This window comes from Ambystoma mexicanum, chromosome 10 (genome assembly GCF_040938575.1).
Source record: "Ambystoma mexicanum isolate Mex_15411 chromosome 10, UKY_AmexF1_1, whole genome shotgun sequence".
In the NCBI taxonomy this organism is placed as follows: domain Eukaryota; kingdom Metazoa; phylum Chordata; class Amphibia; order Caudata; family Ambystomatidae; genus Ambystoma; species Ambystoma mexicanum.
Genome location: NC_090932.1, coordinates 1,213,286,754 through 1,213,863,469, shown reverse-complemented (window position 1 = coordinate 1,213,863,469; position 576,716 = coordinate 1,213,286,754).

Genomic DNA, 576,716 nt, shown 5'->3' with positions numbered 1-576,716 from the left:
TGTGGAGTGCACACTGCCCTGGCACATTCCATCTGACAATCAATGATGACTCAACCTGACACTGATCCTGAATGTGTGGAGAATGAACCGGGAATTCCATGTCAGCCTGAGATTGTTCACCTGGAAGTGTCACAATGTGTGCATCCCTACCCACACAGACACCACCAATGCAGTTTTGTGAAGTTACACATTGAAGCAGCTAAAATGAATACCCACTTGCAAAATGCAACAAGAGGACAGTGCCATGTCAGCCAACCCAACCCCAGCACTGCCACACGACACACCGTGCCATGTCATGCTAATTGCAGGTAAACAAAGTAATCCCCACAACATGACATCACTCTCACTATGTACAGTGGCACTATTAGAAACCTGCAACACCTGAAATGCTCACAGCAATGCCGGACAAACAACATACTTGAGCACGTAGTACCATTAACATGACATCAAAAATGTAACATATTAGTAGTCTCACCACCTGGAAATGCCTGCACTCCCACCACTACCAACTGTGCAGTGTTGGCGCCATGTAGAGTTGTAGGTGCACTGCTGCCAACATGGTCCCCATCGCCAGACTAGAGGTCCTTGTGTGGACTTGAGGAAGGGACCTGCAAATTGGGAGGTAGACACAGAAGAAGAGTTACACATCAATGCAACATGCAGTGTACAACACAACAGCAATATGCACTAGGAATGTATACACAGTATTGACTACAGACTGGCCACACAGTTCATGGGAGTCCAACGTCACTGTGTAATTCACTGTCACTTGGGCACACCCTTTGCAAGCCCATGGAAACGGGAAGCAGGAGGGGTGTGTGTGACTCAAACCCAAGCATCTGAACCAAATACATTACAAGCCTGCATGTGCCCAGCCACAATGCAGCGTATGCCCACAGGAACCACGGAAGCCAACAGATCGGAGCCAACAGATCGGAGCCAACAGATCGGAGCCAACAGATCGGAGCCAACAGATCGGAGCCAACAGATCGGAGCCAACAGATCGGAGCCAACAGATCGGTGCCAACTGATCGGAGCCAACTGATCGGAGCCAACAGATCGGAGCCAACAGATCGGAGCCAACAGATCGGAGCCAACAGATCGGAGCCAACAGATCGGAGCCAACAGATCGGAGCCAACAGATCGGAGCCAACAGATCCTCCCAAAAAAATTGGGAATAAAATAAATCAAAATGAAAATGAAAATAAGAAAAAATCAAAAATGGCCATTGATGGGCCCGGGGGGGTTGGGGAGGCCACCCAGGAGGTCCGAGGACAGGATGCACACCAGAACCCACCTGCGTGGATCCTGGGAAAATAAAACACCTCCATGGGCTCATGGCCCACACGGCTACCCTATTGTGGGAGTGTCACTGCTGTCGCTATTATCACCCTGTGCAGCTGCATCCGGAGGTGGTTGCACTATGGGAGGCAGCCCACGCAAGGCCCTAGTCTGCTCCTCCATGGCTGCAAGCATGCGGGTGTGGTAGGTCTGGTTCTGGAGGATGAGTGTGCGGAGGTCCCCATGCAACAACTCACGGGATGCCCGGACCTCCGCCCTCGTTGCTTGCATCTCAGCTGAGAGCGTACGGGCAAGACGCTCCAGCTGCTGTTCTGTCCTTTGGTGTGTGGAAGCCTCAAGCTCAACAAGAGTCGTCCTGAGGTGTAGGAGCTCCTGCCTCAGGGCTTCCCTGTGGCCCTGGGACTCAATGGAGATGGCCTCCTGCAGAGTCGCCAGTGCCGCCCGCCTGTCCCTGTTGGACCCCAACATGTCCTCCCTGTGTGACTGGCAGATGGAGTCAGTTGCCTGCTCTAGTCGCTCCATCAGCCTTTCTGGGGGGACAATGGAAGTGGCCACCCTATCCATGGCCTGAGCCATCATCTCGGATGATGCAGCCTGTTGGGTAGCCATACCGTAAATGGATTGCTCCCATGCGGTATTGCCAGGTGGCGTACGGCCACCACGTCGGCGGGCACCACACCTGTCTGGGGCAAGGCGAACTGCGCCTTGCTGTGCCGGCACTGCCTGAGGCTGCAGGACTGCATTCCCCCTCTGATCTGCTGGCCCAGGAACAGGATCAGATGTCGCGGAGTGTGACCCTGCATCCGTAACCACCAAAGGCGTAGCTGCCAACACTGACATCCCCATGGAGGGTACTGACCCTGGTGCAGGTGGGTGAGACAGAACAGAATCCCTCCCTGGAACACTCACCAGCGACGGCACGTAGGTCTCATCCGAATCAACACCTGAGTACAGCTCGGGGGAGGTGCAGCCAGAGACACCCCTTGAGAGCACGACCTGCAGCACTTGTGGGTTCTCCCCCACCACCACACCACGTCCCTCACTGGTGGTTGGTCGGCCCTGGGACACCTCCTGGGTCTGCACCATCTCCACAACCCCAGCAGTATCAGGTGCGTCTTCCCCTGCAAAGACATGAAAACAAAGTAATGGAAACAGGCATTAGCACCATGGCACACATTGAGGGCTGAGAAGCAAGAGAACCAGTACTTGATTGACATGTCCCACATGACTAAAACCCTCCCATGCATGCACCCTCACTGCTTATGAAGTGCAGGCAAACGGCACACACTGATGACACCAAGATGGAAGATGAACAAATTTTCTGCATGCTGCCTGGCAGTGGCATCACACATTGGCCTGTGATTGGCAGGTGAAACACACATGCCATCACACAGATGGCATGTACCATTGCTATTGAGTGAAGATGGAGAGGAGGGCAGCACCTATTCATTCAGTCCAGTTCCGGCATGTAATAGCTTTTCTGATTCTAACAGGTCAGATTTTTCACCTGGAGCTGCCAGTCTGTAATGGTCAAATTGCACAGGGACATGTGTGTACAAATGATATCCAGGTAACAAAGTCACTCCCCTTTACCATACCCATGTCAGACATGTGACTAGTGGACAGCGACATGCCTAGTGAAAGTGGTGGAATGCAAACAAACTGACTGAATGAACAGTGAAAAATAAGCAAATCTGTTGTGTCAAGGTGACACTTCAAGGGCAACTGGCGTGCAGTTGTGCTAGATGTCTACTGTTGGCAGAAGGGATACTGCTATGGCCAAATGCAGCTGCGCAGGAAGTATTGCATGATGCACATGGCTGACCCATACGACTGAGGCGCACACACTCTCTCCTGGCACCCAAACAGAAGCCCTCACACACACACCATGCACATGTATGACACACACATGCATGTGCACTCACCGGACAATGCCTCGTAATCAGCCAGATCTCCCACGCCTTGGATCTGTTCCTCCGTGACGTAGGTCCCAGCGACTGACTCATGTGGAGTGAGTTCCATGTCTACTACTGGAGACCCACCTCCAGTCACTAGAGTTGCGGCATGACTTGAGGCCAGCTTACTCTTTGCCCTGCGCTTTAGGTCATTCCAGCGCTTATAGCAATCATTGGCTGTGCGCCTCACGATTCCAAGGGCACTTACGATGTCCGCAACGGTCTGCCAGTGTGCCTGGCGTTGTGCAGGTGTGGTCTTGGATCCTGCAACAATGACCATCTCGTTGTCATGTCCGGACACATACTCGACAAGTGCATTCAGTTCGTCATCCGTGAAGCTGGGCTTCCTGGACGGGCCGGACTGTGTAGCCGTGTCTGGGGCATCAGCCTGTGCCGGACGAGCACTCTTCCTCTTCCGCTTGGAAGGTGGTGGTGATCCTGAGTGTCCTGCGCCGCTCTGGACACTAGGGGCAGGAGCCCTGGTGGACTCTGTATCAGGAGTGTGGGATTGCACACTCAGCATGGGAGTTGGTGCAGGCATTGGCTCGAGTGTGATGGTGTCAGGGGGAATGTCAGCAGCATGGACTAGGACCGACACTGTCCTGGCTGGGTGTGTGAGGGCTGGGGTGGATGGAGCCGCAGCTGCCCCTGCAGCCACTCCGCCCTGCCTCCTTGGTGCAGTAGATGACCTTGCTGCCCCAGATCCACGTGGCATGATGGCATCAACGTGCACCAGCGCACGTGTCGTAGCCCTGCTGACCTGGAAGTCAGCCATGGAGTCAGCCAGGTCTGGTGCCACAATGGGCTGGTCCAACAAGGGCTGAGCATGGATGGTGTCAGCCACTTCAGCCTCAACGGGAGGGGGGGAGGGGGGGGGGAGGGGGGGGGATGATGGGTGCCCTTGACTGGTCCTCCACACATGGGGGGACAGGCTCACCCTGCAAGTTACGACCACGTCCCCTACCGGATCCACCACGGCCACCACTTGTGGCTCTTCCACCTTTGCCACCCTTACGGAATCCTCGCCTCCCAGCCATGGCACTGATATTAATGTGCGTATGGGAGTGGCTGTAGACAATTGTCCTGGGCAATTGGGGGTCAAAGGGGTTGGGTACCAGATGGTAATTGTACCCTAGTGCTCTAGCACGGCTGATTGTAACCCCTGGGGAAAGATGACGGGTCACGCAACGCACAGGAGGCCCAAAAAAGGGAGATGACGTGCACGCAACCCCTCCTAGACCACGTGTGCAGAAAGAAAAACCTGCACTACGCTGTGGCACCCAGTAACACAAGAATGAACGTATGCGTGTCACACGCAGCCTAGAATGACCTCTGAAGGGGTAGGCAACACACGGGGCAAGCACAGAAGTTGGATACGTGCGTGACTCACCGTCTGCCAGGTAAAAGAGCGTGAAGAATGAGCGCGTTTGGCTGGCTAAACCCCCGCCAAAAGAAGATGTGTACGCTGTCTGAGAAGACAGGACAACAGTAGAAGGGGACACTGTTTGAGGGAACAGGCCCAGGTAAACCAGTAAAAGAGAAAAAAGAGAAAAAGCTGTCAGAGGTAACAGGGAATACGAACTGGAAACGCCGTGAAGTAAATCGCGTGTGAAACGACAAGAAGTACAGATTTCACCCACTCGCTCTCCACGAAAAGCACGTACAAGGAAATGGTGTTCTACATGTACCTTATATACAGGCCCACACGTACAGCGTCACTTACGCGGCGTGTACGTTCACCAATCACACGCTTTGTCACTCCTGCGTGTAGATCCATTTTCACCAATCACACGCTTTGTCACTTCTACGTGTACATCCATTTTCACCAATCACACGCTTTGACACTGGGACGTGTCACGCAACAATTTCCTGCACGTGCAGGTGACTATAGGCGCGCATATGCTGTTGACGGGTTTACGCGCTAAGGGCCTTTGCTGACGTGTGGGATTTCACTACCTATCAGGCTGTCCACGCGTTCACACACGAGAGACTACGCTCCTGGCCAGGAGGCGAAATTACTGCCCCCCAGAGCCCTGAGCACGCTCCCATCTGCCATCTGCTGCTGCCTGACTGCCTGCTGGCCACGTGCCCCACAGTGCTGGTGGGTGGGGGTGTTGGGAGACATGGGTGGGGGCCTGGTGGAGGGTGCCCCTGCACTGGTGGGGGTGGTGGGAGACATGGGTGGGGGCTTGGTGGAGAGTGCCCCTGGTGGCGGGGGGTGGTGGGAGACATGGGTGGGGGCTTGGTGGAGGCTGCCCCTGGTGGCGGGAGGGTGGGGGTGGTGGGAGACATGAGTGGGGGCCTGGTGGAGGCTGCCCCTGCACTGCTGGGGGGGTGGGGGTGCAGGGGGACATGAGCAGGTGTGCAGGGTAGTCCCCTGTTTTGTAGACTGCCTGCAGGGGCCGTGGAGGGTGTACAGGGAACACCTGTGAGGACCCACCCAGCCTAATCGCGTGTGATGATTCCCACGCACCCCTGTAATACACGTACCCTGGCTAATCGCGTGTATAACTTCACGCGTACCCCTGTAATACACGTACCCTGGCCAATCGCGTGTTAAACTTCCCGCGTACCCCTGTAATACACGTACCCTGGCCAATCGCGTGTTAAACTTCCCGCGTACCCCTGTAATACATGTACCCTGGCTAATCGCGTGTTGAACTTCCCGCGTACCCCTGTAATACACTTACCCTGGCTAATCGCGTGTTAAACTTCCCGCGTACCCCTGTAATACACGTACCCTGGCTAATCGCGTGTATAACTTCCCGCGTACCCCTGTAATACACGTACCCTGGCTAATCGCGTGTTGAACTTCCCGCGTACCCCTGTAATACACTTACCCTGGCTAATCGCGTGTTAAACTTCCCGCGTACCCCTGTAATACACGTACCCTGTCCAATCGCGTGTTGGACTTCCCGCGTACCCCTGTAATACACGTACCCTGGCCAATCGCGTGTTAAACTTCCCCCGTACCCCTGTAATACACGTACCCTGGCTAATCGCGTGTATAACTTCCCGCGTACCCCTGTAATACACGTACCCTGGCCAATCGCGTGTTAAACTTCCCGCGTACCCCTGTAATACACGTACCCTGGCCAATCGCGTGTTAAACTTCCCGCGTACCCCTGTAATACACGTACCCTGGCTAATTGCGTGTTGAACTTCCCGCGTACACCTGTAATACACTTACCCTGGCTAATCGCGTGTTGAACTTCCCGCGTACCCCTGTAATACACGTACCCTGGCTAATCGCGTGTATAACTTCCCGCGTACCCCTGTAATACACGTACCCTGGCCAATCGCGTTTTAAACTTCCCGCGTACCCCTGTAATACACGTACCCTGGCTAATCGCCTGTTAAACTTCCCGCGTACCCCTGTAATACACGTACCCTGGCCAATCGCGTGTTAAACTTCCCGCGTACCCCTGTAATACACGTACCCTGGCTAATTGCGTGTTGAACTTCCCGCGTACCCCTGTAATACACTTACCCTGGCTAATCGCGTGTTAAACTTCCCGCATACCCCTGTAATACACGTACCCTGGCTAATCGCCTGTTAAACTTCCCGCGTACCCCTGTAATACACGTACCCTGGCCAATCGCGTGTTAAACTTCCCGCGTACCCATGTAATACACGTACCCTGGCTAATCGCGTGTATGACTTCACGCGTACCCCTGTAATACACTTACCCTGGCTAATCGCGTGTTGAACTTCCCGCGTACCCCTGTAATACACGTACCCTGGCCAATCGCGTGTTAAACTTCCCGCGTACCCCTGTAATACACGTACCCTGGCTAATCGCGTGTATGACTTCACGTGTACCCCTGATATGCACGTTACCCGCTTTGCGTTCCTTGTTTGGCTGCCCTGTAAACTGGTCCAGAGTTAGCGCAGCCCTTTGCGATGATTTAGCGATTTTGCTGGCTTTTCCTTGCGAGAGGCCGTTCTTGGGGGCGTTACTGGCGCTGCTGCAGGGTCGCTGCGATACTCTGCGCCACGGCTGGTTTGGGAGCATGTAATCCATGAATACGCTGTGCGCGGAAATCGGTTTTATCGCACGTGCCTGGCGCAGTCAATCGCACGCGGACACTCTGCGCCAGCCGATTGCGACACTTTTCTGCGAAATTCTATGAATTACCCTGCAAGTTGTTGTAGGGGTTTTGGTAGTGGATATAATTCCAAATTATTTGTGATAGCACGTGAAGGAGTTTGGTTGTTGTCAAGTTTTGTAGTGCAGCAACTGCAAATTATTAAGGGGTCAGTTATTTCATATTTGTTTTCTGCTATAAGGTAGAGATAATTCAAACAATTTACAATCTTCATTGTCTTCTATTTTGTATGATAGGTCTACAGTTTTTGTGTTACTTTTATAAAAAGTTCTGCGGCAACATACACACACATGGTTTGGTACTTCAGCTGATGTACTTTTAAATTTTAGTATTTCTTTTTTGTATGGGTGTAGTAAAAGGTTGCCATGTGTAGAATTGTTGCTAATTTGGTTTACAGCTATTTCATTCTGTAAGTGGCTTTCACTTCCAAAATATTTTTTCTGGATATAGTCGATTTCTTCAAGTAGGTCTTTTGCTGTACCATGTAGAAGAATGTTATTTAAATTGGCTAGTGCTAAAGCAGGACTTTTAGCATAGTACAGTTTATAAACTAGATTTCTTATAGTTGAATGATGTGTTGATATCCTTTGGATATCATGGAAGGTGGTTTTGCAAGTAGGTCCTGTAATGCAGGCCAATGAATGTCCTTGTAGTCCTGTGTACTTGCGCACTGGACAGGTATTCATATTTTGCAGTAGTTTAATTTTGATTTTGTCTTTGTCTTTCACATATTGACTGAGGAATTGGCGTAAAGACTTGAAATTTTATTTGGAAATGTTACACATTGACGTGCATTGCCATTTGTACACTAGACGTTCTGATTCAGTTTAATGGAGGGGTAATTCTAAGTTTTCAGGGCATATTTTTGTAAGGAGTACTTCTTGTTCCATTATGGTATTATTAACTTTTTCATAACCTCGACCACTGCTATGTATGGCAATTGTATTTGTTTGCTTTTGTTTGTATGCTTCTTCATCAAAGTATTGTTCTGTGCTTATAGTGTGACTCCATCACCTCCGCAGATACTTAAGAAGTTCTTTCTGTTGACATTTCGTTTATTGAGAAGTATTTTTTGTAATTTAGTCATGAGTTTTGTTAGTGGTTTCATTTTGTTTAACACTAAAATAAATAACTTTCTTTTGAGAAGAATTGCACTGTCTATCAACGCTTCTAAGATTAATTTCCTACGATAGGTTTTAAGGGTTGAACCTGGTTTCTGTTTTTATAAGATTTTGAAGGACTCTGTGACAGAACATTTTGGATAAAATACTTTTCTTGGTATGCTTACTTTGCACCATATCAAGATTTATAGAAGCAGTTTTATCTGTAGTGATAGCTGATTTTTTGTTAATTGTTTTCTGGTTTGTTTTACATTTTGATAGAGGAGGCAAAGTGTTTGTACTTGAAACTTCTTTTGTTTCACTAAATGACTCTATTAGCTGTTTTGTTTCAACTTTTTTTTCCAAATTCTGCTAGAGATGGATGCTTATGTTGGATGATTTTATTTACATTTGCTCTACTTCTGCGTTGCTTTCTACGGACTTGATTTTAGGTAGGCATTCTTTAGGGTCTGTTGAAAAAAATAAACAAGGTATGGGTTGGGGTGTTCTGCAATGTATGTGTGCTGTGTGCATGAGTGTTTCAGTGAGATGATAAAGATGTATGTAATGGTGTGTGATTGTACATTGGGCAACTAGAACTAGTAGGGATGGGTATTCTTGAATTAATGTGCTACTAAACTGGGGTTCAGATGACAGAAAAAAGTAAGCTAGTGGTGTGGAGAAGTACACATAGTAAAACTAATGCTATACAATTAAAACAGTTGTTTGTTCTATAATATCAAAATTCTAGCAGCTGAGTTGGGTCATTTGTGTGTCGAAAAATAGGAATTTGTGGGCCATTCTGGCTGCAAATTGCTGTTTAAGAAATGGGGATTTTTGGAGAGAATGGTGCACAATCTCTATTTTTAGGCACAGAAATAGCATGAACTAACTTTACAGTTTGTTTGAGTAATAATACAAATATTATGGTGGTATTCAACTTACTTTTTTTCTAAAATGAGCAGGTTACTTCTTAGTTGTTCTTTGTACTTCAAAATCGGCTGCTTCTTTTCAGGAGAATGGTCTTCACTGCAATAGTAAAAGAAACAAATTAGTAATTTTGTTTGTATATAGCACTGTTTTTAATTTAGACATTGATTCTTTTAATTAACATCCTCAGCGCCTTCCTCAAAACCATTAAAACTTCACATAAGATACGTAGCACCAGTTGAATACATATCATACCGTTGTCCTTTCCTGCCTTTTCACCTTGCAGGAGGAGGACTGGCCTGCCTTTGGCCTCTCTGGTGATTTTGTTTTTGAAAATTGTGCAGCTCGCACTCGGAGCGCGTTGCCCTCCCTCCCCCCGCCCCCTCAGCCACTCCCGTATTTCCCTCTTTCCTCCTGCCTCCCAGCCTGCCCCCTCCCCGGCCTGATTGGCTGCCTGGCGGCTGTTGGGTGCACCATACGGTCGCTGCTCTCCCCGCTCGCCTCATTGTCGGCAAAGTGGAGATAGCAGCGGACCATTGTCCTTTCCTGCCTTTTCACGTTGCAGGAGGAGGACTCGCCTGCCTTTGGCCTCTCAGGTGATTTTGATTTTGAAAATTGTGCAGCTCACGCTTGGAGCGTGTTGCCCTCCCACCCCCCACCCCCTCAGCCACTTCCGTGTTTCCCTCTTCCCTCCCGCCTCCCAGCCTGCCCCTCCCCACCCTGATTGGTTGCCTGGCGCTCTTAGCTGACTGTCCCTGGGCAGCCCTCTGCCTGGCAGCCCCTTTCGGCGAAGGGCCCCTAGGGAAAGGGCGGCTCCCTGACTAGCGGCTCCTGGTGGTGTCTGCAGGTGTCCGCAGGGGACGCCTGTTGCCAGTTGCCACCCTTGCTCCAGGTCAGGGTCCCCCTGCCCACTGTGTCCACCTGGTTGACCCGCTACCCGCTAACCTTTCTGTGATCCCACCCATTGCAATTATGCACCAGCACCGCGTTTTTACAATTGCTTTGTGAAACTTAGGCCTTTCTCCCTCTATTCAGGACTCTGAAACTTAGGTGGGATTTCACCTGTTTTTAAAAAGCACTGTCACTGTATTTAAAATTGCTTTGTGAAACTTAGGCCTTTCTCCCTCTATTCAGGACTCTCAATCTTAGGTGGGATTTCACCTGTTTATAAAAAGCACTGTCACTGTATTTAAAATTGCTTTGAGAAACCTAGGCCTTTCTCCCTCTATTCAGGACTCTCAAACTTAGGTGGGATTTCACCTGTTTTTAAAAAGCACTGTCATTGTATTTAAAATTGCTTTGTGAAACCTAGGCCTTTCTCCTCTTTTCAGGATTCCTCCCTCTCCGTCTATTCCAGGTTTCTTCTAACCTGCGCATGATGTTAGCTCCGTAAATCTGAGTGCTGGCATCCTGGCACACTGCTCAAAGCTCTGTCTCTCACTTCTGCATTGCCAACTCTATCGTCCCCTCCAGTACCTCCACCTCTCTCCTTCCCACCTACTCTATGGTGCTCTCTGTCTCTCCTATCTTCTCTAACTGCTTCTCTATTGACTATCCTGCCCTCCTCACAAAATCTGGTAGGAAGAAGTTTAAAAAGGACATCCTGGTCTCCAACCCAGGCCTCCCTATCGCCGACACCTACACCAGTGCCTCCTCTAAGGAAACTCTCAAGACATCCTCTTTTTCGTTACTTTGCCAGAACAATGGAACCTTCATAAGGTCTCTGTGCTCTCCCCTTTCTCCTCTTCGCCCATTAATGACGGCACCCGTTGGGACGCCCTTCTGGCCCCCTTCCATTCCTCTAAGGTCATCATTAAGGTTACTTGAATGGGACTGTCTTGGTCCAAGGCCCTGAGGCCAACCTTCACCTCTTTGATCGAAGCTTTCCGCGCCTCATCAATTTCCTTTCTTCTCCTGCTGTCCCCTCCTCCCTTTCTTTGGCTACCTCGCCTCCCTCTTCTGCCTCCAGCTTGGCTACCTTGCCTTCACCTTCTCTCTTTGTCCCCTCTCGGGCTCCTTCTACACCTCCGAAGGACGTACCTCTGAGCTGTACCCCACCTCGGAAGTCCTTCAAGGATGGCAACTATCTCCATATTGCCACTCTAAACTCTCGCTCTGCTGTCAAACACTCCTCTGATATCTGCCGCCTCCTGGAAGAACTTGACCTTGATGTCCTCGGTCTCACCTAGACATGGTTTACGGCCAGCTCTGTCACTAGCTTTGACATGCTCCTACCTAACGGCTACAAGATCCTCTCTGCGCCTAGGCCCAACCTCTCTGGTGGGGGTGTAGCCCTGATCTTCCCCGAGTGGATTCCTGCCTCTGTCACTCCCACGCAGGCCTATTCCTCCTTTGAATGCTTTGTCTGCAGGCTCTCTCTCTCCCCTAGCCATTCCCTTGTTGTGGCTACTATCTATCGGCCACCTGGTTAGTTCTCCTCCTTCCTCTCTGAGTGGGCAGACCTCTCCTCCTCACTCCTGGCCTCAACCACTCAACTCCTCCTTCTTGGAGACTTCAACATCCACCTTGATGCCTCCTGCCCTCCCACTAGACTCTTTTGCGACATTTGCGACTCTCTCTCACTCACTATTCTCCCCTCTGGCCAACTCATTCTGCAGGACACACTCTGGATGTCCTGATCTCCTCAAACCTTCCCCTCTCTGTCCCTCTCTCCACTCCTCTCTCCTGGAGTGATCACTTTCTCCTCTCCTCCCACCTCACCCTCCCTACCCCCCAGGCCAAGCCACCTCCAGCACTGCCACCCACCTTCTCGGTCATCCGACCCATGAAGCGCGTGTCAGTTGAGGCTTTCGCCGCAGCCTCCTCACCTCCTCCTCCCCATATGGCTGATTCTCACCCTGACATAGCCCTCTCCATGCTGCTCCACTCTGCTATATCTGATACTCTTGATATCCTTGCCCCTGTCATGAGAATCCGCCTGAAGTCCAAAGCCAAGTGCAACTCATGGTACGACTCGGACCTCGTCACCCTAAAACGCAAGTGCAGGGTGGCCGAGAGAAAATGGCGTGCTTCATGTACATCCTATGACAAACTGGCCTGCCGTCTGCTCCAAAGACAATATCCGCTCTCTGTCCTAACCAAGAAGAAAGCCCATATCCAAGCCCGCATCTCTGCGGCATCAAACAACTCGGCCAAACTCTTTAAAATCTGCAAGGAACTGGCCAATCCTGCCGCAGTCTCTACCTCCCCTAACCCCTCCCAGGCCCTCTGTACAGCACTGGCTTCTCACTTCATCTCTAAAACTCAGGACATCCAGTCCTCTCTCTCCTCCTATCCCCCACCTCCCCCTACTCCCTGCTCCTCCTCTGGCCTCTCTGCAGCCACCTCACCTCCCTCCTTCTCTGCCTTTCCCCTGTTCTCTGCAGACGAGGTTTCTAGACAAGTCCGATCTATGAAAGTCTCATTGAAACAGGTTCACCCATGTCCCTCCAAAACTATCAAGGACCACATTGACTCCCTGGCTCCTGCCCTGGCTGATTTCTGCAACCACTCCTTCTCCACTGGAGTCTTCCCATCCCCCTTAAAGCACTCCCTTGTGCACCCTCTTCTTAAAAAACCCTCTGCTGACCCCTCCTGCCGGCTAACTATCGCCCAATCTCCATCACACCCTTCCTGGGCAAGCTCCTGGAGAAACTGGCCATCTCCCAGCTCAATCTCCACACTGAATCTGTTGGTTGTCTTCATGACCATCAGTCTGGCTTCAGAGCTGCCAGAAGCATGGAAACTGCTCTCCTGAAAATCCGTGAAGACCTGCTCTCCAACCTTGATTCGAACACGGCGTGTGTTCTCATATTACTTGATCTCTCCTCTGCCTTTGACACTGTCAACCATGCCATCCTGCTCAACCATCTCCATGATAACCTGGGTATCACTAGTCAGGCTCTGGTGTGGCTGACTTCTTTCCTCTCTGACCGACCCTCCCAGGTCCAGCTTGGGTCTTTCCTCTCCGATATCTTTGTCTCTACCTGCAATATATCCCCCAGGGATCTAACCTCTTTCCCTGGCTGTTCAACCAATACCTGGCACTCCTTGCCCACCGCATTGCTGCTCTCTGCTCCAACTTTCAGTGCTATGCAGACGATACTCAGCTCATTTTCAGGCTACCCTCAGCCTCTGCCTCTCCATCCCACATCTCTGACTGTCTGTCTGCCATTCAGGAGTGGTGTGCCGCCAATGACCTCTGCCTTAATGCCAGTAAGACTGAGATTCAACTCCTCGGCACACCCACTCCCTCGTTCCCTGCAGCTCTCTGGCCGGCCTCTCTTGGCCCTCTTCCCGCTCCCACCTGCATGGCAAAAAACCTTAGGGTCATCTTCGACTCAACACTCTCCTTCTCTGCCCACATTTCTGATGTCTCTAAGAAGTCACACTACCAGCTGCACCTCCTCAGAGGTATTCTTCCTTTCCTCTCCTTCCCCCAGAAGCTCACTGTCTCCAGAGCCCTGGTTCTCTCTAAGCTGGACTATTGTAACAGCCTCTATCTAAATCTGCCTGCCTCTACTCTCCGCCCTTTGCAACTTATCCAGAACAGGACTGCGAGACTTGTCCTTGGCCTCAAGCCCAGGGATCGTATCTCTCCAGGACTGAAATCCCTGCACTGGCTCCCTGTGGCTGTGAGGATTAAGTTCAAAACTCTCTGCATTGTCCACAAGGCCTTCTGGGGCCTGGGGCCGAAATACCTTCAACTCTCTCTTCCTAAATATCTTCCTTCTCGACCTCTCTGCCCTTCCGGCTCCAACTCCCTCAGGGTCAGTCGCTTCTCCAAGCAACGAGTTGGTGGTAGATCTCTCTCTTCGGCAGGGGCCTCCCTCTGGAACAGTCTTCCTGCCTCCCTGAAACTTGAGGAGAACCATCTCCGGTTCCGGAAGCACCTCAAAACCTTCCTCTTTGCTTCTGCCTTCAATCCCCCTCTCCCCTGTTGATTTTCCTGACAGATACTGCACTGGATACCTGGCCTCCCTTCTGATCTTGGGCCCAGGCCCGCCAGTTGCCCACCTGCACTGCCTCCCTGATAACCCCTGCACCTGGGGACTGTTTTCTGTATCCTTACAGTCCCCCTACCAGCACTTATGTTCTGCACTTACTGTACACTTGCCACCTGCTGGCCGTTTTTATTTAACTTTTTTATTGTACTATCCCTTGTATTGCACTTCCCCTTCTCCCTTCCCCCCGCTCTTTTCCCTTTCCCCTTCCCATGCACTTGCGCGATCTGAATTACACCTGGCCTAGTAGGATCGTTGTCTGTCTTCCCTTTGTTCCCCCTCCCTTGCCTCGTCGCACCTTGAAACACTTGTGTATAGGCGCGTTATAAATGCCATATCATATCATATCTTATCATACATTCTTAATGACTAAAATGTATTGCAATGACTAACTGTAGCAAAAAAAAATATCTTTACTATGCCTTGTGAAATTCATAATGTACAACTGAATACCACTATTCCTGTAACTAATCTCTTGCAAGCAATAGTGCTTCAATGTCATGGACGGCTTGCGCTATATAAATATAAGTAAGTACATAAATAAATAAATAAATAAATGTTTATGTTATTGTACAAGTAATGTTTGAGATTTGAACATATTGTGTGCATGATTTGAATATGTGCGTGTAAAAAGAAATTAAATAGTATAAAGATTTGTAAGTGACAGTTGATTTTAGGAGATGGAAAAAAAAGACAGTAAATTCATTTTACAGATTATACAAGGTAAAAGTCAGTTAATCTGTTTATATGAAACTAGAAGAATTGTACATGCACTTTACAGAAAATATGCATACCTGTAGTTTGTGTTCATGCATATGGATTTGCATGGAGCTGCAAGTAGAAATCTTGGAGACTTGTATAGTATTTCTTGTAGAAGGTGCTTTCCAATGAAATGACACTTGTACTCAGAGAGATTAACAGTACATTTGCAGTGCTGATCTATGATGATGCAGTTATATGTAGAGGTGTTCTGTGTGATTGGTGGATGGTCATGTGACTTCTTTGCTACATCCAATGAGGGAATGGCACAGAGAGTGAAGTGGAAATGGTAGAAGGGCTGTCCATGTTACGATATGTTCGCAGACATGGTGGTAGTTCGCGGACATCAGGTGTTACATCCAGGGATTTTTGGGTTGGGAAGCCATGTAAATGAGAATGAGCATACAAAGGGATTGGTCAGGAAAGTTTAGTGGGTGTGTTGTGCCAGTAGAGAGTTTCTCAGATACTCTTTTTGCTGAGAGAAGAACAGATAGCTATGGCTGTGTGTTTCAGAAAAGAAATTGTTTGGATTTTGGGAGACTCGTGGATACATTGGTTGAGGGTGCATGCAGAAAGCTGTGGAGTAGCTCTAGATCTTGGATTTCCACATGTGGAAGTACACTGGCATGGAGTACGTGGAATGAAGTGGTTGGACTTGCTACCTCTTTGTGCTACTTTAGAGACAGAGCAACATCCAGATATAATTATAATTCATTGTGGAGGGAACAGTTTAGGACATGTGTCTGGAATTTCTTTGCAATTTTCAATGAAAGAAACACTTGGGAAGGTCATATACATGTTTCCAAATTCTCAAGTAATTTTTTCATGGATTGCGCAGAGACAAATGTGGCTTTGTTCTTCTTTATTTGGTCCACAAATGGAGAAAGCAAGGCACAATGTCAATAAGGCTGTTTGTGCTTTTCTAAGAGATTTTGGCATGTCCTCTTTTCACAATGACAATATTATTTTTCGCAGTACATACATTTTTTCGCAGAGATGGAATCCATCTTACTTATGCTGGCAATCAGATTTTTCTAAGAAATGTACAAAATGCATTGCAACCTTTTTTAGAATTACAGCATCCATTTTGTAGTAGGTGTTGATTATTTTTAATTTTTCAAACACAACCACCACCAAAAGGCTCTTTTCAGAGCCACCACTTCCTCCCAGATAAAATTGCAATGGTTGTGATAGGGCAGATCTTCTCGTGCTCTGAAGTCACTCCCCCTGCAAGTACTGCGTTGCAGTACATACACACAACTGTGACCCTAGAAAGGTAAGGGTCATCAGCATTGTGTCTGTCCTGTGAGGCAGATTGAGGAATACGCTGTCCCACAGGAGTGTTCCTTGTGGTGACAGGATCAGAAACGGAGGATGAAGTAGAGGAAGTCAACCTGCTACGCTCCTCGCAAGGTACAACCATTTGTGATGTCATCTTTGATGTCGAGGGTGTTAGTCTTAGCAGTGCACGGTGGTGGCACGAGTTATGGTTGCTTATGGTTGCTTAGCTTACCATAGCTGTCGAATTTCAGGGGTTTTCCGGTTTTACTTGGAACCATAACGTCCCTTTAACAAAGTTTTTTCACTGAATTTCATAGGTTTTTACTAGCGCAACGTAACCATAATGTCCCTTTAACAATGTTTTTTAACTGAATTTCATAGGTTTCAGTAGCGCAACTTAACCATAACGTCCCTTTAACAACGTTTTTTCACTGAATATATGTATAGTGACCATGTAGTTATGGTTAAGTTGCTGTTTCCATAGGAAGAGCACTTTTTGGGCGGCTTATAACTTCGCTCCCCCTGGACGAATCCTCACCGAACTTTGCAAAGAAAGTATATGGCCCACTCTGAACTTTCGCAAAGTTTGGTGAGGATTCGTCCAGGGGGAGCGAAGTTATAAGCCACCCAAAAAGTGCATAGATATAATGGGAAAAAACTTTGCTCACGCCTACAGCCCAAACCGCTGGACGATTTACACCAAATTTGCGACGGGAGTGGCGGCTTTGTCCCGAAAGCGTGCTTTTTTTTTATTTGGTGTAAATCTGTCCAGTAGTTTTTTTTAAAATGGCAAAAATGTAAGTGAAAAAAATGAGTGATATCTGTGTCCGCTTTTCGGACACACTCCCCTGTTCGCTCCGCAGACAGGACGGGGATTGGGCAAGTGGCTTGCGTGATGTCCGCTGACATCTGACGTGCTTTCCTATTGGCTGCGGTGAAGCGTGCAGTGCGTCGTATTGTGAGAGACACCCGCCATCTTTGTTTATCGTTTGCATCAGAGCGCTGCATAGTAAGCTCTGTGTCTTCCTCCCGCTCCCCCCACCCCCGCTCATGACCTGTGTCTACCTCCCGCTCCCCCCAACCCCCGCTCAAGCCCCTTGTCTCTCTCCCGTTCCCCCCGTGTCTCTCTCCCGTTCCCCCCACCCCCCGCTCATGACCTGTGTCTCTCTCCCATTCCACCCACCCCCCGCTCATGCCCCGTTTCTCTCTCCCGTTCCCCCACCCCCCGCTCATGGTCGTGTCTCCCTCCCGTCCCCCCCCCACTCATGGCCCGTGACTCCCTCCCGTTCCCCCCCACCCGCCGCTCATGCTCCGTGTCTCCCTCCCGTTCCCCCCACTCCCCGCTCATGCCCCGTGTCTCCCCTGTTCCCCTCAACTCCCCTGCTCATGCCCCGTGTCTCCCTCCTGTTCCCCGCACCCCCTGCTCATGCCCCGTGTCTCCCCTGTTCCCCTCACCCACCGCTCATGCCCGTGTCTCCCCTGTTCCCCCCACCCTCCACTCATGCCCCGTGTCTCCCTCCTTTTCCCCGCCACCCCCAGCTCATGCCCCATATCTCCCCTGTTCCCCCCAAACCCTGCTCATACCCCGTGTGTGCCCTGCCCCCCCACCCCACCTCATTGATGTCATCAATGACATTTGTGATGTCATCTTTCATGTCCTGGGTGTTAGGCTTAGCAGTACACGATGGTGGCGCGAGTTATGGTTGCTTAGCTTACCATATCTTGTGAATTTCAAGGGTTTTTCGGTTTTTCTTGGAACCATAACGTCCCTTTAACAACGTTTTTTCACTGAATATAAATATATATATATATATATATATTACATGGCCACGGTAGTGATTGACTGCTGCTATGTTGTTGCAAAATGAGAATGTATTTGCGTTCGGAGTGAAGGTCAGTTCACTTTATTTCATTTTTTCAGTTGGCGCTCAGTGTGGTAGCACATGCAGCAGACCTCATAAGGGTCAATTGTTTTTCGACCTTGACACACAGGGAACGGAGACAGAAAGAATGTAGGGAGTCACAGTTTGTGAAACATTCGCTTTGATAAGTTATGCTTCAAAAAGGTTTGTGAAGAACATGCGATATCAGTTCCCGAGAACGTCTTCTTGCAAAGAAGTACTGTGTGACTGCAGAGGCCGAAATGGAGCCAGTGCATATCATGTAAGCACATTTTTCAGGCCTTCTCACCAATCTGCCATTATTTACTTAGTCTGCAGAAAAAAAAATATAAATATTCCTAGTAATGCATTTGAAACGTTGTGTGCCATTGAAATTACAGATTGCACATTACCGCTGTCTGTACGATGTCACTACACTATCTACTATTACCTACAAAATGTATGTGGCATTGATAATGTTTTACCTACTATGCCGATAGTGCACTGTCACCATTTGTAGTGAGTTACTACTTTTCTCTATATAACATTATTTCTTTATAGAAATGTTATGTGTTACACCTTACATTTGCACAAAGGCTTCGTATTGATAGATTTTCATTTTTTCTCCTCAGTTACTTCCTTCCACATTGCGAATGTCATGGTTTCCAGCGTCCGAATGATGGATTTTTCAATCGTCAAGTACAGCTCTTCGTCACCGGTTTTATGTGCGTCATCATTCAATGGGATGACTGCATCGGGCCTTTATGCCCGTACGCAGTTGTAGCGGTACAAAGCAACATACCGTCCTTTCTGGTGTCATAGTTCGCAGCCATTCACGTCGCCTTGTACATCACTGTAAGTGCAATACGCCTACTGTGTGAACGACACTTAATTTCAGTGCCCTCAAAGAACAACATTACCATTGCCACTAACATAAGTAATAAAGCATACTTTCTGATGGACTACTTCACAGCAATTGCTGTCGTCTTGTCATTGATTGTGAGCGGTAACCGACTACTGTGTCGCAAGTGCATACTGTGTGTGTGCTAAAAACTGTGCCGCCAACGCATGGTTATTGTGTGGGAAAAAATCAATGTGCCCATCAGACTTCACCTTTTCATTGTGCTACAGAGACACTCACTTCAAATTGCTTTGCCACTGAGGAGAGAGCGATGATTTAGCGCTGTGCATTGTGAAATAAAAGTACCTTACTAGTTTTTACATGTTAGTGTGTTTTTTTAACCATTTCATGTTTCCCTTCGCAATGTGCCATTCTAATTTGCAGGTTGTAGTATGTTCTTTACTAGGTGTCATATGACGGTACATACGTCTTTATGGAATCATTTCTTTACGCTTCCAAGGTACATTATCCAGAACACTATTGAATACCACTTCCTTTGCCAACTTAAGTCTCAATGCCATCTATTATGTTTTTGTGCCATTAGGGTACTTTCTGTTACCCAGATGCCCCAATTACCAAGAGCGGTTCTGCATGAAAACGCTATGTTGTCATATTTACTATCTTCCGAAAAGTGAAAAAATGCGCTCAGGTGCAATAAAAGTGTTTGCTGTACAAAAACGTTTCAAAAAGATTGATTCCCTTTACCTTCTCACTACCCATTTCTTCACCCATTTCACCAGGACGATGGCAATGGTGTTGCTTGCAATATTTCTACCGTTACTGTACTTTGCCTCACAGAGTTTGTTGTGATTTTGTCTGCACATTAGAAGAGTAATTCTTTGACTGCTATACGCCCTTTTTTGCCAAACATATTCCCTGTATGTTATACACATTTATGGAAAGGTCATTGCACACGAACAAACACCTTTGACTTTTACATGTGGTAGTTTTTTCAAACTTCACAAGTGTCATTCTGGTCATAAGAAACCAAAGGTACGCCATTCGTCTCTGAAGGGTACGCTGTAGGTATGCTCAGCTACCACAATGTTAGAGCGGTACATACTGCCATGTACTGGTTGGGACAAAACATTGCATTGCAGTCGCCATGTGCACCAGGCACTGGCTTTCTCTTAACGGTGTTGCTAAAAACCACACATTTTGAAACAAATACAAATCTTCGCCCACTACGGGCACATGTTTTACTTTTTTATTTTCTGGCAGCTATAATAGAAAGCGTAAATAGACTTTCCATGCAACGGCCATCCTTCCCTTTCCATGGTGGCCATCTTGGAAAAGGATTTGTTTTCTTCAAACGGGAACACCGGAGGCGTTCCGGTTGAAGATAAAAAATCCTTTGTTTTTGTGGCAATGGGTTAGTGTCGTAAAATCTGTATAGCTACTGGCATTCAGCCCCCTTTCTTTTAGGGTGCAATGGAGTTTACTGATTCACAGAACTCGGTATGCACTCTTGCTTCTATTGTGGTGCAAACTTGCCCTGTTCAGTTGTGAACGGGAATTGTTTCAGTTACAGGTTCGTACACCAATATACACTGCCCTTCCGCACTATCAACGACTCACCCGTACTAATGTGAAGTGTGTATGGGTTTTGTGCCATGTGGCCATGCTGTGCTACAGCATATGCTACTGTGCAATGTGTAGAAAGATGGGCTCTGCAGTCAAATGTGTTACTTTTGGAATCCTTCTAAATACTCAATAAAAACTTTGGTCCACTTATGTTATGCTTCACTTACAGTACTGCGAACATATGCACATAATTCAAAAAACTTTTCTCAAAGGGACATTATGGTTACGTTGCCCTACTAAAATCTTCCAAAATTCACTACAAAAAAAAACTTTGTTGAAGGGACGTTATGGTTAAGTTGCCCTATTAAAAACCTATGCCATTCTGTACATAACCTTTGTAAAAAGGACCTCATGATTACAAGTAAAATCTAAAAAACCCTGAAATTCGGAAGTTATGGTAGGCTTCTCACTCATTTTTCCTATCAGCACTCTCTACTGCTACCACTACCACCCCGACCACAAAGGTTGCCACCACTCATGTCATTGATGCCGACGCCATCACTTCCTTAACCCCTTTTTTTATGTGAGCTAAGCAACCATAACTCGCACCACCACCGTGCACTGCTCAGACTAACACCCAGGATATCAAAGATGACATGACAAATGCCATTGATGACATCACTGATGACATCACATGTCTCACTTACTTCTATCGTGTCATTGAAAAATGTAGGCCAGGTGGTTTTCTTGCATAACAAACACAATATCAAAATTGAAAAGGTGCTGTACATAAAAACGTTAAGCTTCTCATATGTTCTTAAAGTGCCTTAGGGTTTGCTCTCAGATCATGGTACACATGCATGGGCCATTAGGAGGCATCCAACACAGACTTAATTTACATACAGGGAGATAACCTTGAATGCCAGTAACACTTTCTGAAGATGCTGTTTCTTTCTTCCTTCATTCACTTTCCCTGTCTGTCCCTCTAATTTGTAGGCATTGTGGGTCTTCATATGTACTATTTCTACTAGCACAAATGTATATGCAGTCTTGCATTGTTACCTAGTTTTTGCATGTTTACCATTACATAAACACCCCTCACATCTACCTACCAATATAATACTCACAACCCCTTGAACATAGGCATTTTTAATTGCCATTATTTTCACATGTGATATTTATTGTTATTTGCATTTTTAAAACGCTCACACAGCCCGGGGGCATCAAGGCGCTGTTACAGGAATATGTCTCTTAGTTGCGTATTTATAACGCGCTTAATACCCAGAGGTTTCTAAGCACGGACCCGGGGATCAAACCTGTGTTGCTTCGTGTCGTCTTGTTTCCAAGGCGAGCAAGTTGCCGCTGAGCTAGCCTCCCGGGACATGATGTCATCAGTGATGTTATCAATGACATTTGTCATGTCATCTTTGATATTCTGGGTGTTAGTCTTAGCAGTGCACGGTGGTGGTTCGAGTTATGGTTGCTTAGCTCACATAAAAGAAAGGTTCCTTATAGACTCTCTCTACATTTCTCAGTAAAGTACATAGACTCAATATGTTTTTTCAACATTTCCATTAGCATTTTGTGTTATGCTAACGGGAATAATGTGGTGTTACTCCCCCGTTCGAGGGACTGGAACGGGGATAACGGGCCGACAGCCCAAGTTATCGGCCCAAGCGAAGTGTGTTTGTGTGCGCCCTGATGCCTGCAGGCTTTGGAGTGTTATAAATACATAAATACATAAACAACAAGGGCTCCGGACCGTTATCCTCCATTGCAGCCCCTGCAATGGGGGATAAAGGCCATTAGCACCCCTGGTTCCCAAAACGGGATCCCAGGGTGCTAAAAAATAGATTTTTCTTCCTACAGCGGGTCGCTGCATCCCACTGTAGGAAGGAAAATCCTTTTCCAAGATGGCCACTATGGAAAGGGAAGGCGGGGCTCCGTACAGAGCCCCTCTTCCCTTTCTATGACAGCCTGCAGAAGCGAAGAAAGAACCCTATGAACATATTACCACAATAAAATGTGTTTTTCCCTTTCAAACCTATCCCACTATCGAATAACTTTACCACATAGCCGGTCCCAGGTGGACATGACCACTTTAACCCCATTTTTCATCCATCACAGTCATGGCCAGTAGCCAGATTGTCCGGCCCATGACCTTCTACCATGACCCAGACAATCTGGCCACTGCTATACCTCAGTCACCCAGTCACCAAAGGCATATCACTATTTTTCGTACCTATATTATGACAAATAAAACACAACACATTTGCAAAACCATGCTTTAAGGTCCTTGTCAATGCTCCCTACATGAGTTCGCTTGAAATCCGCCCATGTTTTATTTTTTCAAAAGTGTCAAAATGTATGTACATACAATAATAATATAATTTAGCCCCCAATTGACAGAATCAATTCAGTCTTTACACAGACGTTGAAGGTTGGCTGTATAATCTTTCCGAAAACTTTTGTCCACATTCGTCAAATGGCAATAAAGTTATTAGCCATCTAAAAATGTTGACACACCCCTCTAATTTAGCCCACTCTTGTGCAGACTCATCAAATGGCACCACATTTATAAGCCTTTACAAATAATTGGGGGCCCCTCTTCTAAATGTGTTCCCTCCTGACTAAACAGCTCCACGCTTTCCAAAACCATTCAAAATCAAGCCTAGAATAAAATTCCAAGATTTCATGCAGTTTCATTGAGTGGGGCCAAAGTTATAAGCCATCCAAGAACTTCTTTTCACCAACCCTGCAATGCAGAAATATGCATAGATGTCCCCGAACATCTGAAGTGACCCTGACCACCTGGAGCATTTGGGGACTTTGCTTTAATAAAACACTCGTTTTTTGGCTTCCTACGGCCATATCCCATCCCATCCTCATCACCCCTCACCTTCCAAGAGATTGTTTGATATGTTTGAGAAGTGCAATGTTGTTTTTTTTTATATGTGTTTACTGCAATGTTCGCCAACATTGGCGGTTGTCCGCGAATCCAACATGGTGGGCGTTTACAAAAATCTGATGCACTTCACGCTTTTCACCATTCAATCAGGGGCTGTGTCCAATGTCCGCGGCCATCACGTCGCCCTCTAGGCCAATTGAATGCCCGTCCGCGGACCGAACAGGGAAATGGGTCTGCTGACCAGACCCAGATGTCACTCATTTGTTTACCTACTTTTTGGTCGTTTTAAATAAACTACTGGATGAATTTACACCAAATTTACAAAAGCACGCTTTTGGGACAAAGCTGCTGCTGCTGCAAATGTAGTGAAAATCCATCCAACGGTTTGAGCAGTGGGCATGGGCAATTTTTTTTTTACATTGCGTCTATGAATGATGGGAACCCCCTATAACTTTGCCCCCCTTGACTGAACCTCACCAAACTTGCAAAAGAAATTTATAGCGGGACATATATTTTTGTTGCAAAGTTTGTAAGAATTCGTCCAGCGGGAGCGAAGTTATAAGCCACCCAAAAAGTGCTCTTCCTATGAGTTGAGCAACTTAACCATAAATACACGGCCGCTACCGCAGGCCGTTTAATTCATTTTCTTATTGTTTTTATTTGTATTTTTATTTATTTATTTATTTATTGCATTATTACAATTTTGTCTTCTTCTCTCCACTTGATGGCTCCAATATGCTACTTACTAGCTTTGCTCATCTACATTTGACTAACACTGTTTGTACTGGTTATTTTTTTATTGTAATAGCCTTTGCCTTTTATTGGTACAAAAATAAAGAAATGTTAAGCTTAATAAGAAGGGAAATGTTGGTATACAACTATATTTTTGGAAATTAAGTTTTCATGCTTTGGTATGTGTATTAACGATGCACACTAGAGGACATTTAAAGCATAATGGATTATACATAATGGACAGGAAGTTAAAGTTTGCATTTTATGTTGAAAAGATTCATGAAAAGATTCATGGTATTAATTAATTTACTTTTTTTTTGCAGTAGAAGTTAAAGTGTGCATTTTATGTTGAAAAGATTCATGAAAAGATTCATGGTATTAATTAATTTACTTTTTGGATAACAGACACGCTAGATGTGCATCGTTATGTCATGCTGTCCACAATCAGGTCATGATGTTTGTGAAGATCAGCAAACCAGTAAATAAGTGAATTGAATGGATCAGAATGGCCGTGGTAGTTCTTTATTTTCAAATTATCTGCGACTAAAATAAGGAAGGTGACGCAGTGGGAATTACAAAAAGAGAAGATAGAGAAAGCTTAACATGCTTATGATTAGGAAACGGTGAGATGGAAACGTGACGAGGTTTTAACATTCCTTTGTTTTAAAATAGTTGTCTGTGACAGTTTAAAGTGATTAATTTTCGATTTGATTTGTATGATATAGGCCCTCATTACAGGGTTGCTGGTGAAACCTGCTGGTACACAAAGGGATTTCCCGGCAACCCTGTAGCACTGTTGCTGCCGCCCTACATCCCAGTGCTACCGGGTTATTACAGGTGGCGGCGGTATGATTATTTCCCATTCCCATGAAGTCCAATAGGACTCCATGGGAATGGGAAACCTGAAGCAACGGCAGCTAACGGTGCTTCAGTGAAACGTCTGTTGGTAGGGGCCTGAACTCACGGCAGGTCAGGCCTGCCGGGAGTACCGTGCCCCTAACGGCAGACTCATTGTTTGGTGGTACGGAAAGGGTGCTGGTACGTTTCTACCGGCACTTTAGTTCCTGACTGTCAACCTTATAATGAGAATTGTCTTATTATATGTATGTCACTCGAACTTCTACAGCGCACGCTCACCCAAATTAATCTTGGCGCTAAGGGAGAGAGAGGACCACCAATTATCTGCCACCGTTTGTTAAAATAAAAGTGTCTTTAGGGCCCTTCTAAAGGCCAAATGATTTGACATGGCCTTAACTGGTAGGGGATGATCGTTCCATATTTGGGCAGCGACCACCGAAAAAGCCCGCCCTCCACTGCACTCACAGCGATAGGGGAGCACTACCAGCAGGCCCGCTGATGCTGAGCGTAATGAGTGGGGTGGGCAGTAGCGAACAAATTTGGACCAAAGGTATCCTGCTCCTAATCCATGAAGCGCCAGATGCACAATACAGAGTGTCTTGATCTCAATTCTCTGTCTCAAGGGATCCAGTGCAGAGCGGTCAGGACTGGGGAGATATGAGCTCCGTACGGTGACCCAGTGGCTACCCGGGCAGACAGATTTTGTAGGCGCTGAAGCCGTTGGATCAGACATTTAGGCTGTGCAAGATATAACAAATTGAAATAATCCAACCGGCTAAGAGCCAAGCCAGCAACAACCGGTGGATGGAGAGAAGCCGTCAAGAACGGAAGACCCTTCTTTAATGTCTTAAGATGGAAGTGACCCACTTTGCACACTGCAGGAACTTGGTCATTCATAGACAGAGAAGCCGAGAGGGTCACACCGAGATTCTTCACCTTAGTCACTGATGCAGGAAGAGGACCCAAGAAGGTGGGCTAGAAAGAGGACACCAAAAGTGAAGGATCGGGGGGAGAGGTGCCTACCACCATCACTTCTGTCTTGTCCCCATTCAACTTCAGCCAATTTCAGCCCATCCCCTCACCTACGGCAACCAGGCACTGAAAAAGGCAGAACACCTCAGCCGGAACAAGATCAAGGCGGTTCAAAAACTGGGTGTTGTCGCCATAAGAATAGCACCTGACACTGAGGGAGCAGATGAGACAAATTAGGGGCCAGATGTATATGTAGAAGAGAATGGGAGACAAGGAAGAGCCCTGTGAAATGCCACAGGTATGGTGGCAGGAGCACGAAAAGAAAGTAGGAAGAGAAAGCACCTGTTATGCAGAATTATATGCAGTACCCTTTGGGAAAACCACACACAATTAAGACAACAAGTGACAGTACAATTTCACCTTTGGTACAAGCATGTACTACACATTTAGAGTGGTAGCAGTAGCGGAGCAGCCAGATGTATCTCAAGAGTAAGTTACACAAAGGACAGCAATTACTGTGATTCAGGCAAACACTGACTCAAGGTTTTCAAGTAAAAGAATATACATTTATTTCACTCTTCAGTTGTATAATATTACACTATTATAAGCAGTCTAAAAATCACTCTCCTAATACACCACACGACTTCCCTTAAATTCCAGACAAGGTAAGCTCACAAAATGAAGTGGGAGCAAATTTGCACTCCAGCAATTTAAAAGGGAGGGAAAGACAGAAGGTAACAGAAATGAATCCACACCAACAGGTAAGTACTCAGGGCAAGCGAACAAGATAGACTACAATGATAAAATCAGATATAAAAGGTTTAGGGCCAAAGTCAATGGTTCAAAAATCTTTTTCTCAAGATAATACAGTTCAGTGTAGTTTGCGGTAAAGTTTGTGGCACGGTTTCCGGACGAGGTTGGTTGGTAGAAAAGTTAATTCAAAGAGAAGAGAAGGGCAAGCCCTCGGATTGGAGAAAGATTTCAAACACTTTCACCACGGCTGAACGAAACGAACAAACCTGATTTGCACAGTACCTTAAAACGGAGAGGGAGCTGTAGCTGAGGCAGATGTTCCTGGTAGTTCCTGCAGGCTCACGGTTCCTGAAGCGACTGTCGGACTGATCAGAAGTAGGAAGACTGGAGGGTCCTGCACTACCCAGGGAAGAAACCAGCAGCAGAGCAAAGTAACGAATAAAAGATGCGCTCCTTAAAACCCAAGCAGGGTCTGACCTGTAGAACAGCTGTTAAAGTTGGGACCCGCAAAGGGACCTTGGTGCTAATTACGGTACCGCAATTTTCAGTAGCGTAATTAGCTCCTTCCCCATTCACATTGAGCCCTATGGGGCAAAAATGGGAATGGGGAAGGGCCATGGAGAAAGGGGGAATTACCGCCCCGCCAACCTTGGAATGGGGTGGTAATTCCCCTTTCCTCCATGGTGGTACCGGTATGGTACTGACGGCAACCATGGTGCTGATAGCACCATGGTTTACCGCATTCCGTGTAATGAGGCCCAAAGAGTAGAAATACACACAGCAAACCATATGTAAGAGTGGGAAAAAAGGTTCACACTCTTACCAGGTGAAAAATAAAAAATCCTAGAAATCCAGCAAAGCTGCTGAGGGACTCCGTAGGTACGGGAAATCAACCATTTATGAGAATTCTCCCTAACAGCACCTGAGTGCGGTCAACCAGGAATGACGAAAACCAGCTAGAACCTGACCCGCAATCCCAATCTGAGACAAACGGGTCGGCTGGGTGGGGTGGTCAACGGTGTCAAAGGCCACTGATAGATCTAAGAGAATCAGGGCCGCACCCCACCAGCATCAACCAGTCTGGCCATGTCATCCTGAACTGACACCAGCACACTTACTGTGCCCCGACCAGGCCTAAAGCCTGTTTGGGCAGGGACAAGCAGTGTAGAAGATTTCAAGAAAGAAGAAAGAAGAGGAGATACTAAAGACTCCAAAAGCTTCATAGAAAAAAGGATATATGATATGATAGGTTGTTTATTAACACACTTAATACCCTAATTCCATGATTCATGGGTTATTTGCGCCGAAAAAAAACGGGATTTGTGTGCCATTCTGCCCGCAAATCTCCATTTGTTAAACAGGGATTTGCGGGCAAAATGGTGCACAAATCCCTTTTTTTTGGCGTAAATAATCCATGAATCAGGGCCAGAGGTTTCTTAGCACGGACCAGGGGATCAAACCTGTGTTGCTGCATGTCGTCTTGTTTCCAAGGTGAGCACGTTGTCCCTCAGCTATCCTCCTGAGACATGTTTAATTGCAACAAAAAGTTGAATCGACAAGTAAAGTTTCTTTTAACAGCAAATATTCTGAATTTTGAAGCCGCTGCTTCATTTTTGTTATTCGTGTAAGTATATATGTAGTGTGTTTTGTATTTTCTGGAGTCTTCAATCAATTACAGTGCTTTTTAGGTCATGATGTGGCTTTGACGTTTTTGTTTTTCTCTTGCTGTGTATTTTTGTTTTGCTGCTTTCAATTGTGTGGTAGAAGTTATGGTTAATTCATGAGAAGGTTATTTGTTCTTTGCAAATGGGACAGATATTTAGTGCATCTTAAAGTGTATAATTATTTAACCTTTGCATTGCCTTTTTTAGTGTTGTTTGGGAAAGTAAATTGGAAATTGTGAAAGGTATTGCTCATATGTAATAAATGACATATAGTTACGTGAGGTACTGCAATAAATGTTATATAATTTAGTTTGATTAAATATGTATCTATTGTCTATTTGTAAATAGTGCTAAATGCTTGGAAAAATAATCTCATGTATTTCTAGCTTTATAAATAAAATTGATTTTGAATATGAAGCTTTGCAGTTATTTTTGAAAAATATGTTTGTTACAATGCACATGTTTTGGGTATGAAGCCTCTGGATTGATATGCAGAACATTATTTATATAAGTATTATAATATAATGTTATGTAATTAGTCTGTAATATGATGTTTACTAATGGAAAAAAAAAAGTTGTACCATAATACAGCAGTGTGTATGTGAATTATTGGAACAGTGCCTTTATCTTCCCATGCAGTAAATTAAAAGGATGTTATTGAGTTCAGTTGATACTGGGCCAGGCCGCAGGTCAGGTGGCGTGGCTATTGTGGGTGGGTTGGTGGTACCTGGGGTATGGATGAACCTTATTTCCTATGCAATTCGGGATTATGTACATCAACATCTCCCAGCATGTGCTGTTCAACGTAACACACATCAATGTGTTTTGAAAAAAATATTTTATTTGAAAAAATATTGGATTTATGTTATATATGTTAAAAGACAAGCGTTCAATAGCTAACATAATGTACAGAAAGAGCATGAAACTTCTTCAGTAATAAAAATCCTCTGACAGTTACAGATGAAGCTTTGTTAAAAGGGCATTTTTGGTAAGCTGCCTTGCCCATGTCTCAGGCATTGTCGCCACTGGTATGGCCACAATCCATGAAGAGTAGCCCACGTTCCATTATGGGGTTATAGTGAACATTAGGCCAGCCCAGAGGCCATACCCTTTAGCTAGTGTGAGTGGTTTGGTGCTGATTGGGGCTTTTTCAAACGACATGCCCCAGTTAATTCAGCCATAACTTGGATACACAGCATATGCTACTCAAAGTGACACACATTAATATGAACCACAAAAAATACTTTTGTTAAATGAAAATGATAGTTTCTTCATATATGTTTAAAGAGGAACGTTCAATAACATAATACAATGATGAAATATCATGAAACATCTTCAGTTATCAACACCGTTGAAGGTTACTGATTTTATTTTTACAAAGTGACATAATGGTTACATTTGCCAAATAAAATCCTGTGAAAAACCTTGTTAAAGTTATTATGGTGGCAGCACAAAAACTAAAAACCAAGGAAATTCACCATTTTTGGCAAGCTACTCAAACATAACTCACACACCCACCATGCACTGCATGTACCTGAACACATCATATTACAGATGACATCACAAATGACATAATCAAAGGCACCGTATATCCTAGGAAGTTCTTTAATTTAGTGACAGTAAGTAGAGGGCCGCATTGAAAACATGACAAAAACACCCTGACATTTCTATGTATGTAGGCCGTAATATTGCAGAATGTACTTAAGCTAGTTTTATTAAGGTTTACCTGAGCTCATGGTGCCCCTACATAGAGCAATAAGCAGACTACCCTAGCCAGATTACACATGTTGTATACTTTATATGTCTGTTGACAGACTGTAACTTTAGTTTTATTTTTAGGTCGTAACAATTGGTTCCCCCTTACCAGATGTTAACTGTCTCTTCAGCGGATGTGTATGCATCAATTCATTCATTCCTTTCTTTATATGTTTTGGTTTTAATTCCAAAAGAAAACATTTACAATAGTTAAAAACATAACAATCAATTTGCATATACAATTATAAAAAAAACAAGGAAATAAGTACAACTGTACATATGGCTAGCTTAGAGAAGAATCACAGAAATAATACAAGTCAGATAATACCAACACCCAATATACAATTTGAATGCGATTCTTCTAGAAACATAAAGGTAAATTGTTATTAGTCTATGTTGAATATCCAGGTATTGCTATAACGAAAGTACCACTTAACCCTTCATCCTGAACCACAATTACCAGGGGAAAGTGATAAAACGTCCCAACTAGGCCTGGATGGATTGGACCAAAACTTATTTCACCCGGCCTGTGCCCAAAACATGAGGTCAAATAAAGCGCATGCGGTTGTTACATTAGAGAAGAGCTGTAACGGATTGTGATTAAACCACAAATTTCCGAAAGAAATCTAATAGTTGCAAATTTTAGGCCTACAGATTTCCCCTACAACATGTCCCACCAAATTCTTTCTGGGAAAATACATTCGGTATTTGAGACACGTTTCCCCAAAAAGCTCAGTCATTGTTAGCTAATTGATTCACAATCCAAAAGAAGATGCCTAAGGGTTTCTTTCACAATCGGACTTTTGCAAAATCGACAAGGTACACATGTCCCGCCTCCCACTTCCCTAGATTCTATGAGTTCCCCTGTTAACAACACATTGAAGCGAAACCTCATAAAGGCAATTTGCCAATAATGGTCAGGAAACCTGAGTGGGCAAGATTCTGGGTTACACATGGACTTCCAATTAGAAACCAAATGATAATATATTGGGTATTTGAGCACACTGTCCATTGTTTTGCTCCAATCAAAGTTTTGTAGCAATCGTTTTACTCTAACTGGGTTATCCATGAATTCTACATATGAGACCCCAACATTTCTCTGGCCGTCAGACAGTCAGATTGTAAAAGCAATAACCATGAAGATTCCGAAAAGCCTGTTTTTAGTTTAGCCCCCAGGTCAGCATATATGCTGTTCTCCTTAGCCAATAAAAGATTTATGTACAGAGACATTCTTTTCTATTTTACCACACTCTCCAGCGGTTGTAGACCCAATTCATAGCACAGTACTTGTAGTGGAACACATTTCGGTCGGCAGAACAACAACGTTCTCCATCATCTGCAAATAAGATTGCGAGTGACACAGTAGTAATTCTAGACCATAACTTAGCTTCAGAATGACTTTTAGCTTATAAAAGCAAAGCAGAGGGGTAAAAGAATATTTGCAATATTTCTGGGCAACCTTTCTCATCTGTAATATCAGATGGCCTATTTGTTCCACAATAAAATTCCAGTACAAATATTTTGACCGGTTGTTGAATGCTGTGAAACCAAGGTATCACAATGATCTCATTCTTGCCATGATATGCTTTTTCAAGAACCATCAAAATGAGGAGCGCATTTTGCAGTTATTGAGGCACATAAGAACAGATTTCTTCTTGTTTATCACTAAACCATTTCTTATGACATAAGCTGAAAAAGCATTTATTTTGCGCTGAAGGCCAATGGGCGTACTGTCGATTAAGAAAAAAATCATTGGTGTACACACACAAATGTATCTTTCGCCCCTTTATTTTGGGAGAGATTAATGACGCAACATCTATGCGCTGACCTGCATCCGATGCATACAGATTGAAGAGTGTTGGAGCGTATTTACATCCTTGGCGTAAACTATTCCTAGTTTTTATCGGGCATGATCAATTTCCTTCCACATTAAGTCTCACTTGCAGAACAGAAACTTCATGCAGGTGGATCAATATAGTTAAAATGCCATGCGGAATCCCCATAGACAGGAGTTTATACCAAAGCAGTACACGATCATCCAAATTGAATGCAAGGGACAAATAGATTGCAGCAATATATATTGGTGCATCCTCCTTCGTACGCAGGGTGAACAGTGGCCCACCTATCTCTGTCCCCATTGCCTTGCAGAAGCCAAACTGCCTCTTCGAAAGAATAGAGTTAGACTCGGACCATTCCACCAAGTGCTTGAGAACTAGCCCAGCAAAGATCTTAGATTCAGCATCCATCAATGCAAAAGGACGATAGTTTGCAGGGTTCCTATCTCTTTTCTTATACACAGGAATATGATATGAGACATGCCAGAATTCAGGTATGATCCGATTTGCCTTAATATCTGAAAACAAGATCGAAAGAGATTTAGCCCATACCTCAGGGTTTGCCTTCAAAATGACATTTGCTAAGCCATTGGGACCGCATGCCCTAGACAAACTTGATTTTTTTATTTGGGTTTCAATATCTGAGATTGAAAAATTACAGTCTCGTGAGTGAGTCCTAATTCCAACAAGTTGTTCAGACATAGGATATTTTTCTACGTATAAACTGTCAAAGTGCCCAACCCAGGTATCCTCCAAAATACAAGTTGATTGGGCAGACACTTGGGAGGACTCACATTGATAGATCAAATGCCAGAATTGCTGTGTTGAGCCTTCTTTAAGGGCACTCAGCATATTCTCATTGTCTGCTTGTAGCATCTGTGCCTGGTGGAACTTACGCCAATTTTTCAATCTCTGCTTGATTCTGCAAAGTCTTATGATCTTTACTTCCCACTACAAGGAGGTGTTCAAAACCCTGTGAATTTCTCTCCCGTATATGTTTTTCTGCTGTCTCACAACAGGGCCGTACATGTGGGAGTGGATTACCTGACAGACCCGACCAACTCTTACTGTAATAGAATTCATAATCAGCAAGTTCAGATAAGCTGGAAAGGTGCCAGTCGAAAAGATCCGATGCCTAGATGCTAAAGAATGTTTATGATATTCTGATATATAGACCACATTTAACTTACCAACATTACCATCATGCCATTTCATTTGGTTCCTATAGGAATTAATTTCCAACCTACAATAAAACCTGCCTCCAGAATTTTATGACCACTTAAATTAGAGTCTGTGATGTTAAATTTATGACATGCTACAAATAATCTTTGGGATAAAAATATGTGATCAATCGTGGAAAATCTAGTCATCCATCAGACCAAGTGTATTGATCGAGAACCTGATTCAGAATTGCATTTGCATGTTGAAGACCCCAGTTTACAAATAAATCGTGCCATACATATCCCTGAAGTAATTTCCTTGGGATTCCTATTGGAGCACCTTCAATTCGCTGATTACTATAAGTGTTTACCTTGGTAACTATTCCCAAATGTTTGGTCAAAGCTGAGCCGTGAGATATCTCTGCATTTAAATCACCAGCGATTACGATATGAAGTCCACTATACTTCATCATCATTGCGGATAAACAATCATTTACAGCCCCATTACTACCCTGGCGTTAAGGGTTTAACGGCGCCGTAAAAGATGTCGGTGCCGTTAAACCCTTAACGCCTGATTACGAGGTCCCTTTGCGGGACCCGACCTTAACGGCTGGTTTTTCCAGCCGTTAAAGTAGGGTGGTGCAAAGGGACCTTGGTGCTAAGTACGGTGCCGCAATTTGCGGCACCGTACTTAGCGCCTTCCCCATTCCCATTGAGTCCTATGGGGCAAAGATTGGAATGGGGAAGGGCCCATGGTGAATGGGGAATTACCGCCCCGCTAACCTTGGAATGGGCCGGTAATTCCGCCATTCACCATGGCGGACCCCGGCATGGACCATGGTGCTAATGGCACCATGGTTTAGCGCCGGGGTCGTAATGAGGCCCTTAATCTTTTGATTGTACTGGACAAATCGTGTAGTGGATTCCAATATATATTTACAACAAGGATATGAGAGACCAGAATAGACATCTTCAACTCTAAAATTAGCGCCATAACCCCCACTGGGATGTCTAGGAATTCCAGAATCTTAATTCCCTCCCCATTTTTTATCGCTATGAAGAGTCCACCATGTGGCGACCCTGTGTTAACGCTTTTGGCAAGTTGGTGCTTACACTCAAAACCGTCTATGTGATATCTAGTGGTCATCCAGGATTCCTGGATACACACCACCTTACAATGTTTTAACTTCTCACACAGTTCACCAGACAAAGAAAGGTGAGAGAGGCCTCTAGAGTTCCAAGACACCAATACGAAATCATTAGTGTTATTATTTGGGTTAAAGATCTTGTTTAAAAAATTTTAACTGGGATATGGACTCTCTAAAGTACTGCCAACCATCTCCAGCCTTGTTCGTCATCAGCCCTTGGAGCGGACCTGTCGCTCTTCAAATGGGTTTTGCCACCTTGATTCACTCTGAATACAGCCTGGTCATTCACCAGACACTGGAACCTATCTGAGCCTGGACTTAATATCAGAATATCATAACCCATACGATTAAATTGCTCCATCTCCAACAGCATAGCATCATAGACCTGCCTAGAGTGGAAAACTAGTCTAACATGGTCATATCGAGTTGGGTGGATGAAATCAACTGACTTTAGATCCGCAGACGAGATCAGTCAAAGAGATGGAATCTCGTTGAAAAGTGAGAAAGCACGTACGCGATCACAGTGTGGGGGGACCCCCATAGTCAAACAGATGGTAAAGAAGAATACTTGGATTGCCTGGGAAACAGGATTTATGCCACTGCAAAAACCTAAGATCACTCTGAAGAATAGTATTAGGAAGCTTGCCCCCCAGTCCTAACTCCGAATGCGCAGGGATTTCTTTCACATTAGTATCATTCTCGTCATTCTTTTAATCAAATTTAGCAATCCCAAGTTTGCACCTCGATTAAGCCTGTAGCTATAGGTACTTCTTTCTTTAAATAAGTCACTCTCTCAGCCCTCTCTGCACCTCCATTAACTGTAAGATCTATGGCAGCAGGAGGGGCAGATAAGGATGGGTATGGGAATTAACGTTAGTAAGTAACATATCGCAAATGGAGGATTTAATCAGCGACACGAATGCGTTACTAGATTCAAGGTTTATTTTAGTATGTGGCTTTACCAAGTTTTCACTCACCGCCATTCCCCGCATTTCCTTGGGCAGAACCGGCGAGGTTACTATGGGAGATCCCTTCAGACTCAGAGTCCCTTTTGGAGGATTGGCTGCCTCCATTTGTTCTTTAAAGACTTCTGCAAACTTGTTTGGCCCAATTTGCATATTATATGTTGAAGTCTTTGCCCTAACAACAGTGTCAGGTTTAACAGGCACAGGTAAATCCCTAGGTTTCTTGGCAAACAGCCTGTACATTTCCTTCTCTGTTACTTGAGTGTCCACAGTTACTAATAGAGTCTGCATCTTACATTTCTCCTCCACTTGCCCTATGAGCGGACTACTGTTGGTATAAGTCATTTTTGTTTTGTTGTTCTTTATCCCTTTTTTGTTTAGCCCTTTGTGACTCATTTCTTCTGATAATGTATTTTCAGCCACCACCCCCTCAACCTCATCCACTCTCGATTCATGTTCGGGGTCAATATCCAGTTCCTCCCCAAAATCAGACCCCTCCCTTAATTCATCAGAAACAAAGATTCTCCAGTCTTTCTGTGAACTCTGCTTCCCACATCTCAGTATTGCCGGGGGCTGGTTTTGGGAATTAATAATGTTCTTATGTCTTTTTTTGTTCTTTTTCAAAACAGCCTGAGCTGGTATATCAGATGTCTCAGGCACTGGTTCAATTACCGTCAAGGGCCAGTTTTTTAAAGAAAGGCTGGGTACTGGCCTGGGACAAAGCATATCTACATTAGAAAACGCCTGTTCACTCCCCAGCTCACTAGATAAATCACCCGCAGTACAACATTTATACACAGCAATCGAGAGTTTACCTAGAAAGGCAATAATGTCATGCAGGCAGGAGGTGTGTAATCTTAATTCCAACAGTATGAGCAACAACAGAACCCAGGGCATTACTTTATGCGGTAATGGGCCACCGGCTCAGGGCTTGTTGCCTGGATAAGATATGTTTATCCACATTACCGTACTGGAAAGTGTTGGGTTTGCTTAAAGAAATATGTTTCAGAATGATCCCTGAAAAACACTCAAACAATTGTTAATACATATTTGATTTAAGGATTATGGTGATGCTTTTAATTATTAGGGAAATTATATAATCTGAGAATGTATGCAATGTCCTCCTTTCTATGAGGTGTGATGTTTTAGGGGAAATAAAATGAGGAAACTAAAGGCTAAGGATTTAGAAGTTGTACTTCTTTTATCAGATATGTAAAGGGTTCGATTTGGTCTTTGGAAAAAATGTTTTTAGAGCAGCACAGAACCGTGAGTTCAAATAATTGTAATGATATTAGGAAATGATAGGAAATGATATTGTATGTTATTGTATGTTATTATATGCTATAGTATTATTGTATGTAAGTATTGTATGATACAGAAGGTTTTTCTTTTAACCATTGTATAATAATAAAAACAACAAAAAAAACAATCGTAATGTTACTTCAGGTTTGCAACATTAGAAAAGCACAATCTGGTCGTAGGGGACTGGGAAACTGGGGAGAAAATTCATCAGTGAACTGTAAATGGAGTAAGCTATGCAGTTAATTTCCAAAAGATCATGAGAAATGCACTTCTGTACCTTTCACTATAGGTGGGGAGGATGTCTTCAGTTCCACCATAGTCTGACCCTTTCACTTTAGATTTCCAACATGGTGCAGGAACTAAGCAAGGGTATTGTGAGCCTATCCCCAAGTATCAGTTCCCTGATCTCTGTGGTTAAGTTGAATTCCTGCAAGCTTACCCAGTTGCTCCTTTCTGGGTGTATGAGGTGTGCGAGAGAACATCAGACAGCTGCTTCCTGGTCTGTATATTTTCTTATTGTTTAAGCCATGTTTCAACTGCAAAGGACCTACATGAGTATCAGGGGCGGTGTGACTCAAAAAAGTGCTTGCTTGATGGCTCACATGAAACATAGATACCAGCTTTGCACACGCAAGACCAAAGTATCATACACACCCCCCACCACCACTCCACCACCCACACCCAAACATTTTCTCGGACTGGGAACACATTTGAGTATGAGCTGTGATTGTAAAATAAAAATGCATTTCTAACCCTGACTACACCTGCAAGTGGTACATCAGGGGTTGATGCTGTGGCTGTCAATGTGTCTTTTCAGAGAAAGAGAAGGGGCATTCTCTCCGTTTTAATGCATATTAAGGTGCACCCCATTTGTTTACTGGCATGCATTTTTGAAGAGCATGAAAGCAAACCCTTCAACTGACTGCTTTTCTCAATTGTGTATTCTGGCAATGGCATCTGAGTCTTCACAACTATATGGCACACAGTATAATGAATATTGTGAATTTGATTAAAAATTGTTGCTGCAAGTGAAGAGGTTCCACTGACACATTCCTTCTCTAGTATATTATGTGAAAAAGGTCCTTTGTGTTTGAGGTAAGTTTACACTCATTGCCTAATTTGGGGGAGTGGTTGCCAGGGCTCAGCCCCAACACTTATTTCTGAACCTCAACAATTATTGTTGCAGACTCAGTTTGATTATGATGTGGTGTTTTGGCAACTTTATTACTTTAACAGTCAGTCATAGTCACGCAACAAGCAAAAACATTATGCACTGGTCACAGTCTGTACATCCTGGGACTGCTCATTGTTACCTATGAACCTGATCACCCAGGTGGGAAGGCTACTGATTGGTATCCATTATCAGGGATACCCATGAGTTTGAAGGTGGCAATTAATGTTGGCTGATTGCCAAGCCACACAGTGCTACAGTTAGCCTGCATGTCATTGGGGCACCTCAGTGATTGAAATAAACAGCAGTACTGCCACAGCAGTGAGTGTTGATAACAGGACAGTCACCAGCCAGGAGCACCAACATAGGGTCAAGGCAGGGGAAAAAGGCCACAGTAGAAGAGAGTTGGCTGCCATGAGTGCCAACTTGTACAAGAAGATCATGGAGCAGTGTTTGATAGGCATGTTGGTCGTTACAGTAATGTTTTGTTCATGATTTTTTCCATCAATTTATACAGGAGGAAAGCATGATCACTCGTTTTTTTCTGTGGCGATAAGGTCAACATGTTCCACTTGCCACCTGCAAAATCGGAGCGAAATGTTAACAATGATGATGTGTTTAAGGAAAACACGTACATTATTTTCGTATTTCAAGGCACATTTGTATGCCGTTATTTATGCTACGTTGATTGGTATCTGTAAATTGCATCTATCACTTGGGTAGTGCATCCATCATGCCCAACGACCTGGAGGGAGTTGTATCTTTAATCCCAAAAATGCTGATACTGAAGGGAGTAGCAATGGTTGATGACAACAGTGGGCTGAGCGCTGCCTGCCCCGATGTGCAACATGGGTGCTAGGTAACTTAAGGGCCCTGGCACGTCCTTCTGTGCAAATTGAGCACTGTTTGCACTGCAACAGCATGTGCTGTACAAGTTAAGTGTGAGTGAAGCCGGTACTACTGCTATCTCTGGCACTTGTTATATCTATGCTATGAAGGTTTGCATGCTTGTTGACGACCCTTCAGCCTTTGAGTGAAAGGGAAACCTGCACCTTTGCCTCATACTATACCAACGTTTTGAACGTCAATCTTCCATTTGGTTGTGCTTGCCTTGCTGATGCCTGCTCTGTGGTGTTGGAGAGAAGTTTGTACAGTAAATGCCTGACATTTGATACTTTTGAGCATGGGGGGCAGTTGTCGCAATGCAGCCGGTGCAGTGCATGTACTCTGGGAGGCACAATGGATTCCTGTATTTGCGAGAAGCTTTTTTTTATACTGATACTTGTTAAGATGGATTTCTGAACTCTGACCTGGAGGGGCAGAGGTTCAGAAGGCCAGCCTAGTTTCTTGGAACAGGGTAACCTCTGGACAAGCCAGACCAATCAGGGTAGCAATGGCGGCGGTCAAGACTAAGTATCAAGAGGGGTGAGGGTGACTGAAAGACCTCAATGAGCACACAAAGCAAGGACACTTACAAATTACTCCAGACAGGTGTTATATAAAAAATATAGACACATTTATTATAAGGGCTTTGTAACATCGACCATAGCAAAGAATCACAATAAAACTAAAGTAAACCAACACATCACAATCAATACGATATATATACAAGACCGAGGGGTCTAAGGAGTTAGAAGCACGAAATATGTAGACCACCTAAATGGGGAGGAAAACAGGCAGTGCAAGTAATTGTTAGACCCAGTTCGACATCGGAAATACATCTAACTAGGAGGCAGTCCAAGCCCTACGAAGAGAGGAGCCTTATGCTCAATAGTGCATGCACGCGCTTGTGCCAGTGGACAAAATAGGGTCTCTTCAAGGGTCTCTGACAGCTCCGGAAGCTGGGTGAAGCGATGAAGAACAAGTCCCCACTACTCAAGCAAGACCTTCGCTTGCGGGCAGAGGCAGGGTGAGAGTGCGGGATGGTTCCGCTATTTCACAACAGCGGTAGAAAACAAATGGGCTCCTGCGCTAGGGGCCACCGGTTGGGGTATGGACTACTCACCAGTCCCCGACGCAGGCAGACCCAGACTTTGCCAGTTGAGTTCACGTTGTTGGCAGGTTCAGATGCGATACTCAGGACATCTCGAATCCGTGTAGATTCCGCAGTAGTAGGATTCAGGGTCGAGGGGGGTAACAGATGCAGCGAACATGCACAGGTCGTTACCACAGCATGGCAACACGGCAACCGCGTTTACTCTGGTCCGGGTGCACTCGTCTCACTTCAGACCTGGGAATGCCAAGTGTACGAAATTCGGTGTGAGGGTGCCGTGGATACAGAGTTAGCAGTAGGCCAAGTTTCGAGGGCTTCCCCGAAACAGCAGCGGTTACAGAGCAAACGTCCCCTGTAAGCTGGTCAGCCCACTGCTTGGCCCAGGGACACTCCCGAAGAGGCTTACTTGTGGGGTTTGATGAAGGTGCTGAGAATAGTTGGTCCCACTATTCCAATGGGACAAAGCGCCTTTGCAGTCCTTCTAGGACGATCAGATGCAGAGGGGTCTCGCAGGACGACAGGGGGCTCAGGGTACCAAACCTTCCAGTGGGTCACCAGCGGTTCCTCGACTCGGCTTCTTGTTGCAGGATACTTGGCTCCTTATCCCTTGTTCGGTGTGAACTCAGGAGATCGACATGGTAGTGGTGTTTTCAGCCTCCTCTTATCCAAAGTTCCCTTTGCGCCAAAATGGAGAGGACCCAATGGGAGATCTGCTCACAAACACTCACTCAATACGTGGACCAATCACGGACCACGGTGGTCGAAGGCATTCAGGACACTCCAGACTCTCCGGCACCCAGGATGTGTATTGGGAACAGACATCCCAGCCCACATCCTGGAGGCACACACACAAGACATGCAGAAGCCCGCGAAAGCTTTGGGTTTCGGCAGAAAGTGCATGACCAAATAAGGACTGACCCGGGTCGGCTCGACCTGGGGAAGGTGAAGGGGCAAGATGGCCAAAGGACAGGACAAAGAACCGCCTGGCATGGCCATTTTGGAGCCAGGCCACCTATTTGTGCCAAACACGGTAAGTGCGGATAACATGGCAAAAACGGGTTCAAAACATAAGATAAACGATAGCTGCCACCAGTCCTGTCCATGACACACCTGCACACTTCATAATAAGTCCAGCAAGAGTTTCTAGGGCCTTTGGAATGACTAGAGACCCAAGAGTGTGGTAAAGTAAGTTACATTGCACTCTTGTTACATGTTGCGCAAAAGCTGCAACATGAGGAAAGGACTAAGGGAAACAAAGTCTCCCAGTACTGACTGTCTTAAGGGCATGTCAGTTTCCCCATAAGAATTGAGCGAAAGCCCAGAGGAGTGTGGCCGAGGGCTGCGCTTCTCTGGCAAAGTTTAGATCAGGGTGTAAAAGAGCAGCAAAAAGTTTGGGGGTTGACACATGGAGGGAAAATTTCATTGTAATATGAAATCTTTCCTAACACTCGCCCTCCCCAGACTAAGGACAAGGGAAACCTATCCACCCCTGGATGAGTTTCTTGTTCAGGTCGGTTAAACATTCTGGACAACCCATCAGCATTGCTTTGTTGGACACCTGGCCTATGCTGAATAGTGAAGTCAAAGCCTTGTAGACTTATGGACCACCTAAGCAACTTTGGATTCTCTCCCTTCATGTTCATTAGCCACTTTGAGGGCTTATGGCCAGTTTGCACAGTGAAGTGGGTTCCATAGAGGTAGGGCCTCAGCTTCCATAGGGCCCAAACAACAGAGAAACATTCTTTCTCTACTGTGGACCATCTGAGCTCTCTGTCCTTAAGCTGGCGGCTAATGAAGCCAATAGGGTGTTCCTTACCCTTCTCATCTACTTGTGATAGTACAGCTCCTATCCCAGTGTCAGAGGCATCTGTCTGCACAATAAAAGGTTGTTGGTAATCAGGGGAGCTGAGAACAGGGGCCTGGCACAAGGAGTATTTTAAGCCATTGAATGCCTTCTCACACTCTTCAGTCCAAGTTACCTTCTTGGGTTTCTTTGGAGTGGTGAGAGCAGTCAGAGGGGCAGCTATGGTGCCATAGTCTGCCATGACATTTCTGTAATACCCAGGGAGTCCTAAGAAGGCTCTCACTTGGGTCTGTGTAGTGTGGGTAGGCCAGTCTTGTTCTGTTTGTACTTTACTGGGTCGAGGCTGTATCCCCCCTCCACCTACTCCATGTCCAAGTTAAACCACTGAGCCTTGTCCAGTCTGGCATTTACTGGCCTTTATGGTCAAGGGGGCCTTCTGAAGAGCCTGTAACACAATCCCAAGGTGTTTCACATGGTCTTCCCAGGTGGCACTGAAAACTGCTATATCATCCAGATATGCAAGATAGAATTCATCCAACTCATTCAACACATGATTCACAAGCCTCTGGAAAGTGGCAGGTGCATTCTTCAACCCAAAAGGCATTACCCTGAACTGCTAATGACCCTCTGGAGTTGAGAACGCTGTCTTCTCCTTTGCATGTGCTGCAAGGGCTATTTGCCAATAGCCTGCAGTGAGGTCAAACGTGCTGAGATACTTGGAGGAACCCAAGGTGTCCACCAGCTCATCTGTTCGGGGCAAGGGGTTTGCATCTGTCTTGGTGACAGCATTCAGAGCCCTGTAATCCACACAGAACCTCAATTCAGAAGTACTTACTTTTGGAACAAAAACCACAGGGCTGGACCAAGGACTACTAGAGGGTTCAATCACCCCAAGATCCAACATGTTGTTGACCTCTGTCTTAATGTAAGACCATACTTTGTCTGATATTCCTGTGTTTATGTTATGTTTGCACCAAGGTTTCAAACCAGGGGACTGTGAAAACAGGGGGGAAATTTGCCTAAGCAAACTTTTCACCTCAGCCTGCTGATCAGAAGTCAGGTGAGGGGCCACTCAGACACCCTAAAAGGAGCTATCTGAAGGACTGCTTTGAAAAAGTTCAGGAGAGGTTCAGACTCCTCTTCCTGAACATCTGAAGCCAATAGAAGTGCTGCAATTTCAACTCTTGGGATGAAAGCCTTCAGCCTATTTACATGGAACACTTTTGGAGCCTGTCCAGGCCTTCCAAGGTCCACTAAATAGTTGACCTCACCCAGGGGCTCCACCACTATGTAAGGGCCTGACCACTTGTCTTGTAAAGCTCTAGGCCGTATGGGATTCATGATCAGGACTTGCTAATCAGGTATGAAGTTGATGAGGGAAGCTTTCTGGTCATACCAATGTTTCACCAGAGTTTGCCCTGCCTTCAAATTGTTACTAGCCAGACCCATCAGGAGTACCATCCTTTTTCTGAGCCCTAACACATAGTCTACTGCGTTGGTAGTAATAGGGGGAGTGGGCATCTCCCATCCCTCCTTGACTATGGCTAAGGGTCCCCGTACAGTGTGACCCAACAGAAGTTCAAAGGGGCTGAAGCCAACAACCTCTTGTGGGACCTCCCTATAGGCAAACAGTAAGCATGGTAAAAGAAGACCCCATTTTCTTCTTTGAGGTTCTTCCAGAGCCCCAATCATACTTTTCAAGTTCCTGTTAAACCGTTCCAGCAGACCATGGTCTGGTGTGGTATGCGGAAGAAAACTTATAGGTGACCCCACATTCCTTCCACATAGCCTGCATATACTTAGATATAAAGTTGCTGCCTCTGTCAGACACAACTTCTTTAGGGAAGCCAACCCAAGTAAATATGCCAAGTAAATCTTTTGCAAATGACTTGGCAGTCACAGTCTTCAATGGGATGGCCTCAGGATACCTGGTGGCATGGTCGACCAGCACCAGGATAAACCTTTTGCCCGAGGATGTTTGGGGGTTAAGGGGACCAACAATGTCGATCCCTACCCTCTCAAATGGTAACCCCACAACTGGGAGCATTACCAATGGAGCTTGGATTGTTGAGCCACTCTTACCAGATAAATAGCAGGAGGCACAACTCCTGCGTGACTTTCTACTTGCACCCCCATCTTGGGCTAGTAGAAGTGCATGGATATCCTTTGCTTGGTCCTCTTAATACCAAGGTGACCAGCAAGGGGCACTTCATGCGCCAGCTGCAGGAGGAAAGGTTGTACAGCAAGGGGAACCACCAACCTCCTATGGTCTCCTTCTGTAGACGCTGTAGGCTCACTATACAGGAGTCCCCCTTCCCAATAAATATGATGCTTCCCAGGAGGTTCACAGTGAACCTGGGAGCAGGACTGTCTCCTTAGGCCGACCAGAGATGGGCACTCACATTGGCCTTTACTGAATTCTTCCCGGTCGGGACCACCTTCTACTAACAAACTGTTTAGTTCAGGATCGTCATTGGGGTCAAATACTTCAGGCATCACCACCTCCTCGTCAGGTCTGGGTGATTGACCAACTACCTCCCCTCAGTGGTAGGCGAGTCCGGGGGAATAGGCAGGGCATTGGTCTTGGCCAGTGCTGCCCTTGTGTGAGACCTTGTGCAGGGTCTGTCAGCAGTATCTCCCACAAGCCCTAAAGCTCTGAGATCAATGCCCAACAAGACCTTTCCTGGGCCACTCCTCTGAATGCTCACTGGAATCCTGACTGCTGTACCATTGATAGTAAGATTTACAGGTATTACTGGGAAAATGAGAGGTGGGCCATCAGCCAACTTAGTGGGCATCAGAGTAGCTCTGGCAACTTCCTCTGGGTCTACCAAGGTAGAATCCACTACAGTCCGACTGCACCCACTATCCCTAAGAGCTGGAGTATCTACTCCATTGATCAGCACACTGTCCTTAAAGTAGTGATTGGTGTTATCTGGAATCCTAGCATAAGCCTCTGAGACTTTAGGCTCCCAGGAACTCAGGGAAACTAAAACTACCTCAGCTTCTATCCCACTGGTGAAGGAGTCTGAGGAGAAGGACGCTCCGGTAATCTCTTCTTCCTCGTAGGAGGAGAATGCCAGAATAGCAGAGTGGACCCCCAAGGTTTTAACCTTACATCTGGGATCCCCCTTCACGTGGTCAGTTGCTCCCCAAGCAAAACAAGATCCATTGGGTCTGTTCACATAGGGAGGCTTATTATAACCAGAGTTCTGTTTCGGAGGCTGACCTCCACTACCCTGTGAGTTCTCTTGTGTCTTACCCTTATTTTTATTTTTGTGGCCCTTTTGGGAGGAAGATTTATCAGTTTCTCCACCCTCTTTATCTTTGGACTTTTTCCCTTTCTCCTGCTTACCAGGATGAGTCTTGTCCTTATGGGACACTCTATGTGACACCCACAAATCTGCTGCAATGGCAAGCTTCTTAGGATCTATCTCCTTTGAATCTGCCAAATGCTGCTTAAGCTCGCGAGAAGAAGATGCAAAAATATGTTCCAGCATGACGAGAGTTATCATACCTTCAAAGGTAGAAACCTTATAACCTTCGACCCAGCCAGTCATGTTTTTTAAGGATTCAGTTACATTAGATACCCAAGTACCACCTTCTGTTTTCTTATACTCTCTGAATCTTTTTAAGTATTGGGCAGGAGTCTTTCCAAACTTTAAGATGAGAGTTTGCTTCAACATTGCAAAATCTGCTCTCTCAGCTTTCGACATTTCCATAATGGCTCTGCAGCCAGAATGGGGCAGTCTGCTAAGTAACCAGGCAATTTTATCAGCATTGTCAACTTGTTGAACTTCACATGCATACTCAAATGTATTCAGCCAGTCCATAATGTCATTCTTTTCCTCATACACACTGTGCAGATCTTTTGGAAACCTTGGATGAGAGGAGGCCCCAGACCCATGTCCAGGACCCTTGGACCCATTGGCAACTTGACGCTTGGCCAGTTCCAACTGGTGATCCCTGTCCTTTTGTTTTTCTGCCTGTTCTATCTTTAGCTTGGCCATAATGAACTCAAGCTCTTCCTGGAGTTTGGCCATATTGAACTCAAGCTCCTTTTGCCTAAACAGCAGGTCTTGCTTCTTGAATTCAAGGATGGCTTCCCCATCAGCACTGGCAGAGGAAACACTAGCCATTTCAGCCTCCCTGTCTTCATGGTTACTGTGGACCAGTGCAGCGGTAGAACTGTCAGTTCTACCAGTGAGAGCAGCCCCACCCCCTTCTGCACTGTCCTCTGAAGCTATAGCACTAAGCTGTGTTTCTTGCCAGGCCATGATTCTTTGGATCATTTCCATTTTTGTGCCTTTAGACGAGACACCTCTCTCAGCACACATCTTTTTCAATGTTTCGGGTTTAGAAGCACTTAAAGTTAACATGGTACTTGTTTCCATACTGTTAGATAGGACTATGGCCTTTAAAAAGTTATACTACGACAATTCACTATATGTCCTGGTAGGAATAACTTGAAATGCCTTCACTAGTATGCAACACTGGATACCCTCAGTCCTATCCCACCTCTACCACCAATTTGTTAAGATGGATTTCTGAACTCTGACCTGGAGGGGCAGAGGTTCAGAAGGCCAGCCTAGTTTCTTGGAACAGGGTAACCTCTGGACAAGCCAGACCAATCAGGGTAGCGATGGCGGCGGTCAAGACTAAGTATCAAGAGGGGTGAGGGTGACTGAAAGACCTCAATGAGCACACAAAACAAGGACACTTACAAATTACTCCAGACAGGTGTTATATAAAAAATATAGACACATTTATTATAAGGGCTTTGTAACATCGACCATAGCAAAGAATCACAATAAAACTAAAGTAAACCAACACATCACAATCAATACGATATATATACAAGATCGAGGGGTCTAAGGAGTTAGAAGCACGAAATATGTAGACCACATAGATGGGGAGGAAAACAGGCAGTGCAAGTAATTGTTAGACCCAGTTCGACATCAGAAATACACCTAACTAGGAGGCAGTCCAAGCCCTACGAAGAGAGGAGCCTTATGCTCAATAGTACATGCACGCGCTTGTGCCAATGGACAAAATAGGGTCTCTTCAAGGGTCTCTGACAGTTCCGGAAGGTGGATGAAGCAATGAAGAACAAGTCCCAACTACTCAAGCAAGACCTTTGCTTGCGGGCAGAGGCAGGGTGAGAGTGTGGGATGGTTCCACTATTTTGCAACATCAGTAGAAAAGAAATGGGCTCCTGCGCTAGGGGCCACCAGTTAGGGTATGGACTACTGGCTGGTCCCTGACGCAGGCAAACCCAGCACTCGCCAGTTCACTTCACATTGCTGGCAGGTTCGGATGTGATACTCAGGATGTCTCGACTCCGTGTAGATTCCGCAGTAGCAGGATTCAGGGTCGAGGGGGTCACAGATGCAGCGAACGTGCACAGGTCGTTACCTCAGCAGGGCAACACGGCAACCGCATTTAATCTGGTCCGGGCGCACTCGTCTCACTTCAGACCTGGAAATGCCAATTGTACGAAATTCGGTGTGAGGGTGCCGTGGACACAGAGTTAGCAGTAGGCCAAGTTTCGAGGGCTTCCCCGAAACGGCGGCGGGTTACAGAGCAAACGTCCCGTGTAATCTGGTCAGCCCACTGGTTAGCCCAGGGACACTTCCGAAGAAACTTACTTGCAGGGTTTGATGAAGTTGCCGAGAAAAGTTGGTCCCACTATTCCAATGGGTCGAAGCGCCTTCGCAGACCTTCTAGGACGATCAGATGCAGAGGGGTCTCACAGGACGTCAGCGGGCTCAGGGTGCCAAACCTTCCAGCGGGTCACCAGCGGTTCCTCGACTCAGCTTCCTGTTGCAGGACACTTGGCTCCTTATCCCTTGTTCGGTGTGAACTCAGGAGATCGACATGGTAGTGGTGTTTTCAGCCTCCTCTTATCCAAAGTTCCCTTCGCGCCAAAACGGGGAGGACCCAATGGGAGATCTGCTCACAAACACTCACTCCATACATGAACCAATCACGGACCACGGTGGTCCCAGACATTCAGGCCACTCCAGACTCTCTGGCACCCAGGATGTGTATTGGGAACAGACATCCCAGCCCACATCCTGGAGGCACACACACAAGGCATGCAGAAGCCCACGAAACTTTGGGTTTCGCGGGAAAGTGCATGACCAAATAAGGACTGACCCGGGTCAGCTCAACCTGGGGAAGGTGAAGGGGCAAGATGGCCAAAGGACAGGACAAAGAACCGCGTGGCATGGCCATTTTGGAGCCAGGCCACCTATTCATGCCAAACGCGGTAAGCGTGAATAACTTGGCAAAAAAGGGTTCAAAACATAAGATAAACGATATCTGCCACCAGTCCTGTCCGTGACACCCCTGCACACTTTATAATAAGTCCAGCGAGAGTTTCTAGGGCCTTTGGAATGACTAGAGACCCAAGAGTGCGGTAAATTAAGTTACATTGCACTCTTGTTACATGTTGCACAAATGCTGCAACATGAGGAAAGGGCTAAGGGAAACAAAGTCTCCCAGTACTGAATGTCTTAAGGGCATGTCAGTTTCCCCATAAGAATTGAGCGAAAGCCCAGAGGAGTGCGGCAGAGGGCTGCGCTTCTCTGGCAAAGTTTAGATCATGGTGTAAAACAGCAGCACAAAGTTTGGGGTTTGACACATGGAGGGAAAATTACATTCCAATATGAAATCTTTCCTAACACTACTGCATTATTTAAACCTGGTGTTTTACAGGTACGTTTAACGTTCGCTCTGCCTCTGCTTTTCTTCCGTGTGTGTGTGTGTGTGAGAGAGAGAGAGAGAAAGAGAGAGAGAGACATAGAGAGAGAGTCTGCTTGTTACCTGTTTTGTGTGATGGAAGCTTGCACTGCTGGCGCTTGGACTGCACTACTTCCTAATGTGCTGGCCAAGTTTGCATTTATGCTGCATGCTCTAGTTCTGTTTTGTAAGCTTGAAGTTTGCAGCACAGTTTTCATTGTTGGGTTGGTTCTAGGAGTCGGTATAGTGGACTAAGTGGGCATTTGCTGTAAGTGGCTCAGCATGGGTTTTGAATGCCTTATGGCTGCATGATGACAATTTATGCCATTTGACACATTCTCAACCCCATATCCATGTACTTTCCAGCAAAGCACCCATCTCTATATGATGCACAACACATACTCAGAAAACAAGGTATTCCAAATGGCTTTGCCAATTCTTGTGTTCATTTTCTTAGTGGACATTTACCTTTCGTTAAGTGCACATACCATACTCTTAAACTCTGTGCCAAGACTATTGTTCCAAACCTGCAAACGCTGTTAAACATTTTGCTTTTCTTAGTAAACATACACGACTTACATTGTATAGCTAATATCAAATAATCACATTCTTTACGACTTTCTGACTGGTAAAATGTGTTCTTTCTCTACTCCATGTTTACTTTAAATATTGCAATCAAGTAAATATTAAGTGGCATTTCTGGAAATGTAACCACCCAACATCTGACTGGGCAGCTAGTGTTGTCAAGAAACTCATACACTGTGCCTCAGTTCTATAAATGACTTCTGCCGTGAGCAGATTGTTTAAGAACCCACCAGGAATCATTCACTGCTAAATTAAATTCTGAGCAGCAGAACATTTGGGATATTGTGCAAGATGTTTTGGATAAATATAACTTCTTTCAAAGTTTGTCACGTAAAAGTGTGACATTGGCTCTCATTAAAAAGTTTCCCGGCAAACTGACCTACCGTTACCAGCGCTTGATATGCTGCATTAATTTACCTGCATATTACAAGGACCGGCGACGGTAGGTAAATTCCCATTCCATGGAGTCCATAGAACTCCATGGGGGAATTGCTGGTATTACCGGCACCGGTAATGCAGGATGTTTTTTGTCAGTGGGGCGCCCGAGTTACCTCCAGTTTGTGGCTGGAGGTAAATCAGGCCACCCCACTAGCAAGCTTGGAGTGTGTCAGTACAGAAACGTGCCAGTAAATAGAATTACCGGCAAGTTAATTCCACACCGGCATACTCCCAATGAGGCAAGACAGATGATGTCCAAAGTCTGTCGGACATTCCCGTACCCTGCACGCCTTATTGCTGAATATATCAGCCAAAGCTCTATAAATATTTCATAGACATAGCAGATTAGGTTACATTTAGTACATGGAACTCTCAAGTATTAATTCAGAACAAAATATAGCAATAATCCAAGGAAGATGTGTGCAGGGGACGGGAGTGTCTGACAGACTTCGGACACCATCTGTCTTGCATTGATTATCCAACTATGTGTCAGGGTTGACCTACCTCCCCTGCACCAAAGTTTTCCCTAACGTTGTTGTTTATCCTCATGCTCACTTCTGTACATAAACTAGGTGCGCTTGTGTACGATTAGTACTTATACTCCCAATGAGGCCCATTGCGTTGCATTTGCATAGCGCCTTCTCCCATTAGTGGTGAACCGAAGGTAGGTAGGAGTGGCCAAGTCTGTGCAAGCCACCCATGTCGAGCAGGCTTGTGGATGGATACTGTGAAGTTGTAGGGAGGGTATGGGAGTTCAGGAGACTGATTATGTATCTTGCAAGACCAAATATGTTTTGTGGGATTTAGCTGCATTCTAATGGTAGAGGTGTTGTGCGATGTGTGTTCAAGTAGCATATGATTGCAGATGCGTGCGGGTCTGTGGTCCCATAAATGGAGTTTAATACATACCCGTGGGTCCTGGCTGGGTTCTTTTTTTGATAACAGGGCGCAGGTCCTGACCTGCTGTCTGCAGGAGTCCTTCCTCTCCATTGCTCAGTACATTCTATGAGGGACTCATTAATGCCTCGTCCTATCTGACAAGCGTTTAAATAACCAGTGGGCAGAGTGGACTGGTCAGGACGCTTGGGGTAAGAGCAAGGTCTTGAGGGCCTTCTGGAAGGCAAGGGGATAATTTAATTAATGGATGCTAATGGGAATGCTTTCCATATTGTGGGAGCTTGGACGGAAAAGCATGATCCCCTATTCTGGTCGAATTGAAGGGAGGAATGACAAGTAGGAGTGTGGTGCCTAATCTCAGCTTTCTGTTGTGTTAAGCGGGTGAGCTTGTGTTGTAGGTATTCGGGGCCTGTCTCATGCAGAGCATGGTAAGGTGATGCACATGACTTTAAAGGTGTACCATTGGCCATCATGGGGCAATTGGAGGAGACAGAGGGCAGGTGGGGCAAAGGGCTAGGAGGGGCCTGGGTACAGTGTTTTTGAAATACTGGGGCACACACTTATAGAGAGTTAGTGTGGTCTAGTCAAGCAAGGACGATAGATGTGATTGCTGTGTCTCTGTGAGGGTAGGAGAGGATGGGGAAGATATGTTGGAGATTGTGAAGCTTTAGTACGATTTAGACACAGAGTTGATGTGGTAAGTTAGTGCCAGATCAGCGTCCATGGTGCATCCCAGTTTCTTTACTGAGTTGGAAGTAGTGGGAGGAGGGTTACGGGGTGGCTTGGGGGAAGAGGGAAGGCTTCCCATAGATCAGGTTTTTACAGGGTTGAGGAGGAGGAAGTTGGCTGTCGTCCAGCTATCGATTTCTGAGAGGCATGAGGTGAGGTGGGGGGGTGTTGAAAAATGGTGTATGCTTCTTGAAGATGATCTGGGTGACATCTGCATAGTTGTAGAAGGTTAGGCCATGTTATGTTATGTTGAGTCAGACTACTCACTGCTACCAAACAGTGGCAGTCTGCAGGCACTCACCTGGCTCTGCAAGAAAGGATAGTGGGGTACGTTAGTGAGGATAGGATGATACGATAGTTCAGAACCAGGAAAAACTTGTGTCTGTGTGAATTGTCTTGCATGTTGTGTGGCCTGACTTGTTGTAACCGTGTGGGTAAGACTGAGCATCTTGGATGTGTACTAGTGTTTATGTAGAGTGTGTAGGTCATAGGCGGTTAGGGTGGAGGTACAGTCATGCACACGGGTTTGTTATATCCATAAGTGGTGGGGGGTCCAGTATCAGGGTTGTTGGTTAGGTGTTAGATGGAGTTGTCGGTGTGCATTTGTGTGTAGTGTGGTTCGATGTATGGCTTATTTGCACTGGCATGTTTCATCCAAGGTTATGTCCAGAGTCTCTGAAAGTGTTTTGAGTGTGAGAGTTAATTGATGCTAGGTGTGTTTATGTGCCGTGTGGCTAGCCCATCGATGTTTATAGTGGTGTGGGTTATGTTGGAGGAGCAGCATTGCGGAGGATTGGTTAGTGTTTTGGTTAATCTTGATAGTACCTGACAGTACCTCAGAAGTATGTCTTCAGCGGAGATCCGGTTGGCGCTCAGTGGTACCCTCCCACACTCCTGGTTGCGGTCTGTTGGGCCACCCTCCCACCTCTCCAAGCATAGAGGCTAACTGCTCCTACAGGTTCCTCTGAGTGCAATGAATTGGTTGCACCTCGTATCTTTCTAGTAATTTGGCAGAGATTATTTGGAATAATGGTGCTTTGACTTGTTGTGAGATTGGCTGCTAAAAAGACGCCTGGCTGGTTTCCGTAAATCTTGAGGAAGTGATGCACAACTGAGCTATCCTAATTATCTGTAGTGACACATGATTAGTCTAATGCTTCAATTTAATGTGTTACAGGCCTGGTCTTTCCTGAATGCACACATGTTGCACGTGAGGTGTCTTTCCCTGAATCTGTCTGATGTGAGGGAGGCAACCTTTTGCCGATCTCTCTAGCTGTGGTGCATGGCTGGAGAGTGGTGTCAGATAGAGGTTAAAGAGCAGAGGGGATAGGGAGGTGCCCTGTGGTACTCCATTGGTGACAGGGCAAGGGGTTAAGGAGAAAGGGTGTGTGTGGGAAATGTGCAATTGTTTGGTGAGGAAGGAGGAAATCCATAATAATGCAGTTTCTCTGATGCCGAGTGAGTGGAGTCTATCCATGAGGGTGCAGTGGTTGATGGTTTCAAAGGCTGCAGATAGGTCAAGAAGGATAAGTGCGGCACAGCCTTCCGAGTCTGCATTTCTTTTGAGGTCATCCCAGATGGAGACTAGTGATAATTCAGTTTCAGAAAAGCAATCCCTTTTGCATCACATTTAGCTTACACATCTCTCAAACAGACTTTATGATCTCAAACAATATGACTTCCACATTAAATTTGGCAGGAGGGGATTATAGAAAGGTAACATACAAGATATAGGGACAGACCCAAAGATCCTAGCATGCTTGTACACAAGTACCCTGACCAAATCAGTAAACATGGTAGCCCCCCCTCCCTTCTCCCTTGAAAAGCCAAACCAACTAGACAGATCAATTACTGGTTTCTCCCAGACCTCCGTTTCATGCGATCTAAAATAAGATAGACTGAAACCATCCAGTAGAAAGACCCTAATGACCTCCCCAAAACCGCCTTTACCATTACAGCCAAAGAATATAAGCAGGCTATCAAGGCAGCCAAAGCGGAGGCCTACAACACAAGAATAGCCAAGGCCAATTCCAACTCGCAAGACTTATTTAAAATTTGTAGAGAATTCGAAACTCCCTCCTCACCTCCTGACACCATTACTAAGGATGAGACCTGGTGTAACAGCATTCAGAATGCCATGTGTTTGAAAATAAGCTCCCTGAGACCTGGTGTAACAGCATTCAGAATGCCATGTGTTTGAAAATAAGCTCCCTACAGCAGAGAACAGAAAACAAACAAGTTGCAAATGCCCCATCAGCCTGCCTTCCAACACCAAAACAGAAACCGCTCTAGCTTTCCATTTCAAGGAAGTTTCAGAATTAGAAACTGCCAACATTCTTAGAAATCTTAAACCCTGTAGACCTAAAGGGGACATATGCCCAGCCAACATTATCAAAGACTGCTCTGAAGCCTTAATCCTGTTCATCACAAGATTCATCAACTCCTATTTCTCATCTAGCCTGGTCCTAGGAAGCCTAAAAGAGTCCAGGGTACTCCCTTTACTAAAGAAACCCTCTCTAGACCCACTGTCTCCTAAACACTAACAGCCCATCACTACAGTACCCTTCTTACTAAAGAATTTAGACAGAGCTGCCTACAACCAAATACAGTCATACCTTGAAACTAATCACATACTAGGGATGCATCAGTCAGGCCTCCGGCCGACTTACGGTACGGAGTCAGTGTTATTAGACCTAAAAATCCAACTCGATGCTTTTAAAGATGAGAGCAAACCAGCACTCCTCCTCATTCTCAATCTATCAGTGGCCTTCGATCTGCTAGGTCACAAAACATTGTGCCACCAACCACATCACAACCTAAGCCAACTTCTCCTTCGAAGAAGCATCCTGGATAGCATCCTTTCTAGAAGGCAGATCTATGAGAGTCTTCTCAGGCACTGCAAGTTGCCCTCATACCCCCATTCCTTGTGGGGTCCCTCAAGGCTCATGTGTCTCCCCCGTCACTCTATAACATCTTCATTGATCCCTTGTTCGACCTCCTGGATACACTCGGCATCTCCTACACTAAATATGTTGATCACAACAAAATTCTCCTCCCCCTGTCAGTCTTCCACGTTGAAGACACCCTCACCATCAACAAAATCTACTCGACAATTCAGACCTGGATGGCCACCAATTATTTATGTTTGAATGATGATAAGACAGAGAACTTGCTTGTGGCCTCCCCACCCAGCTCCCAATTTTCCTCCTTCACCATGGATGGAATTCTGATACCTGTCTCCCCCGCCGTAAAAACACTGGGTGTCCACTTGGATGCCACCCTCTCGCTTACCAAACAAGTAAACACTATCACCTCATTGTCAATTTACACAGCTTAACTCATCAACGCGACTAGTATTGCTCACATTAACATCCCTGCAACTAAAGCTGTTTCCTTGAATTGGAGAAGGCGCTCAATGTACTGCATTTTTAGGCCACTGGGTCATTTCAGCAGATAACTGCAATAGTGGGGGGCGTCTCACAGCCCACACAGTCACATTGCCTATACCAGGTGTTGGCAATCTTCACTGCGAGCCCCTCATTCTGCAGGCATATATACATGCCCAGAAGACCTGCAGAAAGGCAGGCCATGGTTCAGGACTACTACAGGGTGGCACACTTCCCCAAAGTGCTTGGTGCCATAGATTGCACCCAAGTGGCCCTACAGCAGTCCACATAGGGCCACTGAAAACAACTACTCCAACCGCAAGCACTGGCATTCCATGAACATGCAGGTTGAATGGGATGCCAAGGGAATCATCACCTATGTCTATGCAAACTATCCAGGGTCCACCCATGACAGTTCCATATACAGAATGTCCGCCCTGGGCCGGGCCCTGGAAGCTGGGAAGCATGGCGACACATGGCTCATAGGTGAGTACAAATACCTGTGCACATGCATGCATGTCACACAAAGACAAATACACAAACCCGACTAATGACAACCATCATCACCTCCCAGGGGACAGTGAATACACTCTGAGCACCCACATGATGACGCCAATACGAAACCCACTACACCACCGCAGGTAAGATACAACACATCCCATATTGCAACCAGGGCAATAGTGGAGGGCATATTCAGAGTGCTCAAGTCATGCTTACGCTCCCTTGACCGCTCTGGCGGCCAGCTACTATATGCACCCCCAGTAGTGTGCAGGATAATTGTGGCAGCATGTGTCCTGCACAATGTTGCAACACGGCAGGGCGTACCGGTGGACAGGGTGGTGCCCCCACACCCCCAACCACATGCAAATGCGCTGCACATGGGAGGGGAAAGGGTACATGGCGAGGCAGCCCGGACCCAGCTTGTGGCCACAATTTGCACCTAAGCTCCCATCCTTGCTGAGTGCACACAGGCCTGGCACACACCAGGTGACAATCGATGGTGACAAAGAGACAGTCAACTGTCACAACCTTACCACCCTTACAATGTATTCATGGAAGTGCTACATTGTGTGCATCCCTAGCTACTTAAACATAACCAATCCTGTGTGACCAAAAGGAACACATGCAAGGTGCATATCCCACCACCCCCCTGCAAAACAGGTCATGTAAATCACTGGTATGTCACCCAAACCCTCCCAAAACCCATGACTCCTGTCCTCCATGCCATGCCATGGCATACAACAGCAGAACTGCCAACAAAATGCACAACACAGGACACTATTGTCATTAAGTGCAAAGTGAGAAATGTAAACAGGCATGAGACATTCACACCTGACATGGAACCTGATAAACTCACTTTGCAAAAATCTCCCACACATACAAAGGGGGTAATTATGAGTAAGGCAGTATGCCATAGGCGGTGCTGGTACGTCACTGGCACTGTCCATACCGTACCACCATATTACGAGTAACCCTGGCGGGTGGATGGCTGTGTGGTGGTCACCACAGCTGCACCTGCAGCTACCACTACCGGTGGGCCCGTGTCAGCACATGTTACTTACTGTCGAGTCGCAAGGGTGCCAGGGTCTGATGCAACAGCAGCATCACCTGGAGCCACAGGGGGTGGTGGCATGGCTGCACCAGCACGTGGCTGGACATCCTGCCCTTGTGATGCTCCCCTGCCTCTTCCCGCTCTACAGCCACCCTGGCCACCCTGGACTCCATGTACTCCCTGGTCACCCCAGCCACGTGCCCGACCACTCCCAACACTGGCAGAATGCCCAGCTGAGCCCCCCTTAACCTTTGGTGGCCTCCCAACCATGGCACAGATGTACTAATGCCAATGGGAGCTGCACTGAAGAATTTCCCTGGTCAATTGGGATGAAGGGGGCAGGGTACGTGAGGCTAGATGCACCCCTGTGCCCCTGCAAGGCTGTCTATGGACCCTGGGGATAAATGACGGTCACACAACACTCAGGCACCCCAAAAATACAAGAAAAACGTACACACAACCCCTTTAGCCCACGTGCGTGTAAAAAAAAAACTCACACAGTACGCTGTCGCACCCAGGAACACAAAAAAGCATATGCAATTAACACGCAGGCTACTATGATCTCAGTAAATAGGGTACGTGACAAACAGGGGCACCCGCAGTGGGAAAAATAGCATGCAATAGCGTGCGCGACTCACCGTCTGCCTTGCATGTAAAAGAAATATGCTTAGGCACTGTAACCACGTGTGAACCCCAAAGTAGGAAAAACACACGCGTCGGTCTCTACTGAAAGCACGTACAGTGCGCTGCAGACCCGCGCAGACCATTAACACGTGCAGAATGAAACACCCACGCACGTTACATCACTTACACGCTAAGTCCGTTTCCTCGAATTACACGCAGACGTGCTGTTTATTCACGTGCCAATTCACTCTTCATCATGCTGGCCACGCTCCTGCCCAGAAGGCCATTTTACTGCCCCCCAGAACCCTGGAGAGCCTTCTACAAGCCATCTGCTGCTGCCTGCCTGCCTGCTGCCATCAGTGCCCTGCCATTTGGTACCTGCACATCAGCCATCTGCAGGGGTCCAGTTGCTGTGACCACCCCTGCTGGAACAGAAGACTCCTGACTGATATTCCATTGCTTCACAGCCCAGCCCCAGGACACAGATGCCCACCTACACCTGCCTCGGGAGTTGCCATGTCCAACGCATCCGGTGATGTGTGTGCATGTGATCACCATGTCCCATGATGCATGTGAGTTTCAGCCCACCATTGGATGTTTCTACGGTGCCTTGGATATGGATGCAAATGTTTGTTGCATGTGCCATGCCTGTTCCTGCATGTGTGTTGCCTGCACTGAACCATGTGTTGTGGAGGGACATGATGGAAGTGACGTTTGACAGTGCCACTCATGTGCTATTGCTTTGTGTCTAGGGGACTATTGTACAGTACCCTGATGCGTGTGTTCAATGTCTCCCTTTATACAGCGGCGAGTGAAGAAGAGGGCGGAGATGGCACTGTGGAGGAAAGCGGCACCAGCCAGGTAATTCCATCATCCGGGAGCGAGGGGCCTGGTGCCGTGTCTGCCACTATGGCTGCAGCGGAAGGGGTGGGTGAGCCCCCACAGGGGCTGGCGACGGCAGAAGACGGTGCAGAGCCATCCAGGTTGGTGGTGTGTACAGAGGAGGAGGAGGACACTACAGAGCTGCACATGTGGCCTGGTGGGGGTGGTACCACTGGTGCAAGTGGTGCAGTCCAGGGGCATGGGCAGGAGGCAGCACAGATCACCACAGAGGGGCCTGTGCATGTCACTGTCCCTGACACTGTGACTGCATAACCATGCACCAGCAAGGATGCCCCGTCCCAGGCCCGTCCGCAGGTGGGGGGAGGTACACGTCATCTGGCAATCCTATACCTGCGGATGTGGGGACCTGGACAGGATTGAATCCATCCTGATTGGTGTTGCATTGCGCACATGTGTCATTCGTGATGACATGCGTGCTTCCTGGGGGGACCACCCACCTCATCACAAAGAGATGTGTGCCAATGTAGCCCAGTTGGGAGGGCTCATGGTTGGTGGTTTCCTCCAAGTGTCGCTCTGTCTTGCGGCCCTCTCCTCCTCTGTGCACACTATACGCCAGTCGTTCTCCGTGCCGTCTTCCAACCCAGATGACACTAGGGCCCCCTGTGGACCTGCCCCAACCAAGGCAGCCAGGCTGGTGGAGATCCCATCCCTGCCACAGTCGGGAGTCGGAGCTCCAGCACAGGTGGTCACCCCAGCAACTGTACCCTTGGCAACGGACGATGTGCAGGCACATACAAGCAGGGCACCAGCACGATGGCCCGGGGTGTTGCCATCTACCCAGAGGCAGTCGTGGTGGCGGGGCAGGCAGCAGAAAGGTGGCGGCAGGCTCGGCGTAGGAGGCATGTGGCCTCGGGGCCCTCTACATCATCGGGGCAGGCATCGGCCAGCGGGCAGGAGGACCCAGGATTGGGAGTGTCTTCTTTGTGGCAGCGGTTGGGCCAGCGAATAGGTGTAGAGCAGCATTGTGCGGAGAGGGCATGGCTCACAATGCTGAGGCGGGCTGAGTGCCTCGAGGCAACTCGCAGGGAGTTGGAGGAGGCCATGTCTACATCCCTCCGAGACCTCGAGGATAGGGAAGAGGTCCGCCTCTGGAACATTGACATGGAGCTCAATGATGGCCTGATCCAGTACATCAAAAAGTGAGCTGTAGGACTAGGCCGCCGCTGCCTTTGTATAAAGTTATTTAGGTTTCATTTGGTTTTTATTATTATTTGGATTTCATCGACTTTGCTCCACTTTTTGTATATAGTTGTATTTTAAATTTCCATTTGTTTTGGGATAATGGACCCTTCAGACTTTCGTTTTAAATATTACAGACCTGTAGATACTTTATTTTTTTTTTATATTCACATGGAGTAATGCTTTTTTATGCTTTTCATCTTGGGATTTATATCTATGGACTTTGGGGATGGACCACTCTCATTTTTTCCATGTTTTGGATTTTTATTTTTCCTTGAATTTCATTTTTTTCATATTGCAATCATTATTTCTTTATTTGCATGTGTGATTTTCATTTTGTCATTTGTTTTTATTTTTAATGCATTTCATTATTCTTCATTCTTGGTGTGGTCTACTATGATTTCTTTTGTGCATGTCTCCATGAGCATTGGCTCAGTCATGTGTTGCCACTGTGTGGCTCTGTGGGACATTTGTTGATGGGCATGCTGGTTCTTTTCAGACTATCATGGAATGGGTAATTTAGTAGGTAGTGGGTGCAGTTGATCATTGGGTGTTTGTACTGGGGGGTCGGGGTGTGGGATTTGGGTTGGCATCAGGGTCATGGGTCTGTATAGTTATGACGTGGTGTTTGGGGGGACATGAGTTGGGGTCTGCTGGCAGGTGCCCGTCAATGGGGTTGGGTGGGGGTTACGTGAGTCGGGGCCTGTTGACAGGAGCCTGTCAATGGGGGTGGGTGGGGGGGACATGAGTCGGGGCCTGCTGGCAGGTGCCTGTCAATTGGGAGGGCATGAGTCAGTGCCTGCTGGCAGGTGCCTGTCAATTGGGTGGGGGGGACATGAGTTGGGGCCTGCTGGCAGGTGCCTGTCAATGGTGGGTGGCTGGGAGGACATGAGTCGGGCCTGCTGGCAGGTGCCTGTCAATGGGGGTTTATGGGTAGACATGAGTCGGGCCCTGCTCGCAGGTGTCTGTCAATGGTGGGTGGGTGGTGAAGACATGAGTCTGGACCTGCTGGCAGGTGCCCGTCAATGAGGGGCGCGGGGGGGCATGAGTCGGGGCTCCCAAGTGCATGGTGCCATGTGGCTTGCCTGCGGGGCATGGGGAGGGTGGATGGGCTGCCTGTGGGGCATGGGGAGGGTGGATGGACTGCCTGCGGGGCATGGTCAGGGTGGATGGGATGCCTGCATGGCATGGTCAGAGTGGATGGGCTGCCTGTGGGGCATGGGGAGGGGTGTAGGGTGGACCTCTGTGGTGTGGTCTGGCTGCAAGGGGGTGCATATGGCTTCTCACCACACTGCTGCGTGAATCTGGTGGTGCGGGAGTGAGAATTACTCCCGATTGGGCTGGCGCGAGAGCGGTACCTCTAATCCGAGGGCTGTACTGGGAGTTTTATATGCCATTTTGCTGCCGCGAGCGGGGTACGTGTATTCCAGGGGTGCGCATGGAGTTTTACATGTGATTGCACTGGCACGAGTGGGGTATGCGTATTACAGGGGTCCGCGGGGAGTTTTACACATGATTTTGCTGACGCCAGCAGGGTACGCATATTCCAGTGGTGCACGGGGAGTTTTACATGCGATTTCACTGGCGCGAGCGGGTATATGTATTCCAGGGGTGCGCGGGGAGTTTTACATGTGATTTTGCTGGCGCGAGCGGGGTACGCATAATCTGAGGGGTGCGCAGAGAGTTTTACACGTGATTTCGCTGGCACAAGCAGGTTACACATAATCCGAGGGGTGCGCAGGGAGTTTTAGACACGATTGGGCTGGCGCAAGCAGGGTACGCATAATCTGAGGGGTGCGCGGGGACTTTTACACGTGATTTCGCTGGCACAAGAGGGGTACACATAATCCGAGGGGTGCGCAGGGAGTTTTACACATGATTGAGCTGGTGTGAGCAGGGTATGCGTAATCAGAGGGGTGCGCAGGGTTTTTTACGAGTGATTTTGCTGGCGCATCAGGGCTGAGTCGTATTTTTAGTGAGGTTTCGTGGTTGGGGGGCTGTATGCTGGTCCACTGGCCTTTGCGCCATGTAGGGGATTTGTGCAATATTTTTTGCGCACAGGGCGGGGTTGGGGGCGTAACTGGCGCTGCTGCAGGGTCACTGCGCCACTCTGCGCCACAGCTGGTTATGGATGTAAGTATCCATGAATACGCTGTGTGTGAAAATGGGTTTTGGCGCACGTGGCTAGCACACGCTGGCGCACGCTCCCTCTCTACGCTGCCCGCGTGCACTGCTTCTGCGCTAAATTCTATGAATTACCCCCCGTATTTCAGTGAGATTCATGATATAGAATCACTAAGTATACTTCCTGCACTCAAAATAAAAGAATAATCACAGAGCAGTAGAAATGTTGTTTTATTTACAATGCTTCTATACCCTCTTATGGTGTTTATTAAAGTGTGTTCTGGGCAGACCTGAAAATGTGTGTTACTGTGTGGTTATCTATAAGAGAAAATACATTGTCTTCATTTGTTATTTGTTGTTTTGTGAAACAAAGTTTTTAATTTCATGAAACATTTGATTGATTGGTTTTATTTTTAAATATACACTCATAAAGAATATAGGAATTGTAATATTTGTGTAAACTCATATTATGTTAAAAAAAATAGAATGTTTTTTCCGGTGCAAATTGTCAAATAAATTAAATTGCCACTGAATTATTGTTTTATATTTCTAGTGGCAGCAATTGCTTTGGTATTGTAAAATAGGTCTTCTGTATCTATGTATGCTGGAATTTCACACCAGGATGCAGTTGTCATATTTCAAACACATTACGTTGCAGTTGTGCAGATTAGGTATAGGTAGATGGGAAGAGGTTGGGTGGAGGTGGCTGGAACAGAATAAGCAATAGAAGTGGAAGAGAGTGACACAGATGTGTTATTCTACAGCAGATACCTGAGCTCAGATTATGGGCCATGGGTTTGAACATTTTGATGGAAATTAGCCATCCTTTAGGGTTCCTCCACATTGTTATGGAACTGGATGAGGTACTGAATCAAATTAGAGGTTGAAAATATTTGGAATGCTTTATTGGAAGCTTCCATCTGTAACTGCTTATAATAGAAACACACTGAATGTCTCCAATGTCCGTGTTACTCGTTTGCTACTTGACACACAAAATACGGGCAGCTGTCAGTGACAGTTTTCTGGGCACACCGGCTCGTCCATGGAGTTAAGCAAATATTTAGCATACCCATCCACATCTTTATAACTTTGTTTTAATGCATTTTCTTGTCTGTGCTGAGCAGGTTTCCTGTGGGGTCTGAGCAAATGACTGGCAAATTCCCCAAGAAATTGACAATGTTCAATGCAAGCTGTTTTAGAAGGAATGGTATTAGTTGTGCAAACTCTTATTATGTAAAAAAGAAATTGAATGCTTTTTCTGGTGCAGATTGCCCCAATAAAAACAGGTGCACTGTGTGCTTCAGCAATGCAATTTCTATAACAATTAATATTTGAAGTATGGGGTTGTTGTGTCTACCCTTTTCATGATTTTTATTCTGTTTTTAATTTAGTAAAATAATGGGATTCAAAAAATTGTCACTGAAAAAAATGTATATATATATTTATAGTGGAAGCAATTGCTTTGGTGTTCTAAAATCTTCTGTAACCATCTAGGGTGCAATATCACACTATGGTTTGGTGGAGGTGGCTGGAACCTAAGAAACAACTGAAGTGGAAGAGAGTGACAAGGACATGCTTTTCTACAGCAGACATATGTGTGCAGATTATAGGCTATGGCTTTGTACATTGTGATGGAAAATAGCCTTCCTATAGGCTTTCTCCACATTCTTGTAATGGAATCAGATGAGGTGCTTAATCAAATTAGAGGTTGCACAAGTTTGAGATATTTTATTGGAAGCTTCCAATCTGCAACAGTTTAATATGGGAAACACACTGAATGTCTTTAATGTTCTTGTTACTGTACTGCTAATTGATACAGAAATACCAGCAGCTATCAATGACAGTTTTCTGGGCTCACTGGTTCTTCCATGGAGTTAAGGCAAATATTTAGCATACCCATGCACATATTCATAGCTGTGTTTCATTGCAGTCATGCAGATTGGGTATAGGTAGGATAGCAATAGGTTGGGTGGGGGCGGCTAGAACAGAGGAAGCAATAGAAGTGGAAGAGAGTGACACAGGCATGCTTTCTACAGCAGATACCCGTAGGTCATCGGTTTGTACATTTTGATGTAAATTAGCCTTTGTATAGGGTACATCTATATTGCCATAATGGAGCTGGATGAGGAACCTAATCAAATTATAGGTTGCAAAATGTTGGGATGGTTTATTGGAAGCTTCCATCTGCAATAGCTTACAATAGGAAATACACTGAACTTTTTTAATGTCCTTCTTACTACAATACTACTTGACACAGAAATACTGCCAGCTGTCAGTGATAGTTTTCTGGGCACACTGATTCTTTCATGGAGTTAATTAGGGTGAATATTTAGTATACCCATAACTTACTTTCATTGTTTTTTCCTCTCTGTGCACAGCAGGCTTCCTGTATGGTTTGAGCAAGTGATTCGCAAATTCACCAAGAAAGTAACAGTATCCAATGCAACTTAGACATACCCCTGGCGTTTATTTTATTTATATGTTGAAATATGTTAGCAGACTATGTAGCAAAATAGCAAACAAAACAGAACATTTAATACATGTTTATTTTTCACCAAATTGGTGTTTCTTAAATAGGGGACTGACAATTTTCTGAAAGAATGAATGCAAACAAACATTTGTTTGTTAGTGTTTTCTTTGATGAACAATTAGCCAAATAATTTGCCCTTGGCTGCTGCTGCCTTTAATGTTGCTAGCTCTCTCAAAATTGGATCAATTTATACTATGATGGCTATTTTCCTTTCCGTTGTGACTGTGCTGTTGGCATTATGCAGTAGCCATATGGATTTTGGGACTCATTTTGTCAGAACAGTAGGGTCTATGCTCCCCCCTTTTCTCTTTTACTTTATCAGCCAGGTGGAGTATCTTCGAAATTGGTCTCAACACATCCAGCAATTTCTTTTGGTATGATTTCGAAGATGCAGCAAGCTGCGTCTTGATGTGTTTAGTATACTTGCCCATGCAGGTGAGTAATCCTTTGTCTATTTTTTAGGTATTTCAGCAATTCCTTTAGGCAGATGTCGTCTGGCCACTCATTCCATAGTTTGTCTCTAGCTTTTTTGGTCAGTGGTGTTCTCAACCTCCTCATCAGGTATGCCGCTACTATTGTTGGTGGCTTCCATTCTGATGACCAGGGATGAATGAGAGTGTCCGGGTCAAAGTTGTCTCCATTCTCCTTCTGATTTTACTCAATCTTTCTTTTCTTGAGAACTCTTGTGTCTTTATCTTCACTGGAAGATGACAGCGGTTCCACCTCCTCATCACTGGACTGCTCCTGCCAGCTGCTGTTTTCCTCAATTGAGCTGTGTGAGGATATTTTCTACCATGTGCTTTCTTTTATTCTCGATGTCAGTGCTTTTCATTTGCCACTTTTCTTCTTCTGTGGTATACTCAGAGGAGTGTTGCTATCATGAGCCCTCTGGGCTTAGTTTCTTCCCCTTTTTCTCTTCCATAGTTGCCTGTACTTATGGTCTTGTCCATGCCTTGGCAGAACTTTAACTAATTCTGCATGAGGTATAGATGTTGTGAATTATGTCACAAACTAGCACCTAATGCCTTCTGGATGGTCTGCCCCATAATGGGCTGCAGCCTTGTTTGGACTTCATGTGGTCTTAACTATTCACTGCAGCTGTGAGCAGTGGTTGTGCAGAATGAACCTCCACACATTGGGGTGCTGCCAGTAACAGAAAGAGTCTTGAAGCACCAGTAGCACGCCATTTGAAGAGTCATCAGAAATGGCAGAGAGGTTCAGAGAAGAGGTTTCATTTTTTTAGGCATTGTCTTTTAGAGTTGTCAATTTTGTTCTTTTACATTTTCCTCACCAGTTGGACATTTTAACATGTCTAACTATGAGAACAGCAGCAGCAGCAATGACATTGTTTGCTGGGTCCCCAATCCATCATCACCCAGGAAGAAAGCCACATGAATAAAACCCCCTAGAGACAGTTGAAGTTATTTCATGTCAAAGAACAGTGCTTTAAAAGGGAGGCGGAATATGTTCAATGCACATTGTGCATGAATAATCGAAGACGTGGACCATCACATGTGGTGCTGCAAAGCCTTGGAATATCTGTGATGGTCAAGCATCTCGTGAGAGTGCATTGAGATGATGTGGATGACGTATATTGTGAATCCCACGCACACCACATAACTAAAATGCAGGGGTCATGCATTATGTGCATGGAAATTGGCACCACATCCAGCACCTGATTTTACCAGTGCAACTCCATCAACACTGAATTTACCCTCGACTTTTGTAGCAGTGTCAACTCCACATTTTCCAATTTTCCCAGCTCCCAAGTTACGGAAGTGGGTGATCTATGCCACCAATGGGTAGCTGTGGGAGGTGCTGAAACTAAGGAATGAGACAAGGTAATAGCTGAATACCAGATTCATTGTCATCCTTAGTAATTTATTTTTTTAAGTGGCAGTTTTTTCCAACCTTCATTAGAAAAACAAAAGGATCATGTGTATGTAGATGAAACACTGATGGTATTAGACATAATGTTATTTATAACTTTGCCTTAATAGCAATGTAGGCTATGACTGCAGAACTCACACTGTATGCATGCTGACTCTGTACTGATATAAACATCTGTGGATCTTTTGGATAAGCAGATAGTGTCAGTAAATATGTACAGCTTTATTTGAAGTGGAAACTCTGTGAGTGCATTTGTTGTGCTATTTAGAGCTTTCTCTATGATAAACTTGTGTTTAACCTCTTACAGATTTCTATTTGCAGATTTAAGAAGATCTATATTTTTAACTCTTTCTTTTTTTCTATGCATTTTACTTTTCAATAAAAATGAAGAACATTTAAAGAAATCAATGTACAAAAAGGTTTTGGGGAATTACTGTCTTTTCAGTCTAAGTGTGTAATATATTGCACATTGGAATTGCAGAACATTATTATTTAACAATAAGCCCTGAGCCGGTCGGGCATTAGCCTGTGAGGTAATGCCCCGGGGCCCATAGTTAGCAGACCAACTGAAGTGAAGGCCTTAACAAAGATCATTGGGCATTACCTGGCACATTAATGTCCCCCTGGCTCTGGGCTTATTGCTGTTAGGTCTCTGGCCCATTAGAGCGGGGTACTAATAGTGTCTTTTTTTCTGTTGCAACACACAACAGCATTTCGCAAATGAAAAAGATGTCTGCCATGGAATGGTATCCGAAGTCCGTTTAAAACAGGAGGAGGTCATATCCAATTTTTGTGGTAAGGTTTTGCGCAGGGGACCTACAAACAAGCCATCACAAATTTTGGGAACCTCAACTTTAATTCAACATCTTGTCTGCGTACATTGTGTGAGATACCTGAGGGTATTCTCCCGAATAGACCTCAAGTATCACTTATTCAGGTGGCCAGGGAAGGGTTGGCACTCTCAGATCCCAACCCTGGGGATGGACGAGCGAGGAGGATCACCTGGGTAGGGGAGCCTGGTCTTATGCTCGGGGAATCCCACAGGCAAGACACAGTATTTTACTAGGAAAGAAGAAACATGGAAACCTGTTGACAAGAGTGAGCCCAGCTTAGGAATGTCCTGTTAAGCTGTGCGTCTCTGGGGCGCTGCGTACCTGGGGTTTCAGTTGCTGGTCTCACTGGTGACGCCAGACTGGTAGTCTCCAAACCGAATGTAGATATCGCAACGCTAGGAAGCGACCCCGACCCAACCCTAATGGAACAGGGATGGATTGGAATCACCTCCCAATGCCACTGGCTCACCTCCCTGTGGATTACAGTGGCGTCGGGACAGTGCAAGCACTGACAGGGAGGTGACTAGGTTGAGCTGGTGCGGTCCGGTAGAAAGCCACAACTGGAGGACGAGAGGTCTTCAGCACGATCCACCAAGGCAGTTGATAATCCGGAGGGCTGGCACCCAGAGCCACAGAGACAAAAGGTTCAAGGCAAACAAGGAGGTCAGGAAGAGAGAATGGACCCAGGAACAGGGAGACCCAAAGAGAGGGAGAAGGCCAAGATGGGAATCCCTCCCAACCTCCTAAGAGCCACGGAGCCAAGGGAGCTAATCCCAAAGGAATTGGACCCAGGGAAGGGAGAGGAACTGGCGGGTAGCAGGAGTAAGGCAGCCCGTAGCCGGGAAAAGGAAACAGGAACCAAGGAGCAGGGAACTGAATGCGGGCACCAAGCAACGGTAAGTGGGGACAAACCGCGTTAAGACGCGAACAGTAGAGGGCTGGACGCTATTTACAGCGTCCAGCACGAAAGCGAGGCGTGGACCGCTAGCGGGACAGCGCATGCGCGATGACCGAGCGGGCACCGGAACGAGGCTTGGAACACAAGCTTGCCTGCCCGTTCCTGGTTACCCGCGGGGCTTGCGTACGCAAGCGAGCGCCGACCCGCTGCCCACAGCCACGCTTCCCAAGCTGGTAACAGGGGTAGAACCGCCACGTCCGGGAACGGATGCGGCGAGAAGGCCAGGTAAGTGTCCTAACACCATACCCCCCTCCGGAAAGGCCGGAAGAACCTGGCTTCCAAGGAAAACGGGCATAGAACTCCCTAACCAAACGAGGGGCATGAACGCTCCCAACAGGCTCCCAAGTGCGATCACTGGCAGGATAGCCCTTCCAGTCAATCAAATACTGCAATTTACCCCTGAAGAGACGGGAATCGCAAATCTCCTGCACCTCAAATTCAGGGAGACCACCCACATCAATAGCAGCGGGCCGGGGGCAGGCACGATGGAAGGGATCAGGAAGACAAGCTTTCAAAAGAGACACATGAAAAACAGGATGGACCCTCCAGGATTCAGGCAACTTGAGTTCAAAAGCCACCGAAGAAATCCTCCTGACAATCGGAAAGGGACCCAAATACTTGGGGGCTAGTTTCAAGGGTATGTTACGTGCGGGCAAATGTCTGGAGGATAACCACACTAGTTCACCCACCCGGAACGGTGGCTCAGGGCTCCGGCATTTATCGGCCTGTCTCTTCATGGCCTCACGTGCCTTGGCCAGGGTACCAGCCGCTCGACGCTGTAGATCCTGGATCTCGGTAACAAGGTGATCCGCCGAAGGAACATTACTTGGTAGCACCGGAGTGAAAGGTAGCAGTCTGAGTTGAAGGCCAAAAGTACAAAGAAAAGGACTTAGTCCAGTTGCAGAATGAACCGCATTGTTGTACGCAACTTCGGCCATGTCGAGATGCGACATCCAATTGGTCTGGGAGGCATTGGCAAAACAACGGAGGTACTGCTCCAACGTTTGGTTCGTCCTTTCTGTCAGTCCGTTGGTCTGGGGATGGTATCCAGAACTGAGAGCCCTCCGGATGCCCAGATGCTGGCACAATCGACCCCAAAAGGAAGAGACGAACTGGGAACCACGGTCGGAGATAATCTTAACAGGCAATCCGTGCAGGCGATATACACAGTGTAAAAAGGCACGCGCCACTAGGGCAGCCGTGGGAAGTCCAGGGAAGGGTATGAAGTGGGCCATCTTGGTGAAACAGTCAATGACGACCATAATGCAGGTATGTCCTTCGGAGGGCGGAAGGTCGACAATGAAATCAGTGGCAATTGTATGCCAAGGAAAAGGTGGTGTTTCCATAGGATGTAAAAGACCCACAGCCTTCAGGCGCGGAACCTTGACCTGGGCACAGATGGGACAGCATTCCACATATCGTCTGACTTGCAGGGTCCATTTAGGCCACCAAAAATGCCGGGAAACAAGCTCCTGTGTAGACCGTATACCACGGTGACCCCCAATCTTGGAATCATGAAAGCTCTGTAGGATTGTCTTGCGTAGCTCATCCGTGGGTAGGTACAACTTGTTCTGGAAAAAGAGCAATCCGTCCTTCTCCCTAAGCTGGCGACGTCTTACCAATGTATCCCGAGAAGAGTCCGACGAAGTGGCTTGTACCACCCTCTGCAGGAACGACGGCACGGCCAGTAGAAAATGCTTAGGAGCGATTACAGGCAGGTCCCGTCCCTCATGTTGCACATCAGCAGCCAAAGAACGGGAAAGAGCATCCGCCTTCACGTTACAGTTACTGGGTACATATGTGATACGGAAATCATACTGTGAGAAGAAAAAGGCCCATCGTGCTTGGCGGGAAGTCCGACACTGTAAGGAACGTAGAAATTGCAGGTTTCGATGATCAGTGCGTACCTCAACTGGGAAACGTCCTCCAAGAAGGTGATGGCGCCATTCCTCAAAGGCGGTTTTGATGGCCAGTAGTTCCTTTTCGATAATGGGGTAGTTCCGTTCACTAGCCGTGAGTTTTCTGGAATAGTAGGCCACAGGAAACTCCATTCCAACGCCCGGATCCATCTGAAGCAGAACGGCTCCCACAGCAAAATCCGAAGAGTAAGCTTCCACGATGAACGGCTGGTCTTCTTGGGGATGGTGTAAGATGGGCGCGGAGCTAAAGGCCTTCCGTAGTTGCTCAAAAGAGGCGGCAGCATCGTGCCCCCAAACAAAGGTTTTCCTACTGCTGGTCAAACAGGTTAAAGGTGCAGACAGCAGTGAGAAAGACGGAATGAATCTCCGATAGAAATTAATGAAACCAAGAAATCGTTGAAGAGAATTCCTGTCGCTGGGAACCTTCCATCCTAGGATAGCACGAACCTTGGCTGGATCCATGTGTATACCCGACGCACTGATCACATACCCAAGAAATTCGATATGGTCCTGATGAAAATGACATTTCTCAAGCTTAGCGTAAAGGTTATTCACATGTAGCCGCCGGAGTACCTCCTTTACTTGGACAATGTGCTCTTCGAGGTTTCTTGAAAACACTAGTATGTCATCCAGGTATACCCAGACTGAGGTCCCGATTAAGTCGGAGAATATGTGATCCATTAAACGCTGGAAGACAGCAGGGGCATTACATAGCCCGAAAGGCATAACTCTGTATTCGTAGTGCCCGTTTGGGGTCTTGAAGGCCGTCTTCCACTCGTCCCCGGCCTTTATTCGTACCAAATGGTAGGCTCCACGGAGGTCAAACTTGGAAAACATCCTTGACTCACGTAAAGATTCCAGGATGGATCGAATCAAGGGAAGCGGGTATCTGTCCTTTCGTGTAATGTCGTTTAATTGGCGATAATCAACACACGGGCGCAGGGTGCCCTCCTTTTTCTTTACAAAGAACAGCGGAAATCCTGCCGGGGAATTAGAAGGGGCAATATACCCTTTCTGAAGACATTCATCGAGATACTCCTGCAAGACCTCCTTTTCTTGAGCGGTCAAGGAGTACACCTTGCCGTGTGGAATCACAGCGTCTGGCAACAGGTCGATGGCACAATCGAAAGGTCTATGAGGTGGTAAGGGTATGTCCTTAGGATCAGAGAAAACCTCATGAAAGCCAGCATATACAGAAGGAACAGAAGAAACAGAGAGTAAGCGTGGCACACCAACCCCTTCAGTCTGGGTGGCGACTGATGATTGCGTTGGAGAAGAACCGACATGGCAACAGTCCTGCACACAACGCTCAGAGCTGAAAACCAAGGTCCGAGTCTGCCAGTTGATGTTGGGGTTATGATGTAACAACCACGGCAGCCCTAAGATGATCGGATAAGAGGGAGTCTTGATGATATCCAAAGCGATCTGTTCATGATGTTCTTCAATCCATAATCCTAGTGACTCGGAATGTTGATGGACCGGACCCGGAGACAACGGGGTACCGTCAATAACTTCCACCACTGAAGCGCAGTTCTTTTGGATCAAAGTGATACCATTCCTGATGGCAAAATCTGCGTCCATATAATTTCCAGAGGCTCCGCAATCCAATAATCCAAGCACCCCTATGGGTTCTCTTCCTGACCAAGAGACCCGGAGCGTTAAGACCATAAGCACGACTGATCGCATGGGTTGCCGAACCAGTACCGTATCGGGAAGGACTGTAGAAGGAGAGGGGCCCATCATCGCCTTACCCCTGGACGACAGGCCATTCAGTTTTCCGACCTTCGGAGCGGCCTGGATGGGCAAGCACTGAGATAATGACCAGAGGCCCCACAGTACAGGCACAACCGTAGGTCACGCCTACGTTTCTTCTCGGCATCAGATAGGGGGCCTCTAACCGCTCCTAGTTGCATTGGTTCGGGGTTCGGTTCAGACGAGGTAGATGCTTTGGTTGGTACTGGGACGAACCTTGAAACCGTCCTTTCTGAACGGCGCCTCTCACCCCTTCTCTCCGATAACCTGTGATCAATCCGCATCACTAGTTCTTGTAATGCTTGCAGGGTTTCGGGTTCTGGTATATGGAGGAGTTCATCCTTATATTCATCTCTCAACCCCCTACGAAAAAGGGTCTTTTGAGTAATCTCAGGCCATAGTGAATCGGTGGCCAGCTGGCGAAAACGGCTGATGTAGGCGATTATATCACTGGATCCTTGCTTCAGGTCCATGAGCTGATTTTGCGCAGCAGCGGCAAGGTTGGGAGACCGGAATACTTCCAGAAAAGCCTTCTCAAAGGCCACAAAGTCCTCCAGGACTGGACTCTCGGCAGCCACCAAAGGAGTGGCCCAGGCCAAAGCGTTTCCGGTGAGATTTCCCAAAACGTACCCAATCTTAGCCTTATCTTGGTTGAAATGTGTAGGACGGCAAAAAAAATGTATCCTACAATGATTGCAGAATTCAGCTACCCGTCTGGGGTCTCCGTCGAACTTTATCGGGGTGGTCTGAGCCATCACAGACTCTGCGGAGGTACCGGGGTGAGTCCCTTGAGCTACCAGCTGACGTAAGGCCACATTTTCCTGATGCAGTATGGTCATCTCGGCGCGTAGGGCCCTGATCTCATTCCTCAATTCTTCGGAGTCTTCCATTACAGAACCAGAGCTGGTTGTTAGGCGTCTTAATCTGTTAAGCTGTGCGTCTCTGGGGCGCTGCGTACCTGGGGTTTCAGTTGCTGGTCTCACTGGTGACGCCAGACTGGTAGTCTCCAAACCGAATGTAGATATCGCAACGCTAGGAAGCGACCCCGACCCAACCCTAATGGAACAGGGATGGATTGGAATCACCTCCCAACGCCACTGGCTCACCTCCCTGTGGATTACAGTGGCGTCGGGACAGTGCAAGCACTGACAGGGAGGTGACTAGGTTGAGCTGGTGCGGTCCGGTAGAAAGCCACAACTGGAGGACGAGAGGTCTTCAGCACGATCCACCAAGGCAGTTGATAATCCGGAGGGCTGGCACCCAGAGCCACAGAGACAAAAGGTTCAAGGCAAACAAGGAGGTCAGGAAGAGAGAATGGACCCAGGAACAGGGAGACCCAAAGAGAGGGAGAAGGCCAAGATGGGAATCCCTCCCAACCTCCTAAGAGCCACGGAGCCAAGGGAGCTAATCCCAAAGGAATTGGACCCAGGGAAGGGAGAGGAACTGGCGGGTAGCAGGAGTAAGGCAGCCCGTAGCCGGGAAAAGGAAACAGGAACCAAGGAGCAGGGAACTGAATGCGGGCACCAAGCAACGGTAAGTGGGGACAAACCGCGTTAAGACGCGAACAGTAGAGGGCTGGACGCTATTTACAGCGTCCAGCACGAAAGCGAGGCGTGGACCGCTAGCGGGACAGCGCATGCGCGATGACCGAGCGGGCACCGGAACGAGGCTTGGAACACAAGCTTGCCTGCCCGTTCCTGGTTACCCGCGGGGCTTGCGTACACAAGCGAGCGCCGACCCGCTGCCCACAGCCACGCTTCCCAAGCTGGTAACAGGGGTAGAACCGCCACGTCCGGGAACGGATGCGGCGAGAAGGCCAGGTAAGTGTCCTAACATGTCCACAGTAAAATGTTGTTTAAAAAGACATTGTGAAAATCACAGATGAAAATATTTTAAGTAAAAGGACGTAGTGAAACTGACAGATGGAGGCTATAATTCAAGAAAGATCAGAGCCCGGTTGAGGGGGATCCAGAGGTGAAGAGTCAATACCCACCGTAAAAGATTACAGAAAATAACTTTTGTTTTGTTATTGTTGACACATCAGGCTGTGGGAGGCAAGAGCCCTTGTATGAAAGAGACTTGGCCACCGAAGGTCCTGATATTGCTGAAAATAGGTGTAACCTTCTGCTATAGAAGTCCAGTTGTGTACGGTGTTCAGAAGTCCAGCATTGCCCCGTGATAAAAAACGTGAGGAAGGGAGACGCCAGCTATACCATCCTGACTTATCATTTTGTGAACACTTATTTCTTTTCTGGTGTACATTATCCCACACTATTGTGTAACTTAGCGGTAAGGATTGGCTATATTTTTTTTATTTTTTTAGTGTAGGCCATTATTTGACAAGACACCACTAGAATTGCCTCATTATTATCTGATGGTCCTAGCTTGCTCCCATCTTAGATTTAGGTTTAGATTAGGTGTTTTCCTCACCTGTTTACAGTTTAATAGACACCCTTGAACTGTGATCACTTGTGTCTGTCCTTACTGTTGCCACCATGAGTTCCTTACAATTGGGATGAAGTGCATGAATCGTATAGGAAGGCTCATGTGAAACATAAGGTGAAAGCGCAACAGTATTTATCATCTGTGCGATAGTGACCCAATACGAATATTAGATATTTTCCAATAACTAACACCCATCCTCAGTCCATCCTACCTGCACCCGATTTTTCAAACTTTGTGGTGATCTGCAAAACCTGTCACAACGTGATCGAGGAGGAAGGTGGCAGCCTAGATGCTTTGGGCAAGGCTCTTTCAGAACATACAGCCAATTGCCAACGCTAGGTATGATTTAAAGTGTGAATTTTATTTTACCCATTTGTTTAGATGAAAAAAAACACAAACAAACGTACTAAATATAAATACCTTTTGTTATATGTATGAATCCTAGAGTTTTTCCCCTCCGAGTTCCAACTTCATTTTTCCTTATCCCCAAAACGGTCTTTTCAGGAGCAACTTTTCAGTTATAAAAAAAGACAATAAAAGCACTTACTGTATATATGGATCAAAGACTTTTAATTGATCCTTTCAATACAGTGGGTGTTATAAAGAAAACTGCATACCCTTATGTATTTCATCATAGCCGTGATTATCCCCCACGAAAGCCGTGGGTATACCCCCCAGTTATTGCTGCATTTAGCCATGCATGCACACTTGGTAGCCGTGGCTATAAAACCGTTTAAAAAAAGCATATGTACATATATATGTGGGCAGTAATCTTGTAGAGATTTATTTAAGGAAACATCGAGTATAGTCTTTGTACAGTTACTGTAACAATTTAATGACTTTCTATTCATCAACACTTCATATACATGTTAGCAAATATGCAAAAAGTTGTTTAACAACATGTTTAGTTGGGGGGAATGTGGTTGCACAATTTCTTCACATGATACATGATTTTAACTAGTCCAACTGTCTGTATTCTTAATGTCATTTATGTATGGAATAACAAAACGCTCGAAATTCAAGGAAAACAACTTTAGTTGCATGGGCATTAAGGTGAGCAATACATTGGAAAAGAAACATGAAATTCAAGGAAAAAACTTTAGTTGGAGGGAGATTAACGCAACAAAACCCCTGAAATTCAGCTAAAGCCACTTTAACTTCGCGCCACCTGTTGCGCAGCCTATGACCACAATGATGACACCACAGATCACATCACTGATGACATCACTAATTTCATGTTGTATGAGAACACTGTTGACATTACAAATCGCTTCACTGATGCCATCACTGGTGACAACACTAATTACATTGTATATAACTGATTACATCAATAATGGAATTAGACATAAAATAATTTATAAGTTAGTTCATGAAAACTTTGATTACCTTAATAATAATTTACGCTGTGGACTTGGCCATGACAAAGGCGTGGGTCAATGGCCTTCAACAAAGGCTGTAGCTAGTGGTCGGTTAGTGTTACAAAAAATACTAATGTGCATGGTTAAAAGCCATGCTTATTGGCCCATCACTGTTTTAAAATATACAGTGAACAATGTGGAAAGCTGTATACCGTAAAACCTTTCTCTTTGCTTCTGCTTTTTCTCCTCCTCTCCTCTGCTGACCTACTGGCTGTAACCGGAACTGCACCGGCTACCTGGACACCCTCGGATTCTCGTGCCCAGGTCCTTCCCCTACCAGAGTCACACATCTGCACTGCCCACCTGGAAACTGTGCACTTTGCAACTGTTTCTGTATCCTTACAGTCCCCTACCAGCCCTTAATTCCTGTTGCCCACACTTACCCATGCACTTGCCACATGCTGGCTGATTACTTATTTATTGTTCATCTTTCCCAAGTACTGCACTGTCCCTGCCCCCTTCCCATGCACTTGCACGATATGAATGACACCTGGCCTAGTAGAATCGGTGTCCATCCTCCCTGTTGTTCCCCTCCCTTGCCTTGTCGCACCTTGAAACACTTGTGTATAGGCGTGTTATAAATGCCATATCATATATCATAAAGCTGTAGTCAGTTGCCATTGCTAAAGGCCATATCTGGTGCCCATTAATATGTTAGAATATACAGTCGGCACAGGCAAAGGCCATGTCCCCTGACTAGTATGGTGTTGAAGACCATGGCTAGTGGCTGATTAGTGTACATAATAAACAGTGGGAACAGCCAAAGGCCATAGGTAGTGGCTGGTTAGTGTTGTATAATATACAGTGGGCATGGCCGAAGGCCCTCGCTTATTGCATTTTATTATTTTAAAATATACAGCAGACATGGTCAAAAGATGCACAAACTGCTCAAGGTCAAAGGCTATGGCTAGTGGTCTATTAATCTTTCTGAATATATCGTGGGGACAGCCAAAGATTGCGGCCAATGTGCTAAAGTCTATGGCTAGTGCCTCTTCAGTGTATATAATATACAGTACAGACAGTTGAAAGCTGCTTTCACTGGAAAAGGCCAAAATCTATTGTTGGTGGCCTGTTAGTGTTTTAAAATACTCAGTGCACGTGGGTGAAGGTTGCGAACACTGTCCATAACTGAAGACCATGACAAGTACCCATTCATGTGCCAAAATATATTTTGCCATCCTCACTGACCATGGTTGAAGCCCATGCTTAATGCCAGTTACTGATGTAATGTAATTAGTGATGTCATCAGTGATGTGATCTGTAATGTCATCATTGTGGTTATAGATTGTGCAACAGGGGGTGCAAGTTAAGGTGGCTTTAGTTCAATTATAGGGGTTTTGTTGCATTACGTACTCACCTTAACGTCCATGCAACTAAAGTGTTTTATTACAACCCTCTGCTCATGGCCTTCGACCATGGCCAGTGGCCACGGCCTTAAGCCGAATCCACTGTATGTGTCCCCCCAATATGTTTCTTTTACACCCAACATGTTTCTTTTGGACCCACTAGGTAGTGGTAGCCACAGCATTCAGTTTTAAGGAAAGAGCCCCCCTTCTTAGTCAAATATTTTAAAAACTGCTTGATAGATTTAACCCAAACAAGTCAAGAAATTGTAGTCAATGTTTTTTGTCCAAGTTGTTTCTTATTTGGTCAAAATCTGCACCGCAGTTTTCACGCTACAGCTGTTAAAAAGCTTCACTTTTCCTCTATGGGAAAATGCATGTGCTGAAAACTGTGAAACCTGTTTATTTTTGTTTTCTTAATAACATTTTCATTATATAATGTATATTCACAAAATTTGCAGATTTGCTCTCCTCCCTGTGACAACAATTTTAATGAAATTGTACTAAACATTGCCAATATAATCAATGCTTGGCATTCGGATCACCGAGGGATAATATATTAATTATGGGTTATTTAAATGCCCCCAATTTGGAGAAATTCAATTTTATTCAGAATGAATAGTCTGACCCCATGAGACATTTGTCATCAGTATTAATTGCAAAAGATTATGGGATGAAATGGGCTCAACCTTTTTATATCTGGGACATTTCATACCTCAATTGTAGGGGAAGAATTCCCAATTCACACAGGTAGCTGTGGACTAACTGTATTAGTGCATCTACCATGGACTATGTATATATGGACCAGGAGTTATGGAGTAAATGTGAACCCGTGGCAATTTCATTTAATACTCTAAGTGACTATGCAGTATTGACATGGTCACTTATAACATCTAAAATACATGGGATAGCCCACTGTAATGAACCGATACATGTCAACATTACAGGGAACACTATTAAATGGAGTAATTCACATTTGGAGAAACTGAATTTGTTTGTAAAGGACAATAACACATGACTCTATTCCTGGCTTCAGGATAATCATTTGAATCTGAGTAAGATGATGATGACATTGAAAACTTATCTCAAATTAAATGTAGTACAGGGTAAAGGCATAAATGTACATGATGGATGCTTTGATAGAGAGATTAAGGTGACCAAGAAGTATGATCAACGATTATGCAGAGCCATTGATAAAGAACTCTCACTCACTAGAGAAGTAAAGCAGCAGTACAAAACCTTGGCAACAATATATACAAATTGCTTGGAGATGCATAAATCATCAACCAATAATGCTAATTGGATATATATTTTCAAATGATTGAGCAAATGGGACGAAAGAAGATTTTGCACCATGATTAGAACAAATAGTCACTCCCAATCCAACATGGAAACCAATTCAATTAGTATGGAGGATTGGACCCATGCAGTGAGCAAGCTGTATTGTTCAAATTGCGTCATTGCAAATAAAATGCATCCTTATTCATCATCAAGCAGTTTCGTAGAAGGATTTGATACTGACAATATTATTATAGTCCCAACTTCAATTAATAGCTTGCAAGCTTATGGTCACAACATGATCCCCAACAAAATATTTAAGGATAATCCTCACTTTTGACCATCTCTATTAGAAATATGATTTAAGAAAATACTAAGAGATGATTCTATTCCATCTCGTTGGCAGAAAGCCATCATGGTCCCGGTCTTCAAAGGTGGGGACCATACTAAAACAGCCAATTATAGACTGTTGGCTATGGTTGATGCCAGCCAAAAAGTATTTGCTGCTTTGCTTCTTAAGGTGATAAATAAATGGATTAGGGAAAGAGTGATTCTGCCATTCTTCCAAACAGGATTTCGCATTGGTATGAACACTTTGACCAACATTAGTCTATTGAAATACTTTATTGCTGCCTCAAAACAGAGCGAGCATGACCGGCTATATGTGTGCTTCATCAACTTTAGTAAAGCCTTTGACACAGTATCTAGGCCGTATGTATATGGGAAAAACTCAGGACATGGGGGATTGATGCTACTATTGCATTTTATTATTGCTCTGTATTCCGATACGACTGTAAGGATCAAGGTCAATACAGAAGGTTCTCTTACACCAAATATTGTTCCTTACACTGGTATTAAGCAGGGATGTGTATTCGCACATACATTGTATAACTTATATGTGTCAGATATGGACCAATAAATGCAACTTGTTCATAATTTTCCTCTTAATATTGGGACTACTGCGGTACCATGGATCAGTTACGCTGATGACAACATCATCATGGATCGCACCCCAATAGGGGTAGAAAGATGACTTAATGCATTAGCTGAGTATGCCCCAAAAAATCACCTCCAGATAAATGGCCCAAAAAGCTAAATATTAATATTTGGACATGAAAGAAAAACTGCTATAGCCGCTTGGAATATCAATGGAATCAAATTGGAGGTGGTAGATACTTATATTATTTGGGTGTACCCATTAAGAATGCTCCTTGTAAGAATGTTTATTGCACTAACATACGAGTAAAGGTCTTGAACAAATTGCTACTTCTCAGCAGCATCATGCACACACTCTGAAATACTTGTGTATGGGTGCACTATAAATAAAAAATATCAAATCACATCAGGAGAGGCAGTAACAATATTGAGGGATTTATACAAGTCTACACTAGCTGTATTTTCCTAGTATTATTTATGGTCTGTCAACTATTTCTCAAAGTAAGTTAGAGGGGATTAATAACCTTGAGGCAAAAATCATGCACACTATATTGAGAGTTTCACAGACCGTCCCAGTGGCTGCGCCTCCGAATGGAGCTTGGTATATCATCAATTAGATACGATTGACATAAAAATGTGCTTTGTATTTCACGATCACGTTGACCTTGACAGATGAAAAATCAATTTATGGACTCTTGGCGGGACAATACAATAAGAACAACAATATTTTTTTTCTGGTGAACTTGAAAGAACTTGAAAGAAACTGTCAAGGAGTATCTTGAGCATCTCAATTTGTGAGATATTACTTAATCCTAATACAATGAATATAGTTAAGAGAAAAGCCAAAGATTATGATTGTAGTGTGAACATTGATGTTAGCTATCCAATCGGACAATGTACAAGGAATATAGCATGCATGCTTTTCTATTGGGGTATCCTTGTTCGTATCTCACTAAAATCTGCTCTAAAGAAATTATAAGATGTATTATCTATCTTCGATACAATATTTTTCCGACCTTTGAGCATACAGGGCATTGGGCAGGGATCCCAGAAGAAGAAAGGCTTTGACGATTATGTAGGACCAAAATTGAAACCTTGTAACATATTCTCACTCAATGCAAACAACTAGAAAGGGAGTACACACAAGGCAATGACAAATTTGTATCTAACAGTATACACATTGAAGTGAATCTGTTCCGGGCTGCAATTATTTAGTCGGAATAAATTGTTGTATCAGAGGCTGCCTTCCACATTTGGAAGAAGGCCACTTCTCCCATAATTCCCCAGTAAATGAATCAGTTTGATTGATATTATTTCTCTCACTCTCCACACTCTTTCTTCTTTTTTACTTTGATGTGTACATTGATTAGACATTTTTCCTCAATGGGAAATATTTACCTGAATTTTATGTGATGATCTTATGTGATAATTTATTTGATGATATTCATTTTCTTTTTCTGTTTTGTGATATAATATGATCTTGCTTATTCACATGTCTTTCTGTTCTGTTTTAATCTTGTATATCTAGAATACAATATTATGTTTTTAATGAAATGTATTTGTATTTTTAACTTGTGTAAAGGTTTGTATAAACCATAAACACAAATAAATAAATCAAACAATTTGCAAATGTACCTGCAGACATTGGTACCATTAACGGAAGTATCAGCCCACAGCCACAAATTGTTTCCCCATCGGCACTGTGTTTTCCTATGCAGGTGATAAGGGTGCTGAATTTACATGCAACTCTGTGCCACACCCTAGTTCCTGAAATCTGTTTTCTTCATTGATGACCATGACATCTTCAATAAGTAAATGGACATTGGAAGTTCACATTGGAAGGTACAGTGTGGCATAGTGCCAAACGGTTGGAAAATGTTCTTTTTTAAAAATTAAACACCTTAGTACACACAGGAAACTATGTGGGTGCTAAGAGATGAAGAGGGAGCCGGAGAGGGACAAAGGCACAGGGAAGGGGGTGTTGCAGCCCACATTCCGAGCATCCTGATTGGCTAGTTCCCCCTTTCCAGGGAACTAATGAAAAATTATAAAAAAACATACCTTATCTTATGGTGCACCATGGCCCAATCCTCCTGGACTCCTTTTTGTATACATTTAAACATATCAAGGTTAACACAACACCATCAACTAATATGCAAAAATACAATATACATCCAGGATCACAGTTCTTAAACCAAAACTCGTACCTCTATTATTTTTCGAAAATAAGCTTTTATAAAATAGATCTTAATCTATTTTTTTTCCATTTGATAAATCACCTTTTTCCATTGTATACTCTTCGTTAATCACATATTATGAATCGAGAAATCAGGCGAAATATTCTTGATTTATATCTGTGCCCACTGCAACCGTTCCAATATTGACAACAGTAATCTACCTCCTTTATACCCCTCACATCCTCCCATCAAATAAATCAAACATTAAACAAGCCAATAAACAACTTTTAAAACTTCTGTATGAAGCCTGACTCTGACTCACATCCAGAAGATTAAATCGAGAAGCGTTCCTTCAGATCACGTGAAAATCTCATCCAATCAAAAGAAATCACAATGTAACCATTACTCAACCATGAATGCCTCTCAGTGACCCACTTTATATTCACTAAATGAATTTCAATAAAACAGTTCTCAATCTCAATACACAAATCCAGAACTTTAAAGAACCTTGATACAACCCCCTATACATGTCAGGTTAATTTAGAAAGCATTTTTAAAATATATATTTTCATCAAATAAAGTTTATCTTAAATTAACATAAAATACTCATCTTACCCTCACCCGCAACCACCGTGTTTGCCACATCTCAATGTATAATAGTTTTCAAGTATTGAATCTTGTTTTGCAGTTCATACTGGCTCTTGAACTCGGTAAAATGCTTGAAAATAAACTAACAAATCTACGCTATCCCTAGGCCCCACTGTCGAATCAGAACTTGTTTCTCGGTCGCCCAATGGCAAACTTTGAAAACACAAAAAACTTGTCAGCAGCAATGCATCATGGGAGATATGACTAAACTTTTGGCTGCAGGGCCACCACTCTCTGTGCAAAATAGCAAAACAAAACTACTGGATGGATTTGCATCAAATCAAGAAGGGATTTCCTTCAAGCACTCTGTACCCAACCTAGTTATTAACCTTAGAAGCATTGCTTTTCCTATGTAATTTCAGTGAAAAAACATTGTTAAATGAACATTATGGTTAAGTTGCTCTAATAAAAATCTGAGAAATTAGAGAAAAAAAACTTGGTTAAAGGGAAGTTATAGTTAAATTTTATGAAAAAAAATAGTTGTTTCAAGTAATGTTATGCTTTGCAAAAATTTAAATGCAAAGCTATTTGTGAGCTATGGTAAACTGTGCAACAATAACTTGCATCCCCACCATGCACTGCTCTGACTGACACCCAGGACATAAAAGATGTCATCACAAATATACTCATAGAATCTCTATAAATCAATTATGTGAGAAATCAAGAGAAAAAGAAATCAAATAGCGCAGTTATGGACAGAAACAAAGATTGATTGTATATGAAAAATGGATTATCAATACAACACATGGACATGTGATCATTGCCCCAACAATCCCCTTAAAACAGTACAGAAGATATTAGTGATCAACAATTGGATGAAGTTTGTATGTCAATATTTTCATTTTTGATAACATTTTAATAATTCGGAAAATATATATTACAAATATATACATATACATATATATTCAGTGAAAAAACTTTGTTTAAGGGATCTTATGGTTAAGTTGCACTAATAAAAAACTATGAAATTCAGTGAAACAACATTGTTAGGGGTTACATTATGGTTACAAGTAAAACCGAAACAATCCCAGAAACTCGCCAGTTATGGTAAGTCAAGCACCTATAACTCACACCACCACTTATTTGTGTTCACTGACATATCTAGACTAGTTGTTTTGTTCACTGACATTGGTAATTTAATAATTGAAAATCTGCTGTATATCTAGACATTGACCTCCTAATATGTGCTTAAAGTGCTTTCATTAGAGTTTGATCTCAGCTAATGGTGCACATACTTTGGCCAATAACCAGGCCTCAAACACACAGTTAATGTGTGTACATGATGATCAACTCTAATGTTATTGTTATTTTGTGGTGATGTTGTTTGTTTTCTCCTCACTGGAGTTTCCCTGTATGTGCCTGAGAAGTGTATGCATTGAGGCTCTCCATATGTACTGTTTGTACTAACACAAATATGTAGTGAGCCTTATATGTACTGAGCCTTGTGTTGCAAACTATTAATTTCAAGTTTGATGTTGGTCAACATTCTGATAGTTTTGCATTTATTATATTACTGGCAATGTTACCAGATTAAAAATACTGTACTTCTATGGTGCATTGTGCACCGATTGCATATATGTATGCATTATTAGGCTACTGTATGAACAAAAACACTTTGTTTAGATGAGTACGTTTTTAAATACATGAAGTGGTTCATGCAAGGTGTCCCAATCACCCTTGACATTGTGCTACCAACATTGTAAACACAAATACTTTAGGGACTGTTCACCAACATTTCTTTCATATGTGATGTCATCAGTGACGTCATGAAAGACATTTGTGATGTCATATTTGATGTCATGGGTGTTAGTCTTAGCAGTGGACAGTGGTGATGCAAGTTATGGCTGCTTAGTTTACCATAGATGGAGAATTTCTGGGGTTTTTCGGTTTTACTTGTAACAATAACGTCCCTTTAACAACGTTGTTTCACCGAATTTCATAGGTTTGTGTTAGTTCAACTTAACCATAACGTCCCTTTTACAAAGTTTTTTCATTGAACTTCATAGGTTTTTATTAGTGCAACCTACTTTTTTACAACTTCCTAATGTCATACTGACCCCCAATATATCAGTATTTTCATCCAATCTAGAAAGTTTCAAATAAAAACTGTGCCATTCCCCACCTCTTAGTAACATCTTAAACTCTTCTATCAACTGTCGACAACTTTTAACACAATTTTTTGTTCATCGACATTTGCAAACGTCTGACGTCACTGCAGACCTCCCAAACAGTGTCACATGACCGTACGTGCATGTGCAGCATGGTAACGTGTTCGCAAGCAGGTTCCTACTTCGCAATCAGCTCATAAATGCATTTTCAGCCAATCTAGGAAGTTTCAAGCAGAAAATCTACCCTTACACAGTTCCTACACCTATTCTTACTGTTTTTCCATCTACAATTCAGGATACAGCACATGCTTGAAAGAATATTAGCACCTCTGCGAGTTAACTTAAAAAATGGCATCAGCCAGAGCCATCCCTCCCCCCCAGGAGCCACCATGACCAACACCACCACCTCCATCTGTAGGACCAGGACAACGGAAAACGTGCAATCATGCAGAACACAATCAAGAGGATCAGGAAGATGGGATAGTCACAATTCCTACCTCCATCACCTAGAAAGAATCATGGGTGTGGCAGTTATTTATCACTGTTGGGGTGTACCAAAGGCTAAGGCTACCAAGGCAAAATGCACTGAGTGCAATGTTGTTCTCCGTTGAAGACAACATGGGCAGCACTCCTACAGGGCCACCTACATGTGCCGCCACACCACATCCAATTACTGGGATGCACTGATTCCTGAAGAAGTAGCAAGCTGTCTTCCTCTAATCCATCATCCTAAGCCAATGCTGCCACCACAGAGGCTACAACTGTGGGGCACAAGATCCCACCAACACACCACTGTGCAGGGAGGAACAGTTTCAAAGTGATTTCAAGGCTGTAATAAAAGAGCATGAGAAACACTGCCCTCAACCTTAGATTTGACTCACACCCAACATCTTCCCCTGTCCACCTACCCCTCCATATCGGTGATTGGTGCTGCATCCCTCATTTCCCTCCACACCTTACTTCCTAGTCTCTCCTGCAAAAACAAAAACAAAATGAATACAAAATCAAAAAAACACCCCAAAAAAGGTTCCTTTAGGAACCACCTTTCACAGTTAAAAAATAGAACTAAAAATAATAAATCTTTTCGAGGCCGGTTTTTGCCATATTTAAAGATGATTCACACCCTCAGTGGCTATTTGTGTGATTGTGAGTGCATCCAGTGTGTTTTGTCAGAATTCTAGTTGTTGTGAGGCATAATATCACAAGGATTTAAACATCAAAATTGTATGCAAACTGTCCCTTGTACTTTTGGGGGAAACTTTGATTAGCATCTGTGCGGATCATTTATAATTGCTGCACATTATTTTGGTGTGAATGCAGTGAAATTGATTTTATTGTTGCTATAAACTACATTTACCAGCTTTCCCGACCTTCTTCAACACATCTGCAGCGTGTTAACGCCAGCGCGTTTGGAGAGGCCGATGTTCATCTGTTTGCGACGTGTGCAGTGTCTTGGCTTTCTATTATCGGCAACTGCATGAACATGACTATCTCCACTGCTCCAGGTCGGACTACTAAAGCATCAGAAATCCTTCAAAAATATCTAAGATTGGGATTGACGCCAGTGGACCAGGTAACTATACAAGAGACCCACACTGCTGTTCGTACTCCCCTGTTGTTTCCGTGTGTACACCTTTTGAGCCGAGGGGTGCGCGGGGATGTTTACACGTGATTTCGCTGGCACAAGAGGGGTACACATAATCCGAGGGGTGGGCAGGGAGTTTTACACATGATTGAGCTGGTGCGAGCAGGGTATGCGTAATCAGAGGGGTGCGCAGGGTTTTTTACGTGTGATTTTGCTGGCGCATCAGGGCTGAGTCCTATTTTTTGTGCGGTTTCGTGGTTGGGGGGCTGTATGCTGGTCCACTGGCCTTTGCGCCATGTAGGGGATTTGTGCAATATTTTTGGCGCACAGGGCGGGGTTGGGGGCGTAACTGGCGCTGCTGCAGGGTCACTGCGCCACTCTGCGCCACAGCTAGTTATGGATGTAAGTATCCATGAATACGCTGTGTGTGAAAATGGGTTTTGGCGCACGTGGCTAGCACACGCTGGCGCACGCTCCCTCTCTACGCTGCCCGCGTGCACTGCTTCTGCGCTAAATTCTATGAATTACCCCCCGTATTTCAGTGAGATTCATGATATAGAATCACTAAGTATACTTCCTGCACTCAAAATAAAAGAATAATCACAGAGCAGTAGAAATGTTGTTTTATTTACAATGCTTCTATACCCTCTTATGGTGTTTATTAAAGTGTGTTTTGGGCAGACCTGAAAATTTGTGTTACTGTGTGGTTATCTATAAGAGAAAATACATTGTCTTCATTTGTTATTTGTTGTTTTGTGAAACATAGTTTTTAATTTCATGAATAATTTGATTGATTGGTTTTATTTTTAAATATACACTCATAAAGAATATAGGAATTGTATTATTTGTGTAAACTCATATTATGTTAAAAAAAATAGAATGTTTTTTCTGGTGCAAATTGTCAAATAAATTAAATTGCCACTGAATTATTGTTTTATATTTCTAGTGGCAGCAACTGCTTTGGTATTGTAAAATAGGTCTTCTGTATCTATGTATGCTGGAATTTCACACCAGGATGCAGTTGTCATATTTCAAACACATTACGTTGCAGTTGTGCAGATTAGGTATAGGTAGATGGGAAGAGGTTGGGTGGAGGTGGCTGGAACAGAATAAGCAATAGAAGTGGAAGAGAGTGACACAGATGTGTTATTCTACAGCAGATACCTGAGCTCAGATTATGGGCCATGGGTTTGAACATTTTGATGGAAATTAGCCATCCTTTAGGGTTCCTCCACATTGTTATGGAACTGGATGAGGTACTGAATCAAATTAGAGGTTGAAAATATTTGGAATGCTTTATTGGAAGCTTCCATCTGTAACTGCTTATAATAGAAACACACTGAATGTCTCCAATGTCCGTGTTACTCGTTTGCTACTTGACACACAAAATACGGGCAGCTGTCAGTGACAGTTTTCTGGGCACACCGGCTCGTCCATGGAGTTAAGCAAATATTTAGCATACCCATCCACATCTTTGTTTTAATGCATTTTCTTGTCTGTGCTGAGCAGGTTTCCTGTGGGGTCTGAGCAAGTGACTGGCAAATTCCCCAAGAAATTGACAATGTTCAATGCAAGCTGTTTTAGAAGGAATGGTATTAGTTGTGCAAACTCTTATCATGTAAAAAAGAAATTGAATGCTTTTTCTGGTGCAGATTGCCCCAATAAAAACAGGTGCACTGTGTGCTTCAGCAATGCAATTTCTATAACAATTAATATTTGAAGTATGGGTTTGTTGTGTCTACCCTTTTCATGATTTTTATTCTGTTTTTAATTTAGTAAAATAATGGGATTCAAAAAATTGTCACTGAAAAAAATGTATATATATATTTATAGTGGAAGCAATTGCTTTGGTGTTCTAAAATCTTCTATAACCATCTAGGGTGCAATATCACACTATGGTTTGGTGGAGGTGGCTGGAACCTAAGAAACAACTGAAGTGGAAGAGAGTGACAAGGACATGCTTTTCTACAGCAGAGATATGTGTGCAGATTATAGGCTATGGCTTTGTACATTGTGATGGAAAATAGCCTTCCTATAGGCTTTCTCCACATTCTTGTAATGGAATCAGATGAGGTGCTTAATCAAATTAGAGGTTGCACAAGTTTGAGATATTTTATTGGAAGCTTCCAATCTGCAACAGTTTAATATGGGAAACACACTGAATGTCTTTAATGTTCTTGTTACTGTACTGCTACTTGATACAGAAATACCAGCAGCTATCAATGACAGTTTTCTGGGCTCACTGGTTCTTCCATGGAGTTAAGGCAAATATTTAGCATACGCATGCACATATTCATAGCTGGGTTTCATTGCAGTCCTGCAGACTGGGTATAAGTAGGATAGCAATAGGTTGGGTGGGGGCGGCTACAACAGAGGAAGCAATAGAAGTGGAAGAGAGTGCCACAGGCATGCTTTCTACAGCAGATACCCGTAGGTCATCGGTTTGTACATTTTGATGTAAATTAGCCTTTGTATAGGGTACATCTATATTGCCATAATGGAGCTGGATGAGGAACCTAATCAAATTATAGGTTGCAAAATGTTGGGATGGTTTATTGGAAGCTTCCATCTGCAATAGCTTACAATAGGAAATACACTGAACTTTTTTAATGTCCTTCTTACTACGATACTACTTGACACAGAAATACTGCCAGCTGTCAGTGATAGTTTTCTGGGCACACTGATTCTTTCATGGAGTTAATTAGGGTGAATATTTAGTATACCCATAACTTACTTTCATTGTTTTTTCCTCTCTGTGCACAGCAGGCTTCCTGTATGGTTTGAGCAAGTGATTCGCAAATTCACCAAGAAAGTAACAGTATCCAATGCAACTTAGACATACCCCTGGCGTTTATTTTATTTATATGTTGAAATATGTTACCAGACTATGTAGCAAAATAGCAAACAAAACAGAACATTTAATACATGTTTATTTTTCACCAAATTGGTGTTTCTTAAATAGGGGACTGACAATTTTCTGAAAGAATGAATGCAAACAAACATTTGTTTGTTAGTGTTTTCTTTGATGAACAATTAGCCAAATAATTTGCCCTTGGCTGCTGCTGCCTTTAATGTTGCTAGCTCTCTCAAAATTGGATCAATTTATACTATGATGGCTCTTTTCCTTTCCGTTGTGATTGTGCTGTTGGCATTATGCAGTAGCCATATGGATTTTGGGACTCATTTTGTCAGAACGGTAGGGTCTATGCTCCCCCCTTTTCTCTTTTACTTTATCAGCCAGGTGGAGTATCTTCGAAATTGGTCTCAACACATCCAGAATTTTTTTTTGGTATGATTGCGAAGATGCAGCAAGCTGCGTCTTGATGTGTTTAGTATACTTGCCCATGCAGGTGAGTAATCCTTTGTCTTTTTTTTAGGTATTTCAGCAATTCCTTTAGGCAGATGTGGTCTGGCCACTCATTCCATAGTTTGTCTCTAGCTTTTTTGGTCAGTGGTGTTCTCAACCTCCTCATCAGGTATGCCGCTATTATTGTTTGTGGCTTCCATTCTGATGACCAGGGATGAATGAGAGTGTCCGGGTCAAAGTCGTCTCCATTCTCCTTCTGATTTTACTCAATCTTTTTTTTCTTGAGAACTCTTGTGTCTTTATCTTCACTGGAAGATGACAGCGGTTCCACCTCCTCATCACTGGACTGCTCCTGCCAGCTGCTGTTTTCCTCAATTGAGCTGTGTGAGGATATTTTCTACCATGTGCTTTCTTTTATCCTCGATGTCAGTGCTTTTCTTTTGCCACTTTTCTTCTTCTGTGGTATACTCAGAGGAGTGTTGCTATCATGTGCCCTCTGGGCTTAGTTTCTTCCCCTTTTTCTCGTCCATGGTTGCCTGTACTTATGGTCTTGTCCATGCCTTGGGAGAACTTAAACTAATTCTGCATGAGGTATAGATGTTGTGAATTATGTCACAAACTAGCACCTAATGCCTTCTGGATGGTGTGCCCCATAATGGGCTGCAGCCTTGTTTGGACTTCATGTGGTCTTAACTATTCACTGCAGCTGTGAGCAGTGGTTGTGCAGAATGAACCTCCACACATTGGGGTGCTGCCAGTAACAGAAAGAGTCTTGAAGCACCAATAGCACACCATTTGAAGAGTCATCAGAAATGGCAGAGAGGTTCAGAGAAGAGGTTTCATTTTTTTAGGCATTGGCCCTCATTACGACCCTGGCGGAGATCGTGGTGCAATATGCACCATGGAGCACGGCGGAAAGCTGCCGATACCGCCATGGGGGTTGGCGGATTTACCGCCCCATTCCGACCTTGGCAGGGCGGTAAATCCCCATTCCCCATTTTACCCTTCCCCATTCCCATTTTTGCCCCATAGGGCATAATGGGAGTGGGGAAGGCGTTAATTACGCCACCGTAAAATACGGTGGCGTAATTAACAACAAGGTCCCGTAGCGCCATGGATTTCTCCGCCCGGAAAAACCAGGCGGAAAACGCTCCATGGCGCTACGGGAACTCGTAGTAGGGCGGAAGGGTCCGCCGCGAATACCGCTGGCGTAAACCCACTCCGCCAGGGTCGTAATGAGCCCCATTGTCTTTTAGAGTTGTCAATTTTGTTCTTTTACATTTTCCTCACCAGTTGGACATTTTAACATGTCTAACTATGAGAACAGCAGCGGCAGCAATGACATTGTTTTCTGGGTCCCCAATCCATCATCACCCAGGAAGAAAGCCACATGAATAAAACCCCCTAGAGACAGTTGAAGTTATTTCATGTCAAAGAACAGTGCTTTAAAAGGGAGGCGGAATATGTTCAATGCACATTGTGCATGAATAATCGAAAACGTGGACCATCAAATGTGGTGCTGCAAAGCCTTGGAATATCTGTGATGGTCAAGCATCTCGTGAGAGTGCATTGAGATGATGTGGATGACGTATATTGTGAATCCCACGCACAACACATAACTAAAATGCAGGGGTCATGCATTATGTGCATGGAAATTGGCACCACATCCAGCACCTGATTTTACCAGTGCAACGCCATCAACACTGAATTTACCCTCGACTTTTGTAGCAGTGTCAACTCCACATTTTCCAATTTTCCCAGCTCCCAAGTTACGGAAGTGGGTGATCTATGCCACCAATGGGTAGCTGTGGGAGGTGCTGAAACTAAGGAATGAGACAAGGTAATAGCTGAATACCAGATTCATTGTCATCCTTAGTTATTTATTTTTTTAAGTGGCAGTTTTTTCCAACCTTCATTAGAAAAACAAAAGGATTATGTGTATGTAGATGAAACACTGATGGTATTAGACATAATGTTATTTATAACTTTGCCTTAATAGCAATGTAGGCTATGACTGCAGAACTCACACTGTATGCATGCTGACTCTGTACTGACATAAACATCTGTGGATCTTTTGGATAAGCAGATAGTGTCAGTAAATATGTACAGCTTTATTTGAAGTGGAAACTCTGTGAGTGCATTTGTTGTGCTATTTAGAGCTTTCTCTATGATAAACTTTAAGAAGATCTATATTTTTAACTCTTTCTTTTTTTCTATGCATTTTACTTTTCAATAAAAATGAAGAACATTTAAAGAAATCAATGTACAAAAAGGTTTTGGGGAATTACTGTCTTTTCAGTCTAAGTGAGTAATATATTGCACATTGGAATTGCAGAACATTATTATTTAACAATAAGCCCTGAGCCGGTCGGGCATTAGCATGTGGGGTAATGCCCCGGGGCCCATAGTTAGCAGACCAACTGAAGTGAAGGCCTTAACAAAGATCCTTGGGCATTACCTGGCACATTAATGTCCCCCTGGCTCTGGGCTTATTGCTGTTAGGTCTCTGGCCCATTAGAGCGGGGTACTAATAGTGTCTTTTTTCTGTTGCAACACACAACAGCATTTCGCAAATGAAAAAGATGTCTGCCATGGAATGGTATCCAAAGTCCGTTTAAAACAGGAGGAGGTCATATGCAATTTTTGTGGTAAGGTTTTGCGCAGGGGACCTACGAACAAGCCATCACAAATTTTGGGAACCTCAACTTTAATTCAACATTTTGTCCGCGTACATTGTGTGAGATACCTGAGGGTATTCTCCCGAATAGACCTCAAGTATCACTTATTCAGGTGGCCAGGGAAGGGCTGGCACTCTCAGATCCCAACCCTGGGGATGGACGAGCGAGGAGGATCACCTGGGTAGGGGAGCCTGGTCTTATGCTCGGGGAATCTCACAGGCAAGACGCAGTATTTTACTAGGAAAGAAGAAACATGGAAACCTGTTGACAAGAGTGAGCCCAACTTAGGAATGTCCACAGTAAAATGTTGTTTAAAAAGACATTGTGAAAATCACAGATGAAAATATTTTGAGTAAAAGGACGTAGTGAAACTGACAGATGGAGGCTATAATTCAAGAAAGAGCAGAGCCCGGTTGAGGGGGATCCAGAGGTGAAGAGTCAATACCCAACGTAAAAGATTACAGAAAATAACTTTTGTTTTGTTATTGTTGACACATCAGGCTGTGGGAGGCAAGAGACCTTGTATGAAAGAGACTTGGCCACCGAAGGTCCTGATATTGCTGAAAATAGGTGTAACCTTCTGCTATAGAAGCCCAGTTGTGTACAGTGTTCAGAAGTCCAGCATTGCCCCGTGATAAAAAACGTGAGGAAGGGAGACGCCAGCTATACCATCCTGACTTATCATTTTGTGAACACTTATTTCTTTTCTGGTGTACATTATCCCACACTATTGTGTAACTTAGCGGTAAGGATTGGCTATATTCTTTTTATTTTTTTAGTGTAGGCCATTATTTGACAAGATACCACTAGAATTGCCTCATTATTATCTGATGGTCCTAGCTTGCTCCCATCTTAGATTTAGGTTTAGATTAGGTGTTTTCCTCACCTGTTTACAGTTTAATAAACACCCTTGAACTGTGATCACTTGTGTCTGTCCTTACTGTTGCCACCATGAGTTCCTTACAATTGGGATCAAGTGCATGAATCGTATAGGAAGGCTCATGTGAAACATAAGGTGAAAGCGCAACAGTATTTATCATCTGTGCGATAGTGACCCAATACGAATATCAGATATTTTCCAATAACTAACACCCATCCTCAGTCCATCCTACCTGCACCCGATTTTTCAAACTTTGTGGTGATCTGCAAAACCTGTCACAACGTGATCGAGGAGGGAGGTGGCAGCCTAGATGCTTTGGGCAAGGCTCTTTCAGAACATACAGCCAATTGCCAACGCTAGGTATGATTTAAAGTGTGAATTTTATTTTACCCATTTGTTTAGATGAAAAAAAACACAAACAAACGTACTAAATATAAATACCTTTTGTTATATGTATGAATCCTAGTGTTTTTCCCCTCCGAGTTTCAACTTCATTTTTCCTTATCCCCAAAACGGTCTTTTAAGTAGCAACTTTTCAGTTATAAAAAAGACAATAAAAGCACTTACTGTATATATGGATCAAAGACTTTTAATTGATCCTTTCAATACAGTGGGTGTTATAAAGAAAACTGCATATCCTTATGTATTTCATCATAGCCGTGATTATCCCCCACGAAATCCGTGGGTAAACCCCCCAGTTATTGCTGCATTTAGCCGTGCATGCACCCTTGGTAGCCGTGGCTATAAAACCGTTTAAAAAAAGCATATGTACATATATATGTGGGCAGTAATCTTGTAGAGATTTATTTAAGGAAACATTGAGTATAGTCTTTGTACAGTTACTGTAACAATTTAATGACTTTCTATTCATCAACACTTCATATACATGTTAGCAAATATGCAAAAAGTTGTTTAACAACATGTTTAGTTGGGGGGAATGTGGTTGCACAATTTCTTCACATGATGCATGATTTTAATTAGTCCAACTGTCTGTATTCTTAATGTCATTTATGTATGGAATAACAAAACGCTCGAAATTCAAGGAAAACAACTTTATTTGCATGGGCGTTAAGGTGAGCAATACATTGGAAAAGAAACATGAAATTCAAGGAAAAAACTTTAGTTGGAGGGAGATTAACGCAACAAAACCCCTGAAATTCAGCTAAAGCCACTTTAACTTCGCGCCACCTGTTGCGCATCCTATGACCACAATGATGACACCACAGATCACATCACTGATGACATCACTAATTTCATGTTGTATGAGAACACTGTTGACATTACAAATCGCTTCACTGATGCCATCACTGGTGACAACACTAATTACATTGTATATAACTGATTACATCAATAATAGAATTAGACATAAAATAATTTATAAGTTAGCTCATGAAAACTTTGATTACCTTAATAATAATTTACGCTGTGGACTTGGCCATGACAAAGGCGTGGGTCAATGGCCTTCACCAAAGGCTGTAGCTAGTGGTCGGTTAGTGTTACAAAAAATACTAATGTGCATGGTTAAAAGCCATGCTTATTGGCCCATCACTGTTTTAAAATATACAGTGAACAATGTGGAAAGCTGTATACCGTAAAACCTTTCTCTTTGCTTCTGCTTTTTCTCCTCCTCTCCTCTGCTGACCTACTGGCTGTAACCGGAACTGCACCGGCTACCTGGACACCCTCGGATTCTCGTGCCCAGGTCCTTCCCCCACCAGAGTCACACATCTGCACTGCCCACCTGGAAACCGTGCACTTTGCAACTGTTTCTGTATCCTTACAGTCCCCTACCAGCCCTTAATTCCTGTTGCCCACACTTACCCATGCACTTGCCACATGCTGGCTGATTACTTATTTATTGTTCATCTTTCCCAAGTACTGCACTGTCCCTGCCCCCTTCCCATGCACTTGCACGATCTGAATGACACCTGGCCTAGTAGAATCGGTGTCCATCCTCCCTGTTGTTCCCCTCCCTTGCCTTGTCGCACCTTGAAACACTTGTGTATAGGCGTGTTATAAATGCCATATCATATATCATAAAGCTGTAGTCAGTTGCCATTGCTAAAGGCCATATCTGGTGCCCATTAATATGTTAGAATATACAGTCGGCACAGGCAAAGGCCATGTCCCCTGACTAGTATGGTGTTGAAGACTATGGCTAGTGGCTGATTAGTGTACATAATAAACAGTGGGAACAGCCAAAGGCCATAGGTAGTGGCTGGTTAGTGTTGTATAATACACAGTGGGCATGGCCGAAGGCCCTCGCTTATTGCATTTTATTATTTTAAAATATACAGCAGACATGGTCAAAAGATGTACAAACTGCTCAAGGTCAAAGGCTATGGCTAGTGGTCTATTAATCTTTCTGAATATATCGTGGGGACAGCCAAAGATTGCGGCCAATGTGATAAAGTCTATGGCTAGTGCCTCTTCAGTGTATATAATATACAGTACAGACAGTTGAAAGCTGCTTTCACTGGAAAAGGCCAAAATCTATTGTTGGTGACCTGTTAGTGTTTTAAAATATTCAGTGCACGTGGGTGAAGGTTGCGAACACTGTCCATAACTGAAGACCATGACAAGTACCCATTCATGTGCCAAAATATATTTTGCCATCCTCACTGACCATGGTTGAAGCCCATGCTTAATGCCAGTTACTGATGTAATGTAATTAGTGATGTCATCAGTGATGTGATCTGTAATGTCATCATTGTGGTTATAGATTGTGCAACAGGGGGTGCAAGTTAAGGTGGCTTTAGTTCAATTATAGGGGTTTTGTTGCGTTACGTACTCACCTTAACGTCCATGCAACTAAAGTGTTTTATTACAACCTTCTGCTCATGGCCTTCGACCATGGCCAGTGGCCACGGCCTTAAGCCAAATCCACTGTATGTGTCCCCCCAATATGTTTCTTTTACACCCAACATGTTTCTTTTGGACCCACTAGGTAGTTGTAGCCACAGCATTCAGTTTTAAGGAAAGAGCCCCCCTTCTTAGTCAAATATTTTAAAAACTGCTTGATAGATTTAACCCAAACAAGTCAAGAAATTGTAGTCAATGTTTTTTGTCCAAGTTGTTTCTTATTTGGTCAAAATCTGCACAGCAGTTTTCACGCTACAGCTGTTAAAAAGCTTCACTTTTCCTCTATGGGAAAATGAATGTGCTGAAAACTGTGAAACCTGTTTATTTTTGTTTTCTTAATAACATTTTCATTATATAATGTGTATTCACAAAATTTGCAGATTTGCTCTCCTCCCTGTGACAACAATTTTAATGAAATTGTACTAAACATTGCCAATATAATCAATGCTTGGCATTCGGATCACCAAGGGATAATATATTAATTATGGGTTATTTAAATGCCCCCAATTTGGAGAAATTCAATTTTATTCAGAATGAATAGTCTGACCCCATGAGACATTTGTCATCAGTATTAATTGCAAAAGATTATGGGATGAAATGGGCTCAACCTTTTTATATCTGGGACATTTCATACCTCAATTGTAAGGGAAGAATTCCCAATTCAAACAGGTAGCTGTGGACTAACTGTATTAGTGCATCTACCATGGACTATGTATATATGGACCAGGAGTTATGGAGTAAATGTGAACCCGTGACAATATCATTTAATACTCTAAGTGACCATGCAGTATTGACATGGTCACTTATAACATCTCAAATACATGGGATAGCCCACTGTAAGGAACCGATACATGTCAACATTACAGGGTACACTATTAAATGGAGTAATTCACATTTGGAGAAACTGAATTTGTTTGTAAAGGACAATAACACATGGCTCTATTCCTGGCTTCAGGATAATCATTTGAATCTGAGTAAGATGATGATGACATTGAAAACTTATCTCAAATTAAATGTAGTACAGGGTAAAGGCATAAATGTACATGATGGATGCTTTGATAGAGAGATTAAGGTGACCAAGAAGTATGATCAACGATTATGCAGAGCCATTGATAAAGAACTCTCACTCACTAGAGAAGTAAAGCAGCAGTACAAAACCTTGTCAACAATATATACAAATTGCTTGAAGATGCATAAATCATCAACCAATAATGCTAATTGGATATATATTTTCAAATGATTGAGCAAATGGGACGAAAGAAGATTTTGCACCATGATTAGAACGAATAGTCACTCCCAATCCAACATGGAAACCAATTCAATTAGTATGGAGGATTGGACCCATGCAGTGAGCAAGCTGTATTATTCAAATTGCGTCATTGCAAATAAAATGTATCCTTATTCATCATCAAGCAGTTTCGTAGAAGGATTTGATACTGACAATATTATTATAGTCCCAACTTCAATTAATAGCTTGCAAGCTTATGGTCACAACGTGATCCCCAATAAAATATTTAAGGATAATCCTCACTTTTGTCCATCTATATTAGAAATATGATTTAAGAAAATACTAAGAGATGATTCTATTCCATCTCGTTGGCAGAAATCCATCATGGTCCCGGTCTTCAAAGGTGGAGACCATACTAAAACCGCCAATTATAGACTGTTGGCTATGGTTGATGCCAGCCAAAAAGTAGTTGCTGCTTTGCTTCTTAAGGTGATAAATAAATGGATTAGGGAAAGAGTGATTCTGCCATCCTTCCAAACAGGATTTCGCATTGGTATGAACACTTTGACCAACATTAGTCTATTGAAATACTTTATTGATGCCATAAAACAGAGCGAGCATGACCGGCTATATGTGTGCTTCATCAACTTTAGTAAAGCCTTTGACACAGTATCTAGGCCGTATGTATATGGGAAAAACTCAGGACATGGGGGATTGATGCTACTATTGCATTTTATTATTGCTCTGTATTCCGATACGACTGTAAGGATCAAGGTCAATACAGAAGGTGCTCTTACACCAAATATTGTCCCCTACACTGGTATTAAGCAGGGATTTGTATTCGCCCATACATTGTATAACTTATATGTGTCCGATATGGACCAATAAATGCAACTTGTTCATAATTTTCCTCTTAATATTGGGACTATTACGGTACCATGGATCAGTTACGCTGATGACACCATCATCATGGATCACACCCGAATAGGGCTAGAAAGATGACTTAATGCATTAGCTGAGTATGCCCCAAAAAATCACCTCCAGATAAATGGCCCAAAAAGCTAAATATTAATATTTGGACATGAAAGAAAAACTGCTATAGCCGCTTGGAATATCAATGGAATCAAATTGGAGGTGGTAGATACTTATATTATTTGGGTGTACCCATTAAGAATGCTCCTTGTAAGAATGTTTATTGCACTAAATACGAGTAAAGGTCTTGAACAAATTGCTACTTCTCAGCAGCATCATGCACACACTCTGAAATACTTGTGTATGGGTGCACTATAAATAAAAAATATCATATCATATCAGGAGAGGCAGTAACAATATTGAGGGATTTATACAAGTCTACACTAGCTGTATTTTCCTAGTATTATTTACGGTCTGTCAACTATTTCTCAAAGTAAGTTAGAGGGGATTAATAACCTTGAGGCAAAAATCATGCGCACTATATTGACAGTTTCAACGACCGTCCCAGTGGCTATGCCTCCGAATGGAGCTTGGTATATCATCAATTAGATACGATTGACATAAAAATGTGCTTTGTATTTCACGATCACGTTGACCTCGACAGATGAAAAATCAATTTATGGACTCTTGGCGGGACAATACAATAAGAACAACAATATTTTTTTTCTGGTGAACTTGAAAGAACTTGAAAGAAACTGTCAAGGAGTATCTTGAGCATCTCAATTTGTGAGATATTACTTAATCCTAATACAATGAATATAGTTAAGAGAAAAACCAAAGATTATGATTGTTGTGTGAACATTGATGTTAGCTATCCAATCGGACAATGTACAAGGAATATAGCATGCATGCTTTTCTATTGGGGTATCCTTCTTTGTATCTCACTAACATCTGCTCTAAAGAAATTATAAGATGTATTATCTATCTTCGATACAATATTTTTCTGACCTTTGAGCATACAGGGCATTGGGCAGGGATCCCAGAAGAAGAAAGGCTTTGACGATTATGTATGACCAAAATTGAAACCTTGTAACATATTCTCACTCAATGCAAACAACTAGAAAGGGAGTACACACAAGGCAATGACAAATTTGTATCTAACAGTATACACATTGAAGTGAATCTGTTGCGGGCTGCAATTATTTAGTCAGAATAAATTGTTGTATCAGAGGCTGCCTTCCACACATTGGAAGAAGGCCACTTCTCCCATAATTCCCCAGTAAATGAATCAGTTTGATGGATATTATTTCTCTCACTCTCCACACTCTTTCTTCTTTTTTACTTTGATGTGTACATTGATTGGACATTTTTCCTCAATGGGAAATATTTACCTGAATTTTATGTGATGATCTTATGTGATAATTTATTTGATGATATTCATTTTCTTTTTCTGTTTTGTGATATAATATGATCTTGCTTATTCACATGTCTTTCTATTCTGTTTTAATCTTGTATATATAGAATACAATATTGTTTTTAATGAAATGTATTTGTATTTTTAACTTGTGTAAAGGTTTGTATAAACCATAAATAAATAAATAAAACAATTTGCAAATGTACCTGCAGACATTGGTACCATTAACGGAAGTATCAGCCCACAGCCACAAATTGTTTCCCCATCGGCACTGTGTTTTCCTATGCAGGTGATAAGGGTGCTGAATTTACATGCAACTCTGTGCCACAACCTAGTTCCTGAAATCTGTTTTCTTCATTGATGACCATGACATCTTCAATAAGTAAATGGACATTGGAAGTTACACATTGGAAGGTACAGTGTGGCATAGTGCCAAACGGTTGGAAAATGTTCTTTTTTAAAAATTAAACACCTTAGTACACACAGGAAACTATGTGGGTGCTAAGAGATGAAGAGGGAGCAGGAGAGGGATAAAGGCACAGGGAAGGGGGTGTTGCAGCCCACATTCCGAGCATCCTGATTGGCTAGTTCCCCCTTTCCAGGGAACTAATGAAAAATTATAAAAAACATACCTTATCTTATGATGCAGCATGGCCCAATCCTCCTGGATTCCTTTTTGTATACATTTAAACATATCAAGGTTAACACAACACCATCAACTAATATGCAAAAATACAATATACATCCAGGATCACAGTTCTCAAACCAAAACTCGTACCTCTATTATTTTTCGAAAATAAGCTTTTATAAAATAGATCTTAATCTATTTTTTTCCATTTGATAAATCACCTTTTTCCATTGTATACTCTTCGTTAATCACATATTATGAATCGAGAAATCAGGCGAAATAGTCTTGATTTATACCTGTGCCCACTGCAACCGTTCCAATATTGACAACAGTAATCTACCTCCTTTATACCCCTCACATTCTCCCATCAAATAAATCAAACATTAAACAAGCCAAAAATCAACTTTTAAAACTTCTGTATGAAGCCTGACTCTGACTCACATCCAGAAGATTAAATCGAGAAGCGTTCCTTCAGATCACGTGAAAATCTCATCCAATCAAAAGAAATCACAATGTAACCATTACTCAACCATGAATGCCTCTCAGTGACCCACTTTATATTCACTAAATGAATTTCAATAAAACAGTTCTCAATCTCAATACACAAATCCAGAACTTTAAAGAACCTTGATACAACCACCTATACATGTCAGGTTAATTTAGAAAGCATTTTTAAAATATATATTTTCATCAAATAAAGTTTATCTTAAATTAACATAAAATACTCATCTTACCCTCACCCGCAACCACAGAGTTTGCCACATCTCAATGTATAATATTTTTCAAGTATTGAATCTTGTTTTGCAGTTCATACTGGCTCTTGATCTCGGTAAAATGCTTGAAAATAAACTAACAAATCTACGCTCTCCCTAGGCCCCACTGTCGAATCAGAACTTGTTTCTCGGTCGCCCAATGGCAAACTTTGAAAACACAAAAACCTTGTCAGCAGCAATGCATCACGGGAGATATGACTAAACTTTTGGCTACAGGGCCACCACTCTCTGTGCAAAATAGCAAAACAAAACTACTGGATGGATTTGCATCAAATCAAGAAGGGATTTCCTTCAAGCACTCTGTACCCAACCTAGTTATTAACCTTAGAAGCATTGCTTTTCCTATGTAATTTAAGTGAAAAAACATTGTTAAATGAACATTATGGTTAAACTGCTCTAATAAAAATCTGAGAAATTAGAGAAAACAAAAACTTGGTTAAAGGGAAGTTATAGTTAAATTTAATGAAAAAAAATAGTTGTTTCAAGTAATGTTATGCTTTGCAAAAATTTAAATGCAAAGCTATTTGTGAGCTAGGGTAAACTGTGCAACAATAACTTGCATCCCCACCATGCACTGCTCTGACTGACACCCAGGACATAAAAGATGTCATCACAAATATACTCATAGAATCTCTATAAATCAATTATGTGAGAAAGCAAGAGAAAAAGAAATCAAATAGCGCAGTTATGGACAGAAACAAAGATTGATTGTATATGAAAAATGGATTATCAATACAACACATGGACATGTGATCATTGCCCCAACAATCCCCTTAAAACAGTACAGAAGATATTAGTGATCAACAATTGGATGAAGTTTGTATGTCAATATTTTCATTTTTGATAACATTATAATAATTCGGAAAATATATATTACAAATATATACATATACATATATATTCAGTGAAAAAACTTTGTTTAAGGGATCTTATGGTTAAGTTGCACTAATAAAAAACTATGAAATTCAGTGAAACAACATTGTTAGGGGTTACATTATGGTTACAAGTAAAACCGAAACAATCCCAGAAACTCACCAGTTATGGTAAGCCAAGCACCCATAACTCACACCACCACTTATTTTTGTTCACTGACATATATAGACTAGTTGTTTTGTTCATTGACATTGGTAATTTAATAATTGAAAATCTGCTGTATATCTAGACATTGACCTCCTAATATGTGCTTAAAGTGCTTTCATTAGAGTTTGAGCTCAGCTAATGGTGCACATACTTTGGCCAATAACCAGGCCTCAAACACACAGTTAATGTGTGTACATGATGATCAACTCTAATGTTATTGTTATTTTGTGGTGATGTTGTTTGTTTTCTCCTTACTGGAGTTTCCCTGTATGTGCCTGAGAAGTGTATGCATTGAGGCTCTCCATATGTACTGTTTGTACTAACACAAATATGTAGTGAGCCTTATATGTACTGAGCCTTGTGTTGCAAACTATTAATTTCAAGTTTGATGTTGGTCGACATTCTGATCGTTTTGCATTTATTATATTACTGGCAATGTTACCAGATTAAAAATACTGTACTTCTATGGTGCATTGTGCACCGATTGCATATATGTATGCATTATTAGGCTACTGTATGAACAAAAACACTTTGTTTAGATGAGTACGTTTTTAAATACATGAAGTGGTTCATGCAAGGTGTCCCAATCACCCTTGACATTGTGCTACCAACATTGTAAATACAAATACTTTAGGGACTGTTCACCAACATTTCTTTCATATGTGATGTCATCAGTGTCGTCATGAAAGACATTTGTGATGTCATATTTGATGTCATGGGTGTTAGACTTAGCAGTGGACAGTGGTGATGCAAGTTATGGCTGCTTAGTTTACCATAGATGGAGATTTTCTGGGGTTTTCGGTTTTACTTGTAACAATAACGTCCCTTTAACAACGTTGTTTCACCGAATTTCAGAGGTTTGTGTTAGTTCAACTTAACCATAACGTCCCTTTTACAAAGTTTTTTCATTGAACTTCATAGGTTTTTATTAGTGCAACCTACTTTTCTACAACTTCCTAATGTCATACTGACCCCCAATATATCAGTATTTTCATCCAATCTAGAAAGTTTCAAATAAAAACTGTGCCATTCCCCACCTCTTAGTAACATCTTAAACTCTTCTATCAACTGTCGACAACTTTTAACACACTTTTTTGTTCATCGACATTTGCAAACGTCTGACGTCACTGCAGACCTCCCAAACAGTGTCACATGACCGTACGTGCATGTGCAGCATGGTAACGTGTTCGCAAGCAGGTTCCTCCTTCGCAATCAGCTCATAAATGCATTTTCAGCCAATCTAGGATGTTTCAAGCAGAAAATCTACCCTTACACAGTTCCTACACCTATTCTTACTGGTTTTCCATCTACAATCCAGGATACAGCACATGCTTGAAAGAATATTAGCACCTCTGCGAGTTAACTTAAAAAATGGCATCAGCCAGAGCCATCCCTCCCCCCCAGAGCCACCATGACCAACACCACCACCTCCATCTGTAGGACCAGGACAACGGAAAACGTGCAATCATGCAGAACACAATCAAGAGGACCAGGAAATGGGATAGTCACAATTCCTACCTCCATCACCCAGAAAGAATCATGGGTGTGGCAGTTCTTTATCACTGTCGGGGTGTACCAAAGGCTAAGGCTACCAAGGCAAAATGCACTGAGTGCAATGTTGTTCTCCATTGAAGACAACATGGGCAGCACTCCTACAGGGCCACCTAAATGTGCCGCTACATCACATCCAATTACTGGGATGGACTGATTCCTGAAGAAGTAGCAAGCTGTCTTCCTGTAATCCATCATCCTAAGCCAATGCTGCCACCACAGAGGCTACAACTGTGGGGCACAAGATCCCACCAACACACCACTGTGCAGGGAGGAACAGTTTCAAAGTGATTTCAAGGCTGTAATAAAAGAGCATGAGAAACACTGCCCTCTACCTTAGATTTGACTCACACCCAACATCTTCCCCTGTCCACCTACCCCTCCATATCGGTGGTTGGTGCTGCATCCCTCATTTCCCTCCACACCTTACCTCCTAGTCTCTCCTGCAAAAACAAAAACAAAATGAATACAAAATCAAAAAAAACACCCCAAAAAAGGTTCCTTTAGGAACCACCTTTCACAGTTAAAAAATAGAACTAAAAATAATAAATCTTTTAGAGGCCGGTTTTTGCCATATTTAAAGATGATTCACACCCTCAGTGGCTATTTGTGTGATTGTGAGTGCATCCAGTGTGTTTTGTCAGAATTCTAGTTGTTGTGAGGCATAATATCACAAGGATTTAAAAATCAAAATTGTATGCAAACTGTCCCTTGTACTTGTGGGGGAAACTTTGATTAGCATCTGTGCGGATCATTTATACTTGCTGCACATTATTTTGGTGTAAATGCAGTGAAATTGATTTTATTGTTGCTATAAACTACATTTACCAGCTTTCCCGACCTTCTTCAACACATCTGCAGCGTGTTAACGCCAGCGCGTTTGGAGAGGCCGATGTTCATCTGTTTGCGACGTGTGCAGTGTCTTGGCTTTCTATTATCGGCAACTGCATGAACATGACTATCTCCACTGCTCCAGGTCGGACTACTAAAGCATCAGAAATCCTTCAAAAATATCTAAGATTGGGATTGACGCCAGTGGACCAGGTAACTATACAAGAGACCCACACTGCTGTTCGTACTCCCCTGTTGTTTCCGTGTGTACACCTTTTGAGCCAGTCATTCCGCCCACTTTTAACTATGGTAAAGGAGATGGTAATGCAGAGGATGTGTCTCGGGGTGTGTGCATTGCTCTGAATAAATTATTAAAGGAAACTGTGAGGTGTGGCATTGTCTAATTGTGCTAGCATATCAGATTGATTTAATGTATGTATTGTTTATTTGTATAGCGCTTATGCACAGGTGAGTGCTTCAAAGCGCTTCTAAGCGGGAAGGTAACACGGGAATACAGTAATTATTCTTAGGCCTTGAAGATTCTAAATGATCTAAACAGAAAAACTAGCATACTAGGCCTGACGACATTTCTCCAAGTGCAAGTGCTTTAAGTGGTATAGTTGAGACCAAGCTCAGGGGCGGAGGTTGAACATGGTGGGGGAGGGGACACAACAGACACACTAACTGGTCCTAGTACATTTAGGTCATGCATACATACAGACGGAGGTGCAAAGATGGGGAGAGTGCTGGGGTACAAAGATTCTGGTCCAGCAGGGCCCTGGGTTAAGTGCTGAGAGTTTGCCCCGCTCAAGGAGCGCAATCTGAAGTGCAGTAATGTTGAACAAATTGCAGCAGTCCAGAGGCAAGTGCAAAGCACTTGTGGGGAGCCTGGGACCTGTAGGCTCTGGAGGGGAACCAGGCCAGGCAACCAGTCAGCAAAAACAGAACAGACTGAGGAAGGAAAAGAAGGGTTGAGAGAAAAGAAAGGAGATTAATAGGGGAGAGGGAGAGTGAAGGATGAAGAGAACAGGAAGGTCTTGAGGAGTTTCCTGAAATTAAGGTGCTCTGGCTCAAGATTAAGAGAGGCAGGGAGGCTATTCCAGAGGGAAGCACCTGCAGAGGATAAATATCTACCCCTAAATCTCTGTTTGTGAAAGTGGATGACCAGTAGATTGTTGGAGGAGGACTCTAGAGGGAGAATATTTAGGAAGAGAGCATTGTAGATAGTGTGGGCCTCAGCCCCAGAGAGCCTTGTGGATTATGCAGAGGGTTTTGAACTTGTTCCTTGCAGCCATGGGGAACCAGTGGTGGGAGTTCAGCACCAGATAGATGCTGTCCCAGGGCTTGGGGCCAAGGATAAGTTTTTCAGTTCTGTTCTGGATGAGTTTTGTAGAGGACAGAGAGTAGAAGTAGGAAGATTGAGAAAGAGGCTATTGCAATAGTCCAGCTCGGAGAGAACCAGGGCTCCCGAGGTGATGAGGCTCTGGGGGAAAGTGAGAAAAGGTAGAATAACTCTTAGGAGGTGCCATTGGTAGTTGGACTTTTTGGAGATGTCTGAGATGTGAGATAAGAAGGAGAGACTGGAGTCGAAGATGACCCCATGTTTTTTTGCCTCCTTGGTAGGTGAGGGAGCAGGGCCAAGGAAGGCAGGCCAGTGAGAAAGAGGGAAAGAGGGAGCAGGGATCCCACTGAGGATGAGTTCTGTCTTACTGACATTCAGGCATAGAATGTTAGCAGCAGCATACCAAGCCTGAATTGCAAATAGATTATCAGGGTGGAGTGAGTAGGAGGCTGAGGGTGCCTGAAAGAGAGCTGCATGTCATCTGCATAACAGTAAAAGTTAGAGGTAAAGGAAGAACCTTAGGTAAAGGTTGAAAAACCGGGGGGGAAAGGTTAGATCCCTGGGAGACACCACAAGTAGAGAGAGTCGTAGAGGAGAGAAAGGGCCGAGTTATACCTGGAAGAGAAAGGAGGCCAATCTATTGGATCGAGAGGATGTTCGTTATACTGAACCTCCGATGATCTATGCTCACACCATAGCCCCAAATCTTACAATACAGGAGTTTTCACCAATGTGCACCCCAGTAGAGAATAAATACTTTGCAGCAGGACAGGATAGGAAAATAAAATCTATGCTACTCAACACAAGGTCCCTTATAAAACATTTCACTGAGGAAGTTGACCACATTAGCATGCACAAAATTGATCTGTGCATGATGCCGCAGGACTCACATTGACACTCACGGTGCCCTTAGGTTTTAATATACTGAGAGCTCACTGGTGGAATGGGAAAGGAAGTGAAGTGGCCTTGATTTATGACACGTCTTTGCAAATCAGGAAGGTTGATATGATATGATATGGCATTTATTACGCGCCTATACACAAGTGTTTCAAGGCGCAACGAGGCAATGGAAGGGGAACAGAGGGAAGACAGACAACGATCCTACTAGGCCAGGTGTCATTCAGATCGCACAAGTGCATGGGACGGGGAGGGAGGAGACGTGCAGGGGGAAAGGGGGAAAGGACACTGCAGTACATGGGATAAGAAAATAAATAAACAATAAGTAAAAGTACGGCCAGCAGGTGGCAAATGCAAGGGTAAGTGCAGACATCAGGTGTCAAGTGCTGGTATTGGGACTGTAGGGATACAGAAAACAGTCCCCAAGTGCAGGGGTTGCCAGGAAGGAGGGGACCTGGGCCTGAGAACATCACTATTGCCTACTGTGAAGTACTATGGAAAAGTTATAAATGAACCCTGATGCGGCAGGGAAAATTGCTCTGATATACAGAACTCCACATAATATGCCTGATTTTCTGCCTTATTTTAAGTGGTTTGTTATCTCCCAGTCTCAAACCAAAATCTAGGATTCTTATTTTGGGGGAATTTAACCTTAGTTTTGATGATGAGTCAGACTCTAAGGCCATACTACTTAAAACCACATTAAATGACCTGGGTTTCTTTCAGCATGTCAAACCACCTACCCATTGTAAAGGTACGACACATGACTGGGTACTTACTCAGAATCTCATCCTAGATGATTTAGGGAGTAACCCCTGCTACCGGTCTTATCACCATCTTCTAGATGGGAGTCTGTCATTACCCATTCATCACAAAAGCAGACCAGAAAAGGTCTGGCTATCAAATAGAAATCTGTGCAAGTTGACATTGGCTGCTATGACCCCTTTAATCTCACCTGCCATGAACATCCTACTGAGCCTTAACACAACTGATGAGCTAGCTGAGGCGTATCATAATATTCTCGAGATGGCCATTAGTTCAGTAGCCCCAGTGACAAAGCGTGTTGTCCAAAACTCTGCCTAATAAAAAATGGTATTCTAGTGATATCCACATTCTAAAAACAAATAAGGTAAGAGCCCAGAAACAATGGAAAAAAAAACTCACACCACTGAAGATAAAATCACCTACTCTGCTGCAGCGAAATCACATAAAAAAAGCCAAATCTGATGCTAAAAAGTGTTTTTATGACCAAAGAATTGCTGATACAACATCCAATTCTAGAGGTATGGAGAATCATTATAGAACTGCCTACCCCTTTCGCAGGTTGCCAAAGATTCCAGATGTTGTATATCCATTCAAAACGCCATGACAAACTAGCTAGACAACATTCAAAAAGATATTTCTGCTAAAATTGAGAAGGGAGGGGGAGTTATTGTGGACTTTTCATCAACAAGTACCAATGCGTGATTGTCCTAAATTTGACTTCCAGCCCATTAGTGCACAATACTTAGCTGAGGTCCTGAGGAAACCAAAACCTACAAACTGTAAGGGGGACGTGTGCCCTGCCCTCACAGTTAAGTTATGTGGTCCACATCCCGTTCCTCTGATTACCAAATTCATAAACACCTCTTTTAAGGAGCATTTCTTTCCCTTTGAATATCAAATAAGCTTGGATCTCCCCATTGATTAAAAAAACTACCTTGGATGCGAGTGTGCCAGTTAATTATCACGGCAATCACAAACTTGTTAAAAAGTATTAGAACAGGTGGAATAACTACAAACCAAAGAGCTCTTGTTTCGACACAATATCTTGAGACAGAAACAATCTGGGTTTTGATGTGCTCACAGTACAGAGTCAAGCCTTCTCGACCTGAAAACAAACGTATTCAACATCTTTAGCAAGGAGAATACAGCAAAGCTGGTGCTGCTGGATCTGTCAGCAGCGTTTGATCTAGTGGATATTCCATGCTTTCGAAAAGACTATGTAGCACAGCACATTTTCCACCTCAGCAGCAAGCTGGGTAAATTCATTCCTATCTGACAGTAAGGCTTACGTCTACTTTCAGCAGTCCATGGCAGAGTAGTTTGAAGTCACATGTGGCGTACCACAGGGCTCCAGTGTGTCACCAACACTGTTTAACATCTTCACGCTCTCACTATTCTATCAATTGGATGCAGCTGGCATAATTTATGCAAATTATGCAAATGATACACATTGACTTATGCCACTTTCCAGGGACTATTCCACTGACTTCATCACTGTGAACCTTACCTACAGTCTGATCCAAACCTGGATGCAAACCTACAAGCTCACACTCAAATGACTCAAAATCTAGGCTCATGGTTATAAGTATCGCACCTAACTTTGGAAGCTAAACTCAAAATACTGTCAGTTTGATATTGCGGGCTGCACTATTGAGAGTCAATCCAATGGAGTCACCCTGGATCAAGATCTGTCCATGAAGGCACAGGTGAACAGCTTGGTCACATGTACATCATACCATCTAAAACTGTTGACACAGCTCCGGCCCTTTCTGAATACCTCCAACCATGCCATCATTGCACAAGCTATCATCGGGCCAAGCTGGATTATTGTGCCAGTCTTTTGCTGGGTATTGCTAAGGGGGAGCTCGCCCAAATCCATTTTATCCAGAACAACCTTTTATGTATTGTTGAAGGGTTGCTCAGAACAGACCACGTTTTCTCTGCCAGAAGAGCCTTGTACTGGCCCCAGTGAATAGTCGAATACTGAGTGATACCACGCATCATTGTCTCTATGGACTGGGCCCTGAATATCTGGCTAATTGCATTTCTTGGCTACCAGCCCGCAGAACACAGCAATCAAACAATACCTCCCTCCTGGTAATTCCAATGACCAATATGTCTTGTGTGGCACATGGATACTTTTCCCATGCAGCTCCTAAACTATGGAACGTGCTGACACCTGATCGGCGTGTACATCACTATTCATCTTCAGGTGGGGGCTGAGAACTTTTCTGTTTTGTTGATACGATCTGCTTCTTTTTTTGTGGATTTTTCTTCAACAAGCCTAGCCTTTCCCGATTTCCATTTTTGACTAATCTTTCCCAGAATTTCCAGTGTGGGGCATCATTTGACAATCCCTTGCTGTAGATAATCTCATCCAAATCCATCCAGCAAGTCAAAAGTTATTAGCCTCTCTTGGTAAGCCTTTCTGCTGCAAAACACCTAGGGCCTCATTACGACCCTGGCGGAGGACCATGGTGCAATTCGCACCATGGTCCATGGCGCTAAGCTGCCAACTCCGCCAGGGTGGTTGGCGGACTTACCGCCCCATGCCGACCTTGGCGGGGCGGTAAGTCCCCAATCCCCATTTTACCCTTCCCCATTCCCATTCTTGCCCCATAGGGTATAATGGGAGTGGGGAAGGCGTTAATTACGCCACCGTAGATTACGGTGGCGTAATTAACGACGAGTCCCGTAGCGCCATGGATTTCTCCGCCTGCAAAAAGCAGGCGTAAAAATCCTCCATGGCGCTACGGGAACTCGTAGTCTGGCGGAGAGGTACGCCATGCACTACGCCGGCGTAATACCCTCTCGGCCAGGGTCCTAATGAGGGCCCTAGACCGTTATAAAGGATTTAAGAGCAGGGGGCACACCATTCTCTCTTGCATATTTTAAAAACTGCTGGGTGGATTTACTCCAAGCCAGTCAAGGACATTACGTCAATGCTTTGTTTCTTATTTGGTTTAAATCAGCAAAGAGGTTTTCATTCTACCTCTGTGCAAAAACTGCACTTTTTCTCTATAAGAACATTACTGAGCTGAAAACGGAAACGGTGATGTGTTGTCTGCTTAATACCTTTTACATTTTATAACATGTTGGTCCCAAAATGTGCAGTTTGTGGGGCCATTGATAACATTTTAAAGAATTACATCCAAATCCATCGAGCAAGTCAAAAGTTAATAGCAATAGAAATTTGGAGAACCATGGCTGCTTTTTCATTTCTGAAAATCCTATCAGCATCAAACACCATGGGAGATATAGCTATAATTTTGGGAGAAGGGGAAACCACTTCTTTGTCAAATATTTTAACAACTACTGGATGGAAAAACCCCAGACAACCATAGAAATTGAGGCAACCCTTCATGCCCAAGTTGTTTTGTACCTGGTCCAATTCCATCAAGCAAGTCAAAGGTTAATAGTAATAGAATTTTGGCAGAAAATGGCTGCTTTTTCATTTCTGAGAGTCCGGTCAGCCTCACTGCTGCAAAGCACCATGGATGATATAGCTATAATTTTGGGAGAAAGGGGCACCCCCTTCTCTGTCAAATATTTTAACAACTATTGGACAGAATAACCCCAGGCCCCAACGGAAATCGAGTCAACACTTCATGGCCAAATTGTTCTGTTCCTGGTCCAATTCAGTCCAGCATTTTTGGCTGTGCATTTGAGGAAACATTTGACGTTTTCTCTATGGAAAAATAAACATGGACTAGGACGAAACAGCGTTTCTTAACAACGTTTTTTATTTTTTGCTAAACATCCAGTCTGGGCAGCCCTTGACTACAATTTTATTTGTAAAGTTTCAGCCAAATCCAGTCATCATTTATTAGCAATTCATTCTTTCAATCACACGAAGCAATGAGTGAAAGTGGCAATGGGAGAGGTTTGGGGGGAAGCAAGTGAGTGGAATGAGGGAACCTTGAAAAAAGAAGGGGGGGCAGATGTTGAGTGACTGTGAGAATGTAGAATTTTTAATTCTGAGCAATTGTTCCCATTATCACACAAATTAGCGAATCGCTACCTTACCGCAGGAAATTCTGTTATTGGAAATAATTACTGTGACATTATATCAGGAATAAAGAGTTAGGAAAAAAAATGTAACATCTGCATTGCTTACAACTATTGGGCAGGAGGCAATAGGTGTTTGGTAACACATGGTTTGACATTACCAGTGGCCATGGCTAGTGGTCCCAAAAGAAAGATATTGGGCCAAAATGCACAGAGCCCATGGCCGAAGGCCATAGCTAGTGAGACCTCAAGAATCTATGCAACATGTTTGGCCGTGGTAGAACATGTGCAGTGGCCACAGCCAAAGGCACTGGCTAGTGAGCCCGGATGAAACTAAGTTACAGCAAAACCCTTGAAATTCAGTGAAAACCATTTGTTAAGAGAGAGTCAAGATGATCAGATTTAATGCAACTAACTACCTGAAATTCAGCACACACATTTCAATCTAGTCCACCTCAGAGAACCAAAATGCATCACATGAACCAAACAGTAGGGAGGATGTGTTGGGAGTGTGCCAGGGAGGAAAAAAGCAATTGGGGGGATGAAAAGAAGAAGGAGCACTTGGTGAGTGCCTGTGAGAACAGGGAATAGTTTGGAATTTTTTAGCATTATTGCAGGAATAACGGGGAAATCCTGTTGGTATGAGGAGTACAGTGCTGCTGTATGTGCAGTTTGCTGCCATTCATTATAAAGTAAGGACTGCAGCTGCTTCAGGTAATTTACAAGTAGTTTCCTTTATTCCTGTTACTCTTAAGTCCTTAAGTTGCTTAATACAAACTCACTGGCTCCCATCACCAAGGCTTACATCCTCCAACTGCCTAGGGTTGGAAACACACTCATAGATCAACATTCTCAACTCACAATATTCACTCTGACATCATGCATTCCAGACATCCATCAAAGCACTTGACAACACTATTTTCAGGGGAATATTGGGGGAATCTCATGGGAAAGCCAAACGCAACAATGAAGTATAACTTTTCTTCACATTCATTGGCTGGTGTGAGTTTCAATATATATATTTCCACACATTGCACAACTTCATTGGCCTATTATAAACATGTGGTAACAGTGAGGTCTATGCTACTTTGCTCATGTCCAATGAAGTCATATTCCTAATCAAGCTTCATGGTTGGATGGTGAGTGGTAAAACATGTAACAGTCATAGTTGGTTTTCTATTGGCTGTTCCAGGAGTAGATATGGAGTGAGTTAGCACAGGACTCCCGCCCAATCATAATATGAGATATGACAGTGTGACACAAAATTATAACATTTAAGTCCCTTCCTAAATGATCTAAGTGGTTGGTACCAGAATACGATTCCCACCATTATGAACTATGTACTTTCAGGTTATTTTGCAACTCTCTTGGTGGAAAGGCTACTTACATGTCCTTCCTGGTTCTCATGATTGCATTTGCCCAGACCTTGACGTAACACGCTGCAGCCTAACAGATTACAAACTCTGCTCTTTTACAATGGCGCAGAATGTGTATGTGTTTGCACAGTGTTCATTACTGTAACATTTTCTTATTCACTATTATATTCAGGTGGTTTGATTTCGGTGTGAGCTGCTATACCAATTCATTAGATCCTTTGTGATTTTAGTATAGAAGCAAAAGTGCATATGCAAGACAAGTTGTCTGTATCACTGCTGCATTAATGTGGAGGGGCTTTCTATGACTCTCTATACTGTTAACTTATCCCTCATTTGGGCAGAGTGATGGATAATCGTGTCTTTGCTTAGTGGTTTGTTTGACACAGAGAGCTCTGTGAATGTGATGTATCCTACAGGGAGCAGTGTTGTGCTCAAATTGTTATAGCTCCAGATCATGCATCTCCATGTCTTAACGTTCAGCGTCTGCCAATTAAGTTACATTTGGTTATTCTGCCTAGGGACACGAGTTGTTATATTTTCTTTAGGACGTGGTTATGGGAACTCTGCAATCCTTACATGGTCCAACAAATCAGGGAACAGTGTCCTTAAACTCTGGGACCTAGTATTGTTTTCTGTTGTGCTTACATTATTTCACTACTGCAGATTAAACCCTGGGAAAGCCAATCATTGTGTGGCATTTGGCCTATGGCTGTGTGAATGTTGCAACTGAGAATGTGTGCCTTTCAGCGAAGGTCTGACTGTTGCTTCCTACTATGGGTGATGGGGGGGACTTTCATGCTTGGAATGGCTAGCTAAATCTCGAAGCCTGCATGTAGTGTATTCAGTTGATGTAAAATAATGGCTATTATGTATTCATCAATATAAACACTCCTTCTACATTTCTCTAATCAATATTAAATGCAGCTGGGTTTGGGTAAAGGCACATGACTATGTTGGTCTACAAGGGGTATGTTATGACCTGGCTGAAGCATTCCTATTAGTGCTCTGTTGGTCTAAGTATGATGTCTTTTGCTAAATGGCGCTGATTGCTTTGTCGCAGCACGCTTTTCTCACAGTAAGTTGAGTAGCTTATATTTTCATGCAGGTTTGTGATGTGGGATAAATGAGCCCATAATTTCACGCTCCTCTACAACTGAACATGCTCTTATGGCAAATGTGCTTACCGCACATGCTTCTACCACACCCACTTTTACAACACATACTTCCACTTACTGTACACTCTTACAACACACAATCTAATGACACACACTTCTATGACGCATTCTCCTTTGACACAGGCTGGTATAACATGTGGTCCTACAATACACTCCTATAATCCATGTTCTAATGACAAGCATGCCTACTAGACATGCACCTAACAGTGGATGTACAACATGACACATATTTCAATCACATAAACATGCTTACAACATGCGCTCCTATATTATGTGCTCCTACGACACATGTGTGTTTGACATGCACTGCTATAACATACACTCCTATAACACACACTCCTATAATATATGTTCCGATGATGATCACACCTACTACACACACACATACTACACATAACATGTGGATGTACGACATCTGCTCTTATGACTCATGTTCTAACCACACACACTTCTACGATTCACACTTACCACACACCCTTATGACACACAGTCCTACAACACACACTAATTCAAAACATGCTCCAATGACACGTGCAGCTACTATACCTTCTCCTACTACACACACATACTCATGCAACACATGCTCCCACAACATATGCTCATACGATGTGCGATTCTACACCACATGGTCCTATGATACACATTCTTACAACACATACTCCTGTGACACTGGCACCCAAAACATGCACTGGAATCAAGAATGCAGAGTGCATGAGTTTTACAATTGTTACATTACTAAATGGACATCTCATGAAAAGTATTATCAAAGGCAGGTCCTACGAACTGCAAGCATTTTAATTTTACTGTTCATACAATGCACAATTAAAATCTCCTAAAAACTCACAAAAAAGGCAAGTCACAACTGAGTTTGATTTCAATTTTAAAGTGATGGACTACATTTACACTTTTCTTATGAAATGTACACAAAGCTTGTGAATTTTACAGTTTGTATATTAAACAATAAAGTCTAAAACCTCACATCAAATGCACGTGACAACTGGATTTGATGACAGTTTTAAAGTGATGGAATAAACATACACTTTTCGTATGAAAATGTACACATTTCATATGAAAATGTAAACTTTAGGAAAATGCATGAGCAGAATGGAGGCACATTTTATATTAAAACCCTCCATGTGCATTTGTGATATTACCAGTGTGTACATAAACACTAAGAACATGCTCCTACAACACAAGCACCTAATACACATGTCCTTACTACACAAAACAAGTGCTCTAAGATGCACATAGGACACATGCACCTATGACACATGCACCTACATCACATTCTTATATGACAAATGCAGCTACTACACATGCTCCTACTACACACACACTCCTACGACTCATTCTCCTACAATATGCACTCCTCTGACAAGTGCTCCTAGAAAACATGATTCTACGGCACACATTGTTACAACACATACTCCTAAAATGGCATAGTTGGTACGTTACAAAATGAACATCTGATAAAAACTCACATCAAAGGCAGGTCATAGGAACTGTACACAGAGCGCATGAGTTTTACTGTTCATACATTACTCAATTAAAATCTCCTAAAAACTCACATGAAAGGCAAGTCACAGTTGACATTGATGTCAGTTTTACAGTGATGGAATAAATGGACACTTTTCAAAGAAACTGTACACAGAGGATATGGGTTTTAAAGTTCATACATTACACAATTAACATCTAATGACTAACATAAAAGGCAAATGACAGCTGGCTTTGAAATCAGTTTTAAAGTAGTAGAATAAATGTATAATTTTCATACAAAAATTGACATTTTTCATGCAAAATGTACACTTTCAGAAGCATACAATGCATGAACAGAATGGAGGTACATTTTATATTAAAATCCTACGTGTACATTTATGATATTAAAATTGTGTATATGAACACTAATAATGTGCTCCTTTGACATGCGCTTATAATACACATACGCTTACTACACATAACTTGTAGACAGATGTTAAATGTTAAATGTTAAATGTTAAAGGTATTTGTACCGTGCACCGTCACCAATGGAATTGGTCCCCAGGTGCTCTGGCGGATCTGTATATGATAAGGTGGGATGTGTTAGTAAGGTAAAGAGGGAGTAGGATACTGAGAGGAGTGGTGTTCTGTTGGCAGCTTCAACTCGGTATACACCAGATGCTGAGCTTTGGTGTGGGTATTGGATCGGTGTCAGGCCGCGTGTGCTGTTGGTCCGGCTTATGTGTTGTTGCAGTGTTGTGAAGTGCGTGCGGCTTGTTGTGCGAGAGATGCTTGTGTGAGTTTTTGAGTGAGATAAGTATGCAGAGTTTGAGCTTATATTAGTTAGTGGGTTATCTAACTTTTAGCATGCCAACATTCACAGTTCCGCCCAAGTGTGGCACAAATTGACCCTCACAACTCCATCCGGATGCGGCGCAGGCCAATGTCTAGAACTCTATCTGGGTGTGGGTAAGCCAACATTCACAGTCCCATCCAGATTTGGCGCAGGCTAGCGTCTAGAAATGTGTCCAGGTGTGGGCATGCTATCATTCACAACCCCATCTGGATGCTACGCAGGCTGGTGTTCACAATTCAAAGTGTGGCACACGCCATCATTCAAGTTTCATCTAGGCGCAGGCTTGCTATCCTTCAATCAATCCCATCTAGATGCGACGCAGGCCAATATCTACAATTATAAGTGTGGCCTTTGCTAGTCTTCAGGTTTCGCATAGGTGCGGGCATGCTAACATTCAAAGTCCTATCTAGATGCGATGCAGGCTAATATTCTCAATTCTATCAAAGTGTAGACATGCTAATATTCTCAATTCTTGGCATGTGCTCTCAGATGCACCTAGGACACATGCACCTATGACATGTGCACTTATGACACACTCCCCTACCACAAACACTCTTACAACACACACTTCCTGCACATTCGTACAACACACACTCTAATGAAAAACACTCTTTCGACACATGCTTTTACAGCACACACTGGTATGACATGCACTCCAACAACACACATTCCTATCATATATACGCTGATGACAAGCACACCTACTAAACATGTGCCTACTACACATAACATGTGGATGTAACAACACATGTTCCAACCACTAACACTCTTGACACACACTCCTGATCACGCACTACTTCAAAACATGCTCCTATAACATGTGCAGCTACTGCACCTGTTTCTACTGCAGATACACACACTTCTATGACACATGTTCCTACAACATACACTCCTATGACTTGTGCGCCTACAACACATGGACCTACAACATACATTCTAACAACACATACTCCTACCACACAAAATCACCTAAAACATGCGCTGCAATCACGTATGCAGAGCGTACGAGTTTTACGCCTGGTACATTACAAAATTAACATCTCCTAAAAACTCACATCAAATTCTGTCATACTTACTGTACACAGAGCGCATTAGTTTCACTGTTTCGTAGATTACACAGTTAACACCTCCTAAAATGTCACATGAAATGCAAGTGACAGTCACTTTGATTTCATTTTAAAGGGTTGGAATAAATGTATACTTTTTACATGAAAATGTACACTTTGCATACAAAAATTAAAATTTTAGGAGGCATACATACAATGCATGAACAGGATGGAGGTACACTTTTTATTAAATCCCTACATTTACATTTGTGATATTAACATTGTGTATCTGAACAATAATAACAAACAATCTTCTTATGCAATATCTTACAATACATCCACCTATGACATGCTCTTATATAACATGCACTCCTAAGACACATGCTCCCAACACACATACTCCTATGACATGTGTTCCTACAACACACAAACCTACAACACACTCTTATAGAACATACTCCTATGACGCCCACAACTGCGACATGCACTGCTAGTACACATGCTCTTATGACACACACTGTTATCACCCATGAATGTGACACCTGCTCCTATAACACATGCGACTACAATAAGTGATATCACACCTGAACCTACAACAAGTGCACGTACAACGCATGAACCTGCAACATGTGGATGTACGACATGTGGACATATGACATGTAGATGTACGACAAATGATCCTATGACACACACTCTTTTAACACACACTACTATGACACATTCTCTTCTTAGTGATCATCTGCGCCTGAATACGGTGTATTCTGTCTGGTGTACATAATAAATCATTCAATATCAAAATCAAAATCAAATATAACACATGCTATGTTGACTAAAGTTATTTTTATGAACCTGGGACTACCGATTTACCTGTATTGATTCCCTGCAGTCTCCCTCCCTTTTACTGACAAGAAGCATGAAGGGTTGTACAGAAGGTCTATTTATTAACAATGCAAATAATGAAAATGTTTTTAATATATACACACTATACATCTATGACACCCCAATACAAATTGTTACTACAATAATGGATGATCATATAATGGCTAATTGAATTGTCACTGCTGCTTTTAACTTGGATGTTGACTTTGGTAAACTCACACTTCACCATCTATACATTTGGTTTGAAAACAATCAGACATCCATGCCTATTTAAATGTCTATACTGTGTATTCATTGAAAATAAATACCAACTCTCTCCCCATCAAGCATGTGAGCATCTAAAACAGCATTCCAGAAAACTACATTTAAAAGGCAAGACACTTGACATTACTACATGTAAATAGCTTGCAAAAGGAAAATGTATATTTAACATGTATGCTTGCTAGATTCTCTTCAGTAGTGTCTCTATTGTGTTAATGTGTAATGGTTTACATATGTAATTTTCAATAAGCAACAATGGGAAACCTAAAAATTACAAAATCGCTAGCAGTTAACAACACTGCCTCCTATGTCTTGGGTGGTTCAGCGCCAGTACAAGAACTCTGCTGGTGGTGTAAACAGAGAATTACTTCAATTACATTATTTTTCTAGGTATGTACACATTGAAATATCCTTTACATTCTCAAAATAATTCTTCTGTGTTTGAGCATTACACAGAGAAAGATCAGGGTATCTCCCAATATACAAACCATTCAGATTGCTTTTATTTGATCAAATCTATACATGTCTGAAATATGTACTCATTTCCCAGGATGAACAGTCAACTTATATACCCCCTCAATATTTTCACAAGTAAAAATGGTTGGGATTGAATTTATTCTATACATAGCGACCCTCAGAACTATTTCTCCATTATATTATACTTATATGGGCATTTATTTTTGACTTTCAGGCAAGCAGACACTGTTTTAAAGATGTGTTCCATTCTCGCCCTCTGGTAATAGGCGGACATCCGTTAGCAAGATGGGTGTCAGCTTCCCTCAAAGCCTTGTTTCTCTTAAAATGCACTGCTACTTATACAAAATGGGTCCAGGGGAAAACAATCTATAGTATTATCCTTTATGATGTTAATTCTCCAGTATCTCTTTCTCCCCTCTGTCAGTCAGTCAATTCCAGTGATTAGGGGAGACAGTGTGAGACTCCTAAATCTAGGATTTTGGACATTTATCGATTAGAATCCTGTCCCTTTAAAGATGTGCATTATTTATCTAATCTAATTGGTCAGAATATGTGAGTGGATAATCTTCCAGACGTGACATTTTATGAACCCATTCGTACTCATTGCACTTGTTAATAAAGAGGACAGTCTAATGAGGGTAACTTCTAAACCCAGTTCCAGAGCCTTTCAAGTGATACCATCTTGAATATTTCTACTTTAAGCAATTGTGGATTTTGAAAATAGTATTTATTTATTTTTACATTTATAAAGTGTGCTAAGCACAGGGGCATCAGGGCACTGTTACAGGATAAGTTACATGTCAGCCATACTGAGTGAAACATGTGATATCATAGTAGTACATTCCAAGTAAAAAGGCTGCCAGGGAGGCCATTGTCCACGTGTTGAGGTTGGTGTTAGAGAGCAGCCTGTTAAATGAACAGAAGAGTTTTTAGCAATTTGTGAAAGGTCCAATATGAGTGCTCAGTTCTCAAGGTTCCGATGTTTGGCAGTGATGGCAGGGAAGCTGGAGCCTCCCACTTTGGCTTGTTTGATTTTAGGTTCGATGATGCTATGATTGTAGGCAGCTCTCGTCAGCCTAGAGGAGACAGCTTTTGAGAATTTCTGTGCAAGGTAGGGTGGGGCATCGTTGGACAAGCATATGTGAGTGATGAAAAGTGTTTTAAAGAAAATCCTCTCCGGACAGGGAGCTAGTGGGCTTTTTTTCTTGCATATGTGAGATATGTTCGAGTTTAGGTATTTTCAAGGCTGCTCTTAATGCATCATTGTGTATGTCCTGCATATGTTTGATGTTGTTGGCCAAGGTGCCTGCAAATAGGGCATTGCAGTAATCAAGTTGTGTCCCTATTGTGACGCTGGCTATAGTGATCAAGCTACTAATCAGTTTGTTTAATTACCAACACTGAGGTGAAACAAATGATGCTAGTCTAATTTTAGCATGACATGTGGTGTGTGCTTGACAGATTTGTTCATCTTAGACTCTGATCTGTTTATACAAATATTGTCTTTTCAGCTCAGAATAATGGCCAGGTCTGCATACACACTAGGATATATAAACCGCTCATGAGCACTGTTTCCGCACAGAAATATCTAAGGTAATCTAATTTGCATAATTACACAAATATCAAAACATATTTTATTACATTGAGCTAATACAGTGTTTCCCCCAGAACACATTATTAACAAAGTAAGCTTCTATGTTATTTTCTTCAAAAGTTATAAACAAAAATGTGTATGCATATGTAAAATGTACATAGTACTTTTTTTTCTTTACATATTATGGGATGAATCACAGTAAGACATGGCCTTCCAATCTCTGCCTAATAACTGACTGCCAAATGGTATCCTTTAGTTAAGCTACAGTTGGCCAGTAAAACACAATATGTGCTGCACCAAGGGTTCATTTAGTTGTGCGAGTTAACGACGGCGCATGGATATTAGGTGGCTATGCCCATACCACAGTGTAAGTCAAGTTAGTACCAGAATAAGCTGTGCACAATTCAGCAATTCAATTATAATAGCTGACTTATTTTCATATATCACTATCTTTTGTTCATGAAATCCTAGACATAATAAGTCTGCTTCTTATGCAGTAAAATAGTATTATCTTCATTCAAATGAGATTCTCTTCATTCAATAGTGTTTCACCTGAATATTGAACCAAAAACTCAAACATAAACGTATTTTGCCTCAAGTCAAACACAATATTTGTTCTAAGCCTATCCAATTAATTGGCCGACAGTCTAAATATTGAGCCAGAAGCAATAACATATGTCTCTGCAATAATCATGTTTCTCAAGAAAACAAATATGTGTTTGCCTAAGCTGTTTTGACCTCTTAGATCTTTATCAAGGCTATGATCTTGCAGGGCATTCCGATTTGGCTGTTCATTTTGAGCACATAGTGAATTCTATCACATTCTAGGTGATGCATAGTATGCTTATTCTTATTTTCTGGTTGTGTCTCATGTTGTCCATTTTTATGACACCTGTATCCACCTCTTGTACAAAATTATATTTGACAATTTAATTTAAACAGCACAGTAACTTTGATTACATTGTTGAGTGTGTGGCATATTTTTACCCATTCCAATGAACCCCAACACACTCCTTTGACAATGGGGGAAAGAAACTGGCAAAATTGGATGCACTAACCCCTGAGCATGCCAAATCTGCAAAACTGTGCATGGTTCATAAATCACAAAAGGCTGCACACCCCTGCCACACATAGTCAAAGTTGGTGTCAAAACAGGACTCTCTGCAGGAGAATGCCAGTGGGAACTGTTTGTTACCTGTCACATGAAGCAAGTGGGCTAAAATCTGAAAATGCCTTTAAAGTACAGTTTTCCCAATCAATTGCAACCTTCAAAGTGATGTTTTGGTGCTAAGTTCAGTCATTTCCCAAGTGAACTATTGAAATGAAAAGTGTGCTGAAACCACAGATCATCCAGTGCAGTCAGAAGAAACCGGGCCTCAATGACTGACAGAAAATAAGAAATGTATTTCATGCAACACAAATCCCAGCACTCAAAGACAGGATAATGCTGAGTTAAATATGTGTATGCTGCAAAGAGAAAATTAAATATAAAAACCCAGTTTAAAAGTGTGTTTTCCCTGAAGAAATTGCAATATTTCCCTATTTAACAGCATGTTTGTGAAGGGCTTAATTCTTTTAAATGTCCAAATCCCTTATAAACTGTGTTTAGTTTTATATGTTTTCAATGACGGACCTTAAAGTGAATTTTAAAGTTACCCAGTTTGGAGTAACTGGTTAATTCTGACTTGATAGTGGCCAGCATGAGAAAGATGACACTTCAGACCGACACCGCCCCTGCTACAGGAAGACTCAATGGGTGCTGGAGATTCTCGCATATTGACAACAAAGAGAGAATCAGACATTTGTCTCTGGCCAGCCAAGGACAATGGCAGGCTGCCCATTGATCTCTACAGGGGAGCTTCCCTCTCAAGGAAGATGACAACCCTCCCTGATCAAAGGGAATGTGATAGCTGTTGCCTGTTCAAGGAGGTTACAAAGAGAAAAAAAAAACTGCCCAGAACTTTTGGTGTTTAAAGGCTTAATTGTGATTAAGTTGGAAACTGTTAACTGTGCAACCAGAAGGAGGATACATTCAAAAACTGGTAGATGTTAACCTAATTTTAGGTCATTGCTTTGAAGACATTAATGAACACTGTACTACCTAAGGACCAAAGTTACAGTGTAGCAAAAATATTCATGCTACAAGCCTAATATTGTATATCCGTGCTCTAGTGATAATCGCCCAGATATGTACTAAAGTAGAAATTATTAGTCCAAATTGTTATGATTAAAATTGAGAAAATTTCATAGAATGACAAAGACAGCTCTTACATAGATGGTGATTGAATGTAAAGATAACCCTTCAAATATGTCATGCATGTGTCCGATTTTATTAGGAGACATCATTTTAGAAATGTACATTTGTGCAAAAGTTAAATTGTGGTTAATATCAATGTGGGAGTTCCTAAATCCCATCATAAAGATAACAGCTTTGTTCTGACTGCCAACTAGAACAAAGCAAGTGCCTGTGGCTACTCACAGCCGTGGGGGTGTGTTTTGAAATTCTGCCCACACCATAAACTTTGTGATGTCACTTGGTAGGATAAATATAGAAACTTCACCACACATAGGGACACACTGGTTCCTGAACACATCCAGATTTCCACGCAGCGCTTTTTTTCCTGACTTCTTCATCCTATCCAGAACTTTTCATCTTGCAGCTGATTCCAGACTTCTTTGCAGAATCCAGACCTTAGCATTGCTGAACTTTTTTTTAGCTAGACCCAAATTCAACCATCCCAAACTTAAGAGTATTTCATTTTGATCCAGTCTGGCTTGCTACCATTAAGGCTTGCCTACTGAAACTTGCATCCTGCTAATCTGCCGTGTCCAGTGACCAGAAGGGCCAATCCATTCCAAATCCATTTGAGGTGCCGTCCAAATTGACCAGAACCACCCAGCTGACTGACCCCTCCAGAAGGGCCCTGCTGCCGGTATACCCGATCCGATGACCATAACCCTGACAGTCCAATCTTAACTACAGTGGACTGTAAGTATCAACAGGAATAACAGTGACCCATAGTATATTTGCCTTTTCTTATCCCAATCTCAAGCCATCCCATCTTTAACTTCAGAACCTCTAATATTGTCAGAACCATTCTTGTGCTGATTTTTCTCTCATCTGTGTTATTAAACCATAACCCATTAGTGATTTGGATTAAATAAAGTAATTCCCATACAGAATAGAAACTAGATTATCACACGTGAAGAATTACGAGCGGCTGTGTGTAACTGGAGATTCATGGGTGGCATTCTCTTTTTCATAGTCATTAATATAGTGTAATAAAACCAATCTGTCATTTTTTAAACCGAATTTCTGTTTTTATTTTTGCGCCTATTTTTCAAAACCCCCTCTCACAAAAACTTCTATAATGTCTTCAATTTTATAGATAGAAACGTAATTTCAACTCTCACTGACACCTAAGACCCTTACCTAGCTACATCCACAACCATATATGACACGTTTTTATCAAAAATCGCATAGTGACATTTTGCCACAAATTTACAGTTTTCAAAAGTTTCCCACGTATCATTTTCTCATTCAAAGTATTTCTACACTCCCATTCAGATCCAAAGTTTTTACTGTTGTTTATCTAGTAGCTTATGTTTGTTAGGACCTGTTTAGTGTGGCTCCCATAAGAATGTCTATCAATGTAAGCATTTTTGGATCTTTTGCATTGTGTCACAATGCCATTTTTACCTGTCATTTTAAAAGTGTCAATTTCCAAAAACGGTTTTCTCTCTTGTTTGGGGAGGGAAGATTGCATTCAAACTCTATTTGTCTTTCATTCCTGAATACCTGCAGATTACTGACATCTGTATAGGATTGCTCATTTGTACCTTAAAGAACTTTGCAGGGGGAAATATTAACCTAAATGCTATCTTTTCACAAGCCAAAACTGTTCTTTTTCCTGTGTTTTATATTCTACATTATTATAAGTGAATTCAATTGCTTTACTTATTTTTGAATTGTATTGTCACTGCTTGGTGATTGCTGCCCCATATGTGTATGTGTGTATATATATATATATATATATATATATATATATATATATATATATATATATATATATATATAAATATATATATATATATATTTTCAGTGAAAAAACTTTGTTAAAGCAACGTTATGGTTCAAAGTAAAACCGAAAAAACCCTGAAATTCGGCAGTTATGGTAACATAAGCAACCATAACTCGCGCCACCGTGCACTGCTAACACTAACACCCAGGACATCAAAGATGACATCACAAATGTCATTGATGACATCACTGATGACATCACATGTGCATTTACTTTTCATAAAAACTCTGTACAAGGGATTCTTATAATGCTGACCAAAAACTGTCAAGGATGATTGGGATAAATGTCATGAACTAATTAGTGCATTAAGCAATGCATTGATATAAATAGCATTCTATTATGAAGTTCTATCCAGTATACTAAGCTACTCATGCAGAAACATAGGCAGTGTGTGCAGCATACATGATCAAGGTGCCATATTCATAATCTTGCCATGTTGACTACTGAAATGATAACTGCTTTCTTATTAGAGTTTTGCATACTGTGAAACATGTAATAAGTAGATAATAAAACCCACTTAATACATAATTATTGCAGACAAAACACAAAGAGACAACAACACATACAAATATGAGTATATACAGGGACAGTGAAGTAAATAAAAAAAGCAGAAGTAGTAGCAGAAAGAGTTCATAACCTAACTGATTGTCTTTATGCAGAGAAACTATTGCTCTGTTTCAAAGCTGCTACTTGCCATATGTATGTGTATCACATGATATGACTGCACCCAAAGGAAAGGAGAGTGAGTATAATGTATACAAATATGAGCATATAGAGGGAAGGTAGAGTAATACAAATAAAACTACGAGAAAGTGCTGATAACCCTAATGATTATCTTCATGCACAGAAAGGATTGCTCTCTTTCAAGCCCGTGTCTTCCGCTATGTATATGTTTCATATGATTTGACTTGACCCTAAGTCTACAAATATAGTATCTTTTCAATTTTTACTTCCTGACTGTTACTGAAGAAAACTATGTGGCTTCAATATGTCAGTAAAGGATAAAAAGGGAGAGCCAGCCATGTGATGTCATCAGTGATGTCATCAATGACATTTGTGATGTCATCTTTGATGTCCTGGGTGTTAGTGTTAGCAGTGCACGGTGGCTCGAGTTATGGTTGCTTATGTTACCATAACTGCCAAATGTCTGGGGTTTTTCGGTTTTACTTTGAACCATAAGGTCCCTTTAACAAGGTTTTTTCACTGAATTTCATAGGTTTTTAGTAGCGCAACTTAACCATAACGTCCCTTTAACAAAGTGTTTTTTTACTGAATTTCATAGGTTTTTAGTAGCGCAACTTAACCATAATATCCTTGACTTTATATACATGTAACATAGAACATACTAACCCCCTTGTAGTGATTTTCATGTCCACGGACTACCGCCATGTCCGCTGACATATCGAAAATCTGAGTGTGGTGAATGTAAACTTAAATAGTGTGCCCCATTTCCCCTTTGAGTGGGCTCTGAAAAGAGCCGTTTTTTTGGGGTTTTTTTACAGATGCTTGGCAGACACCTTTTTTTTTTGTATTTTTCTTTCTTACTTTACTCCTAAAATCTTCACATAAACTTCTCCAAAGCAACCCTTACATTCCAAAATAGAAAGGCATTTCCCGTAAAAGATAAAGAAATGCCATCTTCTTTAAAATTAACAGCATTACTGGCATCAATATTCTCATTATTACAGAAGAACATACCAGCTCTAAGCATGAAGACACACATGCCTCGGTTGATGACACACCTAGCAATGTTTTGCTGAGGACAAAAAACTGAACTATTGTCCCATATTGCCCTAGGTAGTAATCCAGAAAAAATTACTTTCGCATTTGGAAGGATCTTCATTACGGCTTGAACCAAGCGTTCCAAATCAACCAACAAAGTAGGGGCACTGACGTTGCCCAAATGGAAAGCACCATAGTGCAAAACTACCACATGCGGACTGTTCATCATGGCCATATCCTCACAAACTTGTACAATTCCATGTACATTGCAATCAGGCACAGTGCTCCACACCACCTCCACTCCTTTCACATCAAAGTTCTTTGCAGCATGCCTGCATTGAGCGTACTGTTGTAAACCATACACAAACATATCTCCAAGCACCAACACCCTGACTTTCTCTACTTCTGCCATCTTCACCACACACAGTCTCTTTCAACACAAATCCACAACCTCGACATCTGATTGGCTGATCCGTACAGTCTTCTTTCCATGTTGGATTTCCTGGAAAAACCCGGATTTAGCACGCCCTGTCCATGAACAGCCGCGGTGTCCGAGGACGGCATCCACTTTACTCTCTGTGCCATTCCCTCATTGCATACAGCTAAGCAATCACACAATACGAATAACATCCTCAGAACACCCCCATTTTGTGAATTTTCGAACATTTCAGGACAATTATCATTTCATTATTCAACATATTAACATTACAAATATTATACTTTCATCTTGTACTCTGCACACAATGCTATGTTTCTCCATTAGTAGCTGAGTATACTAGATAGAATCCCATAATACAATGCTATTTATATCAATGCATCGTTCAAAGCACTAATAACGGTATGATATTTATTGCAATATCCTTGACACTTTTTTCGCAACATTATAATAAAAATCCCTAGTACACAAATTCCATGAAAAGTACATACACATGTGATGTCATCAGTGATTTCATCAATGACATTTGCGATGTCATCTTTGATGTCCTGGGTGTTAGTCTTAGCAGTGCACGGTGGTGGCGTGAGTTATTTTTCATAGCTTACCATAACTTGCGATTTTCAGGTGTTATTCGGCTGTACTTAGAACCATAACGTCCCTTAAACAAACTTTTTTTAATATCACGCAAAAAATATAAAAACATGGCGTGCAAAAACCAACTTCTAACAGATGGCTTTACACAGAATGTTGCAAAGTAAGAATTTATTCTCGTTCACAGTGAAGGTCAGCTGCTTCCATTTTTTTCTCGGGCCCCGGAGAGGCTCACGAAGCTCACAAAGCGGACTACATGGGTATATTGTGTTTTGACCTTGACAGACAGAGATTGTGATGAAAGACTTCTCTTGAAGGAGTGTTGCTAAAACGTAAGGATGAAATTTCTGAAACGAAACCACTTTTATATATTATATCACTATGCGAAAGATCGTTCGCACACGCTGAGTCATATTTTGGGACTGCACTACTCGTAGACAATGGAAATTGCAATTGTACTGTAAGTAACCCTTTAGATTATTTTATACCAAATATAATTACAATAGCGTAGCATTAAAGACCGCTCAAGCTTAACTTGTTCGTTGAAAGTGGCATAATGTTTTCTACCGCGCACTATCACCGCCGAATTGATCCCCTGTCGTTAAGAGGGCTCTGAAAAAGGCAGATGACACAGGGTGGGTTAATAGAAATAATTTAACCGGTCTATAGGCGGTCAAGCGCTCTACTCGCTGTGCCACTTCACTGTAGCCTGTCAAGTGGCACAGCGAGTACAACGCTCGCTTTGACATCCGTGCACAGCTTGCTAACGCAAGTTCCAATCCCGGCAAGGCCAAACTCAGCCTTTCATCCTTCCGTGGTCGATAAATGAGCACCACACACTGTGGTTAATAATAAGCACCGCTTAGATACCTCACGGTTCTTAGCGCTATATGAATAGGAAAATATTATTATTTTATTATTAACATACTCCGTTGCACTATCTTCGATAGCAAATAGTTTCACGCCCTAATAAATAAAATGATGTTTTTTAATGAAGATCGGCTGGTGAGACTAATTTATGTTTTTTATAACAGGTATGTGGCCCCATTTTGCCTATGTCACGATTTACGGACTCCAGCGGATGGGGTCTTCAACTGCCAGATGCAGGTCCAAATATGCAACTTCATGACCCTCACCATTTTATGGGACAATCGCCAAGGACCAATATGCCCCTACGCAGTACTAGCGCTACAAACAACATACCAACCAATAGGGTGGTCGAATGGCTCGTTTTTTGGACAACCTTCCGATTATCAGAGCGACCATTTACTGCTTTTATCATAAACCAACAGCCTATCTACCGCAAAGGAACAACGCGTGGCTCAAAATAAACTTTTGCTGATCGACAGCAGAGACAATAGCAAATTGCTGAATATTCACTAAACATTTCATGTGAAATAAATGTACTTTACCAAATGTACAATCCTGCTGTTTACTTTTAAACCACAGTTTCATATTCCGAATTGTGGCGCACTGAGTTGTAAGCTGATCTAACACCCTCTGTACCGCAAAGGAACATCGCGTGCCTCAACATGAACTTTTGCGGATCGACAACAAAGACAAATGCAAATTGCTGAATATTCTCTAAACATTTGATGTCAAATAAATGTACTTTACAAAATTTACAATCTTGCTGTTTGCTTTTAAATCACTGTTTCATATTCCGAATTGTGGCGCGCTGTGTTGTGACATAATATGTCTTGTCTTCCGGGTTCTGTGTAAAGTCACTTAGGACTGCAGAGGACTGGGCACGTTTGATGATGCACCCTGTAATGTCACGGAGAGAGGCGGGGAATATGAATGCTTTGATAATATCAGGCTTATTGGCGGGAGATATGATTTAGTGTCGCAAAAGCAAGTCAGCCAGGTCAATAGCGCCAGTCATAGGATTATCACATAATGTCGGCGCACACCAGCCGGATTTATCGTTTCTTTAGTGGACAAAAAGTCGGTTGACGCCCATAGGAAATTGTACTATTATCGGACAAAAGGAGTGATCTTAAAACACTTTCACCCTGACAACGAACAATACAAACAACGTTCTCAGAACACCCCCATTTTGTGTAATTGCAACCATTTCGGGACACCGCGAGTGTTCTTAGAACACATTCAACTAGACAGATTACAATATGGACAGAGTCCTGAGGACACCCCCAGTTTGTGTATTTACGAACAATTAAGTACACTGCGAGTGTTCATAGCTCATTTTTACCTTCCTTGCGAACAAAAATTACACATACTCCATCCTCTAAACACCCCACCATTTAGTTTATTTACAAAATGTCAGAACAGCCGTGTTCTCCGCGGACAAATCGAACGCAACAAAAACGTCTAGCACATAAAAAAACAAAACATTGAACCTATCTCATACTCCCCCACCCTCCCCAAACACTCTTACACACCAACACAAGGCACTAAATACAATTTCTTATCCACGTTTCACCGCGCTGTACGCGGTCGACTGCGAATACAAGATGGCGGGCGCCACAGAAAATCTGACGCGCTCCACACCCCTCGCCGTCCAATCAGCGAACACGTTGCATGTCTGCGGACATGACACAAGGCCATGGGCCAATCGGGGTGCTGTCCACGGAGCGAACAGGGAAGTCCGTCCGCGAAGCGAACACAGATATCACTAATTTTTCTGCCTTACGTTTTGATCATTTTTTAAAAAACTACTGGACGGATTTACACCAAATTTGAAAAAGCACGCTTTTGGGACCAAGCCCCCGCTCCTGCCGGTGTAAATCCGTCCAGCGGTTTGGCCTGTGGCCGTGTGCAAAGTTTTTTCCCATTATGTCTATAGGAAAAAAACACAAGTTTTGGGACCCCCCTATAACTTTTCCCCCTCTGGACGAATCCTCACCAAACTTTGCAAAAAAGTGTGGGCCATATACTTTTTTTGCAAAGTTTGCTGAGGATTCGTCCAGAGGGAGCGAAGTTATAAGCCACCCAAAAAATGCTCTTCCTATGGAAACACCAACTTAACCATAACTACATGGACGCTACCGCGTCCATGTAATATATAATTTATTTGTGATTTGAATTTGAATTTCAATAAATAAACACATGTTTACCTTTACAAACTAGCCTGATTCCTGGTCCAGTCTGATCTGGGGGGTATTTTGAGACGGGTGTGATATAAGTGGTATATCATTCAGAATATTGAATTTATAGACACAAAAAAGAAGTATATCATGTGCACACTACATGCTAGGCGAGGCCCTGGTGAGTGCCTGATTGAAATCCTTAACACATTTTGTGGGCTTGTGCTATGATTCTGAGTTTGAGATACCACCCGTGACAGTCTAACACAGCATACTAGCCTGCAGGGTACATACACCTTGCTGGGTTGGTGTACTGTGCTACACTGTACAAGCACCTATCAAAATAAATACTCCAAAAATCGGCCCTGTTTGTAAAAGTAAATTAACCCTGAAATAAGTCCGAAGGAAATTGGTATTTCCAAAATGGCGATCCCAGTAGAGATCAATATGGCTAGGGAACACATCCTGCACAACCTGTTTGTCAGGGGTGAGTGGCCAGAACAGAATGGCCAGATCTGGCTACAAGAAATCAAAGAACATGTCACTGCCATAGACCTAGATACATGGCAGGACAATGGCCCATTACACCAAGCGCTTAGTGAACTGTACATGACCCCAAAAGTAAAAGAGGAGTAGACAAAAATTGCCAGGATAGTGGCCTTCCTATACCTCCACATAGGAGTAATACAAGAAAAGCATGCATAAAACATAGTTCTGGCAGAGAAGCAAGTGGAAACACTACAGAAAATCCAAACTGATCTAGACTCTGCAGGGCAAAGGCTACAGAAGAGTCAAGAGTTAGAGATAGAAGCTAGGCAGTATATTACCAAATTAAAAGAAAATCTGGCTCTCCTACAGCAAAAGAATGCAGAGCAAGATAACCAAGTTCAGGCACTGCAAGAGGAGTGTCAGGAAAGGGTTTACTCTTTACAAGAGTCAACAGAAACTGGCACAACAATTACATTTTAATAGAGCCTGCACAGAGCAGGTAGTCACTTTACAAAACCACATAGAAATATTGAAAGAGGAAAACAATAAATGAATTCTTAAAGATTTAGAATCTCAAACAGAATTTGATGAGGAGCGCCAGTAATCCTATGAATTCAAAAAACAGAGGGACAACCTGGCTGAACAGAGGGGCACTCTAAGTCAGGAGAGGGACGCCTTAGGCCAGGAAGTCAGCCAATTAAAAACTAAGTTAGAGGAAAGAAAGCTGGCCCTCCAGGAGCTTAGTGAAGTTAAAACCGAATGTGAGAAGCTACTAGAGCACACCAGGTGGGTGGAGGATGATCTGGAAAAGAACACTCAGACCAATAATGATAAAACTTGGGAGGTGAGTGGCCCAGTATTTCCAATCCAGGCAGGAAGCACAGAGATACAATGAGGCTCTCTGTGAAAAGAATGATAGGCTCCACAAACAGATAGCCATGCAAGAGCAAATCATTGAGACCAGTAAGGCCTTAATAGAGGAGCAAAGGAGTCAGATTTTGGTATGTCACCAGGGAATAGGGGCTGAAAGAAAAGAGGTAGGAAGTGACAGAGAAACCCCCTGAGCATAACATCAGGACCTCTGCAATCAGGGGCTCTAACCCCTTCAGTACCATGGACTCTGCCGACCTTCATATCCACTGGTTCATATGAACCAAGGGCCATGGGGATGGTAGACTTCAGCAGAATTGGCAACCGGACTGACAGATCAGCGCCTCCCGGAAATGGATGGGCGAGCGCCTCTGTACAGATTGCCAAATGTTAGGGCTAGCCTCTCTGATCAAGAAGACTCCCGTGAGGGGAGAATCAGGGAATTGGATCCTCAAAAATACTGCCTACCAAAGGATCAGTCTGTCAAATTTGGTGGGGAACTCCAGGAAAGCAGGCCCACAAAGAGTATCCTAAAGACCTCTTGCCAGCTAGGGCAATGGGGGGGTACGCAGCCAATCCTGGAAGCAAGGGAGAGTCAGAAGACTCTTCTGCGCATCACAGGCATCAAGAAACTAGGCCCCCACATTCTGCAAGCCATTCTCAAGCTCACGTAATCAGGGAGAGCCTAGAGGATCAGATAGCCATCTCCTGTAGCAGTGCCTCTTACTCAGAGGATGCGTGGACTCGGGAGACTAAGACCAAAAAGGCCAACAGAATGAAGAGGGCTCTACTAGAAGATCCCCTGAAACAGATTAAGGCCATTAGGAGCGTCATAACTCCCTATCACAAAAATGCCAAGTATTCAGTCTGGGAGCACCTTGAGTTATACAAACAAATGATGGATACTTTACATCTAAAAGATAGCCAGAGTTGCATCCAATATGTCAAGTGGACATTTTCCCCAGAGTACTCCAGCTTCTTTGCGGGGCTGGAGGATCAGTACCACTCAAGATGGTCCACCTACAGAGCGGCAATCTTAAAAAACAATTCTGTACATAGGAACCCCCAAGAGGACCGCAAGGCGGCCTACAGTCTGCAGTGTGGGGAAGACCAGGCCCCACAAGAATTTGTGCAAGAATTAAAACGTGCCTTTGCACAGACCACCAGGAGGGTGCGCACAGACAGTAGGAAGTTCATTAATACCTTCTTTCATGCACTCCCTAAATACATCATAACCCAGCTGGTGAGGGAGTTTCACGAGAAGAGATCACTAGACTGGGTAATTGAACAGGCAACCCATATTTATGAAGTGCAGAAACCGGTAAAGAATAAACATACAAATAAAAACCCCAAACCAGCCAACACTGCTGCTGCTGCTAAGGTGACGGAGGTGAAGGTAACCCCCATTTTAGATCTGGAGATGGGGGGCCTTCTAACCAAAGAACCAGAAGGCCCTCGGGCCAATCCCAAACAGGTAGTCAGGGAGCTAACCCCACAAATGGGACCCCTAGCTCCCCTGATTATATTAGCCCCGTTACAATGTTAATGTTAATGTTAAAGGACATTTGTTACGCGCACTATCACCACCGGAGTGGTCCCCTGGCGCTCTGGCGGCTCTGAAAGAGGAGGGGAGGTTGAGTTAGTGGGAGGAAGCAGGAAAAGCGCAAGAGAGCAGTGATGTGCTGTTGGCGGCCTCAGCCCGGTGGGTCCGTTGGCTGGGCCTGGGGTGTTTGCGGCCGTTAGTCGTTGTGTACTGTTGTGCAAGACTATGTGTGTTTTTTGTTTTGTTGTTAGTGCAGTTTGTGCGGTTTGTTGTGCTGTAGGTTTTGGTTGTGTTTGGTTTGGAGTTTGAGAGGTGTATCCAGAAAGGGAAATTGTTAGTAGGGTTGTTTAGTTTGCGTCTCTATCCTGAATTGAGGCGCTCGGTTTGCGTAGTCTCCCTTGATGCGGCTCTGTCCTGATCTGGGTCCGATTGGCATATAAGGTTCCTTACTCCTCAGGCCCCCACCTCTAACATGGTCTCTCATAGCTCCCCTTATCCTCCCTTCATACTCCTGTGGCCAGTGCACCTGCCAATGTCAGCATCTCAGGTAGTGTGGTGATTGCCAATATCTCGACAATTCCACACCACAGTGGTACCTGTGCAACAAGGGCAACAAACCCATCCTGGGGTAATTGTGGACTCCCCTAGTCCAATGGGGGGATCCAATCAGGTAGGCACTGCCCCGGGAAAGTCCCCTCCTAATTTTCCCCAGGAGGGCAGTAATCCCCCAAATGCCGAGTTGAGCTTCTTTCCCCGGTACCCGCAAAACTTCAACCCACAAAACAACCCTCCTTTCTTAGCCCACTTTTCTGAGCCCAGACAGCCCAATCCGGGAGAGGGGAGGCCAATGGTGGAGGGTTACCAGAACTATCCCAACCAAGGGTATTATGGGAAAAGGGACAGTTACTCTTCCCGTGATCCACCTAGAATGACCAGAGACCCTCATACCAGCCAGAGTGGTTGTCCCAACTGGAGCAACAGGTCCAGAACTTGTCACAGGATATGGGTCGCATGTTGAGGGATCAGAAGAACCCTCAGATGAACATGGTGACTCAGAACTCCACAAACCAAGTGTCTGGTACTCCAGACCAATGACGGGGACAGAACCCCGAAAATCCACTGGTTCCAAAGGAGGCGGCATGGGGGGAAGGTGCATTCAAATTCTTAGAGGAAGCTTCCTTCCCCACTTGTGAAAAGCCCCTGGAAAACCAGGAACCGGGATCAGAATCTCCTGCCCCCGAAAGTCTGCAACCTAAGGAACAGAGGGCGGGTAGGAGAAATAAAGGACCTAAAAAGACCCATTTTGTGGAGGAGGTTAGTGTCTTCCAATTTGAAGGAGAGGGTTCCGCAGAGGACTCTGGGAAACAGAGTTAGGACTGCCTATCATTGAACCCCAGAATGATCAGACAGAAAGCCACCTGGCCCAAACATAGTCTGGTGACTCCCTCCAAAAAGGGGGGGGCAGCCCAGAATCAGAACCAGGGGAGCCCAAAACTCCCCCAATATCCAGCTGCCATATTTTTCTTACAGATTCCCAAGCTCCCACACAGAATTCTGCCCAAACTACCCCTGTGTCCGAATCCAGAGTCAAGAAATTAACCCACCAACTGGCCCAAAATGCACATTGTCTTTGTCCCGTGGAGGAGAAGGAGGGGAGATTGTATACCCCGGTCCAAATACAAGAGTAATGTACATTTTTGGCACTGGTCGACACTGGATTCCCAAGTCACCCTTCTGTCAAAGAGGGCCTTTAATCAGCTGAATTCAGGAAGCGGGGAGAGATACCAGATCCCTCTCACCCCTCTTCCTGGGCAACTTCAGAACTTTGATGGGAATGAAATTCCTGTCGAGGGGACTGCAGATTTAGAAACTTAAATTGGGCGACACAAGGTGAAGCACCCGGTCATAGTTGTGACTCCAGAGGGCACACCATGTTTATTGGGGAATGACATACTGCGTAGATTGTCTCCCCTCATAGACTGCGTGAACAAGGTCCTCTGCAACCAGACTAACCGACCGATAAAATTAAAACATAGTGTCAACCATGTTAGTTTAAATAGCACATGCCACATGGTTGAACAAAATCCTGACCAAATTAAGTTCTACTTTCAAAACAACAAAATCCCTGACGTGACAGTAATTGCAGTAGGACAACAAACCGGTGATGGGAAGTCCTCTCTATTTTTGAAAATCAACCTTCCTTCCAGTCTCAAGTGGCATCCCACCCTGAAAGGAAATACACTGAAATTCTATACCGATTCACAATCAGAAAATAACACTTCCATAGTCCAAAATTATGAGAAACCAGCTCAAAGATTGGCTGACAATCGGAAGATTGGAGAACAGTTGTTCATCCCTATTCAGTTAAATGAGGGGAAGGACTCTGCTCTCGCCCGAGTGTGAATGAACAACAGTAAGAGCTTCATCAGCAAAGCCATGTTCTGAAAACTCCCAAAAGATCCAGCCATTCCCACGTTTAAATTGATAGACAAATGGGAAATAGACCTGGAAACTCCCAATTCCAAACATCTCCTGCCTAGCAGGTGTATGCTCAAAATGTCCATAGGCAACAAAAGTATAGTGCATAACTGTTGGATCGTGCGAGATGTCCCCACTGCATTTTATTTAGGCAGTGACATTATCAATCGCTTTGCCATTTGTTTGGATCTGATAAACTTCAAAGCCTGGTCCCGATTAGCGGGTAATCCCACGGACTTTGATGATCAAGAGAAAGCATTTTGGTCAGCTCAACTGCTGCCATATGCAGTTAAAGTTCAGATTGGAGAGGAAGTCACCATCCCAGAACGGACCCGACTATTCTGACTTAAGGTAAAAATGAAAAGAGGACAGAAAATGCAAAATCCTAATGCATATATTCACCTCAAAGCCCATCTCCAACAGCAAGGGTTGGGGCTAAATCCAACACCACTAGTCAATACAGAACACAACACCATTCCAATAGTGGTAGATAACAGCGACCTTAGGAGTATCACTCTTGGCGCAAGCACCATTATTGGAATGGCGGTTTATGACCAACATTTTTCCATAGATTTAGGTAATGAACTGATTGTACCAATACCAATGATGGTTTTGACAATGATAGAGACAATGACACAACACCAGACAGGATCTTCACCCTGCATGGGGGGAATTTCCTGGTGTACTCTTCTTGCCGTTATGGTAAGGAAGAGCTGACCTGTGACTTCAGGAGGGATGAGGTGATCTTTCAAGTCCACCAGGACTGCCTTCCCCACCTAAAGCCATCAGTCCAAGTCAGTACTTTAATCAGGGACTTCTCCACCCAGCTGGAGGTGGCCGATGAAATAGCCAAACCAGAAGTCTTTCCAGGCTTCAGGCAGATGGTTGAAGAGAGAGTCAACCTACCTGATGCCTGTGAGACTCTGGAGCAAATGCAAACATTGAAACAAGTTTTCTTAGAATGTCAAGATCTCTTTGCGGTGCACTCATATGACTGTGGTTGCACCGAAATCCATACAACAATTTCCATGAACCCTGGCATGACTCCAGTGTTTGTGAAGCAATACCACTTGCCTCTTGCATCCATGCAGTCCCTCACAGAAATAATTAAAAACCTTGAGCCACGTGGGATAATTCGTCCAGTCCACAGCACCTTCAATAATCCGGTGCTGGGTATTTTGAAACCAAACGACCAGTGGAGACTCTGTGCTGACTTGAGGGAGCTAAACAAGCAGGTCCACACTTCCCGATGGCCTCTTCCCTACATTGACCAAGGGCTGGCCCAGATGCAGGGGTCAAAGGTATACACTGCCAATGACCTGACCAATGGGTACTGGACCGTACCTGTCAGTAGGGAGGACCAAAAAAAGCTGGCCTTTACCTTCGGGGGCATCAGTACACATGGACCGGACTTACATCAACTCTGGCAACAAATGTAATATCTTCTTGCATAAGGCCATGCCAGACTTGGGTGAAAGGGGTAACCTGGTCTATGTAGATGATGTTCTGATCAAAAGCTCAACTGTGGAGGAGCACATAGCGGAGATCTGTTGTGTTCTGACACAGTTGAGGTTGGCCAGATCAAAACTATCTTTCCAAAAGGCACAGTGGTGCAGGACCCGTGTCAATTTCTTGGGGCATCCATCTGTTGAAGGGGGGGGTCAAGTTGGAGTGGGGTCCAGAACAAGCAGAGGCAGTAAGACAACTCAAAAGAAGCCTCTCATAAGCGCCTTGCCTAGCTTACCCTGTCAAAAACAAGGAGTTATTCTTGGAGACAGGGTTCTTAAATACATGCTTGACTGCAGTATTATACCAAAAGCATGATAAGGTCAATAAAGTCATTTCCTATGTGAGTAAGACTTTATCCTCAGTGGAGGAAAAATTCAACGATTGTGAGAAGGCACTCCTGGCAACGGTGTGGGCATTGAAGAATTACTGCCCGTTCCAGGGGGAACACATCATAATGGAGACTCCACACCAGCCTCTGCAATATCTTCAAAGTGACAGAATCTGGGCTGGAAATGTGAGTAATTCCCAAATTACTTCCTGGATTCGGTCAATGAAGTCTTTCCTGTGGAGGTCAGATATGGCCAAACAAGAAGAGTCCCCTCGCGCAAGGTCTGGCTGAATTGCATGATTGTGCCAGAGAAAACTTTCTCGAGGACGAAGGTCTCAAAATCAAGGACAACATGGAGGCGTACCTTCATTCTGTGTGAATGATGCTCCAGAACACTCCGCTGGGTACAAAATCAATCCCCGTAGTAGTCAAGTGGCAGAGCTGATGGCTCCACAAACTGGTCATAATCACTGATTCAGATAATGTCCGGAACGGGTTCGTGGAGTACCTGGTTAATTGGAAAACCAGAGGCATGCTACGTGCTCCAACAAACCACTAAAACATGGACAACTAATACAGAATATTGATGATATGGTAATTTCTAGTAGGATGACCATCTACTGGAAAAAGATCAAGGGTCATTCTAAAGTAGAGGGATCAGACAAAACTGAAAATTACTTAGCTGATCAGCTGGCCAAAACCAGAGCCAACCAAGGGGATCTACTTGAGATCGAGTCCCATAACCCATTAGTGATTGGGATTAAATAAAGTAATTCCCATACAGAATGGAAACAAGAGTATCACACATGAAGAGTTACGAGCGGCCGTGAGTAACTGGAGATTCATGGGTGGCATTCTCTTTTTCATAGTCATTAATATAGTGTAATAAAACCAATCTTTCATTTTTAAAACCTCATTTCTGTTTTCATTTTTGCGCCTATTTTTCAAAAATGCCTCTCACAAAAACTTCTATAACTTAATAGATAGAAACGTAATTTCAACTCTCACTGATATCTAAGACCCTTAGCTACATCCATAACCAAAAATCGCATCGCCGAACAGTGTATTTCACCCGTTTTTATAAAAAATTGCATAGTGAAATTTTGATGCAAATTTACAGTTTTCAAAATTTCCCACGTGTCTTTTTCTCATTCAAAGTATTTCTACACTCCCATTCTGACCCAAAGTGTGTACTGTTGTTTATCATGTAGCTTATGTTTGTTAGGACCTGTTTAGTGTGGCTCCCATAAGAATTTCTATCAATTTAAGCATGTTTGTACCTTTTGCATTGTGTCACAAAGCCATTTTCACATGTCATTTTAAAAGTGTAAATTTCCAAAAACGGTTTTCTCTCTTGTTTGGGGAGTGAAGATTGCATTCAAACTCTAGACATTGGGGGTCATTACAAGTGAGGGGGTAGGGTGTTAACAGCGCCGGTATTGGTGCTGGAGCCGTCAACCCCTTACCGCCTCATTATGAGTCTTCTCGCAGAAACCCGCTAAGGACACTTGTTTTTACCAGGCGCCCTTAGCGGGTCCCGCGAGCAGACCAGGGTGCTAACAACGGGCTCGGTATTAACGGGCCCGTTGTTAGCACCCTCCCCATTCCCATTGACCGCTATGGCGGCCCGAATGGAAATGGGGATGGGTTCCTTGAATGAGGAATTACCGGGTCCTCCAAGGTCGGAATGGCCCGGTAATTCCTCATTCAAGGAACCTGCACCTGGTACACGGTAAGGGGGTAGCCATGCTGCTAATAGTGGCATGGTTACCTCCTACCTTGGGCCTCATTACGACCCAGGCGGTAAGTTACCGCCTGGGCTGTGACTTTACCACCATGGCGTAAACTACGTTTACGCCATGGTGGTTGGCGGACTTACCGCCCCATTCCGACCTTGGCGGGGCGGTAAGTCCCCAATCCCCATTTACCCTTCCCCATTCCCATTTTTGCCCCATAGGGCATAATGGGAGTGGGGAAGGCGTTAATTACGCCACCGTAAATTACGGTGGCGTAATTAACTCCATGGTCCCTTAGCGCCATGGATTTTAACACCTGCTAAAAGCAGGTGTTAAATCCGCCATGGCACTAAGGGACCTCGTACTCAGGCGGTAAGGGTCGGCACTGTTTACGGCGCCGTAAACCCCTTACCGCCTGAGTTGTAATGAGGGCCCTTGTAATGACCCCCATTGTTTTTCATTCCTGAATACCTGCTGATTACTGACATCTCATTTGTACCTTAAAGAACTTTGCAGGGGGAAATATTAACCTAAACACTATCTTTTCACAAGCCAAAACTTTTTCCTGTGTTTTATATTCTACATTATTATAAGTGAATTCAATTGCTTTACTTATTTTTGAATTGTATTGTCATCGTTTGGTGATTTCTGCCCCATATATATATACATATATACATCATATATACATATATACATATATTACATGGCCACGGTAGTGGCCATGTAGTTATGGTTAAGTTGCTGTTTCCATAGGAAGAGCACTTTTTGGGTGGCTTATAACTTCGCTCTCCCTGGACGGATCCTCACCAAACTTTGCAAAAAATGTAGTTGGGTCACTCTGAATTTTTTTGCAAAGTTTGGTGAGGATTCGTCTAGGGGGGGGGCAAAGTTATAGGGGGGGTCCCAAAACTTTTTTTTTCCCATAGACTGAATGGGAAAAACTTTGCGCACGGCTACAGCCCGAACCGCTGGACGGATTTACACCAAATTTGCGGCAGGAGCGGCGGCCTGGTCCCAAAAGCGTGCTTTTGTAAATTTGGTGTAAATCTGTCCAGTAGTTTTTTTAAAAAATGACCAAAATGTAAGGAAAAAAATTAGTGATATCTGCGTTCGCTTCGCGGATGGACTTCCCTGTTCGCTCCGCGGACAGCACCCCGATTGGCCCATGGCCTTGCGTCATGTCTGCGGACATGCGACATGTTCGCTGATTGGACGCGAGGGACGTGGAGCGCGTCAGATTTTCTGTGGCACCCGCCATCTGGTATTCGCAGTCGACCGCGTACAGCGCAGTGAAACGTGGATAAAGAATTGTATTTAGTGCCGTGTGTTGGTGTGTAAGAGTGTTTGGGGAGGGTGGGGGAGTATGAGATAGGTTCAATGTTTTGTTTTTTTATGTGCTAGACGTTTTTGTTGCGTTCGATTTGTCCGCGGAGAACACGGCTGTTCTGACATTTTGTAAATAAACTAAATGGTGGGGTGTTTAGAGGACGGAGAATGTGTCATTTTTGTTCGCAAGGAAGGTAAAAATGATCTATGAGCACTCGCGGTGTACTTAATTGTTTGTAAATACACAAACTGGGGGTGTCCTCAGGACGCTGTCCATATTGTAATCTGTCTAGTTGAATGTGTTCTAAGAACACTCGCAGTGTCCCGAAATGGTTGCAATTACACAAAATGGGGGTGTTCTGAGAAAGTTGTTTGTATTGTTCGTTGTCAGGGTGAAAGTGTTTTAAGAGCACTCCTTTTGTCCGCTAATAGTACAATTTCCTAGGGGCGTCAACCGACTTTTTGTCCACTAAAGAAACGATAAATCCGGCTGGTGTGCGCCGACATTATGTGATAATCCTATGACTGGCGCTATTGACCTGGCTGACTTGCTTTTGCGACACTAAATCATATCTCCCGCCCCTAAACCTGATATTATCAAAGCATTCATATTCCCCGCCTCTCTCCATGACGTTACAGGGTGCGTAATCAAACGCGCCCAGTCGTCTCCAGTACTACGTGACTTTACACAGAACCCGGAAGACAACACACATTATGTCACAACACAGCGCGCCACAATTCGGAATATGAAACTGTGATTTAAAAGCAAACAGCAAGATTGTAAATGTTGTAAAGTACATTTATTTGACATCAAATGTTTAGAGAATATTCAGCAATTTGCATTTGTCTTTGTTGTCGATCCGCAAAAGTTCATGTTGAGACATGCAATGTTCCTTTGCGGTACAGAGAGTGTTAGATCAGCTTACAACTCAGTGCGCCACAATTCGGAATATGAAACTGTGGTTTAAAAGTAAACAGCAGGATTGTACATTTGGTAAAGTACATTTATTTCACATGAAATGTTTAGTGAATATTCAGCGATTTGCTATTGTCTCTGTTGTCGATCAGCAAAAATTTATTTGGAGCCACGCGTTGTTCCTTTGCGGTAGATAGGCTGTTGGTTTATGATAAAAGCAGTAAATGGTCGCTCTGATAATCGGAAGGTTGCTCCAACAACGAGCCATTAGACCACCCTATTGGTTGGTATGTTGTTTGTAGCCGCTAGTACTGCGTAAGGGCATATTGGTCCTTGGCGATTGTCCCATAAAATGGTGAGGGTCATGAAGTTGCATATTTGGACCTGCACCTGGCAGTTGAAGACCCCATCCGCTGGAGTCTTGTAAATCGTGACATAGGCAAAATGGAGCCACATACCTGTTTTAAAAAAACATAAATTAGTCTCACCAGCCGATCTTCATTAAAAATCATCATTTTATTTATTAGGGCGTGAAAATATTTGCTATTGAAGATAGTGCAACAGAGTATGTTTATAATAAAATAATAATATTTTCCCATTCATATAGCACTAAGAACCGTGAGGTATCTAAGCGGTGCTTATTACTAACCACGGTGTGTGGTGCTCATTTATCGACCATGGAAGGATGAAAGGCTGAGTTTGGCCTTGCCGGGATTGGAACTTGCGTTAGCAAGCTGTGCACGGATGTCAAAGCGAGCGCGCTGTGCCACTTGACAGGCTGCAGTGAAGTGGCACAGCGAGTAGAGCGCTTGACCGCCTATAGACTGGTTAAATTATTTCTATTAACCCACCCTGTGTCGTCGGCCTTTTTCAGAGCCCTCTAAACGACAGGGGATCAATTCGGCGGTGATAGTGCGCGGTAGAAAACATTATGCCACTTTCAAGGAACAAGTTCAACTTGAGCGGTCTTTAATGCTACGCTATTGTAATTATATTTGGTATAAAGTAATCTAAAGGGTTAATTGCAGTACAATTGCAATTTCCATTGTCTACGAGTGGTGCAGTCCCAAAATACTACTCTGCGTGTGCCAACGATCTTTCGCATAGTGATATAATATATAAAAGTGGTTTCGTTTCAGAAATTTCATCTTTATCTTCTATTACGTTTTAGCAACACTCCTTCAAGAGAAGTCTTTCATCACAATCTCTGTCTGTCAAGGTCAAAACACAATACAACCTTATAGTCCGCTTTGTGAGCCTTTCCGGGGCCCGAGAAAAAAATGGAAGCAGCTGACCTTCACTGTGAACGAGCATAAATTCTTACTTTGCAACATTCTGTGTAAAGCCATCTGTAGAAGTTGTGGAAGCAGCTGACCTTCCCTGTGAACGAGCATAAATTCTTACTTTGCAACATTCTGTGTAAAGCCATCTGTAGAAGTTGGTTTTTGCACGCCATGTTTGTATATTGTTTGCGTGATATTAAAAAAAGTTTGTTTAAAGGACGTTATGGTTCTAAGTACAGCCGAAAGACCCCTGAAAATCGCAAGTTATGGTAAGCTTTGAAAAATAACTGGCGTCACCACCGTGCACTGCTAAGACTAACACCCAGGACATCAAAGATGACATCACAAATTTCATTGATGAAATCACTGATGACATCACGTGTGTATGTACTTTTCATGGAATTTGTGTACTAGGGATTTTTATTATAATGTTGCGATAAAAGTGTCAAGGATATTGCAATAAATATCATACCGTTATTAGTGCTTTGAAGGAGGCATTGATATAAATAGCATTGTATTATGGGATTCTATCTAGTATACTGAGCTACTAATGGAGAAACATAGCATTGTGTGCAGAGTACAAGATAAAAGTATAATATGTGTAATGTTAATATGTTGAATAATGAAATAATAATTGTCCTGAAATGTTCGAAAAATCACAAAATGGGGTTGTTCTGAGGATGTTATTCGTATTGTGTGATTGCTTAGCTGTATGCAATGAGGGAATGGCACAGGGAGTAAAGTGGGCGCCGTCCGCGGACACCGCGGCTGTTAGTGGACAGGGCGTGCTACATCCAGGTTTTTCCAGGAAATCCAACATGGAAAGAAGACTGTACGGATCAGCCAATCAGATGTCGAGGTTGTGGATTTGTGTTGAAAGAGACTGTGTGTGGTGAAGATGGCAGAAGTCGAGAAAGTTTGGATGTTGGTGCTCGGAGATATGTTTGTGCATGGTTTACAGCAGTACGCTGAATGCAGGCATGTTGCAAAGAACTTTGATGTGAACGGAGTGGAGGTGGTGTGGAGCACTGTGCCTGATTGCAATGTACAGGGAATTGTACAAGTTTGTGAGGATATGGCCACGATGAACAGTCCGCATGTGGTAGTTTTGCACTATGGTGCTTTCCATTTGGGCAACGTCAGTGCCCCTACTTTGTTGGCTGATTGGGAACGCTTGGTTCAAGCAGTAATGAAGATCCTTTCAAATGTAAAAGTAATTTTTTCTGGATTACTACCTAGGGCAATATGGGACAATAGTTCAGTTTTTTGTCCTCAGCAAAATATTGCTAGGTGTCTCATCAACCGAGGCATGTGTGCCTTCATGCTTAGAGCTGGTATGTTCTTCTGTAACAATGAGAATATTGATGCCAGTAATGCTGTTAATTTTAAAGAAGATGGCATTTCTTTATCTTTTACGGGAAATGCCTTTCTATTTTGGAATGTAAGGGTTGCTTTGGAGAAGGTTATGTGAAGATTTTAGGAGTAAAGTAAGAAAAAAAAAACAAGAAAAAAAATACAAAATAACAGGTGTCTGTCAAGCATCAGTAAAAAAAAAAAAAAAACGGCTCTTTTCAGAGCTAACTTCAAAGGGGAAATGGGGCACACTATTTAAATTTACATTCACCACGCTCAGATTTTCGATGTGTCCGCGGACATGGCAGTAGTCCGCGGACATGAAAATCACTATGAGGGGGTTAGTATGTTCTATGTTACATGTATATGAAGTCAGGGATATTATGGTTAAGTTGTGCACTAAAAACCTATGAAATTCAGTGAAAAAACTTTGTTAAAGGGATGTTATGGTTAAGTTGCGCTACTAAAAACCTATGAAATTCAGTGAAAAAACTTTGTTAAAGGGACGTTATGGCTGAAAGTAAAACCGAAAACCCCTGAAATTCGGCAGTTATGGTAACATAAGCAACCATAACTCGCGCCAGCGTGCACTGCTAACACTAACACCCAGGACATCAAAGATGACATCACAAATGTCATTGATGACATCACTGATGACATCACATGGCTGGCTCTCCCTTTTTATCCTTTACTGACATATCGAAGCCACATAGTTTTCTTCAGTAACAGTCAGGAAGTAAAAATTGAAAAGGTACTATATTTGTAGACTTAGGGTCCAGTCACATCATATGAAACATATACATAGCAGAAGATACAGGCTTGAAAGAGAGCAATCCTTTCTGTGCATGAAGATAATCATTATGGTTATCAGCACTTTCTCATAGTTTTATTTTTATTACTCTACCTTCCCTCTATATGCTCATATTTGTATACATTATACTCACTCTCCATAGAGTGAATGGGAAAAAATGTTTGCTCATGCCTACAGCCCAAACTGCTGGACGGATTTCCACCAAATTTGGACCAGGAGCAGCGGCTTGGTCCCGAAAGCGTGCTTTTGCAAATTTGGTGAAAATCCGTCCAGTAGTTTTTTTTTAAATGAACAAAAAGTAGGTCAAAAAAAATTAGTGATATCTGTGTTCGGTTTGCGGACACACTTCCCTGTTCGCTCCGCGGAAAATGTCCTGATTGGCCAATCGTCTTGCGTGATGTTCGCGGACATGCAAAGTGTTCGCTGATTGGACGGCGTGGAGCGTGAAGCGCGTCTGATTTTTCGGTAGCGCCCGCCATCTTGGATTCGCGGACGTCCCCGGACAGCGCAGTGAAACTTTGTTCAAAATGTGTATTTTGTAGAGTGTGTTGGTGTGTAGGAGTGTTTGGGGAGGGTGGGAGTGTATGAGATAGGATGAAAGTTGTGTTTTTTATATGTTAGACGTTCTTTTTGTGTTTGATTTGTTTGCAGCCATCACGGGTGTTCTGAAATGTTCTAAATAAACTGACTAGGGGGTGTTCTAAGGAGTCAATATGTGTCCGTTTTGTTCGCAAGCAAAGTGAAACTGTTCTAAGAACACTTGCGGTGACCGGGGAGTGTTCGTAGGGGGTGTCCTGAGGAGGCTGTCCGTATTGTTCTCTGTCAAGTTGAATGTGTTCTAAGAACACGCACGGTGTCCTGAAATGTTCGCAAATAAACAAAATGGGGGTGTTCTGAAGACATTTTTGAGAACACTCCCGGTGTCCTGAAATGTTTGCAGGGGGTGTACTGAGGACGCTGTCCGTATTGTTCTCTGTCAAGTTGATTGTGTTCTAAGTACACTCGCGGTGTCCTGAAATGTTCGCAAATAAACAAAATGGGGGTGTTCTGAAGACGCTTCTAAGAACACTTGCGGTGTCCGGGGAGTGTTCGTAGGGGGTGTCCTGAGGACGCTGTCTGTATTGTTCTCTGTCAAGTTGAATGTGTCCTAAGAACACTCGCGGTGTCCTGAAATGTTCGCAAATAAACAAAATGGGGGTGTTCTGAAGACGCTTCTAAGAACACTTGCGGCGTCCGGGGAGTGTTCGTAGGAGGTGTCCTGAGGACGCTGTCCGTATTGTTCTTTGTCAAGTTGAATGTGTCCTAAGAACACTCACGGGGCCTCATTATGACCCAGGCGGTAAGTTACCGCCTGGGTCGTACCTTTGCCACCATGGCGTAAACTACGTTTACGCCATGGTGGTTGGCGGACTTACCGCCCCATTCCGAGGTTGGCGGGGCGGTAAGTCCCCATTAACCCATTTACCCTTCCCCATTCCCATTTTTGCCCCATAGGGCATAATGGGAGTGGGGAAGGCGTTAATTACGCCACCGTAAATTACGGTGGCGTAATTAACAACAAGGTCCCTTAGCGCCATGGATTTTAACACCTGCTAAAAGCAGGTGTTAAATCCTCCATGGCACTAAGGGACCTCGGAATCAGGCGGTAAGGGTCGGCGCTGTTTATGCCGCCGTAAACCCCTTACCGCCTGGGTCCTAATGAGGCCCACGGTGTCCTGAAATGTTCACAAATAAACAAGGTGGTGGTGTTCTGAAGACGCTTCTAAGAACACTCCCGATGTCCGGGAGTGTTCGTAGGGGGTGTCCTGAGGACGCTGTCCGTATTGTTCTTTGTCAAGTTGAATGTGTCCTAAGAAAACTCGCGGTGTCCTGAAATGTTCGCAAATAAACAAGATGGTGGTGTTCTGAAGACGCTTCTAAGAAAACTCCTGGTGTCCTGGAATGTTCGTAGGGGGTGTCCTTAGGACGCTGTCCGTATTGTTCGTTGTTAAGTTGAAAGTGTTCTAAGAACTATCGCGTTGTTCTGAAATGTTCGTAGGGGGTGTCCTGAAAACGGTGTCCGCATTGTTCGCTGGCAAGTTCAAAGTGTTCTAAGAACACTCACATTGTTCGCGGACATTAAAAGTTTCCCATAGATCATAGTTGAAATGTTTGACTCTATGGATGTGATATGCTGCGGTGGTTGTTGCCAGGGCATAGAGTCACCCAAGACTCTATGCCCTGGCAACAACCACCGCAGCATATCACATTCATATTTGCTTATAACTTTGGGTGAAAAACAAATGTATAAGGAACAAAGGTATTAAATACTATGGATGTGATATGCTGCTATGGTTGTCCTTATTATTGTATACTTACTGTTTGGTCTAGTAATGGGAGTCCATGTTTTTCTTCTTCATTTCTGTGATAAAAGAAAATAGCATGTTAGTATTAGTATTTTGTAATGACTTATTACATTGTATAAGCAATATACTTTTATTTTTTTTCGACCCTCATATTTAGTAGAGTACAAATCAGAGTACTGTGCAATTTGCTCAGTTTCTGTATTTGTTGCTAAAATCATTGGGTCTCTGGGAGAAAAAAAAATCCATGTTGGAGGAATAAAAAACCCTTTTTCTGTTATGCTACAGTTTATTTGTTTGTTTGTTTTCAGTGTTCACTTGTTGTTTCTGGCTAATGCTTTATACTTTGCTTTGTTGTATTTTTTTTGGAGCAGTAACAGATTCTTCATTTGTTTTGATATTATAAAATTTTGGAGCGGTTAGATACCAATTGGCGTATTCTAGCTGTCTATTTTTTTAATATATTTTAGTGGTTTTGATTTATCTATTTGGATATTGTTAAATTTTGGGATAGTTAGATACCAATTGGCGTATTCTAACGGTGTATTTTTTGGTCTAATTTAGTGGTATTCATTTATCTGATTAGTTGTTGTAGAGTTTATATTTTTTTAACACAAATTTACTTAAAGGATTAAATACAGTTTATTTATCACATTTTGGTTTTAAGAACATCAAATAAGCGTTTGTAAGATTTGGTGGTAATCTCTGCTTTAGAGTAATGGTACTATCCTTACATTCAAACCATACACATTTCTTTTTTATATATGCAGTGTAGTTCCCTGAATTGGTTGTGACTCCTGCGTGGTAGATTATACCTATTGTTGTGAAGGTTTTCTTACCAAGTGATATTTGACCATGTGTGAATCCAGTCAGCTTGCAGTTGTTTTTGGTACCATCTGCATTGTAACGTAGAAGCATTAGTATTACGTATTTACTATGTGTTTGTATTACTAACGTGGAGCGTTTATCTGAATTGCAGGTAGAGCATAATCTACCATGGTTTGCATTTTGTACAAGTTGCTGAAATGGAATGGATTCACAATTTGGTATTGATATAAATATGAAGCGTTCATTGGGGATTTCTTCTTGTGTGACATTGTTGCAGAGAGTGCATGTATGTTTCCACATGTATGAAATCTGAAAGATTTCATTTATAGGTATGTTTTTGTTTTCCAGTACTTGTAGTAAGTACATTAGAAATTCTTGTGGATCTTCCTGTGAGTTTATAGTGAATTTCACCATTCCAGCACAGTAGTCCAATTGTCGTCTTATTCCAAAAACACTATGGGGCCGATTCATGGAACAAACATGCGCCGAAAAAAGCAGGCGCAAGCAGGCGCAAGCGGAAAAAAACAGGCGCATGCGCACGCGTGCGATCCATGGAAGTCCCTGCGCGTGTACACCTCGGGATGTGCGCCAAACCCGTGCATGGCGCACAAGTCACTGCAACATCCCGAAAGGCGTGCGAGACGCGCACAGTGAAAGCGCACAACCACGGCGCATACACCAGAAAGTGGGCGGGACACGGGGCGTAACGCGCGGAATGGGGAACAACGCACGAAAATAAGGGCGTAACTGGGGATGCACTGCAGGGAAGCAGACGGAACGCCCACACGCACTCGAACCACACGTATTCATGGAATCGAATAGGGCAAAGCCACGCACAGCCAAAGACACGCACAAGCAGAAACACGTCCGCCACACGAAGGCAGGCGGTAGAGTCCCAGCGCATCACAAAAGTGGCAACATACAGCAATTGGGCCTGTGCGAGCGGGGTACATGTATTTCGGGGGTGCGCGGGAAGTTACACACGTGATTGAGCGGGGTACGTGTATTTATGGGGCGTGCGGGAAGTTACACACGCGATTCAGCGGGGTACGTGTATTTCGGGGGCGCGCGGGAAGACACACACGCGATTGAGCGGGGTACGTGTATTTCGGGGGCACGCAGGAAGTTACACACGCGATTGAGCGGGGTACGTGTATTTCGGGGGCGCGCGGGAAGTTACACTCGCGATTGAGTGGGGTACGTGTATTTCGGGTGCACGCGGGAAGTCACACATGCGATTGCGCGGGGTACGTGTATTTCGGGGGCGCGCGGGAAGTTCCACACGTGATATCCGCAGGGTACGTGTATTCCAGGGGTGCGCGAGAAGTTCCACACGCGATTTCAGCAGGGTACGTGTATTTCAGGGTACGGGGGACGTTCCACACGCGATTTCAGCATGGTATGTGCATTTCAGGGGTGCGCAGGAATTACCACACGCGATTGGGCCCATGCGAGCAGGGTACGCGTATCTCAGGGGTGCGCGGGAAGTGCCACACGCGATTTCAGCAGGCTACGTGTATTACAGGGGTGCGCGGGGAGCACCACACGTGAATTGCACAGGGGCCTACCCTGCACATGTCCTGCAGGCAACCCATCCACCATGGCCATGCCCCCCAGCCAACCCACATGTCAACTTGCACTACTGCCCACCAACGCATGTCCCCCTGCACCCCCAGCCACCAGGGGCACCCTCCACCAGGCCCCCACCCATGTCTCCCACCACCCCCACCCCCCAGCAGTACAGGGGCACCCTCCACCAGGCCGCCACCCATGTCCAACTCATGTTCCCCACCCACCTACCCCCCAGCACTGTGGGGCACCTGCCAGCAAGTCCCCACCCATGTCCAACTCATGTTCCCCACCACCCCCACCCCCCAGCACTGTGGGGCACCTGCCACCAGGCCCCCACCCATGTCCAACCCATGTTCTCCACCACCCCCACCCCCCAGCACTGTGGCGCACCTGCCACCAGGCCCCCACCCTTTAGTCCCAACCCCCCCACCCCCCAGCACTGTGGGGCACCTGCCACCAGGCCCCCACCCATGTCTCCGACCACCCCCACCCCCCAGCAGTGCAGGGGCTCCCACCACCAGGCCCCCACCCATGTCTCCCACCACCCCAGTCACCAGGGGCAGCCTCCACCAGGCCCCCACCCATGTCTCCCACCACCCCCACCCCCCAGCAGTGCAGGGGCAGCCACCACCAGGCCCCCACCCATGTCTCCCACCACCCCCACCCCCCAGCCACCAGGGGCAGCCTCCACCAGGCCCCCACCCATGACTCCCACCACCCCCACCCCCCAGCAGTGCAGGGGCACCCACCACCAGGCCCCCACCCATGTCTCCCAGCACCCCCACCCCAGAGCCACCAGGGGCAGCCTCCACCAGGCCCCCACCCATGTCTCCCATCACCCCCACCCCCCAGCAGTGCAGGGGCACCCACCACCAGGCCCCCACCCATGTCTCCCAGCACCCCCACCCCCCAGCCACCAGGGGCAGCCTCCACCAGGCCCCCACCCATGTCTCCCACCACCCCCACCCCCAGCAGTGCAGGGGCAGCCTCCACCAGGCCCCCACCCAGGTCTCCCACCACCCCCCAAGCAACCAAGGGCAGCCTCCACCAGGTCCCCACCCATGTCCAACTCATGTTCCCCACCACCCCCACCCCCCAGCACTGTGGGGCACCTGCCAGCAGGCCCCCACCCATGTCCGACTCATGTTCCCCACCCCCCCCCACCCCCCAGCACTGTGGGGCACCTGTCACCAGGCCCCCACCCATGTCCAACACATGTTCCCCACCACCCCCACCCCTCAGCAGTGCAGGGGCAGCCACCACCAGGCCCCCACCCATGTCTCCCATCACCCCCAGCCACCAGGGGCAGCCTCCACCAGGCCCCCACCCATGTCTCCCACCACCCCCACCCCCCAGCAGTGCAGGGGCACCCACCACCAGGCCCCCACCCATGTCTCCCACCCCCCCCACCCCCCAGCCACCAGGGGCAGCCTCCACCAGGCCCCCACCCATGTCTCCCACCACCCCCACCCCCCAGCAGTGCAGGGGCACCCACCACCAGGCCCCCAACCATGTCTCCCAGCACCCCCACCCCCCAGCAGTGCAGGGGCACCCACCACCAGGCCCCCACCCATGTCTCCCACCATCCCCACCCCCCAGCCACCAGGGGCAGCCTCCACCAGGCCCCCACCCATGTCTCCCACCACCCCCACCCCCCAGCAGTGCAGGGGCACCCACCACCAGGCCCCCACCCATGTCTCCCACCACCCCACCCCCCAGCCACCAGGGACAGCCTCCACCAGGCCCCCACCCATGTCTCCCACCACCGCCACCCCCCAGCACTGTGGGGCACCTGCCACCAGGCCCCCACCCATGTCTCCCACCACCCCCACCCCCCAGCAGTGCAGGGGCACCCACCACCAGGCCCCCACCCATGTCTCCCACCACCCCACCCCCCCAGTCACCAGGGGCAGCCTCCACCAGGCCCCCACCCATGTCTCCCAGCACCCCCAGCCCCCAGGGGCAGCCTCCACCAGGCCCCCACCCATGTCCAACTCATGTTCCCCACCACCCCCACCCCCCAGCACTGTGGGGCACCTGCCACCAGGCCCCCACCCATGTCTCCCACCACCCCCACCCCCCCAGTCACCAGGGGTAGCCTCCACCAGGCCCCCACCCATGTCTCCCACCACCCCCACCCCCCAGCAGTGCAGGGGCACCCACCACAAGGCCCCACCCATGTCTCCCACCACCCCCACCCCCCCAGTCACCAGGGGCACCCACCACCAGGCCCCCACCCATGTCTCCCAGCACCCCCACCCCCCAGCACTGTGGGGCACCTGCCAGCAGGCCCCCACCCATGTTCAACTCATGTTCCCCACCACCCCCACCCCGCAGCACTGTGGGCACCTGCCACCAGGCCCCCACCCATGTCTCCCACCACCCCCACCCCCCAGCAGTACAGGGGCACCCTCCACCAGGCCCCCACCCATGTCCAACTCATGTTCCCCACCCCCCACCCCCAGCACTGTGGGGCAGCTGCCAGCAGGCCCCCACCCATGTCCAACTCATGTCTCCCAGCACCCCCACCCCCCAGCCATCAGGGGCAGCCTCCACCAGGCCCCCACCCATGTCTCCCACCACCCCCACCGCCCAGCAGTGCAGGGGCACCCACCACCAGGCCCCCACCCATGTCTCCCACCATCCCCACCCCCCAGCCACCAGGGGCAGCCTCCACCAGGCCCCAACCCATGTCTCCCACCACCCCCAACCCCCAGCAGTGCAGGGGCACCCACCACCAGGCCCCCACCCATGTCTCCCACCACCCCCACCCCCCAGCAGTGCAGGGGCACCCACCACCAGGCCCCCACCCATGTCTCCCACCACCCCACCCCCCAGCCACCAGGGACAACCTCCACCAGGCCCCCACCCATGTCTCCCACCACCGCCACCCCCCAGCACTGTGGGGCACCTGCCACCAGGCCCCCACCCATGTCTCCCACCACCCCCACCCCCCAGCAGTGCAGGGGCACCCACCACCAGGCCCCCACCCATGTCTCCCACCACCCCACCCCCCCAGTCACCAGGGGCAGCCTCCACCAGGCCCCCACCCATGTCTCCCAGCACCCCCAGCCCCCAGGGGCAGCCTCCACCAGGCCCCCACCCATGTCCAACTCATGTTCCCCACCACCCCCACCCCCCAGCACTGTGGGGCACCTGCCACCAGGCCCCCACCCATGTCTCCCACCACCCCCACCCCCCCAGTCACCAGGGGTAGCCTCCACCAGGCCCCCACCCATGTCTCCCACCACCCCCACCCCCCAGCAGTGCAGGGGCACCCACCACAAGGCCCCACCCATGTCTCCCACCACCCCCACCCCCCAGTCACCAGGGGCACCCACCACCAGGCCCCCACCCATGTCTCCCAGCACCCCCACCCCCCAGCACTGTGGGGCACCTGCCAGCAGGCCCCCACCCATGTTCAACTCATGTTCCCCACCACCCCCACCCCGCAGCACTGTGGGCACCTGCCACCAGGCCCCCACCCATGTCTCCCACCACCCCCACCCCCCAGCAGTACAGGGGCACCCTCCACCAGGCCCCCACCCATGTCCAACTCATGTTCCCCACCCCCCACCCCCAGCACTGTGGGGCAGCTGCCAGCAGGCCCCCACCCATGTCCAACTCATGTCTCCCAGCACCCCCACCCCCCAGCCATCAGGGGCAGCCTCCACCAGGCCCCCACCCATGTCTCCCACCACCCCCACCCCCCAGCAGTGCAGGGGCACCCACCACCAGGCCCCCACCCATGTCTCCCACCACCCCCACCCCCCAGCCACCAGGGGCAGCCTCCACCAGGCCCCAACCCATGTCTCCCACCACCCCCAACCCCCAGCAGTGCAGGGGCACCCACCACCAGGCCCCCACCCATGTCTCCCACCACCCCCACCCCCCAGCAGTGCAGGGGCATCCACCACCAGGCCCCCACCCATGTCTCCCACCACCCCCACCCCCCCAGTCACCAGGGGCAGCCTCCACCAGGCCCCCACCCATGTCTCCCAGCACCCCCACCCCCCAGGGGCAGCCTCCACCAGGCCCCCACCCATGTCCAACTCATGTTCCCCACCACCCCCACCCCCCAGCACTGTGGGGCACCTGCCACCAGGCCCCCACCCATGTCTCCCACCACCCCCACCCCCCAGCAGTGCAGGGGCAGCCACCACCAGGCCCCACCCATGTCTCCCACCACCCCCACCCCCCAGCAGTGCGGGGCACCCACCACCAGGCCCCCACCCATGTCTCCCACCACCCCCACCCCCCCAGTCACCAGGGGCACCCACCACCAGGCCCCCACCCATGTCTCCCAGCACCCCCACCCCCCAGCCACCAGGGGCAGCCTCCACCAGGCCCCCAACCAATGGCTCCCAGCACCCCCACCCCCCAGCACTGTGGGGCACCTGCCAGCAGGCCCCCACCCATGTCCAACTCATGTTCCCCACCACCCCCACCCCCCAGCACTGTGGGGCACCTGCCACCAGGCCCCCACCCATGTCTCCCACCACCCCCACCCCCCAGCAGTGCAGGGGCAGCCACCACCAGGCCCCACCCATGTCTCCCAGCACCCCCACCCCCCAGGGGCAGCCTCCACCAGGCCCCCACCCATGTCTAACTCATGTTCCCCACCACGCCCACCCCCCAGCACTGTGGGGCACCTGCCACCAGGCCCCCACCCATGTCTCCCACCACCCCCACCCCCCCAGTCACCAGGGGCAGCCTCCACCAGGCCCCCACCCATGTCTCCCACCACCCCCACCCCCCAGCAGTGCAGGGGCACCCACCACCAGGCCCCCAGCCATGTCTCCCACCACCCCCACCCCCCACCCACCAGGGGCAGCCTCCACCAGGCCCCCACCCATGTCCAACTCATGTTCCCCAGCCAGCATGTCATCACAATCTAGATCCCTGGTCCCTATGGTCAGCCTCCAAATGCAAAACACCCACCCGAGTATTGCATCCACCCACTCATAATTTGCAATTACATCACCAACACCAATTGCAAGTTCCGAAACAAACACATTTCCCTCACATACACCCAATGGGTGTCAGTGAATCTCAAAACACATATCATGAAATGCATGAAACCAATGAGATACCACACATTGAATTTCACCAAAAAAAATATGTATTAAAGGAAACATAAATAGAAAAAAAAATGAACAGAAACGTGAATGTACAAAAATGAAAAGAAGCATGTCCGTTAAAAAAAGCACAACCAAAAATAAAATTCCAAAGTAATGTTGTCCAAAGTCAATGTCCACAAAATAAAATCCAAGGGGAAATAAAAAAGAAAGCCATTGCTCCATGGTCAAAAAGTGAAAAACAAATACAATCCAAATGTGAACTATGTACATGGGAACAAGCCAGGGTCCATTATCCCAACAAAATAAAGGAAACCTATCTAACTACACTAACTAATAAAATAAACTATATACAAAAATGTGGCCAATGTCCGAAAGGTCCAAATAAAATAAAAACAAAAATGAAACCTAACACTACCTACATAACTATGTACAAGGGCAGCGGGCTAGTTTCACGGCTCACTTGTGGATGTCCCGGGCCAGGGCATCATCGAACTCCCCCTCAATGTCCCGGAGGCGGTCCTCCTCCATGGACGCGAGGGTCTGCAGGGCCGTCGACGTTTCCACCTCCAAACCCCTGCGGATTGCATCGAGGGACTCGGCCCGCCTCAGGGCCCTCCGCATGGAGTTCTCCGCCCTGACCATTGTGAGCCGTGCCTCTTCCGCCCGCTGCCGCTCCGCAACTATGGCGTGGCCCAACCGCTGCCACACGGAAGACACTCTCTGTCCTGGGTCCTTCTGCCCTCCGGCCGATGCCTGCCCCTCCGATGTTGAAGGTCCCGAGCCTTCATGGCTCCCACCACGTTGCTGCTGCTCCTGTGCCTCTGCCCGTGCACTGCCTCCTGCTGCCTGCACATCCTCCGCCGGCTGGGGTGCAGTTGTTGATGTGGCCACCCCTGCTGGACGTCCGACTCCCGACTGTGGCAGGGATGCCTCCTCCACCAGCCTGGCCGCACCGTCAGAGGCAGCTCCACAGGGCACCCAGGTGACTGATGGGTGGGAAGATGGCACAGAGGACGACTGGCGCGTAGGGGGTCCAGTTGAGGAGGGGGTCGGAGCAAGCCCCATCAGACGGAGGAATCCGGCCTGGGTGACCTGTCCCAGCAGGCTGACGTGGTCAACGAGCCATTCGAGATGACGTGCAGTCTCTTCATGAAAAGACTGCAGGTCACCTCGCATGGCCCGTTGACGCAATGCCACACCAGCCAGGGCAGGCTCAACCCGGACCTGGATAGCCACGTCCGCAGGCAGAGGAAGGCCAGTTGATGTGAGTTCATCCCCTGCCTGAAAACGGGTCTGGACGTAGGCATCCCTGCTGGTGCAAGATGATGCAGGGACAGGATCAGGGACAGGATTGCACAAAGGCACCTCCGCGGCGGCCTGTGCTGCCTCCTGTCCCTGGTCCTGCACTGCACCACTAGCACCAGTGGGATTCCCACCTCCAACCCCGTCTCCGGTGCTTGCACGGCCTCCTCCTCCACCAAACCCCCCACCAACCTGGATGACTCCGTGCCATCTTCCCCTGTTGGGCCCTGTGGGGTCCCAGCTGCCCCTTCTGCTGCCGAAGAGTCCAACTCCAACCTCCGCCTCTTGGACCTCCCCCCGGCAGCTGCGGCCTGGGACGCGGCACCGGACTCCTAACTCCCCAACGAGATGACAACATGGGAGGGGAGCCGGGCCTTGCGTCTCCGGCTGGCGGTGGGATCCCCGCCGCTGTGCTCCACAGCACCTTCTCCGCCCTCTTCATCAGTTGACGCTGCAGACAGGGAGAAACAAAACACAGGCATCAGGGCACTGTACAATGGACACATACACACATGACAGTTGTACATGAGTGGCATTGGCAAACCTCAGACATGTCATCACAATCCCCAACACACATGTCATTACAACTCGCACACATGAGCCATACCACAGCCATATCGCAAGTGCCACCACCATCCATACACATACAACAGTATGAGCAGCCAAAGGTGAGCCAGACATCACATGCAACACAGGAAGTGCACCACACATGTACACACACCACCACACTTGCATGCATGTGTACACCTCTGCCAAGTGTCGCAGTGTTCAGACGGGCATCCATGTCACATCTGCCAATCAGGCTTCCACATACCGCTGTCACATGCATCCATGTTGCATCACTGTTGCACCCCTGTCAAATACACACACATGCACATGTACACAGTGCTGATACATGCAGGCAAAAACAACATACATGCGTGACATCACGGACATGTCTACTTACATACACATTCATCCAAACATGTGTGCCCACACAACTGCATTTGGCATGCAAGCCTACACACACAAGCACCATCCATGACTCACACATTACAGCCCTCGCATGTGTCAGCCCCACGGCCCTGTACACCCCCACCCATACTCGACCCCATACAAACAGATGTGCAACCTGCACACTACTGAATAATCACCACACGCACTGCTCACAATCAGGATGCATGTACACTCACCGCTCGACTCCAGACGGGTCTGCTTCTCAAGGACCTGGACGTGGAGCGCTGGGGATATGTGTTCCAGGACCCTCATCTGTTCTTCCGACAAGTGGCCCCGGCGCTTCTTGGCATCCGCTGCCTTCAAGAGGCGCCGGGCCTTGTTCAGGGTCCTGGACCTGAAGTCCTCCCAGCGCTTCTTGACATGTTGTAAGTCGCGGACTGCCACCCCCTCCGGGTTGATGGCAGTCACGATGTCAGCCCAGATCCGAGTCCGTCCTTCCTTGTCGGCGCGGGAACATCCGAAGAGGGCATCATACTGCCCCAGGACTTGCTCCACCAGGACACCAACTTCGGTGGCACTGAAGCTGGTGCCCCTCTGCCTCTCTGGCCGGGGGTTGTCAGTGGTCCCAGATGGTGTTTGCCCCGACATGACAACCCCAGAGGCAGGAGTGGGTGGGCAACTGGGTCCTGGGGCTGGGCTGTGGAGCGATGGAATCCCAGTCGGGAGTCTTCGGTTCCAGCAGGGGTGGTCACAGCAACAGAACCCTTAGCTGATGTGCAGGCAGCAAATGGCAGGGCAGGTGGGCAGCAGACAGTCAGGCAGCAGCAGATGGCAGGTGGGAGCATGCTCGGGGCTCTGGGGGGCAGTAGTTCGGCCTTCTGGGCAGGAGCGTCGTCTTCCGTGTGCTTACGCGTGGCCAGCTTGATACAGAGTGATTTGGCACGTGAAAAATCTGCACGTCAGCGTGTAATTCGAGGAAAGGCCCTTAGCGCGTAAGCGCGTCTGCACGCATACTAATTTTCATTGGACCAAAGGCCCCTAGCGCGTGAGCGCATCTGTGACGTGACGCGTACAGACGTGCATGGGCATTTCAGCGCACATGAAAAACTGCACGTCCGCGTGTAATACGAGGAAAGGGCCCATGCACGTAAGCGCGTGTGAAAAACTGCACATCCGCGTGTAATACGAGGAAAGGGCCCATGCGCGTAGGCGCGTGTGAAAAACTGCACGTCCGCGTGTAATACGAGGAAAGGGCCCATGCGCGTAAGCGCGTGTGAAAAACTGCACATCCGCGTGTAATACGAGGAAAGGGCCCATGCGCGTAAGCGCGTGTGAAAAACAGCACGTCCGCGTGTAATACGAGGAAAGGGCCCATGCGCGTAAGTGACGTGACGCGCGCGTGTGTTTCCCTCTGCACGGGTTAAAGGTGAGCGGGCCCAGCAGTTCGCTGTACGTGCCTTTCGCGGAGAGGAGACCGACGTGTGTTGCTGCTTCCTGTTGTTTCGCGCGCCATCACAACTTCACAGCTATCAAGGACGTATCTCTTCTTTTGGCGGGGGTATTGGCTACGCGTGTTTTTCTGCATCGCGCTAGTCAGACAGTGAGTCGCACACGCTCTTTTTCCCACTGCGGGTGCCCCTGTGTATCGCACCCATTTTCAATGTCATAGTAGCCTGCGTGTCCCACGCGTACGCGTTATTCGTGTTACTGGGTGCCACTGCGTACTGCGGGAGGTTGAATCCACGCACGTAGGCTGCAGGGTTGCGTGCACGGTTTTACTGCAGTTTTGGGGTGCCTGAGCGTTGCGTGACCCGTCACCACATAACCGGGGTCACATACAGCCTTGCAGGTGCAGGGGGGCTGTTAACATCTTGCTTCCCACCCCCTTCACCCCAATTGCCCAGGTCAATTGTGGTGTACACCTCCCATTGGCACCACTCCATCTGTGCCAGCACTACTACATCTGTGCCATGGTTGGGAGGCCACCAAAGGTGAGCGGCGCCTCAGCTGGGCGTACTCCTCATGGCGGGCGTGGTCGGGGACGTGGCCGTGGTGACCAGGGAGTAGGGGGACTCCAGGGTGTCCAGGGCAGCCACAGAGTGGGAAGAGGCAGGGTTGCGCCACTTGAGCACAATGTTGTGCCATGTGTCGGTGCAGCCATGCCACCACCCCCTGTGGTTCCGGGGGATGCAGCTCCTGCATCTGGCACTGGCACCCATATGACCCGGCAGTCCGTTCCATCGACTGCCACGGGCCCAAGGGTAGTGGTAGCTGCAGGTGCAGCTGTGGACACCGCCACCCAGGCTCAGGGTCTGCCAGCGCAGGCTGCGTTGGCACTTGAAGAGCCCTTGGTAGATCTCCAACAGGCCAGGGGGGAAACCATAGGGGCAGGCCGGGCTGCTCAGACCAAGACACGTGTCCCTGGGGCAGTCATGTCATCTGCTGCCCCGAACAGCCAGGTGTTGGCAAGTGCAGGGGCAGATGCACCCAACAGCACCCCGGTTGTGAGTCTGCCAACCAGGACCGTTGCGGTCAAAGACCCTGCCACAGCTGATGTTGCTGCGCAGGGTCCATTAGTGGGCACCCAGCTGCCACTGACACAAGTCAGGCCTTTGGTCATCCCTCCACCTGCCACTCCCTTGGCTCAATCCACCGAACCCACTGGCCATACTGGTCAGGGCGACATTAGCCAGCCGGGGTCTGCGCCACAGTCCAAGAGGAGGAAGGTTGCACCTGCAGCACAGGCTGGGACCCCACACACAGCCACGACCTCCTGCACGTCGAGGAAGAAACCTTTCTGTAAGCAGGAACTGGACTTCCTCGTGGACTACGTGCGGGGCCACAGCCGTGACATGCTAGTGGGTGCCAATAGGCAGACTACGGCTGTCCAACGTGACACCCACTGGAAGCATGTTGCGGAACATGTCAGTTCATTCGGCCATGAGGTGCGCACGGCGCAGGAGTGCAAAAAGCGTTGGAATGACATCAAGCGCAGCACTAAGGCCAAGCGTGCCTCAAATTACAACTTGACTCTGGTGACTGGCGGTGGGCCTGCACCAGAGGAGGAAGAACTCACTCCGCATGAGGCTCTCGTTGCGGAGTTCATACCACCTGAATTGGTCGAAGGAGTGGGAGAGAAGCTGGACTTTGATGCCCAGTCCAGTGAGTGTTGATGCGTGTTTGTTGAGGACCTGTGTGTTGCACTTGTGGGATGTGTTGTGCATGATTGCTGCTACATGTGACGTGTACATGGTTCTGAGGTGTAAGTAATGCAATGCTACCGTCATGCATGTCTCCTCTGCCTGCATGCGGGACTCCATGTAGGCATGCTCCCTTGCCCCTCCTCCGCCACTCTGCACCCCAGTTCCACCTTTGCACTGGTCTGCTTCAATCTTGCCAATGTGTAATTTCTTGTTCATGTGTCCTGTGTAGATGCTACCTTCCAGCGTAGAATCTGCCAGACATATGCCGTGTGGTATAGCCTTAGTACTCGATGCAGGGTATCTCACTTGTACTGTGCATGGGTCAGATGTCCCGCAGGGACATGAGTGCCCATTCATGCTCCATGTGCATTGCACGCATGCCCCTATGTGTCCTTGACTGGATGATCACTGTAATATAAGTCCTTGGTTACATACATTGCCTGCCAGCTCATCAGCCTTCCCATGTCAACTGTGCATCAGTCCTGCGTTGCACACATGTTACGCTCTGACAATCTGTGTGGCTCACAGGCCTCAGCCTGTTCAATGGCCAATGACTCTGTCCAACTCTTGTTGTGTCTACTTCACACGTGGGCGGCCTCCGGAGTTTCCATCATGTGTCCTGCCCACTGTCCCAGCATCATTTGCAGTGTTGTAATTTGAATCACATAAAGCCGTTGATGCCAGTCAACACTGCCTGTCAATACACAGGTGTATGGTCAGCCTTTTGATACCATGCTAGGCATCCCTGCTTTGGTACTGGGGTGGAGGGGTGCTTGGCTTCTAGACATGGTACACATTGAATGCACAATGCACGTGATTTCTGAATTTGACATTGCACTGCCTTCACATTTCCTGGCACACACCATGTAGTGCTTGTACATGTAGGTAGTGAGTGGCGTACACATTTTTTGCACTGCATAGACCCACTTCCATGGAAACTGCCACCTTTCAACAGGTCTGATCACAGAAGCTATTCAAAGTAGAACCAGCAAGTATGCCAGGTCATATGTTGTGTGTCACATGTCTGCCGGATGCCTTTGCTGTCGGTGTGTGTGTGTGTCGTGTGCTTCTGAAATGTGTATTGACCTTTATCTCTCTATTTTTCAGGTGATGACGCAATGGAGGCGGAGGATGGTGTTGTCATGCCAGACACAGGGTTGGTAACGCCACATCAACCCAGCACTAGTGGGGGTCGTGGGATGGTAGGCCACGAAAACCCCCAAGTGCTGCAGTCCATCTTGTCTCTGGCTGCCTATGAGTCCAGCCTTGATGACGACTCTGACGTCCATGTTGAGTTGGCTGAGCATCAAGTCCATGTGTCAGGGGTGAGTGATTCTGATGTGGACACTCCTCTGTCTGCGACACCTGCACTGAGGGATCAGACAGTCTTGGTTCCTCCGCCCGTGGTGGATCGGGACGCAGGGTCACCCTCCACACCAGTCACTGATGTGCCTGGGACATCACGTCGACGGGGGCATGTAGTCGTGCAGCCGCAGGCGGTGCCAACACAGCGAGGACCCCCGGTCCTTGGGTCCCGCAGGGGTCAAGCCCGGCAACGCGGTCGCCGCGCGCAACCGCTGTATACTGAGTGGGAGCAAGACATGACTGCCAATTCCGAACGGCAGGGGGCAGCAATGGAGAACATCGCTGAGAGCATGGAGCGTGTGGCCCGATCTGTGCTCCCCACTGCCAGGCAGGTGCTTCTCCAGCAGCAGGCGGCACGGTCCACGGCCCGCTCGCTCAGGCTGGGTATGGCGGCCTCAGACAGGGCACGCCAGGCTGAAATGTCGTCTCTGCATCAAGCAATTGCTGCTCACGCAGAGGCGCACATGGATGCCCTGAGGGAGGAGTATGCTTCCCTCAGATCCACTCTGGGTGTCCTTATGATGTCCCAGAGGCAGCGGGCAGAGGAGAGTTTTGCACAGCTCGAGCGTACCATCTCGGCTGAGCTACAGGCTTGCCGGGAGGTGCAGCGGTTGTCCAGCCAGGCCTTGCAGGAGGAACTCCGTGATACACGTGCTACCTTGCAAGAGGAAGCACGTGTATCACGTGAGGTTCTGCATGCAGACCTACATCGCATCGCCACACAGAACCAGGCTCACCCGTCCGGCAGACTTGCTACCGACGAGGGGCAAGCTGCGGCTAGGCGTGGCCAGGCTACTGTGCCACGTCCTCCTTTCCAGGATGAGCCAGACTCGGACGACCATCTATCTCCCACATAGGTCGTGCTGTGCAGGCGTTGAGCCCATGGAGGATTTTTTTTTGGCTCAGCATCATCGCATGTGGATGTTGAGCAGCACCCTGTACCTCCCCCCTCCTGGGTGCCTCCCCTCCCCCCGGGTTGTATGTGGCCATTTTTGATTTTTCTTTTAGTTTAGTTAGTTAAGTTTCTGTTTGATAGTTAGTTTAAATAGGTAATGTATGTTTTCCATAGTTAGTGTAATTAGTTAATAGTTGATTTAGTTTAAAATTGCTAATCTATTGTGCTTTCATGTGACGGTGCGGTGCTTTGTGGCTTTTGAAGGCATCCACTGTCTGTTCCAGCTGGGCCCTTCATGCTTGTCTTGTGTATGTGTTTGCTGCTTGGGGTCCTTTACTCGCATATGCCTCTCCTGCCTCCCTTATCCATGGGCTCGCAAGGATGGTTCGGTGTTACAGCATTTTACACAAGGGCATTGGACTGTCATATCTGTGGCATGTCTGGTGCTGTGTGACTTGTGTTGACACCCCTAGTAGGGATGATTTAGGTGTCATTGTCCACTGTTCAGCTTTTGCTAGATGGGGTGTGTCATGATTAATGTGGACATTGATTGCTATGCATTGTGTAGTATGTTTCATATCTTTCCTGTACATGTGCTTGTTGCAATTCATGCTGTAGATAGTGTTCCACACTTTGGAGGTGAAAGACGGACTGATGGTGTGATTTGTGATGTGACTCTCTGACATGGTCAAGTAATGAGATGCCTTATGAGACACACACAGATGACTTTGAAGCATTAATCATGTGTTTCATGCCCTTTCTGCAGGGGGATGAGCCTCCAGAGCACCTTTGCCAGCAGACATGGCCCATTGGACGACGGAATTCTGGAACCGTTTGTTGGTGCCCACATGCACATGTGTGCACAAGCAGAGGCACAGTGATTGCAGACCCACATCATAGAACTGCTGACATGTTCCAAGGAACTCCAGGCAAGGTGAGCATCACAGGGGGGCCACGACACAGCAAAGCTTGCACCAGGCGAGTTGCACATGCAGGCTTAGTCACAGCACTGAGGGTGAGCTTAGACGAATATTGGTGTTGAAGCACACAATGCAGCTCAGATGTGTTTGTGGACTGATGGCTGTTGATAGTAGGGTTGTCTGGGACACATGCAGGGGCAGTGGCACATACCCTCCGGTACACCAAGGTCCATTGAGGCACTTGTATCAACCATGTAGCCTTCCGAGACATGGAAAGGGGCAGCTCACAGGGACATACAGCAAGGGACATACTCGGGTGCAGTGCATGTCTTTTCCACGTACTTCATGATAAATGCACTGCCAACTTTGTTCCGATCATGGTGGTACGCAACTTGCTCTGTAGTCATGGCTTACTACATGGGTCTGTCTGCTTACCCAGGGAACATTGCATGTTGTGTGAATTGTGACACATTGGTGTTCCATTTGCCACGCACCCACCAGCGGCTGCCTTACTGCATTGACTGTGTATGACCCGTCACAGGGGTGATGTTATATATGGGTACGAAGCATCAACCACAGATTGTCTGTTTGTAGAGTAGTTTGTTGCTATGGGGCATGTTTGGTGTTGTGTTTTTGTGTAATTGGCACGTACAGGTTGTTGACTGTGGCTCTCTTTGCAGCATTGCAGTGCTCTTGTAACCGGACCTGAGAGTGCGCAGGCAGGAGGCCAGCACTCAAAACCAGAGCTAAGTGTCTTGTTGTTTTTCTTACGAACTGCTCTGCATAGGCTTGCTGGGGAGAGTACTGATGCATGGATGTCTGTGTGGTTCAATTTGGTATGTTTTTTTTCTCCCTAATCACCCGTGATCCTATGCAATTATGAAACCTGTACCCTCTACCCGGTGTTCCTGCTTCCCGTGCCTATCCAAGCAACATTCCCTGACCCTCTTTCCCCACTGGGGTTGCGGATGCCTGTGTAAGCCCCGAACTTGCAGGCGCCAAAACCCTAGAGGGGGTGGTTGGTTCGTACCACTCCTGAGCCTGGACTACAGAAGGCCATGACAATGATGTCCAAGTTTGTTTGGATTGTGTATGTGTTCATGCAGGTTGTACATTTTCGTGCATTCCCTAGTTTAATGTGTCATTCCTCCTCCCCTCTCCTGCCACTCATTCCAGTCATCCAGTGTGTCAACATCTGTCCCGACTGCATATCCCTGAACCTCATTCCCCACCAGGGTCTCAGGGGCCTGTGTGAGTTTGACCTTGCAGGCACCCGGGACATGGTGGGGGTGGTTGTTTCGTGACACTCCCGCGCCTGTACAGGGGACCTGTGACAGTACACATACATTCATGGTGCATCATCCTATGTCATGTACCACACATGTCTCACATCCTGTCGTGACATTGTTTTGCTGTGCTACCTTGGTTGTTGCATCATTGTGGTAGTACTTGGCCTTTGTGAGGTACTGCTACATCAAGTCATCTACTGGAGGGTGTTCGGGTTCGTTTTTATGCCTTGGATTTTGTGATTTTGGAAATGAGTGTGGATTCCGAGGGTTCAGGCATCTTTTTACACACAAGGTGGGAGATGGTGATGAAGGTTAAAGGTGATCCTGTGGCCAGGTGGAATTGAGGTTTGGAGGCTCCATGACCCAGGTTCAGTTGTTCAGTGGGTCATGGTCATTTGTGAGGGAGAGGGGGTTGTTGTTGATAGTTGCCTTGCCCTGCAGTGTGATGGGAACTCTGACATAGTAATGGTGGTATCCTATGTACATGTTGTGTTCTGCTGATCAATGCCTGTTCATGTGTTGTGTTTTCCTTTCAGGTGCGAGGGGATAGTTGTGGTTTGACATGCTGGGGTATACACATGGTGGATGTTCACATGTGATGTGTATGGAACACTGATGGTCACTTGAGTGCACATGCATATGTGGAGTGCATGTCCTTGCAGAACCACACACTTGCACTCTGATGCACTACATGTACTCCCACCCTTGTATATCCATGTGTACACTGTTTGCCTTCTGGTGCCCACTGTGTCCCGGCAGCACATGTTCTGTGACCGATCATGGATCCAGTGTATGCCTAATTTGATGTTTGACGTGGTCTGTCACTTAGATGTGATGCTCAGGGTGTGCATCACACACAATGGCTGTTCACTGTGCTGTGCGCTGAGCAGTGTGATGCAGGAGTAGGACACTGCACAATTGAGCTGCAGTGTTGTTTTTGCAATGCATAATGTGCATGTAGACAGGCATTCATTGTGATGTTACGTCTACGACTGTTGTAATGCATTTGGAAATGACTTGTTTTGGGTGGGAGATTTTGTTGATCTGTCATTTCATCTGATTCCGGGTCAGGCAGCAGTGTCCGATGCCACTGTACATTTAGGACATGGCAATGTGTACCTTATCGTTACTGCATTGGTGTATGGGTATTGCTTGCCATGTCATGTTGATGTTTGGGAGGGTTTGAGTGACATGACAGTGATGGCCATGGCCTGTTTTGCAGGTGTGTGTGATGCACACCTTGCATATCCGGGTCATCCGCTTCTCAGAGCAACTAGCTGGGGGTAGATTTCTCTCCGCAGCAGGGCTCTCCCCCTGGAACAGACTTCCGGCCTGACTTGAACTTGAGGGGAAACATCTCCAGTTCTGGAAGCACCTCAAGACCTTCCTCTTTGCTTCTGCTTACTGTCTGCCTCTCCCTTGCAGAATTCTCCACTGGAACTGCACAGGAGCTGCAACTGGGCCACTCTCACCGACCTCGGTCCCTGGCCCAGCCACTCTCCACTTGCACTGCCTCCCTGGCAACCCCTGCACTGCAGTACTGTCTCTCTATCCCTACAGCCCTCCCTTCCCAGCACTTGTCTGCACTTACCTTTGTAGTTGCCACCAGGCGACCTATGTATTATTTTTTTGGGCTACTTCCCCTGTACTGGACTCCCCCCTACCCTACCCCTTGCACTTTTCCCATTCCCCCTACCCCTGCACTTGCACGATCTCAATGACACCTGGCCTAGTAGTACCGTTCTCTGTGTTCCCTTGTTCCGCCATCCCTGCCTCATTGCGCCTTGGAATACTTGTGTATGGCCCATATCATGTCATATGTCATATGTGTGCCTTTTGGTCACACAGGATAGCTTGTGTTTAAGTAGCTAGGGATGCAGATGATGTGGCACTTCCATGGCACTATCTCAGGGTGGTAGGGTTGTGACAGTTGACTGTCTCTTTGTCATCATCGATTGTCACCTGGTATGTGCCAGGCCTGTGTGCACTCCGCAGGGGTGGGAGTTTAGGTGAAAAATGTGGCCACAAGCTGGGTCCGGGCTTCCTCGCCACGTGCCCTGTCCCCTCCCAGCGCCTGTGCCTGTGGTTGGGGATGTGGGGGCACCACCATGTCCACCGGGACGCCCTGCCGTGTTGCAACATTGTGCAGGACACATGTTGCCACAATGATCCTGCACACTACTGGTGGTGCATAGAGTAGTTGCCCACCAGAGCGGTCAAGGGAGCGGAAACGTGACTTGAGCACTCTGAATGTGTGCTCCACTATGCCCCTGGTTGCAATATGGGCGCCGTTGTATCTTACCTGGGGTGGTGTGGTGGGGTTCCGGATTGGCGTCATCATGTGGTTGCTCAGAGGGTAGGCACTGTCCCTGGGGAGGTGATAATAGTTGAGAGTATTAGGGTTTGGATATTTGTCTGTGTGTGACTTGCATGCATGTGCAAGGGCATTTGTACTGACCTAGGAGCCATGTGTCGCCATGCTGCCCAGCTTCCAGGGCCCGGCTCAGGGCGGACATTCTGTATATGAAACTGTCATGGGTGGAGCCAGGGTAGTTTGCATAGACAGAGGTGATGATTCCCTTTGCATCGCATACCACCTGTACATTGATGGAATGCCAGTGCTTGCGGTTTCGGTAGTTGTGCTCAATGGCCCTAGGTGGACGTAGGGCCACATGGGTGCAATCTATGGCACCGAGCACTTTGGGGAAGTGTGCCACCCTGAAAAAATCCAGGACAACGGCCTGTCTTTCTGCGGGTGTTCTGGGCATGTATATGTGCCTGCGGACTGAGGGGCACGCTGTCATGATTGCCAGTACCTGGTGTAGGCAGCGTGACTGCGTGGCCTGTGAGACCCCCCCACTATGGCAGTGGTCCGCTGAAATGACCCAGTGGCCAAAAAATGCAGGACATTGAGCAGCTTCTCCAAGGGGCTCAATGCTTGGGAGCAAAGGGTGGGGGATGTGAGGTCATCTTCCCATTCCCTGACCAGGCCTAGGATGATATGGGGTGGAAACCTATACCTGCCATAGACCTGGTCGTCAGGCATCCCAAAAAGGCTTGTCCGTGGTGCGAAAATGCGTGCCCTGGCTATTCTCCTCCTCCTGCGGTGTCCCACGATCAGTGCAGCGACAAATGGGGCATTCATCGTAGCTGTATATACGCGTTTGTTGTTTGCGCGCACTTTTATGCTGTGCGCGGGGACGGCTCCGCCTGCCTTCGTGTGGGCGGACGCGTTGACGCCTGTGCACGTCTTTTGCCGTGCGCGGGTTTCCCGTATTCGGATACGGTCTGAGTGTCATCGCGTGTGATCGGAGGGGAGTGAGCGTACACGCAACTGGCCTGGGTACGTGTGTTTCGGGGTGCGCGGGAAGTTCCACACGCGATTAGCCTGGGTACGTGTGTTCCGGGGTGCCGGGAACTTTCACACGCGATTGGTGAAAATCCACGTGTGCTCTGTCATCACGTGCAATGAGGGAAACACCTGCGCACGTCACGTCACAGACGCGCTCACGCGATAGGGGCCTTTGGTCCAATGAAAATGCGTATGCGTGCAGACGCGCTTACGCGCTAAGGGCCTTTCCTCGAATTACACGCTGACGTGCAGATTTTTCACGTGCCAAATCACTCCGTATCAAGCTGGCCACGCGTAAGCACACGGAAGACCACGCTCCTGCCCAGAAGGCCGAACTACTGCCCCACAGAGCCCCGAGCACGCTCCCACCTGCCATCTGCTGCTGCCTGACTGCCTGCTGTCCATGTGCCCTGCCATTTGCTGCCTGCACATCAGCCAGGGGTGCTGTTGCTGTGGCCACCCCTGCTGGAACCGAAGACTCCCGACTGGGATTCCATCGCTCCACAGCCCAGCCTCAGGACCCAGTTGCCCACCCACTCCTGCCTCTGGGGTTGTCATGTCGGGGCAAACACCATCTGGGACCACTGACAACCCCCGGCCAGAGAGGCAGAGGGGCACCAGCTTCAGTGCCACCGAAGTTGGTGTCCTGGTGGAGCAAGTCCTGGGGCAGTATGATGCCCTCTTCGGAAGTTCCCGCGCCGACAAGGAAGGACGGACTCGGATCTGGACTGACATCATGACTGCCATCAACGCGGAGGGGGTGGCAGTCCGCGACTTATAACATGTCAAGAAGCGCTGGGAGGACTTCAGGTCCAGGACCCTGAACAAGGCCCGGCGCCTCTTGAAGGCAGCGGATGCCAAGGGGCGCCGGGGCCACTTGTCGGAAGAACAGATGAGGGTCCTGGAACGCATATCCCCAGCGCTCCACGTCCAGGTCCTTGAGAAGCAGACCCGTCTGGAGTCGAGCGGTGAGTGTACATGCATCCTGATTGTGAGCAGTGCGTGTGGTGATTATTCATTAGTGTGCAGGTTGCACATCTGTTTGTATGGGGTCGAGTATGGGTGGGGGTGTACAGGGCCGTGGGGCTGACACATGCGAGGGCTGTAATGTGTGTCATGGATGGTGCTTGTGTGTGTAGGCTTGCATGCCAAATGCAGTTGTGTGGGCACACATGTTTGGATGAATGTGTATGTAAGTAGACATGTCCGTGATGTCACGCATGTATGTTGTTTTTGGCTGCATGTATCAGCACTGTGTACATGTGCATGTGTGTGTATTTGACAAGGGTGCAACAGTGATGCCACATGGATGCATGTGACAGCGGTATGTGGAAGCCTGATTGGCAGATGTGACATGGATGCCCGTCTGAACACTGCGACACTTGGCAGAGGTGTACACATGCATGCAAGTGTGGTGGTGCGTGTACATGTGTGGTGCACTTCCTGTGTTACATGTGATGTCTGGCTCACCTTTGGCTGCTCATGCTGTTGTATGTGTATGGATGGTGGTGGCAGTTGCGATATGGCTGTGGTATGGCTCATGTGTGCGAGTTGTAATGACATGTGTGTTGGGGATTGTGATGACATGTCTGAGGTTTGCCAATGCCACTCATGTACAACTGTCATGTGTGTGTGTGTCCATTGTACAGTGCCCTGATGCCTGTGTTTTGTTTCTCCCTGTCTGCAGCGTCAACTGATGAAGAGGGCGGAGAAGGTGCTGTGGAGCACATCAGCGGGGATCCCACCGCCAGCCGGAGACGCAAGGCCCGGCTCCCCTCCCATGTTGTCATCTCGTCGGGGAGTGAGGAGTCCGGTGCCGCATCCCAGGCGCAGCTGCCGGGGGGAGGTCCAAGAGGCGGAGGTTGGAGTTGGACTCCTCGGCAGCAGAAGGGGCAGCTGGGACCCCACAGGGCCCAACAGGGGAAGATGGCACGGAGTCATCCAGGTTGGTGGGGGGTTTGGTGGAGGAGGAGGCCGTGCAAACACCGGAGACGGGGTCTGGAGGTGGGGATCCCACTGGTGCTAGTGGTGCAGTGCAGGACCAGGGACAGGTGGGGTTGGTTGAGGAGGCAGCACAGGCCGCCGCGGAGGTGCCTGTGTGCTATTCTGTCCCTGATCCTGTCCCTGCATCATCTTGCACCAGCAGGGATGCCTACGTCCAGACCCGTTTTCAGGCAGGGGATGAGCTCACGTCAACTGGCCTTCCTCTGCCTGCGGACGTGGCTATCCAGGTCCGGGTTGAGCCTGTCCTGGCTGGTGTGGCGTTGCGTCAACGGGCCATGCGAGGTGACCTGCAGTCTTTTCATGAAGAGACTGCACGTCATCTCGAATGGCTCGTTGACCACGTCAGCCTGCTGGGACAGGTCACCCAGGCCGGATTCCTCCGTCTGATGGGGCTTGCTCCGACCCCCTCCTCAACTGGAACCCCTACGCGCCAGTCGTCCTCTGTGCCACCTTCCCACCCATCAGTCACCTGGGTGCCCTGTGGAGCTGCCTCTGACGGTGCGGCCAGGCTGGTGGAGGAGGCATCCCTGCCACAGTCGGGAGTCGGACGTCCAGCAGGGGTGGCCACATCAACAACTGCACCCCAGCCGGCGGAGGATGTGCAGGCAGCAGGAGGCAGTGCACGGGCAGAGGCACTGGAGCAGCAGCAACGTGGTGGGAGCTATGAAGGCTCAGGGCCTTCAACATCGGAGGGGCAGGCATCGGCCGGAGGGCAGGAGGACCCAGGACAGAGAGTGTCTTCCGTGTGGCAGCGGTTGGGCCACGCCATAGATGCGGAGCGGCAGCGGGCGGAAGAGGCACGGCTCACAATGGTCAGGGCGGAGAACTCCATGCGGAGGGCCCTGAGGCGGGCCGAGTGCCTCGAGGCAATCCGCAGGGGTTTGGAGGTGGAGACGTTGACGGCCCTGCGGACCCTCGCGGCCATGGAGGAAAACCGCCTCCGGGACATTGAGGGGGAGTTCGATGATGCCCTGGCCCGGGACATCCACAAGTGATCCGTGAAACTAGCCCACTGCCCTTGTACATAGTTATGTAGGTAGTGTTAGGTTTCATTTTTGTTTTTATTTTATTTGGACCTTTCGGACATTGGCCACATTTTTGTATATAGTTTATTTTATTAGTTAGTGTAGTTAGATAGGTTTCCTTTATTTTGTTGGGATAATGGACCCTGGCTTGTTCCCATGTACATAGTTCACATTTGGATTGTATTTATTTTTCACTTTTTGACCATGGAGCAATGGCTTTCTTTTTTATTTCCCATTGGATTTTGTTTTGTGGACATTGACTTTGGACAACATTACTTTGGAATTTTATTTTTGGTTGTGCTTTTTTTAACGGACATGCTTCTTTTCATTTTTGTACATTCACGTTTCTGTTCATTTTTTTTTCTATTTATGTTTCCTTTAATACATATTTATTCTGGTGAAATTCAATGTGTGGTATCTCATTGGTTTCATGCATTTCATGATATGTGTTTTGAGATTCACTGACACCCATTGGGTGTATGTGAGGGAAATGTGTTTGTTTCGGAACTTGCAATTGGTGTTCTGTGATGTAATTGCAAATTATGAGTGGGTGGATGCAATACTCGGGTGGGGGTTTTGCATTTGGAGGCTGACCATAGGGACCAGGGATCTAGATTGTGATGACATGTTGGCTGGGGAACATGAGTTGGACATGGGTGGGGGCCTGGTGGAGGCTGCCCCTGGTGGCTGGGGGGTGGGGGTGGTGGGAGACATGGGTGGGGGCCTGGTGGTGGGTGCCCCTGCACTGCTGGGGGGTGGGGGTGGTAGGAGACATGGGTGAGGGCCTGGTGGAGGCTGCCCCTGGTGGCTGGGGGGTGGGGGTGGTGGGAGACTTGGGTGGGGGCCTGGTGGAGGCTGACCCTGGTGGCTGGGGGGTGGGGGTGCTGGGAGACATGGGTGGGGGCCTGGTGGTGGCTGCCCCTGCACTGCTGGGGGGTGGGGTGGTGGGGAACATGCGTTGGGCATGGGTGGGGGCCTGGTGGCAGGTGCCCCACAGTGCTGGGGGGTGGGGGTGGTGTGGAACATGGGTGCGGGCCTGCTGGCAGGTGCCCCACAGTGCTGGGGGGTGGGGGTGATGGGGAACATGAGTTGGATATGGGTGGGGGACTGGTGGAGGCTGCCCCTGGTGGCTGGGCGGTGGGGGTGGTGGGAGACATGGGTGGGGGCCTGGTGGCAGGTGCCCCACAGTGCTGGGGGGTGGGGGTGGTGGGGAACATGAGTTGGACATGGGTGGGGGCCTGCTGGCAGGTGCCCCACAGTGCTGGGGGGTGGGGGTGCTGGGAGACATGAGTGGGGGCCTGGTGGAGGCTGCCCCTGGTGGCTGGGGGGTGGGGGTGCTGGGAGACATGGGTGTGGGCCTGGTGGTGGGTGCCCCTGGTGACTGGGGGGGTGGGGGTGGCGGGAGACATGGGTGGGGGCCTGGTGGTGGGTGCCCCTGCAATGCTGGGGGGTGGGGGTGGTGGGAGACATGGGTGGGGGCCTGGTGGAGGCTGCCCCTGGTGACTGGGGGGTGGGGGTGGTGGGAGACATGGGTGGGGCCTGGTGGCAGGTGCCACACAGTGCTGGGGTGTGGGGGTGGTGGGGAACATGAGTTGGACATGGGTGGGGGCCTGGTGGAGGCTGCCCCTGGGGGGTGGGGGTGCTGGGAGACATGGGTGGGGGCCTGGTGGAGGCTGCCCCTGGTGACTGGGGGGTGGGGGTGGTGGGAGACATGGGTGGGGGCCTGGTGGTGGGTGCCCGTGCACTGCTGGGGGGTGGGGGTGGTGGGAGACATGAGTGGGGGCCTGGTGGCAGGTGCCCCACAGTGCTGGGGGGTGGGGGTGTTGGGAGACATGGGTGGGGGCCTGGCGGAGGCTGCCCCTGGTGGCTGGTGGGTGGGGGTGGTGGGAGACATGGGTGGGGGCCTGGTGGTGGGTGCCCATGCACTGCTGGGGGGTGGGGGTGGTGGGAGACATGGGTGGGGGCCTGGTGGAGGCTGCCCCTGGTGGCTGGGTGGTGGGGTGGTGGGAGACATGGGTGGGGGCCTGGTGGTGGGTGCCCCTGCACTGCTGGGGGGTGGGGGTGGTGGGAGACATGGGTGGGGGCCTGGTGGAGGCTGCCCCTGGTGGCTGGGGGGTGGGGGTGGTGGGAGACATGGGTGGGGGCCTGGTGGTGGGTGCCCCTGCACTGCTGGGGGGTGGGGGTGGTGGGAGACATGGGTGGGGGCCTGGTGGAGGCTGCCCCTGGTGGCTGGGGGGTGGGGGTGCTGGGAGACATGGGTGGGGGCCTGGTGGTGGCTGCCCCTGTACTGCTGGGGGGTGGGGGTGGTGGGGAACATGCGTTGGACATGGGTGGGGGCCTGGTGGTGGGTGCCCCTGGTGACTGGGGGGGTGGGGGTGGTGGGAGACATGGGTGGGGGCCTGGTGGAGGCTGCCCCTGCACTGCTGGGGGGTGGGGGTGGTGGGAGACATGGGTGGGGACCTGGTGGAGGCTGCCCCTGGTGGCTGGGGGGTGGGGGTGGTGGGAGACATGGGTGGGGGCCTGGTGGTGGCTGCCCCTGCACTGCTGGGGGGTGGGGGTGCTGGGAGACATGGGTGGGGGCCTGGTGGTGGCTGCCCCTGCACTGCTGGGGGGTGGGGGTGGTGGGGAACATGCGTTGGACATGGGTGGGGGCCTGGTGGTGGGTGCCCCTGGTGACTGGGGGGTGGGGGTGGTGGGAGACATGGGTGGGGGCCTGGTGGAGGCTGCCCCTGCACTGCTGGGGGGTGGGGGTGGTGGGAGACATGGGTGGGGGCCTGGTGGAGGCTGCCCCTGGTGGCTGGGGGGTGGGGGTGGTGGGAGACATGGGTGGGGGCCTGGTGGTGGGTGCCCCTGGTGGCTGGGGGGTGGGGGTGGTGGGAGACATGGGTGAGGGCCTGGTGGTGGGTGCCCCTGGTGACTGGGGGGGTGGGGGTGGTGGGAGACATGGGTGGGGGCCTGGTGGAGGCTGCCCCTGCACTGCTGGGGGGTGGGGGTGGTGGGAGACATGGGTGGGGACCTGGTGGAGGCTGACCCTGGTGGCTGGGGGGTGGGGGTGGTGGGAGACATGGGTGGGGGCCTGGTGGTGGCAGCCCCTGCACTGCTGGGGGGTGGGGGTGCTGGGAGACATGGGTGGGGGCCTGGTGGTGGCTGCCCCTGCACTGCTGGGGGGTGGGGGTGGTGGGGAACATGCGTTGGACATGGGTGGGGGCCTGGTGGTGGGTGACCCTGGTGACTGGGGGGTGGGGGTGGTGGGAGACATGGGTGGGGGCCTGGTGGAGGCTGCCCCTGCACTGCTGAGGGGTGGGGGTGGTGGGAGACATGGGTGGGGGCCTGGTGGAGGCTGCACCTGGTGGCTGGGGGGTGGGGGTGGTGGGAGACATGGGTGGGGGCCTGGTGGTGGGTGCCCCTGGTGGCTGGGGGGTGGGGGTGGTGGGAGACATGGGTGGGGGCCTGGTGGTGGGTGCCCCTGCACTGCTGGGGGGTGGGGGTGGTGGGAGACATGGGTGGGGGCCTGGTGGAGGCTGCCCCTGCACTGCTGGGGGTTGGGGTGCTGGGAGACCTGGGTGGGGGCCTGGTGGAGGCTGCCCCTGGTGGCTGGGGGGTGGGGGTGCTGGGAGACATGGGTGGGGGCCTGGTGGAGGCTGCCCCTGGTGACTGGGGGTCTGGGGGTGGTGGGAGACATGGGTGGGAGCCTGGTGGCAGGTGCCCCACAGTGCTGGGGGTTGGGGGTGGTGGGGAACATGTGTTGGACATGGGTGGGGGCCTGGTGGAGGCTGCCCCTGGGTGGGGGTGCTGGGAGACATGGGTGGGGCCCTGGTGGAGGCTGCCCCTGGTGACTGGGGGGATGGGGGTGGTGGGAGACATGGGTGGGGGCCTGGTGGTGGGTGCCCCTGCACTGCTGGGGGGTGGGGGTGGTGGGAGACATGGGTGGGGGCCTGGTGGCAGGTGCCCCACAGTGCTGGGGGTTGGGGGTGTTGGGAGACATGGGTGGGGGCCTGGTGGAGGCTGCCCCTGGTGGCTGGGGGGGTGGGGGTGGTGGGAGACATGGGTGGGGGCCTGGTGGTGGGTGCCCCTGCACTGCTGGGGGGTGGGGGTGGTGGGAGACATGGGTGGGGGCCTGGTGGAGGCTGCCCCTGGTGGCTGGGGGGTGGGGGTGGTGTGAGACATGGGTGGGGGCCTGGTGGTGGGTGCCCCTGCACTGCTGAGGGGTGGGGGTGGTGGGAGACATGGGTGGGGGCCTGGTGGAGGCTGCCCCTGGTGGCTGGGGGGTGGGGGTGGTGGGAGACATGGGTGGGGGCCTGGTGGTGGGTGCCCCCGCACTGCTTGGGGGTGGGGTGGAGGGAGACATGGGTTGGGGCCTGGTGGTGGGTGCACCTGCACTGCTGGGGGGTGGGGGTGGTGGGAGACATGGGTGGGGGCCTGGTGGAGGCTGCCCCTGGTGACTGGGGGGGTGGGGGTGGTGGGAGACATGGGTGGGGGCCTGGTGGCAGGTGCCCCACCGTGCTGGGGGGTGGGGGTGTTGGGGAACATGAGTTGGACATGGGTGGGGGCCTGGTGGAGGTTGCCCCTGGGGTGTGGGGGTGCTGGGAGACATGGGTGGGGGTCTGGTAGTGGCTGCCCCTGGTGACTGGGGGGGTGGCGGTGGTGGGAGACATGGGTAGGGGCCTGGTGGTGGGTGCCCCTGCACTGCTGGGGGGTGTGGGTGGTGGGAGACATGGGTGGGGACCTGGTGGCAGGTGCCCCACAGTGCTGGGGGGTGGGGGTGGTGGGAGACATGGGTGGGGGCCTGGTGGAGGCTGCCCCTGGTGGCTGGGGGGTGGGGATGGTGGGAGACATGGGTGGGGGCCTGGTGGTGGGTGCCCCTGCAGTGCTGGGGGGTTGGGGTGGTGGGAGACATGGGTGGGGGCCTGGTGGAGGCTGCCCCTGGTGGCTGGGGGGTGGGGGTGGTGGGAGACATGGGTGGGGGCCTGGTGGTGGGTGCCCCTGCACTGCTGGGGGTCGGGGGTGGTGGGAGACATGGGTGGGGGCCTGGTCGTGGGTGCCCCTGCACTGCTGGCGGGTGGGGGTGGTGGGAGACATGGGTGGGGGCCTGGTGGAGGCTGCCCCTGGTGACTGGGGGGTGGGGGTGGTGGGAAACATGGGTGGGGGCCTGGTGGTAGTTGCCCCACAGTGCTGGGGGGTGGGGGTGGTGGGGAACATGAGTTGGACATGGGTGGGGGCCTGGTGGAGGCTGCCCCTAGGGGGTGGGGGTGCTGGGAGACATGGGTGGGGGCCTGGTGGAGGCTGCCCCTGGTGACTGGGGTGGTGGGGGTGGTGGGAGACATGGGTGGGGGCCTGGTGGTGGCTGCCCCTGCACTGCTGGGGGGTGGGGGTGGTGGGAGACATGGGTGGGGGCCTGGTGGCAGGTGCCCCACAGTGCTGGGGGGTGGGGGTGGTGGGAGACATGGGTAGGGGCCTGGTGGAGGCTGCCCCTGGTGGCTGGGGGGTGAGGGTGGTGGGAGACATGGGTGGGGGCCTGGTGGTGGGTGCCCCTGCACTGCTGGTGGGTGGGGGTGGTGGGAGACATGGGTGGGGGCCTGGTGGAGGCTGCCTCTGGTGGCTGGGGGTTGGGGGTGGTGGGAGACATGGGTGGGGGCCTGGTGGTGGGTTCCCCTGCACTGCTGGGGGGTGGGGGTGGTGGGAGACATGGGTGGGGGCCTGGTGGCAGGTGCCCCACAGTGCTGGGGGGTGGGGGGGGGTGGGGAACATGAGTTGGACATGGGTGTGGGCCTGCTGGCAGGTGCCCCACAGTGCTGGGGGATGGGGGGTGGGGAACATGAGTTGGACATGGGTGGGGGCCTGGTGGAGGGTGCTCCTGTACTGCTGGGGGTGGGGGTGGTGGGAGACATGGGTGGGGGCCTGGTGGTGGCTGCCCCTGCACTGCTGGGGGGTGGGGGTGGTGGGAGACATGGGTGGGGGCCTGGTGGAGGGTGCCCCTGGTGGCTGGGGGTGCAGGGGGACATGCGTTGGTGGGCAGTAGTGCAAGTTGACATGTGGGTTGGCTGGGGGGCATGGCCATGGTGGATGGGGTGCCTGCAGGACATTTGCAGGGTAGGCCCCTGTGCAATTCACGTGTGGTGCTCCCCGCGCACCCATGTGATACAGGTAGCCTGATGGAATCGCGTGTGGAACTTCCCGCGCACCCCTGAAATACGCGTACCCTGCTCGCACGGGCCCAATTGCGTGTGGAAATTCCCGCGCACCCCTGAAATACACGTACCCTGATGGAATCGTGTGTGGAACTTCCCGCGCACCCCTGGAATACACGTACCCTGCTGAAATCGCGTGTGAAACTTGCCCCGCACCCCGAAATACACGTACCCTGCTGAAATCACTTGTGGCACTTCCCGCGCACCCCTGAGATACGCGTACCCTGCTCGCATGGGCCCAATCGCGTGTGGAAATTCCCGCGCACCCCTGAAATGCACATACCATGCTGAAATTGCGTGTGGAACTTCCCCCGCACCCCGGGAATACACGTACCCTGCTGAAATCGCATGTGGCACTTCCCGCGCACCCCTGAGATATGCGTACCCTGCTCGCACGAGCCCAATCTCGTGTGGAAATTCCCGCGCACCCCTGGAAAACACGTACCCGCTGATTTCACGTGTGAAACTTCCCCCGCACCCACAAATACACGTACCCTGATGGAATCGCGTGTGGAACTTCCCGCGCACCCCTGAAATACATGTACCATGATAGAATCGCGTATGGAAATTCCCGCGCACCCCTGAAATACGCGTACCCTGCTCGCACGGGGCCAATCGCGTGAGGTACTTCCCGCGCACACCAGTGATACACGTAGCCCGCTTGCCGTGCTGGTACAGCGTTAGCGCAGCCCTTTGCGCTGGATTGGGTATATTGATGGCTTTTCCCTGCGCGAGAGGCGTTCTTGGGGGCGTGACTGGCGCTGCTGCAGGGTCGCTGCGCCACTGTGCGCCACGGCTGGTTTTGGTGGCTGGAATCCATGAATACGCTGTGCACGGAAAAGGATTTTAGCGCACGCGGCTGGCACAGGGATTCACACGCGCACACTGTGCGCCAGCCGCGTGCGCCACTTGTGCGCTGAATTCTATGAATTACCCCCTAAATGTGTTGTCAGGATTGTTTGCTGCATTTCTGTGAAGTACTAACATTTGCAAACACAATGGGTCTGTACTGTGTAAGTAAATGTTGTCAACAATTGGTGGTTATTGAAATAGAATATTCATTGCTACATTTGCATAGCAGCTTACACCAACTATATTTGAGAATTTAAATGGTCCAGGTAGTTCTGTATCTAACTGCTTTTTTGGAGTTTGTCTTCCTTCTTTAAAGAAGTACCTGGTTTACTTTCTCTAATTGATTCTTTTTTGTTTGTGGTACTTGATGAAGTATTAGTTTCTTTTACTCTCTTTGGAGGATTTGCAGTGGCGTCCTGTTGCATTTCTGTTTGATTTAGTTTTCTTTTACAACGTTTTAGTTTTTGTGGAACAGAATATGTGTTTAGATGGGGAGTGTATAGTGAGCGAAGTCTATTATATTCTAAAATGCAAGGAATATCAGCGTTTACTTTACTTGCATCAAAGTTGATTAGAAATAGACCGTCAAGTGTACGTAAGCGTGATAGTGCTACGTAGCTCATGCCTTCTTTAAAGACTGTGTTACCAATATCTATCATTGCTTTGTCTAGGGTAAGACCTTGTGATTTATGAATGGTGACTGCGTATGCAAGAGTTAGAGAAAATTGTTCTCTGCGTACATACATATCTTTGAAGAGAAGGAATCTAGCTGTTGAGCGTCCTATCCGTTTTACTTCTGAAAGTTTGTCAAAGAGTATATTGACAAACTGAATTTTGTTGTCACGTGGGTATGTTTGAAAGCCAACAACTGTACCCAGTGCTCCATTAACTAGTCCTTGGTCCACGTCAAGGTTACGTTTAAGCATTACTCTGCAATTTAAGGATAATTTTAACATCTTTTCTAAGCCTGCTGTGTTTGAGATTGATTTTTCTAAATTATTTAGTCTTGTTGTGGCTTGGTCACACATGGGTAGTGTCATACCATGTACATCTAGTTTGTCTGTGGCGCTAATTTCCATTATTGGTTGCATTTCTTTACTTAACATTATTTCATTGAATTTGAGACAGCTTGCAAGAGTTGGCATTAAGGCCATACAATTGACATTTTTGTGGGCTAATTGTTCCATAACATCTGTAGCACATGCATTATCGCCATAAAGTGCATTAATGTGCCGGGTTTTCAATGTTACTTCTGCTTCTTTAGAAAGTATACCAACTCTCAAACTTTTTAAAATGTTGGCATAAGTTAGATCTGCAGATTGGCGCAAGTTTTCTGTTAATTCTCTGTATTGGAAATGTTGCCAAAGGTTGACATTTCCAATGCTGCCAACAGTTTTACGGCAGAGTTTGTGCCCTAATGTTTTAAAAATAGGTACACCTTTTACGGTTGTTAATTGAAGCAGATCTCCAAAAACAATAATGTGTTTTCCTGCAAAGAACTCTTCATAGTCTGTTTTGAGTACTTCTTGTAATCTGAGGTGAATCAAAGCTAACATCAGGTTGGAGACCATGCTCACTTCATCTATTAGTAGCATTTTCATGTTTCAATACTCTGCGTAATTCCATTGCAGCTTCTGCAGAAAGTTTGTAATAGTCTAATTTGTTCTGGTGTTCTACTGGTAATAGTAGTAATCAGTGTAATGTAACACCACCTATGTTGTAGGCAGCTAAACCTGTGGGGGCAGTGACAACAGCTGACAGTTTGTTGTTTGTCAATTGTTGAAGGAACTTACTAATGATTTTGATTAGGAATGTTTTGCCAGAACCAGCTTCACCACTGACGTACAGTAGTATAGGTTTATAATTATGGCAGGAACATTCTTTATTTTCATGTTTTACACCATGTGCAATTTGTTTTGTTACTTCTTGAAAAATGCTACTTTGCTCATTGTTTAGTTTTGATTGTAGTATAGTTAAGTCTTCCTTATCTTCATACTGACACATGGTGTTTTCTACTTCTATCATAGCTAATTCTGCCTCATTTGTTATTAGTGGTTCTCCCAGTGGTTCTTGGCTTCCTATTACAGAAGGTTGACTACTGTCAGGAGTATCCTTATCTAGTTGGGCTTGGAGTTCTTCTTCATGTTGCTGTTCATTGTGCAACATTGTTTTGTACTGTGTAAAGTTCACATCAGTTATAGTGCTTTCATTTGCTTTGAAAGCATCCTCATATGAGTCGTAGTTATCTAGTAATTGTTCTTCTTTTCTCCATGGTTTGAAGAGTTGTAGCAGGGACATGTAATATACTTCTTTATGTTGAGGAGTCTTCAATGACAATTTGATATGATTAATTAAATTTGGTTTAGTGAGTTTAACTAAGCAGCCTTCACAGTCTGTCACTCTATATTTACCTTTTATTTCATCAGGTTTCATATTATTTTGTATGTGTAGTTTTGGGCTATTTGGTATAGACACATGTTTCCCAAAGTATTACTTCTGTTTGGGTAGTATGTGTCCAATAAATTGTTTTTTGAAATGTCTTTGCTGTTGGGATCATGTTTGGCTATTGTTTCTATATCTTCATATGATTTTAGAACTCTTTTTCTAGATTTAGCTGGACCAAGACTTAGCCATACTATATTTTCAGATTTACCATACAATGAAGTACCAGTTAAACGATCAGCTGCTTCATAAGATCCACATTCTCTATGGGTGAGCATTTGTATGCCCAAACTGTATAATTTCTGAGATACTGTTTTATCTGATGACAGGTCATTCCAGAGGTCTTGGAGCTCTGTCTTTTCTGCTTTAGTTAAGTATGCTGTGACATATCGTGCAACTGCAGTAGAATTGTCTGCAATGTACTGCACATCTATGTTTGCATTCCATAAGTGGGCAATGATTGCATTATAATCATTGATATATTTTTCTTCTTCTTTTCTTTTTATGTAATATGTATTTTTAGGTGACTTACCTTTAACACTATGTCTAACTGAAGACATGAGGTTGTTTACTTTACCTGTATTTGTAACTGGTCTAGGGAAACCAAATCAGCATTTGGTGTAGTATTTGCCTTTGTTTTTGTATTTGCGATGACAATATTTTCCACATTTGTGTCTTTGAAATTGTAAAATTTGTGCACGAAGATCACTATTTGTGGCTTCTGATGGAATTTCACAAGTGACATATTTTTCAATAAACTGTAAAACAGTGGCATCACTGTCTTTACCAAATTTAGGAGCATCTTTAATCCATAAAAGCATGTGGATATGTGGTGCTCCTCTGGCTTGGTATTCTTTTCTCCAAAAGAAGTGTTGCACTTCTCCAAGGGGAGGAACAGTTTTATTACAAATAAAATGCAGCATAGCAATGAAGCGATGGTGAAAATATCTTGAAACATTAACAGGATCCAAAGAACAAAGTTCTCCAGGTGTTAGAATATCTATGTTTGTTTTGTTTTTATTTGATATGCGTAGGAAATCATGTAAATCTTCCCATGCATATTCAGCACAACTTAATGTAACAAACCAAGTGGGTGGGCCAAGGTTTCTGATCATACAACGCACATCTCCATGACGTCGAAAGCAGTACTCTTTAGTACCACGCATATTTGCTAATAGATTTGTAATATTTGATTGTAAAACCTCATCCTTTTGTTGCACTTTCTCTAATAATTGTGTAGCTGTCATATTTTGAAAGTGTGATCCTGATTTTAATATGTGTGAAACTCCGTAACATAAAGTTGCTAGTTCACTTTCAAAGAGTAGGTGGAATATGTATTCCACATTTTGTCTAAATCTGGGATCGTAAGAATACATCCGTAATGAGCGGTATTCTGAAGCTGATATTTGAATAGGTCTATCATCATACCTACCTCCTTTGCCAGTAGGAAAGAGTAGAGGAAAAGCATGTGCTTCTATACTTTTTTCCCATATACTGATTGGCGATCCTTTTGTTTGACGCATTTGGTAAGTTTCCAGTACATCTTGTACGGTGTCATTACAGTGCAAAGGATGAATTGTATAATGGTCTAAAGTATTTGATATTGTAGCAGGATCTAGTAGCTCAAATTGACCAGCTTCTTGTGTTTCTTGAATTATTTCAGTTGTATCTTTCAAGTTTTCTTCAATATTAATTTCTTTGTAATATTCATTATTCTCTTTAAGATATTGGAAGGCTTGTCTAACTTTATATAAATCTACCAGCTGTTGCCATATTTTTTTGTCTTTTGTAGGTACTCCATTTACTAATATAATTAAAGATTGCTGCATTGGACGTTGCACTCCTAGAGTATGCACATTTTCTTTTAGATTTAATGGTAAATAAACTACTTTTCCACGAATGCCTTTTACCAATTCAGAGGGAGGTAATTTTGCTGTTTTTGTTTGAAGACGTATTATTGCTTGAAATGGGTGTACTGTTTGAATGATGATGCTCTCATATAAATTAAGTTGTTGTAGAGGTTTTGGTACTGGGTATAATTCCAAATTATTTGTGATAGAACGTGAAGGAGTTTGGTTGTTGTCAAGTTTTGTAGTGCAATAACTGCAAAGTATTAAGGGCTCAGTTATTTCATATTTGTTTTCTGCTAGAAGGTAGAGAGCTAATTCAAACCATTTAGAATCTTCATTGTCTTCTATTTTGTATGATAGGTCCACAGTTTTTGTGTTACTTTTATAAAAAATTCTACGGCAACATACACATACATGGTTTGGTACTTCAGCTGATGTACTTTTAAATTTTAGTATTTCTTTTTTGTATGTGTTTAGCAAAAGGTTGCCATGTGTAGAATTGTTGCTTAATTGGTTTAAAGCTATTTCATTCTGTAAATGGCTTTCACTTCCAAAATATTTTTTCTGGATATAGAGAATTTCTTCAAGTAGGTCTTTTGCTGTACCATGTAGAAGGATGTTATTTAACTTTGCTAGTGCTAAAGCAGGACTTTTAGCATAGTACAGTTTATAGACTAGATTTCTTATAGTTGAATGATGTGTTGATATCCTTTTGATATCATGGAAAGTGGTTTTACAAGTAGGTCCTGTAATGCAGGCCAATGAATGTCCTTGTAGTCCTGTGTACTTGCGCACTGGACAGGTATCTATATTTTGCAGTAATTTAATTTTGATTTTGTCTTTGCTTTTTACATATTTATTGAGGAATTGGTGTAAAGATTTGAAACATTGTTTGGGAATGTTACACATTGACGTGCATGGCCATTTGTACACTAGACGTTCTGATTCAGTTGAATGGAGGGATAACTCTAAGTTTTCAGGGCATATTTTTGTAAGGAGTACTTCTTGTTCCATTATGGTATTATTCACTTTTTCATAACCTCGGCCACTGCTATTTATGGCAATTGTATTCGTTTGCTTTTGTTTGTACGCTTCTTCATTAAAATATGGTTCTGTGCTCGTAGTGTGATTCCATTCACCTCCGCAGATACTTAAGAGGTTCTTTCTGTTGACATTTCGCTTATTGAGAAGTCTTTTTAGTAATTTAGTTATTAGTTTTGTTAGTGGTTTCATTTTAACAGTAAAATAAATAAATTTCTTTTGAGAAGAATTGCACTGTCCATCAATGCTTCTAAGATTAATTTCCTACGATAGGTTTTAAGCTTTGAACCTGATTTCTCTCCTGTTTTCATAAGATTTTGAAGGACTTTGTGACGGTATATTTTGGCTAAAATACTTTTCTTGGTATGCTTACTTTGCACTATATTGAAATTTTAAGAAGTAGTTTTATCCGTACTGATAGCTGATTTTCTGTTAATTGTTTTTTGGTTTGTTTTACATTTTGATAGAGGAAGCGAAGTTGTTGTACTTGAAACTTCTTGTGTTTCACTAAATGATTGTATTAGCTGTTTTGTTTCAACTTTTTTTACAAATTCTGCTAGAGATGGATACTTATGTTGGACACCTTTATTTTCATTTGCTCTAATTTTGCGTTGCTCTCTACGGAGTTGTCTTTTGGTAGGCATTCTTTAGAGTCTGTTGAAAAAAATAAAGAAGATATGGGTTGGGGTGTTCGGGAATGTATGTGTGCTGTGTGCATGAGTGTTTGAGTAAGATGATAAAGATGTATGTAATGGTGTGTGATTGTGCATTGGGAACTAAAACTAGTAGGGATAGGTATTCTTGAATTAATGTGTTACTAAACTGGGGTTCAGATGACAAAAAAAAAGTAAGCTAGTGGTGTAGAAAAGTACAAATAGTAAATCTAATGTATACAATTAAAACAGTTGTTCGTTCTATAATATGAAAATTGTAGTGGTTCAGTTGGCTAATTTGTGTGTCCAAAAATAGAAATTTGTGGGCCATTCTGGCTGTAAATCGCTGTTTAGGACACGGACATTTTTGGACAAAATGGTACAAAATCTCTATTTTAAGAAACCAAAATAGCTCGTATTAATGTTATAGTATATTTGATTAATAATATAAATATTATGGTGATATTTTACTTACTTTTTTTTTTAAATTAACAGGTAACTTCTTAGTTTTTCTTTCTTCTTCGAATTCGGCTGCTCCTTTTCAGGAAACTGTTCTTCACTGTAATTGTAAAAGCTTCAAATTAGTAACTTTGTTTGTATATAGCACTGTTTTTAATTTAGATATTGATTTTTTTAATTGAAATCCTCAGTGCCTTCTGTAAAACCATTAAACTAATTTATTTACATAAGATACATTGCATCAGTTCAGTACATATGATATGTTCTTAATGAACAAATTGTATTGTATGACTAACTGTAACAAAAAAAACATATCTTTACTATGTCTTGTGAAATTTATAATATATTAGTGAATACCACTATTTCTGTAAGTAAACTGTTCTAGGTAATAGCGCCTCAATGTCATGTCTAATTTAAAGTAATTAAGTAAATAAATAAATAAAAACAAAAATATGAAATTGTATAAGTATTTTTATAAAGGTTTAAACATAGATTGTGTTTGCATGCAATTTTGTTTGAATATATGTAGTCTATATATTTCATTTAAAAAATGTTAGTTTAACATGATTTGAGTGTGTGTGTATAAAGAAAGTAAAAAGTATAAAGGTTTATAAGTGATAGTTGATTTTAGGAAATTGAAAAAAGTACAGTAAATTCATTTTACAGATTTTACAAGGTAAAAGTCTGTTTGAAAATGTGTTCATCTACCATAGCTCTCAAGTCACACGCTTTTGGCGGGTGTCACACGCCTTGTAAAGGGCAGACTCACCCGCCAAGCCTCCTGCACGCCCATTCATTCCAATGGGCGTCTCACCCGCCAAAAACAAAATCGGGTGATTTCACCCCCCTGTAAAACAAAAATGGTTGCGAGCTATGTCATCTACTATACAGAAAATATGCATACCTGAAGTTTGTGTCCATGCATATGGATATGCATGGAGCTGCAAGTAGAAATCTTGAAGACTTGTACAGTATTTCTGGTAGATGCTGCTTGCCAATGATATGACACTTGTACTCAGAGAGATTCAGAGTACATTTGCAGTGCTGATCTATGATGATGCAGTTAGATGTAGAGGTCTTGAATGTGATGGGTGCATGGTCATGTGATTTTTGAGGTACATCGAATGAGGGAATGGCAGAGAGAGTGTAGTGGAAATGGTAGAAGGGCTGTTCATGTTACGATATGTCCGCGGACATGGCGGTAGTTCGCGGACATCGGGAGTTACATCCGGAGATTTTTGGGTTCAGAAGTCATGCAAATGAGAATAAGTACTGAAAGGGATTGGTCAGGAAAGTTTGGTGGGTGTGTTGTGCCAGGAGAGATTTTCTCAGATACTCTTTTTGCTGAGAGAACAAAAGATAGCTATGGCTGTGTGTTTCAGAAAACAGATTGTTTGGATTTTAGGAGATTCGTGGATACATTGGTTGAAGGTGCACGCAGAAAGCTGTGGAGTAGCTGTAGATCTTGGATTCCCACATGTGGAAGTACACTGGCATGGAGTACATGGAATGAAGTGGTTGGACTTGCTATATCTCTGTGCTACATTGGAGACAGAGCAACATCCAGACATAATTGTAATTCATTGTGGAGGGAACAGTTTAGGACATGTGACTGGAATTTTTTTGCAATTTGCTATGAAAGAAGGACTGAGGAAGGTTATGGACATGTTTCCTAATTCTCAAGTGATATTTTCACGGATTGAGCAGAGACAAATGTGGCTTCGTTCTTCTTCATTTGGTCCACAAATGGAAAAAGCAAGGCGCAATGTTAATAAGGCTATTTGTGGCTTTCTAAGAGATTTTGGCATGTCTTCTTTTCACAATGAAAATATTATGTTTTGTAGTACATACATTTTTCGCAGAGATGGAGTCCATCTTACTTATGCTGGCAATCAGATTTTTCTGAGAAATGTACAAAATGCATTGCGACCTTTTTTGGAATTACAACAACGATTTTGAAGTAGATGTTAAGCATTTACAATTTTTGACTTACAAACACCACCCAAAGGCTCTTTTCAGAGCCACCACTTCTTTCCAGAGAAAATTACAATGTTTGTGATGGAGTAGCAACCCAATTTTTTTAATGTTCGCGAACTGTCCGCGGACTTCTAAAAAATACAAAGAGCCCTGCTTCATTTATTTTCACTTCTATTTTTTAACTGGGAAAGGCGGCTCTGAAATGAGCCTTATTTTTTTTTTATTTTTGTAATTTTGTATTTTTTTTGGTTTTTCAGACACGACACACTAGGAGAGGAGGGTAAAGGAGGGTAAAGGGGGGGACACCAACCACAGGGATAAGAAAGGGCGAGCTGAGAGAGGAAGATGTAGAGTGGGTTTTATTTGGGTAGTGAGCAGGTCTTCTCGTGCTCTGAGACGATAGTCTCAAAAGCACTCTGAAGTCGCTCCCCCCTGCAGAGTACTGTGTCACAGTACATACATACAAGTGTGACCCTCGAAAGGTAAGGGTCATCAGCATTCTGTATGGCCTGTGAGGCAGGTTGAGAAAGACGCTGTCCCACAGAGGTGGTCCTTGTGGTGACAGGATCAGAAACAGAGGATGAAGTAGAGGAAATCAACCTGCTACGTTCTTCGCAAGGTACAACCCTGCAAATAGCCCCAGAGTGAAATGACCTCAGGTGTCGCTTCATAGTAGTGGTCCCAAAGCTGTAGTTACTGTGCTTCCCGCGACTGAGTATCATTTTGCACTCATTGCAGGTAACATGGTTCGCACAAGCCTTAGGACCATTCCCATGAATGGTAAGTAACCGCCACACCCAAGACTCATGCCTAGTGCGGGTAGTAGGGATTTCCTCTACCTCATTCTCATCATCCTCTTCTTCTTCCTCCGCATCCTCAGTCCTGTTCCCCTCTTCAGGCCCTTGGGGAGGTGGTGGTGGTGGAGGGGGTGGTGGTGGTGCTGAAGCAGGTGCAGCACCAAGTGGCAGTTCAGCAGCCAAGGATGCCATCTCGATGATGGTGTAGTCTGCAGGTGGCAGCGAAAATCACTGTGTTCTGAAGAATAGCCAGAAACACAATGGGAATAAGCTCTTGGGCGTGGTCTTTTATAGGGGTGCTTGTGCGCGGTCCGTGGACATGCGCACTGTGCGCGGACAGATCGAACACAAAAAAAGGATCGGAAAGTTTCAAAAGGTATATAGAAACTCAAGATTGCTATGTGGGACTTGTGGCATGGTGAGATTTTATTGAAAGATATTATGGATTAACTGAAAATGTACTTTTAAATTGTTCGGGGACACGAACAGTGTCCGCATTTCAGGAGACACGATGAGCGTGGGCGCGGTCATATGATCTGTTTGCGAACTAGTCTGCGAAGGAAGCGCCTGTCCGCAGGACACCAAGTGCACGGAGATTGGTTAGCGCATGCGCATTGATGTCCTACTGACACTGTTCGGGTTCTGAAGTAATTAAAAGTGCTTCACACGTGAAACAAATATTTCAGGACATCGCGTGTGTTCTTAGAACAGTTTAAACTTGGTAGCGAACAGTAAGACAGATATAGTGTTCTTCAGGACACGTGTAATTTAGTTTATGTATGAACATTTCAGGACACCAATTGTGTTCTTAGAACAGTTTCAATTGGGTAGCGAACACTACGCACAGGTATAGTGTTCTTCAGGACATCTCCATTTTCGTTTACGTACGAACATTTCAGGACACCAATAGGGTTCTTAGAACAGTTTCAATTGGGTAGAGAACACTACACACAGGTATAGTGTTCTTCAGGACAAATCATTTTCGTTTATTTACGAACATTTCAGCACACCAATTGTGTTCTTAGGACAGTTTTAAGTTGATAGCGAACATTACGGACAGATATAGTGTTCTTTAGAACACTTTAATTTTTGTTTCTTTACGAACATTTCAGGACACCACGTGTGTTCTTAGAACAGTTTCAACTTGCTAGCGAACAGTACGAACAGGTGTGTTGTTGTTCAGGACACCTCCATTTTCATTTATGTACGAACATTTCAGAACACTCGCACTGTCCGCGGACACTTTTATTGTTTTTTTAAAAAAAAAGGAAACTATTCACAATACAATATAAAAATTAAACTTTATTTAACGTATATTAATAATTTATGACAGAGAAGGTGAGGCAGAAACAGAAACAAAAACAGGAGAATTTGGGGTTTCAACATGATTGGTATTAGGTGAAGAAGGGATGGAAATATCATCAAAACTTTTTGGATTATGGAGAGGGTTTGGGGATGATTGACTGGGATATGGTGAGGAGGGACAAGTACATGTGGGGCAATGGTATGACGTTTTTGTTTTAAAATGATCTTCAACAAAAGTTTTCAAATTATTAAAATTGGTCAACAGTAAATCAATTTTTTCTTTTATGTTGTCAAGCGTGTTTTCCATAACAGCTTCTTCAGAGGTAGTTTCTATTTTGTTATTCTCTGTACAAAAAAAATATATATATGTTAAATGTATACAAAATAATATTATTTAAATGGTTTATATTATAAAGTGTTTACCGTTAGTTTCACTATCGTGTGACATTTCTTCATGTGGGAAATCGTCCTCTAGCCATTCCAGAGTACTAGACATTTCTGTGAGAAAAAAAAAAAAAAGATAATATATTTTTTAATCTAATACAGAAAGTTTATAAATATATGAGTAAAATGAAGTACACTTACTATTTCTGGTAAGATAAGTCCTATGTATTCAGTGGGTCGGGTCTTGTTCTCAGTTATGTTGTGTCTGTGAGGTAATTATGTTGGAAGCCAATTTATGTTCTTGTGGTATATTCCATTTCAGAACATATCGTATTTACATGAATGGTTAGTGTGTTACATATATGGGTTACATTTCTTATGTATTACTATATATAATGTGTTTGTGTGCTGGTTTTTGAATGTGTTAAATGTTCCTATATTATGATATAACAATCAAACATACCCCACCACCCCCCCCACAGTTTTTAGGTAGTGGTACTGTTCTCCGAGCATGTCCGCGAACATTAAATAAGTTTGCGGACATCACGTTCATAAGAAGAGATCTAGTCAGTTCCATATGACATGTATATAAAGTCAAAGTCATTATTGTTAAGTTGTGCTACTAAAAAACTATGAAATTCAGTGAAAAAACGTTGTTAAGGGGACGTTATGGTTAAGTTGCGCTACTAAAAACCTATGAAATTCAGTGAAAAAAAACTTTGTTAAAGGGACGTTATGGTTAAGTTGCGCTACTAAAAACCTATGAAATTCAGTGAAAAAACTTTGTTAAAGGGACGTTATGGTTCCAAGTAAAACGGAAAAACACTTGAAATTCACCAGTTATGGTAAGCTAAGCAACCATAACTCACGCCACTACCGTGCACTGCTAAGACTAACACCCAGGACATCAGAGATGACATCACAAATGTCATTGATGACATCACTGATGACATCACATGTGCATGTACTTCTCATGGAATATGTGTAGAAGGGATTCTTATTATGTTGCGAAAAAAGTGTCAAGAATCATTGCAAGAAATATACCCTAATAAGGGCATTGAACGATGCATTGATATAAATAGCATCCTATTATGGGGTTCTATCTAGTATACTAAGCTACTCATACAGAAACATAACATTGTGTGCAGCGTACAAGATGAAGGTTTGATATTTGTAATGTTAATATGTTGAATAATGAAATGATAATTGTTTTCTTAATAGATTTTTGTGTACTGTGAAATATGTAATAAGTAGCTAATAAAACCCATGTATTACATAATTGCATTACTATAGACAAAACACAAAGACTCAAGAACACATACCAATATGGGTATATACAGGGAAAGTGAAATTAGCAAAAAAGCACAAGTAGTAGCAGAAACAATTCATAACTTAACTGATTAGTTTCATGCAAATAAATGATTGCTCTGTTTCAAAGCTGCTATTTACCCTATGTATATGTATCACTTGATGTGATTGGACCCTAAGGAAAGTAGTGTGAGTACAATGTATACAAATATGACCATATACAGGGAAAGTACAGCCAAAAAAAAAAACAACAGAACTATCAGAAAGTGCTCATAAGTCTAGTGATTATCTTTATGCACAAAAAGGATTGCTGTCTTTCAAGCTTGTGTTTTCCCATATGTATATGTTTCATATGATGTGACTGTACTCTAAGGGCATTACTGTAAGAACCTACTAGAAGGATATGTCTACAAATAAAATAAAATTCTTAGTTTCTGACTGTTACTGAAGAAAACCATGTGGCCTAGATATGTCAGCAAAAGAAAAAATAGTGAGCCAGGCATGTGATGTCATCAGTGATGTCATCAATGACATTTGTGATGTCATCTTTGATGTCCTGGGTGTTAGTCTTAGCAGTGCACGGTGGTGGCGCGAGTTATGGTTGCTTAGCTTACTAAGAACCATAACGTCCCTTTAACAAAGTTTTTTCACTGAATTTCATAGGTTTTTAGTAGCGCAACTTAACCATAACGTCCCTTTAACAAAGTTTTTTCACTGAATTTCATAGGTTTTTAGTAGCGCAACTTATCCATAACGTCCCTTTAACAATGTTTTTTCACTGAATATATATATATATATATATATATATACATATATATATATATATGTATATATATATATATATATATTAAAATGTATGTGTGATTTGAATTTAAATAAATAAATACATCTTTACCTTTACAAACTAGCCTGATTCCTGGTCCAGTGTGACCTGGGGTTATTTTGAGGTGGGTGTGATATGAGTGGTATATCATTCAGAATATTGAACTTATTTACACACAAAAAAAATAAATAATTTGCGCACTACATGCTAGGCGAGACCCGGGTGTGTGCCTGATTGAAATCCTTAACAAGTGGGGTATTCCCAAACTGAATCATTAGTTGATCATATCAAGCACATTGTTAAAATGTTAGCCATATTCACAGTGTCAATTGTACTGCAAAAACTATTAATACAAAAAAGGAGGAGCTAAGGGATGAGATGGGGAAAAACAGGAGGGGAAGAGAAACAACCCATGCATCTATTTAGTAATTTAGTAATGCTACTATAAATATTATTTCTTCATATCGATCGTTGTATGATATTTAGACGATATGTTTCCCATTATTTGTACCTATGTGTTGACTAGAATGCTTATTTTGTTGTAGAATCTCAATTTGCCTGTATTAATCAAGCTCTGAAACCTTCCTATGGCTCTTCCATCTGAAAATATGGAGTCACTCTTAGTAATTAAGTATTTCTTGACTAAGAGTGTGTTGACAGGGCGGCCCATAATTAAGGAAAGATATGGACTCACCCATTGCCTATGGGATAGCTACACATGCTTGTAATTAATCCTAGGGAAATCCCACACATTCTCTCAGTACGAGTAAGTTGGCATATTTGGTCAAACTAACAATCTGAAACAATACCCAAATATACTCTTTCATTATTGCTCCCTTACTCTTTATTGTGAGATCAGCTCACCTCAAGAATATACACGTAGTGTTAAGGATCTCTTATATCCCAGCCGTTCAGGACTGGGGTTCCATCAGGATTTGTGAGGGTGTCATTTTGTTCTTTACATTTATGCATACTCTGATGTAATGTGCATTTTGTGTGACATCATCAGGATGCTGTATTATGTTTACGATTGGCATTGATTGTGAATGCGTACTCACGCAAAGCCTCACTACTCCTTGTTTAAAATCACCCATAATAGTTCATCTTTTTATCATTTTGATTAATATAATGGACTGTTACTTATTTTTTAAATGATTATTGGTATGTATTCACTTGGGAAGTTTATTTATGGGGGTTGTTTTGTATTTAAACCTATTTACTCCTACCAATATAGAGAGATATTGAAAGTCACATAACTCACCATGTGTCTAGTTATATTTTGATACCAGATGCAAGAAGTCCAATGTAGTTTTCCTTTCCATAATACAAGTGGACATAATCCACTAATAGGTCTTGGTGATAACGCGTTAAGCCGGTGCATCCTTCTATGTGTATATACTGTTACATTAGTCTTTTGCAGTAATTACTGTTAAATACTTGCAATTATAAATTTAGTTTGAATAATAATTGTTACTACAAAGCCTTGATGTCATTAATGTGAACCATTATACAATTCGTTGTTAGTTTTTTTGTGGTACAAGAATGTTTTGTATAGGTTTAAATTAGTCACAGAAATGATGTTGTCTTGGTATGCCAAGTATACCATTATGCAGAAAACAACCACTCTAGCTTGTTCACTGTATGTATGCAATCACAGTATTCTGGCTAGTCAATATAGTTTATATCCACACCTTTACAACATTTCCTGTAAGATATATTGTGCACTTTAAAGATAGTAATTACAGAAATATGTTAATTTCATGTTCCGTATTTAAACCCTCATGAACTGTCCTTAATTTACATATAAGTCTCAACTCCATTTCATTTCTCTGTTACCACCCCCCTGCCACATGTGATTTTTTGCAGTCCCACAAATCTCAGATTCCTTTTATTATTCTCTTGATGATATCTCTGGAAATGGTACGCCAGTGGTAATTTAGGATCTTGACTTCCTATCATTTTCAGATGTTCACATATCCTCATCAAATTCTAACTACATTTGACTGACTGTGTATCAGTTCCAAAGGTGTGCAGGGGACGGGAGTGTCTTTAGATTTAGACACTTTTTTCTGTTTCATGTTGGTCACAAGCCCTGTGTCAGGGCCTGTATTCCTCCCCAGCACCCATAATATTTAAGTTGTTAACTTATTAATTAGAAAGTGATTCTTAAAATTGGAGTGCACCTATTGATCTCCCTATTTTCTGTGTTATTCTCTCCTTTGTGTGTGACACTATATTATAGGTAGCACCCACATTATTTTATAGCATGTCATTCTCAAAAATTAATGAAATCACAGATAAACACGCCACTACTTTGGCATTTACCAATGAGGAAGCTAAACGAATTTTAGCTTTGATAGGCCAGACTGAGAAACTTATCGATACACAGGATAATCCAGACCGTATTATCTCTAAACTTGAGAGAATTATTAGATGTGAAATTTCTCAAAAGCTGCATGCCTCCAGTTTAGTTGAGTATTAAAAGACCCAACGAATTCCAAGAAGCCTCAGAGTTTATTTAAGACCAACTCTGTGTAGGGAAAACAAAGATTTCATTGCTAAGTGGGATCAGATACATAATAAGTGCTTGTTGGATCTTATTCTTTTGACAATCCAGGAATTAGCCAAATCATTAGATGTTATAGATAAAGAAAGTGTTGATCTAACGGCACAATTGAGTAAACTTAAATCTACACAAGATCTTCAAGCAATTTTAGATGACATTAATCGGAAACTCTCATTTTATAAACAAGATATTGAACAACGTAAGTTACGCAAATTCAGACGTGACACTTTTGATTACCATAACGACATTGTATACTCGTGGCAAGAGTTTTATGCTCAAAGAAATAGGAGTAGATTTCCAAAGCCTCGACCAACCTCCTCTGACTCAGAAAACACTAGTGAGGGTAGTATAGGTGACCCCATACCAGGTAAACAAGTTTCAACACATCAATTACCTGTACCTCCTCAAAATTTGGAAATTGGTGGGTCAGCACTAAATACTTCAGGTATCTCTACAGCCCTTCCTTTTTTAGAAAAAAGACCCGACGTGGGCACAAGATCAAAAGAGAAAAACAAATAATGGAATCAATTGTTTTGAACATTTCTAGCAAAGTTCTAAGTGAGAGTCAATTGGATATCCGGAATAAGAGGCTTTCGTTTCTGAGGAGTCAGAATGGGAAGATATAGATGATCAACTTGAGATGAAACCAAAAAGTACATTTGATCCGCCGAATGACAGTCCTATACTAAACATGTTCAAATTGAAGGTTGAGGATGGTTTGAAGAAGATTAATTTTCATTCCAGAGCCCCGGTTAATTTGAAAGATTGTCAATTGAAAGAGTTGGAATCTCTGGCTAGCGATTTAGAACTTACAATAAAACCAACAGATAAGGGTGGGGCTGTGGTACTAATGGATTCCACCTTCTATCATGCTCAATGTACATCTATGTTGGCGGACACTTCTACATATTTAAGGTTAAATGGAGACCCAACACATCAAATCAGGGGGATTATTGAAAGTTGTGTCAATGAGGCTTTTGACAATGATTGGATTAACAAATATTCACAAAATAAAGACCAGCCCCCATTGAGACCCATTGTCGCTGGCACAGAAAGCATCTTAGATCCTTTATCTAAATATGTAGACAGGATTTTACAACCTTTGGTTCAATCAATTCCAACGTATTTGAGCGATACTACAGATTTTCTGCTGAATGTGAAAGAATTTAATGCATACTGTTCTCAATGGATGTGTGTAGCCTGTACACCTCGATCCCCCACCAGTAGGGCATTGAGGCTGTAGAATGGTTACTATTACAAACTAATAACGTGAAATGTGATGCGCAGTTAATTATCCAATTCATTACTGTCATTCTACACAACAGTTTCTTTAGATATCAACGAGAGTATTATTCACAAATATCCGGCACAGCGATGGGGTTGGCAATGGCCCCATGTCAGGGATGGCACTCTATTAAGAATGGCACAGGACACCCAGAAAGGGTTTGGGTGGTTGTGCCAAAATAAAGTGGACAGATAAGTACACACACAGCAGAAAGGAAAGAGAACGAAGAGTAGGCAAGAGTAGCAAGGAAAAAGGTACAGAATGAATTCCCTCTTGGGGTGTATGCAGATATAGGAAAAGAGTATTCCACGAACCTTAGGAAATACTCTAGCCTTCTGCACAGTTTGCTGTAACAGAGGCCCACGCTGTTTGCTCATGGCTTGGAACAGCAGCTATGGGTGTCTGTAATGTAGAAACGAGACAAGGGAAGGGGCAGAGGTTGACTGATGGGAACCAACAGACAAGCTCTGTACAAAAGGGTCTACAAACAGTACAAGAGAAGATACTTACAGACAAATCCAGGAAAAGGAGGTTGATAGCAAACTAGCAGAAGGAAATGAAGGGAAAGTCGTGTGACAGGATTGGATAGCAGAGGACAGTAAGGAACAAGGTTGAGAGCTCAGAGGAGCAGGAAAGCAATGAGCAAGCCCACAGGAGCAGGGCTGTAAGGTAGAGAGCCCAGAGGGAAAGGGCTTAGGGCAGCAGAGTAAAGCAAGCTGCACGGCAAGGAACCCAGAAGGGCCGGGCGGCAAGGAGTGAGCCCTGAGGGGCAGGGCCGCTGACCGTAGAAGGTTGCAGAGGACTGTAGAGGGCTGCTAGGCCGAGAACCCAGCGGAAAAAGGTAGGTAGTAGGCAGCGGAGCGTGATAAGCTGCAAAGCAGGGAGCCCAGAGGACAAGGGCTGTAGGCAGCCGGAGTGAGGCAGGCTGCAGAGCAGGAAGCCCAGAGGACAAGGGCTGTAGGCAGCCGGAGTGAGGCAGGCTGCAGAGCAGGGAGCCCAGAGGACAAGGGCTGTAGGGAGCTGGAGTGAGGCAGGCTGCAGAGCAGGGAGCCCAGAGGACAAGGGCTGAGGCTGGAAAGCAGCAGAACGTGATCAGCTGCAATGTAGAGAGCCCGGCAGGGCAAGGGCGGAGGCTGGAAGGCAGCAGAGCGTGATCGGCTGCAATGTGGAGAGCCCGGCAGGGCAAGGGCGGAGGCTGGAAGGCAGCAGAGCATGATCAGCTGCAAGGCAGGAGCCTGGAAGAGCAGGGCTGAGGCAAGGAGCCCAAAAGGCTAGGGCTGTAGGCAGCAGGGTGTAGCAGACTGCAAGGCAGGATGACGCCCAGAGGAGCAGGGCTGAGGCAGGGAGCCCAAAAGGCTAGGGCTGTAGGCAGCAGGGTGTAGCAGACTGCAAGGCAGGAGCCCACCAGGGCACTGGAACAAAGAGCAGGTGAAATCAGGAAACAGCATACAAAGTTTGTAGCTCAAAGCAAAAAGGTGCCGGAAGGACTCTCAATGCAAGAGACTGAGCTCTCGCAGGCAGCAGCCTTTATACTGCCCAGCCCAGCACAGAGGCAGGCTAATTGGTTGCACCTGGCTCAGCACACCTGCAGACAATTGGCCACCTCCCTCTCTGTTCCTGAGCTGGTGGAAGCAGAGCAAATCCCTAGGGCTTCTGGGGATTGTAGTTCTGATGAAGAAAAATAGGAATAGCCAGGAATAGATGGTTATAGCCAAGTGCATTATGGTAAGTGTAGTTTTCTGGGAAAAATAAAAAAGCACCAAAGTCTTGCAAATGGGAAATAAAGTCCAAATAGTGAATAGCGGTTGATCCAAGAGTTTTCTGTAGATAAATGAATAACAATTTGTCCATATTGATCACCAATGTATGCGCCCATGGCGCAGGCATGACACCCCAGCCTATGCCAATATATATATGTATTGGTTTGAGAAGCGGTTTGTGTTGGACAATATGGAATGGTCATCAAAGATTATAATGTGGAAACGGTACATTGGTGATATTTTTGGTGTGTGGTGTGGCTCCAAAAAAGAATTGGAAGAATTCCTTAGTTAACTTAACTCTGTTCACACACGGATTCAGTTTACCTTGGAAATGGGAGAACCTACACTCCACTTGCTAGATGTGCAGTTAGAGATTGTTGATAATCAAATTAGAACATCCTTATACCACAAGGCCACAGATGTGAACAGTTTATTACATTATGCGAGTTTCCATCCTAAGTCAATATTGGCTAGTTTACCTTATAGCCAAATGTTATGTTTGAAGAGGATTATTACAGGTAGTGATGCTCTACAAGATGAGTGCAATATTTTGTCTAAGAGGTTCACCTCAAGAGGGTATCCAATGAAAACAATTGAAGAAGCACATGCGAGGTCTCTTGCCATTGCGAGAGAACAACTACTGACTCCTAAATCTAAAAAAGAGAATGCACCCATTCTTCATATTTCAAAATTCTCCAGACAATCGTTTCACATTAAACAAATTATTCAAAAACATTGGTCCATCCTACATTATGACCCCACGTTACTTGAATTGTTTCCTGATCGACCAATGATGGTGTATAGAAGAGGCACTAACATTTGAGATGAGGTAGTGAAGGCAGAACGAGCACCTAAGGAAACACAACTAACTTTGGCTACTAAGAAAAAAGGTACATTTCCATGTCTGACTTGTAGTCACTGCAACAATGTGCCCAAGGGGGATTACATCACACACCCCCACACAGGGAAAAACATCAAATAGAGAAACTTTGCAACGTGCCGATCAACTGGGGTCATTTACAGCATTAAGTGCCTGTGTGGTCTGATGTATATCGGACAGACTGCTAGGTCTGCCCAAGAGAGATGGACTGAGCATAAATCAAACATTTGTTGCAATAACATTAAATCTCCAGTCGTGAGGCATTTTGCAGCGGCACGCCATGCCATAGCTCAGATCAGGTTCACTATTTTGGAGGTTGTCAGACGTCCAATTAGGGGAGGGGACTTTATGAGGACCCTTGCTCAAAGGGAGATGTTTTGGATAGATACCCTTTAGACCATTTCACCGAAAGGTCTGAATGAAGAATTTTCTCTTAATTGCTTTGTTTGAATCCGATTTTATTTGGGTACTTGGTAAAACATTTTACTTGGACTATATCTGTTTGGACTAGTCATTTTCACCGCATTCGTTTGACTCCTTGATTTAGTGACTTCTGTTGTATTTATTGTATTCAGTGTATTAGGTTCTTTATCTTATTCTTCTCTGTCATAGATTACCTGCTTGACATTTTGACTAGCCATGGGCAGAAGTATTCCACCACTTTGTTGAACTCATGTGGTTCACTATATTTTAGTTTAGTAATTTGTTACTTTTGTATTTTTATTTTTTTATTTTGTGTCAGTTATTCTGCCTAAGGGCGGTACTCTGTTTTAGTTAGATTGTCCATTTCAATTAATTCTGTTGGCTTATTACATCACACCAATCATGAGTGTCTGATGGCTCTTGTTTAACATATAGGTCTAGTTATATTTCAGTTCTCCCTCTCTACCTTATCATTAGTACACCTGTTGGCTTACTATTTTGTACCAATCATGAGTGTCCGATGCCACTGGTTTATCATATAGATTTAGTTCTATTTCAGTATAGGTCAGTATTATTAGTACGTCTCTGTGTACATGGACTAGTTTTATTTAGAATATTTTTCCCTCTTTTTTACTTCTTTTTTACTTTCTGAATAAGTGTCTCATAGTATCCCTCTAGGTGATTTGAATTAGACTCGGCTACCATTCCTTCTCGGTTTCTGGCCTGGTCATTGGTTATTTTATTTTTACTTTCGTTTCTGTATATGGCGCCCGCATTGAATTTTCTGTGTGTGCATTTTCTGCTTTGCCCGTATATTCCATGGTTGCGTGTTCCACTTTTAACATTCCCAACTCATTCTAATTTGGGGTTCGCACCCTCCTTTCTACACATTAGATTTCCGACGTGCAATACCATGTGTATTCACTTCATGACTACTTCAGTAATATAAACGGTGCCAGGATCATGGCGATGACATTTGCTTTCACTTTAACACGTTACTTTTTCAACGTTTCAGATCACGTGCCTTTAGCACATGATCATTATCCGGGTATAAACAGAGCGTCTGCTGCTGCAGTACGCCTAGCCAGTTCGAGTTGTCACGTCCGTGAGAAGTTTTTGCGTATACTCCGGTGAGTTGAATAAAAGGAAGTGTTCTTTCCGTGTATTTTTACTTTTGTAATTAATTTTGGTTTACTTTTCTTATATTTCTTTATGTTGTTAGTTTTTGTTAGACTAGTGATAAATACCGTTTGAACTCTATTTTAAGAGTCTGTATTTCATGTATACATTTTTATCTGTTCTTTTCTTTTCTTTCTCCTTTTACCTTTGTTTGGCCATCCGTTTTGGCCACATGCACTGGCTCCTCCCCAATTGGAGCTGTTTATCAGTTAGATTGCTTCTATACATGGTTTGACTTTTATTTTAAGTCTCTATGCTACATGAATAGATTCACTTTGGTCACATGCAGTGGCGTGTTCCGATTTGGTGTTGTGTAAACTTAAAGTGTCCTTATATACTGTTTCGACTTTTACTTAATTCTCTCTACCAGATGAACAGATTGATTTTATGATTTTTTCTTTTCCCGTTTCTGGTTAGATACAGTGCCTTACCTGTCCAGACCTATTTGGCCTTTGACATTCTTTGGGCACTACAGAAGTGAAAGTGGACATCCTCGGGAATTTTTTTACTATCTATTGGCTGGTCCTTGTTGGACCCTGGAATTGTTCCTTAATAGTCTTATTGACTGAGGCCCCAATCATTGGTAAGCATGGTACTCAATCCATTTGAAGTGTCCTTTAATTCCGTTATCCTTAGGTTATTTACATAACATTATTTATTTATTCATATCTACTCTCACTTTACAGGATATTCACTATCCATTTGGAATTAGCCAACATGTATCCTAGCTGGAATTGGATCCTTATTGCTATTCAATCTTCAGTATCTTTGTTGCTGTGAATTTATCAATTTTTTGTTCCTTATCAGCTTGTAACAGGTAACATTTTCTTTCGATTTATTTAAAAATCCTAGTGCCCGTTTGAGGCCTCATTATTTTCTTTCTTGGAGTCACACCTATGAGATGGTGGATGGTTATGTCAATAAATACTTTCTCTGACTATAACTGAACTATTGTGACTACATATATGTGGACTGTCTCATTTTCTAAAAATTATATTTTATATATCTTCTTTCTCTGGATTTCTCTAATTGTGTGTACATTGCAAATACAATATTGACACTGATGCTTTTTTAATGTATGTAATTACAGATTATTCTGCTCCTGGAGAAGGGGTTGTTCCCCGAAACGCGTAGAGCTCCTCAGAACATCACAAGAATAATATTTTTGGTTATTGTTTGCTTAATTTTATAACAAATGTTCTATTTCTGTTGTTTTCAAGATCATTCTCCTTTATGATGGCCTTATTTGAACATTTGTATGTTTACGTATTCTAATGCCAACCAGAAGTGTTCTGGTCAACATATTGTGAAACCTATTTGTTTTGCCTAAATATTTACTTATCTTTTTGAAGTAAACATTCTAACTACATTTGACTGACTGTGTATCAGTTTCAAAGGTGTGCAGGGGACGGGAGTGTCTTTAGATTTAGACACTTTTTTTCTGCCACATATCCTCAACCTCAGCTTTCTGATGGTACTTCCAATATACAGCTTTCCACAGACAAAGATAATTGTATATACAGCAAATTAAGTTTTACAATTGATAAGGTCTGTGATATAGGTTTGTGTAAACTTGTTAATAGCTAACATTTTTCTACTATCCAGTGCATGTTGGCGCATAGTACAGCATGTGTGCAACATTTGGAGAAAGCATTTATGTCCCTTCTCTTCAGCCACATTCCTGTATCAAGATTTTCATCTTTATTTGTCATGAAAGAAGGGCATATGTGTGTTCTTAGGGTCAGTGTTTTCCATACATCAGGGTGGTTTTGTTCCTAGAAATTGTTTTATATCTTAATCCATCAATTGTGGATGTATCTTTTTTTGACAGATGTTACTGTCCATGCTGTATCTTATGATAACTTTAATTTCCTGTTATTGTACACCATGTGTTGCTTTTTTAGGCACTAGGAGTACCATCCTATCCTTTGCAGCCATGTTCAATTTGGCCTAGTTTTATACCCTCTTTCTTGAAATATTTATGTTGGGATATCACATTCTTCATTGACAGTAATGGTTTGAGTTCATTCTCTCTGTGCCCTTGTAAACTCCCATGTTGGGATACTCTCTATGGCGCTTCTCTGGTGCCAGCTAATTGCAAGAACTATTTTATAGTTTAGTTGAACTATATTGCCTTGTGGAAAGGCCTACTCTGTAGTCTAGTCAAAGCAACATATATGTGGAGTTCTAACATTTGTATTTCAGTTCTTTCAGCAGTACTAGATAGTTGCATTACAAATGTATTTATTTTGATTAAGCATTATAACATACATTTGCAGTCTTTCAACTGTACCCTGCCATATCATGAATATATCATCTGTATTCATGTGCCATGTTATTACATTAGAAATAAACTAGTTGTTCTTTAGGGATTGTGTAATTTCATAGCAAAAAAAGAGGCAATGTCTGGAAGATTTCAAATCAATCTTAACCTCTGTCATTGCTCTGGGCAACCCTCCAGACAATCATTCTTCACCTGCCAAGCCATTACAAAGGTGAAATACTGTATGCAAATCAGACCTGGTCCCACCCCAAAAGGGGCAGTCTAGCCCAAACTGCTTGGTCACATCTCTTCTGCACGAGACCACAAATATCCCCAGACATGTGTCAGCCTCATGCCTGTCGGGCCTAGAGAGTCAAGCAACTCCTCCCTGATGAGACCCAACAAGGCAGAAACATGGAAACGGGGCTAGTGCCCTAACATGGCCAAGTCACAGAATATTTGCTTTTTCTTTGGGCATATTGTAGTTTGCCCTTCTTCATGCTTTGCCAGGTCAGAAGGTTCCTTATAAGGTCATGCACTTTCTCAGGAAAGCGGTGGCTTTTTCGGGCTAGTCATGTCTTTGTGTGTGTGTGGCTAAGGAAGGCAGTGGGACTGTCTGGTCCAATTCCACATCCATGGTGCCAGAAACTCTAGGTGCCGGGCATGAGTGAAACCAGTAGTTGTCCATGAGAATAGAACTCATTCAACCATTTTGGCAGATCAGAATTGGAGCCAATAATCTCTTATAGAAGAATAGCCGACTGAAAATCCCTGTTGGACTACCTGATCTCCCAAGACCCTGAGCAGTCCTTTAGCCATAGGACTAGTGGGACCACCTAGGTTCGAAGACTTCTCGAGGATCCAGCTATCCTGAGCCTTAGGAAGTGTCCCTGGAATAATTTGTGGACTTACCAGCTTTCTCATGGGCTACCTCACTAGAACCATTGCCATTCCATGGTTGAACTTGGATCTTTGGAAGTTGCCAGCTTATGGTTCAAGTCGCCTTGCGTCTGAATTTCAGCATCCCAGTATCGAGGGATCCTGTCCAAGAGAGGCTTCAGTAACTGCAATTCGATGGATGCTTGGCCTATGTGTGCAGACCATTGGTGGAACTCACCTTCTCCCATCCTGTGATGTGTCCTGAAGAGGCTTGGATTGGTGAATCTTGTATATCTTCATATTACATCTTCCATTTGGACCTGACTGGAAGAATCCTTGCACCCTCAGCTCCTGGGCACCTCTCACCGGAACCAACAGTAAGATATCAGACCTCCAGTGACCCCAGCAAACCCATGAAGTCATCTGGGAAAACCAGAGTCAGGGGCATAACTAAATCAGTACATCTGGTCTTGCTGTGACCTCCATGGGATAACATTGGGAACAAGTCCCTTTGTCTCCTAACCTTCCATTCCACTGCTTTTTGGTCATCAAACCTGTCTAGTAACTCCTGAATTATAAAAGACAAATTACTTAAATTAGTAATATTGGTGAAGAATATTTCATCCCCTCACCAACAAAAGTAAATGATAACTCATCGGAAAATACTCCTTCTGATGAGAAGCATTGTGGCTCCTGTGACTTTTGGGCCCATGGCCACATTTTTCTTAGGGATTGGACTGCTTAAGCTAGGGAAATCTCTAGTGTACTGGTGCTACCATATACCTCAATATTTTACTTATATTTTACTCCTGTGTTGATTAAGTCTTTGCAATGCATTTTATAAATGTAAATATGTCTATATATGTTTATTATTGAGTATTGTGTGATAGTATCACCTGCTGGAATAATTTTTCAGTGTGTGCAGAAGGCCTACAATTAATATTTGTATTTTTATATGTTCCTGTCTAAATTGAATTATTGTGCATTATATTGTGTGTACACATTGAGGGCCCCATACCCCACTGACAGTCTCCTGAGAATAGGTGTTATTGCTCTCCATGTTTACCTTAATTGGGTTGCTAACCTGGGATAGTTCCCTGTTGACTATGACTCTGGTGGCATACTAAAATATGTCCACCAGGGCAGATCCTAGAAATCAATCTTAACACCTAGCAGTCCCTCTGTCAACCCTTCCAAACACTCTGTGTGGCACCCCAGCATCTCCCCAGGCACTTTCTCTGTCACAATGCATATGTGGTACAGTGCATCACTAGTGAGTCAAGAGAGCGATAGTTGAAGGAGTTTGCAAGAACTGCTGCGGGAGCAGACCCACGGTCGTGTTCAAACCTGCTTGCAGGGTCCAACAATTATTCAGTAGAAGTTGGACATTTTTCTATGTGGAGCATGCTAAGGTGTGTTCCAGCAAACAATTGAAAGGGTTGTTAAGGGGAAATTCTCTTGAAGAAGGCAGATATATCCTTTCTAGTCTGATCAAGTTAACCCACTGGGCGATCTGCTCCCCAACCAAAAACACATGGGGTGTTGATAGTTCACACAAGGCAGAGCCAATCTACAGTCACTCTTGCATCATACTGGGAGGAGGGGCCAGGAGGACAGCTCAGGAGCAACACGCTCGCCTTAGATGCAAGACGATGCAGAGCAACACAGGTTCAGTACCCGGGTCCGCGCTTAGAAACCTCTGGGTATTAAGCACGTTACAAATAACCAATTACAATTACAATACATGCACTTCATTCTGATCATCCAATCTCACAGTCCTGTCCCAGCCCAATTGAGTTTTTTACATAGGAACACAAAGATGGTTAGTGTGAGTGTTAGGCGAAGGATGTAGGGCATTTGGAGTGGTGGATGTTGGAGTGCATATTGATATTGATATTGATTTTTTTTTTGTATTACGCTCATACACAGATGTTTCAGAGCACGACAAGGCATGGGAGGAGAACACGGGAGAACAAAAACAACAATCTTACTAGGCCCAGTGACATTGAGAATGTGAAAATGCAGGGGAGAGGGAAGGGGGAAAGTGCAGGAGGGAGTGGGAAAAGTGGAAAGTGCTAAGCAAGGGAAAGTAATAACAACAAAGTGTTAGTGCAGCCAGCAAGTGGCAAGTGCTCGGTTTAAGGTGCTGACATAGGGTGTCTGATAAGTGCAGAAAAAGGAGGAGAATGTAGGGTTACAGATACAGACCCATGTGCAAGGGTTGCCAGGAGGCAATGCAGGTGCGTGGCAGTGTGAGAAAGTACCTGGGCTCAAGATCTGAGGGTATAATCAGGTGCACGATGCCGGAGCAGAACAGATCAACAGGGGAGAGGAGACGCGAAGGCAGAAGCAAAGAGGAAGGTCTTGAGGTGCTTCCGGAACCGGAGATGGTTCTTCTCAAGTTTGAGAGTGGCAAGGAGGCTGTTTCAGAGGAAGGCCTCAGCCGAAGACAGAGATCTAACCTCAGCTCCTTTCTTTGAGAAATGACTGACCTTCGGGGAGTTGGAGATGGAGGAGCGAAGAGGTGTTTACGGAGGAAGTTGAAGGTAATTTGGACCTAGGCTCCAGAAGGCCTTGTGGACAATGCAAAGGGTCTCCTAGAGTACTGTTGCAGTGTGTAGTTTTTTTTATTTTTATTATTATTACTTGTGTATAATCAAAAAGATTTTTACAAGAATCTCTTCAAAATCTCTTCAGAAAGAAGAAAGAACAGGTCAGGTAGAGCTGTCGACAAAGTATGGAATATAAAGTTTAAAATGAGAAAGTTCAATTTCTAATTTCTTGCGGCTATGGATGTATTGGCTGCAGCAACGCAACTGTCTCGTCAGCCGTTCTTTCCGATGTTGTCCGAGCTGTAATCATCTGCATGGCTGCTTCCAGAAGCTTAACTGCCGCTATGGTGTATCTTGTAGTTTCCCCTGCAATCAGGCGATACCACCAGATTTCATCATCTCGGATTTGTGAGTCTGCGAAGAGCTGGGTCAGAAATGAGACCCGCAAGTGGCTTGCTTTTTTGCAGTACATTAGCAAATGTTGAATTGTTTCTTGTCCTCTTTACATAGTCTACACTTATCTAATGTTGAGAGAGCACGCGTTGCTCGAATTTCTTGAGTTGGCAGTAAATTTAAGCGTATCCTCATAAACATTTTCTGAAGTGGTTTATTTGGGAATTTAGAACAGTATGCTAACGGAACTTTCAGCTTATTTGTAGGTGGAGGTAGGTGAATCAACAGACGGTTCGCAGATGTTTTCTCACATGTAAGTATCCAATCGTCAAGTCCCAATTTGGTTTTTATTCTTTCTGGGTTGTTGATCAAATCTTCATGGGAGCATGCCAAGTCATTCAGTCTACAGTCCAAGTTATATTTCCATGTGTTTAAGACTTTACATCGGCCACTTTGTAGTTCTTTGTTGATGATTTTATAGATCTGCAGATTCTCAGGCATCAGAATCTTCCGTAGGAGCTGCATTTGTTTTTGTTCAACTGTGGCTGCTAGCGATAGTAAGCCCAATTCTCGTCTAATAGCTGGAGTTCATGTTGATTTCGGAAGTCCCAAAACGGATTTCCACACATGACCTTCAATCTTTGGCCATATCGATGATGGAATATTAAGTGATGCAGCCATGCCATAAGTCAGTGTTGGAACCAATGTCGGTTTATAGAAATTTATTGCTGCTATTAGTGAAAATTTCGCAAATCTTTTATCGACGATCTTCAGTTGGCTGGACACGTTTTTTGTCTTACTCCATAATGCCTGTATCATTGGTTTTTCACTATTTGAAGAGTCAATCATTATGCCAAGATATTTGAATTGCGGTACGACTTCAATTTTTCTGCTGTTAAGTGACCAATGACTTTTGTTCTTGTTGACGTTTTGCGTTTTTTCCAGGATCAGAACTTTAGTTTTTTCTGTATTGATTTCCAAGTTATTGGCTTTGGTAAATTTAGCTAAGTTTGAGATTTGACGTTGTAGCCCAATTTGGGTCTCATCCAGAAGGATTAGATCGTCCGCATATAAAATGCGAGATGTTTGCTGGTCAACAATCTTGGGTGGAAAAGATCTCACAGACTCTTCGGAGTATTGAAAGTCCCGAATGTAGGCGATGAAAAGGGCAGGTGCCAAGGGGCACCCCTGCTTCACTCCTCCCTCCGATTTGATTTCCTCAGAGAGGTGACCCTGCTGATTCAGCCGTACACGTATTGAGGTATTGGTGTGCAGAGCTATTATTGCCTCTAAAATTTCGGCTGGACAATTCCAGTCGGAGAGTTTGGTCCAGAGTTTTTGTCGGTCGACTTTGTCGAACGCCTGTGACATATCAATGAAGGCTAGGAATACTCGTGGCGCACCCGTCTTGATATTACTTTTTATGATATTAAGAAGCAAGATGTTAATGCTAGTACTTGCGTCTTTCAAAAAAACAGTTTGGTATTAGTCTTGACATGGTGATGTTTTGGCCCACCTTTGGAATTTTTGGAGCAGTAGTGACGCGTAGATTATGCCAATTATGTCCATCAAAGCTATTAGTCTGTAGTTTGCGGGATTGTCACGCTTTCCTTTTTTGAAAATTGGCACCACTACTGCTTCAGTCCATGATTTCGGGATCTGTTTTGCTGTTTTACATTGCTGGTAGACTCTACTTGTAAAAATTGCCCACTCCTCCGGGTTCTGTTTGAGATCTATATTTGTAAGGCCGTCTGGTCCTGGAGCTCTTGATCTTTTTAGTTTTGAGATTAGGTTTTTTTGATGTCATCGATATCTGTGAAATCCACCACTACCAGTGTGTAGTGTGATGGAGTAGTGAACAAGAGGAGATAAGTAGAGAACCTGGAAGAGGGGCAAGAGATGGAGAAAGAGAGTAGAGATATAAAGAGAAGGACAGTAAGATGAAGAATGTGTTATAGTAGCGAGGATATGGGAAGAGAGAAGAGAATGGAAGGAAGGGGCAATAAGGGAAGGGGACAGAATATGGCAGAAAAATTAGAAGGTCAGAATGAGAAACTGTGATGGAGAAGTCATGGAGGAAGGAAGGAAACAGAAAGACAATAGAGGTGGGAAGGTTAAGGGGAGAAAGACAGATTAGCACACATGAGAAGAAAATATAGTGCAATATGTAACACAGAGAATGCTAGAAAGCAGGGCTGCTTGTCTCCACTATGTCTAGGGGTTCTGATACATCCAAGCCTCCTCAGCCCAATGCTTAATCCCATTGGAAGGCCTATGGGTATCAGACATGGCTAAATACTGACTGAAGCAACAGGCAAGAAAATCCCAAAGAAAGGCAACAAATAAATGTGGGACACAAATATCCAAGCAATTGGGATTGACTATTTTTCCACTAAGTAGATGAGCCTGAATTTGGGAGAGAGGAAAGAACTGGTGACCATGGTCCCTAGCATAGCCCTAAACCAATTTTGGGGGCTTTTAGGGAGATTTCTCACACACATGCTTAATTCCCTCTACCTTAGAGCCCTCCAGCTCTTTTGATATATTTTGGGGCTTTGAACTTTTCATTTTCATTGGGCCTAATTACGCATTTGGAGGTAGCCATGTCATTTTTAGCAGCATGGCTACCCCCAAACTTGGGTCCGGGTCCCGCAAAAGGGGACTTACCGGGCCATTCCGACCTTGGAGGGCCCGGTAATTCCCTTTCGCAGGACCCGATCCCGGACCCGGTACATCCCCATTCCCATTGAGCCCTTATGGGAATGGGGAGGATGCTAACAATGGGCCCGTTAATGACGGGGCCGTTGTTAGCATCCTGTACTGCAGAACTTGTAATGTGGCGGGCCCAGAATGAACGGTGCCTGTCCCTTACCGGAACTGTTCATTCGGTGGCTGCCACAGTTGGAATGAGGCCAAATGTGTTTTACTTTTGTGTTTTTTGGTTATGGAGTTTTAAAACAACTCCAGTGGCAGCATCTTTTTCTGTGTGTCACATAGCACCTTCAGTGCAGTGGAACAGGGGTGTCTTTTTGGCACTGGTTTAGATCAACTACCGTGATTTTTCCTGACCGATAACAACAGTAGCTAAAATTTGGAGGAGCCATGTTTTTCAAAATGGCGCCCAAGACCTATCAGTAAAAACAGACTCTGGTCATCTTTTTTTACCATTTCTTTTAGGAAAGGTCCTTCTTGTGTTTGTCTCTGTGGGTCAGACCAGGTTTGGTCCCTTTGTTTGTTGGCCTTCAGTGCTGAAGCCCTCCTTTGGCACCAGGGTGTATCGGGTGGACAGGATGTGAGGGAGGTGCCCAAAACTCCCTGCGCTTAGTCTCCTAGGAGACCTGAATGCACTCTGGTGTGATTGGCTGGCTGGCTGTCTGGCAAGGACAGCCACCCTGCTGTGGGAGTGAGAGTGACAGCCAGGCTGGAATGAATGGGGGAAAACTGTTTAAAAGGAGGTCTCTGGGAAATGGAAAGGATAGTCGACCACTGGAAAGAAAGAACCGAAGAGGAGAGGAAGGAAGAAGACTGCTGCAACTCCTGGAGGGCCGGTGAAGCCCTGCTGCAGGTTCGAATTGCCTGAAACTCTGACGACAGAGAAACCCTTCAAGATTAACTTATTCCCTTGAGTTTGGTGGGAACAACCAACTCGCAAGCCACATGGACATCGTCCTATTCTGGTCGAATTTTCATCAGAGTGCTGTTGAAAACCGGATAGCCAGAGGGAAGGAAACCAGCTTGTGGACTTTAAGGCACTCACACCTTAAACCGACGTCTTGCTACAGCTTTTGGCCTCTTCCCTGGGCAGTGCAGGAACCTCCCGACAACCTCCTTCTTGTCCCCACGACTGAAGCTCAGGAACAGCGAAATCTGCTCGAACTGCCAGGAACAACTACCTCAGCGGCAGCTTTCTTCATTGACAAGGTACTGTGCAAACGCGGTCCAGAAATCTTTTCGGCCATCATGAAAGTGCGTGAAACTTTCCTCAACTACAAAGGCTTGTCCTTCCCTAAACATTCATCAAACTTTTCAACTTGCCAAATCCTTTAAAAATCTGTGGCAAATACTTAACCGTTATATACCAGAACTGTGCTATCCTATACAATATATATACTTTGACTTTGGCTCAGGCCTATTGAGAAGAATTGCTGGTTGTATCTAACTATAACCTTTGCCCTGCCTATGCATGTATTTGGGCTGTCTATTCTTATAAACTTGTCTTTTCCCTCCTTTATTAAGTATCTGAAGTGCCATTTTGCTCCCACTTCATTTTGGAGCTAAACTTGTTCAGTTACTTACCGGTTGGGTTTTTGTTGTGTATTAGTGTATGATATTGAACTGCTTATGCTAGAGTAATGTTTTCTAACTGACTGAGTAAATAAATGTATATTCTTTTACCAAGAAACCTTGATTAAGTGTATATTTGGATCACTGTATGTGTTGGTACTTTGTGTAACTTGTTCTACTGCTCACTTAAACTCTTGAAATGAATGTGGCTGCTCAGCCATCACTACCACTTTACTGTGTAGTATAGGCTTGTACCAAAGGTGAAATTGTGCTTACACTTGTAGTCTTAATTGCATGTAGTGTTCCCAAAGGGTACTGCTTGCGATTCTGCCTAACAGGGGCTCAATCACTTAAAATAAAAAAAAGGAAAAATGGTATTGTATTTAGTTTGTAGTCTTCTGCCCTCTCCTGCACACAGAAGCTAAAATAGGGCACACTAATGCTAAGAACATCTCTCAACGCATTGGAATTATTGAGCAAAACTACAACCTTATAGACAGCAGGAGTGGTCATAAACTTGGAATAGATGTTCACCCTTAACTGGCTACGATCCAACGACCATTACGACTAACCCACTTGCACTAGCCCCTGTACCTGGCTCCTTACTGTATTTTATCCTGACTTTTGTAATTATGTATGTATTAACCTTCACTTGACCACCTGATTATACAATGTATGTGTGTACCTTACATTACCTGTCTCTACTATGTAACTAAGCTATAAGTATCCTTTGTATTCTGTTGCGCCCAGTTACCTAAGTGTTCGGTGCGTCCTACAAATTAATAAACAAACAAACAAACCCTAAGTGAGGTAATTCATGTTACAGGGTAACATGATGCTCGCTTGAATGTTTAGCCCTTTATTACATATTGCATTTGTCTGATATTCCCAACCCCCTGTTTACTTCTGTGGGCATTTGGAAAGACAGGCAATACTACAGTGCTGGTGTGCATTAATGTTAAAAGATCATGTATAGTTTCAAAAAACCCACCGTTACTTCTCCTTAAGACCGGCTGTGACACAGTCCTAAGAGCAAACTTGGAACGACAGAATAAAGTAATATCCACTGTAAGAAATCAGGACATAGTTCATGGAGGTCACATTATTGTACAAAGAAGAAACACAGTCTTCGTGCCCATACATTGTGACCTAGAACGTAGGTCAAATGTCTGCTTGCAATGAAATGCCTTTTTTTCTCAAGTAATTCACTTGTAGGACTTTCTACACAATGGGAGCAAAATCACTTATATACCAGCAGAAAAGTTGACCTCTGAAACGATGACTCTTTAAGTCTCAATTTGGTATATTGTCTCAGTCATTTTAATTGCTCACTGGAGATATCTGTGTTTAACGTGCACTGTGGGGTTGACTCAGGCTTCCCTCATACAAGTTTGATGAAAAGTGCACCGAACATGTTTGTAAATAGAAACAGCTTTCATTTTTGTGCTTCGATAGTTCAGTGTGAAAGCCCAAAAAAATAAAAAAATAAAAAAACAATGTTCATACTTTTTTATTAAAGCTTTAGGGCCTGATTTCCCAAATATGTTTTCAATTGGACAATCAGTATATAGCTAGGAATCCCGGGGGACACTGAAAAAACACAGCGTTTAGTGTGTCTTCCGTTCTATCTAATCCGGGGTAGGATAATATCACAAGAAGCAGGCTGAGTTTATATCTGCTCACACGCCAGTTTCAACATAAACTAGATTTCCGTTTTGTACTTTCTCTTCATCGCGTAACAAACTATGCTTTGCGACACGAAGCGCGTGCTTTATCTAACTACACTGCAATGTCATTTCTCTAACAGGGAGGGCCCAGCGCGAATAGATGCAAGATAGCACTGGCACGTCACGAAGCAGGATGCATGGAAATTCGAATTAATGCCAGCATCTATAGAATGTAGGTACCCCCTTTTCTTACTTTCATGCTGCGGCAGCTTGTGATCTCTTGTGACATGTAGCAAGCTGTTAGGGAGAATTCACATTCTATGGCTAATTTCCCTCACCTAGTGAGTCCCCCACCAGCTTTGCTAGATTTTTGGAGTTTATTTTTCCACCTGGTAAGAGTGTGAGCTTTTCCCCCACTCGTACCTGTGTTTTGCCATGTGTATTTTGACTGTTTTTCTGATTGTGGACTCTGGAGTACACCACTTCGGTAGCCCCACTCTTTTGTGTGTTACACAGCACCTTCAGTGCAGTAACACAGGATTGTCTCTTAGGCTTCCCACCGACTCCATTTTCTGGGGCTGACTGCTGTCCCCCAGAAAAGGGTAAAGTTGCCATTAACTTTACATAGTCATTTTAACCACAGATACAGTACACCTCACCTTATATGGAGTATAGGAAAGGGTTAAGTCTTAGCCCTTTTTATCTGTGCCTCATGGAGCATTGTATTGCTCCCTTAACATTGAGACTTGGTTGGTGGCAGTGGTACCTACCCTACTTTTCCTACTGTGGTTATATTAGGTAACGAAGTAACGTTTTAGGCTGTTTTAGTAGCCTCGAACTTTAAACCCGCTTGCCCAAATACATTTTATTTCGGCTCTGGTTGGGTTTAATCCCCATTACTTTTTGTTAACATCCTTCTTGGGTCTTTCTTTGCACAGCAAACCAGGTTTGCCTCCTTTGTTCTCTGGCCTTTTGGTGGGCTTCTGACCAGAAGCCCTCCTTTGGTGTCTGGGTGTCTAGGTGGGCTGAATGTGAGGGAAGGGTGTAGTCACCCCCTGCACAGGGTCTCCTTGGAGACCCAAGTCGCACTGTTGTGTTGATTGGCTGAGGTTGTTGTCCGGGCTGGACAACCCCCCTGCTGAGTGATTGACAGCCAGGCTGTGTGAATGGGGGATTTTGGCATAAAAGGCAGGACCTTTGGGCTAGAAGGCAGAGTCGCCACTGGAACTGCAAGGAACTGAAGAGAAGTGGAGAAGAAGACGGCTGCTGCAATCCCAGATCCCGGTGAAGCCCTGCTGCAGTCCTGAGCTATCTACCCTTCAACGACAAGAGAAGATCCAATCTGGAGTCTACTTCCCTTGAGCCTGGTGGAATCAAACAGCTCACCCTTTCTTCGGTCAGAGCATCCTCTCCTGGGTCGAAATCACTGCTGTGCTGTAGTGGTCCGGATAGCCATCAGAAGAGCCCTCCACTGATTTAAAGGAGCGCAACTTTTAGTCATCATTGTCTTTTTCGCTGCTGCTGGCCTCATCCCTGGGTAGTGCAGATCGCTCCAGACGTCCTCCTTCTTGTCCCATGACTGAAGCCACAGGAACTGTGAGTCTGCAGGAACTACCAGGAACAACTACCGTGGCACCAGCTTTTCTCCAACGGAATAAGGTACTGTGCACATTTGGTCGTTCTCTCCGACTGACCATCCGGAATCGGGGTGAACCCTCTTCCTCCCCGAAGATTTATACTTTCTTCCTTCCCTCTTATAACCTTTCCTTCCATTTGACAATATCTAAGTACTTTTTACATCTCGAATCTCAAACTGTTCAACGTGTGATCCTCAGCAACTGAGCATCTGCTCCATTGACAGTGGCACATGCCTATTGACTTGAATCTGTATCTTTGAACAAGTCCTCCGATTCCCTTGCCTAAACAAAAGTATTGCCTGTGATTTATCCCCTTTTCCCTTGTTTGAAATTCTAAAGTACAAAGTGTGTTTTAACTTTGTGAGCATTTCTATCCATGGATACGCGTTAATATCGCAACACCGGCCTGTCAAATCCTAATGTACTTACCTTGAATTTGCTGGAACAAGTGGAAGGAGTTGTGTGTAGTGTATTTTACGTGTGGTTTTTAAATTTATAGAAGTGAAGTGTTTTATCAACAGATGGTTTTAAATAAATCTACTTATATTTTTTATCTGAAACCTTGAGTCAGTGTTTGCTTGAGCCACAGTAATTGTGGTCCTTTGTGTGATCTCTACTTCTGCATACTCTTGAGATAAGTCTGGCTGCTCCACTACTGTTACCACTTTAACAGTGTAGTACAGGCTTGTACCAAAGGTGAACTTGTATTACCACTTGTAGTCTTAATTGTGTGTAATGGTCCCTAAGGGCACTGCACAAGATTCTGCCTAACACAAGCCTTTCATTCTTCTTCCAACCATGTCATTTCTGTGACAAGATAGAACCTGCCAGAGTAAATATTAAACAGTGCCTGAGCACTGCGTGGCCCAGCTCTCCAGACCTCTGTCCCCGGATCCGGCACACTATCCACGTCAGGTAAATTATATTAATTGGTTGGTCCTAACCTGTTTATTCATACGGATCGACTGATTTATGATTAAGAGTGGTCACTCATTATGAACACACACTTTTTGACCTTTAGGAAACTGATACTTCCACTACAACTTCACTAGTGGTAATCTACTGAGTAATTACCATCATCTTTCCTGCTTTACCTAAGGGGGTGATTCATCTCATTCTGAAGGGACCTACCACTATTATATATCTTGACCCCGCCAAGCCTACAGATGGGTCTATAGTCTGACTCTATAGACTTTATGTCCACTGCCTATTTTATTTTATTTGCCATATCTGAGAGATTTTAAGAGCACCATGAGCGACTGAAAAGCCATTTTTTTCTTTTCTTGCAGAAATGCAACCACAGATTATTAGACATCCTTCTACAATCTACTTTACGAGGTGTACGCCCCCACAAGAACCATTCCATGTACATTTTAACCTTGGAGTATGGTTCAATTGTTAAATTTTTTGAACCCCTGAGACAAATTATGCATTGTCAGCTGACACAGTCTCCTTTATCTTTTAAATCTGACAGGTCTTCCTTATTTTTTTCTGTAGTCCAGCTGTTCACTGTATAGGAATTTGAAGTGAATCTTTTTCTCCTGAAGAACGTTCTGTATTCAAGACACCTACGAACTGAAACATGTCGAGATCATTTGTCTCTGTAACTTAACCAAGTCACTGAACTCGCAATATTTGTTAAACCCTTTGACAATTGTATGCATTGATACATTGCTGTGCATCACCTTTATTCACTACTTGAACTGTGCCAATTGTAGGCTCCATTTTCTTGTATTTCTATGTTATGCTTTCTAGCAATTTAAGCTGCAATTATATACCTGATTTATGTGTTTATCGATTTAATCATGTTTTATTTTTGTTCAAATTTATTGAATGTATGTGTTTTTGATATTTAGGGCTACTTGTGTTGTGTTTTAGCATCTCCCAAGACCTGTCACAACCGGTTCAATTGGAAAATCCCATTGAAAAGCACTTTGTAAATCACGCACTTAGGGCCTGATTTATGAACCTTTTTGGACGGTTTAAAGTGATTTTGCGCTGCTGAAAAGTGACTTTGCACTGATGACACAAACCCTGATTCATGGAAATGTGCAAAGTGCATTTTCGCAGTGCAAAGTCTGTGCAAAGTCATTTTGTACTTCAAAAATGACCTTGCACTGACTTTGTACAGACATTGCAGTGCAAAAATACACGTTTCACAGTTACATGAATCAGGTTTTGTGTTGGCAGTACAAAGTCACTTTTCAGCAGTGCAAAGTTACTTCGAACCGCGAAGAAAATTCCATGAATCGGACCATTAGGGTCTCATTTCCCAATCCCAGTGGGCAAAAAGAGGTGAAAAAGAAGGTGCAAAAATATTACTCTTACTTTAATAGTATTTGATGTATTCTTGGGGATTTCGCAGGATTTGACAAATGGAGAGAGAGCAATGAAAGTGAATTCCCTGCCCCACCCTCATCCCCCTGCCTAATCTCAAAGGGCCTGGTTCATTTGCAGTGAAAATCAGTACTTTGCTGGCCATTTTGCCCACAAAACCCTGTTTGTCGATTAATGGAATCGACTTTATGGGACTTTTCCGGGACTTGCAGGAAGTTCACACAGGCTAGGCACGTCTTTGTGAGTGGTTGAGCGCCTTGCTCGAGACTCCTTCCAGTGTGTGGGACAGGCCTACACAGAGACCGAAATCAGAGGCGCAACATGAAGAATGAGGAGGAACAAGGGAAAATGTGGGTGTGCTGAGGGATGGGGATGCCTGATGACCAGGTATATTCTAGGTACCGGTTCCCCCCCTTTAATCCTAGACCTTGACAGGGAGTTGGAACATGACCTAGCATCACCTACAATCTGCTTGCTGGCCCTTAGCCCTCCTTGAAAAAGTGCTGACTGCCTTCCATTTCCCTTCCAGCAAACCACGGCCATAGTTGGTGGGATATCTCAGGCCACACAATCCCACTGTCTCCACCAGGTATTGGCCTGCATAACAGCACATGCATGTGTGTGCAGGCACATATATATGCCCACAAGACTGGTGGAAAGGCAGACAGAGTACCAGGAAATGTACATAGTAGCACACTTACCACGTGTACTAGGTGCAATTGACTGTACATGTGTTGCGCTACAATCCCCCGACTGACGAAGCACATATACCGCAGTCGCAAGCACTGGCATTCCATTAATGTGCAAATAGTCTGTGATGCTAATGGACTGATCATGGAAGTGTAAGCCAATTTCCCTGGCAGCACACATGATAGCTACATGTACCGCCAGTCACCACTCCACTGGGCCCTGGCATTTGGAAAATATGACAACACCTGGCTGATCAGTGAGTATGAACTGTCATGCATATGCATGCATGTGGCACACTGAACAACAGACCATGACAATAAATGCCAATAATAGCCATGTATAAATTAAAGGGACTGTGTCTACGCACTATCACTGTTCATGATGACTCCATACCGCAATCCTGCCACACCAACTGAGTTAACATACAATTCAGCACATGTAGCCAATAGAGCCAAAGTGGAGTGCACATTTGGGGTGCTCAAGTCACGTTTCTGCTCCCTTGACCACTCTAGGGGTGGGGTTTTGCTATTTGCCCTAGCAGTAGTAAAATCATAGTGGCAACATGTTTACTGCACTATGTTGCCACACGGTATGGCGTACCAGTGGAAATCCAGGTGGGACACCACCCTCGGCCACAGGCTGGCCAAAGGGCACGTGGAGAGGCTGCACGCACCCAGCCGGTGCAAACATACTTCACCTAAAAAACCTGCTCCTGTGGAACACACACAGTGAGGCCACATCTCAGATGCCATTCAATGATGAATTGGGGCCTATTCTCCATGCCCATAAGAACACCCTAAGAATGTGTGTCTGGGAGAGGCAAATTGTGTGCCTCCATTACACATGAAATAACATGCACACACAGTGCTCCCAATAATATTTGTAAATAGGAGTATTTCATTCACTGTTCATTAAAGTTGGGAGCAGAATGATTTTTTGAGGAGTAAAAATGTAAGTCCAATTCATAATGAGAGTAATTCATAAGTGAAAAAAATATGTTTCAACATAAAAACTGTATTTGTATTGGTCATATATATTCCTTTGCACCAAGTCATACGTGCACATCAAAAGAAACATGTCTACTACTTCCAATCATGCAGTTAAAATAGTATTGCCCACCTGTGGTATTACATGCACCAGTGGGCCAAACATATCCATGTTGCTGTGAGGGTGAAAGCAGGGGTGCAAGATTCCACATGACATTTGCATATTTTTTTTTGGCAGTATTTTAACTCCATATGTTCATTTCATTGTAAGTATTTGCCAATTTTCATGGGTAAAACTGGCCGAAACGTCCCTAATCCATAGGACTGTGCACAAATCACCAACACAGTCTTAGCAACTGTAACCAACAGTGTCCATGTAGTCCACACAAAAGCATAGAACACAAGCAAAGCAGTCCCTGACCACCGTCACATGGACACCAACCACTATTCTGCACATAGCCCCCAAACTACACACACAAGAACACAAGTTCAAGGCATAGTACAACATGAAAATTGTCAATTTACATATGTAAGGAGGGCCCTGGAACCACTATGCGTGTTCCACAACAATATACAGGTCAAGTGGCCAACCCATTCCCTGACAGGTATGCTCAGAATACACATTCACATCAAAATACTCATGCAGACTTTCAGAAATGCAAGTGCACTGCAAAAGATGCACATCTCACCCATCTCACCTCACACCTTTTCCCTTGTGAGACTGCGCCAGCTGTACCCTGGAATGCATGGATGTCCCCCCCTGCAGGTCTCCAAACCACCCAACTCTGAGGATGAGTTCTGTACATGCATAAAACAGCACTCTTCGATCTCAGGAACCATCTACCCTCAGCAGAATGCCGTTGTAGAGCAAAAAAACACTAGGTTAGGGCAGGCAACACATCCATGCACCCAATTACTTAGCATTATGTCCCCCCTGAGTGCCATACAACAATTGCAAATAACTCACCAGTCACTCATCCCCATGTGCACCCATGCAGCCAGATCCACCCATCTCATGCCAATGCAATGAAAACACCCAACACAATGACACGTTACCCAACCACATCTACACTGCCCCCTCAGAGTGCAGTGCACGGAAGGACCCGATACCACTTACCTTTTGTCACGGTGATGGGACATTGTGAACACTCTGATCTGGCCACAGTGAGTATGACACTGAGCAGACTTTCAAAAGAGTTCACTGAAAGGTTGGAAAGCCAGCATCTCCTTGGAATACTCCCATGCCACGATATGGCATCCCCTGATTAACATAGCAGAAGGACAGTGCACCAAACACTGGCATGGGAGCCGAAAATGTATTTAATAATTTAAAGGCCCAGATGATGGGATGCAGACATATCAGCAATTGTATTGAAGACAGGATCTAGCAGAAGGCAGCTGTTTACATAGGCATTAATCAGACAGGAAAGAAGGGCACAGGGGCAACTGCCATGGAAGAGACAAGCAGACAAGCAGACATGAGAAAGGAATGAGAAACAGATGCAAAGGACTCTGTCACACAAAAGGGTCTAGGCAACAGGCAAGAGGAAGGGAAGGCATACATCACAGGGGCTGGATTGACCAGGAACCAATGTGCTTGGACATGAAAGGAGAGTTGAGACGAACTGAGCAGCTGTCGCCAGGCTGCACAATATCTGCTGTTGTACTGTGCATGGTACATGTTCACCTTGGCAAACAACAACACCTGGCCAATGCAGTGTGCCTGGTATCTGTGGTGAACATTGGATCCCCCAAATGGCCATCAATGCTGTGCTGCCTGTGGATTTGTCTCTGGACAGCACCCCCAGAAGGGACAGAAGGACCAAGAGTGGATTGCCTGCGTGGGTAGACATTACCAGAAAAGCTATTTGAATGGGATGCTACGCGGCAGGCAAGACACATGCAAAAACTGCAAGGAGATACTCCCCATCACTACCATCACCATGTGTCCCAGCACACATACAGTCAGATCTTACACCCTCATGACACCTCACCAATAAACACCCTGCAAAGACAGCCTCCCTCACAACAATCACCCCGCATCCAGTGCCAACCTGATTGTCTTGATAAAACAGCATTCATAGACACTCCAGCCTACCATCACCATGTGTCACATGCACCCACAAAAGTGGAACTGCTCACCTCAGTACAAGCACCTCAGTACAAGCAAAAGAATAATAGGCCCACACAGTGCCAGACTCCCTGCCACCAAGGACACCATAAGTGCCACCCTGAGTGCCCTTGACTTACCTGAACAAGGCACCCACCTAGCTCGCATTCCACTGCATCCCCCCTAAATAACATTTCGAACTCACAAAGACATGCATTGCATCAATGTAAAGATACTGGACAGCCATGAAAACTCCTGAATGGAATAAGGAAATAGGCGTGGACTACCCAGTGTCAACATCTGGAAGTACAAACTCTCAAGCCTGAGCAACCATCAACATCACAACAGAAAAACTGACCAACAGTGAGATCACTGGCAGCATAGCAAACAGATTACAAGCACAGCATAACATGCACCATAGAAACAGGTGACACTGAGCCCTGGGGTTGCAGGCCCAAGTGGGGACATTGATTGCATACACATTCTGCACACTGTGAGAAACCCGAGGGTGTTCTCATGGATAGACCCCAAGGATCTTTTTTCAGGCGCCAGGGCATGGCCACCGCCTTTGGAACCAAACCCTGTGGGTGGACCAGTGCGGGAGGATAACCTGGATAGGTGGTCCTCTGGGACTGCGGCAGGAAAGCCCTCAGGAGTGATGCTGTATTCCCTCTTTTCTGACACACCCCTACCTGACACCCCCTCAGTCTACATAGGATATGTTAAACCCAATTTTCCCATAATTACCAGAAAACAGTATGACTTCCCAACCCCCTGCCCCCTTTTCTATACAAGCACTGAGACGAAAAAGAGAGGGGTTGAGAGAATGAAGGTGACTGAGAATGAAGGTGACTGAGAAGAAACACACGCAGACACAGAAGAGAGACTCTTCGCTTTTAACAACAGACTGTCCCCTTAACAAAGACGGGCAAGGTTAGTCCTCCCTTGACAATCAATTTCTCCAGAGGCCTATTAAGCCTCCCCCTCACTATAAAAGGCAGAGCAAGCTGGGCATGCTGGATGGTGCACGGAAGCCAAAGGGAGAAAACCCGACCTGGAGAGACCCTGGAAGGCCTAGAGGAAGAAGGAGTGCCTGATTGCTGTGCCTGTGAGTACAGGGGAGGCCGTGGGATGGAAAGGGAACTGCCCCTCCAGTAAGCCAACACAGGGGGAGCTTGAATACCCTACGGTGCCCACACAAGAGCTAATCCCCTGGGCAAAACAGGCAAGCCCAGGACCTGACCTCAACGAGAATCCCCATAATCTCCTGCAGCTCCCAAAACCACCGAAGTGCCAAAATGAAGAGCTAGCTAAGTGGGAGAAAAATCCAAATGAAGAATTCACAGACTAGAAAATCCAAACACGTTTATTTTTTTAACTTTGAGATCGGTCAGAGCTTGACTAAGGGAGACCCATCTGTGAACTTTGAATTGGGTCTGACCCCCACTGGGGCAGACCCATCTGTGACCTTAGGAGGGGGTCTGAGCCTGACAGAGGGAGACCCATCTGTTTCTTTTGGAGGGGGTCTGAGCATGACTGAGAGAGACCCACCTCAGACATTAAGAGGGGGTCCAGGTCCAACTGAGGGGGACCCCTGGAGAAAACCAAGAAAGAAATGCACACAGCTGGTGAGTTGGCAAGAGACCTGAGATACCAGTGTGTGTTAAAGATTGGAGTGGCAGACCTGTGAAATCAGTGGTACTGAGTAACAGAGTGGTCCGGGGAAAGGAAGTAGCCCACTCAAAAGACTCAGTGAAAGGTGCATTGTTTGTAACAAGAAAACAAATGAACTGGTATTCAAAGTTGTCCTGCGAAGTTCTGTAAAGCAGGCCACGCACATTCGAAAGTCTTCGACATCTAAAAGAGGTCTGAGCCGATTGAGGGAGACCTGAAGTGTAATAAGGTTGGGGAAGGTAGCCCTCTTGCAAGTCTTGTTGAACATTGTTTGATGAGGTCTGAGCCCGACAGAAGAGGAACTAGGTGAATTTCATTTTGAGGTCTGAGCCTGACAGAGGTAGACCAATGTGAACTTTTGTGCTATAAATAGTCCGAGCACGACAGAGGGAGATCTACCAGAACTTTGTGTTCTGAGATAGTCTGAAGCCTGACTGAGGGAGACCAGTGTGAATCTTTTGTGGAACTATATATTGAAGCTGGAAAGAAAGACTTTAGGGTCGAAGGCAAAGCAGGCCTCGATCCACGTTTTGAACTGCCTTTCATTTTGAAGAAACTGAGCCAGAGATTTTCATCCTGTTTACCGAGGCCACCTTTCCCCATGTTGTTCAACATGGGGAGGAGAGCTGATTCAGACTCATTGATTCTTTATAGTTGTACACATTATTCCTTTTGCATACACATTTTGTTACATTAGAGTAAGGGCTGGCATTAGGTTTTGTTAGTATAGGCCATCTTGTTTTGACAGACTCCACTAGGACTGTGTTATTTATTATTTATTGGTCGAGCGTGCTCCCATCCTAGACATAGGGCAAGATAGGCATTCTTCCAAACACTTTTTTGGAGAACAGTAAAGGTTTTCCAAACATATATCCTGTGTCTGTCTTGCTTTTGATACCATGCTTCCCTTACAACACTCTCTGTCAGTTCTCATGTGTACCTTTGGGTCAACAATGGATGCAGGGTATAAAAAGGAAACCACGTGAGAAGGTGATGTCCCAGGAGTGGAAGTACAAGTGTGCTAGCTGATGAAAAGGATGAAAGAGGGCAAGAGGGAGAAGGACACAGTGATGAATGCATAGCAGTGGAGTGGAGAGAGAGATATGGATAGGGGAAAAGCGGTGCAAGGCGGAGACTGGCTGGTGGGGAGATGAGGATAGATATGTCTGACATCAAAGTGTGTGAGGGCAGAGAGAAGGTGGTCAAGAGAGGAAGACAGAGACAGGAACACTTGTAAAAAATAAGCCTGGTCAGAGAGCCTATAAGGCCAATAAATGATAAAGGACAAAAGTGGGTGATGGAGAAGGGCAGACTGGCAAAGAAAGCCCACCTGTGAAACTTTAATCAGCAGTTTCCAATCAAAGAAACATGTACAACCCACCATGGCATGCAAATCAGAAAGAGACCAATGTCCACAACATCCCCGCAAACAATTGTCCACAACCACATACCCATACCCTGCATTAAACACCAACCATCCCTGTTGAACACCACTGTAAATGGACTTCTGGACAAAATGCAACTGTTCACTCACCCTCCAGCAGACCACACTCCCAGTGTGAGACAGTGCAGTAAGTGTGCATGGATTCCAAGGTACCCTGGCAACAACTATAGGAGGGACAACCGATGAGGTTGCTGGGGTAAATGGATAATGTACCACATGCATGGGCCCACAATGTACACACACACCATGCAGTCACTCACAGTGCTTGATTAGATATACAAGTAATGTGAAAACAATAATGCAATACTCCAGGTGGAGAGAACATACAGAAATGAGCAAAGAACAAAAAGTGACCTGATTGGGGAACACAGGAGCAGTCCATCAGGGGTGCACATGCACATATCTGTACAACCCAACATTCAGTAAGTATGGCGAACCTGTCCTGTGGAGGGAAAGTAAATAAATGCCTATAACTGTGTCACCAAGGGAAACCCCATGAGGCAGAGCAGCCGAGGATGTAAAGATCTGACAATGGACTTGTGTGCTACATGTGAAATACTAGCAGGGAAGGTCATGTGAGCCAATAAAGGGGTGGAGTGGGCAGTGGAACAGGTCAAAGAGTACTGTGGACAGGGAGTACACCTGCAGGGCCCTGTAATAAATACGGGACAGGGTCAGTACAAGGGTGTCAGTAAGGAGACATCAACTTGGTAAGTGAGGTAAGTGCTTGAGAACCAAAATACACAGAGTACAGATACACAGAGAATCCATGTTGTCAATTAGAATGCACATCTAGAATGCATGCTGCCATTGGCTCAAGTGTGATAAGTGCTGCACAACCCCTTCCATTGTATTTGCCAATTGTATAACTCTATCCTCCAAAACAATGCACACCCATCAAAATGGAAGTGCACATACACGCATGTGGACACACACATCTGCAGTGACATTTACTGTGACTCACTGATTACATCCCCAACTACTAAATATGTGGAATGCATGAAAAGACTGTGTTGACCAATAATAAAGACATAACACAAGACAAATCGCACATCTTCACCTGATGAGAGAGCTGACCTGGTGTGATTCCCTCATCATCTCCACCAGAAAATGTAACTCCAAATGTGTGAAAGGAGGGTCAGTGCCTGGCAGAGGGCATGGGGACCAGGGACTTGAAAGGGTGCAGGGTGGCCCTCACATGGAGTGCAGACACCGGATGAATCAGGACCACTGCAACAACATGGGACATTGTACTTCACCAGCCATAGTCACTATGTATGCATACACCAGATATGTGTCATTATTTCATCAACTATTACCTGCACAAGTCATGCTATTTTCATCAAGGCAACCATGGCATTTGAAAACACTGTGCATCCCTGCATGTCCACTACTACAACATCACATCTCTCGAGGAGGGCAGAAATAAACAAAAATGAGCTCATCTTGGAATGGGCAAAAAAACAACACATACCTTCATCCTGTACAGAGGTAATAAAAAATAAGAAACAAGGGTCCGTCCGAGGGGTAAAAACAAAAAATCAGATCACACCTGCCCTATAAAATAAAAAAAGAAAATGTCCATCCTGGACTGGGGGAAAATGAAGTCCACCCTGTATGGGGCAGGGGGGGATGTGCATGTCAATATCCACACGAGTGGAAACAACAAAGGTAAATTAAAACAAATTCCTTCCATGGACTCATGGACATCAAGGCAATGGTGTTCAGGAGGTGAGGGTGTGCTGCCCCCGCCATCCTGTGGTTGACTGCTGGTGGTTGTGGTGGTGGATCTAATCCACACAGTGCCAAGAGCTGGTCTTCATTGGCCATGGCCAGCCATGATACGGATGCATGCACCAGCACACCAATGGCAGTGAGGTCTTGATGAGCTTCCTCACAAATGACTACAGAGTTTGTATGTGCACTCACGCATGATGCATCAAGTTGCTGGGACAGTGTCGGCCTCAAGGCAGCCATCTGCTCAGGGAGATGTATTCTTGTGGCAGAGAGTTCATCATGACCTCCATCTCATCCCTCAAGGCCTCTGTATGTGCCCAAGCATCTGCATGCAGGAACTCCTGCAGACACCTCAGATCAGCCCGTCGGCCCATGATGTGGGAGTGGCTGTGCTTCCCGGCCCGCAGGTGGGTTATGTTCCCGGCCATTTTATGCAATGCCCTCTGAAATTCTGTCAAACTCATTGCCATGTCAGATGGTGGCATGCAACATTTGCTGCTCCCATGCTGTCTCACCAACCTGCCCATGTCCACCACATGTGCGCGTCCCACACTGGGCTGATGCAAAGGACCATGACCATTGCTGCAGTGCACCTGTTATTGGCTGCAGGTCTGCAACCCTCCATTGTACATCAGCCCAAAAACCTGATACTAACTCATGGGATGGTGGCCTTGCAGCCGTAACCACCCCATACATAGGGCCCACCACTGTCTGGCCTCAGCTGCACAGCCAAAGACTCAATGCCCCCATCTGATCTGCCCATTGGGGAACCCACCTTCTCCTTCTATGAGGTAAACACATATCGTTCTACGTTCAAATCAGCTGAGTCAGAAGAGTCTGAAGAAGCCTCAGCATGACTGATTATCTTCTGTAGCACCAGTGGGTTTTCATGGTGAATGACACCACGCCCTCCGCTGGTGGTCCAACATACCACTGCCTCTTCTTCCTCCTCCTCCTCCCCTGCATACGGTGCATCCTCACCTGCACATGGACAGAGAAAGACATTTTGAAGCATGTGCCTCCTGACAAAAATGCCCATGTGCATCAAAGTTCAGACAGACATAAAATGGCAGGACACGCAAGCAACTGACATCGTGACTTCCCACACTATGAGCTGTAAGACACCGATGTATGTCTTTTACTGACATGCTTCACCACACCCTCCCATCACACGTCCTGTCCATGCCATCAGTGGACTTATTGACATACAAAAGTGGTATACACATTGACTGATGATCCATGCAACTGTCACGTCAGCACTCAACCCAGGGAACAATACTACACATAGGACATTGTAATGCTGAAGGCCATCACATTGCATCAGACAGCTATCCAAGTCCACAGATACTACCACATGATAGCATTTCAATCATGGGAACCTGATGTTTACCTGATTCCAAATTTGGATACATATGTGAAATTCAAAGAGAAGAATTGTATATGTCTGGGCAAGCCAGTTGTTCCTGATGCAACAGATGCTGTTTGTGGGTGGAAATCGGATCCTTGGGTATCTGGGGGATGTGGAGTGGTCATTAGCAATACCTGGTTTGAGGAACTGGCCCACACTAAGTTAATTAAGGATAAAAGGTTGATGAGTACATCCATGAAACATAGTGTGTTTTACATGTCTGTCCCTAAGGATACGTTTGCATCAGTGGGTGGGTTGACTCTGTTTCATGTTGATGGTTATCTATGGGAGCGGAAGGTAGAGAATATCAATTTATTTCCCAAAACATACATTTCCCATTGATCCAGATGTGGAGTTTTTGTTGAATCATAATAAGGTGCATACAATTAGGATGAATCTGAAGAGAAATAACATTACTTTGAACAGTCTAGGTTTGATGGAGGGGAATACATTCAATGGGGGACATGGGTTGAGAGAGGTTTGGTGATCTTGGCAGTTCTGATGATACTGATGGTGGGGTTGCTAATTGTTCTCACTATTAAGATGAAGATGTTGAACCTGGTTTTGCTGACAATGGGGAAGGAAATAATTCCATTGGGAGCAGCACATACATTTTAAAGGGTGTGTTTGTTTTCTCCTGCAGTGACGACCCGGGGGAGCTCAGAAGTAGAAAAAGGACGGATATGTAGGAACACAGAGGAAGCAATAAATAGTGGTAGGGGGTTTATGTAGAAATTACAAATATCATGAATGGGCAGTGCACATCGTAATGAAATGCACACATTCTGGCACTGGCACATATTTCAAAATGGTCTACTTCAGGGTAAACAGATCATCTGTCCGGTTTGCACTATGTACATATATGCTAACATGAACTAATCAATTAACAACCCCATCCCCATAACTGGTAACCTCTCATTAGCAAATCATTGCAAAATGGACTCAGATTAGATTAACTGAATGTGGTTGCTTTTCTACAACAGAAATAAAATGTGCAAATACATTTTACTGGCTGTGTAATTTCTATTAGCATAGCACACATTGCGAGGCTGAAATATGCACTGTTGGAAAAAGCGCCATTGTATGCGCAGGAAGCAGTTATTTCAGAAATGTTTGCGAGGCTATTGTCTTGAAGGGAAAATTACTGTGGCAGCTCGGATGATGTGGGCATGTTCACAGAGGGGCAGGTCCTGTTGAATGACAGAAGTAGACAGACGTAGCTGTTAAAAGGAAGGGAGACGGGGGTGTGGGTTCAGAATGGCAGAGCAGAGCTTCAGAAACTTCCTGGATAGTGGCAGGAGGAGAAGGGCATTCGACTGGGAAGCAGTTATCCTGGCATATAAATTGTCTCATTCCTGTGGGCTGACGTAGTGTGTGGAGGTTGCGACACTGCTTTTGGCTGCGAAACCAACACAGAGCGGTGTTCCAGAGATAGCAGAGCAAGGATCTTGACAGAATTCAATGTGAATATACCATTCAATAAGTGAGGTCATGCCTGAATTTTGCATTTTCATTGTTAGCCAAGGGAACCTCATTTAATGTGTAATGTTTCAATGTCAAAAGTGATTGCAGTTCGGACATTACAGGTTTTTATTAAGTGTAACTTCTGCCAAGTCCCGCAATTCAAAGTTGAGGTTGAGCTGACTACAGTTCATTCTTTTATTGAGTTGTGCCTTTTGAAATTGTTTATTTTTTCTTCTTCTTTCTCGACATTCACACTGACAAATGTTTCCATATATAACTGTTACAGTGGATCATTGGTAAGTTATCTGTCAAGATAAAGACACATTACAAAAATCACTACGTTTTCTGATACATTTCTATCGCATTTGGGTCATCTTTTTTCAAGTGCATAATGGTAAATGCTTTCATGAGAATGATCTATTGTGGGCTCTGTAACTAGAAAGTTAGCAAGTGTGCATTATTTCATGTTTGCATGTTTACAGCTGAACAGATCTGTCATCAAGTCTGTAGCCCAGCATCATATCTAAGTTGCTGGGGATAGGCAGTGACACTGCCAAAATACAAGTGTAATAAGTACAGGAACTTTTAGTTTATGAGGCCCCAGGAAGTAATACAGACATTAGTGTATGTTCTGAGGGGAGCGTTATCATTATTGATAGGGAAGACACTAGTGGATTACTACAGTGACACCTAACACCATTTTACCACAATAATAGAATACCACACTCTAGATTTAGACGCAATTTGTTAAACTGGTTCCGAGCTAATGACAACTAATACTTGCTTGCCCTGCTGTACCTATCTGTGTACCTGACCTCTCGACGACTCTATTATCTAAATGTATCACTTTGTTGACTCTACTCCTGTATTTATCTTGTATTAGTTCACCCTCTGTATTCCCATATCATATCTTTGTACCTATTTACATGTTGTAACTAAGTTTTAAGTATTCTTGTAACTGCTGTACCCAGCTACCTGAGGGTTTGGTGCAGATTACCAAATAAACAAACAAACCACAAAAATAGATGTATCCCCTCTAGACAATATCTATAACAGTAATACACATGGTGCATTGTCATGCTGAAGGCCATCACATGGCCTCAGTCAGCTACCCAAGTCCACAGATACTACCACCATCAACACATAATAAATTACAAGATTTCAAATGAGAAGTGGACAACCATGTCCAGTCAATACACACATGTATACTGTTCAACCATTTTGCACCATCACTACATATGCTGCATGTCTGAGATGGTAAACTGTCATACCAATTGAAAATGACTCCCTTGGCTGCATTGGGGCATTGCATAAATGCACTCCCTCACCATTGACATCCACTCTACCCACCCAAAATCTCAACCACTGTCGCATGTATGTATTATATTTATTTATCTATTTCCAACATGGACATCTGTCACCTTAATGCACTCATGCACTCTGATACAGGACAGCATGGCCCATTGCATTGTTGTGTGGAGTGTAGTCCATGTACAGTGAACAAAGTGATATGTGTGCAGCTAAGATGTTTGTGCTGTCAAAATCACATACCCCTCAGCGTGTGGGCTCTCTGTGTTTGACAGCAAAGTGACCACACATATGGCTGTTACCATATGCTGTATCACATCAATGTCAACACCAGGTCTCCAGGCACCCTCTGTGTAGCTCCACCTCAGCGTGAGACCCCAGCTGTATGCCTAGCAGAAGTCAGGAATATGCATTGTAAATTGACATTGTGTGTGATGACAGTGCCATTCATATGACATTGTCATATGAAGCATCAGTCGATGACTGGCCATGAGTGAGTGACCAAGTGTCATTTTGTATAACACTGTCAGGGAACGGCCACTGTCATCTCATCCAATGCAAACTGCTATCATGGGTGTATGTTGAGCACCATTTTTGTCCTTACCATGTGTGGCCGCACAACTTGGTATCCCCTTGCACCAGCCCTATTCCAATAGTGACTTAACTAATGAAGTGGGAAAGTTGACATATGTTTCTTCCCCAAGTCGGCCATATTGTAAACAATATCTATGGCATGCATCAATCACAGAGTTCTCCTCAAATGCAATACTCCACTGTAACACATACGTTTGCTACACTGCCACTACATGGGAGTCACTGGTTGCAGGCCAGCACTTAGCAGAGAAGCAGATGCCAGCACTGTCAGTAGAAGCATGTCCCTTCTCTTTTTGTCACGCCCCATCCATGATGCTGAGGAGGCTGTCTCTGTGCAGATGCAGAGCCCATATGACTTATTCTGAGCCATCTTTGTCAGACGTGCTTATGAAGGTCCTAAAAGGCCCCATAGTATCATGTAGGTACATAAATCATTCCCTACAGTAATGCCTTCAGGATAGGTGTTATTGTTTGAGAATAAGTCCCTGTCTGTGAACATCATGCCAAGCAATGTCCGTGAGTGGGTACAGCACAAAAAAGTGACAAGGAATGTGCCTGTCATGTATCAACTGATGTACATACACAGGCCTTTCATGTTAGACAGGTGCTTCTGATTTGAAGTGGATAAACATGTTTGAACTACTACCAAGCACATACATGAAATGGTATGCAGACAGGCACACTCATTGGCATTAACTAAGCCTGTTACTGTTCACATGGAATGGCTACGGACATATTAATTTCAAATTGAAAGAATGGGAACCTCTGCCTGATGACCCACAATGAGCTATTGTTCACCAAGTATAGTATAGTGTAAGCCCTTATATCATACATGTGTAATTGCATCAGCATCACACCTGCTACTCAGGGCAGTGGACTGTGGGCACTGATGCACCGACAGTCTGGTCCCACCACAATACAGACAACACTGATATGCATCATGACAAGGCATCCCATGGGAGCAGGTGACAATTTAAACATGCAAGGTAGCATCAAGGTAGCATCAAATGATGAAATTGGTCAACATCCATCACATATACCTGTTGATCAATGCAATGTGACAGGCCGCAAGAATGTAGCATCCAACAATACATGTAGGTGTGTTATTAATTGCCCATGGCACAGATGGGTACCCTGTGGGTGATGTGTATCTGTCAGGGGAGCATGTCATGGGGTCCGGCAGTTTGCACATGTCCTTGACATTGATACCCTTCCTGCCTGTACTGTCACTGCTGTGTAACGCAGCAGACAGTAAAGTGTACTGTCACATTTCCTCCACACAGGATACTCAGAGAATGAAGGCCATGTGACATGAGTCTAAGCCTGAGCAAACACGCATTCCCCAAGGAACAACATGATACAACTGCAGCCAGATGTACCACTTCACATATTTGGTGGGTCATACAAGACTGGCGAAGCATACGATGCACAAGGAATGCCACTCACTAGATGTGTCCTCATAGTTCTCCAGGCCTCCCACACCTTGCACCTGATCAAGGATGATGAATTGACCCATGGCCTCTTCATGCAGTGTCAGCTGCTCATCCTCTGGTGGCCCCCTTCCAGTGGCCAGTGCCAAGGCCAGGTTGACACTGAGTTTGTGCTTGGTCCTACAAGTGAGATCATTCCACTGGTTCTGAACCTGTTCAGCAGTGTGCATCTCTACACCTACGGTATTGATCTGGTCTGTGACCCACTGCCAATGCACCATCCATTGTGAGGGTGTACGGGTGCTCCCCCCATACTGGCACATCTCACTATAATGAGTGATTAGGTAGTCAGTGAAGATTTGGAGGTCCTCATCCGTCAACCGCCTGTTCCTCGGTGGACCCATCTCCTGTGCTGTGTCTTTGGTTGAAGCCTCTTCCTGATCCGCAGGGTGTACCTTCTTGGCCGGAGGGGACCTAGGTGGTGGCATTTTATCTGACTGGCTGTGACCACATTGACATGCAGGTGCCGGGTCACCTATGGGCTGAGGTGCCCCACTTCTTCCATGGGCTGGGGCAGATGTGTCCTAACCATGTCCCCGAGCCTGTCTACTCCCTTTCCCTCTTGGGGCCTTTCCAATCATGTTTCTGATATAAAGGATACATGGGAGGTACACCAATATATAGTTCTGGGCAATATGAGGAAGGGAACAGTCTATGTGATTAGCAACATATATTTGTGGTCCAGGAAAGCTACATTGTACCCCAATAGCACAAATATAGGGTATGCGATACACTGAGGCACCCCTAAACTCAAAGATTACATACATGATACCAAGAAAGCTTCCTAAAGGTGAACAAAGCGGTAAGCAACACACAGAGGCACCGCATAACTTAGAAATTGCATACGTGACACAGCAAAGGCCTCACAATGGACAATACATACATGTATGCACAGAGGCAACCCCCAAATAGAGAACTGTGCAAGACCCCAAAATACATGTATACCATGTTCATCCGTCTTCGTACTTTCGAGCACACGACCAGTGATGCATGTTGTGTGCCTAATATTACACCGTCATTTTTGTGAGCTGCATAGGTGCATTGTGTAGGTGCGCAGTGTCTTGTTCATGGGATGTACTTACACATTAAGGGCCTTTATTCTGTTATCGAATGCTATGGATGGGAGACACACACTGTTGTTCCTCGTGTAAGTGGGCTGCTGATTTTGCCTCCTCGGGCCTCACTCATTCCTGATCTGCTGATGCCTGATTTAGTGTGAGTCCCTGCTTGCAATCAGCACTGTCTCTGAGTGCCAGCTGTCCTACCATTGCCTGTACTCCTGTGTTGGGCCTGTGACCACTTCTTCTATATTTGGGACTTCCACCTCTCTCTGCCAACACCACGACAGCTCCACAGCATCTACCCAGGTCCAAGGAAAGCCATACCCGCCTCGGGGTTGGGGCATGTCTGGTCCATCTTCATCCTCTGAGGAGGGCAGCACCCCCAAGTAAAGGCAGAAGGCTGCCAACTTCACCTCCAACAAAGATGGCCTCCTGGTGGTTCAGTCTGAGAGAGCCTATGATTCCCTTTTCAAACCTTTTTTTTAAAACATTTTTATTGTATATGGTTTACAAAAAGAAACCTTTACAAATACATTAAGTAACAAACATTTAATATATATTAAAAAGATAGTTAAAGACCCATTTATCTCTTTTTAAGAATGAGAAACACATAACAAATCATTTAAATAAAAAATAATTCAGTGCAAGTTAAAATGCTAAATAATTTTGCCGGTTAAATAGCAGTTTCCCTTTACATAACATCAATCTTAAAGAGATAGTAGTAAAATTACAACAATTTCATAATTCAGATTATCAAACAGTTTAATCAAAAGGCAGGCGCATACAAATCTAAAAATTTGACAAATCCAGCCACAGCAAGACCATCTTTAATATTAGAGATGGCAAGACACCAAGACCATGTGAGATTTTCTGCCCCTAAAATACCCAGGGAATTGAATCTTCCTAGATAGAGATCCCTAGGACCTTTCAAAGCTGTACAGTCTAGAAAGAGATGTCAAGTAGGTTCAATTACCCCAGGAGTATGACAAAACCGACATAGAAGATCTGAATCACTAATCTCCTTCCTTCTAGAAGAACTTCCCTGGTAGGGAGGAGATTCCATCTAAGCTTGAGAAGAAGTGAGCGATAATGACGGTTAGGAAATTGAGTCAATATAAAGGACAAGCAACCTCTCTTCTTCTGGTCAAATTGTAAGTCATTAAGAGAAGGATAAACATGCAATTTTTCAAGAGTGTGACTCCAATCAGCACTAAAAAGGGATTCCTTGACTTTATTGGGATTTGTTAACAGGGTATCCCTATCTGTGGAAAGGTCTGATAACATCCTGTCACAGAGATCACATAAACTAGAAAGATATGGATTACAGTCTAAAGATCCCTTTGAAAAGAGGGTTTTACCCACATCAACTTAGAGGTTGTCCTGTTTCAGAGAGAGCAAGGCAGAAAAAAGGGTTAAGACTCTCCAGAGAATTCTAACTCGCAGAGAGACCAAGCCCAATTCGGATCTTATAGCCACTATTGGGACACAATTAGGTAATTTCAAAATGTTCCTCCAATAAATACCCTCAAGGCTAACCCAAAAGGTCAAAAGGGCTAGATAGTGCAGTTCCATTCCATAGATTAATGTTGGGGTCACCTTACCCTTAAAGAAATCGACAATAGGCTTAAATGAGAACATACCATACTTGTTATCAAGCTTAATCGATTGGGAAATAAGCGGGAGCATTTTATGTCTGAGGGAACACCTTAATTCAATGGCTGATGGCTGAGCCAGAATAAGGAATCCCAAATAGACAATTTTATGTGCTCTGATTATTTTTTACCCGCCAATTTTCCAGATTTTTTTGTTCCCCTCTCTCCCCCTTGAGAAGACCATTGTACGAGTTTTACACGGGTTGATTTTTAACCTGTTAAGGGTGGCATATTCTTCAAATTTGCTAATAAGCCTCTGAAGGCCGACTTTAGTATGATCAAAAAGAAGAAAATCGTCGGCATATGCCAACCAAGAGAGCCTAAGATCCCCCAATTTAGCATTAACCATGCCTGAATTTCCAAGGAATTCCTCAACATCTGCAAGATAGAGGATAAAAAGGCATGGGGCTAAAGAACAGCCCTGTCTAACCCCTATACGAGTCCTAATCCTTCTGGAAAGAGTTCCTTCAAGATCAATCCTAATATGGACACCTGAATTCTCATACCTTGCCATTATTAAGGATAGAAGACCTGGGGGAATCCCCCACTTTGACAACTTTCCCCAAATTCTTGACCTGATTACCAAGTCAAAAGCATTTGACAGATCAATTGAGGCAACACACAGGGAAGCACCATATTTACCCCAGGTTGAGTTTTGGAGGGCAGATAGAATAAAACCATTGAGATTGGTAGAATGGCCAGCCCTAAACCCTGTTTGTTGCTTCGGGAGAATATGGTTTTCCTTAATCCAGACAGCCAGATGAGAGAGAAGCATAGAGGCGAAGAGTTTACAGTCCGCATCAATAAGAGAGATTGGTCTATAATTTTTGACCAAAGTTCGTTGGCCTCTCTTAAAGATGGGGACAATATGTGCCATGTGCCAACTGGTTGGAACATTGCCAGAGACAACAATATCTTGGAATAACAAACATAAAAGTTATGCCCAAGTTTCCGGTTCCGCTTTAAAAGTATTATTTGTTAAACCATTGGGCCCAGGGGCCCTTGCATTCTTAACTCTGGCAATGAGACCAAGTATTATCTCACAGTCAATGAGGGGGACCCAAGGAACAGTTAGATCATTCTGCCCCGTTGTACAGGGTTCTTGCCCCTCTCTCCCTGTGCCATTGAGTTCAGTGTAGTGCTCGACCCATTGATCCTTAGGAATGGCATTTAACTGGTCAGCCACCATCACATCATCTTGGCTAGAGAAAATGGCCCAAAAAGCCCTAAGATCTCTCTTAACAAGTACTCTAAGCATAGACTCTGCATCATTTTGTAGCAGGGTAGATTCCTTTGATTTACAATAATTTTTATATTTTTGGCGGATTGTTTTAATTTTGGCTTTTTTATTATCCCAGTCAATGTCGAGTACTTGTACCTCTCTAATAAGTTTCCGAGTATATGCCTTTTCATTGGCCAACTCCTGATCAAACCTATGAAAATGGGATTTTTTAGGGAAACCCTTCCTAAGAGAGCCTGAGATACCACCATGGAGAGCACCAAGAAAACTGTCAAAGTTCAAAGTGTTAAACACTGCCAATTTCCACGAGAGAGAAGTATGGTTAAATGAGGAGATCAATTTACAATGAAGGAGATTAATATTGGCAGGTGACCAATGTATCCCTGTCCCTTGTCCCACTGATCTAAGATGACAAGAGCCCCCAATGGGCAATAACTTCATCGGAAAGGGAGAGGGGAAAGTAACTACCAAAGATCCATGGTCACTCCATGGGTTAAACGAAACCTCAACCTCAGGCGAGATAGAAGACAAGGAGTGGTCTACAAAGACATAGTCTATAGTAGACACTGAAAGACCTCTATGCCAAGTGGGACGTGATGGAAGAGTAGCATCATAGAAACCGTTAAGGCAAGTTAGCCCAACCGAGTCCAGGGCTAAATTCCAAAGTTTACCCCAATCAAATTTCTGTCCTCGCCGATTATCGTCCTTCCAAATCAAGGCCAGATCATCATATTTGGCCTCGGATGAAATTGAACAGTCAGAGGTAAGATCTCCAGTCAAGATCAACTTCCCCTAGGATATAAAGATCTCCATGCAAGTACTATATCCGTTAGACTTTCCAAAAACAACTCAAGTAGCCCTTATGCCAATATACATTAATGAGAAGAATATTAACTAGGCCATCAAGGGAAGTGACCTCCAAAGCAAAAATACCAAAAGGCGTGTCCACAATAACTTTACTTCTAAAGCCAAACGAGGCTTTAGTTCCGATAAGAAGGCCCCCCCCCCAGAGGCCCTCCCTCCTAAACTGGATTTAGCACTTTGGGAATGGATAACAAATCCATCAACAACGGGTGGGGGAGCAGCCAGGTTTCCTGTAAGACAAAACAATGTGAAGCACTAATCATACATACTGTATCAGTATTAGTAAAACGATGAATACTTCCCCTAGAATTCCAGGAGAGAAAATTAAATGTATTCAGGGCCGGAGCATGTATTGATGTAACAGGGCACTTAGAGGAAAGATCATTTCCACAGGCCTGAGGTAACCTGAGGCCAGCTTCCAGCATTTCCATTGAATCTGGGCGTAAATTGCCTCCGCTGATATTGTGGAACTCTTTCCGGATGGTACACTATTGTAAGGTTCCCCTATACTCTTCACACCCTCCATATTTACCGGGCGGATGATTAGTTTGTAATACATTTACTTCAAAACCAAGCTGCATTAAACCATCCCTTTGGGCCATTATTAGTTCTAAGAACAGTCTAGATTTCAGAACAATATTGCTCAAATCTACGCGTCCTAGGGGAAAGAAAATCCTCTCCATATCATAACAAGAAATAGGTGAAAGAGAGGGAAGTTGATGGTATATTTTTAATATATTTCCACGATTGAGACAGATAGGCATATCCTGACCCCAAAGGCTAGTAAGATGCAAAATATCAAGGGAATCTTTAACCACCACTGGATGAGGTAAAGAGTCAGTTATACATTTAGTAAACTGACTTAGCGAATCAGCTTCCAGATCAGTGCCCCTAGCACCCCTTAATATAGACCTATTTTGAGAGGCATATGGTCCCAACAGAAATCTTTCAGGCAAATGAGAAAAATTCTCATCTTGAGAAAATTTGGGGCTGGTGGAAGAGCTTTGATGACCACTACTTAAACCTCCATTTGGCACCTTAGACTTAATTAAATTAAGCGAGTTAGGAACATAGAGGCCCTCCACTGGTCTAAATCCCATAACACTCGCCCCCATTGTAGAGTCTCTATTGGTCAGATGGCCGTCAGAGTGACAAGAAGGAAGGCTATCTATAGGAGCGGAAAAGGTATTTGGAGCCCGATCCTGGGGCAAACACGTAGCTGGATTAGGAACCCCCCCCCCCCAGTAGATGTGTTTGTAGTAAATAACTCCAAAAATTGTTGTTTTACCATGTTGAGGTTGACCAAATTTGCTGATAACGGAGTGATAATATGCTCAGGATGGGTAGGATCTGATGTAGATGAAGCATTGCATTGAGTGGTTAAGGGAATTGCATCAGAAACAGATTATATCTGCTTACAAACAATTGGGGATCCAAAATAACTTGAGCGGTATTGTTTATAGGCTCCGGTTGAATTAATACTATTTTTGAAAGACATGTAACAGAAGTTTCCTCGACCCGCCCAGTAGAGGCAACCTCCACCCCCAGAATATTATCCCCTAGTATAGGACTAAGTACCAAAGGATCAGGCTGACTAGGTATAGCCAGAATAGACGGTAATGAAATTAGTCCAGCAGAAGCAGTAGCTACAGTAGAAGTAGCGATCACAGGTACTGCTAATTCCACCAGATTCGTAATCCCCTTAGAAGGGGAGGGAATTGTTGCACACACCGGGGCACTTGCCAAAAAAAGGTTTTTAAAGAATTGATTAGTATAAGAATTTATTTGTTTCATATTCTTCTGATTTTTTGTTTTCTTTATTTGTTGGTTATGCTTTTTTTTAACTATATGGGAAAAGCCCTTTGACTGAGCCGAAGCCTTAGTGAGGTCGATAATATCAGCCTGTTTTCCCACAGTAAAGTCAGATTTAGAATCTAATAATGGGGCAGTATTATTTCCCTTAAGTGACTCAACCATTAGTTGAATGGTAGGTCCTGAGGATAGGCTTAAAGATTTAGGAATCGACCCTTCTAGGACTTTCTCTACTAGTAGTTTGGTAGTTACTTTTGTAGAAGTAATAATGGGATCTTCATCAGGGATATGACCCACTTGAATAGCCTCAGCCTTCATAGGGGAAATCAGGGGGAGTTGATTAGAAATTCCCCTGTCTATACCATGAGAGGAAGTCCCTGAGGCCCTATTGATGGGATCCCCTGGGAGAGTAGCTGTTTGAACACTTAAGGCTATCTTGACCAAAGGTACTTCAGTGGTCGGATGAGTAGAGAAAACAGAGTCTGAAGACTGTTTTGTTGTTAAGAGATGTTCTTCCTTAATAATTTTAACCAATTCTTCAAATCTATCCAGACCTTCCAGCCTGTTATAGATTTCAGAGAGTAAGAGAGAGTGTGATCTGAACTCTGACTATATGTTGTCATAAAGACTCGCAAAAGAACTAAGAACCATATTCAATGCAGATAAAGTGGGTTGAGTTAATTTTATTCGATCATCTGCCTCTTTAAGGGATGTCGTGCATAACAGACTGGCTAGCATGATCCTTTTGTGAGTCTAAAACTAAACCCCTTTCCTGAAGGCAATTTTGCTTCTCAGTATACTCATCAATAAAATCAGTGAGTTCCGAAGGAGAGCCCACATAAGAAGCATCACAGGTTTGCTGAGTGACATTTTTTATGTTAATGGAATTAGGATCCAAATAACTCTCAGCTATTTCCTTATCTGCACACTCTTTGATACTAATATCATCAATATCATTATCTACGGGGTCTTCAGTGTCCAACTTCTTTACTACATCCGCCAAATGCGTATGATCCAAAGTGGCCACTGATAGGACTGAAAGCGGAAGTTTGATAAGGGTACTAGTGGCTGTCCTTTTTCCAAAAAAATTAGAAATTCTTTTCCCTTGGATAGGTTTGCTCTGAGAACCTGTGTGAGATTTTATTTTAGGGGAATTCATCAAAGGTCTAGTAAGTGGAGTTTTAAACAATATGGGTTTCACTATGGGAATGTTGGGAATGCCAACAGGAGTAGCAGAGAGAGTAACATGAATAGAGGAAGTATGGTTAACCTCCTTACCAGAGGTAAGTGCCTCAGTTGATAAATGAATACCAGAAGTACCAACATTCCTATCAGCCTCTGGTGGAGGCAATTGTTGCACAGTAGACTCTTTAGAAAGAGCAGAAGATTCATTAGCATTCATAACAGAATCATCCGACATTAAGGCAGGTAAAGGCAGCCTAGGTTGGAGCGGAAAGGGGGTTGGGTGGACAGAGTTCACTGTGCTAACATTCAGGTGATCAGTGTGCATCTTTGCCCTAAGTAGGCTGCCCCCTTCCTCCAAATTAGAAGCTATAGTGGCCGCCAGACGATCCTCCTGTGCATCTATTGAGATATCTTGATTTCCAGTAAATATGCAGCTATTATTGGCTGGAGTGCGTGGAATAATACCCATCAGGTTAAGTAAATCTGTCCTTTCTTGCGACTGAATTTGGGCATGAGCCATACATTTTTGGAAACAGAATGTTCCACAGTGTCTACTATTGTATGTTGTGACTTGCACAAAGAAGTAGAAATGGGTTTTCCTGATGGAATACCATCCATCGAGGAAGGAGAAAGAGCCAACACTACGGGGAGAGTAGAATCCAGAGAGGCCTCCAAAGCTACCTGGCTCCTAAGTCCCTTACGTGTCATTCAAACCAATGTAGGTCACAAAGGGACAAAGGCAGAACACCGTAGGGATGAACAGTAAAAGAAAAAAAGTAGAGGGACTCCTAAAGATAATATCTATGGCTAATAAAATAGTAAGCAGTGTATAAAATGCACTGAATACAAGGATTAGCAAAAATACATGAAATAGCACGAAAAATATGGTTTAAAACACTATAATAGAATACAATAAATATGGATCTCCTTCAGAAATAGGAATAAAAATCGGAACTGGATATAGCAGCAGGTATATCAATTGTTTGATTTGTTTAAAGGGTCAGTCAATAAAAGAGAACCATTAAGCAGCGAAGATCTTGAGGAGGTCCCAGTAATGGGGCAAGGAACGCCTGACTCTCCCCCCTTACCCTAATTACAATTTAGTATTAAGCAGATGAAGGAGCTTAAGACCTTAGACTGGGGTACTCAGGAGGCCGTTGCACAATGACAAGTCACAACCAAACAGCAAAACAGCAGCTCCAGCCCTTACTGCCTCCAGGGCTTAACGCCGCTCGGGCGGTTGAGCCGGCACTAAATGCGGGCTAAGAGTCACGTGATTCATCACGTGACCGCGACGAAGTCCGCCTCCTCCAGGAAGCCAAAGGATACCCAGCAAGAGCTCCGCTCAGCTCGCAGTGCTGGTAACACGAGGAGTGCTGCAGACAGGCAGGGTAAGTATGTAGGCACAGATGCGCTCCTTCAGGAAAAATGAACCCCTTTTCAAACCAACAACGCGGCTGGGCAACGACGTGAGGCAATAGATCTGGGATGACATCACTGTTGCCATAAATGCGGAGGGGGTGGAGACCGCACAGAGACCACGGTCTGGAAAATCTGGGATGATCACAAGGCCCGCAGCCATTCCAAGATGGTGGCAATACTTGCCAAGGAGCCCACCATGGAGGTGCTCCATTTAGGCTGCCACTGGTTCACCCAGGTAGAGCTGTGATTCCATGAGAGGTTCCATCAGGACTTTCATGCCCAGATCTGTGCCTGGCGACATCGTCTGGAAGCTGGTGGTGAGTACCCATGTGGAGCAATGCACTACAGTGTATGTGTGGCATGCATGTTTGCTGATGGCACATTCTGTTTGCAGCTTGTGTGTGCTGTGAGATGCAGCAGCTTGCTGCCTCATGTCAATACAGGGTGTATGGGGCGTTGGACATTGTATACTGGCATATGCATGTGTATTGGCAAAATTGTACACAGACTTGTTGGATTCGGTCATATGCTATTTGAGATCATGGAGCAAGAAAACAGACAGTACAGATGCAGGAATACTATGTCAGGGGCATGTAAAGGGTGTGCACCTGCAAGTGCATCCATGCAGACACATCTGCTGAGAGTGTCACATGTACATGGATGTCTGTGAACTGCAAGTTGTTGCATTGACATCTCCGGGACAGGGATGTAATGTATCATCCCAATGCGTTTTGAGCACAGGTGTACATGTGTAAATGAAATATGTGTATGCTGGGCCAAACCACATGGGCAATTGGGTCCCAGATATATGTAGCAGTACATGCTGCTTGCACGTCATGCTGTCACATATGCATGTTGGTGAATGTGTTTATGACCAGACAACAATGTGCTGTGTTGGCATGTGCATGTGTCATGACTCTGATTCATCCTTCACAATACACCCATGTGTCAGTTGACTTGCAGTTCACATGGGGCACATACATGTGTTTGTGCAGTGTGTGTGTGTGTCAGATCATGTTTGCAGCAGGTTGCATGATTGGTGATGTTAATGTTGTGTATGCCACACATGCATTGACAACTGTGATGCTGGAAATGCCTTATGGAGGAACAAGTTCTCCTGTCTTGCCCTTGTCCTACCACTTCTTTGTGTGTGTTTTCTCTCAGTTGTCTGCTACTGAGGTCCAGCCTGGAACTCTGGCAGTGCACCTCTCCATTGTATATTTTGGTGAACAACAGCCATGGGATACCCTTTTGGCACCCATGGGTGGGGATACGCCCATTTACCCCCATGTGTGTTTTTGGGCATCTGTGTCTTGGACACATAGCAAGGGATGAGCTGGTGGCAGCTACATGCTGACTTGGCAGTGGCTCTGACTGTCCTCCATTTTTGGGAAACCCAGGCCTTACCATAGGAATCAATGGATTCCTTCAAAAACGGCAAGACATTGGTTTCTATTGCCTTCTACCTTGTTTCCCAAAGTCCAGGGAAGCACTAACTCTGTCCCTTCCTCCTGAATGGCTGTTGGGTGGAAACACCATATCTGGCTCTGGGGCTGCTTCCTGTCAGACAGACTGGAGCCTTCCCAGGGGTTGTGTGTTGTGGGTACTCCCTAGGTGTGGAACCTGTGTGAATGGAGTTGGGAGTCGACTCGCATTCCCTATTGTGGGTGTATGGATTATGTGTGTGTGACACAATGAATGTGACAGCCCTGGCTGAAACTGACATTAATGCACTGAGGTCTGCTGAAATGCTGGGTACTTGCCCCAATCCATGTTCTTTGGTATGGTGTCTGGGTGTAGTGAATGGCTTGAATGCCTGTGAGCCTGATATGCATGAATGCACTTATTTGTGATTGGCTGACTGAGCCTGGCTCAGCCAGAGTGAATTAGGGACAGAGTTTATAGCTGGGGACCTCTCACTTACAAATGTGTTCAGAATCTGAAGTCGAAGGTGAAGTAAGAAGAAGATGTCCATTGAAGCCCAGCTGGAGTAAAATTCTGTTGCTGCAATTTCATCAAATAGTCCGAAAGCTGTTGTGTCTCCCAAGGACTGATCCAGAGAAACTTCTCTCAGAGCTACAAGGGACCATCATGCAAAGCGTGCTGCTCTTCATCCAAGTACCCTGGAAGCCAGTCCTGTGTGCCTGCCGTCCGGAGAAGGGGTCTTCGAAGTCCAGAAGAGGAGTGCCAGAAATCTCCAGTCAGAGAAGTCCATTGGTGTCACCGTAGAGGGTACAGAGTTGCTGAGTGCCAAGGGACGTCAGTTGGTGGGTTTCCTGCCACCAGAAGCTAGTGAAGAAGTCCCAAGGGTCCAGACTTGGTGAGGTTCTGAGATCAACTCCAGTGGAATAGTCCAGGTCACCAGTAGCAGTCCAAACTGCTTTATTGCAGTTGCAGCGCCGAAGAACAAGTCAGAAATCCGGGATGTCACCGCCAGAAGTCCTCGAAGGGTCCCAGGGTTCTTACTTTCATCGGCCAAGCCTTTAAGGAGCCCACAGCAAGTTTTATCTACACAGGACTTCTACAGACTTTTACAGTCGAAGCAATAGTCGACCAAAGGAGAGCACCGCGAAGAGCCAAACTGCTGAACTTCACAAAGACTTTGGTTCTTTTTTATTCTTGCATTCAGCATCCTAGTCGCTCTTTCTTCCAAAGGGGGTCCATCCTCAGAGGGAATCATCGAGTAAAGCAGAGAAACTCTGCCACTTCGCCTGCCAAGGCACTAAAGGTACTGTGATGAGGAAGAACATCTTCTAGCCTCAGTAGTTCTACAGGAGTCCCAGATTCATCTTGCATCCTGCTCTCCTGTGGCCTCCCAGGTACTTTGAGGTGTGTGAGAAACCTAAAGGAATCTCACCTGCTAGTCCACAGGGATCTGTCAGCCAGGTGGTTTTGCAGCCTGCTTGTGATAAGAATGGCCTTATATGTGTCAAGAGACGGATGTAGTACGCAAATGATGACACCAGGCTGTTTACATGATCTGACATACTTAATGATTGGTCAAAGGTTATACCAAGGATTTTGATTTTTTCCTTTACTTGGATCACATGGTTGTCAATACAAAATGTTTGATATTCCAGTGACAATTTACCTAGCCTTTGTTTGGAACCGACCAACATCAGTTTTGTTTTTCCTGGGTTCAAGGCCATGCCATTAGCATTCATCCATTTGTGGATAGAGTCGAATATCTCTGCAATGGTATTAGCATCCTTGTCATAGTTGCCTGACAAGGTGATGAGGCACTGTGAGTCATCAGCGTAATTAGAAAAGCAAATATTATTATTTTCCAAGTCATCAAAGAAAGGAACTGTTAATAGGTTGTATAGGATCAGCGATATTGCTGCACTTTGGGGAATTCCGTAGTTCAGAGTTATAGGATCTGTCTGTGCTGAATTACTACAAACTTGAATGGTTCGTGAGCCTAGGAAGGACAGCATCCATTTACTAGCCTTAGCACTAAAGTTAGCTTTTTCCTCTAATCTGTTTATGAGGAGTTGATGGTCCTTTAAGTCAAATGCTGCTGAGAGGTCCAAGGACATCAGCAGCATTGTGGTTCCTTCATTAATTTTTTTCATCATATTGGATTTAAGTTCCAAAAGCCCTGTCTCAGGGCTATAGCCTGGACGAAATCCTGACTGTCCATTATTAAGGATAGAATGTTCATTGACAAATTCTGCCAGTCGATTGTAGGCCACTCTGTCCATAATTATTAGAATAAATGGAGAGTTTGTGATGGGCCGATAATTATTTGCCTCACCGGGATCGAGGTCAGCGTTCTTTAGGAGAGGGGTGATCCATGATCCTTTAATCCTACTAGGGACTACTCCCTCTCTAAATGAGGTATTAATAATTTTTGTGAGGAGCCAATGAGTAACTCCAAGCATGCTTTATATGAAACAGATGGAAATTGGTCTCCCTTACAAGATTATGGTTTTAGTTTAGCAAGCACGATCCTGAGGTCATCCACTGATATATTCTTAAATATGAATTCCGGGACGCTTTTTGTTTTTTTGTTAGTAGGTTTATCCACGTCTATGACTTTAGTGGTATCTACATCTTTTATATTTTTTCCAATTCCTTCTTTTATTTTGGTGGTCTTGTCTATCATAGCCTGTTGGATAGATGAACACCATGCCTGATCTTTGTCGATTTTGGCTTGGTATATAGATGCTGGTTTTTCAAGTGCTTATAATATTGTGAACATTGCTGTATCATATTGAGCATCCTGAATACGTGTCTCATAAAATGACTTTTTAGCATTGATGATGCTTTTTTAAAAGTATATGCAGAATTTGTATATGTGGTTTTATCCTCCTCTGTTGTAGTTTGTTTCCATTTATAGAATGCTTTCCTTTTTAAAATTTTCTGTTGTTTGAGAGATTCGGTAAACGAGTTGTTCTTTATGTGATTGGTCACCTTACGTCTTTTTAAAGGCGCTAAGGTCTTCATGGCATTAGCTAGTGTGTCTAATAAGATGTCAGTCTGCTCTTCGACTCCCATGATGGGAGAAGCCTCTTCTTGTATTATAGGGATTTTCCACTCGCACAAGCCTTCTTGTGTAATCCTCTTTGTGTTTCTTGAGGTTATCCACTTATAAATTGAGGTTTCTGGCTTAATTTGAATTCTATAAATGAGTGATCTGACCACAGACACTCTGATATATACTCTGATATATTAGGGGTACAAATCCCCAGGTTAACTGAGAAAATCCAATCTAGAAGGTTACCTTTAACGTGTGTAGGGGCATGTTTATGGTGTGTGAAGCCAAGATTATTGATGAATCTGACAAGTTCACTAGCTATTTTATCTTTCTTATCATCCTTCCTGAGGTTTAAATCTCCCATTATGATTCATTTGCCGTGTGTCTTTACCTGTACTAGGATTAAACTATTAAGATGCCCAAGGTAATCCGGCATAGTATCTGGAGTTCGATATAACAGCAAAATGTTAAGTGTATTATTAGGATTGGTCCTAATTTTGATACACAGGATATCACAGCCCTCAAAACCTTGTATGTCATGTTTCCATACCTGGAGCGAGCTCTTCTAAATGAAGGACACACATCCCCCACTTTTTTATGAGTCTTTTATGAGTCCTATTGGCACAAAGAGCAGTTCACTTCCACATAGGTAAAAAAAGGGGAGCACAAGAGCACACTCCGAGCAAGGCCGAATGTACAAAGAAGCAGCCATTCTAGGATGGCAGTAAAAAACGGGTAGAAAGACGATGCTGTACGCATGCTGACATCAAAACCTTTGTTCAGACATGTGACATTTGTCAAAAAAAACAGCATACACATCCCACAACCTGCCCCTCTGAATCCCTTTCCTCTTTTCAAGAATCGGAATGGATATCATTGGACCTTTAGAAACATCCCAATTAGACAACAAATATGTCCTGTTGATTGTTGACTATGCAACTAGATTCCCCGAAGCCTTCTTAGTGCAAAACAATACCACACAACAAATCCTTAAACACCTCTTTCTGTATTTTTCAATGGTCGGCTTTCCCAAAGAAATCCTAAGCGATCAAGGTTCAAATGTTATGAGCAAGCTTATGGCAGAATTCAAAGAGCTGATCCATATTACCACCTTGCGACCTCTGTATACCATCCCCAAACCTATTGCTTGTTGGAAAGATTCAATAAAACATTGAAATTCATCCTATGGAAATTGGTAGAAAAGGATGGGAAAGACTGGGACCGAATGCTCCCTTGGTCACTATTTGCAATAAGGAAATCCCCTCAGGCCTCTACAGGATTCTCTCCTTTTGAACTACGTCATGGTAGAGAGCCTAGAGATGTCCTGGACATGCTCCAAGAAACCTGGGAAGAATGAGAAGCGGCACCCATTCCCATCTCACAAACGACTACTAGATTCAAGAACATATGAGACTTTTCATGATCTAGTCCGCACTCATATGGAAACAGTCCACAGTCAGCAAAAATCAACTTATGACAGGAAGGTGAGCTTAAGATCGTTTTCTATAGGACAGAAAGTACTGGTCATTTTACCCACCTTAGAAAACAAACTTACGGGCCCTACGAAATATTAGAACAAATGGGAGCCTGCACTTATAAAGTAGCCCAACGGACAGAAAACAGTTGTTCAATATGTCGTCATAATTTGGAGTGGATCTTAATGATGGTTATAATATACATGATGCAAATCCCCAATTATTTCAGTTTTCGGCCGGTTTCAAATGTGGGATTATTTTGACCATGTCTTCATCAGGGAATCCAAATAGTATACTGATTAGTCAGCCACTTACTCCATGGAGCAGTGGCTGCAGTGTATTTTCAGCAACTTTGAACCTAACAACTTACATAAGGAAAGACAGGATGTATATTTTGGAATCAATGGCATGTGGCAGATGTTGTCCACGTAGGTGACGCTGTTAACGGGACATGGGTTTGCTTGCTATCGGCGATGGTTTATATGCCGGGAAAAATCCATCAAGCATTCTATCACAATTACGGTTAAGTAATTGCTCCATAACTGAGGAACATCTTGTAAATGTTCCAAACACAGGCATTATCCCAGTAGTGTCTGTCCTGATCCCTACTAGAATGCGAGAACATATGAGACTTTTCGCGATTTAGTCCACACTCATATGGAAACAGCCCACAGTCAGCAAAAATCCACTTATGACAGAAAGGTGAACTTAAGATCGTTTTCTATAGGATAGAAAGTACTTGTCATCTTACCCACCTCAGAAAACAAACTTCTCTCCAAATGGCATGGGCCCTATGATATATTAAAACAAATGGGAGCCTACACTTATAAAGTCGCCTAACGGACAGGAAACTGGAAGATCCACTTGTATGATATGACATGATATGATAGGTTATTTATAACGCGCTTCATATTCAGAGGTCACTAAAATCTCTTAAAAGAGTAGAAAGAGAACCTGTCAACCACTCATGCCAAAGTGTTTTCCTGTTTGGTTCCCAGAGAAATTGACAGCTTTTAATGCTTTCCTCTAGAGCCATCTATTCAACAACAAGAAGATCTAACATATGTAATTACTTCATTTCCCAATGTATTTTCACAAAAACCAGGAAGAGTAAAAGGCACCTACCACTATAGCAGAACACCTAAAGGAAAAGTGATTCTTTTAAAACTCTATCGACTCCCGGAAGTCCGCAAACAGATAGGGGTTGAGGAGGTAAATAAAATGTTGAAAGCCAGTATTATCAAGCCTTATTCAAGCCCATGGTCCTCCCCTGTCGTGTTGGTCACTAAGCCTGACCAGTCATGGAAGTTTTGCATAGATGTCCGTCAAGTTAACGCAATTTCTAACTTTGATGCCTACCCCATGCCACGTATCGATGAACTCGGAGCAGCCAACTTTCTATCCACCTTAGACTTAACGAAGGGATACTGGATACTGGTATACGGGCCAGATAAAGAGAAAACAGTTTTTCAACACCCCTAGGACTGTTTCAATTCAAAGTCCTCCCTTTCACTTTACACAGCGTACCAGCCACTTTCTTATACCTCATGGATAAGATCTTGCAACCCTATTTCCAATTTCTGTGGAGATATATTGACGATATCATCATTTATAGTAAAACCTCGAGGACCATCTTTTCAATCTTTATACTAAGTTGAATGTCCTGTGGAGGCCGCCTAACTGCTAATCCATCTAAGTGCAGACTGGCCATATCAGCAGTGAAATACCTCAGCTTCTTTGTAGGGAATGGGGACATACAACCTCAACATGAGAAAGTGAAAGCTGTCTCAGATACACCAACACCCAAAACTAATAGAGATCTTAGAGACTTTCTTTGGTTAATAGGATGTTACCATAGGTTTATCCAAAATTTTCGGACAAAACAGCTAGTCTGATTGATAAACTCAAGAACGCGGAACCCCAGAAAGTGCATTGGATGGAAGAGGATGATATATGTTATAACACCTTAAAACAAACCCTGTGCCAGAACCGGATCCTAAAGGTAGTAGGCTTCTCTAAATAGTTCATAATGCAAACAGATGTCTCCCTGATAGGATCAGGAGCAGTCCTGTCTCAAGTTTGCGATGGATTAGAACATCGCATCTTGTTTACAAGTCGTAAGCTTTTTCCATGTGAAAAAAAAGTACTTTGTGCTGGAACTCGAGGCCTTGGCTTTTAAGTGGGCCATTATCCATCTCAGATATGAGGAAGAAAGATCACACTCATTACAGACCATTTTCCACTAGTTTGGATTAGCCAACGCAAAGACTCCAACCCGTGTGGCATGCAATAGTTTCTAGTCCTGCAGCCCTACTGTTTCACTGTGGAACATCAAAAAGGTAAGGTCCAGGGGAATGTAGACTTCATTTCACGGTTCCCTATGAAACAGATGTGGCTACATTGCATTGAGAAAGGGTATGTGAGAAACCTGAAGGTTTCTCACCCGCTAGTCCCCGGAGATCTGTCATCCAGGTGGCCAGGACACAGCCATCACTAATGGATCCAGTTCCTGTGGGTGGACTAGTGCGGTAGGATGACCTGGGTGAGGGGTCATCGGGGAGTGGTAGTGGGACACCAAAGGTTGAGACGCGTATCCCCTTCCTCGTGACACCTTTTCCCCATCCTACCTAGTAGTATACATAGAAACCTTTCCAACACAAACACTTTCCCACAGCATGAAACGACAACAGACTAATACCCGAGCAGTTTATCTGACATGTCCCATCAGAAGGGTCAGGCAGAGTCAGGTAATTACCAACATCTACCCACAACTGACTACCCTTTCCCTTCCCCATAGGGATAAAAGGCAGAGCACAAGAGCACACTCCCAGCAAGGCCGAATTCACGAGGAAGCAGCCCTTCCAGGACGGTATTTCAAATGGAGAAGGAAGGCGGTGAGACCGGAGAGGATGTCGAGGAGGGAGCTGCTCTTGCCCTTTTCAACCCAGACCCACAAAGCCCCTGATGAAAGATACATATCGCAGCTGACGGGTGGTGCGATGCATGTCAGAAGTACATGGAACCCTCCTGCACTGATAGGGTGGTGTCATGGCCACAGGCCGCAGAACACAAAAACCACACCATCTAGTGATGGGAGCAATGGGTCACTTGGCTCACTTATGTACCTTTGGGACCTATAAACACAGGGGCCCTGGCTTGACTCAGTCCTGGTGCCTTTGGCACCAGGCTCATATTGAGATGTGAGCAGGAACACTTTATTTCAGTGCAGGAGTGCTTTACAAGAACTTTCCAGGACGTGAAAGCTCCAGAGAACATCCTCATGTGCTGACTCATCGGTTGTAGCTCCCTAGGCATGGTCTTCATGTGCTGACTCATTGGGTGTTGCAGGGTGTAGCAGGCAGGCTGAACCTGGTGGGCGTGGCTTCAGAAGCTCTGCTACATAAGCTGCTCCATCCTTAAGGCCAGTGCTTCTCTTTACTGTGCACTTGCATGCAACGTGACGCTCACCGCCACTTGGACCAGTTTACTTACCTTTGAAACCCGTCATTCTTCTGCATACCCACCTCCAGGAAACAGGTGCTTCATCGCTTCATCTGCAGACTCATCTCCTGACATCCAGTGATCTTGACACAGCACTGCGTTCCGCATCCACAAACTTGGACCCTGTGAAGAAGAAGCAAGACAAGGTTAGAACATCTGTTCTAGGGCCGTGCTGCATTTGAACACTGTGTGCCCCCTAGTTAATAACTTACCCGCTACTGTACTGCTGCAGCTTTGTTCCTCATTCCCTCCGGCTGCCGCCTCAGGCTCCCCAGCTTCTGTTGGGCTGGTAACATCACCTGCAAGGGAAGAAAGCAAAAGAGCAAACATCAAAAGTGGAATGGACAGCAATAGAAGACAACAAACTTTAAAATACAATAAAGACAGATGAGGAAAGACAAAGGCAAACAGGAACACTTACCTGAAGTATAGTGGCTTAGTCGCAGCAGGAATGGACTACCACGTGCAAGGGACCAGTGAAGGAACTCGGTCCAGATCATACAAGCGCCCCTGCCAGAAGCAGCAGGACGGAGTGCTCACCAAAACTAATCAACAGGTGAGCTTCCCAGGGACAGCACATCCCACGGGTACCATGGTTTGGACCCGAGCAACCTCACCCCCAGGAGGGCTGCAACCGTCACCCAACAACTCAGCAGAGACCAGGTGTGCATAACAGAACGCGAAGCCTCTTTGAATCTCTCCCTGGGCGTTATGGAAACTTCTGAAACAGACCAGTCGGCCCGATTACTGGCGGAGTTACGGACCGAATTTCATGCCTCAAGACAGGAAAGCAATGCCCTAAGGAGGGATCTAATTTTGCACTGGGAGCAGACAGATGAACTAACAAGACAAATGCTCCAGGCACAGGCAGGCCAGGTCCCACTGCCGGGGCATGCCCCTCCTGCCGTGCCTCCACAGCCCACGCCAGGACAGATGGTTCTTCCGGGGGTGTTCCCCAGGCCCCGGCAGAATGGTTCACAGGCGATCCGAATAAGTACGCCATCTTTATGAATCAATGTAGCCTACATTTCTTGTGCAAATCTGGGGCATTCCCCATCGATCAAGCAAGAGTCGCATTTGTACTCTCATATTTGGGAGGTAGTGCTGCAGACTGGTCAATACCCTTGGTAAACCAGGATGATCCTTTGCTTCGAGACTTCAGAGATTTCCAGCGTGAAATGAAGAAACTATTTGCACCGCATACTCAAGGGAGGGCTCTGGACAATGAACTGCTATCACCATGGCAGGGTAATCAAGACCTACTAACATATATCACTTCGTTCAATCGTCTGATAGCCCAAACTAACTGTCCAGAGGAGAAAAGAACTACGCTCGTTTACCGAGGTTTGCGAGGGGAATTTAAGGACGTATTAGCCCAAGTAGTAAATCTCCCGGAAAGATGTGCTGAATACATCAACCTGACAGTGCAGCTCGATCACAGATTGCAGGATCGGAAGATGGATCAGGCCAAGGCCAAGGGGCGGTCGGTCTATGTGCGACCCCATAAAAATCAAACCAAATTCCATGATCTGTCTGATCCAATGCAAATTGGAGGCTTGCAGAGCCCACTGACCAAGGCAGAAAGGGAGAAAAGGCGACAGCAGCAGCTTTGTTTGTAATGTGGTAAGGAAGGTCATTTTCTCCGAGAATGCTCGGTGAAGCCACCCAGGAAAGCAGTTGGAGCAACTGGCAAGGGTGAAGAAGAAGAACAGGACTCGTGGAGGGGTCCACTTGTCGAGCGGTAAAAAGGAACCTATGCAGACCTCACATCTAGCCATCCCTGTGCTCCTGGTAAACCACAAGCTACCATCGAAAATACATGTCTTGGAGGTATACACTGACAGTGGGGCTGTGGAAAATTACATGGACCAAGATCTGGCTACCCGGATAGGCCTTCCTCTCCAACAGAAGTAGGTTTAGGAAAACCTCACTGCAGTTGATGGATCTCAGCTATCATCCGGCCCAGTGACGCATTACACCGAGAAGGTCACGCTTCTGTGTCAGGACAGTCACCAAGAGGACATTGCCTTCGATCTCATCGGCGCTCCTCAGTTCCAGATGATATTGGGAATGCCCTGGCTGGAGACCCACAATCCCGGGATTGACTGGTGTAAAATAGTTCTGGCCTTTCCCCAAGACTGTGCCAACATCTGTTATAGCAAGGGATTCTCATTAAAAGGTCTTACCAACCCAGGTTTGTCGAAGAAAGAAACCATACTGGGCCTCACCAGTTCACTACCACCTGAATACCTAGATTACCAAGATGTCTTTCAAAAAGAGCAAGCGAACACCCTACCTCCGCACAGACCGTATGACTGCCAAATTGATCTGGTACCTGGAGCTCAAGTTTCCTGCAGCCGGATTTACGCCCTAACAGAACAAGAAAACCAGCATCTAAAAACCTACCTCAATCAGTATCTGGCAAATGGCTTCATTCGTCCGTCAATGTCTCCAGCATCCTCGCCCCTCTTTTTTGTGCCTTAAAAGGAGGGAGACCTGAGAACTTGCATTGACTACAGAACACTTAACCAGATCACAGTAAAAAACCAGTACCCATTGACTACAGAGGAGACAAGTGGAAGACGGCCTTTCACACAAATTTGGCCTCTATGAATATCAGGTTATGCCCTTTGGACTATGTAATGCCCCGGCGGCGTTCCAATTTTTCATGAATGACGTGCTCCACGAACTGTTGGATGTCTGCGCTCTTGTCTATATTGATGACATTCTTATCTATTCGACCACCAAGGAGGATCATGTCAACCATGTCCGGGCAGTTTTGGAGAAACTGCGGAAGCACTGGCTATATGCCAAACTGGAGAAATGCTTCTTTCATATGACAGAGGTAGAATTCCTTGGCTTTATTCTCACACCACAGGGCGTACGCATGGACACGCGCAAGGTAGACGCTATTCTTAGCTGGCCCTCACCGACATCCATAAAGGGAGTACAGAGTGTACTCGGGTTCGCCAACTTTTATCACCGGTTTATTGCCGGGTTCTCACAGATCGTCCACCCAATCACCTCTTTACTACAGAAAAATAAACAATTTAATTGGCCGCAGAGGCAGAGAAAGCCTTGCAGGAGCTAAAACAAGCATTTACCACAGCACCAATTCTACGGCATCCTTGGCCAGAACTACCATACGTGGTCGAAACTGATGCTTCCAACATAGCAATGGGAGCAGTCCTGTCACAGTGACATCCGGAAACAGGTCAGTTGCATCCTGTGGCATTCTGGTCTCGCAAGTTTTCAGCCCCTGAATTGAATTATGCAATCACTGATAAAGAACTGCTAGCAATTAAGGCAGCATTCAAAGCCTGGAGACATTATCTTCTTGGAGCTAGACATACAGTCACTGTCGTCACAGATCATTGCAATCTACAATATCTGAAGACCGCTAAAGCGCAATCATCACACCAACTTCGGGGGGCTCTCTTCTTTGCAGATTACGACTTCGTCATCACCTGTAGACCCAGAGTACGCAATGGAAAATCGGACGCCCTGTCTCGCATGAGTGAGGGAGAAGAGGCATTCACTATACCAGGCCCCGTGGCCATCATCCCTGAAGGACGAATCCAAGGCATGATTGCCGCAACCACCACTCTAGACAACTTAAATCTGAACTGCAACACTTGGTGAGTCCACCAGTGCAATAGGAATGGCTAGGGAAGGGAGACAGGTATACGATCGTGGACAACCTACCATTCTACCAAGGATGATTGTACAAGAAATTACAGAATCAAATCATCTCAAACTATCACGATTCATTAGTAGAAGGGCATCTGGGAATATCCAAAACCCTGGCTAAAATAAAGAAAAATTACTGGTGGCCAACATGGTGAAAGGACATTGTCCAGTTCATCGCAACCTCTGGCACCTGTGCACAACACACGTCTCAAAAACAAATACCCACAGGTCTGCTACGTCCTTTAGAACTACCCCAGCACCCAGTAACAGGTGGTGAGATGTGGTCATTGAGGTACCGTTCTTGACTCCAGCGGCAAAGGGACTGCCAACGAGTTCAGGACAGCCAGCCAGTGAGTCGGAAGAAGGTGATAGTCGACCCGACTGCATCCGTCTCAAAGTTGCAGTGGCAACGTAAAGACGATAAAGAGACAAAAGGTATTTGTGAACAAACTTGGTACCAGAGATTGAGTGGTCCGTTGCACATGAGCGCATAGTCAAAAGTCTCTAACTGGTACCCCTCCCTTGAGCAAAGAGACTGTGTTGAACATTGTGACTTGTCTAAAGAAAACTACAAGTACCAAGAGGCCATAGGGAAGGCCGGTATAAGGTTTTATTATGGTCATACAAGGGTCAAGCCAAATCCATTGTAGAATCGAAAGTCATTAACACATTACAGAAGTGTTGCTATTGTGCAATTGGAATTTGTGCCGGGCTGAGGGGAACGCTGTTTTAACTGTGATGGTATAAAACCTGCACTTACCGTAAGCTAACAGAGTGACCCAGTCACACGAGATCACCTTTCGGAAGTTTCTTTTTAAATTGACGAGCGCTCTGGTTGGTCTGAGCCCCACTGAGGGAGGCTGACAATTTAGAGAAGGATCGGAGCCCGGCTGAGTGGGATCCAAGAGTGAAAGGTACTCACCCAACGTGAAGATTCCCAGAAGGAACTTTTAATTTGTTGTTTTGGCATGTCAGGCCCTCTGAAGCAAGAGACTTTTCAGGAAAAGAGACTTGGGCACAGAAGAACCTGATGCTGATAAAAGGAAGTCTAAGCTCATGCCAAAGAAGCCCAGGAGTGTGCTGTGCTCGAGAGTCCTGCCTTGTCCCATGCTAAAAACATGGGGAAATGAGACCCCGGCCATAACATCCTGACTTATCATTTTGTGAACACTTCTTTCTTTTCTTGTGCACATTATCCCACTGTCTTTTGTAGCATAGTGATACAGACTGGCAATAGGTTTTTTAGTATAGGTCCTTTTTATTTGACTAGACTACACTAGGACTGTATTATTAATATTCAATGGTTGTAGCTTGCTCTCATCTTAGAGTTAGGTTTAGCTTAGGCGTATATCTCACCCACTTCACAGTTTAATAAATACCCTTGAACTGTGATCAGGTGTGTCTGTTTTACTTTGATGCCATGTCTTCCTTACGGATAGTAGAACCTTTTAAAAGAAAGCACAAGTTTATTGAACAATGGTGGGGCGTGGCTAACTGCCATGAGAAGCAGACATGTCTGTACGAGGCTCCCGCGGATCTGACATTAAATGAGCTTTAAATGGCAGAGTTATACCTAATAATGGAAGATCATCAATCTTAAGACCCTCTACGACGAGTGATTGAGAACTTTTGAGCCGGGAAGAGTTCTGTCTGAGAGATGCCGTGTCTCAATCCGGGTACCTTGCCCAGCTCGAAGAAAATGGCAGTGACTAACGAGTAGCCCGGCTGAGGCTGCAGTGCTTTACTAGCAGAGCTGCCAGGAAAAGGAGCACGGTCCACAGCAGCAGACGCTGCCAACTTGGTTCGTTAAGCCGAGGGTGAGGGGCAGTGAGCGACATGTACTGGACAGTGTTGGACGCTCCCATTGGGAGTTAAGGAGGCAGTCCCGGAAATCATTCAGAGCGAGTGGGGGCCGGTGTGCTGGAGAGGACTAGCAGAAACAGAGTCACGCCGAGGCAGCAATATCTTTGGGGGAAATGAACAGCCAGCGGCTGTATTTGCCCCGTGATAAGCAGCAGCCCGAATCAGCCAATAACCAGAGCCAGCTGGAGGGCTCACAACGGCAAGCGCTTGAAAGCAGCGATGGTGAGGGATCCTGCACAGCAGGCCCCCGAAGACGATGGCAGGGAGGGACGCAGCCAGAGACATGAAGTATAACACCAGGCTCCATGCCAGAAGCCGTGGGAGGCAGCGTTGGATATGTGGTAAGGAGCGGGGGAGGAGGAGGGATCACCCTGCACCCAGCGCATTGTACAGCCAAGGCTGCATCCACCATACACTGCACACCGGGCCCCACAGCTCTAGCAAAAAGAGGGCATGTCACAGTAGTGCCGCTCAGAGAGGAACACACTGACACTTGTGCTATAGGGTACACCGTCCCCCCTAACTTACTCTGTGGGGGATTGCTGATAACAAAGTGGGGTCAGCTGGCATATGAATTAAGAGGAACAGAGCTTAATACATGCCATTGGCTGCAGCTCCAAGCCGGGGGCCATTATACATTGGAGGAAGGAAGGGGAAGGATAAGGAGAGGTGTCACTGCTCCTATAAACCTCCCGCAGCCGATAACTAATGCTGCATTACCCCACGGCTGACATGCAGGAACGGGACGCCCCAGTAAGCAGGAAAACAGGCCCTCGAACAGGGGCATAAACAAAACTGCGCACATATCTAGCGGGACGTGCAACAAGTGAAGTACCAAAGCTCAGAAGAACGAAGCACAGTAATTTGAGAACAGGTTGCATAGTCATTATTGTATACTGAATACACTAGAAACAGTGCAGTTCCTGAGTAACAGCTAAAAAGGCGGCAGGAATCTTGCAATCACATCAGGTGAGACTATAACCAGAGTACCAACGGCAGTGAATAACTATGTCAATTGACCCAGGATGTAGCCAATACGGAGTGCTGACCAAAGTCCAAATGGGGCTATTCTCGGATAGGGTTGCACGGTCACTATCACAAACTGGCAACACAAGGAACAACACAGGTCCAGTGTAACAGCAAAAAAGGGGGCAGGAACCTTGCAAACACATCAAGGGAGACTATAATCAGCCCTGATGGGGATGAGAGGGCTTTGTCCGTGGACCTAGGCTGTAGCCAACACTGAGTGCTGACCATATTACAAATTGGGATGCCTGAATTCCAAGCCGAATTACCCACGGACAAGGCTGTGAGGAGGAAGTTGAAGCATGGAAATAAGGCAATGTAGAGCACATCAGGTCTTGAAGGGTGGGAGAAGGGAGTGCAGCGGAACATATGGCGACGAAGGGTAATAAATCTAAAGGCAAACAAACCATGATGGAAGCATTCGCAAAAGGCCAAGCAAGAACCGCTGAGGACAGACGTGGTGACAAGGAGACGGGATCGACCATGGGCACCAAGGAAACGCTAGACACAGGGAATCAGCAGATATTGAATGCAATAGCAGCATTACAAGCCGCCCTAGAATCCAAAATCGTCTAAGTAAAGATTGATGTAGGATTACTGTGACAAGATGTACAAGCACTGGCAAAGCTCACTGGCAAACTAGAAGAACAAGTGCAAGAAAACACTAGAGAGAGGGTGCAAACAACTAAGGGAGTTAATATCCTGCAACAGAAAGTGAAATTGCTAGAAGAACGAGCAGAAGATGCGGAAGGACGGGCGTGACGCAACAATATTAGGATTGAGGGCCTGCCAGAGGCAATGGAGGGGTCCGACCCCACCAACTATATTGAAAATTTGCTGTTGCAGGAAATAAGCCCCGGGAACCTCACACAGGGGTTCATTATAGCATGAACGTACTGTTCCCTAGTCAGGAAACCACAACCATGAGCTCCACCCAGACCTATCATCGCCAAAGTCCTAAATTACAGGGACAGGGAGAAGATCCTGGCCTTTTCAAGAACTGGAGGCAGCATACAAAGAGCCTCCGCCAAACTAGCAATATTTCCAGACTACACCTTTCAGGTGCAAAAGAGGAGAGCCCAATTCATTTCATCAAAATAAAGACTTAAAAAAGCTGGACTAAAAGATATGTTGATATTCCCGGCTAAATTGAAGATTCTCCATAATGGCAAAGCCTTGTTTTTCAAAGCACCGTCTGATGCACAAGATTAGATGAACAGCGTGCAGATCCCAGCATCCGAAGTTAACTGACCTTGAATAACTGTGCAAGCCGGGAGGTGCTCCAGAGGCCTATAAATAGAGTAATGTTGTTGAGAACCAACACAATAAGGTGATCGTCGGCATAGGCTGATGGTGGATTGTAAACTACCACGTGCAGAGCATGTTAACTCTGCTATGGGAAGCTGGTACACAATGAAGGAGCACGACATGAAAGCACAGAAGCCTAGTAGAGGGGATGTAACCGGCAAGCCCTTCTACTATCCCATACTTTTATTTGGGTACTGGACAGTACCCGCCCATTGAGCACCAGGAACCAAGTCCCTGACCGGGCTTTCGAGGAGCGGACGCAGAGATATCTATGCATACACGGCATAGCAGGACAGTTTCAGTTTGGGGGTGTTTTGTTATACGTTGAGGGTGGGGGGTGTTAAACAAGGGGAAGAGAGAGAAGCCTGGTATGAGAGCATGTAGTCCACACACAAACACAGTCAATGTCCAAGGCAGGTTATTAGCCCAGCAGAAGCTCATGAGATCCACTATGCAATGGCGGGAGTCATCAAAATGATTACTTGGAACCTCTGGGGCCTAAACAATTATAGCAAAAGGCAGAGGGTGAGCACCTATATTCGTAGACACAGGGTGGGGATTGTGCTATTTCAGGAGACAAATCTGAACAATCTAAAACAAGGAAAACTAGCCAAAATGTCAAGAGGGGTGGTGGTGGGTTCAACATACTCAGTATACCCCACAGAAGTTCTCATCTGGATAGCTCCATCAATCCCCCTTAAAGTTCTACATACCAAGCCAGACGATGAAGGGACGATGGTCTTCATATATGGTATGCTAGAGAACAGAGGAGTTTGCATAGTGAATACCTATGCGCCAAATCATAATGCCACAATATTTTTTAAGTCACTGTATATGAGATTAGGTCCATATAGAAACATGGTCACGATATGGGGTGGAGATTTCAATTGTACTTTAAAGCACACAGTTGATAGTTCTGATAATTGGCTCAAAAGACCAGCCACACCAGCTAATATCTTAGGCACTGTTCTGAGTCAATTTCAACATAGCAATGTCAGAGACTACTCTCACTAGTCTACCCCACACAAAGTATACACAAGATTAGACTATTTGTTCACACCTAACACGAGACTCAGAAGTGAAGCGCTGTAGGACACTGCATTCAAAGAAAATGTAATGAAAAGCCTGTTAGAGTTCCTGGAAGTGAACAAGGGTAGCGTTAAACAAGTTGGCACATTATGGGAAACATATGAGGAGGAGAAATGATAGCCAAGGAAATACAGGAAACAGAACAAAAAAATAGTGCTAGGTAAGAGCATTTGGAGGAGGAAATTAGACTGAGGTAGAAATGTCTGACCCAATGGGACAGGCTAGGCAAGTTTAATTACGCAAAATATATTCGAGAAAAGGCATGCACAAGGTGATAAACCAGGCAGGATGTTACCTTGGCTGTACAGAAGCAGTAATAAGAAATCCCCAATATACTAAATCCAAACGGCAGAAGAAACATTGGAAAACACGCAGGCAGGCATTAACAAAGTGTCTCAGCAATATTACAGTGAGCTATATAAAGGCTCCCAGACAGTGCGTGGAGAAGTGCTACAAGAGGCGCTACATCTCATTACTCTGCCATACATAAACGATCAGCAAATAAGCATGCTAGAAGATCCCATAACCACAGAGGAGGTTCTAACTACAATAAGATCACTTCCCTCGAGTAAAGCCCCAGGCAAGGACTTTTTGCTAGGGGAGTATTATAAGGAATACGGTAGTATTGTGGCACCACTTCTAGCCAGAGTATACAATGAAGCATACAAAATGGGGAAACTTCCAGATAGTATGAGAGAGGCCTTAATCATTCTGCTCCTAAAACCAAACAAGAGCGCAACAGACTGTGGCTCCTGTAGACCCCTGTCTTTACTTAACCAAGACATCAAGCGTCTCATAGCAATACTAGTGGATAGACTCAGGAAAGTAATAACAAAGATCATACACCCTGATCAAACAGGATATGTCCAGGGAGGGAATATCTCATGAAACTTAAGAAGGCTGCATCATGCCATACATAGCACTAAAGGCAGGACAGAGTACTGCGCTGTGGCTTCATTAGATGCAACCAAAACATTTGATTCAGTGCACTGGGATTGGCTGTATGCTACAATGGTCAGATTGAGACTCGACCCACACTTTATGAAATGGGTGAAGCTAATATACACCCAACCAACGGCAAGGATCAGAACAGGTACCACTTACTCAGACTGATGGGAGTTGCAGAAGGGTACCAGATAGAGTTGCCCTCTATCCCCAATGCTCTACATAATAGCGGTAAAGCCCATAGCAGCATTTCTACGGCAGGAATATGGAGAAGCAGGAATAGACATTGGCAGGGTTAGGCACATCGTCTCCATGTATCCAGATGACATGTTACTATACCTACAATACCCTGAAGAGAATCTGCAACATGTGTTACAGGTACTGAATAATTTTAGCACCCTGACCGGGATAGGAATAAACAATAATAAATCCTGTCTATTCCCACTAGCAAAGTTAGCAGCAGATGGAGACACAGAGCTGCCGGCTCTATCTTCGCTGTGGAGCAAGACCTCCTTTAGATACCTAGCACCGAATATACACCACGACCCCAAGCAAGAAAATGAACACAATACCATACAGGCTAGAGAGGGATTGATCAAGTCGATGCAATTCTGGGGTAAATTACCCTTGTCGGTTGTGCAAAGAGCAGCCCTACTAAAAAGTGGTTGCACTACCGAGGCTAATGCACTGCAGCGGGAACATCCCATATAACATACCAAAGAAATTCTTCTTAGAACTAGATAAGGATTGCAGGAGCTTCTTATGGCAGGGTGGAAGTCATAGAGTTGCACTCAACACGTTGTAAAGACCCTACGCTCAGGGAGCGCTAAAGAACCCCAACTTTGAGCTGTGTTTCCTATCATGTCAATTGCAGTATGTAGTAAATTGGATGGCTGATGACCCCAGAGCTGACACGACACTCCTACAGCCGGCGTGTTATAGGTTACACTTGAGAGACCTCATATGGGTTCCCCTGCAGAAGATGCATGCTTACTCACACCTTGGGGAGTTAGGCATACAAATATGGCAGATGACCTGCAGAACCATGGGAATCAGGTTCCCAATATCGCCACAGACACCTCTGGCATCAATAATGTCAGACAAACAGGGATTACAAGCAGGGGTGCGTGCACATTGGGAGTTTCCTGCGGTATTGCAACAATAGGAGACCTGAGGAGTGAAAACAAGCTGTTACATTTTAATGAATTACAGGCATCTACGGGTATACATGAAGGCCAAGCCATATTATGCACAATAAAGGGAAGGTGGCTAACTGCTGCAGAGGACATAATTGAGTGCAATGAAATTGAAACTATCATAAATATCTCAGAGGGAGGGCATGCCATATCAAGATTATATGAGGTACTGATAGAGCGCAACTCGAGGGATGAATTGAAGTGAATTGAAGTGCAGAGGTGGATGGGAAAAAGAATTGGGGAAGTCATTTGAAGACAATGAATGGCTAAACATACTCTTTTATTCAAGAAAGTCTCCAAGAATGCTAGGCTACAGCTGATACAACTATCCATAACACAACGGGCATACCAACCGCCAGAAGCAATAGCTAAGTTTAAAGGGGCAAGCAAACAGGTGTGTCCCAAATGCAAAAAAGAAAACATAGGTATGACACACGTCTTTTGGGAATGCAATATCATACAGGAATTCTGGAGGCTCATCGCAAACAAAGTAGCCCCAGGGGGCATAAACTTAGACATTTAATCCCCGGAAGGCATGCATACTGGGGTGCTTCAGGGGAGGCACTAAACAGAAAGCTATGGGAAAGATCAAAGACTAATATATGTGCTGGAAAAACGCAGCATAGCCATGCAGTGGAATGCTGGAAAAGCTCTGAGTAATAATAGATGGTTGGAAGATCTAAGGAAATGGTCAACAGCAGAAAATGGGGGTGTGGGAGTAGGCGCCAGGGGAGCAAAAACAAGAACCTGGGGTAGACATACAACAGTGGATTGCCCTCACAGTAACATTGTTCAGTCAGGACAAGGGTGAAAGCACAGACTAAACAGTGCAAGACAAGGCAGGAGCGAGTGTGTTCAGGATGAATACCGAAGGCTGTAAGACTACACACAGGCAATGGGTGTTGGGAGGAGGGAAGTTGAGGGTTGAACGGGACCATCACATTTGGAGATGATGTTTTAATTCATGGTGTTGCATTTGTAATCGATATACATTTTTGAAAACAGTTAATAGATATTTAAAAACAAATGTTTATTGAACATTATTGGACTGGGCTTTAAAAGACAATGCAAGCTACTCCTTAGTGTTCACCTTACAGTATGCCCAGCTGAGGGAATCATCACTCAGAATTACTTGTCTAGTCTGAAGAAAGCCTTCTGCCACTGTTCATAATTAACCTGCCTTTCTTCCCTATTCTATGTTGTTATGCCTAACGTAAGAATCCACCTGCCTATAAAACTGTCTGCAGTTATTGCATCTATTACTGGATTTAAGCCATGTGTGGTGCCACCTAGATTGTATATATTTACCATCCTTTGACTAAGTATTGCAAGTGCAAAGTGTTATTATTCATATGTATATATATGATAGCGGTAGCAACCTTATTGTTTATAAGGAAGGTGTGTTATCACCTTGTTATCACCTAACATATTGTGTGGACATTCCATTATGGGGGCTTTGGGGAATCACTGTACTCAAGAACCTGCCTGCATCACCTCCTCAAAGCTTAGGCATGGCTTTTATTCCATTGTTATAAAATTGTGATCCTTGATCAGTTGTTCTGTGCCTTTACCCTACCATGTAGGGGGCAGAAGTACAGATACCCCCATCCAGTCTTTACAACGACAATGATTGATGGCAATGTTTTCTTTTCCCATTTTCAAGAGTTTCTGCATCTCATGAAGAGGGAGGAGGCACTGCTGTGGAGGAGAAGGGCAAGGACCGGCCCACCCAACTGACGCGCAACCCCAGCCAACCACTATTGAGACCACCTCATCTGAGGGATTGTTGGTTGGGCAAGTGCAGGTAACATCAGGCAGAGCTGCTGGTGGTATGTCCCAGGTGGTTGTTGTGGTGGGGGACTCCTCAGTGGCTGTGGGCCAGGCTGCGTTTACAGAGGGGTCATTCAAGGAGGAAGGGCCTCTGGAGTCATCCATGGAGATGGTGGTGGAGGAGGAGGCACATGTAGGACAGCAATCTGGGTCTGGTGAGGGCATCCAGAAGGGTGTTCATTCGGCAGGGGACAGGAGGATGTGCAGTGTGCCGTGGAGGGAGCTGGCCAACCTCCTGTCCCTGGTTCATCTGATTCATCAATGACCACCGTCGTGGATGCCTGCAGCCAGACCGAGCCCCCCCTTGGGCTGAAGGAGGACACCTCTGAGATGTTGCATGCCCTACTTGCTGGTCTTGCGAGGCGGATGGCCGTGATTTGTGATTATGTGAAAGCTACGCGTTCAGTGCTGTCACAGCATCACAATTTGATGCCCCTCTTCCTGGCCCTGCTGGCACGTGTGCTACTCTCTGGTGGTCTCTGTGCACTGGCACATTCACCTGCCCCCCTCCTCCATTGCCACCTCTGTGCCCCACTCATCCTCTGGGGGGCTTCATTGCCAATTCCCATCAAGGCCCCCTCTATGCCAATGTAACCCACACCGCCCAGTCTTGTAGTGACCATGCCCCTACCTCCAGTGGAAGTCCCAACAACTAACTACAGAAGGAGTGGTCACTGTGCCTGACCAGGCACCAACATAGGGAAAGACAGCTGTGTGACAGCTGGCAGCTCAGGGCAGTGCTGGGTCTGTGCCCCCCAATGTGTACCATCTAGACGGTGGGGGACCTGCAGAGCCTACGCTCAGCCAGGCAGCAGCAGATGAGGAAGCCAAGAGGCAAGCCTTGCAGGGCCAAATTCCATCAAGGAGGCAAGTAAGACATGACAGTTCAAACATCTGGCCGGAGGAATGGAGGAGGCTCTGCAACATGGTGTGCATCCGAATGGATTTCCAAAGGCAGCTGATGGCAGAGAGGCAGCAGGCTAGGAAGGCAAGGATTGCCAGAGCATATGTGGTAGATAGACAGATTGTGAGGCAGGATGCCATCCTGGAGGAGGCTGGGAAGGATGAAGAGGAGAGGAGAATGCTGGGAGACCTGCAAGTCATCAAGGATAGAACAATGACCCACCTCCACGAGGAGGACATGGAATGCAAATCTGCCCTACAGAACGTGATGAGTGACATTTGAGGCCGCTGTCAATGTATATAGTTCTTTGTGTGGAATTTCTTTTTGACTTTTGCTCTATTGTTTTATTCTTGGACATTCCCCCCTTCCACATACTTATTTTTTGAAGTGTAAATATTTATAATACAGATTTGAGTTTCTTGATCATACAGTTATTGCGGTCTGTTTGTTCATGTGCAGAATTTGGTTTACTATTGCTTTGCATTGCATTTGTTCTGTGATGTGGGTTGGGGGCCTCACTGTGCATGTATGGGATACAATCATCACTTGTGCAGTCGTTATTCATTAGGTGTGTCCCTCCCAATGCATGGTCACCCACCTGCACACACAAGCTATCAGCCAGAAAATGCTCTCATGTCATGCTGAACATCTGCCAATCAAATGATATATCTACACATATGAGTTTTTTTAGTCTGGCTGTACATGTTATCCTTCTCCTTGGCTCCCACATTCTCAGACATCCTCCACATCACACAAACACATCTCTGTTCAACTTGTGTTCGCTGCAGGGGCTTTGACTGCTATGCCTTCCCACCTGACACCCTTCGATTCATTGATGTTTACATGCTACTGTGCACACACACATTGCATGTGATTCTGTCCGATCACTGATGTCTTAGACTTGTGTCCTAGGTCACTCAACTACAGCACTTTGAGACTATTGCACTAGCACATGTGGAACATGATACGTAACATTACATGACATTGCTGTACTAAGTCACATGTGCATGGTGCATTAACAGTGTAGCTGGTACTACATTCTGCTGTCCTGTTTTTCTGCAAGTGAGTGTGATGTACCAGGATGTCAAGTGATGATCTACTGACAAGGGATTCTACAGCAGTGCCCCCAGTTGTTCAGGCTAGGGGAGAATATGTGGCCGGTGTGCTTCATGTTGGAGACAGGCCACTGGAGTTCAGGTAGGTTGGTCAACATTGGACTAGTAGTGGTGTAATGTGGCAGGGCCAGGCTGGGGTGGTGTCACAGGTGAAGGGGCTGGTGGGTGGTGTTAGGATTGCCTGGGGGTGGTGAATGGGTTTGGGGGGCTGGTGGGTGGTGTCTGGACTTGAGGGGGCTGCCTGTCGGTAGTGTTGGTGGTGAGGGGGCTGGTGGGTGGTATCAGGACTGCCTGGGGGTGGTGTAGGGGGTGAAGGTGGCTGGTGGGTGGTGTCTGGACTTGAGGGGGCTTCCTGAGGGTAGTGTTGGAGGTGAGGGTGGCTGGTGGTTGGTGTCAGTACTGCCTCAGGGTAGTTTCTGCATGAGGGGGTCTGGTGGGTTGTGTGGGGACCTGGGGGGGCTGGGGTAGAGTTGGAGGTGATGGAGGCTGGTGGCTGGTATCCAATCTGCATATAATTGCCATTAAGCATTGTGCTTCAACACGCCTGATATAGGTGTATTTGATGCACACTTAATAGGTCTAATTATCCCTCTTGACCCTCAATTTTTTATCATTTCAGCCAATGACTCAAAACAGTATAAAGGTAGCCTATATTGTCATACAGAAATTACGAGACAACAGGTTGAACCCGGGAAAGACCCCTTTAGAAATGGGCAAGCAAATTAAGAACACAGTGACCCTGTGGACTAGTAATACGACTCTGGATGAACTGACGGAGATTATTACCTCAGAGCAATTTACCAACTCCTTGCCCCCTTTTTTGCAGAAAGCCGTCCTTCAGTTAAATAGAATTCTAGCCATGGCCATTGAAACAGCGCAAAATCACTCAGATGCGGCTAAACATTTTCACCTAGCCCATTGGTAGGAAGGATCGAAGAGATCTAAACCTATCCGTCGACCTCAACCCCAAGGAATAGACAAACCAGGGGGATCATACAAGAGTAAGGAATGGGTACAGAGAGAAAGAACAGAAATCAGGAAAATTGACGCAAAGCTGAAAGAGGAAAGTAGAAAAGAAGAAGTAAAAGGAAGCAAACCATCTCCTCTGGTCTGTTTTTCCTGTAGAGAAATTGGACATCTAGCCAGACACTGTCCCAAAAACATAAAGAAGGAGCCTATGGAAATAGGCTGTTTGAAGGGGGAAGAGTGGGAGGAAGCTGAGGAAGAGTTAGAAACCTTTAGTATCTGTTTATGTCAAACCCCTACCGAGTTCATACATGAAAAGGCTTGGGTAAATGGGAAACAGGTATGGGCCTTAATCGACTCTGGTAGTAAGCAGACCGCTATATGTGCTGATTTAGTTACCACAAAAGACCTAGATCACGCGGCCCTGGTCCGAGTAACTTATGTACATGGGGACAACATGATATACCCAATCTTTCCAGTGAACAATGAAATCCGGAGAGAATCTTGTGAAATACCATCAGCCATCATTCCAGGGCTGCCTGGGGAAGTTATCCTTGGATGAGATGTTCCTATCTTCTGGAACTCTCTTACAAGAGTCTCAACCTCCCTTGGCAAGAAACCTACATACCCCCATACCTGCCTATGTGGGACAGGAAAAATCTAGGATCTACAAAATCCAAAACAATCCCTGTACTCAGTTTATAGGTTATTGCATAGAGAGTGATACAACCACTATCCCTATACCTACAAAACCTAATCAGTGGAATATGCAAATGTTCATGGACATCTCTCATCCCTGTTCTGTCATGACCACTGTGAGGGGCACACGTTGTGCCACAAGCAGGCTTCCACCAGAACCCTGAGGGCCTTAAAACCACTGCAAAAGGGCTCCTGGAGCCAGTCCTGGCGCCTTTGGCACCAGGCTCATATGTAGGAAGGAAGGGCTGTTCAAAATAGGTCCCATTTACGTACATGGGTCTTTAAATCCAACATGGAAGCATCCACACAGTCTAGTTCTAAGAACCAAGCCATGCGGTCTAGTGTTTTGGGTGTGGCAGGCCTGGAACTACTTTCCCTGGTATTACTTTACCTGGGCTATATAAACCACACCCTGACTGCAGAACACGCTTGGTGTTATTCTGCGACCCGCAGCGCGACACTCACCGTGTCCAGCTCCTGGTCTTCAGCATCTTCCTGTAATTCTTCAAGAACAAGAGTATTCTGTATTACCTGAGAACACACCATCCAGCACTCAGCATCTCAACTGGGCTGCAATCTGTGGAAACTGAGAGAATAAGAAACATCACTCACCTGTGAGTACTAGCTTAAGGACTTCCGGCGAACCGCTACCTCAGCTGCTGTTCGAACATTGCAACCTGCAATAACGAGAAAGGGAAAAACAATATTCGAATTCACGCTTCCAAAACATTGAATTCCATCATTCTTACCTGAATTCCATCGTGCTACGCCACGCTTCCATCCAGAGCACCACAACATCTGCAAAGGAAAAGAGACATATTCAGGTTCGCTTTCAATATTAAACAACCGCACAGCCCTGTACTTACCTTAACGGATTCCGGGGCCCTGTTTTTCTTCGCGCTCTCATCCACTCGAAGCACCACTTCGGCCTGTGAGGAGAAGAAGAAGAAAACATAGGTTAGCTTCAAAAGACAATAAAGGTGCTACGTTTCACGCTTTCTCTTTCCTAGAAAACATGCCTCTCCATCCGGCACGCCAGCATCAAGACCTTCACACCTGGAATGAAAGAGATAAAGACATTAACAAATTCCCACCATAAACAGAACAAAGACTTACAATTAACAAACCTACCTGCCTACCAGCAGATTTGGGGTCACAGCAGGACTGGGCCCAAGGAAGGCATGCTGCACCAGTGAAGCAACTCGGGCAGCTCGCCAACAGATGGCAAGCGCCCCTGCACAAGAAACGCAGGACGGATAGCTCACCCTACAAATAACTAAGTTGAGAAAAGAACCCAGTGGGAAGGGAATCGGTCAGAGGGAGGTGGGAGATTCACCCATTAGAGACAGTTATCACAAATCCTCCCTTCTGTAATTGCAGATTCATTATTCAGCACTGGGCAAATACGCATCCAGGGTTTCAGATCTCAGAGCCTTCCAGACGCCCCCGGGGATATCAGGTGAGCGTAACAGAACACGAAGCCTTTAAACCTTATCCACCTGGGCGTCATGGAGGCATCTGAAACTGATCAGTTAGCCCGGCTTTTGGGACAATTACGTGCCGAGGTACACGCAGCCCGGCAGGATACCAATGCTTAAGATGAGAGTTAATAGTCGCAAAAGACCGTACTGATGAACTAAGCAAACAGCTACTACAAACACAGGCTGGGTAGGCTCCATTGCCTGGATTCGCCCCATCTGTCGCTACACCATCATCAGTCAATCCAGTACAGATAATGTTGCCGGGAGCAGTACACCTGGCACCACCAGAACGGTTTAATGGAGACCCCAGAAGGTACGCAACATTCATGAACCAGTGCCGCCTCCATTTTCTTTATAGGCCTGGGGCTTTCCCAAACAAAACAGGAGAGGGTAGCCTTCATGTTATCATATTTGAGTGGAAGTGCCGCAGACTGGTCGGTACCTTTAGTGAGCCAGGATGACCCATTACTGCAGAACTTCAGGGGTTTTCAAAAGGACATTGAAAAGTTATTTGCTCGACACTTGCATGGACAAGCTCTTGATAACTAACTCCTGTCCATCCAGCAAGGGAATCAAGATTTTCTGACTTATATTGCCACCTTTAATAGACTGTTTATAGAAGCGGGGTGGACAGAAGATAAAAGAACCACGCTGTTTCATCGGGGCCTACAAGGAGACCTGAAGGATGTCATTGCTCAAGTGGTAGACCCACCTACAGACTGTGCAGAGTTTAGTAACCTGGTAGTTCAGTTGGACCACAGATTACAGGATCGAAGAACAGACCGAAGTAGACTCGAAAATCATGGCATGTAGATACGTTCAAAAGATAATGTTCAACGTCCATTAGAAAAAAACACAGAACCCATGCAGATTGGAGGAGTACGACCCCCTTTAACCAAGGGTGAAAGAGACAAGAGGAGACAGCTACAGTTATGCCTATACTGTGGTACATCGGGTCACTACCTCAAAAAATTTCCAGTGAAACCTCCACGGAAGGTGGTAGGCGCTACAGAGAAAGAAGATGATGGAAAGGAATCGGAAAACTACCAGGCCCGTCAAGCGTAGAGGCCCGCTTGTCGAGCACGAAGGATGAGTCACAGACCTCACATTTCACCCTACCAGTAACCTTGATCAATCACCAACGACCGTCATGGATGCATGCCATAGAGGCATATACAGACAGCGGAGCAGTTGGTCATTACATAGATCAAGATCTGGCAACAGAAATGGGACATGCATTATGCACAAAACCAACAACTGAAAAGGTAATTACTGGTGACGGTACAGAAATTGCTTTGGGACCAGTAACCCAATGCACAACAGAATTAACCCTTCCGTGTCAGGATGGACATCAAGAAGCAATCACGTTTGACCTCATCAAAGCTCCTCAGTTCCTGTTGATTTTAGAGATGCCATGGTTAGTAACTCACAATCCCCACATAGACTGGCGTGCAAAGAGACTGACCTTTTCCAAAGAATGCGCTCACGCTTGCTATCCGAAATCTATACCACAGCCAAACCTGAAATCTGTTCAAGGAATAGCATCGGGGATCGCAGAACCAATGGACACCTTACCAAAAGAAAATCAGGATTATCAAGATGTTTTTCACAAGGAACAGGCTAACACATTACCGCCACATAGGCCTTATGACTGTCAAATCGACCTGATACCTGGCGCACAGGTTCCCTGTGGTCAAATTTATGCACTTAGGGAAACTGAAAATCTCCACTTAAAGTCCTATCTGGATCAATACCTAGCTAATGGGTTTATCCTCCCGTCAAAGTCACAGGCAGCCTCTCCCTTATTCTTTATACCCAAGAAGGAAGGAGATTTGAGGACTTGCATAGATGTCACTGTGCCTGCCCCCAGACATCTGGAGAAGACCAGTCGGCCCAGAGTACTGGCACCCATGGGGACATTGAAGGCCCCAAAGGATTGCCTAAGGGCTTCCTGGACACAGTCCTGGCGCCTTAGGCGCCAGGCTCATACTGCCTTTTCAGGCAAGTCAGGCTATCAAGTAACAGAACAATGTACAGCCCAGTCCGAGGTTGGTTGAAGTGACTACTTTATCTGGGGACAATTTGATAAGGTGTGGTGCTGGGAACTACTTCTGGGAAGCTATTTAAACCACGTCCGAAGAACAGAACACGCATCACGTTATTTTGCACTCCTGCAGCGTAACGTTCACCGTGCCTGCAGCTCCAGTACTGTCTTCAGGCACGCCTGTCATGGTCATCACGATCCATGCTTGCAAAGGAAGGAGAGATCACATATTAGAACAAGAGCTTTACCTGATGCTCCATCGCCATCACTCAGGAGTCTCCGCATGTGCAGAAAAAGGAACATCAGTTAACCGTGCTATGTAAGAACCAGCTTAAAGACAATTAGCATAGCACAGTGTGATACTCACCTAAGCGCTGTACGTCCATGCGATCCAACGAGGCATTCTGATGCGATCGGCGATCCGGTGCAGCCGCTTCTGCAGAACAAGGAAAGAACATAACAGGTGAGCTGTGCTTCGCTAAAGGACATTCAATCTCGTGCAGCATAACTGTGATGCTGGAAATGCATCGGAGGGACAGGGCCTCCGTATCCTTGTCCTTTACTGCTTTTTATCGTGTGTTCTGTTGTGTTTTCCACACAGGAGTTCATGTGGGACTCCTGGCGGTGCAGTTCTCTCTTTTGGTTTGGTGTACAGATCCATAGGATACCCTTATGGCACCCATAGGTGGGGGTACAACCCTGTACCCCTAGTGTATGTTTTTGGGCACCTGTGTATGGCCCAGAGAGCAGGGTAGGGGCTGGTGGCAGCTCCATGCTGAATTTGACAGGTGCTCTGAGTATCCACCATTTTGGGATACCCAGGCCCTGCCATTGGAATCAGTTGATTCCTGATAGGAAGCAAGATGGCCCCCCCTGGCCTCTTGCTTTCTATTGCTTGTTACCTGGTTTTCCCAAGGTCCTGGGAAGCTGGTTGTCCCTTCCCCCTGAGCGGCTGTTGGGTGGAAGTACCATATATGGTGTTGTTGTGAAGTCCAGGCCAGACTGGCTGAAGCCTTCCCAGTGACTGTATGTTGTGGGTACACCCTGTGGGTGGGACCTGGGTGAATGGAGTGTGTAACGAATATGCATTCTGTGTTGTGGGTGTCTAGTATCTGGTGTTTGACACAATGACTTAGACAGCCCTTCCCGAAACTGGTATGAATGCAGTGTGGAGTGTTGAATGGCTGGGTACTTGTCCCAATACACTTAACTTGTTGTGAGTGTCTGGAGAGGATTGAATGGCCTGAATGCACTATGCACTTGATTGGATGCCTGCCTGCATGAATGCCCTTCTGACCGATTGGTTGCCTGAGTGTGACCCAGCAGAATGAATGGGAGATCAACTAGTATATCTGGGGGCCTCTCACTGCTAGAATTCATGTTCAGAAGCTGAAGAGAAACTGGAGTTGAAACTGAAGCTTAACCTTTAATCCCTGCTGGAAGAGAAGAATTGCTGTTGCTCTCCTTCATCAATCTGGAAGCTGCTGCGTCTCCAAACACTGACCCAGAAAGGACCTGGTAAGGGACCCTCTTCCCGAGCTAAGAGGGACCATTGTGCACCAGCTGATCCTTGGCAAAGCTCCCTGGTGGACAGACCTACGACAAGCTGCCGACTGGAGACGGGGACTGCCGGGGAATCCCAAAGAGAAGTGCCCGGACTGTTGTCCACCACTGTGGGTTTCCCGCCACCTAAAGACCACAGAGACGCCGACAACTCGTCGCCCTTGCTGGCCCACAGTTCTTCAACATCTCTTTGCGGTCCAGAACTACCGTCACCGAGGTGCCACGCACGCCTCTTCCTTGCAGGATGCCAATGGTCCGTCATCGACGAGCACTGATAGGAATGAAGCTGCCACTTCACTAACGTAGTGCACCCTGTTCTCCGTCAGACGTTCGACAACCCGTGACTCCTGCCTTAAAGGGAGGGCACTCAAGAAGGGCCGTCGATTCCCCGACGACGAACGCTACAATTCCAGGTACATTGGGGCTGTAGAACTATTGCAGAGGGAAATAAGACTCGTAGAACAATGTATGGACCGGGCTTGTGATACATCTTTGCTTTACAGGTTGCTCAGGTGGTGGGATCTCCACACAGAATTGTGCCTAGTTGGTAAGGGCCAGTATTCTACCAATTGTTCAACCATCTTGCTTTTCTTCCCCCCTCTACTGCTGGTTTCCTCTTTATTGATCTGTGTGACATTTTGACAGTATAGTTGATGCACTTTAATGACATCTGATAATAATTGTGGTACCACTTTTGAACGGTATATATTTACCATTATTGATTTTCTGAGCACAAAGTGAGTTATTGTGATAGTGTACATAACCTTGAATTAATTATATAAAGAGTGTGTTTTAACCAATACAGTGTGTGGACATTCCTTTGTGGGGGCTTGGGGACTACACTGTACTTAAGAACCAGCCTGCATCACCTCCTGAGAAGCTAGGCCTTGATTGCTCGACAATAGCTACCGAATAGAGAATCTTGGCTGGGGTCCTCTGTGCCTCTCCTCTGCCATATATAGAGCAGAAGCACAGACACCCCCCTCAGTCTTTACAATAATACTTACCAGAAGCAGTATTCCCTTGCGGTTCTGCGAGTCACCATTACACGACCCTCGCTCCGGCGGTACCGCACCTGCTGAAATAAACGGGGACAGCAAATTAATAGCACGAAAGAACAATATCACCTGTTAGTTTTGAATCGTGCAAGTATTGAAACTTACCTTGGCATTACCTCATCTTATCCAGAAGGGAGTCGCCTTCCCTGTACCTCAAAGGAGAATCAGCAAAGAAAGGTACAGGAGTGAACTTTAAGACAACCAGAACTCTAAAGCATTTCAGGCTATTTAGGAGGGATTGTTGTCTGGAACTCAACATACATATCAATGTATTGTCCGGATATGTCATAATTTTGTTGTGTGTTATCTTCTGTATATGCTAACTTATGTTATACTCCAGTAATAGTTTTGGTCATCATTCTGAACCACTGCATATGTTTATGATATCTTTTAAGTTTATGCAGATAGGTGAGAGTATATAACGGCCATATAGGCTAAGTAGACATATTAAGGGGGTTGGAATAGCCCAAGGCTACTGACGGTGTTGTAATCTTTTTACTCAGAGTGTTGCTAACCCAGTGATATATAGTCAAAAATTAGGACAGGTCTATAGCACTGCTAGGGCTTGCCAACAAATGGCTTCATTCAGGCCAGTCAAGTGGCTTTTCAGTCTGAATATCCAGGCTTGTTCCCAGATATCGCTAGATGTAACCACGTAGATACCAACAAATAGAAATGCATATGCTAAGTGAGGAGTCCGTGAGCATATTGATGCTGTGCCCAGCAAACTATAAAGTAATGTGTCCGTATATAGTAATATATCCAAATATTCAAGTCTTAAAAAGACAGTCTGTCTTGACAAATGCTTTGTTATTTTAGGCATAGTCTGCCAACCATACACAGTGGCTCACTGAACAATTGAAGATAAAGAAGGACATGATCATCCACTACATATTGAGCAACTTGACGCAATAGTGTAAGTGCCCTGCCTTGGCAATGTAAATATATATACTATTGAGAATTGGCACTTTATAGTCAAATAAAAACTTATTGAGGGTCACTTATTCCATAGGGGACCCACAGACATACCACAGAGACCGGATTCACGCCTAGACCACACAGGCCATCGGTCTCTGGTAAGACAAATTAAGGTTATCCCAGTATAACAGATAGTAGTTATGTAAAACTCAGTACCCTGATTCGTACATATTTTCCCTTTTAGGGAATGGACGCAACGATGAAATGTCCCAACATTGTGCAGGATGCCCGCACCAGTAAAAGAAATCAGAAGACAGCTATAATATAAACTGTCCTTTTTATGACTGTTCAAGTGTAAACATGGGGCATTATAAAACGTCCTGAAGAAAGCGGCAAGTAAAGTTACCCCGCTGAAACCGGTTGACACAGGTTGGATTGGGCAGCTAATCCGACCCACTAGATTCTAGTTGATGGAGAGCCTGAATTTGAAGTTAAAAACATCCTGGATTCGAAACGTGCAAGATCTAAGCTATACTATTTAGTGGACTGGAAAGGGTACGGGCCTCAAGACAGAACTTGGGAAGCAAGTGAGCATATTCACGCACCACGTCTGATTAAGAGTTTTCACCTTGATAACCCCAACAAACCCAGACCAGAGAGGAAGAGTACCATTGGACCACTGTGAGGGGGCACATGTTGTCACGAGCAGGCTCCCACTAGAACCCTGAGGGCCTGAAAACCACTGCAAAAGGGCTCCTGGAGCCAGTCCAGCGCCTTTGACACCAGGCTCATATGTAAGAAGGAAGGGCTGTTCAAACTAGGTCCCATTTATGTACATTGGCCTAAGAACCAAGCCATGTGGTGTAGTGTTTTGGGTGTGGCAGGCCTGGAACTACTTTCCCTGGTACTACTTTACTGGGCTGTATAAACCACACCCTGACTGCAGACCATGCTTCGTGTTATTCTGCAACCCACAGCGTGACGCTTACCGTGTCCAGCTCCTGGTCTTCAGCATCTTCCTGTAATCCTGCAAGAACAAGAAAAAGCTTATTCTGTCTTACCTGAGAAAACACCATTCAGCATTCAGCATCTCAACTGAGCTGCAATCTGTGGAAACCAAGAGAAGAAGAAACATCACTCACCTGTGAGTACTAGCTTAACTGCTGCTACAGCTGCTGTTCGAACATTGCGACCTGCAATAACGAGAAAGGGAAGAACAATATTGGAACGCGTGCTTCCAAAACATTGAATTCCATCAGTCTTACCTGAATTCCACACGCTACGCCATGCTTCTATCCAGAGCACCACAGCATCATCTGCAATGGAAAAGAGACATATTCAGGTTTGCTTTCAAAATTAAACAACCGCACAGCGCTGTACTTACCTTAACAGATTCCAGGGGCCTGTTTTTCATTGCGCTCTCATCCACTCGCAGCACCACAGCAGCCTGTGAGGAGAAGAAGAAGAAAATACAGATTAGCTTTAAAAGACAATAAAGGCGCTGCGCTTCGCGCTTTCTCTTACATAGAAAACATGCCTCTCCAGCCGGCATGCCAGCATCAAGACCTTCGCACCTGAAAAGAAGGAGATAAAGACATTAACACATTCTCACCATAAACAGAACAAAGACTCACAATTAACAAACCTACCTGCCTACCAGCAGATTTGGGGTCACAGCAGGTCTGGGCTGAAGGAAGGTGTATTGCACCAGTGAAGCAGCTCGGGCAGATTGCCAACAAACATCAAGTGCCCGTGCACTAGAAACGCAGGACGGATAGCTCACGCTAAAAATAACTAAGGTAAGAAAAGAACCCAGTGGGAAAGAAATCGGTCAGAGGGAGGTGGGAGATTCACCCATTAGAGACAGTTATCACAAATCCTCCCTTCTGTAATTGCAGATTCATTATTCAGCACTGGGCAACTACGCATCCAGGGTTCCAGATCTCAGAGCCTTCCAGACGCCCCCAGGGATATCAAGTGAGCGTAACATGCCCGGTCCTAACCATAGAAGACCTGACCAAAGAACAGGCATATCCACCTTGCAGAGGGTAAGGATATGTGAGAAACCTGAAGGTGTCTCCCTATCTAAACCTTGAGGATCCATTATCCAGGTGGCTAGGACACAGCCATTGATATTGGATCCAGTTCCTGGGGGTGGACCAGTGAGGGAGGATCACCTGGATAGGGTTCCTTGAGGAGTGAAAGTGGGGCACCGACGGGTGAGACGCAGTATCCCCCTTTCTTTGACACCTTTTCTCCATCCTCTCACGTAGGGTATTCAAAAAACTGCCCCCCCCTTGAGACACGAACACCTTTGCACCACACAATAGACAACAGACTAATATGCAACCTCTTTACCTCACATGTTCCAACTTGAGGGTCAGGCAGAGTCAGGCAATTAACCAAAATCACACACACCTGACAGAGCGTTCCTTTCCCCGCAGGGATAAAAGGTGTCATAAGAAAGCACAATACAAGCAAGGCGAGAACGGCAGACAGCATGAAGAGATGGCTAAGCAGGAGCAGCAGTTCAAGAGAAGGAGAAAAGCTGCAGGAATCGGGAGGGTGCTGTAATTTTGTGGAGATTTGGGGCCTGACGGTATTTTATTACCGCCGAAAAATAACTTAGCAATAATCACTCTTTGTATTCAGATTTGGCCATGTGCAACAATAATACAATGGACATGCATTATTTCAGCACCCAGACCTGCATATTTGGTATACGTGGTTGGTGGTATTTTGGTGAGCATAATTCCCTTGTTTTATTTGTGGCCCCAATGTCCAGAATCCCTTATCTTTGCTTAGATTTTTCGTGTGATCACTAGAGAGACCTCAGACCTACATTTTAGGAATACCACATTTTCAGTGATAGTGTTGGTGTGCCACCATGGGCGAACTCACTGACTTATTTACGACAGAGAGCTATATATGGTAGTCTTGTGGTAATTTCCACTACCTTATATACGGTAGGGAGCTATGTTCAGAGAGTCTCTCTTCCCGTTGGCTCATGTACCTCCAACAAGCTATGCTACAGTCACTCACAATTATTCATACTGATTCTGACATGCACACATCTGTCTTAAAATGACCATTGCACTGTTTAAAAATCTCCCCACATCATCGGCATTGTAATGGTAAATAGTCAATACACCACCCGTCTGTTTTCAAATATTTTTCTGTATTATAAAACTTGCATTTAAACACGATCTCATTCTTTACAGAAATAAATAAAATGGTACAGTAAAAGCATTGTCTATGACACACTGCAAAGAGAGTGGCGGAGAACAGAACTCAAATTGCAACATTAGCATTTGATTAAGGCATGCACAGGAATCCTACACTGACTGCATATTACCGTACACACTCAGCTCCCACACTTCTCGTTACCTTATCTTTTTAGTTGTTCTCTTTGGCTGTTCTCTTTGTGAATGTGGCTCCTTGGATTAACTCCAGCAAAAGGAACGCTTGCCTTCTCAAACCGGGGTCATTGCCTGGAATTCTCAGCTTTTGCAGATAGGAACGCCTCAGCCAGTGGAAAGGTCCTTCTTTCAGCTCTCCCCAATCTCGACTGCCAAATCTTGACTGTAGCAGGACGCAGGGATCTGCATTCAGTCAGGAGTCCCACAGCCAAGTCTTCTCCCCAGTAGTGCAGAAAAATGTCTGCCTGTCTTTTTCCCCGATACTGCCCACTAAAACTTTCATCTCAGCCCTCTGTATGACGTGTCCCAATGAAATCCATCATCTCTCATCCTCCTACTCTCAACAATAGCTTCGCTTATACATTTGCAATTGTTGCAAATCTGACTTCCTTCTTCCTGCAGTTACTGTGCACAAAAACACGGAGAATCAGGCAGAGAAGAGAAGAAAAAAAATCTGCACATACATTTAAATGGCTTTCAGAGTATGCCTAATTCTGCAGTGGAGAACACATTTTATTAGTGGGTTATGTTAAATAAGGTTTTATTAGTCAGGTTAATGGTTAATAGGTTAGCTGTTAATTTTCAAATGTGTCTCTCGCACCATAGGCATTTCAGGTGAAAAATAGTGTGCATTTTTAAATGAGCACATGTGCTTTTAACTGTAAAAATAGATTTGCATCTTATATGTTAAAATCGTTTTTGACTGAATAGCCTGTCTTTCCTTGTTAATCTGGTAACCCATATAGCAATGCACCGCACCCTTGTGGTGGTGCTGCGAAAAAAAATTGCTACCTGTGCAGTAGTGCTGTACTCTGTGCTGTTTGCTACCTGTGTAGTAGTGCTGTACTCTGTGCTGTTTGCTACCTGTGCAGTAGTGCTGTATTCTGTACTGTAACACGCCAAATATCCTTGTGCTGTACTCTGTGCTGTTTGCTACCTGTGCAGTAGTGCTGTACTCTGTACTGTAACACGCCAAATATCCTTACATATATGGTGTTTCCGCCCGGTCATTGCTATGGCCATCAGCCCCCTCTTTGGAAGGTTGTTTTTGCGCTGTATAGAGCTTTCCTATTTGCTCAGCTAACATTTTCACTTGGGCCTCAAGGCACTGGAACCTTTCCATCTCTCTAGGATCCTCTTTCTGTGGCCTAGGTCGATATTGGTTGTTTTCCCCCTGATTGGATCTATTCTGATACCTCTCAGGTGATTGATACCGGTTGGGATGGTTTCTGAACTCTTGATTCATTTGTGGAGGGGAGCGGGTTGCACCCATCCTTTGATTATAGTCCCCTGGTGGGGAATCATTGTACTGGCGTGGACTGTAGTTCACGTTTTGCCTCATGTCCTGTCTCTCAGATTGTGGGTACTGGCCCCTATGTTGATTTCCATTATCAGTAAATCGATCCACATATCGGGGCCTATCCTGATTACCATATATCATGGTGTTGGGATCAAACCTACTCTGTGTCCCCAATGACTGGTAGGGACCATCATTTCTTTGATCTTGATTTTGTCTCTGGTTATTGTTCATACCTGCCATATCAGGCCGATATCCTACCCGGGGTCTATCCCCTAAATATCTAGGGCTGATGTAGCTCTCTCTATTACTAGGATCATGTGTTTGGAACATTGGTACAGGAAATGGCGATCTTTGTTGATTACCCCTTTGTTCAGGTGTCACATTATTTTTACCTTGGCTTTGAGCAGACTCAAGGGACATTTTGGCTGACCTGATTTCCATTACTGTGGCTGAGGGTTCTTTAGATTTAGGCCTGGTATCTTTCATTTTATCACTTTCTCTACCCTGACAATAGAGTACCTCATATAGCTTTGTGCTTTGATGTACAATCCATTCAAGGGACTTGTCACGGTCAAATTCACGGACCAATTGGGATATGATGTCTTTCTGTAGCCCATAGAAGTATGCAGTTTTAAACTCATTGGAATTTGAGTCAAAAGATACATCAAAGCGAGAGAATGCTCTTTGTAAGTCTTGTAAAAATTGGCGAGGGGATGTATTAGGTCCAGCAGTAATTGTGTACGCGACTTTCTTTGCCTCCTGCAATGACTGAAAAGGAGAAAAATGACGCCTAATTTCTTTTTCAAACTCCAGCCATGTCATATTCTGCTGTTCATTTAATCCCCTTATGATGCTGGCCGTCGGGGCATCTAAAGTTAAATGAAAATATTGTCTGTACTGAGGACTGTAGGAGAAAGTTGACCTAGTTTTTTTTGTCCCAGACCCAGGGAACCTTTGTGAAAGAGAGCATAAGACCCCAAACAAAAGCACCATTGATAGCAGCAGATGTCAATGGTACACCAGGCCAGTTTACGCAAATAAGCCAGAGCAAGGGAAGCTCACGCGCCCGTAGTGCCGGCCTTGACTCCAGAGAAGCCAAGTCAAGTGGTTCATCACAGACAGTGAGTTGAAGGGAGAACCGATAAGAAACGGGTTGTGTTGAGTGAGAATCGAAAAAGTGGCAAGTTGTTATCCAAATTTGATGAACTATGAAAGAAATGTAAAAGTGTTCAGGGGAGATCTGCTACAAAGGGAAACCAGCACTATGTGGGTGCTAAACTCAAGAGCAAGAGTGAACTTGAAGGAGGGATGCCAGAGATGAAGCTATAACCCAAGCACTAGCAGTCAAGAGGGGTCCAAGCCCGGCAGAGGGACATCCAGGGGTGAAGCCATCATCCAAACTTGAAGTAAGAAAAGACCTGACGTATTAACTTTGGATTACAATTGAGAAGGGTCAGCACCCACAAGAGGGGGACCCAGAAGGTGAATCATTATCACCCTAACAAACTTTCATCTGGTTAAAGGAACTTTTGATTTTGTTATTTGAACATGTCAGGCCTGAAGGAAAGGCACTTTCAAAAGAAACAAGACTTGGCCATCGACAGTCCTGAGAACTGCCATTGGAACTGTTGTCTCATGCTGGAGAAGCCTGAGAATGTACTGTGCTCCAAACTCCCATTTTACCCCGTACTTAAAACATGGGGAAGGAAGGCCCAGGCTACCTCATCCTGACATGTTATTTAAGAACACTTCTTTCTTTTTCTTGAATACTATCCAACACCTCTTTTTGTATTAGTTGTGAGGTTTCAAAATAGGTTTCTTAGTATATGCCCTTTTATTTTGACACAACACCACATATTCTGCCTTATTTTTCATTTGAGGGTTGACTCTTGCCCCGTCTTAGTTTTAGGTTTAGATTAGGTATTTCTCCAACCTGCATACATCATTCGTTGTTCAATAAACACCTTTGAACTGTGATCACTTGTGTTCGTCTTACTTGTTGCCACCATGATTTCCTCACAGAGGGGAGCCAAGGGGTGCTGGGTGACAAGAGCGGGATTGGAGGTGAGGGAGGTGAAGAGTGAGTTTTACATGAGAAGTGGGAGTCAGAGCACTGCAGAGAGCTTGGGAAGGAAGGAAAGAGGTGAAAACTGCAGATGGATTGGCAAGTTCCTTGCAGACTTTCAATAGTTCAGCCGTCTTGTTGGTAGCTGCACAGATGCTGGCTTGGATGTCAGACCACTTCTCGGAGTGGATAGAGAATTGAAATTGCCTTTGGAGCAGGTGACAGGTCAATTTGTCAGAGGGTCAACATGAGGTCTGCCACTTCCTTTGAGCAACTCTACACTTGCATTTCAAGGATGGTAGATCGGAGTCATACCAGCTGTTGCACTTGGTGGCAGGTTTCAGGCAGATTCTCACAACAGGGGCAAGGATGTCAAGGGTGTTGGGGATTGAGAGGTGAAGGTTTGTTTGCAAGGGCAGACTCGGAGGGTGAGTCATGAGAGTCAGGGAAGAAGAAGGTGGAAGGTAAGACAGTGACTGAAAATCGCTTCATCGGTCGAATGACGGCAAAGGCGGCTAGCAGTGCAGGGGAAGGCTCAGATAGAGGGCCAAACGGCTTCAAGTGGGAGAAGAGGAGAGAGTGGTCGGACCAGGAGAGTGAGGTGGTGACCGTGTTAGAGATGGGGATGTCTCGAGAGATGAATGCATCCAGAGTATGTCTGGCTGAGTGGGTCAGCCCGGAGGAAAGAATAGAGAGAGAGAGGGAGTCACAGAGGTCGTGGAACTGTAAGGTGGCTGATTCGGGGGAGTCAAGATGGATGTTGAAATCACTAAGGAGGAGGAGTTTTGAAGAACATTTAATTAGGGAGTAGTAGAGGCCAGCCCGTTCAGATAGGAAGGGAGTGCTAGGGTCAGGGGGCCTGAAGATGGTAGCAAAGGTGAGTGAGAGAGCAGGAGAGACCTTGAGCCTGCAGATGAGGCATTTCAAGGAGGAGTAAGGTTGAGTAGGTCTGATAGAGTCAGGGACTCACTCAAGGAATGTCAGGGCCACACCATCTCTGGCTCGGTTGAGCCTAGGATTGGAGAGGATTTTGTAGACATCAGGGAGGAGATTTTCAAGAGCACTGACAGAGCTGGCATTGAACCACATCTCATTAAGGGTGAGGACATTGAGGTCAAAGTCTTCAAGCAGGAGACAGATTTCAGAGGAGTGTTTGACAGCAGAGCTAGCGTTCAGACTAGCTATGGAAGGTTGATTGCCACTGTTGAACGATTTCAGAGGGGGTACAGCGGTGTGGTACTCCTGTGGTAATGATAGAGAGGTGGGAGGAAAGGAAAAAGGAGGAATGACAGAAGAAGGGAGGAAGTTAATGAGAAAGGACAGGTGCTGATCAAGAAGGAGGAGAGTAGGTTGACATCCTTGGGCCATGATAGTGCCATTATGATAGACATTACTGATGACCCTACAGAATGGGAAGTATGCCAGGAGTACTTCCCACCTAGTGCCTCCGTTAATGGGTGAGAAGGAGAAAAGGGAGAGAGCGGAGACCAGATGGGGTGTCCATAAGTCAGGAGAGGGGACAGAAAATAGGATGTCCATAATAGTCTGTCTGTAAGTAGCATTGCCATAGGTGTCAACAATTGGTAGGCTTGGGTTAGAGCACAGGAAAGCTTTTCTAAGCTGCTTTTCTTCAAGATTTCATGAGAGAGATAGGATATGTTATAGAGTAGCAGTTGGAATAGATAGAGGAGTTGGAGAATGCCATGGGATTAGCGAAAGAGAGAGAGAGAGAGACAGAGAGGTGAGCTTTGCAGTGCACAATTAACTCACCATGTGGACTAGCAGCCAGGCAGGCACAGATGAAGGAGGTGTGCAATGGAAGATAGTCAATGCGCAGATTTAAAAGCAAACCTAATTTCGACTTCCAGCAAAACACTAGAAACCAGCACAAAATTGTAAATTAAAAGCACACCTAAATTTGACTTTCAGCAAACCACTAAAAAAGCAGCACAAAATAGTAAATGCGCATATTTAAAAGCACAGATTCGACTTTCAGAAAAGCACTGAAGCACACCTAAATTTGACTTTCATCAAACTACTAGAAAGCAGAAAAAATAGATAAATGTGAAGATGTAAGAGCCCTCCTGAATTCGATATCCAGCAAACCACTAAAAGGAGCACAAAATGGTAAATGTACAGATTTAAAAACACTCCTAAATTTGACTTTCAAGCAAGGAACTAAAATGCAGTACAATCAAAGTATAGGTTTGAGGCACAGCAGGAAACACATTTCAAGTGGTGCAGAAATTACATTACAGAGGCTTTGCGAGACCAAGCCACCAGAGGAACATAAACAGAAAATTGCAGTTAAGAAAGAGGGGAAGGGAGGCAGAAGATTACACGTTGGAGTGTTAAAGGTGAGAAAGACACCCATGTGGCAATTACAATGAAGTGGGGCTGTGACCAACCAAGGGCTTAGAGCCCAGGGCAGGCATATAGACCAGTGTCCTCAAGACTTTAGGAAATTAGTCACATGGAGGGGCAGGGTGTGCAAAGGTGTTTACCGGTGTTTCCTTACCTTAATGTTAACCTCAGTAGAACCTTCCACAGGGATCTCCTCACCATTGAAATAACGCACAAGGCCCTCGTTCCGTCTTAACTTTAAATTGTGTCGTTTATGTTTTCCATCATTTATGCTATCTAGTAGTTTTGTCGACACCAAAGTAGCCTTTGCTTCTGTGCCCACAATTGCAAGCACATCATATTGTTCTTTTACTCTGATAGGGGCATAATATCAATCCTCAAATTCTTCTAGTATACATAAAAGATGTGAATTGTTACTATCTCAGAACAGACTTTCCTTGACTTCTTGCTAAATAAAGGGAACATGGGTTGATACCTTACGCCCCCTTTTTGACTGTTTCAACTCCAACATTCCTCTATGCTGCTTTTTCTGCTTTTCTGTCCTGCGAGGCCATCTGAAGCTTTACTATCAACTGGCCTCATTGCATAATGGACCTGCTTGTGTTCACACCCAACTCCTTATCTGTTTCCCTCACATTGTTTTCAGTATTGTCATTTATCTCCCACATTTTATATGATGTCCCTATATTTTCAATAATTCCTTCTTCATGCTGTAAAATAGAATCATTTTGTGTTTGGAACTTACCTTGCACTTACATTTACCTGTTAACTGCACCTCATTGAGCATCTCTGTCACAAAATATTCCTCAGGTGACTCATCTTTTTGTGCAGTTTGATGTGTTTCTATGTCTGTGGAAATATAAACAACATTAGATTTATTGGGTAATTGAGCTCCATCAATTTGTTTTCCATTTGCTCTCTCTTCACTGGTCATTTCATGTATTTATGTTTCATTTACTTGCGATGTGATCTGTATTCTCATTTGTATCTTTTGATTTGGATCAGCCAAGACATTATGCATGCTATGTCCCTTGGCCCTATCATCTATGTGAACACTTTCTATTTCACACCCAGTGCTTTGAGTGTCCCATCCTGCACTTTTACCACTGTGGTGTATGTGTTTATATAGATTCTCATTATCTCCATTTGCAATATATTTTACTTTAATTTGTTTTCTTCCTCTGTGTTATTTGGGCTCAACACGCATGCTGGTGTAATGATATGTATTTTTCCTTTGTCTTTCACTGTCCTCACACTCCTGAATGGAGTCAATATTTTGATTCAGGTCTAGGTTAAATCACACCACTTTCTTGTGTGTGTTCCTATTTCCAATGTCACTGTACATCCCTGTATGTCTATCTGATGGTGTGTTATTTTGTATCTGCTCCCCAGGTTTGGGTGTTTGAATGACTAGTCACTTACTAGTCCCTTGTGCAATCTCACTTTTATTCTCCTCATTCTGATTTGTCATTTGTTGGTGATTTCTTTGGCTAGCACATATCCTCTTTTGTGTCCCTACACTCAAAAAATCTGAAAACTGTCTTGGTCCCTAAAGTAATTTATCTGTGTTCTAGTCATATATAAATTTGATTCAAATTACCCAAGCCTGTTCTGGCTAGCATGGTCACCTTCTGATGAATGGATTTGGCTGGTATTTCCTCTAAACTCCTGTGATAATGGAGGGGAGAGTGTAATGTTGTGCCTTGTCCATAACCCCCTTGTGCTGTGACTTGGGCATAGGACCATGGGCTATATGCCACATTAGGTCTTTCATTAGACCTATGCAGTTCTCTTTGTTGGGCCCCCATTTCAATAAATCTGTCTACATACCCGTGTTCTATTTGTGTAATTGTTGTAGGATTAAACCTACTTTTACTTCCCAGTGCCTGGTACGGTCCATGAGATACATTCAACCACCATACCCACGGACTCCAAGATAGCTCCAATATTTGTGAAGCAATACCGGTTACCTCTCAGGTCTATGGAGTCACTTATGGAGATTATTAAAAGCTTAGAATCCTGTGGTGCTATTTGGTTCTGTTAGCCTGTGCTGAAAGCCTATCGGTGGAGGTTCCCCCAAGAATCTTGGGCTCACATATATCAAGGTAGCTCTTGGGTCAGTATACTGAAACACTGGAAACAGTGGTGCTGCACTCTCCGCCCGACCCCTCCTTGCATTGGCTGTTCCTTCTGATTGTGCAGAATGCTTTCCTGTTTCGACATGCTTTCCTGTCTCCAATGCCATACTCTTCCCTGACTACATGTCTGCAACTTTAGGGAAAACTAACACCTGTTTCCCTTTATTTTGCAGTTCTTTACATCTAGTCCCTGTGTAACCCAGGACTTCACATATCTTAATGGCTTGGCCCAGCGCCCAATGAATCGTTTTGTCATTAGAAATTGTGAGTGCTAACTGTGCTACATTTGAATGGTGTAAGCTGTACAAAAAGCTGTAAAACAAATGTTGTCTTGAAGTCATTCGAGTATTCCACTCTACATCAAACATCTAAAATGCCCTTCTTAATGTCTGTAGAAAATGACTGGGGGACTGATCTGTGCCTACTGCAAATGCATATGCTGATAGCCCTGCTTCTTGTAATGACCTACATGGTGAGAAAGTCTTTCAAACTTCCTCTTGGTATTGTTTAACTCCAAAAAAAAATCCAGGAAACAATAACAAAGTGCACAAATTGCAGAAAGACAGCTCTATAATGCATGCATTTATTGCCCAGGTGATTAAACAGTCTCAAATGACCTATAGGCTGAAGACTCTCGACTTGCCCACATCAGGACACAATTTGTATAGATGGAAACCACAACATTACAATAATATTCCAGACATTAAGTGAAAGCAAATCACTATATTCCAACTGACTCTTGCCAGTTAAAATCCTAAAGATCGACATACATTACCATACTATATTGGTTATACATTACACGTAACATCCCTAATCCATCCGCCTGCTAATGACCTAATAGAGCAGTTACTGAGAAGTGAAATCAACACCTCGTGGCAGCACATAGTAGATACTCTAACATCCTTTGCCATGACAACACAATCTTTGCACCCTAGACAATTTCCTGACCTTTCAGCTTCCTCACTGTGAAACATATCTTTGCAGCTACCACATTGATACATCTTGTTGTCCCCATTACTCAGTTAGGCTAGGACAGAAACTTTTAGTTTGCAGGGCGGAGTGACTCTCATAGAAAAAACGTGTACAAGTGGTCATACTTTTGAGAAGTAATTACTTATAATATGTGTACGATCAAACCACTCTGCTATGAACTCAGTAGTCCTTGGGCTTGACTAGAGGGCAGTCCAAGTCTGAGTCAGTAAGTTTTCATTGACTCGACCCAAGGCCTAATTTACTCCAGGACACATTTTTTGCAGCTATTGTATTTCCATTAGGCTAATGCTAAAAACAGAAATCGTCATTCTGTGTGTTTGATTTCCCTGGGAGAAACTTAATGAGACAGGAAAACAGGAACTTCATCTTTGAGACAATTACTAATATTATTAATATTTGCACTGCCTGGCAATTCAGGCAACATGGCAGAAACACTAAAACAACATGGAACCCTCACATTGTGTGTGTATTCTCACAGTCTGTATTTCCCTTTATGTTAAGGGTGTTGCACTTGCAAGATATATAATAAAGGGCGCCTGGCGAAGTCCTGATTAGTGCAGGAGGGTAAATATTAGAAATAACGAGAATCAGGATGGGAGAACTCAGCAGCGAAAAGGTAAATTAATTTATTCAGTATCACAAATAATGAAAGCATTGGGAAAACTACTGTTTGCTCACAAGACAACAATACACAGACAAATTTTCATTTTGAAAAATAGGGGGCACCTTTTGGGTGCTGACCTCTATGATGTAGAGGTAATATTCCTCGTGTCAGTGCACCTTTTCTAAATAATTATACAAATGAGTGGGTGCAACCCGGAACTCTTGATTGTCCAGGGATATTCGGGGAGCATAACACACAACAATCTACAACAAACAGATTAAAAGTTAAAACAAAGAGTTGTGTCATAAAACATCAACCCTGTAGTGTTTCGGCCAGCTGGAGCAGTTGGTGGGTGCTAGCTGTTGAAGTGGCCTTCTTCAGGATGAGACTAATGATTGACTCTGTCCGTGGGGTGTCTGAAAAGTAATAATTTAAAGGCTGTTAGGATCTCTATGTGGTTTAATTAATGCTTTTAGTTTACTTGTTAGTAGCTGGTATATGCTGGAAAAATACACAAAGGTGTGTATTGGAGAGGCACTCATCGTCTATGTCAAATGTGGCGGTAGTGCTTCTATCGAGGGTCTCTAACTTTTGTGTGGTAGAGACTGTAGTGGAGCTGAATCCACTATGAGATTTGGGATATCTCGCTTGCAGGGTCCTGGGAACCGAAGGGTTGGCCAGGATAGGATGCCTATTATTGATGCTTGGGGTCCCTTGGTCTAAGAGATAAACACAAGGGGGATACGTCGGTTATATATTTAGATCTGGTTGACAAACCTGGCTACATTATTGGATGGTTCCAGGTATAGATAGTGTGAAAGTATAGCAATGGTGATACTATTTACACACGTAAAGTCGAAATGTGTGTAAAGTGAAGAGCACGTAATGCTGGGGACAGCAAGTGCATAATATATGCGGATTAGTGAGTGGTATAATCCAAAAAATGTTGCTGTAAACAAACAGTAAAGGCGGCCGTAAACACCATGGTATGGGTGGTACGGGCGCCATCTCCTTAGTACCTGAGTTTAAGCGTGTTGTTACCGGAACTGATCTGGTGTCCCACTACTGGAACAAAGCATCGATTTTCTAGCACGGTGCAAATGAAGGCAATCAGACGTGCCGGTGCTGATTACATGGCACTTACTTGTAAGGGCCCTGCGTGGCTCAATCTCTCATTGACGACTGCGAGGAAGCCACAGGTTGCCAAGGTAATATACTCGATGCCAGAAGGGTAGCTCCACCCTATACGCTGAGGCAGCCAACGAGGGGCCGTTGCGTTGACCAATGGCATTGGGGGTGTGTGACTAAAAGTGAAAATGCGGCTGATTGGCTCACGTCCATGTGGGGCGGGCCAAAGTGCCGACCTGACATATTGGCACATGTGAGCAAAAGGAATGCTGGTAATAGTAGTCCAGAATGGATCGAGAGACAAGTGTTCACTGCCTACGTATGTGTATGTTGAATGAGCGAAATCAGCATGCAAGGCGACGTAGTTGTATGCTGCGGAGTGATGTGGATCTCTTGCTCGCAACGTGGAGTTGCAGATGCAATAGTCTTCTTTGCAGACTGAAACCATAATTGGTGGAAACAATTGTTTATTTGAGTTATCTGAGTGGGTGAAAATACATGCAGGCTATATGCATAAATCTGCTAAACGTATTCACTCGATCGTGAAGTGACATTACTGGTGTATTAGTTATCAGTAGTGTCTGAGCCATTGGTTATGTACACATGATAGACATAGAAGTGCCTAAAAGTTTTATATGTGACAGTACATGTATCATAATCTCACTTGTATTATTTCAAACGTTTAGTTGAATGCAGGGTGCAACAGAAATCTCTCTGACAAAGCTCACAAATTACATCACTAAATTGTAATACTCCTGATACCACAGCAGGGTTACATATCACAATATACATAGACTGATGTCAAATGTGGAAGTAGACAACTTGTAGTCTTGGTTCTATACTGTCCAACATTCGGTGATATAAACAAGGAGATAAAAACATCTGTTATACCTCTAGGAATATACATCAATAAATAACAGGACTCTGTTATACATCTCAGAATATACATCAATCAGTGACAGAATTCATATGGGATTCATAAAATTACACATCAGAGTCTATATTGGCACATGTAGCTGTTATGTTTTAGGGTCGGTTGAAACAATGATTGAAAACATATCGAAAAGGGGTGAGCTCAAGCCCAATGTCAACTGTTTAGTAGAGTAGCTGCGGTTGACAAACTGGTTGTCTGATATCTGATGTTGATATACTCAGTATTCTCTATTGCCAAAAGTGCTTCCACTCTACTGTAATATTCAAACCGTTTTTAACAGTGTCTAATCTGTGTACTCATTTCTGTTCTAACTTAGTAAGTGATAGATCATGAGTTTGTGCTTTTTGAATAAAGTGCTCCGCCAGGGGTTTGTCGGCCACTGCGTTTTTGATACATGATCTATGTTTGTTTATCCGTTGTTTAATGGGCCTAATCGTTTTTCCAATGTAGAGGAGGTCGCAGGGACACCTGATGACATAAATCACGAATTTGCGCTTGCAATTGGTATGATTTCTTAATGTCCAATGGAAGTCTTTGTAGGTGAAAGTTTTGCTGGAATTGGTGTACTTGTAAGCTACACAGCGCCCGCAGCTGAAGTGTCCTACTACTGGTGCAGATCCCAGAGTGTTTGTGCTTCTTTTACTGGTTACAAGTAAGTGTGTACTAATGTATCTCGTAGGTTTTTGTTCTTTTTAAAGGCGAAAAGTAGTTTCTTCGCCAGTGTTCCTTCGTTCTTGATTAAATACCAGTGTTTGTTAATGCATGCCTTGGTCAAATTGCTGTTATGGTTGAAGGTAGTTACGCAGACAGCCCTGTCTACTGGATTCTTTTCTTTGGTGGTAAGGCAAGTTGTGCGGTCTGTGTTTGCTGCACTTTTCTTAGCCATTCTTACTGATTTTTGTGGCTATCCTCTTTCAGTTAAGTGTGTCTGTAGTGCTTTTGCATGGTGTTGATATCTTTCTTTGTCTGTGCAATTTCTGCGGATGCGCAGGAATTGCCCGTAGGGTAAGTTATACTTTAGTCCTTCTGGGTGGTAGCTGGTAAAATGCAGTAGACTGTTCCTATCTGTTGTTTTCCTGAAGAGTTCGGTTTTGAGGTCGTTGTCTGAACAGTATATATGATGGTCCAAGAAATTGATTTTCTGGAAATCCCATTCTAAGGTGAATTTGATGTATTGGTTTTGTAGGTTGAGCCACTGATGGAAAGCTGTAAATTGTTCCGGGCTCCCTTGCCAGATGAGGAGGACATCATCTATGTAGCGGCGCCATAGGCCACTTTGGTCTTTGTAAGGGTTCTCCTCATTGTAAATGTGATCCTCCTCGTATTGAGCCATGTATACGTTTGCCACATCTGGGGCAAACAAGGCGCCCATGCTCACTCCCTTCAGGTTTCAGACATTGCTATGCGGGTGCATTCGAGGATGAAATTAGTAGGTGTCGTGGTGACATCAGGTATCTTGTTCAGGCAGATCTTCAATACTTCTAGTCCTTCTCATTGTGGGATGGAGGTATATAATGCCTCTACATTGATGGTCACTAACATGCAATTAGAGGTCTAGTCCAAGGTGTGCAGAATGTTTATGGTATCACTACTGTCTTTGATGTAGGATTTGATTTGGCTGATAAAGGGTTTCATGAAGAAATCTGTGTACAGAGAGAGTGGTTCCAGCAGGGAGTCACATGCTGGAACAATAGGTCTGCCTGGTGGTCTGGTGGCATGTTTGTGTATTTTTGGTAAAATGTAGAAGGCAGGGGTCCGATGGGGTGTGTTTTGTTGAGAAATCTGCATTCTTTGCAGATCCAGCCCTGTTCCTCTGCATGTCTGGTCAGGCTAGTGATTTCTTCTTGTAGCTGTTGAGTTGGATTGCTGTTCAGTTTCTTGTAGGGGGTGGTGTCTGATAGGAGTCATAGGCATTCTTGGTTGTAATCGGTTGTGTCCATAATGACTATCCTGCCGCCTTTATTGGCTGGTTTAACCGTGATGGATATATCGCAAGTTAACATCCCCCCCTCTAGTTAATTCATTAACTACACCCCTGCTTTATCTTGTCAAAATGAGTGTTTTACCCATATTTTACTGACATTATGCAAATCTAAGCAGTATTCTTTTGGGCTGCATGGAAAAAATGTCAATCCCCATCCCCTCTGCAATCAACATAACTTTCAAAATAGAGCTCAGGGTCACTCGGTTGCTCAAGGCATGTTCCTAGTGAACCAATTGGCCATTCTATTCTAACCATGCAAGACATGTCCTCACCAGTCCATTGTCCATGTTTGGGTGGAAACATTTTCCAAAAGGGGAGTGTCATTGGCAGGTTTCGGTATGAGTGACATAATGGGCATTTTATTTTAAACATTGGGTCTTATTAAGAGATGGGCGGTATTCCGGTGGTATATCTGCCGGAATACCACCCAAACAGAATTGCCATTATCGACACTTACAAGTGGTGGTGGCAGTGTTAGTCCCCATTTATTTGGAGTCCATAGGACTCCATTGGGGATTTCTGTGGAAATCTCACTGGCAGAATAAATGCTGCAGTAATTCCAACAATTTTGTTGATTTTGGGGGGTAAAGTGGGAGGATTTATCTCCAGCATTGTTCTAGAGGTAAACACCCTACTCCAAGGCCAAACTCTAAGTATGGTGGTAATTCTGTTACTGCCACATTTTTTCCACACTGCCATACTCAGAATGAGGCACATTATCTTTTTAGAGCATCCCAAGATCAGTTGACAGGTGCAGAAAAGAAAAAGCAGCCCAACAAGAACAGGAATCATCAACTTGAAAATATTACTGAGCCATGTGGGCACCCATGAAAACAATGACGTGGACCAATCTTTTTCCTTCACCACACCCTCTTACTTCATTGTGGTGTGCAAATTGTGTATTGCATGTATTGCCAGAGTTAGAGTTCCATTCTCTGCGTCATTGGAAGGTGTTTAATTAAGTACAGCAAGGAGTATCCAATTTTGCAGAAACTCCACCTTCCACTGCAGTTAGTATATCCAAAACACATCAGTTTCAAAGGGTGGTCAGCCTAATTGCTCTCAGTAATTCCCTCATGACATCTGCCTATGTTCAGTTTCATTAGCTAATTGTATCAACTACCAGAGTGTAATCTGAAGCCATTTGCCATTGGCGCCAGACCCACTATTTCATTAAGTGTACAGACTTGGTCATTGGGTGTTTTCTGATGGCTGTGATGTTAACGTCTGGGATTATGAACATAGGTGCTTGCAGATCTGCAGCGTAACATGTTCCTTTCAAGGATGTCGGTAATTTCATATATGCCATCCTTCCACAGATCCAATAAATGTCCTTGAGAGTTGCTGTAGCCCCTTGGATATCTGGGAGAAGAACTGTCTCATCCCACTGCTTGTTAGTGCCCACAAATACACTGATGTTGCCTTTAAAACCAAGGAAAATTGTGTAAGTATCATGATCTTTGTTTGTGGGTTTATATCGATCGATACACATCCAACATCTGACATATTTTTCCCAGACATCAAAACAAGTTTAATTTATTTGTAGTAGTGCACTCTTTGGTAAAGCAAACATCCCTCCTGCTTTGGACCCAATCAGCCCTTCAACTCATTCAAGCTGCCCCACTTCATCAAAGCACCGGAACGTGATGGTACCTTAAAAGCAACCCCATTCTTGCCCTCTCCATTTGTTAGATAGCTGAGTATAACATTCTTCAAACTATATCTCTCTGCCACCTTTTTCAATTTTATGTAGTAATCTTCTTATACTGTTGTATTAACTGCCACCCACTGTACTTGAACACTGTGTCCATGAATCAACCCTAGCACCCTACATATGAGCAGATGAACTAAACTCTGTACCCCCTCTGGTGTTAATTCCTGTGGTTTAAACAATCCAGGAGTGTCTGTTGCATGGGGGAGCAGTGAAGAAACAAAACAAGGCCCACTCGATTTCTCTTTTCCAGTTGCCCTGATTTTACGGTACTACATGTTGTCATCTGCATGGTGACGTACATCCTTAGATCTACCTAAAATAACACTTGTGTTAAAAATATCCATCATAATTCTAGTCATAGAAACCCTAATATTCATTGGTACATTTGCAATGTTAATTTCATTACTGGGCCCATCCCTAGAAAGAAACCACATGAATTTGACCATGAAGAAAGATAAAGACAGGAGACAGAAGAGGAAAACAATACAAGGCATGTACTTTGTAATATTTGCAGTAGTCTTTGGACGCTGTGAAGAAGAGTTAGCATCCAACCGCCCAAATGGCTGTATTGTTTTAAAAACAGTTAAAGGAATGCCACTCATCGTATTATTCCCCCTTCTTCTTGCTGCTGTTGGGGAGGGAGGTTGGAGCACTTCTGTTTCCTGACTTTGCGGATGTGGATCCATGTTCTCTGGCCAACATACATCCTTCAAACTTCGTCTATTTCCAGTTGCACTCAAAGTTCTGTATACAAACACGCTCACCTGGGATGAGCTGCAGTGGTTGCAGCTTTGACGATTATTGCTGTTGCTGTGATGACTCGGTCACTGGTGGAGCATGCTATTTTTGGTGGGGCCCAGGCTGGCGAGAAACAAAGCTGACAGTTATGGTTAGTTCTGTAAAATACCCCCAAAATTCATCACATAAAATTTCAGCAGAGTGATGTGCATCAGAGGCTGTGCATGCAGTTGTGAGGGGTGTATGCAGCCTCCTGCCAGTGACTATTTCATGCAATGTAAGGTGATGATCAGAACCAGGCTTGTTTCGTAATGTGAATAAGGCAAGCGCAGACAGTGTAGCCAGCTCTTGTGAAAGGTTTTGCATAACATAGAAAATCTCAGTTTCAATAAACTAATTAAATGCTCCACTATCCCATTGGCCTGAGGTGGTAAATTAAGCCTAGTTTGTGCTTTCTGGCCAATAAAGCAGAGATTTCTTTAAACACATAATTGAAAAAGTGAACCGCATTGTCTGACTCAGGACGTCACATATTTCCCTCCAGGAAAGTAATTGATCTAATAGAAATGTGGCTGCCAATTTGGCCTCATGGTGAACACAGGGACTTGTTTCAAGCAATCGGGAGAATGTGCACAAAACAACCATTAGATAACAAAAGTTACTGCACCTGTTAACCATATCCACATAATTAACATGCGAGTGTTGATAAGCAACCAAGGGGTGGGGCAATGTGGCTTTCAAGGTCCTGAGAGTGCGACCTGTGGTGTACATTTTGCACGTGATACAATTAGATTTTAAATCCTCAATGTGTTCTTGAAGGTTTGGAATGAACCACTCTTCCGGTAAATCCGCTGCAATGTACTGTATCATGTTGTCTGCATGGTAGGGTAACTGCTTGAGGGAAACTGTAAGTAATGCTTGGGGCATAACTGGTTTCTTTTAAATATTTAGTTTCCATAATCGATCTGTGGTGGACACTGAACATCCTCTCTTTGTCCATAGCTCTTTTTCCCGTTGAGGAGCTTGTTCTTGTAATTGAATAGGGCGGGCTAGAGGAAGGGCATTGTAAGAGTTGCACTGTTTGCTTGTTGTAATAATAATTCAAGGAAGGGATATTATGTGTTGTCTGGTATATCTAAGTATGTTGTGTCTTTGGCTGCTGAGTCCAGTGGACTATTGCTATAAGCAGTGGGATCTGTATTGTTTGTGTGTGCTGCACATTTGACAGCCGGAAGTGCTGTGGGGAGAAATAATGCACCCATCAGTCCATCCAGTAATGTGGCATGTTTCAGATGTGTGCAATCTGAATTTTGTAATCCTCTCAGGTGCCATCACGAATGGCCTGAATGTATTGTGGATGTGACATACGTGAAGTCTGAATACATGGTCTTGGGACATCCTATGGGCAATTCTAATGCTTGTATAAGTGCCACTAGTTCATCTGCCTGTGCAGTCTAACTTGATGTTAGGGGCACCTTTGCCAATACCTTTTATTCCACTGACTCGAAGCTCAGCATGGCTGCTCCCATGTGCCTTTGTCCCATATTCTGATCGATCTGCGACAAACCATCAATGAAAAGTACCTTTCCTTCAATGAGGGCATCTACCCTAAAGTGGATATCTTCACCTGTAGTGTCTTCATATGTAGAGCAATCATGCACTATGTCATCTGGCTGCACTGGCACTGCAATGAATATTGCTGGATTGACAGTGTGCCACCTGTCAATGTGGATAGAAGGGTTGAACAAAATGACATCATACCCTGATGCATATTCTGTGGTGAGAGTGGATTTTGATTTTGATTTTTCCTAATATTGCAAAAACTGCATGACCACATATAAGGTGACCAGACATCCCATAGTGATGGTCGATGACTTCTAGATAGCAAACACAGTTGCTGCCAGTGCTTGCTTACATGGAAAATATGCCTGCATTACTGGGTCTAAGAGCCCACTGTAATAAGCCAAAGGGTTATCACAGTGGGCTCTTTGACCACCATCACTTTGCAATTAGAGTGTGAGAACAGGAAGACTTATTTTGTTTAATCTGGTGTTGCTAAAACTGGTGCAACTGGTGCATTACTGAATGCATTTTTGAGTTCCTCAAATGATTAAATCATCTCATCTGTCCAAACAATGGGTCCCTTAACTTCCTGTTATTCCTTCAACTCTTGTATTAGGGGTTTGGTGTTATGTAGAATAATCAAATATCCATGCTCAACAGTAGTTGCATAACCCTAGAAACTGTTCCATCTGTTTGACTGTAGTTGGCTGTGGTGTGTGGTGTACGACTGACGCCCTTTATAGAGATACTCTTCTTACTGCCAATTATATGATCTGTCCTAGGGGCACAACTTCTTGCTGGCAAAACTGCAATTTCTCTTTGTCCACTATGTAGCCCTTTTCTTCAAATAAAGTCAAAGGTTTAACTGAATCTTTTCAATGTTGCTATTCTGTTGGGCTGCAGACCAGTAGGTTGTCTGCATGCTGAATCATTGTGCTCTGTACTTGTATAACCTGTTAAAAATACTAGGCAATGCACAATAACTGTGACAGATGAGTGTGTGCCTGTACCGCTGTGTTGCTTTTGCCAGCTCTTCCTCTGCCTTCTGTAATGTGGCTTCTAATTGTTGGCAAGCCTGATTTTTTATTTCTAAACTCAATGGGTCTCTTCTGGTGATGTCTCCGGGTTTCCCTAATGTTTCCTTTGTGTCTTCGTTTGGGGTTGAGTTCCTCGGGTTGGTGTATCTTATGTCATGCTGTAGGACCCATAAGGGGGTGGGGCGGTGGTCTAACTGTGCCCCTGATTGGATCCATCTTTACCATTCTAGGGAATATTATCTTCTTCTATAAACATTTTCCATAAAACAAGTATGCTCTGTCAATTTTTCAACTATTTCCCTTTATATGTTGACAACAAATATGTGTACATTTGTTGTTATAGATTATTTTCATGCATGCCCTCCTTGGGCAATGGTTCAAACAGTTTGCCCACTGTCCCCTGAACCAATTTTTAGTGGTATTTTAAAATATTTTTCTTGTATTGTGGAAGTGCTTTACTCCTATGCTCCAATGGAGTATCCATAATAACATGGGGTTCCAATTTCACTCAGAATAAACAAAATTCACAAACACTGGACCAGCAGTGTCTTATTTCCAAAGCTCACAGCATACCAATAAACCAAAACACCAACATCTAGAACACCTTCACTTGTGCATTTGCCAAATACTCCCTACCCCCAAACCTCTCTATACGCAATGTGCTAACAATGCCTCACAACAAATACCTCTATTTATAGAACTACTAACATTGTCGGCAATAAACATGCATTTCTTTGCACAATGATGTAGATACTTCCTCTGCCTCATTACCTTGAGGTGAGGGTACTCAACCCTCCTTACGTTCTCTCTAGAACTCAGGGAAAACATTTTCCTTCCTCATAGGACCTTCACCTAATATACAGTGTTGTCTTTCCCCATTGTAAGAGTAGCTTCACCACATTAATTCATCACTTTTCATTATTTTATGATGCAATTTTTCCCCTAATCAGGGGAGAATCCCCTCAATACTTCAGTAATTTTCATGCAATATTTTACAATGTTTTATATATTTGATTTTTGTAAGGTACCTACACAACAAATGGTTTCAAGGCGCCAACAGGCAAAAAGTTGTGGGGGTGATAACAATAACAGTCCTACTAGGCCTTGTGGCATTCAGAGTGTGCAAGTGCAGTAACAAGAAGTATGAGTGAGAGGGGGGTGCTGATCTATGCGAAGTGCAAGGTTGGGAAGAGAAGTGCAGGGCAAGAGGGGATAGTGCAAGTAAACGGGAGGGTGGTGGGGGGAGGAAAGGAAACCGTGCCAAGGCCATGTTGGCAAGTGCTAGGAATTGCATGGGATACAGGGGGTGAGGGTCCACATGCTGAGTTTGTTTGTTTGTTTTATCCGTATTTATATAGCGCACATCAGTCTGAGGACATCGTGGCACTTGTTACAGTTTACAACTTAGTTACATAGCATGAGCAACAATATATATACAGGTTACAATATAGCTATATTACATTTCTGATTAAGTTACAATGTACAGGTTGAAATAAAGGTGGGACATAGCAGTGCTAGTTGAGGAGGGTGGTCTTGAGGTTATTGCGGAAAACAGTGATGGAAGTTTCAGCTCTGAGGGTGGCAGGGAGGGAGTTCCAGAGTTTAGAGCAATGTAGGAAAAGCCTAGACCTCCTGCTGTGGCTCTTTTGATGAGTGGAATGTGAAGTTGGTTTGCGTACTGTGTTCTGGTGGGGCGATACGGAGGTGGATCTTGATAGTGATTCAGATAGGTAGGTGGGAGCAGTGTTGTTGATGCATTTGTGTGTGATGGTGAGGATTTTTAGGGTGATACAGTTTTTGACCTGGAGCCATCGCGCAGAGCGTCTAGCTTGGGATATGTGGTCTCTTCTAGGGATGCTCATGGCGGCTCTGATGGCGTTGTTTTGTGTAGTTTGAAGTTTGTGAATGTTCTTAGCAGAGGTGCCAGCTAGAAGAGCATTGCAGTAATCAAGTTTGGCTCCTATAGCTATGGCTCTAGCTATGGCTAGGCGGTTTGGGGCGGATAGGTAGGGTTTAATGGCATTGATGAGCTTAGTGCTGAAGGCTGATGCCGAGGCTATGGCGCTGAATTGTTTGGTCATGGATAAGTTGGTATCAATGTGAACACCGAGTGTCTTGACAGATGATGATACAGGGATGGTTGAATTGTCTATGTTGAAGTTAGCATATTGGGGACTGAGCTTCTATAACATACTGTTCTGCCCAAGGATGAGTATTTCAGTCTTCTCCCCGTTCAGACAGAGGCCATTGATTGCCATGCAAGCTTGGATGGTAGCATAGATGGTGTGAAGGGTAGTGGCGTCTTGGAGATAGAGTTCAGTAAGAGGTGTGAGAACTTGAGTGTCGTCAGCATAGTTACACCTAAGGAATCGAGTAGGTCAAAGAGGGGTTTAGTAAAGAGGTTGTAGAGTGTGGGGGCTGTGCAAGAACCTTGAGGGACCCCGCAGTGTATAGTAGTGTGGTCTGCGTTAGCTGTGTCGGAATAGACCTTCATGGCTCTGCCTTCGAGGAAGGCGGTGATCCATGTTGCTGCATGTTTAGAAAAGTGGGCCGCATGGGTGAGGTGGGTGGTAAGTGTATGGTGATCTACTAGATCAAATGCTGCAGATAGATCGAGAAAGAGGAGTAGGGCAGGTTTTCCTTTGTCCATGATCTCTGAGATTTGGTTCTTTAGGTCTAATAGGGCAGATTCTGTTCCATGCCCTACACGGAAACCAGATTGCCTTTTGCCTAGAATGGCATTTGCTTCAATGTATGATTGGATCTGGTTGTGAGCTGCTTTGTCCAGGATTTTCAAGAGGAAAGGGACTGTCGTTATTGGTCTATAGTTGTTAGGTTGTGTTGGGTCTAGAGTGGCCTTTTTCAGAAGAGGCCGAACCCACGCTTCTTTGAGATTACTAGGGACAATTCCTGTTCGGAATGATGCGATAATGAATGCAGTGATCACAGGAGCTAGGAGGTTGGCGCACACCTTAATGATCTTGGCAGGGCAGATGTCTGCTTTGCAGAGCGATGGTTTGAGGTTTTTTATGAGTCTAAGGACCTCAGATTCAGTAACGTCTCTGAAGGAGAATTGAGCGTTATTGAAGTCTGTACACTTGTCTTCTGTGGGGCGGTTAGCTTTTTGGTTGAGGAGGGCTTTGCAGTGGTTTTGGATTTTAGTCTGGAGGAGTTTTATTTTGCTGAGCATGGCGGACTGAATGCTATCACACCATGCTTTATCTTTAACGATCCCTTCTGCAGTACCCGGAGGTGTGACTATATTCACTGTAGATAGTGAATCATTCCTTATCTTGGGAATTGGCCTTTGCGATCCTGTAATTGAAGGAGTTGGATTTAGCTTCTAAGATGTCTTTTTTGTATTGGAGTGCTATTTGCTTGAATAGGCTCTTGTTTAGGTCACTGGGATCCTTTTGCCAGTTTTTTTGTGCCTGACTTTTTTGTGCTTGGAGGGTTTGGAGTTCTTCTGAGAACCAGGAGTTACAGTGAAAGGGTTTTTTTTTTCTTTCTTGTTTTCGAGTGGGGCTATAGAGTTTATGGCGTTGGTGAGTGTTTCATTGAAGATAGCTGATAGGGCATTCGGGTCCTGGGAGAAATGTGGTTCTAGGCAAGGGTGAGTGAGGTGGGGTCGCAAATTGTCTCTATTGAGCTTTTTTGAACTTCTTGTTGTGGCTGGTGGTGCGTGTATTAGAGTCTTAGGTCTGGGGTAGGTGGGGATTTGGAATATAATGCATGTGTGGTCTGTCCATGGAAGGGCAGTGTTTGAGATAATGGTGGACGCACAGTTGTGATCCATAGCCCAGTCAAGGGTGCAGCCTTTGGCGTGGGTAGGGGTGTGGATTCCTTGGGCGAATCCTAGGTCTGCGAGTTCTTTTGCTAAGGTGGTTGCGGATTTGTCTTTGGGATCATTGAAACCTAGATTTAGGTCTCCTAGTAGGAGGATTTTGGAGGATTATTTGATGTTTTTACTGAGCCTGTGAGTGAGGTGCTCTTGGAAGTCTGCTGGGAGTCCGGGCGGTCTGTACACAATGTGGATATTGATTAAATTATTGGGTGAGAGTTTGAGCTTGGCTAATAGGATATCAGCATTCCCATCCCATGTACTATGGTCCGCTAGTCTGATGGACAGTGAGTCTTTGAAGATGATGGCGACTCCCCCACCAGTCTTGTCAAGTCTATCTTGCCTGAGGATGGTGTAGCCTTGCGGTAGGGCCAGTGCGATGGCTGGGCAGGAGGCATCATTGAGCCAGGTTTCAGTAAAGCAAAGTAGATCTAAATTTTGTGTGGATAGTAGGTCATTTATCTCTAGTGCATGTGCAGGTAGGGAGCGTACATTCAGTAGTGCACATTTGAGAGGTGGGTATTGAGTGCCTTTAGTGTTTTTGTTTGTCATGGTTTGAGGTGAGGTGTGGTTGTTGTGATATGCAGGGGTGAGGGTCTTTGGGTGAGGCGGTGTGGAGGCATGTTGTGTGGGGGGTTATGGGGGACAGTGCTTAAGCTAGTGTGGGGTAGTGGTGTGGTGCGGGTGCCTAGTCTGGTATTTCTGGACGTGATGGGTGTGGGTGAGCAGGGTATAAGCATCGGATGTGAACGATATGTGAGATTGCGGAGTCTGATGGCTAGGCTGGGTGGTAGAGATTGACTGATGTTGTGCATTGTTGCTGCGGTGTGTGAGTCTGGTGCTGTGCAATGAGTGTGGTTGGCCGAGAGTAGGTGGGGAGGCAAGGGGGGCAATATGGTAATGGCAAGGAGGAGTGCTGATAGGCTGGCTGGCTGGCTGGAAGGTGGTAGTGGAGGTACGGGCGTGTGGATCTGTGTTGTGAATAGAGGGTGAGCTGTTGTGCATCATAATGAGGGAGAGTGGGTGTGTGTGGTAGGTCACAGGTGAAGCGGGTCACATTTAAGCAATATACTCTACCTAGATGTGAATATCAGCAAATTCAGTATAAAGCAATACCTAGATTTGAATATCAGCGCATTCAGTATAATGCAACACCTAGATTTGAATATCAGCACATTCAGTATAATGCAACTCCTAGATTTGAATAACAGCGCATGCAGTATAAAGCAATACCTAGATTTGAATATCAGCGCATTCAGTATAATGCAAAACCTAGATTTGAATATCAGCACATTCAGTATAATGCAACACCTAGATTTGAATATCAGCGCATTCAGTATAATGCAGTGCCTAGATTTGAATATCTGCGCATTCAGTAAAATGCAGTACCTAGCACATTCGGTATAATGCAGTACCTAGATTTCAATATCAGCACATTCAGTATAATGCAACACCTAGATTTGAATATCAGCACATTCAATAAAATGCAGTACCTAGGCCATTCAGTAAAATGCAACACCTAGATTTGAATATCAGCGCATTCAGTATAATGCAGTACCTAGATTTGAATATCTGCGCATTCAGTAAAATGCAGTACCTAGCACATTCAGTATAATGCAGTACCTAGATTTGAATATCTGCACATTCAGTATAATGCAACACCTAGATTTGAATATCAGCGCATTCAATAAGATGCAGTACCTAGCACATTCAGTATAATGCAAGGAAGGAGGTGGACTGGGCAGGAGGGCTGGTGTCTTGTAGAACTAAGAGCAAAACCAGGAAGCCAGTCACTGCGGCAGACAGGGACGTTAGCAGGGGAGGGGGAGAGGGAAGGAAGAAGAAAAAGTAGGGTCTTGAGGAGCTTCTGGAATTTAAGGAGGTCAAGCCTGAGAGAGGCAGGGAGACAATTCTCGAGGGAATCTCCTGCAGAAGAGACACATCTACCCCCAATCTGTGCTTGAAAAAGCATCTGATCTGCAGAGAGTTGAAGCTAGAAGACTGAATGGGTTCTAGCAGGGATGTATTTAGGGAGCGACAGTTGGATGTAGTGGGGTCCCAGGCCACAGAAAGCCTTGTGGATGATTCAGATGGTCTTGAACTCGATCGTAGCAGTAAACGGGATCCAGTGGGGGAATTTAGGGCTGGAGAGATGAGGTCCCTGGGCCAAGATAGGTCTTGCAGTCTTATTCTGGATTAGTTGAAGGGGCGAAGGGAGGATTTAGGCAGATTGATGAAGAGGCTGTTGCAATACTACAGCCTAGAGAGACCAGAGCTCTGGAGACATTGAGTTTCTGGGGGAAGGTGGGGAAAGGGAGAATGCCTCTGAGGAGGTTCAGCGGATACTGGGCCTTCTTGGCGAGGTCTGTGATGTGAGGTGAGAAGGAGAGAGAGGAGTCAAAGATGGCGTCCAGGTTTTTTGCCTCACAAGAGGGTGAGGGGAGGTGACCGATAGAGGGTGGCCAGAGGGTAGGAGGGAAGGAGGGAGCAGGGGTCCCAATAAGAAGGATTTCAGTCTTACCAGCATTAAGGCAGAGATTGTTGGCAGCACACCATGCTGGAATGGCAGACAGACAGTCAGGAATGAGAGAGGAAGCAGAGAGGGAAGTGGACAGAAGCTTGATGGAGAGCTGTGTGTCACCTGCATAACACTGGAGATTTACATATTACCATAGGCACACAAGAATTTCAGAACATTTATTGTATTCACAAGATATACTTAATCTCCTAGGCAGGGACATCATGAGCAAGTTGAACATGACAATTTAATTCACTGAGGGGGGCATAGTGTGTTCTCCCACAGGTACATATCATTCTAGAGCTATTGCAGTAATACAACCACGTTGTGGCCACTGCACCCTGTGGGATGTGTCAAAATACCCATATTTGTTCTTCTACGGGGTAATATTTCTTTTAGGTTGGGTGACCGGGATTCAGAACAAAACACTTTGCATACCCGCAGAATTTCTATTCACACCAGCCATCCCCATGGAATTTTCACGAAACACCTTTGTCACATAAGTTTTAGACACTGTGATCACTAAGGCAGAGAAAATAATACTGTCTGGCACAGATGATAATTACATTGAATGGTGTACTGTCCTTTGTATTGACCCAGCACATCAAGTGCGAGAGGTGTCTGATGAGCAATTGGTCACAGACCCCAGTGACACAGGAGAGATGGTGTTTCAAATCAGTATAGCCTGTCAGATCAGTATACTCTGTCAGATAATTATTGAATATAGATAAGTACCACATACCATGCCCCTTGCTAATACTCTGCCACCACAGCGTGAGGCTGTTGTAGTTGCAGTTTGGTGAAGGAGAGGATCTGCATCGCGCTGACTATGTCAGCCGGCTTGTACAGCATTAAAGGATACCCCGAGATTGTTCTGGTTTATTACTGCTGAGGAAGGATTACTGTATGGACATCGTTGAACTTTAGTAATGGAAGAATTGTGTTGTTTGCACAGCTATAGCGTTTACAGCTTTGCCTGTTTGCACAGGTACATGAGACAATGGGCCTTGGGAACCAGATCTAAGAATGTCTTGCTCCTGAAGAAGGGGTTAAGTCCCTGAAATGCGTTGGGCCTGAAGTATTTCAAATTCAAGACTATTAGCTTCACATTGTTTTGAAATATACTTTATTTGTGTAGATAATACATGTTAATGTGTAGGCATAAGATATTCCCGGAAATTGACTATTTTTGAGAACTGTGTGTTTTGATTAATTTCAAAATCAAAAATCTATGCTCTTTGATACACTTTTGGCTGATTGTTCAGTTATATTGGTGTGCAGGGGACGGGAGTGTCTTAAGTGGTAGACACTGTTGTGTATCAGCATGAAATACCTGCCCAACTACTGAAATTCACACAATTCTCCTTGTGTTTCAGAGGCAAAGGGAGCATGCATGTGGGGACTAACACAAGTGTAACATGACCATCTATCTCCCAGACAATGGAGGGGAACCAGCAGCCCTCATGCATGTATATTGGATTTGTGGGGGTTTGGATTACCCCCAATTGAAGCCACTTTGGAAGGGTGTGTGTTCCTTGACAACCCTGAAGGCTCCCATGCTTGTTGTCCCAGGTGTCAATCTCATCACAATCAGCGATAACTCCATGTCCAGACCAGTGCAACTCATGCATCAGCAGGCTTGTCACTCTTTGGGCTTGCAATGTCATCAACACAGTAACTATTTTCCCCAGGCCTCCAGTGACAGACTGTATTATATTCCCAAGCAGTTGAGGCTGTTAAGTAAAGCTGAGAAATGTTTTTCCTCTCTTCTTGCTCTTGGACGACAGGCAGTGGCGAATTCAAAATGGCTTCACATAACCGGCTAAGAAAGGTTTGAAGTTGCTGACAAAATTCTGTGAGGGAGGAAGTAAGGGTCATTAGGTTGACCATCCTCCAAGACAGATTTGTGCTTGTCCTTCTCACTGCCATGGAGGGTGGCGTCTGTGCAAAGAGAGGTAGTTACTGTTGTACTTACATACCTTCAAATGATGCAGATAATGGGCCTCATTCTGAGTAGGGCAGTAAGGGATACCGGGCACCAGTAAGGAGACTGGTGCCGGTATTCCTTACTGCCCTACTACAAGGTCCCTTAGCGGGTCCCTCCAGTAATGCCTGGTCTGACCAGACGTTATGGACGGGACCCGCAAAGGGACCAGGGAGCAAATAACGGGCTTGACATGCGCAAGTCTGTTATTTGCGCCCTCCCCATTCCCTTTGAGCCCTATGGTGACCCACAAAGGTCGGACTACACTGGTAAGTCCCCATTCAACTAGACCGGTGCCAGACCCGTTATTGGTGGTACCACCTATCTCGGAATGAGGCCCAATGTCTCCCTAGCCCAAGCCATTCACTCATTACACACTTTGTGCACTATGATGGAGAAGAAGGGGGGTCACAGAACAAGATTGGTTTACATCTATGTTTTCATGGGTGATATATTCAAAGTGGTGATTCCTGTCCTTGTACTGTTTCTTATCATTCTTTACACCTGCCAGCTTGTTATGGGTTGCTGCAGAAAACGGTGGCCATGGGAATGCCTATGATGTCACTTACACTTAAAATAGGTGAGGCTACGTCCCTTATGAAACATCTACACACGCAAACATGAAATGGAATGGTGAGATTGAGAATTGCATGGGGAGAATAGGGCATCTGATTGTTCAAGCAGGAACACAGTTTTATCCACCTCCCAAGCCAGAGAACTGTTGGGAAGAATATGTTGACTGCCAGGGGGTGGTGGGTGCTGCTTTTTGATGTGTACCCCAGAGGAATATGCAGCACAAGGAGGTAATCTGCGTACTGTTAGTAAGGTATGGGCACCAAAAGATACATTTTCACAAAATGGAAGAAGAAAGCAATGTAGTTAATGAATTAACTAAAGAGGGGGAACGTCAGGATGCATGTGCAACACACTAATAATGAAGAGAAGTACAAATTGCAGAAATTCTATGAGCATGAAAATGTGGTCATTTTTAGTGTCATTGTTTATGTCATTTGTTGCAGATTTCAGGCCAGATTTAGTCTTTGCCACATTCTAGAGAGCACTTGGCTATAGAGTATATTGGTGGAATGATGGACATCATAAGGTATTGAGCCTCATCACGAGTCTGGCAGTATCCCGGAGGTGATACCACTGAGATACCACCAGCACAAATGGCATTGCTGCTACTTGGTCTGGCGCTATTAGCGCTGGATCACGAGTAGTGGTACAGCGGTACGTTCCCATTCCCCATTGTGTCCATTGGACTATTTTCACCGGTGGTAAATGTGCCGGTGGTAATAGCCCTGAAAACAGGCAGTAAGGGGACATAATTTTTACCTCCAGCAAAAAGCTGAAGGTATAACTCCCATTTACCACCCGACTCATGATTGGGCCAACCCTTAAATGCAGTGGTAATAGCGTTACCGCCGCATTTAAGTGAAACGGCCTAACTCATGATGAGGCCCATTGTTACTGCTGGCCCTATACTATTTGAGACCAATGCACATGTCCTAACCACTCACCATAGCATGATGCCCTGTCAATTCACAGACCATGAAAGCAACAAGTGTTGGCTATGAGTTGTGTACAAGACGTATCATGACGGACAAAACACACCCCCTGAGGAGTTGACTCCACATGCAAGGACTGGAATGTGAAATTGTGTTGTGAGACGAAACGTGTGATATGCATGCACAAACTGCCTATTGAGATGCATCCTCATGACAGTATCCACCCTCCCTAACAACCCTCCCCATGTTCCCTCTCAATACACCCTTGTAGTATCCAACAGTTATTTCCTGCCCCTCTTGGACATGGGGGCCTTCTTATGCTCCTTGGCAGTGAGTTGGCGCTGTGAGCAGTGCATTGGGGCGCTGCGTAGGAAGACGTCTGTGGCGGTCACAGAGGTGGAGGCCTATGACTCCTGTTCCCGGAGGGACTGCAGGGTGAGCAGGATGGCTTGGCTGAGTGACTCGGCAGAGGATGAGGATGACTCTGTATGCTCCCTCACTCTCTGTCCCAGTGAGACCATGGCAGTGGTGGCATGGTTGATTGGCTGGGCAATACTGTGGGCACACACCTGAAAACAGTCATGCATGGCTTGCATTTCATGCATATGATGGCCTGCAGGCGCATCTATGAATGCCTAATGGCACCAAATGGCATCCAGCCTTGCCCGTAATGGCCAGATTCTGGTCAAGGGTAGAGCTGTTGGGCTGTGTGGGCTTTGTGGTGGCTCTGGGCTGAAGCATGGGGATGCATCGGCCATGCCATACTCCTCCTCCCCCTCTTTCTCATTGGTGGTAGGAACATGACCCCTACCACTATGTACATGTGGCTGTACTGCATTGGATGGAGATGAGGGCATGCTGGAACCCTGGTGACTGTGTGCCACTGCTGGTGTGGCAGGTGGTGGCTGTGGAATGGCAGTAGTGGCTTCAGTGATTGTATGGATGTTTTGATCCTCAATAGAGGTTAGTGTTTCCACTTTGGTGTTGGGTGGAGATGGAGGAGGTATTGGTGGCCTTTTAGCCATGCTCTGTTGCTTGATTCCACTTGTAAGGGGTCTGGCCTGTGCAGGGGTGGTGGCAGCTGATGTGCCTGCAGTAGATTGTCCTGCCTCATCACTGTCCATGTACTGTGTTTCTGTTGGAATAGAATGACATAGAATGACATGCTGTCAGTCATCTTGCAGACTTGTTTGCAGGACACTCATACTATATTGTGCGTGTTCCAGGGATGGACATTGTGCATGATTGGCATATGTGGTATTGGGGCAATGGGTGCTGCAACTTCTATGTGTGGTGCAGGCATGAGCTCACTGTCTTTTAGCCTGCAAAGGTGGCATGTTGTCATGTTTGCGGCGGGGCATCACTTGGCAATATGGACTGACATGGTACGCATGGCTGCTTCTCATCTGTTCACCTCTCACCTACAGTGCATGTACCTGGCTATGTTTCCCCACCTCCCCAGGCAAATGTGGATCCTCACTGTGCATGTGGTGACCCATTCTCTTGACCATGTTGTATGTCTCTGCTGGGGGACGCATTCTCATGGGCACAGCATTCAAATGCACATGGGATCAGATGGACTCAGCTGCATCACCATGGGACCCAGCTCCGGCCTCTGCACTCTCAATCACCTCTATGCCCTCCATGTGGAGGAAGGAGCTTGCTGTTTCCTTCCATGGCATGATTTCAAGGGGTTCCACTGTGCCACCTCTTGTGACAGCACTTGCTCTCATGTGTTGGGCTATGAGGCTGTGCACCATCGCCATAAAATCATCCCACAGCTTGTGGCAGTCTCTGGAAGTGCAGGGTATGGTGCCCACTGCTGACACCCTTGACATGAACTTGGCCCATATGGCCATCTTCCTCTGTACAGAGGTCTTGCGCTGTCTGCACCCAAATAGCTCCTCAACATGATCCATGACTGCATCAGTGAGTGCAGTGAGCTATGTCTCTATGAACTTTGGCTTGTGCAGCCACTTTTATGGGAGGCGTGCCTTCTTCTGTTGTGCTATGATGCTACCACATGTATTGGGAATTAATGGCAGCAGGAAATGGGGGATTCGGAACAGACTGAGTTTTTAAAGATGGCCGCCCCTGTAATTCCCATCCCACCTGCAGCATTATTTCCGCTTCTGGTCTACCTGGCAATTGTGGTTCATTGCCAGTCATACCGGTTCAGCTGTATTATGATTACTGGCGGGGTGGTGCGCATGCCTGCGCATTGTCGTGATACGGTGGTACTTCTGCTGGTCACCCCACTGGTAACAGTAACACCACTGAACCAGTATTACCATCGTTTTATCGGCATACTGATGATGAGCCCAGTAGTTTTTACAATCTGCAAGAAGAGAAGAGAGATAACATATGTAACACTTACAGCAGTGTAAAAGGAATTGAACAGGTAGGCTGGGAGAATATGGGTGATGGAAGATCAGATTATGCAGGAATAATTGACTATAGGAAAACTGAATCTTTTAAACCAGAGCAGGTACATCTATCACTTATGGAAAATCAATCTGCCTGTGAAAGTGATAAAAAAGCTAAGAAGAGGTCTGAGAAATATTTGCACTATTATGTGTGCTGGGCTGGACAAAACAACACTAGAGGACTTTTCTATCATTGTAATACTAGATTGGGAGACTGATGATTAAGGAAGCATTAGAGATGGTTAAATGGAGGGGTGCAATTAATGTTTTATCTCAGTTATAGAGGGCAACCTTTTATCAAACTAAGCACGATCTTAGTAGTTTGTTTCACTGGCCACACTGCAAATGGGTAATTGGAGTGAAGGAGGGCTTGCCCCTCTAGTGTGAGTACACACACATGCATTTGTATGAGTTTGGTTTATCCTAAGGCTCAATGTTTGGCCAAGTCTCCTTCTCTAGGAAGATAGTGATCATGTATTTCAAGAGAGTCCCTTGACTGTGCTGAAATATTTGTTGATATGTTGTTGTTCTTTTCACTAAGTGGCAATTCCTGATCTAACACTCTCTGGTATACACTCCCACCAAACAATACTGGGACAAGGAACAGTCTGTGTTTATTGTTGAAATTCAAATGTATTAAAATAAAAGTAAGCCAAAGGTTGTCCCCTTGCTTTATGCAGAGGAAGTCCTCACAATAAGATCCATGAACTTTGACTGTTTGTACAATTAGAGTTGGCCTGCCAGTGATATCTCACTAAGAAACTATTCACCCATGCAGTCATACAATATAATGAAAGGCCAGATGTCTGTTTGTCTTATGCAGTCATGTGCAGTAGAGCCTGCCCAGTTTGCCTGTTGTCACAGCTAGATGGAGCTGTTGCCTTAGGAAATAAGCGGTTGTTTTAGGAACTATATATGGCCTGGCATATTTTTCTATTAACACAAATTACAATCTGTGACAAACAAATATACCCCATAATATGCTAACACTCTGGAAATGTCTCTCCTCACATACTTTGGCCTGTATACATGGGCTATCACTATAGTATATATAATAGCCTAAATAATACAATTCCACATCTAAGCAGAACTCTTAATTTGATGGCAACATTTCTTAATTTTATGGCAACCTTGTCTCTTATCGAGCAGTGTATTATTTCTCTCTTCAGTTAACATTATTGTAAGGCTAGTTCCTGCTAATAAACATCAGATTAAACTTTCATTTCTCAAATATCAAAAACAAGTATTTATATCAAAGAAATGTTGCATAGAAATATTACATTTATGTAAACACATGTAAATAATCCACAACTCCCACTTTCATTTGAATGTGTCATTGTGGGTTTCTAGCATATGCCAGAACATATGCCTTCCTGGTTGTCACTCTGTTTTCCTACTTAAACAGCCCTCCAGCCTCTTTTCCTTTGCAGATGGGGAGCAGGTAAAGTGGATCAAGGTCACCTGGCCTAAGCCCCGCCCACCTTTTTAGCCCTGCCTCTTCCTTTTGCTCTTGACTCTTAGATCAAGGGTGTCTCTCGCCCGGGCGTCTGAAGCGAAGTGCAATTCCTGTTTGGGCCTGTTCGGACCAGAAGGACCCATGGCCCGAACCACTGCCCTGACAGCAGGTAAGCATGCACCAACATGTGTTTACTCCCTCTGTCCCCACAGCCCATCCCCACCTCTGGTCTCCTGTGATGTTCCGTTGTGCCCCAGCGATTCGCTTACAGGAGTTTCCTGTTTTGCTTGATTCTTCTACCCTGCTTCCCCTCCCCTCTCCAACCCATTCCCCCCTACATCCTACCTCTGCAGGAGTCTGTCCTGATACATTCTGGTTTCACCATCAACACCTTTTGCCAATGCTTGGATTTGACTTTTATGGACTTAATTGACTCACGGTGCATCACCCTCTCTCAACTCTCATGATGGACTTCCCCTGTATCTTGTACTCATTGTGGCCCTGAATCATGCTGTTCCCATTTTCATCTTGAATCCTGGCTTGTATTTGCTGTTCTCATGCAACATTATGTGCTACTACTGACTTCTGCAATTGTTTTCGCTCTCCCCTCTTGCTTCTCCACTTTTTCACTGATCACTTCTCTCATCCTCTCCGTTTTGCTATCTCCTCCCCTCCTCCCCTTACTTACTTTCTTATATGCACTTACTCTATCAGAATTGTCAGAATTGTCCTTGACCTAGTATGATAGCAACCTTGGTTGTGTCCTCCCCCTCCCCTACTTTTTTTCACCCCCTCCCCCTCCAGCTCTATCTGAAATGTTGTCATGCCCAGTACTTTAGTTGCTTGTTTTGTTCCTCCCCTCCCTTTCTGCACCCCTCTCCCACACATTTTGTTAATCTCTGGCTCTACCAGAAATGTCATCAGGCCTAGTACGGTAGTCACCTGTCTGTTTTCATTTCCTTCCCACTCTCCCCTCCCTTCCTTATCTATGTCTTAGCTCTTGCACTATCTGAAATGTCGTCAGGCCGAGTATGATAGTTAATTTCACATTCTTATTGTTCATGGCCTGTAAGAGTGCCATTGTATTTTCCCTTGTTCCCTCCCTTGCCTTGAAGCGCTTTGAAACACATTGTGTACAAGTGCTATATAAACTATCATATCATATCATACAATACAGACCATGGTAGGCTACATCAGGCCACCATTTGGTCACCCTTTAGCCTGGCTATATCAGACCTATCTAAGGTCTTCCACCTAGATGATGTATAGGACAACCAACATGGATTAGAAGGATTCTTTCATGTATGTGTTTCCATGTTCCTTTCTCATTTTTAATGTTTCCTATTAAGTATAGCCTTGTATAAATGTAATTAACTTGGTTTATGATTTTAGAACAGTGGACTATATCTTTTGCTGTACCCATTGTCCACACATGTTGTTGTGTATAATAATTGCACCCTTGCACGGATTGTAATAACTGTGTCATTTCATGAATATGCATAACTGTGTTATTTCATGAATATGCCTAATGTGTATAATAATTGCACTCTTGCACAGATTGTAATAACTGCGTTATTTCATGAATATGCCTAAAGAGCAATTTGGTCAGCAATACATTTAAAGCTGCACCTAACCTCACCAAGGAAAATGCGTATTTTGAGTTTTTTGCTGTACTCCCATCCATGAACAGGCAAAAAGTAACGCAAGCTATGGATTACTATTACACAGTAGGCTGAACTTGCATCTACACAAGCTGCATACTCTTTGACTATCACAAACCCCCTTGTATTATATAGCTTGCATCAGGAGCTACACACATGTGTTTTGGGAAACTGTGCTATCAATTTAGAATGCACAGGGTTGATTTTATCTACATTATGTATCCGCACCAGATTCTGACTTTTTGACAGGGCAACTATGCCCCCCTAGTCATGTTGAATCATTTGGTTGTATTTAGTTAGAGGCCCTCTCACTTCAATACAAAATCATTTGTGAAATCATAGTATTTATTTGGAAGTTAAATGTTCCTATTGGAAGACAAATGCTAAACTCCCTTCTATTCCAAACCTTTTTTATATATATATATATATATATATGTATGGCTTTCACAGGTATTGATTTATCAATTCTAGATTTAGGCTATGAGGATTGACCATTGATTCACAGCAAAGGCTGTGGACTATACATGTGAACACAGCAGAATTTAGTTTATGTTAGCTATTATATACAAACTGCTGCACTCTGTTGCAACTCTTGGAAATGCTCTCTCTTTTATACAGCACACACAGCACAGAGTAAGCATTGTTGTTGTTATTGACATGTAATCTCAATTATTTACAGTGAAATCTGGATTTAACTCACACAATCTACAAACTGGATTTAACTCACACAGACAAACTACACTATTCTATTGTCATTCTATCAGTAATAATGTATCAGCCCCTATTTTATGAGCACAGAAAAATGCAATAATTTCTACAAGTAGTCAAATCTCCCCTGGCTGTAAATATACTGAGGAACCACTATTGCATGTCACACTAAAATATCAACATTTACTCTTTCAAGTGAGTTGGCCCTAGGGAAAACCACTTTTCCAGTTCCCCACTACTCCATTGATTTATCAGAGACATTATTCTAGAGTGATTTTCTAATACTTTTGGGGAGGTTTCAAACTAACTTTGGGATAGTTCTTTAAGGCCCAGATCTATCAGAGACTCTCCATTGTTCTCAGGTAATTGCCAGTGAGCTGAAGGTCTGCCTCACACTAATCTTGTTCAGGGTCCCTCAAGTACAAGGCTCTTCCATCTACAAATATTATCCCAGATCAGAATTAATCAATTTGGAACATGTGTTATCCTTCTATGCAGTATTTTATACCTGAATTGCGTTGTGCCCTTTTTGTTTCTACTTTTATATTGTTATTTTTTCCCAAACGTTGCCATCGGTTTGCTTAATAGTCAGACACTGAAAATGCACACCCTGGAACTTCAATGGTAGATCATATTTCAAAACATGTGAAAAAGGTGGGGTTTGTCTGATATCATACTTTTGTAGATAAATAAGTTGTGTTCCATATTTCATGCTGGCAACATAACATATCAATGAAATGTGTTCTCCTGGATTCACCTTGCTAGAACGGATATAGGGACATGCAGAATTGTACAACAATCGTTCATTCCAACATTCATAATTTTATTCAGATGTGGACTGATAGAGGAGAATGCCACAACCATAACACATGTTTCCATTTGTTTCTAGGTCATATGAATCAGATGTTATTCACAAAATCACTTTTCTATTGCACCAAATAATGCTAGATTTAAAAAACACACCATATTTGATCTGTATACATGCAACCTCTTATTCAGCATAATGACTCATATTATCAACTCTTTGTAATGACTTCAGTCAATGATATCAAGAGGTGACACTTAAACGTGCATTAAGAGTATTTGAAGCATGGCTGTCCTAAGCATGTGACTTCATTTAGATGATATATCTTGAGTGAACCATTTTTGAGATGAAAGAGTAATGCAATTAATTTTATTTCAAAGCGTTTCCTTAAACCAAGCTCATGATGGTGGGGGAACTTCATTAACTTTGAGGCAGGGTCCAGATGGCCCTTTGGTCTATGAAGCATACTGACTTATGAGATGAAAGATAAACCAAGCTTGTTCATTCTATGTTCCATAGGCTAATCTCCTGGGGCACTTATTCCCGCCCCATTTGATCATGTGTGCAGTGCTAAAACACAAGACATTTGTTTGCCTGGGGTTTTCACTGGAGATCTAAGCAGCATTGACCAAACCCACAATAGAATACAAACCATTGATTTCTTATACATGTCAACAGTAATGTATTCCTGTATTAAACATTTTGCATGTACACATCATTGTGCAATCACAATAGGCTTCTCATCCATTCATAAAATATCACTGTTATCTTCTAAATGTATATATTCTTGAAAGGATAACCCCAGGTTTCAAATGCTAAAGGAAAACAATAACACTGTTTGCATTGGAACATTTCTGACACACTTGTCTTTCTTGTCTTTTTAGGTATGTAGTTCCATGATATTTAGGGAATTATGTGTTTATTATTGAAATGCAATGCTCCTCTTCCCTTAACCAACATTTCTGTTTATATATTTTGGTTATGGACATGGTACATTTGAACTGGGGCATTCAATATTCCTGTAGTCAAATTCCAGGTTGGTTGAAACCCAGGGCCTGGGCCAGTTTAACTGAGAACTCTTGGTGTTTATGAAACTCTATGGCATTCATAGGGTGTTGTTTCTCAGGTATCAGGTAGCTAATTGCACCCCACAGCTGCACCTTATTCATGGTAGCTAGTGAGAACCACACATCATGAATGAAGTGATGCATTCTTCACAATAAATTGAGACATTCTGCATGTCACTTGATTTTTCCAACAGAATGCCCCCTAGCGCCCTCAGGAGGAGGGATGTCTCAATGAAAAGGACACAGGTTCCACCTCAGCTCTGAAGAAAAGCTTCGTTTCTTAATGTCTTCCTTTGCTCATGCCTCAAAAGGCCTTTACTTGTTGATGCTTTGGTTTCCAGGTTCATGGAAATTCATGTGTTCTCTGTGAGGATTTTGGTATCCCTCTTTTCTCCTGATCTTGGAGGTTGGAAGGAATTTTAAGCTACCATGGAGACTCAGATATGTACAAGGGCATGACCTTAGCATGGTAGCCACGAGCCACATCCAGAGGGCATGGGCAGTAGCCCCTCTGGGTGGTTCTAAGGTACGTGCCAAGCACATGGGAAAATGTCATGTCCTAGGAAAGTATCCACAGAGTGGCACTCTTCCCAAAAGTGCTAGGTGCCATTGATTGCATACAGGTTGCTTTACATCCAAACGGAGCAACAGAACACATGTACCTCAACTGGAAACATTGGCCCTCCATCAATGTTCAGGTTGTGTGTGATGCCAAGGGCACCATAACTGAAGTGCATTCCAGCTGTCCATGCAGCACCATGATAGTTACATCTTTAGGATGTCCCCATTACACCAGGCCCTGGAAGCTGAGAAGCATGGCAACACATGGCGCATTGGTGAGTATGAATGGCCATGCACATTCATGCATGTTACACACAGACCTATATACACTGCCAACAGATGGCAACCATTTTCACATCTACAGGGGACAGTGCCTATCCTCTGAGCACAAACATGATGACAACCCATACCCTACCCCAACCACTACCCATATTGCAACTTGTGGCATAGTGGAGCGCACATTCGGAGTGCTCAAGTCACATTTCTGCTACCTTGACAACTCTGGTGGACTCTTGCTATATGCACCACCAGTAGTCTAAAGGATCATTGTGGCAGCATCTGTCCTGCACAATGTTGCAACGCAGGATGGCGTCCCGGTGGACATGGTGGTGGCACCCCATCAACACCCACAGGCACACTGCTTTTGCATATGGCTGAGCAAAGGGCATGTAGAGAGGCTGCACATACCCAGCTTGTGCAATCTTATTTCACATAAAATGCCTCCTCTTTGGAGTGCACACAATCCTGCAAAATCCCATGTGCCATTCAATGATGACAATGGGCCAATCCACTGTGCCCACAAAACCACCTTGAGAAACTGCCCTTGGAACTGCACATTTGTGTGCATCCCTTAGAACTAAAAGACATTTCTTCTTGTGTTTCCAAAAGAAACAAATTGAAGAGGGAGGCCATTTAATTAAATCACCTCTTTGACACCAAAACCATCCCATATGTAAAGTTAAATGATATTCATACCGCACACTATCCCCACCGTAGTGGTTCCCTGGCGCTTTGGTGGATCTGACTAACTAACATACCTGTCAAATGTGTAAGCAGCAATAAATCCTGAAACATCATGTATGAGCTACAAGCTATACATGGCCTCAACAATTTACATGTACACAAAATACAACAATCACAATTGCATATAGCTGCCACATGTCATAGAATGTGCATGATGCGCACACACATATTCCTGTTGAGGGGTGCAGAAAAGCAGTACGGTATGGACCCACATGTTACTCTACATGGCAACATGACTACAATAAACCCCACCCCAAAACAAGATATTAACAAGATTTAATAGACAATTGTGACAAAGAGTGTGACCCACCAGAATTACCACATCCAGACATGCAGCAACTAAAGTAGCCATTCCATAAAAATCAAGATAAATGCACATTTTACCTGTACCCTTGGCATGCAGTCGACAGTCAAATTTCATCCCATGAAATAGCCACCATTCCCTGACTGAAGGATCTGCAGACAATGATCAAAATGAAACAGGGTGCATCTAACATATCCATGCACCCATAAATTCAAGACCCACAGACAATCCTCAGTGGCATACAACACATGCAAACAACAACTCACAAGACAACCATCAATATGTGTCCCAGCACACATGCAGCAACACCTGCACATGGCATGCAAATAAAAGACACAAAAAGCACACACTGACAAACAACAACATCCCCCACAATGCCTGCCCCCTCAATGACATGCAGCAAATGTGCACATCACATATCCCCATTCACTAGATGATGGCACATACACTAGGCAAGCAAGCATCAGTGAAAATGCTGCATGAAAAGTAGAAGAAGTCACTTATGCAGATAATTGAGCCCACAAAAAAGCAGGGACACCCATGGAAGGCTAGCAATGACATGACAAGGTGTGCCATCACCTGCATAGTATTTGGACAGTGCACTGAACACAGCCATGGGAGCACATTTAGTTATTCATTTATTTATTGGTCACTTGTTAGGCACTTATAAAATTAGCTAAACCGTTTCAAAGCACCCACAGGGCAACAGGGTGGGGACAGGGGAAGGTAGACAATGAATTACAACAGAGATAAAAAATGAGAATAACTGGGAGGGAAGACACACCTACTATGCTGTGTGAGTGTTCACAATGTGCAAGTGTAGAGGGGAGGGGGTAAGGGAAAAGGTGCTGAAGTGCTCGGGGTGAAGAAAAGAAAAGAAAAACGTAAGTGCATCCTCCCGTGGTGAGGCTGAGGCTGAGCAAGTGCAGTATATAAACAACGGCTTGGATGAGAGATGTGGGGGGACAGCACCCTGGGGATAAGGGCCCTGCACATCAGTCATACTACTGTATGATTAGCAGGGAAGAGAGGAGGAGAAGGAAGAGGAGAAGAGAAATGGCTTGAGGCTTTTGGGAACTTAAGGAGGTCCTGCTCAAGACGCAGAGGGAGAGAGAGGCTATTACACAGAAGGCAGCCCACTGAGGAAACTGATTGACCACCAGCTCTCTGTCTAGCAAACCACTTGACATGCAGGGAGTTGATGCCAGAGGAACGAAGGAGTCTAGAAGGTGATTATTTGGTCAGGTTGCGTTGAAGATAGAGTGGTCCCCGGTCCCAGATTGCCTTTTGGATGATACAGGGGATTTAAATTTGATCTGCTGAGACCATGAGCCAGTGAAGGCTTTGTAGGGAGGAGAGATGCGGTCACCGGGCCTGACGCCAGGGATAAGTCTTGGTGCCCCATTCCGGGTAAGCTGGAGGGGTCACAGGGTGGAGGAAGGAAGATTAAGGAACAGGCTTTTGCAGTGGTCTAGCCTGGAGAGAACCAGAGCATGGGTAACATTGAAACTCTGGGGGAAAGTTTGGAAGTGTACAGTTACTTTGAGAAGGAGGAGCTGAAAGTGTGACTTCTTGACAATGTCCTGAATATGAGGGATGAAGGAAATGGAGGAGTCAAAGATTACTCCAAGATTCCTGGCTTCAGAGGAAGGGGTTGGGGGGCATGGAGGAAGGCCAGTGTGAAGAGAAGAAGTAGGGTGCAGGGGATCCAATAGGGAGACTCTGTTTTGCTGGCATAGAAGCAGAGTTCATTCTGCTTCTATGCCAGCAGAATGAACTCTGCTTCATTCATTAGTAGTGCACCAGGTCTGGATGGTGGAGAAGCAGTCAGGGATGAAGGAAGATGCAAGTGCGCTAGTAGGATGTTTGATGAAGAGTTGTGTGGCATCAGTGTAGCACTGGAAGTTGGGGGAGAAGGAGGCAATGACGTGGTCCACCAGGGAAATGTATATGTTAAAGAGGCAGGGCAAAGGAATGGATCCCAAGGGGACGCCACAGGTGGAGGAGGAAGTAGGGGAGGAGAAAGGTCCCAGAATGGTTTTGGAGGAATGATCTTTTAGGAATGAGCTAAGCCAGTCCAGTGCCCGCTCCGAGATACCAAGAGTATCATGGTGCCTTTTTATGAGGATGAAATGGTCTACTGACACAAATGCAGAAGAGAGATCAAGGAGGATGAGGACAGCAGGGGAGTTGGAATTGAGGGATGCAAGCAGTTCTTCACAGGTATTCAGGAGAGCAGTGTCCGTGGCTCTGGAAGCTTGGAATCCACACTGGTGCTCATGTAGATTACCAACAAATTCGGTATGGGCATTGAGTTGGGGCGGATCAACTTCTCAAGCAGTTTTTCCAGGAATGGGGTGATGGAAATGTGGCAGTAGTTGGCTGGGCAGGTAGTGTCTGCAGATGGTAATGTAAGGATGGGGCGCACAAAGGGGTGCTTGAGGGAGGATGTAAAAGAACCCGTAGCAAAGGAGTGGCTGCAGAGATCAGCAAGAGCAGGGGTGAGAGAGGAGATGTTGCCATTGATGGTTCTGGAGAAGCATGGGCCAGTTTGGAAGAGATCTTCATAGAGATTACAACTCTGGTGACTTCTTCAGGGGAGACAGGAGAGAAGGATGAGATGGAGGAGGGTTAGTGGTAGCCGCAGAGGAGGGAGGGTTGTGTTAGAAGAGTGTGTGACAAGGCAGTTCAGTATGTCCAGGGTTTTTGAAAAGATGTGAGAGGCAAGTGCGTTACAAAGGGACTGTAAAGGAGTAAAGGCAGTAGATCCTGCGGATTGGTTGGCAAGTTCCCTGTAGATTTTGTAAGAGTTCATCCGTGATGCAAAACACAAGAATGCAAGTACACAAATACACACCTCTTTCACTCCAGGCAAGGTCATGCCACCCAGGAGGGAGGAGGGAGAGGGTGCATGTCAACTTTCACATGGGTTAACGTTAAAAAAAATAATAATAATTGTCCCTCTGTGGGCTTCTGGACTGCACGGATATGGTGGACCGGGAGGCATGTCTCGGCTGGTACCAACATCCTGCGTTGAAACAGAAGATGGAAGTGGTGCTGGAGGCTCACCATGCAATGCCCTGGCCTGCTCCTCAGTGGCAGTGGCCATGTGTGACATAGATGAGTGCACCAGCAGACTGAGGGCTTGAAGGTCACTATGCACAACGTCACGGGTTGCACAGAGTTCCTCTGCGATAATCTGCCTCAATGATAGCATCTCCTGGTGGAACAGTCTTCTGGTGGCTGTATCTTCCTCTTGAAGTGAATCTCTATGAGCCAACAACTCTTGCCTCAAGGCTTCCCTGTGTGCCTGACCCTCTGCAAGCGGGGATGCCTGCAGACACAGCAGACCTGCCTGTCGGCCCCTGCTTTTGGCATCCATTTGTCACCCGCATGTGGATCGCATTACATGCAGCTGTTGCTCCACCTGTGTTGCTGGGGGATCATGTGACTGGCCACCCTATCCATGTCCTCAGCCAAACTCTCACAGGGAGCACCCTGTCGGTGCGTGGAACACAGCATCTGCTGCTCCCACACTGTCTGCCCAGCCTGCACACATGCCCAACATGTGCAGGATCCACACCTGCCTGATCCAAGGGAGCATGGTTCTTGCTGTGATGCCACTGTCTCTGGCTGCAGGATTACAACCCTACCTTGGCCATATGCAAAAGACCACAAACCAATACATGGCAGCATGGCCTTGCAGCCGTAAACCACCACAGATGGGCATAACACCACTGACTTGTCTTGTGAAGGCATCTGACCCCCTGCAGACTCTTGGGCCCCAGCTGCTCCACACATTGGGGTACTCTCCTCTGCCAGCATTGAGGACTGCACATCCGGTTCAGAATGAGAGCTTCTGGAGTCCAAAGAATTCAAATTGTCTGCAGCATGGCTCAGGATGGTCTGTAGCAGCAGTAGATTCTCCCGTTCTGCCAGACCACATCCTCCACTGGTGATCTGAAGCACTAAGGACTCTTCTTCTTCCTCCTCCTCCTCCTCTGCATCTGGTGCCTCCTTACCTGCTCATGGACAGAAACAGACATGTGGAGTCATGTGCAACGTCTCTACAGTAAACACCTGTATCACATTGCTGTGATGCAACACAATGCAAGGGCATATCACCATAATAAAAACAGCATCCACACACTATGCACAAGAAGCTATCTGATCATGGCATATTCAGACTGGCAACTACATTCCCTGCTCAGGGCCATGCTGCCAGTGGACACTTTGCCAACAAACAGGGTTGTTAACAAGCACATTATGGCTCATGGCACAGCTAACTGTTGACTAATACAAGTGAAATGAGCATGGCCATGTGGCTCTGTCACATGCAATTACATGTCATGGCAACAGGCAGCCACACATATCCACATCCAAGTCTGCATCCATGCATCCAACACCAGTGTTGATCTGGTACAGGGACTGCACAGAATGGGAACATGCCGTAAGTGTGTGAAAAAGGAAACAGTCCCAGTTGATGTATGCTTGAAAAAAGTACCAGCTAGCCAAGGTCTGTGAAGTGGAGAGAGTAAGACAATGGGGCCTCATTACGACCCAGGCGGTAAGTTACCGCCTGGGTCGTACCTTTACCACCATGGCGTAAACTACATTTACGCCATGGTGGTTGGCGGATTTACCGCCCCATTCCGAGGTTGGCGGGGCGGTAAGTCCCCATTAACCCATTTACCCTTCCCCATTCCCATTTTTGCCCCATAGGGCATAATGGGAGTGGGGAAGGCGTTAATTACGCCACCGTAAATTACGGTGGCGTAATTAACAACAAGGTCCCTTAGCACCATGGATTTTAACACCTGCTAAAAGCAGGTTTTAACTCCTCCATGGCGCTAAGGGACCTCAGAATCAGGCGGGAAGGGTCGGCGCTGTTTACGCCGTCGTAAACCCCTTACTGCCTGGGTCGTAATGAGGCCCAAAGGAGTTGTAGATATGAACAAGGTCAAGTGACCCACAAGAAGGAGAGGGGCATGGACCCATGGAGTGTATGCTGAGTGTGCAAGGGGTAGAGGGATCATGCCACACAACAATTTGCCTCAGGAGTCATTGCCATTGGGGTAGCAGCGATGGGCAGAGTTTAGACATATGCACACTCACTCAGGGCACGCCGTAAGGCATGTTGGTTGTCATCTTGGATGTTCTATGTAGCATGGAAGCACCTACGTACATGTGTGAAAATAGAATCTATACCCTGCAGGGCAGGGCATGAAGTGTAACTCGTATTTCGGACACAAGCACATGTCTAGCAGAGCAGAGTCAATGACATCAGGGATTCAGCTAACAAGAGGGCACGTTGTGGTATCATGTAGCAGAGTGTTGGGGGGTATGCTAGTGGGGAAAGAGTACTGTCACATGACCATGTTCAACTGATGTACAACACATAGGTTGTTTCCACTCTTGTCTACACTGGACAGGAGTCAGTACACCATGACATGGTTCACCCGGGGCAGTCATTCAAATGCAGCCAGATGTGCATGACAATCATACATCTTGGTGATGCTTCACCACACGTACTTAGGGTGCATAATCTTGGTCACTCACCGGAATTGTCCTCATAATTTTCCAGGGCTCCCACACCTTGCACCTGCTCCATTATAATGAATTGGCTCATAGCCTCTTTATGCTCAGTCAGCTCCTCTGGTGACCCCCCTCGATTTACCAGAGCAAAGGTGAGGTTGGCACCAAGCTTGGACTTAGTGCGATCAGTGAGATCATTCCGGCACTTCACTACCTGTGCAGCGGGGCGCTTCTCAAATCCTAAGATATTGATCTCATCCGTGACATGCTGCCAATGCACCATATGATGAACAGGTGTATGTGGCCTCCCCTGTTGCTGGCAGGTGTCACATGGTGCATTGTCACGTAGTCCATGAGTATCTGGAGTTCTGCATCATGGAAGATCTTCTTCCTCAACGAGCCAGTGTTATGTGCCATGCTATGGGATTGAGCCTGTTCCTGCTGTGCAGGCTTTGCCTTCTTGCCATGAGGTGTTGGTGTTGCCCCTGGGTTGCTGGGACCACTCTGGGGTCCAGATGCTGGACCACTAGTGACCTGGGGCATGGCATTACCCCCTGGGGCTGGGGCAGCTGATTTCATTGCACGTCCCTTACCCTTACGGGCTGGGACAGCTGCTTTTGCTGCACGTCCCTTACCCTTTTGGGATGGGGTGGCTGCTTCTGCTGCACGTCCCTTACCCTTCTGGGCTGGGACAGCTGCTTCTACTGCACGTCCCTTAAGCTTTTGGGCTGGGGTGGCTGCTTCTGCTACACAACCCTTACACTTCTGGGCTTGGACAGCTGCTTATGCTGCACATCCCTTACCCTTTCGGGCTGAAGCAGCTGCTTCGGCAGCAGGTCCCGGTACCCTAGGGGCTGGGTAAGGTGCTTCCTCTGCACGTCCCTGGACCCTTGGGGCTGGGACAGCTGCTTCTGCTGCATGTCCCTGGACCCCTGGGGCTGGGATAGCTGCATGAGCAGGATGTCCCTGACTGTGGCCACGTCTGTCCCCTTTCCCTCTTGGGACCTTTCCACTCATGTTCCATGTGTTAGCGAAAAATGGAAGGCTAACCAAGCAATTTTCCTGGGTAATTAGAGTAAGGGGGCAGTCTAAGTGATGGAAGATGTAGTTCTGTGGTCCAGCAAGGCTCAAAAGTACACCAGGTGTGAAAAATACAATATGCGTAATGTACAGACACCCAAAAAAATAAAAATAGATGCATATGTAAGACCAGGATAGCTTCCGGAAAAAGAAAAATGTGGTACCCTAAACAGTGGCACCCAGCGACACAGAAAATGAGTATGCAAACTCCAGAAAGCTACCCGAAAGGTACGACTAGACGTACGTGATACACAGGGGCACCCAGAGTTGGAAGAATGCGTACGCAACTCACTGCTAGGCTCACAAAAGTCAAAAGTTTGTACAGTGCCTGAAGTGAACAGATTGCGTGGCACCCCAAAATACGCAGTACTCCACTTGTCCGTCTCCTCCCCTTCGCATACACTTTCAGAGTTCCTTCTACACATACTAAGGTATCCACCATTTATGGTGTGCTCATCGCCTGCGCCACATATGTTACGCGCTGAGGGCCTTTCTTCGGATTTCACATGTCCATGCTCCTTTTTTACACGCAAAGTCCTGTCACTCTTTTTTCCGCTGCCATAACCTATATGGACCCATGCCCCTGCCATCATGCCTTTTTACCTGCCTCCTACTGCCCTGTGCTGCCTCCAACTTAGCCATCTGCTGCTGCCTGTCCAGTGTGTGTGTGCCTGCTGCCCACCTGCACTGCGTTTGGATAACGTGCTGTCCAGCCATGACCAAAGCTCCTGTCCTTGGCCATGTGACCAGCTCAGCTGCTTCATCGGACTCCCACCATGTGATCCCACCACCACTGCTCCACAGCCTAGCTCCAGGGGCACCTTGCCCACCCACACCGGCCTCAGGGTTTGCTATGCCTGCCCCATCATCATCAGACCAAAGCAGCAACTCCACGGCAGCGAGGCAGAGTGCTGTCAATGTCCCCGGGAGGGAAGTCGACATCTGGTGGAGAAGGTCCTAGAGCATTATGATGCCTTCTTCAACCCTGTGACGGAACGCAGCAAGGAAGGACATCAGCAGATTTGAGACGGGATAATGAATGCCATCAACGCGGAGGGGGTGGCTTCCCGCACCTTCAAGATCATGCACAAGTGCTGAGAGGACCTGAAATTCATGACCCACAGCAAGGCCCCTAGTACTACATCCAGGCCGGTGCCGCCGTGGAGGTGCACCATGCGTGCAGGTTCCAGACGTCAGCTAACAACATTGCAGGTTCTGTTGAAGTTCTACCCAGTGCTGCACAGCCATGTCTGTGAGTTACGTGAAAGTCTGGAGTCGACTGGTGAGTAGCCATGTGGTGCAATGTTCTGCGGTGTATGTGCTCTGTGTATGTAGCAGCATGTTTGCAGTGACCCCCTTAGGCTTACTGCAAGTATGCTTCTGAGACGGATGTCTGTGTGCATGCACAAGACATTGTTCTCCAAGTGTGCATTCAGACCGATATGTATGTTGAATGTGCTATCACTTGCATTCTGTGTTGTAGTGCTGCCATTCAGACCATGCACATGCAATGTTACTTGTGTCAGAGACCTGCCAGTGTGACAAGTGTGACAGTTGAGGTAGTGTTGCCCGTGTCATGTGCATGCATGATGTTCATGTGTATGTGGCAAAGATGGGATTGTGTGAATGGGCATCACTCATTCCTGGATACAACAGGTGCATTTGGATGCCTGGCTTAGTCATGCAGAGGCATTGCAATTCACGGGACTCTGTTGTGATTGGTCATCACACTGTTTGGGGCCTCTCAGTTGATGTGTGTGCATGACATGTGTACGTGCTTTTTGCTGTAGCATGCTCACATATGCATGTGCAAATGATGCATGTGTGTACAGCATGCACAATTGATTGGTTGTGACAGTGGCAAGTAACCTGATGTGTATGTGTGAAGTGATGGCCAGGCATGTGTCTGCATGGATGTGGATTGCATGTCCATGTGTGTGGGTGTGGAGTTTGATGGTTGTACCCTTGAGTAGTCATGTTCATGTTATTATTGGTGTTGCCGCACATGATTTGGTGCAGTACACTGATGTTTCGGTACTGGGTTTCCTTTTCCACAGTTGCATCTGATGAAGAAGCAGAACCACTGCTGTGGAGCATTTCAGCAGGGATGCCTCCACCAGGCAGAGGCGCAGGGCCCAGCCACACCCCAGTGAAAGCTCTTCTTCGGGAAGTGATGTGGCTGTGGCAGTGCCAGTGACATTGTGTATGGCTGCTGGGGGTAAGTCCAAGAAGAAGGTGGGAGTGGACTCCTCAGCAGTGGTGGGGACAGATAATGCCAGACAGGGGCTATCCATGGCGGAAGACGCCCCACAGTCATCCAGGTTGGCAGAGAGGCAGAAGGAGGAGGTGGCTGTTGCAGCCCAGCCCATGGGGTCAGGTGGGGATGTTGAGGTGGGCATGCCTACTGCACTCCTGTCCCAGGGACATGAGGGTGTGCAGGCCATCATGGAAGAGCCTGTGCAAAATCGAGTCTTAGACCATTGGATGCAGCAGTATGCACCTGCCGGGATGCCTTCACCCAGACCCACCACCCGGTGTCGGCTGATGTATCCATCCTGACCGACACCCCCTTACCATCTGGTGTTGCCATCCAGGATTATGTGCTACACCTGCAGGCCAGGTTGGCGAGGCTGACAACTCTCATTCATGATGATGTGTAGGCTACTCGTAGTCTGCTTGCACATCATCACAGTGAGCTATCCTGCCTCATCGGCTGGCTTGCAACCTGCCTGTACTGTGGTGTGCACCATGTGATGTTCACTGCTGAGACCACCTCCTATGTGTGCCAGTCGTCCTCCAGGGTGCTTTCCGGTTCAGATACCACCAGGACCCCATGTACACCAGTCCCAACCACAATGCCCCACCAGGTGGAGACCACATCTCTGCAGTTGGGAGTCCAAGCCACATCAACTAAGGTGGTCACCATACCTACCCAGGCACCGACAGGGACAGCAGCAATGTAGGAACAGCTGGCAGCCAGGAGCAGTGCAGGTGCTGTATGTACCCGGGTATCATTATCTAATAGGACGGCATACCCACACAGTAGGCACTGAGCACTGAGGCAGCAGGTGGCAACGAGGAGGAGATTATTTATTTCAGGGCAGACCACCGTAAAGCGGCAGGTGTGAAATGTGAGGCAAGAGGCACACATGGACCTGAGGCACAGGATGTCTACCGTGCTCCGTGGATATAAAGTGTATATCGGAGAAGAGAGGCAGCGGGCTCGGTAAGCAAGGGTTGTGATGACCAGGGCTGAAATTGTACTGCGTTAGGTTAGGAGGAGGGATGCCATGCTGGAGGGCACTTGCAGAGATGCCTGAGTGATAGAGACACAAATTCTGGAGACCCTGCAAGCCCTCCAGGCAACAACAGAGGCCCGCCTGAGGGGTGAGGACGTGATGCTGGACTCAGCCCTCGTGAAAAGGCTCTGCAAGATTGGAGATGAGGAGGACTAGGCCACTGCCTTTGCAAATAATTATTTACGTGTAGGTTCCTTTTTTTATTCATTATTTTCCCCAGACTTTGAAGACTTTCCTTCTCTGTTTTTATTGTATATAGTTGTTTAGGTATAGGATTTTTGTTTCATTCATATTTCCCCTGGACTACTTTGAACTTGATTCACCATTTATTTGTGTACATATTTATGTCCAATACATTGTTCTGCTTGTTACATTCCATGCCTCATGCAGTTTCTTTGTGTGTCAGCCTCTTTGATAGTTCTATTTTATGCCAGTGCATCTCTCGTTGGCAATTCATGTGTCTTGTGGCATGTTTTCATGTGTGTTGTTGTAGCTGGTGTAGTTGCGGATGGTAGGATGCACATGTGCCTGACATGTGGGGGTGGGTCCATCAGATGGCTGGGTATGCACTTTATGTTTTCATTAGCATTTACATGTGCAGCATCACTGTGTGTTTGGCATCAGTGTGGTTGGGGTGGAGGGAGGTGTGCTCACTGTGGAAGAGTTCCATGGTCGCGTTTATAGCACATTTCTTTGGCATTTTTTGTGTAAAGACCATGTCATCCAGACATGCCCACTAGCATGTGCAGTCACACACTGCCTTCTCTCATGTGCCACTCTACCTCTACTACTGGAATGCAGTAGTGTGCCATGTTTTTTTTTACGGAGTGGCAGCACAATTCTCCTGTCTCTGTGAGTCATGCTCTCTCTGACTGCCCTACATTCACCTATGCGTGGTCCTGTCATGTGATTGTTCACTGACAGGTATTTGGCCACCCATTCAACCCAGGTCACTGATGCTCAGGCTGTGACACGCCTGACCATTCTTTGTGTATGTTTTGTCAGCTTTCCTTCTGTTATGGGCACACATTCAATTACTGTGCTTTGATGCCTTGGCAATGTACCCAGGACAACATGCATATGGATTTGCATTCACTTATCACTTGTGTATGGGGGTGGCTGATGAGGGCCTGCAAGGGTGTGTCAGCAGATGCTCCAGTCATGTATGGATCTCTGGTGCTTCCAGTTAGTCGTATATGCAGTATACATGTTGGTGTAGCCCTTCATGGTGATGTCATAACACATAAGTTCAGATGATCTGCAGGCATGCATTGCACAGGTATTGTGGTAGACTGTCAGGGCGCTGCATGGTGGCTGTCCAGTCTGGACAGGGGTTGCCTGTGGGGGTGTCCAGTCTGGACAGGGTCTGCCTGTGGGGGGGTGTACAGTCTGGACAGGGGCTGCCTGTGGGAGGTGTCCAGTTTGGAGGGGACTGCCTGTGGGGTATGTCCGGTCTGGACAAAGGCTGCATGTGGGGGGTATCCAGTCTGGACAGGGGCTGTCTGGGGGTGTCCAGTCTGGAGGGGCTGCCTGGAGGGGTGTGCTGTCAGGAGGGGGCTTTGTGTGGGGGGTGTCCAGACTGGAGGAGGCTGCCTGTTTGGGGTGTCCTGTCTGGAGAGAGCTGCCTGGGGGGGGTCCAGTCTGGAGGGGGGGCGTCCTGTCTGGAGGGGTGACGTGAGTGATTTTGCTGGGGTGCAGCCTGTGCTTGTAAGGGAGGAGCCACGTTTTCACTGGGGTGCAGACTGACCTTTCGAGGGAGGACACTTGTTTTCACTGGTGCTCAGTCTGGGCTTGCGAAGGAGGACCTGTGTTTTCGCTGGGGTGCAGCCTGGGCTTGCGAGGGAGGACCCACATTTTTGCTGGGGTGCAGCCTGGGTTTGCTAGCAATGTTCCCTCTAAGCTATGCGCATGTGCGCTTTCCCAGCTTCCTTCTGGGTGCCGCTCAGAAGAATTTTAGCAGTGCACACAGACAAATCCCACCAATTCACAAAGATTGAATAAGGCACAAGCCACAGCAGACAACTAATATTAGCTTACTCATAAAATAAATCTAAATTGGATTAACTAGTCTTGATATTCTAGTCTAGCCTATTTTCATTTCCCTACTATGCAAGTGTGACCTAATAAACCTACAAATCCAAAAAACCGAACACACATACAAGAGGTAAAAGACTAATATGAAAAATTGGCTTTACGGAGAGAAGATATGGCTAAGATATGCCTGCAAGCATTAACCAACTAAGCTTCCCTCCCCACTTATGACTCCTATGCTTGGCTCTACCACACATTCAGATAATACCAGACAACCATGACTATACCTACCTTGGCTCTGCAAAAGGTTACCAGACTTGCACCTGCATCCACTTATTTTCTGTTTGTTATAATATGAATGACATTCAAGCACAAGAATTTCTGTTACTCCTTGCCCAGATGATGTAACCCAACTGTCAGCTCAAATATTGGATACTCAATGTAAGTAAGCAGACTACTTCGATGTGCAGCCTCATCCCATGCTTCTAATTCTTTGTACATATGTCATACAAACACTTTGTAATTCCCCCTTGCAAGTTAATGCATTATAAAACTAAAATATGATTTTACCCTCTAAAGATTTTGAGTAGGCAAATGTCATGTTCATCGTCTCCTACTTTAGCATTGTTAACATTACCCTATAAGTGGAGAGCAACATTGCAACATCATTTACTTGACCTGACATTATGTGTATAGAAACAGATATTCAGATAACTAGAATACCTTTTAGACAATCTGCATCCATTTCAAGTTTTCAGACTTCCATGGGGCCTAGACCTTAACATATTGTATGGTAATTCACTGGTATACGAAACCGGTTTCACTGAGTGCTTGTATAATACAACTCAACAATTTAAAGGTGAGGTATGTTGCAAACAATCTTGTATTCACTCATAGTAATTTCTTAAAGTGCACATAATGTCATGGTGAGACTTTAAATATGTTTTTCCAACAAAGTACTATGGGTATGCAAATATCACAGTTAGTATCTTACTACTGCAATCCCCCATTTTGTACAGAACCCCATCTGCTATTATTGGAGGCTAGAACAGGAGCTCAGGAGGGGTATGGTGGAAGGGCAAAGGAGAACACTTCTTCGGGGTGAAGAACAAATCAGCAACCTTCAAAAACCAAATCAGATGTTTGGCAGTACAGTGAAGGAATTGTGTTATTTGTTTGGTAAAGGATAGGACACTCTAGTAACAGTCTAGGAAACTGCACCTTCTCTTTTTTTCTATTCTCTGCTTCACAGGGCTTTTCAATATAATCACTTGTTTGTGTTTATTGCCTCTAGCATCCCCATGCATCTTGCTCAAAAGATATCCGTGAATTTCAGAAGAGGAGTCCCTAGTTAAAGAATAAGACACTCAATCTGTTGTATCTGTGAGCATTGCTACTATTCACTTTAAAGGCAAATATATGTGATTTTCTTGAACAAGCTCCTGAAGAAACCTCAGTAAGGCTTTTGTTGAATTTTATCTAGGCTGTTGCGAAGAAGGGCGGTGCAAAACTATAAGCTGCATTATGTACCCTGACATTTCACCTTCTATGTCAGGGTTACAAGCAGGGCTCTGATACGATTTCACTCCCTACTTGAAAACAAATGATTTTTCAGGGAGTAAGAACATAATTAGCTTTGACAGTAGGGATATTTCATACTTATTAAATAAGTTCTTTCCCCTTAAATTTCATCTTGGCATCGGGCAGTAATATTATTAGAGCTCCTACCTAAGCCACTGCTCTGCTGGTCACTGATTCGAAAAAAATATTAGTGGACCCTTGTGAGTAGTAGCAGGGGGAAGACTCCTGTATGTTCATGGTTTCCCATTTTTGTTGCCACATTTTCCTGTTTTTAGAGTGTAAAACTTAATGGTTATACGCTTTTTAGCTGTAAGGCTTGTTTTGAGTAAATATTGTCACAACCCACAGGACAACGTAATGTGGATAGTAAGCAGAGACCCTGAAATTCTGATCATATTCTGTGATGCAGTTATTCTGATGCAATTATAGTCCTTACACAAATAGAGGCATATTCCCCTGGTCCTTGAATTACTTCATTAAAGTGGCACATGAACTCCTATTGGCAGGTTTTCTTATAAATTCCTTTTAGTTGGCATTATTTGACAACCACATAAGTAATAGGAAAGATTAGTTTTTTGTAAAAAAAAAAAAAAAAAACATTATTTGAAAGACATTAAACACTTTCTGCATTGTCTCTGAGCAGTGTCGACAAATGAATAGCCACAACTAAACCTATTGTTATCCTGAGCATACAAAGCTTTTTTGTTGCATACACATTTGTTTCTCTGCACTGGAATACTTTTGGTATGTACAATGGCATATCTTGAAGTCTTGATCTGGCTGATGAGCTCTCCTGATAATCACATATAAAATATTTGTTTTAGCCTATATATGTTTGAAAAAATTGTTGTAAGATGCACCGTTTACACTGATTTCTAAGGAATTGCAATGGTTGGGAAGGGGAAATACCCTTGCAAACTCTTCAGAGATGGTGGAGCACTGACTGCGCATACTCACGCATAGTGGCTTGCCTTGTTATTCAGTTCCGCACATGGAAAATAAAGTGCGCACGAAAGCTAACCATTCTCACTCTTAGGGAAAAATAATTAGACGGAACATTGTTTGCGAGGGAGGACCTGCGTTTTTGCTGGGGTGCAGCCTGAGCATGCGAGGGAGGACCCGCTTTTTCACTGGGGTGCAGCCTGGGCTTGCCAGGGAGGACCCCTGTTTTTGCTGGGGTGCCGCCTGTGCTTGCGAGGGAGGACACGCATTTCCGCTGGGGTGCAGCCTGGACTTGCGAGGGAGGACCTGTGTTTTTGCTGGGATGCAGCTTGCTCTTGCGAGGTGAGATGCGCAATTTCGCTGGGGTGGAGCCTGGGCTTGTGAGGTCAGGTGTGCTTTCTCACAGGGGTACTGGATGTTGGACCATGGATATGTAGAGTCTTGCACCATGTTTGCCCTTTTGATAGCTTTTCAGTGTGTTTGGAATCGTCTTGTGGGCATTGCTCACGCAGCTTGTTTTTACTTACGCAACGCGTAGTAATGCGTCTTTGAATTCATGAATACGTGAGGTGCGCAATATTTGTGCCACGGCTCATGCAGGATCCTTCTCGGTGTGCGGACCTTGCGCCATTTCTGCACCCCATTCCATGAATCGGGCCCACTGAATCTAAACAGAAGAGCATCATTGTTTATGCTAGTGAGTGCTAAAATCCGCATTGGACAGTTCATGTTTTAATTGGTGTCACACTACACACAAACCATACTGCTCATGCGCGCCTTTTCGCTATACACAACCATTTACATTATCTTCTATCCTGTAGTGTAGTGTAGGCATGTAATGTATTCCCTTAAATAGACCTTGGCTTATAATTACACACCATGCAGTGTTTAGTTTTACACACACGCTTTCCTATCGAAATAGTGGACGTGTATAGCTTTGCTGTATAGCATTGGGCACTGAATTTTAAAGAAAGAGCGCAGCTTTGATAGCTGAGTTCAAATCTTTCTGCCACTACTTTACCTTTTTAATTTGATTATATTTTATATTTTTCCTTTAATGGTCTACATTAAAATATATATTATTAAAATGAAAACGTGTATGCAATAACATTTTATATCCTATTCAAAATATGTTTAATGAAAACTGTTATGTGTTAAACCCCAGCTCCCCCTATTAAAACACAAGATAGACCATAGGGCGTCTAGTCTGGGGTAAAGTGACACAGCAATGGCAGGGGAACAGATAGGTAAGGGCCTGAGTGGGCAAGGCCTGCCCAAAATCAGTAAATTGCCACTCAGCAGCTGAGCAGCAGGGGCAGTGGCCAAATGGAGGCACTCTGGCCTAGCACATATGCCAGGAACCACGCAGTTGTAAACTGTAGCTCACAAAGGTCCCTTTAGGTATGTAGTTAATGATAGGCACAGGGCATGTATAGTAGGAGAGTTATATGAGAAGATAGAACAGACCAAATAAGACACGAACACGCCAAAGGATTTATGTAAAGTTATTCATTAAAGTGAATGTGTTTGATTTTGTTGTGACTCTGACTTACCTTACTGTATCAACCTTCCATACACCATGGGGGACACAGAGAACCTTTAGACGGACATCAATGGGCAGGATTTCCTTGCTAACAACAATGGAATTACCTTGACAGCGATTCCAGGAGCTCATGTGAAAAGAAAGAATATTGAAGAAGACGGTTAGGAAGAAGAGAAAAGGAGAGAAAATTGAAATGAGGAAGAGAGAGAGTGCAGAGCAAGAGAAAAAAAAAAAGTGTGGTACCTGGCGGTCCATGAACTGAAGTTCCCCCTCCCACCCCGTCTGAACCCCAGGGCTGATGACCTAGTGGTATACGGACCTTCAGCCTGACATTGTGCACATACCTGAGCTACATGTCACAAGCAGCCCAGGTGAAGTATGAGCCCTGATCTGGGGTTGCTGACACTGAGTAGTCCCAGAACCTCATGCCCATTCGACCCACACAAGGCCTGAACTGGGTGGGCCGGTGAGGATCACATCCTCGGGCAATGTGAGTTGTGAGACCCAGGTGAAGTTCTGCCCACCACTGGGGTCATGTCATCACAGCAACCCCAGGCAAGAAGCACAGCGGGGGAGGCATACAACCTACCCTGCAGCCAAACTGGTTGGACCAGAGGAAATGTAAAGCCCAGGGAGGCATTGTGCTTGCAATCCTGGGGAAGATAGAGTGGCCTAATACGGAAAGTCTGCCTGCCTAGGGTGTTAAAGATTTGGTTTCCTCGGTGGTCGAGTGGCATGAGCTAAAGCTGCTCACACCATCCAGGAGCCTGTGCCATCTACACCCTCTCTAGGGCCAGTTGGTTTTGAGAAAAAAAGACAATTGAAGAATACAGTTGTGAAAAAGATTTATATCATTGATATCTAGTTTGTCTAGATTTCAAATAAAGGATTATACAGTTACTAACCATGTGGACCCTCATCTTTTGTGATTTATTGTTTTAGTTTTTTTATTGTTTTTTTTTTTAATTCACAGAGAATTTATCGTACATATACCCCAAAAACATTATTTCCTGACCTCGGAATAAAATGATCTAATTTGTTAGGAGTCTTGATCTGAGGGGTTTCCACTATCAATTGATGCTGAGATTCATTTACACACATACATATGAACGTCTGCTTTGTAATACGTATTCGTACCCGGCGAGAGTCAAGCAGAATGCAACACGCATTCTGATTGTCTCTCGCCGGGTCCTTATCCGGTCGAGAATCCTTCGATTCTCGGCTGGGATTCCAGCTGCCTTGTCCTGAGAGAAAAAAAATGCTTTTAGTGCCCCTGTCACGCACATAAGTGCCCCGGTCTCGCTTCGCTCAGCCTATAACTATGGGCCCCGGGGCATTACCTGAGTCGGCAATGCCCCCGCCGCTCGGGTCATATTGCTTAAATAATGCTTTATAGACTTAGAGCAAGGGTCGTATAGGGAGCGATAGGCCCTGTAGACAGAGTTAATGGCCCATGCACATTTGGTTACTGCGTTAAGTTATCCAACGACTTTCCACTGCCATTTCAAGATATGCCAGCCAAAATAATATAAACGCAGGCAACTTCTCAAGTCAAAGATAACTGCACTATTTACATGGTCATGTTATCATCCTGATTTCAATGACAGATTTAAATCTGCTCAAGAGAGAGTGTGCAAGAGCCAATGAGAGGTCTGCAACCCTTAGCTGGGATTTCTATTGGATAGTGCAACTTTTGTAAAAAAGGAACCCTGTGCCTTCCACTGAGTCAGTATTGCATGTTGCCCCATTCATACATGTTTTGATTGAAGGGCCCATTGCAGCTCAGCTTAGGGTATGTTTTTATTGTGCTTAATTTCCTTTTAGACAATGACAGCATTTACTTCTGCCTCTGTGGTTCAGTGCATACATATGAATGCAAATATGAATGATAAAATGTACCCTCTAAGGATTCTGTCTTAGATTCTCCCATCTGTTCACAGTCTGCCTCCGTTATCAGTCAGAACACGTATGGTACAGCTGGCACCAATCGCACAGACAGTGCGGTCATCAGACACATGTTAATGTTCGAACATTGGCATTGAAACAAACGTAACCAGCAACAGGCGCTGGATGAAGACAAATTGAAACTAGGAACAACTAAAAGTTTGAAACCTCTGAGCACTAGAACATATGTTGTATTACACTGTCATACACAGATTGCAACATAAATGATATTGGACATGTTCAGAGTTTAAAAAAATGTAATGCAACAAGACCACACATCACACTTATACATTAATTATCTGTCAGTGGCCATTTGATTGTCTCTTACTGAAAATATTAAACATGAATCTAAAATGAAGGGCATAATTGTTTCTGTGAGTGCTATAATCAACAGTGCACATCTAATTTTGTTTTTGTTTTTATTGCCATTGAGTAAAAAAGCATTTCACACAATGTTCTTGTCATGACGTTTAGCTTTGTATAAAACCTTGCATGACCTATTTCTAAAGATTAAAGCTATTGAATACAATCACTTTTGAGCAGCACCTCAGTATATATTGAAAGAAAAATGTGGAGACCGACTTGTAAAAAAAAATGATATTGCTGAAATATTGCTGTCCATATAGTGTGTTCGCCACCAGACGTTTTCACTTTCATAGAGCAATAGCTAACATGTGCTAACATCAGGGACGTCATTTCACCATAATGCCAGGGGTGGTGGAAGTGACATCACAGGACCCTTGACCTCTGATGACATCACAGGAAGTGGCATTGCATAGCATTGTTCCTAAGTACAGTACGAAACATATGGTTACTATATCACTATAATGTGATGTACATTTCATACAAGAATGGATCGCCATATGTATTGTTAGGATCAGTGTGTATAGACCCATATTAGCAAATTAATGTGAATGCAAGCAGACATCCATGGCCGAATGATAATGATGTGTTATTATGTAGCACTTACACGTAAGCGATTTATATAGAAAAAATATACACCCAATATCACGCAACCTGTGTTGGTACTCATTTATCGACCTCAGAAGATGAAAGGCTGAGTTGAGGAGCTTAAGAACAGACTAAATCAGTGACTCAGCCCCTGAAGTGTGCCTGAAATAAACCTTTAATGAGTCTAGCAATTATTGTATAGAATTCCAGAAAGACACACCACGCCATGCTGTGATGGTGTGATTGCAAACAGGCCTGTGGTAGTTTTGAAACTGCATTTTCAGTGATATGGGAAGTTTCAAGCCAAACTTATACCCTTGCACCGCTCCTCAACCTATTCCTACTCATTATTCATCTGCAATCCAGGAGAGAGCATCTAGCACACTTGCTATTTAACTTAAAAAATGGCATCAGCCATGGGCATCCCTTCTCCTCAGGGGCCACCACTACCAACACCACCACAACCACCAGCTGGAGGGCTTGGACAAGGGAAAAGGTGCAATGATGCAGACGAGGATCAACAGGACCAGGAAGATGAGATAGAGGAAATGCCTACCTCCAGCACGTTGAGAGAATCATGGGTGTGGTGGTTCTTTAAGAGTGTACGAGAGGTACCACAGGCTTGGGAAACCCATGTTGAAACATAGAGTGTGGAATCATACTCAGTTGTGGACAGCATGGACAGTACTCTTTTGGTAACACCTCCACCGCCCAGGTGCTCTGAGAAAGGCTGTTCCTTTCTCAGGAAGTAGTAGGATGTCTTCCTCTACCTCATCTCTCGGAACTGCTACTGCCACCACACAGGCTACTTCTGTGGGACAGAAGATCCCATCAGCTACCTTGCAAGCCATAAAATAGGCTCTTAATCCATATTTTTCCAAGACAACAATACTCTGTACATACTGCAACACACCACTCTGCAGAGGGAAGCAGTTTCAAAGTGCTTTCAAGGGGGCAATCAAGGAGCATGAGAAACACTGCCCCCTGCCTAATTAATCTTATAGATTCCATCTGCTTTAAATTTTGTAATAAAGTAGTTAGACCCAATAAGATTCTCCAACATTTCCTTTAGCATTTTTAACTTAGCTGATGGAAGTAATGGACAATTCTATACTAGAGAAAAAGACAAAAGGACAGAAACAATGTTCTGACACAAACACATTCGCTAGCTTACAATAAGAACCATACTCCATGGACCTTCATGACTATCCACACTCTTCACAGTCCCCTTTAATTAATCATTAAAAGACCTGAATGGCACTTGCATACCATCACCCAGAACAGCCCTTCTACACTTTTTACTTTTATGTTAGTAATACTCCCTCATTGCCTGCTTTCCAACAGTCACACCACCGATTACTTCCACAAACTCTACATGTAACCCTATCAACATATCAAACTTCCACACACCAACTGCCACTCATTTGCATCTGTATTCCCTTACCTATACAAACGGCATTGCACACAGTGCTGCTATAAATGCACATACACAATGTGCAGTGAAATAAGTGCATGAATGCAAGGGGGAGTAGGGATGGGCAGGAACCTGGGAGGGAAGTGACAAGGGGTGCCAAGGCGGGATCCCACAGGCTAAGTGCTGGGGAGGGGGAGTCCCAAGGGTGGGGTGCAAAGCCACCAGGGGGTGGACATGTAAGGGCAATGCTGAAGGGGGGGTGATGGTGTCGACTATGTATACAGCCTGGAACCTGTGAGGTTAATGAGGGAACAGCCCACCAGTCTCAGTGGCAGTGGAATCAGTTAGCAGGGTAGGGAGAGAGGGAACGAGGAAGAGAAAAACAGAGTTTTTAGATGTTTCTGGAATTTAAGGATGTCCACCTCAAATCTGAGAGGGGCAAGGAGGCTGTTCCAAATAGAGACACCAGCGGGAAAGAGAGATCTGCCTCCCGCTCCCTGTTTGGAGAAGCATTTGAGAAGTAGAAAATTGGAGTTAGAGGAGGGCAGGGCCTTAGCAAGGGAGAATTTTGGGAGTGACGGTTGGAGATAGCGTGGTCCCAGACCCCAGACCCCAGAAAGCCTTGTGGATGATGCAGAGGGTCTTGAATGTCATTCTTGCAGACACCGGGAGCTACAGTAGAGACTGTAGGGCTGCAGAGTTATGATCCCTGGGCTTGAGGCCAATGATAAGTCTTGCAGCCCTAATCTGTATTAGCTGAAGGGGGCATAAGGACGAAAGGTGGAGGATGAGGAAGAGGCTGCTGTAGTAGTCCAGCCTACGGAGGACATGGGCTCTGGAGACGTTGAGCTTCTGGGGTAAGGTGAGGAAAAATAGAATGCATGTAAGGAGGTGAAGCTGAGAGTGGGCCTTCTTGGCAAGATCCAAGATGTGGTGAGGAGTTAAGGAGAGAGAGGAGTCGAAGATAACCCAAAGGTTTTTGGCATCACAGGATGTTGAGAGTAGAGGGCACAAGGAGGGTGGGCAGAGGGTAGGAGGGAAACAGGGCATAGGTGTCCCAATAAGAAGGATCTCTGTCTTACTGGCATTGAGACAGACATTGTTAACCACACACGATGCCTGGATGGCAGTCAGACAATCTTCGATGAGAGAGGGCGAGGAGAAAGCAGTAGAGGGAAGTTACAAGGAAAGCAGTGCGTCATAAGTATAGCACTGGAAATTAGGAGAGAAGGAGGAGATCAGGTGACCCTAAGGAACGAGATAGATATTGAAGAGACACAGTGATAGAATAGACCTGTGGAGGACGCTGCAGGTAGATTGTGAGGTAGTGGAGTAGAAACATCCTGCCCAGAGGGGTGGTTAGTGAGGAAAGAGGTCAGCCAGTCCAGTGCCCGGTCCGTGATGCCGAATGTATCATGGAGCTGTTTAATAAGGATAGAATGATTGACTGTGTCATAGGCGGAGGGGAGATAGAGGAGCACTATTCTCAATTGTACCCCGATCATAAATACCATACACACTTCACTTTTATCACTCTGCCATATTACAAATATGGTATACTCCTCCTATAGTACCTATAATAATTATACATATATTACAATTGTGTATGTGGCAAGTGGCCACAACCACCACAATAGAATATAACAAGTATGTGCAATACACCGTCAAATAACAAGACTCACCCAGAGCGCCCCCCATCCCAATAAGGTCCATGGACAGAAAAGTTCACGTCACACATGCCAGCATCTGCACAGCTTTTTTCAAGTATAAAAAGAACTCTAGATCAACATTTTCCACTCTTCCATACTTTCCAAACCGTCATCCACAAAATAACCCCAAATATATTTTCCACAATTCTGTTCTGTGACCCGCCCATCCAATATGGCGACCATTTAAAAAATGATGACGAACCTCACACTTTGAAAAATCCAATCAGCCCGCACTTCTCTGCAAAGTTTGGTGAACCTTCGGCTAATGGTGCCAAAGTTATAAGCTGCCCAAAAAGTACTCTTTCTATAAGTTGAGCAACTTAACCAATGCTATTATTACCATTCATTATATAAACATTTCTCATAAGCAAATATCACCATTTTTTATTTTGACAGAAATGGTAAACATACTTAAGTGACTAGAAGAAAACTTTCCGAAAGAAGAAATGGGCAATGATGAAATCTTTAATGATAAAGAATATATCTTTCAATATAAATAAATAAATACAATAATTTGTACAGAGCTCATTGGCATTATCATTTCTTCTTTTCTTATAGTACATACTTTACATGAAGAAACTACACCACAGATTAATTATGGAGAATCCCAACAATAAAAAAAACAATCCCAATCCCCACATGTGCACAATCAAATCATGATCTTGTCTTCAAAATTGGATTAATTTACAAATTACTTTAAAGAACTTCTAAATTATATTAAAAAATCATGTTATAGAAATGTTCATTATCACAGTCCTAAGTGTACCTCTCCCCTTTGCCCCTAGCAATTACCCAATCAAATTCACAAAATATAAATCAAAGACAGATTAATTAAACATCTGTCCCTAGTTCCACGATAATGACTTTATACAAATTCCAAATTCTCCCATTTGTGTTTCTCATTCTGATACCCCATCACTTTGACAAATACATTTATTTTGTATATTATAAATATCTTGTATAATATTCTGTGATATGTTCCTTTATTTTAAACCCTCCAATTAATAGTCCATGGACTATAAGACTGTTCGGGCTGTCCGTTTTCAAAAAAGACATCTGCAGACATTGTGCCGTGTCCGCTCATGTCCCGTCTTGCATGGCGCACTTTTAATTAGTCCGCGGAGAGCATGCCGATTACGTATATCCATACGCAATGCAACCAGTGACTCTTGCTTTACGGGGTCCGCGGACACCCACTGCTGCCGCAGACATCCACAGATGTCATCATGTGACCGCACCTCTGCAGTGTGACAGTGTTTCCCCGAATGGAGTCTATCATCGAAGACAGTTTGAAACTGTCGTTTTCAGACAATCTAGGATGAAAGTGTACCCTGCTGGAGCTCTTACACCCATTCTTAGTTGATCAGTCAACTCTTTTCAACTTTCCAAGGCCTATTTTCGACTCAGTAGTTGGTGGACAGTCACGTGGTCTACAGACAGTTCCTCTGAAAGGAACCACTCATTACTTTTATTCATTCTCAATCTGGCTATCAGGAAACAAGCACAAGGAGAAGACATGCTTTGCAGAACTTTAAGCACCTGCTCCAATGGCATCTGTCATAGCCATCCTTCCTTCCCAGGGAACACCAACACCACCACCAACACCACCTAGAGGGCCTGTACAGAGGAACAGGTGCAGCAATGCAGAGGAGGATGATGGGGTACAGGAAGAAGAGGTAGAGGACCTCCAGCACCCAGAGAGAGTCATGGGTGTGGCCTCTTTTTTACCACCATTGGGCGCGTACTGAAGGCTCGGGCTGCCCAAGTGAAGGCTGTTCCTTTCTCAGGGACAAGTAGGATAACATCCTGTACCCCATCTTCCTCAACCGCTCCTGCCTCCACACAGGGTACTCCTGTGGGGCAGAAGATCCCACTGGCTGCCTCACAGGCCATACAGGAGGTTGACGATCCTTACTTTTCAAGGATCGCAGTCATGTATATGTACTGTGAAACACTGCTCTGAAGGTGGGAGCAGTTTCAGAGTGCTTTCGAGGGCACGGTCAAGGAGCACGAGAAACACTGCCCCCTACCTTAGATTTAAGGCTCGCCCAACATCTTCCCACATCCACCTACCCCTCTGTATCTGTGGTTGGAGCCCCCTTCTCTCCTTTCCCTTCCCTCACCTCTCCTATACAAAACAAAATCCCTCAAAAATATATAAGCCAGAAAGACACAAAAAAAGGTTCCTTTAGGAGCCACCATTCACAGTTAAAAATAATAGAAATGAAAATAAAAATCACAGAATCTTTTTCAGTCCGCATATTCCACGGGCAGTACGAAATTCTGTGAACACCCTGAAAATTCCATACGTGGGGTAGGGGAATTAAAATCAGTTAACTTTTTCGTTCAAAAATGGTGGCTCTTAAAAGAAGGTTTTTTAAAAAAAAATGGGGGTTTTATATACTGACAATCAAATGTTCTACTGATCTTAATTCTTTTTGCCTGAATTTCACAAAAACTCAAAAACTGCTTCACATTTTTTTCAGTTTTTGTTTTTTATTTACTACAAAAACCTGTATGGCATGGACTACCGCTGTGTCTGTGGATGCCATCGCACAGGGCAGCACTTCTACCAACACTGGCTGCAAGCACCACAATAGAATTAAACCATATAACAAATACGTAATATACACCTTCAAATAACAAAGCTCTCCCTGAACCGCCACCTTCAAATGTTGTCCACGAACAGTAAAATGACAGCGCAATTGGCAGTAGCTGCAACGCTTTTATTCACCTATAGAAACGGCTCCATATCAACTTTGTTCTACTCCCCCACCCTTTGAAGGCCCTCTTTGAGCCACAAAATAACCCCAAATATGTTATCGAAACATTTTGCTCACTTCGCTGTCTGCGGACAATGGTGGCTGCCCGCGGATTCAACATGGCGACCATATAAAAAATGAAGATGCACCTCACATTTTTGAGCATCCAATCAGCATGTGTATTTTGTGCCTACAGGCACCAAGCCTCCCCCTGATTGGCCTAGAGGTGTCGTCAGACTCCGAATCAGGAAATTAGTCTGAGGACCAGACCCAGATATCACTAATTATTGTGTACCTACTTTTTGGCCATTTAAAAAAAAAATACTGTGTGGATTTACAACAAACTTGCTTGCAAAAGCACACTTTTAGTACCAATCCTCCCCTCTTTGCAGACGTTTGGTCAAAATCAGCCCAGCGGTTTGGGCTGTAGGCATGAGTAAAAAATGTTTCCTTTGTGTCTATGAGGATTTAAACATTTTCAGCAACCCCCCCTACAACTTTGTCCCCCCTGGACAAAACCACACCAAACTTCACAAAATCATTCAGATGGGGCCAGCGTTTGGTGAAAATTCATCCAGGGGGGTCAGAGGGGGGGCAATGTTATAAGAAGCCAAGCAATTGTTCTTTATTTTAGTTGAGAAACTTAACCATAACTACACAGCCGCTAAAGCAGGTCCTGTAATGTGCTTGCTTCCCTATAAGAATAGTGGTAATGTTTACAGCATTGGACACTGAACTTTGAAAGAAGAGAGCAGCCTTGATAGCTGATTTTAAACCTTTATGCCAGTGCTTGACCTTTTTCATTTGACAACATGTATGTGTGCCTATAATGGCCTACTATTAAACATATCCCAATTAAATGAACACTTGTCTTCAATAACATGTTATTTCCTAATAAAGTTACAGTACAGTACTTTAAAAGCCATTTTGCTGTTGTCGTACAGCCAGTAAATCATCAAGAGATTTAAGTGTCGGGAGGATAGTTGCGAGACAATGGGTTTGCTTGGAAGCAAAACAACACAGAGCAACACAGGTTTGAATCCCGATCCTGCCCGTGCATAGAGACTGGTCTCCTGTATTAAGCGTGCTATAAAAGAGTAATTCATTATTTAGGTTCTTTCTGTGTTTAATGAAAATTGTTATGAGTTTAATAGCCCACATTAAAAAAAAATGAATGAAAATTGAGGGTCTGTATTAGGGAAAGCCTAAAGTGAAGCAGCAATGAGCAGCGGTCCAGACAGGATTAGGCCTAAACTGAAAAGCTGTAATTGGCCACTCAACAGCTGAGCATCACTATCAGTGCCAGGATGGAGGCACTCTGGCTGCACCGTGCATACAAGCAAGCTATACATGGTTTCTGGTTCCTGTAAGGTGGTCACTGTAGACTGCCACCTGGAGAGTTGGTGTGTCAAGTCTGGAAAGTAGCAGGTTAGACAAAATCATATTTTGTGTGTAATGGAGTGTATGGCCATATCTATATACATGTATTAGTGTGAGGGTTTGTATGTGTAATTATTTGTATAACTGTGCAGTGTTAGTGGTGTGTATGGGTGTGAGCGTGCATGTGAATAAGAATCAGGAGCATAGACAAGGTCGGGCCAGAGTGGGAAAAATGCATGCAAAATTTCTAAAAGTCCCCTCAGCAGCTGAGCTGCAGAGGCACAGTGAATTTAAGATGTTCTAGCTAAACCATGCATGTCAAGAAGCAGGAGCACTGCCTGCTTTCTGTCTGCATGGAGCACAGGAGCTGGAGGCCACTGGTTGAAGAGCAGCTTAAGCAAGGGTGGTGAATTGTATCTGGAGAGAAACACTTTACAAAAAAGATTCTATGTGTGTATGCATGCATGAGAATATATGCCTCTATTTATGTATGTATGTACGTACGTACGTACGTACGTACGTACGTACGTACGCATGTATGTATGTATGTATGTATTGAAAGTGCTCACTCCCCACATTACAAACATAAACTCAGAATAAAAGGGGCATCCCAGTAGGGAATGGGACCAAGAGAACAGATTGTGAGGTTGCCAAAGACGTATGTACAATTCGGTTTCCAGAGAACACTGCTGCCCTGTGAGCACTCTGGCAAACATTACATTTACAATGGATTATAAGTCCAAAAGGTATCAACAGTGATGTCAGCTTTAAGGGTTACAAATAACAAGATTATTGGTTACAAGGCAATGATGCATAGGTGCTTGTAGGTGCTGCTTCTTCAGGATTGGCTGCTCCTTTGGTGGGAGGGTGAGCCTCACGTGGTTCGGCTGGCCTTGTCTGGGTGGGGTGAGAGTCAGGTCAAGTAGGAGATGCTGTTGAAACTAGCTAAGCTGGCACTAATACTTATTCTGAACAGATAATAAACAATGACCATCAATATACCTTGGTGTAAATCCTAGAGGCTTACAAGTTGTACATACATAACTACATCATCTTACATAGGGTCACTCATAAGGCAAAGGGTGCTGGGGTCTTACATTCTGCGATAACCTGGGGACGGGGCTAGTCTGGAACATCTGGACAAGACGGGGAGTGGAGTGACACATGTTAGTTTAGGACAGGATATACTGTGACAGGGATCTGGGTTTATTGTAGGCACTCTGGGGTGGTCAGCACTGTGGGGCCCTGCTTCTGTTACACCAAGAGAATATCTTAGGAGGGCACAAGGTTACACAAGCAGTAATTATCCAACGGTGAGGAAGAGGGGTGTGGGAGCAGGTTTGTGGAGATGGATGAGCTACAAGGCATGGTTCAGGCTGGTTCACACGCAGGCCAGTGATCTCAGAGGAAGAATGATATGATACATAATGTTAATTGTTAAAGGTAGCTTCAATGCATCTGTGAGAAAAGGATTTGTGCCGCACAGAAAAGGTGGGGGTGATTGATGTTTGCTGTGCGTGGCGCTGCAGAGGGGAGAAGAGACTTTGCAGTGCCGGATTGCGGCCTAGTCCAAAAATGGAGTTGAAGGTACACAAAATGGAGTCCAAGTGCGTCTTGCAATAGTCTTTCAATAGTCCCACCTCTGCTCCAGCTGAGGCCTTATTCCTCATGACAGAAAAGGGCGATGGAGGCGTCCCCCACTCGTGCAAGAGCAAGCAGTACATCTCATGTAGAATTTATGGGCGGGGTTAATTCACCCCTTCCTTCCTTACATTCCCCTCTTTCGTACATCTAAAATAACAAATTACTTTTTATCATTGTTTGCATTCCGGTAGTACTCTGCCTCCATTACCGCCTCGCCCCAAGCGAGGCGGTAATGGAGGCCCCTTTTCTTCCAAGTCCCTTTTCTTGGCATCCAGGCCCTGCATACCTCTCGTGAACTTCGACCTCTTCTAGCATACTCATCAGGGGTGCAGGTCATGTATATTCCCCATCCCCATCCAGATCCAACCACACCTCCTTGTACCATTGTAATTCCCTTGGTTCCTTTATTGTAGTGTGATACAAATTATCCACCCTGTCCCCGGGGTAACAATACACTGCTGTCATACAGTATTTGGGAGTATTAGATTATCCTGTCTGTATTTGGACATCTTTCATAGTTTGTACCCTTGTCAGTTGCCCCATTGTCACCATCATCATAGCGGAACTAGGTATTGATTTTGCACAACATCAAATGCCTACCTGACACACACAAAAAATGTGTAACATTAAAACGATGAGAGGGACAAACATTTTCATCTTCATGCTGAACCAGGAAGGTATTCAGCTAAAAATGTCATTGAATCAATTGCTAGGGGTGTGATGCCTCCTTCCATTGTCATCCTTTGACCCAGGTTATGCACCGCAGAGATTACATGGGACAGGGTCCCATTGTCCGCATCTGCAGAAGGTACGAATGCATAGCATGCGCTCCTGTATTTTTGGCAAACACTGCCGTCCATTGCTGTGAGGAGGTCCAGGACGTACCGGTTTTGCATGGTCATCAACTGCAAGGTGTGAAGTTCCACTTTAATGAAGTTGAAGCTCTCTTCCTTGTTGTTGGCCAGCTGGATCAATTCCAAGCGCACAATCTGCAGCCATTTTGTGTTTGTTCGCGCCTGGTGTCCTGGCATGAGCAGTGAGGCAAAAAATGTTTCTGCGACATTAAAAAGTCTATACTGATCGGGAATCTCTGCCAGGAGGTTTGACGATTCACTGCAAACATAATTTGATGATCTTCGCTTGCGGGAGACTCTGTCCTGTAACTCATCTTCAGAGGGGCAGAGGGGACCTGGCCTAGCAGTTCGGGCTGGGCTGCTACCATTGGTGGCAGTACCAGACAGATTTGCATATGGCTGGACCCCTTTTGCATTGGCGCATACGGGCTAAAAAACGGTGGTGTGAAAGGTTGCCCAGAGCAACGCCAGTGGTTCAGATTCATTCAAAACCTTCCACCCATCACTTTTGTGGTCACAGTTTGTCTCATTATGTGAGAGAGGGTATGCCCATGCATGGGTCCCTTGCTCGCTGCGCCATAGGGAACCAAACTGCACCTCACTGAGGAGGCCCAACAAGGCCGAAACATGTCTGGGGTTGCTTGTGTTTCCGTGCAGAGGGGACCTGGCCTAACAGTTCAGGCTGGGCTGCTACTATTGGTGGCAGTACCAGACTGATTTGCATATGGCTGGACCCCTTTTGTAATGGCGCAGACGGGCTAAAAAACGGTGGTGTGAAAGGTTGCCCAGAGCAACGCCAGTGGTTCAGATTCATTCAAAACCTTCCACCCATCACTTTTGTGGTCACAGTTTGTCTCACTGTGTGAGAGAGGGTATGCCCAGACGTGGGTCCCTTACTCCCTGCGCCATAGGGAACCAAGCTGCACCTCACTGAGGAGGCCCAACAAGGCCGAAACATGTCTGGGGTTGCTTGTGTTTCCGTGCAGAGGGGACCTGGCCTAGCAGTTCGGGCTGGGCTGCTACCATTGGTGCCAGTACCAGACTGATTTGCATATGGCTGGACCCCTTTTGCAATGGCGCAGACAGGCTAAAAAACGGTGGTGTGAAAGGTTGCCCAGAGCAATGCCAGTGGTTCAGATTCATTCAAAACCTTCCACCCATCACTTTTGTGGTCACTGTAACTCATCTTCAGACAGGATGTTGTATGTGGATGGCTCTCTGGTTGCTGGCTGTGGTGCCAGTGATGTTTCGATTGGCACTTTTTCCCCTTGGACATGGCTTTCTGGGATCACCATCAAGGCTGAGTGTAGCGTTGTCATGGCACAGGTACTTCTCCCTGATGGCGGGAGGTGCAGGTACTCTGGTTTGCCACACACCAAGTAGGTGTCCATTAAAGCTGCTGTTCCTTTTTTTATTTCTGGAAGGATGATTTTTTTGTTGCAGGGTTTGTTGGAGCCCATTTGTACCTTCCCCTCACCATGAAAACAAAGTTCGTGCTGGATCTCTTTTTGTATCTTGATCGGTTTTTCAAGTGCAGTCACCCACGTTAGTTTGGCAATGTGCTGGGACCAGGTTCCAGTGCAAGTTCATTTGACCCATTGAAAGTTCTCTTCTGTCAATCCTCGCAATGCTTCAGTTTTACATGTGATTGTTTCATCTTGCCACTTGTTTTCCGTGAACATTGTCCCTCTGATGATAAAAAATGGTTCTTTCAAACATATCACTCCTTGAGGTTTACTTGTGCACGTTTTTTCATTTTGCAGCATTTTAACTGTTACCCTGTGTGCCTGGAAGGTACTTCGTATTCTACAAAAATTAAATGAATTAGACACTGGGCATCGACATGGTTGTCTCTTGGGGTATAAGTACTTTGGGTGTACCAGAGCCGTGGGGTATGAGAGAGCAAACGTAACAGCTCTCATTTGTTGCTTGTTTAGCGGTAGCACACCATTTGTTTGACTGATCCGGGTGGCGGGGATCTTCAATTTCATCTAATCCCAGACCATTGTATGCATCATAACCCTTCCCTCCTGCTGCCCTTTTTCGTCTTGTATCCCCCCTTCACCATTGTATAACATTTTCACCTTCTGATGTCTTATAGGAAAAATGATTGTCCATGTTTCATAATTTTGTTCGCTCCCACTCTGCAAGGGATGTGACACTGGGTCCATATGAGGCTTGACCCTTTTTGTATCAGGTGTACACCATTCCCTAATATAAACAACACACTCCAGTAAAGTCCCAGGCAAAATAACATGATAGAGAAAAGAATTGCTACAAAATAAAGTCCAAAGTTATAATTGTAATTTCTGTTACTACTAACATCTGCCCTATCGCTATCTAAATTTGAGTTGTTGCTAGTGAGGGCCCTCCTCTCGGTCATATTGCCACCTGAAGGGACAATATAAATGTGTTAAGTACATAGAAAAACATATTTACATTATTCTTTTTACTTTTTACGTTTTGTCACACTTCTTTGTGCTTCTTTTTCACTCACTATTGTTGCATCATATTCACTCGATATACCGATATGCCAGAAGAAGGCTATTCTGTAGGAATAATTATTTATACTAGGGCATCGAAGTACCATTTCAGGGGTGAACGGGCGTGTGCACAGGTGTGCTTAGTGGGCTGGGTAATCTTATTTGAGAGCGTACAACAAAATTGAAAATAAGATGGAAAAGCAAAGCAGAAAGAAAGATAGAAATAGGGACAGAGCGCGAAATTGTACTTCTTTTCATGACATTTATTGTTCATCATTCTTCTTATTACTCATAATATTGTTTTTCAGTTAATATTTTTCTGCTGCATTTTACATTTTGTGATCTGTATCTTATTTATATGGAGTTGCAACTTCCTGACTCTGTTGTTTCTCGCTCTAGGGTATTGTGGTTTCATGAGCCTTTCTTACATCTGAAAGATGCACCCAGTATTTTAATCCCAGACACTTTACTGCGGAGAGCGTGCAATAAATTACTTCGTAAGGCCAGGAAATCGTAGGAAGTTCCACCTCCGCACGAAGCTGCAAACATATACATTTTCCCCAGGCATTAGCTGTCCCGTGGGGCTGTCTTGTGCGGGTGTGGTTGTATCAGTTTCATTCTCTCGAGTGAATGCAGGTGCTAGCTGCCTTGCTATACTCCGCACAGCCCGTGTCAGTTGGGGAAGGTATTCCTTGAATTCATCCCCTTGCACTGTGGCAGCTCTGTGACCATCTGATGCTCTTCTTACTGGGGATAGTGGCATATGTATGCGTCTTCCTGTCACTATTTCGTGCAGGCTCAAATGGTGGTCCTTGCTTGGCTGGGTCCTGAGTTGGAACAGTGCTAGTGGCAAGCAATATACCCAGTTTTTCTTGAGTGTGTGACACAATTTGGATAATTTACTCTTGAGGAGTCCGTTGATTTTTTCTACCTCCCTGTTAGCTCGCTGGTGATAAATCGAGCAAAGTTTATGTTTCACTCCTAGCAATGCTGTCACTTCTTTAAAGAGGTTATTTACAAAGTGTGTGCTGTTGTCCGAGCAGATCACGTCACATAACCCCCACCTGGAGAATACCTCTCTTGACAAAAACCTGGCCGCGCACTTGGCGTCTGGGTGTGCACATGGTCCTGCTTCCACCGATAGTGAGAAGGGGCACACTATCACTATGAGGTATCTTGACCCGTTACATCTTTCTCCCATGTCAGTGTAGTCTATGTGTGGTTCTCGAAATGGATCTGATGGGCATGGCAGTGCTCCTTGCAGTGTCCTTAGTGTCATACCTGAACTGTATGTTTGACATGTGGTGCATTCTATTGTTAATTTTGTCAGGTGTTCCTGCAAATTGGGGACAAACCACTCCTCCTGGATGTCTCCCGCAATATGTTGCTTTGTGACGTGTGTTGGAAAATGCAATTGTTGAATGCTATTTGTAACAATTCTATGGGCACCACAACCTTGCCCGTCATTTCTTGCAGCCATATCAAATCTGTGGGGGATTGTTTGCACCCTCTTTTCTCCCATAGCTCCTGCTCTTCAGGTGGTGCACGCCTTTCCAACTCTATTATTTGCAATAAGGGTGTAGAGTTGTACCCTTCCTCTTTGATGTCTAATGTTGGTGTTTTTACAACATATTCTGTTGCTGGAGGGATGTTGAAATATGCTGCTTCTTTTGCAGTGGCGTCTGCTGCCGCATTTCCGAGTGAGATTGTGTCTGTGTTGTTTGTATGTGCCTGGCATTTTACCAAAGCTACTACTGACAGTTCTGCGAGTGCCTTAATTAAGTCATTCAGTAGTGCTGCATGTTGTACCGGGGAACTGTCTGCTCTCCTGAATCCTCTGTGTCGCCATCGTGACAGGCCTGAGTGTACTGTTGTTGTCAAGTATGCCGAGTCAAAGTATATTGTCACTGCACACCCTCTATCTGTACGCAATGCTTCAATTAATGCAATGAGTTCCGTTGGCTGTGCTAAAAAATGTGAGGGTGGTGCTTCTGTACTATAACTTTGTACTCTTCTCCTTTGATCCTTACCACATCTGCACCTACATGTTTTTCTCCCATTTCACAATCAATAGATGCTCACCCATCTACAAAGTATATTTCTCCCCCTTCTAGGGCATTCTCACTTGCTTTTGGGATGTCATCTTCCTCCCACTCATATGTAGCAAAATCATGTGCTTGCATATCCTCTACTGTGCAGGGCTCTGTGATGAAAGTGGCAGGGTTTACAGTTTTACGTCTGACGACGTGTACGTTTGTGCTTGATATTATTATTTCATAGGCAGTTGCTCTTTGTGTGGTAAGAGTGGATTTTGACCTCTCTAATATGGCAACCAGTGAGTGTTCAGCGTACAGTGCTACAGAGCAACCCATTACCATGGTGGCACTTTTCTCTATCGCGAAGGCCGCAGCTGTGAGAGCTTGTTCGCAGGCGAAATGACCTTGCATTACTGAATCTAAGGTGCTACTGTAGTAGGCCAATGGCCTAGTGATGTTTTCTGTGTAAGTACTGATGACATTAATGTTCTGTTACAGTGTGGAAAGAGATAGAATTCCCGATCATAATCGGGGTTCGCTAAAACAGGTGCATGTGTGATGAGGTCCTGTAATTTGAAATATTGTGTCTTGCTTCTTTAAGTCCATGGAGGAGAGGGCATGTTTTTGCGGCATAATCTAGTATCCATGCACGGCAGCAATTACATATGCCAAGAAACTTCTGCATGTCCTTCACCATTTTGGGTATCACTGTGTGACGTATTGCTGCTGCCCTGTCTTGTACAATCCTTTAACCATCTTTTGAAAATCAGCTGTCCTAGATACAACACTTCTGCTAGGCAGTACTGCACTTTTCCCTTGTCCACCTTGTACCCTTTTGTTGCTAACAAATTCAGTAATGTTATTGAATCTGTTCTACATTGCTCCTCAATGTCGCTGCAAATAAGGAGGTTGTCTACATATTGAATTATTGTGCTGTTTACATCGATATTGCCAAGGTCTTCATGCAAAATTATGTTAAATATGCTGGGACTTTCACAGTAGACCTGAGGTAGTCTGCAATGTTCATATATTTTTCCCTCAAGTTAAATGCTGTTAGGTATTCACAACTGGGGTCAAGTGGTACTGAGAAGAAAGCATTCTTAAAATCCACAACTGTGAAACACGTGGCATTTTTTGGGATGCTGCATAAAATGTATGCAGGGTTTGGCATTAAATGGACCTCTTTTTGTATGACGTCATTAAGAGGGCATAGGTCCTGGATCATCCTCCAAGCCCCGCCCCTTGCCTTCTTTATCGGATAAATCACAGTATTGCATGGTGAGTTGGATGGCATAATTATGCCTTGTTGTAGTAGTGCATTTATTGTGTCTTTTATTCTCTCTCCTGATTCTCTGGATAGTGAATACTGTTTTACCCTCAGCGGTACTGCTCCTGGCTTTAGTTTAATTTTTACAGGTGTTACACCTTGCAAGAGTCCTACATCATGAGGCGCTGTAGTCCATATTTCTTGTGGTACTTTTTCCATATCCTGATCAAATATTGTAGGTGGTGCACTGACACTGACCTTGAGGGGGTTATTTATCTCTCTGTGTTGGATCATTAAGTCACATGGTACACATATTTCCATAATTATTTCATCAGTGTCACTGTCAGTGAACAACTCTTCATCTGTTAAATCTTGTAGAGCTATGTTTGGATCTATACACTGTTCTCCATTCACATCCATGCGTGTCCAGTCCTTTTGCCACAATACATCTACTTGACAACTGTACTCCATCTGAGTCAATCGAGAGGATAGTGCCAAATACAATGGGCCTCATTACGAGTCCGGCGTTAACCGAGGCGGTAAAACCGCCTGGTTAACGCCGGACTCGTATTACCATTCTGCCTCCGTGATTCCCGGAATTACCGGGGCATCACAACCCCGGTTTTCCGGGAATCACGGAGGCGGAATGGTGTAAATCCCCATTCCCATTGAGTCCTATGGGACTCAATGGGAATCGGAATCATGGAAACACCGGCAGCACCTTGTAATGCTGCAGGTGTTTCCTTGTCCGCCTGCAGGCGGGCGGTGTTAAACCCGCCAGGTCAGACCTGGCGGGAACATCACCTCCCGCCTGCAGGGGTCGGGATCAGGCGGTCCGGAATCAACGGTGGCGGCGGGTTTACCGCCACCGTTATTTCCGGACCGCCACGGTCGTAATGAGGCCCAATGTCTTGGGTTGCAACAGGGCGGAATACAAAATCTGATGGTACTCTCCAACTCTCCATTCTTTTCGTGTTATCTTGGGTACCACTCTAGCAAGAACCTGTAGTCCATAGATGAACATTCCAACATCTATGGGTACCCCCCTCACTGCCACTTCATTTGTCATGGTACTGATCATTAGCATTCGTCTTACTGGGCACACCCCTGGGGGGGACACTATTCCCCTTTCTGTAAAGGAGATGGTCAAATTCAACTTACTTAGGAGATACCTTCCCAATAAGTGTATAAGCGAGTCGTCATGATACAGCAGGTGCGCTCAAACTGTTTCCTCCCCCCACTGTTAAGTCTAAATCTTTTGTGTAAGGAATTTTTAAAATAGCCCCAGAAAACCCCTGCGTTTCCAAATGTTTTCCTGAGAGAGGAAACCTGCCTTCCATGAGGCACTATTTTTCTGCTCCCGAGTCCACCATGAAGATGAACTGTGTGTTGCCTATCTCCGTCCCCACCACTGGTTCCTCTTCTGCACGTAGGGTAGTTGATAGGACTGGACACGCAAGTGCTTTCTGTGGTCTGTCCTAATCTGGGTATGTTGTTGTTCCGGGGACGGAAAAGACGTTGTCTCCGATCACTGCTGCACCAGGAAATGGCACTGGTGTGCTGTTTGCTGTCATTGCAAAAATATTTGTGTGTGCATTTCTCATCATGTTCTGACGTGGTACTTGTGGTTGCATACCTTGCAGTTGTGTTTGTTGTCTGGGTTGCATTTGTTGTGGTCCTTGTGGGCAATCATTACAGTACTGCTATTGTCCGCCACCACCCATTGGTAGCCCATAGGGACTTCCTAGATGTGGGTGGCCAAATTGCTGTTAATTTCCCATGGGAGGGCGTCCTTGGTAGTATCCCACAGGTCCCATTCTACATTCTCTGGAAAAATGTCCCCACCTTCCGCAGTTCCAACAAGACCCATGGCTCCCTCCCCACATGCCTTGCCCTCCAAACCCTCTGTTTCCCTGTCCTCCAAATCCCCCTCTTTGTCCTCAATACCCACCTGGTCCTCTTGTGGGCCTGCCCTGCCATTGGAGTCCTTCGTACTGCTATTCTCCCACCCATTGCTCCTGTCCGTGTGCAGACCAGGTTGCTGCCATCCTTGCTGGTGTATTTCCTGACCCCTCCTCCCCTCCTTCCTGTCTTTATGTGGGCAGGGCTGCTTTAATCGCAGCAACCTTTACCAATTTATTCTGAACAAGTTTTGCTTTGTCTGCCAGCCTCCTTTGTGCTATTTTGTGCTATTTCTTTTTCTCTCTCTTTGATCCTCCCACAATTCTGTACTATGATGCTTTGAATCTCAGCCTAGCCTTTGGCTTCTATCCCAGCTATTTTGTCCAAGGCCTTTCGCACCTCCTTCGGGAGCCCTCTTTTGATAATAAAGTAAAATAGGGCGGTGGATTGGTCCCAAGGCGTGCCCGTTTCTGATCTCCACAGGTCCTGCACCCGAAGAATGAACTGTGCAGCCTCTTCCTCCTCTCCCATAGTACACTGCATTACTAAATGTAAGTCTGGAGTATCTGGGAATGTTTTCGCAGTGCATCCCACACTTAGGCCCTTACATTGTTAAACGATGATCTATCATGGCGGTCACAATTTACTGTTATTCACTGAAAACCTGCTTTCACCCACACCCCATCTGCCTGATCTCCCACTGCAGATACTAGCAAACTCTTTACATCTCCTATGACCAGGGGCACTCCAGCTGTATTCTTTTCGAATGCGTGCATCCACTTTCCCGCCCCACCCGAAAGTGGAGGGAGGAGCTTCAATAGATTGTTTTTGTCCATCTGTGCCCATGGTATATAATGGGGTCTCCCTGCTTCTTTGTGTAAAAGGGCCATTTGCAGTTTTGCCTTTTCTCCCTTTTTACTTAATGTTACTTTCTTGTCCTTACTTAGTGACATGCTCCCTAACCTGCTTCTCAGCCTCCCCTGCCATCTTTCCTGCCCTCCCTCATCCTCTGGATCCTCTCGTAACGGGACCGACAGGTTTGCTGCTGCTGCCCACTCTTCATACTCATCTAGATCACCCCATACTTCATCCATCTCTTTATCTGAGTCTTCACCTCTGTGTCACTACCATACCTGGCTGTCTGCTGGTTCCACTCACACAATTCTTATTGGTTTGTCATTTAAATGAAAGAAGAACTCTCCTGATTGCCATTCATGTTCTGACCCCTTTGGCATATTGCCTGGTGGCGGTGGCGAAGTTGTAGACCCACTTGCTATGCTGGGTGGGGGTGTTAGCTCACTGCCTGCATTGGGTGGTACTTCCCCACCCCCGGGCAACATGTGTCCCCTGTCAAACAAGGCTCTTAATCGTGTCAATCCATTTTTGTGCTGGTGAGTTGTCGTTCTAGATCTCCCATGAGGCGTGCTAAATGTACTGGAGGGGCACTAGTGTGTCCATATAAGCCTCTGGGATCATAGGGCGACAGGGCTGTAGCTGCAGGGGTGGTCAGCATATATTGAGTCACTGTACACTGCAGTGGGCCTAGTTAACAGTGGATAGAGCCTTGTGAGATCATTTCCCCCTGCTTTTGTTGTGGGGTCCTCTACCGTTACTCCCCCTCCTGCTGGGGCTGTCGGCACTTCTGGAGATATCTCTTCGGTTGCATCATTACTGGGGGGGGCATTCTCAAACATCCTCCACAAATCTAATATTTGCCGTCTGTTCTGGAGTTGTTTACCTATGTATCTCACTAACAAGTTGGTTGTTACAAGGTCTAGTACTCTTCTATCAAAGGACCCTTCTTCTGGCCATATTTGGGATGATCCCTCTCCCCTTATTTCCGTAACCCACGGTTCATGGTACTTTTGCATTTTTTCACTGCATAGGGGAAGATGCTGACAAATATGAGCTAACAGTGTATCTTCTCCCATGGTTCCCTGCCCTGCCTTTGTGTTTACCTGTGTATTCAGTATATCACACAGTGCAGTTGGAAAATCACTTGCACTTGCTCTATTACCACCTTCTGTCCCACACTGGGGTAAACCACAAAAACCTTTTTGCTTACACCTCTTCAGAAACAATAAAGATATATATATACATATATTCACTTAATACTCTTTACCTGGATGAAATTATTACATACATACTTTTGGACAGAACAATACATTTAACTTTGACACAATTTAGCATATAAGATTTATCACTTCTCTAATACTCCCTGTGCCTTTACCCTATTTTAATTAAATTCACCCTTAATCTATTCTTTCATTCACTCCCCTCACCCAAGCCCCCTTGGGCTGTCTTTTGCACAAGTTCTATACACACAGAAAAATAATATTCTAAATTACTACTCCGAGTCTTCTTCATATATGAGACTCCTACATTTTTATCTTCACTTGTTCCCAGCACTGGTCAAGACAATTCTATGAGGCGCCGCCTTCTACCCCCCTTCAGAGCTCGAATCCCGTATTATTTTACCTCTGTATCTACAACCTAATGGCCATATAAAGGAAAGAAAAGAAAAAAGCCTATCAGTTCCACTCACACAGCCCCTAGGTCCAAAATCGGATTCCCCTTGTTATTTTATCCTTACCCTTACACCAGCCACTTCACACATTTTCCGCTCTTTAAAAATCTTGCAACTGGTACTCACGTGTCTGAGGTGATCCGAGAACCTCCGTTCACGTCTATCCACAATCGGGGCTGCACCCGAACCAAGCCATGACCCGTCTTGGCGAGCAGTCGGGTATTTGAAAAGATGACAGGGACCCTTGGAACATTTTGTTTTGTGCACAAACAGGTCAACCGCGAAGGCAATGGTTTCACTGGGGGCGTCCTGATCTCGCCGCACGGCATGGCGGGCTCTATCAGTGCACCTTCTTGTTCACGTCGTGGGGGTCACCAAGTGAAATTGCTCACTCCCCAAATTACGAGTATAAACTCAGAATAAAATACACATCCCAGTAGGGAATGAGACCAAGAGAACAGATTGTGAGGTTGCTGAAGATTTATGTACGATTCGGCATCCAGAGAACTCTGCTGCCCTGTGAGCACTCTGGCAAACATTACATTTACAATGGATTATAAGGCCAAAAGGCGTCATCAGTGATGTCAGCTTTAAGGGTTACAAAGAAAATGATTATTGGTCACAAGGTGACAATGCATAGGTGCCTGTAGGTGCTGCTTCTTCAGGATTGGCTGCTCCTTTGGCGGGAGAGTGAGCCTCACGTGGTTCGGCTGGCATTGTCCGGATGGGGTGAGAGTCTGGTCAAGTAGGAGATGTGGTTGCAACTAGCTAAGCTGGCATGAATACTTACTTATTCTGAACATATAATAAACAATGACCATCAATGTACCTTTGAGTAAATCTTAGAGGCATACAAGTTGTACATACATAACTACATCATCTCACCTAGAGTCACTCATAAGGTGAAGGGTGCTGGGGTCTTACTTTCTGCGATAACTTGGGGACGGGGCTTCTCTGGCACATCTGGACGAGACAGAGAGTGGAGTGACATATGTTAGTTTAGGACAGGATATACTGTGACCGGGATCTGGGTTTATAGGTGGCACTCTAGGGTGTCAGCACAATGGGGAAACACTTCTGTTACATCAAGAGAATACCTTCGGAGGGCACAGGGTTACACAAGCAGTAATTTTCCAACAGTGAGGGTGAGGGGTGCGGGAGCAGGTTTGTGGAGATGGATGAGCTGCAGGGTTTGGTTAAGGCTGGTTCACACGCAGGCCAGTGATCTCAGAGGAAGAATGATATGATACATAATGTTAATTGTTTCAGTTAGCTTCAGTGCATCCGTGAGAAAGGGATTTGGGCCGTGCAGAAAAGGTGGGGGCGATTGGTGCTCGATGTGCGCGGCGCTGCAGAGGGGAGAGGAGACTTCGCAGTGCCGGATTGCGGCCTAGTCCAAAGATAGAGTCGAGGGTACACAAAACGGAGCCCAAGTGTGTTTTGCAATAGATCCAGCTCTGCTCCAGCTGAGACCTTATTCCTCATGGCAGAAAAGGGCGATAGAGGCGTCCCCCACTAGTGCAAGAGCAAGTGGTACATCTCATGTAGAATGTATGGGGGGGGCTTATTTGCCCCTTCCTTCCTTACAGTATGTATGCCTGCATGCAAAAGCTTGTCTGTCTAAGTGTGCATATGAATGATTGTGCAGTGTAAATCATGTGCCTGGTTGTGAGTGTGTGTGTGTGAATTGAATTAGAGTGATTCTGTTCGAGCATGTGACTGGTGGGCGAATGTTTAGGAATTTGGGCATGTTTGAGTGAAAACCTGTGTGCTGGAGAGACATTAAGAGCATGCTTTTTTATAGTGGCATGCCATTTTCTACCGGCTTTTGTGGGCAAAACAACTTGAACTTGATGTTTTTATGTGAGGGCAGGATTAGGTTGGTGGGGGTACTACAATGGTGCTAGCTGTGTAGACATGTTCTAACTATGGCATGGCTTTTTTACTTGCAGAAAGAGTAAAGCTAACAAGATGAGTGATCTTTCATGATGATGGAGATGGAGGGTGGTCAATTGTGCAACCAGGAATTACATGTTTCCTTGCTTGGATGGCATTTTCATTTTGGTGCTAATGGCAAAGCCAACATTATACAATTTCTTACATGGGAGTGGTAGAAATGTATTCAGCCAGCAAGGAAATCTTTTCTTACTGAGGCATGGAATTGTTTACTTATGATAAGGGTAAAACCAACATGATGTGCGTTCTTACGTGGTGGGGGTGCAGTCAACTTTACAGATTGGATGCAATCTGGGTGAAATTTATACAAATAAACCTATTTGCCCATCTGTGCGAGGTAGCACACTATGTTTGTAGCTAGGCACATTTCAATGCTCATGAAGACAGGATATTCTCCATGATATGCAAGAAGTACTTTGGTTTTGGAAGTGGCTTTATTCTACCTAAAACACTTGTTATAATGTATGTCAAACAACATGCAATGAATGCATTCAACCATGGCTATGATTGAAGCCAAATATCGAATTTGGAATGTACAACACAGTGGCCCTCATTCCGAGTTTGGAGGTAGTCATGGCGCTATTAGCGCCATGACTACCTCCAATACCGGTTCCGACTCTGTTTTGGTGAAAGGGGGATTTACCGGTCCAGTCCGACCTTGGCGGGACTGGTAAGTCCCCATTCACCAAACCATTCCCATTCCCATTGAGCCCCCATAGGGCTCCTGGTAAGGAATAGGGCACAAAGGGATTACCGGCACCGGTGTCCTTACCGGGGCCGGTAATCCCTTTGCGCCAAGCTTGGAATGAGGGCAAGTAAGTACAAAAGTTAACAACTTGCAATGCATAAAGGAAACAAGTGGTCTTTAAAGGGGCTCCTTCTAAGGTCCAATGTGGCAAGAGGAGCTTATCACAAGGCTTTCTAAAGTCTGCAGTTTAAATCTCCCATTAAGCAGAGGGGTGGCTGTAACAATCAAAGGTTGGTGTCTCACTAAACAGTGGCAGTATTATAGTTGATAAATGCTCCTACTTTGGTTAATCTTGAAACCCATTACATAGCACCATTCAATCTTTCTCATTTCCTTCAAACTACATCCTAGCCAGATACTAAAAAAACATCCCCTCTTAAATTCTTTAAAAAGCGTTTTGAATTATTTTCTAGACAAATCATGTATTGGAGTAGACTTTAATAACAAATTCATCAGGTTTAATGAAATGTTCACTTTCAAACCAAAATCTTATTTGCTCCAAAGATGGTCCTCAGCTGGCATGTTTCAATTTAAGCATTTATTTAATAATCTCACTGCTATTCCATTCCAACAACTACGTGCTCATTTCAGTCTTGTGGAATCTGATTTTAAATGCTATACCATGCTCATCAATCTCATGACTCAATGTATACCGGTTTGCTCTCAAAAGGAACCTTCTAAAATTATAGACTTACACTCTACTTCTACTAAGGTAGAGAAATTATATTAAATTTTAAACCAATCTACTGATACAAATCTTCTTTATACTTACACCATTAAACACTGGGAATTGGACTGGATTGTCCATCCCTCCCCTGACAGATGGGAAGATATCTGGAAACAACCTCAGTAGTTACTAATCTCACACAACAACTTTAAAAAAAATGATACACACGTCCTATTAAACACCAGTTATATTATCCAACACTGCCTCTAATGTGTGTTCGTCTGTCAGGCCACTCGAGCTGATTGTGTACACTCTATATTTAAATGTAAATGTGTGTTTTCCTTTCTTTCAAGAACCATTAGGTTTGTGTAATTGAACGATGTGTGCTTTAGTTAATCCCAATATGAACACATTACCCTCTCCAAGCCTATTTAACTGTTTCATCTATGCAGGATTTCATCTCATTGCTTCAACTGAACTTTGTGAAAGAACTTTCCCAAAACATTCGGTGGAATTCCATGTTCCTTTTATAGACTTGAAAATATGTATGCATTCTCTAATGGAAACCTCACTAAATTCCTTATCAAATGGGACATATTTTCAACTGATTTGTGTTAAAATAAAACAATTTTGTAATTATTTGTCATAATCACCCTACCTTTAACTCTTACTTTCCTATTATTTATTTTAGTTTGTCTTGTCTCTTCCCCCATTAGTCTTATTACTTGCTATGAGCATATTCAGTATTTGATATTTCCTTTAAAATATTATTTGATTCATATTAATCCAATGTTATGGTTCGTTACTTTTGCATTTATGTAATTAATGTGTGTTGTTATATTTCTATAATTTAGTTGTGAAATGAACCTGTACGTTTAACAATTTATTTTGCATCTGATCGGTAATAAAACATTATTCAACAGAAGAATAACAGTGCAGTTCATCATCCGCCAAATGCCTATCCTGCAAACAATCTTCATGGATTTGGTACAGGTCAGTAGTATGAAAAATGCAGTTACAGCTGTCTAAACATGTTCAGGTTACTCAATGGGAACCATTCACTCTTTGTCACATCACCCAGTCTTGCACGCTTCAGCAAAGGTTCCCTTAAAGCATAGGTTGCAATAAACAGTATCTCGCATGATATAAGCACTGGTCAATAGTTTGACAGAGAAGCTCTTGATGTTGCCCCAGTAGATACACCTACATTATTCAGCATATTTTAGGGGACCCGGGGCCTCATTACGAGTTTGGAGGTAGCCATGGTGCTGTTAGCACCATGGCTGCCTCCAAACCGGGCTACATTTCCGGGTTCTTGCAATGGGGATTTACCGGGTAATTCAGACACAGGAGGACCTGGTAATTCCTCCTTGCAGGAACCATTCCCCATTCCTATTTGAGCCCCCCGTAAGGCTCAATGGGAATGGGGAGCGGGTAACAACGGGCACATTACAAGTGTCCCGTTGTTACCTCCCTCTTCCCCTCGAGGGACCCGGAAAAGACGTCTGGTTTTACTAGACGGCTGATCCCGGTCCCGCAAAGGGAACCTCGTAATCGGCGCTCCCGTAATGAAGGTGGCCGGTCCCGTACCAGCCCCTTTCATTACGGGAGCGCCAGGGTCATAATGATGCCCCTGGTGTTTGTTCCTATTGAAGAATCTGCTATCACCTTTACTAAATTCAAGACAAAATGAGAAAAAACATTGTTTTGGTAAATGGGCTCATATTAATGTACAGTATATGAACAGTTCAGACATATTATATTGTCACTTGATACCCCACACAAATGTTCCACATTTGCCTTCTCAGTGGAAGTGGCATTACTTTAAGTTTAAATTTTCCAAGTCAATTAAAAACAACGAAATAAAACAACTAACTAAAACAAATAATTAATATAACAAATTAAAATAAATAATTAAAATAATAAATACGTGGAACTTCATATGCCGGAACTTCTGTTTTGTCTCTTTTGGTATGTCCCGACCAGCGATGTTATTCGGTTCATTCGAGTACTCTTTCATCTTGGCAATCTTGAATCCACAGTAGTCATCTCTTTTGGCATTCCGGTTATTTTGTCTTCACCTCCACCTGGAGGCAGGCATCTTTTGGTCTTCATCCAGGGGACTCCAGGACTCCATCGTCTCTCCCGTGGGCTCTGATCTCGGAACCTCCGATCAAATAATGTTAATTGTCTAAATCAAAATAGAAAATAAACAAATTAAGTACATAGCATAATACTAACTTCATCCTTTTGCCAAAAATAAAACATGCTTGGTAAAAATATTTCATTTTTTTTTTTTCTGAAATTAAACACAAGTTAAAAGAAAACAAGCAGATATTCAATATTTAACACACTTTCTCTCTGCACACCAACCATGAGCTTCCATTATATGTGCATTTATTTATTTATTTATTTATTTATTTATTTATTTATTTATATTATATATTTTTACATATATTACAGTGTTTATGTACCATCATAACAATCAACTTTTTAACTTCTTTGTCACTGCCTCCTGATTGTACCCATTTATTTTCTCTTTTTGTGTTCAAGGGATTTTATCTGTTTCTACATGCTCAAGCCACCTGATCTCATGTCTGGGATGGCATGGTTTGATTTGATTTACATGGACAAACTGCTCTATTGCTGTTTCACCTTCATTTTTCAAAATTTTATACACTACAGGAGAGACCTTATCTATAATCCGAAATGGCCCCTGTCAGGCTGCTAGAAATTTAGAATTTTTCTGTTTACTTTTTCCAAAATGAAACTTGTACACCTGATCCCCTACACTGTATTCCGTTACTGATGTCTTTTTATCATAATATGACTTTGCACTGTCAGCAGCTCTTTCCAGATTTCTCTGCACAAAAGCAAATGCATGTTGCAAATGTCTCCTCAGTTCATCAATATATTCATGAACTGTGGATGCACTCACAAGGGTTTGCTCATGTGTTCTGTATAGTAGGTGTTGTGGTAACACCATTTTCCTACCTGTTAAGACCTCATGGGGGCTAACACCTGTTGCTTTGGCAGGAGTCGACCTGATTGCCATCAAAACCAATGGTAAACGCAAATCCCAGCTGGAACATGCTTCTGCCACAAATTTCTTTAAAATATCCACAACAGACCTATTGCTTCTTTCAACTGTACCTGAAGACGCCGCCCGATATGCGATATGTAGTTTCCTTTTCACACCTAGTATTTGCCATACCTTACTCATTAGAGCACTTGTGAAATGACTTCCTCTGTCTGACTCAATTCTTTGTGGCAACCCAAACCTTGAGAACACATGGTTCACCAGCAATGTGGCTGCTGTTTGCGCACTACAATCTGGTGCAGGAATGCACTCAATCCACTTCGACATCAAACATACCACACTCAAAATATAACGGTGTCCCCTGCTCGACCTTTTTAAAGGACCTACATAGTCTATTTGCAAATCTGACCATGGGAGAGTTAGGCCTCTTTTCATCAATGGTGCTCTATGCATTGGTGAAGCAGGTTTAAATTGGGCGCATACTAGACATCCTCTAGTATATAATTCCACATCTTGGGACATATGTGGCCAGTAAGCATAATCTTTTAGTATTTCCAATGTTTTTTGTGAACCTCTATGGCCTGCAGTTATGGTATCATGTGCATGGTGTAACATCAGTCCTCTGAATGAAAGGGGTACTACCCACTGTATTTGTCCTGTTATGGACTCTCTAATCATGAGTCCATCCTGTAATCTGATTCGTGTTTTGTTCTTTAATAACACCCTCAACTCTTCTTTTCCCATACAATCATTTTCTGTTAAAGGATTTTGTTCAGGATCTATCAAATGATTATAATAGATTCCCAAAATTTGATCATTCTTTTGTGCCTCAATCAAATCTTGGTCTGGCGTGTCATGACTCCACTGCACCACCGGTTGATCTACCTCCTTTGGTGCTTTAGAACGTGTGATTGCATCAATTTGTATTTCACCCATTAAATAATCAATAGGTAGCAATTCTCCCATCACAGCCCCAATCTTAGCCAGATGGTCTGCCTTATCATTTCCCTCCTTATCCTCTCCTGGTGTTTTTAAATGCCCACGAATTTTTCTCCAGTATATTGTTAAATTATTTTCTGACACCAATTTGTCTATGGCTTGTATCATTTTTCCATGTTTAAGTGGCTTTTTGTTGTATGTAACCATGCCTCTTGCTTTCCAACCAGGCAAATACTCCACAAAGCTATTCCGTGCATAGTCAGAATCAGTCACCAGGACAATTTCACTGAACTTTTTATCAACTGCAGTAGCAATTGCTTTATAGATGGCTGCCAATTCCGCCACCTGACTGCTCCTATCTCCAATCCTCATCCCTATACTGGGGACGCCTTCACATTTCAACCAGACATTTCCTATTCCTGCCACTAATTGTTTATTACTGTCATTTTCAATGTGAAAAGCACAACCATCCACATATACAGTTGGCAAATCCTTGCATGTTTTTTCATCAAAAGCTTTGTGTGATGATTGTTCAAATTCCTGCAAACTAGTTTCCACTTCCATTTCATTTGGTATTTGTTCAGCTGCACAGTCATGTAAGTCAGCTAACCCTTGAGCAATTGGGCTCTTTTTATTTTGTCCATATCTCACTTCCACGGGAAAACCTTGTAATGCCAGCGTCCATGAAGTGATTCTGGATTGCGCTAGATTGCCTGATCTAATTCTTTTACTCTCTAAAAATTGCAAAGGTTGATGATTTGTTTCAATAATTACCTTTTCTCCCTGAACAATGGGGCGGAAATGTTGTAGCGCCCACACAGTGGTTAATAGGGCCTTTTCACATTCATTAAATTTCATTTCAACTTGGGAAAATGCCTTACTTGCATATGCAATGGTTTTGTGATTCAAATCGTGTTTTTGTGATAATACTGCTGACATACAATGTTCAGAAAAACCTATTTCTATGAAGAAATCCCTGTCCTTTATGGGGTATGCTAAACATGGTGCCTTTACAAGACATTCCTTCAATCTAGCCACTGCATCAGACTGCTCTCTTTCCCATCTCCAGGGAGTATTTAGTTTAAGCAGTTTATTCAATGGTTGAGTGATTTCTGCATAATTCTCAATGAACTTTCTGTTATAGCCTGTCATCCCTAATAAACTTTTTACTCCTTTCACATCTTTAGGATCTTTTAATCTTTGTATGGCCTCTATTTTCTTCCTTTGTGGATTTAGCCCACATTCAGTCACTTCATGCCCTAGAAAGTTCACTTTTTTCTTGCACCATTGTGCTTTTTGCAACGATACTTTGGCGCCTGCTTTCTGCAATTGGCCAAGTACATGTCTTATTTCATCAAAATGGCTTTTCAGGCTTTCATTTTTTATCAGGACATCATCCACATAAACTATTGTTCCTCTTTCCGCTGCATCCGGCATGGCCTTTCTCAAAAATATGCCAAATTCACTCCCACTATTGATGTACCCGAACGGAGCTCTAAGCCAGGCATATTGAGTCCTGTCAAATGTAAAGGAAAATAAGTGTTGTATCTCCTCTGCCAATGGCACACACCAATATCCAGATGTGAGATCTAACGTGGTAAATACATTTGAACCATGTATCTGAGCTAGGCCCTGATCAATGAATGGTAGTGGCCATCTAGATACTGGTACTCTTTTATTTAACTCTCTTAAGTCTGCACACAGCCGCCATTGACCATTTGGCTTTAACACACCTAAAATAGGCGTATTGGATGTGCTATGAATGGGCCTGATTATTCCCCGTGATTCCAAATTTTTAATAATCTCTGCCAATGATTCTAAACATGCCAGCGGTAGTCTATACTGGCGTACAAACACTGGATTCCTGCTACAACCTTCTGGTAGTGTGGCCATATGTAAATCAGTTAAACCACAATCATAAGCATCTTTTGCAAATACATCCTTAAACTCCATAAATATTTCCCTCAGGTCGTCTCTATCCTTATCGCTGTCACATGCATCCGCTAAGGAGATCTGCTCTTCTACCATTCTGGAAAATTCTGGAAACTCTTCTGGTAAAGGAATCTCAGCGCTTTCCTCTAACTGTGTGGCTGTGTCTTTTTGTAGAGCTGCTACTTTTAAATATTTTGGCATATCAGCTTCCACTTCAATGGGCTGATTTCCTGTTTCATTTTCATTTAAATTAAATATTATGCAATCCTCTTGATGGCAGCACACTGTCTCATTTGAATCATAAGGATACACAGAATGAATTTTAAATATTCCTTTGGGCTGAGAGTCCAGGTGTTCTGGCAACTCGCCCTTGGCATCTACATATTTTTCAGGAATATTCCCAATCACCATGTTATTTAAATCTGCCGTATAATGTGATTTTTGTATGGCCATTCCTAATGGGGAGTTTTCCTCTAAATGAATATCCTGACAACCTTTATTATTTACCATGATTTTTACAGATCCCTCACCAATGTCTACCAATGGAATGTATTCATAATCCAGGCCTTGCTGTTTTATGGATTCATTCAGGCATACAAATGCATCAGAGCCTTTCATCTGCTGCCCATTTTTGCATTTCAGTGTTATTGCAAACTGTTTTGTAAATGCAGGAATAATAGTATTTTTCCTCATTTGTAATTCGACTGCATAAGGAACCAGTTGTGCACAATGATAAGCCCTTCTTTTGTCTTCAAATTCAGGTGCCGGACCACCTAGGCGTGACCATATTTTTTGATTAAGTAAATCTAACACCATACACATTCTGTGCATGATGTCATTGCCCATGTAAAATTCATTTTGTGCTCCACTCACTATCCATACATTATGGTAAATTGTTTTCTGCCCAATGCTAATTTTAAGCATGCATCTGCCTGCAATTCGGTTTTTAAAGTCTGGACTGTCCAACCCAGAAACATATTGGTTTTTAATCCTAAATTTCGGGATTTCTTCCCTCTCCATAATTTTTTGCAACAATTTCTCATTAATGAAACTCCTTTCATGTTCAAGTGCTAAAGTGGCTTTTATTGTTTTAAGATAATCATTTATACCAACATGAACCCATGGTTGCTCATCTTCCATGTGTATTTCTGCCAGAGTGGTAATGTGTTTTTCTGAATCTGTTTTAGGAGCAATATTCTGTTTGCATGTTTTCTCTTTTAAATAGAAAAGTAAAGTGTGCTCATCTATGGCAGTCTGCAAATCTTTCCTTGGGTCCAAGTATACTTGTACAGGTAGTTTTTCATTGTCGCTCTGCATTTTGTCTTGACACATTAATATAACAGTGACACTAGGTATGCAGCTATTCTGGAGATATACCTCCACAGCATCATTTGTTTTGGCAACGGTGTGACATTTATTTATATTGCTGTTTTGTGATTTTAGTTTCTTAGGCCTCAATGGTTTTTTGGTTAAGGACCACAGCACTACATTCACCCCATCTATGAGAGGAGACAATCTTTTCAGGCAATCTGTCCCCATCAGAAATGGAATTTCACAAAAAGATGTGATCAATACCTCTTGTTTCATTCTGTGCTTTCCTATTTTTATGTCAACCTCAGTTACACCTATGATGGGCACCTCCTCCCCATTAAAGTTATGCACTGGGCCTTGATTTGCCTTCACTGTGATCTGACTCTGTGGAGGCCTCCCTTCATTGATACTCTTTACCAGCTCCTTGGACATAATTGTGGGCTGTGCGCCAGTGTCAATCATAGCGAAGGTGTGGCATTTTTCTTCTACAGTGATGGGTGCATAATATCTGTCCTCAACTTCCTCTAATACACATAAGAAATGTGAATTCTTACTGATTTCAGGGCTCACCTTTCTCAGATCTTTTTCACTTTTGGCTAAGCACATTGGTAAATGAAAAGACATTTTTCCCTCCTTTTTACCCATTTCTGTGCGAGATATTTTATTCATTTCTCCATGTTCAGAGGTTTTTTGGAGTGTGGCCACTGTTCGCCTATCCATCTGGGTAACATCAGAGACCACATTACAACCTTCCAACTGAACATGTGTAACAACATCATTCAGCAATTCGTCATTTTTTAATTCTGTGCATTTGTGATCATTTAGTGTAATACCAGCCCTTTCAGCCTCTTCAAAAATATGTGGCTCAAAGAATTCTTCAGGTGATTGACTTGTACCCTCCTTGTGAGTATTTCCTTTTTCTGTCTGTGTTTGGTCATTGTTTTGCTTGCCCAGGGAAGGAGCTATGGCATCCCCACTTACTCCCTGTTCACTGGTATTCCCCATGCATGAGTCATTTTTCTTAAATCTGTCCCTTTGTTCTTTTGGAATTCCTAATGTTTCTTTTTCATTTGTGCAAATCTTTACTGTTTTATTTAGCTCTAAGTTAAACCGTACCTCTTTTTTAGAAGTATTTGCACTTTCTATCACAATTTCATTTACTGGTACTTTCATTTTTAATCCATTAGGCATCTCAGAGTCGTTATGCAAAATTATATCAGAGCAATCTGTCATTTTGTCACTGCAGTTATCATGAGTACTTAGTCACTTTTCGGAAGCCCCCAGGTCATTGCTATGGCCATCAGCCCCCTCTTTGGAAGGTTGTTTTTGCGCTGTATAGAGCTTTCCTATTTGCTCAGCTAACATTTTCACTTGGGCCTCAAGGCACTGGAACCTTTCCATCTCTCTAGGATCCTCTTTCTGTGGCCTAGGTCGATATTGGTTGTTTTCCCCCTGATTGGATCTATTCTGATACCTCTCAGGTGATTGATGTCGGTTGGGATGGTTTCTGAACTCTTGATTCATTTGTGGAGGGGAGCGGGTTGCACCCATCCTTTGATTATAGTTCCCTGGTGGGGAATCATTGTACTGGCGTGGATTGTAGTTCACGTTTTGCCTCATGTCCTGTCTCTCAGATTGTGGGTACTGGCCCCTATGTTGATTTCCATTATCAGTAAATCGATCCACATATCGGGGCCTATCCTGATTACCATATATCATGGTGCTGGGATCAAATCTGCTCTGTGTCCCCAGTGACTGGTAGGGACCATCATTTCTTTGATCTTGATTTTGTCTCTGGTTATTGTTCATACCTGCCATATCAGGCCGATATCCTACCCGGGGTCTATCCCCTAAATATCTAGGGCTGATGTAGCTCTCTCTATTACTAGGATCATGTGTTTGGAACATTGGTACAGGAAATGGCGATCTTTGTTGATTACCCCTTTGTTCATGTGTCACATTATTTTTACCTTGGCTTTGAGCAGACTCAAGGGACATTTTGGCTGACCTGATTTCCATTACTGTGGCTGAGGGTTCTTTAGATTTAGGCCTGGTATCTTTCATTTTATCACTTTCTCTACCCTGACAATAGAGTACCTCATATAGCTTTGTGCTTTGATGTACAATCCATTCAAGAGACTTGTCACGGTCAAATTCACGGACCAATTGGGATATGATGTCTTTCTGTAGCCCATAGAAGTATGCGGTTTTAAACTCATTGGAATTTGAGTCAAAAGATACATCAAAGCGAGAGAATGCTCTTTTTAAGTCTTGTAAAAATTGGCGAGGGGATGTATTAGGTCCAGCAGTAATTGTGTACGCGACTTTCTTTGCCTCCTGCAATGACTGAAAAGGAGAAAAATGACGCCTAATTTCTTTTTCAAACTCCAGCCATGTCATATTCTGCTGTTCATTTAATCCCCTTATGATGCTGGCCGTCGGGGCATCTAAAGTTAAATGAAAATATTGTCTGTACTGTTCCCTAGGTATCTGGAGTGCTTTAAAAATGTCATGCACCGCTTCTAAGTGATCCTCAATGCAGCATTCACCTCCCTTTTTAAATGGTTTGATCAGGGCTTTAATGGATTTCATTATTTTTATGGGGCTACTTGTTGCAATGCATGGAATTGCACTATTTTGTGATTCAATCCTGTTTTCAGGTGTATGAGATTGGTGGCTGCCCCCAATGGGAGTATCAAATCCCCCAAGGGCGCTGCAACCAAGTTCAGTCACCGGCCCAGTCACTGGGGCACTAGCTCTTTGGGCAGAGCTAGAATTCACCTCCACTCCATTGAATGTGGTACCCTGCCGCCTCTCCTGGGACCTGGGAATGCACATTTGCTGTTCTAAGTCCTTACACTTTTTAAGGAGTCTGTTGGCTTCATCTTGCAAATAATTATTTTCATCACTCATTTTATTAATCACCTCCTGCATATCGCACATTTGCATTTGGCATTCATTGAACTCTTTATTTCTCTTGTCTCTTTCTTGAATCATTTTAATCATTTCTTGTTCTGCACTCTGGAGATCACCTTCTTTTTCGCAATGTTCTTTTTGTAAAATCTGCATTTCTGAAACAACCTCATCTTTATCCTGCCTAATGTGATCCACTAAGGCTTTTAAGTGTGCCAATTCTTGCTCACTATCTTCAAATTGTTTCTTGCTTTTGGATAACTGAGTATCAAAGTCTCTGCATTTTAATTGCATGTCTTTTTGGCATACATCCAATTCTGCTCTCAACATTTCATGATTTTTACTTGCCCCCTCTAATTCAGTCTTTAACCTGTTAATTAGCTGAGTATCATTCTCTTGCATTCGCAGGGACTTGTTTAAAATAAACCATATTTTGCCGCATAGCCGTATTAAACAGTCTTTCTCTGCACTTTTATCGGCTGCATTCAATAATCTTGTAAGGCAGACCTGAATTATGCTGCCTTCTGCAAAAATATTGTCTAGTTTTTCTTTCTGCACCTCACCCTGAATGCGGTTACTCCATTCTAACGTGCTATTCGAAGACCAATTCCCATGTGCAAATAACTTTGCCTCTAAATATTGCACTAGATCTGAGAATGTGGTTTCCCTTTGTGACATTCTGAAATTCGTTTTTAGTGGCACACTGCTATTATAAAATGGGTTCCCTTTAATGTGCAAATGGCAGTGTGAGACACACTTGCCACGCCCAGTAGGTACTCTATGATCACTTTCCCGGCCTGCAACGCACCATAAATATGTAGGGTATTTTGTGGAGATTTGGGGCCTGACGGTATTTTATTACCGCCGAAAAATAACTTAGCAATAATCACTCTTTGTATTCAGATTTGGCCATGTGCAACAATAATACAATGGACATGCATTATTTCAGCACCCAGACCTGCATATTTGGTATACGTGGTTGGTGGTATTTTGGTGAGCATAATTCCCTTGTTTTATTTGTGGCCCCAATGTCCAGAATCCCTTATCTTTGCTTAGATTTTTTGTGTGATCACTAGAGAGACCTCAGACCTACATTTTAGGAATACCACATTTTCCAGTGATAGTGTTGGTGTGCCACCATGGGCGAACTCACTGACTTATTTACGACAGAGAGCTATATATGGTAGTCTTGTGGTAATTTCCACTACCTTATATACGGTAGGGAGCTATGTTCAGAGAGTCTCTCTTCCCTTTGGCTCATGTACCTCCAACAAGCTATGCTACAGTCACTCACAATTATTCATACTGATTCTGACATGCACACATCTGTCTTAAAATGACCATTGCACTGTTTAAAAATCTCCCCACATCATCGGCATTGTAATGGTAAATAGTAAATACACCACCCGTCTGTTTTCAAATATTTTTCTGTATTATAAAAGTTGCATTTAAACACAATCTCACTCTTTACAGAAATAATTAAAATGGTACAGTAAAAGCATTGTCTATGACACACTGCAAAGAGAGTGGCGGAGAACAGAACTCAAATTGCAACATTAGCATTTGATTAAGGCATGCACAGGAATCCTACACTGACTGCATATTACCGTACACACTCAGCTCCCACACTTCTCATTACCTTATCTTTTTAGTTGTTCTCTTTGGCTGTTCTCTTTGTGAATGTGGCTCCCTTGGATTAACTCCAGCAAAAAGGAACGCTTGCCTTCTCAAACCGGGGTCATTGCCTGGAATTCTCAACTTTTGCAGATAGGAATGCCTCAGCCAGTGGAAAGGTCCTTCTTTCAGCTCTCCCCAATCTCGACTGCAGCAGGACGCAGGAATCTGCATTCAGTCAGGAGTCCCACAGCCAGGTCTTCTCCCCAGTAGTGCAGAAAAATGTCTGCCTGTCTTTTTCCCCGATACTGCCCACTAAAACTTTCATCTCAGCCCTCTGTATGACATGTCCCAATGAAATCCATCATCTCTCATCCTCCTACTCTCAACAATAGCTTCGCTTATGCATTTGCAATTGTTGCAAATCTGACTTCCTTCTTCCTGCAGTTACTGTGCACAAAAACACGGAGAAGCAGACAAAGAAGAGAAGAAAAAAAAATCTGCACACACATTTAAATGGCTTTCAGAGTATGCCTAATTCTGCAGTGGAGAACACATTTTATTAGTGGGTTATGTTAAATAAGGTTTTATTAGTCAGGTTAATGGTTAATAGGTTAGCTGTTAATTTTCAAATGTGTCTCTAGCAATATAGGCAGAGTATGCATTCTTAATGTAAAAATGTGTGCTTTTACAATGAGGAACTGGATTTGCATTTTATATTTAAAATCGTTTTTGACTGAATAGCCTGTCTTTCCTTGTTAATCTGGTGACCCATATAGCAATGCACCGCACCCTTGTGGTGGTGCTGCAAAAAAAAATGTGCTACTTGTGCAGTAGTGCTGTACTCTGTGCTGTTTGCTACCTGTGCAGTAGTGCTGTACTCTGTGCTGTAACATGCCAAATATCCTTACAGTTCCAAGCCACACCCACCAAATGAAGAATATATTGGGATGTTAAGCCTGCAGTGTAAGCCTGTGCACAGGGGCATTGGACTGTTTCTTGTTGTTCCCCATGTAGATTCATGGAGAGGCTGTCTCTGTCTAGCTGTTCTACATCAGAAGCTGTATTTGCTTTACCAGCCAAATCTGTTGAAGTTGATGTTCGATCAAGGCTGCACAGGACAACACCAACTGCCCTAATGCCGAGACAACTGCTATAGGTAATGGAAAATGTGTTTTCATTTAGGAGAATGGAGCGGGAGGGTCGATGAACTGGTGTTATGACACTATATTACAGATGTATTGTCTTTAAATTGTTAAAAAAACAAACTAGCCCCATCTGCATATTTGGCTAGCTGTCTCATTTGCAGAATTGAGCTTCATGAGAATTCTTACTTATGTCAACAATACAGCTAAAACTGGCCTAGTTAAAGGGACTGAGGAAAGCAAATAGTAATCTATCCACCATACAATTACAGACTACCTTTATCATTATAACGGTTGCAATTAAAGAAGTCAACAATCTAATATTGAAGACTGACATATTGCTCAGCGGCCTGGATGAAGACTGTTTAGTATACAAGATCCCAATACCATTGCCGAAGTGTAGTTTTTCCCTCCATACCACACATTAGGAATTTGGTGGGGGGTAAGAGTAAAAAGGGTCCAAACCATGATACATTAACCAAATTACGTCTTGCTTTAAAAATAGTGCAAGAGGCAATTAGTCAAACATTGGAGCAATACAAAGTTCTCTGCAAGCCAGACTAGGAATGTGTTTGAGTTGATGAGTTTCAGGGAAAGTTCTTGGCAAATAAACTAAACTATTCAGTCTTTCCTGAAGAGGAACCTGTGCTGGGCCCAGATTGATTCTAGTCTGTGGTTAAGACGTTATCATTGGCTATCAATCAGCATATCTGATTTATTTCAAAAGAAGAATACCATAAAATCAACAATGTGCAGAATAAAATCAGTATCAGAGTCTTGTGTATACATAAGGTCAAACCATATGAAAACATACAATCAGGCAACTCCAAACTTGAAAGATTAAAGAGAAGTTTCATATAAAACAAACAATTAAGAGTTCATTAAATGCTTTTTCCTAATTTCTAATGCTGACCTCAGATAGGTCAATAATGTCCAAGAGATCAAATGAGTATCAGCAAGGAGAATAAAATAATTGCAGGCCTATATTGATTGAAGTTAAAATTGCATAACAAAGGTGCTATGGTAATTTTCCTAGCACAGTCGTACACAGGGCAAAAAAATAACAAGTTTAAAACATCATCTGCACCATTATTACACAATTCGCACATGACATTCTTTGGATCGCTCGAAGCCCAAGATGCTGTAACAGATGCTAAAGGTATTAGTTCAAAATGGGCTCTAGCAATCAAACAGCGCTCATTTAAAAAGATAGTATGTAACAAATCATTTTGGGGAGGATTCGAGAACAGCAAGATACACTAGCGATTCGCAAATTTTCCATAATTCTAATTCTTCCCTCTCAGTGCACAATCTTGCCCAAAGTCTGTTTTGCTATAAACTCTCATTTAATAGCACAAGATTTGTAAACAGAGAACTGCTGTGGATCATAGTTCCAGTTTCTTGAGATGGGCAAGCCAAGGAATGGCACAAATATATATTTTGCAGATATCAGCATCCAATAAATATTTTTTTGAGAGAGAGCAAACTTTTTGATTAACCAAGATATGCAACCATAGACAGAAAATCTCAAATTTTAACTCGTCCTCCAAGTATTTAAGCCCCAAGTCTTGATGAGCAGCAGAATTGGCAGCAGGCTGCGGCAGGCCCACAGTTTCCGCTACCTTGTAACTGTGACAAGTTACCAAATCGGTAGGGGCCCATACCATCCTTGGCAGTGGCAATAGCTTTGGCCTTGTACATTTTTAATATTATCCCAATTGGGGATTTAGCAAATCAGTTAATTCCACCAGTGGCCTGAGCCATGCAGTTTGCGTGTTTAGTTCAGTGTGCTTTACAAGATAAAGAGGGGCTGAAAGGCATATCTAGTTTGATCTCACTTACAAAGAAAGAGGAAGAGGATCCTGCCCACTTGGAAGAAAGGGGAGGCTCACAAATCATCAGAGCCGATTTAGCCATGTTAACTTCAAATCCAAACTGCAAATGCATTCAGAGCAAGCAAATATTAGCCTTTGTAGTCCATGCAGTGTACTCACTATCAAGACTGTGTTATCTGTGTAGGCAAGAATGGGCACAGACAAATTGACAAAATGCGGATACTTCAGCTTGGCAATCTTCAGGTTTTGGCATACCTCTATCAATATATAAGGAATACAGAATCAGAGACATTACACATCTCTGTTTAGGGGTCAAACACTGTCTTCAAATCCATGGAGGCAGGGTATATTCTCTCTTTCTTCAGAAAAATCGAATTTGCCACCACCAGGTATACATTTAAAGATTGCTCAATGGTTCCTAGGACATCCCTAAAATCCATGATTGCAATGTTGCCAAAATAACCCTGCCAACGATCTGAAACTATGCATTAAGCATAGAAATTGGCCTGAAGGACATAGGGAGATCTCTGGGACCCTTCTATATATAGGGAAGATGAGAACCAGTTTTCAGCTAATCAGAAATGTCCTACTTCCCAGAATTGTGTTGAAAAAAAGGTAAGAACAGGTATGGCATCAGATCCAGGACTACAAGCCACAGTTTGGGACATTATGGATGCTCTGACATCCTGAAAAGATACTTGGAGATTGGTTGAGTTTTCCAGCATCAAAGGAGGTTCTTTGATGATCCAGGGAGAATATGACTTATGCTAATTATTTATTTTTGATTTTTCTTTTATATCATTGTATAGCTTTGGTAAACACAGTCATTTCTCCTATTGCCATGAAAGAATTAGACACAGCACAATTATTTGAAAAACCCAATCCCAGTCTCATTAGCACTCTGTAAGGGGGCACTGGCCAATCAGGAAGCTCAGAACATGGGCTGCTTTCTCTGGTACAATCCCACCTTCTAAGTAGCCTGAGTGCTGCTCACCAGTGTCCCTAGCCCTTCCCTGCTCCTCGTTCCCTTCCCTGACCCCTCAGCTCTTAGCACCTGTGCAGTTTCCTACTCAGGTGCTAAGAGTGTTTATTTACAACAACAAAAAATGTACATTCCTGAGTGGCCCCACACCGTCATTTCTTAAGTCTATTTCACTGTTGATGACATCACAGTCTTCAACAGTGTAATCACAGTCATCAACAGAAAAGTAATTGCAGAAAAGGAATCAAAGACTATTCATTTGACCCCCCATTGGTGCACCCGCTGTCCCCTACACTAGATGATAAATCCTGCCAGGATCTAAGAATGATGTCCTGCAACGTAGTGGAATTGATGAACAAATTAGGGGATGATGATTTAATACAAATATTACACAGCCACGGAGTTTGGTGAGATTTGGTCCAGGGGGGCAAAGTTATAGGGGGCGGTCCCAAAATGTCTTTTTTTCCCATAGATTGAATGGGGAAAAAACTTTGCTCACGCCTACAGCCCAAACCGCTGGACGAATTTTCACCAAATTTTGCAGCAGGAGCAGTGGCATGGTCCAGAAAGCATGATTTTGTAAATTTGATGAAAATCCGACCAGTAGTTTTTTAAAAAATTACCAAAAAGTAGGTAAAACAAAATTAGTGATATCTATGTTCGGTCCACGGACAGTGCCCTGATTGGCCAATCGACTTGCGCCATGTCCGCAGATATGCGGCGTGTTCATCTATTGGATGGTAGAGAGCGTGGCTTGCGTCAGATTTTTGGAAATGACCACCATCCTATATCTGCGGACGTCCGCGGACAGCGCGGTGACAAATGGTGGGGAAATACAATTTTGGCAAGTGTGTTGGTCTTTAAGACTGTTTTGGGATGGTGGGGGGTAAGAGATGGCTCAAATAATGTATCTATTTAGGTCGTGTTGTGTTTTTTAAGTTCTTGTTTCTGGTTAATGTTCTACCTGTTGGCTTGTTGCAGATTTCTGAAGCAGTTAGATACCTTTTGGCGTATTCTAACTGTCTATTTTATGTTACAATTTAGTGGTTTTCATTTATCCCTTTGGTTGTTAAAGAATCTTGGGCTTGTTTTAGATACCTGTTGGCGTATTCTAACTGTTTATAGTTTTTTCACTGAATTTTTGTTAAAGCTGAAGGACAGATTAATTGTTTAATTTTGGTTTTAAGAATATTAAAGAAGCGTTTGTAAGATTTGCTGGTAATCTTGTTGCAGATTTTTGAAGCAGTTAGATACCTATTGGCGTATTCTAACTGTCTATTTTTTGTTACAATTTAGTGGTATTCATTTATTTGTTTGGTTGTTATAGAATCTTGGACAGTTAGTACCTGTTGGCATATTCTAACTGTTTATAGATTTTTATTTGAATTTTTGTTAATGTTGAAGTACATATTAGTTATTAAATTTTGGTTTTAAGAAGATTAAATGAGTGTTTGTAAGATTTACTGCTAATCTCTGCTTTGGATTAATGGTACCATCATTACATTCAAACCATCCACATTTTTGTTGCAGATTTCTGAAGCTGCTGGTGTATTCTAACTGTAATTTTTTATTTCTTTTATTTAGTGATATTCATTTATCTGTTTGGTTGTTACAGGCCATACACCCAAGACTCTAGGCCCTGGCGGCAAGCACCGCAGCATATCACACCCATAGATCTTGTTGCAGATTTTTGAAGCAGTTAGATACCTGTTGGCATATTCTAACTGTCTATTATTGTTATAATTTAGTTGTATTGATTTATCTGTTTGGTTGTCGCAACATCTTGGGGCAGTTAGATACCTGTTGGCGTATTCTAACTGTTTATTTCTGTTTATAATTTAGTGGTATTCATTTATCTGTTTGGTTGTTATAGAATTTTGGGGCAGTAGGATACCTGTTGGCGTGTTCTAATAGTTTATAGTTTTTTTTATTGAAGTTTTGTTAATGTTTAAGTACAGATTAGTTATTAAATATTGGTTTTAAGAAGATTAAATAAGCATTTGTAAGATTTGCTGGTAATCTGCTTTAGACTAATGGTACCATCATTACATTAAAACCATCCACATTTCTTTTTTATATATGCAGTGTAGTGACCTGCATTGGATGTGGTTTCTGCGTGATTATACGCCCCCAAGAACGCCTCTCACGCAGGGAAAAGCCATCAAAATCCCCAATCCAGCGCAAAGGGCTGCGCTAACCCCGTAACAGCATGGCAAGCGGGCTACGTGTATCACTGGGGTGCGCGGGAAGTTCCACACGCGATTCCAGCAGGGTACGTGTATTTCAGGGGTGCACGGGAAGTTCCACACGCGATTTCATCAGGGTACATGTATTTCAGGGGTGCGTTGGAAGTTACACACGCGATTTCATCAGGGTACGTGTATTTCAGGGGTGCGCGGGAAGTTCGACAGGCGAGTTCAGCAAGGTACGTGTATTTCAGGGGTGCGCGGGAAGTTCCACACGCAATTTCAGCAGGGTACGTGTATTTCAGGGGTGCGCGGGAAGTTCCACATGCGATTTCAGCAGGGTACGTGTATCTCAGGGGTGCGCGGGAAGTTCCACACGCGATTTCAGCAGGGTACATGTATTTCAGGGGTGCACGGGAAGTTCCACACGCGATTTCATCAGGGTACGTGTATTTCAGGTGTGCGCAGGAAGTTCCGCATGCGATTTCATCAGGGTACGTGTATTTCAGGGGTGCGCTGGAAGTTCCACATGCAATTTCATCAGGGTACGTGTATTTCAGGGGTGCGTGGGAAGTTCCACACGCGATTTCAGCAGGGTACGTGTATTTCAGGGGTCTTGGGGAGTACTACACGTGAATTGGCCGTGTGGGTCCTCCCAGGTGTTCGCTCTACAACCTCCACAGCCCCTTCAGGCAGCCCACACCACGGGGGACTACCCTGCACCCCTGCTCATGTCCCGCAGGCAGCCCATCCACCATGGGCATGCCCCCCAGCCAAGCCACATGTCACCTTGCACTACTGATCAACAATGCATGTCTCCCTGCACCCCCACCCCCCAGCAGTCAGGGGCACCCTCCACCAGGCCCCCACTCCTGTCTCCCTGCACCCCCACCCCCCAGGACTGTGGGGCACCTGCCAGCAGGTCCCGACCCATGTCCAACTCATGTTCCCCACCACCCCCACCCCCCAGCAGTGCAGGGGCACCTGCCAGCAGGCCCACACCCATGTCCAACTCATGTTCCCCACCCCCCACCCCCCAGCACTGTGGGGCACCTGCCAGCAGGCCCCCACCCATGTCCAACTCATGTTCCCCAGCCAACATGTCATCACAAACTAGATCCCTGGTCCCTATGGTCAGCCTCCAAATGCCAAACACCCACCCGAGTATTGCATCCAGCCACTTAGAAATACAAATAACATGATAGAACACCAATTGCAAGTTTGGAAACAAACACATGTCCCTCACATACACCCAATGGGTGTCAGTGAATCTCAAAACCCATATCATGATATGCATGAAACCAATGAGATGATACCACGCACTGAAGTTTGATCAATAAATATGTATTAAAGGAAACATGTATTGAATCAAAAATAAACTAACAAACATGGGAATGTAAAAAAAGTAAAAAGAAGCATGTCCGTGAAAAAATGCAAAACCAAAAATCAGAATCCAAAGGAATGGTGCCCAGAGTCACAGTCCACAAATGAAAATCCAATGGGAAAACATAATTGAAAGCCATTGCTCCATGGGTGAATTTTAAAAAGAAAAGAAAATCCAACAGTGAACTACGTACAGGTGTACAAGCCAGGGTCCATGATCCCAACAAAAGAAATGAAACCTATCTAACAACACTACCTAATAAAAAATAACTATATACAAAAATGTGGCACCATGGTCCAAAAGGTCCAAAGAAAATGCAAAAACAAAGGAAACTTAACACTAACTACATAACTATTTACATGGGCAGCGGGCTAGTCCAACGGCTCACTGGATGTTGTGATGGGCCAGGGCATCATCGAACTCCTGTTCAATGGCTTGGAGGCAGGCATGTTCCCTGGCCCCGAGGTCTCGCAGGGATAAGGCAGTGTCCAGCTCCAACTCCCTGCGAAGACCCTCGAGGCACTCAGCCCGCCTCATCACCCTCCGCATGGAGTTCTCCACCCTGACCATTGTGAGCCGTTCCTCCTCTGCCTGCTGCCGCTCCGCACCTATCTGCTGGCCCAACCGCTCCCACACAGAAGCCACTCCCATTCCAGGGTTCTCCTGCCAACAGGCCGATGCCTGCACCCCTGATGTTGATGGCCCCGAGCCATGATGCCTCCCACGTCGAGGCTGCTGCTGCCTCTGACACAACTGCCTGTGCCAGCACGACGGCATCCAGGCTGATGGAATCCACCGACGCCGTCGTGCATGTGCCCTGTCCGATGATGGCGTCACATCCTCCATCTGCTGGGGTCCAGTTGCTGGTGTGTCCACTCCTGCTGGACCTCCGACTCCTGACTGTGGCAGGGATGGGATCCCCACCGAGCAGGCTGCATTGGTCGGGGCAGGTCCACAGGGGGCCCTGGTGGCATCTGGGCCGGAAGACGGCATGGAGAACGACTGGTGCATAGTCTCCACAGAGAAGGAGAGGGTCGCCAGATTGGCCGACACATGTAGGAAACCCCCGACCATGGCGATCCCAACTGGGCCACGTCAGCACAGTGCTCTCCGTGATGACGTGCATGCTCCTCCCGGGAAGCACGAACCTCATCACGAATTGCACCTGTGCGCAACGCAACACCAATCAGGACCTTCTCCATACGGCCAGGGGTCCCCTCTTCCGCAGGTAGAGGGGAGTCAGATAACATGGACATCCCCCCTACCTGCGGACGGGCCTGGGATGGGGCATCCCTGCTGGTGCATGGTGGTGCAGTCACAGTGTCAGGGACAGTGACATGCACAGGCCCCTCCACGGCGACCTGTGCTGCCTCCTGCCCCTGCCCCTGGACTGCAACACTTGCACCAGCAGGGATGCCCCCACCAGGCCCCATGTGCGCCTCAGTAGCGGCCTCCTCCTCCTCTGTGGAAACCACCAACCTGGATACCGTCTTCCGCCATTGCATGCCCCTGTGGGGGCTCACCCACCCCTTCCGCTGCAGCCGTGGGGGCATCCCCACCGCTTTGTTCCACAGAGCCGTCTCTGCCCTCTTCTTCACGTGGCGCTGTGTAGAGGGAGACATAGAACACAAGCATCAGGGTACTGTACAATGGTCCGCTAGACAGGAAGCAATAGCAGATGAGTGGCACTGTCAAAGATCACTTCCATCATGTCCCTCCACAACACATGGCTCAGTGCAGGTAAGACACAAGCAGTAACAGGCATGGCGCATGCTATGGACATTAGCATACATGTCCAAGGGATTCTTGAAACATACAATGTTGTTTTGGGACTCACATGCATCATGGGCCATGCCTATCACATGCACACACTTCACCCTAGTTTCATCCATCTGGCCTCGTACACCACAGACACAGTGGATACAAGAATGACTAGCCTGCATCAGTGACCCTGAACATTGCGACAGACATGTGTCATGCATCCCTGGCATTCACAAGTCACAGACACACAGGTCAGACACACAGACATGGACAGCATACATGTACATGACATCAGCACCCATCCCTCACCCCCACCCATGTCCAGGAACAGAGACTGGCATGCTTTCATGTGGCCATTCCACATAGGGCAACCCATGTTGCATTTGAACACATGCACCAACCGTGTGTTTCACACATTACTGGTCTCACATGCATGACGTCCCTGCACACACACATGCATACATGGCCTATGTCACACATAGAGGCAAGTATCAAACAACCAGCACACTGTGACATGCCCTGTTCACACAGCAATGCTTGGCCTCGTACCGCTCAACTCCAGACGGGTCTGCCTCTCAAGGATCTGGGCGTGGAGCGCTGGGCCTACGCGTTCCAGGACCCTCATCTGGATGGTACTCATGCGGCCCGGCCCCCCTCCATGAGGCGCCGGGCCTTCAAGAGGGTCCTGGGCCTGCAGTCATCCCAGCACTTCTTGACATGTTGGTAGTCGCGGACTGCCACCCCCTCCGCGTTGATGGCAGTCACGATGTCCGTCCAGATCTGAGTCCGTCCTTCCTTGTTGGCGCGCTTACTTCCGAAGAGGGCATCATACTGCCCCAGGACTTGCTCCACCAGGACACCAACTTTGGTGGCAGTGAAGCTGGTGCCCCTCTGCCTTTCTGGCCGGGGGTTGCCAGTGGTGCCAGATGTTTCAGTGCCCGACATGGCAACCCCAGAGGCAGGAGTGGGTGGGCAACTGTGTCCTGGGGCTGGGCTGTGGAGCGATGGTATCCCAGTCGGGAGTCTTCTGTTCCAGCAGGGGTGGACACAGCAAATGGACCCCTGCAGATGGCTGGTGTGCAGGCACCATATTGCAGGGCACGGTGGCAGCAGGCAGGCAGGCAGCAGCAGATGGCTCGTGGGAGGCTGCTCGGGGCTCTGGGGGGCAGTAATTTGGCCTTTTGGGCAGGATTGTGGTCTTCCGTGTGCTTACGCGTGGCCAGCTTGATACGGAGTGATTTGGCACGTGAAAATCTTGCACGTCTGCGTGTAAATCGAGGAAAGGCCCTTAGCGCGTAACCGCGTCAGCACGCATACGCGATTTCATTGGACCAAAAGCCCTTAGTGCGTAAGCGCGTCAGGACGCATACGCGATTTCATTGGACCAAAAGCCCTTAGTGCGTTTCCCTGGCAGGGCTTGTAGATCCCACGTGCCTTTACATTGCTCTGTACGTGCTTTTCGTGGGGTGTGGTGCATGTGTTTTGCAGCCGTTGGGGTTCACACGCTAGTACTTCACAGTGGGTGTTGGCTACGCGTTCTTCTACACGCAAGGCAGACGGTGAGTGGTAGCCCGCTCCCCCAGGCCCGATCGCGTGAAAAACTTCATGCTAACCCCCGTAATACACGTAGCCTGCTCCCCCAGGCCCGATCGCGTGAAAAACTTCACGCGAACCCCCGTAATACACGTAGCCCGCTCCCCCAGCGAACCCCAGGCACAGTAGCAGTATGGGACATTCATCATTGCTGTATATTGGCGCTTTTGTGATGCGCAGGGACGCTACCGCCTGCCTTCGTGTGGCGGATGTGTTTAGGCCTGTGCGTGTCTTTGGCCGTGCGTGGCTTGGCCCTATTCGATTCCATGAATGCGTGTGGTTCACGTGCGTGTGGGCGTTCCATCTGCTTCCCAGCAGTACATCCCAGTTACGCCCTTATTTTCACGCATTGTTCCCCATTCCGCGCGTTACGCTACGTGTTCCGCCCCCTTTTTGGTGTATGCGCCGAGGTTGTGCGCTTTCACTGTGCGCGTTGCGCACGCCGTTTGGGATGTTTCAGTGACGCGTACGCCATGCACGGGTTTGGCGCACATCCCGAGGAAAACACACGCAGGGACTTCCATGAATCGCACGTGTGCGCGTGTGCCTGTTGTTTCGCGCTTGCGCCTGCTTGCGCATAGATTTTCGGCGCACGTTTGTTCCATGAATCGGCCCCTATGTGTTTTACCCGTCTACCATGGAATGTGAGGGTCCTCGTCAATCTATTGAACAGTAAGAGACTGGGACAGAATTTGGCAAAGAATATAATCCTATTTTTTAAAGAGTTCTGGCTTCAAACACCATATGTAGTAGATGAGTTTTCTATGGTACAATAACTTGCTTTTCGACCAATGTTGGTGGACCTTCACCAGACTGATAATTGCTATTAAGAATGAATGAACATATACATTGGAAACTTTTTTAGATTCAAACATTTTATTTCGGCAGCAAAGATAGAGATACCGGATAACTGGGTTCTAAAATGGTTGCAGCTTTTAAATATATATTGGCATCCAGTGCTGATTACTTTAGATACGTTTCTTGAAAGGGGTGCATTCACGCATGATCTAAACAACTGGCAGATAATTGTAGCAGGCAATCCATATTCGGCTGTATGAGTGGTTGTGCATCGGAAGGTGGCTCAGCGAGATGCACTGTATTTAAAAATGGCAAAAAATGGCAAAACTCCTAAGAAAGGTGTGACCACCAAAGGACGAATGGTCATTTTTGAGGTGCTAGGCCTATACAAAATACATGGCATGGGACGAAATGAAAGCTCATGCATTCATTATATCTTCCTAACCCTAGGTTTGTTTAGATATTGCACAAACTTTGTAGTAAAATAGACGATCTGAGTAACTAAGTAAATACAGTATGTTGGTTGCTTTATTTAATTTGAATGTCGGTATTTGTAGAGAATGCAACCCAAATTTAAAAAATGTGACAGTTGATTTGAAAATGAAACCTTCTAATCCATCACTCTTCAATTCCTGCATAACACACTATTTTAAGATCACAACTTTCCCAAAAAAATTGAGAAATTAATAGCTGAAAACATTTTTACTTTTCTCACAAATTTCATATCAGAACTTCCCAAAAACGGTGTAGATGAACAGCGAGAAACCATGACTATGACAAGCTTGTGCAAAGGAAAAGGAATGGGCTTACATCTAAGGGAAACTCATATAACTTGCCGACACTATCAGATTGGAATAAGGACTACTACAGCACCATCCTGCAGAAAGATGGAGAAGAAAAGTTGCACGCTATAACACAAACGTATTTGCACAATATCTGGAGTCTGATGAATAGATCAAACATGTCTCAAGCCGTATACCAATGTACATCAATTGCAGACTAGGCCTGGAGGAGCCACCATACCAAACATTATAAGCAGGATAACCTAGAAGTTATGTGTATTAAAACATTGCCGGATTTCTGAGGAAAGCCTCACATTAAAGAGCTCCTGACCCGAACGACCAGAGCAATTACGTAATGAAACAAGCCCTGGATGTTTGGGCATTATCATGAGGAAATGAATAACACCTGAAACCTGGAAGCTGTCTATAATTGTCCCTATCTATTAAAATGGTGACGACTAGATCTAATAAATTCCTGCTCAATCATGCTATTACATGTGCATAGTAAGATCTTTGCTGTATTGATACTGAGAGAATTGGAAAAATGGGTGGCTAGGACCGAACGGTTAAAAAAGTTCCAGACAGAATTTAGAGAGACTGGAACTTCTCTAATGGCTTTATGATGGATGCCTTACAGTTGAGTGCATGGCAGCAGGATGCCCGGCTAGTCTTTCTTGCATGTAGAGACTTTAACACGGTTAACAACAGGGCCTTGCTTTGGGCATAACTTGATTATCACATGGGGCCTGTTGGCGACCCTCGTAAATTTGCATACAGACATAGAGATCCAAGTAAGATTGAACCAACAGGGGGCACTGTCAAACAAATTTCAGGCATCAAGAGGCTTGAGACAGGGATGTGTTCTGGTCCCATGTCTGTTCAATACAATGTATACATTTCAGATGTAGGGGAAGCCCTGAGTGAAGTGCCATTTATCTCTCTGTGTACTGAATCCAAACAAATCTGCTGCCATGCATATGCAGGTGATATTATTGTATTGGATCATACGCAGAAAGCCTTCAATACATTATTATCACTATTTAACATTATGCTGAGCATCAGGGGGCATTGATAGATCATAAAACAGTGATTATGAAATTCATAAAATCAAACACAAAGGGAATGAAATATACTGTGAAGTGTGGTAAATTCTGTCCTAAACTGGTCCAACAAATAAAACATTAGGCTTTGATATTGGCAGTACTCCAAATAAACTGGGAAAATAAAGGCACTTCTTTTAAAATTTTGTGAACATTGATACACAATACCATAGATTTTCAAGCTAAATGTATTCCTTCTTTTCTATACAGTTTGGTAGTTTTTCATCAGGTGCAGAGCCTTGATTTGGATTAAATAGGTGGTTTAATTTTGGAGAAAAAAAAACTCTTTGAATTCCTAAATCTGTGTTGATAGTGAGAGTATGCTATGAATTAGGCATAGCATCCTTAGAAGGATCGCTGAAATGGACATATTAGAGCTATTCAAACTGTTTATATCTCCACCAAAGGGTTCATTGTATAAGGATCTCCAAGTTGCTATGGAAAAAGGCAAATACGGCCCAGTAGTCATGCTTACGTCTAGATGCAAGAGCATCTTAATCTCCAATGGGCAAACGACTGATGCAACAGTCATTTACAGTTAAAAAGAAAACAGTTTGTGATTGGACTAACACTATGGATGATACCAAAAGTCTACTATTGTCAGGGCATGGCCTTTGGGGAGAAAGGAAACTTGGATACCTACTACCATATCTATTTAAGTTTCCAAATGCATATTGGCAGGCCCATATTTTTCAGTTCAGGCTGACCCCTGAGGTCTCACTTGCTAACTCTAAAAAAAAGATATATATTTCAAACAAGTATTATTTTTTTTTTTTTCACAAATTGAAGCTCTTGGGCTGTGGCCAATGCCACTTGCCTCTTTGTTTCCAGAATGGCTGGCTTTCTTGTTCAGGCTTCTTAAAATAAACAGGGATTCCACAAGTGTAACACTTTGAGTAGTGACCCTAAATGAGAAAGAATAGGAATAACAAATAATTTTTCTTTTTGGAATTCTAAACAATAATTGCAAGACTCATTAAACGTTTATTTCAGGCACACTTCAGGGGATGAGTCCCGGATTGTGTCTTTTCTTAAACAGCTCAAATTCACAATGCACACAAAATCCTTCAAAAAGCATTTCGTGTAGAATAGGCATCCATTTCTGTCTATGGGGCTCATTCTGAGCCTGCCAGTGAGCTTACCAGCACCGTTGTTTCTGGTTTGGCATATTACAGATCTGCATGCTGGAGCCACTATGCCCGACAGGTCGGACTCTGCGGACACAGCGGCAATGGTATGCAGACTGACACGGAAGCACTGGCAACGTTAATAACAGTGCCTATGATTCCGTGTTCCCCGTTCCCGTAGAGTCCAATCGGACTCTACACGAATGGGGATTTACAATTTACCGGCGCCTGACTTTACGGACTGCTGGGGTTGTAACCCCCGGTGCTACCGGCAAGTCAGGTTCAGGTAAATTATTACAGGTACTACCGCAACCCACTGTAGTACCGGCACAGATACCACCAGACTCGTAATGAGGCCTCATGTATTTTGCTTTTCACAAGTTGCAGTTATAGCATGTTTTTTTCTGCCGGTACATATGGTGATCCATTATTGTATGAAATGTATAGCACGTTACAGTGATATTGTAACCATATTTTTCATAGTGTACTTTGAAACAATGACAAGGGGTAAACGGTTGTGTTCCATCACTTCCCGTGATGTCACTTCAGGCTAGGGTCAAATGACATCACTTCCTGTGATGTCTTCAGAGGTCAAGGGCCATGTGATGTCACTTCTGCTACCCCTGGCATTTTGGTGAAATTACATCCCTGAACTTGTTACTGACAAGTGAAATCATTACTGTCCACTCAAAACTAAAAGGAGAACATTTCAAATGTACGCATTGTGTGATGAGTATTAGATAATGTCTATATTTTTTAATAACATAGTGGATTGGTAATTTGAGAATAGTAGTATTGGGAAAGTTTACACTAGAATTTTGGCAACAGTTAACGGCAGGCAAGGAACTTTCACTGTAATTGACAGTGATTAACTGTCTATACTGTATTGGTTTGTTCAATTTAAGATGGTAAATGTTTGAATGAACCTGTCTATTTCAATGTTATTTTTTATTTTTTTCTGATGTTTATATTTTTAAATGACTAACTTTTAAACTAGTAGGAACCTTTTTCTACACTTGATTGTGAATCCAGGGATTTTGGGACGACCAGTCTCAATAGAGAGTAGATTAGCCAGACAGGCAACAATAACAATTGAGCTCCAATATCACTTAACTGAGCAGAAGTAGAAATTCCTCTCAAGGACAAAGCACCAGGTCCAGAGAGAATTCCCATTGACTTTTATGCACAATAAGCTGATGTTTGGCCACGGTATCTAACAAAGGTATTTAATTCACTGTTGAAATTGGGACTAGTTATGGCAGGCCTGTTTTGTCACAGGGCTATTGCATAACTTGGGTAGTATTTTAGTATCATGATAAAATAGTGGTAACATGGTAGCACAGCATATTTATAGTAATGCCTTGTATGATGGGACAAGACTCCCCCTTTGCTAATATTTGTATTCTGTTTAGCATTGACTGTAGGTGCAGACTAGCAGGCTTCACACTTGCAGGGACAAAACAGCACTATTTGCTTTTTTTTCTAATCACTTTTTTACGAAAACTGGACTACCGTCTTTGACGGATCTGCTTAGTGCATGCACAGCTAAGACATTGCACACATACACTCTGTCTATCTATGAAACCACAGTAAATAAATGACACAACCCAGATCCTGTGACAGCCAGGTCATCAACTTATTTCTGAGGGCCTTTCTGGGTTCTGAGCTGGAAGGTGAAGTGACGTTAGTAATAATACGATTTCTTGAGTCCATAACTCATTCTCTCAATGACTTATCTAAAAAATATGGCATATCAGATTTACATAAACACGCAGTCCCAAAGGGGCTAATTTTAGTGTTGATGCAAACTTTAAGGGGCATAGAGGATAAGGACGGACCCAAGTCCACACCCTTTCCAGGTGACCCTCCAGGAATATATTGATCAATGAGTATATTAGAAGGTGAAGCAATAGGAATGGAATAATGATGCATTCTATTTTCAGAGGCCAAAGCTTCTGAGTATTCAAAACATCAGGTTCAACTTTGGTACATGTGTCCTGAGTGACTGGCTAGTCAAGGTCATGCAATGAGGTTTAGCCGTTTGCATTAACCATGTCGGTGGGCCCAGGTATATCTGTCTGACAAAAGTTATCCATCATGATAGGGCGTACCAGGGTTTGTGACTTTGTCCAACATGTCCCTCCATAAATCAAAATCATGATAATTCTTACATGAAAAAGGTCAGTAGCAATTCTTTCCTTTGCTAACTGCCACTGGGCAGAAACCCATTCTGGTTCAGGAGAGTGATCCTTATTATTACTTTCCTCACCATTGGTGGAAAGAGTCTGAGATGGCATAACTATTGCCATAGATGACAACTCAATATTAACAACTGGGACAGTGGATGACCCAATTCCAATTTGGCTAGTGTTCCCAACATCCTAATCCTGCTTAATAGCCTCCTCTTGTCATATTCCTCCAGAAGAATCCTCAGAGACACATAGCTTGGTTTGCCTTGCTTCTAGGATGGATTTGATTGTGTGTCTGTAAACACTGGGAGAACTCATGCAAAGCCTGCTGATTGGAATCTGGTCCTGCTGATTATTCAGAGTTTTATTGGAACAACAGAAAATAGGTGAGGTTGCGGGATACTTTAATGGATTGTTTTGTGGTTTTTACAGTATATGTGGTTTCATTCAAGCTTGATAAGGCTTTTTTCACTGTATTTATCAATAGGCAGACCTTTTTGAGACAGGCCATGAGGCAGGCTCTTTCTGAGGCAGGCTGTGCATTTTGAAACCAAACAGCTATGTGCTTTTAACAACAAGTTTGAAAATGTTTAGTCTGTTTAGAATGCTCTTTGGTTTTGCATGTAGGCTAGGATAGCACATAGATGTTGGTTGCACCAGATTCTATTTCTATGCGTGGAACTTATGTTCTAGAACTGTTATTCAATACTTGTATGTATTGTTTCAGGAGTTTTTACAATTCATGAGGTTTTATTGAAGCTTGTAAGGCTTTTCTTTTCGTCACTGTATTTATCAATAGGCAGGCCTTTTTTGAGACAGGGCTGAGGCAGGCCCTTTCTGAGATAATCTACATTTTTAAACTTAAGAGCTATGTGGTTTTAATGACATGTTTGAAAATGTATAGTTTGCTTAGAATCATCTGTGGTTTTGCATTTTACTAACCCAACAAACCATAATGGTCTATGTGCTTTTCCTGCACTGTGTGGGACATGTGGCCTCTAGCAACCAACACTGAGGCCATGGATCTAGGATTACCCATGGATGTGTCTGATGGGTTAATGCAATCATGGAGGCTGAATCTCTGCAACATGGATTTGGGATTTGTGGAATATGTCGCCAGAGGGGCTTCAAGCCACACAGGCCTGTGATTACCCCTGATAATGGAGAATGGCTTTTGGGCTAATTAAGGAGCCCCAATAACAAGGGTTATGGCAATGTCTCAAGAGAAAAGCAGGGGATTTCAACCCTGTTGCTATCCTCAAGCACAACCTATAGAGGGAGTGATGGCGCCCATTTCTTCGTCATCACCAGGGGTTATACACCAGAGGAGCTGCTACTACCAAGATAACAATCACAGGGTCCTACAGATAGTGGCTCTGATCTCCAGAACCAGCACTAAAGAATGTGAAGCATTGTTTTGAATCCCCGAGGATGGGTCATCTTTGTTGTTGATCACAAGGGCCTCTGGATTTCCTGGGAGACCCTCATGCGTGGAGGTGTTATTTGTTGTTTTTGATTCATCAAAGGGCCTGAGGAATGGCTTGGGGTCCCGACAAACAGAGTTCTTTTCTTATTTTGTTTTTGATTCATCAAAATGCAGAAGAATGCCTAGGGGGCCTGAGGAGCAGAGTTGTTCTTTTTATTTATCAACTGGCCTCAAGAACAGGTGTAATGGGATGTCTGACAAACGGCAACCCACTGTTTTCTACAGGGGGTGATGGGGTGGGGCACTATATAATGGATGATTCATTATAACTTCTAAAGATATAGTGTGTGTAATAAACAATGCATGGGTTTTTCTACAGTTTTAAGGGGTATATTGTATCATGTTTTTATTTGCCGCTTCTAGCTAGGTAGAAGAAGTCATGCATTTCATTGTATGTTTTTACAAGGTGTATAAAAGCCAAAGAGTTATGCACAAATACAGCAGTGTTTGTTTTATCAATCCCCTAAAAGGTTGAAAGGCTAGCCACCTGCTGTGATTTAACCTCAATGCTTAGATATCTCACACTTAGATATCTATACATGGTTTGTTAGTGCTCAAATATTTGTCGTTATGGATACCAGGATATAATATTTGTGTGTGTGTGTGTACTGGCAGGGCCTTCCAGCTGCAGCAAGATTTTTTTGCCAGAAAACATTTAGGAACTGCCCACACCACGATTTCACTTATCCCTGATAATATTATCTGGTTCTATAGCTGCTGGCAACCTATTTGTGCAACTTTGCAACAGCAGTTTAAACATTTGCAGTTTGTAGAGGGTATGCCCAACAGTCTCAGCGACGATCGTTTACTTCGGCCTAGAATGATAAATATGATAATCATGGATGATTTCATGACTGAGGAGGGGGCCAGAACACAGAGCTTCAAAAAGCATTTACTCAATACTCCCACCACCACAATCCTAGCATGCGTTACATCATGCAGAACTTGTTCAACAAGGGCAAGAGTAACATCTATAATGCTAAACGCTAATTACACAGTGTTATTTTAAAAACTCTAGAATCAACAACAACTAGCCGTGATAGCCCACCAGATGTATCTGTTCAAAATGCATTTCTTCATGGACACTTTTGAATACACGATCGGTAAACCCTATGGATATATCCTGGTTGATTTAAAAACAACCACTGTAGAGGATTATCGATTGCACACTGATATACATCAACCACATTACAGCATCAGTAGCCGGTTGTGATTTCACCATATCAACATGCATACAGAGAACAATCAAGCTGCTCCCGCAACAACGCAAGTCTATTCTAGCCGGGGTCTCTGAAGCTCTGGTGGCTGCTATTTTGGAGATTGCTCAGAACACATTAAAGGGACATGTGCCCCTAACAGACCATCAAATATGTATTGAAAAAGAAAAAGAAGGTCATCAAGAGCTGTTCAATAAGAGAATATTGCTAGGTGCTAAAAGAAAAGAGGTCTCTCAGGCTGGCAGATTTATAGGGTCTTTGATAGGCCTAGCCCAACCACTAATCACCAGCTTGCTAGGGGGCCAGTTATGGAGCACACCCATAAAATTATTTGCTGGACAAGCATCAGTTAGAAAGCCTGATGACTCCCACACCCCTGCCAGATTGGTATATACGAAAGGTTGTTACCGTGTGTCTTGACTCAGAAATGAAGTATGTTTTTAACAGACCTGATTTAGCGGTGCATCATAAAGCGCCCTTATATATGAATATTGATTATGTGGTGAAGACTCTTAGCCAACGCTATAAACCTAGCGCGGAACTATTGTTACATAAGATACAACTTGCAAAGGATGTGGCCACGTGGACCAATATGGGAGAGTTTATCTACAGAGGCAGGGTTGTCAGAGGCTCAAACTTGCACAATCTAGTACAGGGTGTTACAAATCAAAACCCTGCTGCTATAGTAAATGCCCCCGTTGGCTGGAAAGAGTTTATGCAAGTGTTTTAAATATTCTGGCTTTGGTTGTGGGTGATGTCTTCCAATGACGTGTTCTGGAGCGGCTGAAAATGGGTGCTTTGACAACTCCTGATCAAGAACACAGCCCTTTAGTCACCCCTATAAACAGTCCCCGCTCCCCCAGCCCTGAAAAGGAATGGAATACCAGCTGGTTTAAGGAATCATTACCCACACCTGTCATGCAGGACTCTGAAATGTCTAGGCAGACGCAGAAGACCTATATGTTTATTCAAATAATGCAGAGTGCCCCCATTGTTGAATCTATACACTTCCTCTTTGCTATATTGCAGTATAACATTTTCTTCTTTCTATATTCACAGGGTAATTCATAGAATTTCGCAGAAAAGTGTCGCAAGCGGCTGGCGCAGAGTGTCCGCGTGCGATTGACTGCGCCAGGCACGTGCGCTAAAACCGATTTCCGCGCACAGCGTATTCATGGATTTTAGGCTCCCAAACCAGCCGTGGCGCAGAGTATCGCAGCGACCCTGCAGCAGCGCCAGTAACGCCCCCAAGAACGCCCTCGCGCAAGGAAAAGCCATCAAAATCGCTAAATCATCGCAAAGGGCTGCGCTAACCCTGGACCAGTTTACAGGGCTGCCAAACAAGGAACGCAAAGCGGGTAACGTGCATATCAGGGGTACGCGTGAAGTTATACACGCGATTAGCCAGGGTACGTGTATTACAGGGGTACGCGGGAAGTATAACACGCGATTAGCCAGGGTACGTGTATTACAGGGGTATGCGGTAAGTTTAACATGCGATTAGCCAGGGTACGTGTATTACAGGGGTACGCGGGAAGTTTAACACGCGATTAGCCAGGGTACGTGTATTACAGGGGTATGCGGGAAGTTTAACATGCGATTAGCCAGGGTACGTGTATTACAGGGGTACGCGGGAAGTTTAACACGCGATTAGCCAGGGTACGTGTATTACAGGGGTACGCGGGAAGTTTAACACGCGATTGGCCAGGGTACGTGTATTACAGGGGTATGCGGGAAGTTTAACACGCGATTAGCCAGGGTACGTGTATTACAGGGGTACGCGGGAAGTTTAACACGCGATTGGCCAGGGTACGTGTATTACAGGGGTATGCGGGAAGTTTAACATGCGATTAGCCAGGGTACGTGTATTACAGGGGTACGCGGGAAGTTTAACACGCGATTAGCCAGGGTACGTGTATTACAGGGGTACGCGGGAAGTTTAACACACGATTGGCCAGGGTACGTGTATTACAGGGGTATGCGGGAAGTTTAACATGCGATTAGCCAGGGTACGTGTATTACAGGGGTACGCGGGAAGTTTAACACGCGATTAGCCAGGGTACGTGTATTACAGGGGTACGCGGGAAGTTTAACACGCGATTGGCCAGGGTACGTGAATTACAGGGGTATGCGGGAAGTTTTACATGCGATCAGCCAGGGTACGTGTATTACAGGGGTACGCGGGAAGTTTAACACGAGATTGGCCAGGGTACGTGTATTAGAGGGGTAGGCGGGAAGTTTCACACGCGATTAGCCAGGGCACGTGTATCACAGGGGTACGCGGGAATTATCACATGCGATTTGGCTGTGTACGTGTATTACAGGGGTACACGGGAAGTTTTACACGCGATTCGGCTGGGTACGTGTATTACAGGGATGCGATTTGGCCAGGTACGTGTATTACAGGGGTGCGCAGGAATTATCACACGCGATTTGGCTGGGTACGTGTATTACAGGGGTGCGTGGGAAGTCACACGCGATTAGGCTGGGTGGGTCCTCACAGGTGTTCCCTGTACACCCTCCACGGCCCCTGCAGGCAGCCTACAAAACAGGGGACTACCCTGCACACCTGCTCATGTCCCCCTGCAACCCCACCCCCCAGCAGTGCAGGGGCAGCCTCCACCAGGCCCCCACTCATGTCTCCCACCACCCCCACCCTCCCGCCACCAGGGGCAGCCTCCACCAGGCCCCCACCCATGTCTCCCGCCACCAGGGGCAGCCTCCACCAGGCCCCCACCCATGCCTCCCACCACCCCCAACCCCCAGCAGTGCAGGGGCAGCCTCCACCAGGCCCCCACCCATGCCTCCCACCACCCCCAACCCCCAGCAGTGCAGGGGCAGCCTCCACCAGGCCCCCACCCATGTCTCCCACCACCCCCACCCCCCCGCCACCAGGGGCAGCCTCCACCAGGCCCCCACCCATGCCTCCCACCACCCCCAACCCCCAGCAGTGCAGGGGCAGCCTCCACCAGGCCCCCAACCATGCCTCCCACCACCCCCAACCCCCAGCAGTGCAGGGGCAGCCTCCACCAGGCCCCCACCCATTTCTCCCACCACCCCCACCCCCCCGACACCAGGGGCACCCTCCACCAGGCCCCCACCCATGTCTCCCACCACCCCCAACCCCCAGCAGTGCACGGGCAGCCTCCACCAGGCCCCCACCCATGTCTCCCACCACCCCCACCCCCCCACCACCAGGGGCAGCCTCCACCAGGCCCCCACCCATGTCTCCCACCACCCCCACCCTCCCGCCACCAGGGGCAGCCTCCACCAGGCCCCCACCCATGCCTCCCACCACCCCCAACCCCCAGCAGTGCAGGGGCAGCCTCCACCAGGCCCCCACCCATGCCTCCCACCACCCCCAACCCCCAGCAGTGCAGGGGCAGCCTCCACCACGCCCCCACCCATGTCTCCCACCACCCCCAACCCCCAGCAGTGCAGGGGCAGCCTCCACCAGGCCCCCACCCATGCCTCCCACCACCCCCAACCCCCAGCAGTGCAGGGGCAGCCTCCACCAGGCCCCCACCCATGTCTCCCACCACCCCCACCCCCCCGCCACCAGGGGCAGCCTCCACCAGGCCCCCACCCATGCCTCCCACCACCCCCAACCCCCAGCAGTGCAGGGGCAGCCTCCACCAGGCCCCCATCCATGTCTCCCACCACCCCCACCCCCCCGCCACCAGGGGCAGCCTCCACCAGGCCCCCACCCATGTCTCCCACCACCCCCACCCCCCCGCCACCAGGGGCACCCTCCACCAGGCCCCCACCCATGTCTCCCACCACCCCCACCAGTGCAGGGGCACCCTCCACCAGGCCCCCACCCATGTCTCCCAACACCCCCACCCACCAGCACTGTGGGGCACGTGGCCAGCAGGCAGTCAGGCAGCAGCAGATGGCAGGTGGGAGCGTGCTCAGGGCTCTGGGGGGCAGTAATTTGGCCTCCTGGCCAGGAGCGTGGTCTCTTGTGTGTGAACGCGTGGACAACCTGATAGGGAGTGAAATCCCACACGTCAGCAAAGGCCCTTAGCGCGTAAACCCGTCAACAGCATATGCGCGCCTATAGTCACCTGCACGTGCAGGAAATTGTTGCGTGACACGTCCCAGTGTCAAAGCGTGTGATTGGTGAAAATGGATCTACACGTAGAAGTGACAAAGCGTGTGATTGGTGAAAATGGATCTACACGCAGAAGTGACAAAGCGTGTGATTGGTGAAAATGGATCTACACGCAGGAGTGACAAAGCGTGTGATTGGTGAACGTACACGCCGCGTAAGTGACGCTGTACGTGTGGGCCTGTATATAAGGTACATGTAGAACACCATTTCCTTGTACGTGCTTTTCGTGGAGAGCGAGTGGGTGAATTCTGTACTTCTTGTCGTTTCACACGCGATTTACTTCACGGCGTTTCCAGTTCGTATTCCCTGTTACCTCTGACAGCTTTTTCTCTTTTTTCTCTTTTACTGGTTTACCTGGGCCTGTTCCCTCAAACAGTGTCCCCTTCTACTGTTGTCCTGTCTTCTCAGACAGCGTACACATCTTCTTTTGGCGGGGGTTTAGCCAGCCAAACGCGCTCATTTTTCACGCTCTTTTACCTGGCAGACGGTGAGTCACGCACGTATCCAACTTCTGTGCTTGCCCCGTGTGTAGCCTACCCCTTCAGAGGTCATTCTAGGCTGCGTGTGACACGCATACGTTCATTCTTGTGTTACTGGGTGCCACAGCGTAGTGCAGGTTTTTCTTTCTGCACACGTGGTCTAGGAGGGGTTGCGTGCACGTCATCTCCCTTTTTTGGGCCTCCTGTGCGTTGCGTGACCCGTCATCTTTCCCCAGGGGTTACAATCAGCCGTGCTAGAGCACTAGGGTACAATTACCATCTGGTACCCAACCCCTTTGACCCCCAATTGCCCAGGACAATTGTCTACAGCCACTCCCATACGCACATTAATATCAGTGCCATGGCTGGGAGGCGAGGATTCCGTAAGGGTGGCAAAGGTGGAAGAGCCACAAGTGGTGGCCGTGGTGGCTCCGGTAGGGGACGTGGTCGTAACTTGCAGGGTGAGCCTGTCCCCCCATGTGTGGAGGACCAGTCAAGGGCACCCATCATCCTCCCCCCCTCCCGTTGAGGCTGAAGTGGCTGACACCATCCATGCTCAGCCCTTGTTGGACCAGCCCATTGTGGCACCAGACCTGGCTGACTCCATGGCTGACTTCCAGGTCAGCAGGGCTACGACACGTGCGCTGGTGCACGTTGATGCCATCATGCCACGTGGATCTGGGGCAGCAAGGTCATCTGCTGCACCAAGGAGGCAGGGCGGAGAGGCTGCAGGGGCAGCTGCGGCTCCATCCACCCCAGCCCTCACACACCCAGCCAGGACAGTGTCGGTCCTAGTCCATGCTGCTGACATTCCCCCTGACACCATCACACTAGAGCCAATGCCTGCACCAACTCCCATGCTGAGTGTGCAATCCCACACTCTTGATACAGAGTCCACCAGGGCTCCTGCCCCTAGTGTCCAGAGCGGCGCAGGACACTCAGGATCACCACCACCTTCCAAGCGGAAGAGGAAGAGTGCTCGTCCGGCACAGGCTGATGCCCCAGACACGGCTACACAGTCCGGCCCGTCCAGGAAGCCCAGCTTCACGGATGACGAACTGAATGCACTTGTCGAGTATGTGTCCGGACATGACAACGAGATGGTCATTGTTGCAGGATCCAAGACCACACCTGCACAACGCCAGGCACACTGGCAGACCGTTGCGGACATCGTAAGTGCCCTTGGAATCGTGAGGCGCACAGCCAATGATTGCTATAAGCGCTGGAATGACCTAAAGCGCAGGGCAAAGAGTAAGCTGGCCTCAAGTCATGCCGCAACTCTAGTGACTGGAGGTGGGTCTCCAGTAGTAGACATGGAACTCACTCCACATGAGTCAGTCGCTGGGACCTACGTCACGGAGGAACAGATCCAAGGCGTGGGAGATCTGGCTGATTACGAGGCATTGTCCGGTGAGTGCACATGCATGTGTGTGTCATCCATGTGCATGGTGTGTGTGTGAGGGCTTCTGTTCGGGTGCCAGGTGAGAGTGTGTGCGCCTGAGTCATATGGGTCAGCCATGTGCTTCATGCAATCCTTCCTGCGCAGCTGCATTTGGCCATAGCAGTATCCCTTCTGCCAACAGTAGACATCTAGCACAACTGCACGCCAGTTGCCCTTGAAGTGTCACCTTGACACAACATATTTGCTTCTTTTTCACTGTTCATTCAGTCAGTTTGTTTGCATTCCACCACTTTCACTAGGCATGTCGCTGTCCACTAGTCACATGTCTGACATGGGTATGGTAAAGTGGAGTGACTTTGTTACCTGGATATCATTTGTACACACATGTCCCTGTGCAATTTGACCATTTCAGACTGGCAGCTCCAGGTGAAAAATCTGACCTGTTAGAATTAGAAAAGCTATTACATGCGGGAACTGGACTGAATGAATAGGTGCTGCCCTCCTCTCCATCTTCACTCAATAGCAATGGTACATGCCATCTGTGTGATGGCATGTGTGTTTCACCTGCCAATCACAGGCCAATGTGTGATGCCACTGCCAGGCAGCATGCAGAAAATTTGTTCATCTTCCATCTTGGTGTCATCAGTGTGTGCCATTTGCCTGCACTTCATACGCAGTGAGGGTGCATGCATGGGAGGGTTTTAGTCATGTGGGGCATGTGTCAATCAAGTACTGGTTCTCTTGCTTCTCAGCCCTCAATGTGTGCCATGGTGCTAATGCCTGTTTCCATTTCTTTGTTTTCATGTCTTTGCAGGGGAAGACGCACCTGATACTGCTGGGGTTGTGGAGATGGTGCAGACCCAGGAGGTGTCCCAGGGCCGACCAACCACCAGTGAGGGACGTGGTGTGGTGGTGGGGGAGAACCCACAAGTGCTGCAGGTCGTGCTCTCAAGGGGTGTCTCTGGCTGCACCTCCCCCGAGCTGTACTCAGGTGTTGATTCGGATGAGACCTACGTGCCGTCGCAGGTGAGTGTTCCAGGGAGGGATTCTGTTCTGTCTCACCCACCTGCACCAGGGTCAGTACCCTCCATGGGGATGTCAGTGTTGGCAGCTACGCCTTCGGTGGTTACGGATGCAGGGTCACACTCCGCGACATCTGATCCTGTTCCTGGGCCAGCAGATCAGAGGGGGAATGCAGTCCTGCAGCCTCAGGCAGTGCCGGCACAGCAAGGCGCAGTTCGCCTTGCCCCAGACAGGTGTGGTGCCCGCCGGCGTGGTGGCCGTACGCCACCCGGCAATACCGCATGGGAGCAATCCATTTACGGTATGGCTACCCAACAGGCTGCATCATCCGAGATGATGGCTCAGGCCATGGATAGGGTGGCCACTTCCATTGTCCCCCCAGAAAGGCTGATGGAGCGACTAGAGCAGGCAACCGACTCCATCTGCCAGTCACACAGGGAGGACATGTTGGGGTCCAACAGGGACAGGCGGGCGGCAATGGCGACTCTGCAGGAGGCCATCTCCATTGAGTCCCAGGGCCACAGGGAAGCCCTGAGGCAGGAGCTCCTTCACCTCAGGACGACTCTTGTTGAGCTTGAGGCTTCAACACACCAAAGGACAGAACAGCAGCTGGAGCGTCTCACCCGTACGCTCTCAGCTGAGATGCAGGCAACGAGGGCGGAGGTCCGGGCATCCCGTGAGTTGTTGCATGGGGACCTCCGCACACTCATCCTCCAGAACCAGACCTACCACACCCGCATGCTTGCAGCCATGGAGGAGCAGACTAGGGCCTTGCGTGGGCTGCCTCCCATAGTGCAACCACCTCCGGATGCAGCTGCACAGGGTGATAATAGCGACAGCAGTGATACTCCCACAATAGGGTAGCCGTGTGGGCCATGACCCCATGGAGGTGTTTTATCTTCCCAGGATCCACGCAGGTGGGTTCTGGTGTGCATCCTGTCCTCGGACCTCCTGGGTGGCCTCCCCAACCCCCCCGGGCCCATCAATGGCCATTTTTGATTGTTTCTTATTTTTATTTTTATTTTGATTTCTTTTATTCCCAATTTTTTTGGGACAATCTGTTGGCTTCGATCTGTTGGCTTCGATCTGTTGGCTTCGATCTGTTGGCTTCGATCTGTTGGCTTCGATCTGTTGGCTTCCGTGGTTCCTGTGGGCATACGCTGCATTGTGGCTGGGCACATGCAGGCTTGTAATGTATTTGGTTCAGATGCTTGGGTTTGAGTCACACACACCCCTCCTGCTTCCCGTTTCCATGGGCTTGCAAAGGGTGTGCCCAAGTGACAGTGAATTACACAGTGACGTTGGACTCCCATGAGCTGTGTGGCCAGTCTGTAGTCAATACTGTGTATACATTCATAGTGCATATTGCTGTTGTGTTGTACACTGCATGTTGCATTGATTTGTAACTCTTCTTCTGTGTCTACCTCCCAATTTGCAGGTCCCTTCCTCATGTCCACACAAGGACCTCTAGTCTGGAGATGGGGACCATGTTGGCAGCAGTGCACCTACAACTCTACATGGCGACAACACTGCACAGTTGGTAGTGGTGGGAGTGCAGGCATTTCCAGGTGGTGAGACTACTAATATGTAACATTTGTGATGTCATGTTAATGGTACTACGTGCTCAAGTATGTTGTTGGTCCGGCATTGCTGTGAGCATTTCAGGTGTTGCAGGTTTCTAATAGTGCCACTGTACATAGTGAGACTGATGTCATGTTGTGGGGATTACTTTGTTTACCTGCAATTAGCATGACATGGCACGGTGTGTCATGTGGCGGTGCTGGGGTTGGGTTGGCTGACATGGCACTGTCCTCTTGTTGCATTTTGCAAGTGGGTATTCATTTTAGCTGCTTCAATGTGTAACTTCACAAAACTGCATTGGTGGTGTCTGTGTGGGTAGGGATGCACACATTGTGACACTTCCAGGTGAACAATCTCAGGCTGACATGGTATTCCCGGTTCATTCTCCAGACATTCAGGATCAGTGTCAGGTTGAGTCATCATTGATTGTCAGATGGAATGTGCCAGGGCAGTGTGCACTCCACAGGGGTGTGATTTCTATGTGAAGTAATTAGCCACTAGCTGTGTACGGGCTGCCTCCCCCCGTGCCCTTTCCCCTCCCATGCGCAGCGGCTGTGCATGTGGTTGGGGATGTGGGGCCACCACCATGTCCACGGCCAGGCCCCGGCGTGTTGCAACGTTGTGCAGGACACATGCTGCCACTATGATCCTGCACACTACTGGGGGAGCGTATAACAGCTGCCCGCCAGAACGGTCAAGGGAGCGAAAGCGTGACTTTAGCACTCCGAATGTGCGCTCCACTATGCCCCTGGTTGTAATGTGGGCTGTGTTATATCTTACCTGGGGTGGCGTGGTGGGGTTCCGAATTGGCGTCATCATGTGGGGGCTGAGAGGGTAGGCACTGTCCCCTGTGGAGGTGGTGATTGGTATCATTGGTGGGGTTGTGACCTTGCTCAGTATCCAACATGCATGCATGTGCAGTGGCATACATACTCACCAAGCAGCCATGTATCGCCATGCCGCCCAGCATCTATGTCCCGGCATAGGGTGGACATTCGGTAAATGAAGCTGTCGTGGGTGGACCCGGGATAGTTGGCATATACTGAGGTGATGATTCCCTTGGCATTACATACTACCTGCACGTTGATGGAATGCCAGTGCTTGCGGTTCCTATAGATGTGCTCTGATGCCCTGGGGGGACGTAGAGCCACATGGGTGCAGTCGATGGCACCTAGCACTTTGGGGAATTGTGCCACTCCGTAAAAATCCAGGGCGGCAGCATGCCTTTCTGCAGGTGTTCTGGGCAGGTATATGTGCCTGCGGACTGATGGGCGTGCAGTCATGATGTTCAAGACCTGGTGTAGGCAGCGTGACTGGGTGGCCTGTGACACCCCACCCACTATGGCACTTGTCCGCTGAAATGATCCAGTGGCTAAGAAGTGCAGTACATTGAGGACCTTCTCCAGGGGGCTGAGTGCTTGGGAGCACAGGGTGGGTGATGTGAGGTCATCCTCCCACTCAGTCACCAGGTCCAGTATGATGTGTGGTGGAAACCTGTACCTCCCATACACCTGGTCATCAGGCATCCCGAAAAGGCTGGTTCTGGGTGTGAATATTCTGGCCCTGACTATCCTCCTCCTCCTCCTTTGGTAGCCCACTGCCACTGCTTCTAGGAACGGTATGTTCATCCTGGCGTCTGAGCTTGTTATTGTTAAAGTCCGCAATTTTATGCTTTGCGCGTGTTCTAGGCGAGCGTGTGACCCGCGCACCCCTGGAATCCAGTTCCCAGTCCAATAGCGTGTGGAAATTCACACGCACCACGGGATACAGCGTGTGACCCGCGCACCCCTGGAATCCAGTTCCCAGTCCAATAGCGTGTGGAAATTCACACGCACCACGGGATTCAGCGTGTGACCCGCGCACCCCTGGAATCCAGTTCCCAGTCCAATAGCGTTTGGAAATTCACACGCACCACGGGATACAGGTTCGCTGACGTACTTGCGTGTGTAAGTGGCCGCGCACCCATTAAATACACGTACATAGGCCAATCGCGTGTACGCGCACTTTTGTCCAATTACACGCAATGAAATACACGTACATAGGCCAATCACGCGATGACACTCTGACGTGCAGTATTTCCACGTGTGTTCCGTCATCACGTGCTGAGTGGGGAACGCCCGTGCGGGTCACGTCAGACGCGCTTACGCGCTGAGGGACTCTGGTCCAATAGAATCGCGTATGCGTGCTGACGCGCTTACGCGCTAAGGGCCTTTCCTCGGATTTCACGCTGACGTGCAGGATTTTCACGTGCCAAATCACTCCGTATCAAGCTGGCCACCCGAAAACACACGGAACACCACGCTCCTGCCCAGAAGGCCGAGTTACTGCCCCCCAGTGCCCCGAGCAGCCTCCCACGTGCTATCTGCTGCTGCCTGCCTGCCTGCCTGCCTGCTGCCACCGTGCCCTGCCATTTGGTGCCTGCACATCAGCCATCTGCAGGGGTCCAGTTGCTGTGTCCACCCCTGCTGGAACTGAAGACTCCCAACTGGGATTACATCGCTCCACAGCCCAGCCCCAGGACCCAGTTGCCCACCCACACCTGCCTCTGGGGTTGCCATGTCGGGCACTTCCACATCTGGCACCAGTGGCAACCCCAGGCCAGAGGGGCAGAGGGGCACCAGCTTCACTGCCACCGAAGTTGGTGTCCTGGTGGAGCATGTCCTGGGGCAGTATGATGCCCTCTTTGGATCGTCCCGCGCCAGCAAGGAAGGACGGGAGAGGATCTGGGCCGACTGTGTGGTTGCCATCAACGCGGAGGGGGTGGCAACCCGCAACGTCCAGAAGATCAAGAAGCGCTGGGAGGACTTGAGGTCCAGGACCCTTGTGAAGGCCCGGCGCCTCGTGGAGGGGGGCCGGGGCCGCATGAGTTCCATCCAGAAGAGGGTCCTGGAACGCGTACGCCCAGCGCTCCACGCCCAGGTCCTTGAGAGGGAGGCCCGTCTGGAGTTGAGCGGTATGTGTCCAAGCATTACTGTGTGAGACAGGGCATGTTGCGGTGTGCTGGTTCTATGATACTTGCCTGTATGTGTGCCATGGGCCATGTATGCATGTATGTGTGCAGGGACATCATGGTAATGCATGTGCGACCAGTGATGTGTGACCCACATGGTTGTTGCATGTGTTGAAATGCGGCATGGGGAGCCCTATGCAGATTTTGGACATGAGAGCATGCCAGTCTCTGTACCTGGACATGGATGGGGGTGAAGGATGGGTGCTGATGCCAGGTACATATATGGTAGCCATGTCTGTGTGCCTGACCTGCGTGTCTGTGACTTGTGCATGCCATGGATGCATGACACATGTGTGTGACAATGCACAGATTCAGTGACGCACCCAACTTACCCTTGTTTCGCCTGTGTTCGGTGTGTTTGGGGCCAGATGGATGTGACTGAGGTGAAGTGTGTGCATGTGATATGCATGAGCCATGATGCATGTGAGTTACATATCATTGAATGTTTCTAGAGTCCATTGGACATGCATGGAAATGTCCATGGCATGCACCATGCCTGTTACTGTGTGTGTTTTGCCTGGACTGACCCATGTGTTGTGGAGGGACATGATGGAAGTGTACTTTGACAGTGGTGCTCATCTGCTATTGCTTCCTGTCTAGGGGACCATTGTACAGTAGCCTGATGCTTGTGTCCTTTGTCTCCCTCTATGCAGCGGCTAGTGAAGAAGAGGGCGGAGACGGCGCTGTGGAGCAAGGCGGCGGGGATGCCCCCACGGCTGCAGCGGAAGGGGTGGGTGAGCCCCCACAGGGGCCTGCTACGGCAGGAGACGTGAGGAGCCATCCAGGTTGGTGGTTTGCACAGAGGAGGAGGAGGCCGACACTGGTGCACACATGGGGCCTGGTGGGAGCATCCCTGCTGGTGCAAGTGGTGCAGTCCAGGGCCAGGGGCAGGAGGCAGCACAGGTCACCGTGGAGGGGCCTGTGCATGTCACTGTCCCTGACCCTGTGAGTGCACCACCATGCACCAGCAGGGATGCCCCGTCCCAGGCCCGTCCGCAGGTAGAGGGGATGTCCATGTCACCTGACTCCCCTCCACCTGCGGACGTGGTAACCCCTGGCCGCGTGGAGAAGGTCCTGATTGGGGTCGCGATGCGCATGGCTGTGATTTGTGATGACGTGCGTGCTTCCCGGGAGGAGCACGCACGTCATCACGAAGTGCACCGTGCCGACGTGGCCCAATTGGGTTCGGCCATGTTCGGGGGTTTCCTGCATGTGTTGGCCAATCTGACGGCCCTCTCCTCCTCTGTGCAGGCTATCCACCGGTCGTTCTCCTTGCCGTCTTCCGGCCCAGATGCCACCAGGGCCCCCTGTGGACCTGCCCCGACCAATGCAGCCAGCTCGGTGGGGATCCCATCCCTGCCACAGTTGGGAGTCGGAGGTCCAGCAGGGGTGGACAACACAGCAAGTGGACCCCAGCAGATGGAAGATGTGACGGCATCATCGGGCAGGGCACGTGCACGACGGCGTCGGTGGTTTCCATCAGCCTGGATGCCGTCGTGCTGGCAGAGGCAGTGGCGTCGGAGGCAGCAGCGGGCTCGACGTGGGAGGCATCATGGCTCGGGGCCATCAAGATCCGAGGGGCAGGCATCGGCCGGAGGGCAGGGCAACCCTGGGATGATGGTGTGTTCCGTGTGGGAGGAGTTTGGCCAGCGGATAGGTGCGGAGCGGCAGCGGGCGGAAGAGGAGCGGCTCGCCATGGTCAGGGCGGAGTTCTCCATGCGTCGGGCATTGAGGCGGGCTGAGTGCCTCGAGGAAGCTTGCAGGGAGTTTGAGGTGGACATGGGGTTGTCCCTGCGAGACCTCGGGGCCAGGACAGAGTCCCGCCTCCAGGACATCGACATGGAGTTCGATGATGCCTTGGCCAGCAACATCACCAAGTGAGCCGCAGGACTTGCCCGCTGCCTTTGTATATAGTTATTTAGTTAGTTAGTGCTAGGTTTCCTTTATTTATTTTTATTATTTTGGACCGCTCGGACAATGGCCACTTTTTTGTACATATATTTTTCATTAGTTAGTGGTAGGTTTCATTTTTGGTGTTGGGCTCATGGACCCTGGAACATTCCTGTATATAGTTTGTTTTTTTGGGAGATACATTTTTTTAATTTCTTATTGTTTTCACCATGACGTAATGGTTTTTCATTAATTTCCTATTACATGATATTGCTTTGGACAAATTCATTTTAATTTTTTTTTCCTTTGTTTTTTTGTTTATCACTTTTGTTCTCGGACATGGACCATTTATTTACTTAGCCACATCGTTGTATGTTTGAAAATTTCACTTATTTTTGGTATTTAATACATTTTTTATATTTTCTTACACTTGTGTTATTTTCTCATTGGTTTGTTACATGTCATGATATGGGTTTTGACATTCACTTGCACCCATTGTGTATGTGTGTGTGACGGACATGTGTTCTTTTGCATACTTGGCATTGGGGTTGTGTCATGTGATTGCATTCACTATGTGGGTGGATGCAATCCTTGCCTGGGTGTTTGTGCTGGGTATGCTGGCCATTACTGCCATGATTGTGTATCGTCAGGACCTGGGGCCAGGGGGACATGTGTGGGGGCCTGCTGGCAGGTTCCCCACAGTGCTGGGGGTGGGGGTGGTGGGAGACATGAGTGGGGGCCTGGTGGAGGGTGCCCCTGGATGGTGGGGGGTGGGGGTGGTGGGAGACATGGTTGGGGGCCTGGTGGAGGGTGCCCCTGGTGACTGGGGGGGTGGGGGTGGTGGGAGACATGAGTGTGGGCCTGGTGGAGGCTGCCCCTGCACTGCTGGGGGGTGGGGGTGGTGGGAGACATGAGTGGGGGCCTGGTGGAGGGTGCCCCTGGTGACTGGGGGGGTGGGGGTGGTGGGTGACATGAGTGGGGGCCTGGTGGAGGGTGCCCCTAGATGGTGGGGGGTGGGGGTGGTGGGAGGCATGGGTGGGGGCCTGGTGGAGGGTGCCCCTGGTGACTGGGGGGGGTGGGGGTGGTGGGTGACATGAGTGGGGGCCTGGTGGAGGGTGCCCCTGGATGGTGGGGGGTGGGGGTGGTGGGAGACATGAGTGGGGGCCTGGTGGAGGGTGCCCCTGGATGGTGGGGGGGTGGGGGTGGTGGGAGGCATGGGTGGGGGCCTGGTGGAGCCTGCCCCTGCACTGCTGGGGGGTGGGGGTGGTGGGAGACATGAGTGGGGGCCTGGTGGAGGGTGCCCCTGGTGACTGGGGGGGTGGGGGTGGTGGGTGACATGAGTGGGGGCCTGGTGGAGGGTGCCCCTGGATGGTGGGGGGTGGGGGTGGTGGGAGACATGAGTGGGGGCCTGGTGGAGGGTGCCCCTGGATGGTGGGGGGGTGGGGGTGGTGGGAGGCATGGGTGGGGGCCTGGTGGAGCCTGCCCCTGCACTGCTGGGGGGTGGGGGTGGTGGGAGACATGAGTGGGGGCCTGGTGGAGGGTGCCCCTGGTGGCGGGGGGGTGGGGGTGGTGGGAGGCATGGGTGGGGGCCTGGTGGAGCCTGCCCCTGCACTGCTGGGGGGTGGGGGTGGTGGGAGACATGAGTGGGGGCCTGGTGGAGGGTGCCCCTGGATGGTGGGGGGTGGGGGTGGTGGGAGACATGGTTGGGGGCCTGGTGGAGGGTGCCCCTGGTGACTGGGGGGGTGGGGGTGGTGGGAGACATGAGTGGGGGCCTGGTGGAGGCTGCCCCTGCACTGCTGGGGGGTGGGGGTGGTGGGAGACATGAGTGGGGGCCTGGTGGAGGGTGCCCCTGGTGACTGGGGGGGGTGGGGGTGGTGGGTGACATGAGTGGGGGCCTGGTGGAGGGTGCCCCTGGTGACTGGGGGGGTGGGGGTGGTGGGTGACATGAGTGGGGGCCTGGTGGAGGGTGCCCCTGGATGGTGGGGGGTGGGGGTGGTGGGAGACATGAGTGGGGGCCTGGTGGAGGGTGCCCCTGGATGGTGGGGGGTGGGGGTGGTGGGAGACATGGTTGGGGGCCTGGTGGAGGGTGCCCCTGGTGACTGGGGGGGTGGGGGTGGTGGGAGACATGGTCGGGGGCCTGGTGGAGGGTGCCCCTGGTGACTGGGGGGGTGGGGGTGGTGGGAGACATGAGTGGGGGCCTGGTGGAGGGTACCCCTGGTGACTGGGGGGGTGGGGGTGGTGGGAGACATGAGCAGGTGTGCAGGGTATTCCCCTGTTTTGTGGGCTGCCTGCAGGGGCCGTCGAGGGTGACAGGACCCACCCAGCCTAATCGCGTGTGTAACTTCGCACGCACCCCTGTAATACACGTACCAAGCCAAATCGCGTGTGATAATTCCCGCGCACCCCTGAAATACACGCGCCCAGGCTATTCGCGTGTGGAAATTCCCGCGCACCCCTGAAATACACGTACCCTGCTGTAATCGCGTGTGGGACTTCCCGCGCACCCCTGTAATACACGCGCCCAGCCTATTCGCGTGTGGAAATTCCCGTGCACCCCTGAAATACACGCGCCCAGGCTATTCGCGTGTGGAACTTCCCACGCACCCCTAAAATACACGCGCCCAGCCTATTCGCGTGTGGAACTTCCCGCGCACCCCTGAAATACACGCGGCCAGGCTATTCGCGTGTGGAACTTCCCGCGCACCCCTGAAATACAGGTACCCTGCTGTAATCGGGTGTGGGACTTCCCGCGCACCCCTGAAATACACGCGGCCAGGCTATTGGCGTGTGGAACTTCGCGCGCACCCCTGTAATACACGTACCAAGCCAAATCGCGTGTGATAATTCCCGCGCACCCCTGAAATACACGCGCCCAGGCTATTCGCGTGTGGAAATTCCCGCGCACCCCTGAAATACACGTACCCTGCTGTAATCGCGTGTGGGACTTCCCGCGCACCCCTGTAATACACGCGCCCAGCCTATTCGCATGTGGAAATTCCCGCGCACCCCTGAAATACACGCGCCCAGGCTATTCGCGTGTGGAACTTCCCGCGCACCCCTGAAATACATGCGGCCAGGCTATTCGCGTGTGGAACTTCCCGCGCACCCCTGAAATACACGTACCCTGCTGTAATCGCGTGTGGGACTTCCCGCGCACCCCTGTAAATGACGTACCCTAGTTTTTCGCGTGTAGGATTTCACGCGCACCCCTGGAATTCCCGTAGCCTAGCTTTTCGCGTGTGAAACTTCCCGCGCACCCCTGTAAATGACGTACCCTAGTTTTTCGCGTGTAGGATTTCACGCGCACCCCTGGAATTCCCGTAGCCTAGCTTTTCGCGTGTGAAACTTCCCGCGCACCCCTGTAAATGACGTACCCTGGCTTTTCGCGTGTGGAACTTCACACGCACCCCTGGTATCGACGTGGCCAGGGCAATCGCGTGTGGGACTTCCCCGCACCCCGGGATACACGTACCCAGGGCAATCGCGCAAGTGACTTCTCGCGCAACCCGTTGTACACACACGCGCGAATTTTTGAACAGTGGGTGTCCGTGTAAATGGCGTACACCTTTGCACATCATTAGTCCTTTGGGGTCACGGTATGGCCCATTGCTGTATGTGGGTGGTATTTGTTGGCGCAGGTTTTGGCGCACTTTCGTTGAGTGCGTCGGGACGCTACCGCCTGCTTACTTGTGGCGTACGTTTTTGGGCCTGTGCGCTGGTTTGATCGAGTGCTGTTTTGCCCTGTTCGAATCCATGAATACGTGTTGCCGGAGAGCGTGTGGGCGTTCCGCGCACTTGCCTCCTGTACTTCCCCGTGCCGCCCACATTCTTCCCCATTCCGAGTGTTGTGCCCCATTTTATTCCCCATTCCGAGTGTCCCGCCCTGTGTTCCGCCTACTTTAGAGCTGTGCGCTGCGCTCAGAGTGATAGCGCAGTGGCCGTGGCGCACGCCGTTGGTTGACCTGTGCGCCGGCGTGCGCCGCGCACTTTTTCAGCGCACGTCCTATGCTTTTCTTACGCACGGACTTCCATGAATCGACGTGCGCTGGTTTCCCTGCGCTTTTCGCTATTTTTCGGCGCAGCGCACGTATAGGCCCCTCTGCGCCGGTATTTTCGGCGCACATTTATTCCATGAATCGGCCTGTGAATATGTCTTTTTTTAACTAATACATGTTTTCAATTCATAAAATCGACTAGTTCTTTATTATATTGGATTATTTAATATGCACAAAGCATTATGACAAGTTATTTTGCTGATACATGTATCACTGGATAGACAACCTGCATCTACATTTGTGACACACTGGGAACATTTTGTGACATCTATACACATTAGGTAACGTCTTGTTAATGAATCTGCCCACTATTTGATCATTTAGATTGCAATCGCTCAATTACATTTTTAAACAGCCGACAGCAATCTCCATTCAGACATTTGACTGATAAAAAAATATATAGTGCTGACCACATGTCACAGCTTTAGAGTCTTAAACCGGCACAGTCGTATAATGTAAATACTCTGTGAGGCTTTTCACATAGTCATTTTAAACACTGACATATATGGGCTGTCGCAGGAAGTGTGCCAAACTATCAAACACCATTAGCAATCCCCCTCCAACCACAAAGCTATCCAATGTGCTCCACCACGGGTCTCCGGATCGGTATTCAGCACCAGGCTATCCTGGCAATTCTTGGGTAGGTGCTTAGGACATATATCACTGGCGTACACACTGTGAAAGGTTTTATGAGTGTGTCTGTGCTTATGCAAAAATTGTTTGATATGTATCCATTAAATATAAAAAAGTATGTTTCTTTGTGTGTTGATCTCAAGTACGCTAGAGAAAATGCTCACCCTAGCAGCGAGTGCATGGCAGTTAGGCTTCTTTCAAACTTTATTTCAGCATGTATGATTCCACTCTTCATGGGTTCGAAATTACCTGCTGATGCGTGGTTGGGTTTTAGATTGAAAGCCAGTAGGGTATAGCTGAGGGTATACTCGCTGCATGTAATTGATACTGGTGCATCATGCATGTGCTTCCCCGTGACATCCACCAGGCCCATGTGTTCCCTGAGAATGGCAATGTTAGAAGGGTATGCTTTGGCAGGGGTCAGGACATCCTTATGCAATGAAGCATAGTTCTTGACACAGTCTTTGAAGTCAAAGGGATTTTGTCAAATGCGCCGGCCATCGATAATATTTCAACAATACCCATGATGATTATTTTTGGAAGCTGGGCCGGGAACAGGTTGTCTTGACTTGTGCCCCGGCTACTGATAGGAATGATGAAGACTTTAAGGGTGACTCTCTTCACAGGATACTTCACGTTAGACATTTGCAGCGCCTCGGCATGCACCAATGAAATGGTGGTCGAGATGCTTACATTTTTGACAAATAAACTAGCTGATATGATGACTAGTTTGTATTGTTCCATGTCTCCGCTCATGAGACAAAAAGCATGTTTGTTTCTGGATAGTTTCACTTTAAGTTCAATGCTGTTGATTTATAGTATATCCTGGAAGAAAAGGTCAGTGTGTAGATGGCATAGTAAATCGAAAACTCTTCTGGTTCTGGCATGTAGGGCTCTTTTTGCAAACCCCTTGTTATCACCGTCCAGAGCGGTGTAGATGAAACGTCATGCGAGAGCTGCTTTTGCAGGACATCATGGACATAATTTAGTAGGCTCTTTATATAGGCCTGGAAGGCATACATATTATCGCTCTGAGTTATCATCTATCACTCAACGCCATCTCCACCTGGTTGAACATGGTGGCTATTGGCTAGTCATTGTTCCTACTCGCACTGTGCCCGCAATGTCGGTCCCATCCGCCTTTGTTATTTTACAGGTTAGATACAGCAGCATGTTGTTCAAATCCAGATACATGCCGGTAGACCCTGAGACAAAGAACTCTATGAGGGCTAGTGGCGATAAAGCTGCCAAAGGCAAGACCTCAAAGTAGAAACTGTTATCAATGCTTGTTTGGGTCGGGGTACAGTGCAGATATCGAGCTCTGATTTCACACAATCCCTGGAGACTTGGTGTAAGAAGGCCTTTATTCATCAAAAGATATCCCCACCCTTGTGTCTTCTAGTGATAGCACGCTTCTTCTTCTTAAATAGTTGTCCGCGTCTGACTTTTGATTTGCTTTTTTTGGTGGGCTTCAGGGAGCTGTGCAGCAGGGACGGCGTTCTCTTCCTCTTAATGCTCCTGCATTGTTCATAAATGAGGCTTGATCTTTCTTGGGCCTCCGTTTTCTTTTTGGCGAGACGCTCAGTAACCGCCGTGTCACGCTTCCCATGCCATCTTTTGCAATATTTGTGACTGCCATTTTCATGTGTGGTTTAGCCAATTCAAAACTACGACGCAGGAAGGGCATGGCCCATCTGAAAAGACTTCTGAAGATACCACTGAGCCCCGCACCATAAAGTACAGGGTTCTGCTAAAATATGGCTAATCGCCGTAACTGGCCTGGTTCCTGTAATATTCCACATAGGCACCAGGGTCACCATAGTTCTTCACCACAGCCATTATAATGTTGTTTTATTAGTCGTTCAGCCAGAGCTGTGTGAAGTGCAACCTCAGACAGATTTTTCCGTATTTAAATGATACAAACTCCCCTTGGTCATCTCTTAACTATGTATTGATGGTGTCAAAATATTTTTTACACACAGGGATGTAACCAGGCTTGTGGTATTGAATGTTCAAAATATAATTGTTTTTCCCTTTAATCTTCATTGTTGTAAGCAGCGGGAGTAGCTATCCCCCACCCTTTCATACTCCATAATATCGCTTTAAAGCAGTAAAATACAAAACCACCTGTTATGTCAGTGCTGGTATTGTCCCATGGTTCTTTACTTCCAATATGCTGCAGCTTCTCAATATGTTGTGCAGTCTCCCCGCTGTTGAAACCTAACCGATGCATCTGGATCTTGTATAAAACGTTCCGCTGGTGCGGGTCTAGGTATAGCATTGTATTGCTGTACTCAGGTATGATTGATACGACTTTGTTGATGACTCTGACAAGTTCATGTATATTTGGGTAATGCCCTTCGGTGAACCCTGCCCAGCCATAGCCTCAGACGGTTTCATTGTTTTATGGTAAACGTGGTTTCCCCCAGGGCTAAAGAGTCCCACGATCAGACATAATGAACTTCAGTGAGCACTACTGTCCGTTGTCCTTGCAAATGTACAGGTTTGGTCAGTTTCATTGTAAAGTTGGATATTTTGTTCCCTGGGAATGTCTTGGCTGAAGAGTTGCTGAGGAGCATAATATAGAAAGGTGAAGACTCCATGCTACCCTGTTACACACCGTGGTCTCTAGGAATCTGGTGGGCACTCAACGGTTGAATTTGTAAGGCCACCATAGCCATTTGACCAGATACTGTTTCCTGGCTCCACAACCTTTACTCTTTATGACTTTTTTTATTCTATAAACTTGCTGTTGGTCTTTACTGACTTTCAGGATCTCGTCCCTGTAAAAAATACCTTGAACAACCTCGCCCGAATAATCAGTTAGTGTGTATAAATAGATGTTCTACCTTCTTCAATAAAGATCTAGCCACTGTAGTTATGCTTATAGGCCTTTTTAAAGACAGACTTGTGTTTTGAGATCCAAACATGATCCCCCTTTTTAAGGGGCATAAGCGTTTTCTCGTTAAAATGTCTTTTACTGAACAGTTTTTTCCACACCTCCTGCAAATTCTGTGGTATTTCATCAGTAGGGGTTTTTAGCCATGAAATATCATCAGAGCTGTCCTTTACAAGTTTGTATAAAATGTTCTATGATAGAGGCTATAACTTCAGTGTGTGTTACAAAGTGATGCACCCTGTGTTGCTTTAGAAGACTCTGTAGCGGCTTATTTAAAAACTCCTCCCCAGCATATGTCTGTAGTTTAGTGGAGCCTCACCCTTTGTTAAACATTCATTTAAAAGCTGTTGCAATGCTGCAACTCATCTTGTTCTTTAAAGTCTCAACATGAGTGTATTTTGATAGAACTTCAATGACGGCTAGAATGAGGGGAAACCATCATTGCCTTCGCGTTACTGGCTGAAATCTATAATATCTGCCTGCCATTGATGGTCAACGTCAGATACCACAATCATTCATCGTTTAAAATGTTTTTGGGCCAGCTTGTGTACCGGGTAGGCCTCCTCCCCAGAAATCCACCTCTTGACCTCTCCCCGTGACACCTTCTCACCATCAGTTCATAGTTTACGGAACAGGCTGTCCACCTCGCCATAACTACCAACACCCCCTTCATCATAATATATTTTGGACAGCTTCAGGCCAGACATGTTCACCCATAACCTCTCAACATAAAGACGCAACCACGTTTTATAAACAACAGATTTTTACTAACATTTAAAACATGTATTTTTATTCAAAATGTATTTGCATTAAAGTACTAGAACAATCGGTCCTGCAATAGGCTCTGTAGTACAAGCAATTACTGCACAGATACATTGCATGCCATCACCTCGATAAGCAAACAGTTCAACATTCCATTAGGCGTTCAATTAGATATCCTTTATCCCCGCCCATGTGTGAATTTTTTCTCAATGATGTTTCTAACAGCCGGTGGACACACTTGTCTAAACTGCTTCATTTCCAGTTATTTGCTGATTCTATACCCCATAATGTTTTAGACATGCATTGTTCAGTCCCTACGCCAATCCTTATCTGTGTCAGCGGCTGCGTCAAGAGTAGCAAATCTACTAGATGTTTAGGGATCAACATGTAACATATTTTATGCAGCAAATTATGCGCGTAAGATATTTCCAAACATTTGTGAGCATCCTCCAGGGGATCCTCAATTTTATGTCCATAGAACCATCTGTAAAAGTGTTTTTTTAAACACAGCCCAGCCACTATGGCCATAAACCCCTGGATGGCTCTAATTTCAGTGTGGGAGAGAGCTGGCGTGTCTGTATCGGTCTCCATCAGCAAGAAGCATTCCTTAAACAGATTGTTATTTTTAGGGAGAATTCTCATAAATGGCTGATTCCCCTTTCCTGAAGAGTCCCCCAGCAACTTTGCTGGATTTCTAGGATTTATTTTTTAACCTGGTAAGAGTTTGAGCCTTTTTCCCGCTCTTACATGTGTTTTGCTGTGTGTGATTTTCACTTTTTGTGTGATCTTGGGCACTGGAGCCTCACCTACTCCATGTGTGCCACTTTTTGTGTGTGTTACACAGCACCTTTAGTGCAATGACACAGGTTTGTCTTTGAGACTTCCTATTGACTCAATTTTTCTGGGGCTGACTACTGTCCCTCAGAAACATGTAAAGTTGCCATTAACTTTATATAGTCACTTTAAACCACAGACCCAGTACACCCCATCTTACATGGAGTATTGGAAAGGGTTAACTCTTATCCCTTTTTGTCTGTGCCTCTTGGAGCCTTGTTTTGCTCCCTTAACAATAAGACTTGGCTAGTGGCAGTGGTAACTACCCTAACTTTTCTACCGCGATCATCTTATATGAACGTGGTATTGTTCCAGGCCTCAAACATAAACCCACTTGACCAAATACATTTTATTTTGGTTCCGGCTGGGTTCATTCGCCATTTCTTTTTGTTAAAGTCTTTCTCGTGTTCTTCTCTGCGCGCCAAACCGGGGTTGATTCCTTTGTTCACTGTCTTTTCGCGGGCTTCTGCACATAAGCCCTGCTTAAGGCGCCTGATAGTCTAGGTAGGCAGGATGTGAGGGAGGGCTCTTCGGACCGCTGCCATGGGTTCCCTTGGTAACCCAAGTCATACTCTTCTTTGATTGGCTAACGGGACTGTCCTTGCCAGGCCAGCCACCCTGCTTTGTGATTGACATCCAGGCTGTATGAATGTGGGAAAACTGCATAAAAAGAAGGTCTCTGGGACTGGAAGAGCAGAGTCGCCACTACAACGAAAGAACCAATGAGGAGCTGGAAGAAGAGGACCCCTACCACGACTGAACCGCCCGGTGAAGCCCTGCTGCTGATCCGTATCTCCGAATCCGACGACAGAGACTATCCTCCATGGAACTTCTTCCCTTGAGCTGGTGGGACCAACCAGTTCACCCAAACTATAAGCCAGGACCCCTCCTCTGGTCGAATTCGCTGTACAGAGCTACAGTGGGCCGGATAGCCAGGAAGGTCGGACCCTGCTTGTGTTTTAAGGAGCGCACCTTTTATTCGTTGTTTTGATCTGCTGCTGGTTTCTTCCCTGGGTGGCGCAGGACCCTCCAGTCTTCCTACTTCATGTCAGTCCGACAGTCACTTCAGGAACTGTGAGCCTGCAGGAGCCACCAGGAATGTCCGCCTCAGCTACAGCTCCCTCTCCGTTTTAAGGTACTGTGCAAATCCGGTTGTCCTTTTCGGTCAGCCGCGGTGAAAGTGTTTGAAATCTTTCTCCAATCCGAGGGCTTGTCCTTCTCTTCGAACTAACTTTTCTACCAACCAACCTCGTCTGGAATCTGTGCCACAAACTTTACTGCAAACTACCCTGAACTGTGTGATCTTGAGCAAAAGACTTTTGTCCTATTGACTTTGGCCCTAAGCCTTTTCTATCTGATCTCCTCACTGTAGTCTCTCTTGTTCAATTGCCCTGAGTACTTACCTGTTGGTTTTGTCTAATTTCTAATAACTTTGTCTTTCCCTCCCTTTTAAATTGCTGGAGTGCCATTTTGCATTTTGCCATTCAGACCAGACGTGAAAAGTGAGACCCGCTAGCAGGCCTTGTAATAGGGCATCCCGTAATGAACGGTGCCGGTCCCGTCCCTTTTTATCATCAAGGCATGCAGAGCTAGATCAGTCTCGGGCATCATCACTGCCTGCAAAACCCTAGATTCATAGTCCCTATCCCCATTGGCTGTGGCTGGTTGCTCCAAAACCCCATTGTCGCTGTCCCAAAACTCTTTGGGCTCATAGCCGGCCTTTAAATCCTGGGCATCTTGCATCCCATCATACACCGTAAAACAATCATAAATATTACTATGGTCATAACCCCCGGGGCTTCCAGGGGGTGTTTTCCCTTCATCGAAACGGTAGCTGTTCATAATCGTTGTTCCCTGGATAGCCCCTGGAAATCTGAAAGAGCACCCGTTTTCCCAGACCTAACAAAAAGGCTATATACCTGGGTTATACGCCCCTCCCCCATGCAATCATAGCCTTAGTGCCGTCCCTTTAGATCAAAATGTATATCAAACATTCTTAGGATTCTTAAAATATATAAAATGTATATGAAAATGATTGGGGTTCAATGGAATTGTTATCAAAAGTGTTGGGGTGCTTACCAATTTGATATAAAATGTATATCCGCTTCCTATCAACCCAGCGCAAAACCCCTCTGTGACATCATCATTGCGTCACTCTGAGAAACCCTAGATTCATAATCCCTGTCGTCAGAGCTCACATCACTCTTGGCACTCCCATCTATATATAGATGTTATATAAATGTACATTCACTTTATGCAAAACAAAAGAGGTGATGACTGGAAGGTTTGGAATTAATTATAACCTCAAGCATTGCTCTAGGCAACCCCCAGACCATTGTTCTTCACTGCCAAGCCATTACAAAAGGGGAAAGACCATGTGCAAATCAGGCTTCGTCCCACCCCAAAATGGCAGTCAAGCCCAAACTGTTTGGTCACATCCTTTCTGCACCAGACCACAAACATCCCAAAACATGTTTTGCATGTGTTGGGCTCATCTGTTTGTTTGTTTGTTTATTGAATTTATAATGCGCACCAGGCCCGGAAGCAGCAGGGGGCTACAAAGGTTATTCAAGGCTTACAAGGTTAGGAATGGCATAACATGATATGTACAATACAGAGTAGATACAGGTTCATCATGTGTAAGAAAGAGATTATACAGAGAAGTTATTTACATAGCTTACACAGTAGATTACGCAGAAGAGTTATTTACATTATGGTGTACAGTGGTATGCAAGTTTGCAGTATTAGGAGGTCTGGCTTGGAATATGCCAGTGGTAAATTATACAGAGGAGTTATTATATTAAAATATGCAGCAATATGCCATAGTTTACAGTCTGCGGGTAAAATTTACCAAGTTGCAGTAGACAACTAGAATTGTGACTAGACTTCCGTCAGGCTAAGGTAAGTGTTGAGGTTCTTTCTAAATAGTGGGTAGGGTTGGTCGGCTCGCAACTCGTGTGGCAATGAGTTCCAAAGTTTAGCAGCCTTCACGGGGAAGCTGTTGCCTCCAATTTTGGAAGATTTGACTCTTGGAACCAGCAGGCAATTTGAGTTAGCGGCTCTAGTGGGCCTGCTGGAGGTTCTTCTAGACAGTTTGTTTATGAGGTAGCTGGGGGCAGCATTATGTAATGCTTTGTGTGTCAGGAAGGCGATTTTCAATTCTATTTTGTTTTGGGTGGAAATGTTGATGTCTGATTTCGGTCATGTGCACTCCTTTATTGATACCTTGAGCGGCTCTTAGGACGTTGTTTTGTAGTATTTGTAGTTTTTGGATGCTAGCTTTGTTAGCGCTACTGCAAAGAGCATTACAGTAGTCTAATCTGGAAAGAATTAATGCTCTGGCCAATATGATGCAACTGTCGTTGGATAGGAAGGGCTTGCCAGCTCTGATAAGCTTGCACGTGTAGGCAGTAGTAGAGGCCAGTGATTTCAGTTGTTTATTAAAAGTCATTGTTGTGTCCAAGTAAAAGCCTAAGGTTTTTACCTCTTTTGAGACTATAATGTTATTACCATCAATGATAAAGGAGGCATATTCATGGCCTAGTTTGGAGATATTGGAAGGGGTGCCCAAGATTATCAGCTCTGTCTTGTCGTCATTCAGGCATAAGACATGTGTGGCCATCCATGCCTGAATGATGAGGTAGACCTTATTCACCAGAGCCAGATCCATGCTATAATCCCCGGAAAGTGGAAGGAGAATCTGTGTATCATCTGCATAGTTAGAGTAGGTGATACCCAGAAGGTCCAGATCATCGAACAATGACTTGGTGAATATGTTGTACAAAGTTGGGGACTCCCAGAAGCCCCCGGCAGCTGCTGAAAGGGAGAATACTCTGATAGTTCTATCGCTAAGGAAGGATTCTATCCATTGAACAGCATCTGTGGAGAAGTGGGCCGCTGAGTCAAGATGCCTGCAGAGGACCTTGTGATCCACCAAATCAAAAGCAGCTGAGAGATTGAGTAACAGTAATAGTGCCGTCTTCCCTTTGTCTCTCAATTCATCAATTTTTGTTTTTAGATCTATCAATGCAGTTTCTGTCCTATGTAGCAGACGGAAGCCTGATTGTCTGACCCCTAGGAGTTTGTCCAGGATCTTAAGGAGAAAAGGTACTATTGTGATAGGGCGGTAGTTTGTGGCATGAGTGGGTTGAGAGTTTGCTTTTTTAGAAGTGGGAGCACCCAGGATTGTTTAAGGTTGACTAGGACGGTGCCAGAGGCAAATGAGGCATTGATTAGCTTGGAAATAAATGGAGAGAGGTCTCTTGCGGCATCTTTTATGATGTGTGCAGGGCAGACATCTCCTTTACGATTAGAAGGTTTTAATGATAGGAAGGTTTTTTCAACTTCTAGAATGGAAGTTTTGGTGAATCGGAATCTGTTATTTTGATCAATGTTTTTTATTCGGTGAAGGAGAGTTGGATGGCTGTGGTAGGTTCAAAGGGTCTTTTTCGTTTTTTATTTTGGTTTTAGGGTGTTTATTTTGTTGGTTAATGCTAGTTGGATTTCTCTGAGCACCAGGTTTTGTTTTTGATACAAATATCAGGTGTGGTGATAGGGGACTCTAGTTCTCTTAGTATTGTGAATAGTTCCGTAATACTGGAATTGGAATTGGCGATGCGTTCATTGTATGAGTTGCGTTTTGCTGAACAGATTTCATTTTTGTATTGTAATGCCGTCGAAGTTAGCTTCTTTTTATTCTCACCAGAAGGGCAAAGCCGCCAGGTGGTTTCACATTTTCTTTTTAATAGTCGCAAGTCCTTTAGTTGTGGAGTGAACCATTTGTTAAGGTGAGCTTTGGCTTTGCTTGGTCCCAATTTGAGAGGGGCAACTTTGTCCAATGTGGATAGCATAATTGTATTATATTCCTGTACCAAAGAGCTAGGGTCTAGATTATCCGAGGGCGTTTAGGGTGGGAAGAATACGAGAGGTGGCATTGTCCAAAGTGATGTTCTTTTTCATTCTGGTTAGGCACGGTGGTGCTACTTAAGGGGCTGTGGTTATGGGTCTTGTGGTAGTTAGAGTTATGGACATGAGGGAGTGGTCAGTCCATGAAAGGGGAGAAACAGAGGTAATAGTAGCTGTGCAGTTATATTCCACCACCCAGTCCAATGTTCTTCCCTTGATATGGGTAGGTTTGTTTACTTTTTGTATTATTCCTAGTGCATTAAGGGAATTGGCGATTTGTGAGGCTGGCTTGTCTGCGGGATCATTAAATCCTAGATTAAAGTCACCAAGGAGCAGTACTTGGGAGGTAGGTTTGAGATTATTAGCAAGTATATCATATAGGTCCTCCTCAAATGTTCCAGTGGGCCCAGGATGTCTATATATTAGGTGCATGGTGAGGGATTGGGAGTTGTATAGTGGGAGCTTGATAGAGAGGGATTCACATGATTGCATAGTTTGGGGAGAGACTAATCTCATAAATAGGCTTATTCTGGAGATGATAGCTATTCTGCCGCCTCGGGAACCATCTCTGTCTTGTCTGGAGATAGTGTATGCTTCCGGGATGAGTAGCATGAGAGCGGGTTCTGCAGTGTTATGTAGCCAAGATTCCATTATGGCTAGGAGGTCCAGGTTGTATTCTGTGATTAAGTCAGCTATGTCAATAGCATGAGCTACTAGGGATCTAGCATTAAGGAGAGCTCTTTTGAGGGGCTGATTACCGATTTTGGCTACAGTTGAGAGCAGAGTCAGGCTAGTATGAGCCGTAGTAGTACTATGCAAGGTGTTGGCACAGGGAGCAGATGGGATGGTAGTCCCTTCATCAGTATTGGAGGTCATGGTGCGGTGGCAATTCATTTTCTTGTTAGTAGGAGGTAGAGATCTGGTCAGAGGCTCGTATAATTTGGGAAGTCTAGCACGCAGTTTAAGATTTCTGTTAGTCATGGTACATGGGATCATGGTAAGGTTCCCAGTCATCTTGCCAGGTTGGTGTTTGTAAAGGGCAAGGCTACTAGAGTTAGGAGCCATGATTAGCAGGTTGAGGGTGGGTGATTTGATCTCTTTTTGTGTGGATCCGTTGGGATGGACTGCACAGTTGAAGGCAAAGAGATATAAAGCCACTAAAATCAGTGTGGGGTGGGAGATACTTTGGACTAACATATTTGGCAGTAAGTCAGGGAATGAGGTAGTTTGTTTGGCACGCTAGGACACCCAACATGCCGGATGAGCAAGTAGTCACAGTCAGCAGATACAAGTTTTTCTAGAAGGGCCTAAAACACAGTTTGCGGGTAACCAAGGTGCACTAATGCACAGCAATTTACCAGTGGGCAGATTCAAGTTTTGCTAAAAGGGCCTAGAAACACAGTTTGCAGAGTGGGCAGGTGCACTAATACACAACAATTAACCAATGGGCAGATTCAAGTTTTGCTAGATAGGCATAAAGAACACAGTTTGTAAAGTAGGCAGGTTCACTAATATACAGAAATTTGCCAATGGGCAGAGTCAAGTTTTGCTAGATAGGCATGAAGAACACAATTTGTAAAGTAGGCAGGTGCACTAATACACAGCAATTTGCCAAGGGCAGATTCAAGTGTTGCTAGATAGGCATAGAGAACACAGTTTGCAAAGTAGGCAAGTGCACTAATACACAGCAATCTGTCAATGGGCAGATTCAAGTTTTGCTAAATAGGCATAAAAGCACAGTGAGGAATAGCTTGAGGCTCTAGGCTAGGTACCATGTCTGGGCATTGCCGTCCCACTCGGGGTGACAATGCAAAACAAAAGAGCTGATGGCTGGAAGGGTTGCCATTAACCCTAATCTCTACCATTGCTCTGGGCAACCCTCCTGACCATTGTTCTTCACCTGCCAATCCATTACAAAAGGGGAAAGACAATATGCAACTAGATGAAACCATATGCAATCAGGGGTGGTATTTTGTTGGTCATGAGAAAGAAAACTGCCAATCACAGTGCTTAGTGTATAGTTTTCTTTAGGGGTACAATGACGAAAGCTAATGAAAATGTTAGAACTGGAATTAATGTTGCATTTGTGGAATATTTTAATCTTGTGGTTTTCTGATTTAAATATTGTTCCCCAAGTAGGTGTATCGAGATGGTCCTCAGTTCAGTTGCACAGAGCTGTCTGCTTCTCCCTCTGTCTGTTTCTCCTGGCCTTATTGTGCAAATTAAAAGCAGTTATTGTCCATGCAATTTGTGCACTCTATTTTGGATTATTGCTTTTGTATTTTTTCGATTACTCTGGGGAATTTCTCCTTTACAAACCACAATTTCAACAATTAAGAAAATGTTTACCCAGATTCCCACACATTGGTCAAAATGAAGAAGACAGCATTTGAGCCCAGGGAACCTGTTTCATCTACAGTTCAGCCAGTAGAAAACATCTCCTACCATCCCATCTTCAGTTTGACGGCAACATACTAAGATGTCTTGCAATATGTTGTTTAATGAGCAGAAAAAGATATGCGTACTTAATAATGCAGTTATGCAAAATGCCAAATCACATTCTAAATCAATTTGCACATATACAAACAATTTTTATCAAAACCTGTCAAGTAAAACAAATACGATGTATTGCGTTGGGATGGAGGATACGCACAGTCACTGGCAGCAAGCACCTACTTCACGGAAATATCTCCAACTATTTTTATAAAAGAAATGTGATTTCTATAGAAAGAGAGGAGTGTTTTGCACAGTTGACAATGAAGTGTCCCACATGAGATATCAAATATCACTTAAGCAAACTGTAGGCTCAGAGGAGCATGGTTCAACAGACAGGAATAATTCTGACAGATGCTACTATAGCAAATGTTGATAAAAGTGAAAGGGACCAAACACACTTTACGTACCCAAATGAAAAGGAAATGGAGAATAGCGCAGGGGCAAAAACAAACATGCTGGTCTTGGAAGCAAGGCCACGAGGAGCAGCAGAGGTTTGAATCCCAGATCCGTGTTTATAAACCGCCGTGTTATTAAAAAACGATTATATTAATAATTTAGAGATGTTCAATAAATTACCCTTTGACCACCCATGACATCTAAGTGTCATGTCCTAGCTACTACTATGTGTGTGTGTGGTGTACCTGTCTCTCAAGGATCACATGTCTATTAACCGGTTTATCTGAAGATTGAAACTATACGAAACACGAACTACCCCTGTCTACTTTATCTCAGTACACCCCTCCTCTGATTCACATTTTTTATTATTTTTCTCAAGAAACTATGTGACCATACAGCGCCCAGATTTAGAAAAATAACAAATGTATTTGTTTTTCACAATTAATTCAAACATTTATAAAAAAGTTGAAAAATACACAAACAATTTCTCTCTTTTTCTTTAGTGATCTCTACAAAGGTTTTCTAAGTTTTCTAAGTTTGCCATCATCATATTTTCAAAACAGAGAATAATGTGCCACTGTTTGTACCAAAACTTAATTATTCAAAGAAAGTAATGGCATCGCCATATCACCCTGACACATTACTTTGACGAAATTCCATTACTTCCTTTGAATAATTAATTTTTGGTACAAACAGTGGCACATTAGTCTCTGTTTTGTAAATATGATGATGGCAAAATTAGAAAACTTAGAAAACCTTTGTAGAGATCACTAAAGAAAAAGAGAAATTGTTTGTGTATTTTTCAACTTTTTTATAAATGTTTTGAATTAAACAAATGTATTATTTTTCTAAATCTAGGCGTTGTATGGTCACATAGAAATAACAAAAAATGTGACTTGGAGGATGGGTGTACTGGGGAGACGGGTAGTTCGTGTTTCATTTTTTCTCATAGTGTCTTTGCTCTATTATAACACGTCCCCCCCCACTCCCCACGCCCGCCCGATAACAAAAAATATTGAGCATGACCTACCCTATATAGATGAAAAATATACGTCCATGAAGAATATAAATAAGTTAACCTTAGCTCGTTGGGTTTAGGAATGCACAGGTGAAACACATGTGGACCACCTTTATAAGTTTGCAAGACTGGTAATTTGCGTTAATGAGTTTCATTGAAGTAGAACCTCGACTAAAAGCAGGCAGGTGCCACACGAATCCATGGCAAATGCTTTCTGGATTCGCATATCAGGACGGCCTTTAAACTCGTAACTATAAAGTTTAAACACATATTTTAATTTGTTTTGACAGGTTTAACACTTTTTTAAACTTCAAAGGGCACAGAATAAAAATCAAAAGGAGGGGACCAACGAGCTTGCACGTGTAAATGTAGGCAGTATCTTCTGGGCAAGATATGCTTTTTGTAAAAAGAGTGCACACGTGATTAGGAAATTCAAAGCATGTAGCCCTGGCTCTCTGCGACTAGAGAGGCAACTAAACCTCGCATGTGATGCTCTGTATGGCAGAGGTTTGTATCTATAATTAAGCCACGGCTGTTCTATTGGGTCAAGGGGGGAATAATAATGATATGCAAATGGTCATTCTCGTGCGGCTTGGTACAAAGAGGAGCATGCGACTGAGTTCCTCCTAAGTGGGCAACTGAAAAGCCTTATAGATATAAAATGCTAAATGAGCTGCTTAATGAAAAATATTTGCCAAAAGGCATTTTTATATCTCCGCTTGCTCTTCTCAAACCTGAAATGGGCAAATTCATCTGAGTCCAATGTTGTCTAAAATTTTAATCATTGTATAACTAAATCATGTGATAAAACATTTACAGGTTCGTCACTTTTCTGCCCCAAACACTTAACACGATGCCCAAAGGCCAATGCGGTATTAAAGCTTAACTATTTTCTCAGAACATTACTGTTTATGAATAACTGTACACAAAATAAAACTCTTTTGCAGTAATAAAGAATATTGCAAAGTTTGTCTAGCATGAACTTGCTTCTATGCAGCATTCATATTAAAATGCGAACGTTTCTGGTAGCCTGTATGTATGTAGACACATGTATGCAGCATGTTGAAGATAGTGCTGATGTATGTGCTGGTGGAATTAGACATATTTGCACAAATAATGTTGTTTCTAACAATATAACCCAAACATTTTCTTGAAAAATTGAGAAAGATTGAGGGTGTAATTACAAGTTGTCTGGTATTTCCTCTGCTAATACTGAAAAACGGTAATACAGTTACAATATGCGGTAAACGAGTTGCTTAGTACTTTTTTGGAGTGTCTAGTGGAAAAAGGCCTCTTTGAAGGTATTTTACCTGGTGCTACTTGAAAGTGAGTAAGCTTGAATCAATATCGCATTTCAGAGGGAAGGGCTGTGTTCCCTTTTCTTGTTTGGTTCATCTGCTAAATTGCAGCATGGGAAATCAGTATGCTTGCCGATGTTCGGTGTGGGCATGTGGTGGGGAGGCAGCATTTGCCGGTAAATTGGGGATTTGTACGAGAAGAAGGCCTCAACCATTATGCAGAGGACTTTGAACGTCATTTGTTGAACCACTGTAAATCAGCGGGATGTGCTCGACGTTGCTAAAAAGGGACACACATGATTTCAATATCAGACACCGATTTGCCGCCAGGGTCGGGATTGTCTTCAGCATTTGCATGTTCCTTTCTTTGGAGCTCCTTTCTGGACGGCATATGCAACGAAGGACTGTGGATACAAGTGCTATCCCTCTTCTTAGTTCATTCTGGTGAGAAGGAGACATGTGAAGTAGCCTCTCGATGTTATAGGTTGATACTGTTTAAGCATCATCATGCTCCTTTCTAATAAAGAAACCCACGCTGATGCAGACATGACGATTCTTTAACTTCAGCTATGAGGCATGGTAGTGTATCAGCTAGTGCAAGACACTTGATAGTCAAGCTGTTAAAACCATCCTTCATTCCATTGTCTGCTTTCCTGCGAGGGAGGAGACTTCATAGCATAACATTCAACTGTACCAAACTCTTCCCATTCAAACACACACAGCCCAGAAATACACAGAGGGTGCCATGTCACACATACTTGCTCGGAGTTTGAGAGCTAGATTTGAAGTTTAAGCAAACCCGAGGAAATCCAATACGTTTACTGACTGCAATGTAAGTTGACATAATAATGATTGAAGAGCCATTGTTATACTCGGCATTTCTTCTACTGCACATGCTCAGGCAGTGCGGTCTAACAGCATTGCATGCTGTCATCGAACAATGTGTGCCAGAGCTGGGGAATTTGGATAGAAGATTGTGAGGTTTGCAGGTGTTTTGTGTGAGTTAAGTGAGATGTTGCATGCAAGGGTCAGAGTTGTACCCTAATACCGCTGCTACATCTTTAATGCCACTGCATCATTCAAGGGAATTGGAAACCTTACAGGAGTGCCCTGAGTCCACCCTCCTGGAAAGGGCATGCAGAGAGGTGTGCACTTTTGGAGATATGTGGGCGATGTATCAATAGAGTGTTTGGTGTCTTATGGTCATTGATGTACTGTGATTGTGAGATTGTGAGAGCTATCTTGATGTTAGTGGCAGAAAGATGATCATATATGATCTTATGACTATCATGGATTGTTCCTGCCAACCGGATATTGTGCACGTTGAAAGGCATTATATAGCCATCACGAACATGTGGAATGCAGCTAACAGATTCGGTCAATATCATTATATCTAGAAGGAAATTGAGGAGTGCTGTAACATTCATGGTATATCATGTCCTTAAGGGCCAGAGATAATGTAATCAAAATGACATGCTGAATGCTAAAAGTGAAAGAAAGTTCCTGAGTTTGCGTTTTGGATAGGGAAGAAGGACACAAGAAGTAGTTCAAGAATCAGTGCGAACCGAAGTTTCAATTATTAAATCATTCACATATTATCCGAGTGGCACATGTGATTTACAATTCTATGTTTTCACGAGGTCCTGGCTAGATCTAGAAGTTGAAAGAAAAAATCAAAAGGCCTCATTTACAAAAGCGGTTTTATAATGGTGCAATCCCATTGAAAAACAAATCAGACCCACATTTTATTTTGGAGTCCCCCACACACATATCGCTGATATAGCAGTCAGTCCTGGCACAAGCTAACGGTCTGTTATCACCACTCAAATTTCACAGGTCAGTTTTGGACAAAGAAGCTTCAAGACCCTCGCTTAAATGTACACTTCTCATCCCATCTTTAAGATGTACCCTCGTGCAGGGGCACAGTGAGTCCACATCTGGATAACAGTTAATAGCTGCCAGGATAAGATTGACAGCTTGTGTTTTGCAGTTGAGATCTGCTGATTAATTGTGTTGAAGTTTAAGAGATTTTTATTATAACTTTAATCATGAAATAAGGTGACTTTATTCCTAGTTTTTGGTTATTCAGTGTTACAAAAGCACTGCCTATAAGTCAAATCTATTGCATTTGCGTAAGCTAGGAGAGAGACAACATGTAAAGAGGGGCACCATGCTCGTGGGTGTTGTCCGGTTACATTGCCTACCATTGACTGCTCATTTGCCATGTTAATACCTATAGCCATTTTCACCCATTACCTGCTCTTCTCTGCCCAAAACACATCCCCCTGTTGTATATGAACTATCGTTATCAAGCGGTAACATCAAACTTGGGACTGGCAAGTGTTATTTCTAAGCAGTCTTCTCAGAGTTAATGGCATAACTGATGCTGTAAATATTCTACTGGCATACTTCAAATATCTTACCCCAATGTGCCTTCAGTCACTGGAGTTATATTGGGACCTTGCACTAAATTTGCAAACATGCATTGGCAAACCCAACAGTTTGGGCTTCTTTATTGGTACCATGTTCCAGGCACTGATGTCACAAGCCCAGGTAATCACATCACTTTGAAGTGGTTGCTGTTTTAGTGCAATTATGGCTGGGCCTGGCAAATGCCAATGCTGTGCCTGTAGACAAGGCAAAACTCGTGGTTTTGCCAGTGATTATTTTGTAAGTGAATGGGAACATCGGGATTTAGCAGCCAGCATGCTCATAATAGAGATGAGTCCCATTGTATATCCTACTACTATTTCCAAATACTGCTTGTGAAACTATTCTTTTCATGTGTTATTATTTGTATTTAATTCATACACACGTTTATAAAAATATATAAATTACATTTAAGAACATTTAAACAGGAAATACACAATTCCATAAGACATTGAAGATATGCTAGCACCAATTACTTTGGTCAATTCTATTGTACAGTTGATCACTTTCTGGTCGTGTCGATGTCCTTTTCAATTCACCCTTTTGGCATTCCCTGGCTAGGTGCCCCCTAGTCCACTATAAAATACTTACAGAGACAAATTATAATACAGTTCTAAAATGTTTCCAATGTTACAGTTCTTATGATACAAAGTTAATTTAGTATTACAAGACAGGCAAATTAGGACAGTTAAAACCTCAAATAGATAAATACAGAGGTACAACACAATAGTGCAAAACAAAACAACCAAGACATACCCATGACGTTACCTCTTTACAACATTGCACACATCACTAGTGCTCCCATTTTATCTTATAGCTTTAGTTAATGGGTAATGGTCCTCAGATGCGTGTCTACCTGTAACCATATTTGGAAAAGTTCTATGTGCATTGAGTCCGACCCTGAGTTTAAGCAATAATTAAAAAAGTCCACAATTTTAATAGTATCATAGTTGTGTACAAACTTGTCATATGCAACATCTCAGTGAACACATGCCTTACTGTCTGGGGTATATCAGGAGTTCCACAAATTCGGCAATATCTCAGTTCTGATGCTATTTGTAGTTGGGCACCACAGATAGTAAGAAGCAGAAGTTGGTTAGCATGCAAGAGCAATACCAAATTTAGGATTACTGGGCAAAGGCTGCGGTGGAGGTATGACTGGATGTTATGGCAACTATGTATCACATTTGCTATTTGAATGTGATTCCGCAGTTTAGCTATATGGCTGTAATTTTCATTCCAATCCCATAGGTCTGCCTTCAGTTGGAAGGATTTTTGCGGTCCTAATAGTTTCTACCATTGTCAAAGCATGGGATCCAGCTTATCCTGTTAAAGACGTCGGGATTTAAATCTTCAAAATTCATGTGCCGACTTGTGTACTCATTGCCCACGCTTTCAACCATTGACTTCAGCAGAAAATGCATTGGGAAGGACTTAGATTTAATGTATGATTCTGCCATCTTTTTCAATAACTGGCCACTAAGTGAAATCAACATCCAGTCTTAGATATTCCATGAATGTGGAGGGATGAAACTTAAAATGGTACACCATAAGAAACCTTCCACACGATCCAGCCAAGATCCCTCACCCATAGTCAAAGCCTGGAGATCATACAACACCATAGGACAAAAACACTGCATGTGAAGAATCAAAATTCCCTGCATGCTGTAGCTCACCATCTGCCTAGCAAACTTGGCAAAACGTAGGGTAATCTGACGGCCATTTCTATTTCTGGCATCCTTTATGTGGTAATAGTCTGCCACCATAACCATTCCCAGGCTCAAGTATGTATAACACCGAACATGTGCTGCTAGTTTACATTTTTATTTGGTAGCTTCCACCGTCTTACCCAGTTGTGATATTTTACCCCTGTCTGATTTTTGCTGCGTGGAACAGGCGCTTTCGCTATGGTTCTGTAGGATTGTTTAGCGTGTTTTGTGAGCATAGAGCACAGCACCATTGCACAGGATCAATGTATAGCATGTTTTTTGAAGTCAGCGCCACTGCATGGGTTTGATGCATTGATATAATGTGGTACAGCAAGCCATGTGTTATTGAGCATTTATTTATGCAGCGCCACTGCATGGGTTTAATGCAATTGCTTCCAGCTGTGTGTTGCCAGTGCAACATATGGAGATGTAAATGAAGACAGGCTACACAGGTTAAAAACAAACCATGTTCTCATTTAAAAGCGCATTTTATTTTTCATATTCAAAATGCACACCATTTTTTTCTTTTTACCTGAAATTCCTCTGTTGCAGGAAACACATTTGAGGATTAATGAACTAACCTCATTAACAAAAAACTAACACGCTAACTCGTTAATAATATAATGTGTTCTACACTGCAAAATGAGGCAGGCTGAAACACATTTCCGACTACATTCAGATTTTTTTTCTTTGCTTCTATCTGCGCTCTGTCCACAGTATTTGCAGGAAGCAAAGACTCGAATAAGCAGGAAATCAGTTTGGTTACAGTTGCAACTGTATAAGCCAAGCCATTGTGTGCATAGGGTGGATAGGGCATGATAGAATTTTATTGGTTAGGATCCTTTGGTAGGAGGTAACCAGAGTTTTTTTGTATAATCTCGGGAAAGAAGCTGGAGAGAGACATCTTGACACAGCTCGGAGAAGGATTGGGTTGATAGCTGGGGATGCCTGATTCCTAAAGCAGATTCAACTTGTTTGCAGAGACTGGGATTTCCAGTCAACAAGTCCCAGTTTGAGTGACAGCAAATGCTTGTCCTTGCTGGGTGAACCCCTCCAGAAGGCGACCAGCCAAAGAAGTTACATGCTGAACAAGCCTGGTAATTATCTCGCTGAAGTGTGGGGGCTGAGTGTGTGCGAAAATATTCAGTCAGTGTAGGAAAGGAGATTCCTGTGCTTTACCCACATGTTTAATGTTGCAAATTGAATTCTTGTTCCCCGCCACTCTCTTTTCAGTGTTTCACAAATAATGCTGTTACTTTGCTATTTCATTTATTTCTGTAAAAAGAGTGAGATTGTGTTTAAATGCAACTTTTATAATACACAAAAATATCTGAAAGCAGACGGGTGGTGTGTTTTATTTTCTCTTTCTTTTGTGCACTTACCAATACAGTGCTGATGATGTGGGGAGATGTTTAGACAGTGCAATTGTCATTTTTAAGGTAGCTAAAAATAAGATTTGGCTGCAGCTGTGTGTACAATGTCATTCAGTATGAGCAATTATAACTAACTGTGTGTGTTATAGTCTGCCAGAGGTCTATGAGTCGGCAGAAAGAGAGGCTCTGGACATAGCTCACCAAACATAAATAAGTTGGTGATAGATACCGCATCATAGCTCGCTGCCGTAGATAAGACAGCGAGAAATTGCCCATGGTGGCACACTAAAAATAAAAATGTGGTGTTCCTGAAATGCAAGCCTGAGGTCTCTCTAGTGATCACTAGACAAACAAAAATAAGGGGTTCTGGATATTGGGGCCACAAATAAAACAAAGGAATTATGCTCACCAAAAATACCAACCACACATGTCTGTGTACTGAAATAATGCATATCCACTGTATTATAATTATACATAACCCAATCTGAATACAAGGAGTGATTGTTGCTAAATTATTTTTCGGCGGTACGAAAATACCGCCAGGCCCCAAATCTACACCAAATATCCAACAGTTCCTAAGAACTCTTCTCAGGTTCCTCTTTGTGTTCCTTATTGCAACATCAAAGTGAGTGTTCCCACTATTGCAGCCAGTTTTTTCAACCAATCCTCCAACTCATGTGAGGTGAGCCGAGTGAGAGTCCACATTTTGCAATGAAGGGTGTGCGCTAAATCGGTCGTGTCCCTTGCTATGTTGTTTAACTACCAGCTTATGCGGTTCCCTGCATGGTTACTTTCCACCCCTCCATTACAGGAATATAAGAAATCCATATAACCTGTATTAAGGGTCAGCGAGACAATCACATGGTTGCTATATTCATTCGGGGCAATACTCATATCCAGGACATTTTCTAGTAGAGTATTGCTTCCAATCAAGTAATCTAGCAAAGCACATCTACAACCATCTGTCCGTGTTGCTACCCCTGCACAATCACCATTCACTCGCCCATTCATCAAGGTCAGATCCCACTCCTTCAGGAAAGAAGCCCACTGTTTCCCATGCTTATTTACATTATTGAATGTCAACACGCTTTTGCTAAATACATTACCGTAAATAACACATGGTTCATAATCCTTACAGCGCGCATTTAGATCTCCCCCACCAAGATTGCATCATGGGTGGCTTTCTCTAGCCACTTTGCGCAAATTAAATCAACATGAGAGAATATTTCATCGACACTTGATCCTCCAGGTGAATGTAAATGTCCCTTTTGCTGCTTTTCGGCTCTGCCGCCCACATTTCTCTGTTTTCATCCTCAGGTGTTATGATGTGGTGAGGTTATATGATGCTTTACACCGATAATGAGGCCCGCATAAGGTCAGCCACAGGGGACCTTTTGTTGCGTATGCTTGATGAAGTAGAAACCCATTGATGTGAATAGGAGAAACCAGCCAGGTTTCTTGTAGCATAATCACATCATACATTTAGAGAATGTTAAAAGAACCATGTTCAGATACTACGTAAGCACAGCCACAAGTATTCCAACATGCCAAAAACCGAGTTCATTTCGTCTCAACTCCTTGGACCATTAAAAAGCTTTTCAGCCATTCCCATCCCCATGCGTTTTCATTTACTGTCTGCAGGGGCATCGTGGCTTTTTGGCCCAAGGACCTTACATCTCTTTGGACCACAGCGGCATTTATCACAGCATCCAGGCTCAGGGGATGGAGACACTTCCCCGTCTAATACATATAGTAAACTAGCTAGGATAGGATGATGTACTCTTTTTAAATGTGTAATTTCAGATAAAGCACAGTGAACTCTAGTTGGACCTCCGTTATTATTGACCAAAGGATCATCAAAGTCAAAATCACTAGAGCTGAGGACTCTTAGTGATGGAATTTTGTGAAACAGGAGTAGAGATTTTGAGTGGTTTACACTCGTTTAGTTGAGTCATGGGACATAAGGCCTCATTACGACCCTGGCGCTAAGTGGTTAATGGTGCCATAAAAGGCTGCGGCGCCGTTAACCCCTTAACACCTAATTACGAGGTTCCTTTGCGGCTCCCGACCTTAACAGCTGGTCTGGACCAGCCGTTAAAGTAGGGACCCGCATAGGGACCTTGAAGGTAATTACAGTACCGCAATTTGCGGTACCGTAATTACCACCTTCCCCATTCCCATTGAGCCCTATGGGGCAAAATTGGGAATGGGGAAGGGCCAATGGTGCATGGGGAATTACCGCCTGCCAACCTTGGAATGGGGTGGTAATTCCCCATTGCACCATGGCAGACTCGTTACAATACCGGCAGCAACCATGGTGCTAATAGCGCCATTGGTTACCGCCAGTGTTGTAATGAGGGCCATAGATTCTATAGTGAACGCCTTCTCATCAAGATTCACTTCAGCCTCTACATATTTCACAACTTCGTGAAGTTTGAAAGGAGGCGCCTGCAGTTCTCATTGTTGCTTTGATTTTACTTGACTTCCACTCGTGCTATCTTGTGAGTAGGTGGACGAAGAATGATCAACATCAGAGCCAGCTACTTCTATAAAATCCAAGTCCTTGCCTTTCACCAGCCAGCTAGTTAGGGTCCCTGGCCCCTTCTGTGATAATGCCTTGCGTTAGGGCTCCCTCTTTCTGGCTTTCTTAGATTTTTGACAAGGAGGCGGTACAGTTGTTGAATGTAAAGAATCATAATTAGATGTTGGAATTGAGAGGGTGTTAGATAATTTCACTATAATCCCTCATTGTTTCCTTCTCTTTGCTAATCGTCTCTCCTTGCGGGACTGATAGATGATAGAATCATCCTCGTTTACCACAAGCTTCAACACTTCGTCAGGTATTTCACCAGTAACACATATAACATGTTTTAACCAAAGTTTTAAAACATTTTGGAAAACAAATTAAAGACCTGGAATATTTGAACAAATTCAGAAATTAAACTTTGAAAGATGAATGACTAACTCCTGCACATCAACGGTGGAAAACAGGCTTCAGTATCCTTTTGTTCATTTGTTCTTAAACCATGGTATGCCAGTTGTGGATGTACAGGAGCTGACAGAGAACAGTGCACGGTTTGAAGGGCAAAGGAATCTAGTTTAAAAATAACTTTGCTCATTACACTCTGAATCCGTTTAATGAATGTAAGCATGGAACGGCAGCACCCAAGGTATTGGTGGCTTGTATCACTAATTCCACTATACAAGTCACCCTATTATATGAATGGACAAAGACACCGGATTATTAAAACTGAAGGAATCATCAACAATTTTCTAGAACAAGCTCAATATATTGTTTGGGATCAAGTGGCCCGCTAAATCTGTTGGGATATGCCAGCAACCCAAAACACAGTCTGGCTTGTGTGAGTGATTCAGCAGGCAGGACACCCTTTGTACTCCCACACATCTGTAGAGTGTGGACAGGCCAGTCAGAAACCCTGCATCTCTAGGTGTTTTGATGGACTGATACAATGCCCAGATACATTCTGAGTTATCTGTGGGCTGTGCATGACTGTTAGGGGGAGAGACATAACTCATCTGGAGTAGGACAGAGTAGGGTAGGGTGTGCTGTAGACACTGTGAGAATATGTTGTTTTCTTTGTGACATTTGACTCAGTTTGTGCCATTTTATTTGGTATTGTGTCTGTTTTGTGTATTGTTTGTGGATTTTTTGAGAACATCTTTTTGATCATTTGTCCTCCCTTTTCTTTAACTTACCGCATGAACAAGGAAGAACAAGAAGTATGACCTTTAATACAACCTCTTTGTGAGACCCTTTATTTAGTTTTGTTCTTTCATAACCCAAATCCCATTACCGATCCTGGATATAGAATCGAAAAACAAGCTGAAATCTTTGTGAAAACCATTCCCTCAGTGTCCTCCACAACTGTTCATTGAAAGAAAAACATTTTTTGAGAGCTTATCTTCATAGGATGAGAAGGTCCATCAACAGGAGGTGAATCACAAAGGGTCAGAGATGAGGGGTAGCTAGAAGAGTCATTTTTTACATTATACCAATCATGCCCAACCCTAACAACCACCACACATGTGGTCCAAATGCCAACCGGGGGCTTTGACAGATTTTTCATCAGAGAATCATGAGCACTTGTGCAAGGTTCTGGAGAACGTAGGACCATAGTGTGTAGTGCAAGACAAACCATTACCCTGAGCACCTGACAGGTTTACTATAGGACAACAATATTGTCATGCATGTACCTATAGAGTGTCCATGAACTAATACATATTACCTATGTGTGTATGATAATCATGAGATGTTATCAATATCTTGCCTACACAGATTTAGCGCCAAACCATCAAGTATTTTTACTTGCAAAATAATATCTTTTATACTCATGAATAGAATGCTCCAACTCTCTTCTTTAGCATTAATCTACATATATTATCTTATAAAGAGAATATATGAGCATTAAAATAGTGCAGTCACATTATTTATATTAAAGTATTCGGGAAGAGTCCCAGTATATTACTCTTCTATTCACTTCTAAATTATTAAAGCAACCTACAACCAGTCAGCAATATGCGTGTAGCTATTGTAGCACAATTAACCGTTAAAATGTACCTACAAGTAGTGCTGTCAGGCATGTTGAGCCAATGAGCAGGTGAGATTATACATAATAACCATTGTAAAATTCATTACATGGAAAAGGATTGAAAATAACTCTGCTAAATGTTCATGCATTCTGAGGTCAGTTAGACAGGAATAACCTGAAATCAATCTAAATCCAGGGGTTCAAATAATCACAGGTAAAGCCTTTTCATTCCCCATCCATTGATTCCTCTCTACTATGTTTTTGATGCATCCTCTTATTCTGGATAAATAAATTCAAGGGCAGTTCCGGCTGGTTTTATATGCTTTACTAAAACTCATGTGTCACAGGTATAGGGAGAGTCTGCCTAATAACAATACATAATTTTGTCTCTTTATGGTGCAATCAGGGAGAAAAAAAAATATGTTGCAAAAAAACAACTTCTGTCATGACCTATGGATTAAATTAGCTATGTGTCTGTTTCCTATCTACCCAGTGCATCTTATGAATCAGCTTGGTTCTCCAACTCTGCTCCATACAGCTTCTTCAGCAAAGGGCCCTCCAGCTGCTTTTGTGGTTTGTGATGCTCTGTTGTATTGTGGGGCTAGTTATATGGGGTATTATCCCTCCCCAACATTATTTCCTTACCAGCCAATCGTGACTAAGGGGTGGTTTAATCTCATCATGATTTGCAAACCTAACTAGTAGACATTATTTGTTTATGAACAGCTCTGATCAGCTCTTCTTACCACAGGTTTCCACAAAATGCCCTCCTATAATGCCAACAAGCCTAGTAATTCCTCCCAGATTAGTGTCCTCCACTGCAGTCGTCGAGCCGATTACCTCAAAACACTGCTCTGGCATGAGAGTTTTGCATCCCTTTGAATAACATGGCTTTTCACTAGAGCTGTACATTTACAGATTCAGATTTTCAGATTTTCAGGTAAGTGGTCGTTCTACTTACAGACAATCAGCATCTGTTGTCTATGATTTACACTAATGTCCAAGTACATTTGTCTTTCATGCCAACAGATTTTCAAGACGACTGATTGACAGATTTTGTTTAACCTGCATTTCATAAAAACTGCAATGATTTTAGTTTTCCATTCAGCAGTGTGTGTTCTGTCAGAGAATGTAAACAATGTTTTCTTAAGTTACAGTTTTTAAGAAAGCCTTTCGATATAACACATTGTTCCTCAAATTGATTAGCTATTTTTTTCATAATAAAATGAGAAAATAGATAATAGTTGTTCAGCATGCACTCATTCTACCATTACAAATGGAGCAATGTTTTGACAGTGTCATGCGTCAATGAACAATACAAGAATAAAAGAAACATCTTGTAGGTCTTTGCTTTCTGCAGCTTGAATGGAACAAAATGATGTTACATATAAAAGAGCTTTCTGGTTATGTCAACACTTTCTATATGTGATTTGTATCTTACTTACTTTTAATTCAGTGTCAAAAGAAAATTAAACGGTTTCATATATGGTTCTTATGTACCGTTACAATGTGTCAGGTTCAATAGGTAGCAATCCACTTATGTAGATATGCATCTATCGATTTGTTTGGTAAAACTTGTCAAAATCAGTATGCATTAATGGACATAATTCCAGGTATAGCTTATTTTTATTTGTATACTGTCCAATGAGAGGTATGTGTATACAAAATGTGACATCACCCCCATTAATGTTCAAACACTCTAATGAAAGATATGATTGTCCCGAAGCTGTGAAAATTCAGAGTGGATAGAGAAAAGAGGAAAGCAGCAACTCTTTTTATCAAATTTACTTGTTAATGTTCCATCAGCTGCTCGAGAAATGATGCATAGTGTCTCTTTTCATCATTTTCCGGAACTGTCTCTGTAGAAACTAGACAGGAATGTCTTTGTTTGGCATCGTTGAAAAGAAAGAGGAACACATGACCAGGTGCCAAAGTAGTGGTGAGTAGAATTCACAATATCTGTCGCTACCATACCAGTCTCTTGTTTAGTGACCCAGTGGATTGTCCAATATCAGACTCCTATGAGAGTGACAATGGGCAAGAGATCTCATAATCAATGAAGGTGTGGATCCTAGTGCAATGTCATGCACTTTTCCATACACATTTTGATCGGCAGAAAGGTGGCTAGATTTGGAAATCCATAACTCTGCAACCAACTGATGAGGATGTCTGTGATGGTTTATCACCCAGTATTGCCCCGTATGCGCATTCTGCACGGCTGGTGCCATTATCACATACATATATGCAGGCAGACTGACTTTTGCAGAAATGTCTTCTTTGCAGAAGTTAAGCCCCGTGATCTGCAATCAGTCACAAGCATTTCCAGTGTTCTGATCTGCAAAAGGTTCACAGAAGACAATGGTGAAATTGTGAAGATTCAACCGATGAGTAGCATGTGTGTGTCCAGAGTATTCTTACTCAATTATGAATTGCAGATTTTAGATCACCAAATTTCGGATTGGGAATTTAAATTCTGTTCTCAATGCAGGTTGCAGTTCTGAGTATAACAGGAAGTGATATTCAAGAGTTTCAGAAGATGTAGTGCATCTCATAGCAGATGTGTCTTTTTTCACTAATACGGATTGCAGCAGTCACACTGTCCCTTGCTTTCAGTATCCGAAGAGAAAGATGAGGAGAACCAGGATTTCTCCAGCAATTATGTAAAACAAAGGTGAGCTGGCTGTGTACAATCCAGTCAGGAAGTCGCAGCTGCCTGCCCTGTATTGAAGACAGAGTGTGTGACGCCACCTGTGGCTATTTCTAGAATTGAAGTGAATCCAAAGAAGAGAGATGTTTCAGGATTGTGTGTGCTCTATCTGATCATATCTGGTATCCTCTAAGATGGATTTTTGCAGGAATCTTAATTTATTAGCTATTGTTTGGAATGTCTCATCTCTGATGGTTAATGGTATTTCTATTTCTATTTAGTGATATATGGAGGCACTTCGACCTCAACATTTTTCTAAATTCTCAAATGGTCAAAAAAATGAGAAAAAAGAAAGAACAAGTTAGTATAAAATAACTATTTGTCAAACTGAAGAGTTTTTTTTTTTTTAAAGAAGACGATCAGAGATGTATCTGCTGTACAGGACCAAGCTATTCCAGATTATATCTCCCCAAATAGTACTTGAATTTCAAAAGAAAGGATCAGATTTCTTTAAATCTTGGACTGGCATGTATCATCTTTGAGTATGACCTAAAATGTCTCAAGGGTTTGTAGCAAAACAACTATCATTTTTAAGTATAGAGGGGCAACACCATGAACATACACATGGGTCAACTCAAGCAGTTTCACCGGATGCCAGTAAAGTTGTCTCACTACTGCTCTAATATGTTCCCATTTCATACTGTTAGTCGGGGAATAGCATTTTGAAGCATCTGTAGGTTATGAAGTACTAGATTCAGTAAATGTGAGTGTAGACTGTAATATAGTCAATGTTTGACCATATAATGATCCTTTCCACTGTGGAACAATATTATTCAGAAAGTGAAGGTCTCAGTTGTCTAAGGATCATCAGTTGAATGTCTGTGGGATGTCCTGCATCACTAATTTTAGGGATCAAAAACAACTAGGCATCCAAAACCATGTCACGAGATTTGACCTTATTTGATATTTGAATAGGAAAGCTAAGCAGAGGTATTTACTTAGGCAAGATTTCTGTGCATCTCATGGAGGTGAGTGGCATCATCACAATGTCTGTCTGTTTTTGCTTGATTTCACTAGAGCCAGTTAATTAACATCCAATGTGTGATTTGCTGGATAGTGGATTGAATGAACACTAATTTATTTTGATAATCTCTATGAGGTTGTAGAAGTAGGAGTCTGACACACAGGTGGCATGCTGTGGATTATAGAATTATTTCAAACCGAAATAATAGAAAAACCCTAAATGTCCCTGTTTCTAAGAGGGGTTTCCCTGCCTCAAATAAACTATGGACTCTGTCTGGAGGTCTTGTCAAAAGTAAATGCTCCACTGTTGTGTAAGAAACCTATTTCCTTCCCTTACATGCTAAATCAATTTAACAAAAAGGATGACCTTCTTGGTTGGGAGGAATGTCTCTCTCCCTTTAGGAGATTCTTCAAAGGGTCAGTTATAAGAAAAATGATGTATTCTTCATTAAGGGCAAGGTATTAAAACAAAGTCTCAAAAACCCTCCACAAAGGGTCGAAGAAAGTAAAGTATATTAGCTCCACACTGTTCACAACTCCTGTGGGAATGTTCCCGTACACAGGTCTTTCACAAGTCCTTCTCAGGTTTCCTAGGATGCCAAGAGAATGGTTTTCTTCTCTTGTTTGTCCGAGAATGTTCACAACACACCAAAGTGTATGACTCCCTTCCTCTGATCTCAAACTTATTGTGATGCCAAGAGATTGATTCTCCTCTCCTGGATGTTTGCAAAATATTCAAAAGGCACAAGGGGGTATGACTCCCTTCCCCTAGTTTCAGACTTCTTGTGGTGTCAAGAGATTGACTCTCCTCACCTGGCTGTTTGCAGAGTGCATAAAGCATCAGGGGATATGACTCGATATAATTGATCTTGTCATCAACTTAGTTTCTCAATTGGACAAATATGTGATTTTACAATATTCATGAATCTGAATCAAGTATAATGCTTCATTCCCCTTGTTTTACTTTAGAATGTACAGTCAACCTGACTCCCTGCACTGTCAGGCACTGTGATTCTTAAGATTGAGTCCCAGACTTGCATGCACTATTCACCAGATAGATTCTCCTGCCAGGTACTATTATTATGAGGATAAACAAAGATGCTGTATGGGTGCAGGGCCTAGATTCACATATACAGTCCACCTGGTATACTCTCCTGCCAGGTATTGGTACTAGGATGGTTAACTTGGAGGCCTTGATCGCCTTTATGGGTGTGGGTCTCAGACTCATACTTTGTTCTCTTTATATGCATTCCACCTGTTTTATTCCCTGCCAGAAACTGAGACTATGATGATTAACTTCAGATCTCCTCCTATTCACGGGGTTAGGCTCTCAGACCCATGAGTCGTGTTTCCCTCCATGTTTCTAGATTCTACACCATTGCCTTGGGCCCCTTTCACATGCCCTCACACTCGCGTACCTTTCTCTGTGGTCTGTGATGCTCTCAGGGTTTCAATGATGCTTCTGGTCCACCTCTGTGTTTCCTTGTCGGTCGGCTGTCCCCTTCTCCTTGCAGTGGCTCTGCAAGGGAAATTTCCATTGGGTGACCATGCTTCCTGCTCTGTACATTCTCTGTCCAAACGGGGCACCAAGAGCTGCTTCCTACTTCTTAATGGAGTGGCCCCTCGACACCAGATCCTCCTTGTGTTGGCATCCTCCCTTTGTGGCATCCCGGTCTGCCTTATCTACAGTGCTTCTGTCAGCGGATTCCTGGTTCGTCCAGAGTGGGTTTGACATCAGTCTGAGCCCATCCTCTCTTTTTACACACAAATCAGTTCCTTATTGACTAGACTGTTCATTTTGGTTCAGTAGATTACTTGCTAGTACTCTGTGCCTCTTCCTGGACTCAGTACTAAATGGATCTGTCTCCCAAGAACTAATAGAGTTCATCCTTATCTTGGTATTAGGAAGGGGAACTCTTCCTCATTCCATTACCTCCTAACATGGAAGTACAATAGAAACACATGGGAACAGTGGTAATGGTACTGGAATGTGTTTGGGAGGAAGGCGGGCTAGGGTAAGGTGGGTTGTGGGGATACCATGTTCTCTCCATGTCATTACTAATCCCAAAGGGGGCTTCCCTCCCCAGGTCCAACTTGGGTCCTTCCTCTCCTTTATCTCTCTCTCTAACTGTGGTGTTCCCTAGGGGTTGAACCTCTCTCCCTAGCTGTTCGACCAATACCTGCCACTGCTTGCCCACCGCTTTGCCGCTCTCTGCCCCAACTTTCAGTGCTATGCGGATGACTCTCAGCTAATAATCAGGCTCCCCTCTGCCACCTCTTCTCCATCTCTCATTTCTGGCTATCTGTCTGTTATCCAGGAGTGGTGTGCCGCCAATGATCTCTGCCTTAATGCCAGTAAGACTGAGATCTCCTCATCGGCAAACACCTGCTCCCTCCTTTCCTGTCAATCATTGGATGACCTCTCTTGGCCCTCTTCCTGCTCCCATCTGTGAGGCTAAATGCCTCGGGGTCATCTTCAACTCCACACTCTCCTTCTCTCCTCACATCTCTGATGTCTCTAAGTAGTCACATTACCTACTGCACCTCCTCAGAGGTATTCTTCCTTTCCTCTTCTTCCCCCAGAAGCTCACTGTCTCCAGAGCTCTGGTTCTCTCTCGGCTGGACTACTGCAACAGCCTCTTTCTAAATCTGCCTGCAGCTACTCTCCAATCTCAGCAACTCATTCAAAACAGAACTGCGATACTTGTCCTTGGCCTCAAGCCCAGGGATCGTATCTCTCCAGGACTGAAATCTCTTCACTGGCTCCCAGTGGCTGCGAGGATTAAGTTACAAAATCAATTGTCCACAAGGCCTTCTGGGGGCTGGGGTCTCAATACCTTCAATTCCCTCTTCGTAAATATCTTACTTCTCGAGCCCTTCACTCTTCTGCCTCCAACACCTTCATGGTCAGTTGCTTCTCCAAGCAACGAGTTGGTGGTAGATCTCTTTCTCGGCTGGGGCCTCTCTCTGGAACAGCCTCTCTGCCTCTCTGAAACTTGAGGAGAACCATATCTGTTTCTGGAAGCACCTCAAGACCTTCCTCTTTGCTTCTGCTTTCTCTCGTCCTCTCCCTGCTGAACTCCTTCTTGAAATTGAAACTGCACTGGTCATCTGGGTACCCTCTGATCTCTGGCCCAGGTCCCCTCCCCGCCAGTTGCACTCCTGCAATGATTGCCCTCCTGGCAACCCTTGAACTCGGGGTCTGTTTCGGTATCCCTACAGTCCCCTACCAGCACTCGACACTTGATGTCTGCACTTACCCTTGCACTTGCCACCAGCTGGCCTCCCTTTCTATTTATTTGTATGTATTTGTTTTATTTGTTCTACTGTGTGATCCCATGTACTGCACTGCCCCCTCCACTTTCCCCTCACACTTTTCGCCCTCACACTCGCCTGCACTTGTGCGATCTCAATGTCACCTGGCCTAGTAAGATCATTAGCCGTCTTTCCTTTGTTCCCCCTCCCTTGTCTCCTCGCACCTTGAAACACTTGTGTATTGGCACGTTATAAATGCCATATCATATCCACCTGCTGATTACAACTCCCTGGGGGACTATCGGGTAGCGGCCTTACCTCCCTCGCCTCATGGAAGGGACTGGATTAAATACAGGGATTTGCCACATCTCCTTTCATTTGGAAGATTGAGTGTAATTGGCATAGTTTTGAAAGGCTAAACCCTGATCTACCAATAAATTGTGCATGGATTTAACATAGACATTAAACTGCAGAGGAGATAGACACAAACCGTGAGGTGCACCAAGTGATAGACTCTCAGGATGCAAGCAAAGCTACTTGATCTTTACTCTTGTGATTCTGTTAGACAGAAAGGCTTCAATCAGCTACAGCTGGAACTGAGAATGTAGGTACCTCTTTCAAGCGATTTATTAGAACCACATGCTCTAAGGTATTAAATGCTGCAGCCAAGAGAGGGAGTATCAGAATCCCTTCCTCCCTCTGGCTGCCCTCCCTGGGCCCTCTACAGTCTCCATCCTGTGTGTGCAAAAAGCTTGTGGTCATCTTTGAATCTGCTCTCTCCTTTTCCTCTTATATCCTAGACTTTGCCAAGTATGCCCACTTCCAGCTTCACCTCCTTAGAGGGATTCTCCTTTTCCTCACCTTCCCCCGGAAGCTCAGTTTCTCCAGAGCTCTGGTACTCTGCAGTATGGACTACTGCAAAAGCCTCTTCTTCAATCTCCCCCTTTCTCTCTAGGCCCCTTCAGCTAATCCAGAATCGGCTGCAGGACTTATCCTTGGCCTCAAGCACAGGGACCGGATCTATCCAGCACTAAAATCTCTCCACTGGCTCCCGGAGGCCGTGAGGATCAAATTCAAGACCCTCTGCATCATCCACCAGGCTTTCTGGGGCCTGGGACCACGCAATCTCCAACGTTCCCTCCCTAAATACTCCTCTGCTAGAGCCCTCGGCTCCTCTAATTCAAATTCTCTGCTTGTCAAATGCATCTTCAAGCAGAGAATGGGGGGCTGTTCTCTCTCTTCGGCTGGTGCCTCCCTTTGGATCAGGCTTCCTGCCTCTGTCAGACTTGAGCCAGACCTCCTTAAGTTTCGGAAACGTCTGAAAACTCTAGCTCTTTCCCTTTCTCCCTTCCTTGTTATTCACCCCACTGCTGCTGAGACTGGTGGCCTTGTCCTTTTGATTTGCTTAGGATTCCAGGCCCTTTACCCAGTTGAAACTAGCCCTCTCCACCCCCACAGCACTCAGAGGTATTCTACCTTTCCTCCCACCTGTGAGGCTAAGAACCTCGGTGTCATCTTCGACTCCACATTGTCCTTCTCTCCTCACATCTCTGGTGTCTCTAAGAAGTCAAACTACCAACTGCAGCTTCTCAGAGGTATTCTTCCTTTCCTCTCCTTTGCCCAGAAGCTCTCTCTATCCAGAGTTTTGCTTCTCTCTAGGCTTGACTACTGCAACAGCCTCTTTTTAAATCTGCCTGCCTCTACTTTCCGTCCTCTGCAACTCATCCGAAACAGGACTGCAAGACTTGTCCTTGGCCTCAAGTCCAGGGATCCTATCTCCCCAGCCGTGAAATCTTGCCATTGGCTCCCAGGGGCTGCAGGTCTCAAGTTTAAGACCCTTAACACTGTTTACAACGTCTTCTGGGGCCTGGGTCCGCAATACTTCCAACTCTCTCTTCGCAAATATCTTCTGTCTCAAGCTATTTGCTCCGCTACCTCCAACCTCTTGAGGGTCATTTGCTTTTCCAAGCAACGAGTTGGAATCAGATCTCTCTCTTTGGATGGCGCCTCCCTCTGGAACAGCCTCCCTGCCTCTCTGAAACTTGAGCAGAACCACCTCTTGTTCTGGAAGCTACTCAAGACTTTCTTCTTTGCTTCTGCCTTCTCTCTTGCTCTTCCCTGCTGATCTCTTGTCTAGAACTGCACTGGTCACCTGGCTACCCTCTGAACCTCTGTCCCAAGTCCCTGCCATCCCAGTTGCACATGTGCACTGCCTCCTTGCAGCCCTGCACTTGGGTATGTTTCTACAACCCTATAATCCCCTTACCTCCACCTATCAGACACTGGTTGTCTGCACTTAACCTTGCACTGCCACCTGCTCGCCACACCACTTGTTTTTTGATGTTTTGATCCTATGCCGCACTAATTGTTTATTGATGTTTTGATCCTGTGTCTTGCACTGGCTCCTCCTCCCCACCCCCTGGCACTTTTCCCCTTACCATTCCCCTGCAGTTGCATGGTCTCAATGTCACTAGGCCTAGTAAGATCGTTGTCTTGTCCTTCCTTTATATCCCCTCCCTTGCTTCATCGCGCCTTGAGGCACTTGTGTATAGGCATGTTATAAATGTCATATCAAATCATAATTGACCACATGAGGGTCAGTGATGATGCTGATAATTCTCACAGGAATACCACAGCATGTTGAATTGAAATGGGTGATGTATGAACCATGCTGTATTCTTCTGATGACTTGGTACTTCACTTGAAGTGTGGCAATGCAGTCTTTAAGGGCATGCTGGCTGATGCTTTAATCACCTTGTGCCACACATGTGTGCATAGAGAATGTTTTAGCAACTGTTTATCCAGTGTTTTGCCAGTGAGTCTCATTACAAGTATAGGGGTGTGAGTAAAAGTGCCACTCTGTTACTGCCACTTTACCACTGTATTACAAAACCACTGTACTACAGGTTTTGTGGTAAGGAGGAAGAGTTACCTCCAACATAAAGTGAAGCAATAATGTTAGGCTGGATTACTATCTATGTGATTGTAGTCCAAGAGCTGGGCAAATTCACTTGTCAATTTCATGCATGATGGAGCTCAACCTTGCATGCTTAACCATTAACTGGCTTAGCTTTCCAATAGATATTGCAATGGTTCCTGAGGTGCTAAGAGAAGTTCAAGCTCCATAACTACCTACACATGATCTAAAGCACTTTTTCTCATTCTCATTCATTTGATTCTGTAGCCCCATGATCCTAAACATAGTTGAGATATATCTGATGTTGGTCCTACTAGTAATAATGTCTTCCTTTACTTGTACGTCTCCACACAACATGCATTCCATGGCAGTCCAGTCTGAATAAAAGCATGTGTGTTCTTGATACAGGCTGTCTGAAAATGGGTATGATTATTCTTAAAATACAGGCGACATGAGGACCTAAAATGTTATCTGCATTCACTTATCAAATATTACCCTCCTTTTTAGGATTGAAAGGGCTGATTGCATCCAGGTATCTCTTTATGTATTTATGGATTGATCATTTATATAGCGCCTATAACTTAACAAGCATTTTAAAGTGCTCATGTCATGTTAGCACAAAAGCACAAAAGAGTGTATACGTTTCTACATTTTTTATATACACCCTTTTCATGAGGTCCCTGTGTTACATAGGAAAAGTGGAGGAGGTGAAGCTGAACAAGGAACTAGGCAATGTTCCCAGTGGGACTTGATAATCAGTTTCACTGGGATATGTTGGTAAAACAAAACAGACATGATCAGCCATGTCCTACAACACTGCCATGTTATATTTAGGATTTAGCAGTGTCACGTGTGGTAAAGTCTCAAGTCTAGCCCTTAATATGTCCCTATAAACTTCTGAAATAAGGACACTAGGCGAAACAATGTTTGAATCAGCTCTCACTGATACTGTGTGTACCTGAATTTGCAAAGCAGGCCCACTTTAGAATCTGTATTGATTTACCCAGAACTGAGCTACATGAAGTGGGTGAATGCTAATGGTTGCAGGGACTCTATTCTGAACATCCCTCTTGTGACGTGCGGCTGAGTTTATCATTTCTCTGATTTGTCTAGCTGGGCAGCGGGGAGGCATTGAGTGGTAGCGAAAGCATGAAGGGTATTCCAAAGTGTCAGAGAATGACACCCAGATTAGATTTTTTGATTTTCCAGACATGATTTTTACTTGAAATGAAAAGGACCAGGGTGTTGTCAAATATGTGTGTGAGGTAGGTGATGTTGAGTGACGATACTGTTTATTATGGGGTTGCTGCACAGATGGGAAATAGGGTTTTTTTAAATATATTTTTATTATCATGAAAAAAACATCAACGGCAAACAAACAAACCAACAACAACTTATCAAACTTCTAACCGATACCTACCACCCTGAACCCTCCCCCCATAACTCGAGCTTACTACCCTACATCTCCCTCTGCAGTGTCTTCTAGAGGTTACTCTTCTTCCGTATCTACAGGAGAATCCTGGTCATCTGGCCAGTGCTGGGTAGACCCATGCAGTGAGGCTATCAAATTTTTCCAAGCTGTCAGAGTTGCTGTCTCTTCCTCTCCACCTCTATTGACTGCCTCACTCCACACCGTTGTTTCCGCCTCTGCCCATTTTAGGAGGTCGCACCACCACACTTCCAATCTAGGTCCTTGGCTGGGAAATAACAGGGTTGATGTTGCACAGTAGATGTTGATGTGAGAGCTGTGTTTGTTAGTTCTGAAGTCCAGTCAGTGTGGAAGTGTGTTGAGATGGATTACAATAGGGTGTGCGTGTGATGGAAGGGAGCAAGGGAGAGACAGTGTTTCAAAAGATGTGTATGTGGTGTGTGGGGTTGCTAAGTTTGAGGACATCTTTGTATATGATGGCAATGCAACCATCTTTTTTGTGGGGGCGGTCTCTGAGGTGGATCTGATAGTGTGGTGGAAGCATATTAGTAATAATAGGTGTGTGGTGGGGTTTCAGCATTGTGTGTAAGAGTATGTCAGCAAAGTGTTTGTGTATGATTGTGCAGGTGCACAGTGGTAGATGGACAGAATGCAGATCTATATGATTAGTTGTTTCATTAGAGTGCTGTATTGGATTTTAATCTGCTTGTTGTTTTCTTTTTTGAAACAAGTTTGGTGGGATGAAAATCCTTACTGATGTCAAGCTTCAATTGAACCCTGTCGCCATTTATGAACACCTGGTTTTGGAATATCATTCCTTATGCAGGATTGGATATAACAGCTTCCCAACTAGGACTTTTGGAAATGTTCTGATAGGCCTAGTTCTAAAATCCAGAGCAGCATCCATAGGAAAACGTATATATTGCCAACGCAGGTTAAACAATGTTCCTGATTTTCCAATGCATGATTTAAAGCTGCTTTCTTGGAATATGTGAGGCCATCGTGTTTTTCTTAGGAATACAAATTATGTTTTCATTATTTAATTGCGCATCAATTTGTCTGCAAGTAACATGGTTAATTTAGTCTATGCAAATGGAAGGTTATGCTTCTTTTTTATAAGATTGCGATTAAAGGCGCTCTAGGCAGCCCTTATAGAGGCCTGTTAATACTGGTCTGAAAAAATATATCACATATTGCAAAATGAATTTTAACTTCTTGTTCAGATATATTGACAATTTTTATACAATTAGAGCTTGTTAAATGAAAGGAACATTGGCTGGTGGAGAATATCTATAGCCATCCGCAAAGGACATTTTTGATTCAGAGTCTAGCTTTTCTAACTCAGATTCTTAAAAATTGGTATACGGTTTATAATGATTTAAATATTTTAATCACAGGTTATTTGAATAGAATAGTCCAGATTTAATCATCATTGATGATTATTTGTTCCCATGGCGAATTTAGATTCCTTCTGTTAGAATTGTTTCTAGTTTTAAGGAACAAGGGTAGACATGGGCCACATTTATGGCCACATTGAGTTTAATTATGCTAGATGGTTGTACCAAGGGTGACATCCCAGATAACACTATTTGGTTTAATGTTAGCACTTCTTCCTATACGGATTATATTTTTATTGCAAGTGCTAATACCACACAGATGTATAATTTGTTTGTTACAAGAAATCCTTATTAATCATGTGGATTTAGGCAATGCAAATTGAATAACTCTGTTGCTGATTCTGCAGGTGAAGTAAGCATTAATTAATCTAAAAATTAAATTGTTTGGTCAAAAATAATATTGCATTTTTTTGCCAGAAGAAACTCAGAATGTCCCCCTTTGTCATGATGACGGGATTGTTGACGTACGTTCTTGTGATGATTGAATTTTTGTTAACTTTATTGAACTAGCTACAAAACAAAACCCTTTTGAAGCGAGTGACTTTGGGCAACACCAGGAGCAGTACCTTTGATCCTTCTATTCAAGATACAAAACACCTATTATAGAAGCATACTTCAGATGTTATTAAATAATAAAGATGTTACTTCAGAAGATGGTGTTTTACCAAAACCTAACGTCAAGCAAAGATATAGGAATTGGGTGAATAGAGATAACAAGTATTCAGCTACCTTACAGTGGCAAAAGATGTTTTCCAGCTTGTCTATTAAATTCACTTCTAAGTTGTGTGATTTGGTCACAGGCAAAACCAATGGACACGATTCTTCCCAAATTAATCTTGTGTTGGAATCGGTTTTGATGTTTTCATTTAATGAATTGTAGAGGGCAGATATGTTAGTTAGACTATTTGACAATGTAATTGATATTTCTAAAAATAAACCTTTTAAATGGAAAGGCTATTTTTTCTGAGGGGAAGGTTATTTATGCTATTAATACATTTAATGTTGCATGCCACTGGCCTGAAATGGCTGCCTAATGTGATTATTAAAACAGCTCCTGATGGTATGGCAAACATTGTATCTCCATTATTTCATAATATTATTATTTCTAATTTGGTTCCCAATGTTTGTCCCATTTATCATGCTATACTGATATTCAAAAAAAGGAAAAAGTGACAATCCAGTCAATTACAGGTACATTGCTTTGCTTGACTCGTCTGTGAGATATGTGTTCCCTTCTTCTCTCGAAGCTTGGATCATGAATATGCCAGAATAACATATTGTATACATTTCATCTTGGTTTTTCCCCCAGGTCTGAACACTACTATAAAAGGCTTCTTGTTAATTCACACCCGGGGAAGAGCTCTCAGCCAATTATGTGGCTGGAACAGCAGTGAGAATCTTTTTTTTTTAGTGTGTGGAGGCAACAGGCAGCCTCTCCCCTGATGCCTCCCCACCACCCAAAACAATCCACACCCATTCCCCTCCTCCTCATTCCCTCTTACCTTCTGGTACAGAGATTTGTGCTTCGGTCCTGGTGCTCCTCCGGTCTTCTAGCTGGCGTAGAAATGGAAACCCCTCCGCGTATTTGGGCTTAATTTGGCATGTCCATTGCAGTTTTTCATTTGTCTGCATTGGCCTACACTGTCTGTAGCCAATAGGCCACAACCACGGTCCAGCCCATTATTTTGACAGGGGTCAGATTGTACTTCTGTTTGTTTGTTTGTTTGTTTAGTATTTATTATGCACACCGGACCCTGGGGTATAAGGGCGAAGAAGGTAAGAAAATGTACAGCTTAGAGCACGGTTACAGGTTACAGGTTACAATAGTTATAGGTTTACAGGTGAGTAAAACATGTGGCAGGTAACAGACAGGTAGGAACAAATTAATGCATTCATTTAACATTTGTTGTTGTCAACTAGTTGATCACATATTGTCTGAATTTGGTGAAAGATTGTTCTAGCCTCGCAGTGATAGGTAGTTCATTCCACAATTGAGCAGCTTTCACTGGGAAGCTAGCTCCGCCAATGGTGGCGAGTTTGAATCGGGGTACTTGGAGGCGATTGGTGTTGGCTAGTCTAGTTTGTCTAGTGGAGTGTGTTCTGGTGAGTCAGTATTGTGGGGCTTTATTATAAAGTGATTTGTATGCGGTTTTGAGTCTGATTTTCTCGTGGGTGGACAGCCATTTGTGTTTCCTTCTTGTTTCTGAGATGTGTTCTCTCTTTGGAACGTTCAATGCTGCTCGGAGGGCATTATTTTGCTGTATCTGAATTTTGTTGATGGTGGATTTAGTAGCTCCTATGTACGATGCGGTGCAGTAGTCTAGTTTGGAGATGATTAGGGCTCTGGCTAATGTTAGACAACTGTGCTGAGATAAGAATTGTTTTCTTGCTCTGATTAGTTTACATGTGTAAGCTGTTGATGAGGCTATGAAATTTACTTGTTTGGAGAATGATAAGGTGGAGTCAAGGTAAATACCTAACGTTTTTACTTCTTTGGCTACTTGCATACAGTTCTCATCGATGATGAAGGAGGAGTAATTTGTATTTAGTTTATTAATGAGGGAAGCAGTGGCTAGGATAAGTAGCTCAGTTTTATCATCGCTCAGGCATAGGCCATGGGTTGCCACCCATGCCTGAACGATGCTGTAGATTTTGTTCACTAGTGCTAAGTCCTTTTCGTAGTCCCCTGTGAGTGGGAGGAGGATCTGGGTATCATCACCGTAGTTAGTATACGCAATACCCAGGTGGTCCAAGTCATCAAACAGGGGCTTAGTGAAAATGTTATAAAGCGTTGGTGAAACGCAAGATCCCTGTGGCACGCCGCAGGTGATGGGGATGGGGTCTGCAGCTGCAGTAGGTGAGAAGACCCTCATGGTGCGGTCGCTAAGGAATGATTGGATCCACACTATAGCCTCAGTGGAGAAGTTTGCTGCTGTATCTAAGTGGTTACACAGCACTTTATGATCTACTAAGTCAAATGCGGCAGATAAATCTAATAGGAGGAGAAGTGCTGGTTTACCAGAATCTCGTACTTTATCTATTTGGGCTTTTTGATCAATCAATGCAGTTTCTGTGCCGTGTAGTGGACTGAAACCGGATTGATGGAAGCCTAGTAGTTGGTTTTGTTCCAGGAAGTTCTGGATTTGGATATATAACCCACCTTGTCGAGAATCTTCAATAGGAACGGTACGGTAGTAATCGGTCTATAATCAGTGGGAATAGCTAGGTCTAAAGTTGCCTTTCTAAGGAGTGGGAGCACCCAGGACTCTTTTAGGTTGCTCGGGATGGTACCTGTGGTAAAGGAGGCATTAATCAACTTTGTGATGAACGGTGCTAGGTCTCATGCAGCATCTTTGATGAGTTGTGCTGGGAAAAGGTCTCCTTTGCAATTGGACGGTTTTAGACCAAGTATTACTTTCTCCACCTCTAGTATAGAGACTTTGGAGAAGTGGAATTGGGTAGTTGGATTAAGGTTGGAAAGCGTCTTAGTAGAGGGTGATGTGGCCAATGCTAAGGTCTCTCGTTTTAGTTCTATTTTCTTTTGGAGGTTTAGGACTTTATTGGATAATGCATACTGGATTTCAGACCACCATTTTTTATCTTTAATGCAGTTTTCTTGAGGCTTTATGGGATTTTACAGTTCTCTGAGTATGGAGAACAATTATTTTGTGCTTGAATTAGCTTGTGTAATTCTTTTGTTGTAGGTCTCTTCTTTAGCTGAGATGATTTCTTTTTTATATTGAGATGAAATGTTAGTTAATTTCAGTTTATTTTCCGGAGTGGGGTGAGCTTTCCACGTATTTTCCCATTTCCTTTTTTCTAACCTAAGATTTTTTAGGAGAGGGGTGAACCAGTTATTCAGGTGGCTCTGTGGTTTACTGTTTCTAAGCTTAAGTGGAGCGATATCATCGAGGGTTTTGTTCATAATATTATTACATTCTTCCACTAATTCGTTGGGGTTTAGATTGTTAGGTAAGGTGTTCAAAGTGGGCATGATACCGGGGAGTAGTTTGTCTGGTGTCATATTTTTTTTGTTTCTGGTAAGTGCAGGTGGTGCACAGGGTTGTTGCAGTTTAGGAGTTGTAGTGTCCAATGAGAATGAAATTAGATGGTGATCTGTCCATATTTGGGGTGAGATAGTGAGGGTGGAGATTGTGCAGTTATGGTCAGCAATCCAATCTAGAGTTCTCCCTTTGATATGTGTAGACTCAAACACTCTTTGGGTGTAGCCCAGTTCAGTCAGAATATTGGAGGCTGCTATGGCTTGTGGGTTATTGATATCATTGAAGCCAATGTTAAGGTCACCAAGTAATATTGATTGGGTGGTGTCCTTGAGATTTTCTGATAGGGTGGTAGATAAGTCTTCTATGAAAGTCTTGATGGGACCAGGAGGTCTATATATTAGGTGGAGGTTAAGAGTTTGAGAGTTAGCTGTGGGAGTCTTAATGGACATTAGCTCACAAGATTCAATGGTTGGTGAAGGAGTAAGTCTCATACTAAGCTTAGTTTTGGCGATGATGGCTAGTCTGCCACCTCGAGATCCACATCTATCCGTTCTAAGGATAGTGTAGTTGTCAGGAACAGCTAGGGATAGTGCTGGGCCTGATGCCTCATGCAGCCATGTTTCTGTTATGGCTAGTAAGTCGTAGTCTTCACTAGAGATGACTTCGGATATTTCTATGGCATGGGCGACTAGAGATCTAGTGTTTATTAAGGCTCCTTTAAGTTTGGTTATGGAGTTTGTTGGTGGGCGTGAGACAAGGTTTATTGACGCTGTGGAGGTGAAGCTTTTTTCTCTATTTATTTGAAGGTTGTTATGCCTTTTGTAGTTGTGAAAGCTAGGTTTGGGATTGGGTTCAGTGGCCATTTTGGTTCAAAGGTTGTTTGTTTCATATTTGATAAGAGGATCAAAGATTCTCGGTAGTCGTGCTCGTAATCTTACATTTCTCTCGGCTATGTTACATTGTATCATGGGTTGTTGTATTATAGTTCCTGTAAATGGCGACATACTGTGAAGTCCCAGTAGTATGAGTAAGGTGCCCAAGTGTACTACGTTGGCCAATAAAAGGTGCATTATATAATGTGTAGGGTATCCTGTAACTAGGTGAAAGGCTAATTAGTCTAGTTTTCAAGGTGGGCAGGCGAAGTAGCAGGTCATAGAAACTAAGTCTGTCGGTACATCTAGATTTGAGAATCAAAATACAGCCAAGATTGAGAATGATCTAGGCAGGCACAGCTATCTTATGCTAGTGAGGCACAAAATGAGCTAGAAGCAATAATCAAAAGTAGGGCACATGTGTACTAAGAAACGAGATCAGATAATCTAGATGCAGCTATCACAAGGCAAGACACTCGTAGTCTAATGTAGCTAGCAAAGGCAGGGCACATGGGCTAATGCTGCTATCAAGTTATGGCGCACAATGTCAGGCTGAGGGTACACATAGTCTTGATGCAACTATTACAGGCTATTACAATACTGCTAACAAAAGGCAAGGCACACAATGACAAGTTGCAGGATACACATAGTCTAGCAGCAGCTATTGCGAGGCAAGGTTCACATAGGCTAATGTCGCTAGCAGAGGCAGGGCAGGCTAATACTGCTATTAGAGGCAGGGCACGTAGCAGCAATCAAACAGTGAAGAAGGCACTAGCCAGACTTGTCAGAAGCAGCGCAGGCAATCAAACATTGGGCAGTCAGCACACGTTAATGGAACATTAGTCAGGCTTATTCAAAGCAGATTCTCAATGATGGTAGGGTAGATAGTGTTAAGTATATATCAGGTTCCAGCTATACACCTTTCTTAGCCTGCGCTCATGCAAAGACTTGCCAGTTTGCTATTCACTATCACGCTTCCCCATTTGCCATTTTTGCGTTACACTCTGCCAGACTTTTATTATTATTACAGTGTCTTTAATATGAGCTTGTGCCTCATTTACTAGACAAGGCTTTTTCTGACTATACGATTTATTAAAAATGTTATTTTTTGCACCTTTCACGACCTGAAGTATAGGAGGTTTGTCCCTGTGCCTGGACCAGTCCTCTCCTTACCTTTATTAGATAGACCTCGCTGGAGACTCTTTTTCTTTTTTCGCGGCTGATTGGCCGTGATAATCACTCCGCGCTAAGCGGCCCTGCTAAATGCTCAGGCAGCGTCATAACGTACAATTTGACATTCCGCCCACTAGAAATACGCAACTGTTGCTATAGTAACACTTCCTACCTCCTGGCTCTCTATCATCAACACACCAGCTGGGAACGGGTTCACGGCTTCTTTATCGGCTTGCGAGGTATTGTTGCCTTTCTTCTGCGCAATCAACGGAGTACACAACGTACATTCGATTTCCGGATGTAAGTACCTTCCCGTACCTTGCCTTGCAGTTTATTAGTTTTCATTAGTGCAATAGAGCACACATACTATATATGCTGCTCTCACGCTTCCACTTGACTTTATGGCAGACCATGACTCCGCGGCTACTGTAGCACCGCTTTTTGCTTGATTGATTTATGCATTCATTTTGGCTGGATTTCCTTCTTTTCTGTTAAACTCATCCATTTTCTATGCTGCTTTCGCTAGCATTTTCTTAATTTTTCCGTTTAGGCTTCTGCTTTTCCTTCTTCTTTTGATGTATTCCCACTCTGGCTGTATTGATTACTAGCTTTATCCTTTGGCTTTGCAGGCATCTTTCCTCTTGGCTGCTGAGACACATCTGAGCCCAGAAGTTTTTTGCTCTATGACCTGCATCAGACATGTTTCCCTCATATCATGTCTCATAAATACCTTTCAATCCCTTTAATATGGACAAAGGGGCCGCGTTGGGCCAGAACAGAGGGCATTTTACACAATATTTTACTGCTGGACTCGATTTGACAACCATTCAATCTGTGTGGATTTATTCACCTAGTCCGAACTAGGTGCAGGTGAGCGGGATACCTTTTTTTCTTTTATTCATATGTATCACTCAACCCTCCAGTGGGTGCAGAGCCTTTTTCCTTTAATGATTCATGATTTCACTACTACTTTCCTTTTAGTCCTCTTTCAGTTTCCAGTTTCCATAAACAGACTGTTGAATTTCTTAGTATTTATGTAAACTCAGGCCTCTTCACCCATGGCCCCTTGTGGATTTGAAGCACTTTCTTGGCCCTTGTATACAGTCACCTTTAGCTCGATGTGTATATTTTGAGGAATTTTGAAGTCAGACGTTCAGTCTGTTTGAACGAAACACTTCCTCTTTTTAACCGTTTGTAATTTGTGCCATTTATTTTGCTTTTTATTTGCAGCTGGAGTCACTCACCTTTGGGTGTCTTCATAAACTTCTTGTAAAGCTGCAGACTGGCTCCTTTATGTGTAAAGGTTAGTTTTTTTGCTTACTCACAGTTTTTGCTCCAGCATCTCATATTTTATATGGGTAGCCCTTTGAACCCCCTTGCTTGGGCTCCCAGTTGAAATTGCAACTATTTTCGCAAGGTCTTTGTACACTATTCAGTAGTGTTTGCAATTAGGTACACACATACTCATTAGTAGTTTATGTTTATATGCAGGGTCCTCGAAAATAAATTATTTTTGGGTCCTGATGAAGGCTTTGGTCATCATAATCCTAGACACCAGCCAAAATGTCAATCTACCTAAAGAAGAAGTTGCCCAATATTCATATTGGTGGTCCAATACATGTTTACAACAATATGATACTGTATTAGGATTTGTTATATTTCCAATATTGCCTGTAGTATAGGTTTTATTGACGTAGACCCGCAGTTAGATTTACATGTATGTTGGGCTGACAAATAGTGGTCCTCTGTCCCACTCTTTGGTACAGTTTCAACCTTTTTTTCACATAGGGTTCTTCAATTATACAATTCACATGATGAACTTATGAGATTTCGTAATCATTCAATGTTTGTGGTTTCACATGACTGTGTTCTTCTGTTTGACTTATTTCTGAACACACATGTTATGTTTATTTATTTCTTTTTTTACTCCTCCTCTTTCTCCTTGTGTGTACATTTTGGTTTTCAGTATTTAAAAATTGACTTCATGTATCAATGTATGTATAATGATTCATTATTGATAACATGTTTATGTATGCAGAAATACTCAGATTAATTACGAATATTGTTGTTTTTGAGTAAACTGCATTAGCAAGGACTGATTATTTATTTAGTACTATTTTGTGTCCGCTACTTAATGGTTCATGGAAAATTAATATGTCTATGCAAAATTTTGTTATGTGACCTAATGTAATAACGGTCCACAGTCTGTCCTGTTTTTTCGATTTTGAAGGTAGTCGGATGGAAAAATTGTCCACCTCAACCTCTATCATTTTGACTTTGAAGTCGCTTTGCTGCAAGTTGCAGCTACATGTTGGGAACTCCCCCTTTGTACATGATAGACATGGAAAAGGAACATAGTCCCTTTTCCCTATGGGGGTCACCACCTTTTTTGACTTTTATTTTTCTCCTCAAGAGATTGGCTGCATTCCTGCAGAAAAAAAGAAACCATTCATACCCTTAGCTCCGGCCTACCTAGGCTCGGGCTGGCCAGCTGTTACCGGCATTGACCGTCCCACACAGTGGGGGTGAAAGACACAATATGATCAAGAATGTAGGCTTAAATAAAAAAGGAAAATATGATTAATATTGCATTGCAGAAAGCTTTGGTTCAAACTATCTCAATCGAGTTTTCTAAAGGTTTGCTTAAACTTTTGATTCTGTTGTATACTAACACAAAACTCCAGTTAAGTTTGGATTCAAAAATAACTATGTCTTGCCCTATTACAGACACTAATTGTCTTGAAACGCGGGTGGGGGCGTTGTTGTGGCCCCCTGTTTATTTAATTTGCATTTTGTTGATTTTGAGTCAAACATAAAATGTAAAAGATATGCGTGTGAAATTCAAATCATTTAGATATGCTTTGCATGCCAACGCTGATGGCCCTATTATTTTTATGAATAGAACAAAAATGAAGCTGCAGCATAATTTGTACTGAATTACACATTATGCGATTGTTAATGGACTGCAAGTGAACTCAACTAAATCTTGTATCGAATAATTTACAAGAGCAAAGCAAAGCAGTACAGCTATATATTTGGGTTTACATGTTAATAATATCTTGCTGCATAAGGGCCTTTCTAATGCTAAAGAAAAAATAATCACACTACTTGCATTGCAATTAAAACACTTTTGCAACATGGAGATTTGTCTGTGTTGTCTTTTATACTGTTATACTTGCAAGAAATGATGCAGAGATTATTGTATGGCATTGAAACGTTGCCTAGTATACTTCAAAGTAAGCTTTGTCGATGGCAAGGCTTTGTGTGGAAATTATTTCTAAACTTGAATAGAAGCCCACCCCTTTAAGCAATTCATTGTGTATTGGGCCTTGCGACCTTATATGGGACTGCTGTGCTGAAAATAACTACATTTTATAAATGAATGCTGAAAGGTGACAAAAATCTATTGGCTGATTTAAGAGCATTGCATTAGATTGGTGATTCTAAATTTCTTAAGCATTACATGAAAACAAGGTGATTCCTCTATTGTTCAATCTGATCTGAATTATTGTAAAGTAATGCAATGCTCTGATTCTGTTCTGAAAGAAATATATTTTGCTCGGTCTGTCTAAATGATAGAGAATTTGTGTCTAGAAAGGTAACATTGTTAGAATACAATATTCATGTTCCTAATTGCAGAACCATTACGCTGTATTTGAAAATGTTTCCAAGTAGATCATGTCTAAGGCACTGTATGTCATTTGAATCAAATTGTGTACTAACCAAAACATATTTGGAGCAACTGATGGCCTTTTGAAAGCTTTGAAAATGTGTATATTTTGTGATAACGTAGCAAAATTAGAAACTCTAGGGCATGTTTGCTTTGAATGTGATGGCTTACATTAATTAAGATGTTGTTTTATCTAATGTTTTGTTCATAATTGTAAATACTGAAGAGTATTACATGTTGCAATGGAATGATGAATGGCAAAAAGATTTGATTGATTTTAACTGTGTAAATTCTGATTTATGTAATAGAATGATTTCTTCGTTTTCGATGCATAAGATAGATGTGCTTAAAGTTTGTTTTTTAAACCAGTAGCACAAAAAAATAAAATAAAAACTACATGCAAACGTAAAAATGATGGCACATTGTCAGCTTGGAGTGGTTTAGGTGCGGCCATAGCAACTAGGAATCACAAATTCTCTAAGATGAAGACTTCCTTCCAATCAGATTTACTTTGGGGAATGATCCAGGTGAATCTAGTGCACTAAAAAACTACAATTAAGAAGTATTTGAAAATGCTAACTGCTACCAAGGAGCAAATGTGATCTATGAATATGTTTCAAATGGTATTTATTCCCCCAGTAGTGCATTTTGTTTTGGCTACTTACGGTGGTTTGTAAACATTTTGAACAATTAGCAATTTACTTTTGAAATCTTTTCTTAGCACTTGCAACCAGTGTCTGCCCATTAAAATGTGAACTGTTGTTAATATTACAGAGTGAGCAGAAGCAGGACCTCCATGGGAAGCAGTTATGTATTTTAATCTGTTCATCTTGGTTAACAGTGCTCTTTCTAAAGGGTCTCTAACTTTTTGTGGGAATTGTTACTATTACTGTGCTGCTTTTAAAGACAATAGGTTCATGTGGCAGGCTCATATTTCCTCATCAGTATGTGAAGAGTGAGAAGTGGAGCACATCAAAACTGCTATCACAAAACATGTAGTGTGTCCTCTAGCAGACATGTGTGCCAGTGCCTTACTTGCTCTCTGCACAGAATCAGGTATGCGTGCTTTAGTGTTTGCATTCCAAACTATTTACCACTTTAATGTTCCAGACCATTTGCCAAAGCAGTGTATATACTGTTGGTCCCCCTCTAGAATCTTTAAAATATTTGGACCCATTATTGTATGTCCCAATTGTGTCCCATAACTACATATTTTAAATCAGAGACAATAAATGTGGGAATGTGTGAAACAACACGCTGGAGTGCTTTGAGAATTCCATGTACCTCAGCTGCCTGTGCTCATGCATGGCCTGAGTAGCAGGATAGTGAACTGAGTGTGTAGGGCTTCCTTGATCAAGCATTTGAGGATATTGCTGTTTCCAGCTGAAGAAGTGGAATATTGAGGAGCATATATGTATTGGTTTTCTTGAACCCTCACTTGCTCTACTATGAGTTGTACTGCAATTAAGATCTATTCTTCTGCTGGGAACTATTGGCCTGGTATCATGTAAAAATGTGAATTATACACTGGTTTGGACTCACCATAATTACAAACTGTAATTTATACAAACTGTGTTTGTAAAGTTTTCCCATCGTGCGCATGCATGTGTGTGTGTCGCCAAAAAATGCCTTAATATAAAGGATAGTTTGTGCTTTAATGGGGTCCTACTTCCAAGGAATAGGTGTTTTGAATCCATTTGTATTTTATGTTTAGGATATTCAGAGGGTAATTCATAGAATTCAGCGCACAAGTGGCGCACGCGGCTGGCGCACAGTGTGCGCGTGCGAATCCCTGCGCCAGCCGCGTGCGCCAAAACCCATTTCAGCGCACAGCGTATTCATGGATACCAGCCACCAAAACCAGCCGTGGCGCACAGTGGCGCAGCGACCCTGCCGCAGCGCCAGTTACGCCCCCCAAGAATGCCTCTCGCGCAGGGAAAAGCCATCAAAATCCCCAAAGGGCTGCGCTAACCCTGTACAAGCACGGCAAGCGGGCTACGTGTATCACTGGGGTGTGCGGGAAGTACCTCACGTCATTTCAGCTGGGTACGTGCATTTCAGGGGTGCGCGGGAAGTTCCACACGCGAATGTCCTGGCTACGTGTATTTCGGGGTGAGCGGGAAGTTTCACACGCGATATCAGCAGGGTACGTGTATTCCAGGGGTGCGCGGGAAGTTCCACACGCGATTTCAGCAGGGTACGTGTATTACAGAGGTGCGCTTGAAGTTCCACACGCGATTCCATCAGGGTACGTGTACATCAAGGGTGCGTGGGAATTTTCACACGTGAATTCAGCAGGGTACGTGTATATCAGGGGTGCGCGAGAAGTTCCACACGCGAATGTCCTGGCTGCGTGTATTTCGGGGTGCGCGGGAAGTTTCACACGCGATATCAGCAGGGTACGTGCATATCAGGGGTGCGCGGGAAGTTCCACACGCGAATGTCCTAGCTACGTGTATTTCGGGGTACGCGGGAAGTTTCTCATGCGATATCAGCAGGGTACGTGTATTCCAGGGGTGCGTGGGAAGTCACACACGCAAAGTCAGCAGGGTACGTGTATTCCAGGGTTGCGCGGGAAGTTCCACACGCGATTTCAGCAGGGTACGTGTATCACAGGGCTGCGCTTGAAGTTCCACACGCAATTCCATCAGGGTATGTGTATTACAGGGGTGCGCGGGGAGCACCACACGTGAATTGCACGTGTGGGTCCTCCCAGGTGTTCCCTCTACACCCTCCACGGCCCCTGCAGGTGGCTCACACCACAGGGGCCTACCCTGCACATGTCCTGCAGGCACCCCATCCATCATGGCCATGCCCCCCAGCCAACCCACATGTCAACTTGCACTACTGCCCACCAACGCATGTCCCCCTGCACCCCCAGCCACCAGGGGCACCCTCCACCAGGCCCCCACCCATGTCTCCCACCACCCCCACCCCCCAGCACTGTGGGGCACCTGCCAGCAGGCCCCCACCCATGTCCAACTCATGTTCCCTGTTAGGGAGAATTCTCTGTTTAGGCTGAATTTCCTAACCTAGTGAGTCCCTCAGCAGCTTTGCTGGATTTCTGGAGTTTGTTTTTTTCCATCCTGCCAAGAGTGAGACTCTTTTCTCCCACTCTTGGACATGTATGTGTGTAATTCCTTCTGAAATGTCAATGTGTTCGATGGGCTATGGGGTCTTTTACTCCATGGGGTCTCATATGTTTTTCAATGTGTGTTACACCGCACCCTACGTGCCGTAACACGGGGCGCCCTAGCGGGTCCCCCACCATAGACTCCATACCCGGGGACTGACTACTGTCTCCCCGGGCATGTAAAGTCACCATTGGCTTTACTAGACCTAAATTTACTAACAGAACTAGTACAAACCATCTTATTGTGGACGTACTAGTAGGGGTAATTTGATTACTCCTGGATCTGTTACTCGAGGGGGTACTGTCCCGTCCTCCCTCGTCGAGTTTTGGCTGGTGGCAGTGGAAACTTCTTGTTATGTTCGTCCCCGAGCATAACCCTATGGGACTCGTCCCATTGTTGGAGATTGATACTTTTTCTCATTAATCTCTGACGTACCACCGATCTACTTATCTTAAATAAGTTTATCGAGTGGTATTTTCTGCCAGAACTCGGTTTGAAAAATGGCGTCTGTGTTCGTCTCTGTGACTCCTAAACCAAAGGTCGAGCCCTTTGTTCCACTTTTGGCGGGCTCTGTACAGAGACCCTCCAAAGTGGTGCCATTCTGTCTGGGTTACCACAGGGGTGTGGAAGGGGGTTTAGGCACCCTGGACCGAGTTGCCTTGCCAACTCCGGTCGCACTCTGGAGTGATTGGCCCAGGTGGTGAGCCTTCCCGCTCACCACTTAGCATGTGTTGATTGACAGCTAGGCTGAATGCATGGGGGTATTCTGCATAAAAGCAGGGCTTTTGGGACTGGATCTTCAGAAGTCGCCACAGGACCTTAGAATCCGACGAGGGTAACGCTGAGCTGACCTGCACGACGACACCTCCGGTGGAGCCCTGCGGAACCGACTCACCACTTCCCGACGACAGAGGAGATCTCCCTGCCGGAGAGTCTCTTCCCCTGACTGGTGGGAACAACCAGTCCCCTTTGCTTTTTATTCGCCTCAGGACGCGGTGGTCGAATTGCCCGTGCGGAAGCACCTCGGCAACCGGATAGCCACTACCCCTGTACCGCGACCAAAAGGTGGTGCCTTGTGACGGAGCACTCCGCGGCTGGTCTCTTCCCTGGTGGTGCAACGGACTTCATTTTCTTCGACGACGAGATCATCTCTACTCTTGGCAAAGAACCAACGTGCATCCACCACCAGGAACAACTGCCCCCGCCGGAGCTGCCCTCCACAACAAGGTACCGTGTCCGCCTGGCTTCCCTTTCGATCGGTTCGAGTGAGGTGTCTTAATCCTCTCCGTTCCGTTGGGTCGCCTCCAAGCTTTTCTCATTCGTTGTTCTGAACTGGTTCAATCCACCGATAACAATTTTCAATACAGACTTGAATGCATCTCCACTAGAGACTTTTTGGGACATCACGCCTTGCCTCTCTTCGAGTGGGCCTGGCCTCTGAACTTTACGATCTATTGTGATTCTTGCCTTCCTGCCTTGCATTTTATCCGACAGGATCGAACTGTGTTGATTTCGTAACCTGCCTATCTTTTTCTCTCCCGTCCTAACGAATATTCGAGTGTCATCTGGGTTGAGGTATACACCTCTGTCTGAAAATAAGTGGTACCAGTAGAACCTAGAGTTGTCGATATTGCTAGGGGGATTGGTCGTCTACTCCGTAGAGTAATTGTGTTTGATTTGTTTGCCGTGATTTGCCTTAGTGTTTTTCATAGACATTTTGTTATAAATAAATACCTTAATATCTTTACACTAAGCCTCGTTGCGTGTTTGCTTGTCTTGCTGTGAAGAATTGCCCTATTTTGTATACTCCACATACTGCTCAACTTTTCTTGAGAGAAGTCTGACTGCTCAGCCACAGCTACCATGTGAATCTGTGTGGTGCAGACTGCTACCAAGTGGGTTCACCGCCAACGCCTGTAGTCCTAAATCTTTTGCAGTGGTCCCAGAGGGAACTCCACAGGTTTCCGCCTAACATTCCCCACCACCCCCACCCCCCAGCACTGTGGGGCACCTGCCAGCAGGCCCCCACCCATGTCTAACTCATGTCTCCCACCACCCCCACCCCCCAGCACTGTGGGGCACCTGCCAGCAGGCCCCCACCCATGTCCAACTCATGTCCCCCACCACCCCCACCCCCCAGCACTGTGGGGCACCTGCCAGCAGGCCCCCACCCATGTCCAACTCATGTTCCCCACCACCCCCCCTCCCAGCACTGTTGGGCACCTGCCAGCAGGCCCCCACCCATGTCCAATTCATGTTCCCCACCACCCCCACCCCCCAGCAGTGCAGGGACACCCTCCACCAGGCCCCCACCCATGTCTCCCACCACCCCCATCCCCCAGCAGTGTAGGGGCACCCTCCACCAGGCCCCCACCCATGTCTCCCACCACCCCCATCCCCCAGCAGTGCAGGGTCACCCTCCACCAGGCCCCCACCCATGCCTCCCACCACCCCCACCCCCCAGCAGTGCAGGGGCACCCTCCACCAGGCCTCCACCCATGTCTCCCACCACCCCCACCCCCCAGCAGTGCAGGGGCAGCCTCCACCAGGCCCCCACCCATGTCTCCCACCACCCCCATCCCCCAGCAGTGCAGGGTCACCCTCCACCAGGCCCCCACCCATGTCTCCCACCACCCCCACCCCCCAGCAGTGCAGGGGCACCCTCCACGAGGCCCCCACCCATGTCTCCCACCACCCCCACCCCCCAGCAGTGCAGGGGCACCCTCCACCAGGCCCCCACCCATGTCTCCCACCACCCCACTCCCCAGCACTGTGGGGCACCTGCCAGCAGGCCCCCACCCATGTCTCCCACCACCCCCATCCTCCAGCAGTGCAGGGGCAGCCTCCACCAGGCCCCCACCCATGTCTTCCACCACCCCCATCCCCCAGCAGTGCAGGTTCACCCTCCACCAGGCCCCCACCTATGTCTCCCACCACCCCCACCCCCCAGCATTGTGGGGCACCTGCCAGCAGGCCCCCACCCATGTCCAACTCATGTTCCCCACCACCCCCACCCCCCAGCACTGTGGGGCACCTGCCAGCAGGCCCCCACCCATGTCCAACTCATGTCTCCCACCACCCCCACCCCCCAGCACTGTGGGGCACCTGCCAGCAGGCCCCCACCCATGTCCAACTCATGTTCCCCACCACCCCCACCCCCCCAGCACTGTGGGGCACCTGCCAGCAGGCCCCCACCCATGTCCAACTCATGTTCCCCACCACCCCCATCCCCCAGCACTGTGGGGCACCTGCCAGCAGGCCCCCACGCATGTCCAACTCATGTTCCCCACCACCCCCACCCCCAGCAGTGCAGGGGCACCCTCCACAAGGCCCCCACCCATGTCTCCCACCACCCCCATCCCCCAGCAGTGCAGGGGCACCCTCCACCAGGCCCGAACCCATGTGTCCCACCACCCCCACCCCCCAGCAGTGCAGGGGCACCCTCCACCAAGCCCCCACCCATGTCTCACACCACCCCCACCCCCAGCAGTGCAGGGGCAGCCTCCACCAGGCCCGAATCCATGTGTCCCACCACCCCCTCCCCCCAGCAGTGCAGGGGCACCCTCCACCAGGCCGCCACCCATGTCTCCCACCACCCCCACCCCCAGCAGTGCAGGGGCAGCCTCCACCAGGCCCCCACCCATGTCTCCCACCACCCCCATCCCCCAGCAGTGCAGGGTCACCCTCCACCAGGCCCCCACCCATGTCTCCCACCACCCCCCCCCCAGCAGTGCAGGGGCACCCTCCACCAGGCCCCCACCCATGTCTCCCACCACCCCCACCCCCCAGCAGTGCAGGGGCACCCTCCACCAGGGCACCACCCATGTCTCCCACCACCCCCACCCCTCAGCACTGTGGGGCACCTGCCAGCAGGCCCCCACCCATGTCCAACTCATGTTCCCCACCACCGGCATCCCCCAGCACTGTGGGGCAGCCTCCACCAGGCCACCACCCATGTCTCCCACCACCCCCACCCCCCAGAAGTGCAGGGGCACCCTCCACCAGGCCCCCACCCATGTCTCCCACCACCCCCATCCTCCAGCAGTGCAGGGGCAGCCTCCACCAGGCCCCCACCACCCCCATCCTCCAGCAGTGCAGGGTGACCCTCCACCAGGCCCCCACCCATGTCTCCCACCACCCCCACCCCCCAGCACTGTGGGGCACCTGCCAGCAGGCCCCCACCCATGTCCAACTCATGTTCCCCACCACCCAATCCCCCCAACTATGTACAGACGAACAAGCCAGGGTCCATTATCCCAACAAAAGAAATGAAACCTATCTAACTACACTAACTAATAAAATAAGTCCGGCTCACTTTGGATGTCCCGGGCCAGGGCATCATCGAACTCCTGCTCAATGTCCTGGAGGCGGTCCTCCTCCATGGCCCCAAGGGTGCACAGGGCCATCGACGTGTCCACCTCCAACCCCCTGCGGATTGCCTCGAGGCACTCAGCCCGCCTCAGGGCCCTCCGCATGGAGTTCTCCGCCCTGACCATTGTGAGCCGTGCCTCTTCCGCCCGCTGCCGTTCCGCATCTATGGCGTGGCCCAACCGCTGCCACACGGAAGACACTCTCTGTCCTGGGTCCTCCTGCCCTCCGGCCGATGCCTGCCCCTCCGATGTTGAAGGCCCCGAGCCTTCATGGCTCCCACCACGTTGCTGCTGCTGCTGTGCCTCTGCCCGTGCACTGCCTCCTGCTGCCTGCACATCCTCCGCCGGCTGGGGTGCAGTCGTTGATGTGGCCACCCCTGCTGGACGTCCGACTCCCGACTGTGGCAAGGATGCCTTCTCCACCAGCCTGGCCGCACCGTCAGAGGCAGCTCCACAGGGCACCCAGGTGACTGATGGGTGGGAAGATGGCACGGAGGACGACTGGCGTGTAGGGGGTTCAGTTGAGGAGGGGGTCGTAGCAAGCCCCATCAAATGGAGGAATCCGGCCTGGGTGACCTGTCCCAGCAGGCTGACGTGGTCAACGAGCCATTCGAGATGACGTGCAGTCTCCTCATGAAAAGACTGCAGGTCACCTCGCATGGCCCGTTGACGCAAGCCACACCAGTCAGGACAGGCTCAACCCGGACCCGGATAGCCACGTCCGCAGGCAGAGGAAGGCCAGTTGTCATTTGCTCATCCTCTGCCTGAAAACGGGTCTGGACGTTGGCATCCCTGCTGGTGCAAGATGATGCAGGGACAGGATCAGGGACAGGATTGCACACAGGCACCTCCGCGGCGGCCTGTGCTGCCTCCTGTCCCTGGTCCTGCACTGCACCACTAGCACCAGTGGGATCCCCACCTCCAGACCCCGTCTCTGTTGCTTGTACGGCCTCCTCCTCCACCAAACCCCCCACCAACCTGGATGACTCTGTGCCTTCTTCCCCCGTTGGGCCCTGTGGGGTCCCAGCTGCCCCTTCTGCTGCCGAGGAGTCCAACTCCAACCTCCGCCTCTTGGACCTCCCCCCGGCAGCTGCGGCCTGGGACGCGGCACCGGACTCCTCACTCCCCGACGAGATGACAACATGGGAGGGGAGCCGGGCCTTGCGTCTCCGGCTGGCGGTGGGAGCCCCGCCGCTGTGCTCCACAGCACCTTCTCCGCCCTCTTCATCAGTTGACGCTGCAGACAGGGAGAAATAAAACACAGGCATCAGGGCACTGTACAATGAACACATACACACATGACAGTTGTACATGAGTGGCATTGGCAACCTCAGACATGCCATCACAATCCCCAACACACATGTCATTTCAACTCCCACACATGAGCCATACCAAAGCCATATCGCAACTGCCAGCACCATACCCATACAACAGCATGAGCAGGCAAAGCTGAGCCAGACATCACATGCAACACAGGAAGTGCACCACACATGTACACACACCACCACACTTGCATGCATGTGTACACCTCTGCCAAGTGTCGCAGTGTTCAGATGGGCATCCATGTCACATCTGCAATCAGGCTTCTACATCCGGCTGTCACATGCATCCATGTTGCATCACAGTTGCACCCTTGTCAAATACACACAGATGCACATGTACACAGTGCTGATACATGCAGCTGAAAACAACATACATGCTTGACATCACGGACATGTCTACTTACATACACATTCATCCAAACATGTGTGCCCACACAACTGCATTTGGCATGCAAGCCTACACACACAAGCACCATCCATGTCTCACACATTCCAGCCCTCGCATGTGTTAGCCCCATGGCCCTGTACACCCCCACCCATACTCGACCCCATACAAACAGATGTGCAACCTGCACACTACTGAAACATCACCACACGCACAGCTCACAATCAGGATGCATGTACACTTACTGCTCGACTCCAGACGGGTCTGCCTCTCAAGGACCTGGACATGGAGCGCTGGGGATATGCGTTCCAGGACCCTCATCTGATCTTCTGACAAGTGGCCCCGGCGCCCCTTGGCATCCGCTGCCTTCAAGAGGCGCCGCGCCTTGTTCAGGGTCCTGGACCTGAAGTCCTCCCAGCGCTTCTTGACATGTTGGAAGTCGCGGACTGCCACCCCCTCCACGTTGATGGCAGTCACGATGTCAGTCCAGATCCGAGTCCGTCCTTCCTTGTCGGCGCGGGAACTTCCGAAGAGGGCATCATACTGCCCCAGGACTTGCTCCACCAGGACACCAACTTCGGTGGCACTGAAGCTGGTGCCCCTCTGCCTCTCTGGCCGGGGGTTGTCAGTGGTGCCAGATGTTGCAGTGCCCGACATGACAACCCCAGAGGCAGGAGTGGGTGGGCAACTGGGTCCTGGTGCTTGGCTGTGGAGCGATGGAATCCCAGTCGGGAGTCTTCAGTTCCAGAAGGGGTGGTCACAGCAACAGCACCCCTGGCTGATGTGCAGGCAGCAAATGGCAGGGCACGTGGGCAGCAGGCAGTCAGGCAGCAGCAGATGGCAGGTGGGAGCATGCTCAGGACTCTGGGGGGCAGTAATTCGGCCTTCTGGGCAGGAGCGTGGTCTTCCGTGTGCTTACGCGTGGCCAGCTTTATACGGAGTGATTTGGCACGTGAAAATTCGGCACGTCAGCGTGTAATTCGAGGAAAGGCCCTTAGCGCATAAGCGCGTCTGCACGCATACGCAATTTCATTGGACAGAAGGCCCGTGAAGCGCAAGCGCCCCTGTGACGTGACGCGCACAGGCGTGCATGGGCATTTCAGCGCGCGTGAAAAACTGCACGTCCGCGTGTAATACGAGGAAAGGGCCCATGCGCGTAAGTAACGTGACGCACGCGTGCGTTTCCCTCAGCACGGGTTAAAGGTGAGCGGGCCCAGCAGTTCGCTGTACGTGCCTTTCGTGGAGACCGACGTGTGTTGCTGCTTCCTGTTGTTTTGCGCGCCATCACAACTTCACAGCTATCAAGGACGTATCTCTTCTTTTGGCGGGGGTATTGGCTACGCGTGTTTTTCTGCATCGCGCTAGTCAGACGGTGAGTCGCACACGCTCTTTTTCCCACTGCAGGTGCCCCTGTGTATCGCACCCATTTTCGATGTTATAGTAGCCTGCGTGTCCCACGCGTACGCGTTATTCGTGTTACTGGGTGCCACAGCATACTGAGGGAGGTTGAATCCACGCACGTAGGCTGCAGGGTTGCGTGCACGGTTTTACTGCATTTTGGGGTGCCTGAGCATTGCGTGACCCGTCACCACATCACCGGGGTCACATACAGCCTTGCAGGTGCACGGGGGCTGTTAACATCTTGCTTCCCACCCCCTTCACCCCAATTGCCCAGGTCAATTGTGGTGTACACCTCCCATTGGCATCACTCCATCTGTGCCAGCACTACTACATCTGTGCCATGGTTTGGCGGCCACCAACGGTGAGGGGTGCCTCAGCTGGGCGTCCTCCTCGTGGCGGGCGTGGTCGGGGCTGTGGCCGTGCTGACCAGGGAATAGGGGGACTCCAGGGTGTCCAGGGCGGCAACAGAGGGGGAAGAGGCAGGGGTGCGCCACTTGAGCACAATGTTGTGCCATGTGTCAGTGCAGTCATTCCACCACCCCCTGTGGTTCCGGGGGATGCAGCTCCTGCATCTGGCACTGGCACCCATTTGACCCGGCAGTCCATTCCATCGACTGCCACGGGCCCAAGTGTAGTGGTAGCTGCAGGTGCAGCTGTGGACACAGCCACCCAGGCTCGGGGTCTGCCAGTGCAGGCTACGTTGGCACTTGAGGAGCCCTTGGTAGATCTCCAACAGGCTAGGGGGGAAACCATAGGGGCAGGCCGGGCTGCTCAGACCAAGACACGTGTCCCTGGGGCAGACATGTCATCTGCTGCCCCGAACAGCCGGGTGTTGGCAAGTCCAGGGGCAGATGCACCCAACAGCACCCCGGTTGTGAGTCTGCCAACCAGGTTCGTTGCGGTCAATGACCCTGCCACAGCTGATGTTGCTGCGCCGGGTCCATTAGTGGGGACCCAGCTGCCACTGACACAAGTCAGGCCTTTGGTCATCCCTCCACCTGCCACTCCCTTGGCTCAATCCACCGAACCCACTTTCCATACTGGTCAGGGCGGCATTAGCCAGCCAGGGTCTGCGCCACAGTCCAAGAGGAGGAAGGTTGCACCTGCAGCACAGGCTGGGACCCCACACACAGCCACGACCTCCTGCACGTCGAGGAAGAAGCCTTTCTGTAAGCAGGAACTGGAATTCCTCGTGGACTACGTGACATGCTTGTGCGTGCCAATAGTCAGACTACGGCTGCCCAACGTGACACCCACTGGAAGCATGTTGCGGAACATGTCAGTTCATTCGGCCATGAGTTGCGCACGGCGAAAGAGTGCAAAAAGCATTGGAATGACATGAAACGCAGCACTAAGGCTAAGCGTGCCTCTAATTACAACTTGACTCTGGTGACTGGCGGTGGGCCTGCACCAGAGGAGGAAGAGCTCACTCCGCATGAGGCTCTTGTTGCGGAGTTCATACCACCTGAATTCGTCGAAGGAGTGGGAGAGATGCTGGACTTTGATGCGCAGTCCAGTGAGTGTTGATGCGTGTTTGTTGAGGACATGTGTGTTTCACTTGTGGGATGTGTTGTGCATGATTGCCGCTACATGTGACGTGTACATGGTTCTGATGTGTAAGTAATGCAATGCTTCGGTCACTCTGATGTCCATGTTGAGTTGGATGAGCATCAAGTCCATGTGTCAGGGGTGAGTGATTCTGATGTGGACACTCCTCTGTCTGCGGCCCCTGCACTGAGGGATCAGACAGTCTTGGTTCCTCCGCTCGTGGTGGATCGGGACGCAGGGTCACCCTCCACACCAGTCACTGATGTGCCTGGGACATCACGTTGACGGGGGCATGTAGTCGTGCAGCCGCGGGCGGTGCCAACACAGCGAGGACCCCCGGTCCTTGGGTCCCGCAGGGGTCAAGCCCGGCAACGCGGTCGCCACGCCCAACCGCAGTATACTGAGTGGGAGCAAGACATGACTGCCAATTCCGAACGGCAGGGGGCAGCAATGGAGAACATCGCTGAGAGCATGGAGCGTGTGGCCCGATCTGTGCTCCCCCCTGCTAGGCAGGTGCTTCTCCAGCAGCAGGCGGCACGGTCCATGGCCTGCTCGCTCAGGCTGGGCATGGCGGCCTCAGACAGGGCACGCCAGGCTGAAATGTCGTCTCTGCGTCAAGCAATTGCTGCTCACGCAGAGGCGCACATGGATGCCCTGAGGGAGGAGTATGCTTCCCTCAGATCCACTCTGGGTGTTCTTATGATGTCCCAGAGGCAGCAGGCAGAGGAGAGGTTTGCACAGCTTGAGCGTACCATCTCGGCTGAGCTACAGGCTTGCCGGGAGGTGCAGCGGTTGTCCAGCCAGGCCTTGCAGGAGGAACTCCGTGTTACACGTGCTACCTTGCAAGAGGAAGCACGTGTATCACGTGAGGTTCTGCATGCAGACCTACGTCACATCGCCACACAGAACCAGGCTCACCCGTCCGGCAGACTTGCTGCTGAAGAGGGGCAAGCTGCGGCTAGGCGTGGCCAGGCTACTGTGCCACGTCCTCCTTTCCAGGATGAGCCAGACTTGGACGACCATCTATCTCCCACATAGGTCGGGCTGTGCAGGCGTTGAGCCCATGGAGGTTTTTTTTTTGGCTCAGCATCATCGCATGTGGATGTTGAGCAGCACCCTGTACCTCCCACCTCCTGGGTGCCTCCCCTCCCCCCGGGTCGTATGTGGCCATTTTTGATTTTTCTTTTAGTTTAGTTAGTTAAGTTTCTGTTTGATAGTTAGTTTAATTAGGTAATGTAGGTTTTCCATTGTTAGTGTAATTAGTTAATAGTTGATTTAGTTTAAAATTGCTTGTCTATTGTGCTTTCATGTGACAGTGCAGTGCTTTGTGGCTTTCGAAGGCATCCACTGTCTGTTCCAGCTGGGCCCTTCAGGCTTGTCTTGTGTATGTGTTTGCTGCTTGGGGTCCTTGACTCACATATGCCACTCCTGCCTCCCTTATCCATGGGCTCGCAAGGATGGTTCAGTGTCACAGACTTTTACACAAGGGCTTTGGACTGTCATATCTGTGGCATGTCTGGTGCTGTGTGACTTGTGTTTACACCCCTAGTGGGGATGATTTTGGTGTTATTGTTCACTGTTCAGCTTTTGCTAGATGGGGTGTGTCATGATTAATGTGTACATTAATTGCTATGCATTGTGTAGTATGTTTCTTATCTTTACTGTACACGTGCTTGTTGCAATTCATGCTGTAGATAGTGTTCCACACTTTGGATGTGAAAGATGGACTGATGGTGTGATTTATGATGTGACTCTCTGACATGGTCAAGTAATGAGATGCCTGATGAGACACACACAGATGACTTTGAAGCATTAATCATGTATTTCATGCCCTTTCTGCAGGGGGATGAGCCTCCAGAGCACCTTTGCCAGCAGACATGGCCCATTGGACGACGGAATTCTGGACACGTTTGTTGGTGCCCACATGCACATGTGTGCACAAGCAGAGGCACAGGGATTGCAGACCTACATCCTAGAACTGCTGACGTGTTCCAAGGAACTCCAGGCAAGGTGAGCAGCACAGGGGGGCCACAACACAGCAAAGCTTGCACCAGGCGAGTTGCACATGCAGGCTTAGTCACAGCACTGAGGGTGAGCTTAGACGAATATTGGTGTTGAAGCACACAATGCAGCTCACATGTGTTGGTGGACTGATGGCTGTTGACTGTAAGGTTGTCTGTGACACGTGCAGGGGCATTGGCACATACCCTCCGGTACACCAAGGTCCATTGAGGCACTTGTATCAACCATGTAGCCTTCCGAGATATGGAAAGGGGCAGCTCACAGGGACATACAGCAAGGGACATACTCGGGTGCAGTGCATATCATTTCCATGTACTTTATGATAAATGCACTGCCAACTTTGTTTCGGTCATGGTGGTACGCAACTTGCTCAGAAGTCATGGCTTGCTAAATGGGTCTGTCTGCTTACCCAGGGAACATTGCATGTTGTGTGAATTGTGACACATTGGTGTTCCATTTGCCACGCACCCACCGGCGGCTAACTTACTGCATTGACTGTGTATGACCCGTCACAGGGGTAATGTTATATATGTGTATGAAGCATCTACACCAGATTGTCTGTTTGGAGAGTAGTTTGTTGCTATGGGGCATGTTTGTTGTTGTGTTTTTGTGTAATTGGCACGTACAGGTTGTTGACTGTGGCTCTCTTTGCAGCATTGCAGTGCTCCTGTAACCGGCCCTGAGAGTGCGCAGGCAGGAGGCCAGCACTCAAAACCAGAGCTAAGTGTCTTGTTGTTTTTCTTTCAAACTGCTCTGCATAGGTTTGCTGGGGATGTACTAATGCATGGATGTATGTGTGGTTCAATTTGGTATGATTTTTTCCCCCTAATCACCCGGAATCCTATGCAATTTTGAACCCTGTACCCTCTACCCGGTGTTCCTGCTTCCCGTACCTATCCAAGCAACGTTCCCTAACCCTCTTTCCCCGCTGGGGTTGCGGATGCCTGTGTAAGCCCCGAACTTGCAGGCGCCAAAACCCTAGAGGGGGTGGTTGGTTCGTACCACTCCTAAGCCTGGACTACAGAAGGCCATGACAATGATGTCCAAGTTTGTTTGGATTGTGTATGTGTTCATGCAGGTAGTACATTTTCGTGCATTCTCTAGTTTCATGTGTCATTCCTCCTCCCCTCTCCTGCCACTCATTCCAGTCATGCAGTGTGTCAACACCTGTCCCGACTGCATATCCCTGAACCTCCTTCCCCACCAGGGTGTCTGGGGCCTGTGTGAGTTTGACCTTGCAGGCACCCGGGACACGGTGGGGGTGGTTGTTTCGTGACACTCCCGCGCCTGTACACGGGACCTGTGACAGTACACATCCGTTCATGGTGCATCATCCTATGTCATGTACCACACATGGTTCACATCCTGTTGTGACATTGTTTTACTGTGCTACCTTGGTTGTTGCATCATTGTGGTAGTACTTGGCCTTTGTGAAGTACTGCTACGTCAAGTCATCTACTGGAGGGTGTTCTGGTTCGTTTTTCTGGCTTGGATTTTGTGATTTTGGAAATGAGTGTGGATTATGAGGGTGCAGGCACATTTTTACACACAAGGTGGGAGATGGTGACGAAGGGTAAAGGTGATCCTGTGGCCAGGTGGAATTGAGGTTTGAAGGCTCCATGACCCAGGTGCAGTTGTTCAGTGGGTCATGGTCATTTGTGAGGGAGGGGGGGGTTGTTGTTGATAGTTGCCTTGCCCTGTAGTGTGATGGGAACTCTGACATTGTAATGGTGGTATCCTATGTACATGTTGTGTTCTGCTGATCAATGCCTGTTCATGTGTTGTGTTTACCTTTCAGGTACGAGGGGATAGTTGTGGTTTGACATGCTGGGGTGTACACATGGTGAATGTTCACATGTGATGTGTAGAGAACACTGATGGTCACTTGAGTGCACATGCATATGTGGAGTGCAGATGCACTTGCACTCTGATGCACTACATGTACTCCCACCCTTGCATATCCACGTGTACAGTGTTTGCCTTCTGGTGGCCACTGTGTCCCTGCAGCACATGTTCTGTGACCAATTATGGATCCTGTACATGCCTAATTTGCTTTTTGATGTGGTCTGTCACTTAGATGTGATGCTCAGGGTGTGCATCACACACAATGGCTGTTCACTGTGCTGTGCGCTGAGCAGTGTGTTGCAGGAGTAGGACACAGCACACAGAAGCTGCAGTGTTCATTTTGCAATGCACAATGTGCATGTAGACAAGCATTCATTGTTATGTTACATCTACAACTCTTGTAATGCATTTGGAAATGTCTTATTTTGGGTGGGAGGTTGTTGGTCTGTCATTTCATCTGATTCCAGGTCAGGCATCATTGTCTGATGCCACTGTAGATTTTGGACATGGCAATGTGTACCTTATCGTTACTCTGTTGGTGTATGGGTATTGCTTGCCATGTCATATTGTGGTTTGGGAGGGTTTGAGTGACATGACAGTGATGGCATGGCCTGTTTTGCAGGTGTGTGTGATGCACACCTTGCATGTCAGGGTCATCCGCTTCTCAGAGCAACTAGCTGGGGGTAGATCTCTCTCCGCGGCAGGGCCCTCCCTCTGGAACAGCCTTCCTGCCTCACTTGAACTTGAGGGGAACCATCTCCGGTTCGGGAAGCACCTCAAGACCTTCCTCTTTGCTTCTGCTTTCTCTCTGCCTCTCCCTTGCGGAATTCTTCACTGGAACTGCACTGGAACTGCAACTGGGCCACTCTCACCGAACTCGGTCACTGGCCCAGCCACTCTCCACTTGCACTGCCTCCCTGGCAACCCCTGCACTGCGGGACTGTCTCTCTATCCCTACAGCCCCCCCTTCCCAGCACCTGTCTGCACTTACCTTTGCAGTTGCCACCAGCCGACCTATGTATTTGTTTTTTGGTCTACTTCCCCTGTACTGCACTCCCCCCTCCTCCCCTTCCCCTTGCACTTTTCCCTTCCCCCTACCCCTGCACTTGCACAATCTAAATGACACGTGGCCTAGTAGTACCGTTGTCTGTCTTCCCTTGTTCCCCCCTGCCTGCCTCACCGCACCTTGAAATACTTGTGTATAGGCCATATCATGTCATATGTCATATGTGTGCCTTTTGGTCACACAGGATAGCTTGTGTTTAAGTAGCTAGGGATGCAGACGATGTGGCACTTCCATGGCAACTATCTCAGGGTGGTAGGGTTGTGACAGTTGACTGTCTCTTCGTCATCATTGATTGTCACCTGGTATGTGACAGGCCTGTGTGCACTCCGCAGGGATTGGAGTTTAGGTGAAAAATGTGTCCACAAGCTGGGTCCGGGCTTCCTCGCCACGTGCCCTGTCCCCTCCCATGGGCAGCGCCTGTGCCTGTGGTTGGGGATGTGGGGGCACCACCAAGTCCACCGGGACGCCCTGCCGTGTTGCAACATTGTGCAGGACACATGCTGCCACAATGATCCTGCACACTACTGGGGGTGCATAGAGTAGTTGCCCGCCAGAGCGGTCAAGGGAGCGGAAACGTGACTTGAGCACTCCGAATGTGCGCTCCACTATGGCCCTGGTTGCAATATGGGCGGCGTTGTATCTTACCTGGGGTGGTGTGGTGGTGTGGTGGGGTTCCGGATTGGCGTCATCATGTGGTTGCTCAGAGGGTAGGCACTGTCCCCTGGGGAGGTGATAATAGTTGAGATTATTAGGGTTTGGGTATTTGTCTGTGTGTGACTTGCATGCATGTGCAAGGGCATTTGTACTCACCTAGGAGCCATGTGTCGCCATGCTGTCCAGCTTCCAGGGCCCGGCTCAGGGCGGACTGATATACATAGATTCTGTATATGAAACTGTCATGGGTGGAGCCAGGGTAGTTTGCATAGACAGAGGTGATGATTCCCTTTGCATCGCATACCACCTGTACGTTGATGGAATGCCAGTGCTTGCGGTTTCGGTAGATGTGCTCAGTGGCCCTAGGTGGACGTAGGGCCACATGGGTGCAATCTATGGCACCGAGCACTTTGGGGAAGTGTGCCACCCTGAAAAAATCCAGGACAACGGCCTGCCTTTCTGCGGGTGTTCTGGGCATGTGTATGTGCCTGCGGACTGAGGGGCGCGCTGTCATGATTGCCAGTACCTGGTGTAGGCAGCGTGACTGCGTGGCCTGTGAGACCCCCCCCACTATGGCAGTAGTCCGCTGAAATGACCCAGTGGCCAAAAAATGCAGGACATTGAGCACCTTCTCCAAAGGGCTCAATGCTTGGGAGAAAAGGGTGGGGCATGTAAGGTCATCTTCCCACTCCCTAACCAGGTCTAGGATGATATGGGGTGGAAACCTATACCTGCCATAGACCTGGTCGTCAGGCATCCCAAAAAGGCTTGTCCGTGGTGCGAATATGCGTGCCCTGGCTATTCTCCTCCTCCTGCGGTGTCCCACGATCAGTGCTGCGACAAATGGGGCATTCATCGTAGCTGTATATACGTGTTTGTTGTTTGCGCACACTTTTGTACTGTGCGTGGGGACGCTTCCGCCTGCCTTCGTGTGGCGGACGCGTTGACGCCTGTGCACGTCTTTTGCCGTGCGCGGGTTTCCCGTATTCGGATCCATGAATACGGGTTGTTCGCGTGCGTGTGGGCGTTCCATGTAGTTCCCTGCAGTACTTCCCCAGTTACGCCTTCTTTTTCACGCGTTGTTCCCCATTCCGCGTGCTACGCCCACTGTTCCGCCCACTTTGGTTGTGTGCGCCGCGCTATGTGCGCTTTTGCTGTGCGCGTGGCGCACGCCGTGTATGCCTGCGTGCGCCATGGCTGGATTGGGCGCACGGACAGCAGGAAACACACGCAGCGTCTTCCTTGAATCGCACGAGTGCGCGTGCGCTGCGTTTCTCATGCTTGCGCTCCCTTGCGCCTGCTTGCGCATGGATTTTCGGCGCACGTTTGTTCCATGAATCGGCCCCTCAATGTCTACATGGTGCTTGCATAATTGAACTGCTCTAAGAACGCCCTAGAGTTGTTATGTCCATGTAGTAAGTGTTCTTCAATAACATCATGTCTCCTAGAACCCTACCTAATGATGGGCGGGGGAATAGGTGCATATGTTGTGTTGCCATTCATTGAAGCTATGCAAGGGTTCACACACAAGGTTGATAGCACACTACTCCACTGCTATGCTCTGTCAATTCAGCAGCCAAATCATGGGCCCTTATCATGTTCGATAGATTGTGTTCTTTCAAATACACCAGTAACAATATCACATTGTGTGCTTCGGTGTGTTAGCTAATACTCTTCATGGTCACCTTAAAAGGCTGTAGAAGGCAACAGATATTCAACAGCAGTTGCCACTGTTAAAATTAAAGAATGGCACATCTAATTATGGGCTGTGACTGTTAAAACAATCAGGGGTGGCCTGCATTTTTCTCTTAGCTGGTCCAACTAGTGTAAAGTAGAATTCCACTGGGTGGCATTTATGTTCTCCCGCAATTGATGCATCATATTCCCAGCATTGCAGCCCTGGCTCAAGTCTAAGCTAGTCTTCTGGGCCATGGCCATCATTTCCTTGACAGGAGGGGAACTACTATTGAGTAATGCCATGACGAGTTGAAGGGCATGTTGAAAGGATCATGCATTGTCTGGACAATTAATAGGGTACCAAGGCTACTGGACCCATTGTCAGCAGACACAGGATCCAGCTCTGAGTGGTGTGGGCTTAACCATTGTGCCTTTATGTCCTTCATCTTCTCTCTTCACCCAGATTTCAATTCTCCTGTGGCTTCTGCCTTCCTTGCAAACAAAGAGTGGCTTGTTGTCTGTGATGAATTGGATTCTGCCTCGCAGGAGCAAAATAATGATTAGGGGTAAAATGGCCTACTCGGCCCTCACATTTCTACAAACCAAAACCCAATGCAATCATAAAGTCAAAACAGGACCAATCAAGAGATAAACCTCTTTCACCTTTTGTGTTAACGTGGGCTGAGGGAAAGCTATACTCTCAAGGGAGGTGTGAAGGTGAAGCAATAGTGACCCAAACAACACACTATCACAGTCCAAAACAAAGAGAATGTCCAAGCAAGGTTCTATAGAAATATAAACAAGGGTAATGAAACACACAATCTGCAAGTAGAATGAAAAGATGTTACTGTACATAAACCCCTCCCCAAAAGAAAGAACAGAGAAGATGCAACAGACAGGACTGGAGAAGGTAACACTCTATGCCATGGTTGGTAGTCAAAGTAATACCATAGAAAGGATATTGGGTATACAACAGGAGCAAGCAGTCTCTCTGGTCCAAGTAGACCGTGGGGAGGTTCAATGTCAAGTACGTAGAATCAGTTCTTGGTAGGCTGACACAGACCCAGGTTCGAATGTTGATGCAAGCTTATCGGGCTCAATCAGAGATGTGGAATCATGGAGGTCCTGACATCAATCGGGCATAGAGTAGGGAAGAATAAGGGTGTTCTATGTGGCGAACAGTGGTGATTGAAGTGATGCAGGTGTGGGCGGTCCATAGAATGCTTTGCAGTTGGCTAGGCTTTAGTCGCTGGGAGAGGTCAGCGAGTGACACTCCAGCGTTCCATTTCGGCCGGTGAACGTTGTCGAAGTGATGATTGAGGGTGCGTCAAAATGCAGTCAATGAGGAGGTGGCTCTCAGGCTAGTTGGGCTGATCTGTGTTTGTAAACCCCTGTTAGATTCGACGAGTGACCCTCCAGAGATTTTGTTTGGTTTCTGTCAGTGAGCACAGGTTTCTGGCCTAAATGGTGATTTGCTTTGCTTGGATACAATGCAGTGTCGAGTTAGTTTAGAGGCAGTGCAATAGTTCATCTGGTTGAAGGAACCAAGATACCAGCACAAGCACTTCCCTATTTTTCAGGATTCTGGCAGCATGGAGTGACTGGTTTGGTGTGGGAAAACAGGGAGCTTTAGCTGGTCACGCCCTCCGGTTGCTGTGAGGCGTTTTCAAAGGATTCGAGGACAGGATACACCAGTTCAGAGTCTGCTGTTCTGCCATAGACAATCTGTTGCATAATGGTTCGCCCTGGTCCACAGCACTGGTCACTCCCAATGTCCCCTGGGAATGGTTAGGGGACAGATCTTCCTTCTGTTTTGGACTGCTCCGGGACAGTGCAACTGTACCAAAGGAAGTACATGTGAGAACTTTCAGAATGCCTCTTCAGTTTTAAAGGATCCCTGAGGAATTCGGGGAATTCTGCTGAAGGGGTGTCATACCCTTCCTTAAAAGGCACAAGTCCTCGGGCCATTGGTCTAATGCTAGCCTGCTTTAGGGGATCAAACTTTGCTCCTTGCTGGAATGGACTTTTACCTGTTGATCTTTCACCTAGCCTTGCTCCAAAGGAAAAGGAGGCGATAAGAAAGGAAAAGAGAGACGCTGAGAAACAAAATGCTGGAAGGCTTGTTCCATTGTCCAGAGCACTCCTATCAATCCTATTTTTTTTTTATTTAAAATGTTTGCACATTTTTTTACAAACATTTCTTACATCCTTCATGAAGAAAAGGCATACGATCCTAAAAGTTCCTAAGAAGGGAGAAAGAGGAATTAAACTAGAAATGAAAAGGAAATTAGCTGTTTTCTCTCTCCCTCCATTAAGCTGTTCCACCAGAACTCCTCGTCATAATGAGATATGTCCTTGAACATATGTATCATATGAGTTGATCTCTCTTTCTCCAGACCTTTACAGTCCAAAAAGAGATGTCTGATAGTTTCTTTGTTCCGTCATCTCACAGAACTGACATAAGTATGAGGTTGAAATCCCTCTGATGGCTCTAACTTCATTTGTTGCAATGATATTCAAACGAGCTATCAAAAATGTTTGCCGGGACTGACGGTTTGGAAATTTCCTCAGATACGTTCTTGTGTCGTTCAGTTTCCTGCTTTCCAGTAGAAGGTGCAATAATGACTCATACGCTGAAGCAGAGTCTTGGGTTTTTATCCAGTGCCACGTATCTAGTTTTGTGGTCACTTTTATTGGATTATTTATAAGATCAAGTTCCGTGGATCCTATATCAGTCATTAACTTTCTGTGCCCATGGTTTCAAAACACTAGAGTTCAGATCATACAGTTCATTATGAATAATGTTGACAATTTTTGGGCGTTTAGGGATAATCAGTTTTCTGAAGAGACTTAGACGATTTCTGTCTAGGATGGCACTTAATGATGAAACGCAGAGCTCCCTTCTGATCAGGACCATTGGGTTTGGTGATGGAAGAGTCAGCAAGCTCCTCCAGAAGAGGCTTTCAAGTTTCTACCATAGATCGTCCGGAAGGGTTAAGACAGTCTCTGTTCTGTATAGAATCGGAGGAACGACTTTTGTCTGTTGGGTTGTTGCTTAAAGTGACACCCAGGTACTTAAATTCTTCCACCGTCTGAATTTTTACTCCCTCCAGAATCCAAGTAAAGTTGGCCTTTACTTTGGATGATTTTTGGAATATCATAATCTGTGTTTTCAGCGTGTTGATTTCCAGGTTGTTATTTCTTATATACGCACTCAAGTTGTCAAGCTGCCTCTGGAGGCCAATTGGAGTTTAATCTAAGATGATTAGATCGTCCACGTATAAAAGACGCAAAATCTTAGTCCCACCCAACTTCGGCAGTAAGGATCTGACCTGTGGCTCTGTGTCTTTGAAGTCCCATAGGTACGCGCTAAACAGGGTCGGCGCCAAGGGACAGCCCTGCTTGACACCTCTTGATGTAAGAATAGGTTTGGAGATGGTTCTTTGTTGGTCCAGTCTTACAGATATTGATGTTTCCGTATGGAGTGCCTGAATTTGTTCCAAGATGAAATCTGGGCATTTGTTTCTTTTTAGCTTTTTCCAGAAAAGCTCCCTGTTGACCTGGTCGAAAGCCTGGTCCAGGTCAACAAAGGCCACGTAAATTGGGGGCCCTCCATCTTTTTTCTTCTCCTTTAAGGTGTTAATAAAGAGTATATTAACCAGGGTTCCGAGATTTTTTACAAAACCTGATTGGAATGGGTCAGTGACGTTTGCGTCTGTAGCCCAGAATTGAAAGAGGTCCAATAACGTAGATCTATAGAGCTTGCCAATAACATCAAGCAAGGCTATTGGTCTATAATTCTTAGGGTTATCTCTAGGACCAGCCTTATAGATTGGCACTATTGTTGCTTTTTTCCAAGATAGGGGTATTGATTTTGTTCTTGTAATTCTATCAAAGACAGCTCTAACAAACACCACCCATTGTTCCGAAGCTTGTTTCAAATGTGTGTTTGTTACGTCGTCCGGTACCAGGGCTCTTGAATTTTTCAGTTTTCAAATTTTCATTACAATAGATGTTACGTCAATAGGTATCGTCCACTCCACTTCGGATTTAGGCTGGGGATGTTGATATTCTAAATTAGGATTTTTAAAAAGTTCTGTGAAGTGGCACATCCAATTCTGTTCAGCAACACAGTTATGTAGTCTATTTGCCAAGCCATTTATTGATGATTTTATTGTTTGCCAGAAGTCCCTTGAATGGCGGCCATTTAACAGCCGAAAATGTGCTTCGGCATCTGCTTGGTACATAACCGCTTTATGCGCTTTTAGCCAGTTTTTATAGGCCTTCTTCGCCAAGGCTGCCAACTGCAAGTCCTTTATGAACTTTGTTTCCTTTGCCAGATGGAGAGTTTTCCTTAGTTTCTTCCTCTCTTCGACCAAAACCTTGTCATATGTATGGCTAAAGCCAGTCAAGTTAGACTTTAAGTTCTTAACCGTATACCTATACATATTTAGGTGTTGTGCGAAGTCCTGAGCAGTTTGTGTTTTATTTATTCCTCCATTTCAGACTGCATCCGCCTTCTTATCTCCTGAAAGGATGTCCACGTAAATTCCAACAGGTTGTGATCACTGTTTCGGTGGGTACAACTCGAAATTTGGTGATACGTGAAAGAAGTTTGTGGGTGACAAAGATATGATCTAATGTCGCTCTTGAATCACCTTTTTCCAAAGTTGGTATGAAGTCTTCCTTACTTCCTCTTAAAGAGTGAAGGTTTAACATATCATAAACCTTCATTATTTTTGCCCACCTGATTCCTCTCTTGCTTGCCGAAATGTTCAAATGGCACATTGTTGTTCCTTCTGTAGCATCTGGATATGACCAATTTAGATAACCACATATCAGATGAGCCAAATCGTGTTCCGAAGAGATTTTCTGAAGAATGAAGAATGAAGTTCGCTTTGTGTAAAAATTGTTCATCACTTTGGGCCATAGGATTTTTTTTATCTCCTCTGCGCTGGAACGAGCCTGATGACAGTGGCTCCCTTCCCACTTTAATTGGAGGTCTTGAAAAAATAAAGATGATTCAATCACCTTTGTAACTTGTAATTCGTTATATGACCTTACTAGGGTCAAAAGGCCTGAGGACGGGCGGCCAAAAAGTCCCTTTGTTGCTGGTGCCAAGTAAGTTTCAAATCTGTCCATGTATGGTTGGTCCCTTAGCCATGGCTCTTGGATACTTAGTATATCATACTCTCCCAAGTGGACATCAGAGGGTCTCAGTAAGTGATCGAAACCTCTTGTGTTCCAGGAGCCGAATTTCAGAAGAGTACTCTTTGTGTGAGGGGCCACAAGTAGGTCTTCTGTAGCTTGCCCTCCTGGAGTGGCTAACTTCGGTTTCCCAACTCTAGGGCTCTCGAGATCCAGGTCCATTGCTTCCCTTTCTTTGTTGCACTTGGTTCTTTCTCCCTGTTTTGCTTGTCGATTACTCCCAGGCGCCACTCTTCCGGTGCAAAAGTTATCGTTAGTTTGTTCAAAGGGCCGTTGTGTATTTGACCCAGGTTCAGGGGGTCCAAGTACGGTTTGGTAGTGTCTGTTTCTGAAAATGTTTGGGTTCCTGTTGAGGTCTTATCAGAAGGAAAGCATTCCCCTTCCATGATTATTACAGAATCAGCATCCTCTTTCTCTTGGTTGGCACATAGTCCCTAACAACTGCTTCTTTAGAGTCAGTTATTCTTGTGCTGGGATGATACGTTGTTTTATGTTTACAAAGCGGATACTGCGAGGTATCTGTCTTGGGTTTAGGGATCAATTTAGAGTCCGGTATCCTCACATTTGTGCCACATTCAGTTAGGTCGTAGCCTAAAATAATGAAGCTTTCCACTGCTTGTAATATTAGAAGACGCACCACCAAGTAAGGTACGTGAAAAAAGATGTTGTCCAATTTACCTTTAGTTCCAAACTCCACAATTCTAAATCCTCTGTTTTGATTACTCTTAGTGAGGAAATACACTGGAACAGAACCATGATATTCCTTCTGTTTAGAATCACTTTGTCTGATTTTTCTATTGCCTTTAGGAGGAAGTTTCTTTCACTTTTAGTTTTTTCCTTATAGTTGAGCCTTTCCCCCTTATTTGCTCTCTCTCTTGAATTTGACCTTCCACAGTCTTTCTAGCCTCTCCTTTTTTCATAGTCTTTTTGATTTTTTGCATGATAATTGTCCAACCTTTTCCTTCCTACCCTAGAGAGTGATGACCTGTGCTTCTTCACCCGCTGGGAGTCTTTGTGACGGTCAGCGAATTGAGAGTTGACGACGTCATGGTTCCTTGAATCCACAAAAGACCAGTTCTTTTGTGGAGGTCAGGCTCCAGATCTTCTTTTGAATGCACTGATAGATCCATCAGATCTACGGGGTCATTACCTGAGTGTTCAATCACTCGACATGCTGGTGTATGGATCTGCCTTATATCAGCTTGGAGGGCTTTAGGCATAGGTGTTGCAATCGGTTTTATTTTATTTCTTATTTGTGCTAGAACTGAGAGCACCCTTTCATCTTCACTTTCGTCGGTCTGATCGACAACTAGAGTAGCAGGCGGCGATTTCTCCACAAAAGTTACGCTCCTTGCTACTGATCCTTTAGCATTCATTAAAGGCTTGAATACTGGGTATATGACATCTTTAAGAGCGTTCTGATTCTGTGATGGGGAGGGAGCACTTCTTCAATTTCCTGCGTTTTTGTATCCCCGTTCAACTCCAATACAACGCAGGTGTTTGACCTTGTTTTTTTTAAAATTTTGCTTTGTGAGATTTGCGTCTTTTTCATCTGTTTTCCTTTTTTCCCTGGTGTAGCAAGTTGACAATGTTTGGAGTGTACTTTTCTTAGTAGTTTTCACATTACGTTTTCTTGGTAAGACCACTTCTTCTGTGCAAGTGTCGTTTGGTGTCAGTACTTCAATCGATTTCGGCTCATTCGTCGATGGTGTTTGGGTTGATCTTGATAGTAGGATCAGATTTTCTGTTTCTGTACTTTGATCCTTTGTTTGGATTTTACTGGACTCTCTGTTGTGTGTCGTTTTATTACATACATGTTCTTTTTGATTTTCACACGCCCTGATGTATCCTTCCAGATGAGTCATTTTTGTATGTGTCATTGCAATAACTGTGGAATGATCCATGAGAGGGTCATTTATCCCCTCGTAAAGTTTTGAAAACGGCACCAATGCAATAGTAATGGTTGACATCAAAGCCATCAGATCCGGCTTTTTTGAAGTTGAATCCTTCTCTGTCAAGTCCGACAGTCTTGATGATGGTCGCCTTCTTGAAGATAGATGTGACAGTATGTTCCCGGAGCCCAAACTACTGTTATTTCTTGGCGAAAACTCGCTAGGTTCACTTACTGAGAGCCGCAATGCATCTTTAAGTACTGGTGGGTTCAAATGGACTAGTTCTTGTGGAGAGCCTTCCTTTGTTGGATCTAATAGAGGCACTATCACCAGAACTTTCTCCATAGCCACTAAAGGAGTCAGTGTGTCCTGCACACTACTCTTGTTGGCCAAGAGAACCTCTTTGGTACTTTGGTTTGTTGGTGGAAGGATAATTTTGTCAGTCGGCGGCAGCAGAAGGGAAGATTGTTTTTGTAAGTTCATCTTTTCAGCAGTAACTTCCTTGACAGTTGGTTCCAAAACAGCCCCAGAGCCTTTAATACCCTTGTTCTGTGGGGTGTCCGGTACGTTGGTCGATCCTTGACGTTGTGGGAGGCACGGTTGCTCCTTAGAAGGATCTTGCTGGATATTCCTTTCTAAGTCTGTGCCAGGCCATGAGAAGACTTGAGGGAACGCCTGATTCCAGATTGGAGTTAGTTCGGCTCCTTGTAGTATTTCCACATCCGATAGTTAGCCAAGAGGTTGCCGCTCATCGTGTTTCTTTTTAAAAAAGAAGTGCAGGAGGGCTGAATCTTCAGGTGTGTTCTTTGGCTTAAGATTAATTTTTTTGTAGATTCTTGACGATTTGTCTTCGTTCTCCGTTGGTCTGTGGAATGGCTCCTTTTTCATGAGAATTACTGGCAGGGATCCACGTATTTTTCCCTTTTTTACTCGGTGGTTTGGCTGTATTCTTTTGTGTTAAATGATTTTTCCGTAGGGACTGTGATGTTTGTTTTTTTGTTAGAGTTGTTTTTTGGTTAGTTTGAAGAATTTCCACATCTGTCGAGTTTAAACATTTTTCAGGCTCTGTGATAGCATCCAGAAGTTCAGTGTGTTCCAAAACGTTATTTGAGGAATTCAATGTCTCTTTAAGAGATTCTGAATTATTAGTGCGATTAACATAGTGCGAGCTGACCTCTATTAAACTTGGTGAAGGACTCCTTAGTTTTGGGAGTAGTATGAACATCGATTGTCACATGTATTTCTTTGACACACTGTGAGTCCGAAGCCAAAGTCAGTAGCAGGTCACGCACCCCGGGGACCACAACACGCGAGGCCTCACACGAGCCCGACAGCAGTCGCTCTGCACACACCACACCCACAGGTCCTCCCGCAGCTGCCGGGAGCCCCAACCAACTGTCCACAGGCTGCTCTGCATTACTTAGAGCTTGGGAAGGGGGGGATTGTGCCGCGGGAGCTCCCACGCATCCCGATCCCAAACCCCGGACCCACCCCCCCCTCTGCTGGATCCCGCGCCTTCACCGGCTGCACAGGACGGGCCAAGGAGTCACATTGCCGATGCTCCAGCTTGCTCCCCAAAGTCTCCCCTGAGCTCAGATCCTGCATCGCACCGACAAGAGATGGTAAGGGGGGGACACACAGTCACTAGATTGGGAGGGTCTGAAGATTCCATCAATGAATGCGAAGATACATTCTGCAGCAAAATGTTCGTAGTGGAAGTATTTACAGTTTTGACAGTTACTGTCTTACCTCCAGTTAAGAAGGGGGAGCTGGTTTCAGGGGGCTTCTATGCTCCAGGCCATTGTTTGATTCACCTCGTAAACGCTGGCTCCTCAAGTGCCTCCCCTCTTCTTCTGCGGTCCGTCACATCTCCGTCACGTGCCGGAGACTGCAAAACTCAGCGGCCGCTCCGCAGGTGCTGGCAGCTTATGTAGGTTAACTCCTCCCTCGATGGTGTTTGAGCTGTTATATTTCCCACGTCCAGCCGCAAACAGCAGAAAACAGCAGCGTCCTTTACACCACAGCAGGCTTCACGCCGCAAGGGTCGTGCTGTGCTGCTTTTGAAGAACACTTGCTGTAGGTGTGGTAGGGTGTGTCACGTGACACATGTCATGTGACAGGTCAATCAGCTGGCTTCAGGTCCCCGCTCGCTTCAACTGCTGACGGCTCCTGCCGGCAGAGTAACGCAAGTTGGAGTGGGATAAAGCCTTCTCCCAGATAGGTAATAGTTCACTTCCACAGACAGCAGATAGCAGAAAACATCAGCACCCTTTACACCACAGCGGGCTTCACCTACCTATCCTATGCCCCCCCTCCCCTCCTGCTGAAAACAATGACCTTTCGATATGCATCACCCTCATGTGAGTCTAGTCCTCCTGAATGGGTGTTCTTCTTTGATACCTGGACAAAGGACAGCTGCCTGCTGTGTGGCTGTCTTTGGGGAAGGTGTACTGCCCCCCCAAAAGAGAATCAATGGAAGGCTGGGTTCTTTGAGTTGCTGTCTTGCCCTGTGGAAGTCATGGCCTGTCTGACCCAAATACACATTCCCTTCCACAGTAGAGCTGATTCACAGGAGTTGACTCACAGGATCTGACACATGTGCAATATCAATTGGCCATGATCATAAGTATCACCATGCACTTTGCCAAAGCTCAGACATAGCTTATCTTTAGCGATCACTCTGCCATCAGCACGGGGTACTCATGATCACCCTAGTTTTCGGTACAGAGGGACATATCTGGTAGAGCAGGAGATGTGTGTAAAGTCACAGATACATACTATCATTTGTTGACATGGAGCTTATAAAAGGGAATCTGATCAGCAGATAACCCTTTCAGAGATGGAATTACCTGCATCAATCATTTATTATTTAATACAAATAATAAAAGCCAGGGCTTTCACACCCTTGCCAAATGGCAATCCATCACAGCACCACATGGAAATAACTCACTAACCTCTAGGATTTCTTAAGGATCATGGCCCCTTTAAGGTAGAAGGGCTATATAAGTAAAACAAGCTTGCATTTACAGAACTCAAGTCAATGTTCTGTCCACAGATTCATATGTACATGGTGATGTATCATTTCTGGCCTTTGGACTGATAAAGTTTCTGTCCCAGTGAGAAAAGAATCTTGTTGTACATTTTTGGTACTGCCTCAATGAAAATTAAGGTTGACTGGTAATTTCCAAGCAGTGAGTAACTTTACTCATGAACCATTAGTACCCAGAATTTATAACACATACATGGAGCTAGAGGTCTCTAAAACATTAATACTGGGTTACGGGCAGCAAATGTACACTGTCACCTGATATGTGGTATTGTGTAATGGTGAAACACCTCATCACACAGACCTGTTTTGTAGGGGTAATATTATTGCATGAAGAAAAGGTGGGGCTAGCTGTGCTGAATGATGTCACTGAAGGTGTGTTTTCTGGGGTGACAGTAGGTACTGGGAATATGATGATTGGCTGCTGGGCAGTGGGCTGCAGTCAAGGTTTATTGGTGTTCATCCACGTTTTGCAGATGATGCAACATCACTGGTGACAGTAAAGTTGTGTTATACATTTTTTTCCCAGGACAAAGCAGAATCAAAGAATGTTCTTTTTGCAGATTTTAGGTGGTGCCATGTTGTTGATCGTTGTCGTCAGTAAAGAATGCTCTTTGTGGCAATCTAAGATATGCCCCACAAAACCCATCTGATTGTGACGTTAGAGGGGTGAGTTGGCTACCATTCACATATGTTTAAGACTTCTATATTCTACATATTATGTGAAAAGACATTAAAAATAACAGGCAGTGTTGCTCTATCTTTCTCTCCCAATTGTAGCATTGTATTTCTCCCTGGTATCGTTTGTGTCCCGCAACATGTGTTCCTGCAGCGCAGACTTGGATGGTCCTAATCATTATATAACCCATCATCATCATCATTATTCTCAGACTTATCCCTCGTAACAAAACAATATGGCACTTAGTTTTCAGAAACTGAATAAATATACTTCTGTCTCTAAACAATTCTTTGAATGGATCTCTGCGACATGCATCGTCTCTCATCACATAAAGATGACACACTCTGTTATTATCACCATGTAATTTTCCTGCCACCAAAAAGTCTGTGAATTTTTCTTTGCAAGCATCTGTCGTCACAAGCAAATATGGCACAATGATTTACAAAAATTAATATATTAATCGGCTGCCTGCAAATAATTCGAATACCTTTTCTTGGTAAGCAACAAGTGTTTTCTCTCTTCATAAAAAGATGACACATATTATTACTGCCTCTGACTATTATTTTCTCATGTATCCAGAAAGGTAATCCTTACGCCTGACAAATAGCATGCATTTCATTTAAAACATGGCACAATATCCATGAGCTATAATCGACTCCTGTTAGTAATACATTCTAAGACATATTCATTTCTAGAAACAAAAACATCTATTGTCACTAAAATGATGGATTAGTGGATTACAGCAACTGAATTCAATTTAAGACTAGCACAAAAGAAAACTTAGGCTATTTGTTCTGCAATATGTATTTTTTATCATCACGAAATGATACACCATTTGATTACTTACAATGTATGTAATCTTTGACTGCCCCTAAAGAATTAATTGCACTATTTTTCATGTTTTACCAGGTAGTCTTGTGCAGGACCTTCTTCTGAGTAGTGCCATAAACCAAAAGCATGTATTTCCTCGTCTGGGGCATCCCTCTGGAACCGACGTCCTGCCTCTACCAAACTTGAGCAGAACCACCTCTAGTTCCGGGAACAACTCAAGACCTTCCTTTTCGCTTCCGCATTCTCTCTTCCTCTCCCATGCTGATGCACCTGACTGATCCCCGCACGGGTCACCTCGTCACCCTCTGAACTCAGGCCCAGGCTCCTGCATGATCAGTTGCCCTTGTACTGCTTCCAGAATCCCCAGCACTTAAGGGTCTGTATCTGCAACCCTACAGTCCCTTCTCTTTGTTCTTATGAGCCACCCGCTGGCTGCATTTGTGAGTTAAGTGCACTTATGCATTTCCCTCCCCCCTGGCACTTCTACCCATCCCTCTTGAAGTGCATCTTACCTGCGCTGGTAGCAGGGACGTCATTTCACCAAAATGCAAGGGGTAGCAGAAGTGACATCACACGACCATTGACCTCTGATGGCATCACAGGAAGTGATGTCATTTGACCCCAACCCTAAGTGGGATCATGGGAAGTTATAGCACACAACTTTTCATCCCTTGACACAACTGGAAGTGGCATCACATAGCATTGTTTCTCAGCACACTAAGAAAAATATGGTTACAATATCACTGTAGTATGATGTACATTTCATCCAAGAATTGATAACATGTTTTACATTAATATTGGTGTGTATAGGCCCATATTACCAAATTATTGTGAATGTAAGCCGACGTCCACACAACAACCCGGACGATTGTACATCACTTGGGCTAAACTGTAAACAGAGAGAGCATCTCGAAGAGGCCTAAAACCCAAAGCGCAGACATCCAGTGTCTGCTAAGTGTCTGGCCACGGACTGGAAACAGCAACTGACAAACACAAGTCCAACCAGAAAAATTATTGCTGTAGGGTTGCCCAGAGCTGTTCTGTGGTTATGAATAAAATGAAACCTTCCAGCCATCACCTTTCTGTTTTCCTTATTTGGTGAGTAACACACCGTTTATTTTGTTACATGGGAGATAGAGGGAAAGGATGTGTTGAAGGTCACAGTAGTTCCATGACATCACCACTAGAAAAGCCTGCTGGTCCTACAGACCTAGACTACTCCTCACTGATGACACGCAATGAGGTTGAAACATGTCTGGGGACACGCGTGGTCTCGTGAAGAAGGGATTTGACCTAGGAGTTTGGACTGGACTGCCTCTTTTGGGGTGAGACCAAGCCTGATTTGAATATGGTGTTTCCCATCCTATAGTGGCTTGGGATGCTGAACAATGATTGTTTGGGGGGATGCTCAGAGTGGTGCTAGTGGTAATGAATGATTTGAAACCTCCCAGCTATCACCTTTCAGTTTTGCTTATTTGGGAAGTAACCCACATTTATTTTTGTTAGATGGGAGACAGAGGGAACGTGTCGGAGGATGTGTCGGAGGTCACAGTAATTGCAGGGTTTCTTATTTTAAAATGTTAGTAGCAGTTCCACAGTGTGATCCCTACAAAAGCCTGCTGGGCCTAGAGACCTAGGCTACTCATTACTCATGATGCCCAATGAGGCTGGAACCTTTCTGGGGATGCACGTGTTCTCATGCAGAAGGGATGTGACCTAGCAGCTCATGCTGCATTGCCCCATTTCCAGTGGGACCAATCATGATTTGCATATGGTCTTTATGCATCTGTAGTGGCTTGGCAGGATGATAAACAATGGTCTAGATGGTTTCCCAGAGCTGTGCCAGTGGTTATGAATGATTTGTAATCTTCCAGCCATCACCTTCCTGTTTTGCTTTTTTCGTAAGTAACTCAGAGATATGTTTTGTTAGATGGGCGATAGAGGGGAAGGATATGTTGCATGCTACAGTAATTGTATTTTTTTTTTAATGAAAACACTAGCGACAGCTCCATGACATCACCCCTAGAAAAGGCCCATTTTATTATTTTCTTTAGTCGTTTATGTCTTGCTTCATCCAGTGTCCTCCAGCTTCAAAGCACTAGAACAGGAACTGAACCCATGTTGAACTACATCCTCTTGGTCCCGAAGCCAGCGTGTTGCCCCTGAGCTATCCTTCCAGATATATATGTTTTTTTTGGTTTTTTTGCTTGCTTGAGGAAGTAACAGACGGTTTACTTTAAAGGCAAAGGGCCACTTCATGAACATTAATTAGCTTGCCTTTGTCTTTCTACAGTGTGCCTGGGATGCAGACCTGGCAGATCTGAGTCAAGTCACACAGTGCCAAGGCAGGATTGTGTGGACGCAGCCACTCGGGCAAACCCCTCTCATCACAGGCCCAGTGGCTCACTGGGTGTGCAAACTGAAACCAAAAAAGTGAGTGGTGGAAGCTGTTGAATTAATCTGAACGACTGGCACTGCTCTGGGCAACCTTCCACATCATTGTTTTTTAGCCTGTCTGCGCCATTGCAAAAGTGGTCCAGCCATATGCAAATCTGTCAGCTACTGCCACTGATGGGAGCAGCCCTGTCTGAACTGCTTGGCCAGGTCCCGTCTGCACAGAAACACAAGCAACCCCAGACATGTTTCGGCCTTGCTGGGCCTCCTCAGTGAGGTGCAGCTTGGTTCCCTATGGCGCAGCGAGCAAGGGACCCACGTCTGGGAATACCCTCTCTCACATACGTGTGCAAAGCAGACAATGAGAAACACTGATGAGATTTGTGTTCATGCTGTGCTGTCACTGAGTACTGCAGGCTGCTCTTACCAATTCCCAACTAGCTACACCTAGCCCCTATACATGTCCTGTTGCTGCAGTACTGAGTATGAGCTGCACAGACAGAGTCGCCTCTGAACCCAACCATTCAGGAATTCTTTTCTAATGGATTTTCAACCTGTTAGTGATGGGAGGCTTCATGTTATTTCCTGCATACCTATTATTTCTCAAGCTGATGAGATGGAGATTCCAGGTGAAAAAAGCTGTGGCACATTTAGCTGCATTTACAACCACCTTTTTCAGGGCAAAGAAAGATATCTGCTCTTGGCACTGCCTCTTTGTCTAGTCGCCGAGGGGTAGGAAGGACAGGTCTAGGGTAAGCAGAGGGGGACCAGGGGTAGCAGCTCCCATCGCTGGCCAACCCCAAATGACATCCCTGGCGAGCAGGAACAAATCCAATACCAAAAGGGCCATGCAGCCTCGTCATACAGGACTCATAATGTCTTGTTGTCCTGCTAAAGTATTGTCCCAATGCAGGATTATCCTCTGAACCATGTAGCCTTCCAGGATGTATTTCACAATTTGACTTTAATGCTTTTCTCTCCTACTGTGTTCATGTGGCTCGCCTATCAATTTACTGCGTACAATGGGAACACATGTTTGGTCATTCCCGCCATTCCAATATGATATGTCTTAGGGTAGGAAATATCCTTATTGTCTAAACCTTTTTTGATGTCTGTCAACACTCATTCTGGATGCAGCCATGAACTGCCTGTGATACCTCTATCACCAGCCTCTGTTCTGACATAATACCAACCGGCCACCAGCAGGAGAGTAGAGAATATGATCATCTGGATAGAAGACCCCACATCTAGAAACTCCTGAGCACTCCTCAAAGCCATCATGCACCCATGTTAGGGGGACTTCTCCAAATGTGCTTATTTCCCTTACCTTTTGAGACCCCCAGCAACTTTGCTGGATTTCTGGGATTTAATTTTTTACCTGGGAAGAGTGTGAGCCTTTTTTTTCCCATTCTTCCATGTATTTTGTGTGTGTTTTACTTTTGTGTTCTTTGGTTATGGAGTTTTAAAACAACTCCAGTGGCATTATCTTTTTCTGTGTGTCATACAGCACGTTCAGTGCAGGGGCACAGGGGTGTCTTTTCAGACCCCCCCCCCCAAGGTTTAAATACATTCCCTGTGACTGACTACTGTCTCTGAGGGCAAGTGAAGTTAAATTGACTTTACTAGTCTCTTTAAATTTACTGACCCAGCACACCCTATCTTGCTATAGAGTGATGGAGGGGTTGCTTAGCTTCCCTTGAGTCTATACACTCATCTAACAGTTAAATGTTACCTTTTCCTATTTCAAATGGCTGGTGGCAGTGGTTTAGATCAACTACTGTGATTTTCTGCGACCGCTAGCAACGATAGCTCAAAATCAGGGGTAGCCATGTTTTTCAATATGGAGCCCCAGACCTATCTGCAAAAACAGATTCCGGTCATCTTTTTTCACCATTTCTTTTAGGAAAAGTCCTTCTTGTGTGTAACTCTGCGTGCCAAACCAGGTTTGGTCCCTTTGTTCGTGTTCTTTGGCGGGCTTCTGTGCTGAAGCCCTCCTCTGGTGCCAGAGTGTCTGGGGTGGGACAGGATGTGAGGGAGGTTCCCGAAACTCCCTGTGCTTAGTCTCCTAGGAGACCTGAATGCACTCTGGTGTGATTGGCTGGCTGACTGTCTAGCAAGGACAGCCACCCTGCTGGGTGAGCGACATCCAGGCTGAATGAATGGGTGGAAACTGTTTAAAATTGGATCTCTGGGACCTGGAAAGCAGAGTCGACCACTGAAACGAAAGAACCAAAGAGGAGAGGAAGGAAGGGGACTGCTGCAACTCCTGGACAACCGGTGAAGCCCTGCTGTAGTTCCAAATTGACTGAAACTTCAACGACAGAGAAGCCCTTCAAGGTTAACTTCTTCCCTTGAGTTTAGTCGGAACAACCAACTTGCAAGCCACCTGGACACCGTCCTATTCTGGTCGAATTTTCATCAGAGTGCTGTTGAAAACCGGATAGCCAGAGGGAAGGAAATCAGGGGGACTTTAAGGCACTCAAACCCTAAACCGACTACTTGCTACAGCTTTTGGCCTCTTCCCTCGGCAGTCCGGGAACCTCCCAACATCCTCCTTCTTGTGCCCACGACTGAAGCACAGGAACAGCGAGATCTGCTCGAACTGCCAGGAACAACTGCCTCAGCTACAGCTTTCTTCATTGAAAAGGTACTGTGCAAACGCGGTCTGGAAATCTTTTCAGCCATCGAGAAAGTGCATGAAACTTTTCTCAACTTCGAAAGGCTTGTCCTTTCCTAAACATTCGTCAAACCTTTCGACTAGCCAAATTCTTTACAAATCTGTGGCAAAGACTTTACCATTATTTACCAGATCTGTACTATCCTATACAAAAGACTCTGAACCATTGACTTTGGCCCAGGCCTGTTCAGAAGAATTGCTGGTTGTATTTATCTGAAGCCCTTTGCCCTGCCTATGAATGTATTTGGGCTGTCTATTCTTATAACCTTGTCTTTTCCTCCCTTTTCTAAGTATTAAAGTGCGATTTTGCTCCTACTTCTTTTTTGAGCTAAACTTGTTCAGTTACTTACCGGTTGGATTTTTGTGGTGTGTTAGTGTGTGCTTATGCTAGTATAATGTTTTATAAATGATTGAGTAAATAAATGTATATTCTTTTACTAAGAAGCCCTCAGTAAGTGTTTACTTGAATCACTGTATTGGTTGGTCCTTTGTGTTACTTGTTCTACTGCTCACTTAAACTCTTGAGATGTCTGGCTGCTCAGCCATCGCTACTACTTTACTGTGTAGTACAGGCTTGTACCAAAGGTGAAATTGTGCTTACACTTGTAGTCCTAATTACCTCCAGTGTTCCCAAAGGTGATTCTGCCTAACAACCCACAACATAATTTGATGAAATACCATACCACCACCATGCCAGTAATCACCTACAAGACACTCCTACAGACCAATAAGGGAGCCTTTTGTTCCTGCTGTAGAATACATAATAATGTGTTAAAAACACTGAGAAGAATACATACATCTAAACATTGAAAATGACTTGTACGGTGCTCTGGGACCCTCTGGATTGGACCAGCGCTGAACAAAAATTCAAATAAAATAAACATAATACAATAAAATGACCCACCCTTATTGTTTGCAGCAAGACCAATGAACTTGGTAATATGCATTATGGTGGTGCTGGAGTTTGGGAATGAGACTAGGTGTGCAGCTAGGCCAGATTCAAGGGGTATAGCTGCGTTCGAAAGACTGTTGAGTGGAACATGGAGGTGTATGTGTATGTGTGCAGCTAGGCTGAATTAATCGAAGGGTGTAGCTGCAGTCTATTGTTTTTTGGTGCCGAGGGAAGAGTTAGCTTAATGGCTTTGAGTGTCTTTGTGCTTTCCAGGGGGACACTGTTCCTGTTGCGCTTCCAGTGCCTATCGAGGGGGTGGTATCTTCCTTTGGATTTGGCTGTTAGGCTAAGGTCCTCCTTGTGACTTGTTGGATCAGATTGCTTTGGCGAAGACTGGCGGGTGGTGACAGGCATATCTGTTCCAAACTCATGTTGTTACTGTATAGGTGCTAGAGACTTCCTCAGTTGGTAGTTCTGCTTAAGGGATTCCCTGATCGGTAGTTCTTCTAAAAACATTCCCAGATGGTTGGATTAGCAAGGAAAAAGTGCTAGAACATTCCTCGGTATATAGTTATGCTCAGGGATTTTCAGATGTGTAGGATTAGCAAGCAAGGGCATTTCCTGGATTGATAACGTAATGCATATTTGCAGTACAATGATCAGGTTTATAAGTGCTATTAGTGCTTGGGTCGGTATTACTGCTAGATTGGTTCCCGGTAGGTAGTTCTGCTAAATACATTCGCTGATAGGTGTGATTGGTAAATAAACGCTACACAGCCCCCTGGTATCTAGTCCTGCTCTTGGAATTACAGATGAGTATGATTAGCAAGCATTGGAATTTCTTGGACTGATAGGACAGTGCATAATCGCTTGGCATTGATCAACCTCATGAGTTCTATTAGTGCTTGGGTTACGAGCCTTGCACAATCAGTTCAGATTATTGGCGATAGATATCTCTACGCTTCTGATTATATGGTATTCCAGGCGTAAGAAGGCAATGACTAAATTCTGTTAAGTACTTGGGCGCTACTATGCTTCGGGTTTCTAGTCTGGGGCAAAGGTTCCAGGTAATGGGGGTACATGGACAACTATTGATGCATGAAGACACCCACAATGGACATATACCAATTATAAAGGAACATTAACATAACATTCCGATAGTCAATGCCACAAAATCCCAAAACATGCCCACTGTCGCTCCCCAGAACAATCCTCAATTGTGCATGCGTGCAATGTGTGGTGATGAAACATTGTGATGGATTGTCACCTAAGACGGTGTGAAAACCTAGGAGTTTTTGATTTCTATTAATATAAACTTATAAGAGTAATTCAGTTTCTGTAAGGGAAGACGACTAAGCAAATAGTTACACGTTAAAATTATAGTGCACCTAGATGCCTGTAGCCAGCCTACTGACAATTACAGAGCATTCTCTGATGTGGCACAGCTCAGGTTCAAAGGTCACTTGGGCATTTCTGACAACTTTTAGGACATATAACTGAAGGCAGAGGTAGCAGCTCTGATCTAAATTATAATACGTGTTTGACTTAATCAGTCTGGTGGCTGGTAGATCCTGTAAATATGCAAGCACAATGTCATGAATGTGTGCGCAAGTACAAGTTAAGAAAGCTCTTTTAGCAAGGTATTAGGCTGATGGTAGTGACACTGTGATTACATGCTTTCTGTGGTGTGACAGGATAGGTATAGTTCTGTCACATGTTTAGGGAGTTTTTACATAGCAAAACACAAGTGTAGCTAAGTATTTATTTTTGTGACCAAACCAATATTATTACATAAGGTTGTGTGTCTTGGGCTTATTTTGAATATGTAGATGCAGTTGGAATAAGTATAGTTGTCAGCTGTTATAATGAGCAAGAGGTCTGCCATGTTTGAATAGGTCAATGTTAAAGGCTGCAGATTTTTGACATTTAGTTTGCTAGGCAACATTTCTGAGCTATGGTTATGTAATTAAATTGCATTTCTGCTGCTGAGCAGCCAGGGTCAGGGTGGAAAGGGATGCAGAACAGTGTTCAGCAATTTTTTGTGAGGGAGAATATTCTCAGGGGACTGAAGCGAGCCTCAGGACAGCTGGTGCCTTCCCAGACGATATACATAATACTTCCGAAGGACAGAGTGAGACACACAAGAAATCCCAGAAAGTGGCAATGCCAAAATGAAAAAATAGTATGTGAGCACAGTGCCCCCACTAAAAGTTAAGACACTCAGTCCAGTAAGGTGGCTTGGTAAAATGAATACATTGGAGACATGAATTTCCTGTTGCAGTGCCTCAGTCGTTTTTTATAACACAGTTAGTCACTGTGAGAAGATAGCTAAAAGTTTGTTTCTAGGGTTGGCAACATGTATTGAGATAGGAGTTGCTGAGTGAGCAGGTGCGAAGGGTGGGAAGTCAAGTGGGCTAATTATGGTGAAGGGATTGTGGTGTTCCATGGGTTGCAACAAAGTTTTGACCTTGCTGATTTCCACTTACTACATGATTGGTTCGCATTGGTAGGATGCTACAGCCCACGCTGTCTCACTTGTCGCTGTCCAATAAGGGTAGAGCTTTTTTGATCAATTACACCATGAAGAGTGCTAACCAATGAAACTGATGTATTTTATTCTGACTATGAAATTGTGTTATGCTCGAGCAGTGTTATTTTGGTGGTCGTGAGAAAGGAAACTTCCAATAATATTGTTCAATGTATAGTGTTTTTCAGGGGCTCAATGAAAAATAGCCAATGGAAATGTTAGCATTAGAATTATTGTTGCATTTGTAGAACATGTTAATCTTGCAGTTTTTTGCTTTAAATATTGTAGCCCTGAGTGGGCTTGTCAAGATGTTCCTCAGTAGAGTTCCACAGAGATTCGCCCAGCTGTATTTTGCAAAAAGAAAAGCTGTTTTTCCTTGCAATTAATGCACTCTATTTCCAAATTACTTTTGTATTATTTTGGGGTACTTTACCTACCTTTACAATCTGACGGTTGTGGTGCTGTGACTCATCAATTTGATATCACACCATTGTCAACTCTGGACACAGTGCTACAAGACAGCATTTACACCACAGAGCCAGTCTCACACCAGCATACTTATGCAGGAATGAACTTGGGCTCAGCAGGCATGGGGAAGTGGTGGATTTAGAGTATCCAGAGAGACAAGCTCTGTCAAAACAGAAAATGCAGAGGGCCCAAAGTCAAAACTTAAGCAGGACATTACAATAAAAGCAATGAATATACATGCACGCTTTATCTAAATGCTAACAGTCAATGTATGGACATCCCCTGACAGCCCATACCATGCCGAGACACTGTGCACCCCATGCCTCACCGAGCAAAGCTTCAAAACTAGATTAGTCCAGCCACTCTTATCAGCGTCCCACTGTATACGCAGCGACTTCCATGTAAGTAAATTCACAAACTACCACATTCAGGGTCAGGGCCTTCCACCCATCTGGTGCATCTAGAAGGTGGAGCAAAAAAGGGGGGAGAAATATATTAGTTCTGGTGTGATATATCTTCTGTAACAGTCTGCCTTCCAGCCCGCTATGTTTTTTGATTGCTGGGGGCTGAATCCTCCTTGCCATGCTGAGGTTTTGGCCCCAATTCTGAAGGAGAGGGTGCCGAAATATTTTGGGTCCCACCCTGCTTTCCTGATTGCTTTTGTCAGCACCTCTTTAAATTGATAGCAGCTTAGTGCAGAAGCATCCCTGTGAATTAGGTACGTAATAAAGGTTGGTGATGCACACCGGGCAATTTGTTGCATCGTCGATGCAGCAAATGTTGATGGTTCTTTTGGCCCCTGTTTTGGACTGTTGTATGTCTATGCTGAAGCTGTCATGTCTAACCCTGGTGTCCATGATGCCTAAACCATTGTTGGCTTTGGTGCTTGAGGCGATGAGCTCTCCTATTCGGAATGCCCCAAAGTACGTCAGAGAAAATGCTGTTTTAAATAACATGGTCTCATGTGGATGACAGCATATGCTGTCTAGCTGGCTTGTTATCTTTATTAATGTGTCAAAATCTAGAGGGCGGCGGTGGTGTCTACCTGGGGTCCCTCCAATTTGCCCCAGCCTTTCATGGCATAAGAGATCAGGGTGCTCTGGGTGGAAACTGCGTCTCCCTGTAGTTTGGAGTAATAAGATATTGCTACTAGGTGTCTTTTTGACCAAACCTTCTTGAAACCTTGCTCGTGGGCTCATTTAAAAAATATTTCTATATCTTTTATTGTCATTAATTCTACATGGTTTAAACCTGTTGCTCTAAAGACTGTTTGCAGGCACTTACTGTATTGAGCGGTGGTGCTAGCCAGCGCTTTCTCTGCCATCTCTGCAAGGAACCCCGTGCCAGGGTTCATGATCTCTGTGGGCAGTGTGTTTTTGGCACCCATTTTTGAGGTGCCTGGTTTAGCTTCCCATTATTGCCCAGTAGTCCGCTGGTATTAACAGCATCATTTCTTGGGTGTGTGGTGCTAGCTCCCGAAATCTTGTCCACTGAAAGCGAGATAAGGCATCTGCAATGTTATTATCTGTTCCAGTGGTGTGTTTGGTTTTAAAAACAATGTTCTCTTGCAGTGTGACTGCTGTAATGGCTCGTAGGGCTTTTAGTACCAAGTGGCATTTAGTAGTTCTTCTTTTTAAGATGACGACCATGGCCATGTTGTCGCACATAATCAAGAGCTCCATGTTAGCTAGCTCCCTGCCCCAGATGCGTATGGTTAGCCAGATGGGAAACATTTCTAAAAGTGTAATTTTTTTGTCCACCCTGCTGGTTGCCATGACTTAGGCCAATGTCCAGCCACCCATTCTGTATCTAGTATGGCTCCAAACCCCTTGCTCCCGGCTGCATCTGTGAAGTGGACCCTTTTTGCCCATCTATTCACTGGCGTCCGCCAAAGTGTAGTCCTGTTGACATTTTTGAGGAAATTCCCACACATTTTCAAATCTTCTTTTACCTTCTTTGCCTAGCCAGATGTGTAGGTGAGGTTTGGTGCAGGATTTGGTTTTAAACGCTAAACTCCTGGAAAATACCTTCTCTTGCGGAATGGTTCTGGCAGTAAAGTGGAGACTGCCTGCCAGTGATTGGATTTCCTTTACTGTGCCCTTGTTTTTTGTACTTAAGACTTGTATTTTCTGCAGGAGTTCTGCTATCTTTGTTTTTGGGATTCTGCAAAAGCCCTCTGCTGAGTCTATCTCAATCCCTAAAAAGATTGTGTTGGTGGATGGTTTGGTTGTCTTTTCTGTAGCCAGGAGGATGCCCCATATGGTGGCCACCCTTTCTAGCTCTGCCAGTGCCCTCTTGCATTCTCCCGACTCTGCAAGTCCCATCACCATGAAGTCGTCGAGATAATGTACTACTTTTGTCCCTGGTAGTTGTTTTTGAAATGCCCATTGAAAAAATGATCTGAACTGCTCAAATAGGGTGCAGGATACTGCGCAGCCCATGGGCAGGCATCTGTCAACATAAAATGTGTCTTTGAAGGTAAACCCTAGCCATTACTGTGATTCTGGGTGGACTGGTAAGAGTCTGAAGGCAGATTCAATGGCCCTCATTAGGACCCAGGCGGTAAGGGGTTTACGCCGGCGTAAACCATGGCGTACCTTACCGCCTGAGTACGAGTTCCCTTAGCGCCATGGTGATTTTAACGCCTGCTTTTAGCAGGCGTTAAAATCCATGGCGCTAAGGGACCTTGTTGTTAATTACGCCACCGTAATTTACGGTGGCGTAATTAACGCCTTCCCCACTCCCATTATGCCCTATGGGGCCAGAAATGGGAATGGGGAAGGGTAAATGGGGATTGGGGACTTACCGCCCCGCCAACCTCGGAATGGGGCGGTAAGTCCGCCAACCCCCATGGCGGAGTTGGCAGCTTAGCGCCATGGACCATGGTGCAAATTGCACCATGGTCCTCCGCCAAGGTCGTAATGAGGGCCAATGTCTATTTTGGCCATGAGGGCATTCCCACCGCAGTCCGGAATACGTCTAACTGCTTCTTGGAAATGGGTGTAGGAAACTGCAGATTGCGTATGCGGGATGCCGTCGTTAAGCGATTGGCCCTTTGGGTAGGAAAGGTGGTGAATTAACCTCATTTTCCCAGGTTTTTTTTGGGAACCAGGCCCAGTGGTGATATTAGGTAGTCTGAAAATGGCATGGAGTCCCAGGGACCTGCAATCCTGCCTAGGCTTATCTCTTTCTCTAATTTGTTTTTTTACCACTTCTGGGTTGTCCCTGGTGGACTTCAGGTTTTTTGGGATCTTGCGGGGCCCTGTTCCCTTGAAAGGAATGATGAAACCCATTATGTAGCCTTGCTGGATTGCCGTGCTGGTTTCTCTATCTGGATAGCTCAGCAATTGTTGCTGAAGTTGTTGGGATTGATAGGGGTTCTGCCTGGTTCTAAAACTGGCTGAACCATGTTATTGATAATCGGCTGTGTTTTAGGGTGGTATTCTGGTGTCAGCTGGACAAAGTTGTTGCTAATCTTTCGTATTTTTGGATGGTAGTGTGGTGCAATTGCTTGCCGGGTGGTCGCCATTGCAGTTTGTACAATTGTGTTTATACCAGCATTCTTTACCCCAGGTGCATAGGTTTTTTCCAAAATTCCTGCATGGAATATTGGCTTTGGAGGCGTGGTGATTTTTGCTTTGTCCGTGGGCATTTGACTTAGCTGCCCAGGGCTGGTTCTTCCGAAAGGGCTGCTCCACTTTTCTATTTTTCTAATTGTTGGAACTTCTAGCCCCTTGAGAATTTTTATTGTTTTTCGCTGTTGTTTGGGTAACTTCCTCCTCATATGGGAGCTTGGCATTTAGGGCCTCATCACGAGTCTGGCGGTAACCCTTAAATGCGGCGGTAGTGGTATTACTGCCACATTTAAGGGTCCGCCAGATCATGGCCTTGGTGGATTTCCCCCCAGCTTTCAGCTGGGGGAAATCCACAGCAAAATTGCCGATTTTCAGCGCTATTACCGCCGGCGGGAAATCCGCCGGCGGTAATAGCGTGAATTGTCCCCATTGGGCCCAATGGGGAATGAGGAATTCCCGAACGGGCCCAATGGGGAATGGGCAATAACCCTTCCGCCAAACCCGTGATCCGGCGCTAATAGTGCCGGGGGTTTGGCAGTAGGGCTATTAGCGCCGGCGCTAATAGCGCCGGCATTACCGCCCAACTCGTGATGAGGCTATACGTATGTATAGGTCATTTTGAACCTCATCCCATTCTATGGCTGGCCTCTCTGAAATACTCCCTCTGAATATGATATTGTATGCTAACCAGATTCTACCTTTCTGGGCGATTTTTACTTCTCTGACTTTGTCTATGTATACCTATAGCTTGGCACCATCCCCGGGAAATTTTTCCAAGTATACAGTTGCTAAAATGTCAAAGGATTTCAGCCAGTTGTCCCAGTTCTGTTCTACCTAGGCGTTCCTGGCTATCGCCTTTTCCTCTATTTTCCTGGGGTTTCTAAAGGCATGTCTCCCCTTTCATTGGGCTTCTATGAGTGAAAAGATTTTGATGAATTCTTTTGCCCATATGACTTCTCTGTTTGTATTGTCTATGTTCCATGCCAAGCATCTTTTGTATCTATTCAGAATGTCTGTGTGAAAAGATTTCAGCTTTACGTCCAGTTGGGCACTGCTGATCATCAACATTTCAGCTGTGCTGTTGTTGTTTGCATCTCCTTGTCCTGGTGTGCTTGCAATGGGGGTTGCCCATGCTTTCAGTGCACCCACCAGGTCCGATGTTTTTGCTGCAGTTGTAGGCACAATTGGGCTTGTGGCTGCTGCTGCCGGAGTGGCAGTAGTTGTGGGGGCGGAGCTGGTGCTGGTGGTACAGGGTTTAATGTTGTTGATATTACTTGGGGCGGGGTTTGTAATCATTATGGGTTCCACAGGGTTGTGGTTTGTCTCTAATTCTAGCATCATTTGGTGCATCAACCTCATGTTCTTGCATAGCTTTGACAATATACTGCTTTTGTTACCTTTGCCCGCTCCTTCTGTTGACCTCCTCTTCTTCGTGGGCAGTGGGCTGTCTTCCTGCCCAGGTGGCATGGGCACCCCTTCTTTAGGGAGGCCAAATGGGTTTTCCCTGAGCCAGCCACAGCCGTAGTGTTCGGCTGCCTCAATGGCTGCGAGTAGGTGAAGTGATTTTGGCTTCGGTGGTGAGCTTATGGGTTTCTGCGGTTTTCGTTTGGGAGCCATTTGCCTGTTTGTGAAAAGAAACAAAAAATTGTATTTTTGTCTCTATGTAAAATAACATTAGTGGCTGCCCTAAATGCAGGAGCAAAAATGTTTTGCTGAAAATTGGGATTGTCACCCGTATTGGGCCACTGCCTGCTGGTGTGACCTGTAAAATATTTCTTGCCCAGTGTTAGAAAAATTAGGTGATAGCTGTATTTTGGTTAAATGCAAAATTAGCTGGTATAGGCGTTTGTGCTGGGTCTGAAATTTGTATTTTGCTCAAAGCCTTTCTTTGTTCTAGTCATGTGCATGCCTGACATCCTCACTGCTGTGGGGATTCGTAGCTCTTGTAGGGGAGGAGTGGTCCAAAAGACCCCCCTTGCCTACACCTCCACCCCAGGTGAGGGCCATGGCTCATCGGGCGTCCCCTCCTTACCACCAGGGCCCAGGTGGTGGATGGCTCACCTGCTGAAGACATTGCCCGCACGTATTGAATTTAGCTAGGCCTCAGAAACCATTTTGTCTACTAAAGATGGTGTGAGCTCAGCGCACTGTAGCGCGGCCCCCACCTTCGGAAAGTTTCAGTTATCCCTGACGCCGCAGCACCATGGCAGATCCGCTGCGAGCCCGTTCCCACGAACAAGACGGACATGAGCTAGCATAAGATACTAACATTGTAACAGTTCACCTTCCGCAGTTTATCATCGCTCCCAGCATGACCCGGCCAGCAGGCCTGGGCAATGAAAAGAACAGTAAAATGGTCATCAGATGGCAGAAAGTCTCTACATATTAATGCCAAGACCACTTGCAAAGTATGCTTTTCTCCACAAAATCTCTTATATTACAAAAACCTGTAAAATGTATAAACATAAGAAAGCATGCTTCCATGATATAAGCAATGGCGAGCCCACACCATTGCAGTTGGGTACTAATAATGAAGGAGCGTTCCAGGGATCTATTTGTTACGTGTATCACTGGGAAACCTACACTCCATGGTTTTGCGCTATAACCGAACTAATGCTGCTAGAGTACATGAGAAGACGAATGTAACCATACGGAGGGCTCATGTGCAGGAAGCGCGAGAATGCACTTGTCATGTGTGTATGTCTAAGCCCCTTATGTACCACCACCGTCACGTACAGTGGCGGGTCACTTTCTATGTACTCCACCAACCTCGCTACTACCTCACTTACTGCAAATGTATATGCATATAACTAAATACTGTAGTTGTTAAAACATAGTGTACGAATAAGGTGCTCAGACTGGATATAATCGAGACACATCCAGCAAAGTTGAAATGCATGTTTTAAAGTGATTTGAATAAGTATTATAGAGTGTTCAAATGTTTGTGATGTTTTTACCTAAAGTCGGCAACACACGAGGGAGATACCTTTGTGAATATGTGCAAGGCCATTCCCCCTCCCACCCTGCGAAGACTGCCAAACATGAGAACAGAGGCCCGCGCCGCGCTGCTCCACCTCCCCCAACCAGACTGGAGCCGCTTCAAAGATTTGTAGCCCCCTCTGCAGCACCCAAGGCCGCGGCCCTCCACCTGCATTATTTACAGCACAGCAGTAAACCTCTGCCTGAACACACACTTCCAAAGGCGCCCCCTCGTAAACCCCACAACCCACCGGATCATCTTAAACTTATGGCCCTGTGCAATCAGGACACCCAATACTTTGACAACACACAGCGGCACATCCATAACAACTTCTAACAAGACAGAAAGACCTGTACCGCCCGTCCCAGGCCCTGAAGCTTAGCACCTCGACCTATGGCCCCGGTCAACAGGACACTGGTAACCATGTCCTGACGTATTACCATCAGACCCCTCACAAGGTGCATTCCTCCTGTGTTGCATTAACCTGTAGAATAACCTATTGGAAGATTTACTAAAGAAGATAATATTGCAATGACTGAATGACTGCGGTGTGCATGGCCTAGGGCAAATAAGTCAGGAAAAGACATTCATCTCTGACACTGGCCGCGATGGCACAACAACACCGCCCGGATGAACTCAGCCAACCTGCCAGGCCCAGCCCAACCCACGAGGCTGACCAGTGACGTCTTCCAGCCAAAGCCAACCGCATCGCAGCAGCACCTATAGTTAGTCATCGCCACCCAATCCCATCGAACTTGTGCCCCCTATAGTATGTAGGTTCTTATGACGTTTTTTGTAAATATATACGCCTGTCTTAGCTATTGTCAGACAGAGCGCTCTCGGAGTTTGCAGAGTTCTTTGCATGCCCTATTCTGATTGATAAACTCCCATTTAAGCTCACCCGCACTCTGTCTTGGCTTTATTCCCAACTTGGGAGAGTCCGTCATTGTCTCTCATTGCGGGGAGGATCGTGCTGGTTGGGGACGCTTGCCTTCAGTGGTGACCCCGAAAGCGTGATTATTATTATTATTATTATTCTTTCCCGACCTAACATTACCGTCCCCTTTTGGCACGAGAATCTCCGGTCGAAAAGGGATACGCACGGTGAGCCGGCTCCGGGAGGCTGCCTGCCAACGGCGACCGGTACACTAAGAAGTGCGCACTCAATAGAGAGAGGGTACGGGATCCCGGTTGAAAAATCCCCTTTGAGTACCGCTCGCCGGAGCCGGGGCTGACTGTTGAGCTGACGGCAACACTGCCTGGACGCACCCAGTTTCGGAGACTATCGGTTCAAGACGGGCACGTGAGTATTGAGTGCGAGCGATCATAAAGGGGGTGGAGGAGGAAATTTAGGACAGGGAACGAGGAGGGGTAGAAAGGGGGGCACGTAGGTCTACAAAGGACCATTTTAGACTTTCTTTGCTTTTTCTTTGCATATGGCCATTAGGATTAAGAGGTGAATAAGAGATAAAAGTGACGGGAACCTAGCTCCGAAAGGGGGTGGAAGGCGGCGCCGCATAGTGCTATCTTGACTAGTACTGGGAATATATGACGAAGTGGATAATAAGTTCAAAGTGTCTGGCAAAGGGGGACACGGAGAATATATTAGTGACTGCTATTCCTTTTTTCTATTCTTTTCTTTAGGGTTGGGGGGAAAATAAAGGTGAGATCAGTACAAAACGTTAGTGAGAAAGTAAAAGACAGAGAGTTTTACTAGAAGAGGGAAGAACAGATCAAAATATATATATGTGAATCAATATATCTGAATAAGACGGACAGGGACAGCAGGCTAGGGAGGAAAGGGAGGGCAGCCTAAATTGTGAATAGAGTGTTACAGAAAGGTGTGTGCACTTCGTATGCGTCAGAAGACAATTTGGTGATGTGAGTGTGTAAAATGGCTATAAATGCATAGTAATTGAATGGTCATGGTAAGTGTGGCCGGATAAAGTTTCTTGAAGACAAAAATGACAAGGTGAAGTGAGTGTGTACCTTTTTGATTTCCGGGTTGATATTGTCAAAATAAATGAGGGTTTGCTCTTGTATGTGCCCCCCAAAGAGAATAGAATAGAAACTGTGTACAGCCAGTTTTGTATTGCGCAGGCAGGGGTAAGAGCACAAAGGAGCCCATTATTGAATGTGAAGTAGAAAACGAAAAATAATATTGATAATACATCTACATTATAGTTGCGGACACACAGAGACACACAAGTACTAGGAGGGCACAAAGATGGGGGCCGAAACACCCTTATCACATATTTGTAAGAATCTACCAGGGTACGCGGAGCGGATTAAGAAATATCACGACCAATGGATAACAGAGCTGAAGGGAGAGGGGCTACCCCAGATATGGCCAGAGGGGGGGTCCTTTGATAAAAGTGTTCTGGATATGGTGGCCACATGCATTTGTTTGAAATACAAGGGGAAGCAGTTGCACAATAGGAGGGAAATATTGGATCTCTGGAGGTTATTTGAAGAGATACCACCGCCTAAAGTACCAGCAATAAATCCTGACCTACCATCCACCACAGACAATCCACTGATGATACAGAAAGATGCTAAAGAATTGTCAAATGTAGAGCCACCCATAGAGGTAATAAGCTTGTACCCGATATTAAACAAGTCTGTGCCCGCAGAGGGTTACATTGACCCCACTTATGTGCCTCCCCCGACAACTACTACACCCCACCAACCAACAGCACCCCCACCATATGAAAGTACAAGGGAGCGAGCCCAGGCAAGTACACAAAGGGTGGACATAGAAAAGCTAGCAGATGATTTACAATCAAGACTCTCAATAGCGAAAGATGAGCTCTCAAGGATAAAATACATATGTGAACAAACAGCACTTAATGCAGCAAGATCAGGGCGCACGTCTAGAGCGCCGAGTGAGAATAGAACACTCGAAGACGGGTGGAAAAAGGGTGAGATACTGTTCAGAATTGAGGAAGAACCGACACGAATAATCGAAGTAGGGACACGAGAGGAAGGTATTGATAATGAAGAAAGGCCTATAGGGGACAGAGAGGAACTACTATGTGATATAAGGGACGATTTAGAAGAAAGCGACAGGTTGAGCATGGCAATGGGAGGGGGAAGTGAAGGGGTGGATGGTACATGTTCAATGAGAACACTGGATGATGAGTGGACGGGGCGATTAAGGAACAGGGTGGGGAAAATGGCATCACTTGGAACATCAGCAGCCAAAACAGGTGTAGATGCAACGACAAAAGGAAGGCTACAGCTCTCATTGATACATAGGGGAGGAGGGAGGCCGAATTATATCCCATGGGCTCAGATGGATAAAGCCAATTTATTAAAACTATTGCCCCCGTTATCAGGAGGGGCAAGTAAGTGGATATACGCCTTTGAGAAACACACTGCCGGGGTACCCCTAGCAATAGGAGATGTAAAGAGCTTGCTTGTATCAGCAGTGGGGGATCAGGCTGAGAGAGTATGGGTTAAGGCCGGTTTCCCGGGAGTAACATTAGACTGCGACCGCCATGACGGGGCCTCCTTTAACACAGTGCGTGCAAGGGTGTGGGATGCCTTGCGAGAAACGTTTCCAGATACACCAGACTTACAGTCAGTAATGCAGTGTACAATGAATGACGGGGAGGAGGCTATGGATTACATTTTTCGGGTCCAAGAGATGTGGAGAGCAGAAACGGGCACGCCCTGGTATCAATCGACTTCTTTATTTTATTTCATTATAAAAAGAGGGCTCCCAAAGGAGGTGCAAAAGGCGCTTGACAAAATAGCGGGCATTGAAGCGAAGGGATGGCCTGAGATTCAGAGCATAATAGTGCACCATTGTAAGAGAATAAAGGAAAGAGAGAAGGAGGTGGCGCAGAAGAGATTGGCAGACGAAGCGAAATTAGTACAAAGTTGGTGAAGGTCGCAGCAGCAGTAGCCGCGCTCCCACACAGCAGGGAGGGAGATGAAGAGGAGGAGGGGCTGGTAGCAATACAAGGAAGGATGGCAACTAATTGGGCTGGAGCAGGACAGCGGCAGTGGAACGAGGAGGAGCAAGGCGGAGGTCCGCAGTGGCAAGAGTGGACCCCTCGAGGGGGACGAGGTGGGTATAGGGGCCGAAGAGGAGGCGGACCGGGGTACGGGGGAATGGGAGGAAATGGATGGCAGGGTCCTAGAGGTGCACAAGGAAGTTGCTGGAACTGCGGGAGATGGGGGAATTACTCTAGGGAGTGCAGAAGCAGACCCAACAACGGGTTCCAAGAGGTAGAACATTATGGCCATCCTCACCCGGGGAGCCCATATGGTCTTCCGATGGGACAACAGCAACCGATAAACCCAGGCAAGGAAATAATGAGCAACAACAGAGACACCAGTATAGAACACAGAGCCACCTACAAAACAATGACAATATGCAGTATACGCCAGGCAACCCTTTTGCAACAACAGCAAACGGGGCCCCCGCACCAGCACCCTATAGCGGCGTATCAGTGGTTTCAGGGAGTGTCTTTAATCAAGGGGGGGCGATGAGACACCCCGCATAGGACAGCCCACAGAGAACACTTGCGTGTCCAGTTCTATCTACCACCTACGATGCAGCAGAGGAACCATTGGTAGGGGCGCAGATAGGAGACAAGCAGTTCATATTCATGGTTGATTCGGGAGCGTAGAAATCATGCATTAGAGAGGGCCGCTTCCCGTTATCTAACCGGAAGTTAGAGACGCAGGGGTTCTCTGGGGCTGTAATTGAAGTTCCTTACACAGAAGCATTGGATGTAACAGTGGGGGGTAAGACTGTAAAGACACCTTTGCTGTATTATGAACACTCACCAATAAATGTATTAGGGAGGGATCTCCTGAGTAAACTCAACATGACCATATCATTCACTGAGAGAGGTATAGTGTGTTCAACACCCGGAATATGCCCATTGCGTACAATGTTGGTAGTACAAGCCCACACAACCACACAAGAAGTACGGGGGTTGCCGGAAAATGAGGAAATGTTCATCGAAGGGCTAAAGACATTGGCCCTAGTAATTCCAGAGCTGAGAAAAATGGACTGGAGGATTCTAGCAGAGTTCCTCTTCCGCCCCATAGTGTGCCCCGACACAGCACCAGCGTCAGTGGTATCATTAGACTTGCACGCTGTACAGGTATCAGCGAAAAGGATTGCTGTGATTGGATTAGATATGGAAGGATGTGAGTGGCGTACAGTACTGTGCACGAATACCAACATCGCCCTAAGAGACTTAACAGACGAGGATCTCTTTTCAGATGCAGAGGGGGATGGTGAAATTGTAATGGAAATAGCGATGCCCTGTGACATTTTGATTGAAGCTAGGGAAATCCCCGCTCAACTGATGGCAGTGGTAGGAGCACCGCCGTCATTTTTTGATGATGACATGAGACTCGTACCAAATAATTTGTGGACAACAGGCCCCCATGATGTAGGGCTGTTGCATGGAGTACAACCTGTGATAATAAAACTAAAGCAAGGAGCAATTTTACCCCGAGTGAAACAGTATCCATTGTCCCGTGAAGCTGAAGAAGGGATAACAGAGACAATAAATGCACTACTAGCACAAGGGATAATAGTGCCTTCAAACTCCCCATGTAACACATGTATTTATCCAATCAAAAAAGCAAAGGGAGGGTCTTGGAGGATGATACAGGATTTACGCCCCCTAAATGATGTAATTCAGAAAGAATTCCCTTTGGTCCCGAACCCTGCATCAATATTATGCAGTATCCCGAAAGCGGCATCACACTTCACAGTGGTAGACTTGAAAAACGCATTTTTCTCAATCCCTTTGGCTGAGGAGAGTAGATACCTGACAGCATTTACACTGGGGGGAAAGAGATATGAACACTGCGAATTACCGCAGGGATACTGTGAGAGCCCAAGCATATTCAACCGCATATTGCATGAAGACTTGGGAAACCTATCAGTTGAGAGTACAATCATTCAGTACGTAGATGATTTACTAGTGTGTGCACAAGACCAGGAAACATGCAGAAAAGATTCAACAACACTCCTAACGCTATTGGCCAACAAGGGGTACAAGGTAGACAAGGGAAAGCTACAGTACTGCATGACAGAGGTCTTATACTTGGGACAGCTGATATCAAAAGATGGAAAAAGAATAATCCCCGACAGGGTAGAAGCGATAAGATCAGTAGGAGAACCCACAACAGTGAAAGACATGCAGAAATTCTTGGGAATGTGCAACTATTGCCGAGCATGGATATTAGACTATGCAGCATACACAAGGCCCCTACTACAAGCACTCAAAGAAGCACAACAGGAAAATAAAAAAATAGAATGGTCAGAAGAAATGAGCGCATCATTCCAATCATTAAAAGAGTTAATTTCAAGCGCTCCAGTGCTAGCAAATCCTGATTATGGACGCAAATTTTACCTATTCTCACACTGCAAGGGAACACTCATGACAGCTGTTCTGACACAAAAGACGTCCCTAGGACACAAGCCTTTGGCCTACTATAGTGGTACTTTAGATGCCGTGATGCAAGACCATTTCGCGTGCGAGCAATCACTCGCTGCAGCCGCGTTCGCGATTGAGAAAAGTGCCACAATAGTAATGGGTTGCCCTGTGACATTGTTTGTGGAACATTCATTATTTGCAATACTTGAGAGGTCAAAAAGCACACTGACAACACAGCGGGCAACAGCCTATGAGATCATATTGTCTAGCGCCAATATCCATGTGGTGAGATGCAAGACAGTGAACCCCGCCACATTCATTACAGAAGCGTGCACACTAGAGGACATGCAGGACCACAATTGTGCTACTTACACAGGAGAAAGAGGGGAGGACACAGTGGTGTGTGAGAACGCTCTGAGCGAGGGGGAAGTGTACTTCGTGGATGGGTCTGCATCGATTAATGTGGACACGGGAGAAAAACATGTTGGTATGGCAGTAGTGAGGTTAGAAGACGGTGAGTATGAAACACTAGTACAGTACCGCCTCCCATCACATTACTCCGCACAAGCAGCAGAACTGATTGCGCTCATAGAAGCACTACATGCAGCAAAGGGTTGCGCAGTGACAATATACACAGACTCAGCTTACATGACGACGACAGTACATGGAGGTCTAGCGAGATGGGGGCGGAGGGGATTTCGACGGGCAGACGCAGACGGAACACCAGTACAACATGCAGAATTGTTGAAAGAGTTAATTGAGGCCCTACAAAACCCTACTGCAGTAGCAATAGTGAAGTGCCAAGCACATACATCCAACACAGACGTTGTGTCTTTGGGAAACGCGGCAGCGGACGCTGCCGCCAAGGAGGCTTCCTATTTTCAGAAATATGAAGCAGGTGAGTACATGTTGCAGCACAAGACAAACGAAGAGCACCCAGAAGGCTACAGCATGATGCCTCTATCACAAATACTAGAATTACAGGAAGGAGCTAGTGCAGACGAAAAATTGATGTGGACAAAACGAGGGTGCAGCAAATCGGCAACAGACTTATTGTGGTGACAAAACAACTCAGGGAAAGTGGTAATGCCAATAAGGTTGTTGGAAATTGCGTTTCAACAGCTACACTTCCCTGCACACAATACCAAACAGCACATTGCAGCATAAATACAGGAAGAATGGTTCGTGCCCTGTCTCCAGGAGCACGTATCTCGATTAGCAATGGAGTGCACAACATGTCAAATATACAATTCAGGAATGACATTACGCACGCTCCGGGGAACAATTCCAAAACCCATTGGCCCATTCAGAGAGCTACATATTGATTTCGCCGACATGGGGGAAAGGTGTAATGGCGCACGATACATGATTGTGGTTGTATGCCCATTCTCAAGGTGGGTGGAAGCAGGACCATGTGCACGACCTGATGCCAAAAGCGCTGCAAAGTTCCTAGTGAGGGAAGTGTTCCCACGCTGGGGAATTTGTGACGTGATTCGCTCAGATAATGGCACTCATTTTGTAAATGAACTTTTCAAGGAAGTCACTACATTATTGGGAATAAAACACAAGTTGTGTTCGATTTATCATCCTCAAAGTAATGGCGTAGTGGAAAAGATGAACGGACTGTTAAAAGGCAGGTTATCAAAACTATGCTTCTCACTTAAAAAGAATTGGATTTACTGTCTGCCCCTTGCGCTATTTGAGCTGAGGAATCAGCCAAGCAAAGACCACCATTTGTCCCTGCACGAGATCGTGACTGGGAGACGAATGTGCACAGCACACTCTCCACTGCGCGAACACTCAGATGCACACAGAAGCGCTGCGATATTGGGGGATGAGTTTACAGACTATTTGAAGAAATTGACAAGGGCAGCACGTGCGATATCAAAGCAGCTCTCTCCACCCTTCACTAGAGAGGAGGGAAACATAGCAGGGTCTGTCACAGAGCCTGAACAACAGCTACAGCTGATGCCGGGCGACTCAATTTATGTCAGAAGTTTTGTGCGTCGATGGAATGCACCACGGTTCCATGGCCCATACGAGGTAGTGTTCTGCATGCCCACGGCAGTGAAAGTAAAGGGCTTGAGATACTGGGTGCACTTGACAGATGTACGAAAAGCATATAGTAATGTGCAAGAGGAGGTAGATGAGGAGGCACAGACAACAGCAAACGATGCAACTGAGCAGAGTGTCTGAAAACGGACTTGTGTATGTGTGTTAGTACTGGGCCTGAATGGGAAAATGACTGATGAGTATACTTGCATTCTTTTTAAGATGTTACTGGAATAAAAAAAAATTACAAAAAAAAAACGTTTTTCCTTTTTTATCCTGCGGACTTATATGTAATTAATGAAGTGATCAAATTATGACGTGTTTACACCCTTGTCTGTGAATACCCTTCCCTGCAACCCTACCCGCTTCCATTCCCCGTCAATATATATTGGCACTAATGGTGGCAGCAAAATGTTTACATGCATGCACTTAATGCACTTTTATATCTCAAACAGGAGCTACCATGGCATCTAACGGGCAGCCTGCAACGGATAGAATTAGTAGAATGAGAGAATTATTACATGAGAGATGCAGATATTCGTATGAGTGTGGATTATCTGTGTGCATTACGTTGTTTTTTATACTAATGTTTGGCCTGGTTACATATTGGTTTGTAGCGTTCATCTCTATCGAGATGAACGAGGGGGGAGGGATTAACAGCACTACTGGGATTAACAGCACTACTGGGATTAACAGCACTACTGGGACCAATGCAACTGCAAGTGCCAATACGAGGGAAGGTGATTTTCTGGTATGGGACGGAACTAAACTTGTATGGGGTTATCATACCACACCATCAAGTGCTGTCATCTTACAAAAGAAAAAGCCACAGGGTGGAGTGCAAAACAACACAGTGTCTCCACCAGGGATATCTAATTACAATGCCCGCAGTTTAAATGACCGAAACCCGTCTGCCATATCATGGTTGTACAACACCCCCACCAGCCAGCCTGCCCCCATACTAAAAAACAACCTGCAAGATAACGTCAGGGACGAAAAGGAAAAGCTGCTAGTAATACACGAAATATTATATGATGCATGGGCCAAGGGGGGCCAAGGGGGGCGGGAATGAGAAAGGGGGGACACCCCCACCAGACAAATAAATGGTATGCGGATATGAGTGCTACAGCTAAACAAACAACAAATGAGAGCTGTTATGTCTGCTCCCTCATTCCTCATGCTTCAGGTACACCCAAAGTGTTGCTACCCAAAGAGTTGCCAATTATAGATGCCCAATGTCTCCTTCATCTCACGTTATGCAGGATTAAGAACACCTTCCAGGCACATGGAGTTACTTTCAGAGTGCTGCAGAACGAGAAAACTTGCTACCCGAAGACGGCAGGGGTGGTATGTCTGGAGGAACCATTTTTTGTAACACAAGGGACACTTTTTTCGGACAACAAGTGGAAGGATGAAGAAGTAATGTGCAAAGCTGAAGCACTGAGAGGTGTGGCACCAGAGAAATTGCAGTGGATAGAAGAAACATGCACACCAGTATGGAAGGAACACATTTCAAAACTAACTTGGGTAACCGCCATTGAAAAACCCTTCAAACTACAGAACGAAATAGACTATGAACTATGTTTTAAAGGAGAGGGGAAGACCTCCATGGGAACAAACAAGAACTGTAACAAGACCCTCACCATCCCAGATCTGAGAAAAGGGACAGCGGCCCTGATGGACACGTACTGGGTATGCGGCAACCAGGCATACCTGCACCTCCCCCCGTCATGGAGTGGCAGCTGCTCAATGGCCACTCTGCACTCAGCCCTAATGGTAAAACCAGAAAGCCACATCGACGGGAGCAAAAAGACACAGGAACGCATACAACAGAGTGCAGCCCAGCCGACTGCGGAGTCACAAATGTATGTCCTGTCTTCCGGAAACAAGGGAGAGGTGCTGACCCATAACAGACGTGCATCAAACTACATATCAAAGGAATCATCAGAACTATTGGCTCAGATCCCAGACAAATATCGATTATTCAGCTCTGCAGAAACATTCTTTGCCTCACTCGTCTCAAGTGTCCAAGCAAGAGCAAACGCAAAATGGCTCCAGATAACACGCTGGGAATTGATTCAGCTGGCAAACGACACTGAAGAAGGGTTCAACGTAATAAAAGTGGAACTAAGGGCTTTACGACTGATGACCATGCAAAACAGGTATGTCCTGGACCTGTTGACGGTGATGGATGGAGGTGTTTGCCGAAAAATAGGAAGTGCCTGCTGCACTTTCGTACCTTCTGAAAACGCAGAAAATGGCTCCCTGTCCCATGTGATCGAAGCAGTCCGCAACCTAAGAGAAAAAATGAAAATGGAAGGTGGAGCAGAAGACAGTACGTGGTTCGATAACATCTTCTCGTGGGTCCCCTCATGGCTTGGAACAACTGTGAAATTTTTGATGCCAGCTGTGGTGTTCCTCCTTTTAATTTTTTGCCTGTGCCAGGTGGGTCTTCGAGTTTGTGCTAACGCAGTACCAAATGGTGCAATGATGATGGTGACAATGGGCAACACCCGTGGGACAATGCAAAACATGCAGGAAGAGCAGGTACAAACAAGAACAGATGACACACCGAGATATCAGCTAGTGCCTATCAATCACGACAAAGATATCATAGATAAAGCATGGCACACCACCATTAGAGAGCCCCGTGTACTAGAATGGTACCAGGAGGTGTGGGTAGATTTGGCGGGAGATGGCGGATGTATATACCTGACTTGTACCCCAGATGAATATGCCAGAAGAGGGGAAAGCTTACGGGGGGTGTGCAGAGCATGGATGCCCATAAAAGGCACACCTGCATGGGACGAGGCAGTGATGGACGAAGAAGAATGTAGAAGGCTGGGGGATTTAAAGTATTTGTTACTTAAGTAACAAAAGGGGGGAAATGTAGGGGAGGAGTGGTCCAAAAGACCCCCCTTGCCTACACCTCCACCCCAGGTGAGGGCCATGGCTCATCGGGCGTCCCCTCCTTACCACCAGGGCCCAGGTGGTGGATGGCTCACCTGCTGAAGACATTGCCCGCACGTATTGAATTTAGCTAGGCCTCAGAAACCATTTTGTCTACTAAAGATGGTGTGAGCTCAGCGCACTGTAGCGCGGCCCCCACCTTCGGAAAGTTTCAGTTATCCCTGACGCCGCAGCACCATGGCAGATCCGCTGCGAGCCCGTTCCCACGAACAAGACGGACATGAGCTAGCATAAGATACTAACATTGTAACAGTTCACCTTCCGCAGTGTATCATCGCTCCCAGCATGACCTGGCCAGCAGGCCTGGGCAATGAAAAGAACAGTAAAATGGTCATCAGATGGCAGAAAGTCTCTACATATTAATGCCAAGACCACTTGCAAAGTATGCTTTTCTCCACAAAATCTCTTATATTACAAAAACCTGTAAAACGTATAAACATAAGAAAGCATGCTTCCATGATATAAGCAATGGCGAGCCCACACCATTGCAGTTGGGTACTAATAATGAAGGAGCGTTCCAGGGATCTATTTGTTACGTGTATCACTGGGAAACCTACACTCCATGGTTTTGCGCTATAACCGAACTAATGCTGCTAGAGTACATGAGAAGACGAATGTAACCATACGGAGGGCTCATGTGCAGGATGCACGAGAATGCACTTGTCATGTGTGTATGTCTAAGCCCCTTTTGTACCACCACCGTCACGTACAGTGGCGGGTCACTTTCTATGTACTCCACCAACCTCGCTACTACCTCACTTACTGCAAATGTATATGCATATAACTAAATACTGTAGTTGTTAAAACATAGTGTACGAATAAGGTGCTCAGACTAGATATAATCGAGACACATCCAGCAAAGTTGAAATGCATGTTTTAAAGTGATTTGAATAAGTATTATAGAGTGTTCAAATGTTTGTGATGTTTTTACCTAAAGTCGGCAACACACGAGGGAGATACCTTTGTGAATATGTGCAAGGCCATTCCCCCTCCCACCCTGCGAAGACTGCCAAACATGAGAACAGAGGCCCGTGCCGTGCTGCTCCACCTCCCCCAACCAGACTGGAGCCGCTTCAAAGATTTGTAGCCCCCTCTGCAGCACCCAAGTCCGCGGCCCGCCACCTGCATTATTTACAGCACAGCAGTAAACCTCTGCCTGAACACACACTTCCAAAGGTGCCCCCTCGTAAACCCCACAACCCACCGGATCATCTTAAACTTATGGCCCTGTGCAATCAGGACACCCAATACTTTGACAACACACAGCGGCACATCCATAACAACTTCTAACAAGACAGAAAGACCTGTACCGCCCATCCCAGGCCCTGAAGCTTAGCACCTCGACCTATGGCCCCGGTCAACAGGACACTGGTAACCATGTCCTGACGTATTACCATCATCCCCTCACAAGTTGCATTCCTCCTGTGTTGCATTAACCTGTAGAATAACCTATTGGAAGATTTACTAAAGAAGATAATATTGCAATGACTGAATGACTGCGGTGTGCATGGCCTAGGGCAAATAAGTCAGGAAAAGACATTCATCTCTGACACTGGCCGTGATGGCACAACAACACCGCCCGGATGAACTCAGCCAACCTGCCAGGCCCAGCCCAACCCACGAGGCTGACCAGTGACGTCTTCCAGCCAAAGCCAACCGCATCGCAGCAGCACCTATAGTTAGTCATCGCCACCCAATCCCATCGAACTTGTGCCCCCTATAGTAGGTAGGTTCTTATGACGTTTTTTGTAAATATATACGCCTGTCTTTGCTATTGTCAGACAGAGCGCTCTCGGAGTTTGCAGAGTTCTTTGCATGCCCTATTCTGATTGATAAACTCCCATTTAAGCTCACCGGCACTCTGTCTTGGCTTTATTCCCAACTTGGGAGAGTCCGTCATTGTCTCTCATTGCGGGGAGGATCGTGCTGGTTGGGGACGCTTGCCTTCACTCTGTAAAAGCTTTTTGTCTATTTCATTCGAACTTGCCTTGTACTATGCACGGTATGACTTTGTGTCCTAAACTGCACAACCCAAGTTTGTAAATGCGATTTTTTAATCAATCCATTTTGTTTTTTAAATGAACAACCCCCCGCTTTTGTTAAATCTAGCAAAGTATGTGATTCAATCATTGTAACCTTAATCTTGGATTTGTATCACGTGCGGTCAATGTCTGTACGTTGCTCCATGTTGGCTTGCTTCCAAGGGAAAAGTTTACTTTTTCCGCGGAACGATCGGCCTAATGCCTGTTGTTGCCACACAACCCAGTGCAGGGGCTCACTTACTTGTGAGGTTGAAATTGAACGTCGCCTGCGGCGGGCTGCTCTGTTTGTATTTTCTCCCTCGGTCAGCTCATACGAACGTCCTGCTCGCCGCATGCTCCGGATGGAAGGCTGCCTGTGGGCTTCTGCTTTCTGCTCTCCAGCAACTGAATTTTTTCGAACAGGACTATATTCAAAGGAGGAAAAGACGCCGCGGTTGCAGCAAACTTGAAAACAAAGTGCCCAAGGTAAGGGTGGCAAAGGAAAGGTGCTTAAACCTCCTGACTGTTTGGGTCCCCATTCAGGGTCCACAAGCTGTCCATCTGCTGGCACTGCCAGATGGTACCAATAGTTACCCTGCCTCGCTTTGGGAGGCCCTGCAGCATTGCCCAGAATCCATTCTTTCACTCGCTGACTACATCCAGTGGAAGCATTGTTTCACCTGACTTGACTGCCAGCTCAAACCAGTTGGGACCCATCCATTCACAGTGTCTGCAGCCCTAACTCAACCCACACAGATTCCCTGTCTCAATGCCGACTTGCTGCTGGGTCAACGTTACTCATTGTGTCTCTTCATTGGCTGGACCAAAGGAAAGCACATAGAAGCCGAGCTCCTTGCTGTGGAGGGCCCAAGACAAAAACAAACAAGGATCCTTGAAGAGGCTCTGTCCCCCTGGGAACATAGAGACTTGTTGCCCTTCCTCTGCCTATTTCTTACAGGAAACATTGTCCTTGTTCCAACTGAGTCCCTGAACAGCCCTCCTCATCGAATAAAAGTGTTATTTTAACATAGCCTGCATTTTCTGTGTTTCTGTAACTATTTGAATTCTTATTGTTTAACTAAACGTAGATATGTTTTATTGAACCTTGATTGCATAGTCTTTGTACTATTGCTGTTTGGGTCTCTACTTTAACAGCTCATATCCCTGTTGAAGATGCACCCTTTCCTTGGCCTGAGTTACAACACAGCATGAAGAATACCTTTCAAGGTGTTCCTGTTTCACTTTAATTATTGGGAACACTGTTGTTATGCTAGTAGTCTGAGGCTGAGTAGGTGGTTTAGCTACTACTCATTCCTGTACTCCTTCAGGATTCATTTCATCACAGGCAGCCAAAGAATGGGCAGCACGTAGTGGTCAGAAACATGCATTCACTTATATTATCAAGAAATATACTCCAGGTGTGCTGTAAAAACGATTTTCATCAAAGATTAATGCAGTCAACATTGGCCACACAGCAACATGTGCGTAGGAATCCACTCCAATTGCTTTCAACTCTAGCGCCTCAACCCTCTGAACAAACAGGTCTGTGCTGCAGTACTGGGAAGAAAGAGAGTGGGAAATAAATTAGTGACCCAGCAGCCTTCTGCATCCATGCCTGCAGAAACATATAAGGGAATAGTAATATGATGTCAATTACATCAACGACCACAGTGTTCGTGCCCCAAAATAGCAAAATACAACATGGCCAGAAACAATCTTTACTGGTCAGGCAAGGCTCTGCAGCTTACATAAAGTGTTCTCCAACTCACCTGAATTGCACCTTCTGGCATGTAGGGAAACAATATAGCACCAACACATGACTAGATACCCACTTGCAACAGAAATCAAGCAGTTACACATGTCATGTGTTGCTCCATGCCACACCCCTCCACCTTCACAGTGCAATAATGACATATGTAGGAATCACCATATATGGATGACAACTCCAAGAAGGACTATATTTCAGAAAGGATGGTAGGCATGGGAGAGGTTGGATGTGTTTCCAGTCTAGCCTAATCGATGCTCGACCTCACACTACCATAGTGGCTGGAAAGCATTAACAGCATCCACAAAATGCCATGATGCCAATTGCGCTGGAGTAGTCCAAGGAAACAAGGAACAACAGGGGTGGTTTATAAATGGTGTATTCCTAATCAAAATATGTATACATTTTATCCACCAGTATTACTCCCCAATTCCATGTCCTTATATATCCTGGCATCATCACATGTGCATCCCTCTGTCGTCTCATGTATGCAATTCACCCAATACCAGAATACCAAAATGAAGCATAGCAGGGTGACCATAAATGCTTGCAGTCGTGTAACTGTGCAGACAGTCAATCTCCCTCATCACATACTTTCAGATTCCATTCTGTGGATAACTGTCACTCCAGCATTGTTACATGATATTGGATATACATGTTTCAAAGGAGAGATGTGCCATATGGAAAGTGCTGCAAGGAACCTGGCCACTGATTTTCCATTTCCGCCCACAAGGGATCACTGGGACACTCCTGAGAAAGGAGACACAAACTGTTATGGTGCACCATGGCGGGTGCAGGCAGTTCTGGACATGTCTTAGGCGTAGAGAGAGATGCTCCACAAGACAACATCCCTTTACCCAATAACAATATTGACACCCAGCCATTAGCCAGGAAGAAATAACTTTTCCACAGCGAGAGTGACTGAGGACCTCAGCAAAATCAACAGCCATTGTTACTGTGGCTGAACCTTAGACACCATACATGAGGGCTCGGAACATATTGGTGAAGATGGAGGACACCGCCCCTACCCCCACTCATAGACTAGTCTCTTCCAAGACATGCAGGGAGACTACAGAACATCCTCATGAGACACTTGGTTTGCTCCACTACAAGGAATAGCCTTTGAATGTTTCCCTCTATTCCCCTGCTCCCATGCATCCAGGTGTGTGCATGACACCTTATTATCAGACATCATGGAGAGATGGTCAGTCATGGAGGCTGTTCAAGCACAGGATAAGTAGAATGTGAGGGAAATGGTAGGTGGCTATTCCTCATAGGCACCCATCTTGGCATATGTTATAGTATCCTTTGTAGCATTCATGAGGAGGAAAAAAGGTTTGGGAAAGAGGGTTATGTTCATGTGAACAGTGATGTGCTTGCCACTATCAGAAGAACTTGTTGTTCACCTCTGCCCAGAGCAGTAGGCCGCCAATGCTGTCCTGTTACTGCTGAAGCCCAGGGGAATCGCTGTCATGGCCCCCATCATTGGAATTTTAGTCTTTATCATCCTCTTCATGCATGATGACAATGTTGTGAATCCTGCAGCACATTGCCACGATTAACAACAACTTGTCAGGACCGTACATAAATGTACCACCTGTCCAGAGTCTTGAGAACCCCACATGTCTGCTCAATGGGAATGCAAGTGTGGATGTGGGCAGCATTGTAGTGGCACTGTCTGGGGTTTACAGGACTCTGAAGAGGTGTCATCAGCTGTGGATGCATGGGGTCTGCAGCATCAAGTGTGCAGCAGAATGAATGGCAATGAGGAACATTATAAGATTATAATCTCTCGAAGGCAAAAAACATGTGTTGGTGCTCTTACACCGATGACTACCTTCTATTTGATAGAACCCATTTGCGGCTCCAGCGCCTGTTAACTGCTTTCTCGCCAACATGCCCGAAAATGGTTTAGTGGTTAATGCTCTGAAGTCAAATGTTCTGTGCTTTACTCAGAATAAAAAGCATTCTCAGAGAAACTGGTTTATAGACAAGACGAAGCTTGGAATTAAACACAGTATGATTTATCTTGGTCTGTTTGTAAGTGATCATTTTAATAGCACTCTAAACACAAATCATTACATGATGAAAATTAAAGACTGCATCATCCAAATGCGAATAGTTGATCGTAATTTCGGGGCCTTCTCTTGTCTTCCGCTCTTGAGATACTATAAATTAAAAACTATTCCTAAAATTACATATTGTATAGAATTTCCATTCCATTGTTAAAATTGATCTGAAATAATTGGAATCCCATATCCTGCGGAAAATGGTTGCATACCTTTAGTGGCCATACGCTATGAACTGGGTTTACAATAATTAAAAAGCATTGTCGAATGGAAATGTCTGATGTCATTTCGGAACATTGTAAGTAACAATGGAATTAATCTGTATAATGACTTGTCCAGTATGCTTATCCAAGGCACCACTAAATTAGTATTCATGAAAAAAATGGTAGAAATGTGTAAAAACTTATTGAATAATGTGGGGGCTTTGGTGAGTACTCTCTTATTCAATCCAAAAAGAGCCAAGCTATTATGACAAAATAGTGACTGGGCCGGTACAATGCAGAAACTAACCAAATATAAGCTGTATGGCCACATGGTATCTTTTTATAAGTGTATGGGTTCACCAGAACCGTATCTAAACTCATTTCCGTAGAAAGGTTGGAGGAACTCATTTATGAAATTTCGTTTTAATGTGCTACTTACTGGAGAAATCATGTCAGTTAGAGCTAAATCTCCCGAGTCAGTAATTTTGTGTAGTCATTGTAGCAGCACCGATGTTGCTGAGACATTAAGACATCTTTTAATTGATTGGCCTGCCCTGATTCAGGGGAGGCTTCATTGTTTTAAGGGATTTGTGTCAGATGCCTCAAATGTAGACTTGGATGCATTGTGGAAACGTATGCTTTTTGACAACAAAATTCCTTTGCAATTGGCGGTTGTTCGATTTTTAAAATTTGAATGTGCATTGGTTTAATTGTGTGACACAAAATTGCATTATAAATTTTATTTTTTGTGGTATCAAACACATGCATGTAATTTGTGATAAGGCAGCTAACGTGGTCTTATTGGAAAGTAATTCAGTGATTAATAATTTAGATTATGTCCTTTTTTATACTATCTCAATGTATTGTTTTTATGAATTGTTTGACTTTTATGTACACATTTTGTAAAGGTTTCTTTGAAACCATACACAAATAAATAAAAAAAAATAAAAAAATATAATATGTTTTCTTTGCATAAGTACATTCATTCATATGTTAAGTAGTTTTGCATAGAGCTCACAATCACCCATAACACCTTGTTACCAACATTATAAACAGAACCCTTTGTAAGGACGTGATAATTGTCATGTCATCTTTGATGTCCTGGGCGTTAGTCTTAGCAGTGCACAGTGGCAGTGTCACTTATGTTTGCTTAACTTACCATAACTAGCGAATTTTTGGGGGTTTTCGATTTTACTTGTAACCATAATAACACTTTAAGAAAGTGTTTCCACTGATTGTGTTAGGTTTTTACTAGTGGAACTTAAACATAACATCCCTTTAACAAAGTCTTTTCAACTATATAAATATATACACTTGCCAGAGGTCAAAATATACATCAGATAACTTAATCAAGCAAGTCAGGTAAGTAAGTTAGATGCGGTAAATGATGTGAACAAAATCACAAGAGCCATGCCCCAAGTTGAGAAGTCCAAACGCTAAAATGAATGTGGGATTTTACTCAAATCAAGGGTTCAATACAACCTTTCGCACCAGTAGTTCTCTTCAGAAAGAATGCACTGGATGCAATAGGAAACTATGCAGGGAAATGTGCTAAAATAAAATCTTTCGTACAATCTATGCTGGCTTTATCAGTCTGCGCCATAATTCTCACACAAGAACACTCATGTTGGGTTTGCCCTTAATGCATTCATGCCACTCAAAGAATGCATATCCATGTTGGATGCACCAATATAAACAAGTATTTCAACATAAGTACAAACATTTTTTGACTTTGCCATTCATACCAGTGATGACATGTAAGAAGACATAGCCATGCTGGTGGCTCCAATAAATTGTAATTGTAATAGTTTATTTTTATAGCGCTTATACAGAGGTGGAGTGCCTCAAAGCGGAACAAGGCGGGAAGGGAAAAAGGGAATACAGTAACCATTCTTAGGCCTTCAAGTTTCCGAATGATCTAACAACAAACTAGCATACTAAACCTGACAGCATTTCTGCTAGAATAAGTAGATAATCTGTTACAGTAGAGAGAAAGCTAGGGAGGGGGATACAAAAAGGGGGGTCAGGACAGATGAACAACTGTCCTAGTACATTTATGTCATGCATGCATACCGATGGAGGTGCGAAGAAGGGGGGGGGCAGCTGGTGTTTGCAAACAAGTCCAGTCCAGTAGGGCCCTGGCTTAAGTGCAGAGAGGGGGCCTCACTCATGGGGCAGGTGCAAAAGACTGGCGGGGGGGCCTGGGACCTGTAAGGGTCTGGTGGTGAACCATTCAGCAAAAACTGAAGAGAGTTAAGGAGGAGAAGGGGTGGAGAGAAACACAGGGGTTAGCACGGGAAAGGGAGAGAGAAGGAGGACGAGAAGAGGAATGCTACTGCTCCCATGTAAAAACAGTCATATTTGCTTTACCGATAATGCACTTATGTCACTGTAACAACACATGTCCATGCTGCTTCAGCAGTTGGCAAGGGTAAAAGGAATTGCATATTATGCAAGCAGAGTCCAACTAGTGATGAGTGATGCTAAAAAATATCAGAACCGGACAACGTTTTAGAAAGATCTATCCCTATAGCCTTAGCAAGCCAGTGATTTTTCTTTTTGCTGTTCCTTAGAACATTCTTCACATCAAAGTAACTTGTTAATAACAGTGTTTCAAAGAGCTGACACCTCAGAAGGATGAAAGGCAGAGTTGGCTGTACTAGGATTCAAATATTTGTCCTGCAAGTGGATAAAATAGCACAGCATCTGGCAATGACTTCATTAAACACCTTAATTATTTCTAGTCATGGATCACATACTCAATAGCATTTGTGTTCTTGCTGAAATCAAATTTGCCGCCCAGGGCTTAAGTTTTCATTCCTGTCAAAACAGTGGCGTAACACAAGATCTGGGGCTCCCCTACAAGCCATGCTGTGGGCCCCCCCAAATCAGCAACAAATAACGGGTCGTGCAACACTCTGCGCCGGCTTAGATTGCCACGCTTGTGCAATACGCCCAAACGTGCTGCTGAAGGGGTATGCCGCACACTGCACTAGGAGAAAGATATAAATATGTTTTTTAATGCAATATACAGCACACTTTCTGAGAAAAATTGGCTAAAAAGACACAGCGTTTGCTCTTGTTTTGTAGGGTAACACCAATCCAGTAGATGCAAGTCACCAACAGTGCACATGAACATTAATGCTTTGCTATTAGAAAATGCCATGCCACGATGAAAACATGTCGAACTGGCTGCACAATCTAGACCAGTGTAGACACATAATAACATTACAGTAAAGCATGCCAGGCCACATATAGACAATCTAGACTGGTTGCACCAAAAAGACAGTCGAAGCAATAAGACTTATCAAGAAGAGAGCACACATTCAAGCCTGCAGCTCTGCAGCCTCTAACAACACACCTAGCTCTTTCAAATCTGGAAGGAACTGGCCAATCCTGTTGCAGTCTCTACCTCTCCTGTTCCATCAACAGGCCCTCTTTACGGCTTTGGCCTCTTGCTTCTCTGCTAAAACTCCTCTCCCGACATCCCTGATTTTCTTGTGAAAAAGTATTGTTCTTTCAACATTTATTTTTAGAGAGATCACTGCATGGACAGGGTATTCAATGAAGGTAGTATTAAACTCTTCGACACAATCAAACTGATAATTATTAATAAAACAGTAATCTAGAACAGCTGCTCCAGAGGGGACCTTCCAGGTGCAATTTTCAATCCTGTCACATATAAGGTGCCATTGCCATTAACCATTGTTCGACCCCATTCCTCAATACATTTTAACAATGGTCTGCATTGTTTGACTGAAGGGCTTAGTGGAACTATTTATGGAAGTAATATTTTCGGTTTGTACTGATGTCAACATTTCTAAGCAGTCTGCATTGATATCCTGCCTATAAGGATCATTGAATCCTTGCCTCAATTCGCCATTCAGCAATGGCAACACAAATGGTATCACGAATCTCAGCACCCAGAGCACACCCTGGCAGCACATCCACATTAAAAATGAGCAGTTTAGTTCCCTCGAGCTGAATCTCAAACGCTATTACATCGCTTTTCCTTTATGTCCTTTAGGCCTTTTACAGCCTGCTCCCGGTATCATGTATAGCCATCTATCAGAATTTCGTGACATAACCAGGTTTCCTGTAGGACGAAGATTTCGCAGCCAAACAATATTTTATGAAAAGGCTCCCAGGCAGCAACGTGTCTATGCCCACGGGTATTCCAGGAAATAATACTAACCTATCATGGCTGTGTGGTATGATTGGTCTGCTGCTAGCACGTTGACCAACTACACTCAACAAATTCTGCTTTTAGGGACTCCACTACTTTCTCAATCATTGCCTTTCTTCTTTCAAGCTCATTTATAGTGGTTCTATCAATGGTATATTCCTTGTTTACTCGCTCTTTTCCACATGTCTCTCCACCCAAATTGGTCATCTTTCCTTCTTCTATTGTCGCTAGCGCTAGAATTTTTGATGTAAGTGTAGTCTGGGCTTCTATTGATGATCTTAAAAGTAATCCCATTTTATACAGTTGCAGGGCATGTCATTCTATGAACTCTACTGTGTTGTAGGAATGGCATACACAGACTGTTTTGTGCCATCCTACTAAAGTTCAAAAAAGTGCAAATCGCTGGACTCAATGACTGGGAGTTTCGGGATTAAAGTCAGAACGTTTAGTACATCAGTCCTGTTCAGCCACATCTCCACAGCTGTTTTGATTAAAATCTGGCTCAGATGTCATCAATATGTTATTGTCACTTCTAGATACCGCCGCCATATGCGTAGGTGTAGAGCCGCAACCTATTTAAAGGGAAACTTCTGCCAACCTATCAGTAATTTCAACATCACTATCTTCTCTAGCTCCTCGGTGGTGTTTTCCTTGCTAGGGTTTTGAGGTTGGATGAGCCAGCTGGTTAAGGCTCTACTCTTTTTTCAGGTTCTGTTCTGCTGTCTATTGGACGTTTTCAGGCTTGTTTCTTAGCTTGGGGCTGTTATCTTCTGCCCCGACTCTCTGTTGTGCAAGCACTTTAGCCTACCACTCCAAAGCTGATTTGGATTGCAATGCCACCTCTGTTTTTTTCCAGCTTTGTTCATTTCTAGTTAATAAATGCCAGCATTGCTTTCGTTTGAGGATTCCAATTCTAGAGTCACTTGCTTTCCTCCAGTGGGGTTAAGGATTCATGGCATTCCTGAAAAGTGACGGGCCCTTCAACCAGACTCCCTTCCTCATGTGTTTTGCTTTGTTTAGATTTGGATTCCAGTGCTCAATGCGCACTATGGCAGCATCCTGTCGCTTTTTGTCTTCATTCATTTCACTGCAGAACTTTAGCAAAACCTGAATTGCGAACTGAATCGCCTCTAGAACTGGAACTGGAATTTCACTATCGGTTGATTTGCTGCTTTCCATTACAGATGCTCCTTCTTTATCATGATTAAACAGCACTGGTGAAGCCCAGAGTCTGGCAGTGGAGATTGCGGGGCCAAATGTGCCATCTACCCCACTGAGCCTACAGGGCCTGATGGGATTTCCCGAGCCACCTCCGTTTGTCCATTGATTTTTTTGGGAGCGAGTTGTTATTATTGATTGCCATAACTATAGAAAGGTCATAACTATAGAAAGCTCTTGGCTATTGCCTTCGGTTTCAATTTGTGGCATTAAGGCTACAGGTGTAGGGTGTGTTTCCGCTTTGAAAACATTTGTAATTGTTCCCATGTGTACGTTTCTGGCCTGCTTTCTTGGCTCATTAACAGATAGCTGTTCCCAGAAGTTCATTGTTTCTGGGCAATTTTTGTTATTCGCTTTCCCATTAGACTTTGAGCACAAATTATATTTTTACCACTGTGTTTTATTGCGCACCGGCATGTTTCTCTTTAGCCTCACAAACATTTTCAATTGTCTATGTTTATAGCAACGCTCTGTGACATAATAAAGGGTCAAGGTGATTTACGTTTTTTTTTACGCAATATAGCAGGCGATGTTTCTTACCCAGCAACATTTTAGCCGAGCAGCCAGAGCCCTTAGCAAAGGCACTTCCCAAAGACCGCGCACACATGCCATCAGGTGTGGCGGGCAGAGGCTAATGTCCTCAGCAAAATGAATAGTATGGTTGCATATAGTGCAGCACTTAGCAAAGGCACTTCCCAAAGCATGCATGCTAGGCAGAATCACATGCAGTACACTTGGGGACCACTACATGTAATTAAGACTACAAGTGTCAGTATAATTTCACCTTTGGTACAAGCCTGTACTACACAGTTATGTGGTAGCAGTGGCAAAGCAGCCAGACTTATCTCAAGAGCTGAGTGAGCACCAACTAATACAGTGATTCATATTCAAGGTTTATTGGTAAATGAATATACATTTATTTACTCAGTCAGTTAGAAAACATTACAGTAGCATAAGCAGCTCAATATCACACACTAATAAATCATAAAAATCCAACCGGTAAGTAAATGAACAAGTTTAGCTCCAAATGAAGTGGGAGCAAAATGGCATTTCAGATACTTAATACAGGGGGAAAAAGACAAGGTTATAAGAATAGATAGCCCAAATACATTCATAGGCAGGGCAAAGGTTTTCAGTTAGCTATAACCAGCAATTATTCTCAATAGGCCTGGGCCAAAGTCAATGGTTCAGAGTCTTTGTATAGGATAGCACAGTTCTGGTAGATAACGGTTAAGTCTTTGCCACACATTTTTAAAGAATATGGCTAGGCGAAAGGTTTCATGAATGTTTAGGGACGGATAAGCCTAGTTGAGGAAAGCTTCACGCACCTTCTCGATGGCCGAAAAGATTTCCGGACCGCGTTTGCACAGTACCTTGTCACTGAAGAAAGCTGTAGCTGAGGCAATTGTTCCTGGCAGTTTCTAGCAGATCTTGCTGTGCCTGAGCTTCAGTCGTGGGACAAGAAGGAGGACGTCAGGAGTTTCCTGCACTGCCCAGGGATGAGGCCAAAAGCTGTAGCAAGACGTCAGTTTAAGGTGTGAGTTCCTTAAAGTCCACAAGCTGCTTTCCTTCCCGCTGGCTATCCGGTTTTCAGCAGCACTTTGACGAAAATTCGACCAGATGGGGATGGTGTCCAGGTGGCTTGTGAGTTGGTTGGTCTTACCAAACTCAAGGGAAGAAGTTAACCTTGAAGGATTTCTCTGTTGTCAGAGTTTCAGGCAATTCAGACCTGCAGCAGGGCTTCACCGGTCGTCCATGAGTTGCAGCAGACCTCTTCCTTCCTCTCCTCTTCGATTCTTTCGTTCCAGTGGTCGACTCTGTTTTCCAAGTCCCAGAGCCCTGCTTTTAAACAGTTTTCACCCATTCATTCCAGCCTGGCTGTCACTCACACAGCAGGGTGGCTGTTCTTGCCGGACAGCCAGCCGGCCAATCACGCCAGAGTGCATTCAGGTCTCCTAGGAGACTAAGCACAGGGAGTACCGGGGCACCTCCCTCACATCCTGTCCACCCCAGACACTCAGGCGCCAGAGGAGGGCTTCAGCACTGAAACCCGCCAAAGGCCAACAAACAAAGGGACCAAACCTGGTTTGGCGCCCAGAGACAAACACAAGAAGGACCTTTCCTAAAAGAAATGGGGAAAAAAGTTGACCGGAGTCTGGTTTTACAGATAGGTCTTGGGCGCCATATTAAAAAACATGGCTGACCCGATTTTTAGCTACCGTTATTAGCGGTCGGGAAACATCATGGTAGTTGATCTAAACCACTACCACCAGCCATTTAAAGTAGGAAAGGGTAATATTTTACTGTTACAAGAGTGTTTTTACTCAGGGGAAGCTAGGCAACCCCTCCAGCACTATGTAGTAAGATAGTGTATGCTGGGTCAGTAAATTTGAAGAGACTAGTAAAGTCAATTTAACTTGACATGTTCTGGAGACAGTAGTCAATCCCAGAGACGGTATTTAAACCTTGGGGAGTCTGAAAGACACCAATGTGCCACTGCACTGAAGGTGCTGTGTGACACACAGAAAAATATGATGACATGGAGTTTGTTTAAAACACCATAACCAAAGAACACAAAAGTAAAACACACATCAAAATACATGGAAGGGCGGGAAGAAAAGGCTCACACTCTTCGCAGGTAAAACAATCAAATCCTAGAAATCCAGCAAAGTTGCTGGGCTTCTAAAAAGTTAAGGGAAATTAGCATATATTGAGAATTTTCCCTAACACTGCACCTTTCTATAAATATTTACACACTTGCATAAAACACACCATCTGCAATTACAACAAAAGAAGATTGCCATACAAAAACCCACCCCAATGGAAAGAACACAGAAGATGCAACAGACTGTAGGAAGTAGTACTCTGAGCGTAGTTCCATAGGTATTAGGTAAGGTATTACAATAAAAGGATATTGGCTTGAAAACAGGAGTGATCAGGACCTTTCTAGTGTCTAGCATCCCGTTGGAAGCTATTAGCAATACTAAGTAATGAGAGAGATAAAGAAACAGGGTCAGGGTCACTTTTGTATGTTGAATGAGTGACAATGATTGGACATATTTCCAGACCATTACATTCATAAAAGGATGTCATCTAAGTGGGTGCAATAGGCACCCTTAGGGAATCAGAATATCCTCTCCTAGTTAGACATTACATCCCCTCAAACCAATTGTATAAGCAAAGAAAGCCAAGTGTTTAGAAATTGGGAACGTTTCTTTGCAGGTTAAGATTGTTAGATCAGGGATACCCAAGATATGGTGCTCTTAAGTAGTTAAAGCTGTAATCTCATCTAATGGTTCATATTGAATGTTTAGATCACCTACAACAAATAAACAACTCTGTTTCCCATCTTTCAGTTCATATTTAAGTTTTTCAAAGATCCTTTTTCTATCACTTGTTTACTGTTACATAGGCTTATATGTAGATAAAATACAATCAAATATACATTATTTTGAAAGGTAAGCAATAAACACATAATATGCAAGAAATCGTTCTCAATGATGGTTACATTCCCATTCAATTTGTCCACCACTATGGTGTCACCTTTGGCCTTTTATTGCCAGTTTGTTATTACCAGTCTGGGCGCCACATATCTTGTCTTTACGACTAGCAATATTTCATGCAGGAAGTTTACAACTTTGATATCTTTCCTGTGCAATAGAATGTCAATGTATCATCATATCAGGATTTAAAGTAAATAGATGGTGTAGTATTACAGTGTGTACAGGGATAATGATGCACAGCAGGGAAGGTTGAATGCATGAAGGCTCTAGAATTGTGAGAGATGATTATTGAGTGAGTTTACTGGCTTGAAGGACGCTGTGCTGCTGGTGGGTGTATTAAGACACCTTGAAGAATAAACTTATGTAAGAAAGCGCACAGATGACTCAGCGCTTGGCGCGCTATATAAGCTTCAAAATAAACAGATGAATAAATAAATAAAAGCATAATGGGGTCATCTCATACTTCAATTTGGCAACCAGCTACCCACATGTGCCAAGAATGTGCCGAGACTGACAAGTAACCTGTGAATCAACTTCCAATCCACGGTTAAGGGTGCAGCGTCCCTCACAAATACTCTAATTACTTAATGTCCCTCATGTTGTACGCAACGTTTTCCAGACTTCAAAAAAGAAAGTATAATAATTTAACCCATCTCCATGTGCAAGCACACCCTTGCTGTTGATTAAGAATACAGCTAAATACATACTTCCATGCTCTGAATACTCACAAGGCATAGTAGGTTTGTACCTTCTACCTTTTCCCGTCTGCTCTTAAATATTGTTTTTTAATGTATTTCCCACCCTTGCTCCCTCCCTGCCATAGGGGCTCTTTGAAACAATATAAACGCCTAACAAGCAAACAATAAATAAATAAAACAAATACAGCAAACAATCTGTGCGGGCGCTGCACTGCAGCTTCTAATCAAGCGTTTCATGCCTGCAGTCTATTAAGAAGCGCTTCCTACCCAGCAACAAGTAATGCCGGCAACAAGGCAAATTCTGCCCAACAACTGATGATGCGCAGCATGAGGCTGCCAAAGCAACTAGCTAGGAAGGAACAGAGGCAACAAACGCTTTCAATCATGTGCCCGAAGAAGAAAAAAAGAGGTTAATCTCGATGGGGAGGCAACGCTGAGGGAAAGGAAGTAAACAGACAAAGGAAATGCACAGTCTCTATTGTATGCTCATAGATAGTGTGGAGAATAAATAAAACCACAGAGTACCACAAGTACTAGCAGGAAAGTGTTCACACCAAAGGACTGTCTTCATTAACAAGCTGCATATTCATAAAACGAGTGCACACACCCCAAAGACTTCTCCACAACAACAACAGCAACAAAACAGCAACAAAAAAAAGGAAAACCTCCACTGAATAACACATTTGCCTGAATAACAAAATTGCTTCTGGAGACTGACACATCCCAACTCTCAGAAATGCAGAACATTGCACCACCCATTACATTTCTTCCTAATACGGTGGAAACGCTGGAAGAAATCTTTTGAACACTGCGCCCCAGCAACAGTTATGGTGTTGAGCGAAATAAATCACTTCTGATGCATTGTCTAGGCACCCCAGGACAAGAAACATTCGATGACCTGCCCAATCTGCCGGCGGAAAGGGCTCAAAACCTTAATGAATATGTGAGATGCATAGCAAAACCTTACAAGCACTATGAGTGCAAAGTGAGAATCCTTTTGAAGAGATGTAAATGTGGCAAGATAACTGAGATAGAAGGAGAAACAGTGGAAGCATCCATGACAGCATTGAGGGGTTTGATGAGAACATCCAACTTTGGCCAAATGGAGGAGCAGGTAAGAGACCATTTTGTGTTGGAGTGCAACAACGGAAAGATCAGAGAACAACTCTGCTCCAAAGCAGAACCACCACTTGAAGAGGTTCTGCGGATAGTAAAGGAGGTAGAACACACAAATATTGAGTGAAAAACCTTCAGACGAGGAAAAGTGCAACACTTCTGAGATTACAGCTGCTGATTCCGGTAACAAGGTCAGTCCATCAACGAGACCCAAGACAAACAATGTGAACAAACCCAATTCCGGCACCAAACCCACCTCAAGATCTCAACAAAGGTGTTTCAGATGTGGAGCAAGTGGTCATCTCGCCAATAGTCCAACATGTCCAGCTGTAGACGCGAAATGCCAGAAATGCAATCGAAAAGGACCCATCACAAATTGCTGTCGATTTGGCAATGTTAATATGGTGGACGATAGGTACTAAAATTCTGAAGAGGTAGCTGAAGAGATGGGGTAATCATAGATGGCAACAAGGTAGAAATGGTGATAGACTATGGGGTGAAGTATACTTTTCTTCAGAGGAGAATATTTGAAATTATCTTTCCAGGGAAGACATTTTTAGAAGTTGGCATCAGAACACAGGCTTGTGGTGGTGCAAGAATAGACTTAATTGGGTGGTTTGAAGCCATGATGGAATTTAAAGTAAGAACAGCTGCAGGAAACATGTATGTGAATGAAAGAGGACCAATGCCACTTCTAAACTGGTTGCAACGGAAAAGACTTAAAATCAGGCTAAATCCCGATGATGAAGACGGGATGTTGCAAATTGACAAACTGGAATTACAAAATCAGATATCCAATGAGAGACCAGGGGGCCTAAGAGCATTTGTTCATAAGAGTTGCCTGATACCGAATGCTGGCCTTTGGCTCTGAGAGAAAAAGTAAAGAATGAATTAAAAATGTAAAAAGAAAAGTGGCACAATAGAAAGAATAGAGTCATCAAGATGGGTCTCAACTCTGGTGATAGTTACCAAACCCAATGGAAAGTTAAGACTCTGGTTAGAGCTCTGTGCACTGAATAAATGTGTGATACCAGAATGTTGTCCTCTTCCTAAGATATTAGAGAACATATCGACCATTAATGGTGCTGAACATATTCTCATCATTAGATCTAACAGCGGCATATCACTAGGTTAAACTGCATTGATATTGATATTTTATTTGTATTGCGCTCGTACACAAGTGTTTTAGAGCACGGCGAGGCAAGAGAGAGGGAACAAGGGAGAACAAAACAACAATCTTACTTGGCCCAGTGACATTGCGAACGTGCAAGTGCATGGGAGAGAGAAAAAAGGGGAAAGTACATGGGAGGGTGGAGTGGAAAGTGCTGAGCAAGGAATGAAAAATAATAAAAAATAAATAATAAATAAAATAAATAAATATTAAAAAGCAACAAACAGTGGTAGTGCAGCCTGCAAGTGGCATGTGGTAGGTTTAAGGCTACAGACAGGGTGTGTTTGATAAGTGCAGAAATAAAAGGCAGGAGGTGTAACAGATACAGACCCCAGTGCAAGGGATTGCCAGGAGGCATTGTGGGTGGCTGGCAGGGTGAGCAGGTACCCGGGCCCGAAAGTAAGAGTATAACCAGGTGCACAATGCCGTGACAGAACAGATCATCACGGGGGAGAGGGATCGAAGGCCGAAGCAAAGAGGAAGATCTCGAGGTGCTTCCGGAAGCAGAGTTGGTTCTCCTCAAGTTTCAGAGTGGCAGGGAGGCTGTTCCAGAGGGAGGCCCCAGCCTGTTTCTTTGAAAGACGACTGACCCTGAGGAAGTTAGAGGTGCAGGAGGGAAGAGCTCAGGTGGGAAGGTATTTACAGAGGCACATCTGAAGCTATTTTCGACCCAGGCCCCAGAAAGACTTGTGGACAATGCAAAGGGTCGTGAATTTAACCCTTGCATCCACTGGGAGCCAATGGAGGGATTCCAGGGCTGGAGAGATACGATCCCAGGGCTTGAGTGGAAGGATAAGTCTTGCAGTTCTGTTCCTGATAAGTTACAAAGGGCAGAGAGTAGAAGCAGGTACATTTAGAAAGAGGCTGTTGCAATAATCCAACCTAGAGAGAACCAGGGATCGAGAGACAGTGTGCTTCTGGGGGAAGGAGAGGAAAGGTGGAACGTGCAGTAGGACGTTGACTTTTTAGAGACATCAGAGATGTGGGAAGAGAAGGAAAGCGTGGAGTCCAGGATGACCCTGAGGTTCTTAGCCTTGCAGTTGGGGGTTTGAGGAGGGCAGGGTAGGCCAGCCAGAGAGTGACAGGAAAGGAGGGTGAAGGTGTGCCGATGAGGAGTATATCCTTCTTGCTGGCATTCAGGCAGAGATCATTGGCGGCACACCAATCACAAATGGCAGGTAAGCAATAGGAGATCAGAGAAGGAGAAGAGGTGGACGAGGGAAGCCTGAAAATGAGTTGAGTGTCATCAGCATAGCACTGAAAATTGAAGCAGAAAATGACAATGCAGTGGGTGAGAGTTGCCAGGTATTGGATGAATAGCCAGGGTGATAGGTTAGACCCCTGGGGAACACCACAGGTAGAAAGGGAGATAGATTGAAGGAAGAAGCCAAGTTGGACCTGGGAGGAAGTCAGCCAGGCCAGAGCCTGATTGATGATACCCAGGTTTTCATGGAGACGGTTGAGCAGGATGGTATGGTTGACTGTGTCGAAGGCAGAAGAGAGATCGAGAAGGATGAGGACAGAGGGGATGTTAGAGTCAAGGTTGAAGAGAAGATCTTCATGTATGCTCAGGAGAGCAGTTTCCGTGCTTCTGGCAGCTCTAAAACCAGACTGATTGTCGTGGAGACAACCAACAGAATCATAGTGAAGGTTAAGATGCGAGATGGCCAGCTTTTCCAACAGTTTTCCCAGAAAAGGAGTGATGGGGATTGGGTGATAGAAGAGAGTGCTTCAAAGGGGAGGGGAAGGTTCCTGAGGCAAATGAGAGGTTTCAGAAATCAGCCAGGCAGGAGCGAGAATGTCGCTGTGGTCCTTGATGGTTTTGGAAGAACTGAGGAACCTGTTTTGATGAGACTTTCATAGATCAGATTTGGCTAGAGACCTTATCAGGGGTGGAAAGGATGAGAAAGAGGGTGTAGGAGTGCCAGAGTTCACAGAAGGAGAGGGGAGAGGAGGGATAGGAGACGAGAGGGTGGATAGGATATCCTGGGTTTTTTAGATGAAGGAGAGGCAAAGGTCTGGCAGGCAACAGGAGAGGTAGACTGCAGCAGGGTTGGCCAGCTCCTTGCAGATTTTATAGAGGTCGGCCGAGTTGTTAGATGCCGCAGAGACATGGGCTTGGATGTGGGCTCTCTTAGTGTGGACAGAGAGTCAGTATTGCCTATCGAGCAGGAAACAGGCCAGTTTGGCAGAGGATTTGTCAGAGGATGAACAAGAAGCCCTCCATTTCCTCTCAGCCACCCTTCACTTACGTTTAAGTGCATCTAGGTCAGAGTCATACCAAAAATTGAACTTGGCATTGGGCTTCAAACGGATCCTCATGTCAGGGGCAAGAGCATCAAGAGTATCAGAAATAGAAGAGTAGAGCATAGACAGGGCTGAGTCAGGATGTGAGTCTGCCAGAGATGGAGGGGGGGAGAGAAGGTGGCAGCGAAAGCCTCAACTGACACACACTTCATGGCCCGGATGTCTAAGGAGGTAGGTGCCAGAGTTGGCGTAGGCTTGGACTGCGGGGAAGAGAGGGAGAGTTGAGAGGAGGGAGTGATTGCTCCAGGAGAGATGAGTGGTCAGAGGGATGGAGAGGGGGAGGTCAGAGGAGATCAAGACATCAAGTGAGTGACCTGCAGAGTGAGTCGGGCCAGAGGGGAAGATAGAAAGGGAGGAGGAATCACAGAGGTCATGGAAGAGTATGGAGGACGAACAAGGAGAGACTAGATGGATATTTATGTCACAAAGAAGTAGGAGTTCAGTGATTGAGGCCAGGAGGGAGGAGGAGAGGTCCACCCACTCAGAGAGAAATTAGGTGATCTGACCAGGAGGTCGGTATATAGTAGTCAAGGTAAGAGAGTGGCTAGGAGAGAGTGTCATTGGAAAGAGGAGTATGTGTGTATGGGAATGATAGAGGCAGGAATCTACTCAGGGAAGATCAGGGCTATACTCCCTCCAGACCAAGTAAATCTGGGTGCAGATAGCATCTTATAACCATCAGGGAGGATAGTGTCAAAGTTTGTGATAGAGCTGGTCATGAACTATGTCTCGGTAAGACCGAGGACATCGAGGTCAAGTTCTTCCAGGAGGTGGCAGATGTCAGAAGAGTGTTTGAGAGCAGTCCGAGAGTTGAGAGTGGCAAGATGAAGAATGTTGCCAGCCTTAGAAGCCTTCTGGGGAGGAGTACAAATCAGAGGTACTCCCTGCTGAGGTGAGGAAGGGGCCCAAGGTGGGGGAGAAGAGGAGGAAAGAGAGGGCAAGGCAGCCAAGGGAGTGGGGCAGCAGGAGATGAAAGGAAATTGATGAGGCAAGGGAAGCGCCTATCAAAGAGGAGGAGATTGGCCAGAGGGCCTTGCAAATTAGGAAAGAGCACAGAGATCATAGGTATCAGCGATAGGGAGACCAGGGTTGGAGGCCAAGATATCCTTTTTTAACTTCTTCCTACCAAACTTAGTGAGAAGGGAAGGATAGTCAATGGAGAAGCAGTTGGAGAAGATAGGACAAACAGAAAGTGCCATGGGTATGGCAGCGAGGAAAAAGGGGGGGAGCAGGGGTGGGGGGGGCAGGTGAGAGTGTACAAAGAGAGCGGTGAAGTCACTGGGCCAGCAAGTTACATAGAAGCAACAATACAAGCAAGTGCAGAGCAAGTTAGCAAAACACAGCAGGATCTGACTTTTAACCAAAATTCAAAACACAGCAGGATCTGACTTTTGACCAAAACGCAAAACAGAGCAAGATGTGAAAATGTACAATTGGGTTCAAATGCTGGCAAATATGCAAAAACGCAATGCAATTGCAAATGTAAACATAGGAGAAACAATCAGAGAAGGCCATTAAAAGTCAAAAAGCGGGTAGGAGTGAGTCCAGAAGGAGGGAATTAACCCATAGTTAAGGAGGTGTGAGTGTCATTGTAGTCTGGATTTCTTTGAAGAGTGAGGTAGCAACATCATGGAAGTTCAGGTGCTGGGGTTCGGAAAAGACCAAAAGTAGCGTTCTGGGAGTAGACAGGGGCTTCTTTGTGGGTGTTCGTGGTCTGGTGCAAGCTCCCACGTCCCGGTTGCAGTGATTGGCCTATCTAGGACAGGCAACCAATGGGAGAGGCAGTCAGGGCCAGACCAGGGAGAAAGGAACACCAGTTAATGCAAACCCGCCATCTTGGAAAGCCCAAAACATACATGGGAGGCAGTGCAAAGTGAAGAGGAAAAATGAAAAACTCAGGAAAATGGGTATAATTATTGAAAGTGATTGCTCTTCCGCAATCTTCGTGCCACCCACAACAAATCACATTTATTTTTTAAATAAATGTCCCAACAGGCGCAATGAAATCCACAATTGCCAGGCTTACCTCAGTAGAGAGTGGAGGGATCCAGTGAGGCTTGTAGGTTGGGCAATGGCCACAGCAGCAGCAAAGCAGGATCCAGGTGATGAATGAAAGTCCGGAATGCAAACAACTAACAGCACTCATAACACTGAAGGGTCTATTTCAATTTGTGAGAATGCCTTTTGGCCTTGTATCAGCTGCTTCTGTATTCCAAAGGATTATGTATGTAATGTAGATGTAGATGCTGTAATGTTCTCAGGATGACATGATGACATGTGGATCAACAAATGCACAACCTGAGACTAGCCAGAGTGATTAAGATGCTGATTAGAAGTGGCCTCAGACTGAGATGGGAGAAGTGCAAAATTAATCAGACACAGCTGAAGGAGTAAATGTGAAAGAAAAATTTGCCGACTACATACAGAGTGCAAAGTAACCAAAGAACAAAGAGGGGGTGTGGTATGACAAAATACTACACAAGATTAATTCCAAATTTTGTAAGCATGATCGTGAACATGAGCTCACTCTCAAATCATCTGGAACTCAGAATGTGCACAAGAATTTGCCTCAATCAATGCTGCGTTAGAGTGTATGCCCTCACTTAAGGACTTTAAGCTGACTAGGAAGTCAATAATATCAACAACTGCCAGCAACACTGGGTTAGGAGCCGTGTTTATACAGGTGGAAGGAGACATTACAAGTCTGATGGTAAACCGCCGGTGCTGCTGGGGTTTGCATATTCTATGGCGTGCGCAAGTAGATTTTCACACATTCTGCTGGCACGAGCGGGGTATGCGTATTCAAGCGGGTGCGCAAGGAGATTTTCACGCAATTTGGCTGGCGTGAACAGTGTACGCATATTCAAGGGGGTGCGCAAGGAGATTTTCACAGTTTTGGCTGCCGCAAGCGGGGTACGCTCAGTTTTTCACGTGATTACGGTGTACGGAGAGCTGTATGCTGGTCCAGGGTTAGCTCGGCCCATTGTGCCGTATTGGGGATTTCTATGGCTTTTTCTGGCGCAAGAGGCGTTCTTGGGGGCGTAACTGGCACTGCTGGATATTCGCTGCACCACAGCTCCAAACGGCTAGGGAAATCCATGAATACGCGGTGCGCCTAAATGCTGTTTTGCACTGAGCCTGGAGCACATGTGGTGCACACTACCTCTCTGTATTATGCGCGTGCGCTACTTCTGCGCTGAATTCTATGAATTGACCCGTTAATGTTACAGCCGGGTTCCCCACAGGTCTGAATTTTATTAGAAGCATGTGCCACACATGGGAGTTATGCAGGCACGTTATTTTTCTAGACAAGCTGCCAGTGATTGTGTAATATTGTGGTGACGTTCCCTGCAAACAGCTTAGGGACCACCTTTGCATTGATTTTAATTTAATAAAGCAACATGTGTATTCTGAAATTAGACTGTTTCTTGCCCCCAGAATTTTGGAGGGGGGTTGCATGTTAGGGGACATTAAATCATGGGTGCCAACTTAATGAGCTACCAATATATCAACAGATTAATCAAATTCCTTACATACCCAAAAAAAAGGAATCCCTCCCTGAGTCTTGGGTGGGGTTTCCCATGTGGCATTGTCATTTTCAGAACAAATATTGAAACCAGAGGCACTCTGCTACCGCTGGTGAATTTCTAAAATGACAAGCCTCCCCACCTCCCACTAACTGGGACCATGGGCATTTGAAGTATGTTGTCAGTGATCTGTAGAAGCTTAGTAGCCAGACCTGGCATTGCTCTTCTCCCGAAGGTTCTCATGGTGGAGGCGTTAACCCTGAGTGGATCAGGTAATGCTTTGGTGGTGGCCAGGAAACCCAGGCTGATCAACTGCTTGACTGGGCCCATTACTGGTGAAATGGCACCCTGACAATAGTTTCCAGGGGTGCATCGTAGGATCCAGGAGCAACGAAAGGAGAATTATTTCAACCCATGTCATGGTGAGTGGAACTCTGCTGCTCTCCCCTTTTTCGTTGCTATATTGGCACTGATTTTGCTTTCTCGGTTTTCCGCTCCTGCACCTTGGTGCACCTCTACACCTCAATTTGAGCGGTTCATGCAGCTAAGAAACCTGGGGCAAATAGTCACAACAGGGAGCATGTTTTAGCACCATACATAATTGATCTAGGCCACCTGTTTGAGGGCATTCTTACTAATGACTGGCACACTTGACTAATGCATCTGTAGTAATTCACAACATATATTTTATTTAAGACTTTTAACAACTAAATGATCCATCCCACCACATGTAAGCTATTCCCATAACCAACAAGGATAAAGATCAGATTTATGCATCAAGTGATATTTCAGGCAAAATAACATGTCAAATGAACCTTACCAATTTGGTAAAATGCAACTGGGCCTTGTCTTTCTTCGTTCAATTTCACCTAGTTTTAAGCTCACAATTCTAGAAAAACGTTATTTTCTGCTTCCTCCAACTTTTGTTTCCTCCTTCCCCCCCCCTCCTCCTGGCGCACTTAGCTACTGTTATGTTATTTTGCATGAAATATCACTCGATGCATAAATCGGATCTTTATCCTTGTTTATTAAACCCATATCACAAACACATTGTCACTGCTCACCAGTTATCATGATCCTCGGATCTGTAACACAACAACAACACGGGCATTCTTGCCCCATAAAAATGTGACATGAAACTGTATGTATTTCTTAAACAACTCAGCCTTGAGAAAGACCCTAAGGGGTTGAAACATGTGTCGGCTGACCTTCACCCAATAGACAATGGGCCTCATTACGACCCAGGCGGTAAGTTACCGCCTGGGTCGTACCCTTACCACCATGGTGTAAACTACTTTTACACCATGGTGGATGGCGGATTTACCGCTCCATTCCAAGGTGAGTGGGGCGGTAAATCCCCATTTCCCTTTTTACCCTTCCCCATTCCCATTTTTGCCCCATAGGGCATAATGGGAGTGGGGAAGGCGCTAATTACGCCACCGTAAATTACGGTGGCGTAATTAGCACCATGGTCCCTTAGCGCCATGGATTTTAACGCCTGCAAAAAGTAGGCGTTAATATCACCATGGCGCTAACGGACCTTGTAATCAGGCGTTAAGGGTCGGCGCCGTTTACGGCGCCGTTAACCCCTTAACGCCTGATTCGTAATGAGGCCCAATGTGTCTAAACCTTATTACAATGCAAATAAAAATGTTCATGTAACAACCACAGCTGAAACGCTTGAGATCCTTCCACTAATAAGGGTCTGAATACTTATCCTGCAAGGTAACCAGTACGCTTTCTCTGAAACATCCCCTTTAAGAGGTATTGGGTTTGCCTCTTCCAACCTGTGACCTTGCAACAACAGATCGACTCCAAGAGAACTATATACAGAGCTTAGCACAGGAGTGTTCATTACCTAGAACCCATTTTGTACTTTATATATTCCCATAAACAAATCACAGCCACACCACATTCACATCACAACCACAGGATAATGTATTAATTTAATATAATTGTCATATTTTAATAAAAGGAAATGTAATAATGTATTTTCCAAGCACTTGGTGTATGATTCACGTTTAGTACATACACAGTGTATGTAAAGATACATATTGAAATGCATGATGTTCAGAAATCTCAAACTGTTTGTTTTGCACAGTTATTTTATGCTGCAAGGGCTGTCAAACAGTAAAGTCCATAGAGCCCAATGAGGTAATCAGAGGCCAGTTAATTGATATAGTCCATTGAAGAACTATAAGTCCCATCATGCATTCTTAACAAGCATTAACTATAGCAGCAGTTTGGCCTTTTATGTAGGAAAGGGACTATGATTTCCTTAGTAATATTAACTGGCTATTTATAGCAGCTGATGTAAAATGGTGTAAGTGCATGGCCATCTGATAGGAGTGCCTGGCAAATGCCTAATACATATACACAAGCCAAACAGTTGGCCGTCTCAATGTATGTTTTTAACAGACCTTCAGAGAAGGACATACATAATGCTTTTAAACATAGTGGCTGAAGACAGACCTGGTGAACACATTTCTATCACACCATTAGACTCTCATTACACTGCTTTAAAAAACACTGTCACGCACTTCAAGCATATCATTGATGGTGAGGCTTGATAAAGCTAGCTCAGAAATAAAATACCAACAGGATGTGTTAAGGGTGGGCAGGAGCAGGACGTGGTTGGGAATGCCATGAAAGCGGATGGGCAGTTGTTTGAATACATGGCCATCTAATAGCAGTACCTCGCAAATGCCTAATGCATATACACAAGCCAAAACAACACACAAAGTGCTTATACACTTAGTGGGCCTCATTACAAGGTAGGCGGTAACCATGGTGCTATTAGCCCCATGGTTGCCGCTGGTATTTTACCGTGTCCGCCTTGGTGAATGGCGGAATTATCGCCCTACTCCAAGGTGAGCGGGGCGGTAATTCCCCATTCACCAAGGCCCTTCCCAATTCCCATTTTTGCCCCCATAGGGCATAATGGGAATGGGGAAGGCGCTAATTGCGGTACCGTAATTAGCACCAAGGTCCCTTTGTGGCACCCTACTTTAACGCTGGTAAAACCAGCCGTTAAAGTCGAGTCCTGCAAAGGGAACTCGTAGTAAGGCTGTAAGGGTTAACGGTCACCGGTAGCATTACCGGTGACCGTTAACCCTTACCCCATTCCGTGTAATGAGGCCCAGTGTCTAAAGACAGACCTGGTTAACACATGTTTATCACACCAGTAGATTGTAACACCCAGATGACTGTGAATCCCAACAGGGTGTGTTTTGGGTGGGCAGGGGGAAGTAGTAGGTGGTAATGCCATGAAAGCAGATGCAAAATGATGTGCATACATTGCCATCTAATACCAGAACTTGGTGATTGCCTGATACATATACACAAGCCAAATGACACACAGTGTTTACAAATAGAGTAGCTGAAGACACAGCTGGATAACACATTTATATCACACCAGTGGATTGTAACTCTCAGAAAACTGCTTTAAAACAAACCACTGTCAAACACTTTGAGCACAAGGTTTGATGGTGAAGCTTGGTAAAGCTAGCTCAGAAATCCCAATAGGACGTGTTTTGTGTCAGGAGGGACATGAAGTGGGTGGGAATGCCATGAAAGTAGATGCAAAATAGTGTGAAAGAATGGCCATCTAATAGCAATACCTGGCAAATGCTGACTATATATATAAAGAAGCCAAAGCACTGTCAGCACTGCTCACAATAACTTTAGAGTGCTCAAAGCAAAACGGCCCTTACAAACCAAAGGCGTGTCAAGCTTGGTGCTGTTCCACTCTGGCACAGGAACTCAAGACTTTGCTTGGCTCAAACACATTGAACAGATCTTTTATCTCGAATGGATTGAGGAAGGATATTTAATTTATTTATTTAGTGGGAATGTATAATCTGCCTATACACAACTGTTTCGAGGTGCAACAAGACAAGAGTGTGGGGAACAGGGAGGACACAAACAAAAAAATGATCCTACAAGGCCTTGTGACATTAGGATCGTGCAAGTGCAGTAACGCCATGAAGCATCAGCCAACCATAAAACTATGATTAGATTCAAAAGGAGTTTGCAAGGATAAGACAAACAAGTATGGAGTTCCAAAATAGTATTCTGGTTTAAAAACTTAAAAGAACGTGTGCCGTCAAAAACACTGCCTTCTGTATATTTAAGATAAATGAGGAAACAGGTTCACATTTCTCCAGGTGAAAGTGAACGTGTAGGCCAGATACTATAGTCAGCTGTTTGTATAGGGAGCAAGCGTCTGAAAAATATATGCATTTCGTTGGAGCCGTTCACCATTGCTAAGCTTAACAATGTGCAGTCAGGTGTGCAACTGTATCCATCAAAAGTTAAGCATGCACATATTTTGTTAGACATATGTTGCTAAACCGTTAAGAAAATAAAATGTGTTCATTATACGGAATCTATAATTGAATATTTACATTGTCAGAGTTTCATACTGCACATTCTGAATACACGTTGCTCTGTTAATGTGGCTAGAACTGCTGCAACTCAGACCTGGCAGTGGCACCCATAAATAGGAAACTCACGCGAATATGATGGCCTAAAAGTGCCACGTGGGAGGGTGATGGAGCACTATTGTCAGGAGGGCATTACCATAAATGAACTTTTCCTGCCTTGTCTCACACCATTGGTGCAGTCGTGGGAAGAAGCATTCTGCAGCTCTGAGGTCCGGTGCAGTTCTTGAGGTGTCTCTTTTAGCTGGGACAGATTTTTTTTTTCTTTAACTAACATCCCACTTTCTTCATAAATATTGCCCTGGGAAGTCTTGCAATAACCACCCACTTACCATCTGGAGCAACCAAACTTTACAATCTCTTTATAAGTCTGGCCTTGAAGAACATAACTGCCAATTGGAAGGACTCCAGTTCCTTGTGTATCAGAAGCTGGTGGAATAACATTTGTCTCACGCAAAGGATGGAACTGTGTATGGCAAACAATTTAAACTCTATAAATATGTACAATGCCAAATGGTCTTTTTTCATCCGCTATCTGGATCACTTTAATGTAACTACACATGGTATGTGACCTTCTTTTACCTCATATACTCCTTTATTTTTCGGTATATACCTCTTGAAACCTTATTGAATATTATGATGTTACACATTAGTGCCTTGCCTGCTATATGAAGCTGGGACAGATTCTGCAGAAAAGATTCTGCTCCTGCCCAAAAACTGAGCTGCTCCACAGAACCAAACACAAGGCCACTCTCAATCCAGGTCAATTTCCCTTCCCCCTCTCCTCACATTAGCACCCCATACCTGATCCATCACATAAAATGGCCATGTGAACTGCACACGGCTGTAAAAAAAAAACAGGATTTAGTGAAAGAAAATGGCTACCTTGTGGAAAAAAGCACATACTTTAAACCCAGTCACATCATACTGACATCACTAACATAATGCACATCCAATTAGGTACTGCTTACATAACTAAACTCTTCACCAAAACCCATAAGTAAGTGCATGTACATTATCAGAGACATTTTTCTACAAATCCTATCTGTAACAGTAAGTTGTTTAGTTTGCATACAAAATAAATAAATATATTGCATAACATAAAAGCAATAGTATATAACCTTTTAAATAAAAAAGTAAAATAACTTTTTATAAACATTAACATAAATCGGCTGCCATTTTGGAAGTAAAAATGGCTGTCAAATACAGCACACAATACAAATGCAGGGAAATAGTGCAAAAGGGGTGCAGTTTTGGGTGGGGATGTGTGGGAATGGGTGGAAAAGCATATATATTTTGCCTAGAAATGGGTTTTAAATGGGTGAACACAAAAGCCTATGTATCCATCCTCATATGTCATCTCTATTGAAAAGCAATACAGACCCTCATTCACAGCTCTTAGTTGAAGCTCTTTATTTTAAAGATCTATTTTAATGACTATAGTTTCAGCTTGAAGGTGCCACCTAATAGCCAAATCTAAAAATTCCTTATGGCATGACCAAAGAAAATGCAAATATCGCCAACATTGGGGTGGGCGCCTATTGCTCTCTAGGGAGTAATACCGTGAGTAAAACTTTCTTGAGTAGTAAATAGCATGAAATGAATCGCTTCCAGAAACTTCCAATTCTGTCAGATAAAGCTCTGAGATAAGACGATTTGGCCAGGAATGCACATGTTAGTTAAGTAGTGAAGCTGGGATTGGAAATCAGAAAGCAATTTAGGCATTTGACCACATCTCTTCCCATCTGTAGTTGGTAGAAATGTGTTTAACTTTCAGGAATACTCTGTTTTATATTGATAGCTTGAAATCTACACAAATCATAATAAACAATCATAATAAACTACTCTGCCGTGTATATATAAAAAGACAGCAATACGATAATCAAAAAGATTGAGTTTATTGGCATTTTTACTGATCTTGAATGGAAGACTACAAGAAACAAAATTCAATTGAGCTGAGGCTAAAAAGTCTTCTGGGTGTTGTAATTGTACCTTCAAGACTTAGATCAAGACTTAGATGCACATCAATATACTGTGTGATATGGTCACATGGCTGCAGTCATTGTTTAGGATAGGCGGTGGGGATGAGAGCACGGTGAGAGAGCAAAAGATGGAGTCTTGGGCTCAATGCCACTGATAGGGCTGGTGCTAGGGTGAGGGGTACTGGGAAGAGTTTTTTTGTAATGGGGGTGCTTGAATGAGTTGCTGGATGTGGTTGGGTCGGAGAAGACTTTGGTTCAGTGGATGAGATGAGTTGTGTGAATTTGATTGCTGATGAGGCTTTGGGTGGTAGGGGCTAATGGGGGAAGAACTAGGGTGAGTTTGAGTGCTGGGGTTAGATGGTTGCATGATCTTGGGTGTGGGGGGCGGGGTGTGGTACACTGGGGCAGGTTGGGTGTTGGTGTGAAAATAAGTGGTGGTGTTTAGTGCTGTGGTGAGGTTGGATGGTGAGGTGTTAGGGAGATAATGAGTGGTGGGGGTACTAGTGATAGTGGTGTGGTTAAGTAACATTTCCCCAACTGGTTTGGGGGTGTAATCCCCCAAGATTGTTTTTTTTTAGTATAGTGCATTTTACAGAAGTAGTTGCAAAAAGCCATGGGATTGTAAGTCATTGCTCAAAACGTATAATTTCTGGAACAGCCACTCAATCTGGTTACTTACCTACAATAATACAATATAGTTTACTTGCAAAATACACAAATTGCAGCAACCTGACAACATGTATATTCTTGTAGAAATATGTTAAGTAAAAGAATATCACTGTAGCTTTATTTTTCACATACTGAAAGAAGACTCGTCCATGAATGCAAAATAATGCAAGTCTGCAACATCACCTATTTAATACAACTGTACTTTCAAAACGTTCAGGCATACGCTGAAAGAAGTTGTGTAATAAACTCAGTTAGCTCTGTGTTATGTATGATGTTAGGAACAAACAACTATTTACGTAAAGCAAAGCGTGCTATTCATGTAATGCTAGTAGGCACCATAGGTAAATAATAAAATGTATAAAAGGAGGATTTTTCTATATATTTTGATTTGGAAATTGGAACAGGTTTCCTGGGTAATTGGTGCTGGTTGAGGTCTCTCAGTTGAAAATGTCCTGCAAAGCACGCAAAAGAAATGCTTTACTGAGAACAAAATAACAGGGTAATTCATAGAATTTCGCAGAAAAGTGTCGCAAGCGGCTGGCGCAGAGTGTCCGCGTGCGATTGTGTGCGCCAGGCACGTGCGCTAAAACCGATTTCCGTGCACAGCGTATTCATGGATTCCATGCTCCCAAACCAGCCGTGGCGCAGAGAATCGCAGCGACCCTGCAGCAGCGCCAGTAACGCCCCCAAGAACGCCATCGCGCAAGGAAAAGCCATCAACATCGCTAAATCATCGCAAAGGGCTGCGCTAACCCTGGACCAGTTTACAGGGCTGCCAAACAAGGAACGCAAAGCGGTCAACCTTCATATCAGGAGTACGCGGGAAGTTTTACACGCGATTAGCCAGGGAACGTGTATTACAGGGGTACGCGGGAAGTTCAACACGCGATTGTCCAGGGAACGTGTATTACAGGGGTACGCGGGAAGTCTTACATGCGATTAGCCAGGGCACGTGTAATACAGGGGTACGCGGGAATTATCACACGCGATTTGGCAGGGTACGTGAATTACAGGGGTGCGTGGGAATTATCACACGCCATTTTGCTGGGTACGTGTATTACAGGGGTGCGTGGGAATTATCACACGCGATTAGGCTGGGTGGGTCCTCACAGGTGTTCCCTGTACACCCTCCACGGCCCCTGCAGGCAGCCCACAAAACAGGGGACTACCCTGCACACCTGCTCATGTCCCCCTGCACCCCCACCCCCCAGCCACCAGGGGCACCCACCACCAGGCCCCCACCCATGTCTCCTACCACCCCCACCCCCCAGCAGTGCAGGGGCAGCCTCCACCAGGCCCCCACTCATGTCTCCCACCACCCCCACCCCCCAGCAGTGCAGGGGCATCCTCCACCAGGCCCCCACCCATGTCTCCCACCACCCCCACCCCCCAGCAGTACAAGGGCAGCCTCCACCAGGCCCCCACTCATGTCTCCCACCACCCCCACCCCCCAGCCACCAGGGGTAGCCTCCACCAGGCCCCCACCCATGTCTCCCACCACCCCCACCCCCCAGCACTGTGGGGCACCTGCCAGCAGGCCCCCACCCATGTCACCCACCACCCCCACCCCCCAGCAGTGCAGGGGCAGCCTCCACCAGGCCCCCACTCATGTCTCCCACCACCCCCACCCCCCAGCCACCAGGGGCAGCCTCCACCAGGCCCCCACCCATGTCTCCTACCACCCCCACCCCCAGCAGTGCAGGGGCAGCCTCCACCAGGCCCCCACTCATGTCTCCCACCACCCCCACCCCCCAGCAGTGCAGGGGCATCCTCCACCAGGCCCCCACCCATGTCTCCCACCACCCCCACCCCCCAGCAGTGCAGGGGCATCCTCCACCAGGCCCCCACACATGTCTCCCGCCACCCCCACCCCCCAGCAGTGCAGGGGCAGCCTCCAACAGGCCCCCACTCATGTCTCCCGCCACCCCCACCCCCCAGCCACCAGGGGCAGCCTCCACCAGGCCCCCACCCATGTCTCCCACCACCCCCACCCCCCAGCACTGTGGGGCACCTGCCAGCAGGCCCCCACCCATGTCACCCACCACCCCCACCCCCCAGCAGTGCAGGGGCAGCCTCCACCAGGCCCCCACTCATGTCTCCCACCACCCCCACCCCCCAGCCACCAGGGGCAGCCTCCACCAGGCCCCCACTCATGTCTCCCACCACCCCACCCCCCAGCAGTGCAGGGGCAGCCTCCAAAAGGCACCCACTCATGCCCGACTCATGTCTCCCACCACCCCCACCCCCCAGCACTGTGGGGCACCTGCCAGCAGGCCCCCACCCATGTCACCCACCACCCCCACCCCCCAGCCATCAGGGGCACCCACCACCAGGCCCCCACCCGTGTCTCCTACCACCCCCACCCCCCAGCAGTGCAGGGGCAGCCTCCACCAGGCCCCCACCCATGTCTCCTACCACCCCCACCCCCCAGCAGTGCAGGGGCAGCCTCCACCAGGCCCCCACCCATGTCACCCACCACCCCCACCCCCCAGCCATCAGGGGCACCCACCACCAGGCCCCCACCCATGTCTCCTACCACCCCCACCCCCCAGCAGTGCAGGGGCACCCTCCACCAGGCCCCCACTCATGTCTCCCAGCGTGCTACGTGTATTTCAGGGGTGTGCGGGAAGTTCCACTCGCGAATAGCCTGGGCGCGTGTATTTCAGGGGTGCGCGGGAAGGTCCACACGCGAATAGCCTGGGCGCATGCATTTCAGGGGTGCGCGGGAAGTTTTACACGCGATTTCAGCAGGGTACGTGTATTTCAGGGGTGCGCGGGAATTCTCACACGCGATTTGGCTTGGTACGTGTATTACAGGGGTGCGTGGGAAGTTACACACGCGATTAGGCTGGGTGGGTCCTCACAGGTGTTCCCTGTACACCCTCCACGGCCCCTGCAGGCAGCCCACAAAACAGGGGACTACCCTGCACACCTGCTCATGTCCCCCTGCACCCCCACCCCCCAGCAGTGCAGGGGCAGCCTCCACCAGGCCCCCACTCATGTCTCCCACCACCCCCACCCCCCAGCCACCAGGGGCAGCCTCCACCAGGCCCCCACCCATGTCTCCCACCACCCCCACCCCCCAGCACTGTGGGGCACCTGCCAGCAGGCCCCCACCCATGTCACCCACCACCCCCACCCCCCAGCAGTGCAGGGGCAGCCTCCACCAGGCCCCCACTCATGTCTCCCACCACCCCCACCCCCCAGCCACCAGGGGCAGCCTCCACCAGGCCCCCACCCATGTCTCCCACCACCCCCACCCCCCAGCACTGTGGGGCACCTGCCAGCAGGCCCCCACCCATGTCACCCACCACCCCCACCCCCCAGCAGTGCAGGGGCAGCCTTCACCAGGCCCCCACTCATGTCTCCCACCACCCCCACCCCCCAGCCACCAGGGGCAGCCTCCATCAGGCCCCCACTCATGTCTCCCACCACCCCCACCCCCCAGCAGTGCAGGGGCAGCCTCCACCAGGCACCCACTCATGCCCGACTCATGTCTCCCACCACCCCCACCCGCCAGCACTGTGGGCACCTGCCAGCAGGCCCCCACCCATGTCACCCACCACCCCCACCCCCCAGCCACCAGGGGCACCCACCACCAGGCCCCCACCCATGTCTCCTACCACCCCCACCCCCCAACAGTGCAGGGGCAGCCTCCACCAGGCCCCCACCCATGTCACCCACCACCCCCACCCCCCAGCAGTGCAGGGGCAGCCTCCACCAGGCCCACACTCATGTCCCCTATCACCCGTACCCCCCCGCCACCAGGGGCACCCTCCACCAGGCCCCCACTCATGTCTCCCAGCGTGCTACGTGTATTTCAGGGGTGCGCGGGAAGTTTCACTCGCGAATAGCCTGGGCGCGTGTATTTCAGGGGTGCGCGGGAAGTTCCACACGCGAATAGCCTGGGCGCATGCATTTCAGGGGTGCGCGGGAAGTTTTACACGCGATTTCAGCAGGGTACGTGTATTTCAGGGGTGCGCGGGAATTCTCACACGCGATTTGGCTTGGTACGTGTATTACAGGGGTGCGTGGGAAGTTACACACGCGATTAGGATGGGTGGGTCCTCACAGGTGTTCCCTGTACACCCTCCACGGCCCCTGCAGGCAGCCCACAAAACAGGGGACTACCCTGCACACCTGCTCATGTCCCCCTGCACCCCCACCCCCCAGCAGTGCAGGGGCAGCCTCCACCAGGCCCCCACTCATGTCTCCCACCACCCCCACCCCCCAGCCACCAGGGGCAGCCTCCACCAGGCCCCCACCCATGTCTCCCACCACCCCCACCCCCAGCAGTGCAGGGGCACCTGCCAGCAGGCCCCCACCCATGTCACCCACCACCCCCACCCCCCAGCAGTGCAGGGGCAGCCTCCACCAGGCCCCCACTCATGTCTCCCACCACCCCCACCCCCCAGCCACCAGGGGCAGCCTCCACCAGGCCCCCACCCATGTCTCCCACCACCCCCACCCCCCAGCACTGTGGGGCACCTGCCAGCAGGCCCCCACCCATGTCACCCACCACCCCCACCCCCCAGCAGTGCAGGGGCAGCCTCCACCAGGCCCCCACTCATGTCTCCCACCACCCCCACCCCCCAGCCACCAGGGGCAGCCTCCACCAGGCCCCCACCCATGTCTCCCACCACCCCCACCCCCCAGCACTGTGGGGCACCTGCCAGCAGGCCCCCACCCATGTCACCCACCACCCCCACCCCCCAGCAGTGCAGGGGCAGCCTTCACCAGGCCCCCACTCATGTCTCCCACCACCCCCACCCCCCAGCCACCAGGGGCAGCCTCCATCAGGCCCCCACTCATGTCTCCCACCACCCCCACCCCCCAGCAGTGCAGGGGCAGCCTCCACCAGGCACCCACTCATGCCCGACTCATGTCTCCCACCACCCCCACCCCCCAGCACTGTGGGGCACCTGCCAGCAGGCCCCCACCCATGTCACCCACCACCCCCACCCCCCAGCCACCAGGGGCACCCACCACCAGGCCCCCACCCATGTCTCCTACCACCCCCACCCCCCAACAGTGCAGGGGCAGCCTCCACCAGGCCCCCACCCATGTCACCCACCACCCCCACCCCCCAGCAGTGCAGGGGCAGCCTCCACCAGGCCCACACTCATGTCCCCTATCACCCCTACCCCCCCGCCACCAGGGGCACCCTCCACCAGGCCCCCACTCATGTCTCCCAGCGTGCTACGTGTATTTCAGGGGTGCGCGGGAAGTTTCACTCGCGAATAGCCTGGGTGCGTGTATTTCAGGGGTGCGCGGGAAGTTCCACACGCGAATAGCCTGGGCGCATGCATTTCAGGGGTGCGCGGGAAGTTTTACACGCGATTTCAGCAGGGTACGTGTATTTCAGGGGTGCGCGGGAATTCTCACACGCGATTTGGCTTGGTACGTGTATTACAGGGGTGCGTGGGAAGTTACACACGCGATTAGGCTGGGTGGGTCCTCACAGGTGTTCCCTGTACACCCTCCACGGCCCCTGCAGGCAGCCCACAAAACAGGGGACTACCCTGCACACCTGCTCATGTCCCCCTGCACCCCCACCCCCCAGCAGTGCAGGGGCAGCCTCCACCAGGCCCCCACTCATGTCTCCCACCACCCCCACCCCCCAGCCACCAGGGGCAGCCTCCACCAAGCCCCCACCCATGTCTCCCACCACCCCCACCCCCCAGCAGTGCAGGGGCACCTGCCAGCAGGCCCCCACCCTTGTCACCCACCACCCCCACCCCCCAGCAGTGCAGGGGCAGCCTCCACCAGGCCCCCACTCATGTCTCCCACCACCCCCACCCCCCAGCCACCAGGGGCAGCCTCCACCAGGCCCCCACCCATGTCTCCCACCACCCCCACCCCCTAGCACTGTGGGGCACCTGCCAGCAGGCCCCCACCCATGTCACCCACCACCCCCACCCCCCAGCAGTGCAGGGGCAGCCTCCACCAGGCCCCCACTCATGTCTCCCACCACCCCCACCCCCCAGCCACCAGGGGCAGCCTCCACCAGGCCCCCACCCATGTCTCCCACCACCCCCACCCACCAGCACTGTGGGGCACCTGCCAGCAGGCCCCCACCCATGTCACCCACCACCCCCACCCCCCAGCAGTGCAGGGGCAGCCTCCACCAGGCCCCCACTCATGTCTCCCACCACCCCACCCCCCAGCCACCAGGGGCAGCCTCCACCAGGCCCCCACTCATGTCTCCCACCACCCCCACCCCCCAGCAGTGCAGGGGCAGCCTCCACCAGGCACCCACTCATGCCCGACTCATGTCTCCCACCACCCCCACCCCCCAGCACTGTGGGGCACCTGCCAGCAGGCCCCCACCCATGTCACCCTCCACCCCCACCCCCCAGCCACCAGGGGCACCCACCACCAGGCCCCCACCCATGTCTCCTACCACCCCCACCCCCCAGCAGTGCAGGGGCAGCCTCCACCAGGCCCCCACCCATGTCACCCACCACCCCCACCCCCCCGCAGTGCAGGGGCAGCCTCCACCAGGCCCACACTCATGTCCCCCATCACCCCCACCCCCCTGCCACCAGGGGCACCCTCCACCAGGCCCCCACTCATGTCTCCCAGCGTGCTACGTGTATTTCAGGGGTGCGCAGGAAGTTCCACTCGCGAATAGCCTGGGCGCGTGTATTTCAGGGGTGCGCGGGAAGTTCCACACGCGATTTGGCTTGGTACGTGTATTACAGGGGTGCGTGGGAAGTTACACACGCGATTAGGCTGGGTGGGTCCTCACAGGTGTTCCCTGTACACCCTCCACGGCCCCTGCAGGCAGCCCACAAAACAGGGGACTACCCTGCACACCTGCTCATGTCCCCCTGCACCCCCACCCCCCAGCAGTGCAGGGGCAGCCTCCACCAGGCCCCCACCCATGTCTCCCACCACCCCCACCCACCAGCAGTGCAGGGGCAGCCTCCACCAGGCCCCCACCCATGTCACCCACCACCCCCACCCCCAAGCAGTGCAGGGGCAGCAGGCAGTCAGGCAGCAGCAGGTGGGAGTGTGCTCGGGGCTCTGGGGGGCAGTAGTTCGGCCTTCTGGGCAGGAGCGTGGTATTCCGTGTGCGTACGCGTGGCCAGCTTGGTACGGAGTGATTTGGCATGTGAAAATCCTGCACGTCAGCGTGAAAACTGAGGAAAGGCCCTCAGCGCGTAAGCGCGTCTGTGACGTGACCCGCACAGGTGTTTCCCACACAGCACGTGATGACAGAGCACACGTGGAAAGACTGCACGTCAGAGTGTAATCGCGTGTGATTGGTGGAAATGGCCCTACACGCAGAAGTGACAAAGCGTGTGATTGGTGGAAATGGCCCTACACGCAGGAGTGACAAAGCGTGTAATTGGTGGAAATGGCCCTACACGCAGAAGTGACAAAGCATGTAATTGGTGGAAATGGCCCTAGCGCGTACACGCCGCGTAAGTGACGCTGGACGTGTGGGCCTGTATAAAAGGTACGTGTAGAACACGTTTTCCTTGTACGTGCTTTTCGTGGAGAGCGAGTGGGTGAATTCTGTACTTCTTGTCGTTTCACACGCGATTTACTTGACGGCGTTTCAAGTTCGTATTCCCTGTTACCTCTGACAGCTTTTTCTCTTTTTTCTCTTTTACTGGTTTATCTGGGCCTGTTCCCTCAAACAGTGTTCCCTTCTACTGTTGTCCTGTCTCCTCAGACAGCGTACAAATCTTCTTTTGGCGGGGGTGTTGCCAACCAAACGTGCTCCTTTTACACGCTTGTTTACCAGGCAGACGGTGAGTCACGCACGTATCTAACATCTGTGCTTGCCCCGTGTGTAGCCTACCCCTTCAGAGGTCATTCTAGGCTGCGTGTGACACGCATACGTTCATTCTTGTGTTACTGGGTGCCACAGCGTAGTGCAGGTTTTTCTTTCTGCACACGTGGTCTAGGAGGGGTTGCGTGCACGTCATCTCCCTTTTTTGGGCCTCCTGTGCGTTGCGTGACCCGTCATCTTTCCCCAGGGGTTACATTCAGCCTTGCAAGAGCACTAGGGTACAATTACCATCTGGTACCCAACCCCTTTGACCCCCAATTGCCCAGGACAATAGTCTACATCCACTCCCATACGCACATTAACATCAGTGCCATGGCTGGGAGGCGAGGATTCCGTAAGGGTGGCAAAGGTGGAAGAGCCACAAGTGGTGGCCGTGGTGGATCCGGTAGGGGACGTGGTCGTAACTTGCAGGGTGAGCCTGTCCCCCCATGTGTGGAAGACCAGTCACGGGCACCCATAATCCCCCCCCTCCCGTTGAGGCTGATGTGGCTGTCACCATCCATGCTCAGCCCTTGTTGGACCAGCCCATTGTGGCACCAGACCTGGCTGACTCCATGGCTGACTTCCAGGTCAGCAGGGCTACGACACGTGCGCTGGTGCACGTTGATGCCATCATGCCACGTGGATCTGGGGCAGCAAGGTCATCTGCTGCACCAAGGAGGCAGGGCGGAGAGGCATTAGGGGCAGCTGCGGCTCCATCCACCCCAGCCCTCACACACCCAGCCAGGACAGTGTCGGTCCTAGTCCATGCTGCTGACATTCCCCCTGACACCATCACACTAGAGCCAATGCCTGCACCAACTCCCATGCTGAGTGTGCAATCCCACACTCCTGATACAGAGTCCACCAGGGCTCCTGCCCCTAGTGTCCAGAGCGGCGCAGGACACTCAGGTTCACCACCACCTTCCAAGCGGAAGAGGAAGAGTGCTCGTCCGGCACAGGCTGATGCCCCAGACACGGCTACACAGTCCGGCCCGTCCAGGAAGCCCAGCTTCACGGATGACGAACTGAATGCACTTGTCGAGTATGTGTCCGGACATGACAACGAGATGGTCATTGTTGCAGGATCCAAGACCACACCTGCACAACGCCAGGCACACTGGCAGACTGTTGCGGACATCGTAAGTGCCCTTGGAATCGTGAGGCGCACAGCCAATGATTGCTATAAGCACTGGAATGACTTAAAGCGCAGGGCAAAGAGTAAGCTGGCCTCAAGTCATGCCGCAACTCTAGTGACTGGAGGTGGGTCTCCATAAGTAGACATGGAACTCACTCCACATGAGTCAGTCGCTGGGACCTACGTCACGGAGGAACAGATCCAAGGCGTGGGAGATCTGGCTGATTACGAGGCATTGTCCGGTGAGTGCACATGCATGTGTGTGTCATCCATGTGCATGGTGTGTGTGTGAGGGCTTCTGTTTGTGTGCCAGGTGAGAGTGTGTGCGCCTGAGTCGTATGGGTCAGCCATGTGCTTCATGCAATACTTCCTGCGCAGCTGCATTTGGCCATAGCAGTATCCCTTCTGCCAACAGTAGACATCTAGCCCAACTGCACGCCAGTTGCCCTTGAAGTGTCACCTTGCCACAACATTGTTGCTTATTTTTCACTGTTCATTCAGTCAGATTGTTTGCATTCCCCCACTTTTACTGGCCATGTCGCTGTCCACTAGTCACATGTCTGACATGGCTATGGTGAAGTGGAGTGACTTTGTTACCTGGATAGCATTTGTACACACATGTCCCTGTGCAATTGGACCATTTCAGACTGGCAGCTCCAGGTGAAAAATCTGACCTGTTAGAATTAGAAAAGCAATTACATGCAGGAACTGGACTGAATGAATAGGTGCTGCCCTCCTCTCCATCTTCACTCAATAGCAATGGTACATGCCATCTGTGTGATGGCATGTGTGTTTCACCTGGCAATCACAGGCCAATGTGTGATGCCACTGCCAGGCAGCATGCAGAAAATGTGTTCATTTTCCATCTTGGTGTCATCAGTGTGTGCCATTTGCCTGCACTTCATACGCAGTGAGGGTGCATGCATGGGAGGGTTTTAGTCATGTGGGACATGTGTCAATCAAGTAATGGTTCTCTTGCTTCTCAGCCCTCATTGTGTGCCATGGTGCTAATGCCTGTTTCCATTTCTTTGTTTTCATGTCTTTGCAGGGGAAGACGCACCTGATACTGCTGGGGTTGTGGAGATGGTGCAGACCCAGGAGGGGTCCGAGGGCCGACCAACCACCAGTGAGGGACGTGGTGTGGTGGTGGGTGAGAACCCACAAGTGCTGCAGGTCATGCTCTCAAGGGGTGTCTCTGGCTGCACCTCCCCCGAGCTGTACTCAGGTGTTGATTCGGATGAGACCTACGTGCCGTCGCAGGTGAGTGTTCCAGGGAGGGATTCTGTTCTGTCTCACCCACCTGCACCAGGGTCAGAACCCTCCATGGGGATGTCAGTGTTGGCAGCTACGCCTTTGGTGGTTACGGATGCAGGGTCACACTCCGCGACATCTGATCCTGTTCCTGGGCCAGCAGATCAGAGGGGGAATGCAGTCCTGCAGCCTCAGGCAGTGCCGGCACAGCAAGGCGCAGTTCGCCTTGCCCCAGACAGGTGCGGTGCCCGCCGACGTGGTGGCCGTACGCCACCTGGCAATACCGCATGGGAGCAATCCATTTACGGTATGGCAACCCAACAGGCTGCATCATCCGAGATGATGGCTCAGGCCATGGATAGGGTGGCCACTTCCATTGTCCCCCCAGAAAGGCTGATGGAGCGACTAGAGCAGGCAACCGACTCCATCTGCCAGTCACACAGGGATGACATGTTGTGGTCCAACAGGGACAGGCGGGCGGCACTGGCGACTCTGCAGGAAGCCATCTCCATTGAGTCCCAGGGCCACAGGGAAGCCCTGAGGCAGGAGCTCCTTCACCTCAGGACGACTCTTGTTGAGCTTGAGGCTTCAACACACCAAAGGACAGAACAGCAGCTGGAGCGTCTTACCCGTACGCTCTCAGCTGAGATGCAGGCAACGAGGGCGGAGGTCCGGGCATCCCGTGAGTTGTTGCATGGGGACCTCCGCACACTCATCCTCCAGAACCAGACCTACCACACCCGCATGCTTGCAGCCATGGAGGAGCAGACTAGGGCCTTGCGTGTGCTGCCTCCCATAGTGCAACCACCTCCGGATGCAGCTGCACAGGGTGATAATAGCGACAGCAGTGATACTCCCACAACAGGGTAGCCGTGTGGGCCATGAGCCCATGGAGGTGTTTTATTTTCCCAGGATCCACGCAGGTGGGTTCTGGTGTGCATCCTGTCCTCGGACCTCCTGGGTGGCCTCCCCAACCCCCCCGGGCCCATCAATGGCCATTTTTGATTGTTTCTTATTTTTATTTTTATTGTTATTTATTTTATTCCCTATTTTTTTGGGACGATGTGTTGGCTTCCGTGGTTCCTGTGGGCATACGCTGTATTGTGGCTGGGCACATGCAGGCTTGTAATGTATTTGGTTCAGATGCTTGGGTTTGAGTCACACACACCCCTCCTGCTTCCCGTTTCCATGGGCTTGCAAAGGGTGTGCCCAAGTGACAGTGAATTACACAGTGACGTTGGACTCCCATGAGCTGTGTGGGCAGTCTGTAGTCAATACTGTGTATACATTCCTAGTGCATATTGCTGTTGTGTTGTACACTGCATGTTGCATTGATGTGTAACTCATCTTCTGTGTCTACCTCCCAATTTGCAGGTCCCTTCCTCATGTCTACACAAGGACCTCTAGTCTGGAGATGGGGTCCATGTTGGCAGCAGTGCACCTACAACTCTACATGGCGCCAACACTGCACAGTTGGTGGTGGTGGGAGTGCAGGCATTTCCAGGTGGTGAGACTACTAATATGTAAAATTTGTGATGTCATGTTAATGGTAGTACGTGCTCAAGTATGTTGTTGGTCCGGCATTGCTGTGAGCATTTCAGGTGTTGCAGGTTTCTAATAGGGACACTGTACATAGTGACACTAGTGTCATGTTGTGGGGATTACTTTGTTTACCTGCAAATAGCATGACATGGCACGGTGTGTCGTGTGGCGGTGCTGGGGTTGGGTTGGCTGACATGGCACTGTCCTCTTGTTGCATTTTGCAAGTGGGTATTCTTTTTAGCTGCTTGAATGTGTAACTCCACAAAACTGCATTGGTGGTGTCTGTGTGGGTAGGGATGCACACATTGTGACACTTCCAGGTGAACAATCTCAGGTTGATATGGTATTCACGGTTCATTCTCCAGACATTCAGGATCAGTGTCAGGTTGAGTCATCATTGATTGTCAGATGGAATGTGCCAGGGCAGTGTGCACTCCACAGGGGTGTGATTTCTATGTGAAGTAATTAGCCACTAGCTGTGTACGGGCTGCCTCCCCACGTGCCCTTTCCCCTCCCATGCGCAGCGGCTGTGCATGTGGTTGGGGATGTGGGGCCACCACCATGTCCACGGCCAGGCCCCGGCGTGTTGCAACGTTGTGCAGGACACATGCTGCCACTATGATCCTGCACACTACTGGGGGAGCGTATAACAGCTGCCCGCCAGAACGGTCAAGGGAGCGAAAGCGTGACTTTAGCACTCCGAATGTGCAGTCCACTATGCCCCGGGTTGTAATGTGGGCTGTGTTATATCTTACCTCGGGTGGCGTGGTGGAGTTCCGAATTGGCGTCATCATGTGGGGGCTGAGAGGGTAGGCACTGTCCCCTGTGGAGGTGGTGATTGGTATCATTGGTGGGGGTTGTGACCTTGCTCAGTATCCAACATGCATGCATGTGCAGTGGCATACATACTCACCAAGCAGCCATGTATCGCCATGCCGCCCAGCATCTAGGTCCCGGCATAGGGTGGACATTCGGTAAATGAAGCTGTCGTGGGTGGAGCCAGGATAGTTGGCATATACTGAGGTGATGATTCCCTTGGCATTACATACTACCTGCACGTTGATGGAATGCCAGTGCTTGCGGTTCCTATAGATGTGCTCAGATGCCCTGGGGGGACGTAGAGCCACATGGGTGCAGTCGATGGCACCTAGCACTTTGGGGAATCGTGCCACACCGTAAAAATCCAGGGCGGCAGCATGCCTTTCTGCAGGTGTTCTGGGCAGGTATATGTGCCTGCGGACTGATGGGCGTGCAGTGATGATGTTCAAGACCTGGTGTAGGCAGCGTGACTGGGTGGCCTGTGACACCCCACCCACTATGGCACTTGTCCGCTGAAATGATCCAGTGGCTAAGAAGTGCAGTACATTGAGGACCTTCTCCAGGGGGCTGAGTGCTTGGGAGCACAGGGTGGGTGATGTGAGGTCATCCTCCCACTCACTCACCAGGTCCAGTATTATGTGTGGTGGAAACCTGTACCTTCCATACACCTGGTCATCAGGCATCCCGAAAAGGCTGGTTCTGGGTGTGAATATTCTGGCCCTGACTATCCTCCTCCTCCTCCTTTGGTAGCCCACTGCCACTGCTGCTAGGAACGGTATGTTCATCCTGGCGTCTGACTTGTTATTGTTAAAGTGCGCAAATTCATGCTTTGTGCGTGTTCTAGGCGAGCGTGTGACCCGCGCACCCCTGGAATCCAGTTCCCAGTCCAATAGCGTGTGGAAATTCACACGCACAACGGGATACAGGTGCGCTGACGTACTTGCGTGTGTAAGTGCCTGCGCACCCCTGAAATACACGTACATAGGCCAATCGCGTGTACGCGCACTTTTGTCCAATTACACGCGATGACACTCTGACGTGCAGTATTTACATGTATGCTCCGTCATCACGTGCTGGGTGGGGAACACCCGTGCGGGTCACGTCACATACGCGCTTACGCGCTGAGGGACTCTGGACCAATAGAATCGCGTATGCGTGCTTACGCGCTTACGCGCTAAGGGCCTTTCCTCGGATTTCACGCTGACGTGCCGAATTTTCACGTGCCAAATCACTACGTATCAAGCTGGCCACGCGAAAACACACGGAAGACCACGCTCCTGCCCAGAAGGCCGAGTTACTGCCCCCCGTGCCCCGAGCAGCCTCCCACGTGCCATCTGCTGCTGCCTGCCTGCCTGCCTGCCTGCTGCCACCGTGCCCTGCCATTTGGTGCCTGCACATCAGCCATCTGCAGGGGTCCAGCTGCTGTGTCCACCCCTGCTGGAACTGAAGACTCCCGACTGGGATTACATCGCTCCACAGCCCAGCCCCAGGACCCAGTTGCCCACCCACACCTGCCTCTGGGGTTGCCATGTCGGGCACTTCCACATCTGGCACCAGTGGCAACCCCAGGCCAGAGGGGCAGAGGGGCACCAGCTTCACTGCCACCGAAGTTGGTGTCCTGGCGGAGCATGTCCTGGGGCAGTATGATGCCCTCTTTGGATCGTCCCGCGCCAGCAAGGATGGACGGGAGAGGATCTGGGCCGACTGTGTGGTTGCCATCAACGCGGAGGGGGTGGCAACCCGCAACGTCCAGAAGATCAAGAAGCGCTGGGAGGACTTGAGGTCCAGGACCCTTGTGAAGGCCCGGCGCCTCGTGGAGGGGGGCCGGGGCCGCATGAGTTCCATCCAGATGAGGGTCCTGGAACGCGTACGCCCAGCGCTCCACGCCCAGATCCTTGAGAGGGAGGCCCATCTGGAGTTGAGCGGTAAGTGTCCAAGCATTACTGTGTGACACAGGGCATGTTGCTGTGTGTTGGGTCTATGATACTTGCCTGTATGTGTGCCATAGGCCATGTATGCATGTATGTGTGCATGGACATCATGGTAATGCATGTGCAACCAGTGATGTGTGACCCACATGGTTGTTGCATGTGTTCAAATGCCGCATGGGGACCCCTATGCAGATTTTGAACATGAGAGCATGCCAGTCTCTGTACCGGGACATGGGTGGGGGTGAGGGATGGGTGCTGATGCCAGGTACATATGTGGTAGCCATGTCTGTGTGGCTGACCTGCGTATCTGTGACTTGTGCATGCCATGGATGCATGACACATGTGTGTGACAATGCACAGATTCAGTGAAGCAGACAAATTGCCCTTGTATCCGCTGTGTTTGTTGTGTTTGGGGCCAGATGGATGTGACTGAGGTGAAGTGTGTGCATGTGAAAGACATGAGCCATGATGCATGTGAGTTTCATATCATTGAATGTTTCAAGAGTCCATTGGACATGCATGGAAATGTCCATGGCATGCAGCATGCCTGTTACTGTGTGTGTTTTGCCTGGACTGACCCATGTGTTGTGGAGGGACATGATGGAAGTGTACTTTGACAGTGGTGGTCATCTACTATTGCTTCCTGTCTAGGGGACCATTGTACAGTACCCTGATGCTTGTGTTCTTTGTCTCCCTCTACGCAGCGGCTAGTGAAGAAGAGGGCGGAGATGGCGCTGTTGAGCAAGGCGGCGGGGATGCCCCCACGGCTGCAGCGGAAGGGGTGGGTGAGCCCCCACAGGGGCCTGCTACGGTGGGAGACGGTGAGGAGCCATCCAGGTTGGTGGTTTGCACAGAGGAGGAGGAGGCCGCCACTGGGGCACACATGGGGCCTGGTGGGGGCATCCCTGCTGGTGCAAGTGGTGCAGTCCAGGGCCAGGGGCAGGAGGCAGCACAGGTCACCGTGGAGGGGCCTGTGCATGTCGCTGTCCCTGACCCAGTGAGTGCACCACCATGCACCAGCAGGGATGCCCCGTCCCAGGCCCGTCCGCAGGTAGAGGGGATGTCCTTGTCACCTGACTCCCCTCCACCTGCGGACGTGGGAACCCCTGGCCGTGCGGAGAAGGTCCTGATTGGGGTCGCGATGCGCACGGCTGTGATTCGTGATGCCGTGCGTGCTTCCCGGGAGGAGCACGCACGTCATCATGAAGTGCACCGTGCCGACGTGGCCCAATTGGGATCGGCCATGTTCGGGGGTTTCCTGCATGTGTTGGCCAATGTGGCGGCCCTCTCCTCCTCTGTGCAGGCTATACACCAGTCGTTCTCCTTGCCGTCTTCCAGCCCAGATGCCACCAGGGCCCCCTGTGGACCTGCCCCGACCAATGCAGCCAGCTCGGTGGGGATCCCATCCCTGCCACAGTTGGGAGTCGGAGGTCCAGCGGGGGTGGACAACACAGCAACTGGACCCCAGCAGATGGAAGATGTGACAGCATCATCAGGCAGGGCACGTGCACGACGGCGTCGGTGGTTTCCATCAGCCTGGATGCCGTCGTGCTGGCAGAGGCAGTGGCGTCGGAGGCAGCAGCGGGCTCGACGTGGGAGGCATCATGGCTCGGGGCCATCAAGATCAGAGGGGCAGGCATCGGCCGGAGGGCAGGGCAACCCTGGGATGGTGGTGTCTTCCGTGTGGGAGCAGTTGGTCCAGCGGATAGGTGCGGAGCGGCAGCGGGCGGAAGAGGAGCGGCTCGCCATGGTCAGGGCGGAGTTCTCTATGCGTTGGGCGTTGAGGCGGGCTGTGTGCCTCGAGGAAGCTCGCAGGGAGTTTGAGCTGAACATGGGGTTATCCCTGCGAGACCTCGGGGCCAGGACAGAGTCCCGCCTCCAGGACATCGACATGGAGTTCGATGATGCCCTGGCCAGCAACATCAACAAGTGAGCCGCAGGACTTGCCCGCTGCCTTTGTATATAGTTATATAGTTAGTTAGTGTTAGGTTTCCTTTATTTGTTTTTATTATTTTGGACTGCTCGGACAATGGCCACTTTTTTGTATATATTTTTTTCATTAGGTAGTAGTAGGTTTCCTTTATGGTGTTGGGCTCATGGACCCTGGTACATTCCTGTTTTTAGTTTGTTTTTTGAAGGAACATTTTCTTTTTTTCATTATTGTGTTCACCATGTGGAAATGGTTTTTCATTCTTTTCCTTCTACTTGATATTGCTTTGGTCAACATTTGTTTTTGTATTCCTTTTTCTTTTTTTGATTTTTACTTTTGTTCTCCGACATGGACCATTTATTTTGTTATCCACATAGTTGTATGTTTGATTTGTTTATTTTTAATCTTTAATACATTTTTTATTTTTACTTCCACTTGTGTTATTTTGTCTTTGGTTTCATACATGTCATGATATGGGTTTTGACATTCACTTGAGCCATTGTGTATATGTGTGTGACGGACATGTGTTCATTTACATACTTGCCATTGGGGTTGTGTCATGTAATTGCATTCACTATGTGGGTGGATGCAATCCTTGCCTGGGTGTTTGTGCTGGGTATGCTGCCCATTACTGCCATGATTGTGTATCGTCAGGACCTGGGGGCAGGGGGACATGGGTGGGGGCCTGGTGGAGGCTGCCCCTGGTTGCTGGGGGTGGGGGTGATAGGGGACATGAGTGGGGGCCTGGTGGGGGCTGCCCCTGCACTGCTGGGGGGTGGGGGTGGTGGGAGACATGAGTGGGGGCCTGGTGGAGGCTGCCCCTGGTGACTGGGGGGGTGGGGGTGGTGGGAGACATGAGTGGGGGCCTGGTGGAGGGTGCCCCTGGTGGCGGGGGGGTGGGGGTGGTGGGAGACATGAGTGGGGGCCTGCTGGCAGGTGCCCCACAGTGGTGGGGGGTGGGGGTGGTGGTTGACATGGGTGGGGGCCTGGTGGAGGGTGCCCCTGGTGGCTGGGGGGTGGGGGTGGTGGGAGACATGAGTGGGGGCCTGCTGGCAGGTGCCCCACAGTGCTGGGGGGTGGGGGTGGTGGGTGACATGGGTGGGGGCCTGGTGGAGGGTGCCCCTGGTGGCGGGGGGGTGGGGGGGATAGGGGACATGAGTGGCGGCCTGGTGGGGGCTGCCCCTGCACTGCTGGGGGGTGGGGGTGGTGGGTGACATGGGTGGGGGCCTGGTGGAGGGTGTCCCTGGTGGCTGAGGGGTGGGGGTGGTGGGTGACATGGGTGGGGGCCTGCTGCCAGGTGCCCCACAGTGCTGGGGGGTGGGGGTGGTGGGTGACATGAGTGGGGGCCTGGTGGAGGCTGCCCCTGGTGACTGGGGGGGTGGGGGTGGGGGGAGACATGAGTGGGGGCCTGGTGGAGGGTGCCCCTGGATGGTGGGGGGTGGGGGTGGTGGGAGACATGAGTGGGGGCCTGCTGACAGGTGCCCCACAGTGCTGGGGGGTGGGGGTGGTGGGTGACATGGGTGGGGGCCTGGTGGAGGGTGCCCCTGGTGGCTGGGGGGTGGGGGTGGTGGGAGGCATGAGTGGGGGCCTGCTGGCAGGTGCCCCACAGTGCTGGGGGGTGGGGGTGGTGGGTGACATGGGTGGGGGCCTGGTGGAGGGTGCCCCTGGTGGCGGGGGGGTGGGGGTGATAGGGGACATGAGTGGGGGCCTGGTGGGGGCTGCCCCTGCACTGCTGGGGGGTGGGGGTGGTGGGTGACATGGGTGGGGGCCTGGTGGAGGGTGCCCCTGGTGGCTGGGGGGTGGGGGTGGTGGGTGACATGGGTGGGGGCCTGCTGGCAGGTGCCCCACAGTGCTGGGGGGTGGGGGTGGTGTGTGACATGAGTGGGGGCCTGGTGGAGGCTGCCCCTGGTGACTGGGGGAGTGGGGGTGGTGGGAGACATGAGTGGGGGCCTGGTGGAGGGTGCCCCTGGTGGCTGGGGGGTGGGGGTGGTGGGAGACATGAGTGGGGGCCTGCTGGCAGGTGCCCCACAGTGCTGGGGGGTGGGGGTGGTGGGTGACATGGGTGGGGGCCTGGTGGAGGGTGCCCCTGGTGGCTGGGGGGTGGGGGTGGTGGGAGACATGAGTGGGGGCCTGCTGGCAGGTGCCCCACAGTGCTGGGGGGTGGGGGTGGTGGGTGACATGGGTGGGGGCCTGGTGGAGGGTGCCCCTGGTGGCTGGGGGGTGGGGGTGGTGGGTGACATGGGTGGGGGCCTGCTGGCAGGTGCCCCACAGTGCTGGGGGGTGGGGGTGGTGGGTGACATGAGTGGGGGCCTGGTGGAGGCTGCCCCTGGTGACTGGGGGGGTGGGGGTGGTGGGAGACATGAGTGTGGGCCTGGTGGAGGGTGCCCCTGGATGGTGGGGGGTGGGGGTGGTGGGAGACATGAGTGGGGGCCTGCTGGCAGGTGCCCCACAGTGCTGGGGGGTCGGGGTGGTGGGTGACATGGGTGGGGGCCTGGTGGAGGTTGCCCCTGGTGGCTGGGGGGTGGGGGTGGTGGGTGACATGGGTGGGGGCCTGCTGGCAGGTGCCCCACAGTGCTGGGGTGTGGGGGTGGTGGGTGACATGGGTGGGGGCCTGGTGGAGGGTGCCCCTGGTGACTGGGTGGGTGGGGGTGATAGGGGACATGATTGGGAACCTGGTGGGGGCTGCCCCTGCACTGCTGGGGGGTGGGGGTGGTGGGAGACATGGGTGGGGGCCTGGTGGAGGCTGCCCCTGCACTGCTGGGGGGTGGGGGTGGTGGGAGACATGAGTGGGGGCCTGGTGGAGGCTGCCCCTGGTGACTGGGGGGTGGGGGTGGTGGGAGACATGAGTGGGGGCCTGGTGGAGGGTGCCCCTGGTGGCGGGGGGGTGGGGGTGATAGGGGACATGAGTGGGGGCCTGATGGGGGCTGCCCCTGGATGCTGGGGGTGGGGGTGGTGGGTGACATGGGTGGGGGCCTGGTGGAGGGTGCCCCTGGTGGCTGGGGGGTGGGGGTGGTGGGTGACATGGGTGGGGGCCTGCTGGCAGGTGCCCCACAGTGCTGGGGGGTGGGGGTGGTGGGTGACATGAGTGGGGGCCTGGTGGAGGCTGCCCCTGGTGACTGGGGGGGGTGGGGTGGTGGGAGACATGAGTCGGGGCCTGGTGGAGGGTGCCCCTGGTGGCGGGGGGGTGGGGGTGATAGGGGACATGAGTGGGGGCCTGGTGGGGGCTGCCCCTGGATGCTGGGGGGTGGGGGTGGTGGGTGACATGGGTGGGGGCCTGGTGGAGGGTGCCCCTGTTGGCTGGGGGGTGGGGGTGGTGGGTGACATGGGTGGGGGCCTGCTGGCAGGTGCCCCACAGTGCTGGGGGGTGGGGGTGATAGGGGACATGATTGGGGGCCTGGTGGGGGCTCCCCCTGCACTGCTGGGGGGTGGGGGTGGTGGGAGACATGGGTGGGGGCCTGGTGGAGGCTGCGCCTGCACTGCTGGGGGGTGGGGGTGATAGGGGACATGATTGGGGGCCTGGTGGGGGCTGCCCCTGCACTGCTGGGGGGTGGGGGTGGTGGGAGACATGGGTGGGGGCTTGGTGGAGGCTGCCCCTACACTGCTGGGGGGTGGGGGTGGTGGGAGACATGAGTGGGGGCCTGGTGGAGGCTGCCCCTGGTGACTGGGGGGTTGGGGGTGGTGGGAGACATGAGTGGGGGCCTGGTGGAGGGTGCCCCTGGTGGCTGGGGGGTGGGGGTGATAGGGGACATGAGTGGGGGCCTGGTGGGGGCTGCCCCTGGATGCTGGGGGGTGGGGGTGGTGGGTGACATGGGTGGGGGCCTGGTGGAGGGTGCCCCTGGTGGCTGGGGGGTGGGGGTGGTGGGTGACATGGGTGGGGGCCTGCTGGCAGGTGCCCCACAGTGCTGGGGGGTGGGGGTGGTGGGTGACATGAGTGGGGGCCTGGTGGAGGGTGCCCCTGGATGGTGGGGGGTGGGGGTGGTGGGAGACATGAGTGGGGGCCTGGTGGAGGGTGCCCCTGGTGACTGGGGGGGTGGGGGTGGTGGGAGACATGAGTGGGGGCCTGGTGGAGGGTGCCCCTGGATGGTGGGGGGGTGGGGGTGGTGGGAGACATGGGTGGGGGCCTGGTGGAGGACACCCTCCACCAGGCCACCACTCATGTCTCCCACCACCCCCACCCCCCCACCATCCAGGGGCATGTCTCCCACCACCCCCACCCCCCAGCAGTGTAGGGGCAGCCTCCACCAGGCCCCCACCCATGTCTCCCACCACCCCTACCCCCCAGCAGTGCAGGGACAGCCCCCACCAGGCCCCCAATCATGTCCCCTGGAGGGTGCCCCTGGTGACTGGGGGGGGTGGTGGGTGACATGAGTGGGGGCCTGGTGGAGGCTGCCCCTGGTGACTGGGAGGGTGGGGGTGGTGGGAGACATGAGTGGGGGCCTGGTGGAGGGTGCCCCTGGATGGTGGGGGGTGGGGGTGGTGGGAGACATGAGTGGGGGCCTGGTGGAGGGTGCCCCTGGTGACTGGGGGGGTGGGGGTGGTGGGAGACATGAGTGGGGGCCTGGTGGAGGGTGCCCCTGGTGACTGGGGGGGTGGGGGTAGGGGTGGTGGGAGACATGAGTGGGGGCCTGGTGGAGGGTGCCCCTGGTGGTGGGGGGGTGGGGGTGATAGGGGACATGAGTGGGTGCCTGGTGGAGGCTGCCCCTGCACTGCTGTGGGGTAGGGGTGGTGGGAGACATGAGTGGGGGCCTGGTGGAGGGTGCCCCTGGTGACTGGGGGGGTGGGGGTGGTGGGAGACATGAGTGGGGGCCTGGTGGAGGGTGCCCCTGGTGACTGGGGGGGTGGGGGTGGTGGGAGACATGAGTGGGGGCCTGGTGGAGGGTGCCCCTGGATGGTGGGGGGGTGGGGGTGGTGGGAGACATGAGTGGGGGCCTGGTGGAGGGTGTCCTCCACCAGGCCCCCACTCATGTCTCTCACCACCCCCACCCCCCAGTCACCAGGGGCAGCCTCCACCAGGCCCCCACTCATGTCACCCACCACCCCCCCCCCCAGTCACCAGGGGCACCCTCCAGGGGACATGATTGGGGGCCTGGTGGGGGCTGCCCCTGGTGACTGGGGGGGTGGGGGTGGTGGGAGACATGAGTGGGGGCCTGGTGGAGGACACCCTCCACCAGGCCCCCACTCATGTCTCCCACCACCCCCACCCCCCCACCATCCAGGGGCATGTCTCCCACCACCCCCACACCCCAGCAGTGTAGGGGCAGCCTCCACCAGGCCCTCACCCATGTCTCCCACCACCCCCACCCCCCAGAAGTGCAGGGGCAGCCCCCACCAGGCCCCCAATCATGTCCCCTGGAGGGTGCCCCTGGTGATTGGGGGGGGGGTGGTGGGTGACATGAGTGGGGGCCTGGTGGAGGCTGCCCCTGGTGACTGGGGGGGTGGGGGTGGTGGGAGACATGAGTGGGGGCCTGGTGGAGGGTGCCCCTGGATGGTGGGGGGTGGGGGTGGTGGGATACATGAGTGGGGGCCTGGTGGAGGGTGCCCCTGCACTGCTGGGGGGTGGGGGTGGTGGGAGACATGAGTGGGGGCCTGGTGGAGGGTGCCCCTGGTGGCGGGGGGGTGGGGGTGATAAGGGACATGAGTGGGTGCCTGGTGGAGGCTGCCCCTGCACTGCTGGGGGGTGGGGGTGGTGGGAGACATGAGTGGGGGCCTGGTGGAGGGTGCCCCTGGTGACTGGGGGGGTGGGGGTGGTGGGAGACATGAGTGGGGGCCTGGTGGAGGGTGCCCCTGGTGACTGTGGGGGTGGGGGTGATAGGGGACATGAGTGGGGGCCTGGTGGAGGGTGCCCCTGGTGACTGGGGGGGTGGGGGTGGTGGGAGACATGAGTGGGGGCCTGGTGGAGGGTGCCCCTGGTGACTGGGGGGGTGGGGGTGATAGGGGACATGAGTGGGGGCCTGGTGGGGGCTGCCCCTGCACTGCTGGGGGGTGGGGGTGGTGGGAGACATGGGTGGGGGCCTGGTGGAGGCTGCCCCTGCACTGCTGGGGGGTGGGGTGGTGGGAGACATGAGTGGGGGCCTGGTGGAGGCTGCCCCTGGTGACTGGGGGGGTGGGGGTGGTGGGAGACATGAGTGGGGGCCTGGTGGAGGGTGCCCCTGGATGGTGGGGGGTGGGGGTGGTGGGAGACATGAGCAGGTGTGCAGGGTAGTCCCCTGTTTTGTGGGCTGCCTGCAGGGGCAGCCCACAAATCTAACCCACCCAGCCTAATCGCGTGTGTAACTTCCCACGCACCCCTGTAATACACGTACCAAGCCAAATCGCGTGTGATAATTCCCGCGCACCCCTGAAATACACGCGCCCAGGCTATTCGCGTGTGGAAATTCCCGCGCACCCCTGAAATACACGTACCCTGCTGTAATCGCGTGTGGGACTTCCTGCGCACCCCTGAAATACACGCGCCCAGGCTATTCGCGTGTGGGACTTCCCGCGCACCCCTGAAATACACGCGCCCAGGCTATTCACGTGTGGAACTTCCCGCGCACCCCTGAAATACACGGGCCCAGGCTGTTCGCGTGTGGAACTTCCCGCGCACCCCTGAAATACACGCGCCCAGGCTATTCGCGTGTGGAACTTCCCGCGCACCCCTACAATACACGTACCCTGCTGTAATCGCGTGTGGGACTTCCCGCGCACCCCTGAAATACACGTACCCTGATGGAATCGCGTGTGGAACTTCCTGCGCACCCCTGAAATACACCTACCCTGATGGAATCGCGTGTTCAACTTCCCGCGCACCCCTGAAATCCACGTACCCGGCCAAATCGCGTGTGAGACTTCCCGCGTACCCCGGTATACACGCACACGTATTTTTTGTCAGCGTGTCCGTGTTTGTGGGTACCCCTTTGCACGTCATTTGTCCAGGAGGGCCACAGTATAGGACATTCATCATGGCAGTATATGGGTGCTATTTGTTGGCGCACCTTTTGGCGCACATTTCTTACAGCCGCAGAGACGCTACCGCCTGCTTTCTTGTGGCGGTCGTGTTTGTGCCTGTGCGCTGGTTTGAGCGTGCGCTTTTTTGCCCTATTCTATTCCATGAATACGTGTTGTAGGCGAGCGTGTGGGCGTTCCGCGCACTTGTGCCCTGTACTTCCCCCGTGACGCCCACGTTTTTGCAAGTTGTTCCCCATTCCGAGTGTTACGCCCGTGTTCCGCCTACTTTTGTTGCGTGCGCCGCGCTATGTGCGAATTTCGCTGTGGCCTGTGCGATTTTCGCTGTGACCTGGCGCACGCTGTTAGATGGCCTGTGCGCCAACGTGCGCGGCGCACTTTTTATCGCACATCCGCTGGTTTTCTCGCGCACGGACTTCCATGAATCGACGTGCGCTGCTTTTCGTGCAATTTTCGCACTTGCACTGCGATTTTCGCTATTCCACTGCGATTCGCACGTTTTTGCCCACTTGCGCCGCGCTAATTATTCCATGAATCGGCCTGTAAATGTTTGCAGTTCATTAGGGTGCTGGCTTCACAGACGTGGACTACGCTGTGTGTGTTTGTGTGTCTCAGCCAGGCCTTAACTTGGTAAAGGGCACTGCTTGCTCGAGCAGAGCAGATTCTAAATGTGTCTTTCTTTTATTGAAGCCATCAACTAAAGACACCCATTTTAAAATGAAAATGAAGTGGTGCAACGAGCACCAATGCATACTTGCCAACCCTACAGATTTAGGTGGTAGGATACTGCTTTTTAACCAGTCCTACCGCCTACCGATTCATTGGCAACAAATACCGATTTTTTGGTTAAAAAAATGTTTTTTTTTTCTTCTTAAAGTTCTTCTGGAGTTAATGGAGTTAAAAGAAGTTTGAATTATTTGAAAAAAAAAATATTTTGAACTGATGAACATTGAGAAAGTCATGTTTTGCTGCCAAATGACATGGTATAGGAGACTACTCTGTCCACAACTTAATTATAAGTAAGAATCGCATGAAACTTTGTGCATACATGTGATAGTAAATGTACCATGGTTATCTAAACAGAAGATGGCTGAGGTAAGTCATCTCTGCTTATCACTGCAATTCCTGAAGGAATTCTGAACATGCATGGGCACGGCTAATAGTGGGGCATTTGCTGCCTTTCATGGCAGTTTGTTTTTTTACTGGCAACGGGTAATAAGGGGAAAGGTGTAAAGGTGCAATTGAGGATCTGTGAAGGGATGCAGGTGAGAGAGACGACGAGAAAGGGGGGCGGTGTAAGCAATGCAGGATGCCGGTGAGGAAGGCTGCCAGTAAGGTTGAGCATGAGGTGTTCGTGAGAGTGAGGGTGATAGAGAAATAAGGGCGCAAGAAAGGATGTGCTTGCTGAGTGTATAAAAGGAGATCCATGCATGGGAGCCAGGATGAGAAAGACTCAAGGTGCACAGTGCAAGTGTGAGTGTGCAGGCAGAGATGGAAGGTGCAGGGAGAGGGAGAGTGAGGTGCGGGTGCAAAGAGAGAGAGAGAGAGAGAGCCAATACAAGAGACCTCCAATAGATGCCCATTCCCAGACAATACACAGCTGTATTTTGCAACACGGTTTCAGGCTAACTGTTTCCAAAGAACAGCTAATGCCTTTCTTAACAATATATACCAACATTGTCCTATAAAATACTGTTTCATGCTGACTGTGGCCCAATATATGTTGGCATTGCCATTGTTAAACCTTTTAATGGTGGCTTTGCCCAATATTATTAGTATGCTATTGTAAACACGTTTTCACGCTGGCTGTGGGTGGCTGCATTGGGTAAGTAGGGGGATACAAATTATGCTGTGGGCACCTGTGTAGTTATAGAAATGTTCTGCATGCCAACAGGGTGTCCTTTGTGGCCACAAAGGTGGATGTGTGTAAACTGGATGAACATGCATTTCACATCCTGCCAACAAAGAGCTGTGCATAATCTGAAACTGATAATTGTTCTTGCTTGCTAACCCGTTCCTAATACTGTCCTCCCATTTAAAATGGCAGCCAGTGTTTCTGCCCTGCACCGAAAGTAACAAACCAAATAAGGCACAGAATGGGAGTGTGATGGATTTTCTTCTGCAAGGGTGGGACAGCCCAAGCTTTTTTCATTTTTATATAATAAAACGATGTGGGCAATTCTGTCTCTGAAAAGGAGGCTTGCTAATCAGACTCCCTTTCACAAATGCTCCATGCCAAAGGTATGCACACATGTTACCAGTCTCCTGATATGTACAGTCCCAGATCTGTGGTGGCAAAGGTCAGGTTCAAAAGCCACATATACATCCCTGACAGCTGCAAAGGCAAAAAGTCCATGCAGGCAGAGGTGGCATTTTAACGCTCTGCACCTCTGATCTAAATTCAAATGATTGTGGAATCTAGACAGTCTAGGGTAACATAAATCTGTAACTATAAGCCATGCCGGGTTTGGCATGGTAATCACTAGAATTAAAAAATTATAAAACCACTACAATTTGGTATCACACCATTGTCAGCTCTGTAAACTGGGCCTAAATATGACAATATTGTTGTATATTGCATTTAGGCTGTCTCCACATCTGCCATGTGGAACAATAGTTAGGATTCTGCCACTTTAATAATCCAGCAGCAAGGGTAAGGGGAGTTTCTATCTCTAAAGGGCAAAGAAACCTCCTCCAGGAGGTTTCCTGGGAACCATGCTTCAAAGGCAGGCACTAACATAAAAAGGTCTCCCTCACACTAGGGCGCCAACCTCTGGAGTCTTTTTGAAGTCATTGACGTTTGAGACTTTTTTGTGAGTTCAGTCCATTCCAATTTCTCCTGCCATAGAGTTGAAAGCAGAAGGCATAAAAGACAGAAGGGAGCTCCGCCCTCTAGCCATCCCCAGGGAACAGTGGGAGTAACTGCTGCTGGACCAAGACATCTCTACTGGTTGCATTGGAACTAGGCTCCTGTTCACTGGAGGTGAAGGAAGCCCTGTAGGTGCCAACCAAGCCCTCTGCAGTGGGAGTGCAGTACAGAAGGACTCTCCTTATTCCTGGAGATCTTGTATTGGGGCTTCAAGCAACCCAGAATTCAAGGAACCGCTCTGGTCCCTGATTCCCACATTGACTTCCTTGTTAGCTACATCAACCAGGACACCTGCAGCCTGTTCCTAGTTTCTTTGTGCCATATGACGTTGCTGCTTGGACCACACTGCATGTTGGACCAGGTGTCTCCACTTCCCGACTTGACACCTCCTCAGTGCCAAATGCACCCAGACTCCCAGTTTGATGCCAAAAAGCCTATCCAATGCTGGTGAGCCCCCTTGGACCACCTTTTGTCCCATAGTGACGTCTAAGCCACTCTTCTCTACATTTTCCTGCTAAGATGCAATTTGCAACTTTGACATTGTGCCAATAAAGCACCTGATGATCCCTGCTCATCTACCCAGAGTGCCCTTTCTCAAAAGTCTGCAGTCTGTGTGTTTCATTTACTGGGATGGGTTATTCTAGTGTTTTCTTCTTAGTTTGATTGCATTTTATCATTTGATTAAACATGTATATTATTATAGGACCTTGATTGGACATTCTTTTATTTCGGAACCGTTGTACTTAATTTGTGTGTGTTGCTACTTTTATATCTCACACCCCTCCTGAAGATACAACCTACCCTTGGCCTGCGCTACCACATAAGGTGAAGGAGGTATAGCTTTCGGGCTATGCCTCTTTCACCCTTATGATTGGGATCACTTCTGGCTTAGTAGTAGCGTGGGGCTGAGTAGGCGGTTACGCCACTTCTTCTCCCTGTACTACTGTAGAGCAGTAGTCATCAGGGAGAGAATGGGTTTTTTGCCTTTCCTCTGCAATGGGTAGTATTTCCTGCCACTGTAGCGTATAGTCTTATAGTCGAACATGAGAGTTTTGAATGTGCTGCTGCAAGGCCTGACAAGGTGCTGCGCATCTTGTGAACATTTCTGAAGTCCTCTTTGGGGCAGCGCAAACACATACAATCACACTCTTCACTTCATTCTAGGTTGCCTTACATTATCAGCTGACAATCAATGTTAAGATGGATTTCTGAAATCTGACCTGAAAGCTTCTGGACAAGCCAGACCAATCAAGGTAGCATTGCGGTGGTCAAGACCAGGTCTCAGGAGGGTGACTAAAAGACCTTAACGAGCACACAGTGTAAAGGACACTTACAAATCACTCCCAGACAGGTGTATCTATATTAAAAATATAAGTACATTTATTCAAGGACTTTGAAGTTCAACACACAGTAATATCACAGTAATACTTTTAAACCAACACAATCCTACTAGAATACTGGCAGGAAAGGGTTAAAATGTTTAATTGACTATGAGACCCAAGTGCACTGTGCTGTAAGGTACATTGTGCACTTGTTACATGTTGCAGAAAAGTTGCAACATGGGAAGAGGATTAAGGGGAAACAAAGGCTCCCAGTACTCACTGTCTTAAGGGCATGTCAGTTTCCCCATATAAAGTGAGTGAAAGCCCAGAGGAGTGCAGCAGCAAAATGTTTGGGGGTGTACAACTGGAGGGAAAATTACATATAAATGAAATCTTTCCTAACACTCGCCCCTCCCAGACTAAGGACAGGGGGACTTATTCCACCCCTGGATGAGTTTCATGTTTTAGGTCGGTTAAACATTCTGGACAACTGCTATGTAGGACACTGGCCTATGCTCAATGGTGAAGTCAAAGCTAGTAGTATACCGCTTTTTAAGCAGTCCTACCGCCTACTCATTTTTTTTTTGTTTAAAATGTTTTTATTTGCCCACGCCAGCTCGGGGGAGTCTTTCAAGGGCACCCCCGAGATGGCGTAGTGGGAGAAGGTGCGGCATGCAGGCTTTTGATGTAAAAGGCACCCACGGCGGCGGGCTAAATGCACCCCTCCGCCGCGGGTGCATTTGACAAAAGGCGCCATTAGCCAGCCCCCCACCACGCCAGTTCGGGGGAGTGCGCCTCATTGTCATTGAGTGCAGCAGCGGGCTCATTCAATGACAATGGGCTGCTGACGTGCCCTATTCCTATCATTACCTCCTCGCCTGACTATTTTTGAAACTTTAAGATTTCTACAGATTTTTGGTCACATAATGTTGGCATGTATGCCAATGCTTTGTTCCGAATATGAACACACATTTTATTTGCAAAGTACTGCATGCCTAGTCGCCCAAAGTAGCCCAAATATGCTCCCCAATCCGTGCCTATGTCTCCTAGTATGCCCTGCATTTGTATCTCAAACCTCAGTTCCAAGAGTACCTTGTAAGTCACAGGATGCCTTCCTTGTAATGGCGCCAAGGAAATCAAACCGTTTGTTTGTGAAGGATTCTTCTATTTTGTTTGGAGAGAATGAATGTTTGCTGGATTTCGGCGTGTGCCCTTTAGAGCGTTATGCAAACAGTGAGAATTTTGAGGATCATCTCTATGAACAGCGACACGTGTAAGAGAAGGGGGAGGGGACCTGAACTTCGGATTTTGGAAATTTTGCAGGCTTCTATGTCATAGCTCTCAACTCACACGCTTTTGGCAGGTGTCACCCGCCTTGTAAAGGGCTGAATCACCCACCAAGCCTTCTGCACGCCCATTCATTCAAATAAAAAAAACAAAGTCGGGTGATTTCACCGCCTTTGCAGCACAAATGGTTGAGAGCTATGTTCTATGGGTTGGAGTTATCAGCCCTTCATTGAAGAAGGGAGAAGTTGGGGGGAGCTGGATGAGCAGTTGGGTAGGGTGGAGAGCAGGCAGTTGAGAAGGAGAGAACTGGGGCTGATGGCGTGGGAGAAGTGGCAGTTTGATGAGAAGGGCAGTTGAGGGAGAATAGGGATGGGTGAGTGAGAAGGGGGCACTTGGAGAAGGTGCTGGGGGCAGTTGGTGAGTAGGGAAATTGAGTATAAAAAGGGGTTGGGACAGTTGAGGGAGCAGGGGGTTATTGCGGAGGAGTGGGTAGAGGCAGATGAGGGAGAAGAAGGCAATTGGGGATAAGGAGTGGTGGGGCAGTTGAGGGAGAAGGGGCATTTGGGGACAAGGGGGTTGATGTAATTGTGGGACAAAGGAGCAGTTGGAGGTGTGGGGGCAATTGGGGGAGAAGGGGTAGTTGAGGGAGAAGGGGTGGTGGGCAGTTGAGGGGGTGAGGCAGATGAGGGAGAAGGGGCAGTTTGGAGAAGAAGGGATGGACACTTCAGTGAGAAGGTGGCACTTGGAGGAAAAGAGGTCGGGAAGCTGCTGGGGAACTGAGGCATCTGGGATCCAAAGGGGGCAGTTGGGGTGAAAGGGCAATTTGGGAGAAGGGGGCAGTTGGGTCTGAAGGGGGAAGTTGGGGTAAAGGGGGAAGTTGCAGATAAAGGGGGCAGTTGGGAATGAATGGGGTTGAGGGAGAGAAGGGGCGTTACCAGTTGAGGAGGTGAAGGGTTCTTGGGGGAGAAGGTGGGGTAGGTGGCAAATGAGGAAGAAGAGGGCGGATAGGGGAGAAGGTGAGAGAGGTGGAGAAGGGGACACTGGGACAGATGGGGAGAAGGAGGGTGGGGCAATTGAGGGAGAATGGAGCAGTTGAGGAGAAGGTGTGGAAATGGAGGGAAAACGGGTAGTGGCTGCTGCGGAGAAGGAGGCAGTTGGGTTGGAAGGGGGTGCGAGTAGTTGGGGGAAGGAGGTGGAGGGTAGTTGAGGGAGAAGGGGTAGTTTGGAGAAGGGGTGGGCACTGGAGTGATAAGAGGCAGAAAGACAGCTGTTGGGGAGATGGGGTATTTGAGGTGGAGGAGCAGTTGGGGGAGAAGGGGCAGTTGAGGGTGAAGGGTGCTTGGGGAAATTTGGGGGATGGCAATTGAGGGGAAAGTGGGGTCGGGGCAATTGAGGGAGCAGGGGACAATTGGGTTAGGAGGTGTGGGGGCAGCTGGGGAAGGAGAGGGGAGGGGTAATTTAGGGAGAAGGAGCAATTGTGGGAAAAGGAGGGGTGGGGCAGTTGAGGAAGATGGGGGCATTTGGGGAGTAGGGTTAAGAGGGCACTTGTGGGAGAGCAATGTGCAGGGCAATTGATGGAGCAGGTGGGGAAAATGAGGAAGAGGGGGGCAGTAGAGGGGGCACTTGGAGGAGAAGCGGTGGCGACAGCTATTAGGAAGATGGGGCAGTTGGGAGTGACAGGGCAGCTGGGGTTAAAGGGGCAGTCAGGGGTTAATGGGTGGGAGCAGCTGAGGGGATGAAGGTTGCAGTCGGGGTGAAGGGATGGGAGCAGTTGAGCAGGTGGATGGTAGTTGAGGGAGAAGCTCGGGGTGGCAAATGAGGAAGAACAGGGCAGTTAGGGGAGAAGGGGCTCGAGGTGGAGAATGGGGCCATTGGGAGAGATGAGGGCAGTTGGGGAAAATACAGGGACAATTGAGGGAGAAAGAGTAGTGGCTGTTAGGGAGAAAGAGGCAGTTCGATAGGAAGCGGGTGGGGTAGTTAAGGGAGAAATGGGGTGAAAGGCAGTCCAGGGAGATGGGACAGTTTGGAGAAGAAGCCATTGGCGCTTGGATGATAAGGGAGCACTTGGAGGTGAAGGGGTGGGGCAACTGGGGAAGAAAGTTAGTTGGGGAGATGGGGTAGTTGGGGGCAGAGGGGCAGTTGAGGGAGAAGGGATGGAGAGGCATTTGAGGGAGAATGAAGTTGGGGGATGGGGCAGTTGATGGAATAGGGGGTGGGATCAGTTATGGTGAAGGAGGGGTGCGGTGGTTGGGGCAGAAGCTGGGGTGGGTGGCAAATGAGGAAGAAGAGGGTAGTTATGGTAGAAGTGTCTGGAGGGGCAGTTGTGGATAAGAGTGCATTTGAGAAGTAAGTGGTTGAGCGGGGAGTGGGGGCAATTGATGGAGAAGGGGCTGTTGGGAAGTAGGGGTGGGAACAATTGAGGCAGAAGGGGGTAGTTGAGAAAGTTGTGGTTGTTGGGGAGAACCGGGTGGGGGCAGTAAAGGGGCACGTGGTATTTGGGGAGGAATGGGTGTGTCGTAATTCAGGGAGATGGGGGAGTTGAGAATGGGTAGGTGCTGTTTGGGCAATAGGAGGCAGTTGAGGTAGAAGGGGGTGGGAGCAGAAGAGGATGTGGGGCATTTGAGTGAGCATGAGGGGTGGGACAGTTGATGGAGGAGTGGGGCCAGTTGAGGGAGAAGGGGTCGTTTGGGAAGAAGGGATGGGCACTGCAGTGAGAAGGAGGCATCTGGGCCAATAGAGTGAGAAGGGGGTAGAGGGTCCTGTGGGAAATGAGGCAGTTTTGCGAGAAGGGGTGGGGTAAATGAAGGGGGCAGTAGATGGAGAGAGGGGTAGTTTGGGGAAGAAGGGATGGTGCTATAGCCATTCAAATGATGCCAAATGATGCACTGACTCAATGATGTGGGGAATAAACCTTTATTGCTGATGTGGGCGTACAAGTAACATAGTTGCCTCACTGTGCTCTGGGACAGTCAATGGGGCATTTGTGCAGTGTATGGCAAAGGGGGGATGGGGAGTCCTCTGCCATGAGCTGGAGGCATGGATTAGCACCGGGGCTGCCGTGTCATCTGCTCGCAGTTTGCACTTGAAATCACGTCTCAGAGGCGCTTGCTCTCTTTGCACCTCCCATGGTCTCGGGAGAGGTCCAGCGCGGGCTTCCCGAGAGACTGTGATTTCGACACACATCCTTTTGTTGGGACAAACAAAGATTTACTGCAGCTCATTATCAGCAAAATGACTGGGTTTTCTTCTTTCTCTTTGTGGCTGTGTCTCTTCTACCTCCCCACTGCATGGTGCATTACCCATCTCCGCTGTTCTCTCTCTCTGCACTTCACTCGTCCTGGGACTGTTCTCTTCTTGTACTTTGGCGTCTTCTGTCTGCACAATCTCCTGTTTTGGTTGCACTTCAGGTAGTGAACTGTCATCGCTGAAGACCCTCTAAATGCGTTCATGTTCCTGAGTCATGAGACACTGCAACTCAGCTGCTTTCTTTTTGTATAATGCAACCCATTCCAGGTTCTATCCCCTCCCGTCTTGAGTGTAGACATGATTGGTAACTTGCTGACATACTCACACTCATCGGCTAAACTTGGACCCGTCACCAGGTCTCTACATGATAGTTGTATTTTAATCAGGTCACCTTCTTGCACAGTGCTTCACTGAGAAGCTCTCCTCCTGTCATTCCACAGTTTCATGCAGTCATTGCTTCTTTCAATCACCAGACTAACTCCTTCATGCTCACTGTGTCATCCTTCCTTATTTTTGACAGCCATAATGGAACTAAGGTGGACTCTGCTCTGCATCCTCTTAGTAGGCGGGATAGTGCTATATTTGTGGTCCCATTTGGTGTCAAGCGATGTGCTTCCACCGTCCCCTTGACTGTGTCATGGAGGTGTAGTCCTGATGCTGTGGCTAGTTGCATAGCTCCTTTGATAAACCTGTTTGTGTGTTCCTCATTGCCAAATCCCTTGAGAAAAGTTGTATGCCATTGCCCGTAACCAGTTCCTTGGGCAAACCTTCTCTTTGGAAGACCTTTTTAAACAAGCAATGACAGTGGGTGCCGTGATATCCGGGAGAAACTCTACTTCAGTCCACTTCGATAAGTAATCTGTCAGCACAATCCTGTGCTTGTGTTCTGGCTTTGTTAAGTCTAAAGGTCCTATGAAATCTAGCCCAGGTTTTTGTCACACCCTTTCTGGTACCTCTGTTTGGGTACGATGGAGCCTGTTAAACTTTTAGTCTTATTTTGCTTTTAAGGCATTCATGGCACATTTCTGTCATTGTTCTTGTGTCTTGGTTCATGAAGAGCCACCAATAGGATTCTCTCACACGCCTCCTCATCATATTGCTTCCAAGATGTCCCATGAGCCCTGCATATGATGGTTAGCCTCAGTGTCACTAATGGGATGGCTTAATCACCCCTCATAAGCATACCATTATATTCAAAGATCTCATCTGCTACCTTCCAGGATGGATGCAGGCCATCAGAGATCGCTTTCTCATCCGGCCAGCTTTTCCTGACCCATTCTGTGACATGTTTTGTCGTGGTATCTTTAGCAGTGTCTTCCTTCCAATTGTTCTCAATCATCTTGAGGAACTCCTTGCTCCCGAGATCCCCCAATTAAGCCACCACACCCTCATGTTTGAGGAAGCTGGTCACTGTGTCCCTTCATTCTGGCATCCTGGAGATGCAGTCCATTTTGGCATTTTTCCAACCCGCAATATGCAAACTCCTGTAACTTTGCTGTGATGTGGGTAATGCAAGGAATGTATGCTCAGGTACCACCTGGACTCAGCATGTGCACTAGTGGCTTGTGTTCAGTCACCAATTGGAATTGTGTGTCTCACACAGATGTTCAAAAGTAGTCTGCCGCCCATGCACATGCCAGCATTTTTACCTTCTCTATGGTCGAATAGTTACTCTCTTCCTGGGAAAGTGCTTTTGATGCAAAGGCCACTGTGTGTTCCTCATTGCCCTTCTTCTAGGTTTCCATTGCCCCTAGACCATATGAACTAGCATCAGTGGTGATCACCATCTTCCACTGGGGGTTAACTGCCTGTAGGCAGAGAGCACGTGTGATACCGTCCTTGACCTCCTCAAAGGATTTCACCTGCTCCTCTCTCCACTGATACTGTGCTCCCTTGTTAAGTAGTTCCCTCATGGGGGCTTTGATTTCTGAGAAGTTCAGCACACATTTTGCATAGTAATCAGACAGGCCTAAAAACAATGTCAGTCCTTCTTTGCTGTTGGGTGGAGGTGCCTCCACAATGGCCTGTAGTAGATCCTTTATGGGGCTGATCCCTGACTTGAAAATACTGTAGCCCAGGTACTCCAATTCCATGGCCTGTAACACACACTTGTCGGAGTGTAGCCTAACACCTGATTCTTGCAATTTGGCTAAAACCTTGCAAAGTACTCTGTCATGTGTCTCCTCATCCTCTGCATATATCAATATATCGTCCTGAAAGTAGAACACATTTCCTATGTTTTTCAACTGGGAGTCTATCGTGCATTGGAACGCTGATATAGCCGAGGACAGGCCGGACGGTATTTGAGTGAACCGGTAAATGCCAAATAGGGTTATGAAAGCTGTGAGGGGTCTTGACTAATGATGCAGAGCAATTTGATGATAGGCACCTCTCATGTTGAGCTTCGAGAACACTTTGGCCTCTTTCATTAACAGATTTAGCTCATTTATGCTGGGTAGAGTATAGCTGTGCAATACTACCTCCAGATTTAAGCTGCATAGATCGATGCAAACTCATAAATTACATATTTTTTTATAAGGACTGCTGGGCTAAGCCCTTCTGATGACACTACCATTTCAATTGTCCCATCCGTCAACATTTATTCCAAGTTTTGCTTGTAGTGCACCTCTTGCAGTCACAGGTAGGGCCCTGGCCTTGTGTTTAACTGGAACTGCGCCTTGTTGCAGTTTGATCTTGTGCACATAATTCCTGATCTTTCCGGGTGTGTCAGAGAAAAGTTCTGGAAATTCTTCTCTGGTGACCAATGGTCCACCTCTGGCCGCTGACAAAACCTGCCCTTCCACGCTGGGATCCAATCTGATCTGCAACTTGGCTTGGTCATCCCATTCCAATAAAGCCTGCCGTTTCTCTGAAAAGTATACTTTGGTCTTCGTTACCCTTCCCTTCAATTCAACTGTGGCTGAAATATATCCCAGTAAATTAATTGTGGAGCTGCTGAAAACTGTGGGGTTTAGCTTTCTGGTGTGGACTTCCACCTTCTCTTTGCTGACCATGCCTTTATACATGTCTCTCAGCAATATGATGAGGTACAAGCTGGGATCTGCCATTACTCTCGCCTCATGTCCGTCCACCTTGATGGTACAGTGTGGCTTTTTCTCTGTGAGCTGTGATGCTATTGACCATAATAACTATGGGACACCCCTCTTTTTCAGACGAGATATCATTTCTGGCCTTGTCACTCTGTAACAACTTCACTGCTATCCTACCTCTCCATGTGCAAACCGAGGCAAAATATCCAACCCTCCTGCATTGCAGGACAGTCTCTGCTATCTGCCAAGTGGGTGCTGCTGGCATATCTATGGCACTTGAGTGGCTTGCTTCTTCCCACCATTTCCTCCTTGGCCTTGAGGTGCCTTCTGTCTCACCTCCCTTTATTTTGTACTGCTTGTCCTTCTGGTACAGAAATGCTACCCACTCCTTGCACCTGCAAGACGTTTCTTCCACTGATCTTGCAATCTGGATGGCTTTGCCCAGTTGAAGTTCCTTTTCCAGGATGAACTTGTCTTGTACCTTGCGATTGTTGATGTGCACGGTCAGCATGTCACAAATTCTGTATTCTGACATGTCACTGAATGCACACATCACTGCTAATTCCCTAAGCTTAGTCAGCTACCAGTCCAGCCAGCTCTTGTTTTCTGCCATAAAACCTGATCTTAGGCAGGACAATGATGTTTTTTGACGAAAACCTCTTCACTTTCCTCCTCACTGCTTCTTTATACACATCATCGTTGTCCCCTTGCACAGCTTCCAACTTCAGGCCTGCAAAGGTTCTTTGGCCTTACACCCCCAGTGCACCCAGTGCATTGATCAACATGGACTTCTTCCCACACCACCAGGTAATCAGCTATGTCCACTGCCTCCATATACGTGTGAACAGGGAAGGAAAACAATAAGCACAC